This window comes from Leucoraja erinacea, chromosome 5 (genome assembly GCF_028641065.1).
Source record: "Leucoraja erinacea ecotype New England chromosome 5, Leri_hhj_1, whole genome shotgun sequence".
Lineage (NCBI taxonomy): Eukaryota > Metazoa > Chordata > Chondrichthyes > Rajiformes > Rajidae > Leucoraja > Leucoraja erinaceus.
Window position 1 is genome coordinate 77166071 of NC_073381.1, and position 468306 is coordinate 77634376.

The 468306-nt window shown below is 42.0% G+C and overlaps 1 protein-coding gene and 1 long non-coding RNA gene across 45 annotated transcripts; both read left to right on the top strand.

The window, feature by feature from the left end:
- Positions 1–57516: 57516 nt before the first annotated feature.
- eya4 (EYA transcriptional coactivator and phosphatase 4) lies at positions 57517–465516 on the top strand. 44 transcript variants are annotated; one of them, XM_055635975.1, is made up of 22 exons: positions 57517–57748; positions 81439–81542; positions 293912–293961; positions 307714–307838; positions 307946–307981; positions 322291–322374; positions 338644–338736; positions 356436–356502; positions 357645–357787; positions 363063–363185; positions 368425–368507; positions 377086–377266; positions 378926–378964; positions 381331–381467; positions 394736–394819; positions 426316–426405; positions 434468–434526; positions 434620–434780; positions 444201–444315; positions 445624–445745; positions 450222–450322; positions 463256–465516. In XM_055635975.1, exons 2-22 carry the CDS (start codon positions 81510–81512, stop codon positions 463334–463336), a joined length of 2007 nt encoding a protein of 668 aa, XP_055491950.1. In that variant the 5' UTR covers positions 57517–57748; positions 81439–81509; the 3' UTR covers positions 463337–465516. The 44 variants fall into 44 exon arrangements, with proteins under 44 accessions (XP_055491950.1, XP_055491951.1, XP_055491954.1 ...); XM_055635976.1 differs by lacking the exon at positions 450222–450322 and adding an exon at positions 450084–450184 and having other exon boundaries at positions 57520–57748; XM_055635979.1 differs by lacking the exon at positions 450222–450322 and adding an exon at positions 450084–450184 and having other exon boundaries at positions 57520–57748; positions 338659–338736.
- On the top strand, positions 244238–259687 carry LOC129697439 (uncharacterized). The gene is made up of 2 exons (XR_008723524.1): positions 244238–248352; positions 258500–259687. It is a non-coding gene; the product is annotated as an uncharacterized LOC129697439 (long non-coding RNA).
- Positions 465517–468306: the final 2790 nt, after the last annotated feature.

Genomic DNA, 468306 nt, shown 5'->3' on the forward strand with positions numbered 1-468306 from the left:
TATGTTAAAAAATGCCCACGAGTAAAAAAAAATAAATCGATACTTTTTTTACCCGTACGTTTAGTTGTAATAGGTCGTAGTAGGTCGGCATGGTGGTCGTAGGTAATTGAGGGTAGTCGAAGGTAATCGAAGGTAGTCATCATCATAGTCGAAGGGAGGTTGAAGGGAGGTCGAAGGAAATCGAAGGAGGTTGTCTTCATTCTCCACTATTCGGTGTCCAATTTTCCCGAAGGTAGTCGTAGTTAATCAAAGCTGGTCTTCAACATAGTCGAAGGAGGTCGAAGGAGGACTTCTACACAGTCGAAGGAGGTCTTCAACATGTCATTTTTTCAAACTCTTCTAAACGCGCCAATTAGGTCGCCCAAGTGGGACAGCCCTTTAAAGAATCTGGGGAAAGGGACAAGGATTCTGTGGGGGTGGGTTGGTTGGATAAGGATAATGAAACAGCAGGAAAACCAATTGAAGAGATGGAGTTGGAAGTATTGAAGTTAATGAATGAATGAATAAATGAATGCATGATGAATGAATGCATGAATGAATGAATGTATGTATGAATGAATGATTGAAACAATGGAAAGAGGTATGAGAAAATGACTGGTAGTGGGAAGAAGAAATGTAGTCCCCTTATGTAACAGCTTCTGAAGTTTGATGATTCTCTATTTTGCAGCAGGCACTGAAGCCTGAAAGGCATTGACGTGATCCAGCCACATCAGAGGAACAAGTCAGCAATCAAGTCATTCACTGGTATATTTTGCATCATTTTGCTCTAAGGTCAGTGTTGGTTGATTGGCATTTCACGTGTTTCTGCAGAAATTGTCATCAGTTCATTTTCTACAACTTCCACCTCCAGAAATTTGTTCCATTCTGCAGGGGGGGGAAAAACGATATCGGGAAGTCTTTCAGTCCAGACAAGGAATTTATATATTTTTGAGGCATTCCATTTCTCAGGATGCAGGATGTCTACATTCTGGTAAATTCCACCATCAAAATCTGCAAAAATCATTCTCTGCTGCACTTGGAGACATGACTCAACCTAAACCCAATTACCATGGAAACAGTCTGCTTTTCCCGATCTCTGTCCACCTGTTTTACCAGGCTCTCAGAGTAAAGTTCTACCAATTGCCACTGCAACACAACAGAAACAATCACTTTCAGATGTCAAATTAATCTTTCGGAAGCACTGCAGCTTCAATAATCATATTTTATGTTTGAAGGCATTAAGGTTTTCTTCAGTGAGGCTTAATTTCTGATGACAGAGGAAGAGACCTGATTTTCCTCACTACATTATCAGAATCAATTCAGTGTTTAATCCTTCCCCGTGATATTCAGCCCCATTCAGTTCAGTCTGTTGTCACGTGTACCGAGGTACAGTGAAAAGCTTTTGTTGCGTGTTAACCAGTCTGCAGGAAGACAATACATGATTACAATCCAGCCACCAGCTGAAATGGGGGGGGGGGGCAGTGAAAATCCAGAGATACAGATCAAGATCTTGATCCGTACGGGCTTCAGGGATAATGGGGAGAGAGCAGGAGAGTGGGGTTAAGAGGGAAAGATAGATCAGCCATGATTGAAAGGCAGAGTACACTTGATGGGCTGAATGGCCTAACAATGAAAGGTAAGCATGCAGGTATAGCAGGCAGTGAAGAGATCGAATGGCACGTTGGCCTTCATAACAAGAGGAGTTGAGTATAGGAGCAAAGAGGTCCTTCTCCAGTTGTACAGGGCCCTAGTGAGACCACACCTGGTGTATTGTGTGCAGTTTTGGTCTCCAAATTTGAGGAAGGACATTGTGCTATTGAGGCTCAGCATAGGTTCACAAGGTTAATTCCCGGGATGGCGGGACTGTCATACGCTGAAAGAATGTAGCGACTGGGCTTGTATACTCTGGAATTTAGAAGGAAGAGAGAGGATCCTATTGAAGCATATAAGATTATTTTTCACACAGAGAGTTGTGAGTGTGGAATTCTCTGCCTCAGAGGCCGGTTCTCTGGATACTTTCAAGAGAGAGCTAGATAGGGCTCTTAAAGACAGTGGAGGAGAAGGCAGGAATGAGGTTCTGATTGTGGATGATCAGCCATGATCACATTGAATGACGGTGCTGGCTCGAAGGGCCGAATGGCCTACTCCTGCACCTATTGTCTATTGTCAATATGATCATGGCTGATCATCAAAATCAGTACCCAATTCCTGCTTTCTCCCCATATCCCGTGATTCCGTTAGCCCTAAGAACTATATCTCTCTTGAAAACATCCAGTGAATTGGCCTCCACTGCCTTCTGTGGCAGAGAATTCCACAGATTCACAACTCTCTGGGTGAAAAAGGTTTTTCCTTTTCCCGCAACATCGGGAACATTTTTCCTGCATCTAGCCTGTCCAATCCCTTAAGAATTGTATATATTTCTATAAGATCCCCTCTCATCCTTCTAAATTCCAATGTATATAGTACCATTGTTCCGAGGTACAGTGAAAAGCTTTTGTTGCGTGCTAACCAGCCAGCAGAAATTACATGATTACAATCAAGCCATTTATAATGGATAGATACATGAGAAGGGAATAACATTTAGTGCAAAGTAAAGCCAGTAAAGTCCGATCAAAGATAGTCCAAGGGTCCTCAATGAGTTACATAGCAGTTCAGACCTGCTCTCTGGTTGCGTTAGGATGGTTTAGTTTCCAGTACTAGGTGAGTCTGGCAGAAAGATGAGTGAACCATAAAGAGGACCGGGGTTTAATGTAGTTTAGAGAAACAGCGTGGAAGCAGGCCATTCGGCCCAACGAGTCCACACTGACCATCAATCACCCTTTAACACAAGTTTGTTAGATGTTATTCCACTTTCACATCCACTCCCTATGCACTAGGGACAATTTGAAGATGCCAATTAACCTACAAACCCGTGCATTTTTACGATGAAAGAGAAAATCGGAACGCCCGAAAGAAACCCACACAGTCACAAGGAGAACATGTAAACTCCATATAGGGGTGGTGCGGGGGTGGCTGGAGCAAGGGAGTGGAGTGTCCCATGTTTAAATGAAAAGCAAGAACTACCTCCCTTAACCCCTTTTGCTTTTCACGAGTTTCACTGTATCTTTATTGGTACATCTGACAATAAACTGACCTTTGAACCTTCGAACCTTCACGGTCCAGTTTGCGAAAGATCTTGCTTAGCAAATTGGCCACCACCTGGATCATTTTGGGCAAGGGCCTGATTCTTGAGCAAAGGATTGTCCTTAATTGTGTGTACCCTTAGGATATCATAATCATAATCATAATCATACATTAATAGCCAAGTATGTTTTGCAACATACAAGGAATTGCATTTGCCATACAGTCAAATCAATAAAAAGCAACAGAACACACAAAATACATTTTAACATGAACCCCTCCAGATTCATCACTGTGATGGAAGGCGAAAAAATGTTAAATCTCTCCCTTCTTTGTTCTCCAGCGGTCAGGGGCCTCTAACCTTCCGTTGACGGGACAATCTTACTCCCGTAGCCAGCGGGGGAGCGTCCTCGTCGGGGCAATCAAGCTCTTGCATCGGGGGGGGGGGGGGGGGTGGGGGGGGGGAATCTCTACCCCGGGTCGGGGCTAGTCGAACGTTGTGCAGCTTTTGAAGCTTCCCGACATCAGCCTCAACCTGAGTCTGCGAGCTCCTTGATGTTAGGCCGCGGTTGGAGCGTCGATCTCAGGCAAGGAATCGGCTCCGATGGTAAGTCCATGCCCCGCGGTGGTGCTCAAAGACAGTCCCAAGCAAGGCTTCCAGCTTCACGATGTTAGGCCGCAGAGCGACCAGAGATACGATCCGGAAAACAATCGCATCTCCGGCAAGGTAAGAGATTGAAAAAAGGTTTCCCTCCGACCCCCCACCCCACCCCCCCCCCCACCCCCCCCACATAAAACAAACCAGAGAACATTAACACAAACTTTTAAAACACACTAAAAAAATTTTAAAAGACGAAAATATGGACAGACCGTTGGCGAGGCTGCCATCGTGCAGCGCCCCCCCCTAGTTGATATTGTATAGGTTTCCAACAAGCTGTGAATCTATTTCAATCGATTCCACTTTGCCAAGCTATGCGGAAGTTCCACTATAAACGACCATTGGATGATGGTCTAGAAAAAGGTTGGACCATTGCACCAGGAATATTCCAGACAAAAAGGCCCAGAGTAATCCCTCATCCAGAGCAAATTGGGCAGCACATGATCGCAAAGTTGTGTGGATTTGTAGGTTAACTGGCCTCTGTAAATTGCTCCTGGTGTGTAGAGAGTGGATCTTCTACTTCTAATTCTTGCGTATGCGTACTCATGCACAGCCTAAAGTTAAAAGACAACTTGTTCTGTTTGATGGTAGACAAAAATGTTGGAGAAACTCCGCGGGTGAGACGGCATCTATGGAGCAAAGGAAATAGGCAACGTTTCGGGCCGAAACACTTCTTCAGACTGTTTGTGCACGCCAGGTTGATTGCATTCATCGAAACAGGGTTGACCACATGAAGGTTGCAATCTCCCACCCCAGAGAGTGGATGGGGAAGTGGGACAACATAGAGTTGAGGTTTTTTTTAGTTTAGTTTAGTTTATTGTTACGTGTACTGAGGTATTGTGAAAAAAAATTTTTGCATGCTAACCAGTCAGTGGAAAGACTTACAGTGATCGATAGTCGGCATGGACTCGGTGGGACAGAAGGCTTGTTTCCATGCTGTATTCAATTCAATTCAATGCAGTACAACCATGACCACAGACATACCTATCACACAAACTGCTGCAGATAAGACAAGGCTGACCTGGAGCCTTCTGAAACACGGTTAAAGGGAAAAAGCAAAGCTGACGTTTTTCACTGCCTAAAGGCATCCCAAAGCACCAGAGGCAATGAAGTATTTATGAAGTGTGATCATCAGGAAAATTACTTTGGGGGACATTAGTGCAAGAAAACATAAAGTGTCAAATTTAACTTGGGTGTAAAGGTGGCTGTGAAAGTGCAGCATTTGCCATTGTGCAAGCATTAATGGCATTCGGGTAATTGATTTCTGCTAACACATATGGAGGATGCCACTGCCTTGCACATGCACTCTTCTGCAGGCTTCCTCTCACCTTCTCTACAGCTTCATTGTTTTCACTCTGTGGCTCCAATTGACTGCACTCTCTGAACTTCTTCCTATCATTTTAAAGAGTGTCATGAACAGTTCATTTCCAAATTCTTCAAAGGAGCTCACTAAGCTTGCCTCACACAATGTAACTCACCCTGGAGTAAGACACGACATGCTGGAGTAACTCAGCGGGGCAGGCTGCATCTCTGGAGAGAAGGAATGGGTGACATTTCGCTTCGAGACCCTTCTTCAGAAGAAGGGCCTGATTCTTCCGAGGTTTCGACCTGAAACATCACCCATTCCTTCTCTCTGGAGATGCTGCCTGTCCCGCTGAGTTACTCCAGCATGTTGTGTCTTACTCCAGAGTGAGTTTTGTGCCTATTTTTGGTTTAAACCAACATTTGCAGTTCCTTCCTACTCACTCTATAGTAGGATGGGCTTGTTTTGATGAGTCCCAATGATCAAAAGAATCAGAATGGGCAACACAGTGGCGCAGCCGGTGGAGCTCATATCTTCAGAGACCTGGGTTGAATCCTAACCTCAGGTGCTGTCTGTGTGGAGTTTACACATTCTCCTTGTGACCGCATGGGTTTCCTCCGGTTTCCTCCCACATCCCCAAAACGTGCATGTTTGCAGATTAATTGGCCCTGTAAATTGCTCCCAGTGCATGGGGAGTGGATGAGAAAGAGGGAAAACATGGAACTCGTGCAAATGGGTGATCCGTGGTCGGTATGGACTCGGTGGGCCAAAGGGCCCATCTCCATGCTGTGTCCTTCATGCAAACAATCAAAACCAAATACTTCTTCAAATAGCTGTGCTAACCATTTCCTGTCTAGTTCCTGCACTAAATTACACCTCAAAAAACACTTCATTGACAGTGAAATGCTTTGGGATCTTCTGAGGTCACAAAAAGGTGCTACATAAATGCAAATATTTATTTTCCCACTCTCTGCTATTTCCTGTCAAAATCACAGTGGGTGTTCCACCTGCATTGTGGGACCATTATTTAAATATTTAAATAACGCTGCTACCTGATACACTAGATCAGGTCCTCACTCGAAGTAAAATAAAGATATACCCAGAGTTTGTGCAAAGGGGATGTAGATTTTGCACCACCATGTTAACACCCTTGCAACCCACCAAAGAGGGTAAAGGTCAACCCATTCATCTCCAAGAACTAATATTGTCAATGGTAATTTCCAGAGGCTTGCTTTCAATTTAAGTTGGGATTTTTTACACAGCGACCCAATAGAGGTTCAATAATAGTGCAATAATAAAACTGCACCTGACCCGAGTAACATTGTTGTGATATTAAGGGACATTGTCAGTCGCCCTCTGTAAGTAAAAAGAGAAAAAGGAAAAAATTGGTCCATGGAGTATAGAGTTCCTCAAAGTTGCTGTCAGTCCAAAAGTTAAATTTGCACACTATCTCCTTTGTTCAACAGCACTCTTTCTGGAACATGGGCCAGTGTTTTTTTTTTCATACAGTAACCTTTAAATGACTTGACTTACTCAAATCTGGATTCCTCCAATCTTAACTCTAACATCCATTCTAAATTACCTCCAGGCCAATTTGTGTTTGTAGGACTTCTGATTCTCCCCTGCCTTCTTCATACCCACCACCCCCACTGCAAGCTCTGTGACTTCTGGCTTATTAAAGACAATTTTGTATTTGCCGTCCTTTTAGTATTGTTCAATGCTTCACAGCGGTCGTCCCGATCATGTTTGCTTTTTACATTCAGCGATTTATAACTGTGTTGATTTCCTCCTGGGAAGCGTTCTGCTCACGTGGAATTGAAGCGCCGATTCTGGAGCCAAAAATAACTTCATGCCATTTTAAAATTTCTTCTCCGAGAAATAACCCTCAGTTTCTGTGAAACATGGTTTTGTGCTTTATGTTACTTCCTCCATTGCCAGCAGAAACACAACTGCCTTGGTTTACAAGGCTCAGGTCATTCCTTTTTACGAGTAGTAAGTTAACGAATCTATGATTAATTAGGATTCCTTTCTCTTTTTGAATTTGGCGTTATTATGATTGGTGAAAGATACACTTCACAAAATCAAAAGAGGTTGGAATAACATCAATCAACAAAAGGAAGTTTTCATTATTTTTGGACCAGTTTGAGTTCTGCTTTCTTTTAGGCTATTCTACAGGAACTACTATCTTTCTGAGTTTTTTTCACTGCCATTGGGTTGCTGGAAGCTCCATCCATTTTCAATTTCCTGCTCACAAAACCATAATCATCATCATTAGTATCACTCATGTCGATTCATTTGAAAACTCATTTTACTTCCCTCTCTCTTAAAAAAAACCTCAAGACATTTCTCTTCAAGCAAGCTTTCATTCACTTTACTTTCTGGGCACTCAGCATCCACATGTGTCTTTGAAACACTTACCTATGTTAAACATGCTGCATGGCTTGTTGACTCATGTGGTGATTCATGTAAGTAATAGAACATAGAACTGTATAGGATAGGAAAGAACTGCAGATGCTGGTTTAAATCGAAGGTAGACACAAAATGCTGGAGTAACTCAGCTGGACAGGCAGCATCTCTGGAGAGAATGCTGCCAGTTCCGCTGAGTTACTCCAGCATTTTGTGTCTACCTTCGATAGAACTTCGAACACAGAAACAGGCCCTTCGGTCCTTGATATCAGTGTTGAACCTGACGCTAAATTAAACTAATTCCTTTTGCCTGCAAATGATGCACATTTCCATCATTTACTGCATATCCACATACAGGTACCTATCTAAATGCCACTATTGTATGTGTTCCCACCACGATTCCTGACAGCGGGTTCCTGACACCATCCTGTGTAAAAATATTGCCCACCGCATCCCCTTTGAACTTTCCCACTCTGATTTTAAAGCTATACCCATTTGTATTCAGTTTCTACCTTGAAAAAAAGATTCTAACTGTCTACCCTATCTATGCCTCACAATATTTTCTATACTTCTTCCCTCAGCCTAAGAAAACAAATTTGGTCAACCTATCCCTATAGCTAATACACTCAAATCCAGTAAGTATTCTGGCAATCATCTTCTGCACCCTCTCCAAAGCCTCCACATCCTTCTTGTATGTTAGTGACCAGAAGTGCACTTGCTGTTCCAAATGTGCCTGACTGAAGTTCTATAAAAGTGCAACATGACTTCCTGACTCTTATATTTAATACCTCGACCAATGAAGGCGACAACACCACAGAGCTTCTTTTCCACCATATCTATGTATGTTGCTAATTTCAGGAAGCTATGGACTTAAACTGTGAGATCCCTCTGTACATCAATGCTCCGAAGAGTCCTGCCATTCAATACAGACGTTACCCTTATATCTGACCTCCCAAAGTGCATCCCCTCACACTTGCCTGGATTAAACCCCATCTGCCATTTCTCCGTCCAAATCTGTAACTGATCTATATCCTTTGACAGCCTTTTTCACTCACAACTCTGCCAATTTTGGAGTCAGTCTGAAGAAGCGTCATGACCCAAAATGTCAATAAAACTTGTTTGAAAAAAATAAAATCAAATACATGAGGGACTTCAAATCATCAGCCATCACTTGTTTAAACGGCATAATTGTCGACAAAATAGTCCTTTAATCTTCCTTTGGTATTTGACAGCATCACATTACCAGGATTAAAGAACGCCTGACTTGATTGGTGTTGCATCATCAGTGGTCTGAATCAGTGCAAGACAAACTAAAAACCAAAAGCAGAAGCTAGAATTACTCAGCAAGTTAGACAGCAACTAAAAGAGAGAAACAGAATGTGTTGGAAGGAACTGCAGTTGCTGGTTTACACCAAAGATAGACACAAAATGCTGGAGTAACTCAGTAGGACAGACAGCATCTCTGGATAGAAGGAATGGGGGGGGTGTTTCGGGTCGAGACCCTTCTTCAATAAGAGTTATTATTTCGGGATCATGACCTGACAATGATGAAGGATTTGCTTATGTGAGGACTTCATGATCAGTCATCATGTGATTGGGCGACACGGTGGTGGAGCAGGGTTCGATCCTGACTATGGGTGCTGTCTGTACAGTGTTTATATACGTTCTCACTGTGACCACGTAGGTTTTCTCCCACACTCCAAAGACATACAGGTTAATTGTCCTATAAAAAACAATTGTATTTATTTCAATTGCAATTATGAATTCCCTTGTGTGTAGAATAGCGCTAATGTACGGGATCGCAGGTTGGCGCGGACTCGGTGGGCTGAAGGGCCTGTTTCCGCACTATCTCTAAACTAAAGTAAACTAAACAGTCAGATTTGACTCTGCTAAATGCAGCAATGAGAATAGACTTCACCAAGATCCTCCTCTAAGTTAAGAAGCCTTGCAACATTAAAGAGGTGTGGGAAATGAGATTGATTCCTAAACTCATCAACCTAAAGGGGGTGACCCCACTTGGGCAACCTAATTGGCGAGTTTAGGGGAGTTTGAAAAAATGTCATGTTGAAGACCTCCTTCAACTATGTAGAAGACCTCCTTCAACTATGTTGAAGACTAACTTCGACTAGCTACGACTAATTTTGGGAAAATTGGACACGAATAGTGGAGAGTGAAGACGACCTCCTTCGATCTACTTCAACCTTCAACTATGATGAAGACTATCTACAACTACCTTCGACTACCCTCGATTACCTACGACTAACCTGCCGACCTACTGTGACCTACTACGACTAAACCTACGAGTAAAAAAAGTATCGATATTTTCCATGGCGAGCTCTTTTTACTCGTGGGCATTTTTCAACATGTTGAAAAATACGCCGCAACCTAGCTGAGGCCTCGAGTACACGGGGGCTACTCTCGAGCATGAAGGAGAGATACAAAGACCTCCTAGGACCTCGTGTCGACCATGCTGCGAGTATGTGTCGAAGGCAAACTCGCCAGAACTCGCTGATTAGGTCGCCCAAGTGGGGCAGCCCCTTAACAAATCTCAGAAACATTCCCTCTTCCAGGAATTAATTTGTGACCAGAGGACTTCATTTTGGGCAGGATGAATACCTAATTATGACAAGGAATAAACAAAACATGTTTTGAATACAATAGTTGTTGGGATGGGGAAATGCTATCCCATTCAGACATTACAACATAAAACCACGCATAAGATTGGACAACCATCTTCAGTTATGCTGAATATCCTCAGGAATATTAATTCATAAACTCATGTTCATAAATTATAGGAGCAGAATTAGGCCATTCGGCCCATCACGCCTGTCGATGGGCCATTATTAAGATAGAGACACGAGGCAGAGTCACAAAGAAATGACACAACGAGTCATGCAGCATCTCTGGAGAACATGGAAGGTGACATTTCGGGTCGGGTCCCTTCTTTAGCCTGAACGTGGTGGTGGGGAGGTGGGGAGTTAGATGTGGCCCTTGTGGCTAAAAGTATCAGGGGGTATGGAGAGAAGGCAGGTACAGGATACTGAGTTGGTTGATCAGCCATGATCATATTGAATGGCGGTGCAGGTTCAAAGGGCCGAATGGCCTACTCCTGCACCTAATTTCTATGTTTCTATGTTTTGAGAGATTAAATAACAGGGACCCAGTCTACTACTCCAGAATGACTTGCATGGTCTATTGACACTGGAAACATGTGTTAATTCCACACTGTGAAGCTGGCCAACAGATGATTATTTCAAACGCTCCCTTATTGCCAGATTTCAGAATGCCATAATCTATCCTATGCATACTCCACAAAGGGAAGACTTAGGTCATAAGGTCATAAGTGATAGGAGCAGAATTAGACCATTCGGCCCATCAAGTCTACTCCGCCATTGAATCATGGCTGATGTATCTCTCCCTCCTAACTCTATTCTCCTGCCATAACCTCTGGCTAAAGTTGGGATGTGGCTGAGGATATTGGTTCAAGAACAAGATTGAAACAAACACTGTGATGGCTCTATTGTAATCAGCTTTTCACTGTACCACAATAAACTAAACTTGACACAACATGGAGGCAAAACAAAGATGTTTGGGCAAAGTCGCGACCTTGGTTTATAAAAATTCCAACAGAGACTGCAATCAATTTGAGTCAAGTGTCTACTCCATTTTAGAAATACATTTATTTCAAAGATCCACAAAGGAGTTAAGATAATTGACTTATTTTTGCATTTAACCCCCTTATGAACAGGTTTAAGGCAGTGTAGTGTTAGAATTGACATCAACAATTGGCTGTTACTATTTAGTTCTGATTAATGCATGAATAAACCTTGATGACGGCTATTTGGTAGAAAATGAATATACTTTTGAAATGTTGTAGACACATACTTAACATCAGAAGCCAATACATCAGGTTACTAATCACCAAAATATGTTATCACACATTTGGAGTATTGTGCCAATTCTAGAAAGCACAAATGCAAGAACAAAATAGACACCAAAGTGTGAATCATAACATGTGGAACTCCCAAAAGTCAAACGAAATATCCAAAATTGACAAAAAAAACATTGACAAAAAAAACATTGTCTTAGAATAAGGCCTTTAATGTAGAAAAGTATTTCAAAGGAATAAAACTGAACAACCATTTAGAGCAGAGATATTAGGAAAGACTATTAAGTTTAGCAAATATATGAATTTTAATGACTTTTTCACAGCAAAAGAAGGCAGAGAGGTATGAAGGTAATTATTATTAAAGTAATTCTTAGAAATCTTATTTCATTATATTTTCACTATTAGTTGAAGTTGGTTTTAGTATGAGATTAGTCTTTCCCACGTATTCAAGCCTTCATTTGATGTTCATTAATTTCCTTACATTTTAATTTTAAATTCAAAATTGGCAATGTTGTTGACAATTTGAAATAAAATATATTATTTACAAAGTATTGATAACTTATTTTATTTAACAAATAACCAATGAATATAGTGATCCGTTTTGGGAAACATATTGATGGTGTTGGGCAAATGGATAACTATTGAAAGAAGTGGTACATCATCCATCGGACAGCTGAAGGCTGGCACAATATCCTAACGTCAAGGTTTTGGAAGACTAAAGGAAGATATGAGATGGAGACCCATTTTGGTGACTAATGGTGTCAGTAAACGAGCACTTGCTCACCTTGCTCGCCTTGTCACTATCTATATTACTAAAAGTCTGACCTTGACCGCATTTGGCTCACTGTGCTGCAATTTCCGAGGGAACGTCGCCACCTACGGCCGTCATTTTTGGCCACCTCGCTCAGAGCCCACGTCTGCCTTCCTGGACCAGAGGATTTTCCCCATCGATGAAAAATCAGAGAGATATTAATGTTTTTTTAAATTTCACCACTCTCTCTGCTGCCCCTGCTGGAGGGAGGGGGAGGGACTATAAAACCAGGAAGTGGTGTACCTCACTCAGTCTCTGCAAGATGGAGGTCACGTCTCTCTGAGCTCTGAATAACACTGAAAACATGTCTACTCAACTGTGAGTGCCCTTAATGTGGTTTGAAAATGAAAATATGGTTGGTTTGAAGTAAAAAAGCACTGCCTGCAAATTGTTGTTTGGGATGAAGTAAAACGCACCCTCCCTCTCTCCCCTCTCTCCCCCCCTCTTCCCCCCCTCTATCCCCCTACCCTCTCCCACCCTCTATCCCCCCCTCCTCCCCCCCCCTCCCCCCTCCCCAACCCCTCTCCCCCCCTCCCCTCCCCCTCTCTTTCCCCCCTCCTCTCCCCCCCCCCCCCCTCCTCCTTTTTCTCCCCCTCCCCCCCCCCCTCCCCCACCTTCCCTCCCCTAAACCCCCCTCCCTCCACCCTCTCTCCCTCCCTGCTCCCCACCTCTCCCCCCTCCCCTCACCTCACCCCACCCCTTCTCAGAACCCCCCTCTCTCTCTCCCCCTCACTCAGCACCCCCTCCCTCCCCCTTTTCCCCCCCCCCCTCCCCGTCACTCCTCCCCCTCAGTGCTCCCCCCCTCTCCCCCCTCCTCTCCCGCCCCTCCTCTCCCCCCTCACTCTCCCCCCCCCCCTCTCTATCCCCCCCTCTCTCTCCCCCCTCTCTCTACCACCCCTCTCCCCCCTCTCTCTATCTCACCCCCTCTTCTCTCCCCCCTCCCTCCATCCCCTCCCCCCCCTCCCTCCCTCCCCTGAACCCCCCCTCCCCTCCACCCCCTACCCTTTTCCCCCCCCACCCTCCCTGCTCCCCACCTCCCCTCTCAGCACCGCCTCTCTCTCCCCCCTCACTCTCCCCCCCCTCCTCTCCTCCCCTCCCTCTCTCCCCTCCTCCCCCAACTTCCCCCCTCACGCACCCTCCCTCATCTCCTCCCCTCCCTCCCCCCCTCCCCTCTCCCCCCTCTCTCCCTCTCTCCCTCTCTCTCTCCCCTTCTCCTCTCTGCCCCCTCACTCCCTCTACTCCCCCCCTCTCTAGATGTGACTGCAAGTTGGGGGCTATGCATCAGTAGATAGGGTGGTTATGGGGTAAAAGGAGCAAATTAATAATATTAATATCATATCAAGGGGAGTAATTGGCCTGTGTGGGGTGGGGGGGTGGGGGGGGTTAGTGTGTGTAACGCTACATGCCGCCTCCACCCCCGCATAACCGCACGTTGGGGGAACAGACCCAACGGGTCTGCACTTGGTCTAATTTTGGTTAAAACCTCTATTTAAACAGCAGTTTTACTTTAGTAAAGCAGCCCAAAACCACACAAAGGAGAAATTGGAGCAGATGATCAGAAGCATGGTCAAAGTGATTGATTTAAAGGAGAGTCATAAAGGAAGACAGAGAGGCAGATACCAAAAATTGTTTAATAGACATGGCCTCCTGTTACTGGGGAAACTAATTTCAGGAATAGTCAACAGGTCGGAGTAGCTATTTCAGGAGGCTGTGATGATCCCAAGGATCAGGAGGGACAAGGTCAAAGTAGAATACAAAAACTTCACTTGGAATTATAATATTTAGGCATGACTTAAGCAGAAAAAATGTAGCTCAAGGAGCACAAGGATCTTGGGTGTTTATGACTTGGTGAGGGTCAGCACATGGCCATTGACGCTGTGGGCAAACCCCCACATTATGGAGAATAGAACACATGGAGGTTTCACCAGGACTGCCTTGGGACTGACATTGGAAATACATGGATGAGTGTTTCAGCATCCTATGAAATGAAGCAACAAGGAGTTACTACGAAAATGAAAGGAAAATCTTAATGATGGCAGCAACTGTAGAAAATAGGTATTTGCAATCGCCAGTTTAGAAGAAATCAGGTGTGTAAATGCTGGATATCATGGCATATTTCTAAAAACTTTGTTGCATTCTTAGATGATATGACTGGAGCACATCAGGTAGATGAAGAATGGGAGGTGATTCGTGATTGATCATTGAACAACAGCAAGAGATGCTTTAAGAGAATGGGAAAATAAGGCATTGAAGGTTATCTGGGCATGGCAATGTTCTTAAAATTGTAGAATTGTATGGATGAGTGAAAGACATTTGGTCCTCAATGCCTGCCCCAGTTCACAGTCAGAATATTCCCATGTTTTCCTCCAACACTCTCCCATCAGGTACTTAACTAACCCTTTACAACTTCTATTCTCTGCAATGTTCTAAAATAATTCTCCTAAAATTCTGTTCTCATATCATTGATGCAGATTATTACTGTTTGCTTTTCAATTACCAGCTAGTCAAAATAATTTGATGGCTATTTATTTTCATAAAGAAGCAGAATCCATTGCACAGCTGCTGCTATTTTATGTGCATTAATTTAGTAGAGTTTAGTTTAATGTCATGTTTACCGAGGCACAATGAGAAGCTTTTGTTGCGTGTTAACCAGTCAACGGAAAGACTATACATGAATACAATCGAGCCATCCACAGTGTACAGGTACATGATAAAGGGAATAACGTTTAGTGCAAGATAAAGGCTAGTAAAGCCCCATTAAAGATAGCCCAAGGATCTCCAGTGAGGTAGTTAGTAGCTCAGGGCCGCTCTCTAGTTGTAAGGACCGCTCTTGACTTGGCAATGTTAGTAAATGTGGTTGGTTGTCTCTACGCATGTTCATGCCCTGAAGAAGGGTCTCGATCCGAAACATCACCCATTCCTTCTCTCCAGATGCTGCCTGCCTCCAGCGTTACTCCAGCATTTTGTGTCTATCTTCATGCTTTTTCATGCACTTGATGCAGATAAAGGACCTGAAAGAACAAATGCAGACAGCATGACTTTTAGAATCCTTGTTTGTCCATTACATTTTATTTTTCATTGAAACTGAAGCAGTTAAGCACAAAAACTGCACAAAAATCAACCTTCCCTATATATTGAAGGTTGACACAAAATGCTGGAGTAACTCAGTGGGACAGGCAGCATCTCTGGATAGAAGGAATGGGCGACGTTTCGGGTCGAGTCCCTTCTTCAGACTGATCCTATATATTCTCCGATTTAAAAATATGGCCATTTGAAATATTCACATGTAGCACATGTGATTTGAGTCAGAGTTTCTACTTCAAAGTACCCAAAGTACCAACTGTGGCCAATAAACTGAACGGGTTTACTATTCCAGAAATGATTTTTATTTTCGGCACACTGTAGGTGAGAATTGCTTAGAAAATTGCCTATTCGGTTTTACCATCTACTAACATTTTAATTTGTGATCATTATATTATTCAACATGCTATGGAGCTATAAATAACATGCTTAGGTTTTTTTTTCAAATCTTCAACATAGTTTGCACACTTATGCCATGTGAAGTAATGAAAGAGGCTGTTCTTGCTCACTATGCCCAACGTGTCCTTTCATGTGGTTCAAGGGTTGACACACAGCCCTTTATTCTTCAACGTTGGCTATGTAGAAATCCCAAGTACTACATTTCATGCTTCTCATAAAAGATATTGGTTTATCAGCCAAAGAATCAGGTATTAATTGGGAGCTGAAATACTATATTTGTGGATAAATCAAATATTTAACTAATATATCCCATTTGTGTAGAAGACATACAAGACAAAATATGAAGCTAAATTTTCCATACACTTCTCTGGCACAGATATAAATGTATTAAATGTTTATTCTGTTGGTTCTTTTAAATATTTTGATATCTTTTTCTATGAATTGTGCCATGCCAGAGGAACTGATTTCTAAAGTTAAGCAGCAAACTTCATATTGTCCCATACTTTTTCACAATCTCTTTGCAGAGCATGTGTTCTTTTTCTTGTAAACTGTTTCTTTCCCAATGCTTAAATGCTTTGCAGTTTCATTTCTACTTGTGAGTGTTTCTCTTTGATCGCCTTTTCCATTCGTTTTCATTCTCTTCTTTCTTTCACTTTGTATTAAAGAAATTCTTTCAATTATTCTTCAAGTTCCAACTGACATGACCCAGCAATAATAAACTGCAAAGTTTCCTGAATAAAATGGGTTCTCCAGGGGTCCCAAGGAAACCAAAAGATATTTCATGTAAAATGCCCAATCCACTAAAAGACATACAGAAATGAATTCTATGAAATGCCTCTCAATTCTATTTCATGACTGGAGTCATTATTCTGCATTGGTGATTTGATAGAGTGAGGGAATTCAAAATTCAAGAAAAGTCCTTGAAATATTATTTCACACTTGGCAACAGACATTGGCAATATTGGACCTATGCTACTTAATATTGTGATACATTGGCTGCCTTTGCCAAATATACAAGTGCACTATTGTGCACTAAGATGATTTTAATCTCAACAGAACCTTTCAGTTGATGTATCTATGTTATTGGATTCATCCTCAAAATGTTTTCAAGCTATTCAATGTAAACTTTATCATTTACTTTCCGCAAAAGTACAAATCCTAATTACAGTAAAAATGAAGGAAAAAGCCATTCTCTTTGAAAAGACCTTCCCAAAGTCAAGTGTCGATATTGTATGTGTACCAGATCAAATATTCATTCTTGGTTCTTTTTCTATATAAATCATTTTGTTTAGGGCAGCACAGTGGAGCAGGGGTAGAGATGCAGAGCCCCCGGTTTCATCCTGACCTCAGGTGTCGTCTGTCCATAGTTTAAACGTTCTCCCTGTGATCGCGTGGGTTTTCTCCGGGTGCTACGGTTTCCTCCCCCATCCCAAAGATGTGCAGGTTTGTAGGTTAATCGGTTTCTGTAAATGGTCCCTAGTGTGTAGGATAGAACTAGTGTACGGGTGATCGCTGGTTCCACGCTGCATCTCTAAAGTCTAAAGTCTTAACCCCAATTGTTTTTAAGATTCCAATTAAAGATGTACAGCTTTGAAAATTTTGTCTGATGCGTATTCCACAAAAGTTCAACCCTATTACGAAGGTGACAAAAACAACAATGCTATTCTGTGAAGATATCTTAATAAGGAATGACATAATCCAAGAGAACACCAAGACTTTAAGGAGATTTCAACCAACTAGCCCCTCAAATTTGCAAGGTCCAAATATGCTTTTCTTACCATTTGCCCTAAAACATCTTTTTCTCCTGTAAAGTTCAATGCCAGCTGATGAATTTCATCTGGAAAAATGACATTGTTTTCCTCAAATGTTCAGAAGTTTCACTTTTGCAAAATTCTGTTTCTGATTAAATTGAAACTTCAGACTATTAATGGTTTACATACTAGCTCCGAAAAAGCGAAGTCATTTTTCAATAGCAAAAAAGCGAGAGACCATTGGGAATACAAAGGAAAGAGAAAGGAATGAAGGAATGAAAAATGTTAGTTGAAAAAAATTCAGCCACGAGAAGTCACATAGGTTAGCAAAATCATTTAGAACATATTTGAAAATGTATCTAATTTATTTGACAAAAAAATATTTTTATTAAAAATAATACAAATGTTGTCAAAATTATTCAAGATAAATGTGTATTGTAAGAAAAAGGAATCCCTGTTCTTTTTTCAAATGTAACAATCTGTGAAATTATAAATTATGGAGCACAGTATATTTATTTTTGTATGCACTTTGGCAGGTTTTCAAGTTAAATAAGCGCGTTAATCAGAAATTAAACTTGATTTTGCCGTTGAATTGCAGATTTTCCAACTGACAAAATCATATTTAACAAATCATTCATGATGTGACGCATCTCTGATTATTTTTGTACCTTGTTTGACAGACACTTCTGGAAATGTCTTCTTGTTCAACACCGTCAGCAGAGCTTCCAGTTAAACTTCCTTACGTGGCATTAAATACTGCTGAGCTGAATGGCATTTACTCACCCCCTCACTCTAAGAATCATGGTCGGACTTGGCAAGGAGTTGGAAACACATTTTTGTCACAACAGCTGACCTCCAAAGTTAGGCCCATCTGGTCCTGTTTTCGATAAGTTTTGGAATCAGACTGTACTAATTAGGAGAAATTTTTAAGTCAACAATTGAAATACTTGCTCTTTTCATTTGCCCAGACTGACAGTTGGATGAAGAGCCTTAATTGCTTTCATGGGTCCATACATTATGTTCTTTTCTCAGCCCTGCAAACTCTAAGCCAGTCACTGGTGACGACGTGCTGTGCGAAATTTTTGGATCAACAGCAGTCCTGTCTATTTTGAGCTTTGTCACAGCTTGAAATTTTAATTTATTTTTGATGATACTGCCAGTCATTTCATGACAGCCCCCCGATTTAATCTTAGAACGCCAGGTACTTCCGCTCGAAAAAAGTAGATTTGTATAATTTGGGACATAAATTAGTCCCAGTCCGCGCCAGTAGTTGCAACAATGTGATAAGGATATGAGGCGAAGGAATGAAAAGCTGTGGGTCGATTGTCAAGGAAGGGCTCCGGTCAACCTCGGTGTATCTGCCTCTGGAATGGTATAACAGGAGAGGAGCAGGAATGAAAGACTCAGGACAGTTGGCGAATGCCTTGACCGCTGGAGTTATAAATGTCATATGACAAACCTCTTCTGGAGACAACCAGAACAGATTTGGATTTTGAGTCGAAGCAATATTTGTTTGCATATTAATTAGCCGTAACTTATGAAACAAGTTTGTGCGGCTCAACGAACAAAAAAAAAAATCACTTTAGCCGCGGAATAATTAGTTGATCTATTATTTGCTGCCATTATTTATGAAGTTAATTAGTGCGTGCTTTACAGCTGTTCCGTGGGGTTCATATCATATGAAATGTTGGCTTAAATGGGTATGAGGGCATGTTGTTATGCTTTGGTTGTAACGCATAGTTCCTCGGCAGATCATCAGAAAAGAAGCATCAATAGTAAAAAGTAGGAAAGAAATCATTGAAAAAGTCATTTCACGTGCATAGACTGTTGTGACAGAAAATCGCTATTTGATTTATAGTCCTGCATTTAATGTTTGCAGAATAGATAGTTTTACTAAATGAGTAATATAGTGAAAAATTACTTGTGTTAACCAATCAGGAAAAAAAGAGAATGAGTAGCCAACATTCATCTGGGCTCATTGCCTTACTATAAACTAATTCCTGTTAAATAAATGATTCCTGACTGCATAAGAAATGAGGTACATCCAAATCTAATCAGTAACTTTCCACCACATATTCACCAACGAAAGTCAAACGTTTATGTTACAATTACAGTAAGAAAAACTATTTATATTTTATGTACTTCTTGTTTACATTGTAGTCAAAACTAGTTCAACAATGTCATGCTACAAGTCAGGGGATTCGTGATAAACTGGAAGATATTTCAGATTCAACAGTCGTTCGACATATGATACATCCTCACAACCCATCAATTCATATAGATATTTTCTATTCATATCCCTTTGTTTAAGAGTTCAATGGATCTTTCCATGGCAATGGTGCTATTTTGAATTAGACGCCAAAAAATGTGACATATTTAAATTTGCGTGTATGGATTGTTCCTCACAAGTCTCCAAACAATAAAATATTGAAGATATATTTAAAATATTCCTAATTTTGTACGTGAAGTTTACGCTCGCGTCTAACTGGAGTCATTCTGAAAACATTTTTGGAGGGTACAAATTTTATTTGAATCAGTTCGAAGAAAATAAATGGTGTGTAATGTGAGAGCTGCGCCGTACTACAAAATGATTTCCCACAGTTACTTGGAAGGAAACTCTTCTTTACAAAGTAGGTGATGAAACATAAATAACTTGGTGCCACTTAGTGTTGAACTCAATTAATGAATCGGCTCCAGAGTTTCATCGTGCAAATGGATGCAAAGCCATTCGCACTCTGAAGGCTACAATTATAAAGGTGAGGAGAATTTACAGAAGGCATTGTGCACTGCATTGCCAGCGCACAAAAAATGCCCAATCCTATCTCCAATGCGAACGTTATACTGAAGCAAAAAGATAACAACACTCAATCACAACAAGGTCTGATAGCAGTCGCAAAGTCAGGACAAGGAGTTTTTTTAGTTGCAGTTTGTTTAGTTTCAGAGATACGACATGAAAACAGGTCCTTCAGCCCAACGAGTCGGCACCGACCACCAAACTCCGTACACTAGCACTATCCTACACACTAGGGACAATTTACAATCTTAACCGAAGCGAATAACCTACAAACTTGTATGTTTTTGCATCGGGGAGGAAATCGGAGCACCCGTAGAAAACCCATGCAGTACACTGACAATGACAATTAAAATTGAATCTGAATCTGAATCTGAGATGTTTGAAAACATACACCACCAGATTCAGGGACAGTTTCTTCCCACCTGTTATCTTATTACCAACCAGAGAGTGGTTCTGACCTACCATCTCCATCAATGAAGACCTTTGAACTATCTTTAATCGGACTCTACTGGACTTTATCTTGCACTAAACGTTATTCCCTTTATCCTGTACCTGAACACTGTGGATGACTAACAGTAATCATGGACACTCTTTTCACTGACTGCACAGCACACAAAAGAGTTTTCCACAGCTCCTCCTTACACATGACAATAATAATGTGTGCAAGAAGGAACTGCAGGTGCCGGTTTAAACCGAAGATAGACACAAAAAGCTGGAGTAACTCAGTGGGACAGGCAGCATCTCTGGAGAGAAGATATGGGTGACGTTTCGGGTCAAGATTCAAGATTCAAGAGAGTTTATTGTCATGTGTCCCAGATAGGACAATGAAATTCTTACTTTGCTTCAGCACAACAGCATATAGTAGGCATGAATGAATATAGTAGGCAGGCTGAAGGGTCGCGACCCGAAAGGTCAACCATTCCTGCTCTCCAGAGAAGCTGCCTGTCCCGCTGAGTTACTCCAGTTTTTTGTGACAATAATATTAAACTAAACTAAACTAGAAAATGATTTTTTTTACTTGCTGCAGCTTTGCCAGCTCATTAACTCAGCAACACAACAATAAAAATATATAATAACCTTTTTTTACAATAAATCATCAGTTATACTAGATAACCATAACATTCCCATAATTAGAAGCAGAGAGGTTCTACTGCAGTTGTACAGGGTCTTGGTGAGACCACACCTGGAGTATTGCGTACAGTTTTGGTCTCCAAATCTGAGGAAGGACATTATTGCCATAGAGGGAGTGCAGAGACGGTTCACCAGACTGATTCCTGGGATGTCAGGACTGTCTTATGAAGAAAGACTGGATAGACTTGGTTTATACTCTCTAGAATTTAGAAGAGTGAGAGGGGATCTTATAGAAACTTACAAAATTCTTAAGGGGTTGGACAGGCTAGATGCAGGAAGATTGTTCCCGATGTTAGGGAAGTCCAGGACAAGGGGTCACAGCTTAAGGATAAAGGGGAAATCCTTTAAAACCGAGATGAGAAGAACTTTTTTCACGCAGAGAGTGGTGAATCTCTGGAACTCTCTGCCACAGAGGGTAGTTGAGGCCACTTCATTGGCTATATTTAAGAGGGAGTTAGATGTGGCCCTTGTGGCTAAGGGGATCAGGGGGTATGGAGAGAAGGCAGGTACGGGATACTGAGTTGGATGATCAGCCATGATCATATTGAATGGCGGTGCAGGCTCGAAGGGCCGAATGGCCTACTCCTGCACCGAATTTCTATGTTTCTATGTTTCTATGTCTAGAAGACCCATGAAACAGAGTTATGGGCTTGTCCTACTTACACAACTTTTTTGGTGACTTCCGGCACCCTTCATAGGTCGTCGCAGGCCGGCGAAAATCTTCAACATGTTGAAAATTCAGCGGCGACCAGAAAGGCTACAACTCTTTGGGCAACGGAGGAGACTACTCACGACCATAGAGGCGACACCCTGGTGACATGTCACGGGGTGAAGCCTGTATGGTCGTGAGGAGTCGCCCAAAGAATCGTACCTTGTTCTGATCTCTGCTGGATTTTCAACATGTTGAAAACTTTCGGCGACCTGTAACGACCTATGCGGGTGCCGGCAGTCGCCAAAAAAGTCTCGTAAGTGGGACAGGCCCATTAGTATTTAAGCTAATGAATCTAGTTACAATTTATTACAATTAGATTACCTGGTGAACCAGACAAAAGAAGGACTTTATGTTTGCCATTGATCTATAGGAATCAAGCCTGCATCACCAAGGATTCACACTCTCATTTCACTCTGGCCATCGTGAAGAGATATGGGAGTCAGAAAACTGTAATGTCCAGGTTCAGGAGCAGCTACATACTCCAACTAAACACCAAACTACGAACTACCTGGGTTGCACTGGGAACTTTGTGTTTTGTTTTGGTTTTGCACTATTTTTTTTTAATTTATTGAACTTTTTATTTTGTTTCTTTATTATGTTATCTATTGAGAATTGTGTTTCCAAATTTGTTACGTTGCTACTGCAAGTAAGGATCTCATTGTTCCGTTTCAGAACATAGTATAATAAAGCACTCTTGACTCTGTTGACTTTTGACTTTTGAACCATGTTTAACATTGTCAATATCAGTAACAAACTTAAAGATGCCACATTATAGAGTCATAGGGGCATCCAGCATGGAAACAGGCCCTTCAGCCCAACTTGCCTACACCAACCAACATGTCTCATCTACAGTAGTCCCACCTGCCTGCACTTTGCCCACTTCTAAATCTATTGCAATGGTTACTGCCTCAAATACCTCGTCCGACAACTTGTTTCATACACCCATCACCCTTTGTGTGAAAAAGTTAGTCCTCAGGTTCCTATTAAATGTTTCCCCCTTCACCTTAAACTTATGTCCTCGGGTTCTCAACTCAGGGCAAGAGACTCTGTGCATCTACCCGATCTATTCCTTGTAAATTTTGTACACCTCATAAGATCACTCCTCCTGCGGTCCAAGGAGTGCTCAACCTCTTCCTCGAGCTCAAAACCTTGAGCCCTGGCAATGACCTCATTAATCTTCTCTGCCCTATTTCCAGCTTGAGGGAGTCTTTCGGCATTATGATGGGACAAAGTAGAATCAGTAAGGGAGGGTGGTCCATGGACACACCTACCCTCAGCATTCACATTTGGAAGTATCGCAATTGGCAGGTAACTGAAGCGAAACTCACGCTTAGAGCAGGAATTCAGATTCAGATTCAATTTTAATTGTCATTGTCAGTGTACAGTACAGAGACAACGAAATGCATTTAGCATCTCCCTGGAAGAGCGACATAGCAAATGATTTGAATAAATAATAATAAGTGTCCGGGGGGGGGGTGGTGATTGGCAGTCACCGAGGTACTTGTTGAGTAGAGTGACAGCCGCCGGGAAGAAGCTGTTCCTCGACCTGCTGGTTCGGCAACGGAGAGACCTGTAGCACCTCCCGGATGGTAGGAGGGTAAACAGTCCATGGTTGGGGTGAGAGCAGTCCTTGGCGATGCTGAGCGCCCTCAGCAGACAACGAATGAATGAAAACCAACCACTGCATGATATTCTGAGAGACCTGGTTAGACAAAATAGGAACAATCTATTTCACTTAGCAGAGGGATCAAAAATCAGAGGCATAGATTTAAAGTAATTGACAGAAGGATTAGAGGGGAGATTAGAGGATGGTAGAGGTTTGGAACTCACTATGTTAATGGATAGCAGAGGCAAAATTCCTCATCACAATTGTAAATATGCTGCAGGGGTTTTGGATCTCATGTGAGAAGGGATTTGGCTGCGTGGTCTTTATTTCAACTGGTGCAGGCACGATGGTTTCACGGAGTTGAGAAGCACAGAAGGAGGTCCTTCAAACCACTGAGTTTGAACCTACCTGCCACCTAACCCCTAAATCCACAAAACCTACACTCATCCCATTTTATTCTCTCCATGTTCCCTTCAACACCCCATGGATTCCACCACTAACCGACACACTAGCATACATTTACTGTGCCCAATTAACCTACCAACCTGAACGTCTTTGAGATGAGGGAGGAAACTGCAGTACCCAGAGGAAACCCATGCAGTCACAGTGAGAACGTGCAAACTCCATAGAGAAAGCCAGCCTCGGAGGGTCAGGTTTGAACTCGGGTCATTGGAGTTGCTCTGCTGTGCTGCATTGCCGCGCCTTCCCCCCTTGAGGGGCCTCCTCCTGTGCTGTTTGTTCTCAGGTTGTACCTGTGCAACATAGTTGCTGCACCAAAACCACGGTGAAACACCGAAGATGCTGAACATTGGGAAGTGTTACTGCACACACGCGGCATGTCAGTCAGCATCTGTGGGGAGACATACAGAGTTAGCATTTCAGCTCATTGACCTTCCTTCATAAATAGAAGACATTAGCGACTGACAAGATGAAAGAGAGAGAATACAAAGTACAGGAGAAGAGGAGCAGAACTTCTTCAAGGTGGGAACTTTTCAGAAGAGAAAGAAAGAAACCAAAGTATAATACAGCAAATGCTTCCCAATCTCATTCGCAAGTGAGAAAGTGTCGCGGATATTGAGACCTGTTGCACATGATAATACAATTAGTACAGCATGGACACCTTGCCCATCTCACCAATGTCTACATAAGAAAGGAAAATAGGACTGCAATTAGAAAGTGATGTAAAATCTAGTCAATAAGTTTTTATGATTCCCTCCATGGTATCACCACCAGAAAGGTCCATTTCAAGGTCTTTACCTGTAGCAAAATATTCATTTTAGCTCTGCAGCTTTCTTTATGATTGCATCAATGTGGTGGGACTGGGACAGATCTTCAGAGATTTGCATACCCAGGAATTTGACGTTTTTGACACTCTCCACCACCGTCCCGTCAATGAAGACAGGTTCATGGATCCTCGTCCTTCTTCGACCAAAGTCCACAATCAGTTCATTACCGATGTGGAGAGTCAGCTTGTATTGCTGGCACCATTTGGTCAGTTGATTGATCTGCCTCCTATACTCTTATGCCCCTGTTCCACTTAGAAAACCTGAACGGAAACCTCTGGAGACTTTGTGCCCCACCCAAGGTTTCCATGCGGTTCCCGGAGGTTGCAGGTGGTTGCACGCAGTGGAAGCAGGTAGGGAGACTGACAAAAACCTCCAGGAACCGCATGGAAACCTTGGGTGGGGTGCAAAGTCTCCAGAGGTTTCCATTCAGGTTTCCTAAGTGGGACAGGGGCATTACTCGTCATCATCCGTAATTCATCCAACAATGGTGATGTCATCAGCGAGCTTGAAGATGGAGTTCGAACTGTGTCATGTGTCAGTGAGACAGGGGGAGAGGGGAGGACAGTGAGACAGGGGGAAAGAGGTGCATGGTCTGACGGCAGGAGAGGGAAGGTCGGTGTGACAAGGGAGAGGCAAGGTTGGTATAACAGGAAGAGAGACAAGGTCTGTATGACGGGGAGGGGGAGGTTAGTGAGGCAGGGGGAGAGGGGAGCTCGGTGAGACAAAAGGAGAGGGAGGTCTGGATGATGAGGGGATAGAGAGGTTCGTGAGACAGAGAGGTTGGTGAAATAAGGGGAGAGGTTAGTGAGACAGGGAGAGAGAGAGGTGAATATGACAGGGGGAGAGAGGGTGGTGAGACAGAAGAAGAAGGGAGGTTGGTGTGATGGGGAGGGGAGGTTGGCGTGACTGGGGGAAGGGAGGTTGGAGAGATGTCAGCGTATATTCCTATTTATTTTGCACTGGAGCTTCCGTAACCCATCCTGCATAACGACCTCCAAAACATGCCTGGATAATTGATTTACAATCTACATTTTATGCTAAATGCGTAGTCCTTGAGATGTATCAAAAAACATTAGTTCTGAACTTCCTGTTGAAGCAAAAATAACAGCCTTGTGGCAAGAAGGTCCAGTATTTGCAATGTCAAGCCAAATTGGAAAAAGGCTTTTGGCATATGGGAACACCATCACTTGCCTGTTCTCTTCCAAGGTGCACACTGCTCTGACTGAAATATATATCAGTGTTGCTTCATCATCGCTGGGTTTAAAGCCTGGTCTCCCAATGGACAAATACTTTAACAAAACTCAATAGCTAGTAATACTTTGTAGCCACATGTTACTCAATACAGTGAAATTATTTGCTTTACATGCAATTCAGTAACATCATACTATACACAAGCACAATTATACATTAGATAACCTTCATGTTCATGTCATAGGAGCAGAATTAGGTCATTCGGCCCATCAAGTTTACTCCCCCAATCAATCATGGCTGATCTATCTTTCCCTCTCCACCCTATTCGCCTGCCTTCTTCCCACAACCCCTGACACCAGTACTAATCAATAAGTACAAGAGTGCGACCATTGTAGTGTAAAACTAGTAGAAGTGTCACTACATTTCTGGCGCTACTGGTAGGTTCCAAGTATCAGGTTCTTAAAAATATCAAGCCTTATTTTGGCTTTAAAGCCCCGTTATTCTGGTGTTGCTGCTGGACAGGAGTTGTGGGCATCAGCCTGACCTGGCGATGTTGCTGGTGTCCTCTACTGTGACTCCGCTGTTCCATGCTGCAGCAAGCTGTGGGGCTGAAATGAACAAAGTACGGCAACTCTGTGGACGGCGGCACACCGGGAGCAGCACGGGTCCCTGCAGGGAGTGCTTTTGGGCCTCGCAGACTGCCAGAGACCCAGGTTCGATCCTTGAACGGGTGCTGTCTATGCACAGTTTGTACGTTCTCCGCGCGGACCATGTGCTTTTCCGCGGGTGCTCCAGCAAGCGCACGCCACACTCCAAAGATGTACATGTTTTGGTAGTTAAAGGCAGTACCTCGCACCCTAGTGAGTAGGATAGTGTTCGTGTATGGGGATTGATGGCCAGCGCTGACTCGGTGGGCCAAAGGGCTATTTCCATGCTGTATCTCCAAACTAAACTAAACTAAACCAAAATAAACCTTTACCAGTGCTATTAGGGATGGGTTGAAAGAGCAGACCCTTGCATGATGCTGAAATGAGGAAAAAGTGTCATTTGTGAAAAGGTTTTCTTTTCACCTGAAGAAAACGTCCACTTAATACCTTGCAATGTCTGTAATGTAATGTAATGTTATATCACTGAAAGTAAGCAGGCAGTGAAGAAAGCTAATGGCATTCATTACGAGATAATTTGAGTTTAGGAGCAAGAAGGTCCTACTGCAGTTGTACAGGACCCTGGTGAGACCACACCTGTAGTATTATGTGCAGTTTTGTTCTCCTAATGTGAGGAAGGACATTCTTGCTATTGAGAGAGTACAGCATAGGTTCACCAGGTTAATTCCCGGGATGGCGGGACTGATATATGATGAAAGAATGGGTCAACTGGACTTGCCTTCTTAAAAATTTAGAAGGATGAGGGGGTGGCTTTATAGAAACATATAAAATGGTTAAAGGCTGGACAGGAGTTGTGGGCATCAGCCTGGCCTGGCGATGTTGCTGGTGTCCTCTGCTGCGACCCCAGCTGTTCCATGCTGCAGCAGGCTGTGGGGCTGAAATGAACAAAGTACTCAACTCACCACTACGGCACACCAGAGCAGCATGGTGGTGCAGCGGTGGAGTTGCTGCCTTACAGTGCCAGAGACCCAGGTTCGATCCTGACAACGGGTGCTGTCGACAAAATAAGGAGTGGTTGTCGACTTCAGGAGGGCGCAGCCAGAGTGGCTTTTCAACCTGGGTGCTCCAGTGCAGTGGAGAGACTGGAAAGCATAAAGTTCATGTTTGTGCAGATAAAGGACAACCTAAATTGTCCCTAAACACCACTGGGATAGTGTTCGGGCCCATCAGCGCTGACTTCCTGAGGAAACTAAAAAGGCCTCACTCCCCATGCATCCTAGGACTCCAAACAGGGGCACGGTGGAGTCCAAACTCACCTTTACTGCATCAATACGTGGTACTGCACCTGCAACTGCTTGGACAGGAAGGCCCCTTGCAGATGATGCTGAGGGGAGCAGAGAGGATTATTGTCGTCTCCCTACCCTGACAAGGACTGTTCCAGAGCCGCTGTCTGAAGAAAACTTCCACTTCTGAGCAATCAAACTGCACCCCGTGGATCCCCTTGCATCTGTAATGTAATGTAATGTTATATCACTGAAAGTGAGCAGGCAGTGAAGAAAGCTAATGGCATTCATTACGAGATAATTTGAGTTTAGGAGCAAGGAGGTCCTACTGCAGATGTACAGGACCCTGGTGAGACCACACCTGTACTCATGTGCACTTTTGTTCTGCTAATGTGACGGACACTTTAATAACTTGCTATTGAGAGAGTACATCAGCGGCCCCGGACATTTTTCCCGGATTGGTTTACTGATATTTGAACATTGTTTTTTACCTGATTTTAACTGGAATTTATTCTGTTCCAGGGGGGACTGGATTGTTTTTATAAAAGTGTTAAATTATTGGACAGGTTTTAAGGAAAAATGTTCCCGATGCTGGAGGAGTCCTGGGAACCAGGTGTTCATTTTGCAAGAATAAGTTGTAGGCCATTTACAATAAAGGTTGATTGATTGAAAACATCTTCACCCAGAGAGTTGTGAATCTGTGGAATTCTCTGCCACAGACGGCAGTGGAGGTCAATTCACTGGATGTTTTCAAGAGAGAGTTAGATTTAGCTCTTATGGCTAAAAAGATCAAGGGTTATAGGGAAAAAGCAGGAACGGGGTACTGATTTTAGATCTGAAGTCTGAAGAAGGGTTTCGGCCCGAAACGTTGCCTATTTCCTTCGCTCCATAGATGCTGCTGCACCCGCTGAGTTTCTCCAGCAATTTTGTGTACCTTCGATCTTCCAGCATCTGCAGTTCCTTCTTGAATACTGATTTTAGATGATCAGCCATGATCATATTAAATGGCGGTGCTGACTCGAAGGGCTGAATGGTCTACTCCTGCTATTTTTCTATGTTTTTCATGTAATATGCTGCGTATTTCCTTTCTTCCAAAGTCTCGAGCAATCAAGTAGTATACGTGGATCCCCAGCAAACAGCAGCTGTGTTGACATCAACCTGGCTGAACAAACATTAGTGTTTATTTATCGTATGCACCGTAATTGAACTGGAACAATCACATTCTCACGGCTACAGCTTCATAGTCACATTTGAGGCAACAACGACAACAGTAAATATACAATAATGTATCAGTTATTCTAAGTGAACCAGACCATGGAATTGTAAAAAAACAAAGTATTAGAGTAACCTTAGTAGTGGTTTGGATATCAGATAGGGTTATGATTAGGGTTGTGCAGAGTGGATCGAGAACATGCTGCTGATGGGAAGGTGTAGGGAGGAACTGCAGATGCTGGTTTAAACCGAAGATAGACACAAATTGGTGGAGTAACTCAGCTGGTCAGACAGCATCTCTGGAGAAAAAGGATAGGTGACGTTTTGGGTCGAGACCCTTCTTCAGACTGAGAGCCAGCCGAAAGAGAAAGGTGAGATATAGACGATGATGTAGGGAGATATAGAACAAATGAATGAGAGATATGCAAAAATGTAATGATGATAAAGTAACGTTGATGGGAAGGAGCTGGTCTTGATCCTGGAGTTAACAGCTCTCAGGCTCCTGTACATCCTTTCTGATGGTCACATTGAGATGAGCATGGCCAGGATGAGGTGAGTCTTTAATGATATTAGCTGCCTTCCAGAGGCAGGTCTAGTCGAGTCCCGTCGAGTCCAGTCCAGTCCAGTCCAGTTTAGAGATACAGCATGGAAACAGGCACGTCGGTCCACTGAGTCTGTGACGACCAGCGCTCACCCCGTACGCTAACAATATCCTACACACGTACTAGGGTCAATTTTACCAAAGCCAATTAACCTACAAAGCTGTACGTCTTTGGAGCGTGGGAGGAAACCGGAGCACCCAGAGAAAACCCACGCAGGTCGTGGGGAGAACATACAAACTCTGTACAGACAGAGTTAGGATCGAACCCAGGTCTCTGGCGCTGTAAGACAGTATCACTGCGCCACCGTGCCACCTGGTGGTCTTCTGTGATGGGCAGATCAATGCCTGTGATAGACAGAGCGATGTCCACTATTTCCTGCAGCCTTCTTGCTTCTTGAGCATTCTAATTATCAAACTATGTTTGGCTGCAACCGGTCAGTATGCTCTCCACCGAACACCCTTAAGAAGTTCGATAGGGTATTTGGCAACATGCGGAATCTCCTCAAACCTTTGCAGAAGCTGAGGTGCTGGTGAGCTTTCTTTGCCTTGGAATTTTCTGCCACAGAAAGCAGTGGAGGCCAATTCACTGGACGTTTTCAAGAGAGAGTTAGATTTTGTTTGAGGGCTAAAGGAAACAAGGGATATGGTGAAAAAGCAGAAACGGGGTACTGATTTTGGATGATCAGCCATGATCATATTGAATGGCGGTGCTGGCTCGAATAGCCGAACGGTCTACTACTGCACCTATATCCTATGTTTCTATGTTTCTATGTCTTTGCCTCAATGTGCTGGACCCAGGAAAGATCATCAGAGATGTATGTGCCCAGGAACTTGTAAGCTATGGACTATCTAGGCCGCCCTAACACCAATGGAAACAATTGCATAGCCCCTTGGCTTGCCCTTCCAAAGCAATTAAAACCATGGTGAAGACAATCTCATAGATTACAAATTGGAGAGCATTTCAAACAATATGTAAAGTACTAAATAAAGAATGTTAGTACACGTACGATTAACATAAAACCTAAAATAATAGAAGAGAACTTTTACTTTAGAATTGCTACATTTCACTAATATTTTTGAATAGATGTAACAAGACAAATATGTAAAATTAGTCTGAAGACTCCCAACCCGAAACGTTGCTAATCCATTCCCTGCACAGATGATGCCTGACATGCTGAGTTACTTTGTGTTTTCATCTAGATTTCAGCATCTGCAATTCCTTGTGTCTTTGTAAAATTAGTTTCACAGAGATAAGAGTAACACATGACTTAATATATGATTAAAACTCAATTAAGATCGTTATGACTAATTACATAGAACATAGAACAGTACAGCACAGGAACAGACCCTTCAGCTCACAATCCCCTTGTGGAACAAGATGCCCAGTTAAATTAGTCTCCTCTGCCTGCACATGTTCCATTTCCCTCCATATCTATGTGCCCATTCAAAAATCTCTTAAACGCCACTGATATATCTGCCTCCACCACTACCTGCAGCAGATCATTCAAGCACCCACCACCCTCTGTGCAAAAAACATAACCCGCACATTTCTTTAAACATTGCCCCTCTTTCCTTAAAACTATGCCCTCTAATCCCTGATACTTCCTCCCTAGGAAAAAGGTTCTGACTAACCACCCTCTCTATGCCTCTCATAATTTAACACACTTCTATCAACTCCCGACAATCCAGAACAAACAATCAAATGTGTCCATCCTCTCCTTATAGCTGTAGAAACGAGGAACTGCAGATGCTGGTTTACAAAAAAATGAATTTGAGTTTCTATTGATACAATTAGCTTATGTGTAAGTGGGACACAAAGTGCTGGAGCTACTCGGTGAGTCAGGCAGCATCTCTGGAGAACATGGATAGGTAATGTTTGGGTCGGGACCCTTCTTCAGTACCATAATCTCCAGAGATGTTTCCTGACTCGCTAAGTATCTCCGGCACTTTGCTCTCCTTATCGCTAATATCTTCTAATCCAGGCAGCATTCTGGTAAACTTGCTTGATTTTCTGGGAATTATTTCAAGTCTCAGTTAATAAAACTCCCAAATAATTTCATGAGGTTTCAGCTTGATTGTGATGGGGAATGTTGCACAGACTGTAGCCAATGAAGGAATGTACTATAGTTCATAGCAATTTGTGCAATTCTTTACAAGGATAGATTTGTGCAAATATCCTGAATTGCTATCAATTTAACACCATTATACCACTGGGTGGCGCTGTCAGCAACGGCAGCCTCGCCAACGGTCTGTCTGTCTTTTTGTCTTTTTTATTATTTTTAGTAGGTTTTAAAAGTATGTGTTAATGTTCTCTGGCTTGTTTTTTATGTGGGGGGTGGGGGGGGGGGGGGGGGGGTGGTGGGGGGAAACTTTTTTTTAATCTCTAACCTTGCCAGAGATGCGATTGTTTTCTGGATCATTTCCCTGGTGGCTCTGAGGCCTAACATCATGGAGATGGCGGCCTTGCTCGAGACTGACATTTAGCCCCACCGCGGGGACTTGGACTTACCATCGAAGCCTGTGATCGACGCTCCAACCACGGCCTGCGGATTTCAACATCGAGGAACTCGCAGTCTCGGGTAGAGGCCGATGTTGGGAAGCTCCAAAGTCGCAGGAGGTTCGACCAGTCCCGACCCAGGGTCTGATCGCCCAGCGCGGGGGAGCTTGATCGCCCTGTGATGTGGATGGCCCGACCGTCGGCTAAGGGAGCCACGATCGTCCCGTCAACGGATGTCTTGAGGCCCCCAACCATGGGAGAACAAAGAAGGGAAGAAGATTGACCTTTTTGTTTCGCCTTCCATCATAGTGAAGAATGTGGAGGAGTCACTGTGGTGGATGTTTATGTTAAAATGTATTTTGTGTGTTTTGTTGCTGTTTATTGGTATGACTGTATGGCAAATCAAATTCCTCGTATGTCGCAAAACATACTTGGCTAATAAATTATAATTATGATTATGATTACAATCTATCAAAACATGGCCAAATACAAAAGTTATGGAACCATATGTCGATTTAATGCAAAATTCTTTCCGTGTAAGTGCATTCTTTCCACATGTATTTCATATGCTGTATATTCTGGAGTGCAATAAAGACAAATCATTTAATCTGTAAGAAAGTATTGAATGTTTACTTGTCTTTTTCCCAAACTTCAATTAAAATTAACTCATTATTTTAATGTGTTTTTGGTTATGTTTTTCATCGTGGATGGGTGTGTGATGGGTACAAATCATTGCAAAAGTTAACATAAAATATATAAACTTTATAGAGTCACAGAGCTATAGAGTTATACAACACTGAAACAAGAGTATGAAGAAGGGTCTCGTCCCAAAAAGTTACCCATTCCTTCTCTCCAGAGATGCTGCCTGTCCCGTTGACAGCATCTGTAGTTACCTCTTACATAAATTGTCCAAGCTACCCACATGAGCTTCAATCTAGCACCATTCTTTGCATTTGTTGCTATCTTTATTATTGTATTTACCATTTCTATATGTATACTGTTTACACTATGAGCCATGTCAACTAAGAATTTCATTTCACCCTGGTGTATATGGTAATAAACAAATCTGATCAGATTTAAGCCAGTCCCATTTGTATGTTGTTTGGTTGATATTCCATTCAATTTTGCCTACCCATGTAATTGTCCAAATGTATTTTACATCTTGTACCTATACTTTACACCTTATACCCTATGCTTGTACCTGCCTCAAGTAATTCCTCTGACATACCCACCACCACCGAGTGTAAACCTGCCCACCAGGTCCTCTTTAAATGTCGCCCCTTCACCTTAAATCTATGCCCTCTAATTTATCCTCTCCCACCCTGGGAAAAAAGACTGTAACCATTAACCTTATCTAAGCACCTTGTGAATTTATATACCTCTGTAAGGTCAAGTTAAGGAGGTTCTGATGTCATCTCATTTCAATTTTGCTCTAATATATTACTGTATCTTAACCACCCCTGGATAGTTAGGTCCCATCCTCCAATTTTTCTGGTTTGTCAGAAACATGATCAAAATATAAAGCTATGCTCTCTATTCTGTAATTTCCTTTCCAGGCTTGCTGAATTTTGGTTTGAAAATGGTAGCACAAAAAAACTATATCGCATCATTAAAAATGAAACCCAAATATGCGTAAGATTGGCTATCGAGACATATATTGCGTTGGTTGATGTCGTCAGTTGAATTGAAATCATTTTAATCTGATACTTGGCCCATTCTAGTATGGAATCAAAAGGAAGAACTTCTTGCCAACTTAGTTCAAGGGCAACAAAACTGGCATGTCCAATGACACCCTTATATTCTGAATAAATAAATCACAATCAACCTTCACATCCCTATCCTCACTAATGTGGAATTGGAAAGCACCAATAATATTTGTAGAGAAACCAAGGTGAGACATGGATGAGGTCAGAAATAATATTTGTTACATTTAGCCATTCCTCAAATTAAAATTTGGTTGGGAACAGTGGCTTTAAAAAATGTTCAGAGAGATGACATGAAATGTTCATATAAAATGTGCAAAATTAATTTCCAATGAATTTATCACATTATCAATGCTTTCCCAGTTGTTATCAGACTATAAAATGATGGTGTCTTAAGCTAAGGGATGTATTCCCAATCTCCCAATCAACCTTCTTGTGGTTCTTGCACTTTTTTTCTTGCACTTTCTCCGTACCTGTAACTCAGTAACCGTAAAGCTATATTCTGCACTCTTTCTCTTTTTGCACTACTTGTACCTCTGTATGGTTTAATTGGAATTATGCATGAATGATTTTCCAGACTAGCACACAAAGCCACAGTGGTACGACATAGCGGTACAGCGGTCGAATTACAGCGCCAGGGACCCGGGTTCGATCTTGACTACGGGTGCTGTCTGTATGGTGTTTGTTCATTCTCCCTGTGATCATGTGGGTTTTCTCCAGGTGCTCTGGTTTTCTCCCACGCTCCAAAGACGTGCAAGTTTGTACGTTAACTGGCTTTGATAATAATTGTAAATTGTCCCTAGCGTGTAGGATAATGTTAGTATATGGGGATCGCTGGTTGGTGCGGACTTGGTGGGCCGAAGGGCCTGTTTCCACACTGTATCTCTCAACTAAACTAAACTAAGTGTTTTGTTGAATTTTGGTACATTTAGCAATAATAATAAAAAAACAATTTTTGTGACAGTACATCACAAAGCCACCTCTAAAAAGTTAGATGTCGTTACTATGCTTTCTGGCCACATGACATATATATTTATTAATCATGCATACCGGCATATTTTTGTGTATAACTAAAGCACTGAACCAAACTAAACAATTACAATTTTGCCTGGCAATTTTCTATGGAATCTCAGGAAAATGTCAGAGGATAGACAAGCACACCTCTTCAACCCTCACCCTGAACACCGGCGTTCCTCAGGGCTGTGTGCTGAGCCCCCTCCTCTACTCCCTCTTCACCTATGACTGCACACCTGTACATGGTGCTAACACCATCATCAAGTATGCAGATGATACAACGGTGATTGGCCTCATCAGCAACAACGATGAGCTGGCCTACAGGGAGGAGGTCCAGCACTTAGCAGCATGGTGCGCTGACAACAACCTGGCCCTTAACTCCAAGAAGACCAAGGAGCTCATTGTAGACTTCAGGAAGTCCAGAGGCGGCACGCACACCCCCATCCACATTAACGGGACGGAGGTGGAACGTGTTTCTAGCTTCAGGTTCCTGGGAGTCAACATCTCCGATGACCTCTCTTGGACCCACAATACCTCTACTCTGATCAAGAAGGCTCATCAGCGTCTCTTCTTCCTGAGGAGACTGAAGAAGGTCCAGCTGTCTCCTCAGATCCTGGTGAACTTCTACCGCTGCACCATCGAGAGCATCCTTACCAACTGCATCACAGTATGGTATGGCAACTGCTCTGTCTCCGACCGGAAGGCACTGCAGAGGGTGGTGAAAATTGCCCAACGCATCACCGGTTCCACGCTCCCCTCCATTGAGTCTGTCCAAAGCAAGCGCTGTCTGCGGAGGGCGCTCAGCATCGCCAAGGACTGCTCTCACCCCAACCATGGACTGTTTACCCTCCTACCATCCGGGAGGCGCTACAGGTCTCTCCGTTGCTGAACCAGCAGGTCGAAGAACAGCTTCTTTCCGGCGGCTGTCACTCTACTAAACAACGTACCTCGGTGACTGCCAATCACCCCCCCCCCCCCCGGACACTTATTATTTATTTTTTATTCAAATCGTTTGCTATGTCGCTCTTCAAGGGAGATGCTAAATGCATTTCGTTGTCTCTGTACTGTACACTGACAATGACAATTAAAATTGAATCTGAATCTGAATCTGAATCTGAATCTGAATAATCGAACATTCTCAAGGTGTAATTGTGATTTCCCCACCCAGTCTCCATACCCTGCGTCCTCACACACATGTAATCGTACAGTGGAATGGATTGGTTATGGAGTATAATCTAATTTCAGGGACCAGATTACTTTCCAGTTCTCATTATTCTCTGAAACTACCCATTCGATCACCAATCTATCTTATCCATAGGAATATATTATTTTGAACCTACGATCAGGTTAATAGGATTAAATAATTATTTCTAGAAGTGCATAATTATTGAAAGTCTGTATAATAATTCATTGCCACCTTATTACCTATAGGGCGGCACAGTGGCGTAGCAGTAAAGTTGCTGCTTTACAGCGCCAGAGACTCGGGTTTGATCCTCACTACGGGTGCTGTCTGTATGGGGTTTGTATGCTCTCCGTGACTGCGTGGGTTTTCTCCGAGATCTTCAGTTTCCTCTTACACTCCAAAGATGTACATGTTTGTAGGTAAATTGGTTTTGTATTAAATGTAAATTGTCCCTAGCGCGTGTAGGATAGTGTTAATAGGCGGGGATCGCTGGTGGGCACAGTCAGTGGGCTGAAGGGCCTGTTTCCACTCTGTATCTCTAAACTAAATTGAAAACTAAACTAGGCATATCAGAGCTGTCAACGTAATCCCAACATGGTTCCAGAGGTAGGGATGTTCATGAGGCACTACATCAACTAATAGTTGTTGACCTTTCATTATAAATAAAGAAATAAATTCATTTATAAAGTGCCTCATATAGCCCAAGGACATTCCAAAGCACTTTTGAAATATCTTTTGCTTCTTTATTTCAGCCCAGTAGAGAGTATTCACCCCATCAGATGTATGCCAACATCCAATCTTATCAGTCCCATTCCCTTGCAACCTATTCTCTCTGACATGCCCATCAGCTCTCCTTTGTTTTTTTTCCATGTACCTACACTAAATGGTAACTTACAGGAGCCAATACACCTTTGGGATGTAATTGGAGCACTGGGATGAAACTGGAGCACTGGACAGAAACACATACAGAGAGCATTGAAGATCAAGCATAAACCCATGTCCCTTGAGCTGTCAGGCAGCAGATCCATACTGCTTTGTTACACTAGATGGAAGGATATTTGTCGGGTAGGCAGGCACAGAAAAGAGAGAAGGGGAATGGGGAGTTATTTAAAATTGGAGAATTCAATGTTCATGCTGGTGGATTATAAGATGCCCAAGCAAAATAAGGTCCTTTTCCTCAATATAGCAATACCCCTTCATTGCCTGTTTGTGTGTGACATCTTATCTTCTTATCTGGCACCCTTTGGTCTTTGCCCACCCATCTGCCAAACAACTGCCCCCCCCCCCCCCCCCCCCCCCCCCCCCCCTGTATCCACCTATCACTAGCTAGGCCTTGTCTAGTTCACATCTCTTTTCCAGCTTTCTCCCCCAACTACAATCAGTCTGAAGAAGGATCCCAACCTGAAATATCACCTACTCAACTCGATAGTTGAGGCAGAGATTATTGCAATGTTTCAGAAACAATTAGACAGGTATATGGACAGCCAGGACAGGTTTAGAGGGTTATGGGCCAAATGAAGGCAGATGGGACTATGTAGATGGGACATGTTGGTCATTGTGGCCACATTTGGCCAAAGAGCATGTTTCCACACTGTATCACTCTATGGCTCTATAACTCTATGTTCCATTCTTTCTAGAGAGATTGCATGACCCATTATTTCTCTAGAGGCTTTGTTGAGCCAGGCTTGCTACAGATCCTGTTGTGGTGTTGCACTTCATAGCATCACACTGAGGTGCAAAGCATGTTTGAAAATTCAAAAATATCATTAAAGTAAGAATAGGCATGCAGGAGTGTTGATATTGAAAGTTGAATTGTTGACTCTGTAAATCATAATATATATTAACAAATGCTATAAGGTGATTTCAAATGTATTATTAAATAGCAGAAAGCACTCCTTTTGATTGTATTCAGGTCAGTTTGGTTCAGTTCAGTTTAGTTTATTGTCACGTGTACCAAGGTAGAGTGAAACACTTTTGTTGCGTGCGAACCAGCCAGTGGAAAGACAATGCATGATTACAATCGAGTCATTCGCAGTGTACTGATACATGATAAAGGAATAATGTTTAGTGCAAGATAAACCCAGTAAAGTCTGAACAAAGATAGTCCAAGGGTCCCCGATAGATAGTAGTTCAGGACGGCTCTCTGGTTATGGTAGTATGGTTTAGTTGCCTTTATAAGAGCTGGGAAGAAACTGTCCCTGAAGTCGGAGATGTGTGTTTTCACACTTCTATTCATTGAGTTACTCCACCATTTTTGCATCTATCTTATTGTATTTACTGTGACTCTGTCCAATAAGAGATCAATTTTAATTGCAAAGCACAAAATTTAAGTCCTAGGAAGTTTTAGCTTCCATGCTTGGATAACTGGCTAGACATCAGTTGGATGTAGCAACTCCCAGGAGGTGAGAGGGTTAATTAAACAGCCCCTTTCTGATACCGGCTGCAGGCCTGTATATGACAGGGGCTCATCAGTGCAAGCAAGCCACACTCTTGCTCCAAGACTCTCAACTCAAGTTAAAATTATGCCTAATGTGTAACATGACACCAAGTAAATTCAGTGCTTTAACACTGGGGTATTAGCATCAACTTGAAAATACGGTTTTATAATAATTCGCTGTGAATTATATTACAAAATGGGTCAGAGCCATTTTGTTCTAAACACATGTGTAGGAAGGAACTGCGGATGCTGGTTTACACTGAAAGTAGGCACAAAAAGCTGAAGTAACTCAGCGGGTCAGGCAGCACCTCTGGAGAAAAGTTGATGTTTTGGATCATAGAAACATAGAAACATAGAAAATAGGTGCAGGAGTAGGCCATTCAGCCCTTCGAGCCTGCACCGCCATTCAATATGATCATGGCTGATCATCCAACTCATGGCTGATCGAGACCCTTCTTCAGACTGGGAGTCAGGGGAGAAGGACCCAAGAGTTATGAGAAGTTGTATAGAACAAATTAGGTAAGGATATGCAGAAAATCAGATCAAAGTCACAACGAAATACAAATCTGGTAATATGTCACTTTATCAGTTGTGGAAAGGACTGCAGGAGTGTGCAAAAGTCATTTTCAGGAAAGACCTTTCATCAATAGACAAAAACAAACCTTAAATTGGCGCTGGTACAGTTTAATAATTTCATTGCCAATAGTTCATTGCCAACCGCCAACTTCAGACGCTTCCTTGGCATACTTTGTTCATGCCAATACCAACTCATTGGAAGAAAATATCCAGTGTCCGTGCAATTTGTAAACATGTTCCAGTCATGTCAGAAATATTCTTGGAGTTTAGTTTGTATTTATTTTAAGTTTGCATATTATAAAAAGATATGTAAACATTGGCCGCCACATTTTTACTTTACTTCCAAAGGTATTTGTAGAACTATATTTACGAAATATTTCCCAAGTCATATGAGGTTATAGAATATTTTGAAGAAAGCATGATTTGTCAATCGCTAATCCAGCTCATTCTATTTAAACGGAAATAGCCCATTAAACATGAAATAACAACTTCAAAATCACCACTGTGTAATCAAACTTTTTTTTACAAATATGGTATAAATCAATTGCAACATGAGAAAATCTTTATTTAAGAATAGTCTTGATACATATATTTTTAAATGTCCACCGTGCTGGCCCCGCCATTCTTTATGAAAACACTCAGGCTCAACAAGTTTCAACATAATTATTCACCTCACTACATTGTATTGGAGAAGGTTTTTGGTATTTTCACAACATTTCTCAATGTCAAATGTTTTCTGCTGCTTAAAAAAAATTAATATTAAAAATAGCTGAAACAATAGCAATAATCTGGAGTTTAGAAATACAGTTCAGAGTTTAGCGATGCAGTGAGGAAACTGGCCACTGAGTCTGGGTCATCCTTCGATCATCTGTACACTAGCTCCATGTTATCCAATTTTTGCATCCTACACACCAGGGGCAATTTATAGAAGCCAATTAATCTACAAACCTGCACATCTTTGGAATGTGGGAGGAAACCGGAGCACATGGAAAAAACCCACGCAGGTCACAGGGAGAAAGTCGAAACTCCACACACACAGAACACCCGTGGTCAGGATCGAACCCGGTACTCTGGCGCTGCAAAGGCAGCAGCTCTACCACAGCGCCGGCCTCTAATCTGCTCATCCACTCATGCAATGCTAGATATTATTCTATATTCACTTATTTTATGAAACTTTAGTACATTTCTACATTTGCAACATCCTCCAACCAATTATTCATGACAAGCCCTTATTACGTTCATTTTCAGTTTCGTAGGAAAACTCTACATATGTCCTAGTGTTAAAAGCAAATGATTCTGAAAGAGCTAAAGATGAAGTGTGAAGAAACACTGTATATTGGCATTTACATTCTGTGCCACAATAAACTACAAAGACTTTATACCTACCAGCCATCACATACAATAGATAATCCTCCGATACTTTCACCATCTCCAACGAGATCCCACCACTGGCCACATCTTCCCATCTCCTCCCCTTTTGGCTTTCTGCAGAGATCGCTCCCTCCATAACTCCCTGATCAATTCGTCCCTTCCCACCCAAACCACCCCCTCCCCTGGTACTTTCCCTTGCAACCGCAGGAAATGCTATACTTGTTGCTTTACCTCCCCCTTGACTCCATCCAAGGACCCAAGCTGTCTTTCCAGGTGAGGCAGAGGTTCACCAGCACCTCCTCCAACCTCATCTATTGCATCCGCTGCTCTCGGTGTCAGCTGCTCTACATCGGTGAGACCAAGCGCAGGCTGGTTGATCGCTTCGCCCAACACCTCCGCTCAATTCGCAATAACCAACCTGATCACCCGGTGGCTCAGCACTGCAATCCCCTCCCATTCAGAATCCGGCCTATCGGTCCTGGGCTTCCTCCATGGCCAGAGTGAGTCCCACTGTAAATTGGAGGAGCAGCACCTCAAATTTTGTTTGGGTAGTTTACACCCCATTTTCAGATGTCCCCACTGACTCCAATTTCAGGTAGTCCTTGCTTTCTCCCTCTTTCCCCTTCCCTTCCCAGCTCTCCCACAGCCCACTGTCTCCGCCTCTTCCTTTCTTCTTCCCGCCCCCACCACCCCCACATCAATCTGAAGAAGGGTCTTGACCCAAAACAACACCGTTTCCTTCACTCCACAGATGCTGCCTCACCTGCTGATTTACTCCAGCATTTTTATCTACCTTCAATTTTTTCCAGCATGTGCAGTTCCTTGTTAAACAAGACTTTATCAAATCATCTGGTTCAGAATTAGTAACGTCAATAATTATATTAATGATTTTGTATCAGCCATCATTTTTAACCCAGAAAGAAAGTCAGAAAGTTGTGTTAACGTCCCTGTCCAAAATGACAGAGGAAGCAAAAGATTCTCCGGCAATATTTCAAACAGAAGCCGATATCTTGGCATCTGGCCTATACGTATCCTTCACTAATAGCAGATTACTTTGTCTTTCTTATATTGCTGTTTGGGGATTTTGGTGTTTGCATACTGGCTGGTGCATTTCTTGTCTGTGTGTGTTGATTTTACACTGGTTGATGTCCATCAGAGGGAGATGCAGTCCCTACTTTGAAGTTAAGTCTTCAACAGGAACCCATCTCTGAGCTTTCCCACGAAATGTGAGATCTTTAAACAAACATACCGTGAGGCTTTGTTAATTGTCTGTATCCAATCGGTTGACTCAATTTATTAAGCAAACCTTTCTTTAAAAGAATTCGCAATCTCCTTCATCATCGCAAGCTAATCACTTTTTTTTTTAAACACATTTTCCAAACACACAGCCACACTTTAACTAGAAAATCCTGTTATTTGAGGTTAACCGGGTCAGCCAGTGAAACCAACAATAAATATGTGCTCACTGCAACAAAATGCAAATAATTGGGAAAATTTGGGCGGCACAGTGGCGCAGTGGTCGAGTTATTGCCTTACAGCCCCAGAGATCAGAGTTTGATCCTGACTCTGGGTGCTGTCTGTACAGAGGTTGTATGTTCTCCCTGTGACCACATGGGTGTTCTCTGGGTTCTCTGGATTCCTCCCACATTCTAAAGATGTACTGCTTAGCAGGTCAATTGGCTTTGGTAAAAAATTGTAAATTGTCCCTAGTGCATAAGATAATGTTGGCGTATGGGGTGATTGCTGGTCGGCACGGACTCGGTGGGCTGAAGGGCCTGCTTCCACGCTGCATCTCTGAAGTCTAAAAGTATCTAAAGACCAGAATTAACTAGAGGATAATTTCCAACTTTAGATGGGGGAGAAAACCGGAGATCCTGGAGAAAACCCACGGAGGTCACAGGGAGAACGTATAAAACTCCCTACAGACAGCACCCGTAGTCAGGATCAAACCCTAGCCCATGTAAGACAGCAACTCCACCACTGCGCTACTATGCTGCCCTCACCATGCCTAGGTGATGTTTCTCTGATCTAAGTCTAGGCACATTTACTCCACTAGTCAATCATGGCTGATCTATCTCTCCCTCCTAACCCCATTCTCATGCCTTCTCCCCATAACATCTGACACCTGTACTAATCAAGAATCTATCTATCTATGCCTTACAAATATCCACTGACTTGGCCTCCACAGCATTCTGTGGCAAATAATTCCACAGATTCACCACCCTCAGACTAAATAAATTCCTCCTCATCTCCTTCCTAAAAGAACGTCCTTTAATTCTGAGGCTATGATCCCTACGCTCCCACTAGTGGAAACATCCTCACCACATCCACTCTATTCAAGCCTTTCACTATTTTGTATGTTTCAAGTGAGGTCCCCCCTCATTCTTCTAAACTCCAGTGAGTACAGGCCCAGTGCCAACAAACGCTCACCATAGGTTAACCTACTAATTCCTGGGATCATTCGTGTAAACCTCCCCTGGACCCTCTCCAGAGCCAGCACATCCTTTCTCAGATATGGTGCCCAAAATTGCTCACAAGGATTAGATGAGGCCTCCTACATTTCCACTGTCTGTACAACAGCAGGATTCGTGATAGTCGTTTTGTGCACAGCAAGTTCTCAAAAACAAAAGGTGATAATGACCAGTTAATGTTCTTTTATGATATTGATTCTATTTCTGTTTAAATTCTACCATATTGATCCAATTCTCACATTGCCTATTTTTTTGACAAGCATCTACACTCTACAGTATAAATTTGCATTGCAGACATAATATAAATTAAACATTTATGTTGAAAGTGGTGTCACTTTTATGGTCTAAATTAGTCAAATCTACTAAAACAAGGTTAAGATAACTAAGCAAACCCTTCAAGAAAGCTTGGGATTATTTTATAGTCTTGCAAAAAAATTATGTGTTATGAGGAATGTCCCCATGTTTTGTCAACAATCAATGTCAAACTGAAGTGCACTTGTCTAGGTACAGTATGTTACTGATTTTTAACACATCTCTTCTGTGCCAAATTTATTAGATTATATTTCTGCACCCTTAACAACCTAAGGACTGAAATCACTTTCTCTGTTTATAGCAGATACTCATGCTCTGTAGACATTCAGGACATGATATGGTTCTTCCATGAAATAAATGTCCAAATGCTCTTCTTCCTGGTACAGTCTAAGCAACAAATTTTGGTCAAACCATTCTGAGGACTATAAATGGGCAGAAGAAGGGTCTCGACCCAAAAAGTTACCCATTCCTATCCAGAGATGCTGCCTGTCCTGCTGAGTTGCTCCAGCATTTTGTGTCTATCTGAGGACTAACCAATTCTTCTCCGAGTTGTGCTGTAGATCTTCTGTGTTCATTTGAGAGGTCAACACAGCCTTTGATTACATTAAAAAACTATCACCTTTCACAAAGTAATACAAGCATTCAATGTCACTACAAACATTTACGGAACTGTTCTGGAACCAAATCATCCTTAACGATGGGGTCATGCTCAAGAGAAAGGCCTTTTACAATGGGTTTGGGAGTTTGCATTAATTACATGCACCTAAGCACAAACACATCTCCGAAAGAAACATTCGTTAAGGACCATCATGAGGTGGATATTTTAATCTAACTTCAAATTGTATCATATCAGCGAGGCAGCTCTCTGGAAGTGTTGATTTCTAATGATAAGGCAAAATCACCAATGGGTCTTGGAATTTCAAATGGGAAACATCAATGGTCAACATTCAAGAGGAGAAGAGAAATAGAGCAACAACAAAGAAAACAGGATAGACCTGAGACTAATCAGGAACCAAATAATAAATAGTGAGAAGTAAGAGCGAGTAGGTTAAACAGAGAGGGAATGAAAAAAGTAGAATCAAATTTAGGAAAGTAATGCATTTTAATTTAATTAATTAATTCAGAAATTATGGGAATGGTAGTTAGCTGAAGTTTTGTATTTAGTCACAGTTATCAGCCCTAAATGGGTGCAGTGAAATTTATTTTCATCTGCCATGATAAATCTTATAATTTTATGACACACAATGAGTCGGCTCAGGTGAGATAAATAAATTCTTAGACCTTCTTAGAAGTAGAGAATGGGAAAAATGGATAAGAATCTTTTGAGTTCTGGCGAACCAAGTAAATTTGCAATTATTGTCCCCAATTTCCTCTTTAATTCTGTTTATTCCTCATTAAGTTCGAGAGATCTACGTTTTCCTTATATATCCCTGGGCAATATTTTGTGTTATATGTTATTACTTAAAGAGTAAACATTGTCTGTTGACGCGGTTTCCTTGGAGCTTTGAAAGCCGAGTGAAATTCAAACCCTTGAGGTGAGCTTTCGTTCAAAACGACAAATCGGGCTAAATGGATAGGAGTTTTAATTTTACTTCAATGATTTCTATTCAATGAACTTGTAATGAATTGGCAGAGATCTCGTTTTACTTTAGCTCATTAAGAAATCTAAAAAAAGGCCAGGGAATAGTTTCCCTTTATATCTGAAGTAAGTATAAAGGGGACAACAAGAAGCACATTTTATTTATTGTTTAAACACAGTAATACCATCTGGTTGCCTGCGTAACGCACACAACAAGCTCCCACGCACAAAACACCAGATAATCTGTATTTTTTCAATTTATTTGCAGTTCATTTGTTTTCTTGAACTTTGTGCATTGAACAGTGCCATTTTAGCAGCGGTCTAGAGTAAGTCGTACATTTTCTCCCCCCCGCAGATGATATATTACCCTCAAATCACAGACCTTACCTCTATTACCCTTCTACATAAAAACAAAGTGTCAGTGCCAATTCAAGGTCTACTAATCCACCCATAGCTTCAGCTGCAGGTACAGCTGAAGGGATTTGGCACTCGGAACAATGACCGCATTAAAAGATCATCTGAGCATCTTGAAATCAATCTCATGAGCACGAGTGTAAACAGTGAAAGATAGCTGGGCGATGCAGTATCGATCAGCCCATGTCGCGCAGAGTGAAAAAGAAATAAATGGAAATTGCAAATTATTCAACTGCAACTTTCCCCCTTCCCCGACACAAAGGCAGCAATAACATATTTGCCACATGTTAGGGATCTTTTTTCCCGAATATACATAAAAGAGGCAGTAGATATATACCCTCCCCCCCCTTCTCCTGACCATGTCTTATGCAATATTGAGCAAGCCAACCTGGACAATTAGTTTGGTGTGACAGTTGTTTAGAAAGGAACTACAGATGCTGGTTTAAACCAAAGATAGACACAAAAAGCTGGAGTAACTCCACGGGACAGGCAGCATCTATGAAGAGAAGGAATGGGTAACATTCCGGGTCGAGACCCCTCTTCAGACTGAAGACTTCAAGTCTGAAGAAGGGTCTCAACCCAAAAAGTCACTCATTCCTTCTCTCCAGAGATGCTGCCTGTCCCATTGAGTCACTCCAGCATTTTGTGTCTATCTTTCGTGTGACAGTTGTCTCATCTCATCGGCTTCATGCATTGTGCGCATGGAAGAGACGCTAGACATTTACATGTTTACATGCCGCTCACATCTATCCATCCAAGTGTGTTCTTAATGAAATCTCTCATCTTTGTGATGGAGGGATGGAATGGATGTAACCATCGGTTAAAGCAAAGGCATAGTTAGGCCAGGGAAATAATCCCACCACTTAATTAACCAGGTTCCCGAATGTAAGAACTATTTATCCATGTAACATTTTTGTTTTTAAATCATTGTAACTCTTTTTTGAGTTTTAATGCCGAGCTAAAACCCCGTCCTGTGGGAAGGGCTTGCGGCAGCTGGTTTCATAGTGCCTTCATTGTTGGTAGGTGCTGACCTTTCACATGGACCGCTGTCAGTGCCAGTTTTGCCAACTTCCATGGCCGCTCTGCATTAGCGGAGTCAGACGTGAAAGTATCTCATGTCACTGGCGCTGGTGATTTTCAGCATGGAGGCAGCCATGCTCATAAACATAGGAGATCATAAGTGATACAGTGTGGAAACAGGCGTAACTTGCTACACTAGACCCACCTGCCAGCATTTGGTCCAGATCCCTCCAAACATGTCCTATCCATGTGCTTATCTAACTGCTTCTTAAATGTTAGGATAGTCCCTGCCTCAACTATCTCCTCTGACAGCTTGTTGCATACATCCACTGGTCTTTTTGTGAAAAGGTTACCCCTCAGATTCCTATTAAATTTTTTCCCTGTGGATTGTTATCCAAAGCTCAAACACAAGAGGAATGACCGCAATCATTTGTTTTCTCTCAGTCTTTACTGATTATGCATTTAAATTACAATATTTACTCTTTATCTTATAAACACGTGACCTAGGATGTAAAGATGCCACCTTTTGTAAGACGTTTAAGAAGGAACTGCAGATGCTGGAAAATCAAAGGTAGACACAAATGCTGGAGAAACTCAGCGGGTGAGGCAGCATCTATGGAGCTCCACAGATGCTGCCTCACCCGCTGAGTTTCTCCAGCATTTTTGTCTACCTTTTGTAAGACTAGCTGTTGCACCACAGGACTTATTTTAAAAGCATCAGATAGCTACTTTTCAGTTGAGCAACATGATTTGATTCACCCAGATGGCCAAAAATAAAATGTGTGATATGCAAATATAGTCATAAAGTCTTACAGTGTGGAAACAGGCCCTTCAGCCCAACATGCCCTCACCAGCCAACATGTCCCATCTACACGTCCCACCTGCCTGCATTTGGCCCATATTCCTTTAAACCTGTCCTATCCATATACCTGTCTAATTGTTTCTTAAATGTTACAATAGTCCCTGCCTCAACTACCTCCTCTGGCAGCTTGTTCCATACACCCACCACCCTTTGCGTGGAAAGAGTTACCCCTCAGATTCTTATCAAATCTTTCCCTTCAACTTAAACCTATGTCCTCTGGTTCTCGATTCCCTTACCCTGGGCAAGAGTCTATCTGAACTATTCCAATAATGATTTTATACACCTCTATAAGATCACCCTTCATCTTCCTGCGCTCCAAGGAATAGAGTCCCAGCCTGCTCAATCTCTCCCTACAGCTCAGGCCCCCAAGTCCTGGCAACATCCTCATAAACCTTCTCTGTACCCTCTCCATATCCCTCTAAAACTGTTGTATAAAACCTGTACCATGTACCTATCTACATTTTTCTTGAACGTTGCAATAGTATCTGCCTTGCACTAAATGTTTTTCCCTTATCATGTATCTGTACACTGTGAATGGCTCAATTTAAATCATGCATTGTCTTTCCGCTGTCGGGATAGCACGCAATAAGAGCTTTTCATTGTATCTCGGTACACGTGACAATAAACTAAAACTAAACTAAACTAAAGCTGCCTCAACTACCTCCTCTGGCAGTCCATTCCTTGTATCTGTACACTGTGAATGGCTCGATTTAAATCATGCATTGTCTTTCCGCTGTCGGGATAGCACGCAATAAGAGCTTTTCATTGTATCTCGGTACACGTGACAATAAACTAAAACTAAACTAAACTAAAGCTGCCTCAACTACCTCCTCTGGCAGTCCATTCCTTATACCCATTAACCTTTATGTGAAAAAGCTACCTCTCAGGTTCCTATTAAATATTTCCCCCCTCACTTTGAACCTATGTCCTCTGACCCTCAATTCCCCTACTCTGGGCAAGATCACCACATCCTCCTGCGCTCCAAGGAATAAATTCCCATCCTTTTATTGTGCAAGTTGAAGTACAAAATCATTGGAAAATAACATTTTAGTACTCCCCATTTCAACCGGAACGCCACTCAGGTATTAGCTGAATTAAACTCCAGTCCAATCTAAAAACACTTCCATGGATCCCCTTCCACCTTTATGCCTCCGTCCGGCTTTATATTTCACTCCTCCTCTTCTGATCTGGATCTGTTTTGTCTCCTTTTCATTGCTAGTGTTTGTCCACCTATCTACCAATCTGCCCCCTCACCTGTATCGACCTATCACGTGCCAGGTGTTGTCAAGTGAGATATATTCAAGAGATAGTTAGATACAGTTCTTAGGGCTAACGGAATCAAGGGATATGGGGAGAAAGCAGGAACAGGGTACTGATTTTGGATGATCAGCCATGATCATATTGAATGGTGATGCTGGTTCCTGCACCTATTTTCTATGTTTCTATGAACCATCCCCCCCCACCCCCCTCTTTTCTAGCTTATTCTCCTGACTAGTCAATCTGAAGAAAGGTCATGATCCAAAAGGTCGCCTATCAATTCCCTCCTCCACAGACACTGCCTGACCTGTCAAGGTCTTTGTGTTTGGTATGTATATAACTCTGTCTATAAAACAACAGAAGAGAAATACACTGACTTTTCCATCTAAACTGGAGATCAGGCATCCTACTGAAACATTACTACTTATATTTGGGGGCCATTTGGGGACTTGGACAGTCACTGGAAGTGGAAATTGGAGCAGTCACTGTTGAGCCGTCAGGGTTACCGTCGAGGAAGTACTGAAGGTACTGTCATGTTTGAAAGTAGACAAATCTCCGTGGCCCGATCAGAAATATCCGAGGACATTGCGGGAAACTAGAGAGGAAATTGCGGGAGCCCTGGTTAAAATTTATGAGTCATCGTTAAATACAGGAGAAGAGCTAGAAGATTGGAAGGTGGCAAATGTTGTGCCTCTATTCAAGAAGGGCTGCAGGTAAAATGTTGGGAACTGTAGGCCGGTGAGCTTAACATCTGTAGTTGGTAAGTTGCTGGAGTGTATTCTGAAGGATAGGATATACAGGCATTTGGATGGGCAAGGGCTGATTGGGGACAGTCATAGCTTCTTTCAGCTTCAGATGATAGCTAAAATAAAACAATTCCTCCAGTTTGATGACCTGGAAAAGATCATCCATACATTTATCTCCTCCCGCCTAGATTACTGCAACTCCCTTTACACTGGCATCAGCCAATCTTCCCTGTCCCGCCTGCAACTGGTCCAAAACGCCGCAGCGAGACTCCTGACGGGCACCCGAAAAAGGGACCACATCACCCCGATCCTGGCCTCTCTCCACTGGCTCCTTGTGCGGTTCCGTATAAACTTCAAGATTCTCCTCCATGTCTACAAAGCCCTCAATGGGTTTGCCCCCACCTACATAAAAAGTCTTCTCACCCACCACACCACAGAGTGTGGTGAATCTGTGGAATCCTTTGGCCCAGAAGGCTGTGGAGGCCAAGTCAATGGATATTTTTAAGGCAGAGATGGATAGATACGTAATTAGTACAGGTGTCAAGGGTCATGGGAAGAAGGTAGGAGAGTGGGGTTTGGAGGGAGAGATAGATTGACTATGATTGAATGGCGGAGTAGACTTGATGGGCTGAATGGCCTAATTCTCTTCCTATCACTTATGACCTTATGAATATACGTGTCCTATCCGTGTACCTATCTAATTGTTTCTGCAATGTTGCAATAGCCCCTGTCTCAACTACCTCCTCTGGCAGCTCATTCCATACACCCACCACCCTTTGTGTGGTGAAGTTACCCCTCGGCTCCCTATAAAATCTTTACCCCCTTCACCTTAAACCTGTGTCCTCTGTTTTCTGTGCTTTCATTATCTGGCCGATATTTCCCAGTATTTTGCAATTGATCTTGGGGGGTTGGGGGGTGGGGGGGTGGATTTCTTTGTACATAAGTCATTTATAGCTATGTCCAAAAATAAGCTTCAATATGTTATGAATGAACTAAGAACGCATTATAACAAAAGTGATCTCAGAGGATGCTCTGTACCCCTATAAAATAAAATTTTGGCAAACACACTTCAAGGCGGCAGCAATCGGAAGGTGACTGGTCGCGCTGCGGTGTTTGAACCGCAGCATGTAAGTTCCCGCACTGAGTAGAATGTACTGAAAAGTATCATTTTTACATTCCATGCATTTTCAATAATTGTTACGATCTGTGAACAGAAACTTTTTACGCTGAACATTTTATCACGAAGAAACAAAGGAGCAGCATGGGGGTGGGGTAGTCGATTCGAGTGGAAGCAAATAACGTGTACGATATGAGTCAGTAAACACGAGAGCATCAAATGGTAATTAAAAGTGGCATTTATTTTTCAGGTTATAAGGTATAAAACCTGGTGATTAAGCACTGTGTATAGAAAGCAGAGGCTGAGGCAAGTCTGAAAGTGGTTCTGGGTTACCCAGTAATATGCAGTGGGGAAGAACAAAGCTGAATTTACGTTTAAGTAAACTGGGATAATGCCTTTGCAATATTCTACTTGGTTGCCAATATTCTACTTGGTTGCCAGATATGTTAACATCGAAATTAGTCGTGGGCTTTTGCGACTTCTTGCACGCGTCCAACTCGAAGGCAGAAGGTCAAAGTCATTCTTTGCAAGTTCGGTGTTATTTTCGCCCCTCCTCGCGTTCACTTTCCATTCCTTAAAGTATCCTTTAAGAGTTGGGCGTAAATCGTCTGCGGTGCAGTGAACCTAATAACATGTGGACCTAACAACCGCCTATCTTCGGTGTAAACTAGCAACGGCAGTTCCTTCCTACACAACGTGGTGGTGCCTGCATTTAATGTGAAACTGGCAATTAACGCGTTATCGAATTTCGACACTGACTAGTGTAAAGATGTAAAAAGAAACATGCCGTTGTGGCATAAAGAAAAACTGTGTCTATATATTGGCAGCAAGGAAAAAATGTAATAACATTAATCTGGTCGTTGGATATATTCAGGGAACATTGTAACATCAATACTAAGAAAACATTTAATTAAACCCTTCCTAGAATAAATAAAAAATAAAACAAGCAACCGTCCATACTTACTTGCTCAAAAAAGAGAGAATAAAAGCTTCCATGTCAGGATGGAATGATCAAGTCTAATCAAGTTATTATGTATTTTGCAGGAACGATGATATCAGTGATCCTGTGAGCATGGATTAGCTTCATGAAATAACTCGAATGGGTTAAATGTCTAGTTCTTGTCCGTTATTCCACAGGTTTAATACTAACATCTATTATTCAAGAAAAATGTAAAAGTATACAACATGCAGATATTTTTGTCTGATTGTAAAATTCCCAAATAGTATTCATAAAAATGCCTTGTGCAGATTTAACTGCCTCTAATATACATCAAAAATACAGTCCTAATTCACAGAATATTGATTTTCAATCCTTTTCAGTTCCCTCTTTTTCAACTAATTGTTAGTTGAAAATAATTAATCTATCCATGGATGGATTTAAATTGTGGTTAAAGTATGTGCATGAACTTGAACTAGATGGAACTTACTAAAGTACGATCCTGTCCAGTGGATCATGTAAATGCAGAGAGGAGCTTCACCGAGATGAAATTGAACAGTTAAATCCTTAACTATCCTGGCCTGCTCCAGCCATAGAGTCTTCATGGAAACAGACCCTTCGGCCCAATCTGCCCACATCGACCAACATGCCCATGTTTGGCCCATATCCTTCTAAATCTATCCTATCCATATTTATATAATTAAAAGTCTAATCTTGACCACTTCCTGTTTTTGCTGTATATCGATTTTAGAAAAAACGCTGCCACTTACGGCTGTGATTTTTGGCCATCTTAGTCAGATTGGGGGAGGGAGAGGTCACGACTCTCAGTCTTAGCTGTGAATCAACTGAACACACTGAATGTCTACTCAACTGTGAGTGTAGTTTTTATGTAGTTTTTATGGTTTTATGGTGGCCTTGCACACTGCTTCAAATGGTATGAAACTGCACTTGAATTTGGTGGCCTTGCACCCTGCTTGAAATGGTATGAAACTGCATTTGAATTTGGTGGCCTTGCACCCTGTTTGAAATGGTATGAAACTGAATTTGAATTTGGTGGCTTTGCACCCTGCTTGAAGTGGTAGGAAACTGCACTTGTATTTAGTGGCCTTGTAACCTGTTTGAAGTGGTAGACAACTGCACTTGAATTTGGTGGCCTTGCACCCTGCTTGAAGTGGTTGGAAACTGCATTTGAATTCGTTGGCCTTGCACCCTGCTTGAAATGGTCGGAAATTGCACTTGAATTAGGTCGCCTTGCACCCTGTTTGAAGTGGTATGAAACTGCATTTGAATTTGGTGGCCTTGCACCCTGCTTGAAATGGTATGAAACTGCATTTGAATTAGGTGGTCGTTTGGTGGAGAGGTTGAATATTGCGTTGAGGGACCACCCCCCTTGTGTGAACATGGGACCCAATGGGTCCCACTTAGTCTAGTACCTATCTAAATGTTCATCAAGTGTTGCAATAGTACCTGCATCAACTACTTCCTCTGGCAGCTCATTTCATACACCCACCACACTTTGTGTAAGAAAGTTATTCCTCAGGTTCCTATTAAATCTTTCCCCCCTCAACTTAAACATATGTCCCCTGGTTGTCCCTACTCTGGGCAAAAGACTCTGTGCGCTTACACGGTTTACTCCTCTCCTGATTTTGTACACGGCCTCAAGACAAGTCGGAGATTAATATTAAATTGCAACATAGACTAGGCTAAAATCTATGAATTTTATTAAACTGGAAAATCTCTCTTTGGTGGTGATAACTGGAAAATTTGTTGTATATTTTGTTACATTTGACTTGTTTTCTACTGATCATAAAAAAACAAATGTTGGCAATAGCGTTTTGGTTAGTTCGTAAGAAGTAAACTGAACAGAAAGTGTTGACAGCACAGGAGAAATATGTAGATGGCTGAACAAGACAAGAAACAAAAATTGACCCAGTGAGGAGACATCCAGGCAGCACAAACCATGAACTTGCGGTCAGGCAGAGGTAGAGGCAAGCACAACATGAGAAACACTGGCAAGAACGGAGCACAAAATGAGAGATAGACAGATAGAGGAGGGCAGAGAGAAGAGCCAGTGTTTTGTAGACACACCGGCACAGAATGTAAACGCAGTGATAGAGAGAGGAGCAGCACAATCAGAGCACACATTCACAAAGAAACAGGTAGAAAATTAGCACAAATCTGACAATGGGATAAAGATAAGATTAGAGAGAAAACTAATAGAAAAAACAATAAAACAACCTCAGATGCATCGTCAAACAGAGGATCAGAATGAAAACCCAGATAGAGAGAGAAAAGGAAGACAAAAATGCTGGAGAAACTCAGCGGTTGAGTCTGAAGAAGGGTTTCGACGTTGCCCATTTCTTCGCTCCACAGATGCTGCCTCACCCGCTGAGTTTCTCCAGCATTTTTGTCTACCTTCAGTTTTCCAGCATCTGCAGTTCCTTCTTAAACAAAAAGGAAATTAGTTTCAACCAAGAGGCAGTGATTGGAGAGAAGTGGAGTACAGTTGGAGAGCGAGACTGGAAGAAATCATAGACAGCCCAGAACGGGTAGCAAACCCAAAGACAGACTGGAAGAAAGTGCAAAGTGACAGAAAGGGATAGATGCAGCAGAAGAGAGTCAACTCAGAGAAAGAGAGACACACACACACACACACACAAACTGAATGCAAATACAGGGACAGACAAAGAGGAACAATATGCAACCCATAGACAGATGTGCAGATGGGAAACCAGTGCAAAACTCCTGGACAGACAGGAAGAAAAAGAGAATGAACCCAAGCACAGGCAAACCATGACATAGATAGAGAGACAGACAGGATTAGAGTTAATAAGTTCTAGTAGCAGAATTAGGCCATCTCGCATTCTCTGCCATTCAATCATGGCTGATCTATCTTTCCCTCACGACCCCTTTCTCTTGCCTCTCCCTATAACTCCTGACAGCCTTACTGATCAAGAATCTGTCAGTCTCCGCCTTAAAAATATCCATTATCACCTGATCCCCTCATCCACTTTAAAGGGATATTTCCTTAAGAATAGAGCACTAACAGACCCAGAAACAGAGTCACAAATGAACAGGAATGATCAGAGTGCAGACCCAGAGGCAGTCAGGCACAGTAGAACTGAGCATACAGATAGGAGCAAAGCACAAAGCTATAGACAAAGAGAAAGGGAGCTAGAGAAGAAACCAGGACCGGAACACGGATAGATAGATATGCAGCCAGATAGGCTGGAACAGAGGTCAAACCTACAGAAGAATTAATTGGAACAGAATGCAAACTCAGATACAGACGGAGTGTATAAAAGCGGAGATAGGGAGTTAAATCAGACAGAAAAAGACTGACTGCACATTGATATACGCAGAAAGCAAGAGCATGCAAACCCATAGGTAGATCCCAAAGACAGAGAAGGAGACAGGAGCAAAGCACAGAAGAACATAGAAAGAAGAGAAGATTCAAACCCAGCAATATACAGACAGAAAATAAGCACAGTTGCAGCAGCAGACATCAACAAGTACAAGCCCCTGGACAGACTGTACGACCAAGACATAGGAGCAAAATTAGACTATTCGGCTCATTGAGTCTACTCCGCTATTCCATCATGGCTGATTTATTTTTCCCTCTCAACTTCTTTCTTCTGTTTTCTCTCCATAACCTTTGACACTGTAACCTTAGACAGAGTATCAGACAGGAACAAAGCACCATTGTAGTGACAGACAAGGAGGAGGATTGCAATCCTATAGAGAGAGAAACAGATAGCAATAGCTCAAATCTAGAGGTAGACACCTGTAGATAGGTAGAGGGAAAGGATCAGAATTCAGACAGCCTGACAGGAAGAGAGTGCAACCCATTTCATGCAGCCAGCCACAGAGGGCAAGCGTAGAGACAAGCAGCCAAGAAGAAAACATAATGTCATAGGCAGAGAGGAAGAAAGATATGGAATGCAGATCCAGATGTTGAGAGGTATTTAGGTACAGAGCACAAATCAGAAGGCGGACAAACCTGAGAGAACCATTGGTGAGAACAAAGAGCAAATATAGAGGCACACAGACAAGAAGAGTGTGCAAATGTAGAGACTGGCAGAGCACAAGCCAATGTACAGTGATACAGACAATAACATGGAGTAAACCCACTAACAAACAGACCAGCGACAGATAGGCAAGATTGGAGGGCAAACACTGAGATAGAAATACACACAATGTGCAAACTCAGGGACAGAAAGACAGGAAAGGACAGAGTGTGGAGCAAGAAATGCATTAAAAAAGAACAAATCCCCAAACTATCAGACAGATATTAACAAATCAGAGCCACAGAATTAGACCCAGCAGGGACAGAGTGAAAACACATAGACAGGGACAGAAACAGAAACCCCAAAACAGATAGGAATAGTGCAAACTTCCAGACAGAGACAAGAACAAGAGTAGAAACTGGATATAATGTGCTGGAGCAACTTAGCGGGTCACTCAGCATCTCTGGAGAAAAAGGATAAGTGACCTTTTGGGTCGGGACCCTTCTTCCCGAAACATCTATTCTTTTCCCCCCAGAGTTGCTCCCTGAACCGCTGAGTTACTCCAGTACTTCGTGTCTATCTTTGGTATAAACCAGAATGTGCAGTTCTTTGTTTGTACAAACCAGAAAATGCGGAAACACTCAGCACATCAGGCAGCATATGACAGAAGCGAAAAAGAGTCGATGTTTCAGTTCTAAGACTTATCTGTCAAGGATCTGTCTGAAGAAGGGTTTTGGCCCGAAACGTTGCCTATTTCCTTCGCTCCGTAGATCTGCCTCACCCGCTGAGTTTCTCCTGCATTTTTGTCTACCTTCCAGTTTCTTCCCAGCTGTTATCAGGCAACTGAACCATCCTACCACAACTAGAGAGCAGTACTGAACACCTCATTGGTGACCCTCGGACTATCTTTGATCGGACTTTACTTGGTTTATCTTGCATTAAACGTTATTCCCTTGTCATGTAACTGTACACTGTGAATGTCTCGATTATTATTATGTAATATCTTTCCGCTGACTGGTTAGCACGCAACACAAGCTTTTCACTGTACCTCAGTACACATGACAATAAACTAAAATAGACACAAATTGCTGGAGTAACTCAGTGGAACTGGTAGCATCTCTGGAGAGATGGAATGGGTGACGTTTCGGGTAGAGACATTCACACTAAACTGAACTGTTTCTCTTCCCACAAGATGTAGCCGAACCTGCTGAGCATTTACAAATTTTCCACCATAGTTTACAGCATTTTCCCGTTTTTTTTCTCTCCATGCAGACAGGAATAAGTTGCAAACCTAAGGACAGGAACAGGATGCAAATCCATAGACAGACAAGGGCAGAAAAGCATTGATTGTTGCGAGCGCGGGAACGAAGGCACTTGCTGCTACAGTGCACGAGCGCGATGGCTGTGCGCGTGCCCGAGGGAGCACTGCTCGAACCCTGGATGAGATCGCAAGGATAATGACTGCGCGTTCCCGGGAAAGCGCGTGGCGGGACCGTAGATCGGGGCGCGTCCCCGAGGGAATTCGTCTTTGCAAACCGAGCACCAAACCCACGGCACACACAGGCTCGTCAATGCGAGGATCCCCGGGACTGACCGGGTCGTGCCCAGAGTGAGCGAGCGCCCGGGAGAAGGGGTCGAGGGCGAGCCTGAACAGGCGCTAGCCCGCGGACCGAGCACTTGCACGGACCCGCGGAGCGAGTACGCGCTCGACTCCCCCTTGGCGTTGTGCACGAGCCCAGGGCGAGCAAGCCCGGGTGTAGAGGAGAAAGCGCGACCCCGGGCGCTGGGCGCGATCCCGAGAACGTAGCACGAGCCTCCAAACCCCTAAAAATAAAGCAACGGCAAACACATAGTGCAAACCCGGGAAGGCATTGCGGACACGCGGGGAGGGGGAAGATGGTGCGTTAACCCGGGCAAGTTTGTGCACGAACCCAGAGATTGAGCGCGATCCCGGGGATTGAGCGCGAGTTCCAGGACAGTGCGCGAGCCCGGGAAAGGTAATGCGCGGGCACGAGGCAGATAGCGCGCAAACCCCGCGAAGGTAATGCGCGGGCCCGGGGAACTGGGCGCGGGTCCGGGGATTGTGCACGAGCCCGGGGACTGAGCGCGGCCCCGGGAAGGCAGCGCGCGAGCCCGGGGATTGTGCACGAGCCTGTGGTTTGAGCGTAAACCCCGGGGATTGTGCACGAGCCCGGGGACGGGGTCAGAGGGATCGACGGGTCTTAGCGCCGCTCGCTCGCTCACTCACTCACTCACACACACATCCCGTTCTGCGCAGACAGACACTGAGACAGCAAAACAAAAACACGTCTTCCCCCTTCACATCCCCGCCCCCTCGCTCCCCGCTCCGAAGAAGAAGACTTCGCAAATCAACTATTTCCAGCAGGACGGTTTGCGTGGGAAAGAAACTGGAATTGTGTTGAGGAAGTAAGTTTTTTTTTTAAATGTCTGTTTATGCAAATATAATGAAACGAGCGAGCCCGGCTCGCATTCACTGTTGAGGGCGAGAGTACATTTCCAATCTGTCAGCCCAGCGTTAAACGCGTAGCCGGGTGAAGGGAACGTGAGTTTATCAGAAGTCAACCGAGGCAATTGAATTCGGATTTGTCGGTACTGTGAATGTAGGTAGACCGGGTGATGAGGCTGGTCCATTGCACAAAGTCCAGTGGCAGTCTGGCCGTGTCCGCCTTGCTCCGTTTGCTGGCGATATTTAGTTGTGCTCGGGGGTTGAAGGCCAGTTATTGTATTGTGGAAGTCCACGTGCATTTAGTGTTTATGTCTGCCGTGCTTTGAGGAGGATACTCTTACAACACACACACACACACACATGCTGGGGCACCGTCGCTCATTCTCCAAGCCCAATGGGCTGTCGTCCATTAGTTTTCCTCGCTGGCTTTTGAATTCGATACTTAAGTAAACGCACAGGTTGAATTTCAGATTAACGACACGTACTTAACAGTTATTTTCCCGACAGCGCGATGTCATTACACCCACAAAGAATAATAACGTGTGTCCCCCCGTTTGGATCATTGTCCTGATTAGCTGTCAAGTGGCTTCGTGTTTTTACCACTTCACAACGGAGGGCAGGCAGGGGGGTATAATTGGATCTTTAATATCTCGGTCCAAACCATCACTTTAAAAACCTATGCGAATGACACTATGCATGTCTGCATTCGAATAAGAAATATTAACAAGTGTCGTAGCTGTGGGAAAAGTGTGAGATATGTATAAAGTACATTGTAAGTATTTCCATATTTTATTAGTGCTCCTCAAAGTTGTATATTTTTTGTTCACTGATTCTTTCCCCCCCCCCTTTAACTGAGAGTTCTTCCCAAATGGAGACGGTTCAGTGTTGGTTTGTAAACGCAAAGAGTTAAAACTGGATTGGTTTTACGTTGATATCCTGGAGTTAGAGTCGGGACATGCGGTAAATTGACAAACACACCCACCCGTGTGAATCATTAATATTTTCTGCTCGATGAATCGATATCGCTTCTCTGTGTCAGAAGCGCATATAAAGGAAAAGTAAGGTGCGGATTTCGATATGGTTTCAATACTTAGCTTGTTTTTATGCCACATACTGGAAACACGACTCAATTTCAGCGCAAACCGGGATTTTATCTGCCCGTGCCTTCGTTTGCATTATTTTACCCCCCCCAAGACTCTAAGCCGCGGAAAAAGTATCACAGCGTTTCAGTTTGTAGCAACGATTTCATTAATCGTCTGAATTGCAAAACAAAAGGACATGCGGAGAGACTACAGTTCCTTCTTAAACATGCGGAGATAAGTCTCCGTTTTTTGTACTGTTAAGTCAGCATTGCAGCCACCAAAATGTGCATGGTACCCTTACCTTGAAATCAACCACCGAAAATTGTCCCCGATAGACATAGTTTCACTTCTAACCCTGTTCATGGTATTTTTCACTCACATTTCACAACGCCGTGAGGCGCTTTCCACAATTCAACTGTACATCGCTGTAACCTCACACCGATTCATATCAATAGTCGAGGAATATGTTGTCACAAACCAAGAAATACTTATCTGGCAATTTCTGATTTGGAGCGTGATTTTAAAACAATCCGCGTATCTGCTGCCAATTAGTCGACGAGGGGACGATTAATGGATTTTAAACACAAAAAAGATGTGCCAGTCTGCTGGAACAGCTGCTTTGCTGAACTATTAGTTTCGAGATGCCCGCAGTCAGCTCTGAGACTTTGTCCGTGAGAAGAAATACAGTCGAGGAAATAACGGGAAAGCAATAACGGATATATTGATCTACAGTAGATAATTCATAATGCGTTTTTTGTTTTAAACGAAAACGTAGTTTAATGAGGATTGAAACCTGTATTTGGTTTTAAGATCAACTCTGAATGCAACATTTAAACCCGATTAATAATCTGAATTAATGAAGGTTGGGACGAAAATTCCAGACCATTTTGTAGAATAAAACACCGTAACGATATCCATACATTCGTAAACGAATTTAAGTTTCTAAAACATAACAAGGATAAAATATCGTTCTGAAGTCACGCAAGGATATGTTTATTCCAAATTAAAAGTGCAAATGGAAGCAAAGGTGTGGACAAAAATATAAGAAAAGACACGGGCACGGTTTTGAATCGCCTATCTTAATAAATAGAGCATTTATGTTAAACTTACATTAAACCGCAAATGTTACATTTTCAGGAGTTTACCGCAATAACAGCGCACACCGAAGGCTTTTTTTTGGTGAAGATTTTGAATAAAGCAGAAGCTGCGACTAATAACTGTTCACCGGATTAAATTTCATCCAGTGAAAATAAACGGCAGAGAATTATACATAGATCCAAACTCTGATCTCATTTTTACAGAGGAAATTTAAAGTTGTTCCTTAATAAAACAGAAACGAAGAAACTGGAAGCAGAGAGAAGATTGATGGTCTTTGGACATCTTGAGTATATTCACCCTGCTCTACCAGTAAATCATTTATTCTAATATTTGCGGAGCTCAGAAACTGACAATAAAATCTGACATCCTCTCTCTCGTGATCTCACCACTGTTCTATAATACCATTGGTGAACTTAATTCCTATATTCCAAAATGCTCACTTATTTAGCCCAAATTATCTTGGCTTTTATTAGCCCAAATGAAAAGGATTTGTATTCAAAGGGCTCAACGCACCGTGTAATAGACTCGCAGGAAGGAAAATAGAATAATTGTGTGCAGTGTTTCAGTGCGTTTCAAGTACAACAATAACAAATCCAAAAGTGCAAAGCATTCAGAATTTCTAATCTCTCTGCCGTTTATGTAGGTTTGCCAATTTAATAAACATAGACTAGAAATGATCATTTGAAATTAATAGCTGTACACCTCTGTCCATTATATTAAAATCAACCTTATCCTGTTTTAATAGCACTTTTGAAGGTCTACTGGGTCATCATAGAGTTGCAGATAAATCGATTTATCTCGGGAATTAATTAAATCACCACCATGTATTAATCTAATTTATGCTATAATGTTTTATGTTCACAAACAGAAATAAAATAATTTGGATAAAAATCAAACTTAATGACTTAGATTTGGTATAAGATTAATGCAGCACATGGCCTCAACTGTAAATATAGTACTCCATAGGAAACACTTACAGGGCTATTATTCCTTCTGTGAAGGAGTCAGATGACTTTGGATTAAGTTGCAGAATTATTTTGTTTTTAGAACTTCTATTTTTTTTTTCACTATCCCATATTATTTTAGAAAAAATATATAATACACTTTACACTTGTTATAATCGATTAAGACATTGAAGACTTTTGTTTCATAAAAATAGGCATTCTCATGTACAATGAAACGAGTCTAATAATCTCAAACAACAAGGCCAAATCTCATCATGGACGTGCAAAAATTGGGGTTTAGTTTTAAAAAGTAACTATGCACAGAGGTATCAAGAAAAGTCATAAAACTGCTAGAATTACAGTAAAGATAGACACAAAAACCTGGAGTAACTCAGCGGGACAGGCAGCTTCTCTGGAGAGAAGGAATGGGTGACGTTTTGGGTCGAGACCCTTCCTTCAGACTTCACCAGAACATCACCCATTCCTTCTCTCCAGAGATGCTGCCTGTCCCGCTGAGTGACTCCAGCTTTTTGTGTTTACATTCAAAACCAGCATCTGCAGTTCCTTCTTACAATTCCACTAAAGTACATTCAGGGAACCACAATCCTTACCCATCTGGTCTCTATGTGACTCCAGTCCCATACCAACGTGATAGAGTAATCTGCTCTGCAAAGTGGCCTCAAGAGATGCACAAATTAAAAAAGCAGGTTGATGATAACAGTTGTGAAGTAAATGGGATAGACAATGTATGCCAACCTTCCCAGCAATGCCCATATGCTGAGAATGTATTTTAAAATGAATTAGCGCATCATGTACTCACTGTTATTGAGAGCAGTCATACAGCTGTTTTATTTTTTTTCACATTCCTGGCATGTAGTTCTGCTGAACTTGTTAATTTCACATCTGCCGAGCAGCTTCATCACATAGCACAAGCTGAAATTAGTGTTTACATTTATTTTAAATGAAGAACGTTTTCCCCCAGTTTCTGCATTGAGCTGGATTGATCTCAGGTGTGATCGGCAATTTATGAGAAATGGGCCTTTTCCTACTCTGATAGTCAGCACATCAGAGACCACAGCTGAACGCTTCAGTGTGTGATTTGGAGAATGTGGAAGATGTGTAATGCCAGGCACCTGAATTACACCCCCCACTTCACACTCTCTGCCACCATACTAACTACATAGTCCAACAACGCCTGCATCAAATTGTCCTGTGGGGACGGATGCACTTTGCATCTAGTCTTTTATTTGCAAGCCAGCTATAGTTGGCCTTAAAGGGACTGCCTCATTGATTTGAATGGGGTCACTGACCAGTAAATAAAATAAGATCAAATTAAGTTTTTTTTTTCTCAATTATGCCTTCTCCCTATATTTTTAATTTGATAATACCTTAATGGTGGCACAGACATTAGGGATGAAAAGCCTATTCCTGTGGCTTTAATGTGGTATGATCTAAATTGAACTTTTCTGTATAATGTTTTTATTTTTAACTAGTTAAATCAATTTAAAATGTTTTCATATGTCTTTGAATAATGGAGACGTTAAGACCAATGACAAGCCGTCAGAGGTCTTCAGGTTGGTGCTGAGGTTGGGGCTGAATGCAGGCAGTGGGACTAGTGCAGATTGGACATGCTGGCCCGTGTGGGCAAGTTGGGCTGAAGGGCCTGTTTCTACACTGTAAGACGCGTCTCCATGACTCTACTTGAGTCACCACTCATGGAAGGAGGCATCCAGCATAATTCCACAGTTGGGAGGAGCTGTTCTAGAATGAGCACACAGGACCCATTGTAGGCCTCCCATTCCCCCTCCCAATCCGACCTCTCTGTCCTGGGTCTCCTCCATTGCCAGAGTGAGCAACACCGGAAATTGGAGGAACAGCACCTCGTATTCCGCCTGGGGTTGCTTGCGTCCGGATAGCATGAACATTGAAATCTCCCAATTTTACTAGCCCTTGCTGTCTCCTCCCCTTCCTTAACCCTCAAGCTGTCTCCTCCCATCCCCCCCACCCTCAGGCTCCTCCTCCTCCCTTTTTCCTTCCCTCTCCCCCCCCCCCCCCCATCAGTCTGAAGAAGGGTTTCGGCCCGAAACGTCACCTATTTCCTTCGCTCCATAGATGCTGCTGCACCCGCTGAGTTTCTCCAGCATTTTTGTGTACCATTGTAGGCATTGTTTGGTTGAGTTTAGTTCATTGCCACATGTACCGAGGTACAGTGAAAAGCTTTTTTGTTGCTTGCTAACCAGTCAGCAGAAAGACAACACATGATTACAATCGATCCATTTACTGTGTTCGATACATGAAAAGGAAATAACGCTTAGTGCAAGGTAAAGCTAGCAAAGTCCAATCAAGGATAGTCCGAGGTCATCAAAGCAGTAGATAGTAATTCAGCACAGCTCTCTGGTTGTGCTAGGATTCAGTTGCCTGATAACAGCTGGGAAGAAACTGTCCCCGAATCTGGTGGTGTGTATTGTCACACTTCTATACCTTTTGCCAGAGGGGAGAAGAGGGAGTGGCCAGGGTGCGTCTCGTCCTTGATGATGCTGCTGGCCTTGCGTGAGGTATAACTGGAGTCAAAAGAAGGGAGGTTGGTTTGTGTGATGGTCTGGGCTGCATCCACAATTGGCTGCAATTTCTTGCAGTCTTGGATGGAGCTGTTCCCAAACCAAGCTGTAATGCCTCTTGATAAAATGCTTTTTATGGTGCATCTGTAGAATTTGGTGAGAGTTGTATGGGACATGCCAAACTTCATAACCCTTCTAAGGAAGTAGAGGCGTTGGTATGCTTTCTTGGTCGTTGCTTCAATATGGATAGTCCATATTGTTGGTGATTTTGACTCCTAGTTTTGGTCACCATACTATTAGAAGGAGAGAGGGTGCAAGCAGACTCACAGGGACTGGAGGGCTTGAGTAATATAAGGAGATTTGGTATTGGTTGGGGCCTCCCTGGAGTGAAGGAGGCCGAGGTGTGACCTTATAGAGATTTATAAAATTACGAGGGGTGTGGATTGTCACCGTCTTTTTTCCCCAGGGCAGACAAGTCTAAATCTAGATTAAGATTTAAAGTAATGATTTAAAAATGAGCTGAGAGGCCAATTTTTTTTAATATAGTGGGTATATGGAATGAGCTGCCAGATTGTGCACAATTACAACATTTAAAATGCATTCAGAAAGGTTCATGGATATAATATTTATTTGTATTTAGTGTCATTATTGGGACATGTGCAACATGTTCACCACATGGAGCCAGCTTGGCCATATAATGTGGTGGTCGCAGACATCGCGTGTTAAATCATGTAACCAGAATAATGGACCTAAAACAATGCCTATCCATTCCTTCCACTGATGCTGCCTGACCTGTTGACTTACTCCAGCAGTTGGTGTTGTATTTATTGCTCACATTTCCTTATAAGAACATCCTGTTCATTCCAGTCAGGAAGGTGATGGGATTGTTGTCATGTGGTATCCAAGGATAATTTTGCTATAGGACACTGGAGCCAGCAACATGATTGCTGTTGGTCTGAACTGGTTCCAGTCAGCCTCGGACTGATCATGCAACAATCTCCTTTGTCTCTTGTAGCCATTCCTTTTGTCTCCCGACAACAATGATATATAAACAATGCACTTGAATTCACCTTAAATTGTGTGGGCAATGATGAGTGTTGTGTGAGTATGGATCAATGCAATAAAGTTGGGGTTAGCAACCTGGGTTAGATCCTGACCTCAGTGTGGAGTTTGCATGTTCTCCACGTGCCTGTGTGGGTTTCCTCTAGTCCTCCAGATTCCTCCCACATCAAAAAGGCTTTAGACAATAGGTGCAGGAGTAGGCCATTCGGCCCTTCGAGCCAGCACTGTCATTCAATGTGCTGGCTCCTCCAATGGCTGATCATCCCCAATCAGTACCCCGTTCCTGCCTTCTCCCCATATCCCCTGACTCTGCTATTTTGAAGAGCCCTATCTAGCTCTCTCTTGAAAGTATCCAGAGAACCTGCCTCCACCGTCCTCTGAGGCAGAGAATTCCACAGACTCACCACTCTCTGTGAGAAAAAGTGTTTCCTCGTCTCCGTTCTGAATAGCTTACTCCTTATTAACCATATAACCATATAACAATTACAGCACGGAAACAGGCCATCTCGGCCCTACAAGTCCGTGCCGAACAAATTTTTTTCCCCTTAGTCCCACCTGCCTGCACTCGTACCATAACCCTCCATTCCCTTCTCATCCATATGCCTATCCAATTTATTTTTAAATGATACCAATGAACCTGCCTCCACCACTTCCACTGGGAGCTCATTCCACACCGCTACCACTCTCTGCGTAAAGAAGTTCCCCCTCATATTACCCCTAAACTTCTGTCCCTTAATTCTGAAGTCATGTCCTCTTGTTTGAATCTTCCCTATTCTCAAAGGGAAAAGCTTGTCCACATCAACTCTGTCTATCCCTCTCATCATTTTAAAGACCTCTATCAGGTCCCCCCTTAACCTTCTGCGCTCCAGAGAATAAAGACCTAACTTATTCAACCTATCTCTGTAACTTAGTTGTTGAAACCCAGGCAACATTCTAGAAAATCTCCTCTGTACTCTCTCTATTTTGTTGACATCCTTCCTATAATTGGGCGACCAAAATTGTACACCATACTCCAGATTTGGTCTCACCAATGCCTTGTACAATTTTAACATTACATCCCAGCTTCTATACTCAATGCTCTGATTTATAAAGGCTAGCATACCAAAAGCTTTCTTTACCACCCTATCTATATGAGATTCCACCTTCAAGGAACTATGCACGGTTATACCCAGATCCCTCTGTTCAACTGTATTCTTCAATTCCCTACCATTTACCATGTACGTCCTATTTTGATTTGTCCTGCCAAGGTGTAGCACCTCACATTTATCAGCATTATTCTTAAACTGTGGCCCCTGGTTCTGGACTCCCCCAACATCGGGAACATGTTTCCTGCCTCCAGCGTGTCCAAACCCTTAACAATCTTATATGTTTCAATAAGATAACCTCTCATCCTTCTAAACTCCAGAGTGTACAAGTCCATCTGCTCCATTCTCTCAGCATATGACAGTCCCGCCATCCCGGGAATTAACCTTGTAAACCTACGCTGCACTCCCACAATAGCAAGAATTTCCTTCCTCAAATTAGGGGACCAAAACTGCACACAATACTCCAGGTGTGGTATCACTAGGGCTCAGTACAACTGCAGAAAGACCTATTTGCTTCTATATTCGATTCCTCTTGTTATAAAGCCAACATGCCATTCGCTTTCTTCACTGCCTGCTGTACCTGCATGCTTATTTTCATAGACTGATGTACAAGGATCCCCAGATCCTGTTGTACTTCCCCTTTTCCCAACTTGACGCCATTTAGATAGTAATCTGCCTTCCTGTTTTTGCTACCAAAGTGGATAACCTCACATTTATCCGTGTTAAACTTCATCTGCCATGCATCTGCCCACTCCCCCAACCTGTCCAAATCACCCTGCATTCTCATAGCATCCTCCTCACAGTTCACACTGCCACCTAGCTTTGTGTCATCAGCAAATTTGCTAATGTTACTTTGTCTTTGTACCCTTCATCCAAATCATTGATGTATATTGTAAATAGCTGCGGTCCCAGCACCGAGCCTTGTGTTACATCACTAGTCACTGCCTGCCATTCTGAAAGGGAACCGTTAATCCCGACTCTTTGTTTCCTGTCTGCCAACCACTTCTTTATCCTAGAGGGCTTTCTCTTGGGTTAATTGGATCCTGTGAATTATTTTGCTGAAGGTAAGCTTTAAAAGAATCAAAAGCGCGTTGTCCTTTATCCAAAGAAAGCCAGCATCTCCTCATCTCCAGTCCCACCAACTTCATCATAAATCTCCTTTGCATCTTCTGTAGTGCTGTCACAAAAATCGGTTACACTGTTTCTGTTCTAGCTCATTTGGAATCATTGAGTCAGAGAGTCATAAAGTCATAGAGCTATGCACCATGAAAACAGGCACCTTGTCCATGTCCACCAAATTGGCATATTGGGCTGGTCTCATTTGCCTGCATTTGATCCATATTCCTTGAAACCTTTTCTAGTTCTTTCACTAATTGAAAACATAGGAACCCTTGTTCTACCAAATGTCTTTTAAAATCCATAGGTCATAGAATCATATATGCTGTCTGACCCATTGACATACTCTAGCACTTTGTATTATACTTAATGCTCTCATTTCCTTATAAGTACATCCTGTTTATTCCATTCCCGAGGGTCATGGGATTGTTGGCGTGCCATGATAGAATTCGTTCATGCTAACCAAGCTACCATCTAAGGTAGTCCCATTTGCCTGCGTTCGATCCATATCCCTCTAAACCTCTCCTATCCATTTACCTGTCCAAATGTGTTTTAAATGTTGCTATTGCTCCTCCCTCAACTACCTCCTTTGACAGCTCATTCCATATACATGCTATCTTCTGTGTGAAAATGTTGCCCCTCAGATTCCTATTAAATAATTGGTCAAAGGGCCTATTTCCATGCTGTGTGTCTGACTATATTGGCCCAAGGCAGGATAAACCAGCACATGGACTGGTTGTGAAGTGGTGGGCAATTTAGAGAATAGTCAGATCTACCAGGGGTGCAACTGTTGAATAACTGGATGAGTAACTGAACACTTGATTCACAAACATCCTTCAGGGAACTATGCCATTTGCCACAGCCTACCTTGCTTTCACGTACAGTACTTGAAAATGGAACAATGTGATTGACTGTTATCTTCTTAATGAACTAATCTAGGAAATGTTGAATTTAAGGGAAATTGTGAATGGACCTTACTCGTAGCACCAGACTGCATGGGTGGAACAAGAAAAGCTATCTTGATGGGAGCTGTTTGTTAAAACATTTCCAAAGCATGTACCAAAGTCACCTGATTGTAATGGATGAACCTGCAAGATGCTGGCCCCCGGTGGAGATCTGCACTTCCATGATCATCCCAATGGAATGTGAGCTGAAGAGCTACAGTTTCAAAATATGTAACTTGAATTGGGACAATTATGCCTTCAGTAACGATTACACATTGAGAGAGTGGTGAGGATGTTTCCACTAGTGGGAGAGTCTTGGACGAGGTCCTAGCCTCAGAATTAAAGGACATTCCTTTAGGAAGGAGATGAGAAGGAATTTATTTCGTCAGAGGGTGGTGAATGTGGAATTCTCTGCCACAGAAGGCTGTGGAGGCCAAGTCAATGGATATTTTTTAAAGCATAGATAGATAGATTATCGATGAGGGTTATGGGGGGGGGGGGGGGGGTGGGATCCAGGAGAATGGGGTTAGGAGAGAGATAGATCAGCCATGATTGAATGGTGGAGTATACTTGATGGGCCAAATGGCCTAATTCTGCTCCTATCACATGACCATTTGAACATAAAGAAGGTGCCACAGTGGAACAGTGATAGAGTTGCTACCTTACAGCGCCAGAGACCCGGGTTTAATCCTGACCAAGGGTGCTGTCTTTGCGGAGTTTTTACATTCACCCTGTGACTGCGTGGGGTTTCTCCGGTGCTCCAGTTTTTGCCCACACTCCAAGGAGGCTAGTAGGTTACTTGGCTTTGTAAAAAAATTGTAAATTGTCCCCAGTGGGTAGGATAGTGCTGATGCACGGGGATGATCGCTGGTCGGTGTGGACTCGATGGGTTGAAGGGCCTGTTTCCATGCCGTATGTCTAAAAGTAAAAAAGACACCCAATTAATCGGTAGTTGCACATTACAATTGAATTTGTCTATTCCACCGAATACTTACAAATTGGAAAAAATAACCTAACTCTTCAAATTTACAAATTGTGATATGTCAGATGCTTATGTGAATGACTGATCACATTTCCATCAGTCGTTTATGAAAATAAAAATAATTTTGCTGATACCAATATACATACTCATAGAACATAGATCAGTACAGCACAGGAAAAGGCACTTTGACCCACAATCTCAATGTTGAACATGATGTCAGGTTAAACTCATCTCTTCTGCCCGCACATTATCCATATCCCTCATACACTGCATGTCCATGTGCATGTCTAAAAGTCTTGTAAATGCCACCATTGTATCTGCCTGCACCACCACCCATGGCAGCACATTCCAGGCACCCATCATTCTCTGTGTAAAAAAACCCTCAAATCCTTGCAGCATTGTGGTAAACCTCTTCTATACACTCTTTGCAGCCTCAGCATCTTTCCTGTAATAAGAACTGCACATTATACTCCAACCTAGCCAATATGACTTCATGACTCTTCTAACCAATGCCCTGACCCATGAAGGCAAGCATACCATATGCCTTTGTTACCACTCTTTCTACTTGTGCACTTGTGTTGCCATTTCAGGGAGCAATGGACTTGGACCCCGTGAAATTGAATCATATGAAAGTCTATCCTCAACGGAGTTAGAAATAAAAGCAGACAATTTGAGAAATGGACAGTAGTTCTTTCACTTGTTGAAAACATAGGAACTCTTGTTCTACCTAATGATTCTTTCTGCATGAAATGTTAATGTATGTTTTCACTTTTCAGGTGCTGATGGATCTGCTATATATTTTGCTTGGTTTAGCTTTTTATTTTAATTTTTCAGCATTGATAGTTGTGTTTTCAAAGCATTCCTTTCCATAATGTTGTAAACTTTCAATTCCGAACACGTACCTCCTGTTCGAGCATGTTGTCTTATTTCATGTTCACAAATGAGTGATCTTTTATGAGTCAATACCCATACAGTTTTTAGCTGGTTATGAATGATATGAAAGGCGCTTTGCAAAATACTCCGGCTTCAACAGAAGTTTCTAATTATTGCCAGCAAAAATCAAAATGGTTCTCTTCATGAGTATGTGTTGTTTCAGAACTTTGCAAGTGAGTGCAGACTTACAATTACTGGCAAAGGAAGAATAAACACATTTAGAGCTCTCTGGATGAAAAAAATGCCATACAACAAACGGTAAAGCAAATAGAAAACAGGCTGCATATGAGAAGTGTAGATTATAAATGCCGGTAGGAACCTGACCGATCGCAAGAGAAAAGAAAACTAAAATCAGAAAAGCAAAGAGAGCATGTAAGAAAAGATTAGTTGCCAACATAAATAGAAAAACATAATTGTTTCATGGGCATGTACATCATAAAAGGATGGCATGTAGAGAAATGACGTCCATTAATGACCAACATGGAAGCTTGCATGTAGATTCTGCGGGCACATGTGCTGTTAATGTGAGTTCTTCGCCTCTTGTCTGTACCAGAGAAGAATGCCCTTCCAAACCAATAGTGAAAAAAGAGATAGTGGAGAGATATTGACAACTGATTGCATGGAGGTTTTGAATATTTTGCTGAATAGGTAAGCCATCAGGACCAGATGGGATGCAACAAAGGAATTTGAAAGTACAAGAGAGAGGTGTGGGGTAATTGATCATAATCTTTGAATACTCTCTTTATATGTGGCAGAGAATTGGAAAAAATGTTACTCTCTCACCAGGAAAAAAAGTAAGGGTAATTACTACAGTCTAGTCAGTTTAATATGGGTGATGGGAAAAGTTCCAGAGACATTGATCTGGGATTAGGTTTACGTTTAGATTTATTATTGTCAAAAGTACTCATGAAAAAAAATGAAAAATTTTGTTTTGTATACTATCCCAAAAAACCATATATATGATATGTATATATCATAATCTGAAGAAGGGGCCCAAAACGTCAATGATTTGGATGAAGGGATTCAAAGTGACATTAGCAAATTTGCAGATGACACAAAGCGGGATGGCAGTGTGAACCGTGAGGAGGATGCTATGAGAATGCAGGGTGACTTGGACAGGTTGGGGGAGTGGGCGGATGCATGGCTGATGACGTTTGATGTGGAGAACTCTGAGGTTATCCACTTTGGTAGCAAAAACAGGAAGGCAGATTACTATCAATGGCGTCAAGTTGGGAAAGGGGAAGTACAACGGGATCTGGGGGTCCTTGTACATCAGTCTATGAAAGTAAGCATGTAAGCAGGTACAGCAAGCAGTGAAGAAAGCGAATGGCATGTTGGCTTTTACAACAAAAAGAGTCGAGTACAGGAGCAAATAAGTCCTTCTGCAGTTGTACAGAGCCCTAGTGAGACCACACCTGGAGTATTGTGTGCGGTTTTGGTCCCCTAATTTGAGGAAGGACATTATTGCTACTGAGGGAGTTCAGCGTAGGTTTACAAGGTTATTTCCCAGGATGGTGGGACTGTCATATGCTGAGAGAATGAAGCAGCTGGGCTTGTACACTCTGGAGTTTAGAAGGATGAGAGGGAAACTTATTGAAACATATAAGATTGTTAAGGGTTTGGACACGCTGGAGGCAGGAAACATGTTCCCAATGTTGGGGGAGTACAGAACCAGGGGCCACAGTTTAAGAATAAGGGGTAAGCCATTTAGAATGGAGACGAGAAACACTTTTGCTCACAGAGAGTGGTGAGTCTGTGGAATTCTCTGCCTCAGAGGGCGGTGGAGGCAGGTTCTCTGGATGCTTTCAAGAGAGAGCTAGATAGGGCTCTTGAAGAAAGCGGTGTCAGGGGATATGGGGAAAAGGCAGGAACGGGGTACTGATTGGGGATGATCAGCCATGATCACATTGAATGGCAGTGCTGGCTCGAAGGGCCGAATGGCCTACTCCTGCGTCTATTGTCACCCATTCCTTCTCTCCAGAGATGCTGCCTGTCCCACTGAGTTACTCCAGTTTTTTGTGTGTATCTATATATAAATAATCGTCCAACTCAAGTACAATAGTTAGAGCAAAGGGAAAGATACAAATCGTCGGATATGGTTCCCAGCATTGTAGCACATGTGTTCCATAGACAAAGTTCACATGGCTTTGGAATGTGGGTGGAAACCGGAGCACCTACTGAAAACTCATGCGGTCAAAGGGAGAAAGTGCAAACTCGTTACAGCATCCATAGTGAAGATGGAACCAAATCTGTGGTGCTGTAAGGCAGCGACTTCATCACTACACCACTGTGCCGCTAAATGGGCAAATACATTTATGTTTTAGTTGCAAGAATGAGCAGAGGCATTGTAGAATTATGGGACTACGTATGGGACAGGCAGATAAAAGGGAATGTGAGGCTTACAGAGTGACAGCATCTTTCCCAAATCTAGATTGTGTTTGAGAAGTAACTCATTTCTTATCTGCTAATAGTGATCATTCTTTCACTTCCAAAGATCGGTTCCATTAACTTCCGTTTGGAAATCAGGATGTAAAACACAAGCATCACTAGACTGCATATATATCTAAATGACAAGCGACCAAGCATGAATTTATATCCCCTCATTTGTTTCATCAAAATGATGACAAAAATAATTGACTTTGAAAATTGTTGTAATAAACAGAAAAACACTAATTAATATCACGTGCATTTTGCAGATTGAAACATAGAAACATAGAACATAGAAACATAGAAATTAGGTGCAGCAGGAGGCCATTCGGACCTTCGAGCCAGCACTGCCATTCATTGTGATCATGGCTGATCGTCCCCAATCAATAACCCGTGCCTGCCTTCTGCCCATATCCCTTGATTCCACTAGCCCCTAGAGCTCTATATAACTCTCTCTTAAATCCATCCAGTGATTTGGCCTCCACTGCCCTCTGTGGCAGGGAATTCACAACTCTCTGGGTGAAAAAGTTTTTTCTCACCTCAGTCTTAAATGGCCTCCCCTTTATTCTAATACTGTGACTCGTAGTTCTGGACTCGCCCAAAATTGGGAAAAATTTTCTTGCATCTAGCTTGTCCAGTCCTTTTATAATTTTATATGTTTCTATAAGATCCCCCTCATCCTTCTAAACTCCAATGAATACAAGCCTGGTCTTTTCAATCTTTCCTCATATGACAGTCCTGCCATCCCAGGGATCAATCTTGTGAACCTACGCTGCACTGCCTCAATCACAAGGATGTCCTTCCTCAAATTAAGAGACCAAAACTGTACGCAATACTCCAGATGTGGTCTTACCACAGCCCTATACAACTGCAGAAGAACCTCTCTACTCCTATACTGAAATCCTCTTGTTATGAAGGCCAACATTCCATTAGCTTTCTTCACTGCCTGCTGAACCTGCACGCCAACTTTCAGTGACTGGTGTACAAAGACACTCAGGTCTCGTTGTACCTTCCCTTTACCTAACCTAACCCCATTGAGATAATAATCTGTCCCCTTGTTTTTGCCACCAAAGTGGATAACCTCACAACCGCCCAGGTCACCCTGCAACCTCCTAACATCCTCTTCACAGTTCACACTGCCACCCAGCTTTGTGTCATCTGCAAACTTGCTAGTGTTGCTCCTAATTCCCTCTTCCAAATCATTAATATATATGGTAAACAGTTGCGGCCCCAACACCGAGCCTTGCAGCACTCCACTCGCCACTGCCTGCCATTCTGAAAAGGACCTGTTCACTCCTACTCTTTGCTTCCTGTCTGCCAACCAATTATCTATCCATGTCAACACCCTACCCCCAATACCATGTGCTCTAATTTTAGTCACCAATCTCCCGTGCGGGACCATATCAAAGGCTTTCTGAAAGTCTAGATACACTACATCCACTGACTCCCCTTCATCCATTTTACTTGTCACATCCTCAAAAAATTCTAGAAGATTAGTCAAGCATGATTTTCCTTTCATAAATCCATGTTGACTTGGACTAATCCTTTTATTACTATCCAAATGCCCCATTATTACCTCTTTAATAATTGACTCCAGCATCTTTCTCTCCACTGAAGTCAGGTTAACTGGTCTGTAATTCCCCATTTTCTCTCTCGCTCCTTTCTTGAAAAGTGGGATAACATTAGTTATCCTCCAATCCACAGGAACTGATCCTGAATCTATTGAACATTGGAAAATGATCACCAATGCGTCCACTATTTCGAGAGCCACCTCCTTGAGGACCCTGGGATGCAGACCCTCAGGCCCAGGGGATTTATCATCCTTCAATCCCATTAGCCTACCCAATACTATTTCTCGCCTAATGAAAATTTCTTTCAGTTCCTCTACCCCCTTAGATCCTCTGTCCTCCAGTACATCTGGTAGATTGTTTGTGTCTTCCTTAGTGAAGACTGATCCGAAGTACCTCTTCAACCCTTCTGCCATTTCCTTGTTGCTCATAATAATTTCACCCGTGTCTGCCTTCAAGGGACCCACATTTGACTTTGCTATTCTTTTTCCCTTAACATATCTAAAAAAGCTTTTACTGTCCTTCTTTATATTCCTGGCCAGCTTCCCCTCGTACTTCATCTTTTCAGCCCGTATTGCCCGTTTTGTTTCCTTCTGTTGTCCTATGAAAGTTTCCCAATCCTCTCGCTTCCGGCTACTCTTTGCTGTGTTAAACATCTTTTCTTTTAGTTTTATTCTATCCCTAACTTCTCTTGTCAGCCACGGTTGCCTCCTACTCCCCTTAGAATCTTTCTTCCTTTTTGGAATGAAATGATCCTGCGTCTTCCGGATTATGCCCAGAAATTCCTGCCATTGCTGTTCCACCGTCATTCCTGCTAGGATCCTTTTCCAGTCTACCTTGGCCAGCTCCCCTCTCATGCCTTCATAGTTCCCTTAGTTCAACTGCATCACTGACACTTCCGATTTAACGTTCTGCTTCTCAAATTGCAGGTTAAAACTAATCATATTATGATCACTACCTCCAAGCGGTTCCTTTACCTTGAGTTCTCTTATCATATCTGGTTCATTGGACAACACTAAATCCAGAATTGCATTTTCTCTGGTCGGCTCCATTACAAGCTGCTCTAAGAATCCATCTCGGAGGCACTCTACAAACTCTCTTTCTTGGGGTCCTGAACCAACCTGATTTTCCCAGTCTACCTGCATATTGAAATCCCCCATCACCACAGTGGCATCACCTTTGGTGCATGCCAGATTTAACTCCTGCTGCAAATTACTCCCTACATCCGGGCTACTATTTGGGGGTCTGTAGATAACACCGATTAGTGTCTTCTTGCCTTTGCAATTCCTCAACTCAATCCATGCAAAGATTTTAATTATTGACACGTCCCAACAAAATATCCAGAGACATAAAGTATAATTCCACAGTAGCAGCAGGGTCAACTAAATCTATCTAATTAAATGAATTGGGGACACAAGCTGATATCAGTGATTGTGACTATGAAACTATTGAATTGTCATTAAAAATTCAGGCTGTTTGGGTATTTACGGTTGGGACCCTTCTTCTGGTTCCAACCCGAAACATCGCCCATCCTTTTTCTCCAGAGATACTGCCTGACACGCTGGGTTACTCCAGCACTTTTTGTTTCTGTGTTTAATACCAGCATTTGCAGTTCCTTTCTACATATGCTACCCTTACTGACTCTGAGTCCAGGCTTGAGAGCGTAGTTGGGCTCTCAAGCAGCTTAGCAGGCTACCCAACCGTAGTTAGCAGATATATTCATTGTAATGATAATGGGACTTTATAAGCTACCAAACATTTTCCTGGACATAAGATTTGGTCGCAGCAAAGGCCAGTCGAGCCTGCAAAGTTCTCCTCAGTAACATAAGGAAGTTGTGATAGTATATTAAGATAGGAATAGTCATGGGGTCAGACATTTTTAGCTAATATCTTTTAAGTTCCACATCTTCAAGTATTTTATAACCCTCTAGCAGGACGAAGCTACCAGATTTAATGGGATAAAGATAAACAGAGATACTCTGGGAATCTTTAACATTCACCCTGGAGCTCATGAAGTCTCATGTCATGAGGTCAAATATGGGCATAAAAAAACTTCAGCTGACTACCCTTGCTTAGCCAATGTTTTGTCCTCTTTTTCCTTTGTGCAAAGAATCTGTTCTGCAAATCTGCCATTCTGTTTTTGGTCCCCATAGAATTACATGGAATTGGCTTTAATGGGACCATATTTCCTTTAGCAATCTTTCTCCAAGTGTATTTATTGCAATTTTAATTTTCTTTTATGTGCATTTTATTACTTTTTAATTTATTTTTTGCAGCTTTTCAGGACTGTAGGGTTTACATTTTTTCTTGTGAAATTTTTGGTTACTGTGAAAATTAAATCTACAAATTGAAATATAATTGGCTGCATCACCTGGAGCTTCTCCTAGGCTCTCTTGACTAAACATCTCACTTAGCTTCATGTCCATTTCTGCAGTTCATGCAGTAGAACCGAGTCATGGTTTTAGGTGCCATGATTGGTTTTGGGCCAAAGAAAATATTACCATTTCCCTTTGCTAATGTAATTCAATGAAATTCGTCATATATTCAAAATTTTCCTGTCAATTGTTCATTTGGCCTGATCATATATTTGTTTGTTTAAAAAAATTAAGAATCAATGGGCAGTTTAAGCAGAAGGGTTGACTATAACCAGGCTTTCCTGGAGAGTCCAGAAAATATTGCTTATAACAAAACATAGGATTGTTGGGATTTTTTATCTACGATTATTGAGCTAAGGGAATTATTCCCTTTAGAATAAAACATGGTTGTAAGTTGGCATATGTAACATACTGTCTTCAGTATGCTTTTAGCAACATTACACTGAAGCCACATTCTTTTTTGTAGTACATAATTCATCTCCTGGCAATGTTGCCACAACTGACTTTGCTTGTATTTTACTACATGCTACATAACTCAAACTGTTCCTCTAGTCAATCCAGGTTAGAAGAGCAAACATCTGTAATCTAGTTATATTGCAAAGGTTCTTCGACACTCAAATAATTTGAAAATGTCAGATGCATACCATAGATTTTACATGAATTTTGCTGAAGTTGTTGTGGCAATACTCTTATTTAAGTGTCCACTCTCTGTGTTGTTATTTGGAATGTAGAGTATCATTCCTGAAGTAGAACATGATGATACTGTGAGTTGGATAGATCATTGCTTCCATTCCATAATGTGGTTAACGTTACAACCTCCAGCTACTGTAGGTAGAGAGAAATGATGAGATTTCTCATTGCAAGGTTATTGCATGACGGTGAAGTAGAATTTATTTTTTATATGAAGGTGATTAAAGTGTTGAAGAGGGTTTCCCCATTTGTTAATAGGGATTATATATCTATATCTTCAAAATATCTTGCAAAGATAATACTTCTTTGAGATTGTATGTAAATATAAAAATAGATTTTCCATCGTCAGAAATAGAATAGCATTTATAATATAACATATCAATACAAATGCGACAAATAAATATAAATGCATACATATTTCTAAAGGATAAAATGAACAATAGAATTGTTGGCAGTGATCGATTAGGTCTGTACAAATATTTGTTCAATTAAAATTAATAATATATTAATATTGTTAATGTTTCATCAGAAGAGTTCTGGGACATTTCCCAGCAGGTCTGCTGACATTTGAGAGGCTCAGAGGTGTATGATCGCTCAGCTATTCACTGCCACACATGAGGAATGATTTCCAACTGCAGTGGAAATCAAATGGGTAATGGGAGGGACATCAAGTCCGCGCTGCAATGGCATGAGTATGCATCGCAAAATAAATGTATCGTATGATAATGGAGTTCTTGAAAAGTATGAGGCATTGGAAACTCTGAAAGCAGATCTAAAGCTCTGAGCAGGATTAATAGAGCATGAAATCAGGGTCACTATTCTATTTGAAAACGGGCACAAAGACCCTTCAAGATACAATGTCTAATCCACTGTATGTCTTGCACCAATCGGGTGAGCAGGCATTGACTATGCTTCATAGATGGACAACTGGAAATAGCAACTTTTGTTTAATCCTGATTTACATAAAGCTTTTTTTTTTAATCAATTCCCGCTCAAGACCGTCCCAATTACCTCTCCAAAAGGATAGAGTAAGGGATGATATCACCAGTACCGTCCTACAAAGACATGGCAACACTTGTCTTAAAGGCTTGCAAAGCATTACTAGCCTGGTTCAGTAGTTGCTGTGCAGCACATCACAGATATCAGGAGGGAATACCTTAATGAAGTACTAGAAGGATAGAAACATAGAAAATAGGTGCAGGAGTAGGCCATTTGGCCTTTCAAACCAGTACTGCCATTCAATATAATCATGGCTGATGATCCAAAATCAGCACCCCGTTCCTGCTTCGCCCCATATGTCTTGATTCCGTTAGCCTTAAGAGCTATATCTACATCTCTCTTGAATACATCTTTTCACTAAGATGTGTCAAACACAACTACTTCCTGAGCACACTTTGCTTATTGTGTCACCTGCTAAAGGCCTTACTCCCAATCCTTCTTCTAAATCTCCTGGCAAATCCTCTCATCACTTTCTCTGTCATGTTGAAGCCTAGAGGATTGGCCATGAATGCTCAATGGCAGACAGCAGAAGAGTACAGTGAATGGTAATGTAGGATGGAGTTGAATCCTCAGACACTGCATTCTCCATTGATATTAAAACATTTGCAAGTTGCAAACACCACACAACTGAACGATCAGCAATCCTTTCTATCTTTCACCAATAAAGCAGGAAGCCATTGAATCCTTTAAACGTCATGGGTAATGATTTCTTCACGCTTTCAATTTCCACATGTATGCCTAATGCATGGTATTAGCTCAATTGCAATTGCCAAATTTGGCAGTCCTGGCATCAAATCAAACTCGCATGCAGATTAATGTCATACTTTCTACTGTACCAATATCCAGCATGGCCTGCCACCCTAACTAATTTCTCAAGTGGGGCAAGTTGTACTAAAATGTTAATTAGTAATACATGCTGGAAATCAGATGTTGATCAATACCAAAATTCATAAGTTAATATAATGGAAATGTATTTACATTAACGTCACTATTATATAGTTATGAGGACAGTTTCTTCCCAGCTGTTATCAGGCAACCGAATCATCCTACCACAACCAGAGAGCTGGCCTGAATTACTATCTACCTCATTGGTGTTCCTCAGACTATCCTCGATCAGACTTTGCTAGCTTTACCTTGCACTAAAGGTTATTCTCTTATTATGTATCTATACACTGTAAATGGCTCGATTGTAATCATGTATTAGTACACGTGACAATAAACTAAACTGAAACTGATATTGAAACCTCTCGAATATGAAGAAGGTTGGAAAAATCAGTTACGGAAACACAAACATTTCCCAAAATATAATAATGGCCATTTTACAACATTTACAAAGGTATCATTTTTAAAGTTATCACTCAGTTCTTTAATTAAAAGCATATTGTTTCCATAATCGAATCAATGCTGAGAAGAAAATAAATGTAACAATTTACATGATTTAAATTAGTCACAAAACGTACTAATTTATTTTGTGTTGTCGATAGATTAATTTGCATGATGGTGCAAGTTGAATGAAGAAAATGTAATTGTAGGCACCATAATAGTTACAGTTACGATATATTGAACATCATTAACAGTACAATATATTGAATATCAGGCCCATTTTATTAATGTCTCAAAGCACTTTACAGTCAATAGATTATTTCTAAAGTGCAGTTGCCAGTTGTTATGCGAGCAGATGCAACATCTAATTTGCACAGGGAAAGGTCTAAAAAGCAATAATTTATGAATGATGAGATAAATCTATTTTCAGTGCTGTTGTCTGAGGCAGCTTTATTGCTCCAGGCTCTTGGAGAACTTCCTTTCCTTTGAAATATTTTTATCTGCACAGAAAGATGAGCCCTCGTTAACATCTTGTCAAAAACGTGGCACCTCTGACAATGAAGTGATAAACCAGCATGCTCTTACAGGTTGTGTGTTTCAGTCTGCAATGGGTACGAATAAATGAAGTGTGTATCTTTTATATTTTAATGCTGTGAATTAGATTGTCCAACATGCATATTTCATGCAAAATTCAATATAGGTGGGCAATATATAAAGATGTTTTTACTTTAATTGATTGTAAGCTTACACCTGTCCAGCAAACATTTGGCTGCATGGGTGTGAGTTGGTTGAAAAATGGTGGTGGGCAATTAAGATCTAAAGAGAAGAGGGGATTCCAGGAATATCCTCAATGGCAGGAGAGCACAGCATGTGAGTGCTAAGGGTAAAGCTGAAGCACTTGAAATCAGCGTCAGCAAGAAAAAATAAGCAGATGGTCCATCTTGGATTCCTCCTGAGATGCCCACCATCATAGAAGCTTGTGTATTAGCCAGTTCAGATTACTTCATGCTCTGAGTTTAAATTCAGGAATTCCCTACAATTCAGCACTTTGGGAGTACCTGCTCGGGAAGAACTCTGGCAGTTCAACAAGACAGCTCACCACCACCTTCTCAAGGGCATTTAGAGATTGGCAATAAATATTGGCCATGCCAATGATGCTCATATCCCAATAAATGAATCAATTAAACAAGAGTCTTGCATAACACTTCCCAGAGATTTACTGTTTGGCATTATGAAGTATTTTTCTGTCATTGTGAAGAAATTAAATAAACACGCATGTATTATGTTATGAGGTTTAAACTCGGCTTTATCCAACAGCTGTTCAAATTAAGTTTATCCATTAAACATTTTTAAGTAATTAAAGGAGAGCCTTAGTAGATGACAATGTGATTGCACTCTTTGCGTCTGTCTTTGATATTTGATATTGCTGCAGTGAAGGCAATGCTATAGAACAATGAACTACTCATTCCTTTTCAGAAATATAAATGGAATTAGGTTGCTGCACAAAGTGCTTTAAATGCACAGCATAGGCATGCAGATTTATGTACAATAAATTTTGCTATTTTGAGCAAGGGGAAAATAAGGCACAGTATTGAAGGAAAATGCCTCATTGGCCATCTCTGTATCACAAATATACTGTCAAAGCAACTTGATGGCCGCTAATTGACCTCCTGCAACTGTTACAGCGCGTTAGTTTGGTCATTTGAAACCATTAGCCTGCAATTAAACATTTTAAGACAGCAGGGAGAAAAAGAGTACGAAATTCTTTATCCATGGGCCACAATAAGGTTGAAACTGATGACCATCAAATTATATTTTCAATTTCACCAAATGACACTGCTAGAATACGTTATCAACATTAAATGGGAGCATTGTTAAGGTTTACTGTCCCTATCACTTTCCTATATCCTATAGCAAGCAGCTTACTTAATCAGTTTGACATAACCAGGTTAGTGCCTATCATTTTGCGTGTTACGAGAAGCAGCCTGTTCTCTATCATTATGTGTATTTCACATAATCCTAAAGGAATTTATTGTGCCTTTGAGAAGGGATTGTACATTGGTAATTGGATAAGAACCATTTCTGCTAGAATACCAAGTTGATTGCAGTTAAGAGGGATTGTCACTAAATACATATTGAACATTTTCTCTCAGAATTCTAAAAAACCTTTATCACCAATTTTGTTTTCTCAGGAGTTGGCTTGGGTGCTGGTTTGACAGGAACTGCTCACATTAATTACTTTACAGCACCTTCAGACCAATTACACTGCAATCATAATTTAGGTAGTTATGTTACAAAATGGGACTATATTTCAAATATCTCCACACCAATTAGTGGGATAAATGGGCGGCACATTTCTTTTTCTTACAAAAAACAGCTCAAAATCTCATGTGCCTTATAAATGTTTTGATTAAAATGAAGTCGTAAGTAAAAGCGAAGCAAATGCAGTCTGGTTTTCTTTCAGCAAGTGCACTTTAATCTGGAGGGGCAGAAAAGGCTTCTACAGATTAAAAAAGGAAACCAAGGAACCCCCACATGGAAGACCCACAGGACTTAAATGAACAATCGGTGAGCAATTTACTATATGAATCAATATATTGTCATGATTACTTCATGCTGAGAAAAAATATTTGAATCATTGCTGAGATATTAGTTGCAAACAGAAGTCAATGATTTTTGTTTTGTTTTTCTTTCCAAGATATAAAATTGTATGCTTTGGATGGGATTTTAAAGTTGTTTGCTATACCTGTACTGATTTTCTACTGTGAGAAGAGAAACACTCTTTCTGTTGCTTGCAGAATATTTATTTTGTTTGTTGATTAATTAAGTGCATTTTTGAGACTTTTTCAAGACAGTAGACATATTTTATTGTGCAACAAGCCTTTTCCTAATAGAAATAAATAATTACAATAATTTTTACTAAATTGATATAAATTTCCAGAACTGTATATGTTTATATTTTAGATAACAATTTGTTTTCTAAAGTGTGATGTTCTTGGGATTCTTAATATCAAAAATAGTAGGTTATTGAGGATTTATTAATATCTGTTTTATGAAAATGTATTGTAATCTAAATGAAAGAAGCAATCCAAATTTGAAATGATTTGTCAGTACAATTTCAATGATCATGTGGTTACATTTTTGATTTTTGTTTGCCTTCAGTTTGTTTGGTAACATATTCTTACAAGGCTTGTAAACCCCGATTTTTTTTTTTTTTTTTTTAAATTTAATTTTTATTAGAAGTATGGTAAGTTACAATACTACACAACACATATGTCTTAATACATTTTTTGTACCGCTTCAATTTTTGAGCTTTAAGAAAAAGATAGAAGTAGAGAAAGTAAAGAAAGTGCGCAAGAGTCGTGAAGGTGCAGGAGAGTGTTGAGAAAAGAAAGCCCCTTGGAAAAGGAGTTAGAGAAGGAAGTAAAGAAAGAAAGTAGACCCTAGAAAAGAAGGAAAAAGAAAGGAGAAACAATCACTCTATTATAACATTAAACTCCACAGAAAGGGGACTACCAACCAAGTCTGTTTTTGTTGTTTTGTTGTTTTTTTTACCCCCGTTGTCAGATCCTGGTACCTTTTATTTATTTATTTATTTATTTATTTATTTGATTATTATTGCACCTTATGCTTGTAATAGTTCCAAAAACGTAGACCACGTCTTTTGGAAGTGGTCTGCTTTGCCTGCTAAGAGGAATCTCATCTCTTCCAGATGTAATGTTTCAAACATATTTGATATCCACATTTTTATTGTTGGTGTAGGCGCATTTTTCCAAAATTTAAGTATGAGCTTTTTTCCCATTATTAGCCCGTAATTGAGTAAATTCTTCTGAAACACGTTTAATTCAGGGTTACCTTCCGATATTCCAAAAATAATCCATTCTGGTTTTGGTACTAGTTTTATTTTAATTAATTTTGTAAAGATGTCAAATATTTCATTCCAGAATTTTTGTATTTTTGTACAAAAAACAAAAGAATGCGCTATGGTAGCATTCTTCTAATCTTCTAATCCCCTGATCTTCCAACCCCGAATTCCCGACCTTCCTGAACCATTACGGTTCTTGCAATAATTTTACCTGCACTTTTATTTTCTCCTTTGCACAACCTGATGTACTCATGTGATACATGATTAGCCTGGACAGCACGTGAAACAAAGTTTTTCACTGTACCTTGATACATATGTCAATAATAAAGCAATACTAATACCAATATTCCTCAACAATGATTTATTTTGCTATTCTGTAAATACGATTCCTAACTGAGTAGCTTTCCTGCCACCTAAGTATCATCCAGGTTCTCTTATTGGCAATTTTGCAAGTTGCAGTGATTTATAAATCAGGTATTTATGCAGGAAGAGAATAAAATAACAATTTGCAAACAATTTGCAAACAAGGAATTCTTATGCAGTTTTATATACTAAATAAAACCGAACTGTGAGTCCTTCACGGTTGTTTGAGACCCTTATTGCACATTAATAAATGCAATCCAAAAATGGAAAAAAAAATAATATATTAATACTCTTTCATACAGAATGACCAATTTTTTTGTTCGCGTTTATGGTACATCAGCTGTAGCATGACAACTCTCTTCTGTATAAATACTGGCCTGTTACTTAAACTGTTGGATTAGGCAGATGTGTTCATATAATTTTAAAATACTTTCAGGATTAGTTAACCATTTGTAGCTATATTTCACTTAGCACGGACACTGGAAACCACAGTCCATTGTTTGTTCAGAACCAATAACACTGTAAAGCTTTCCATGGTGCAGCTTGCAACTATTCAGCAATTTGTTCAGGAAGGATTTGCGTTGTCAAATGAGCGTTAATGTCTTGTAACCAGCTGCTTATATGACAGTTGATCTACTGTATGTTTCAATCCCATAGTCACCACAAAAGCCAATAGAAGTACTTGTCGGTTTCACTATCTGATTAATACCAGTCATATATAATGTCCACAGTGTCTTAACAATTATGCCACTGTCTTCTATGCTTAAGCAACACTAAAAGTTTATTGTACATGGTGTCAACACCGCTCATATGGATCCCTTATCTTGCTCTCTTTCTGATATTTCAACAAACGTTTTTTTAATGGTGTAATTGATGGCACTTTTTAAATTCCTTTTAAAAAATGAGTGGATAATTTTAATTTCGATACACCATCATGAGTATTTTCTTGTTGATAATTTCATGTTGGATTATTAATAGGTATTATTGAGGAGGAATTACAGGCATGGATCCAGCCACCTTGTTTGCCCCACTGTTGTTTGTCTTAAAGGTCAGACGATTGGAAGACTGCTAATGTTGCTAATGTCCCTTAATTTAAGAAGGAAAACAGTGAGAATGCAGGGAATTATAGGCCAGAGAGTGGTAGGGAAGCTATTGGAGAGGATTCTTCAGAATATAATTTACTTCCATGTGGAAGAGAATAGGTGAATTAGGTATAGTCAATATAGCTTCATACATGTTTAAAAAGTGCTGGAGAAACTCAGCGGGTGCAGCAGCATATATGGAGTGAAGGAAATAGGCAACGTTTCGGGCCGAAACCCTTCAGTCTGAAGAAGGGTTTCGGCCTGAAACGTTGCCTATTTCCTTCGCTCCTTAGATGCAGAATTTCTCCATGTGATGAAGGTGATTGCAGAAGGTTGGGCGGAGGATGTTGTCAACATGGATTTTAGTAAGGCATATGATAAAGTCCCCTATGGTAGTCTGACCTAGAAGGTTAAGATGCACCATAGTAACAGTGATTGACTTCAGAACTGGCTTATTGATAGAAGATAGAGTGTTGTGGTGGAAGGACCATATTCAGGCTGAATATCAGTGATCATTGTAGCTCCGCAGACATCTGTGCTAGGACTTCTGTTGTTCACGATATTTACAAATGACTTGGGACATTTATCACGGTGGCGCAGCGGTAGAGTTGCTGCCTTACAACGAATGCAGCGCCGGAGACCCAGGTTTGATCCCGTTTATGGGTGCTATCTGTACAGAGTTTGTACATTCTCCCCATGACCTGCGTGGGTTTTCTCCGAGATCTTCGGTTTCCTCCCACACGTACAGGTATGTAGGTTAATTGGCTTGGTAAATGTAAAAATTGTCCCTAGTATAGGATGGTGTTAATGTGCAGGGATCGCTGGTCAGCGCAGATCCCGGTGGGCCGAAGGGCCTGTTTCCACGCAGTATCTCTAAACTAATTAGCGTAGACAGGTTGATGAGTAAGTTTGCAGATGGCACTATGATTGCTTTGGTTGCAGATTGCGAGGAAGGCCGTCAAAGTATACTGCAGTATATGGAGCAGCAACAGAAATGGTAGGAGTAATGGCAGATGGAGTTTAATCCAAGCAGGTGTGAGGTGTTGCATTTTAGGATTGCAATTGTGAAGGGATAACATTCAATCAAAGGCATAACCCTTCACAGCATTGATATACACAGGGATCTAGTTGTCCAAGTCCATAGCTCCCTGAAAGTGGCAACAAAATAAGATGGAATGGTAAAGAATGCATTGCTTCACTACCATATGCTTGCAGCCATAGATCAGGGCATTGGATATAAGAGTCAGGAAAACATATTGCAGCTTTACAGGACTTTGGTTAGGCTGCATTCGGAGTATTGCGTGCAAATCTGGTCTCCCCATTACAGGAAGGATAAGTAGACTTTGAGTAAATGAGAGGTTTGGTTTTGGATGCATACATTGTAAGCCATGATGCACAGGATTCTGGACTTAGTTCTTAAGAGCTAAATTACGTTGGGTAGTTCTTTTTCTGACCAGCATGCGGGGCTACAGGAAGAAGTGCCCCATTCTTTGTGATCCAATAGATATAGCGAATATGGCAATATCCTTCATTACTAATCTGCTTTCCCTTTTCTAATGAATCATTCTGACATTGAAATCAACAGATTACATGGATGAGTAAGCTATTTGTTATGAAAAATAAGAAGATATAATATCCCAGGCACATAGTTGTAATAGGTGTATTACGATGGAGGTTCAACAATGAATAACATTCCAATTCACGTGTCGAACTTCACATTCATGAGTAGACTTTGCTGAGACAAAATAAAAGAATATACCTACATAAAAAGCATGTGGTCATTGGTGTACCACAATGCTTGTGTTCAATAACGTTTAGCAATATTCTTTGGTCTTGAGAATATATTACTTTCAACTATGGGCAATTCTGAATCTTTGAAATCTTTGAATATGGGCAGAAAAGATGAAGTACGAGGGGAAGCAGGCCAGGAATATAAAGAAGGACAGTAAAAGCTTCTTTAGATATGTTAAGGGAAAAAGAGTAGCAAAGTCAAATGTGGGTCCCTTGAAGGCAGACACGGGTGAAATTATTATGGGCATCAAGTAAATGGCAGAAGAGTTAAATAGGTACTTTCAGATCTGTCTTCACTAAGGAAGACACAAACAATCTCCCGGATGTACTAGAGGATCCTAAGGGGGTGGCGGAACTTAAATTTTTTAAAATTAGGCGAGAAATAGTATTGGGTAGGCTAATGGGACTGAAGGATGATAAATCCCCTGGGCCTGATGGTCTGCATCCCAGGGTCCTCAGGAAGGTGGCTCTAGAAATAGTGGATGCATTGGTGATCATTTTCCAGTGTGCAATAGATTCAGCATCAGTTCCTGTGGATTGGATAGCTAATGTTATCCCACTTTTCAAGAAAGGAGCGAGAGAGAGAAAACAGAGAATTACAGACCATTTAGCCTGACCGGTGGTGGGAAAGATGCTGGAGTCAATTATTAAAGAGGTAATAATTGGGCATTTGGATATCAGTAAAAGGATTAGTCCAATTCCAATGGATTTATGAAAGGGAAATCTTGTTTGACTAATCTTCTGGAGTTTTTTGAGGATGTGACAAGTAATATGTATGAAGGGGTGCCAGTGGATGTAGTGTATCTAGACTTTCAGAAACCCTTTGATAAGGTCCCACACGGGAGACTAGTGACTAACATTAGAGCACATGGTATTGGGGGTAGGGTGTTGATATGGATAGAAAATTGGTTGGCAGACCGGAAGCAAAGAGTAGGAGTGAACGGATCTTTTTCAGAATGGCAGGCATCTGGAGTTTTGTGTACAGTTTTGGTCAGGAAAGGAAAGCTAATGGAATGTTGGCCTTCATAACAAGAGGATTTCAGTATAGGAGTAGAGAGGTTCTTCTGCAGTTGTATAGGGCTGTGGTAAGACCACATCTGGAGTATTGCGTACAGTTTTGGTCTCTTAATTTGAGGAAGGACATCCTTGTGATTGAGGCAGTGCAGCGTAGGTTCATGAGATTGATCCCTGGGATGGCGGGACTGTCATATGAGGAAGGACATCCTTGTGATTGAGGCAGTGCAGCGTAGGTTCACGAGATTGATCCCTGGGATGGCGGGACTGTCATATGAGGAAAGATTGTAAAGACTAGGCTTGTATTCACTGGAGTTTAGAAGGATGAGAGGGAAATCTTTTTTCTTGTTTTAAGTTTTTTAAAAACGATGCATTGTTCTCTGGTGTACTGCTGGTGTAACAGGCACTCATGAGGCAATTATCTCATCATTAGGGAGGTTCACTCCAGTTGAAAATATATCAAATGAGGGAAAAATCTCCATATTATAATAATTTTGTGAGCAATTTGCTCGCTGCATAAGAAGTGAAAGTGGTAAATTATTTATTTGTTTTTCTGAATTTAAAGTTTTGAGATTTTAACAGGAACAGGAAATGACATGACATATAATTGAACTAATTAACATTCCTGTATTCCATTAAAAAAACATGTTATTGAGCAAAAGTCAGTTCATTGGGAAGGATCAGGAATTTTGAGGTAGGTGCTTTTTATTTATCAGTAATCTATGTTTACAGAAAAGTTTTCATTGTTAGAAAAAATGCTTTTAGCACAGTGGTGTAGATTTCCAACTAGAGATTCATTAAGGAAGAATGTAATTTCATCCCTTCGACGTCCCATATAACTTCTGGAAATATTTAGGTCACAAAGACATAGAATCAATCAATTGTTAGATAAATAGGACAGTATCCGTGTTCCTGTGTGCTTTGTCCATAGCCTTTACTATCATGTGAAGACACATCGTTTCTTTTGTTTAAAAATCTTATTTGGTTTTAGAAATGTTATGTGAAATTATGAACCAATTTTCAATTTTAAAATATTTTGCGTGTGTTCAAATTTTATCCAGAGCTGTTTTCAATACATCAATATAACTTCTAATAATTAATTTAAAGAATGTGAAATGTAGATATTACTAGACTAAGTGGGACCCGATGGGTCCCAGCATCGCACGGGAGGGCTGGTCACCCAACGCAATATTTCACCTCTGCACCAATTCCAATATTACTGGCCAGTGGGGGGGGGGAGGGGGGGGGGAGGGAGAGAGAGACGGGACTTTCTGTTGCGCTGGTTCGTACTATATGTTATTTGTTGATCACACACACCCTCCACCTCACACAGACACACAAGCGCGCACACGCACACACACACACTCATTCACTCACACACACACTCATTCACTCACACACAAACTCATTCACTCTCACACACACTCACCCAATACTAAAATGCCAAGTAACCAGAACGTGTTGAATATACAGCGTGTAAAACAAATGTTTAAAGCCTTCTGTAGAGGCTGCTGCTGAAGCAAAAACATGCTTTAAATAACATCCAACAAACACACTCACCATAGACAGAGCAGTCAGCTCTCTTGAATTATTCAACGGCGCCTGCACTGAGCTCCATCTTGACGTCACCCTCTCGCTTCTTGCCACGAACCGGAAATGACGCACTCAGCGCCAGCGTACAGCTAACTGGAAATGATGTCATCGGCGCCATCTTGCAACTAAACGAAAATCACAGAATGAGCGCCAATTTTGAAATTAAACACAGTCCTGATCTAATAAAATGTTTATTCACACTTTATCCATCCAAAAACTGTTGCAAGCAAGCCCTTTAAAAGCCAAGCCAATTGGACAAAAACACTTTGCAAGCGAACAAACCAAATTTGCTGAAAGCCCTTTAAAAGGCCAACCTAATTGGGCAAACGCTTTGCAAACAACAAACACATTTGCTGAAAACCACAATCCGGGGACTCACCGTGGAGTAGACGTGCGTTCAGTGTTATTCGCAGCTCAGAGAGCCGTGGCCCTCTCACTTCCTCCGTCTGGCAGAGACTGAGTGAGCCATGACACTTCCGGATTTTATAGTCCCTCTGCCCTGCCGCCAGCGAGGGCAGCGGAGAGAATTTTGACATTTTTAAAAACATTAATATCTCTCTGATTTTTCATCGATGGGGAAAATCCTCCAGTCCAGTCCGATGGAGGGGGCTCTGAGCGAGGTGGCCAAAAATGACGGCCGTAAGTGGCAGCGTTCTCTCAGAAATCACATCGCAATGAGTTAAAAGCGGTTAAGATCTTATTTTTGTAATATAGATATACCATTTTATCCACTCAGCAAAGAAAGTGGATGTTAAATTGAGTTAACCAGTGATGTCGCGTGGGTCTGCACTACAGCTAATGTACTGTTGAACACATTGAGAAGCATAAAGGGCTAATGTTAAACCAACATCTTCACCAGCACACTTAACGAATCATCAACCGGTTGATTTTTTCTTGCCGTGCAACAATTGTGCAAATATCTGGTGGTTTTCATACTTCAAGTTGTCAAAAGTCCACTCTTGGTGTGACTGATACATTTTTTTAATCATATTTATATGGGGTAATTTGTGAAAAGCAATGCACTTTTTGATGAAGGAGATTGCAGATGATCTCAGAGGATTTTCTGAAGCAATGTTGAACCTAGAAGACTTAGCTCTGGACCAAACCATCTCATTGTGGATGGCAGTTGTTTAGATGGGCAAGATAACAATACACAAGGCTCTAGTAGAGTGGGAGAGGTGGAAGCACAAATGCTGCCATCTTGGCAAAGGCCGGCGTAGCATGTCGATGTCAGGAAGCAGCTCAGCAGCTTGAATTTACACACTAAAATGCTTGGTGCATTCCTAGTACAAAAGGCAATTTCAAGAAGGATGAAAACTTTGCGTGAAAGCAGTCCTGGGATTGATTGTAATTATGTATTGTCTTTCTGATGATACAAAGTTAAAGAAAGAACTGCAGATGCTGGAATAATCAAAGGTAGACAAAAAGCTGGAGATACTCAGTGGGTGAGGCAGCATCTATGGAGCGAAGGAATGGGTGACGTTTCGGGTCGAGACCCTTCATCAGACTAGATACAATGGATTGATTGTAATCATGTATTGTCTTTCTGATGACTAGTTAGCACACAACAAAAACCTTTTCATTGTACCTTGGTACACATAGAAACATAGAAATTAGGTGCAGGAGTAGGCCATTCGGCCCTTCGAGCCTGCACCGCCATTCAATATGATCATGGCTGATCATGCAACTCCGTATCCCGTAACTGCCTTCTCTCCATACCCCCTGATCCCCTTAGCCACAAGGGCCACATCTAACTCCCTCTTAAATATAGCCAATGAACTAGCCTCAACTACCCTCTGTGGCAGAGAGTTCCAGAGATTCACCACTCTCTGTGTGAAAAAAGTTTTTCTCATCTTGGTTTTAAAGGATTTCCCCCTTATCCTTAAGCTGTGACCCCTTGTCCTGGACTTCCCCAACATCGGGAACAATCTTCCTGCATCTAGCCTGTCCAACCCCTGAAGAATTTTGTAAGTTTCTATAAGATCCCCTCTCAATCTTCTAAATTCTAGAGAGTATAAACCAAATCTATCCAGTCTTTCTTCATAAGACAGTCCTGACATCCCAGGAATCAGTCTGGTGAACCTTCTCTGCACTCCCTCTATGGCAATAATGTCCTTCTTCAGATTTGGAGACCAAAACTGTACGCAATACTCCAGGTGTGGTCTCACCAAGACCCTGTACAACTGCAGTAGAACCTCCCTGCTCCTATACTCAAATCCATTTGCTATGAAAGCTAACATACCATTTGCTTTCTTCACTGCCTGCTGCACCTGCATGCCTACTTTCAATGACTGGTGTACCATGACACCCAGGTCTCGCTGCATCTCCCTTTTCCTAATCGGCCACCATTTAGATAATAGTCTGCTTTCCTGTTTTTGCCACCAAAATGGATAACGTCACATTTATCCACATTATACTGCATCTGCCAAACATTTGCCCACTCACCCAGCCTATCCAAGTCACCTTGCAGTCTCCTAGCATCCTCCTCACAGCTAACACTGCCCCCCAGCTTAGTGTCATCCGCAAACTTGGAGATATTGACTTCAATTCCCTCATCCAGATCATTAATATATATTGTAAATAGCTGGGGTCCCAGCACTGAGCCTTGCGGTACCCCACTAGTCACTGCCCGCCATTGTGAAAAGGACCCGTTTACTCCTACTCTTTGCTTCCTGTTTGCCAGCCAGTTCTCTATCCACATCATTACTGAACCCCCAATGCCGTGTGCTTTAAGTTTGTGTACTAATCTCTTATGTGGGACCTTGTCGAAAGCCTTCTGGAAGTCTAGATACACCACATCCACTGGCTTCTCCCCTATCCACGCTACTAGTTACATCCTCGAAAAATTCTATAAGATTCGTCAGACATGATTTATCTTTCGTAAATCCATGCTGACTTTGTCCAATGATTTCACCACTTTCCAAATGTGCTGCTATCCCATCTTTAATAACTGACTCTAGCAGTTTCCCCACTACCGATGTTAGACTAACTGGTCTGTAAATCCCCGTTTTCTCTCTCCCTCCCTTCTTAAAAAGTGGGATTACGTTTGCTACCCGCCAATCCTCAGGAACTACTCCAGAATCTAAAAAGTTTTGAAAGATTATTACTAATGCATCCACTATTTCTGGAGCTACTTCCTTAAGTACTCTGGGATGCAGCCTATCTGGCCCTGGGATTTAATCCATTCAATTTACCCAACATCACTTCCCGACTAACCTGGATTTCACTCAATTCCTCCAACTCCTTTGACCCGCGGTCCCCTGCTATTTCCGGCAGATTATTTATGTCTTCCTTAGTGAAGGCGGAATCAAAGTAGTTATTCAATTGGTCCGCCATATCCTTGTTCCCCATGATCAACTCACCTGTTTCTGACTGCAAGGGACCTACATTTGTTTTAACTAATCTATTTCTTTTCATATATCTATAAAAACTTTTGCAGTCACATGACAATAAACTAAACTGAAACTGATACCAGAAAGGAATTAGCAACTGGGTTGCAATTACTGGACTGCTGTGAAACCTTTCAAGCACCCTTGAATTACAATATTTATGGCCAGGATGAGAGTAGTCCAAGCTTGCAGGGTTGCAAGATAAACTTACATTATTGCATTCCGAGCTTCCACAGCAGCATCCAGTCTCATGGTCGAAACTGCTGATGTTGCAATGTAATATGAGACAACAGCAGCCATCTTGTATCGCGGTTAGGCCCACGGTGGTCAATAGACCCAGTCGCTTGTTCCTTTCTGGTAAGAACTGCTTTCATGCAAAGTTCTTCATCCTTCTTGAAATTGCTGATGCCTTTTGTGCTGGGAATGCACCAAGCATTTTCTGCATAGACACATCAAAACCTATTGTTATTCTAGGAGACCCAAGAGACTGCGATGCTAGAAACGGAACCAAAAAACAAACCTTTAGAGGAACTCAGTAGATGTAATGATACAAGCAGGTTTTGAGGATACAGATCACTGATGGTGAAAGAATACTTAAAGGGTTGTTAAGATATTATATTTGTAAATGCATAGTGAAAATCATTAAAATGAATTAGGGATTTGGGTTGCAAAGTGGTGCAGCGGTGGAGCTACTGCCTCACAGTGCCAGAGGCCCGGGTTCAATCCTGACTACGGGTGCAGTCTGTGTAGAGTTTGTATGTTCTCGCAGTGACCACGTGGGTTTTCTCCGGGTGCGCCTGTTTCCTCCCACACTCGAAAGATGTGCGGGTTTGTAGGTTAACTGGCCGCTGTAAACCTCCACTCGTGTATAGGATGCAAAAGTGGGGCAAAATAGAACGAGTGTGAATGGGTGATCAATGGTTGGCATGGACTCGGTGGGCCCAAAGGCCTATATCCGTGCTGTATCTCTGAACTGAACTCTCTAAACTAAAGGATAATTAAAGCCACAAGTCTCATGCTCTGCTGCCTGTCAGGAACTCTGCTGATATGAGCGGCGGCTGGTAGTAATGCGTCTCACACCCTTCTGTCCATCGGGAACTCCACTTGAAGGACAGCTGGTCTGCAGTTCCCTGTTCTTGGCCCCGGTCCAGGTCCCAGTCCAATGAGAAGTCCAAAGACTCTTAACAAGACTTCCCCCTTTACACATCAAGACTGCACGAAGATAAACAACTTCTCACGGCAATTGCTTAGACCATATCAGCAGATTTAGGAGAAAAAAAAAGGAAATAAAATTCATCCAGATGTACATGCTACACTGCGCTTACCAGTTCAATACATTTATTGCTGGATATCATTGCAGTTTAGTTTAGTTTAGAGATACAGCATGGAAACGGGCCCTTCTTCCAACCAGGTCCGCGCTGACCAGCGATCCCAGCACATTGACACTATCCTACACCCACTAAGGACATTTTTTACATTTACTTAGCCAATGAACCTACAAACCTGTACATCTTTGGAATGTGGCAGGAAACTGAGGATCTCGGAGGAAACCCATGCTGGTCACAGGGAGAACGTACAGACAGCACCCGTAATCAGGATCGAATCTGGGTCTCCACCGCTGCATTCGCTGTAAGGCTGCAACTCTACTGCTGTGCCACCGTGACTGCCTGCACCTCCGTGACTTTGTTCCCTTTGCTACGTGTCAAGCAGCATTTGTGGAGACTAAGGGAGCGCGGCCAGGCCTGCTGCAAGTTCCTGACCCAAAATGTCAACCATTGTTTTACCTCCACAGGTGCTGCTGGACCCAGTGAGTTCCACCAACTGTTTGTGGTTTTGTAATCATAACCTTAATCCTGTGTCCCTTCCCTCTTATGACCTTTACTTTCTCAGGCGCTAGTGCCTGGTGTCTCTGCATATGCAGATTCCCTCCAAGCTAATCTCTGTGTTTTGCGTACTGTCTTGTTTTGTTTTGCGTATGACAAATCAAATGACAGCGAGTCTTCACTATATGTATCTTAATGGGATTCCACAATGCCTGTCCAGGAGAAATGGACAAGGTCTCAATGACAAGAAATTAGTTTGAGAAGGGAAGGTTTCTACCATGTGCAGCTTGTATATAAGACGGTGTGGGATAAAAGTGTGGGATACGTGGAATAGCACTAATTTTGATAGCAAGATTAAACGAGAACTTACCTGTTTGAAGTTTGATCTGTATTGTATGAGGAGTTACGATGAGGGATTACGTGAAGAACCCCGCCAGGACGCATGCGTGCCATTCTTCAAAGCAGCGGTGTGAAATCACGGACAACTGTAATGACTAAACATAGTAAGATTAGAGAAGAGATGCCAGTTAAGTATATGATTATGGGTGGGAGCGGAGGGCACGTAATCCCTCATCGTAACTCCTCATAAAATACAGATCAAACTTCAAACTGGTAAGTTCTCGTTTAATCTTACTATTTTACTTCGGAGTCACGTGAGTGACTACGTGAAGATTTTAAAGCTCTGTGATTTCATGCCGTGGAAACGAGTCCATGCATCATGTCTGCCTTGACTGTAGGAGGAATAGTGTTAACATAATTCGGACATGAATTCGATATTGATATCATAAAATTTATTAACACAAATTATGACCCTTTTATGGCTTGAATTAATTTACAGAATTAAAAACAATTTCTGCAAATGTTCCAGGTTTCATTACTGGTTTATTGTAGAATAATTGGAATGTTCGTTCCCCTGACCATCCTGCTGCTTCGAGGACTTGGTCCATGGGCACATCCAATTGTATTGCTGCCGATGTAGCTGCAGCCCTGGTGGAATGAGATTTAAAAATGTTAGTATCCACCCCAGCCTGTGTAAGCACCTGTTTCAGCCATCTGGAGATGGTCTGGACCATCACTCTTTTGTGAGGTTGCTTGTGGCTGATCAGAAGTCCCTTCTCATTGCCTCTTAGGATTTTAGTTTTCTCTATGTATAATGACAGGTGTCTAACTATACAGAGACGGTCATCTGTAGGGTATGACCTAAATAGTATATTGAGGCCTGCTGATCCCTGTCTGTTCTGCTTTACTAGCTCGTAGATGTGGAACGTAATATTGTCAGGTGAGGAAGTCATGTTGTCCAGTCTGAGTTTATGCAGTGACTGTACCCTCTGTGCCGTGACTAATGCCATTAACATGACTGTTTTTAAAGTCAGTCTGTGTAGAGACAGAGCTGATGCTGGAGACCAGTTTCTGAGCGTCTTCAGGACAATGCTTACATCCCAAATTTGGGAGTACCTGGTTTTTGGGGGATTTGTATTAAATATTCCCCTCATGAGCTTTGTTACCAGAGGGTGAGTCCCTACAGAGTAACGCTCTGTCCCTTGCCATAGGTAAGTCGACAGGGCACTTCTGGCGCTGTTGATGGTACTGTAACTGAGCCCCTCATCATAGTGGAGGCCTGCCAGATATTCCAGAACAGACGGGATCTTCATGTTTCTGTTGGTGATGTTGTTTTTATGGCAGTACATTTCCCACTTCCTGATGTAGACCAGATACTGTTTTTTAGTCGATTGTCTTTGGGCCGCCGAGATCATGTTCGCTGTTTGGTCCGTTAGTCCCAGTTGTAGAAGTGGTGTTTTTAAACTCTACAAATTAATAGGTTCAAATATTTATGGCATGGGTGGCTGTCCCCTGTTACGGGATGTAGCAATAAGTCTGGTCTATGTGGGATGGTAATACATGGTTCTAACACCATGTTTTGTACCACTGGGAACCATGGTTGTGTAGGCCAATCGGGTACTACCAAAATACCAGACACAGAGTCTTGTTGTATTTTCCATAATACCCGACTGATGAGGCAGAAAGGAGGGAATGTGTATGTGTAAATAAACAATTTCCCCCAATGCAGCGAAAATGCATCTGTCGCTGCTGCCCCAGGGTCTGGTTCCCATGAAACATAGTTCGATATCTGGTTGTTTAGTCTGGATGCGAATAGATCGATATCTGGTGTTCCATATTTTGCTGTAATATCAGCAAATACTATTTTGTTCAACATCCATTCGGTGTTTTCATTAAATTTGCGTGACCTGGTGTCTGCCACTAAATTTAGTCTCCCTGGTAGGTAAGTGGCTGATATCCAAATATCTCTTTGGATGCACTATTGCCAAATTGAGTTAGCCAGATTGTCACATGATATCGATTTGTTTCCACCCATGTGGTTAATGTATGCTACCACGGTGGTATTGTCTATTTGTAGTCAAACATGCTGGTGATATGACCCAGTACAATATGACTTTAGGCCATGGAATGCACCCAACATTTCCAAGTAGTTTATGCCCAGTGTGAGTAAGAAAGATGTCTCCTGTGCAGTCCATCTCCCTCCACAGCTGGTGATGGTATTGGTGGCTCCCCACCCAAGTGCACTGGCATCAGATTGTAGTACCATGGAAGGATTACTGACAATGATTGGGTTTGAACAAAGCCAAATGTTGTCTATCCACCATATTAGTTCTGTTTTGGTTTGGATTGGTAGTCTCATATGTCTGTCAAAGTGACCTGCATTAATTTAGAGTGCTTGTATTTTTGCTCTCTGTAAGTTTTGGTAATGTAAAAGTCCAAATTGTGTGGCTGGGAAAGCAGCCACTATTTTACCAATTACTTTTGCTACCAATCTGATGGATGGTTTTCTGATGTCAATGAGGTTATTGCAAGCCTCTATTAAATCTCTAGCCTTTCCCTTAGGTACTGTCACCGTCATGTGAACTGAGTCAATGGTGAACCCCAAATAGTCCATAGTGGTGGACGGCGTTAGTTTAGATTTAACTGGATGGATGATAAATCCCAGTTTTTCAAATAGCTGTTTTGTGGCTGTTACAGTCTGTATGGTCAATTACAAAGTTTTGCCCACAATGAGGGTGTCATCTAAATATGCCATAACCATGTGTTTACGTTTCCGTAGACATGCTAGGGCTGGTTTAACATTTTTTGTGAACAGCCTGGGGGCTGATGATAGCTCATTTGGCAGTGCTTTATACTGCCAGAGTTGGCCCATCCAGTTGAATTTTAAGTAACATCTGTGGTCACCTCATATAGGCACTGTATAGTAAGCATCTTTTAAATCGATGCTGGCCATGAAGTAACCTTTGGAAATTAATTGGTTAGCAGCAACAAAGGTTTCCATTTTAAAGTGAATATATTGTACAAATGTATTCAATTTTGTCAGATCGATGATGATGCGACAACCACCATCTTTTTTGATTTTGGTAAAAATATTGGACACGAATTCTAATGGTTCGTGTTGTGTTATCTCAATTACACCTTTTATGCAGAGCCGCTCCAGTTCAGCTTGTGCCTCTGATTTTTCTTTATCGGCGAGCACGAACACTCGGTACGGTATATGTTGAACTGGAGGGCTGTACTTGTGTATAAACTCTATTGTATATCCTTGGATACTGCTTAAGATGTAAGTATCGGTTGTTAATATGCTCCATGCATTCAAAAACCAGTGTAGTTTCCCCCCAACCTCCATGCTCTCCATATTTTTTTAGGGAACCAGACCCACCTACCTCCATTGTTACCAGTGGCAGGTTTACTTCTTTTGTAGTTTTTCTTGCGGCCTGGTGCTAAAAAAGTTACCGTGCCTTCGAGCTTTCACACCAGTTCTGCTGGTGGGTGCGTAGGGATGCTGTCTTTGGGTTTTGTTGGTGTTCCTTTTATTAATTTGGCTTCCTCATCGGTTACCTGCTTCGATAGGTTGCCTCCGAACAAGTATGGGTGGTTTCATGGTCCCAGGTTTGCACTGCGCGAACATGGCCTGGGTTGAATGGCACTTTTCCTGATGTCAAGCCAAGTCAAGTAAAGTGCCTTTTTTTCCGCTGTTGTTGTTGCGCTGGTGCCTGGTTTTTCGGTTTGGTTGGCGTTGGAGGTCCCCGCATCTTCCAAGAAGGCGGGCCTGGGCCATGGCCTAAAAAAGACTCATGTTTGAAATACCGTGCCTTCGAGCTTTCACCAGTTCTGCTGGTGGGTGCGTAGGGGTGCTGTCTTTGGCTGTAGTGGGTTTTTGTTGGTGTTCCTTTTATTAATCCCAAGGTTTTGGCTTCCTCATCGAGCTCTTTTACCTGCTTCGATAGGTTGCCTCCGAACAAGAGTATGGGTGGTTTTGTGGTCCCATGTTTGCACAGTCCCGCAAATTTTGGGTTCAGTGTGGGTTGAATGGCACTTTTCCTGATGTTATTTATTTCATGCTGGGTGTTGCAGAATAGTGCCAGTGCATCTTGTTGATCCTGGGACATGTCCCTGTCGTCCACTGTACGGGCAAATGCTGTTATCCCTGCGGTCAGTACTTTCAGTACTTTTTGCAATTTTACATCCATGCTCCTGACTCCTGTTCCAATGTGTTTCCATATACAGCTGTTAACTATTGGAACGTTCAGAGATATGCAATTGCCCGGTACCAGGTGTCTTCCTGTGGTGTCCAGTACAGCCTGCTCTTGTAATTGGTTTAAAGACATGTAGTCTATACTGGCAGCAAGCTTTGGCTCCAGATTTTGTCCGGCTGTATAAAATTGGCCACCATGTCCAGTAAGTTCTCTTTTTCCTGCACCCCATGCACACTTGTCTTTTCTTCTGTGGACCCCTCTTCCAGGTCAGCCCAGCACTGACCCGCAGTGCTCCCCTCCGATGAGGTAGAAGCACTGTGCAGCCCTTGAAAAGGTACTGCTGTGGGTTTACCATAGGGCCCACAGTGACCCGACTCCATCTCCCGGAGTCTGTCACGTTGGAGCAAATGCTCCATACACTGCTCCATTCGGGTCCAGCGCTCTCGGTCGCTGGCCGCCCGCGGTGGTTCAAAGTCGGACTCCTCTGAGTCCATGACCTTGTTAGTTTTGTATCTAGCCTAGCCGGCCGGCCGCGTGAATTTGGCCGATGCGGTGGCGACATCGGGCACAGCTGATCCCACTACGGGTGATCCAAGTGCCGTTAGCTGCTGTTGCTGGCTTCCCGCTACTCCGCGGTCCTCCCTCACCAGCTTTGTCGCAGCCCTTGTCTTCTTTGTTTTCTCCATTTTCCTAAATGTAGTTGGAAATGGGAACAAAAAAGACCGCAGAGTAAACGCTTACCTGCAATTAGCGGCTTTTAAACTGCCGCCGCGAGGGAACACCCTTTCACCGCGTCTGACGTTTCGCAATGCATGTAGCGATATGACACGAATGCGTCCTGGCGGGGTTCTTCACGTAGTCACTTACGTGACTCTGAAGTAAAATCATATCTTCACCTTCAATGGATTGAAACCAATGCTGACTATAACCTCACCAATGGCTTTTTTGATTAAAGAAATTTGTTAGTCCCTTATTGAGTTGGAATATACAGCCTCAATACTTCTTCTCCACCTGGTTCCTGTACCTTTTGTTGCAAAGCACAGGAGAAGGTGTGTCAATGAATGTTGTGTCATCTCTTCTGAAAGCTCTGGGTGTTAGGAATGAATGGCTGACCATGTATGCAAGCTTTGGCATATTAAAATGAAGTTTAGCTAAGTGTGCGACAATTAAATAAAACCATTGGATAAGATAGGTTTACATAGAAACATAGAAAATAGGTGCAGGAGTAGGCCATTCGGCCCTTCGAGCCTGCACCGTCATTCAATATGATCATGGCTGATCATCCAACTCAGTATCCCATCCCTCCCTTTTCTCCATACCCCCTGATCCCTTTAGCCACAAGGGCCACATCTAACTCCCTCTTAAATATAGCCAATGAACTGGCCTCAACTACCTTCTGTGGCAGAGAATTCCACAGATTCACCACTCTCTGTGTGAAAAATGATTTTCTCATCTCGGTCCTAAAAGACTTCCCTTTTATCCTTAAACTGTGACCCCTTGTCCTGGACTTCTCCAACATCGGGAACAATCTTCCTGCATCTAGCTTGTCCAACCCCTTAAGAATTTTGTAAGTTTCTATAAGATCCCCCCCTCAATCTTCTAAATTCTAGCGAGTACAAGCCGAGTCTATCCAGTCCTTCTTCATATGAAAGTCCTGCCATCCCAGGAATCAGTCTGTTGAACCTTCTCTGTACTCCCTCTATGGCAAGAATGTATTTTCTCAGATTAGGAGACCAAAACTGTACGCAATACTCCAGGTGTGGTCTCACCAAGACCCTGTACAACTGCAGAGGGATATCGGCCAAATGCAGGCAGGTGGGACTAGTATAGATGGGGCAAGCTGGTCGGAATGGGCAAGTTGGGCCAAAGAACCTGTTTCCAAGCTTTATGATGCTTTGACTCTATTAAAATATTATTGCTGGCTGTAGTTGTAATTGATAGATGGGTGGTTTATGTATGTGTACACTTTAAAGGTAAAGATCCTGACCTTAATATTAGTTTAGTTTAGTTTAGTTTAGAGATACACAGTGGAAATAGGCCCTTTGGCCCACCGAGTCCACACTGACCAGTGATCCCTGCATCATTCTTTCAAGTCCAGTAATCTCCTCTCCTCTCATTACTCGGTCAGGTTCAGCTCACAAGTGCTCACAAGTTCTATTCACACAGCGCATCAACTTTTACAGATCAAGCTTAACACCACACAATTATATGTTGGCCCTATCTGGTGTTTGCAAGGTACAATTTTGGATTCCCTGCTGATTTGTGCAACCATTGGATGATACAGTTAATGCTGGTTGTGTGCTAAGGTCATTATAATGACCAGGATGCATGAAGATGATGGGCAAGGGGTAAACGTGCAGTGTGATCCTGGGCCTTATTTCAAGGACTAATCCAATTTTTGAATTGAATTGAATACTTTATTGTCACATTTGACAAGTCGCAGTGAAATAATTTGCTTGCAGACACAAGGTATGCAAATAGTCGCCCATAAAGAGCGCTTATAAAGTTACAAAGTATCTGTGTGGCAGGCCCATTTTTGTTCCTCCCCCCCCTCATGTCGGTTCCCCCACGCCAGGTCCTCCTTTATTCCTTCCCCCAGCAGCGGCGTCCTCGCTTCCACATGTCCGTCCTCGCCCATTATCGACTGCTGCACCGACCTCTCCACTAACGCTGCCGGGTCTTCTCCTGACGCCTCCGTGGCACCAACCCAGGCCCCAGCCACGGGAACCACAGACCCAAACGCCTTTGGCTGCGGGTTGCGTCGAGGCTGCACCTCCGACCCATGGAGCTTCGCAGCGGCCCTATGGAAGGCGTCAATTTAGCAGCAATTATGCTCTTAACCATAACTTTTGTAGTCTTATTAATAAACGAGCCATTATAGCATTGATTTCTAAAAAAACTAGCCTTGACTGAATACATTTTTTAAGATGTGGAACAACAATTCTGTGTTTTTGCTAGTTTTAGTACAGCAACAGAATTAAATGAGTATAAATGGAATGCATCCATGGCAACAAATAAACAAGACCAGGTCATTTCGCCCTTAGAGGCTGTTCCAGTAGCCACAGTGTTTTCCTTTAAACACATCAATTAATGTTTGATTTATATGGAGATCCTGTACGAAAGACATGTGAATTGCAATTTAATCAATTTAAACTGCTCCTATATTGAAAGATAGCAAAAATGCGATATTCACAACAGGTGACACTAGGGTTGCCAACTTTCTCACTCCCAAATAAGGGACAAAATATCAAAATAAGGGACAAATTCCCAACGGCAATTCGTTGACCCACTCGACCGTGGCTGGGTGAATGATGAGTGGCCCGGGTGCTGAACTGCACACAAAGCCCAGCTTGCGGGCCAGCTGAGGAGTTTTGGCCCGCGCGACATCACACGCAACGTCCAGCACCCCATCCAACTCATGCACCGATGATCGGCCATGAGAAGGAGGGGTGGTGTTGACAGCAGTAAGCAAAGGTCCGAAGGTCGGACGGCTGGCTAGGCTGCCGACCGACGGGGCCACGGGCGAGGCGCTGCTGCCGCATTCCATGGGCTCCACTACGTCGGGATGGGTAAGGCGGGGCTGGACGCAGCGCTCCGACCCGACAGTCCCCTCGACCCGAGTAGTAGCAGTCAAATACAGGACAAGGGCAGTCCCGTACGGGACAAACCAATTTAGACCAATATACGGGATGTCCCGGCTAATATGGGACAGTTGGCAACCTTAAGTGACACAGTTGTTTCTTACCATGATGCGCATTTTAGCCATTTATTAGACGTTTATTAGATATTATAAAATAATTATAAAATTATCACAATATTATTTGTCTGTATCATATTTAGATGATACCCTTTTTAAGCTGGTTGCTAATGCAGCCCCCAGATTTGAAGCATGAAAACAAAATGCAGCTGTTCCTCCATTCTGCATTACCAGAGTTATAAAAGAAATACTAGCACTGAGGTGCACTCATTGTTTCTGTATCATTATCTGAAAAATCTTTCCTTTGTATCAAAAGTTTAAATACGTAATTAGCTGCCAAGTGAAAGATCATAATTTCTTGAGAACTCATTTGACTTTGAGAACTGCCTAATTTTCCTTTCTGTATCCCTGTACATTGTGTCACATTCTTAAGGGGTTGGATAGGCTAGATGCAGGAAGATTGTTCCCGATGTTGGGGAAGTCCAGGACAAGGGGTCACAGCTTAAGGATAAGGGGGAAATCCTTTAAGACCGAGATGAGAAAAGCATTTTTCACACAGAGAGAGTGGTGAATCACTGGAACTCTCTGCCACAGAAGGTAGTTGAGGCCACAGTTCATTGGCTATATTTAAGAGGGAGTTAGATGTGTGGCCCTTGTGGCTAAAGGATCGGGGGGTATGGAGAGAAGGCAGGTACGGGATACTGTTGGATGATCAGCCATGATCAAATTGAATGGCGGTGCAGGCTCGAAGGGCCGAATGGCCTACTCCTGCACCTATTTTCTATGTATCTATGTGTTTGTGGCACTTTAGTGATCATCAGATCAAAATCATCTCATTGACCTTATTAGAATTATTTTTAACTGTTATGGCATTTAATGAACAAAGGAAAATAGCAACACATTAAGGGGTTGAGTTTATAGTTGTAACAAGATCAATTTATTCAGTTCATCTCAAATGTTGGTTGTATTACCAGGCCTCATATTCCACATAGTATACAGGAAAGAAGTATTATCTTGCAACTTTATATTTTTAACGTTTGGAATGTTTGGAAAATCAGTGGCATTTCTCATCCAGCGTACAATGATATAATTAAACTGCTCTTGTGATTGTACTGCATATATTGACAACAGTACTTACTTTACCAACAGACAGAGTGGAAATATAATACCCTTTCTAAATTAAGATAACCCCCTCACAGCTAGTGCATTCAAGTGCTAATCCATTATGTTGTGGCAAAAATCCATTGGTAGGCAGCTACACTTGTTGTCATTACAAAATCCTGTGTTACATTTTGTGCTGGAGGTGACTTTTGTGTCATTATAAATCTTTACATATTTGATTCATCAAATTTCGAAAGATCTTTCATTTACTGCTGTATGCAATACAGGGAGAAGGTAAAGGGTGGTTGTCGTGGCAACCCCCTTCTTTAATTCTAAAATCAATTGATGCACAATAAACATCTGTTTCCAAATTTACCATCCAAAATAGTAATATTTGAACTGTAATGTTTATATAATAGGGAGAATGGTTATTAATTACATTTCCATCATTAGAGCCAGTGATTTGATAACTATAATCTTTTAAGAACAATTGAATAATTTCATTTTTTAAATAATATTACAACAAATTAAATTTTGCATCCTCTGGTAGAATTCATAATGTAGACTTCAATGAAAAAATGTATGAAAATCTAATTTGATGTACTCTACCAGTGGTAATTTATATCCATTCATAGATTGTTTTGTATCAGGTGAAACGATAGGACAGGTTTGGAGGGATATGGGCCAAACGAAGGCAGGTGGGACTAGTGTAGCTGGGACATGTTGGCCAGTGTGGACAAGTTGGGCCGAAGGTCCTGTATGAGTCTATGACTCCATGAGAGTCTAACTTCGAACCCTAAATTTACTGAATTATTGATGAAAATGTCACATCTTTTTTGACATTAGATGGGAAGTCACCACCTTATTAAAGTTTAAGAAAGAACTGCAAATGCTGGAAAAATTGAAGGTAGACAAAAATGCTGGAGGAACTCAGCGGGTGAGGCAGCATATTTGGAGAGAAGGAATAGGCGACGATTTGGGTCGAGACCCTCCCGAAGCGTTGCCTATTTCTTGTCTCCTTAGATGTTGTCTCACCCGCTGAGTTCCCCCAGCATTTTTGTCTACCTTATTAAAGTTATTGTTTGGATTCAATTATGCAGTAGAACCCACCTGATGTCAGTTAAATACTAGCCATTCATCCCAATTTAATGTTGACACCAAACCGAATGAAAAACAATAAATTGGGTATATGTAACTGCAGAGACAATGCAAGGGAGACTTGGAAAATAGTGATTCCTTGCCACCGTAGAATGAAAGCTTTGCAGTCTGAAATACTAAAAGGAAAGTAGTGAAGGAAATATTCTCACATAAAGTGGAGGGCGAGAATAAATAGAATAATTCGCTTTAAGCTTTCTATGAGGAACAAGGAATTAGAATCGACACAAAATGCTGGAGTAACTCAGAGGGCCAGGCAGCATCTCTGGATCAAGGAATTAGAATGTGTACTGTATCTATCCTACTTTGCTTTCGCCATGAAACTCAATTAGATTCCATTTTAATTGAATGAGGTGAAATTGAATTTTTAACCAATCCCATCAAATCTTTTGATGTTGTTGGAACATTATTTCTTAATTTAATTTAATTCACACATATAGTAGGAAATGGCTAGAACTGAAGATATTCATTACATATCAGTGATAAGAAACAATACAATACGATACATTAGAACTTTATTTATCCCAGGAGGGAAATTGATCTGCCAAGTCATAAAAACACAAAAATACTAAATACATGAATCATGAAATCAAAGTTACGAGTGGAAAGGATTGGGGATGTGCAAAGTTTGGGATGGAGGGGGAGGGGGAGGTAAGTCAGTCTCAGTCTCTGTCTACCCCATGACAGAAGGGGGAGAAGTTGTACAGTTTGATAGCCACAGGCATAGATACCAGAGGATACAAAGATACTCCTCTAGTATCTTTGGCCACAGGGAAGAAGGATCTCTTGTGGCGTTCTGTGCTGCACCTTGGTGAAACCTATCTGCTGCTGAAGGTACTCCTCAGGTTGACGAGTGTGTCATGGAGGGGATGAGCTGTATTGTCCAGGATGCTCTGCAGTTTGAGGAGCATCCTCCCCTCCAAGACTTCCTCCCATGAATCCAACTCCGTTTTCAGGACAGGGCTTATCACGTCAGCATTTGTTGCTATTCTTATCCCATTGCATCATAGCAAAGGCACACCTATGGAATTTTATTTTGCTTTCTGTCTTATTATAAACATGTATATTATTATATAACCACAGCTCTGAATACTAACTTTACAGGCTTATCTCTATCAATTGCAGAAGGTTTTTAATTATTTTGCTAACAAACTAAATATGAATTACATAAGAGTGATTCGGTGATTGATGTGATATCTTGTGTATTTCTAAATTATTGAAATAAAGTGGTTTTACTTTTGATTTTGGGCCAGTCTATTGAAGGTAATATCAGACTGTGGATGAGGAGTTACTATAATCACCTTGGGTTACAAATTTTTTTTTAAATCCAGGATTCTCATTTCATATTTTGTTTGCTGGCAAGTCCTGGTGCATTGTTTTCATTGGATGACAGTGGGGTCTGACTTTCCTTGATGTCTTCTTTGATTAATTAGATGATGCAATTGTGAAAAGAAAGTGTAGAATGGGTAAATTTGCTGGAGAGCACTTCAAGAGTAAACAACCCCCAAATGTAATGAAAAATGCATGAAAACTATTTGAAATAAAGCTGTGGAAATATGCTGCCTAATCAATAATGTTTTATTATTAATGTTTAATGGTTTATGTGTCATTCCTAACTGTCACTGTATGTCATGTTGTCACTTGCGGGCGGAGCTCCAAGGCAAATTCCTTGTATATGAATACTTGGCCAATAAACTTATTCATTCATTTATTCTAATGCACAATACAGAGAGTCTCACAGCTCCAGCAACCCAGGTCTAGTATTAACCTCCAGATTTGGAGTCCATGTGGAGTTTGCACATTCTCCCTAAGGCTGTGCGAATTTCCCTCTGATGCTCTAGTTTTCTCCCACATCCAAAAGGACTGCTAGTTAATAGATTAAGTGGTTCCTGTAAATTATGCTGGAGTGGGTGCAAACTAGTTAGTTAGTAGTTAGTAGTAGTTAGTTAGTTAGTTAGTTAGTTAGTTAGTTAGTTAGTTAGTTAGTAACTCCAACTGTTTGTGTCTATCTTTGGTTTAAACCAGCATCTGCAGTTCCTTCCTGCATAGTTAGTTTAGTTTATTGTCACGTATAGTAAAAAGCTGTTATGTTGCATGCTATCCAGACAGCGAAAAGACGATACATGATTACAATTGAGCCATTCACAATATACAGATACAGGATAAAGAGAAGTTAATGAGGATGTGAGAGGAAATTGGTTACAGCGAAGCATATGGAAAAAATGATGTATGGGTTATTCTGGCAGTCAGCATAACCCTGATGGACTGAATGGCCTTCTGCATTGTAAGGATATACAATCTATAACAATGCAGCATGGGAATAAATGAAATTATTATATTGATTCTTGAATTTAGTTTTTTCCTCAACCTTAAACAAACCTAAATATCAAGTACAGTGTTAATTTACACACAATTTAAGTGCAGTCTATTTCTATTTATTCATTGATTCTATTTTTTTCAAAGTAATGTCAATATATTTTCAATTACAATACATAAAATGAATTCTAGAAGTGTTTCATCAATTTTACATCGATGTTTAGAAGTGCATTTTGATGAAGCCATAAGAAATCAAATATTTAAATTGCCCTTAAAAAAGTATTAAAAGCAATCTAGGTTTATGTTTCCTTCAGTTTAATCAGTTAAAAGAGGTATCTGGTGACTGAATGCATGAACACCATACTTAAACACATATAGACCAACGTTGTAGTCCTCATGTATGCAATCTGTATTAAGTTTGTCAAGCCTGCCCGGTCCATCACCTCCATCCGCGGCGCGGGTTAGCATTGAATCCAGGGAGCGGGTCCACTGCCGGCGGGCGGTCCGGGGAGATCATTCTCCCGTCGCTGGCTGGGACCGAGAACGACTGACTCTTAACCCCAGGGGCGAGGGAGAGAGGGGGAGTGGGGAAGGGGGGAGGGAGAGAGGAGGGAGGAGAGAGAGAGAGGGGTGAGGAGAGAAGGAGGGGAAGAGAGGGTGGAGGGAACAGAGAGAGGGGGAGGGTGGGGGAAGGAGAGGGGGAGGGCAAAGAGGGAGAGAGAGATGGTGGAGGGAGGGGGAAGGAAGAGGGGGAGAGGGAAGGAAGTGGCGGATTAGTGGGAAAGAGGGAGGGAGCCGTCACAACCCAGTAGTTTAGTTTGAGGCTAATTAGAGGCTGTATGGTAACTCCCATTTCACTAAATTGGTGCATGTGACAAAAAAATAATTTGATTGATTGATTATTGTATTGAGTTCTTTGTGACTGTATTCCAGGCACACACTACACTGAACACACAATATACATACCATGCTACATCATATATGTGCACAATCCCTTGCATAACACTCTACAAGTGAGTAACAGAAGCGGGCAGATACGCTGTAGTTCCATAGATCTGTTTTGCCTTGTTCATCTTTGTGATGTTAACGTGTGCCCGCAAATGTGAAACAACAACAAATGACACGCAGGAAGAATTTTTGAAAATTTCTGGAAATGACATCAATTTCCAGGAAATTTGGGATTCTATTTCGTAAATTTTTTTTTTGAGGTGTGGAAGCACCGAATAGCCTGCTGAGGAAGGAAAAAAGTTAATCTCCGATCCTTTGGCCTTACTACGTGGGACATAGAAAGGATGAATAAATTATCATGTAGTTCCCCGCTCCTGCTTTTTAGCCAGTAGTTTTCAGCTGGAAGCCAAATATTGATTCCCAGAATATTTTTGTGCTGCATATTGTGTAGTTTGAGCTGAAGATTTTGCTTGTTTATCAGCAGATGACGGCTGTAGGATTTGACTTACCACACCCCCACCCCACCCCACCCCCACCAACAACAACCATGTACCCCCCAGTCACCCTCCTCCCTGCTACACACCCCTACCGCCACTCCAGCCTAAAACTCGCAACATTTACACGAGTGCCTTTCCTTGCTGCTGGTATAGCTGACTGATTGGAGAAACTGTGTGGGAGCAGGTGGTAGAGATCTGCATCTCACAGCATTTCATGACTATTCTTCTGCTAATCACAAGCAGCCTTTTGCATTAGCTTGTATATTCCACAATATTTTTAAATAGAAATAAATGACATATTGTTCTCGTCTAGTTCGTACATTGGCACTGAACATGTGAAATTAATTATTTGCAAATCACTTTTAGATATTTCTTCAATTGTGTGACTAACTCATGGCACGGTGGTGCAGGGGTAGAGTTGCTGCCTCACAGCACCAGAGACCCGCGCTCAATCCTGACTACGGGTGCCGTCTAGTCGGGGGTTGCACTTTCTCCCCGTGACCTGCGTGGGTTTTCTCCGGGTTCTCCAATTTCCTCCCACATTCCATTGATTGTAAGTTAATTGGCTTGGTGTAATTGTAAATTGTCCCCAGTTTGTGTAGGATAGTGTTAATGTGCGGGAATCGCTGGTCGGCGCGGGCCCGGTGAGCCGAAGGGCCTGTTTCTACGCTGTATCTCTAAACTGAAATAAATAAACTAAACTAAGTCGAGGTGGGCTTTGAGAGTTAGTTAACTTCTTACTCGTTTGAGGAAAGTAAACAGGTTCCATGAAACAAGAGATAGACAGAAAGTGCTGGAGTAACTCAGCGGGACAGGCAGCATCTCTGGAGAGAAGGAGTGGGCAACGTTTCGGGTCGAGACCCTTCTTCAGACTGACAGAGATGCTGCCTGTCCCACTGAGTTACTCTAGCACTTTTTGTCTATCCTTGGTTTGAACCAACATCTGCAGTTCCTTCATAACCATGAAATGAGAGGACACATTGTCCAAGTGAGAGCTCTACTCTGCAACAAAATAGTCTGGAAAGCTTTGGTATGTTGAGTGGCAGGGGCTGGTTTATGGCTGGAGATATTTATATTACACAAGTGCTTTAATAGCATGTTCTCTTCCAAGAGTGATAGATACCGTAATCACCTATTTAACCCTGTTAAGACTACTGAAGAACCTCTGTAAACAGCAGCGCTTCTGATTTATAGTTACCTTTCAATCTAATTTCATAAATTATAGGAGCAGCATTAGGCCATCTGGCCCATCAAGTCTACTCTGCCATTCAATCATGGCTGATCTATCTTTCCATCTCAACCCCATTCTCCTGCCTTCTCCCCATGTCCCCTGACACTCTGAACTCCTGAACCCTGATATCCTGAAAGGTCAGGATGCTGCCCCAATTAGAAGGTTTCAGATTTACCAGAATGTTGCCTGGAATAGAGGTTTCCAGCTACAAGGAGAGATTGGATAAACTTGGATTATTTTCTTTGAGAGGTACATAGAATAGAGGGATATGGACCATGTACAGTCAGATGAGATCAGTTTAACCTTGGCATTATGTTTAGCGCTAACATTGTGGGCTGAAGGGCCTGTTCCAGTGCTGTACTATTCCATGTTCTATCAGAACTGATATACAAAATATGGCTTTTAGTTAACTGATATAATAAATATGGCCTTCAGTTGTTCATGGCCAATACTGTAATGAGTAAGAGGCTGGAATAATTGATTTATGATGACAAAATCAGAGGACTTTGATGAAATGTTCTTTTCTGGGTTAATCAGTTCCAGACCAGTAAAATTGATATTTAGTAGAAATGTCTGAGTTTTACAATTCCAGTTTAATTTACCTTTGATAATTCAGCTTTTGAACCTAGTGTAATGGCTCTTTAACATGCAAATATACTTACAATGTTTAAAATAATTGTAATATATTCATGCCTTCTGATGTTTTCTATGTATGATTACAATTTTGTTTTTATTCCTTTGCAATGAAGTTGTCATGTGGAGCCTGTGCAATGGTACTTTATTGTTGCATGTTAGTGAAACTTTTTTTGCATAAATTCTAAAAAAAAATCTTACTATAAACAAGCACAATCTTACCCAAGAACAGGAGTGTAGGAATAGTAGATCACATTAAGGCAATACCAAGAGCCACCACGTTTCATGTATCCTTCAAGTTTCAAAGTTCTTAAAAATGTTAAGACTTAACGACCTTAAAGGCCCATTGTCCTGGCGACAGCACTTGGTCGAAGTTGCAAGGGTCAGCCTGGCTTGCCGATGATGGCCTGAAGAAGGGTCTCGACCCAAAACATCACCCATTCCTTCTCTCCAGAGATGCTGCCTGCCCCTATGAGTTACTCCAGCATTTTGTGTCTTCTCGTCTGCCAATGATGTAGCTTGTCTACCACCGCTGCTCCAGTTTTTCTCCCCCAGAATTGCAAGGACTATACTACCGGAGTCGCCCCTTCATCCCAGTCCTCCTAACTCCAATTTCCTGCTTCCTCTGGACAATGTTTAATATTCTGCTTTTTAGTAAAAATAATTAACATTTAAAAGAAATTAAGGACCCTATTTCTGCAACACATGGAAGATGTGACAGTCATCAAAAACATCACGAGGGCCAACAACAAACCGTGGTTCACCAGGCGGTACGTGAGCTCTTGAGAGCACGGAATGCTGCACTTTTCTATATTGCACCTTTATTATTGCACTTTAATAACATACCTCAAAATTTTACTACAGTCTGGCACACTGTGAATATTTTAAATAATGTATATTGTCTATCTTATTGGTATATTGGCTGTCTGTGTTATAAATATTACTTGCACATTTGGAGTATGGGGAAACGCAATTTCAATCCAAATTATTTGAATTGACAATAAAGTTTACTTTGAACTTTGAACTTTGAGAGTGAGTTGCTCATTCCAACACACTCTATATAGCTTACCTTCTCCCTCAATTGTTTTTGTTATAATCTTGAATTTGCACCCTGCCAGAAATTCCCTGTTACTAATTACTATGTGTCTAATTAAAGCCTTTTGTAACTTTGACAAATCTTTATCTTTAAAGATAGCGGAGTCAAGGGATATGGGGAGAAAGCAGGTAAGGGGTACTGATTGTGGATGATCAGCCATGATCACAATGAATGGCGGTGCTGGCTCGAAGGGCTGAATGGCCTACTCCTGCACATATTGTCTATTGTCTATTGGCTATTGTCAATCCTGAACATTCTCTGCTCTTTCTAATCCTTTCACTAAAACTTTGAGTCATCCTTAAAGCAGAGATTTGAAAATACAATCAAACATTATGTAAGCATTGAATTTCATGGAAGGCACTGACTAAACTGTACTTCTTGCCAAATTATGTATGTGCATTTTCCATTGTTCGGATAATGCAGGGAGAGTGGAGAAAAGTGAGGGATTAGGAGAGATCATTAAACATGTGCAATTGGTTTATGCAATTCTTTAATTATACAACGCTTGTATATTTAAATCAATCATTGCATATACTTCCTTGCTTTCCCCTTTTGGAAAAGAGTTAGTCAGAAATTCTCGTCATTTGCAGATTTCAATAGGTTTACTGTGTGCTTTGATCAGGATTGTTTTCCCATCTTGAAGGAGGTGTTACTTCTCGACTCACGTGGATAGAATTACGTTGTTTCCTTCCTGGTTTTAGTTTTTTTGTTTTGTTTAGAGATACAATGTGGAACCAGGCCCTTCAGCCCACCAAGTCCGTGCTGGCCAGCCATCCCCGCATACTAACACTATTCTACAAACACCGGGCACAATTTTACCAAAGCCAATTAACCTACAAACCTGTACGTCTTTGGAGTGAGGGAGGAAACCAGAGCATCCCAGAGAAAATTCACGTAGGTCATGAGGAGAGAGTATAAACTCTGTACTGGCAACACCCATAGTCAGGATTGAACTCGGGACATGGTGCTGTAAGGCAGTAATTGAACTACTGCACCACCGTGCTGTCTCCACTGAATCTTCTGGATACAATGAGAATCACATAATGAATATTCTCGTAAATGGCTTCCAATGATTGTGATTTATGTATACACATTTAGTTTTATCTGTTTGCACAAGATATCTCATTACACCACAGACTACAACTGTAATTTCTGAATGACAGATTTATTTTGTGATATTAACATGATTCACTTATCAGTCACCCATTCCTACTTTATGCTCCCCTCCCTCCCCATCATCAATTCCACCTACCCATCATCCCTTCCCCTGGTTCTACATTGCACTCCCACCTTCCTTTCTTGTTAGATTCCACCATTTGTAGCCTTTTGTTTTTGCCACTTATCACCTGCAGCCTTCATTACTATCTCCACCATCTTTCCTCTTCATGACTTATCTGCAATCAATCCCTTCTTATCTGGATCCAACTATCACTAGCCAACTCTTGCCCATCCTTTCCCTTCACCTCTTTTTAACAGTTATCTCCCATTCGATGAATGTCCCAACCCAAAACATCATCAGTCCATTTTACTCCACAGATGCTGCCTGACCCAGTTTGTTTTTTGCTCAAGATGCCAGCAACTGGCATCTTGTGTCTCCCCTCGAGATCTACCTGACCTAAACCTAATCATTTCTAAGCAGTACTATTTCAACATGGGTATAATCTGTTGTGCAATGTGGTAACAAAAAGTTGGCTTAAGATATCTTAAGCCCCTGTCCCACTTAGGAAACCTGAACAGAAACCTCTGGAGACTTTGCCAGAGGTTGCAGGTAATGGAAGCAGGTAGGGGAGACTGACAAAAACCTCCGAGAACCTCCTGGAACCGCACGGAAACCTTGGGTGGGGCGCAAAGTCTCCAGAGGATTCCGTTCAGGTTTCCTAAGTGGGACGGGTTTTATTGTTCAATTCGGGCACTCTGTTTCTTCAGTGTTTATTTTGACAGTTGTCATTCTTTGCAATGTACATAATACAAATTATATTACATGACTTATATTCTGTTCAAATCCACAATTTGAAGTATTAATGTACATATCGTATTATAGGCAACTAACAAAGATTCCACTCTTGAATACTCGCATAAATTGCGAGCCTCTTGCTGGCCACTGAATGGTTCTTTTACTTTGTTTATCTTCAGTAACTGATGTAATGGCATCAGTAATTGGGTGTAATCCATTCATATCTGTCTTTAACAAAAGATAAACTATTTCTTTCTGCACAACAGCAAGTTTGCATTTTTTGACCAAGAGTCCCCTGAGCATTTCCTCCAAAATACGAAGATTTTCCATGTCGATACTTGTGGCTGTTAGTACATCATCTTGATAGCAAAGACGATAATCCATACCATGTAGTATCTTGTCCATAATAGATTGAAAGATCTTCAGAAAAGGGTGAAAGACCCTTATAAATATTGATTGTTAAAAATTGCTGATGCTCTTTATCCATGTTCAGCAGAGCATATTCAAGTGACATACACAACCTGGTAAAATGTCAATTCCACATATAAAACCAGTGAATTAAGCAATGGATATCACTTGTCATCGACTACTTGGTTCAATGTCGCCTTGTAAGCACCATATAGTCAAACAGTCTTGCTCACCTTAGTCTATACGACAGATGGTGTTACCCAGTTAATCTGGCTTCTTTTCATTAGATTTCCATTTTACTCCAATTTATCCAACCCTTCCTCCACCTTCCTCAAAGAATATGATACTAGGACTGGAGGACTTGATTTATTAGGAGAGATATAGTTATAGTTTAGTTTAGTTTATTGTCACGTGTACTGAGGTACAGTGAAAAGCTTTTGTTGAGTGCCATCCAGTCAGCGGAAAGACTATACATGTTTACAATTGAGTCATCCACAGTGTGCATGATAATGGGAATATCGTGAATAACATTTAGTGCAAGATAAAACCAGTGAAATCCGATCAAAGATAATCCGAGGGTCTCCAATAAGATTGATAGTAGTTCAGGACTGCTCTCTAGTTGGATGGTTCCGTGGCCTGATAGCAGCTGAAGATTAGATAAAATGTAGTTATTTCCTACAGTGGAGAAGGATAAGGAGTGACCTTATGGAGATTTGTGAAATATTGTAGGGCATAGATAATGTGAATGGTCAGTCATTTTCCCAGGGTAGGGAATTCAAAATTGGAGGGCAGTGGTTTAAAGTGAGAGAGGAAAGATTTAAAGAGGACCTGGATGGAAACATTTTGACATGGGGGACAGTCGGCGTATGGAATGAACTGCCAGAGGAAATTGTAGAGGCAGCTGCAATTAGATCATTTCAAATGCATTATAGAGGTATAAGGATAGAAAAGGTTTAGAGGAATTCAGGCCAAATGTAAATAAACGGGACTAGCTCTGGCAGGCAACATTTTGGAATGGACAGGTTGGTCCGAAGTGCCTGTTTCCATGCTGTATTACTGTGTGACTCTAATATTGATAAGGTGGAGATTTCCATCTTAATGAGACTTCAATGAACTGACCACTTAACTTTATTATTCTGTTTTTTTTACCGGAAGTGTGTAAGAAAAATATATATATACACACACACATACACACACACACGTCTATTTATTTATTTATTGGCTTCGACATTACGTGGACTTCCTTTCTATGGCTTCTGGCAGTGAAAACCTTTCCTCTATGAAGACATCGCACCACTAGAATTGTTTTATTTCCCTGACCTGGCTTTAGGCTTCCATTCTAGGTTTATGTGCCCTTTTTTGACAATCAAAACATTTTATTTAAAATCATAGTGCATAGTTTACCTTACATCTTTGCAGGTATTTGCATCTTTCATCTGCCTCAGACTCTGCTGTGGAGTTCCAGACTTTACAATTGCTCTGCGACAACATGCTGCGGTTATGTTTGTGTCTTTCATTGGGTGAAATTCTCTAGGCATAGATGGTAAAATTTGATGATTTCCATTGATGGTGAAATTTTGTATACAAAAAATGTATTTCACTGTATCTGGTACATGTGACAATAAAGAAACCACTGACCATTGCCAATTGACCATTGAGATTATTTTTTAAAATATCTTTGATTAAATCTGTTCATCCATTACACCACAATAAACATATTACAGGTGTAGTCAAGTCAAGTCACATTTATTTACATAGCACATTTAAAAAAACAACTCTCATTGGCCAAAGTGCGTTACATTTGTTATAACAATAGCACAACAAAACAAACTACATACATATATACATGTAGCCCTCACTCAGAGGACGTCAGGAAAGACTTGGGAGTATAGATAAGTCTTTAGTCTTGACTTAAAAGAGTCGATGGAGGGGGCAGTTCTGATGGGAAAGGGGATGCTGTTCCACAGCCTAGGGGCTGCAACCGCAAAGGCGCGGTCGCCCCTGAGCTTATGCCTAGACCGCGGGATATTCAGCAACCCCAAGTCAGCCGATCTGAGGGGCCTGGAGGTGGAGTGGTGGGTGAGAAGACTTTTTATGTAGGTGGGGGCAAGCCCATTGAGGGCTTTGTAGACATGGAGGAGAATCTTGAAGTTTATACGGAACCGCACAAGGAGCCAGTGGAGAGAGGCCAGGATCGGGGTGATGTGGTCCCTTTTTCAGGTGCCCGTCAGGAGTCTCGCTGCGGCGTTTTGGAGCAGTTGCAGGCGGGACAGGGAAGATTGGCTGATGCCCGTGTAAAGGCAGTTGCAGTAATCTAGGGGGGAGGAGATGAATGTATGGATGATCTTTTCCAGGTCATCAAACTGGAGGATTTTTTTTATTTTAGCTATTGTCCGAAGCTGAAAGAAGCTAGCTTTTACCACGGCATTGACTTGTTTGTCAAATTTCAGTGCTGAGTCAAATATCACGCCAAGGTTTTTGACGTGAGGTTTGAGTAGTGGGATAAGGCTACCAAGGCTGCCTGCTATCATTTTGATTGAGTCCGAGGGGCCGAGAAGGATGACCTCAGACTTACTCTCGTTTACTTTCGTTATAGATTGTCGAGTCCAAGAAAGCCTTCCTCCCTTCTCTTTTCACTTGGACCATCTCCGACACCTTCTTTCTCTTCCTTGATCTCAACGTCTTCATCACAGGAGATAGACTATTGACACGTCTACTACAAACTCACTGACTCTCACAACTACCTCAACTACACTTCTTCCCACCCTGCTTCCTGCCAAGACTCTATCCACTGCTCCCAATTCCTCCATCTACGCCGCATCTGCACCCAAGATGAGGTGTTCCATACCAGGACATCCGAGATGTCCTCATTCTTTAGGGAATGGAGGTTCCCCTCTTCCATTATAGATAAGGCCCTCACATGTGTCTCCTCGGTACCCCACAGCTCCGCCCCTGCTCCCCCTCCCCCCTAGTTGCAACAGGGACAGAGTCCCCCTCGTCCTCACCCCATCAGCCATCGTATGCAACACATTATCTTCAGACATTTCAGCCACCTTCAACGCGATCCCAATAGACACATTTTCCCATCGCCATCCGTTTCTGCTTTCTACAGAGACCATTTCCTCCGCAACTCTCTGGTTAACTCATCTCTTCCCACCCCGTCCACAGGTACCTTCCCCTGCAACCACAGAAGATGCAGCACCTGTCCCTCTACCTCCTCCCTCGACTCCGTCCAGGGACCCCGACAGTCCTTTCAGGTTAGGCAGAGGTTCACTTGCATCTCTTCCAACCTCATCTACTGTATCCGTTGTGTGGACTCTTATCCATATCCGTATATGTGGACACTTATACATCGGCGAGACCAAACGTGGACTGGGCGATCGTTTCGCAGAACACCTTCGCTCAGTCTGCGTGGACATATCTGATCTCCTGGCTGACAAACACTTTTATTCCCCTTCCCTTTCCCACACTGACCTTTCTGTCCTGGGCCTCCTCCATTGTCAGAGTGAAGCTAATCGCAAACAGCCCAGGCAATATGAATATTGATTTCTCTAACTTCAAGTAACCGCTGCACCCCATCTTCATTCATCTCTCCCCCACCGAAGTTGCAGCAGGCTCCCGTTCTCACCTAGCAAACAGGTAAAAAAGGCCTATTTCCGTTATCATCATTACTTTTTTCCATATCTTTCATTCATTTGTTCTACATCTCTCTACATCACTGTTGATATATCTCGTTTCCCTTTCCCCTGACTAGTATGAAGAAGGGTCTCAACCTGAAATGTCACCCATTCCTTCTCTCCAGAGATGCTGCCCATCCTGCAGAGTTACTCTAGTATTTTGTGCCTACCAGAGTTACAATGCCAGGAGGCCGTGACATCTCACCTGATCTCTGATGTCTCCTTCCATATTTGTGTCTGCCCACAGTTTCTAATGGTTTAGAATTGGAGTGACTGTGACTTTTATACTGCTTTGCCAAACATAACATTTATTGCTTTCCATGTTATTAAAAGATTAGTAAAAGTATTGTACATTTTTGAACCCATTCCATTTAGAAGAATGGCTTTCTAATATTCCTGTGGCATTCTTTTGTGCCGTCTGAATACCACTAATTTTCAACCTATTGCTTACAATAAAAAAATATTTCCATGAATTCTGTATATGAACTGAAAGGCTTGCACACTTGATGATATACGCCAAGCTCTGAGTCTATGTTTTTCTGTTGTCCTCTTCTGCTCATGCCAAGATAGATGACATCACATTAATGGACGCAGTTGCTACATATTTTTAATTCCAATTTAATGGCCAAGATTAAACAAAGCCGATGGCACCATCGTTTTTAACATGATCCCCACATGGCTGAACCATCACATAACTGGCCATGTAGCACCTGCCCTACTCTTTGCTGTGAGGCTTCTGTCACTCATCCAAAGCGATCAATCATGAGTCTTTCAAGCAATCTTGTCTCCTGTACAGAATCCTCTCCAGTATTCTCTCCTGTGCCCACACTTGGCTGCAACTATAGTGCCCTTTCAAAACTAGTGGTGACCTTGAGTCGTAAACAATTTGTGACGCATGACCACATTTCTCACCCTGACTGTGGGTACTGCAGGAGATGTGGAGAAACATGAAGGATTTGCAATAGGTTTTTGTGTGCAAAACTCTAATAACACTGTGCACACACAACATGATTGCTCTTTGGAAGATGCTGTGAACAATCTTCATGTTAGCAGTTCTGATGGGATGATGATTCTCAAAAACATGAGAGATTGAAGATGGCAGGGTTTTGATCTTGTGATATATAAGCAGTGGCTGCACGGAGGCGCAGCAGTAGAATTGCTGCCTTATAGCACCAGAGACCTAGGTTCAATCATGACTACAGGTGCTTGTCCATATGGAGTTTGTATGTTCTCCCAGTGACTGTTGTTTTTCTCTGGGATCCTCTGTTTCATCCCACACTCCAAAGATGTACAGGTTTGTTTGTAATTGGCTTTGGTAAAAATAGTAAATTGTCCCTAGTGTCTGTAGGATAGTGTTAATGTGCGGGGATCGCAGGTCCGCGCCAACTCAGTGGGCCAAAGGGCCTGTTTCCACGCTGTATCTCTAAACTACAACTAAACAATGATAGTGGTGTCCAATTCAGTTTGGTGCATGCCTCAGAGGCAATGAGAGAGATGTAGTTCATCTTGATGTTATTGCTGATTCTTTTCTTTAATGGTAGTTCTAGCTGCCCTAGAGAGCTATCAGAGAAACTATCTCGATGGATGTCGCAGAGTTTCCATTAATCATTGCATACATATGGCCACAGTTTTATGCTTGGTGGAGTGGGTGAAATTCAAGTTTGATTGCAGGAATGCCAAGCAATTAGATTGCTCCAACTTGGATGGTATCATTTTTATTGAATATTGGAATGGTACCCATGTAGGAAAATGTTAGTATTCCATCGTCCCGTCAAGACTAATAGATGATGGCACTTTGAGTGTTCTCAGAGAAGCCACTTGATGCAGTATAATTGGCCTTTGCCCTACTCTTTAGTCAGATTATCATTTAATCAGACAGTGGCACTTACAAAAAGAAAAGATACTGCAACATGCTGAAGATACTTAAAGGGCCTGTCCCACTTAGGCGATTTTTCAACGGACTGCCGGAGAGTGTCACGCTTGCTGAAAAATCGGGAAGTGGAAGGGCGAGTGTTAAGAGTGGAACACACACACACACACACACACACACACACACACACACACACACACACACACACACACACACACACACACACACACTGCAAAGGCTGGGGCCAGGATAAGCGGAGGAGCGCTCTGAAATTCACACGGTGCAAAGCTAAGATGAAACGGACACACACCGCGATGAACAGGAAGGTTAAGATGGCTAGCACAATGAACGGCAAGTCCTTTAAAAGAGCGGTGAGGAGAGAAGGGGGCGGAGAGGAGTAGAGACACTTTTAAGAAGCCAGACAACTTTTAATAAGCCAGAGATACACAGCTGTGAAGTTTGACGGGCATTTAACATTACCGGTCCGTTTTCCTTGGTTTTGAAAACTCGTGCATACGGTTTTTTTTTCCCCAATGAGCCAAATGCCCGGTCATCAAAGGAGATTAACTAAAACTACCCACGGCTACCTCGACTACCTACAACTACATGGCGACTGCATGTTGAAAAATTTGCGGTGACCATACTGAGGCCGCGACTAGTTCCCAGAATGCGGGAACTGCTCGCGACCAGTAAGGAGACTCACCAGAGACCACCAGCGAACATGTGGCGACCATATGGCGATCATGAGGCGAGCGCAGAGTCTCCTGGAATTGCCTAAAAAGTCACCTAAGTGGGACAGGCCCTTAAGAGTCCATCAATTTTAAAGTTGAGAATAAAAAATGTCCTACTTTGCTAATGTCCAACTGCATTCGTTATGGCTGTACATGTATTGTGTGTGAATGGCAGTAACTTCAGTGTCTTTGTTTATGAAATTTAAAGATTACAAAAATGGCATGGAAATTATAAAATGAACGGTGTTCACAAAAAGAAATAGCTGTAGAAATCCCAATGCACCCAAATGCTGTCAAAATGGGAAGCAAGGCAGCACAGCAGTTGGTATGTAGTAACAAGAAAGACACAAAGTGCTGGTGTAACTCAGTGGGTCCGGCAGCATCCCTGGAGAACATGGATAGGTGACATTTCGGGTCAGAAACCGAGTTTGTTTCGTTTCCGATTTGAAACATTAAGATTGTTAAGGGCTTGGACACGCTAGAGGCAGGAAACATGTTCCCGATCGACTTGGTGGAGTCCTGAACCAGGGGCCACAGTTTAAGAATAAGGAGTAAGCCATTTAGAATGGAGACGAGGAAACACTTTTTCTCACAGAGAGTTGAGTCTGTGGAATTCTCTGCTTCGGAGGATGGTGGAGGCAGGTTCTCTGGATGTTTTCAAGAGAGAGCTAGATAGGGCTCTTAAAAATAGCGGTCAGGGGATATGGGGAGAAGGCAGGACCGGGGTACTGATTGGGGATGATCACATTGAATGGCAGTGCTGGCTCGAAGGGCCGAATGGCCTACTCCTGCACCTATTGTCTATTGTCGAAACGTCACCTAACCATGTTCTCCAAGGATGCTGCCTGACCCGGTGAGTTATTCCAGCATTTTGTGTCTTTTTCTTGGCACAGCAGTTAGTGCTGACGCTTCACTGTTCTGGGGACTTGGGTTCAATCCTGACCCCCCCCCCCCCCCAGTGCAGTTTGTGTGAAGTTTAGATATAAAAAGCTGGAGTAACTCAGCGGGTCAGAGCATCTCTGGAGAAAAGGAATAGGTGACGCTTTGGGTCAAGACCCTTCTTGCTCTCAATGTGATCGTATGCGTTTCCTCATTTCCTCCGGTTTCCACTAACATAATAATATTAATAATAAGTTTATTTATATAGCACATTTATAGTCAATTTTCATTGACCCCAAAGTGCTTTACATAATTTAAAAATCAGTTCCATACAAAGCATAAAGATGGGTTAACAAAATAATAAAATGCATAAACAGGACACAACATGTAACATAAACATCCACCACAGCATTCATCACTTCCAAAAAATTTTGGCCGTCCTCCTCCATTCCCCTACCCCCCCCCCCCGCCCGCCTGGACATCCCAAAGTTAGCTGGTAGGTTATTTGTCTGTGATAATATAGCCTTTGGTAAGTTAGTGTCAAAATGAATCAAAGGGGAGTTTTGCGCATGCGTAGGATAATACAGGAATGCAAAAATACAGAGCAATGGAATTAATATGTTTACTCCTCTGTAAGCTTGCATGGCCTCCTTCAGAGTCATTGTAGCACTAAGATAAGCACATATAGGCATGACAAGAGGTTTTACTGGAGTGCCTGAAAAGGTACAAATCCCAAACAGTACTAAAGAGCCATGACTATGGAGCTGGATGGTAGGATTAGAATAGAGCACTTGTTATTGACACTAGGGGTTAAATGATTCACTGTTCTTGTTATGAGCCAAGGAGCAAATGATCAATAGACTATAGACAATAGGAGTAGGCCATTTGGCCCATCGAGCCAGCACCGCCATTCAATGTGATCATGGCTGATCATCCACAATCAGTACCCCGTTCCTGCCTTCTCCCCATATCCCTTAACTCTTCCATCCCTAAGAGCTCTATGTAACTCTCTTCTGAAAGCATCCAGAGAACCAGCCTCCACTGCCCTCTGAGGCAGAGAATTCCACACACTCACAACTTTCTGTGTGAAAATGTTTTTCCTCGTCTCCGTTCTAAATGGCTTACCACTTATTCTTAAATTATGGCCCCTGGTTCTGGACTCCCCCAGCATCGGGAACATGTTTCCTGCCTCTAGCGTGTCCAAACCCATAATAATCTTATATATTTCAATAAGATACCCTCTCATCATTCTAAATTACAGAGTATACAAGCCCAGCCGCTCCAATCTATCAACATATGACAGTCCTGCCATCCCGGGAATTAACCTTGTGAACCTACGCTGCACTCCCTCAATAGCAAAAATGTCCTTCCTCAAGTTTGGAGACCAAAACTGCACACAATACTCCAGATGTGGTCTCACTAGGGCCCTGTACAATTGCAGGAGGACCTCTTTGCTCCTACACTCAACTCCTTGTGTTATGCCATTCGCTTACTTCACTGCCTGATGTATCTGCATGCTTACTTTCAGTGACTGATGAAAAAAAAACAGATCCCATTGTACTTCCCCTTTTCCCAACTTGACACCATTTAAATAATAATCTGCTTTCCTGTCACCAAAGTGGATAACCTCACATTTATCCACATTAAACTGCATCTGCCATGCATCTGCCCACTCACACAACCTGTCCAAGTCACCCTGCATCCTCAAAGCATCCTCACAGTTCACCCAGCTTTGTGTCATCTGAAAATTTGCTAATGTTGCTTTGAATCCCTTCATCTAAATAGCTGTCCCAGCACCGAGCTTTGCGGTACCCCACTAGTCACTGCCTGCCACCATTTTGAAAGGGACATGTTAATTCCTACCCTTTGTTTCCTGTTTGCCAATCAATTTTCTATCCATATCAGCACCCTACCCCCAATACCATGTGCTCTAATTTTGCCCACTAATCTCCTATGTGGGACCTTATCAAATGCTTTCTGAAAGTCCAGGTACACTACATCCACTGGCTCTCCCTTGTCCATTATCAAAATGTTACATCCTCAAAAAATTCCAGAAGATTAGTCAAGCATGATTTCCCCTTCGTAAATCCATGCTGACTGCTATCCAAATGTGCCGCTATTTCATCCCCACCACCGATGTCAGGCTAACTGGTTTATAATTCCTGTTTTCTCTCCGCCGCCCTTCGTAAAGAGTGGGATAACATTAGCTACCCTCCAATCCACAGGAACTGATCCTGAATCTATAGAACATTGGAAAATGATCATCAATGTGTCCACGATTTCGAGAGCCACTTCCTTAAGTACTCTGGGATGCAGACCATCTGGTCCTTGATCAAGGAACAAGATATACACAAAAAAGTAGCAAAGTAGCAGAGGATGAGTAAGGGAGGACACAATTCATATAGATCCGTACAGAATTTCCTGAGGTTTGGCTGCTTTTACGGTCTACTGAAAGCATGCCATTAAGCTCTTCACGGCCCCTGTGGTTGTGCAAAAGAATTTCACTGGGCTGTGCATATGTGACAATAAAGAACCATTGAACTATTGCCATAGATACATGAATCTTTCTCCTTTCCATCTTCTCCGCCAGGACATCCAAAGCATTATCCAAATCTTTGATCTCCTGCCACTGTTTGCCAGGTCAGATTCACTTCCTGTGTAACAGCCAGTACCTGCTCCAACCACAGTGGTTCCTCCTGTTTAAGAGGAGCAGCCTTGATCTTAGCTGAGTAGGCTAACTTTCCCTGGTGCAGGCTGTTCAGAATGTTGGTCGCCTGCTGAAATATCCAGTCAGTGAACACCTCAGCACTGGTAGATGCTACAATCATTATAATTAGCAAGCTGAACAAGATTGGCTCACTGCCTGCATTCTGCTTAAGAGGGGCAGGTTAACTGCAAATTACAATCCCCGGACTGTACATGGGATATTGAATTTAGTCCACTAAGCATTTTATTTCTGTAGCAAAATGGCTTTATATGGTTATTTGTTCTTCAGCACTGAGTATTAAGAGGAATTCACATAAAGAAGTTCAAACTGTATAACTGAACTGTAAAAAGCACTATGGACTTAATAAAAGTCTAAATCCAAGTACTTTCAAACTCAACGGTATTTTTATATTCAAATATTTTCCTTTCTTGAAAAGTTTAGCTGGATTTTTTCCCCACTATGTATGTCTTATTTAAACGTGTAATTTACAACTTTATATATTGAATTCAAGCGATTATATAAGAAATTAAAGTGGAAATACAAATAAGTGGTGTTTAAAATAATTCCTCCTCAGTTTTGACAATATACAAATTTAATTTTCCTTAACTATTGATGCACAGTAAAATTAGTATGGGACTATTGTGGATAGAATTTTGGCCTGTTCATAAAACAATTAAAATTTGTGTAGGTGCCAATAATATAAAAATAAAAATGTTAGATTTGAGAAGTTAGAATATATTGTGTTTAGTTTAGCTTAGTTTAGAGATGTATGCAAGGTAGTATACCAAAGTATTTTTTGATTGTTTATAAGGGTCATTAAATTATTCTACAGACACACAGAAGGCAACAACCCCTACATCCTTTCAAAATATGAAAAAATGAGAATAAATTATCAGCAAAACTTTCTAGGTACATTTCCCTGCATTATTTTTATCTGTAATGCACAAATATTCAAATGGTTTATTTTGCCATGAAATGGATTGAATATAGGTTTACTTGGGACATCTGGAACCTGGAGCCATGTGTCTCACACACTTTCCTATCATTCATAGGAGATTTTTATACTTCCTGTCTCCTCCCCAGAATTTCCCACCAGTTATAGTCCATGCCCCAAAGACACTTCTATATAGCTTTTCTCAGCTTACTTTGGAAATTATAATGTTCTTCCAATTTTACAAATACATACTAACCATTTCATAACCACATGGCTAAATTTATGAGAATGGATAGTCATTGCCAGTTTCACAGTCATTGTGTAGTCTTAGTTTAAAAAAAACTTCAGTGAAGTTATAAATTAGTTCAATGTAAGGAAGAAACTGTGAAATATAGTTCTCTCTTCATACTCATATACACTTAGCATTTTCTAATTTTATTTTAAAGCAAGAAATATTTGTCTCTATGCTCAGTAGTACCTTTAGCTGCCATGTTTTCTTACACTGAAGAATATTTGTTATCCTGTAGCATTTATAGTCGGTAACGTTATGCAGTAAACTTACAGGAAATTCATGGCAGATGTAATTTGGCCCATGGAATATGTGTAAAGTAGGCAAAACAATTTTTTCTTCACAGGAGGATAACACAAACATTACTTGGTTCATTGCATGATGTGCACAAAAGCTGGTTTTAAATTTGAATTACATTTTATTGTAAAAATCAATATCTTACACATGGACTTTGCTTTACCTCCCAACATGCTTTTACTTTTGTCTTTCAGTGCATTTCTATCAACTATAACGCTTTTTGAAAGTTTTATTTTATTGCATCATAATTCAGACATAACTGTGATATAGTGAGACAAAGTTTTAAGTTGTGTCTGCATCCTGCTAAGATCCAATCTTCTCCACGTACTGCACAATTGTCTTACATGCATAGTCTAAAAATAGATAACGGCAATGGAATTTTCACAACTATTCTGTACAAAGATATTTTGCCTTCTACACAACACAACAAATAAGAATGATTGTATAAGTATCAGACCAGTACATTTTATGCCTTTTACTTTGATAAATGTTGCGATTCATATAATAAATATTTTGGTTCTTTAGATGGAGTGAAACAAAAATATTTTCTTTGTATTAATCAATGTCTTCAATGTCGGTGAATAAAACTAATGAATGTTGCAGTAAAATTAAGGAATTGGAATGATGAATGCTTTTTGTACAATATTGGGTAATATATGTCTTTCTGTGCCTCCCTTAATATATTACGTTGTGAAAGATAGAGTTTCATTTTAAACCAGCACTGATTCGTGCAAAGATTGCACCCTGTACATTTTTATGTGTTACTAGCCTTATCTCACATACACACAAAACTACTTATGGCACTATATTTGTTTTATGTATATGTTTCACTTTTTTCAAATTATTTAAACTATTTTCGTCCTGTTTGCAATAGCATTATTTACCCGATGTGATAAACAATAATTGAGGAAAAATATTTTTACAGTTGATTTGTTGCTGATTTTTTAAAATTAATTGACCATATTTATAGACATCTTTAATTTTCATTTTAACAATGATATTAAAGACAAATTTTCCTTTGTACTATTTCTGTAAACTTAATAATAATCAAAAAGTAGTATAAATGAATATGAATAGAAAAATTAAAATAGGATTAATATTGCTTAAATAGAAAAGTATTATTTGGCAAGCAGTAAGCTGACAGCTGTCACAGCCAAGAAGGAGTTGTTGCCATCATGCCCAATGAATTTAAAGAATTAGCCCTTATAACATACTCAGGCTGTCAAAGGTTCTAACATGGTAGCATAACATCATGTTATATCCTAAGTTTTCTTTGGTTAAAGGGGAAAGCAAAGGACAAACATTATAAACGGGAGACCCTTAATAAAAACAGCCAAACTCGTTGTTCCTTTTCTCATGAATTCCTTGTAAGATTTGTGTTAGAAATAGACATCTAGGGTCTATTTATTTTGTTGGATCTGGAATGACTTGCAGGATCAGGCTGCAAAGAACGCCACGCTTTTCATAATGCCTGTGGAGCCCTAGAACTATAGCATTAAAACAAAAAGATATTTTAATTTTAATTTATGATAACAAAGGATAAATCAGTATTCTGTTACGTTATCACTAGATTCAAATTATGTGAGCTTTGAATTATCACAACAATTTAACTGGTTTCTGTGTAAACTTTGGAGAAATCTTAGCAGAACTTCTGGAACAACAGCTTGGTATCTAAATGCTCCGTTTAACAAGAAATTATTCAAAAGTGATTCATAGGCTGTAATCAAATAAAACATGGCACTAATCCAGATAAGGAGGTATTCTCACAGGCTTTCAAAAGTCATTGCTATTTTCTGCCGCTGTTTTCTATTGAAATTGGGGCATGCTCTTGGAAATTCAGCGTGAAGTAATGAAATTCAATTGGAACAGATCAATCACCTTAATGTTTCAACTATTAACTTTCACAATGTTTCAACAAAGATTGGGAAGCCAAACATGGGCCTGCATGAAAATAACACTGAGCAACTGTTTAATGCAGTTTCAGTGTTAGCTGAGTAATATAGCACATTACTAATAACAATAGTTTACCCATTATAGAGTTCTATGTTTACATATCTGTTGTGCTCCTGCAAGTAAGAATTTCATTGTTCTGTTTTGGGAGATATGACAACAAAACACTCTTGAGTCTCTTGACTAATCTGACTAATTGTCCCTGGAGGTCGAAATAAAATGCTCTATCATACTAATTGATTCAACCATGTAATGTGCTTAGAGGAACATAGGAGTAACAGCTATGCTGAGAGGCATGCGTGAGCCAGGGATAGTTTTGTATGTATCACTGGGAAGGCTAATACTTCCTAAGTGCTGAGTTCTATCCTTGGTGAGCCATCTTCTTGAACCATTGCAGAACATCCAGTTAAGCTACTCCCAAAACATTGCGAGGCAATGATTTCTTGGACTTAGACCCCCCAGCAACAACAATGATTAAGTAAATCGGGTAAGCTTCATAACTATGCACAAAGAAATAAGCCTGTCAGGTGGCCTGTTATTCTTCTGTTGCAAACCTAATTGAAACACTCTTAATGTTAAATGGAATTAATTGATCAAATTCCCTCCTTTGTATAACAGTTCTTTTACTTATTCAATCTTGGACATAAGATACACATCTATTTTCAGGATTAATGATTGTGCAGCATTAAATGCAGAACATGTTAACACGGTGCTATAAGAAGCACATTTTGATATGTTTCCACTGAGTATTTATTCACATCTTTAAATAATAGCTTTTCTTTTGTTTAAAACTTAAACCTAAACCAAAATCTTTTGTTTCCAAGGAGGAGGAGCATGGTTTCTGGTCTCCATTTTATTTGCCTATTATGTAATGGAATCACAGTCTTAGCCAGAGTTGAACAAGTTAGACGTATTTCAGAACGACACCAAAACATTTGATGCAGCAACATTTGACAAGGTGCATTACGTGAGGAATGCCAAACAAACTTTGACCCCAGCTGCAAAAGAAGACGTTAGGCCAACGCTCAACAATATGGACAAAGTACTCTACATTGGACAAGCAATCTGGTAATTCTGGGAATGAAAATCAAAAGAAACGGCATATGTTGGAAATCTGAAATAAAACAGAAAATGCTGGAAAAAACTCAGCAGGTCAGGCAGCATAAATGCTCATAAATATTTCCGGAATTTTCTGTTTTTATAACCATAACTAGACTAAGTCACACGGGAGGCCTGGTCCCCCAACTCAATATTCCACCACTCACCCATAGCCCCCAACTGCACAGGCGCGGCTGACGGGTCCCAGTTTTGAGGGTCCTGATCCCCCTCCTCCCCTCACCCCCCCCCCCCCCCCACTCAGCCCCAGCCCCACCCCCCTCCCATATACACTTCCCCCCCAACCCCCCCCATACCCCCCCCCTCATCCACTCCTAGCGGCTCTCCGGTGGCGCAGCCATTCCCGCCCATTGGTTTCCCATTGTGACGTAGAACACGCAGCTATTACTGCTTAGGCACAGCTGACGGGCACAGCAAGTGGAAAAGATATTTATTACAGCTTAAAATGTGAATAACTTTATATAACAACAATTTAAATGTTAAAGATGAGATTTATTCAGTTCAGTTCTTTCTTGTTATGTCTCTTGTTGCGTCCTGCAGCCGGGGAGGGGGACTGCTTCAGGGGGGGCCTGCCGAGGGCTGGTGGGGAGGGAGTGCTGCCGTGGCCTACTGCTGCCGTGGCCTACTGCTGCCGCACCCCACCAGCTTCAGGCAGGGGGCCGATGGGGGGGGGTGTCGTGCAGACAGGGGAGGGCAAGGGCTTCAGGAGGTGTCCGGTGGGTGGGGGGGCTTTCTGCAGGGCTAGTACGGGTGTTGTGGGCCAGAGGGACTGGTTTCCAGTGGGCTAGTATGGATATTATGGACCAAATAGACTTTTCTTGGGCTAGTACAGGTGTTGTGGGCCAGAGGGACTGGTTTCCGGAGGGCTAGCAGGACATTGTGGGCCGAATGGGCTTTTCTTGGGGAAGTACAGGGGTTGTGGGCTGAATGTACTGCAGCTGGGGACGGGGACGGCTTCATGCGTTGGCCGGCAGGGAGCGTTCAATAGCTGGGGGGAGTGGACGGCTTCAGACGGGGGCTGTCGGGGGCTGGTGGGGAGGGAGCGCTGCTGTGGCCTACCGTTGCCGTGGCGTACCGCTGCCTACCCCTGCCGCCACCTGCCGCTGCCGCCACCTACCGCCACCTACCCCTGCCGCCACCTACCCCTGCCGCCACCTACCGTTGCCGTGGCGTACCGCTGCCGCACCCCACCGGCTTCAGACAGGGGGCCGATGGGCGGGGACGTCCTGCAGCCAGGGGAGGGAGTAGGGTACGGCCTCACTCAGCGGCTCCAGCGTCAATCAGTGGCTCCCAGCACTGGCCGCACTCACTCAGCGGCTCTCGGCTCGTCATGATGGCAGACGCAGCCCCCACTCGCTCGCCACACTCTGCTCACTCCGCTCCTTCAGCTTTATTCTCCTCGCCGCTGGTGATTGACAGCGGGTGCCGAAAAGGGCGGTTTTTACGATATTTAAACCGTCATAACTTTTGTAATATTCCACCGATCGGAACAAACCTTGGTGCACTTGCAGCACAGGAGAATGGCAAGTACGGTGGTGAAAAATCGTAGCACTATCGCGTACCGTTTTTGCACAAATTTACAAACAACGCCAACCGGAAGAGGACGAGATGAGAGTTTAGTTAAGTATAGATAGATTTAGAAACAGTAGAGGGACCAAGAGAGGTTGTGCTGGTGGTGGATGGAGTACAACAGTAAACTGTATATGAGGATAGACACAAAATGCTAGAGTAATTCAACAGGACGGGCAGCATCGCTGGAGAGAAGGAATGGATGACGTTTCGGGTACAGACTCTTCTTCAGGCTCGACCTGAAACATCACCCATTCTTTCTCTCCAGAGATGCTGCCTGTTCCACTGAGTTATTCCAGCATTTTGTGTCTACCTTCATTTTAAACCAGCATCTGCAGTTCCTTCCTAAGTATATATGAGGAGTTGTTGAATTATATTGTAGACATGTAGATGAGATCCTGCAGGGGACCAACGTTAGATCTTAGAAGAAACGATAATAGTGGTGACAAAGACACAGGAAAAGACCCATTGCAGAAGATCTATTGGCTTTGATTAGATAGATAGCAATTGAATCAGGCATTTGGACTCTTAGTCAGTGGTGGAGAAACTTTATTAAGGGTAAACTGCTCAAATGTATGAAAGGTCAAGATACTGTCAGGATAAGCTACCTTTAAATTGAGACAGTGATTAGAGTTATTTAGGTGATGTAGTGAGTGGGGAAAAGAGCAATTCGAGGGGTTTAAACATGGAATTCCAGGAAAGATAGGCACAAATTTGGGAGGCAGCCACGTGCTAATGAACTCTTGAGAGAAAAGGGAGGTTGAAGGTGGAGATGCAGTCTGATGTGATTGAGTGGCACAGATCATGTCTGCTTTGAATTAACCAGATTATTAACTAGATTCTTAGGTCTTCTCTTTGATTTGTCTATTGCATTATAAATAATTACACAAAGCCTGCCAGCATACAAACCTGAGTGATTGCCTTCACCCCAAATGTACAAATGTGTGATGCAAAGACAAAGACAAAGGAAAAGCAACAAAGAATGAGTTCTGCAGGAAGGAACTGCAGATGTTGGTTAACAACGATAGACATAAAATGCTGGAGTAACTCAGTGGGACAGGCAATATCTCTGGAGAGAAGGAATGGGTGACGTTTTGGGTCGAGACTGACCTCAGTCTGAAGAAGGGTCTCGACCCGAAACGTCACCCATTCCTTTGTGACTACCTTCGATATAAACCAGCATCTGCAATTCTTTCCTACACAATGAGATCTGTTCATTTGTTTCTCGTTTCAACATGCCATCCATTGATGGGCTGGTAAATCCCTAGCCACCAGGCTCCATGGAGAAGAGGGGGAAACAGAACAAATTGTCCCAGACAAATTTCTGATCCACTAACCAATGATACACTGAATAATTATTGGCAAGTGCGACGTACAACCTTAAGTTCCTTCAGACAACTGTGGCTCATTTTGGCAGTATTGTGGCTAAATTGTTGAATTGTCTAAATGACGTTCCAGAGACTTGAGTTGTAATCCCAGCATGGCATTGTGGAGTAAAAATTCATTTAATCAAAGTAATTCTGAAATAAAATCCAATTATCAGAAAAGAAAACCACAACAACACCAGATTGTCATCCAGTTTATGCATCTGATACATTAATTTCCTCAAAGCAAAGAAGTCTGCCATCATTACCTTGCATGACTTTTGTCAAATTTTCAAGATCTGGTGTTGCTGACAAGACCAATATTCATTGCCCACCCTTCATTGATCCTGAGAAGTTAGCGGTGAGCTGCCTTCTTGCACTGATGAAGGAACTCATAATATTGTTACTGGGTAGGAAGTTCCAGGATTTAGATAAAAAATGATGAAGGTCCAATGAAGGAATAATGTGCTTTGCCAAATTTGTTTTACCTATAGACGATATTAGAAACATAGAAACATAAAAAATAGGTTCAGGAGTAGGCCATTCGTCCTTAGAGCCAGCACCGCCATTCAACGTGATCATGGCATCCAAAATCAGTACCCAGTCATGCTTTTCCCCCATATCCCTTGATTCCGTTAGCCCTAAGAGTTCAGATGTGACAGACAGGCTTGCATAACACAATTAAATGGTCTATCAAACCACTCAATTCGTGGGGAATTAAAAATTGACACTGGATACTGATTTATTTTCAGTGACCCCCTCTAACCCAAATAAAATGTCATATATTAATAATACTTGAATTTAAATGTTATCTTAAAGATCTTAGCTTTTAAGATGTTTATGTCCTCCGCGCTAATCAAAACACAAAATTATTCTCAGTTGCAGTCATTGGAAGAAAGTTTTATTTGAAAGTACAATAACAAGTGCTTGCTGAAATATTAAAGGTTTTTATGTGTTTCATATTTCAGAGCTATAAAAGATTCACAAAAATGGGCATGTAAAGCCTTTATTTCTGTCTCCTGCTACCAATTTATTTTGGTTTCTGTCATTTCCTGTGCTTATGTTTTGGAAGGTTGATTAGTTTTGTGTATATTGACCTCGTAATATTGGATTCACCAGAAAAAAATTATGATATCTGATGCAGCTGAATGTATAATATTGGTAGAATAATAATGGATTCAATATCAATGAACGCTTTTATCAACCCACAGTGTAACAAGGGACTATCTTACACACATATATTAAAGTATCTCATTAAGATTTAATTTATGGCTATTTCCTCCTATTGGATGTATTAATATTGGACTTTTAATGGATAAAGCCGCAATATCCATATTCGTTACAAATGTATTAAAAATGTACAAAAACTGGACATATAGAATAATGCAGCTCGGAAACAGCCCTTCATCCTAATTTGCTCACGTCGAAAAAGATGTCCCATCATCGCTAGTCTCACCTGTCCATTTCCCTCTAAAACTTTCTTCCCCGTGTAATTGTCCAAATGTCTTTTAAATGTTGTTATTGTACCTGCCTCAACTATCTCCTCTGACAGCTCATTCCATAGACCCACAATCGCCTGGTTTTTTTAATGTCCCCTCAGGTTCCCATTAAATCTATCCCCTCTCACCTTAAAGCTAGGCCGCTCTGGTGCTGAAATACAACAGAAAATTATGGAAACAAACAGCATCTGTGGAAATAGAAAGAGAATTAATAATTTCAGGTTAAAGAGTGGAATATATGTATATCCATTCAGCTGTCATAATAAGATTTGGCCGTCATAATGTAGGACTATGTAATATTCCCCATAGGTCAGGCTATCTGCTATTGGTGAGAGAAAACCTGAGCAAATGTCACTGTCAAATGATAAAGAGCAGAGATGGCTAGTTCTGACACAGAACAAAATAGGAAGTTACCTGGTTGGGGAATTGAACATTAAGTCCGCAAGGCTGTAAATTGCACACACATAAGATGAAGTGTTGTTTCGCAAGTTTTTTAGTTTAGTTTAGATACTGCACAGAAACAGACCCTTCGGCCCACCGAGTCCGCATTGACCAGCGATCCCAGCACATTATCACCATCCTATACACAGTAGGGACAATCCACATTTTTACCAAAGCCAATTAATTTGCAAACCTGTATGTCTTTGGAGTGTGGGAGTAAACCGGAGCACCTGGAGAAAATTAACGCAGGTCACAGGGAGATCGTACAAACTTCTTATCGACAGCACCCATCGTCAGGATCGAACCTGGGTCTCTGGTGTTATAAGACAACAACTCTACCGCTGCGCCACCGTGCCTCCCCAAGTTGGACATTATTGCAGCAGAGCGGGAACATTCACACAGGCAGCTCAGAGTGGTGCGTAGGAAGTAACTGCAGATACTGAGCCGAAACGTCACCCATTCTTTCTTTCCAGAGGAATGCTGCCTGTCCCATTGAGTTACTCCAGCTTTTTGAATCTATCTTTAGTTGTGTTAGACTGGTTGTGTTTTAACAAATTCTTGTCAAATATTTCTAACTGCAATTGGGCTGGAGATTTGTTGGCATTTCTTTCTACCATCACGCAAAGCTAAAATCTACAAACAATGCATTAAAGTAATGCAGTTTATATCTTTGGTATGATAATCACAAAACTCATTAAGATTTGAGAAGATGAAAGTAAAGAAAAATCAGTAGCCCAAATTATGAAACTCCTGAAAAGGCAAAAAGCATGCATATGCTGAAGATGCAGGACCATTGTTTTCAGCTCCTTTTGCCTACACCCAAGATATTCCTCCCAAACCTCTCCACATCTTCAGTTTTCCTTTAAAGCTTTCCCTGTGTTTAAAAAAAAATGGTAATTTGGCATCTAAATCTGTGTCATTTATTTTTGGATTGAGTTCACTTTTATCAAATTACTTGGGATGCTTGCCAAGTTGCTAAATAAATGGGAGTTGTTGTACACACAGCCACTCACAGGTTATTGTGGGATCTGCTGATATTCTCATCTCAAGTTCTGACAATGGTTCTACTTCTTAAATAATTTCCCTTTTTTTTTACCTTTTCAGAAGCTTCAAAATGCGTGCTTCTGACTTTTCTTTATTTTCATTTTCTGAATACTTAAATTCATGAGTTTTGTGTTTAGCATAACAATGATATAAGCTACATTACTTTGGCACTTCAGTGTCTTCAAATGAGCACCAACATAAATTTGTCTTTGTATTTCTTAGTGCTGTGAGCATTCAAGTCAGTCCTCGCCATAGGCGTCCAAATAGGATATTTCTGTACTCCCCCTAACGTGTAATACGGGAGGATGTAAACATTTGAGATAAAATTGTCATCGTCGAAGAGGAGTTTCTGTGGGCAGGAAGGCAAGTTAATCGTAGCTTGGGACTCTCTGTGAGGGAGAGTAGTGGGCCACATCTGCTTCTACTTCCAGCAGTTTTACTGTCTTTCTCCAGCCACAATCTGCCTCATGAATCCGTGTCAGGTCCCGACTGTTGGGAGCAGAAGGCAGGTGTCAGATTTTTGCTCTCCTGCTGGGATAACCGGCTACACCATCTGTCTGCTCCATTCCTTGCTGACAGCTCAGCTGTTTCCGCAGGTGGCTTTATTTGGAATATTTCTCCTCTTGAGTTGCTACTGAAATTGGGAAGTGTTCCAGATTTGTCCCGGGCTTGGACATTTCCATTTTGTAGGACCAAGTAAAAAGAGGAGAAAAATACAGTATATATTTAAAAGCAAGGAGTAAACTATTATAAGGAGCATGTCACAGTGGTGCAGCTGGTAGAGTTGCTGCCTCACTGCTCCAGGGACCCAGGTTCCATCCTGATCTCCAGTGCTGTCTGTGACGAGTTTGTACATTTGCCCTGTGAACCGCGTGGGTTTCCTCCGGGTGCTGCGGTTTCCTCCAACATTGCAAAGACGTACGGGTTTGTAGGTTAATTGGCCTGTGTAAATTGTCCCCTGGTGTGTAGGGAGTGGGTGTGAAAGTGAGATAGCATAGGGGTAGTGTGAGTGGGTGGTCAGTATGGACTCGGTGGGCCAAAGGGCCTGTTTCCATACATTATCTCTAAACTAAAATAAACCAAACTAAACTAAATTGAATTTTGGCAGCCTCAAGGTTGCACTAATCTGCCATTAGTCAACACATTGATGGGTTCGTTCGTACGCCTGCTGATTAAAATGTCAGTAATGCCTGATACCCTAAATATTAAGCACTACCGAATAGCTCTCACATTCTTTCCTTCACAGCCTGTGCCTCTGAGAAATCAGAGAGTCAGGGCCTGCAGTACCTGGATGGAGACTTTATGTACACAAAAATGCTGGAGAAACTCAGCGGGTGCGAATGAAATAGGAGCGAAGGAAATAGGCAAAGTTTCGGGCCAAAACCCTTCTCGGCCCAGACTGGTGGGGGTGGCGGGGAGAAGAAAGGAAAAAGGAGGAGGAGAAGCCTGAGGGCTGAGGGATGGGAGGAGACAGCAGGAGGGCTGAGGAAGCGGAGGTGACAGCAAGGGCTAACAAAATTGGGAGAATTCAATGTTCATGCCCGCAGGATGCAGACTCCCCAATCGGAATATGAGGTGCTGTTCCTCCAATTTCCGGTGTTGCTCGCTCTGGCCATGGAGGAGACCCAGGACAGAGAGGTTAGATGGGGAATGGGAGGGGGAGTTGAAGTGCTGAGCCACCGGGAGGTCAGGTTGGTTATTGCGGACTGAGCGGAGGTGTTCGGCGAAACGATCGCCCAGCCTCCGCTTGGTCTCACCGATGTAGATCAGCTGACATCTAGAGCAGCGGATGCAATAGATGAGGTTGGAGGAGATGCAGGTGAACCTCTGTCACACCTGGAACGACAGCTTGGGTCCTTGAATGGAGTCAAGGGGGGAGGTAAAGGGACAAGTGTTCCAATCTATCTCCCCAAATTCACAACCTCAAATTCCTAGCATAAATGCATACCAATCACAATTTTCCCAAATCAACATTTTATTTTTCTCTACGATATGACATTTCCAATCTCATCTAACACTTTAATCAGGATGCCAAAACCATCCAGGTCTCTTTTTGAACTCAGTTCAAAAGATTAGAATTAGGGGGAAAAAAAACAACTTAAAACAACGATAAGACAAAACAAACTGCATTTTTGCATCTCTCCTCTGTTTTAGAGTCAAAAGAAAACAATGAAAAAACAGTTAATTTCCACATATATAGATAAGCATATCCAAAGAACAAAGAAAAATAAAATAGTTATTTTCTCCACCCCACACAATTGCAACTTCTTAAATAATAATAATAATAATAATAATAATAATAATAATAATAATAACTTTATTTATAAAGCGCTTTTAGACAACATCAGTTACCACAAAGTGCTGTACATGGGAAGTCAACAAAAAGTTATTACAAACTACTAAAACCATTAAGACGACAGGACTATAAAAACAGTAAAAATTAAAAGACATTAAAAGCACTAAAACAGGAACAATGTCTCAGCCAGTGTCGAAAGCCAGTGAATAAAAGTGAGTTTTTAGGGAGGATTTAAAGAGACACTATATTTTTTTCTATGACATTCACTCACAAGTTGCCACACCTCATTCAATATACTAAATCTCACAGATATTCACACACTTTAAAACAATAAAATTCTCACTCAAAGTAACACAATTATACACACCTCAAGGAAATTATTCAAATTTAAAACGGTGATACACCGAAATACGCTCATAAGCCTGCCCACCATTCCACACATGATTTACTGAATTAACATGGAATTTTCTCAAAGGAAAATGGGCATCACAATTGGGTTTTGAAATTGTATCTCCATGGTTTTCCCTCCTTACCAGTATTCGTAAGGCAATGTATATGATATAAAAGAACAGGCAGAAAAACATCATTTACACAAACTTTCCCGAGAGGGGTTAGCCAGAGGCCCGTCAAAGAGTCAATGGCGCTGCCCTCTCATTTCCAAACATCGCGCTGCGCTAAGAGTGTATTAACTTTACATCACCCATGTCTTGGCAAGGCCGTTCTGTCTACTAGAATCTTTGGTTGGGGGGGACCAATGTGCAGAATTTGGTGCTTTGGCAGAGGCAAGGGCTGACAGTAGTATCCTGTCTCAATGATACTCTGGCTCTGCATTGTTTAACTCCCACTGCTGGATTCATTAGTGCTCTCCCTTCCTCTTCTGCATCAGCCCTTTCTCATCTTCTTTCTCATCTTCTTCTTCAGTCTCCGAGTCTCTATTTGTTCCCCATCCCCCCCTGAATTTGTTCCTTATCCCTCTTTCTTCCATAAACAGTGTCGCCATGCCAGATAAATGGTCCCCGGGGTTATTTCGTTTTAACGCCATTTTCCCCTTTTTTTACTAATTGTCGCTTAATTTGCGACTCAATCAGGCCTTTCCTTTTCTTTTTTCGGCCTTTTCCTGTTATTTTATCATGCCAATTACATTCTGCTTGTAACACATCCCAATTTTTAGGTATACCATCCTTTTTCATCTTTTCTGCCTTATTAACAGTTTCTACATTCCATGTTCTTCCAACTGGCCAAGATTCATCTCACAAACGTTTGCTTTGCTTATAACTTAATATTCTATAGTCTTTGTTACTTTTAGGATCCAAATAGCGCATGTTGGACGGGCGCTCCCCCGTCATTTTTATCCCCGTAGCCATGAGCCTCTTCTCAGCCCTGCTACTTCTCAACCTAGCCACGAGTTTCTCTCTGCCTGGCAACTTCTCAATCTAGCTGCGAGTTTCTCTCTGCCCGGCTACTTCTACTTTCCCAGTAGTAAAACACCTTACAAACTTTCCTAGTAGCAAAAATACATTAATTTATGACAAACCTTTTTAGTTTGCTCTATCCAATTGCCGACTACTCTCTATTAGCAAAACACACAATTGGTCTTACCGTTGTCTGTATTAATGACCTCGGCGGGGAAGCAGATCAACCTCAGCGAAGGACAACAGATGTTACCGGGAGTTTCTATGGGAGTCAGTCTCAAAGGGTCTGATTAGAGCTCAGTTCTCTCCCTGTCCGATCCCAGTCATTCTGTAGCCTCTTGCGCATTCATCTGTTGAAGGTCCCAGCGAGGTCCTGCCGACTATAAACCAATGATAAGGTTCACTACTTAATAAACAGACAACTCATAAAAAGGTTAGTTAGACCAACTCCAGCTTTACTGATCATCTGCCGGTGGAAGTGACGGAGATGCACCATCAAGTAAGCAATACTTGACTTCCCCTGTGCCACCACTTCAATGAACAAAGACTTACATGATGTTTTGTACTGTGTGTTTGTCACTTAGTCACATTCCAAAGATGTTAGTCATTGTCAGAGATACAGTCAATTCACATTACCACAGGATGCATCTGAGCTTGTCTCTTCTCAATTAGCAGACACATTTCAAAGGCATCTTATCAGTTGGTATTTTCAAGACAAGACATCTCAAAGGCATCGGTTGTTGTCTCAATATACATCACTGAGACAAGTCTGGGCTTGTCTCTCAATTGGTAGACACATTTCAAAGGCATCGGTCATTGTTTCAATACCCAGCAACCTGAGGCAAGCCCAAGCTTGTCTCTCTCTCTTATCAATCCACTGAAAAAGGCCTGCTTGAGACGAAATATAAGCTATAACCTAGTCCAGGATTCCATTATATATATTTTATATGTTTTAAAGCATTTAACCGTTTCAAGTGGATTGGGATTTGGTGTCAATGCATCTGGTTGTGGGTGTTATAGAAGTTCAAACTGGAGTATCAAATTTTGGGATTTGGAGTAAAGTTGAGCTTGAATAGGGAGGAGCCATTTCGGGTACTATAAAGGTGGTCATATTGGAGGTTAGGGATCTGGGGGAGTCACCAGGAATTCTGAGTTTAGCTGCACTGGTGGTAATGGTGATGGAATGGGTTCAGTGAAAGGAGGGAAGTGGTCAAAGTATGTGAATCCATCTGAGTTGCAGTCCCAGAGTAAGGTTGGGACCTGCTGAGGGAAGGCCCTTTCAAATTGTCCTACTAACAATCAAACTGCACTATGAAAACCAATTTGTTCTGTTTAGTTTAGCGAAACAGCATGGAACCAGGCCATATGGCCCACTGAGTTCACGGCAACCATCGTTCAACTTTCACACTCGTTCTAAGTTATCCCACTTTGTCAACCACTCCATACACATTAGGCCAATTTACTGAGGCTAATTAACCTACAAACTCACACCTCCTTGGGATGTGGGAGGAAACTGGAACTCCTGAAGGAAACCAACGCAGTCACAGGGAGAAAGTGCAAACTGCATACAGACAGCAGCCAGGGTCAGGATTGAACTCGGGTCTCTGGCGCTGTGAAGCTACCAACTGCGCCACAGTCACCCACAATCTGAGATTGCCTATTGTCACTGGTAAGCATTGTGTGAGGAAAGATGCCATTAGATGTAGAAAATGCACCATCAGTGCAAAGAAGGCTTACAATGGAAAGTATAAAGTCGGGTTCATGAACAGATTTATTTGACTCAGAAATCACTAATCTCGTGAGCTAAAAAAAATGAAACACAAAATAAAATAGCACTACATCCAAATTTCTAAGCTTTTATAACATGTGAGCGAATGTTCTACAAAATTATAAAAGCTAAAAGGCCTTTTGGTTCAAGAGCAGGGAGCCAAGCTGTAATTGTGGGATGAAGTTGGAAATTCATCCTAAACCCTGGCGGTTAAACAGTTGTATCACCTCTACTCTTCCAGCTGCAAGGTTATTGGGCAAATGGATTGAGAAAAGTAAAGAAGGTCAAAATGTATAAAATACCAGCATAAAATAAAGGAGATTAAATTGCTTAAAGCTGAATTTATTTTTAGTTTTGAGATACAGCAAGGAACCAGATCCTTCGGCCCACCTAGTCCTGCCGACCAGCGATCCCCGCACACTATCACTATCCTACATATACTAGGGCCAATTTCCATTTACACCAAGCCAATGAACCTACAAACCTGTACACCTTTGGAGTGTGGGAGGCAACCGAAGATCTTGGAGAAAAACCCACGCAGATCACGTGGAGAATATACAAACTCCATACCTTCGTCAGGATCAAACCCCAGACCCTGGTGCTGTAAGGCAGCAACTCTACCGTTGCGCCACCGTGGTTTAAAATATTACAGTTCATTTGTTTATTTTTTCAAGATGATTTCAAGAGCGAGTTGTTCGGGCTAATGGAATCAAGGGATATGGGGAGAAAACAGGAACAGGGTACTGATTTTGGATGACCAGCCATGATCATATTGAATGGCGGTGCTGACTCGATGGGCCGAATGGCCTACTCCTCCTGCACCTATTTTCTATGTTTCTATGTTTCTTATTTGTCGTGAGAAAGAGTCACAAAAATACCTGAACACCAGAAATAGTTGGGTTTTCTTTTTCTGGCTTCACAGTCAGTAAATCTATTTATTTTTAAAGTCTAGATTTTCCACTCATCAGTGGGAATTTATATCATAATGTTGAATTAACTCTTAATGCGTTAGAGCAACCATTTTCTTTGGCTTATGCTGATCAAATTCCAGACTATGGCAGAATAATTATTGTCTATGTAGTGAGTGGGCCCAAGTTAGTTCAGAGTAATTAAAGCATAATCATTTTCAAATTCAGTTTGAATTCATTTTCTGCTAAGGCCAAGAGTGTAAACTAGTAAAGTTCTTTGCAGATATGGATGACATAGTTCTGTTTACTGAAGAGGTAGTTATTGCTAAAATTCTTAAAACTATTGACCTATGAGTATTATACTGAAGGGTGCTGACCCGAAACATCACATATCTATGGTCTCTAGTAAGCTGCCTGACCTAGTGATTTACTCCAGAACTTTTTTTATAAACTGCATCTGTTCGGTTCAGTTATTTCAATGTTGCTTATTGTCACGTGTACCAAGGTACAGTGAAAAGCTTTTGTTGCATGCTAACCAGTCAGCAGAAATACAACACATGATTACAATCGATCATTTACACTGTATAGATACACTAAACATTATTCCCTTCTCGTGTAAGGTAAAGCCAGCAGAGCCCGATCAAGGATAGTCGGAGAGTCATCAAAGAGGTAGATAGTAGTTCAGGACTGCTCTCTGGTTGTGGTAGGATAATAATAATAATAATAATAATAATAATAATAATAATAATAATAATAATAATAATAAATTTTATTTATGGGCGCCTTTCAAGAGTCTCAAGGACACCTTACAAAAATTTAGCAAGTAGAGGAAAAACATGTAAGCGGAATGAAATAAATAGTAGAGACATGACTAGTACACAAATTCAGATGATTCAGTTGCCTGATAACAGCTGGGAAAAAACTGGCTCTGAATCTGGTGGTGTGCGTTTTCACTCTTCTTTGCCTTTTGCCTGATGGGGTGCAATTCATCCTTGATTATGCTGCTGGCCTTGCTGAGTCAGCATGAGGTACAATTGGAGTCAATGGAAGGGAGGTTGCTGTCCTTTTTTTTACTACCCAGATGATATGTTGAGTCTATAAAATGTTCTTCGCTATGCCAATAAATTTGAAGTTCACCAGGATTTGGTCAATTGCCAGGCAAAGAATAAGGTCTCTGATGACCGTAAAGAAGATCATGGCCTCATCAATGTGTTTAGTTTAGTTTAGAGACACAACACGGAAACAAGCTCTTCAGTCCACCGAGTCCGCACCGACCAGCGATCCCGACACACTAACACTAGCCTACACACACTAGGGACAATTTACACTAATACCAAGCCAATTAACTTTCAAACCTGTACGTCTTTGGTGTGTGGGAGGAAACCGATGATCTCGGAGTAAACTCACGCGGTCACGGGGAGAACATACAAACTCCACACAGACAGTGTCTGCAGTCGGGATCGAACCCGGGTCTCCAGCGCTGCAAGCGCTGTAAGGCAGCAACTCTCTTCTGCTGCACCACCCATTAGACCAGCAGACGCCTGGTAAGGAAGAAATTGGCCTTTATTTATGTACTATGGGTCACACAACTGTCTTGTTAAATTCACTCTCATTCAAATTCATTCTCTCTCTCTCCCCTCTTTTTCCTCCCCTCCATTCCCTCCCCCACCGTCCCTCCCTTAACCCCCCTTCCCTCCACACATCCCTACCCCCTTCCCTCCAACCTCCCTCCCCCTCCCTGCTCCCCACCTCCCCCTCGCCTCATCTCACCCCCTTCTCAGCACACACCCTCTCTCCCCCCCCTCCCTCTCTCTCTCTCCCCTCCTCCCCTCCATCCCCTCCCCCACCCTTCCTCCCTCCCTTAAACCCCCTCCACAGCCCCTACGCTCTTCCTTCCACCCTCCCTCCCCCTCCCTGCTCCCCCCTCCTCTCAGCACCCCCTCTCTCTCTCCCTCTCACTCTTACCTTCCTCTCCACCCCCCTATCCCTCTTGCCCCTCTCTCTGTGTCTCTGTCTCTCTCCCTGTCTCTGCCCCTTCTCTCTCTGCCCTCACTCTCTACCCCCCCCCTAGATGTGACTGCAAGTTGGGGGCTATGCGTCAGTAGATAGGGTGATTATGGGGTTAAAAGGAGCAAATGAATAATACTAATATAATATCAAGGGGTGTAATTAGCGTGAATGTGGGGGGGGGGGGGGGTAGTTAGTGTGTGTGACGTTGCATGCCGCCTCCCCCCCCCCCCCCCCCACAACCGCACGCTGGGGAAATAGACCCAACGGGTCTGCACTTGGTCTAGTACTGTATAAAATCTCTATAATTTCTATGAGTTCTCCTTCCAGGACTTCATTTAAGCAAGTGCAATGTGATGTTGAAACTTTGTCTTATTGTTTGTCGGGAGACTAATTATAACCTTCAGTTTTTCTGCCAAATTGCGTTAGGTTGCATAGAAATCAAACAAACCACAAAAGAAAAATTAACACAACCAAGCAAACTAGTCTCTGTTGGGAAAAGCAACCTGGACCAGCAGTGGAGCCAGCTAGACTTGCTTTTGAAGCTGCAAATGTTTTGACTGAGTTCAAGAAGGCGGCTGAAGTGGGAAAGGATATTCAGTGACCCTTGGGACATGTGAAGTTTTTCAATGTAGGGTTGAAAAATACTTTAGCCTTTCCTTTGGAACACAGACAGTTCCAAAGCAACAGGTTTAGTGTCATAGTGCTAGTGTAAGAATCGCAGACAAACTGAATTCTTCGGAAGCTTAATATCTATGAAGAAATAAAAATGCTTTATGGACTTAATAGTTTATGCACAGTTTTAAGGAAAGATAAAATTGAATTAAAATAATTTCTGTCTATTTAATATGATATAGATGTGATTAATTGGTTCATTTGTTCATTCGTTCATAACTTATAGGAGAATTAGAGCATTCGGCCCATCAAGTCTACTCCACTATTCAATCACTGCTGATCTATCTTTCCCTCTCAACCCCATTCTCCTGCCTTCTCCCCATAACCCCTGACACCCATACTAATCAAGAATCTGCCAATCTCCACCTTAAAAATATCAATTGACTTGGTCTCCTCAGCCTTCTGTGGCAAATAATTCCACAGATTCACCACCCTCTGTTTAAAGAAATTCCTCCTCCTCTCTTTTCTAAAGGTACGGTCACTGTTTGCTAAAAGTAGAAGCTGCATGCATTTATGCATGATGCTTATAAGGATATCACAGTACAGAAGAGAAGCTTCCATAGTTGTGTGCTTATTCCCATCAGTAGACGGGAGGTCACATAATTTATTATTAATATCATCGGGATTTTACACTGACACTCACAATGATGGTTATCTTCTCAGTAATGGAGAGTTTTACTTATGAGGAGTGATTGGTTAGGCTGTGTTTATGCTCACTGGAAAGTAAGGGGCTAAATGTGTGACCTTATAAAAGTGTATAAAATGATGAGGCCCATTGTTGGCTAGGGAAGTTGTGAACTCAAGATGGAGAGCTGAGGAACTGGTTAAACGACTAGGCAGAGAGGGGGGCATGGGGGTTGGTTGGAGGGGGGAGGGGGGGGAGGGGAGTGTATGTGGAAAGTTACAAAATTAGTGAATTCAACATTCAAACCGGGTTGTAACACAAGCAAAATATGAGGTGCTGTTCCTCCAATTTACGTATGGCCACCCCTTTCAGTATGAAGAAGGGTCCCGACCCAAACAAGTACATCCTTTTTATCCAGAGATGCTGCTCACCCACAGAGTTACTCCACCACTTTGTGTCTTTCTTTGGTATAGACCAGCATCTACAGTTCTTTGTACCTGATTAAACCAGTTTACACACAGTGGAATTCTACCAAGCTCCTTTTACAAGACTAGCCTCCACATGGAGCCGAGTGGAAGAGCACCTCTGGGAAATCTCCAGCTGAATTTGGCCACAACAATTGGGCATTCTACAATCGGACTGTCCAATAACATTCCAAGTCAAGGGTGGGTTTAAAGTCATTTTTGTAAGCTTAGAGGAATTCATCTCAAAATTACAGTCTCAAGATTGGACTTAGTTTTGTTAATTTTGCATTTTGTTATTATTTCCATAGATTAAAATGTATTATAGTACATAGGTTCAAATTGATACATTTTCCCAGTAATACAGCAATTTTTTATTAGTCGTAACATCCTTTTGGATGTCTTAGAAGGCTCGAAAATGAATGCAAATGTTCCCAACTTGAAGATTATTGACATAGTTGCAGTTAGATTGCATCTTATTTTACCATTATTTCCCTGAGTACTGAAGAGGTTGAGATTTTGTTATTCTTGGGTCTGACTTTCATCCTTTCTTGTTGGCAGGCACAATATTTGCTTTCCACAAATCTGATCTTTTGATGAGATTAGTGCCCCAGAGATACCACTTTTCACTATTTCCAGGCAGCCAAGGTAAATTGAACCTCTGGATAGAAAAAGCTTCAATAAATGGAAATATAAACACAAAATATAAATCCCATTTTAGCTATATTGAGTACCATTGAGTCCGCAACCCGAGTTATATGATCACCGTATAATTCCCAATTTTAAATGGCAGTTTTCCAATAATGGGTCTCAAGCTTTCAACACATCTCAACTCATTTGTGAAGATCTCACTACACTTGTTTTTGACAAGACTCTTTCCTAATAATACCAGAAATATCCAATGTATTTCATGAAGATTGATGTTCAGCTCTTGGGCTAAACACTCAAAAATATATTATCCTGCTAACACCAACACTATTATGGGAACATAATAATGTGTCCATGGACCTTCAATATAAAACTCTATGCAGTAAAAAAAATATATATATTAATTCATCACACTATCCCTTTTGGATAGGCACATGGAAGTGGAGGGAATAGATGGATATGAATCATGTACAGACAGATGATATCTGTTTAACTTGGCATCATGTTCTGCACACACACTGTGGGCCGAAAGACCCATTCCTGTACTGTACCGTTCTATGTTCTATGTTATAGATTGTGGCACATAAATTAATAACCATGTAGGAGTGCAATATTCAAAAGCAAATTTTCAAAACATTTCTTCCGCAGTTGATTCTTGTTTCTCTACAAATAAGCCCCAAGTCGTTTTCCGTACTTACTGTGTAAATGCAGCAATTTTTTAACTTGTCAGCAAAAAAAAAAATCCTCTCTGCATCTGAAATATTATTGCTGGACTGATCTAGATTGGAATACTTAGTCGTATATATTGGCAGCAAGTTGTTGGTTCGACATTTTAGTCCTAAAGTGTGCATTTTCTGACCATATTACAGTATAATTCAATCTGCAGTAAAGCACTCTCTGCTGTTTTTAAGAAAATATTTCCATAAATTTAAACCAAAAAAGTTAAACTATTTTTCCGACTTATAACGTCAGATGTTCTTCATTTCTTAGTGGGCAAAATATTTCCATTATAGTATATAAAGTTTCTATAGTTTGTTATTCAAGTTAAATATTAATGTTGACATGATCAACCGTTGTGTTTATGTTGGTTGGCCAAAATCCAGTGGTACTGTTCATAGTTGGAAATGTGTCAACCACAACAATTTTGATTGTGCCCGAGATATGTTTATTTGGAAAGCACATTCACTTTTAACATTATTCAGACCACTTGCAGTCCAGATTTATTAAAAGTTAAAATATAACAACTATGTTCAGAGAATTTGCAGCTTTTCTGGCAGTAGGTTTTGAAACTTTTGCTTTGGGTACTACTTTTTCAATTGAATAAACTGCTTTTAAGTAGTTGTGCACTTCGTAGTGTCTGCAATCATATTCTGATTCTTGTCCAATATGATTGCTATGGTAAGTAATTTAAAAGCAAAAATGATTTCCAGCAAATGCAGTTGATTAAAACTACTATAACTGGGTGGCCTGGTAGCTCTGGCACTAAACCGCTGATCATACAACCACAAAATATATATTTGCAACATGGGTAGATTAATTTTCCACTGACTCACAAATCTGCATTCTAACCTCAAATGCCATTACTTTGGGAATTTTTGGCAGATCTCAGTGAGATGGCTAGATGATGAGAATACAACATTTCTGCATGAGAAGTAAACTGTCAGGCCTTAACACTGGCAGGCTTACCTGACCATGCTATGTATGCGAAAATATATTTTCTGGTGGCCAGTTGAAATTCATTATGCATATTAACCATACTGCCTCCTTATTACTGACAACATGGGCAAGCATCTGAAGATGACCACTCATACATTTTTTTTATTTTTTTTTTTTTATTAGCAGTACAGTAAATCACATTAAAACATCGCATATATCTTATTACATTATGTTGTACCACTTCATTTTTTGAGCTTTAAAAAAGATAGAAATAAAAGAAGTAAGGAAAGTAAGCAAGAATCGTGAAGGTGCAGGAAAGTGTTGGGAGAAGAGAACCCCTTAGGGAAGGAATTAGATAAGGAAGTAAAGAAAAGAAATAAGACCCTAGAAAGAAAAGAAAAAAAAGAAGAAAGGAAAATCAATCGCTCTATTGTAACACAAAACTCCGCAAAAAAGGATATACCAACCGTGTTTTTATTAAAAATTTATTTTATACCCCCCATTACCAGGTCCTGGTAGCCTTTATGTTTTAACTTAGTATTGCACCTTATGCTTGTAATAGTTCCATAAATGCAGACCACGTCTTTTGGAAGTGATCTGCTTTGCCTACTAGGAGGAGTCTCATCTCTTCCAAGTGTAGTGTTTCGAACATGTTTGAAATCCACATTTTTGTTGTTGGTATTGGAGCATTTTTCCAAAATTTAAGTATAAGCTAAATTTAAGCACTCATACATTTTAACATTGAAATAAAGCTCCTCCCTGTTTTGACACAGGGGCTTTTAGCAACCCTAGCATCAACAGGATCTGTCTCTCACAAGTGAATGTAGCCGGCAGCTGCTTTTACCATCATCCCGCTCCCTAATTTAGCGTCCATTATGTTTGGACATGTAATTAAAACCCATGCCAAACCAAGATGGGGAGATTGGGAAGAGCGGTCAAACGTCTGGTCAAATAGATGGCTTTTAAAAAGAACGCCTTTAAGTAGTGAAATGAAGTGGACGGCCAGAAAGGGTTACTGTGGGAATTCCAGACGGTGGGACCAACACAATTAAAGGTGATAGCATTAGCTATATAAAATTGGATTGTGGTATGTGCCAGACTGGAATGGAGGAATGTACTTTTTTTTTTAATATATAATTTTATTTATTAGAGGTAAGTACAATACAGTGGTACCTTTTTACAGATTCCCAAAATTATGTTAACATATTACATTCTCTGTACAACTTCCTTTTTTTTTTAAAGAGAAAAGTTAGAGGTAAGTACCATACAGTGGTACCTTTTTACAGATTCCCAAAATTATGTTAACATATTACATTCTCTGTACAACTTCCTTTTTTTTAAAGAGAAAAGTAAGAAGAGAAAAAGAAAAAGAGGTTAGCATGCAACAACAAAGCTTTTTTGTGTTTTGGTCAAGATTCCCGCATCTGCAGTTCCTTGTGTGTTCATGTTACTCTGATCTAGCTTGGATTTCCATGTAGGATCCAATGGAGATGGAATGCCCATGTGGAAGTAAAGCAAGGATAAACTATATTCTGATTAATAGTTTGAACTTGCTTTAATACTTAAAGTTTGAAAGTGTATAAAATGATCTTTTTAACATCACATTTTGGGTTTTTTGAACCGATATTTCAGTTGTTTCGGGAACATCAACAATCTCTGAGAAATCTGGACACCATTGGTGGATGCCAAAGTTGAGACGGAGCTCATCTCAAGGATCAAGGATCCAATCAAGGGTTTCCACGTGATTTTTTTTGATGACGTGTTCTGATTCACCCATTTTGCCTAATTATATGATACAAGCTTTGTTGCCACTCAGGGCCTCGCCTTTAAGCTCCAGAACAATTTTGATCAAAGGAATAGCTTTATAGACCTAGACCTGATGCATGTAGGGCCTTGGGGAATATTCCTTGAGACTACCCTCCAAGATCTCATTTGGTGGATGTGTTTGAATGATGAATGATGATGTCTGTTTTGTGTCATTTCCCTTCCCAATGCTCTCACTGCCCAGTCCTAGCATCTTGGATTTACAGTGAGATAGAGTAAAGAAACTAGCCCTTCAGCCCACAGAGTTTGCATCATTCATCACCAACCCATTTTCACTAATCACACCTCAATCCCAAACCATTCTTACTCTTTCCATATCTTTATCAAAACTCCCCCGATTCTACCACACACCCGCTCGCTGTGGCAATTTACTATGTGGCTCATTTAACCTATTTAACTCATTTAACCACACAGCTTTGGGAGTTGGGGCATAGAGCACCTGGAGGAAGCCCCCAATGTCACAAGAAGGTCATGCAAACGCCACGCAGAACCCAAAGTCAGGATTGAACCCAGGTCTCTGGTGCCGTGAGGCAGCAACTCTACCAGCTGCGTTGCTACACTGCACTCCACACTGCTCTCAGGAATGAGAACTTCTGTATTTCTTATTTGCTCCTCACACAACATCTTCCTTGTTAGATGGTAAGAGATACAAGAAACTAAAGATGCTGGAATCCTGAGCAAAATACAAACTGCTGGAGGAAGGGCAGGTTAGGCAGCATCTTTGGAGGGAAATTGAGTGATGATGTTTTGGGTCGGGACCCTTCTTCAGTCTGAAGAGTCCTGACCCAAATCATTGTCCAACCATTACCCTCCATAGATGCTATATGACTGGAGAACATATAGTTTAGTTTAGTTTATTGTCATGTGTATCGAGGTACATTAAAAGCTTTTGTTGGATGCTAACAAGTCAGCGGAAAGACAATACATGATTACAATCCTGCCACCCACAGTGTACAGATACATGACAAGGGGAATAATATGAATAACATTTAGTGCAAGACAAAGCCAGTAAAGTCCGATCAAAGTTAGTCCGAGGGTCTCCAATGAGGTAGATACTAGTCAGGACTGCTCTCTAATTGGTGATAGGATTGTTCAGTTGCCGAATAACAACTGGGAAGAAACTGTCCATGTATCTGGTGGTGTGCATTTTCACACCTATACCTTTTGCCCAATGGGAAAGGGAGGGCAACATGAGGTATAAACGGAGTCAATGGAAGGGAGGTTGGTTTGTGTGATGGTCCGGGCAGAGTCCACAACTTCTTGCTTATCCATGTTCTCCAGAGATACTGCTAAATGTGTCTGTTTTGCTGCCTAACTTGTTGAGTTCCTCCTGCTGTTTGCAGTTTCCTGGTGAGATCTTCTTTTGTGGGAAAGATGTGAAAATATCAGTGAGATTCTCGTGAGGCTTTCAGGGAATGAGCTGTCGTGTTGCAATAGCTGGTAGTGAAAGTGTCAAATGTGTGTGCTGGGCAAGTGTGATGATGAATGTGAAGGTATAGAGAAGTGATTCAGTGACTGTGGACAACTAAAGGCAAATGAGGAAAGGAGCATTGTAAATAATATGCCTGCCGAGGTGGTGTATCTGTGAGCAGCGAGCAGAAGAGAAGCAAAAAATAAAACTCTGGTAAGGTTTAATGTGTAGTAGGGAAATGCAGCTGCTGGTTTGCACTGAAGATATGCACAAAATGCTGGAGTAACTTGCCTGACCTGTTGAGTTACTGTTTTGTGTCTAATGCCCCTGTCCCACTTAGGAAACCTGAATGGAAACCTCTGGAGACTTTGTGCCTCACCCAAGGTTTCCTTGCGGTTCCCGGAGGTTTTTGTCAGTCTCCCTACCTGCTTCCACTACCTGCAACCTCCGGCAACCACCTGCAACCTCCAGGAACCACACGGAAACCTTGGGTGGGCCAGAGGTTTCCGTTGAGGTTTCCTAAGTGGGACAGGGGCTTAACTCTGGTAAGGTTGTTGAACTTAATCTGACATTGCAGCCATGCCATGGGAATTAAATTTACGATTCTGCTCTGCGTCCATTTTACACCCCCTCCCAGATCTGCAACTGGGAGAACTCCAAGTTTCCTGGGTAGAAGAGAATGTTCTTCCACCTGTCCACTGTATGGAGAAGAACCTCCAACATGACACTGGAAACCTGATGCCTTTCAGGGCCAGTTCCAGTTTTTAAGAAATGTTGGCTGATTTTCAGAGGTGCCAGAGATGTCTCAGTGTCTGAGCCTCGAGGAGCCAACACAGACTGAACTATCATCTGAGATGATAACAAACCTCCGAGTTTGTCAGCAATGGATTTAGTTTAGTTTAGAGATACAGCGTGGAAACAGGCCCTTCGGTCCACTGAGTACGCGGCGATCAGCGATCCCTGCACATTTACATTATATTACATAAACCAGGGACAAATTACATTTATATGAAGCCAAACAACCTACAAACCTGCACGTCTTTGGAGTGTGGGAAGAAATCGAAGCACTGGGCGAAAATCTATGCAGGTCACGGGCAGAACATAAAAAATCTGTACAGCCAAGCACCCGTAGTTAAGATCGAACCCAGGTCTTCTGCACTGTAAGGCAGCAACTCTACCGCTGAGCCACCATGCCAGCCACATGGATCTGATAATTAATTTTTTCCTTACCTCTTCAAAATTAAATTAAACTGTTGGGAGTTCTCATTTTGATGTTACATTGTTAGCTCTAGAGAAAACAATTCTGGAAACTGAAACATAGAGAGTTTGCTTTTATTTACTGAGAGATTTTGGAATAGCTCATTATGTTGCTGGCACTTTGTGGGAAAAGAATACCCAGAGGCAGGATAAATGCAGTGGTTTTGCAATATTTTTATACAGCAAGCACTCTCTCATCTGTGAATGTAAGTCACATAAATCTATTTAAAAATAACTATTAAATTGAGGGCCAGTATTATTGTGAGTAAAGTATTATTCAGGAAAGCCCTTGAAGTCATAGAGTCCTACTTGAGTTGAGCCCAAATTGCCCACACCGACCAACATACCCCATCCACACTAGTCCCACCTGCCTGCATGTGGACCATATCCCTCTAAACCTATCCTATCCATGTACCAATCTAAATGGTGCTTGAACGTTACGATCCTACTTGCCTCAACTACCTCCTTCAGCAGCTCATTCCATACACCCACCACCCATTGTGTAAAAAAGTTACCCATCAGGGTCCTATTAAATCTTTGCTCCCTCACCTAATGGGCCTGTCCCACTTACGCGACTTTTGCGGCGACTACCGTCACCCGTCATAGGTCGTTGCAGGTCAGCGAAAATTTTCATCATTGTTGAAAATCCAGCGGCAACCAGAAAGACGCTACGACTGTTTGGGCGACTGAGGAAACTACTCACGACCATACAGGCGACATCCTGGTGACAAGTCGCAGGGTGAATCCTGTATGGTCGTGAGTAGTTTCCCAACGATTCATACCTTGTTCTGATCGGCGCTGGATTTTCAACATGTTGAACATTTTTGGCGACATGTAACAACCTATGACGGGTGCCGGCAGTCGCCAAAACAGTCGCGTAAATGGGACAGGCCCATTAAACCCATGTCCGCTGGTTCTCAATTCCCCTACTCTGGGCAAATGACAAAGTCCTGGCAACATCCTTGTAAACTTTCTCTGAACCGTTTCCAGCTTGACAATATCTTTCCTATAACATGATGCCCAAAACTCAATACTCTAAATGTTGCTCACCAACGTCTTATATAACTGCAGTCTGACCTCCCAACCACTATACTCAATACTCTGACTGATGAAGGCCCATGTGCCGAAAGCCTTCTTGATTAGCCTATCTACATGCACTGCCACTTTCAAGGAACTATGTACCTGCACTCCTAGATCCCTCTGTTCTACAACACTCCCCAGAGCCCTACCATTCAATGTGTAGGTCCTGCCCATATTAGACTTTACAAAATGCAACACCTCATATTTCTCTGTATTAAATTCCATCAACCATTCCTTAGCCCATCTGCCCAACCGATCAAGGTCCTGCTACATTTTTCGACAACTGCTACAAGGTCCTGCTACATTTTCGTCATCACTATCTCCAATGCCACCCATTTTTGTGTCATCTGCAAATTTGCTAATCGTTCCATGATGTACATGAAAAGCTTGTATATTAAATTCCATTTTTGGATTTTCAAAAATTGTTTTCACTTTTTGTAAAAGTAACAAGCAACCAAAATATCTTTTCAGCAGCCATTGCTCAGATTTACTATATACTAGACTAATGGGACCCTCCAGCATCACACAGGAGGGCTGGTCCCCCAACGCAATATTCCACCTCTCCACCAATTCCAATATTGGTGGCCAGGGGGGGGGGGGGGGGGATTTCTGGAGCGCTAGTATGGGTGTTGTGCGCTGAAGGTACTGGTTTCCAGAGGGCTAGTGTGGGCATCATGAGCTCAATGAATTCTTGGGCTGGCGGCTCAGTCACTCAAACCTGTTGTGCTGGCAGCTCACTCACGGCTGGTGGTCTCGCAGTTGACTCACGGCTATGGGTGCAAGGGCACCAAATTCAAGTGCAGTTTCATACCATTTCAAGCAGGGTGCAAGGCCACTAAAGACAGTGAGTTGTGAGCCACGCCCATATTTCCGGGTTTTATAGACCTCAGTAGGGGCGTGCCCTTCATGGCTTGATTGACAGGAGAGAGAATCGCAACATTTTTTAAACACTAATAATTTTTTTTTATATCGATGGGAAAAATCCTCGGCTCCTGATGAGCAGAGGGGGATTAAGATGGCCAAAAATCACAGCCGTACGTGATAGCGTTTTTTCTAAAAATGAATATAAAGTGCAAACAGGAAGTGGTCAAGATTAGAGTTTTAATTTATAGAAGGAAAGGCAGCTCTAATTAGGCAAGGCAGCTCTAATTAGCACTTTCTAAACCAAAGGATCCAAGTTCTCTGCAACCATTTACCAGGATTGCTTCAACTGCATCATATTTTCTGAAATGTTAACCATCCAAAAGAACCAGAGAACATTGTCAGTTTGATGTTTGTATTGAACAACTGAAGTTCAGTGCCATTCCACTGTTTGGCAGAGGTACTAAAATAAGTTATGTTGGAGGAAGAAAACTGCAGATGCTGGTTTATACTGAAGATATACACAAAAAGGTGGAGTAACTCAGCCGGTCAGGCAGCATCCCTGGATAAAAGGAATAGGTGACTTCTTCAAACTGAGAGTAAGCGGAAAGTGAAATTAGATATATAGACTGCATGTGGTACAAATAAATGAAAGATCTGCAAAAAGCAACAATGATCAAGGAAAGGTGGAGCCCACAATGGTCCATTATTGGCTGCGGGGTAGGTGATAATAAGCTATACAGACAGTAAAACGCAACAGAATGCAGTTTCCCCAAAAATCTCAGTCTGAAGAACGGTCTCGACCCGAAACGTTATTTTCCACTAAAATAGTTAATTTGACAAATAAGCAAAAAAATACAAATCAAAATGTTATGTTGGGATCGCATGAAACGAATGCATTCTGATTATACACACTCATTCTGATAATGTTTTGTGTGACCTTTTCATAGCAAGTGAGATGGAACAGGCTGCATGGTCTTTGTAGCTGTGGCCAGTCGAGGCCTTTTTAAAACAGGCAGCACAGATGTTTTTGTATCTGAATTTAACATGGGATGCACCATAATCTCTGGACGACATTCAGCTTGTGGAAAACATACAAGCTAGTATTTACGTTAAGATTAACTTGAGCTGTTAGTATTTATAGCTAAAATGTGTCTACTCTCCATTATGTACAGTATCTGTTTGCCACCTAGTTCCTGTTGAATCTTTCTTGACGGTGAGGAAAACATTTAAGTGTTGTAATGGCAGGGGAGTCAATTGGGTTAAATGATGGTTCCATTCAGATTTTGAACACTTTGAATTTCTTTCAGCCTCTGTTTAGTGGCCCAAGAGGTAAATCTACTCAATGATAATTTGTGGACAAGTTAGTATTTTCCATGTTGCAATGCTGGTATTTCATAATGTTATGTTCCTAACGCTCAGTGCACATACACTGCAGGCATTCATTTCATTTGCATTGGCAGACATGAATAAGCTCACAATGTACTCCCCATGCAAGTGAAAAATAACCAGGGAACATATTGAAACTACTTACATTTTCTGATATATTTTACTCAAGTACGCTGCAGCCTTGGGGTATAAAATACTAGTAAACTTAAGACATATTGGACACATTAAGTTTCATTAGGTATTTTATTATTTTACTATTCAGCCCTAATATATTGAAATCTCATTTATTATTCAATCGTCTTCAAGACTGCAGTTGTGTGATCATACTAAAATTAATGGAAAGCTAGATTTCTGTAATCTTGCTTAAATTTCTCTAATTTGTTCCCATAATCTTTGAGGGTAAAATTACATTCTACTGCACTGGATTAAATGATGATGTAGTTAAGCTTCACAGCCCCATTCTTAACTGTTTGCCTTAATCAGTTTATTATCCTCATGATTACATTTGATGGCTTGCCAGGCAGCTTTCATGCAGGAGTTTAATTGTAGGGACCTCAATTTATTTGGGGAAATGGTTCTCAGTAGCCTTCTGAATTCCCTGTTGCTTGGCTGGAAGCAGGAAGCAGGGTTGACCTAATGTGATTGAGGGAGGTTGTATAAAAATGTGGGGGCTTGTGTAAATCAGGAGTGATTGATGGGATTCTGAAGTGATTTTGACGGGGTGTAATGGTGAAATGCCATACCAGCATAGGTATAGTGATGAATGAAGAGGTAGCATTATTTGATCAAGCACTTCTAAAACTGAATGCAATGCGCAGATAAGAGACTTACACGCTGGGGCAGGATTTAAACGGCCCAACTCCGAATCGGGCAAAATGTTTCACTAATTTTTGTTTTAAATAATTTGTCCATAACAGAGCACAAATCATGCCACAAATTTTATTTGTAATAATCCAGAACCATATCATTCCGATTCAAAGATAATAAACCCACAAAGTGCCTTCAGTATGAACATTTATTCATGTTAAAAGATAGATTGCATTAGGAAAGTTTATTTGTGAATGCCAATCCAGAGAGTAGATAATTAAATTTAAAGATTTTTATCATTTAAATAGATATAAGATAATATTACCTTATTTATGGCTACATTCTGATTTCTTCCAATAAAATCAGTTTCCAATTATTTAATAACATTAAGTAGATAGTATCCACTTATTTCATAGCTTTTCTCCAAATAATATAGTATTTTTATAATATAATATAATATTTTTAACAGCATTAAATGGGCATTTGTTTAATATAGTTACCATACTGTATTAAATATTTATATTAGCCCCTCCTCCTTACCTTCCACCCCATCAGCTGTCACATACAACATAATTCTCCGAAATTGCCGCCACCTCCAATGGAATCCCACCACTCGCCACAGTTTCCCATCTCCACCCTTCGCAGAGACCGTTCCCTCCGCAACTCCCTGGTTAACTCATCCCTTCCCACCCAAATCACCCCCTCCCCAGGTACCTTCCCCTGCAACCGCAGAAGATGCACATATTTTATTCATTGTTCTTTATCTCCCCACATCATCGTCTATATCTCTCGTTTCCCTTATCCCTAACCAGTCTCAAGAAGGGTCTCGACCCCAAATGTCACCCATTCCTTCTCCCCATAGAAGCTGCCTGTCCTGCTGAGTTACTCCAGCTTTTTGTGTCTATCTTCGGTTTAAACCTGCATCTGCAGTTCCTTCCTACACATTCCTATTGCAAAACTATCTTTCAACCTATTTGATAGTTGTCGGCCATAAAAAAGCAAACTTAACATAAAATATAAGAACAGAAATACTAGAAACACACAACAGGTCAGGTAGCATCTGTGGAAATTTGTGGAATTCCCTGCCACAGAGGGCAGTGGAGGCCAAATCACTGGTTGGATTTAAGAGAGAGTTAGATAGAGCTCTAGGGGCTAGTGGAATCAAGGGATATGGGGAGAAGGCAGGCATGAGTTATTGATTGGGGACGATCAGCCATGATCACAATGAACGGCAGTGCTGGCTCGAATGGCCTCCTCCTGCACCTATTTTCTATGTTTCTAAAAAGAACCCATGTTAACACTTCAATGTCTGTGCCAAACATGATCCCAAGATAAACTAATCTCCTCTGCAAGCAAATGATCAATATCCCTCAATTCCTGCATATCCATGTGCCTTTCTAAAAGCCTCTTAAACACCACTATTAGCTGCTTCCACCATCACCCCAGGCTGCGCATTCCAGATACCCACCACTCTGCATTAAAAAAATTGTCCCGCACATCTCCTTTAAACATTACCCCTTAAAACAATGCTTTCCAATCTTTGAAATTTCCACCTGGGGAAAAAGGTTTTGACTCTCTACCCTACTCTGCCACTCATCATTTATTATACTTCTATCAGGTTTTCATTCAACCTCCGGCATTTCAGAGTTTGTCCAAGTCTCTCTTTATAGCTAATACCCTCTAATCCAGTCAACATTCCAGTAAAGCCAAACACACAATCCTGGAGTAATTCAGTGGGTAAGGCAGCATCTCTGGAGAGAAGGAATAGGTGATGTTTCGGGGCGAGACCCTTCACATCACATATTCTTTTTCTCCAGAGATGCTGCCGAGCTGAGTTACTCCAGCATTTTGTGTCTAACTTTGGAGTAAACCAGCATTAGCATTTTTTCTCTCATAAATCTCTTCAGCGCCCTCTCAAAATCCTCTTCTACCTTCCTGTAATGGGGCAACCAAATTTGAACGTAGACAAGGCTGCATAGTCCAACTGGCCATAGCTGGTATTGACCAAGTCTTAGAGTGATACAGTCTGGAAACAGGCCATTCGGCCCAACTTGCCCACATCGGTCAATATGTCCCAGCTACACTAGTCTCACCTGCTTGCGTTTGGTCCATATCCTTCCAAATCTGTCCTATCCAAGTACCTATCTAATAGTTTCTTAAATGTTTGGGTAGTCCTGGCTTCAACTACTTCCTCTGCCAGCTTACTAGTTATCCCTCAGATTCCTCTGAATTTGTTTTACCGTCACCTTAAACCTATGTCCTCTGGTCCTCGATTCACCTACTCTGGACAAGAGATTCTGTGCATCTACCCGATCTATTCCTCTCAAGTTCAGATGGGTTGCTGGGAAGTGAAGGAGATTATGGCTGTAGACTCTGTAGATGATATCTGAGGGTTGGACAACTGCAAATGTCTGAAGAAGGGTTTCGGCCCGAAACGTTGCCTATTTCCTTCGCTCCATAGATGCTGCTGCACCCGCTGAGTTTCTCCAGCATTTTTGTGTACCTGCAAATGTTTCACACTTGTTCAAACAGAATGTCTGGATAAACCCAATAACCAGAGATCAGTGAGTTTAATTTGAGTGGTGGTAAAGGTTCTAACTACAATAATCTGGGGCAGAATTAGGAGTTATTTGGACAAGTGTGGATTGATTAGAAAAAGTCTGCATGGATTTATTAAAATAAATCATGTCTAACTCATTCAATAGTAACAGAAAGAAGATCGATGAAGGAAATGCAGTTGAAGTATATACAAACTTCCAAAGGGTATTTGATGAAGTGCCACGTAAAGCACATGTCAATTGATTGAAGACCACAATAAAACTAGCTGTAGCAGCCTGGATAGAACACTGCTAAGTCACAGGAAACTGAAAGTAGTAGTGAAGCGTTATTCTGCTGACGAAAGGGAAATATACTGTGGAGTGCCCCAAGAACACTGTTTCCTTCACATGTGGCTTGTTGTCTCTTATTGGCTTGTACTTCATTGTTCAGGCACAATTTCTAAATCTGCAGGTGATGATACTTGGGGAAATAGTGAATTATGAAGGTAATAAATATAGACTTATGAAGAACCAGACAAGCTGTTGGAATGGACACACAGGTGGCAGCTAAAATATAATGGTGAAAATATTTTGATCCGGGGAATCAGAAGAAGCAAGTAAGAAGTAAAGGATTAAAACAGGTGCGAAAAGACAGATGTAGGTATATGTGCATTTACCATTGAAAGAAGAACAGGTTGAGAGAAAGGTAAAAAATATACGGGATTGCAAGCTTTATAAATGTAGGAAAGAACTCATGATTAATCATTATTAAGGACAACCACAATTGGAATATGTGTGCAGTTCTGGGCAACTTGTATAGATAGATGTCAAAATCTTAGAGAAGGGATTTACAAACAATTAGGTTCATGTTTATTATTGTCATGTGTACCAAGGTACAATGAAATGCTTTGTTTTACATGTTACCCAATGAAATTAGATAATATGATACATACGTATAATCAAGCAAAAGTCAAGTACCGTAGATAGAGTAAAGGGAAAGGCATAGAGTGCAGAATGTAGTTGTCAGCATTGTAGCCTAACAGTTCCAGAGACAAAGTTCAATACCCACCATACGTTCATAAATTCATAAGTGATAGGAGCAGAATTAGGCCATTCGGCCCATCAAGTCTACTCCGCTATTCAATCATGGCAGATCAATCTTTCCCTCTTAACCGCATTTTCCTGCCTTCTCCCCATTACCCCTGACAACCGTACTAATCAAGAATCTATCTCTGCCTTAAAAATATCCAGCGACTTGGCCTCCACAGCCTTCTGGGGCAATGAATTCCGCAGATTCACCACCCTCTGACTAAAGAAATTTAATTACATCTCCTTCCTAAAGGAACGTCCTTTAATTCTGAGGCCAAGATCTCTGGTCCAAGACTCTTCTACTAGTGAAAACATCTTCTCCACATCTATTTATTCCAGGCCTTTCACGATTCGGTAAGTTTCAATGAGGTCCTCCCTTATCCTTCTATACTCCAAAGTTCAAAGTAAACTTTATTGTCAATTCAATTACGCAACAGTAGTTACACAGAGGATTGAAATTACGTTTCCCCATACTCCAAATGTGCAAGTAATATTAAAAACCACAGACGGACAACATACCAATAAAAATAGACAATAGACATTACATTATTTAAAATATTAAAATATTCACAGTGTGCCAAAATGTAGCAAAAACTTTGAGGTATTTTAAAAAGGGTGCAACAATGAAAGGTGCAATATAGAAAAAGTGCAAATTTCGTACTGGAGACATTGAGCCAAAGTTATTTTCACAGTTTGTTTGTCTTTGTTTGGGTACTGTTCATGGAATTTTCTTAAGTGTGTTGAGTAGTCTGATGGCCTGAGGGAAAAAGCTGTTTTTGAACCTGGTGGTTTTGCTCCGCATGCTGCGGTAGCGCTTACCGGAAGGTAGGAGGGTGAACAGTTTGTGTGCTGGGTGGGTGGTGTCTTTGATGATATTGCTTGCTCTCTTGCGACAGCGAGATGGGTATAGGTCCTGGATTGCTGGTTGGGGTGATCTGGTGATCTTCTCCGCTGAGTACAGGCCCAGTGCCGTAAAAAGCCCATCATAAGTTAACCCACTAATTCCCGGGATCATTTTTGTAAACCTCCTCTAGACTACGAGATAGAGGGGAATTAGACTGTAGTATCTTTGAAAATTGGAACATTGCTAAGTCACAGGAAACTGAAAATAGTAGTGAGGGTTGTTTTGCTGAAGAAAGGAAAGTGCCAGGACCACCATATGCCTTCACATGTGACGTACCTACTTATTAATGTACTTCCTTGTATGGGCACAATTTCTATATCTGCAAGTGACAATACTTGGAAGAGTAGTGAAATGTAAGGATTTCACTACTCGCTTATGAAAGGACCCATTCAGAAACCTGATAATAGAGGGGAAGAAACTGTATTTAGGTCTGGTTGAGGTGCCTTCAGGTTGCTGTATCTTCTGCCCGATGGGAGCAGGGAGTGACCGGGATGGGAAAGGTCTTTGATAATGTTGGCTGCTTTCCTGCGGCAGCGTGAAGTGTTGATGAAGTCAATAGTAGGGATTCTGGTCTGTGTGATGAACTAGGCTACATTCACAACCCTTTGTAATTCCACATGGCCTTGTTCCCAAACCAAGCTCTAATGCAACTTGACAGTATACTTTCTATGGTGCATCTGTAGAAATCTCTTTAGAGTCAGTGAGAGAAATGCCGAATTTCCTAATACACCTGAGGAAGCAATGGCATTGTAGTGCCTTCTTGGCTGTTACTTCAAAGTGGTTGGTCAATGTCAGATCATTGGTAATATTTACACCAAGGAACTTGAATCTCTCAACCAGTTAATGATAATAATAATAATATATTTTATTGTCATTGCACATATGTGCAACGAGATTTGGTATGCAGCTTCCATCCGATATCATAACTTAAACAACTAATAACATTTAGATTTAGATACCCCGAGAAACATGATTTATAAAAAGAATAGTAAAACAGTCAAAACAGTCTAAATTGCAAATGTGTCTGTGCCGGGTTGATGTGCGGCGTGACCATCCGAGGGAGACAGTTCATGGGGGTGGGGGGCACTCAGCAGGGCCGGTTCAGAGCAGCTGTAGCTCTGGGGATGAAGCTGTTCCTGAGTCTGGAGGTGTGGGCGTAGAAGGCCTTGTAACGTTTGCCGGAAGGTAGGAATTAGAACAGTCCGTTACAAGGGTGTGAGGAGTCTTTGTGAATGCTGACGGCCTTCCTGAGGCACCGTGTGTAGTAGATGCCCTCCAAGGCTGGTAGCTGTGTCCCAATAATCCTCTGCGCTCTGTGGACGACGTGCTGAAGAGCTCGCCTCTCCGTGCAACTGAGATACCACACAGAGATGCCATACGTTAGTATGCTCTCTGTGGTGCAGCGGTAGAAGGTTGTCAGCAGCTGTTGGGGCAGACCAGTCTTTTTCAATGTTCTCAATAAGAAATCGTTGCTGTGCCTTCTTGACCAGCGCAGCGGTGTTGGTGGACCATGTGAGGACCTGTGAAATGTGAGTGCCCAGAAACTTAAAGCTGGACACTCCCTCCACACTGTCCCCGTAGATGGAGATTGGGGCGTATTCTCCATTATGTGACCTCCTGAAGTCAATGATCAGCTCCTTGGTCTTGGAGGTGTTTAGGGACAAGTTGTTACGTGTGCACCAGTCCGCCAGGTTCTACACCTCCACCCTCTATTTTATTTCATCACCGTTGGTGATCAGCCCGATCAACGTTGTGTCGTCTGCAAACTTGACGTGGTGTTGGTGTCCAATGCAGGAACACAGTCGTGAGTGAAGAGGGAGTAGAGCATGGGGCTTAGTACACAGCCTGTGATGTGCCGGTGCTCAGGGTGATAGTGGAGGACAGGTGCGGGCCCAGTCTCACTGCCTGCGGTCACTCCGTCAGAAAATTCAGGATCCAGTCGCATATCGGCGAGCTGAGGCCTAGCTGGTAGAGTTTGGTGGTGAACTTGGTGGGGATGACCGTGTTGAAGGCAGAGCTATAGTCTATGAAGAGCATCCTCACGTACGTGCCCTGTCTGTCCAGGTAAGTCAGGACAGTGTGAAGAGCCAGAGAGTGGGCATCCTCTATGGATCTATTTGCCCTGTATGCAATTGGTGAGAGTCCAGTGAGGCAGGGATGCTGGATTTGATGTGAGATAGGACCAGCCTATCAAAGCACTTCATGGGTATTGGAGTTAGGGCAACCAGACGGTAATCATTCAGATTGGTGACTTTTGATTTTTTCGGCACCGGCAGTATGGTAGCTGTCTTCAGGCACTTGGGGACCGTTGCCAGAGATAGAGACAGGTTAAAGATCCTCGTGAGTACCTCCGCCAGCTGTACAGCACAGTCCTTTAGTACCCTTCCCTGGACTCCATCCGGGCCTGCAGCCTTGCGTGGATTGATCCTACGCCGAGCGCACTGTACCTCCTGAGTGCTCAGTGTTAAGCCCTGTCCCTCCGCCATGGCCGGGGTTATTCCACTCCTCCTGGTGGTGTTGCCAGTTTCGAACCGGGCAAAGAAGGTGTTCAGTTCGTTGGCCAGTGTGATATCACTGTGGGGGCAGGCGGGGCTGCTCTTGTAGTCAGTGATGTCCCTGACACCCTGCCACATGCTTCTGGTGTCCGCGGTATTGAAGTGTTCTTCTACCCTTTGCCTGTGGATGTCTTTGGCCTTTTTTATGCCTTTGTTCAGGTTCGACCTGGCAGCACTGTAGGCAGAAGTGTCCCTGGATTTAAAGGCATTGTTGCGTGCCCTTAGCAGATTCTGAACCTCCTTGTTCATCCAGGGTTTCCGGTTTGGGAACATCTTTATTTGCTTGTCCACTGTGACAGTCTCCACACAGCAGTTGATGTAGGAGAGCACAGTGGATGTGTACTCCTCCAAGTCTACCTCTGTACCACTGGTAGCCTGTTGTGCAAACAGGTCCCAGTCAGTGCGATCAAAGCAGTCCTGGAGTTGTAGGGTGGCGTCCTCGGGCCATATTTCCATATTTTGACCGTCCTTATTGCAGGTTTGGTCTTGCGGATGAGGGGTTTGTATGATGGCAGTAGAAACAGTGAGAGGTGATCGGATTGTCCCAGGGTGGGCAGGGGAGAGCTCTGTAAGCGTCCTTGATGTTGGTGTACACGTTATCCAGTGTGTTTGAGCCCCTGGTAGGGCACTGCACATGCTGATGAAATTTGCGGAGTGCAGTTCGTAGGTCGACCTGGTTAAAGTCCCCTGCAACAATGAAGGCACCGTCGGGGTGAGCATCCGGCTGCTTATTGATGGCCGAGTGCAGCTGTGCTAGTGCTAGGTTAGCATTAGCCTGTGGTGGGATGTATATGGCCATGATAATAACCACAGTGAACTCCCGAGGCAGGTAAAACGGCCTACGTTTAATCACTAGGTATTCCAGGTCTGGGGAACAGTAGCTCTCTATTGCAGTGTGGTTGGTGCACCAGTCATTGCTGATATAGATACAGAGCCCGCCACCCTTGCTCTTACCGGAGTCCTTTGTTCTATCAGCACAATGCAGTGACCGGTTCGTTAGGTCCACAGCCCCATCGGGAACCAGCGCGCTGAGCCAGGTCTCTGTGAAGATCAGCACACAGCAGTCTTTCAGGGATCGCTGGGTGTTGATCCAGAGCCTTACCTCATCCAGCTTGTTGGTGAGTGACCGGACATTCGCGAGAAAGACGCTCGGTAGCGATGGTTTTTGTGGAGCCCTCCGTAGCCTGTCCTGCACCCCCGCTCGCTTTCCACGTTTCTGCTTTCGCTCCCGGCGCTTGCTCCGTCTCCTACCTTCCAGAGTGGTGATCCAGGGGGCTGTTCTGCTCAGCTCCATCGGGATTTTGGTGAGGGAACTGTAGTACTCACACGCCAGTTTCTCGCAGCCATGTCCGATGTTGAGCAGCTCCTTTTGGCTCTAGGTGCGACCTGTCGGGATTTCGGTGCGGGTACTGGATTTCCCCGTCCTGGTGGTGAGTCCCTTACTGAGTTTTTCTGGGGGTACTGGGATTTCTAGGGGTTCTAGGGTTCTCGGGGTTCTGAGGTTTTTAAGTACCTTATTTCCACAGCCGCGTTTGGTACTGGGCTGCTCCGAATTGACTCGGACTGGGGAGCGCAAAGCCGCTGCGTGTGAAGACGCCGCCATCTCGATGCCGTTCTACTTCAGTACCATTGACACTGACTAGCACGCACCATTTATGTCAATCTCTTCTACTCTTTTCTTCCTTATTCCTTTTTTGCTATTAAATTAAAAAATAAGAAGTTGTATATGAAATGTAGTATGTCAACAAGTATTAGGCACTGATGTACCACAGTATTGTACTTACTTCTAACAAAAATTTAAAAAAATAATAATTAAAAAAAATTAATAAATTAAAAAAAGAAAAAGACACTGATTAGGGCATGTCACTACACTTCCTGAAGTCGATACCTAGCTTTTTCATCTTGCTGACATTGAGGCACAGGTTATTGACCTGACACCATGTAACTAAGTTTTCATGCAAGAATTTCATTGCCCTATCTGGGACACATGACAATAAACTTGACTCTCTTGACTTGACTTCCTGTACTCAGTCTCGATGTTGTTCATGATCCAACCCACCATAGTGGTGCCATCTGCACAAACGATGCGAGGGATTGAGGGATTGGAGGGTTGGTTGAGTGGATAAACATGGGAAGTTGGGGGTGATGTCAAGAGGCATGGAGTAGATCGAAATAATCTGTTCCCAATAGCAGTTGTATCAAGAACTAGGTGGCATAGAATGAAGAAAATAATCAAAACAAACATGTGGATTTTGTTTTATGCAGCACATGATTAAAGTTTGGAATACACTGCCAGGGTGAAAGGTGGAGGCAGATTGTATTGTGGTGATAATAAAAATAGTTGAGGAAATACTTTGTAGGACAATGAGATGTGGACAAGGTAAAAGGGACTGGTTGAATCACTCCTGTATGGAACCCGTGCAACGCTTAATGGCAAATGGCTTCCTTCAATGCTGTAACTGTTCAGTGATTCTGTGATTAATGACCTATCTTAACCTCACGCAGCTGAATACTTGTTCAGCAGCCAGAATGAACCCCACCAATGGCATTTAAATAGATCAGCAACTTCTTTCAGCTTAGACGTTGATGGATTTCCATTGGCTGTTGCTATGATTGTATGTGTTCAGAGCTTTCTGACATTCTTTAAAGTTGTTATAGTCTACAGGGAGAGGTGCTGGCAAGTTCTGAAGGACTTTGTCCTTACTTCAAGGCTTTTTTGGTCCTTTAGGAATACAGTATAACTGAGAGAGAGAGAGCATACAGAACACAACATGCTACCAGAAGAGGGAGGTGAAGGGGGATAAGAGGTTCTCAGCAGGAAGCTATTTAAGTCCAGACTGTTCAGGGAAATCTTCTCCTACCTGAATGCCACCAAGGAACAATATGTCAGACATCTGCAGTTCAGAAAGGACAAGCTCTCTGAAATCTGCCACCTGCTCCAACTGCAACTACAGGCTGTGAATGAAGTGCAGCATTGTAATGAATGTCAAGGTGACTGTGGTCATCAACTTCTATGTTCTCTCTGGATGTGACCTGGAGCTATTTGCAATGTGGTGGTGTTTCCCATCCATTGTTGCACAAAGGCCACTGGCATGTTCTATTCAAAAAGAGCAGACCGTGTTTCTGTTCTCCCTTGGCAGGGAGGAACAGGCAGCACAAGAATGGAACTGTGCAAGGATTTAAGGATTTCCCCATCTTGCATGCAGCTGTAGGCTATGTGCACATCACTTTGTAAGATTTGTATAAAAACTGTGATATTTGTTGCAGCGACCTTGGTAAGGCCATCAAAAAGGCCAAAAGGGACTTCTGCTCCAAGCTGGAGGATGAGACAGATGTTCGGCAGCTGTGGCGGGGCCTGAATGCAATCACTTCCTACAAGGCAAAATCAGGAGGCAGCTCGAATATCGGCGAAACATCACTCCCTGACGATCTCAATGCGTTTTACGAACTCTTTGATAGGGAGAACACTGATGTACCTTCTCGAGCCCCCATTCGCTGTGATGGTATTTCAGTCACAGTCACAGAGGCCGACATCAGAAAATCTTTCAGAAGGGTAAACCCTCAAAATGCGCCTGGACCTGATGGTATACCCGGTCGTGTTCTAAAAACCTGTGCGGACCAACTGGCTGGAGCTTTTAACAACATTTTCAACCTCTCACTTCTGAGGCCTGAGGTTCCCACCTGCTTTAAAAGGGCATTAATAATACCAGTGCCCAAGAAGAGCGAGGTGACGTGCCTCAATGACTACTGACCAGTGGCACTAATGCCGGTGGTGATGAAGTGCTTTGAGAGGTTGATCATGGCGCAAATCAACTCCTACCTCGACAAAAACCTGGACCCACTGCAGTTTGCTTACCGCCACAACAGATCAACGGTGGATGCGATCTCGCTGGCTCTACACTCCGCTCTAGACCACTTGGACAACAAAAACTCATATGTCAGGCTGTTTTTCATTGATTACAGCTCGGCATTTAATACAATCATCCCCTCCAAGCTGGTTACCAAACTCGCAGAACTGAGTCTCTGCGCATCTCTCTGTAATTGGATCCCCGACTTCCTCATTCACAGACCACAGACTGTACGTATTGGTGGAAATGTGTCAGCCTCGATAACAATCAGCACGGGAGCACCTCTAGGCTGCGTGCTCAGCCCCCTGCTGTACTCACTCTATACTCATGACTGCGTAGCTGGTCATAGTGCCAACTCCATCATCAGGTTAGCAAACGACACCACTGTTGTGGGACGTATCACTGATGGGGACGAGTCAGAGTATAGAAGAGAGATTGAGCAACTGTCCATATGGTGCCAGCACAATAACCTGGCCCTCAACACCAGCAAAACCAAGGAACTGATTGTGGACTTTGGAAGAGGTTGGATGGGGACCCACAATCCCGTTTATATCAAAGGGTCGATGGTTGAAAGGGTCAAGAGCTTCAAATTCCTGGGCGTGCACATCTCTGAAGTTCTTTCCTGGTCCGAGAACACTGATGCAATTATAAAGAAAGCACATCATCGCCTCTACTTCCTGAGAAGATTACGGAGAGTCGGTTTGTCAAGGAAGACTCTCTCTAACTTGTACAGGTGCACAGTAGAGAGCATGCTGACCGGATGCATCGTGGCTTGGTTCGGCAATTTGAGCGCCCAGGATCGGAAAAGACTACAAAAAGTAGTAAACACTGCCCAGTCCATCATCGGCTCTGACCTCCCTACCATCGAGGAAATCTATCGCAGTCGCTGCCTCAAAAAGGCTGGCAACATCATCAAGGACCCACACCATCCTGGCCACACACTCATCTCCCCGCTACCTTCAGGTAGAAGGTATAGGAGCCTGAAGACTGCAACGTCCAGGTTCAGGAATAGCTGCTTCCCCACAGCCATCAGGCTATTAAACTCAACTCAAACAAAACTCTGAACATTAATAGCCCATTATCTGTTTATTTGCACTTTATCTGTTTTATTTATTCATGTGTGTATATATTTATATAATGGTATATGCACACACTGATCTGTTCTGTATTCAAGCCTTCTATATTCTGTTGTGCTGAAGCAAAGCAAGAATTTCATTGTCCTATCTGGGACACATGACAATAAACTCTTGAATTTTGAATTTGAATCTTGAACTGAAAGGAGTTTGCAGTCTCAAAATGTCTAACCGATGTGCAATCATAGACCGTGCATCATGTAAATCAATACTCATGATCCTGACAGCAATTATCTTAGTTTAATTCAGCTCCGCATGTATTTGCAAATGAACGTACAATTGATGAACTGGATTGCTCTACTCATCCCCTTCAGTTTGCTCTAACTTTTTCACATGTGTTTAATTAGATAGTCGTTTAAGTTCAAAATAGCCCTGCCCACCTTTTTGCAAGTTGAATTTCCGGTCTGGTTCTCTCGCGTAGCCAATTATTGTACAGACCATTTAATCATTTCACAAGCTAAATTAAACAAACCTAATTTTTATTTGTTGCCTCTCAGTGGTGACTGAATCTTACTCTCCTTTTAGCGCACGCACACAAACACATACACATGCGGGGTAAGAGTTTTTATACATGATGATGAGTGCCTGGAGCGTGCTCCTTGGGATGGTGCTTGAGGCAGATGCGAGGCCTTTAAGAGATTTTTGCATGGGCACGTGTTTATGCACAGAGTGGAGGTTTATGGATTATGTGCAAGCAGATTAGAGTTGATCTTGGCATTATTGTTAGCGCAAACAAATGCCCATGAAAGATACCTGGTATCCACTCAGTTCAGGGCACATGCAGAAATATTCCCGAGCAGCAAACAGGCAGCAAAGGAAGGGTTTCGGCCCGAAACGTTGCCTATTTCCTTCGCTCCATAGATGCTGCTGCACCCGCTGAGTTTCTCCAGCTTTTCTGTGTAACCTTCGATTCTCCAGCATCTGCAGTTCCCTCTTTAACACAGGCAGCAAAGGAATCTGTTCCCAATAGCAGTTGTATCAAGAACTGTATTTCTGAAGCTCCATGAGCCTGTATCTGCTCCATCTGTTGCTCTTCTGCTACTGTGTTGAGCTTGTCACCTTGACCCATTGAAAGGAGAAACGCACAACCATAGAAGGGGAAAAGGAGTGAAGTGAAAGCTGGGTAAGCAGAATCTGCAGTTCATGAATCAGATTGTGAAATGAGAGGAGAAGTAGGATGAGGGAAGGACGGTTAAATATGAAGACGGAAACCGCAGTCGCTGGAATCTTGCATAGGACACAAACGGCTGGAGGGCTCAGCGGGTCAGGCTGCATCTCTGGAGCAAAGGAGATGGGGGAGGGGGGTTGGGGCAGGTGATAGGTGGATACAGGTGAGGTGGGGTTTTAATTGAAAGATTGGGGTCAGATAAGGAGAGGAGAGGACTGAAAGAGGAGTGAAATGTAAAGCCCGAGGGAGCAATAGAGGTGGAAGTGGATAGGTGGTGAGGAGGGGGGAGTTGGTACATAGGTTAAATATGAAAATACCATCATCTGTCCCTGCATCTTCATCCTGTCCCTAGCTGCAGCCTCAGCACTGATGGATTCATGATGGAAAGCCTCCTTCATAAGGCTAAAAGCATGCAGGCCACCGATGCCTCAACAGACAGCCCCCACTATCCCCAGTCATTCAACTCCTTGTCCTACAATAGAAAAGGAATTGTATCAGATGACCAAAACTCTTATGATCTGGCAGCCTTGGGACTTTGGCACTGGTGGACTAGCAGTTTTTTGAACTATTGAATGTTGCTCCTGTTATTACCTAAACGCACTTCTATTTGAAGAAGAGTCTCGACCCGAAACTTCATCTATTCCTTTTCTCCAAAGATGCTGCCTGACCCTCCAATCTTTTGTGTCTGACCGGTTTAAATCCACATCTGTTGCTCCTCCCTACAGACTTCTAGTTCAGTCTAAACAAGGGTCCCAAACTGAAATATTGTCTGTCCCTTATCTCCACACCTTCTGCCTGATGCACTGAGTTCCTCCAGTGCTTTGTATTATGCTTGGTGCTTCTATTTCACTTTTTTTTAATGTGTTAAATAGTCGGGTCACAAATTTCCCAGCAAATCCAATGACCTTAAAGGGAATGGGAAGCATTCGAGACCCCAACTCCAGCTGTAGACCTTCGTATCCAGTCACAGAAAGATGATTACAATCAAGCCATCCACCGTGTATAGATACAGGATAAAGGGGAACGTTTAGTGCACCATAAAGTCCCGTCAAGTCCAATTAAAGATAGTTTGAGGGTCTCCAATGCAGTAGATGATGGGACAAGACCGCTCGCTAGTTGGTGATTTGATGGTTCTGTTGCCTGATAACAGCTGGGAATAAACTGTTCATGTATCTGGAGGCATAGACTACCCAGAAACTTAATTCCCAAGATGGAAGTATCAAATACTCAAAGGCGTAACTTTAAGGTGAGAGGGGCAAAGTTTACAGGTGATGTGCAGGGCGATTGTTTTACACAGAGAGTGGTGGGTACTTGGAACATGCTGCCGGGGGGTGGTGGTTGAGGCAGATTCAATAGTGGTCGGTATTTAAGAGACTTTTGGAAAGACGCATGAATATGCGGGGAATGGAGAGAGATGGATCACGTGCAGGCAGTTAAGAGTTTGTCTCAGCATCATGTTCAGCACAAGCATTGTGGCCGAATGGCCAGTTCCTGTGCTGAGCTGCTCTATGTCCAATGTTAAACACATGTAAGACCACTAAACTCATGTCATGCTACATGTTCGTAGAGCTTAATCCCAAGCATTGATCCTTGCATTTAACTGGACTCTCCGTTCAGAGTTTACATGAAGGGCTTTCTGCCCCCATGTGGATAACTACCCTTCAATCGCTTCATGCCCCAATGCAACACAGTGGAAAACATTGGAGCTTATAGACTGTCTTGACCTTTCCATATTCTGTCCCTATTTATCAAGTCAGAATTTTTCAATTCTACAGCTACTTCCACCAGCAGCTGCAGCCTCATCACACCATCTCTTCAAGAGATGGCAACCAAGCCAGGTGACTCTTTGTGTGCTGGTCACAGAAGTGGATCTGCAACCACTCATTGCAATCAGTCCACTTTGTTAAACCTCTACTCCAACAACATATGTACCCTGTGAATCGCTCAATTGTAATCATGTATAGGAAGGAGCTGCAGATGTTGGTTTACACCAAAGATAGAGACAAAATACTGGAGTAACTCAGCGGGACAGACAGCATCTCCGGAGAGAAGGAATGGGTGACGTTTCGGGTCGAGACGCTTCTTCAGACCACCAAATCATGTAATGTCTTTCTGCTGACTGGTTAGCACGCAACAAAAGCTTTTCACTTTGGTACATGTGACAATAAGCCAAACTAAACTAAAGATGCAAGACTTCATGCAGGATTGTATAGCTTGTTGCAGCATGGAACATTGTAATTAGTATCTCTGTTTGCAACAAACCTAAATTAGCAGCCCCCCGTGACAAAAGTTGGGTTGATGCCAGCATTGGGAGCAACGGATGCTGGATAACGTAGAACCAAGGGTAACTCTGGATAACTCGACCTTGTGATCCCGAACGTGTTTTTGTTACCGGTTCAATTTGCTCGCCTGTCTTTTCACTACTACTGGAAATATGACTATTCAATTAGAAATGAAATTGTTCTGACCCCATTTCAAACAGTAGAGATTGAGAATTGTGTTCAATTGTGATCACCTGCTTTTGGCCCGTATCTCTCCGAACCTGTCCGATCCAAGTAGCTGTCTAATTGTTTCTCAAACATTGCAATATTCCCTGCCTCCACTACCTCCTCTGGCAGCTTGTTCCAAACAGCCTCCACCCTTTGTGTGGAAAAAGTTACCGCTCAGATTCTTATTAAATCTTTCCCCCTTCAACTTAAACCTATCTCCTCTGGATCTTGACCTCAGGACTAACTAATTGGAGTCAAAAGTCATTTTAGAATTTGATGTTATGTTTGAAACCACATTAAGAAAGAGATGTCCACTGTTTAGACATCATGCAAATTCAATACCTTGAAAACCAAAATGAAAATTTCAGATAATCTAAAGCCATGCAGTACATAATCTTAATTCAGTAAGCACTCATTTTAATGGGCCACTTTATAACAGATTTTGGTTAAAATAGACAGAGCTACTGATGGCTGCCGACACCACCCCCAGCTCGCACCGCCTCCCTAGATACTTCCAACCCGGACCTACTGTTGCCACCGTCGGCCCACAAAGCTTCCTCAGCCATTTCCAGGCCATGCCTGCCGCTGCCGCCACCACCACCGCCGTTTACCTGCACACATAAGGTCATAAGTGATGGGAGCAGAATTAGGCCATTCGGCCCATCAAGTCTTCTCCATCATCCAATCATGGCTGATCTATTTCTCCCTCCTAACCAGCCACCTGGACTCACCTGGGTTCCAGGCACAGTTCTGGAACGAAAGTCTGAAGAAGGGTCTCAACCTGAAATGCCACCTATCCAGAGATGCTGTTTGACCTGCTGAGATACTCCAGCGCTTTGTGTCCTTTAATATATTAACCACCAATTGCAGTTGTTACACAATGAAAATACCTTACTCGGTTATGGTAGACATTCGACATTAACAACACCACTCCGCTATAGGCGACTTACGCTATAGGCGACTTACATAAACTCACACTTACGTAAGCAATTCTCTACTCAGTCTCTAGTCAGGCAGCATCTCTCGAGAAAAGGAATAGGTGACGTTTCGGGTCGAGACCCTCGTGCAATGAAGCCAGTTTGTAATCTCTACAATACTATGATCGCACACCAAGGAAAGTTCCCCAGCGATGGGACTCCAGCTGGCAATGGCAGCAGTGCTTACTAGAATGCCACATGCCATAGAAAGTGCCCCAACAGCGAGATGGAACTTAAGTTTACAAGTAATTTGAGCAAAATACAAGTGCACAAATAACTCAGCGGGACAGGCAGCATCTCTGGAGGACAGGGAAGTACATTTCCTCCACAGATGCTGTGGCAAGGATTTGAGTTGTTAGCTGCTGCTGAGCTGCAGCCGGATGCTGCTAAGAGAACAAGCTTTAGCCCAGCAGTAGTGACTTGCGGTTTAAACGAGGAGACAGACAAGGAGCATTCTAGGAGGGATTTCTGCTGGATTCCAAATAATACTCTCAGTGAGTTATTTTGGCCAAGGGATGAAAACAGATACAGAACGGTGATTCAGACTAGAGTTAAAATCTGACATGTGGGTTTGTAAGTCGGGGAGTGTCTGTATTAGAATCTGTTATCTGAATCAGATTGGTGAATCAACCATTTGTAGACTTTGAGAAAGGATGAAATTAGACTCAGTTGTTCATGAATTAGGCAAGATATCTGAGGCTGTTAATCCTGGCTAAATTGGAGCAGCTAGGAATTCAAAATGGGGTTAAATTTCAGGGTTCTGGGAGATTTGGTCAAATTGGAATTGTTCTCTGCAGATCTGGGACAAGCTTCAGAGAGGTGCCAGAGTGTCTGGAGCTTAGATACAATTTGCAAGCAAAGAATGGGAAGATCTGCAAACCCTGTCAATCTGGTGCAAAATGCATAGAATGGATTGGATGGCTGCAAACCAGACATACACTTTGTAAAAGGTACATAAAAAAGCTGGAGAAACTCAGCGGGTGCAGCAGCATCTATGGAGCGAAGGAAATAGGCAACGTTTCGGGCCGAAACCCTTCTTCAGACACTTTGTAAATAGTTGTAAATAATGTTGCAGAGTTTGACTTTGCCAAGTGTTGATTGGATGAGGTGTTGAGCCTTGTCTGAGTTTTCTGTAAATCAGTGTAAATGTTTCCAAGTTGACTTCATCTCGAAGTCCGTTGTGAATATAATGTATTGAACTGTTGTATCATTGGGTTAGGGGAATGCCTGTTATGTATGGGGTTAATCGATATCTGTAATTGGGTTACCACCCCCATGTGGTTCGGCCCCTTGAGGTCTCGGGACATATAAAAGTCTGCGATCATGAGGCTCAGCGTTGATCTTCTGGAAGAGCGCTCAGGACTGCGTGAACTTCTGGAGTGCCTCTGCCTGAGCGAGGCCTAGAGGGCTTGAACAGGCAGACGCGAGGTTCAAACCCATGGTGGGATAGGTACAGTGTGTGATCTGTGACGTGCTTTTGGTAAAATAAAATTTAGTTGATTCAAGTGCTTGATTCAGTGTTTTTACTGAAACTAGACTAGGGGGAAGCTTAGAAACGAGCAATTATCACGGCTTCGAAAGTTTGTGGCAAAAAAATAGTCAATATCTACAGAAAGGAGAGAAGATTTACAGGGAAAAGTGATTGCATTCCCAACAGCTCTTTTCCGACATTTATTTGCATTAGGATGCTGGAGTGTAAAGTTAGTGTAGTCTTTTTTGCATTGCCTTAAAAGGTAACTTCAGCATTGTGAAATCACTAACTAAATCATGAACATTTGGCCTTGGGGCTTTAACTTTGATTGACAGTTTGATATAATGTGATTTAATTATTGCACACAGAAGGTTACTTCTATAACCGGAGGGGCTACTCTGCTTATATTTTGCTAAATCGTGGATGTAAGTCACAGGGCTCTCTTGCCATTTTTGGGTCTTTTTGAAATTTATAGCTTAGAACCATGGGATTCTCACTTTTCAGTCTCCATAAACTCTTCTCAGTTAACAATATTGAAATTACTTTCACTAGTCCTTGTGAATTCTTTGGGAAAGCTGAAGCTTCCTTGATTCACAAAGGAGCTTTGCTGATTAATGAATATGCCTCTTAATTAATCATTACTTGAAAATTATATTGTGCATTTAATGTAGCAGATATTGAAGTTGAATGAATAGTCGAAAACAAAATACTTTGAAATTCTGGTTTCTTCAACATCTCTGACTTTAATCAGTGATGATCATGTTTCCTGCTGCCAATTGTCCTGACATTTGGGATTCCCTCTCGAAACTGCTCAGCCTCTGTAACTTTTATTTATTTTAAGAACTTTACAATCCAGGTCCATCTGCCCAAGCATCTCTTAATGTGTGTGATATGCCTTCAGAAATGTTTGAGTGTCAATGCAAATTGCCATTTTTAGAGAAATAGAAAATAGGTGCAGGAGTAGGTCATTCGGCCCTTCAAGCCAGCACCACCATTCAATATGATCATGGCTGATCATCCAAAACCAGTAATAGACATAAAAAGCTGGAGTAACCCAGCAGGACAGGCAGCATCTCTGCAGAGAAAGAATGGGTGACGTTTCGGGTTGAGACCATTCCTTCTCTCTAGAGATGCTGCCTGACCCGCTGAGTTACTCCAGCTTTTTGTGTCTATCTTCGGTTTAAACCAGCATCTGCAGTTCCTTCTTATCCAAAATGAATACCCCGTTCCTGCTTTCTCCGCACATCCCTTGATTAGCTATATCTAACTCTCTCTTGAAAACATCATTTTTTACTAGACAGGTTAGTATTAAAGAAACAATGGAGGTAAACTAATTTGGTGTGAGGTGAGGGGGCATTTCCAATGCAAAGGGTGCAGAGTTAAGGGCCTGTCCCATTTAGGCGATTTTTCAGCGGACTGCCGGCGACTGTCAAGTCCGTGGCAGTCGCCTGAAAACCGGGAACTGGAACGGCGACTGTCAGAGTGGAACACACCACAAACGCATCGCAAAGGCGGGGGCCAGGGAAAGCAGGGGAGCGCTGTCTGAAATTCACACGGTGAAAAGCCAAGGTGATACAGACACACACCACGATGGACAGGAAGGTTAAGTCGGCTAGCACAGTGGACGGTAAGTCCTTTAAAAGAGAGGGAGGGGAGAAGGGGGGGAGAAGGAGTGGAGACACTTTTAAGAAGCCAGACAATTTTTAATGCCAGAGATACACGGCTGTGAAGTTCGGGGGGGCATTTAACATTACAGGTCAGTTATCCTTGGTTCTGAAAACTCGTGCTTATGTTTTTTCCCCCCAATGAGCCAATGAAAATGCCTGGTCAGCAAAGGCGATTAACTAAAACTACCTACAGCTACTTTGACTACCCATAACTACATGGCCACCCCACTACAACTGCACCTACGACTACAGGATTAGCGAATTTTCTCCATGGCGACCAATGTTTGGATGAAGAATATTTTTTAAACGTTGAAAAATTTGCGGCAACCATACTGAGGTCGCAATTAGCTCCCAGAATGCAGGAATCCTCGCGACCATGAAGGAGACTCACCAGAGACCACCAGCAAACATGTGGCGATCATGAGGAGGGCGTAGAGTCTCTTACTCTCGCCTAAAAAGTCGTCTAAGTGGCACAGGCCCTTTAGAACAATGGTTAGGAATTTGGAGGAAGGAGGAGATGCAGCAAGCTGCAATTTCTGTTGAAGCTGAGAATAGAAGTGTTGATCCAACAGTGTTTAAAAATGGAAGATGAAGGTTACCCTCTGCAAACCCAGTCACTTAATTGAATATTAATTAAGATTGCAAAGGTCCATGCATGAAAAAAAAAACCTAGCATTAAGTAGGTGGAAAGGACAAGAAATCATGGATCAATAAAGGTTCAATGCTACAAAATGATAATTAGAAAGAATAAAAATTTGGATTGCATATATTAAACTGTTGATACTAAGATAAAACATGCTATTTTCTCCTTGTAAAAATCCTTGCGGTTGGACTCATTTAGAAAACTGTCCAATTCTGTTCTGGTTTCATTGGAGCTGATATTCAGGGCATTGAATTGATGCTGACCAATGGAAGAGTAATTCACAGTTTGAAACATTTTATTATCCAGACAAGCATAACACATGATTACCACAGCACGGAAATTGGAAGAAGTGCAATTGAACCACAAATTAGTTTGAATTATAACCTTTCAGTGTTGATTACATTTTAAAGAAACAAGTATTTTGTGAAATCAAATAATTGTAAACCATAGAAAAAAGGCATTTGGGCCATTGTATAATTGCTGAGACCCTTTTAAAAGAGCAATTGATTTAATCCAACTCCCTTGGTCTAATCCATGCCTCACCTTCCAATTAAGGATCGCTTTGACAGGGATAGTGTGTGTGCAATTTGCAGAAAAAAATATTTTGACAAAAAGCTCCCCCCTTTCAAATTTCAGAGGTAAGGATCATGAAAAATAAAATGAGGGCCCGTTTTAACATTAGAAAAACACAGCTGCAATGTGAACATTTTATTTGTTTATTATGACAGAAGAAATATTTCAACTGCATGCAAGAATTAAATTAAATCCATAATTACATTCTCAAAGACAGTTATAAACATAGTGCTGCTAAATAGAATAGAGATGGAAGACTTATATGAAAATTCAGAGAAATTGCAAAAAGGAAATATTAATCCATACTTTGCATCAGTCATGAAGTTGCTAAAAAAAAGTAACGATGATCAATTGTTATAATTTAATAATGATGTTATTAATAATATTAGTGGGGTTGAAGCTATTATTTAAAGCCATTATATAGTTATAGAATCATAAAACACAGAAACAGGCTCTTTGGCCCAACTTGCCCACATCACAAGATGCTCCATCTAAACTAGTTCCACCTGCCCGAGTTTAGCCCATATCCCTCTAAACCTTTCCTATCTGTGTACTTGTCCAAATTTATTTTACATTTTATAGAACCTGCTTCATCCACTGAACCTCCTCTGGCAGCTCATCCCATAATCCCACCATCCACTGGGTGAAAAACTCTTCCCAGGATCCTATTGAATCTGATCTGAAATTGTTGATTTCAAAACTTCCAGCAACTGACAACAGGATCCTCCTTTCAGCGGTTTAGTTTGTGTTGACCTGTTGTTTGGCTGCTTAGAGTCCACCCTCCCTATGCAACCCCACCCTGTAGGGCATTTCAATATCCAACCACACAATACGCCACATTCCCACTCCCATTCCCAGCAAGTGTCACAGGTTTGATTAACACCCCACCCACCCTAATATCAGATGCCGTTTATCCCTGTTGGTTTCTGTCCTTGTTTCTCCCTTCGTCTGACGCCAATGATACCCCCCGACTGTCAATGATACCCCTCATCTTGATTCCTTCCCCTCACTCTGATTTTGCCGACCTGAAACTCCTGATCCCTGAACTTGCAACTCCCAAAGACCTGGATCCCCAAATCTGAACACTATCTCTCTCCCCCTTTGTGCACAATCTGCCACCTTGCTGGATCTTGATTTCCCTCCTGCTCTATCATCTGAAGCCTCACGTGCGATAGAATTTCACTATAGCTGATGCTCGAGTATTTCTAGCTTGTCGATGACTCCAAATTTCTGAAGCTACCAGTGTTTGTTGCTTTTCCCAGAGAATGTAGGGCATGAACAGGCTGGTGTGAAGCTGAATTCATTACAGTGAACATTGCTTCTGTTTTTGGCTTGGGACAGATCATCCAGTACAAAGGCAAGGCAAAAAATGATCAACGGCAGTGATAGCTCAAAAAAGAATGCCCAAGGAAATAGCAATGAGAACACGATAGACTTCAAATTCAGTTTGAGGGTGAGAAATTAGCATTCTTAGTTTAAATATACATAATTATACTGGTTTGAGGAAGAGTTAGCTAAAGTGGTCAGGAAACATTGATTAAGACATCAGGCAGTAAATGAGCAATGGTGCACATTAAGGAGGAGTATTTTGTAAATCTCAGCAGGCATGGTGGCACAGCGGCAGAGTTACTGCCTTACAGCACCTGAGACCTGGGTTCGATCCTGACTAGCGATGCTGTCTGTACGGAATTGGTACGTTCTCCCCGTAACCTGCGTGGGTTTTCTCCGAGATCTTTGGTTTTCTCCCACACTCCAAAGACGTACAGGTTTGTAGGTTAATTGGCTTGATTTAAATATAAATTGGCCCTAGTGTGTGTAGAATAATAAGTGTTAATGTGCGGGGATCTTTGGTCGGTGTGGATTCGGTGGGCCGAGGGCCTGTTTCCGTGCTGTATCTCTGAACTAAAAAAATGCAACATTGGGTGCAACAGAAAGAAAGATTTACTGAGAAGGAAGTGCCATCTGTAGTTAAATAAGATGGTATGAAATTGAAGGGAAGTCTATGCAAGATTGCAAAGGTCAGTGGAGGTCCAAAGGATTGAGAACTTCTAGAAATTGGCAACGAATAACTAAAAGATATATAAAGAGGGAGAATGTAGAGTATGAGACAAGATAAAAAGAGAGACAGCAGATGCTTATATAAAAAGGTAAAGTAAGGTAAGTAGAGTAAATGATGGCTGCTGAGATGATGTGTCTCGGGCAATAATAATCAGAAAGACACATGGTAGAGATTCTAAGTATTTAGTTTGGATTGAACTTCAGAGTAGAATACACAAAAAGGCTCTCAATTATAATGAGTAATCAAGGGCCTAAAGGGAAGGGAAAAACTAAAAACAATCTAATCACAAGAAACTGATGGAGCTAAAGGCTACATGTCCCTGGATCTGGTGACCTGCATCCCAGAGGAATTGACTGCAGAGTAGAGTGGGGATACTGTACATCGGTTGCAATCTTTCGACATTCCTCAGAATTTTGGAGAGGTCCCAGATTGGAAAACCGCAAATGTAACACCACAATTCAAGTAAAGAGTGAGGCATAGAAAGCAGCAAACTGTAGTTACCCAAACATCTGGCATTGGGAAAAGCTGGAATCCATTATTTGGGAAGTAATAGCAGGACATGTAGAAAGATCATGACAATCAAGCAGGTTCTGTGTGGTTTCATGAAAGAGAAATCAGGTTTGACAAATTTGCTTGAGTTATTTGAGGATGTAACAGACAGGGTGGATTAAGGGAGACAATTAGGTGTAAAATATTTGGACCAAGGAAGTGGCAGCTAAAAGGTTACTTCATGTGCTATTCAAAGATACAGCATGGAAACGGGCCCTTCGGCTTACCAAGACCATATGGACCATCGTTCACCCGTTCACACTTGTTCTGTGTCATCCCATTTTCTCATCCATTCCCAACGCCTTCAGGTAATTTACAAAGGCCAATTGTCTTACAAATATGCATGTCTTTGGGATGTGGAAGGAAACTGGAGCGCCCAGAGGTCACAGGGAGAGCGTACAAACTCCGCACAAACAGCACCAAGGTCAGGATGGAACCCGGGTCTCTGGTTCTGTAAGGAAACAGTATAAACAATATAACAGCTCTACCACCTGTGTCACCCAAACTGCTGGTACTATTACACTGTCATGGATAGGCGACTGACTATTTAACAAAAGCCTTGTAGAACACTAAGTGCTGGAGTAACTCAGTGGCCCAGGCAGCATCCCTCGAGGGCATGGATAGGTGACATTTTCGGTTGGGACCTTTCTTGACCTCTGCATGCTTTCCAGAGGTGCTGCCTGACCCGCTGAGTTACTCCAACACTTTGTGATCTACACAAGCTTCCAGCATTTGCAGTTGTCTGTCTCCATAATAAAAAGCCCCATTTTGAGACTGGGAGTCAATAACATGTGTGGTGCCTCAGGGTAAGTGTTGGGGTCTCAAATATTTATAATCTGTATTACTGATGTGGAAGAAAGGACTAACTATAATGTAGCCAAATCTTCTGTTGATATAATATGCGTGGGATAATATGTAGAGAAGAGGCCACAAAGAGCCTACCGAAGGAAAATAGATAGGTGAAGTGGGCGAGCCAGAAGTTGGGCAGATGGTGTAATGTGGAAACGTGTGGTTATCCAGTTTGGAAGGTGACAAAGTTCACGTTCAAGTTATGCAAGTTCAAGTTGAGTTTATTGTCAGATGCAGCAGTACAGTGAAGTACAGGTACAATGAAAAATTCAGCTTGAAGCAGCATTACAGGCACATAGACTCAGACAAAAATACGAAAATAAATTGGACATCAATTATACATAAATTTCTAAAGGGAAAAAGTGTGCAAAGAAAACGATTATGCGAAAACATAATTGGAAAAAGAGATAGATTCAGTATTCAGTATTTACTTTAATGTCATTTTAACTTAGTACTTACATACACCGAAGAAGCGAAAAATTGCTTCTCAATCAGTTCCCGTCAGTGCAGTTAATAAAAACAGAATAAATACATATAGTTCTAAAATTAAAATTACCATATCTAAAATAGGTTTAAAAATTGAAATAAAAACAGACATTCAGACCGAACAGTGGCTTTGCTTTGACAGGTGCCTAGCTGTCAAAGTATGGGTGAGGTTAGATGTGTTGGTGTATGATATATGGGGAGGGGACACAGTCCGTTAACCAGTCTTATTGCCTGTGGGAAGAAGCTGTGTAGCACCCTGTTTTGCAGCTGATGCTCATGTACCTCTTCCCAGATGGCAGAATGGAGAAGATGTGGTGTGATGGATGATGGGGGTCCTTGATAATGGAGATGGCTCTGCGGATGCTACGCTTCTTATAGATCTCCAACAGGAAAGGGAGTGGGGCACCAATGATCCTGCTGGCTGTCTTCACTATCCTGTTGAGTTGGTTTTGTTCATAAGCCCTTGCAGCTCCCAAACCAGGAAGTGATGCCATAGGTCAATATACTCTCGATGGTGCCCCTGTAGAAGGTCCTTAGATGAACAGTAGGGAGACCTGCTTTTCTTAGTCTACGGAGAGGGCGGAGCCGCTGCTGAGCTCTTTTGATGACTGCTGTGGTCTTGGTCGTTGAGGTCAGGTCATCCGCCAAGTGAAGTCCCAAGAACTTCACACTGCTGACCCTCTCCACAGCAGCTCCATCAATATGCAGCAGAGTGTGATGGTGTTTTCCAGCCCTCCTGAAATCGATCACCATTTCTTTACTTTTCCACATTGAGGATGAGATTGTTGGATCTCCGTAAGCTCCACCTCCATCCTGTACGCCGACTCATTGTTGTCACTGATGAGATCCACCACTGTTGTGTTATCAGCGAACTTGTTGATATAATTATTGCTGAGTCTGGCAGTACAGTCATGAGTAAGCAGACTGAGCAGCAGGGGGCTTAGGACACAGCCTTGGGGTGAGCCAGCGCTCACAGTGATGGTTCTTGATGTCCGACTGCCCACCCTGACTGTCTGCTGCCACTGCGTCAGAAAATTAAGGACCCAGTTGCAAGTGCCAGTGTCCACCTTCACCAGCTTCAACTTCTTCACCAGCTGCTGTGGGATGATTGTATTAAAAGCTGCGCTGAAGTCTATGAAGAGGATCCTGGCATAGGTATTCTTCCGATTACATGGCAATGCAGGAGGTGGGCTGTTGTGTTTCATTGTGGAGGTGGGACTAGGGTTATGTAGGTTGGTTCAAGAACCTAATCATTCTTGGAAGTGTCTATTTGTAGATAAAAAAGATTCTGGTGTGCATATCAATTAAATTTTTATCTAGATTTGTCAACAATTTATTTCCTGTGCAATTTAAGCCTGTGCAAAAATCCATAGGCTTTTTTTGTGACAATGCACTGATATGTAGTGTCACAAACAAAGCACTGATTGTCAGAAAGTGTTTCCTGAACTTAGTGGTGCAGGACTTCAGGCTTCTGTACCTCCTGTCTGAGAAGAGGATGGTGGGAATCCTTGATGAAAGATCCTGTCTTCTTGCAACACTGCCTCATGTAGATGCCTTCCCTGGAGTGGGGGGGGGTCTGTGCCAGAGATGGACCAGGCTGAGTCCACCACTCTCTGCAACTTAAGGTCATAAGATCGTAATAATAGGAGCAGAATTAGGCCATTCAGCCCATCAAGTCTACTCCGCCATTCAATCATGGCTGACCTATCTCTCTCACCTAACCCCATTCACCAGCTTTCTCCCCATAGCCCCTGACACCCACCCATACTAATCAAGAATCTATCTATCTCTGCTTTAAAAATATCCATTGACTTGGCCTCCACAACCTTTTGTGGCAAAGAATTCCACGGACCACCCTCTGACTGAAGAAATTCCTTCTCATCTCCTTCCTAAAGGAACGTTCTTTAATTCTGAGGCTATGACCTCTATTTCTAGACTCTCCCACTAGTGGAACAATCTTATCCACATCCTCCCCACAACAGCTTCTAGTATTGCTATGCATTAGAATTGCTAAGATGCAACCAAACCCGATATTAACTGCAGTACATCCGTAAAAGTTTGTTCGAGTATTCAGAAACATACCGCATCTCTTTAAACTTCTAAGAAAGTAGCGGATTTGGCAAGCCTCCTTCATGATTGCATCCATGTGCTGGGTCCAGGACAGACCATTTGAGCTGTTAACACTCCAGAATTTTAAGCTGCTAACTCTCTTTACCACCAACCTACCAATGAAAACGAAGAAAGAAAAGACAATATTTAAACAATTAGGTCTACAATGTTACGAAATGTTACAGAACAAAGGGCTCCTGGTACATGAAACACGAAAAGTCAGCATGCAAGTAATTTGGAAAGTTAAATGGAATGTTGCTATTTATTGCTTGGGTTATGGGGTATAAATACAGCAAAGCTTAGAAGCAACTTTTCAGGACATTGGTGAGAGACCCACTTTATAATTGCTAGGTTTTGTCTTGGCCCCATCTCTTTTTCAACTTTCTCGCCCCTACTACAGTCGATCTGAAGAAGGGTTCCAACCGAATTGTCACCCATCTATTCCTGATGCTGCCTGACCCATTGAGTTACACCATCACATTGTGCGTAGTATTTTGTACAGTTTTCCATTTTTTAAAGTCATTTTAAGGAGTCAGCATGGAGATGCTCCACTCAGTTGATATGCAGTGTGAGAGGGTTATCATATGAAGACAATTTGTGCAGGTTGGGCCAACACTTAAATTTAGTTTAGAGGTCTCTAAACTAGTTTAGTTTAGTTTAGAGACCAATTTCCCTCAGGGGGTAAATAATGTTCTATCGCATCGCATTGTATCGTAGGAGTTTTGAAGAATGAGAGGTTGGGTTAATGAAGCACATATCATTCTGAGGAAGAGGATCAGAGAAAATTTCTGATAGTGGTGCTATCTGGAACAAAGAGACCGAGTTATAGAATGTGGGGTCAGGAAGCTGATAACAATATAGAGATTATCCTTCTGTACATCATATCAGGGCAAACATAAGAACCCCGAGTCATAGAGTGATACAATGTGGAAACAGGCTCTTTGGCCCAACTTGCCCACACCGGCCAACAATGTCCCAGTTACCCTAGTCTCACCTGCCTGCGTTTGGTCCATATCCATCCAAATTTGTCCTATCCATGTACCTGTCTCACTGTTTCTTAAACTATGAGTTAGTCCCAGCCTCAATTACCTTCTCTGGCAGCTTGTTCCATACACCCACCACCCTTTGTGTGAGAAAGTTACCCCTCAGATTCCCATTAAATCTTTTCCCCTTCACCTTGAAATATGTCCTCTGGTTCTCGATTCCCCCACTATGGGCAGGAGATTCCATGCATCTACCCGATTTATTCCTCTCATGATTTTATACACCTCTATAAGATCACCCCTCATCCTCCTGCACTCCAAGTAATAGAGACCCAGCCTAGTGAGGTCCCTGTAAGTTTCACTGAATTCACTCAGGAAATTATCAGTTAGATAGCCCATCACCCTATTAAAGCCAGGCAGGTAACATTGGATATCAGAGTACATTGACGGATAAGTGTTTTAACTTCAAGAATATCCATTGAATTAATGAACTATTAAAATATCATGCTCTAGAATTTTTGCACCCATTCTTTAGTTTAGTTTAGGTTTTAGAGATACAGCACGGAAACAGGCCCTTTTGCCCACCGAGTCTGCGCCGACCAGCGATCCCTGCACACTTACACTATCCTACAGACACTCTTAAGGGGTTGGACAGGCTAGATGCAGGAAGATTGTTCCCAATGTTGGGGAAGTCCAGAACAAGGGGTCACAGTTTAAGGATAAGGGGGAAATCTTTTAGGACCGAGATGAGAAAAACATTTTTCACACAGAGAGTAGTGAATCTCTGGAATTCTCTGCCACAGAAGGTAGTTGAGGCCAGTTCCTTGGCTATATTTAAGAGGGAGTTAGATGTGACCCTTGTGGCTAAAGGGATCAGGGGGTATGGAGAGAAGGCAGGTACAGGATACTGAGTTGGATGATCAGCCATGATCATATTGAATGGCGGTGCAGGCTCGAAGGGCCGAATGGCCTACTCCTGCACCTATTTTCTATGTTTCTAGGACAATTTACAAGTATACCAAGCCAATTAACTGATAAACCGATATGTCTTTGGAGTGTGGCAGGACACTGGAGATCCCGGAGAAAGCCTGTGCAGGTCACGGGGAGAACGTACAGACAAGCACCCCTGGTCAGGATGGAACCTGGGTCCCTGGCGCTGTAAGGCAGCAACTCTACCGCTGCGTTATCGTGCTGCCCTCAGTCAGTGGTGCTCGGTATATTAATAATCTTATTCGTGTATTGCACCCAGACTCTGAAATTCATTCCACTAGTTATTTTAAACAGAGGAGTTTAACACAAGAAAATAATCCAAATTTGAACTGGGAAGAGACAGAGAGGTCTGTCTGCTGAGGGCAGTGAGGAGGCCAAAACCTACACTGTGGTAGCAGAGGTTGACTTGAATTGCGAGTGTCAATGAACTCAAAAGTTGGAAGATGAAATAATATTTCTGTAAGGAGATAGTAAAGGAGACTGTAGATTGCCTCTTTAACAATATAATAAGACATAGAAGCAGTAGAAAGCCATTCAAATGCTTACGCCTAGTAAGATTCAGTAAGATCATGATAGACCTTTTACCTCAGTTTTACTATTTTACACAAACTGCATTTTCTTTTATTCCTTCAATATCTATCATTCCCTATCTTAATCATAAATAAATGTTATGGATAAAATGCAAGTAAATGGGACTAGTATAGATAGGTACAGTTGTGTGAATGGATATGGTGGGCTGAAGAGCCAGGTTCTCTGCTACATGACTATAGTTCAATGACTCCAAGTATACTTTGAACCTTCATTGCACTCAGCTTCTGTAGGTGCATGAGCCTGCACCCATGGTAGACATGGCTGATCCGCAGAGCCTTCTCTCACAACGACTCCCTAAATGCCTCAACTACCTTCTGTGGAGAGAATTCCAGAGATTCCACCACTCTCTGTGTGAAAAAAAAAATTTAAAAGATTTCCCCTTAATCTTTCAAGTCAGTGCCTGATAAAGCTATATACAGTAATAACATTGTAGTAGAGACATACCCTTTATTTTGAGACATTTGTGACTGACCCCTGCTTTTAAATAATCTGTCCATTCACTCTTTCAAAGGGAAACATCGGCCTCAACATGACATAATAAACTAATAAACTAAAGTTTTCTATTAAATCTGAACATCCTCCTCACACCCGGTAAAGATTTTGTATGTTTCGATGAGATAATCTCTCGTTCTTTTAAACATCAGAGAACGTAGGCCCAATCTTCTTAAACTCTTCTCACAGAACAAACCATTCCAAAGCTAGAAATCAATCTGGTGAACCTTCATTGCACTCTTCTTTCATATAGAAACATAGAAACATAGAAAATAGGTGCAGGCCCTACGAGAGAGTGGTGAATTTCTGGAATTCTCAGAGCCGAATAGCCTACTCCTGCACCTAATTTCTATGTTTCTATGCAACCTGAAAAAATGTGTCAAATGAAACTATCCTTAAAAGAGAAAAACTTTTTTGCTGCACTCTCTGCCGCAAAGAATGAGTTATTGTCTGAAGAATGGGTTTCGATCAGGGGGTAGGGAGAAGAGGCATCACATGGATGATCAGCTCTGTATTGAATGGCTGCAGGCTCGAACTTGCAGAATTTATTTTAGTTTAGAGATACAGCGCAAATGAAAATCCTTAAAAGAGTTTGCTGCCTTCGGCCCTACTGAGAAGGGTTTCGATCCAAAACATCACATATTTTCTGTAGGAATGCTGCTTGACTTGCTGAATTTAGTTTAGTTTAGAGATACAGCGCAGAAACAGGCCCTTCGGCCCTACCGAGTCGGCGCCGACCAGCGATCCCCATACATTAACACTATCCTACACGCACTAGGGACATTTTACATTTTATACCAAGCCAATTAACCTATAAACCTGGATCTTTGGAATGTGGGAGGAAACCGAAGATCTCGGAGAAACCCCAAGTGGTCACAGGGAGAACGTAAAACTCCGTACAAACAGCACCTATAGTCAGGATCGAAGCCGGGTCTCTGGTGCTGCAAGTGCTGTAAGGCAGCAACTCTACCTCTGAGCCAACGTGCCACCCAGTTACTCCAGCTTTTTGTTCCTATCTTCGATTATTGTTCACAGGCTGACAATAAATATCAAACATGTTACATCCATTCTAAAGCAAAAACTGCACATGCTAAATATCTGAAATAAAAACAAAATGCTGGAAAAAACACAGCATGCCAAGCAGGATCTGCAGAGCAAGAGAGGGAAAATGAGAACATCACAGATGAAGTGCTGAGTATTTTCAAAGTTCTTTGTTTTCATTCTGTTCATCCACTAATAATGATTTGTTGTTAGACATGAAGTGCGTTTTATTTTACTTTAGAAAGTTGTCTACTGTTAACTATGAACCATTAACTATGATCATCACCTTCCCAACACTATAACTGGCATATTGTGCTTTGACCATGGTGGATGTATGGAACAAACTGCTAGAGGAGGTAGTGGAGGCAGGTACTGTAACAACATTCAAAATACATTTGGATAGGTGTATGGATAGGACAGACTTAGAGGGATATGGGCCAATGCAGGTAGGTGGGACTAGTGTAGATGGGGCATCTTGGACGACGTGGGCTAGTTGGGCCGAAGGGCCTGTTTCTGTGCTATATGACTATGACATTTTTGACGACACAAATTTGTATAGATGTGCCATAGAAAGCATCCTATCAGAAGGAGATTCTTCTGAGATCCCCTCCCTCCTCCAATCAGCTCACATCTACACTTCACGCTGCCTCAGCAAAGTGACAAACATAATAAAGGACCACATACATCCCCATCATTTCTTCTTTTCCCTTCTCTCACCTGTCATCTGATACATTTTCAGATCTAGTTTAGATTAGTTTAGTTTATAGATCCAGTGCAAAAACAGGCCCTTAGGCCCACCAGGTCCGTGCCGACCAGCGATCCCTGTACACAGCACTATCCTGCACACTACTGACAATTTACAAATTTTACCAAAGCCAATTAATCTACAAACCTACGTCTTTCAAATGTGGGAGAAAGCCATGCGGTCACAGGGAGAATGTACAAACTCTTTACAGACAGCAGCCGTAGTCAGGATCAAACCCAGGTCTTTGGCGCTGTGAGGCAGCAACTCTACCGCTGCACCACCGTACCACCCTAAGTTGAAGTAACTCCATATCTATCAGACTCTTGGCACGTGTATGTTCCTGGCTGACCCTCCTGATCAATGATTCGTGACTCTTTTTCTGAGCCATCTGTCTGTTGTGTCAGCTTCGTCATGTAATCAAAGTATCTGCACCCTGACTCTTCTGTGACCATCTCCTTCATTTATACAAATACACTTATACTTTTGGGCATTCAGCCAATACTGTTGTTCCACAACCTTCTCAGGCAACTACCCGAGTGACTCAAGCAGCACATAAAACTTATGTCATTCACGTTTTTTCCCATACTCATGACTTTTCATTTTCAACTCCTCATGTTGCCTGCAATGTCTAAGCATTTTCCAGTTCTGTATTTCTCTCAAGCTTCACCACAAGTACTTTCTTGCCATAGCTATCCAACATTCCCAGTATTCCTTTGGATTGCCTCACAACTTGGCAGCGCATGGACTTTGATGACTGAGTCATTCAAATATGTGAAGTTCCAATTTTGGCTCTATCAAAAAAGTTTGCAAGGATTCTCCGTGCTTTTGATTGCTAGTGAAGAACCAGTAATAGACAATTTTAGCTCTAAGCAGATTGCAGTGTGCCTGGACTGCATCCAACACATTCTGCTATGTCTCGTTTAAGAGCTTTACAATAGGGACAATCCCTACCCCTCGTGACTTGTGAGATACAATAATATTTAACTCTGTTTCTGGTTTATCAGACAATTAATGCTACAGTGTGGAACCCTCTTTTCCTCCCACCTTTCTACAGGCAAGTTGCTTGACTGGAAATACAGAACCTTTCATGACCTCATGAGATTGCTTTCATCTCAATGGGAAGTGATTATCTCTTGCATTAGGTTTTCAAATCCCGGTGTAATATGTGTATTTATTATTTCATCACTCATTGCTTCTGATATCATGTCTTAGTATTTTCAATCTTCACTCTTTAAGATGCTAGAAATAATAAACAATCAAACAAGGGCACATAGAAACATAGAAAATAGGTGCAGGAGTAGGCCATTCGGCCCTTCGAGCCTGCACCGCCATTCAATATGATCATGGCTGATCATCCAACTCAGTATCCTGTACCTGCCTTCTCTCCATACCCCCTGATCCCTTTAGCCACAAGGGCCACATCTAACTCCCTCTTAAATATAGCCAATGAACTGGCCACAATTCCAGAGATTTACCACTCTCTGTGTAAAAAATGTTTTTCTCATCTCAGTCCTAAAGGATTTCCCCTTTATCCTTAAACTGTGACCCCTTGTTCTGGACTTCCCCAACGCTTTATTATAGAAATAGAAAATGCTAGAAATAGTCAGCAGGTCAGAACACACAAAGGCTCTTTGACCAGAAAGTTGTTTCTCTTTGTACAGATGAAGCCTTACTGACCTGCTCAGCATTTTGTGCATTTTCTGTTTTGCAGCATCTCAGGTTTATTTTATTTTTAAAGATACTTTTATTTGTAAGTCAGTTTACTGAACTGGCTGGCACCCTTATAATAGCTTGCTCTTAAGAAGCTCCCCCCAGAATGTCCTTCACCAAACTCTTTTGCAGCCCTGCCCTCAACTAGTCATGTGGAGCATCCCTTAAAGGAGTGTTGGTACTTAAAGTACACTTCAGATTCAGATTCAGATTCAATTTAATTGTCATTGTCAGTGTACAGTACAGAGACAACGAAATGCATTAATTCCACTTGTTGCCCATTGACCAATATTATATATCTCCCAATATATACATATTGGGAGAATGTTTAATGTAAATTGACAGCTGGAGGGCAATTGCAAAGTTCCTATTTTTATGTTATAAGTTCCCAGCTTCCAAATAAAAGGAATCTTTCACTTGCATGTGTCAAGTGATGGTGCCCTTTTAAAAAAAAATATTGGTGACTGCAATTAAAGCAAAAATAACGATGAGTACCAAGGGTGCGCCAGTTTAATGTATTACACACACCAGTTGAGATAAATTAAAGATTGTTCCCATTGAGAAATATTAATAACTCTAATGAAATGTAATGTGAACCGTGTCAATCTACTTCCCCAGGATATGAGAGCACAGAACAAATCAACGCACAGTTCACAATTGACATAATAATAAAAAAAGTAAAGAAAATGACTGGTTTTTGGCAACATATTTGCTGGTTGAGCTACTCTGTGGATATAACTGAGTGCTGTTAAAGTAATAACTTTGCCCAAAAGTGTCGTAAAACAAACTGACTGCAACTTCACTGCCTTTGGCTGAAAACATTTCATAATTCTCCTGGGCCTGAGAATAGAGGAAAAAACAATAAATAATGTACAAATATTGACTGTATTTAGGGGCTACAGTGCTAATCTGAGGGTGATGAATGTGACTTAGTGTATGTTGTAATTGGTTTGGGCATTATTCCATACTCAAGTCAACAAACTAACCAGACTTTATCAATTGTAGTTTAAAAAGTGCTCTTGGCCATTCTTTCTTTAAATTCATGCAGTATTTTCCTGTAAAATCTCAGAAATATTTCCGTTGTTAAAAGCTGCAGATGGCTCGTGTTCATATTCATCAGAAAGCTGGATAGATTTTTTTTATCGATAGGTGTAAGATTATTTTTAAATCGCTGCCTAGAAGAGATCAATTTCCACTTAAACTCTCGCTATAATCTTAGCAAAGATCAGGAGAAACCACAAAGGAATCTACTAATTCACTGAAGACTTGTAGAGTGATTGGGAGGATCCATGTGGAAGATATTTGCATGCTTTTGAACAAATTTAGCAACCAAAGTCACAGTGGTCCTTTTTTATTTTATTTTATAGTATTTGGTTTTCTGTCCCTCTGCTTAGAGGCAAAAGAACCATAGAGGAGGTTTAGATAGATAGTTTAATAACGCAAGGTAACACTGCCCAAAGGGATGTTGGAAACAAATTACATTGTAATTTTCAGTTGAAGATCTGGTAAATACTTAGGGGAAAAAGCTGTTTGCTGGACTACTGGGAATTATGTTCAATAAGTAGCTCATTTCAAAGATCACAGACGCAATGAGTTGCAAGGCCCCTCTGCGCTGCACAATGCTATTAACGAATCATTTATCTTTGGCTTGGAAGTTAGTTAACAATCTGATGGGTAATTTATCAGCTTCTTTCATCCTCAAGGTAACCTGCTTTTGATTCCTACTGCACCTGCACGGGTGGCACGGTGGCACAGCGGTAGAGTGCTTGCAGCACCAGTGATCCGGCTTCGATCCCGATTACGGGTGCTGTCTGTACGGAGTTTGTACGTTCTCCCCATAATCGCGTGGGTTTTCTCCGAGATCTTCGGTTTCCTCCCACACTCCAAAGACGTACAGGTATGTAGGTTAATTGGCTTGGTATAAGTGTAAATTGTCCCTAATGTGTGTAGGATAATGTTAATGTGCGGGGATCGCTGGTCGGTAAAATAAACCTAAGCTTAATGCAACAAACACACTTCCATTTTATGGTTCTTCTGGCTAGCCAATCTGTACGTGATCTTTGGATAAATGTACTTTGAAAAGAGAGAGTGAGAGAGAGAGAGGGGAACAGAGAGAGCAAGAGAGAGAGAGGGGAGCAGAGAGAAAGAGTGAATGAGAGAGACAGGAAGCGAGTGTAAGAGAGAGCAACTGACCAGTCCGTATTGGGCTATGGAATGCTATGTGAATTTCTCTACAATTTAGTTTAAGATTTTCAGCGTTGTGATAAATGTTATCTCACTTATCAAAAATAAACGTTAATTGAATGGCATACTTGCAGCTGCTCGGGGATTAAATAGAAGTGAACATGTGTTTTGTTTAGTTCCACTCATTTCTCTGAATCAGAATGAGTGGTTTCAAGCTGCTTCTTTGAATTTGATCATTTGAAAGTTACGTTTTACCTAATTGCCCTTCCAGATCAGAGATTTACACCCGTGTATTTTAACTAATAATCTAGTTTTAAAAGCTGTTTGCCATGCAGTAACAACAATTTCAACGACAACAGAATCCCCAAATTCTATTTCGAAAATCAAGAAAATCAAGAAACTGCAGATGTTAGAAATCTGAAACAAAAATAGAAAAGCTGGAAGCACTCAATTGGGTTGGCAGCATCTGTGGAAGGAGAAACAGAATTAACATTAAACATTGCATCAGTTAACATTGGTGCTGATGATTTAGGTGGGTATTAAATAAATCATAATTCTGTTTGAGAAAATGATCAGTATTGGTAATGTGTTAGGCTCTAGATTAATGCTTGCCCATTAACCAGTAGCCCTAACAGTTGTGTTCATAAACTACATTGGCATTGTACGATAGTGCAGAATTGAACATGTTTGCTGTAATTGCCTGCAAAATAACTCTGGAATTCAGTTGTATTAAGCTGTTAGCGACAATTCTTAAGGCACGGCAATCAGCCACATAAAAATAAGGGGTTTGTTTTGAGACTTCATCAGCGTTTGATTTTGCTGGTGAGGAAACAAGAATCACAAAACACTTAAACTGGATCTTGAGATGCAGATTTTGGGTCTCTTAGTGCAAATGTAAAGCCAAGTTCGGACAAAAATAACTGGATGCAGCTCCGCATATGGTAACACATACGTGCAAAGCTTTTTCTAATTTTACATACTGCTATTGATGCCAGTGATGAAAAACATTTACACTAGCTGGAAAATTATAAGGTGTTTGCTATGTTGTTGCAAGCAGATGTGGTACTGTTGCTTTTTGGGACTGAATTGTAATTTAGCATCTTTAGCAGTTCCACCCTTCAAATAACAGAACGCTATATGGAGTATAATACTTAAAAGACTGTAAACCATTTCCCGTGAAAGAGATCCCTTTGATCCAATGGACTCAAACTTTCTTTTTTTGCTCATAGAGCGTACTTTTTTTCCATAATCAAAATTGAAACAGCTGTCTAAACAACCCCGCACACTGCTAATGATTTTAGCAGCAGCTACTAGAGCATAAATTTATTCTCCATGTCCCCTGTCTGGGTTTTTTTTGTATGGAAGTGTAATTTCACAAATATAGTTTTACAAAAAAAAAGTCCCTGGGTATAAAAAAAAAAGATGTCACCGGAGTTGAGATTAGCATTGTAGACCCTCTTTTCCTTGGAGTCGTCTACAGTGTAGACTTTCAAAGCTGACGAACACAGACCAGAAAATCTACTCACCAACCTTGCGTCAATTCATATTACATCCACTTTCTCGACAGCTATTTCGGGGGGAAATGACGGCCTCCCTGCACGCATGTGAAAGTCAAAATGCCCTATGTGTGTCGTGCAAACTATCTCACTGTTGCATTTCAGAAGCTTCCCCATAGCCCACCCACTGCTACACATCTCCAACCATGAACATGCTGATTGCCACGTAAAATAAGCATGACAGGAAAATTGCCTGGTCAAGTTTGCTTTAGGGTGATTCTGAAAACTGTGATACTATTGCGTTTGATTAAAGATTACTGGTCTGTTGGAAGTTTTTAGTTACTGGCATATTTGTGCTTATCTATGTAACATCTCATAAACTTTCATGATTGTGGCATTTTCTTTGCTCTAACTTTGCTGAGTCACACTTTAAGGGGAAACATGGCAATCATTGCTGTGGAACAAGTTGCACCTAACATAGTTTAGTTTAGTTTGGAGGTAAGTTTAGTTTAGTTTGGGTGAGACGGTGGTGCAACAGTAGAGTTGCTGCCTTACAGCACCAGAGACCACCTGAGTTCAATCCTGTCTACAAGTGCTTGTCTGGATGGAGTTTGTACGTTCTCCCCATGACTTGCATGGGTTTTCTCTGGGATGATCTATGGCTTACTCCCACAATCCAAAGATGTACAAGTTTGTAGGCTAATTGGTTTGGTATAATTGTAAATTGTTCCTAGTGTGTGTAGAATAATGTTAGTGCCCGGGGATCGATAGTCGGTTCAGTGGGCCGAAGGGCCTGTTTACACGCTGTATCTCTAAACTAGTTGGAGGAGGGTAATTTTAACTGTGATCCTTGGCCAAATATATAAATTTGCCTTGCTGCCATTTTGAAACTCCACACTCGGGTATCAATCCTGCCAGCTTTTAACCCACCAAAGCTAACAACGTACTTAATGGCATGAGAAAATCCCAGCCTGCACCCTCACATTATGGGTTAATTGCTGGTTGTTTTTCTGATCCTTGCTGCAATATCACACACTTTGGGTGCATTCCATGCAGTAAAATTTTCATTTGTTTGCTGGGAAAAATCCAAGGTTACTGAAGTACTTTTGTTTAGTGACTTCAAAACTTGAGGGCATAGCAAGTCAAGTCAAGTTTATTGTCATATGCCCAGGTACAATGAGCAACAGGTACAATGAAAATCTTACTTGAAGCAGCATCAAGGGCAGAGACTCTCAGACAAATGCACAAAAATCAAATTATACATTAATTAAAAGAAAGAAGAATGTGTAAACAAAAATAACATTAGTGTAAACAAAATTAAAAGAAAAAAAAACAAGTCCAAGCCCAAGAGATGATCTATAGTGTTCCGTTGTTGACATAGTATCACAGTTGTACAGGTTGGTTCAAGTACCTGATAGATAGCTGTCTCTAAACGTGGTGGTGGGGGACTTCAGGCTTCTGTACTTCTGCTTTGCTATTTACAGATGCTTAGCAGGGCTCGCTTTGGGTTTTACATTCTTGCTGGCTCTTATCTTCTCACTGCCACACAATAGGGTAAGCTTCTATGGTGGCAGTCAGTTATTGGGAGAATGCTGGATTATAAAGTGAGATACTAACTTACCATCAGTTGCCTTCAGGTGGGGGGCCTCCTGTTCCATGTTAATAGAGATTGGTTCTCTGGATCTGGACTCAACAATCTTGCTGCAAGCAAGCTCTCTAAGTAGTTTCCATTTGGGTATGGAAACTACTTAATCTTCTTCAGCTGACTGCTTCATGGAAGACCACATCTGAATCCTCAGCTACAACTGTCCCAGTTTATGATCCCCAACCACTGATGCTGGCAGATTCACATTGTACTCTTTTCCCTGGCACCTGTCTGCTACACCATCACATACAGATCTCACCTAAACATTGCCTTCTGTTGCACATGTGGATTCTTAAACTGGTGACCACGAATGTCAGAGCGAGTAGCAGTGTCTCTTCCAGATCCAGTAAAAGGTTAAGAGATGAGAGTTGATGTGGGAGGAATTGTGCACTGTCATGCTGGACTGAGAAGCAAAGCCTGTAAAATCTAGCTCCCCACTAGAAGGTATAGCTTAGCTTTAAGTTGTGTAGTTTAAGTCCCCTTGAAAGTTGGGCTCCTGATCCTTGCAGCCAGTGGCCAGCAATGGCACAAGGAGGTTGCACACTGAAATATTGGCGTGATCACACTCCACAATGCTGAGGTGTTGCCTGAAAATCATTCAACGGATATGGTTTAATTGGTAGTCATCATTCCCGCATGTGTTTGGGAGTTATTATTCCAGTGACATAACTACTATCTGCCATTCTCAATTCCTGAACTTAATAGTTGAGTTGATGAGTTTAGTTTATTATCACGACTACTGCGTTTAATGCGTTCCATAACTAGCATCTCATGATGGTGGACGTCAAGGCCACTGGACTGTAGTTGTTGTCAACTCATCCAAGACAGAGGTACCACTGGTCTCTGTGAACTTTGTGCAGACAAAAGTGACATATTTGCAGTTGCTGTTTGTCATATGCGCTTCCACCAAAAATGCAATTTAGATTTCCATTTTAATGGCATTTCTTTACTTTTTTTTTAGAACTTTCATTTTTCTTCCCTTGAGGTTGCTGATTCTCACTAAAGTTCCACATACATTGGCAGACCTCCCCTTGTGAAGTAGCTATGCTTCACAAGTCAACTAAAATAACAGACATTGGCACTAGAATCATAACCAGCTTCAGTCTTATTCCAACTCAGAGTTCACATGCAGACACTTTCCAATGATTCAGCCTAACTTTGTTTTTTACTGGGAATCATAGATTTTTTTCATGAAAGAACAGCACCTTATAAACCAGCTTAATAGTTGAATAGGATTGCATACACACCTCCAAGTTTAGTTTAGTTTACTTTAGTTTAGTTTAGAGAGACAGTGTGAAAACAGGCCCTTCGGCCCAACGAAACCACCACCAATGTTCTATCTTATCCCAGTATCACATCCTGCACACTAGGAATAATTTACAGAAGCCAATTAACCTACAAACCTTGTACGTCTTTGGAACGTGGGAGGAAACCCGAGCACCTGGAGAAAATCCACGCGGTCACAGAGGTAATGCACAAAAACCGTACAGACAGCACCCGTAGTGAGGATCGAACCTGGGTCTCTGGCATAATAAGACAGCAACTCTATGGCGGCGCCATTGTGCCACCCAAGTTATGTAGAGTATTGATATAATTTCACAAATTACACTATGTTATAAACTCTGGCTTTACCTTCCCAATTGATTGCCAAGCAGTAAGCTTAAGTCCAGAGCAGTTCACTGCAGGTAGGCATTCGTAATCCCACATAGGTATCTCCGTTTGTTTTTTAACTAGCATCATTTCCCACCCACCTCACGCTGAGATGCCCAGATTTCTTTTAATAGTCCAGCTGTGCTGGGTATTTCCTTTCCCTGCTATTTTTAAATATTTTTGTGAATAGCTCCATTGTGTTTCTAATAACCTCACTGCATACCATGTCTTCGCTGCATTCTACTGTGATTCTTTTTTCAAAAGAGTTATCCCCATTGTTTTGAACACCTATTTGTCACTGAATCATCTGCTTTGCATTAATTTTGTGAATGCCTATCTACCACTCATATTCCTTTTCTTTTACAATATACGTTCTCCAAAAACTAAACTTTTGGAAAGTGCCAAGCTCTTTTACCTTTTCATCCACCAAAATCTACATCCTGGACAGCACAAATGTCCAATACAATTCTGTGAAACCATATCTGGTTTCTTTATTTCAATCTTCAGCTACCCGTTAATGAATCTTCTTATATCGCAAGTTCTAGAAATCATTACGGCGTTCCCACATCAAATCTTAACAAACCTTCTACAAACATTTTTGTAGTCAAGTTCTAACTTTATGACTTCTACATTCCTGCATGCTTTACTTCATAACTAAAAGGATAAAAAATGAAAATAACTGCTTTTGAAATGTCACAACCTCCTTACTTCTCCCTGATCTAGGATTATAATTACATAACACTGCCTGTTTCAGTGCTAAGTAAATGAAAACTCTCTTTTCCAGAGGTAAAATACCACATTACAATAGAAAATTGACCAGGAGCATTCAACTTCATGTCCTGCTTGTACCAGTGACATGTTTGCAAAGCCAAACATACATCCAAAACACATCATTTTCTATTACTTGCTGGGTGAAATTCAATGACAATTTTTCAAAGATTGCCTGTTATTCGCCACTCACGAATCAGCCAGACTTTACTGCATCATTTAAAGGGCCACTCATATTCCTTCTTGAAATTTCTGCAGTTGGTGCAGGACACACCTGCAGGAGTTTGGTTGTTCATTCGTGTAATTAAATATATGCAGAATTCAAGAATTTGGATCAATGAATGGAGGAAGCACATGGTGAAGAGCACAAATAATTATATATTAAAGCAAACACAAGTAAAACACAGAAACTGCTATCAACTATCAATAAAGAAACAATGCTAAATAACTCCTACACCCCTCTGCGTATTTGAGTCTCCAGTCTGCACTGGCTGGCACTGACACACACCATGTTCCAACCTCTCTCTCCTGTTTGGTCCATATCCCTCCAAACCCGTCCTATCCATGTACCTGCCTAACATTTCTTAAACGTTGGGATAGTCCCTGCCTCAACTACCTCCTCTTAGTTATCCCTTAGGTTCTTATTAAATATTTTCCCCTTCACCTTAAACTTGTGTCCTCTGGCCCTTGATTCACCTACTCGGGGCAAGTGCATCTGCCTGATGTATTCCTCTCGTGACCTTATAAAACATTATAAGATCACCTCTCATCCTCCTGAGCTCCAAGGAATAGAGACCCAGCCTACTCAACCTCTCCCTATGGCTCAGACCCTCTAGTCCTGGCAACATCCTCGTACATCTTCTCTGTACCCTTTCCAGCTTGACAACATCTTTCCTATAACATGGTGCCCAGAAATGAACATATATTTGTCATTAAACATCCATTGAGACAAGTGATCTCTACACATGTCAACTCCATGAGCCGCTGGTCACCCATGGCTGTCGGCTGCCGGAACTTCCCCAGTTCCTCACAGCCTGCGGTCCAGGCGTCCATTTTTTCTTCCCCTTGTCCAACATGGTGCAACATAAAGCACAGCAAGGGGAAGAAATACAACTTTAGAATACATTTCTTCTTACCTTCTTACCTTCTAGGTGTCTTTCAATTTTGCCGTGGGAGCGCTTCACCCCCGCCCGTCAAGCACGCGTGCTGGTGGGGTCTTCACGTAGTCACTCACGTGACTCCGAAGTAAAATTACATTGTAGTGGAGTCATAGAGTCATACAGCACAGGAACAAGCCCGTGCCTCAGCCATCTTCATTTTTGAAGATTACAACACTCACAACAGTTGCAAGTGTGATTGTGTGGGTCCCTTTAAGTGCTGGAGCCCCGAGTGTCACAGCTGAGCAGCTAAATGGCAGCAGCTGCACAAACTCCCATTGCAGATTTTATTGGACTGGGCCAATTCACATAATGGGAACCGGTTCAGAAAAAACAAACTTGTCCTCTTGCATTTTGCATCACGAAAGAAATGCAAAAGAGCAAGCACAGCACTGTTCCAATGTTCCTATTTGGGAGCAAATTAACTTAATTACCAATGTGAATGAGGAACTGATTGGTTTGTGGGTACAATGCAATATTATTGTTCAGCTCCTTAGCTGGGACTTTATAAATGGTGAAGAGTGTACGTTTTGTGGGAGTGGGAAGGTGTTTTTGATAATCAGGCTGACAGCAGGAAATTAAATGGTGATTCCTCTCCAGTGTGATGGGAAATTAACAACAGTGTCATATTATTTACATTGCATTATGTCACGGAACAACTTAAAATTTTATGTTGGTCCACATTCTAGCTGAAGAAAAATAAATCAGGATTTCTGAAACATCCTTGGGAATTGTAAGCAGTGTCTGATGATTCCCAAAATGTGACAAATGAATAGTGGCCAGCATGACACCAGGAAATATGGAAAGTGTTGCCAGAAATCATCACAGTAGGCAGAGGGATACTGGAAACTTGCAGCTCGTGCAGCCCCATGTTCCAAGTTGTACTGATTCACAACCTATTCTTTGGGAAATTCACTCCTTTTACTTCTAGTAGTTTATCTGCCACATTTTGCAGAGATAAAATTCAATGAGGATAAGAAGTTAAGGTCGCTAGTTTACTGATGTTAGTAATTTGACAGAATATTTTGGAGTTGTTCAGTGTATGTGCATATATGTGAATTAGTTACAAAATTTGCATCTTAGCAGTGTCAACGCAGATTTTAAAAGGGCAAGTATAGAAAAGAAACAAAACGTAACCAAGTTAATTTATGATCTAAATTTTAGTGCATGTGTTTGCTATTTGTCACTCCTTGGCAATGAAGAAAACAAATCTTTTATAATAAAGATTGCTTTTTTTACATCTGGTCAAATAAATTCAAGTCCAGGGACACTCAGTGAGTCAAATAGTGCAGTAATTTATTAGTTTTGATATCATGTATCAGACATTTTTTATATTACAACAGTATTGATTATAGTATGACTGTTCAAAAAGTTTATTTCAATTTAGCAGCTTCAGTATTTTATTACCTAGGTGTTTGTAGATGACCTTGTAAGGAATATACCCTGGAGTATTTCGTAATGGATTATTGTAGATGTAAGACTTGTAAATTTATCAGCCTGAATCTTACTGTAAGTATTATAAAAATCATTAACCATTAAATATTTGTGGTGCTTGTAAATGACATCAAAAATGACCTATAACTGTGATAACTTAACCATTCAATGCTAGCACATTTCATATATTAAATCATTAACCAAGCTAACTCATCTGTGGTTTATGATATTTTCCCCACAATTAAAGTAGCCATCTAACCAACAATATTTTATGAATTGATAAGGGGACTGAGATCACAAAAGTGGAATTGGCAATTAATTTCAGTGAAGAGTACTTAATTATTTTTCTCATACGATAATGGAGAAAATTGTGCGGTACGGTGACACAGGGGTAGAGTTGCTGCCTTATAGTGCCAGAGACCCGAGTTCGATCCTGACTACAGGTGCTTGTCTGTACAGAGTTTGTACATTCTCCCCGTGACCTGCATGGGTTTGCTCCGGGATCTCCGGTTTCCTCCCACACTCCAAAGACATACAGGATTGTAGGTTAATTGGCTTGGTATAAATGTAAATTGTCCCTGGTGTGTGTCGGATAGTGTTGGTGTCTGGGGATCACTGGTTGGCGTGAACTTGGTGAGCCGAAGGACCTATTTCCACGCTGTGTCTCAAAAATAAACTAAACTAAATTAACCTGGGGTTCAGAGGGACACAAATCATCAGAAGTAGACATTTCAAAGTGACAAGGCACTGTGATTAATGTATAGAGTGATCAAATTCAAATGCAGAGAAATAGACAAATTTTAATTGACTCGATCACTTTTGAAGTACCATGCACTTCATGTTACATAAAATGTACAATTGTATTATACATGTTACAAAATTAATGTAGAGGGGCAGAAGAAGTTGCAAAAAAGATTTATATTAATAGTTCTGGAACTGAGAGGTAATATTTATTGGAGAAAATAAAATAGATTGGGGTCTTTGCTCTGGAATAGTGAAGTCTGAAGGTTGCCCTTTAAAATTAGCAAAGGACAGACATGGATAAAATGTTTTCACTAGAGTGGGAGTCCAAATCTAGTGGTCATTAATATATAATAGTTAATAATAGATCCAATAGAGATTCCAAAAGAATTGTGAAGGTTCTTTACCAAGAAGGTGGTTAGAATATAAATAGTGGCATTGGTCCATTTAAGGTGATACATTAAAAAAACACACAAACAGAAATTTTATTGAGAGAGTTTTATTAATAGATTTAGATTAAAACTTTGGGAAGATTCATGGATGGACCAGTCGGAGTGAATGATCTCCTTCCTGCTGTATCTGGTCTCTTTTAGACTGTATCACAGTGAGTGACGTCAACGTTCACTGTGCCTAAGAATTACTCATTGTGATGCATCTCCTCTCAGACATAGAGCAACACCTTAATAACTCTAAAGATAGACATAAAATGCCAGAGTAACTCAGAAGGTAAGGCAGCATCTGGAGAAAAGGGTTAGGTGACGTTTCAGCAGTTCCTTCTTACACACCTTAATAACTCTATTTCCCTATGGCCCTTTTAGGAGTGGCATTGTTCTATGCTATAGGCTGGTTTGGACACGGGATACTCTCTACTCAGAAATGGGCTGACAGAGCTGGAACAAATTTCATTCAGTTCTCATGCTCCGAAATCATGGACTGTGGATTTGAAGTTTGAGATCACACTGCAGTACACAAGCCCATTGTTCCTTCAGTCATAGCCATCTTATTGCACACCAGTGCCAAGATTTACAGAACTGTACCAATAGAGAGTGTTGACATGAGGCCTGAGGTATCAATAGTCCATCTGAGGCACAATAAAAATATTTGACAGCTTTGATTTTTTTCACCCGATTTACTTTTTTTTTGTACAAATGTCATTATTTTGTTCATACTGAAAAATGTGGACAATATGAGGAGAAGTTTGTTAGTAATTATTTTTCGAGAGAAAATTAGTTCTACACTTCTTGAATTAGAATTTAAAGGAATCAAATATAAAAGATAAAAAAGTAAATGTTCAAAGAACTGAGTACTTTTATATTTGATTCTGATTTTTGTCACCAGCATCTGCATGAAGAAGAACACCGTCATAAGGTCACATGTTCCAGGAGTAGAATTAGGTAATCAAGTCTACTCCGCCATTCATCTGTGGCTGATCTATCTCTCCCTCCTAACCCCATTCTCCTGCCTATCATCCCAGTGCCAATGAAAACTAAGGAAGCCTGCCTTAATGACTGCCATCCAGTGGCTCAGACATCCACATCATGAAGTGCTTCAAGAGACTGGTGATCGCACACATCAACTCCAGCCTCCCAGCCAGCCTTGATGCACTTACCTTCGCAATATGCGCAAAAACAGATATCATCTCCCTGGCCCTGAACGCATCTCTAGAATAGCTAAACAAGTATGTTAGACTCTTATTTATCGATTATAGCTCTGTCTTCAACACCATAATCCCATCCAAACTCATCTCCAAGATCCTGGACCTAGAAGTCAGCTCCCCTCTCTGTCGCTGGATCTTTGACTTTCTGACCCGTAGACCATAATCAGTGATGATATGTGACAACCCTTTCTCCACAATAATTCTCAACACTGGTGTCCCTCCGAGGATGCGTTTTCAATCCCCTACTATGCTTTCTATACTCACAATTGTGTGGACAAATTTGGCTTTAACTTCATCTTAAAGTTTGCAGATGACACCACTGTGCAGGGCTGAAGCATGAACAATGACGAGATGGAGCACGGGAAGATGATAGGGAACTTAGTAACATCGTATGACTTCTCCATCAATCTCAGCAAGATGAAGGAGCTAGTTATCGGCTTCCTAGAGTGGTAGAGCACTAATCAGCATCAATGGTGCCAAAGTGGAGAGCATGTTTGGAGCATTGTATGCAGTTCTGGTTGCCTGTTATAGGAAGGATGTTACTAAGCTGGAAATGGTGCAGAAAGAGTCACTAGGTGTAATCAGGATTGGAGGGCTGGAGTTGTAAGGTGAGGCTGAACAGCTGGGACTTTTATCCCTGAGCACAAAAGACTGAATGTGACCTTATACCAAAGTATACAATGTCATAAGAGGCATAAATAATGTGAATGGTCAACTGGGCAATTGCAGCTGGTGCAAAATTGGACTTTGGGACTCACTAATCTGCATGTGGCTGTACCCAGAGATGTTTGATTCAGATGAGTAAATATTTGCCCTGAGATGCCCCTGGAGGATTTCTTGAGTGGCACAGGAGATATGTAGGTTGAAGTGACTGTAATTCAGGGAGCATTTTCCTTCATTCATGGAATATTTTTAATTAAAGGAAAATGCAAGGTTACCTGGTGGTGTCAGCCTTGGATTAGGTTACAACAGCCACTGAAGATCCAATAACTGCTCGGTAACCAACTACCCGACAAATTTGTTACCATAGTGGCCATGGTACAGCTAGACAACTTTGTGCATAATTTCCTATATCTGGTCCTATGACAGAATTCTACTCTCTTATCATAAATCAATAGTGTAAATTCAACACAATCGCTATTGATGTAAATTTAACGTTACATTTTGCAAATGACTATACCAAAATATAAATCAATAGTGAAGTTTATTCAATCACTTTTTAAAACAATCAAATTGTGTAAAGCGGGATTGGCAGTAGAACTCTATCCAGCTGACTGACGATTATTCCCATTCACATTAGCTATTAGTTTAGTTTAATTTATTGTCACGTGTATCAAGGTACAGTGAAAAGCTTTTTGTTGCGTGCTAACTAGTCAGCGGAAAGACTATACATGATTACAATCGAGCCGTCCATAGTGTACAAACACATGATAAAGGGTATGACATTTAATGCAAGATAAAGTCCTGTAATGTCCAATTGAAGATAGTCCAAGGGCAAACACTTTTTCTCACAGAGAGTTGTGAGTCTGTGGAATTTTCTGCCTCAGTGGAGACCGGTTCTCTGGATACTTTCAAGAGAGAGCTAGATAGGGCTCTTAAAGATAGCGGAGTCAGGGGATATGGGGAGAAGGCAGGAACGGGGTACTGATTGGGGATGATCAGCCATGATCACATTGTATTGCGGTGCTGGCTCGAAGGGCCGAATGGCCTACTCCTGCATCTATTGTCTATTGTCTATTGTTATGATATGGCAGGGAGGTGGAAATGGGGAATTACAACCTACAGAATATTTAATTATTAATGTTAAGTGGTACAAAAAATATTAATAGTACAGCAGGACTTATCTTGAGGCTCTGCTGACATTCTTGGTGGTCAAATTACTTCTTAAACCAATAGAGCGGCATATCACATACAATTAATTGGTGTGGAGATCTCTCTTGTTTCTATTTCAATTTAAATTTTAGTAACTACTTTGCAACACCATCAAGGCTCACTTAGCGGTTATTTTAAATAAGAGCTGTTTTAATTAATCAGAAGAAGGATCTCGACCTGAAACGTCACCCCTTCCTTCTCTCCAGAGATGCTGCCTGTCCCGCTGAGTTACTCCAGCATTTTGTGTCTACCTTTGTTTTAATTAAGAGTTCCGTTTCTATTTCAAAATCTTTAAATGACCTCCGGATATCAGCGCTAAGTATATTGACAAATTTTATTTTACTTTTAATGCAATTGGTGTTTGTTCTGAGGAGAAATGAAATGGCACTTGAAATCTTGCTAAAACTCATTAGGCTTAAGGGAAGCCTTTCAGAACCCGCTCTAAACGAGTAATTTATATTTTTCTGGCCAATGGCATATTGGACATCAGCTCACTTATAATCTTGGGGTATTCTGTGTTCCAACAATTTATAGGTACACAAAAATGCTGAAGAAACTCATCGGGTGAGGCAGCATCTATGGAGCGAAGGAATAGGTGACGTTTCAGGTCGAGACCCTTCTTCAGACTGATGTGGGGGCGGGAAGAAGAAAGGAAGAGGCGGAGACAGTGGGCTGTGGGAGAGCTGGGAAGGGAAGGGGAAGGAGGGAGAAAGTAAGGACTACCTGAAATTGGAGAAGTCAATGTTCATACCGCTAAGCTCCATGGATGCTGTCTCACCCGCTGAGTTTCTCCAGCATTTTTGTCAACCTTCGATTTTATATGCAAGAATATTGTAACTTAAATTGCTACCATGTTTTCTGTTTGATGTTGATCCCCAGTCGATGTGTATACATGTCCAAGATGTGCATGTATTCCCAAGATGGATCTTTTCATGTTTGCCATGGTGATGTTATTCATCAAAATGTACAGAGAAGCCACAATCTTCCATCTAACTTGTGGCCTCTGCACCATCAACTGAGATGAACCAGCATCTGCAGTTCCATGTTGTTGCACTCTAAGGCCAGTATGTTGACAATGCACACATTTCTGCAAGTGGGCATTGTCCTTTTTGTTCATGGCAGAGGGGTGTCAGTGGTGGAGAGAATTACTGTTTACACATTATTCACTTGTAATGGTAAGTGACCTCGCTTTAATAAATAACTCATTTTGTTGGATGAAGAATTCCTGATTTTAAAAGAGCAGTTTTAAAAGAATCTTTTTATCCATGCATTATTGTTATTTTTCCCTTTGGCTCCTACATTTATGTGTCCCTTCAAAACAGATGTTTTTTCTCTCCTAAGAATAAAGAAATCTATACAGTTGAGCACTGTTCAGCATTGACGTAGAAGTTTGGCTATCTTTCCTTCATTGGCATAGCCATTCCTTTCATGTACCATCAGAGTAAGTTGGTTGCAAGTTCATTTTTCATTCCCGTTTTTGCAGATTCTAAAAGGGCTGGGAATGTAGTTATTTGCAGAGTTACACCAGCAGTCAGAGATGGATAGAATGCAAAGATAAGAAGTGTTTAGAGGGATATGGGCCAATGCAGAGGAAATGGATTAGCTTAGATGGGGTACCTTGATCAGTGTGAATGAATTTGGTCAAATGGCCAGTTTCCATGCTGCCCAATTCTATGACTTTATGGATTCTAAGTGTACATTTGTTATAAAACTGGGAAACCAAGAAAAGCCAGGCACTGCTTCCTGTCATTTTATGGATCTTTGATAAATGACAAACGTTTCCTTGCCCTTTGTGAAGAAAATAAACTGTATATAAAAGCTGTATACAGAAATAAGGAAACTTACCATGTCTTTCATGACATTCCAAAGTGTTTTACACATAAAGGAGTTGGTATTTTTTCCAAGTTTAATCACTTCATTTCAGTTCTAAGGAGAGGCTGAGTAGGAAGGGGTTGTTTTCTATCCGACAGAGGAGACTGAGGGAAACACTTCGGAGGTCCTCAAAGTTATGAAGGACATGGATAAGATGAATTGTAATAACCTCTTCTCCACTGCACAGGTGTCTAAAACCACGACACTTAGCTTTAAGATAAGAGGAAGTTTAAAAGGATTTTAAGGATTTTTTTTTACCCAGGAATTAGTTGGAATCCTGTATACATCACCTGAAAGGGGTATTGGAGGCAAGGTGTCTCACAACAAATAACAAGTACCTGCATCAGTACTTAAATTGGCAAATGAGAACTTAACATGAGAACTTAAAGCACAGAAGGCTTTTTTCCAAGTGCTGAAAAACTGAATTAATATAAATGGGTACTCAATGATAGGTATGAACTTGGTGGGCCAAAAGGGCATAGGTTTATGTCATTGGAGCAGAATTAGGTCATTTGGGCCATCAAATCTGCTCCATCATTCAATCATGGATGATCTATCTTTCCCTCTCAAACCCATTCTCCTGCCTTCTCCCCACAACCCTTGACACCCTTACTAATCAAGCCTTAAAATGTTAAATTACTTGGTTTCCACAACCATCTGTGGCAATTAATTCAACAGATTCACCACCCTTTGACTAAAGAAACTCCTCCTCATCTGCATTTTAAAGGTACATCCTTTTATTCTGAGGCTATGCCCTCTGGTCCTGGACTCTCCCTCAAGTGGAAGAATATGTTTCAGTGCTGTATGAATCAATGACTCCAATAGACAATAGGTGCAGGAGTAGGCCATTCGGCCCTTCGAGCCAGCACCGCCATTCACTGTGATTATGGCTAATCATCCACAATCAATACCCCATTCCTGCCTTCTTCCCATATCCCTTGACTATGCCATCTTTAAGAGTTCTATCTAACTCTCTCTTGAAAACATCCAGAGAATCGGCCTCCATTGCCTTCTGAGGCAGAGAATTCCACAGATTCACAACTCTCTGGGTGAAAAAGATTTTCCTCATGCCCGTTCTAAATGGTCTACCCGTTATTCTTAAACTGTGGCGCCTGGTTCTGGACTCCCCCAACATCAGGAACATGTTTCCTGCCTCCGGCGTGTCCAAACCCTTAATAATCTTATATGTTTCAATAAGATTCCCTCTCATCCTTCTAAATTCCAGTGTATACAAGCCCAGTCGTTCCATTCTTTCAACATATGACTGCCCCGCCATCCTGGGAATTAACCTCGTAATCTTGTGCTGCACTCCCTCAATAGCAAGAATGTCATTCCTCAAATTTGGAGACCAAAACTGCACACAATACTCTAAGTGTGGTCTTACCAGGGCCCTGTACAACTGCAGAAGGACCTCTTTGCTCCTGTATTCAACTCCTCTTGTTATGAAGGCCAACATGCCATTCGCTTTCTTCACTGCCTGCTGCACCTGCATGGTTACTTTCAGTGAATGGTGTACAAGGACACTCAGATCTCATTGTACTTACTCGTCTCCTAACCTGGCACCATTCAGATAATAATCTGCCTTCCAGTTCATAATGTGAGCTCATTTCAAGACACTGTTGACATGGCTAGTAGTCTACCTACACTATGAAACGGAGCAACATGCCATGAGCATTTAATTGACATATAAAAACCTAGGTTTGCGTGTTGCTGGTGCAAAAGTTCTCCATAGTCCAGATGATCCTGACGTTATCATTCTTGGGGTCAATGACTGGCAGCTTTTGAGATGTTACAATTATTATTTCCCGACCGTGAACCTGTCCGTCAGTTGAAAGTGGTATTATCTCTTATGGTCTTCTCAATATTATGTGATGACATACCTGTCTCCTGCCACATTCTTCAGATGGACAGAGCGGTTGCCATCTGCTTAGATCACTGCCTTTCCAGCTACGTTTCCCGACCATGAAGATTGAAGAGACAGAAGGAAATGTTTCTGAGAAACATAGAAAATAGGTGCAGGAGTAGGCCATTCGGCCCTTCGAGCCTGCACCGTCAGCAGAAATCAGCAGAATTTCAACCAGTTTTTTTCCTGGACAACATTGTACATTGATTTCCATGAAAGAGGACTTCAGGTCCCCTGTTCTGAAATTTCCAATCAGCACATCTGTACGGTTTATTTTTATAGGAGTTAAGAAGCTTACTTTGTGATGAATACAGTTTTAAACTGTGATCACTAGAGCTGAGTCATGATTCAGTGGCTTAAGCACCTAAACTGTGATGTTTCAGTTGCCCCTGAGAGAAAGAAACTTGCTCTTGCTTTTAATCTTTTAGTTTAGTTTAGAGATACAGGGCGGAAACAGGCCCTTCCGCCCACTGGGTCCGCGCAGCCCAGCGATCCCCGCACATAAACACTATCCTACGCCCACTAGGGACATTTTTTTTTACATTTACCAAGCCCATTAACCTACAAACCTGTACGTCTTTGGAGTATGGGAGGAAACCGAAGATCTTGAAAAAAATCCACGCGGGTCACGGGGAGAACGCACAAACTCCGTTCAGACAGCACCAGCACTCGGGATCGAACCTGTATCTCCGGCACTGCATTCGTTGTAAGGCAGCAACTCTACCGCTGCGCCACCGTGATCGCCCTACTATTTGTAGCTTGCACAAATTATGTATCTTTAAAGGTCTTAATAGATACTATTCTGAAAATCACCATGCAATGTCAAAGTGAATCACAGCGATACACATTTGTTGCAAAATCATTTCATAGTAGTCCCTTCAAACTAAACAATGTTATTGTCCTGTTGGAGTATACACAACTACAACCATTCACTTCAGTGATATTTAGAAATACCATGCACTTTTGCAGCTATGTTTTAATATATATAATACATTAATGAAATAAAACATCCCTAAGTTTTTTTACCAGAGTCCATGCCAAACAGAAATCCATAGTGATATGTATGGAATTTATGTGTGTAAATATATATTTATGCACATGTGTGTGTGTGTGTATGTGTGTGGAACAGTCAAATTGATAGAAGAGATACAAAATGCTGATTTAACCACTATTGGAAGGTGTTTATTCAACTCCACTTAAATTTGCTGATATGGTTTTCGCCATTGGCCTTTTTAGCGGTCCATTCCAGACATTTACCACTCCCTGTGTAAAGTATTTGGCAGGGATTTTCTGTGTCCATGCTTGCCAGTCTGCAACTTAATACCTGTTAAAATGAAGAGATTGAAATTCATAGGCTGATGAGTGCAATGACAGGAAACCTGCCTGTTGAGTCGAGCTGCTTTTTCACACTTTAATCTTCTGCTTGTAGACCTCATGTTAATATTATTCTTTATCAATGATGGAAGTCAAAGGCAAGAGCAGGATTTCTCAGCTTTCATTTCCTCTAGCTTCCAATTTCCACAGGCACCTGTGGTTGGTGAACTGCCAACAGACAATAGACAATAGGTGCAGGAGTAAGCCATTCGGTCCTTCGAGCCAGCACCGCCATTCAATGTGATCATGGCTGATCATCCACAATCAGTTCCTGCCTTCTCCCCATATCCCCCGACTCCGCTATTTTTAAGAGCCCTATCTAGCTCTGTCTTGAAAGTATCCAGAGAACCTGCCTCCACCGCCCTCTGAGGCAGAGAATTCCACAGACTCACCACTCTCTGTGAGAAAAAGTGTTTCCTCGTCTCCGTTCTAAATGGCTTACTCCTTATTCTTAAACTGTAGCCCCTGGTTCTGGTCTCCCCCAACATTGGGAAAATGTTTCCTGCCTCTAGCGTGCCAAGCTCTGAACAATTTTATATGTTTCAATAAGATCCCTTCTCATCCTTCTAAACTCCAGAGTGTACAAGCCCAGCTGCTCCATTCTCTCAGCATATGACAGTTCCGCCATCCCGGGAATTAACCTTGTAAACCTACGCTGCACTCCCTCAATAGCAAGAATGTCTTTCATCAAATTAGGGGACCAAAACTGCACATAATACTCCATGTGTGGTCTCACTAGGACTCTGTACAACTGCAGAAGGACCTCTTTGCTGCTATATTCGATTCCTCAACTGCCCTTCTATTCCAGATATTCGCACACCTCCAGATTCAGGGACAGTTTCTTCCCAGCTGTTAGCAGGCAACTGAATCATTCTACCACAACCAGAGAGCAGCACTGACCTTCGGACTATCCTTGATCGAGCTTTGCTGGCTTTACATAGCACTGAACGTTATTGCCTTATCATGTATCTATACACTGTAAATGGCCTGATTATAATCAAGTATTGTCTTTCCGCTAACTGGTTAGCACGTAACAAAAAGCTTTTCACTGCACCTCAGTACACGTGACAATAAACTAAACTGATATTGTCTTTGGGTCCAACCAGACAAAATTGAGCAGCATAATGGAACCACGCCTGTGAGTCCCTACCAGGGTAAAGCCCTGTCAGTTAGCTTTTCATGTCAGTTAGCTTTTAAAGGGGGTGGAAGATTGCAACCTTCACATGGTCCGTCCTGTTTTGACTAATGCAATCAACTCGACGTGCACAAACGGAAGATCAAATAGAACAAGTTGTCCTACAACTTTAGGCTGTGCACGCCACACGAAAGAAGAAGAAGAAGCTTTTCAAGAAAATAAATGGGAGTGGTTTGCTAGTGCTGTTTCTTTGTCTTTTCCGTACACTGTGAACAGCTTGATTGTAATCATTTATAGTCTTTCCGCTGACTGGATCGCACACAACAACAAAAAATCTTTTCTCTGTATCTCGGTACACCTGACAATAAACTAAACTAAACTAAACTAAGCATTCCAAACTATGTGTACATGAGTGGAGAACCATTTCTCATTTGGTATTGAAGTGACTTTTCTGTAATTATCAGTGCACACTTGAGATAAAGAGTAAAAGTTAACAATCTCCAGCACCTCACCTTTCACTGTTGGGATAGTGTCTCCATTTGTACATAACCCTGTGATGCCTTTTTTTAAACCTTGAATATTTTAATAAGATCAATCCAAGGCTTCGGCTTTTCCTCCTTAAGATAAAATGTAACCCTGTTCTCCATATTAATGACCCCCTTAAAAATATTCATCTCAATTAGTCTGGTATGAGTTATCTTTTCACAATGAAATGCTTACTTTCTTTGATCAGCTGATAATGAATTCTCTGAGTTACAGTTACCAATGAGGTGATGTCCAATTGGTAACACAACGTACATATCCCACAATTTCTATTTGCTTTGATCCATTCTGCCCTGCTGTAATCCTCATGTTCAATTCCAGTAACTTCTGTATAATTGATGTTAAACTTAGCAGTTTTGTTACCCAGATACACCCATCCTTCCTTCCAGAGTAACATTCATAATTTTCAAACCCAAAAGCATAACTGCATATTTTACTGAATCTATGGAACTTTATAAAATTATAGGAATTGCATTTGAAATATCTTTGCATCCCTTTTAAGTCTTACCCCATTATTGTCTCTTAAAACTTTAACAGATAAACGCAAATAATTTTGTCTCTTTAACAAATTCAGGTTCATTTACCACGATGGCCTTCAGCAGCTCTGTGATAACTAGTGCAAAGTACTTCTTTAAAACCATTTCCATTTCCTTATGATAGTTACCTGTACCCTCCCTTAATTAACCACATTTTCCTTTGCCATTTAAGTTCTGTCATTATATTTCTGAAAGCTTTCAGTGCAAACTTTGATATCTCGACCAGGTTTGTTTCAGAATACATTTTTGCACCTACGAATATCTATCTGTTGTTTCATTTTCAACCTTCAGACTGCTGAATTTACACTTTTCCTTGCATTTGTGAAAGGCTTCTCCTTAAATTTGTTCTTATGTCATCTGTTAACCATGGTTTCTTAAGGGCCTTGGTCCCACTTGGCCGTCATTTACGTGACAGGCCGGTAGTGACTGACGAGCGACTGTCGCGCGCATCTTCATGTGTCCGCACAGCCGTCTGCAGTGAGTGACGTCATTTGAATACCCAGTGTATGATATTTACCCAGTTTATGACATTTATGGTGATTTTCTAAAATGTTCCAGTTTCTTGATTGGTGCTAGAAATTGGAAAAACTGCAGATGTAATGCCCCTATTCAAAAAAAGAGGTGAATGAAAAGTAGCAAGCTGCAGACCAAATTAATCTGTAGGAAGGAACTGCAGATGCTGGTTTAAATTGAAGATAGACACAAAATGCAGGAGTTACTCAGCGGGACCGGCAGCATCTCTGGAGAGAAGGAATGGATGATGTTTCAGTCTGAAGAAGGATCTCGACCCGAAACGTCACCCTGTCCCACTTGGCCGTCATTTACGCGGGTGGTGCGCGAAGATTTAGTGCAGCACGAAATCCTAGCGCGCTGCGCACAACTCCACACTCCTCCACGCCACTCCATGCGCCCGTCCCGCGCTACCCACACGCTACCAGGTTGCATAAGTGGCGCGCAAATGACGGCCAAGTGGTACAGGCCCTTTAATCACACAGTGGTGCTTTTGCCATCTTGGAGTTTGGATTCAGTTTGTTTGGTGCCAAATCCTTCTTTGAATACTTCCCACGGTTTGGCGTGGGTTTAACAGGTTTTACATCACAATCTCTCTCAAACTCTCATGCCACTGTTTGCCTTTGGTAAAAATAATTTATTTTAATCAAAGCATTTCAAAGATTTTAGGAGAAAAAATGTGACACAATCTGCACTAACTCTCCCACACAATGGCAACTTTTAAAACGATTTACTACATTAATGGAACAGCATGTATATAATTCACGTGTAGTTCAACATTACAGCTGTGATTTGTTTGATGGAATGTGTAGCTTGAGCCAATCAGGTATATTTGCACCTGGATATTTGCATTCAGATGGCTATATAATGCAAAAGTGTCAGGCAAGATGGAAATAGAGAATGGCAGTGTTTTATGGAGAATTTCTGACCAAATATTACATTGATCAGGATAATCTGAATGGTGTTCTCAGAAGCTGCAGTCCACATCCCTTAAATTACCTCATTGTGCCCCTTGAACTTTTTTTTTAACTGCACTTTCTCTGTAACCATAATGCTATAATGTTGTGTCACTATATTCAGTTGTATTTTTCTCTTTGTACTAATTGTTGTACATACATTTATTGTACTCATGTTATAGTCATACATGATGAAAGCAGGCTCTTTTAGCCCTACTCGTCCCTGCTGACCAACATTCCCCATCTAATCTGGTCCCGTTTGCCCGTATTTTTGCTATATCACTTTAATATTCCCTATCTATGTACCTGTCCAAATGTATTTTAACTATTGTTATCGTACCTGGCAAGATGGATCCCTCTGCTCTACAACACTCCCCATGTCCCTACCATTCACCATGTAAATCTTGACCTCGTTTGACAACAGAATGCAATACCTCACTTATCTGAATTAATCCCCATTAGCCATTCCATGGCCCACTTGTCCAGCTGATCAGCATTCTGCAGTATTTTGATAAGCATTTTCACTGCCTACGATACCACCCATTTTAGTGCCATTCGCAAACTTACTAATCATGCCTTGTACATTCTCATCCAAATCGTTGATATAGATGACAAACAGCAATCTGCCCAGCACTGATCCTGTGACCAACGGTCACAGGCCTCCAGTCCGAAAAGCATTTTCCACCTCCACCCTCTGCTTCCTACCACAGCCAATTCAGTGTCCAGTTGGCTAGCTGACCCCGGATCCCGTGACATCTAATCCAGAGGAAAGTCAATGATGCTATCCTCATCAACCATCTTGGTGATTTCTTCAAAAGAAGCTCAATCAGATTTGTGTAACATAACCTCCCATGTACGATGTCCCATGCTATCTTCAATCAAACTCTGTATTCCCAAACACATGTATATCCTATGGTTTGATTTGACTGTGTAGCACAAGCAAGATTGCGTCACTGTATCTCGGTACACGCGGCAATAATAAACCGACGGCAAATAAAAAAGATCACTGGCTTCATGCTTCAGTTTGTGGACTCACTGTTTGCAACAGGTCACGAAATGGAGCACAGGCAATCTGTTGACTGTACAGCTGGCATCATCTGACAGCTTGGATAATTATTAAACGTCAGTGCTGACTGAAGCTCACTGCTCTCAGTTTCCTCCTGTTCCCACACCTACCTGGCTCAGCTGATTAAAAGCAAATGTTAATAACAATAAAAACATAAAAATTAAAAAGAAAAACACATGCTCTTCTAACGAGAAAATAAAATGCTGCAAATGCAAATAAATATTCTTGCCTTTCTTCCTTTCAACTGTAAAATCTCTTTTGAAGTCAGCGTGATCACAGATCCTGTGCCAGTTGTAACCTGGTGCCAGATGCATGAGCTAATTCTCAGCAAGTTCATGTGCCACTAATACACTCCTCACAAAACTCAGCAGTGAGGTGGACTCTATATTTGTTCATGTAATTTATCAGCAAGTTGGGGTCTTCACATGAGCCAAAGCCCCAGTCACATTGGCATCTATAGGGACCAAATACTGGCAGCTCAGCATGAAACTTTGCCAGCGGTTTTACCCACATTGGACTTCTGGGGACCCTTATCTCCAAAGCACTCACATTATTCCACCTCACATTATCCTCCCTGCCTGGTGTCATTAATTGGCATTTAAAGGAATCGAAATTGAACTTTTTACTTATTAGTTTTAGAGACACTGCATCGAACCAGAGGCTTAAGCCCACCGAGTCCATGCTGACCATCGATCATCCGTACCCCAGTTCTATGTTATCCCAGTTTCACATCCTGCACACTGGGGACAATTTATAGAAACCAATTAACCTACAAACCTTTGGGATGTGGGAGGAAACCGGAGCACCCGGAGAAATGTTTTCATTTGATAGACATTTTTTTACCTGCTAAGTTCAAGTTTTGGAATTTCAATTTTCAGTACATGGAGCCCTAGAAAAGGGTTTCATTCAACCTCCCCCACTCCCCCAATGTCCATCACAGCAGAAAGGGATCAGTGATCCTTAGCCCACCTTCCATCTTTAACTCCTAAGCCTTGTAGGTCACAGTATTACACACACACATCCAGGAACTCTTTGAATAGAGTGAGAGTTTCTGCCTCAAGCATCCTTCCATGTGGTGAGTTGTAGACCCCTGCCGCTCTCCGAGTGAAATACTTTGTCTTTAATTGTTTCACCGATTACTTTAATTCTACACCTCTGCCAAAGGAGGTGGGTGGTTCCTGTTACTTCAATGTCATACCCTCATAAATGTATACATCTCAGTCATGTCTCCCTTGTTCCAAAGAAAGCAAACCTAACTTATCCAAAGATAGACACAGAATGCTGGAATAACTCAGCAGGACAGGCAGCATCTCTGGAGAGAAGGGTGATGTTCTGGGTCGAGACACTTCTTCAGACTGAGGGAAAGAATAGGTAACGTTTTGGGTTGAGGTCTTTCTTCAGACAGAGTTAATTCCAATAGTATGCTTTCTACCCTTCTTCAGACTACCCAGGGGAAAGGGAAACGAGAGATATAGACGGTGATGTGGAGAGATATAGAACAAATGAATGAGAGATATGCAAAAAAGTAAAGATGATAAAGGAAACAGGCCATTGTTAGCTGTTTGCTAGGTGAGAACGGGAACCAGGTGCGACTTGGGTGAGGGACGGATGGAGAAAGGGAATACAGGGGTTATAAGGGGTAGCTTATCCAATCTTTCCACATGGCTGCAATTTTCCAGTCCCAGCAACATCTTTCTAAATCCTTTTGCCCCCCTCCCCATGGCAATCACATCTTTCCTGTTTCTCAGGTGACCAGACGTATCCACAGCTGTCGCCTACTTGGTGTCATACAACATAGCCTCTCTTAATTCATAGTCCATGCCTTGACCTGCTTTGCTGCTTTTAAGGATCTGCTTCCATGTATTGAAGAGGTGCCCTGTTATGGAGTTATTCTATCATGCAGGACAATCAAGACAGCAGGAGTGCTGGGCAGCCAAATCCCTGGTTGTTACATCCCTGATGTTTGGACACGCAGTACATTAGACTGAGCTCCCATGAATTCAGAAGTTTAAAGCACGTACACACTTTTGGCCGTACGAATGGTAGAACTAGTTTCCCTTGTGCCCTTTGTGGAAGAGAATACTTGACAGAAAAGCAACTTGAGCCTCCCACACGATTGCCAGTCATCTAGTGAGCATCGTATTGGACAGCAATGTTTGTCATTCTTCACAAACCCTATTCTGTGCTGCATCATTCTTACTATATTTTTCCATTACCAGAATGTATGCCAGAAGCAAAAAGTATACATATAATACATGGATAAGATAAATTTGGAGGGATATGGACCAAGCGCATGCAGGTGGGACTAGTGTAGCTGGGATATGTTGGCCGGTGTGGGCAAGTTGGGCCGAAGGGCCTGTTTCCACACTGTATCACTCTATGACTGGCTCCATGATGGTGGTGCAATTAAGAAAAGGAAAACCATCACGATGGAAGTTAAAAAGGATATAATTTTTTAAAGCGGTTATGGGGAGAAGGCAGGAGAATCAGCCATGATTGAATGGCGGAGTAGACTTGATGGGCCGAATAGCCTAATTCTACGCCTATAACTTATGACCTTATGACCTAATTGAGCAATCAGAAACACCATTGAGATTGGCAAAACTTTGGATTTCAGTCGTGACATGGTAGGCACCATCATAAAGTGAAACACTGCATTCTTGAGCCCATCCAAGGATTGACCCCAATGTAAAATTGCATTGTTACAAAACTGCAAAGTGGTTTGATAATAACTATGGAAAAACTGTTGGTGATTTCACTTATCCCTCCATTCGATGCATATCCACATGCCTAACTAAAAGCCTCTTAAATGCTGCCATCATATCTACTTTCACCACCATCCCAAGCAGCGTGTTCCAGGCACCCATCACTTTCCTTGAAACTTACCCCCTCTGACCTTAAGGCCCTGCCGTCTAGTCTTTGACATTTCCACCCTGGGTAACAGGTTCTGACTGTGTACGTTATCCATGCCTTGCATAATTTTACATTTGTAAACTATGTATGTCATAGTCATAGAGTGACACAATGTGGAAACAGGTCCTTCAGCCCAACTTGCGCACACCGGCCAACATGTCCCAGCCACACCAGTCCCACCTGCCTGCGCTTGATCCATATGCCTCCAAACCTGTCCTATCCATGTACATGTCTAACTGTTTCTTAAATGTTGGGATAGTCCCTGGCTCAACTACCTCCTCTGGCAGCTGTTCCATACACCCACCACCCACATTTGTGTCAAAAATGACCCTTCAGATTCCTATTAAATCTTTTGTCCGATGTCGCTCTCCACGTCTGGCCCTCGTCAGCCGTTATTCTCCCGTGATATCAGTTGTGATATTATGGCACCCCATTGCTGAAGTTGTTGAACAATCAGAGTGGGTCATGATGTTTGAGGAAGGAGGCGAAGAAGGGACACCAGTCAGAAAGTCTTGATAGATCCCACAACCTGCCAGATCTCTCTGATGAACCATTTTTTTTACAGCCTCGTTTAACAAGGCTAACATGTGACATTCTGAAGGAAGACCTCTGGCCCACTGTTGAGCCTGGCCAACTTTCTCCATGAAAGTCAAAGTCACATTGACTCAATTTTCTACGTGGTCAAATAAGGTTTTTTGCTACATATCCTAATTAACTGCTCAGTGGAGAGATAAGTTTATTTGGCCTTCCATCACAGCGATGTGATGGATGTTTATGTAAATTATGTTGTGTCTTGGGTCTATGTGTTTGTAATGTATGGCTGCAGAAACGGCATTTCGTTTGGACCTCAAGGGGTCCAAATGACAATTAAATGTATCTTGTATCTTATCTTGTACCTGTCCAACAGACAGGTCACATTGATCCTTAGTTCAAGAATAAATGATTTAATCGGTTTGATATCGATGAGAAACTGGCAACCATTGGCTGCACTGAAATGTTCATAAGGCTATTTTTTAATAACCAACCTTTCTGTGAACTGAAAGGTTTCCACACTTTAAAAAAACTTTTAGAGATACAGTGCATAAACAGGCCCTTCGTCCCACCGAGTCACTGCCGACCAGCGATCCCCATACAATAACATTATCCTACACACAAAAGACAATTTACAATTGTGCCCAAGCCAATTAGCCTGCAAACCTGTACATCTTTGGAGTGTGGGAGGAAATTGGAGCACCTGGCAAAAACCCACGCGGTCATGGGGAGAACGTACAAACTTTGTACGGTCAGCATCCGTGGTCAGGATCGAACCCCGGTCTCTAGCACTCCAAGGCAGCAACTCTACCGCTGCACCCTCGGTGGGCAGGTTGATGTGGTACATGAGAAGAGGTCCTCCTGTTGAATGCCACATTTCTGGAAGACACACATTGTCCCTTCAACCTCAGTGAGATCACACAGCCAGCACTGCCTGCCGGGATGAATCGCGGTGAACAAGGGCTACCCTCTGTTTCCCCGACAGTTCGCACTAGTGCACTTTCCAGCCACAGCTACTGAACACAGTTACAACAAGAGCCACAAAGGTACTAGAAATACAGCAGAAATCCCTATTGTCATTGTGAAGTTGAGGCTTTGTTATATCTCATAAAAGCTGCTATCCACAGGACCCTGGGGCATGCTCCAAGCAACCGTTGAGATATCACTTTTCTGGTGCATGCAGTACAGCAATGCCAAGAGTAGACAATAGCCGACACTGGAGGAACAAGCTGAAGGCTGGAGGTCAGGAGACTGGGGGAGCAGGAGGCTTCCCCTGCTCTGCACCCACAGACGCATCTCAAAACTGAGTGCAGGAGGCAGGTAATGGCCACGAGGAATGTGAAGAATTCTCTTTTCATAAAGAGACCGCAGAATAAAGTTCCCCAGTGCAAACGAAGGGGCCCTGTCCACACTCCAAATATTAACCCCAAAACTGCATAGGAATAATCAGTTGTGGCAGCCCAGCTGACACATGAAATCCCCTCACATCCTGCTGTGCTGGCCCCTGCTCCAGTTACTTTGACGGTTCGCTACAACATCTGCGGTGCCTCACTTAAAGAATACAGACACGGCATAAAATACATTTCCTGTGAGGATCTCCACCCTGCCAGTGTAAGGGGTGGTGTACAGACTGATGTTGTGAAGTTGAGGCTTTGTTATGTACACCTCTATCCACCTCACCCCTGCAGGCTTCTTCTGGTGGACCTGGCAGGTCCCACAGCCCCTTCTGCCCACCTGCCAGCTCCTTCCCCACCCACACTCCTCGTCCACAGGACTACTCCATTGCAAGCTGATGGATGCTCCTTAGTGTGACCTCAGGAACTCTCTTCCCATCTTCTGCAGAATCTTTGTACATCATGGCTGCCCCAGTGTGTGGTTGTCAATGAGGTGGCCTTATGGGCTGACACCTGTCTCTGGTTGCTGCATAGCAAAGTGTAGGGAGCTGCGCAAAATTTGAATAACGTTTTGTCTGGAATTGTATAAATTGCATTTGTGCCTTAGTTTTCGGGTGCAAACCTAAAACCTGGCTTTGGTTTTTAGGCAAATCCTTTTCACTGCCTTGGTGAAATTACCTTTGTACTGCAGGAAGAGCTGCAATTGGAAGTCCGATGTTTAAAGAACGAAGGTCTCTTTTTCTCAGTTTCTAAATATGTTGGACAGGGTTTCAATGTGCCAAGCACGCTCGGGATATGGAGATCATGACAAGAGCCTGATTCATCATTTATTGCTCATCCCTAGTTGATCAAGAAGGCAGTTAGATGGTGTGCACAAGCCCTTAAAAGGCAAGTTGAAAACCAACCACATTGGTGTGGGACTGGAGACACATTTTGACCATCTCTTATATGTCAATGCTGGCTGAAATTTTTAGAACAATGCAGCCATTAAGAACGAGTTATTTGTTATACTCGTTCACGTTTTCAAGCTGATATGGTGTCATTCATACTCTCGATTATCTTTCATGGCCACTGAGATACAAGGCAAATTAAAAAAAACACCATCTTATCATATTCCCTTATTCCACACAACATATGGATTTATACACAGTACACTGTTGAACACAATGCTTGCAAGATTACTCTATCAAGGAACCCTACACCTATCCTATATAGATTTGTCTCAGGTGATGGAGTGATGCAGAAAACGCTTCGAGGAACGTTGAAATACATTAAAAAATATGTCCAAACAATTTAGTTTAAGATGCTTACGACCTGAAATGTTTAACGTAGCAACTTTTGTAGTTCCAGGCACAAGGCATGAAGCATTCATCTTGAAGGATTGATGAACTATTATTTTTTTTTAACTTCTAATGGGCAGAAATATAACATGTAAGGGGAAACATATATATCTAAAGATCTTTTGAGTCTGGAAGTGGATCTCATGCTAGAAAAATCTATTTTGGCAAGCAGTGTCACTCTTAAGGAAAAGCAGTCTTTTAGAACTGTGCAAAGGGATGCAATTTTTTTTAAAACAAGCCTGGCTGATGATGTGTACTTTATGCTTACCTTTTTATCTTGTTATGATGTATTTCGCAGTTGTATGATTCAAAAATGCTTGTTTTCTGAATCTAGAGTTCTGTAGGGACAATTCTTATGCTTTTAGCTGCTTGGTGCTGGGGACCCACAGCTGTACAGAAGATTTAAGTAATTTAGTATTCTAGTGTTTACGAGAATGGAAACGTTCCAGCTTTCCTTTGCCAGACATTTATATAGGTCACATGCTCCCTTTTGTCACAAGGTCACATTATTACAGTATTGTATTGTTGCTGATCGCTTTCAAAATGAAAGCCATCAGCAGCTGTTTTGATTTAAGAAATTGTCTGAAGTAGTGTTAAACTTTTACAGTGTTTCAGGTCAATGTTATAGTTGGTTGTAGAGACTAATGCATGTCATGTGGCAGTTAACATTGGAAGGTGACCTAATGCTCTGGCAAGGCACCTTTTCCAAAAAAAAAAAATTAAATTAACCTGAAGCATGGGTCCACCATTCTCACTCAAATGCCAGAGGAAAACGTTTGTGTTTCAAAAGTTAGGTTTTTTGAGATTGATGAGCAAACTCTAAAATTTCTGTTAAAAGTTCCATGTCACAGATTCGAAAGATACTGAAAAGATTTACTTGTGTTTCTTTTTTTAAAAAACGATAAAATTGTGAGAACAGCTAATAATGTTGGAAGGTTGCGATAGCAGGAAAACTTTCCTACATATTGTATGTAAATTCAGTGGGAATCAAAGCACGTAAACCTCAAAATATTCTTGCCGTGCAAAACTTGCAAATTCTGAGAACTAGTCTGTTAGATTAAGTTCAAAACATCGAAAAATTATCTGTTTAATGACTCATATCTGTAAATGTACTCCTAAAACTGTAAGGTTGCAATAAAAATCCATCGTGTCTATTAATGTAATCAGAGAAGTTCTTACCTGTTTGGCTGCTATCTGACACTGAAGAGAGGCGCTCCACTATTAAAGTATGAATTTAAATGTTACGGAAATAAATAGCTTTTCAAGAAAAGGCTTAATTTTAGGTTATACATTTATTGACCATTAATACCAAGTAGATGAGCATAATTCTGGAGCCGTTATGGTCCTAGTCATGAGTAAAGCTGGTAGTGTGACTTCATGCCGAGAAATAAATAAAGACCAAGAAATGTGTTTTGACCTGTCTCTGTGCAAAGCTAAACAAAATCATGGATGAAAGGGAAGTGCCTGAAAATCCTAGCGTTGGTTTAGTGCAGAGAAGTACCAGATGATCTCAGCAGCAAGTTAATGACGGGCCTGATTTATGACAATAGACATTCAGCTCTTCCCAGAAGCAACTCAAGCCAACTTCACCACATTAGATTCATTCCAATTAGCTAAAGTGCATTTTTTTTACATTTGTAAACGTACTCAATTTCTTTTTACATTTTTCTCCTTTTGATCCAAAGTAATTTGTACCCAGACCAACAATGTACAGCTCAGTAACTGTGGGAGTGTAACAGGTGCTGGAGCATCCACAAAGTCTTTCCGTCACTAGGAGCAGTGCAACCAATCTGCTGAGTGGCTCTCCAGGTGCTTCTGGCTGAAACTGAGAACTCTCTGTGTGAGGAATCTCAGCCCTACGTTTCCAATGGGTGTTAATACTTTGCTCGTGTTAGCTGCCATTTTGCTTCCTGAACACAATCACAAGAATCACACACCAATGGGTGCTGGAAGGTGATACATGCCCAGAAACTCTTTACTTGTCTGTGTAAATGGCTCAAGACTTCACCCACTTAAATCTATTCATGGTGTCAATATGTTTTTCAGTAGACAATTTTACAATATAGAACAGTACAGTACAGGAACGGCTGCTTCAGCCCTCAAAGTTTGTGCCGAAACATGATTCCTAGTTGAACTGATCTTATCTGCCAGTACATGACCCATATCTCTCTATTCCCGGCATATCCATGTAGGCTGTGGGCCGAGCATCGAAAATGTGTCTAGAATTTATCTTTCGTGACCCATGTCTGGGAACTACTTGAAATTTTGCACAGATTTAGGTAAAATATAATTGAGAAGGAAGTCATAACTAGTCAGTGCCAAAAGTTGCACATTAATTAATTATGCTAATTAGAAAATGAGATCGAAAAAGTTAGCGCCATCTAGTGTTCAATGCTTATATTACTCCATGGGGAGCCTAATTCCATACTGCTGTCTATTTAAACCATATATTATTGTACCATATATATGACATGAATATGACTGTAATTATATATAATTATATTGTATGAAAATAATATAATGTGTATTTTGAATGAGACTGCCGCAGAGGTCTGGCTCCTGAACCCGCCTAATTAATGGGTGAGGGCAGTTCCTGTGGGTTCCCCCGTTTACTGAACCACATGACTGCCAGTGTGCAGAGTAGGGGTTATGGCCATAGTGGGACTGGGGCAGTGCCGGGCTGGGGGAAGGCTAAGGCATCTTCCACTGAGAGGAAAATTCCTAACCCTAACCTTAACTCACCCCCTTCCAGAGCTGCCCACGGGTGGAGCTGGAGCCGCTTTGGGACCGGCTGCAGGCTCCGTACGTGTGGCTGCTCAGCGCGTCCACCTCGCCCAGCATGCCCTTCTGGATCATCACGGTGATGATGGTGAGGATCAGCACTGCCCTGCACGCCGTCCAGGCCGCCTTCGGCACCCCCATAGCGCTGGCTCCGTCAGTCCGCCCACTCGCTCGCTGCAACACTGGCTGTCCGACAGCCTGACCGACCTCTCGCAGCACCCACCGGCCTACAGACAGCCCGACCAACACTCGAGGCACCCACCGGCCGACCGACAGCCCGACCGACCGCTCGCAGCACCCACCGGCTCCCCGACCGACCTCTCGAGGCACCCACCGGCCTACAGACAGCCCGACCAACACTCGAGGCACCCACCGGCCGACCGACAGCCCGACCGACAGACTGATCGATGACTGACTGACAGACGGAAAGACCGACCAATCGACTGGCTGACCGACCGACCGACTGACCAACCAACTTCTGACTGACCAACTGACTGACCCTAATCTTAATCCTAGCTCTACATTTGGCATTTTTATTTAACAGTTCACATCATAACTTTACAAAGATAAATCAATTGTAAAACAAAATTATCAGCAAGGTTAGCATTAACTTTATTCCTTCAAAACCTTGTTATTGTTTTGATGTAATTAGGAGGCAGCCATGATCCCAGAATGCTCTCTGCCTAGTTACCATGAAACAAAGCTTGTGATTGGTTAATTGGTGTCCGACGCAATGACAAACATGTATTGATTGGACAATTACACTCGGAAAATTGGAGGTTTTTCCTCATATTTTAAAAATATGTGCAGGTTTTATTCTTGCCAAGTTTCAGGTATGATTTCTATAATATTTTGACACAATATGTTCAAAATTCAGGTAGCTATGTGATTTGGGTCACAAACTTTAACGAAAAAGCACCTCGGCGCACAGCCTAATGTGTCTATCTAAAAGCCTCTAAAATGCCACTAACATATCTGCCTTCGCCACCACCACTGGCAATGCGTTCCAAACACCCACCATCCGTTGTGTAATAAAAATTGCCCCGCACTTTTCCCTTAATCATTTCCCCTCTCACCTTATAGCAGGGTTTCCCAAAGTGGGGTACGCGTACTCCCAGGGGTATGCAAAAGGTCTTCAGGGGGTACCAGTCAGATTTTAATCCGGTAAACAATCTAACGCCGAATGGGCATGACGTCTAAAAGCTGATAGATTTATTAAGTGTTTCATACCTATTTATCATTTTGACTTCATGTATGTTCGGTGTTGGATTGTTTTTCGGCTTAAAATCTGACGGGGAATGAACTTGACGTCGGAAAGCCTTTGTGGCAATTGCAGCAGCTTGGAGTCACTGCCACCATTTTACAAACGCAAGCTCAAGCTTCCCCCCCCATCCCCACCCTCCCGTCTCCCCCCGGCCAGTGGTGTGATGGATGCAGGGATCTGGACCTATCGCTGACTTTTGTCGATGACTCACAAGGTGTGTCGGATCAATTCTGTCCCCAGAGACGTCATGTCCATTCGGTGGGTTTTCGACGTCATGTCCGTTCTGCATCTTTTCCGTTCGGCTTCGTATCCTTTTGCCGTTCGTATCCTTTCGACGCCCATTCAGTATATTGGCTTTTCCGCGTGATGTACGTTCGGTATCTTGGCTTCCACTTCTTGGCTTCGGCTTCTTCTCCATCGGTGTCCCGTCCTGGTACCGAGTGGGTGAGTGAGTGAGTGTGTGAGTGTGAGTGTGAGTGTGTGTGAGTGTGAGTGTGAGTGTGTGTGTGAGTGTGTGTGTGAAGACCCAGAGCTGCGGGAGAGTCAGGGCAAGTTGGTGCCGGGCCGGCACCTCTGTAAAAATACATGATTACGATGAAATACGAAATACGATGAGTGATACAAGATGCATACGAAAATTTACGAAGAGTTACATGGGTATCAAAACTTTGGGAATCACTGCCTTATAGCTGTGCACTCTAGTGTTGGACATTTCCATTCTGGGGAAAAAGGTTCAGACTGTTTACCGTATCTATACCTCTCATTATTTCATATGCTTCTATCAAGTCTCACCTCAACCTCAGATGTTCCAGAGAAAACAATCCAAGTCTATCCAACCTCTCCTTGCAGCTGAAACCCTCTAATTCAGGCAGCATTCTTGTAAACGTCCTCTGCACCCGCTCCAAATACTCCACTTCTTTCCGGTAATGTGGTGACCAGAATTGCATTGGTCACAATTCTCCAAATACAGCCAAACCCAAGTCCAATAGAGCTGCATTATCAGTTGAACCTAAACTATGTTATGTAATTGGTTATGGAGTGGTGAATCTCTGGAATTCTCTGCCACAGAAGGTAGTTGAGGCCAATTCATTGGCTATATTTAAGAGGGAGTTAGATGTGGCCCTTGTGGCTAAAGGGATCAGGGGGTATGGAGAGAAGGCAGGTACAGGATACTGAGTTGGATGATCAGCCATGATCATATTGAATGGCGGTGCAGGCTCGAAGGGCCGAATGGCCTACTCCTGCACCTATTTTCTATGTTTCTATGTACTTTATGGTGCCATACACTCACAAGGAGATCAAGGTGATATCAATATTCATCTAATGATTGTCCTCTCAAAGCAGGCTCCACGCATCCTTCTCAACAATTACCTGCTCAGCGTAAGAAAGCTTCTCCACCTCCCGACATGACAAAACATTATTGCTTCTACATACCATTGTCAAGATGTCATGCAATTTTGGTCCCATTTCATGATGTAGATCAACACTGGATGAGGTTTGTTGGGCTATCCTGGTGAATCAATCACTCATGGTTACAATCAAACAAATGCATAATATATCGACAGAAAAAGTGCAGGAAGCAAGAGCCCCACCACGTTAGATTGGAAGATTGGGAATATATCCTTAACTTATGAGAGTCGGTTCAATAGTCTGATGACATAGAAAAGAAGCTGCCCTTGAATCTGGTGACAGACACAAAAAGCTGGAGTAAATCAGCGGGACAGGCAGCATCTTTGAAGATAAGGAATGGGTGACGTTTCAGGTTGCGACCCTTCTTCAGTAATCTGGTGGTATGTCTTTGGCATCTTATTTGTAACCAGCACTATCCAAAGAGGGGACTAATTCAACTTGTTGGAAGCTGTTCACAGGCAGATGCCTTTACGTGCGGTAAGGGAGTTGGAGACTGACAGAATATAAGTGACCCATGATCCTGTGTCATAAAGCTGATCAGCTAGGATATACTACAAGACTATTTTTATTTGTGTGCTGGTTTCATTCAGTTAGCAGAAGAGAATGGAAGAGAAGCACAACACTCATAAATAAATCAACTCCAAAAGTTCTTTTGTGAGGAAGAATGAAGGTAAAATACTGTGGATACTGGAAATATGAACTTAAAATCTAAAACGTTTAGATGCCTTCCAAGTTCAGTTTGCATCTGGGCAGAGAAAAATAGTTAATCAGATGGAGATATGCTCTCAGTCACACATACTTGATGTGAAACATAATAGTGTATACACATTGAATTATGTTCCAAAATTCAGCTCTGTTGCTACATAGGAACTGAAATTTAGAAGTACAATGCACAGATGTCCTCTGCTGGACATGGGTATTTAGTTTATATAAATGAGAATTAATTTCTACCTCAATATTTTATATTTATTATTGTGAAAGATAATTTTTTTAGGATCAAGAAGATGGGGGCAGAGAAAGAAAGAAAGAAGGAAAGGGAATACCACAAGGACACAAAGTGCTGGAGTAACTCAGTGGGTCAGCAGCATCTTTGGAGAAGACAGATGGGTGACGTTTCGGGTCTGGACCCTAATCGTCACTTGTCCATGTTCTGCAGAGATACTGCCTGACCTGCTGAGTTACTCCAGCACCTGATGTCCTTTTGCGTATTAACCAGCATCTGCAGTTCTTGGATTCTACAAAGGAATACAATTTTTAGGTAGGAGTGCATGAGGTTAAGTCATGAAGGAATTATGGAGCAAGCAGAAGGGGATGATGTGGGACAAGCAACAAAAGATGAGGCCAGTGGAGATGTAAAAGAACTATCAGCATCTACTTGTAAAGTTGTCAAACTCAATGTTGACTCTGGAAGGCTGTAATGAGTCCAGTCGGAGAAATGCAGCTCAAATATGACTTTTGTATATATATTTGTATATCTATTCAAAATGACACTAGGTTTAGATATATCTTTGTCATTTTGCAAATACTGTATATGAAAACTTTTAGATTAGATATATATTTTTATGTGTTTAACTGCAAGGCTACCACATCTATTAAAAATGGCACAGTAAACGGCATCCATCTTTAATTGCCTGAAGATCGTCATTATAAGTATAGACCCACAAAAATAATACATGCGTTGCCCATCGTCTAACTGTGCATTTAACTGAATGCTTTATATATCACACCATAACGTATTAGAAGACAACGTCCCTGAGATATACCATCAACTCTAAATCATCTCTGGTCATTGAAAATGCAATTCAGATTTTCATGTGCCTAATTCCCATACCATGACTTCTGAAAGCAGTTGTTAAGAGCATTGTCTTAAATGGTTGGGATGATTGAGTATATGTAAAAACATTGAGATGAATGGTCAATTATCAGCCTGAAGAGGAGATGACTATAGATTCACTCCAATCATGTGTCTAGGACTGTTCCAATTGTAAAATGCAGATTGCCATTTAGAACAATGAGTATATCTCCTGGGCATTGATAGAGTTGGAAAGAATTTTGTAACTTTTCAGGAATTGGACACATGTGTTTCCTCATTTTGCCCCAGCTAAAATACTTAGGCACAGATGAGAATGTTCATGGTTGTAAATGGAGTAGAGGCAATGGGTCTTTTATACGGGACCCAGCATTTCATATATCAACTCCCTTCCAACATTAAATAGATTAAAAGTTTATTATCAATAAAAGCAGTTCTACTGCGGCCAGAATAGAATTAAGGCAGCTTCCCTGTCTTTGAAACAACAGGGAAATCACAGCATGATTGTACCCATCCCTTGTGTTTGCCCACAGGAATGGCTTCTCCCAATCACCTCTGTCCCTCAGCTTTATAATTCTAAATATCTCTATCAAATCCCTTCCCAACCTTCTGTTCCAAGGAGGACAATCTCAGAAATACCAGTCTATCTCCAACTGAAGTATCTCATTCATGAATCATTCCTTCAATGGATAAGAAGGAACTTATCCTCACCCTCAACAACTTCTCTTTCGACTCTTCTCACTTCCTCCAAGTTAAAGGTGTAATCATGGGTAGTCGCAGGGGCCCCACCTATGTCTGCCCTTTTGTTGGTTACATCCAACATTTCTTGCAACAGGCATGCACTGGCCCTCTCCCCTAACTCTTTCTCCACTACATTGACATTTGCATTGGGGCTGCTTCCTGTATCCATGCAGAACTCATGGTTTTCATTAACTTCACCACTGACTTCTTCCCTGCCCTCAAATTCACTTGGACTATCTATGACACTTCTCTTCCCTTTCTTGATCTCTCTGTCTCCATCACAGGGGACAGACAATCGATTAATGTGTACTATAAACCTACCAACTCCCTTAGTTGGTGGGACCACACTTCCTACCACCTTGTGTCTTGCAACCCTGGGCATCACGGTGACGCAGTGGGTGACACTAAACATAACTACGTTCATTTACATGACATTGCTGTGTCCCAAACATTATGGTGCCCTGAAATGGTGGGGGACTATGTATAACCACAGCTGTAATTTCTACATGGTGAAACCTTAATGTGTGAAAATGGCCTTTAATAAAATCTGACAATGTGCACTTTAACCACATGTGATTTTTTTTCTATTATGAATCTCAAATTGTGGAGTACAGAGACAAATAAATAAATAACGGGACTTGTCCCAAACATTATGGTGGGCACAGTAACTTCAGGCTTTTAATTGTATGGCAAATATTCTTGGAAATATGCCAATTTCTCACAATCCTGTGTTAAAAATTAACATGTTCACCCTATCTTAGGGGAGGGCTGGATGAGGATTGATTACTTTTTATACTGAGATGCATAGAAATATCTTCTTGCAGCAAGTAATGTATCGCTGGCATTCTCTAGTCCATGGGATTATGGAGGTAATATCATTAGAAGTGTTTAGAGTGGAGGTTGGTACATTTTTGATAGTTTGTAAGCTATGGGGAGATGAGATATGGGGTAGATCAGACATGATTATATTTGAATGAAGGGGAAGGTTAGAAGGGCAGATGGCCTATTCCTGCACCTATTTTTTCTAATGCTTCTGGAGCTATTTTTATTAAAATATTCTTGGCTCTCTGTACTACAAAAATGAAATATAAGCACTTTGTGCTTGAGAAAACACCTAGATGAAAAATATTCTGTCAAAGCAAAATAACCCATTTAGTTTTTTTCACAAATCTTTTCATCTAACATGTTCAGAGTCTGAACATGCTTTAATGGTTTCACTAGGCTGAGCGTGTACTGTATGATATCAGTATAAAAAATGCAAACTGTATTAATATTATCACTAATAGTAGCATCTGAAATTGTAACATAATTTCTAACTTCATGAAATTTCATGAAATGCAATAATCAATAACATTTTACATTTCCACAAGTATTTCAAATATTATTTGTCAGAAAGGATTGGACACACGTTAATGGAGAATAGGTTTTCTTTTATTCAATGAAGGTGGAGGAATGTGCAATATGGAAATAAATGTTTCATCAATAAACCTTGCTGCAAAGGGTTGCCATAAATATAAATGTCAGCATTGGAGGGCTGAACACACACCTCAAGTCTGTGGGCTCTGTCCCCTTATCTGTTACACTATACCCATGACTGTCTAGTCGGACACGGTTTCAACACCATCTTTAAAATAGCCAACAACACCCCCATTGTTGGATTAATAATGATGAGTCACAGTATAGGAGTAGGTTCGATTGTCTGATTGAATGATGCCAGAACATCAACCTTGCTCTCTGCATCATTAAAACCAAGGAACTGGTTGTTTACTTTAGAAGAGAAAATCCAATGATCCACAAATCTATCTTCAGAGAGTCAACAACTTGAAAAGTTCCTTGCCTAACTCTGAAGATTTATCCTGGACCCAGCACTTTGATGCAATCATAATGAAAGCCCATCAATGCCCCTACTTCCTTAGTAGATTGAGCAGATTCAGTATGTCGGTGAATTCACACTAGAGAGCATATTTACTGGTTGCAACATAAATCCCGAGGAGGGAAGGAGGTTACAAAAAGCAGTGAGCACTGCCCAGTCCATCATGGGTGCTGACTTCCCCACCATCAAAGGGATCTATAGGGGCAGCCAGCATCGTCAAGGATCCACACCATCCTGGCCACACTTTCACTTCATTCCTGCCATCGGGAAGAAGGTATAGGAGCCTGAAAACTGTAATATTCAGGATCACGAGCAGCTTCTTTCCAACAACCATTAGACTATTGAACACTACGAACTCCAACTGAACTCCAAACTACGATTGCACCAGGAACTTTAGGTTTTGTTTTGGCACTGTATTGCGCTTATTTCAAATCTATTGAATTCCTTTTATTTTTTTTGTTATGCTATCTACGAGCACTGTGTTTACAAACCTATTGTGTCGCTGCAAGTAAGAATTTCATTGTTCCATTTCGTGACATATGACAATAAAACACTTTTGACTGACTCCCTTAGCATTGGTACGATTCTGCTGAGCAAATATTGCATTTGGGGCACATTTTTGATTCATTGCAGAAACCAGGACTTGACCATCTGTGGAAGTGGAAGCCTTCCATTTTCTCCAGGTTGCACTGTTCCAAGTGAAGTGAAATTGTCCAGTTTCAACTTGCCTTGTTATAAATTAGCCTAGAGCATATAACTTACCACAATAAGATGTTAATCGATCGATGGTCAGAACCTCATCAAAAAAAGGTTACTAAAATATCAGGAGTGACCAATAGAAATGAATCATCCTACTAGGCTGGATGGGTACAGAGAATTTTAAGAAGCATTGTTGGAACATAATAGCAAGCATATTATTTTGCTTTGGAAAGAACTGCAGATGCTGGTTTAAATCGAAGATCGAAACAAAATGCTGGAGTAACTCAACGGGACAGGCAGCATCTCTGGAGAGAAGGAATAGGTGATGTTTTGGGTCGAGATCCTTCTTCAGACTGATCATTTTGCTGGTTGACAATGTGTTCCTTGTAGTGATGGAGAGCAGGAAGAAAATATTGTTTAATTCATGATAACACTGCAATTTTCTTAGGCCTCCCCTCAGTCATGGCTGACCATGGATGTTATTCCTTATATGGTCTATTCCCTATACCAGTCTCCAGGGTGTTATTCCCTAATTGGAGGACACCAGTGTGTAACTTTGTTTAACGTGGGGAGACTGGTGCACAGACAGCCACCCACGGTCCTTGACAGACCTGGGTCTGTCTGACAATCCATGGAGAAACATTGCAATACAATTAACATATTACCATAAGAACCTTCTAGCTATTTTACTCAAGATAAAGCTAAAGAAAGGCTCAGATGGTTTCATTATATGCTGCAGAACACTGGTACCTGTTTCAATCACGTCATTGTTTGTTCAAATCTCAGAAACTTTGATGTGGCACATTTCCTGTGAACGTACCTACCATATGCTAGTTGTATGGGGTTCTTGGTTGTCAATCACTCAGGAAATCCATTTTACATTCCAACATAAATCCTCTGTGTTACAGTGAGAAAGAGGACACATATTGCCTGTTGACATTTTGTATCGGGTTTCAGGGTTTAGCAACATTTGATATTTGTTGTACCTGCATCCTTGGAGAAACCGGATATACAAATCCGACTTTGTGTCTGCTGTACTTTATTTCATGTCCCTAGTCATAGCCTGGAGTACAGAACTGTGCAAAATTAAGTTTGGCTAATGGTTTTATAGTATTCCAAATCAAAACATTAAGTTCAAGCAAAGTTAATGTTTCTTTTTGGCCCTATCTTTTCAAGTCTTCAATAAGAATTAACTTTTCTTGTCCCGATAAAAGCACATTGAATAAACTAGTACCATGAAATAAGAGTGTCTTATCTGATGGATGTTTTGGGTAACTTTTATATTATGACTTTCAGTTCTGTTATGATAAGATTTGATAAGATTGCCCCCAACAATCTTTGCCACAGGCAAGTGGAGACAACTTCGTGACAATTGGAAAGTTAAACAGCAAAATTAAGTTAAATTATCAATGCATGGTAAATTAACTCTGCTGAAGTAGGTAGAAATAAATGAATTACAAATGGTTTGAAGTGGGTGCTCCCAATGTTTCTAAATATTTTTTATCAATATAGGAAGATTAAAGTACGGGGATGTAAAAGAAAGAAAAATAAACATCTCCTTGTGAAAAAAGATAAAAATACATTTAACTTTGCACTTCATCATTTTTATTTTATTGAAACAGTTACATTTGCAATAAAATGTTGAATCCCATTTTTTCCCCTCTGTTTTAGTTTGAAATACTGCAAAGGGATTTGAGATTGTGGGATTGCAATTTAGCACGCCATTAGATGTACTTTGAATGAGGAGCAGATATTGTTTTAAGGTGCAAAAACATACTGGTTGTGCACATTTTAAAATTCCGCATAATGATTGCTACAATACCTGTGCTCAGTGCTGGTTTTTCAGTTTACACAAATGTCCAGGTGTCTTGGAATAGACTTTCCAATAAATGTTGAGCATACATGCAGCAAATCCTTCGGAGCACAACTCCTACCCCACTGTGCTGGATGATGCAAATATTTCTGGTAACAAAGGCAGTTGAGGCAGATACTATCACAACGTTTAAGAACAATTTGGACGTACATGGATAGGACTGGTTTAAAGGGATACTAGACTAAGTGGAACCCGTTGGGTCCCAGTCACACGGGAGGCCTGGTCCTCCAATGCAACCCATTCCCCAGTGCAATATTCCATTACTCACCTGTTCCCCCAACGCTGAGAGAAAAAGAGATTAGAGATTGAAGACCAGGTTAGCCAGAGACCTAAAGTGTTCCTCTCTTCATGGATGCCCTATGGCTTGTTGAAGATTGCAACATTCCATTTATTTTGTTCGCGTCTCCTGCATCTGTGAGATTTTGCTTCTCTGCATCCGACCACTTCCTTGACACCATTGCAGCCTCCACCACCCTTACCCCATTGTGCAGGATGGTGCAAATACTTTCACTGTGCCTACGATTAGCATCTTCTAGCCCTGTTCTGCCAATGCCAGCAAGATGCAGCATGTATCTTCACAACGACTCCCATGATGGAGTGCGATGTTAAAACAGGCAGCATGGTGGCGCAGCGCAGAGTTGCTGCCTTACAGCTCCAGAGACCTGGGTTCAATCCCGACTACGTGTTGTCTGTACAGAGTTTTACGTTCTCCCCATGACCGCGTGGGTTTTCTCTGGTTTCCACCCACACTCCAAAAATGTACAGGTTTGTCGGTTAATTCGTTAAATCACTGGTCGGCACGGATTTGTTGGCCTGAGGGGCCTCTTTCCGCTGAGTATCTCTAAACAAAACTAAACTAAACCTGAGGGGTATGGCGTTATATGTTATTGAAAAAGCAACCAGAAGCATGGACTGTTGACCCAGACACATGTCAAAACCAACCCCATCACCAATACAACTGCTGGGAAATTGAAATGTAATGATTTAATAATATGAATGTAATCATCTAACATCTTTAACAATGACCAGAAAATCTTATTAGTTTCACTGTTGACCTTCAGGAAATGAATGGATGCTTGATGTTCTGCATGGACTTGGTGGGTCGGAGAGTCAATGTGCATGCTTATTGCTAGAATCATTGAGTTATAAAACATGGTAATGGGTCCCTCACCCCAACATCCATGTCAACTAAGGTACCGTCCAGAGGTAGCCCAATTTGCCTGCATTTGGCAATCTTTTTAAACCTGTGTTATCAACATACCTGCCCAAACGTCTTTTAAACATGGTAATTATATCTGCCTTTACCACTTATTAGCCGATCATTACATATACCCACCACCTCTGTGTGAAAAACCTACCCCTCAGCTCCCCCTTAAACCATTCCCCTCTCCACTAAACTGCCATCTAGTTTTAGCTTTCCCCAACCAAGGAAAAAGACTGTGGCAATTTACCTTATCTATGCCTCACATGAGTTTATCAATCTACGGTCAACCCTCAGCCTCTTTTGCTCCAAGAAAAATAGACCTCGCCCATCCAATCTTTTGTTATAAAAGGCCTTTCATTCCCAGCAACATTCCCATGAAACCTTTCTGCACCCTCTCCAACTCAATCACATCCTTCCTATTGTCAACCATAACAGCACACGATATTCCAAGTGTGATCTTACTAATGTCTTGTACATGGGCGGCATGGTGGCGCAGCGTTAGAGTTGCTGCCGTACATTGCCTGGTTACGATTCTGACTATGGGTGCTATCTGTATGGAGTTTGCACGTTCTTCCCGTGACCTGTGGGGGTTTTCCTTTTCCTTACTCCCACAATTTCAAAGACGTACAGGTTTGTAGGTTAATTGGCTTGGCAAAATTGTAAAATTGCCTTAGTGTGTGTAAAATAGTGTTAATGTGCGGGGATTGCTGGTCGGAGTGCCGAAGGGCCTGTTTTCTCCCTGTATCTCTAAACTAAAAAAAACTAAACTAAGCTGCAACATGATGACCCAACTCTTGAAAATCGTCTGAAGAAGGGTTTCGGCCCGAAACGTTGCCTTTTTCCTTCGCTCCATAGATGCTGCTGCACCCGCTGAGTTTCTCCAGCTTTTTTTGTGTACCTCTTGAAATCAATGCCCTGATTGCTGAAGGCAAGTGTTCCACATACCTTCTTCACCATCTGTCTATCAGTGTCACCACCTTTAGTAAACTGTGTACATGTATCCCAAAGTCTCTCTATTCTGCAACACACACCAGGGCCCTGATATTTAGCATGCATGTCCTGCCCTGGGTTAACTTACCAAAATGCATCATTCACACTTGCTTGGGTCATTCCATTTTCATTCCTTTGGCCCACTTACACAGTCAACACTGTTGTGGCCTTGAGCAACCTACTTCACTGTTCACCACACGGTCAATTCTGGTTTAATTTACAAACTTACTTATCATGAAGACTATAATTTCATCCAGATTGTTAATATATATGACAAGCAACAGAGGACCCTGCACCAATCCATGTGGCACACCACTGAGCACTAGCCTCCAATCTGAAAAGCAACCACCAACTATGACCCTGTGATCCCATCCACCAAGCCATTTTTGCATCCAATTGATGAGCTCACCTTAGATCCTTTCCAAACTAACCTACCATGTGGACCGGTTCAAATGATCTGCATGTTTTCAAGCAGCTGTATCTTCTGCCCAAAAGGAGAGTGTAGACAAGGTTCATGTATACAATGTCTACTGCCCTGTCCTCATGAATCCTCTTGATCTCCTCTTCAAAAACTCAAAATCAAATTTGTCACCCGATTACCCATATTTGCAAATGCCATCAAAATTCCCCATGCACAGAGCCATGCCATCTCTGCCTTTCCAAATGTAGAAAGATCCGGTCTCTCAAAATCCCTTCCAATAACTTTCCCACCGCTGGTTGGGTCACCGTCTTTGATTTTTTAATTTTTTTAAATTATTGCCATGTGTACCAAGATACAGTGAAAAGCTTTTGTTTGCTTGTAATCCAGTCAAATCAAATCATTCTATACATGAGTTTGACAAGGTGATACACAAGTACAACAGGTAATGCAAAGTGAAAAATTCCAGAGTGCGGAATATTATAATATTACAGAGAAAAAGTCCAGGGTTGGAAGATCAGGACTACAGCCAAGTTTTTGGGAGGACTATTCGGTAGTGTGATTACAATGGAGAAGAAGCTGTTGCTGAATCTGGCAGGGCCAGCTGCCCAGTCTCATTTCACTAGAGGAGATCTGACATCCCCCCCCCCCCCCCCCCCCCCCCCCCCTCCTCTCTAGTAGCGTCTACATATTATTTGAGAAAACCTTTCTGGACGCACATAACAAATTCCGTCCATCCAATCCCTTGGCTCTGTGGTAACCCCAATCAATATTACACTTAAAATTAAAATCATCTACCATCATTAAACTATTGTTCCTACACCTATCTGCAATGTATGATTCTGATACGTGCTGCCCCCCCTCTGTTGAGAATGCGCCATTCTCTTCTGTTCTCCACCCTGTCTAGCCCAAGACCTTCAGTCATGGAGAAACAATCACTCGCTCTCTCCCTTGTTCAGCCGTGACTGCACACACAACTTTCCCGGTCACAGAGTCATATAGTAGAGCAACAGACCCTTCAGCCCAACATGTCCATTCCGACCAAAATGCCCCATCTAAGCTAGACCTTTTTGCCTGCATTTGGTCTATATCCCTCTATTGTACCTGCCTCAGCTACCTTCTCTGGCAGCTCATTTAGTGTTCCCACCACTCTCTGAGTGTAAAAGTCCCCCACCCCTCTCCCCCGTTCCTACTAAGTCTTTCCCCTCTCACCTGAAACCCATGGGTTCTTGATTCCCCTACCTTAGGTAAAAGGCACACCCTATCGATTCCCTTCATGATTTTATACACCTACATAAAATCACCCCCCTAAATAAAGTCCTATTTTGCCCAATCATTTGTTATATTTCAGGCCTTCGAGTCCTGGTAACATCCTCGCAAATCTTCATTACACTAGTTCCTGCTTAATGACATATTTTGTGTAGCAAGGTACAAAAAGTGAACACAATAATCCAAATGTAGTCTCACTAACTATCCTGTGAAACGGCAATAGGATGTCCTAACTTCTGGACTCAATAATGGACAGAAAGTGCTGGGGTGGATCCTGGGTCTTCAATTAGGTAGTTTGGAAGATCAAGGTCCGACAGCATCCCTGGAGAACATGGATAGGTGACGTTTCTGATCAGACCTGACCTGCTGAGTTACTCCAGCACTTTGTATCTTTTTTTGTAAATGAGCAGTTGCAGTTCCTTAGCTTAGTTTAGTTCAAACATTATTTAGTTCCTTTTATTTAGTTCTTTATTTCTATACTTAATACCCTGATTGATGAATGCCAACATACCAAAAGCCTTCTTTACCAACCTATCTATCTGTAACACTACTTTCAGGGAATCATATGTATTCCTAGACTCCCATGCTCTACAACGCCCTCCTAGGGCCCTACCATTCACTGTGAAGGTCCTGCTCTGGTTTGACTTTCCAAAATGCAACACCTCACATTTATCTGCTTTAAAGTTTTCAACCTGACCAAAGCACCACATAAAGATTCTTTTGTTTTGCCAATTCTAATTATTTTTACAACAATCTTATTGTATTCTGAAACAGTTCAACCTACTGCTGAGTTACCTAGACTTTAATCCTATCTTTTCACTTATCCTTCAGGAGCCTTCAGTTTTTACCTTGGGTTGTTTCAATTTTCTTTAGGTCCCGTGATTTGACTTGGACTTCTTTATTTGTCCCAACTTCACCGGACCGCGAGTTTGTCTGCCTATTCCTATGCAGTTTGGCAGTCCCTTTTTTACAAACATTAGTTTAGTTCCTTTTATTTAGTGCTCTTCGTTCTTTACTGTACCAAAAGCTGTAACCTACTGTCCACACTACTTTCAGGGAATCATATGTATTCCTAGACTCCCATGCTCTACAACGCCCTCCTAGGGCCCTACCATTCACTGTGAAGGTCCTGCTCTGGTTTGACTTTCCAAAATGCAACACCTCACATTTATCTGCTTTAAACATCATTAGCCATTTTTCAGCCCACAGCTGATCAAGATCCTGCCGTTATTTTTTACAACAATCTTCAGTTGCAACCACAAATCTCCTTGAGGTAGCGCAGGCATGATGACTCCTACAGCTGAAACATTCAACGTTTCCCTTTCCACTGATCCTGCCTGACCCGCTGAGTTTATCCAGCATTTTATGGCTTTCATCCTCATGGATTTATACGAAAGTAATGTAAAAACAGCAGACAATCACTGATATTATGTTAATGAGGTTGTAATACGAATGTTGTTTGCAATGGTGGCACAGCAGTATAGTTACTGCCTTACAGTGCCAGAGACCCAGGTTTGATCTTAACCACGGGGTGCTGTCTGTATGGTGTTTGTACATTCTCCCCGTGACTTGCATAAGTTTTCTCCGGGTGCTCCGGTTTCCTCCCACACTCCAAAGACGTACAGGTTTATACGTTAATTAGCTTGGTGAATTTGTAACATTGTCCCTAGTGTGTAGGATAGTGTTAGTGTGCGGAGATCGCTGGTCGGCGCGGACTCGATGGACCAAAGGGTCTGTTTCCGCGCTGTATCTCTAAACTAAACTAAGCTTTGATGTCTGAAGTAATGGTGAGTTAGTTACTCATCATGATCTCTGAACCCATTTTCAGCATCACTGAATTTAATACCCACAGTGTGATAGCCTTTACGTGGATAGTAATTGATAAATCAGCATTCAACTCTATCTTGGGACTGATGATAAATTAAACACTGGATGAAATCCTTCTACATAAACATTTCATGAGCGTGTGTGTAGGCTGTGGTTCTTAAAAGGGATTACTAAAGTATGTTATTAGTCTATGGGCAATGGGTGCCCAATGCAAGGTACCTTTGAGGTAAATAACTGCTTTTTATAGTATCTGTCTTAAGAGAAATTAGTTTTGTCACCAACCATTTTGTTGTTGCATCTGTTCTGGATTATTGTTTTATCTTGTTGTTTTATCAAATAGAAAGGCTGAGAACATACTACTTGTGTTAATAAGTGCAGCTGAAAGAGTACATTACAATTTCTGACTCAAAAGATTTAATTTTCTGATAACTTGTCAAGGAGCACCTCTTAATGGTATGTTAGCATTTGTATGTTTCCAACCAATATATCTAGTGTCATTGAAACTACGTGATTCATGCTGTATTTTTCTTTGCCTGGTACACGAACATTTGGTACTGATCTTCTGTAAACTGGCAAAAATAAAATATTTTTGTTACAGATACAATTAATGAAAGAAACTCGGTATGCATGAAGCTGCATTTCTGCCTGCCATTTTGTAAGAGTTATGGCTTGAAAACTAATATTGTGGAGGATAAAAGGGGGCGTTAAACTGCATACGGCATATAACACAGTCTTACTGCATATTGTCTGATATTTTACAGAACACCACAACTTCCCATACAAAGAACAATTTTATATTCAGGACCACATGGTTCATTTGCAAATTCGGAAAAAATATGCTGCATCAGCATTCCATTTGGCAAATGGATTTGTTTTGTAAAAGAATACCTTGGACACAAATATTGCACCGAAATACATATTCACTGGTTAAATACTTTGCCATCTCACTAGTTTTTAATCTGAGCCAAACAAAAAAAACAAACTCTGTCTTTGGAATGTTTGCATTTAGGCGAGGCAACATTTGTGATTACACTGTATATCTTGTGTGACCAAAGGCACCACCAAATAAAACACTTCATTAAATTTTAATTTTAATCGCTGATGAGTGCTGGCTACACTTTGAATTTGGTCGTCAAAAAAATACATTTTAATGATCAATAATGGGACTTTGACCCCCCCCCACACACACAAAATGGTCATAACAACATTATGCAGCCAAATAAACTATTTAAAAATTGAAGACTTGTTAGTTTGGATCCTGGACTCTCATGAACTTAAAGCTCGTAATTGTGGCACATTTTGCAACAATGCCAAACAATGAAACAGAAAAGTGCACTGAAATTGCTATATTATAATTTTGATGGAATCCATATTGGTAAACTTTGGATCCACTCCGTTTATAATAACATTTTAATTTGTCTTTCTTATTGACGTTTTATGCTTTATATAAATTCCAGAACTTTCTGTTATCAATCATTTTGCTCTGCTGAATTAAGACTTAACTATACTGTGATTCCACTGTGCACATTGCAGTTAAAAATTTATTTTGTAAAATATCATTGCTCAAGTTTATTGAAGTTCCAATGAATCTGGGAGGGTTTGAAAAGGCTTCACATAAAATATAATTTTAGGCCACAGCAAACCAAATGGGTGACCTGCTGATGGTTTCCAGGCAGAATATGTTAAACAACACACTTCCCAGCTTGGATTGGGAACTTTACGATTCTCTAAAATAATCAGCAGCATAATTTAAAAGATGGCACGGCACACACGATGACATCTGGGAGCCAATTCATCATTTAATTAAATTAACCCGTAATGAAATCTTCTGTAATGAGATTAATCTAAATTATTTATCAGGAGCTGACACAGGCATATGACTTGGTTAATAATGAATGAGGATTTTGTCTGATCTGCTTCCAAAAGCAGCACTCGCCACTCTCTAAAATATATTCTTTCTTTATTTTGATATTGTTAGAATACATAAACTTTTTTTTCAGACTTTATTTTTGTGGGGAGGGGGGGGGGGGGGGGGGGGGGGGGGGGGGGGGGGGAGTGGGGATGGAATGGGAGGTGGGAGGAGCAGGGTGAAATAATCCAAAATGGTTTTTGTTGCATTTCCCTGTACAGTAGGACATGAGTCAAGCTGTGGGTCATATTTCTCCCTGTCAGGAAGGTAGTTTGCTTGCTTGCAGAAAGACTCCCAGGAGAATGTGTTTCTAGGCCCGAAAGCAGATTACCATGGTAGCACTGTAAACCTTTAAAAAAATTCTGAGCTGAGAACCAGTTATAATATTAACTATCCATGCAAGCAAGCAGCTTTTGAAGATTTGCAAATATTGATTATTTATGACTGATTTTGTGGATGACTGAATGAAATCTCAAGACTTGTTAATAGGTATGAGAGTTCTTCAAATGTATGTATTTAAAACATTCCCAGGAAATGTTGCATTTGTTAATGAAAAATAAATTGTTTAGGAAGAGCTGAGTGATACGAAATAAAATGTGTTTTGGAAAAATAACATCCTAAAAGTGTGTGAAACAGTAAAAACTCATGAAGTAGTGCTTTTAGCGCCATCTTCAGGACACACTTGATGACCTGCTCATGATAAAGTGAACATCCTTCCCGTTTTTTTTTAAAATGTTACAATTTTCAAAGCTATTATTTCAATTTTGATTGTTAAAGTATGTTGGCATTTTAATGAGTGTAAGTAAATTATAATTGTAGCGGGGAAAATTTAATCACAGGGAATAACTTTGATTATTTGGGGTTTTTTTTTAGTTTTATATTGAACAACAGATCATTAAGCACTTTTAGCAATAATTCTTCATAGCAATAAGGTGTCGGTTAATAAACACAGATATTTCAACATCACACTAGTATTACAAAATATTTTAACATAATAGAAGCAAGCGATGTTTAAAAATTCAAAACACCAATATCTTCACAATTTGACTTGTTTCTTTTGTTAAACCAAACATCCGGAAAATGGGTGCATCGGGATTTGTTCCTAAACCTCATTGACTTATGGAGCCCAATGCAAGGCATAAAAAATATTTTAAAAGTATTAATATCTAACTCGTGCCTTTCCCTAGCGTGCCAGAGGTCTGCACTGTTTCTAAAAGTACAACTTCATTATATCATCGTGGCAAACGATATCAAAATTAAGTTTAACTCCTAGTGAGAAAAAAATATTGTTACTTAAATCAACTAGAGCATGGCTAGAAATGAAAATAGACATTTGGCTAAATGCAAGGAAATTCCTTAAATTTCTTTGATTTGCCTGTGTTCCATTAGCTTTCTGGCAGTATCTTTGAGTACTTGGCCAGAGCTGATGTTTACCTGTATGCTGTTGAAGAAATATGACAAGAGCTGCAGCTAATAGCATTCTAATTTTTTTTAGTAGTCTAGGTATTTCCTGAAGGGATCGACGCTTTCAGACAAAAATGCTTCTTTCTGCAGACAGGGTGACTGTCGAACTGTGTTTCCACAACACAGTTGCAGACTTATCCAGCAATCCTGGCTGCAGCACTGCTTGTACGCTTCCTCTTCCAACTCTGGTAGTTTGCTGTAAACCTAATTGAATTGCATATGCTGTGTCTGAACTTCGTCTTTTGTTCGCAGGTGATGTACTGGTTGGGGTTTTGTTTTGGTTTTGTAATCCATATTTCTCTCTTGGTTTTAGATCAGCCTTCATGTTACTGATGTGCCACAAATTGGCCAGGGTACTTTGGCTCTATCTGCGACTGCACTAGATTACTGTGCAATGCCCTCATTCCTTCAGAAGTTGACAGTATGTTTAAAACAGACTGTGACTCAGTCAGATATTCTGCTCATTTTATGAGCAGCGCATGCAGTTTAAAATAGGTTTTGAACACAGTGCACATTGCCTGAGACGCTAAGTTAACACGGGTCCTTATTCTTAAATTTAAAGTGGCACAAATATCACTTTTTTGTGAACTAGTGAATTTCAGGAGTATTCAATTCAATAATTATTTTAGATGAATATATTTAAAATACGTGCTCTTTACTTAGCAGAAGATGTTCTTTTCCAATTTATATACCAGGCATTTTAGTCTACTTGTACCTCATTAGGCATTAAGCAGCACATTTTGCTTGAACTGAAAATATCATTTAAGATAATTTTTTGGTCTCTCCTTTCTAATAATAAAATGCTTGAGTTGTCAAAGTGATGGCACAGATGTTCTAATCTGTACTGACACAGCTTCCTAACACAGCACATCAATCATGTGTTATTAGCCTTAATAGAGCTTGGACATTTTCCATCACTTAAACATTGCAGTGGTGACAAAAGTGAAGCAGAAATGTGCTGCAGGTGTAACCTTCACTCAAGCCACAGTTGTGACAGGCTTCACAGTGGAGTCCACCACAGAGTGAGGGTGCCATCTTCAGTCCCTTCACTCCTTTGTTTCAGTCGGTATTACGGAGATCCCGTGTGAGTTTAGTTAACCTTTGTCATTTGTATCATTTAACTCTGCAACCAATTTTTTGAGCGACAACTCGTTAAAAATGATATGATTTCCTTATTTTTGCAGCGTAGATATCACTTGCTTTTTCCAACAAAGCTTTTTATTCGGTTCCTGAGTTTTCAAATTTGAGCGACTTATTTTAGCCAAAAATTAACAAAGTCTCTTTTATCCCGATTGATTTATTTTCCATAGATTTCCTGAAAGTATCAGCTCGGAGTTCAGTTCATCCATGTACACTCCAGATAGTTTCATGTGAAATTAATCTCTGGATTTATTTTCTGAGATTACATTTCCTTCTGAATTTTGTGAAAGAAATAACGCAAAGAATATATCAAAATCTCTAAAAAAAATTCCCAGCCATTTGTCAAATGTATTTATATATATATATTTTTAAGAGCTATAAGATAGAAATGGTTCCACTATTCAATCAATCAAGAGAATAGCAATTCATTACAAAATACATTTTGTACTTTCTGCAGTCTGACTGATTTTTAGCATCTGCGAGGAAAATCATTTTTGCATTCTTGAAAAAAAAATAAAACTCCCCACTGTGAGTGAAACTCCGCATTCTAAAGAGCAGATGCGTCACAATGTGACAGCAGGCTAGCAGAGGCTGGGGATGTGGCTACACCAATGAGCCCTGGGATAAATGCAGCACATTATATATCCCAGTGAAAGACGGGAGCTGTTGACGAGGTGACCTCTGAATGTAAGTCAGCTTGCTATAAACAGAAGAGTGTGGAAAGCTATTGGTCAGCCTGAAACTTGTTTACTATGCTGACTATCCTTATGTTAAACTTAAATCAACAGCACCACTGAATCTTGGAACATGATTACAGCTTTAAAAGGGAAGAAATCAACAGAATAAATAACAATAATACTACTGAGAAAATAACCACTTGGGAAATTCAGAAGTTGCAGTGTATTTGAAACATTGAACTGGTAGCCAAATTGCCTAAGTAAAAGAGAAAACAAATCTTCCTTGCTGAGAGTGAAAACAAAATGAAAAATTTGGAGTTTTAACTGAAGAGCTGTGTATTTTTCCGGTAAGACCATACCTTCAATTTTTTTGCTTTGTTTCCTGTAATACAATGACACCGTTGTTTCACGAGTTCTGCCCAATGTCTAGATAATTCAACAGCTTACCTGAGAATTGCTTCCTCAATTCCATTAAGATTGTAAGTCGAGGTAGATGTTATGTTATAAATGTAACTCCAAAGTAACTTTGTTAATTCGGTGGAATGGAATTAAAGTCTTTATAACCTGGGTGATTCATTTCTGGGGAAGTGAACAAACAATTCTTGAGGTTGCTCTTGTTCTTCAATATATGCATCCATGTGGTTTCTTGGTGAAAGGCAAGCTCATGTTATCGAGATAGGTTACAGTATTTGTAATACAAGAGTGTCCTATTACTATTGAATTGAGAAACTTATTTTTCAGTTCATTGTAGAGGGCTTTTATTTCCGCTTGGCACATTCAGAATAAAACACAATTAACTATGCTTTTCAGCAACCTTTACTTAAAGCAATTTTCCCTTTTTTACTGTGAGATACCTCTTAACTTGCTTACAAATATGATCAAAATTATAAACTTTCTTTTAATTATTATGGGCTCCCACAAGGTAGAGTAGACATGAATTTGATCTGTTTAAAATAGTGAGGAAGAAATCTATGTTTTTGTTTTCACCTTATTTATAATGATTCTCATACCAATTTGGTGGGCGTAAGTCAAAATCTACGGAAGAAAGATTAAGTTACAAATCTTTTTTTAATGATTCCATACAATGATTACATATAGACGAGCAGATCTAGAAACCCAGAATAGGGAACTGAAATGGTTGATGAAATTATAATTTCATTTCCAAGTTAAGTTTAACAGATATGTTGCCTAGAAAGATGGATATATACATTGAAAATATTTTCTGTAGGAACATACAAAAAATGTGACAATCAAACTGTTCCATCTTTAATTTGCTTATTTGGTGCTTTATCACAAGAAGAGTGTTATTACTGGTTGAAATAATGACAAATATATCAGTTCAAAAGCAAGTTTCAGATTAAAAAGCAACTTTCAGTGCTTGCTGTCCGAGGCCATGTCATGAGTTGGCAAAACATTTGCTGACTTCTTGAAAGTCTGCTTCATTCACGGGACACGACCAGCGAGAGGTTACCTCAGGAGTGTCTCGTTATCATGCTTGTGGAGGAAACAGTATACCAGAGACCGACCGGGGCTCTTCTGTGTCTGAAATCAGCTTTTATCCTTGAGGGCTTTTGGATTGTTTTGAAAACCTGGCTTCTGTTTGCATTGTAATAACAGGTATGGCAGCGTGTAAAGAAGAGAACGTTTTCCTGTTTCATTTAGCTCTGTTGGGTTATGTCATGAAACTATGAAATAATCCAGGGGTTGGTGATTAAAGCAAGCGGAACGCTATGTGCAATGCCCTGTTGTGTTTCTCCCATATATGTGCCTTCATGAAAGTGTAACTTAAAGTTTAGTTGTGGCGAAAATGTACTTGACAGTGTGTGTGTGTGTGTGTGTGTTAAGAATATTGATGGATTATTTTGCCGAAATGTAGCAAGGTGTACATTAACTGAAATGGATTTAATGTTTGACACTTACTTGAAAGTAAACTTTAATAATTATGCAGATGCTGATAATTTTAGGGGGAATGCTGCAAACCCAGGTGCATTTTGATTTATTTTCCTGTCGGAGAAAGCATTACGTTTCAGCTTGTATTACTCAAACTTTAAATACAACTTTAAATATTCTTGCATTTTAAATAAACTTTATTATATTTAGTAATAGTTAATTTAGTTTATATCTTAGTAATAAATACTAAGCAAGCTTCATTTTCCATAGATATTTTGATATAGATTTGATAATGTTTCTTGTGTTGTATAAAATGTTTTCTTTGTCTCCACTCCTAAATTACTCCAGTTAATAAAGCAACAGCTACATAAAACAGGTCAGGATTTTGGTCTTCAAACTGGGAGAAAGAAATAGTTTTAGAACAAATTGTAGCTGCAATTGCTCTTTAAAATCGATGCCTTAAAAATGATTTGAATTTTTATGAATGGTTCCATAATTTTGGATTTCTTGTGATTACAAGTAATTTTTTTATTAAGTAAACTTTATTTTAGAATGTCAGTTATATACTTCAGTTTTCATCTTGCCTAATAGACAATTAGAAAATATGCAAATATATGTAACTTAAAACTCTGGAAATCTGTCTACGGATATTTTCTATGAAAAGATATAACGTTTCTACACGTTTAATTGATTTCTTAATTACAAATTGTTTGACCATCAGGTTCTGATATTAGAAATTGTGGAAGTTGGCATTATTATGAATAATCTGCATTTTACAAATCAAAAACAATGCCCTTGAACTCTTCATGATTTTAGTGATTGTTTCTAAAGTTCATTTGTCACTTACCACCCTTGGCAGTACTGCGCTTGAGAGAAATTACTATTTACTGTTGCGTTCTGATTAATTGGAGGTTATTTTCTGACATTTTTAGTTCTGTAAATTCAGTTAAAATAATTGCCAAGATGTCCCTGTACTTTTATCTATTAGAGCTATATATTTGGATCGTTATGTGTTTCTGTAGAAGGTATCAGCGCCATTTAAGTGTGAATGAGAAGCATTTTAATTAAACCCCTTGTGGAAAATTATTCTGCTGAAACAATTGGTCATGCCAGTGAATGCAAGGTTGAAGGAATTACAGACATATTTAAAATCATAACAGAAAGTTCCATTTAATTATAATTATCCAGAAACTAATTATTCATGGTTCCCCGCACTTGCAGTAGTTTGCAGCATTGCATCAGCAGCATGTGTCAATATATTTTCAGAGTCTTGTTGCCTTCCTGGCTTTATGCTTATTTCGGTTTTAAAATCAAGTACTAAAGATTGCATATAATTTTTGACTGACACAATATACTAAAGTCGTTGATGTTCACTTTGTAACCTACTAATTTGAATTCTAATAGCATTTTTAATTTCAAGGATATTGACTTCGTTCCTCACACGAGTCATTTAGTTGCACGTATCTGTTAAAGATATTTAATAAACAGCCGATAAGAACTTTGAGGCTTATCAAAATTGTGTGTGACACAATTTATTCTGGTTACATTTCCTTGCAGTTGTTTATAAGTTTGGCGAGGAAGGACAAATAATATTTATGTATGAATCCCTGCATTTATTAGGCATTAAATGGCGCCATGCACTAAATAAACTCGGAGGCTGCCAGGTTATGCCCTTTATTAGAGGATAGGAGCTGAATATTCCAGGGAATGCTTGGGTTTAATATTATAGCTTAATATTGAAGGTTGATTCAGAGAATTTCCCAATAAAATGTACCTTCACCAAAAGTAGGCCATGCGCACCTCGTGGAAAATTGCACAACATGTTGCAATTCCATTTCTAGGAAAATATTTTGCAAGCAGTTAATGTGTTATACCAGAACATATCTTTGCAATTGGAGCCTATTTAGTCACAGCGTTCAAATTTATGTAAAGCCACCAAGTGTATCTGACCTATTAAGTGTATAACAGTGCTACAGTTTCTGTTTTGGTTGACTTATAATAATAGTTGGAACTATTATTTTCTTTTTTGACTTTTGTTATTTCGTGTGTAATTCTTTAACTTGGCCAGTAGTTCTGGTATTTTGCGTTGAAGACTTTAAAAAAATTCAACACTCACGCTCAAATAGTTTCCCAAGTTAGAGAAGTACACATTCTCAGCTCTTATGAGTAAGTTATCATATATGGTAGAAAATTAAACATTCAAAATCCCCTAACTAGAAAATGCTTTTATAAGTTATTTCTTGTGCTACCTTTATTTTTCTTTCTTCCCATTTTGTCTATACATGGACTCTACCTGTATTAAATATCTGCTAACTTTTTGGTTTGCTACATTAACGCCTTAATTTTCATTTTGTCCTCACTACTTACCATCAGTATCGGGGGTGGAACTTAATATCCTGCAGAATTGCCCCTTGACTGATCAGTCATCGTTGAACCATCTCCAATGACCAATTGCTCAGCCCGTTAAACCCCAGAATTGGGACAAAAGGCTGGAATTGTATTTTGAGACACCCAGTCAATTTTGAAATATAGCTTCATTTTTTCTGGTCAAAGTGAAATAAGTCCTCATTAGCACAAATATATCGACGAGGGATTCGTATATTTTATATATATTCAGTATATTTTTAACAACATTTTCAACAACTCTGGCATTGTTGACTTGTGTAAACTCCAAAATAATTGAATAATATTTTAGGAGCTAATTATCCATAAATTAACTTTGTCTCGACTTTCAGAATGTTCAATGCTTAACCGCTTGTTAGCAAAGGTGAGAAATATATCTCTCCATTACTCATCTCTTGATGTGCTCAACAATTCTGGAGTGCTAAACAAAACAATAAATAAACAAAACAAGCCCACAATCTTATTTCGGCTGATCGAAGAACTGGCCTCCAATGGTCAAATATACATTGAGCTGTGTGCCACTAGATTTTATTTTGGAACGAAAAAAAATAATAGTTATGATGTATTCATTTTAATTTTAAAACACTAAATAAATGATTTAATTGTTTCTACATTCTTAAAGAAATAAAATGTTTAAACTTCTATCTTTTAAATGTTATACTTTGAGAATTCAATGTTTCTTTATCTTAATATGAAAAGATCATTTCATAACAGCTTTATCATAATTCTGAAGATTAATATTATTTCAGGTATATATTTCGTTAGTGTTTTGTAGCCCATATTGTAACTCAGACAAAGCCCCATTCACCCCTCTCTCTTGAGCTTTAATGATAGCTCTTGGCACGGCAAAACACTTTTGATTTTAAAATGTTAACATGTTAATGCCCTTTCACTGAACCATTATTATATGCTGCAACCCCAGATCTCCGACTCAATTAGATGATCCCTAATTTTCTTTGACTCAACTTTGGCTCCCACACTTTCAGGTTTATTCAGGCAAGCATCTGGAATTCCTGCCCTAAGCATCACCACCTCTCTACTTTTGTTCTCTTTTAGACATTCCTTAATCTGCCTCTATGTCTTAACGTTCGGTCATCTGTACTGTCATCCCCAAGATTTCCATTTGTTTGCTCCTGTGAAACACCTTGGGATGTGCTTTAAATTAGTGCATTAAAAATGCCATGTTCCTCTCACTGTTGTATATTTACAGGACACTTATAAAGCATAATGCTGCATGAAACGACAGATGATTTCTAGCTTAACGATAATAAATTACAAGTGGGTCTGAATTTCAGAGGTGGAGTTCATTAGGCAAAATGACTACATTGCGTGTTTAGTGCATGCGTTGGAAGAGAAGTTCCACCCCATGCGTTAACCTTACACAGCTGACCACATATTCAGCAGCAGGACAGGTCTCCTCCTGCGCCATTAAAAGGGATCATCAATTACTTGCAGGTTAGTTGCTGACTGATTTCTGCTGAGTGTTGCTTTGATTCCATGAATGTTTGGTGCTGTTAGAATTTTTAAGAGTTTGCGAAAACCGTGGGGAGTCTTGTGTCAGAAACTGAAGAGATTTTTTTTAAACTTCAAAGCGCCTGCAGTGACCCGTTGCGTCGAACGTTTAGTGCCCATTCTTCTCAGCATGCAACATGGCAAGGAAAAGGATCAGAGTGAACACATAGCTGCACAGGCTGCTGGGTGGGGAGGAGAGTGAGACCTACAGCAAGAGGTTACAGCCACCGAGATTCCATAGGAGCAAGTAGGGGAGGCACCTTTGATAAAACATGAGGCCTTCGCTGAAATACACCACATGCTCAACCTAAAACTCCAACCACAGTGCTGTGTGGAGAACTATGTTGCCAGTGGCTATTAACGTTACAGGAGATCAGTCAAGAAGAGCGGAATAGCTGCTTTACCAGGACTGCAGGATTCCTAACGGCACAGGGTGTTTTCCTTGCACTTCAGTCAACACGTGGACATATCAATTCGGAGGTAAACCATGAATCTGACGAAGGCTCCCGACCAAAGAAGTCACCTATCCATTTTTTCTGGAGATACTGCCCAACCCGCTATGTTACTCTGGCTCTTTGTGTCTTCCTCTAGAAGTAAACCACAATAGAATGGGATTCACACCATCAATGCTCAGTTGTAGTGTGACCATGCACCATGCATGTCCAGATTCTGATCACAATGCTCTGACGTTACAGTAGACAGCTGTCCAAAGTAACCATTCAAAGAATTGGGTTATGCAAGATAAGGGCTATCCTTCTACTCTTGAATCTTGTACACACAAATACAGACATTTAGCCACATACAAGCAAATGGAATGGGGTCAAGGAAAGAGCGTTCACGTCGCGGCCCTGTTTCCACCAATCTTTCCACCACCACGCACAAGTAGCACAAGATTCGCAAGACAGACACCATTGTATGCAGATGCCGAGAAGTGTGTTCACCTCTGGCTGAACAACTTCTAATCTTGTGTGTGGACTCGATAAGAAGAAGCAGATGGAACAGAGTACTGTCATGAGTGGGTTACTCAATAGGGCCATTGCAGATATCAATAGAGCGGATCATAGGAATCATTGTGTGGCACCATCGTGTTATATTGAGCACTGCACACCAGTAATGTGGTGAGCAGTTACAGAGCAGTTATAGGAAGACAAGGCACAGTGGTGCAGCGGTAGAGTTGCTACCCTACAGCACCAGAGACTATGGGTACTGTCTGCATGGAGATTTACGTTCTCCCCGTGAACGCGTTTGTTTTCCCCAGGTGCTTCGGTTTCCTCCCACACTCCAAAGACGTACAGGTTTGTAGATTAGTTGGCTTGGGTAAAATTGTAAAATGTCCCTAGTAATGTGTAGGATAGTGTTGGTGTACAGGGTGATTGCTGGTCGGCATTGACTCGTTGGGTCGAAGAGCCTATTTATAGCGCTTCTCCTCCATATGTCCATGCCTCTGCCACTCGTCTGACTCCAGTGGCTGGTGGTAGAATGCTAATATTGTGGCCATGCAGGCTGATCTCAAGGAGGTCAGAGCTAGTGGTCATGATCCCTTTGGCTGATCCTTTGATGCATATGTAACATCAATTTGGGTTAGATGGCCAGCAGGCAACTTCAAATACACTGTCATTCCAAGAGAAGGCAGCAAATTCTTGCTCTGCGGATGCGTTGTCAATCTCCCAGGCCTTTGCCTCAGTTACCTACATATCTCTCAAGGCATCTCTCCTTATTTCCAGAGATGCTGCCTGTCCCGCTGAGTTGCTCCAGCATTTTGTGTCTATCTCTCAAGGCATAGTTTGATCAACTGCTGTAATACTTGTATCATGATGGCAGCAATCTGAGTTTTGACTGCACACTGCCACTTTTGCTTGTTCTGCATTGCAACCTGAGGCATCGAGTGGCGTCCCTTCAACGTGGCTAGCTCAACAAATGCAGCAGTCTTCAGTGACCAGTCTCTTTGGAAGATTGGTGATGGACTCCCACATATTCCATGCTTTTGCCTGCCAAAACACCAAGAAATTAATTGTGGTACCCACCAGCCTACCTTGTGGATTGTTGATGTCTTCGTCTGAATCCTCTCCCACGGAACCTCTTTGCAGCCTCACATCTGGGGAGCTGGTTCTGAGTTTCTCTCTCCCCTGGCATGTCGGCTCGCACCTGTGCCTGAGTGTTACCCATGTCATCATCTCTCCCAGTCTCAGGTGGAGTTAATATCTGAGCTGATGGCTAGTATAAAAGTGATAGTATGTCTTCACCTTGTGATTCCCTCACCTCTATCTGATCAGAATCTTCTTCTTGCATATGACGTGCACAGCCTAAAGTTGTAAGACAACTTGTTCTGTTTGATCTTCTGTTTGTGCACGCCAGGTTGATTGCATTCGTCAAAACAGGGTGGACCACGTGAAGGTTGCAATCTCCCACCCCATCCGATCAGATTAGGATCCCCGGTTATTTGAAAGGAGAAAGGCGCCAATTTTGGTTGTCGACGTCAGGATGGGTGAGAGTAAGAGGCATTTGATTGCACTATCAAAAGAGGTTGTAGGATGAGGGAGGAGGGGATGTGACAAGAAGAGTTCAAGTGTAAGGTGTGGTGGACTCTGCTCACCTTTACAGCAGCCTCGACGGTGGGAGCTCAAAGTGTGGGCAGCACTGCAGTTATGCTCCACCTCGACCTGCACGGGAGAAGAAATGCAGTACAATGTGTTGGGATGATGCGCCAGATGCGGCTGAGAGGCAGACGATTTGAGCAAACTATGAAATGTGCAAGCAAAGTGCGCAGTACTGCAAGTGCAGACAGAATAACATATGACTCTTACAAGTATGGGTCTTGTTGGTAAGGTTTGTGAATGATTGTAGAATGCTGCAGTGACCAACAAACAGAGGGCGAGTCCATTGCTGCTGTTGGTTTGATAGAACATTTGCTGTTTTAATGTTTTAATGCACTCAGCAATGAGTTGAGTTTAGTTTATTGTCACGTGTACCTCGGTACAGTGAAAAGCTTAAGTTGTGTACAGATATGGATATGTAAGTTTGGAGAGGAATTCACTTTTGTGAGGTTGTTGACGTTTTTATGGCTCTGTGTCTAGGTTTTCAGTGCTCTGACCCTTAAGTGTAGGAAAGAACTGCAGATGCTGGTTTAAATCAAAGGTAGACACAAAATGCTGGAGTAACTCAGCGGGACAGGCAGCAAAGCTCCAGAGATGCTGCCTGTCCCGCTGAGTTATTCTAGCATTTTGTGTCTATTTTCCACTCAATCCCTTAGATATCTCTCCCACCTCCTTCACTGTGTGTGCCTAAAAACACACCTGCCCTTGCAGAATGCAGATGAAGATATCCTTCATCCTTCCTCCCAATGCCTCCTGGAAAAGGAGGCTGCTCTCTCCTTCCCGTATTTCTTATATTTCAGATCAATACTGCATTCCTAAATGAATTCAAAAGTATCTGCAGTGCAATCTCGATATATCATGTCTCAATATATTGGGGTTTTGGAAATATCATGGTAAATCACGTCCCCAAGATGGAAATCAGATTAATGTTGGTTTCAGTGCAAGTCCACCTATACGCACATTACGTCAAGGTTGCTCTAAAAGACAGCACATTCAAGTCAGCATTTTTAGCGTGTCCAATTACTTAGTATAAGCATGACATCAGTTATTATTATGTACTACCCTTGAACAAACACCATGGTGCAGCCACTGAGTGAGCAGGGACAGGACGACACTTCCAGGTGGCCCACCACCATGGAACCCTTGCGGTGGCCACATCCAGCATCAGCACATCTCTCCATGCATGGCCCTGGACCTAGAGGGTAGGCTGTTTGCAGCACTTGTTCATGCACTACACCTTGCACTCTGGCAGATCATTGAGTTTCAGTTGGCTTTCATCCAGTTGATGGTTCCCTTGCAGGAGTTGATATCAGTCTCATTGTATGTCGCTGGGAACAAAACTATGTTACACTTCTGTTCAGGGTGTATCTTTCCCCCCAGGCCTTCCTGACAAATGCACTTTCCACAAGGAGATGGATAACTGTCTCATTTACAGTTGCAGCCACCACAAAGGCAACGTGGGATAGTACATGTTAACATCCAATGAGTTTAACTCAGAATGCCACAAACATTTTGAGTAAAAAAGAAAGAGTCTGACATGGATCTCACCACCGGTCATGCAAGTTTTGCTGACGAGGCATTCTGTCGCATTGTGCTATTCTTGCTTTTAACAGTTAGCATTTGCTGCTACTTTCCCCTACCATCAGCAACTAAGCTAACTGCAAGCTCTCCGTTAAGAAGCAGAAGCTGGCTTTAATTAGCACAGGCTGGCTTCAACTGAGGCTGGCCTCTGGCACAATTGTCTTTCCTGCTGTTGTACTAATCACTTTAACCACACAATCACCACTGGTGGGATCCGACAATCATGCCATTGAGTAAGCAGCTTAAAGTTTACTTACCGCCTGTTCTGGGTGGAGCGGGAATGGGTTAATCCCCAAGCCACATTTCAATTGCTATACAATTTATCCTCCCTTGTTCTATAACCAAAATCATACTTGGACAAATGAGCTAAACCTAAAGTCACACTTAAAGAAATAATCAGCTGCTGTTACACATTTTTTCCCTTATCAGACACTTCAATCCCCACCTGCATAAATGCAATATTTTCACTGTTCCCTTCAAAATTTATCATTATCCCTATCTCAGGGCACATGTACAAATTCAGAAGGGTGTCATTGCCAACTAATTTCACAGTCCCAGCAAGAGGGGCAGTTATTGTAGATTTTGTGTAAATTTAGATGAAAATGGCTTGGTTAAAAATTCCAATTTAAAACTATATTCTTACACATTGCAATAGTACATGCCTTAACTACTTTCTCCAGCAGCTCGTTCCATACACTCACCACTCTTTGTGTGAAAAAGTTACCCCTCAGGTATCTATTAAATGTATACTCTAATGTAGTTGGTGATGAAATTTAACTAACTTTACAGTCAACTGGTGGTCCCCAAAGAATGACTGATATTCCCTTGTATACTATATTGAAATAAAGCTATAGAGAACTGGGGAAATAATTTTCTCATGGATTTTTATGGAAGGTGATCACTGTCAATTTTTTTTTCTCCAAAATCTTGATGAAAAGCACCTTAAAATAAGAGAAAAACTGGAAAAGCTCCTTGGGTAAATTTCCTCAATCCTAATGGAAAATGAGGAGTGTCCCGTGAATCAGTGATGCTATATTGTGACCCATCTGCAAACTACCCCCAAAAAAGTGATTTAAAAATCACCTAAAGATTCAGCAGCGACCTGTTGCAAGATGAATATAATTCCATCACCTTGATGAGAAAATTAAAAATACTGTACTGGAACAAAGGGCTCCAGCGGAGGGAGAAAACACTTATCTGCAGGTAATACCTAGGTTTTGTACTAGTAGATGAAAGAATGGCATTTGTCATTCATAACATTATAGCCCACGGTCTTTATCTGAGACTTCAGTTCCTGGAGTTTCTGGAGATTTTTTTCACTGCATCGCCCTCTACAGGTGATCTGTGGCTTACGAGAATAAATCAAACAAATTCCTTCTCTCAATCTCTCTCCTAGTTATTACAAAGGGTGCTTTACGTACCTGGCAGCAGAGTTTCAGACAGCAAACATGGAATTGTGGATGTTCCCACCTGTTGTGGAGGTTTAACTCCCTGAGAGAATCCTATTTGACATACATGGCTTGTAGTTGGACGGACAGGAGTTCAGAGCAAGAACTCTCTCTCACCTAGACCATTGCATCACCTAGGAAGAGACGGGGCAGTGAGTTGTCTCACTGATCAAGTGATGTTCACTCCAAGAACCAAATGGAACAAACAAACCTTAATCATCAGGATGATGTCTTCACTGCAGTGGATACCTATTGCAAAAGGGTTACTAACGAAGGATGGGTGGGAGTGTGGGAATGCTGGGTTCGTGGGCTGGGCATGATGCACAAGGACATTTATTTTGCTCCTTGGTTCTCTTCAACTTTCTGCTTCCCAATGTGTGGCAAGCCTGGCCAGGTGTGGTTAAACATACAAACAAACAAGCATTTAAGGTGAGAGGGGCAACATTTAAAGGAGAAATGCAGGGCAATTTTTGTACACAGAGAGCGGTGGGTTCCTGGAATGCTCCGCCAGGAGTGGTGGCAGAAGCATATAAGAGGCTGTGTAGGGATGAACTGCAGATACTGGTGTACACTGAAGATAGACACAAAATGCTGGAGTAACTCAGCAGGTCAGGCAGCATCAGTGGAGAAAAGGAATAGATGACGTTTCGGGTCGAGACCATGCTTCAGACCCAAGAGTCTGGGGAAAAGGAAACTCGAAGTATGAAAAATGTAAGAGGCTTTTGGAGAAGCACATTGATTGCAGGGGATGGAAAGATATGGATCAGATGCAGCCAGAGGAGATCAAACTTACGTGGCATCATGTTTGGTACGAACATTGTAGGCCAAAGTCCCGGTTCCCATTCATCAGATACTTGTAGGATTCTACAACTTCTTGTAATATTCAAGTGCCCTACGCAGCTCCGAGGAGAGGGTTGAGAGGCCTCCCCTTGTTTCAACTCTGTTGAGCCCAAAGGTTGACCTCACACCTTCTACTTATACTAGGCTTGCAGGGTTTATATTAGGCTTGCAGGGTCAAACTTAGGAAGTATATATTAGAATATTTAATTAAATGGGGAGTAAAAATTAAAGAGTGATTTTCAGAGAGCCATACGTGATGAATAGAAGGACAAAGGCCAAGATTTTTATGAACTGGGTCAGGCAGCATCTCTGGAGAAAAGAAATAGGTGATGTTCGGGGTCGGAGCCCTTCTTCAGACTGAAAGATAGTTGGGGAGAGGGGCGGGGGGGGGGGGGGGGTTGGGTTGGGGGGAACTGGAAGCGAGCAAAGGCCAGAACAATTCAGGACCGGCAACAGATGACCTCAGGAAGGGTTGAGTCCATAATGGCCCATTGGCTGGGGAAGATGTGCTAACGAGAGGGATATAAGGATGCAAACAGTGGAACTGGTAGGAGACTAGCGTGGGGTAGGGGGGAGAGGGGGGGGGGGGGCATGGGAATATAGGAGTTACTTGAAATTAGAGAAATCAATATTCATACCACTGTGTTGTAAGTTGCCCAAGAAAAATATGAGGTGCTGTTCTTCCAATTTGCGTGCAGCATCATTCTGACACTGGAGGGGACTGGGACGGCAAGGTCAGTATGGGAATGGCAAGAGAGTTTAAATATTTGGCAACCGAGAGATCGTGTAGGCCAAGGCAGACTGAGCGTAAGTGTTTAGTGAAACAATCATCAAGTTTACGCTTGGTCTCGCCGATACTAGAATAGCTAACTGATTTTAGCATTCAATGCACATGGATAAAGACCTGAAGATGTTTTGAGTTTCCTGCATAATAATTGTGTGCACTAATACCAACTATTGTATTGTTGCTACCACAAAGCCTTGGTTCATACATTCACAATTCAAATGAAAATGTGCAGATGTAGGCCATTGGACCTATCATGCCAACAACATCTTGCTAATCGCAAGAGATTGCAGATGCTGGAGTCTTGAGCCAGAAGACTAACCGCAGGTGGAGCTCAGCGGGTCAGGCAGCATCTGTAGAAAGAAATGAACAGACTATATTTTGGGTTTTCTTTAGACTGAAGACGGTTCCCCTGACCTGAAACGTCTGATCATTTTCCTCCAGCAGTTTATTTTGTGTTCAACAGCTCCTGCTATCCAGCTATTACCTGCTTTGACCTCCTTGATCTGCTTTACATAGAAACATAGAAACATAGAAATTAGGTGCAGGAGTAGGCCATTCGGCCCTTCGAGCCTGCACCGCCATTCAATATGATCATGGATGATCATCCAACTCAGTATCCCGTACCTGCCTTCTCTCCATACCCTCTGATCCCCTTAGCCACAAGGGCCACATCTTACTCCCTCTTAAATATAGCCAATGAACTGGCCTCGACTACCCTCTGTGGCAGAGAGTTCCAGAGATTCACCACTCTCTGTGTGAAAAAAGTTCTTCTGATCTCGGTTTTAAAGGATTTCCCCCTTATCCTTAAGCTGTGACCCCTTGTCCTGGACTTCCCCAACATCGGGAGCAATCTTCCTGCATCTAGCCTGTCCAACCCCTTAAGAATTTTGTAAGTTTCTATAAGATCCCCTCTCAATCTCCTAAATTCTAGAGAGTATAAACCAAGTCTATCCAGTCTTTCTTCATAAGACAGTCCTGACATCCCAGGGATCAGTCTGGTGAACTTTCTCTGCATTCCCTCTATGGCAATAATGTCCTTCCTCAGATTTTACTCTTCACTCTTCACTCAGAAACATGTCAGCAAGATTATTACTCTGGAGTACAACAGAAATTACCAGGAACTACTACATTGATTACATTGTCCCATTACAGTTATTGTTTTATGGGCATTGAAGTATATTAGATTTATAACTTAAATTGTACATATTTGGGGGGGGGGTCTCAAGATGAGCAAATATGATAATACTTCATCCATTTCCTCTGTGCTTGATGTTGCGAAACTGTAAGCACAGTTGTAAAGAGATGGTTAATGATTTTGTTCCATTTAATGTGAAGACAAAATCTCCCATCCCCCTTTACCTAAAGCATCCCTTTCCTAATATTTTCCTGTTTTGCATTGTTGAACTATTTATACACATGATTGACAGTTTACCTGTAAGCAAAAGAAGCATTAAATCTCAGCCTTTAGCAAATTCTTTTTAGATATTTCATCCTAGTAGGAACTAGGATTAGTTAAGTGCCGGATCTTTGCTGAGGATCACGACCCTATATTGTTTGGCAGGTCATCCTTAATGGAGGATCTTGCCTAACCTTGCAGTCATTGCATTCCAATATCTCTTGAAGGGTAGTTTGCAGGGGAATTGCAGTGAAATGGTCATGCAAAAAACTTTCAATTCAATTCTAATTTTCTAAATACCTTTGCACACTTTTAAAACAAGCAAAGGATAACAGGGTTTGCTTTCATTTTCCTACCAAATAAATATTTGAAATTATGAACATTTTTGAATACACGTTTCATAAAAAGTTACACCTGTTAAGAAGAGTATTTAATTCTTCTTACTGCTTTTGAGAAGCTTGTTGAGAGCAAACTATTTATTTACCTTGAAGTATGGATTTTAGGCAAAGAATTGCTTGTAAAATTGTAACCTTCTGGGCATCGACAGTGAATCAGTTTCAGCCAGATTTGTATGCAATCCAGGCCCTGACAAATGTCATTTGTAACATGAATTTTACGTGTATCATGAAAGGTGCAGTTGAGAAGCAATACAAATAATTTTATAATAATTTTATAAATTGTGATTTTTATGTTGTACCTTTGTTTTCCAGCTGCTAAAATATTCCAAATATATTGATTTCTTTGAAATAAATGCAAGGAAAATAATGGTGGTAGAAAGTAGTTGTAATCTCTCATTGGGTGGTCTGGAAGATGCTATAAACAGCAAGTCAGCTACTTGTAACCATCATTTCAACTCTGAAATTGAACATTGAAACCAGTCTGCGCCCCATTTTATATATGTCTTATCTATTGTGCCCATTTCATTATAAAACATCTAACTATGTGCCTGCATCCTGTCATGTTTAAGGCATAACAAACTCGCTGATTGGAACAACAAAAAATATATCATAAAAAGTATATAGTGAAACACAAGCACTCATTTCAAGTATACAGAAAATCTTTCCACAAGCAGAAGTTACCAGACTAGTTATAGTGCCCTCCATAATGTTTGGTACAAAGACCCATCATTTATTTATTTGCTTCTGTATTCCACAATTTGAGATTTGTAATAGAAAAAATCACATGTGGTTAAAGTGCACATTGTCAGATTTTAATAAAGGCCATTTTTATACATTTTGGTTTCACCATGTAGAAATGACAGCTGTGTTTATACATAGTCCCCCCCATTTCAGGGCACCATAATGTTAGGGACACATGGCTTCACAGGCGTTTGTAATTGCTCAGGTGTGTTTAATTTCCACCTTAATAAGAGAACTCTCAGCACCTAGTCTTTCCTCCAGTCATTCCAACACCTTTGGAAACTTTTATTGCTGTTTATCAACAGGAGGACCAAAGTTGTGCGAATGAAAGTCAAAGAAGCCATTATGAGACTGAGAAACAAGAATAAAACTGTTAGAGACATCAGCCAAACCTTAAGCTTACCAAAATCAACCGTTTGAAACATAATTAAGAAGAAAGAGAGCACTGGTGAGCTTACTAATCGCAAAGGGACTGGCAGGCCAAGGAAGACCTCCACAGCTGATGACAGAAGAATTCTCTCTATAATAAAGAAAAATTCCCAAACACCTGCCGACAGATCAGAAACACTCTTCAGGAATCAGGTGTGGATTTGTCAATGACCACTGTCCGCAGAAGACTTCATGAACATAAATACAGAGGCTACACTGCAAGATGCAAACCACTGGTTAGCTGCAAAAATAGGATGGCCGGGTTACAGTTTGCCATGAAGTACTTAAAAGAGAAACCACAGTTCTGTAAAAAAAAGGTTTTGTGGACAGATGAGATGAAGATTAAAATATCAGAGTAATGGGAAGAGCAAAGTATGGAGGAGAGAAGGAACTGCTTCAAAGCATACCACCTCATCTGTGAAACATGGTGTTGGGGGTGTTATGGCCTGGGCATGTATGGCTGCTGAAGGTACTGGCTCACTTATCTTCATTGATGATACAACTGCTGATGGTAGTAGTATAATGAATTCTGAAGTATATAAACACATCCTATCTGCTCAAATTCAAACAAATGCCTCAAAACTCATTAACAAAACTCAGGCAGTTCATTCTACAGCAAAACAATGATCCCAAACATACTGCTAAAGCAACAAAGGAGATTTTCAAAGCTAAAAAATGGCCAATTTCTGAGTGGCCAAGTCAATCACCAGATCTGAACCCAATTGAGCATGCCTTTTATATGCTGAAGAGAGAACTGAAGGGGTCTAACCCCCAAAAACAAGCATAATCTAAAGATGTCTGCAAAACAGGCCGGGCAGAGCATCACCGGAGAAGACACCCAGCAACTGGTGATTTCCATGAATTGCAGACTTCAAGCATTCTTTGCATTCAAAGGATATGCAACAATATACTAAACATGACTACTTTCATTTACATTACATTGTTGTGTCCCGAACATTATGGTGCTCTGAAATGGGGGGACTGTATAAACACAACTATAATTTCTACATGGTGAAACCAAAATGTATAAAAATGGCGTTTATTAAAATCTGACAATGTGCACTTTAACCACATGTTTTTTTTTCTATTACAAATCTCAAATTGTGGAGTACAGAGGCAAATAAATAAATGATGGGTCTTTGTCCCAAACATTATGAAGGGCACTCATTTCAAGTATACAGAAAATGTTTCCACAAGCAGAAGTTACCAGACTAGTTAAGTCTTCGTGCTCTTAATTGGTGTTCCCATAAACAAAGCCAGGTTCTTCATCTTAAAAATTGATATCTAAACGGAATCATTTAATCATTAGAACCATAAACCAGTGCTGCCAGATCCAAAACACTCTAAAAGCTACACACTCTCTGGAATCAATCAGTTCACTGGACCTTGTCTTCAATCCTGCATTTCCACAAAACCTTTTTTGTTTCCTTTTAAAATTCATTGGGTGGCACGATGGTGCAGCGGTAGAGTTGCTGCCTTATAGTATCAGATGCCGGGTTTGATCCTGACTCCAGGCGCTGTCAGTAAGGAGTTTGTACGTTCTCCCTGTGTCCACATGGGTTTTCTCCGGGTGCACGGTTTCCTCCCACACTCCAAAGACATATGGGCTTGTAGGTTAACTGGCTTTGGTAAATCGTCCCTAGTCTGTAGGATAGTGTACGGGGATCATTGGTCAGTGCGGACTCAGTGGGCTGAAGGGCCTGTTTCTGCACTGTATCTCTAAATGAAACTATGAACTAAACATTGCTGGACTATCGATATGGCAAAAATCTATACACTCAACAATCTGGTGATGAGTTGCCAAACCAAAATAGATCGATGTGAGTAAGCATTAAGGTTTTTTTTAACATTTCCAAATCATACAATATAATCACTACCTCTCTGAAAGTACTTCCCAGTGGTGTAGGGTAGGGGGGAGGGGGCTTCAAGATCTGTGTCATCTAAAACTGTCAGCATGTTTAACCAGATATGATGCTATTTTGTTGGCTTGCTGCACTTGCCTTTTGCAGCTATGAATATCAGATGACTGGGGGGTGCTATTAAAAAAGCTTTGGCAAGTTGCAAGTGTATAACCTGCAGTTAGTGCACACCACATTCTCAGGATGCTGGTGCTGGAGAAAGTGGACATTTAAACTGGTGTTAAAACACTGATCCAATGGACCTCTTTTACCGGCTTTATGCGCAGCTCCTTGAGTGTTGCACTTGTGCGTTCCAATTAAATCATCTGTGGCCTTCCACCATTTAAATTAGAAGGACAGTTGTACACTTACTGCCTGTATGCAGTACAGTGTATTTTAAGAACTCTGGCCAGATTCACAGAGCATTCTTTAAGCATCCCCAAAGATCATTCATGTTATGCATGGAATGAATGGTAATATTTCACAATGTATTGTCTAGGTGTGGTGTGCTGTGTTACTGCCCAGCCTCAACATGGAATTAGTCATAGAGTCATACAGCACGGAAACGGGCCCTTCAGCCCAACTTGTCCATGCCAACCAAGATGCCCCACCTGCCTGCATTTTGCCCATATCCATAGTCATACAGGGTGAAAACAGGCCCTTCAGAACAACTTGCCCACACAGACCAACATGTCCCATCTACACACCCATGTCCCTCTAAATCTCTCCTATCCATGTAATACCATTTGTATCCATTTCATCATTCTAATCCTTTCCTGTCCATGTATCAATCCAAATTTATTTTAAATGTTCTTATAGTAATTGCCCACAAAATTGTTCTAACAACATTCTTATGTTATGCCTTTTTGGCGGTAATTCTATAACAACATTATTATAGTGTTATAGAATTACTGCCAAAATGGCACAAAAATTTCACGTTAACTAGATAACAGTTTGCCTCGACACTGGGTGGTATAACATGGAAGCAAGGGTTTTGCATTTTCTTCATTATTTAAGATCTTTTCCATTGTCTTGGTACAGAATCTAAGTATGATCAGGTGCATGTACTATTTTGGTTTGGCATTTGTCTGCAGCAATCTTTTATTAGATGTTAGAAAGATTAACTTGCGACCTCATGTATATGAACTATTAATTTCCTTAACGATCATTCAGCTTCAAATTATTTTAACCTTCTCAAGCATTTTCTTGGTCAAGATCTTTTGAAGATTTATGGCTTTATGAGAAAAACAAATGTAATGAAGCAAAGCCATCAGGCATGAGAAGCTGACTTGACCAGATTTAACCATTGTGGGGTGGCACAGTGGCACAGCTGGTAAGGATGCTGCCTCACAGAGCAAGAGACCCACGTTTGATCCTAACCTGTTGCAGTCTGTGTGGAGTTTGCATGTTCTCCCTGTGACTATGTAGGTTTCCTCTAGGTGCTCCGGTTTCCTCCCACAATTTAAAAACATTTGGAGGAGATGCAGGTGAACCTCTGTCGCACCTGGAACGACTGCTTGGGTCCTTGAATGGAGTCGAGGGGGGAAGTAAAGCGACAAGTGTAGCATCTCTTGCGGTTGCAAGAGAAAGTGCCCGGGGAGGGGGTGGTGCGGGAGGAGGGGGAAGAATTGACCAGGGAGTTACGGAGGGAGGGGTCATTGCGGAAAGCAGACGGGGGGAGATGGGAAGATGTGGCGAGTGGTGGGGTCACGTTGGAGGTGGCAAAAATGACGGAGGACTATTTTCCAGCGTCTGCAGTTCCTTCTTAAACATAAAGTTCAGTAAAGTCAGTTCAGACAGGACTTATAATAGCATTTAAAAAAAAACACTTGTACAGGTACATGGATAGAAAGAGACTAGAGGGATATGACCAAATTCGAGCAAATGCGACTAGCTTGGCTAAGGTATCATGGTTGGAATGGACAAGTTGGGCCGAAGGGCCTGTTTCAATATTATATGAATCAATGACTCTAACCAGGTGCAGAAGCAAACCATTCTGTACCTGGAGACAGCTCCACCATTCACTTAGCTCTAAGTTGATGCTGACTTGATCCACATATGATGTGATTTCTGATTCATCAAAGAGTCAATTGATTGTGGTCTGGAGCATTCGCCATGATTTGCTAAGCACAATTTTCCAGAGGAATATTCGAAAGAATGTCCTGAATTCGAAAGATTCCGGACATTTTGAGGAACGACATTTCTCCTAATCACTACTCTAAATCGGCTCCAGTTCAATCTGACACTATTGCCCCCATCAACCAACCCCCCCCCCCCCCCCCCCCCCCCCCCCCCCCCCCCCACCCACCCTTACTTCCAAATTCTGCACAGCCCACATTCCCGCAATGTGTCTATAAGGCTTTGCCCAGGCAAATATCAAGATTTCTGAGTTCAACACGCAAATTTTAAAGAATTCTGCAGCTTTGAGATTTGTTGGTCACTTTCTCCTGCCCACACTGTTTCTTCCATCCTTGCCCTGTGCAGTATTTATGGAGGAAATTAACTCCCAACACGTCAGCATTATACAGCTCAGGAACAACTCCCAGGCCAGCTGCAAGCACAGTGCAGCTTTCACAGCCAGTGGATCCATCACATTTGGATTGGCACAGTGATGCAGGTGGTAGAGCTGCTGCCTCACAGCGCCAAGGAGACGGGCTCGATCCTGACCGATGGATGCTGTCTGTGTGGAGTTTGCACATTCTCCCTGTGACCGCGTGGGTGTCCTCCGGCTGCTATGGTTCCTCCCACATCCGTTAATTGGCCTCTGTACATTGCTGCTGGCGTGCAGGGAGTGAATACAAAAGTGAAATAAAATCGCATAACTATTGTGAACGAGTGATTAAAGGTTGTCCTGGACTCTGTGGACTGAAGGCCTGTTTCCATACTGTACCTTTCAATCAGTCAAAAGACTGCCAAGCTGAATCAAAGGAACGTTTGCAGTAATTAATGCAAAGGCTAATTGTTAGTGACTATCTTTCAATCTTCATATCAAAAATAGCATGGAAGTTTTAAGCGAGCATTTAATAACAGCCGTACTTTATTGTTCACAAAACAAAGAACATAATCCTTCAAGAAATTTAATCCTGATAAGTGTGAAGTGATGCCCTTTGGGGGGACTAATCAGTGTGGAATGTATATGGTTCCTCATAGTAGGCTGATCCAGAAATTAAGATACATGGTATCTTCGTGACTTGGACATTTGGATTCAGAACTGACTTACCCATAGAAGGCAGAGAGTAGTGAAGGAAGGTCGTTATTCTGGCTGGAGAACTGTAACCATGAATGTTCTGCAGGGATCAGTACTGGGACGTCTGTGTTGTGTGTGACATATATTAATAGCTTGGGGTTCGAACCCGACTATGGGTGCTGTCTGTATGGAGTTTGTACGTTCTCCATGAGACTGCGTGAGTTTTCTCCGGCTGCCCAGGTTTCCTCCCACACTACAAAGACGTACAGGTTTGTAGGTTAATTGCCTTCGGTGAAAATTGTAAATTGTCCCTGGTGTGTAGGATAGTGTTTTATATGGGGATTGCTAGTCGGTGTGGACTCGGTGGGTCGAAGGGCCTGTTTCCGCATTGTATCTCTAAAGAAAGCTAAACTAAGCATGAACGAAAATGTAGATGGATTGATTTGAACATGGATTTCTGATGGAAATTATTGAAAATAAACTGGTCTTAAAAATCTTTGAGGCCAGAATGAATGGAGATATTTTTCAACTGGTTTCTGTTCTGCTTTCAGTACATTCTCTAGCACTTCCACATCTTGCAATGTGCTGATATCCCCACTTCAGGTTCTGTGGCCAGGGCTCCTTACTAAAGTACCATCATAACAGCAGGCTGTGAATGGATTAAATGTCTCATATGTAAACCATTGTCAAAATACATAGACAACATTTCTGTCTGGAATGAGGAGATTCGATAAACTCCCACTGACATGGGTAGACAATAGACATAGGTGCAGGAGTAGGCCATTCAGCACCGCCATTCAATGTGATCATGGCTGATCAACCACAATCAGTACCCCACAGGAGAACCAACCAATTTAAAAGGTGCAACTGTTCAATTTCTGAAAATATTCATCTTATCTGCTTCTTTCATCCTGCTGACACCACTCAAGTGACAATGTGTAAAAGACATTTGGACAGGTGGCTGAGTAGGAAAGGCAGAGAGGGAGACACAGGCAAATGGGACTAGCTGAGGAAGGCATCTTGGTGGGTATGGATGAGTTGGGTTGAAGGGCCTATTTCCATGCTGTAAATCTCTATGACAAACACAAATTCTAATATTGCCTGTAAGGAGAAAACATTTGGTGGCACAGCGGTAGAGTCGCTGCCTTACAGTGCTTGCAGCGCCGGAGACCCGGGTTCGATCCCGACTACGGGTGCTGTCTGTACGGAGTTTGTACGTTCTCCCCGTGACTGCGTGGGTTTTGGTGGGTATGGACCTGTGCAACCGAACTCGTCCGTACCCATCAAGATGCCTTCCTGAGATAGTGCCATTTGCCTGTGTTTGCCCCATGTCCCTCGCAACATTTCCAATATTAAAAGTTACTTTTGCCAACTTTGATACTGTTGCAATATTTGGTGATCCAAAAAGAATAACTGCAGTTGACATAATCTAAGGAATCGTTGAACCCAGCAGGGAAATCTGGTTTCAAGCTGGGAATGGATTGAGCTGGTGACTCCTTATCTCCATTTCCACTCAACATTCACCTCTCTAATTCCTGCAACTCTTCAGCCTCCAACTCTTGTGATCTTCTCAGTCTATTGCTGCCTTACTTAGTTTGTCCTATTGTTTGGTCATCCATCACCCTGGATGAAGTGAGGGGCTCGAGGGCCTGAGCTATAGGGAGAGGTTGCACAGGTTATGTCTTTATTCCTTGGAGCTCAGGAGGATGTGGGGTGATCTTATAGAGGTGTACAGTATCAGTAGAGGAACAGATTGGGTAAATGCACAGTCTTTTTGCCTAGAGTAGTGGAATTGAAAACCAGAGCACATAAGTTTAAGGTAAGGGGGGAAAGATTTGAATTAGAATCTGAGGGGTAACTTTTTTACACAAAGGGTGGTGGGTGTATGGAACAAGCTGCCGGAGGAGGTAGTTGAGGCAGGTTTTATTGCAACGTTTTAAGACACATTTGGACAGGTACATGGATATGGTATGTTTAGAGGGATATGGGCCAAAAGCAAACAGGTGGGACTAGTTTAGATGGTGGTCGGCAAGGGGAAGTTGAGCTGAAGGCACTATTTCTTCTTTGTATGACTACGACTCTAAGTGGGTGCAGACAGTAGTCTATGCCGCTCAGTGTATTATACATTGTCCAAAGTTTGATCAGTAAGTAGAAAGTGAGTAACACATCTGACTTCTGTCTGAAGCTCTTTGTCAACATGCCTCCATTATTCCCTAGGTGGTAAGTTCTTAAATCTTAAGAAGGAAGAGGCTACTTAGTTTTTCAGAGAAGAGGATGAATTGATTTAATCAGCTCATTCTAGCGGTTTTGTTCTGGAGCAGTATAGCTAACTGGGAATACATTAGTTGCTTGACAAAAGGAATGCTCAATGTAATTTTCATGTCATTTTCTATTTTTGTTTGAAATAATATTGGAATTGACAGGAGCAATTCTTCTCCCTGATGGGAGAAATGCAAAGACATATCTTTTCTTTGTTTTAAAGAAACTTGAAATACAGCGTATCTAAGTGGAAAAATATTCCATTCGTTTTGAACAAAGGCGCAAAGCTAAAATTCCTTCTATTGATTTTAATATGCCTCACCAGCGAAATACTCAATGGCACTTCTGATTATTCTTGATAGGTTCTGCAGAGTTGCTGCATAACTTTCTGGTGAAACACATTGAATTATTTAGGAAATTCCTTGCAGGAAGCTATGTTCTTTTAGACTGTCCGATATGCCAAATGTTTCATTTATCCAGGTTTAGAACGCTTTTAACAGAATCATCACTTGGGATTTGCAAAATTGTTCTAAAAACACGCAATAATCAAAACCACAGGCCAAATTTTGAATCAAAGAGTAATGCAGCACGGAACCAGGCCCTTCAGCCTAATGTGTCCATGAACATTAAGATGCTCATCTAAGATCTTATTTGCCTGCATTTGGCACATCTCCCTCTCAACCTTTCCTATTCATGTGCTTATCCAAACGCCGTTTAAATGTTATTCTACCTGCCTTAACAACTTTCTCAGGCAGCTCACTCAATATACACACCACCCTCTGTCTAAGGAAGTTGCCCCTCAGGTCCCTTTTAAATCTTTCCTCTCTCACCTTAAACCTACGCCCTCTAATTTTTGATTCCCCTTCCCTGGGAAAAAGATTGCATGCATTAACTTTCTGTTTGCCTTTCATAATTTTATACACATTGAAAAGGTCACCTCATCAGTCTGCTGCACTCCAGGGAATAAAGTCCTAGACTGTCCCATGTCTCCCAATACCTCAGGCCCTCGAGCCCTGGAAACATTTTTGTAAATTGTCTTTTTAGTTTTTCCAGCTTTGTGATGTCTTCTCCATAGCAGTGTAATCAAAACTCTACACCATACTCCAAGTGTGACTCCTACAAGCATGTTGTGTAACTGCCAAATAATGTCTTAACTCCTGAACTTACTGTGAGTACCCTGACTGATGAAAGCCAGTGTGCCCAAAGCTTTCCTACTACCTGGTCCTACCTCTGACACAGATTTCAGGGAGCTATATATTTTAAGATCCCTCTGCACAGATCACCCACACTGTGTCCACAAAGGCCACCCTAAAGTTCTGGTTACTTATTGGTTCAACATTGGTTTCCAGTCCCACACTGACCTGGATGATCTCAGCCATCTTCACTGCCATTGTGTGTCCAAACACAAACTAGAAGAACAATACCTCATGTTCCACTTGGATAGCCCTACAACCCAATGTGTTGTAGGTAACCCACACTCCACGTGTTCCTTTCCTACTTCCACCAAGTTCTCTCTCCCCCTTTTCACCATATCCACCCTAAAACCCCTTATAGACACAAAAAGCTGGAGTAACTCAACGGGACAGGCAGCATCTCTGGAGAGAGGGATTGGGTGACGTTTCCCCAATCTGACTTCATCTGCCTGTGATTCCCCTCCTCATCTGGTTCCACCAATCTCCTAGCTGCTTGGGGCCCAACCCTCCCCAACACTTCTATATATTGGAAATATTTCCTCTTCCTCCCCGTCCCCCCTCCCCACAGGTCTGATGTAGGATCTCTACTCTAAACTTTCAACACGCACATTTTGCTTCCACAGATGCTGTTTGTCCCGTTGAGCTCTTTCAGCAGGTTTTTTTCTGCTCCAGGACACCTTGGACCACACTACCACACTGCCTGAGGCCAAATCATCACTGAGGCTCAATACAGAAGATCAGTGAGGTCTGCCATTGATCTTCACCCAAGATAAATGTAGGCAGGGTACACACACTTTGGGTGCACTTAGTCCAAAAGAATGTACCTTACATTTTTATGGCAGTATGTTTAGCTGCCTGCTAACCACAGTAATCTTCCTGAAAGTGCAAAGGAAATTCAACAAACCACTTATTCGAAAGATTAAAATGGGGATTGTGGAAATGTCGGAGACCCTACATCTAGAAAGAATTAGACTTGGCTTAATGGACAAACAAGAACTTTTTGTTAAAATATGGTCTCCATTCATTAATTATTTGAAGGGATAGATTGGCCCAGCACGGAAACATAACAGAAGCTTGAACTCAGGATTAGATGAAAAGTTATACTTTATAATCTACGAACCTATCTCCAATGATGTATTATTAGTAATTCATTCCACTTTTTCTCTTTATTGACATTTGTAATTCTTTTTTTCTCTTTCTCTTTCTATCTATATAAAAAAACACTAGTAGCGGAATCAATCGACAATTGAAAATTTTAATAATGTATGATTGATGTATATGAAAAGTTTTTTACTATAATATGTAACTATACTTTACCATAATATGTTTGCTTCTAATAAAAATATTTTTTTTAAAAGAAAAAAGAAAAAAAAGAAAGATTAGTAGCTTGGTGAACATAAGTAACGTAACACAGGATATAGACATGGGGGGTAGAGTTAACCTCCTGGCAGATGATTCAGGGGGATAGGGTTTAAAAATGTTGAACGCTCTTTAGAATCATTATTAAACGTGGCATCTCCAGCTGTAATAAAAACAGAAAAACAAGGCTATTCTCAAAAGGCAGGTCAAGCAATTAATTATGTTAATGAACAGAATTTAGATTTTAGCAGCTTTGAAGTTTAACGGTGGAGTCAGCATTTCCCGTGGAACAGCAACTAACGGAATGTGAGAACAGTTGGAACCAAGAGTTTCTTGATGTTCCAGAAATACTTGCAGGATGAAAGGAATAGTTGCCCACCATACTAACTTATCATTCCCACACCTCCTTACTCGTCCAGTCAATTCTTAAGATTATAAATTCATAAGAGATAGGGGGCCATTCGACCCATCAATTATGGCTGATCTATCTCTCCCTCCTAACTCCATTCTCCTGCCTTCTCCCCATAACCTCTAACGCAGCCGACAATCTCTACCTTCATACGTCAAATTGCAGTTTCCCCTTTTACCCCACCAATCTCCACATCCAACATATCATCTGTACCATTCCAGCCATTCCCAAATGCACTCTTCTCCTTCCAACTTTTTCCCAGCATTTCGAAGAAAGTTTTCCATCCACAATTTTCTACACTTTTCTGCATAATGGAAATCATCTGTCACCAAGTGACTCATTCTGTGATCTGCTGATTTCAAGTGAATGGATTTATTACAAAATATACATTAATAGAATGGCTCTTGCAATTTCCTGTTGGTTGGTTTTCCAACTTGTTTAGAGAATGCAAAAAACTATGTGTATTTAGCAATGGAATAACCATATAACCATATAACAATTACAGCACAGAAACAGGCCATCTCGGCCCTACAAGTCCGTGCCGAACAAATTTTTTTCCCCCTTAGTCCCACCTGCCTGCACTCATACCATAACCCTCCATTCCCTTCTCATCCATATGCCTATCCAATTTATTTTTAAATGATACCAATGAACCTGCCTCCACCACTTCCACTGGAAGCTCATTCCACACTGCTACCACTCTCTGAGTAAAGAAGTTCCCCCTCATATTACCCCTAAACCTCTGTCCCTTAATTCTGAAGTCATGTCCTCTTGTTTGAATCTTCCCTATTCTCAAAGGGAAAAGCTTGTCCACATCAACTCTGTCTATCCCTCTCATCATTTTAAAGACCTCTATCAGGTCCCCCCTTAACCTTCTGCGCTCCAGAGAATAAAGACCTAACTTATTCAACCTATCTCTGTAACTTAGTTGTTGAAACCCAGGCAACATTCTAGTAAATCTCCTCTGTACTCTCTCTATTTTGTTGACATCCTTCCTATAATTGGGCGACCAAAATTGTACACCATACTCCAGATTTGGTCTCACCAATGCCTTGTACAATTTTTAACATTACATCCCAGCTTCTATACTCAATGCTCTGATTTATAAAGGCTAGCATACCAAAAGCTTTTTTTACCACCCTATCTATATGAGATTCCACCTTCAAGGAACTATGCACGGTTATACCCAGATCCCTCTGTTCAACTGTATTCTTCAATTCCCTACCATTTACCATGTACATCCTATTTTGATTTGTCCTGCCAAGGCGTAGCACCTCACATTTATCAGCATTAAACTCCATCTGCCATCTTTCAGCCCATTTTTCCAAATGGCCTAATATTTAGTATTTATCAGTATATTTAGTTTAAGATAGTTATTATTTTCCTAAATTATAGTGTAGGTTTTAGTGGTCCTATACATTTTTTTGGGCTGGATTTCACTGCTACACTATGCATGATGGCTGTGGGTGAAGCTGGTTCAGCAGCAAGAGTCACCATTTCCTCAATGAGAAATCTTAATTTATTTTCTCTCACTCTGAAGAAAGACTCTCTTCCCAGCACATTAATACCCTTAGGAAACCTGGCTTCCTGGCACATTTATTTCCAATCTGCTTTGCTCGTTGATACTGAAAATAAATAAAAAGTGGAAAGGCCCTTTGATAAAAGCAGAGGCCGTGTGGTAGCCACTTTTCCCTTCACTTTTTCACGCAAAGGCCGGTGGGTATAGTTGAGGCAGGTACTACTGTGACGTTTAAGAAACATTTAGACAGGTAAATAGATAGGATAGCTTTAGAGAGATATGGGCCAAATGCAGGCAAGTGGGACTAGTGTAGATGGGGCATGTTGGTCAGTGTGGGCAACTTGGGCCGAAAGGCCTGTTTCTACTATGTATGACTGTATGAGTCTATTCACTTTACACCTCTGCAGCACAAATCAGCTGATCTGCCTTGACCCATCCTTCATTACGTGTAATGAAGAAAAAGATACAAAGTACTGGAGTAACTCAGCTGATCGGATGGAGGGGGCGCTGCACTGGCAGCAGCCTCTACCTACAGCCTGTCTGTTATTTCAATCTTTTTTTTATTTTTAGTTAGTCTAAAGTTTTGTGTTGGGGAAACTTTAACTTTTCTATGTGGGGGAGGGGGGCAGGGTAAGGGGGAAACCGTTTCCCAGTCTCTTCCTGGCGGGGACGCGACTATTTCTCCGAGTCGCGTCCTCACCCCCCACTTCGCGGCCTACCAGCTGGATCGGAGCGGTCTTTCCTGCCGGGGACCGGGAACCGGACCAGGGCTGCTACAGCGGCGGCGCAGCGCTGGAGTCACCGCGGAGCGGGCGATGCCTACCTGGGTCGCGTTTGTGAGCTCCGGAGCGTTGGGCCGCTGCTCCAACATCGTGGAGCTCTGGTGCGGAGAGCTTCCAACGCGGGCGGCGCTGAACAACATCGTGGAGTGGTGTCCACGCAGCTGAGGACGTCCCGCAGCCCCGACGTCGGACTTGTATCACCGCGGCGAGCGGTCCTGGACATCGGGCCGCCCGTAGCTGCAACTGCGGAGGGCACGGGGAGGCCCTGACCACGAGGAACAGTGGAGGAAAAGACTGACTTTGGTGCTTTCCCACACAGTGGGAAACTTTGATTCTGCTGTGTGGGGATGTTTTATGATAAATTCTATAGTGTGTGTTCTTTATACCCTTTCTGGCTTAATCCCTCCCTTCACCACCTCCAGTTTAAATCCCAGTTGGAATATTTTGGAGGACCCAAGAACCAAGAACCAAGAACCAAGAATCAGGCAGCATCTCTGGAGAACATGGGCGGGTGACGTTTTGGGTCGGTACCCTTCTTCAGACTCTAGAAGAAGTCTGAAGTCAGATGACCCGAAACATCACCTATTTTCTCCATGGATGCTGCCTGACCTGCTGAGTTACTCCAGCACTTTGTGTCTTTTAAAAAAATAAATAAACCACCATCTGCAGTTCCTTGTTTCTTCATTAAGTACATGGACATTTTAACATGATTCTCATATTGTCATTGTGATGGTACATTTTCCTTGAGTGCAGGGCAACTCTATATTGCTGTGAATCTCATCAAAAGCTTGCTCTGAACTATTACTGACGCTTAAACCAGACGTTGAGACAAAAACAGAGATTAGGTCAAGTTGAGTCTCAGAAAATAGGAAAATTGTAGACAATAGGTGCATGAGTAGGTCATTCGGCCCTTCGAGCATTCAATGTGATCATGGCTGATCATCCCTAATCAGTACCCCGTTCCTGCCTCCTCCCCATATCCCCTGACTCCGCTATTTTTAAGAGCCATATCTAGCTCTCTCTTGAAAGTATCCAGAGAACCGGCCTCCACCACCCTCTGAGGCAGAGAACTCCAAGGACTCACAACTCTCTGTGTGGAAAAGTGTTTCCTCATCTCCGTTCTAACTGGCTTACCCTTATTCTTAAACTGTGGCCCCTGGTTCTGTACTCCCCCAACATCAGGAACATGTTTCCTGCCTCTAGCGTGTCCAAACCCTAATAATCTTATATGTTTCAATAAGATCCCCTCTTATCCTTCTAAATTCAAGCCCAGCTGCTCCATTCTCTCAGCATAAGACAGTCGCGCCATCCCGGGAATGAACCTTGTAAACCTACGCTGCACTCCCTCAATAGCAAGAATGTCCTTCTTCAAATTGCTACATTCTATGATTCTACAGACCACAATTTGCAAACCTTTTACCTGCACAAAGGTGACATTACATTAGAGTGATTTTAGGGAGCGTCTAACTTGCTCTTCACACACATAATACAAATAAGTACAGTATCTATTTAAAGTTTCTATTTTTAATGTTGAATAACATTCATTCCAGTATTTGTTCTTGCAAATATTACCATAGCCCATTTAGTAAGAGAAACCATACATCTACAAAATATTAATTGTTTAAGATATAGCCTTTATCAAATAACGCATGCGATGACATTATATCATTATAGCTGACAAGTGTACCTTGATGGATGGTGATAATTAAAAACATAATATCAGTGAAAATTGTGAATTATTGGCCTTTCCTAAGTAATACTCTGCCAATTAACAAATCATTCTGTTACGGCAGTGTATTAGATTGCTTATAGGGAACAAAGCACTTTGATGTCAATATTTTCTATAAAGGCACTGTGAAAGTTTGGTTATTTCAAATATAATATTACGTGAAAGATTAGCTTAAAATAATACATATTATTTTGAAAGGTTCTGAAAAATTGCTGCTTATTGCATGATTATTGCATGTTTTTAGAGCAGCTTTACTAATATTACAATAATTCTATAAACCCTATTTTCCATCTTGATCATTGACTACCATAGACTTGATTGAATGCCTTGTATGAGAGCAAAAGATGATTCCAAGAATCCTGCCTTCCCTCGGAATAATAACAACAGTTATCCCAGAAGATTTGTCCTAATATATCATCAAAGGAAGAATAATGAAGTCAGTGGACTAAGACTGGAGACTCCAAGTAAAAACAAGACATTCTGGGAATATTGTGGGTTACATAAGAGGCAAGAACAGATACACTGTCTGATATGGCCCCATCTCATGATGTGGTGAATGGTTAATTCCATATAAAATGCCTTAAAACTATCTGCATCTCAGACCCCAGATCTATAGAGAGAACTTGAAAGCAATATTATAAAAACAACGAGAATAAATGATGGTAAAATAATGGCAGTAATTGTACAATCATATTCAGGATTTGGAGCTGGATAATTGTGCCAGATGTGGCATGTCAATTCAACTGTGCACAGAAAAAGATTGGAGGAGCAGTCTTTGATGATTTCGCATTGCTTGAATTTAATTGTTGCAGTCACAACTGGGACTTGATTTTTATTTCCATTGATGTAAAATATATAACTACATCTTCCTTGTCCATTGTGAATCTGGCTTAGGTCTGTCTGTGTAAGTTATAGGAGTAGAATTAGGCTATTTGGCCCATCGAGTCAATGCCATTCAATCATGGATGATTTCTGCCTCTTAATCCCATTTTCCTGCCTTCTCCCATAACCCTTGACACCCGTTCTAATCAAGAATTTGTCTATCTCTGCCTTAAAAATGTTCACTGACTTGGCTTCCACAGCCCTCTGTGGCAATGAGTTCCACAGATTAACTACCCTCTGACTAAAGAAGTTCCTCCGCACCTCCTTTCTAAAAGAGCGCCCTTTAATTGTGAGGCAATGACCTCTGGCCCTAGACTCTCCCATCAGCGGAAAAATCCTTTCCACATCCGCTCTATCTATGCCTTTCATTATTCTGTGAGTTTCAATGAGGTCCCCCTTAACCTTCTAAACTCCAGCGAGTACAGGCCCAGTGTAGTCAAGTCAAGCACTCATCATATGCTAACCCACTCGTCCCAGGTCTCAGTTCTGTGGATTTGTGATGAAGTCTTTGTTTCCTTTGGTGTGAAATATAGGTTAATCGGACTGGATACGGCAGTGCCAGTGGGCAATGCAAGGCTGGGAGTAGGTGCAGTCAAGGTGTATTTTGGAGTCGATCAGCTTGAAATTGAGAAAGGAACTGCAGATGCTGATCTTTACTGAAGATAGACACAAAGTGCTGGGTCAAACTCAGCGGGTCAGGCAGCATCTCTGGGGAAAAAGGATAGGTGACATTTCGGGTTAGGACCCTTCTAGTGGATAACAGTCACTAACTAACCCACCAAATTGGAGATCGAAAAATTAAGAAAGGGAAGGAAGAGCAAGAATAATCTGTATTAAGAACTAGGTAAGACCCTGATGTAACATCTCATTTGTTCAACAGCACCTCCAGCCAACCTGATAATAATTATACCAGCTCAAGTTTATTGACCAATGGCCTGGGAAAGAGCATGAACATACAACCTACTGAGCCAGAGATGAGAGTAATATTAGATTTGTAAGCTGTGTCCCAAAGCAATATAGCAACGATATTTGAAAGTAGAGTGTACTGGTGAAGGTGAAGGGGAAAACATTTAATAGGACTCTGAGGGGTAACTTTTGGTTTGGTGGGATATGGATCAAGCGCAGGCAGGTGGGACTAGTGGAACTGGGACATTTTTGGCCGGTGTGGGCAAGTTGGGCCAAAGGGCCTGTTTCCACACTATATCACTCTATGACTCTATGGTACATTAAGATGCCAGATCACTAGCCCAGAAACCTCAGATGTGATCAGCCAACACAATCTAGTGCTTTCCAAATCAGTCAATAATACTTACACAAAGCTTGCCAATTCCAACTTTTAGCAGTTATGAACTGTACCAATGTCCTGATCTTGTTGTAAATGGTACTTGGTATTTTATATTATCCATCAGAAAAAAAGCTAATTGTAAAGATGTAGTTTGGTGTTTGTCTTTTATTGGTGTAGAATAATATGCTATGAGAAGAGAAGACCAAGTTGTCCATATCACGGTGTCCCATCTATTTAACTTTGTTAAAAGGGACATTCAGTGAAAACAATGAATGAGAACCAAAATATTTTTCACCGTGCATACTTATCCCAAAGTATACTGCTTGATATTTATAATGTTCCCATTCCATCCTTTACTCAATTCTGAGCAAAAATCACAGTGCTGGAGGATCTCAGCTTGTCAGGGAGTAAATGAACTACATTTGTGGACCCAATGAATAGAACAACGTTTTGGACTGGGACCCTTCACTTAATTCTACTCTCCTTACAGAAGAAATAAAGGCACATTTCATTGCTCATCAAATCCTAACTTAAGTGCATTAATTAAGTATAGAAACACTAACATATGGAGATAGGCACCAAACGAGCAAAAACTTGCATCTACCAAGATTTATAAACTTTGGAATTGGAAAAGGGCATTGGTCATTTTGAAGACTGCTCAGTAAGATTGTGGGTGATCTACATCTCATCAGCCCACATTCTTCATACCACAACTCATACACATTCATGACTCATAACACGAGAAGCTCTAGTTGTCCCAAGAATGACAACCTCTTTGCCCCAATATACAAAGTTGAACTGGATTATAGAGTTCTCAGTGATGGCTCTCCTCAGCACAACAAATGTTCTGAAGGAAAAAAAAAATCAATGAACCTGAGATGCCATGTTTTTAAGAACACCCAGGTCATGATAAAAACAGCAATCGGGAGCAAATTTTTTAATGTATTTACAATATGTAGCTGCCACTGCCAATGCTTTCTACCTTTGATTTGTGAGTCTTGCCTCGACCATTTGAGGATAATTATATGTTTCTTATCCTCAAGCAAATCAGACAGAGTGTTATTACTTCAGTACACAGAACAGCAGCATAGAAAGTCATAACGTGCCAATGTTTTTGGCCCAAGTCTGTTCTGCAGAAAAAAAGCTGATATCGGCGGTGTATTGATTTGCTGTTCATATCTTGTTCTTATTACAGATTATTCTTGCTCTTCCCTCCCTTTCTTAACTTTTCAACATTTTGTACAACTGCAAGATGAAATCCTAATTCCTATTTTCAATGCCTCGCCTTTCAAAGGCAAGCATGCCAAATGCTTTTTTCACCACACAATCAATCTGTATTGCCATTTCCAGGCCACTATGAATTTGCACCCTAGGGCCTGTATAAATGAGCACTCCAAAGATTCCTGCCATTTACTGTACATGGCCTGCCAGCACTGACCTCCTAAACATATTACCTCAAACTTGTCTGTATTATGTTCCATCTGCAGCCGCTTTGTCCAACTTTCCAGCTGATCTATGTCTTCTGTATCCTTAGACACACTTCTTCACTTTTTATGACTCCACCAATTTTTGTATTGTCAGCATACTTACAAAGCAGACCATCTACATTCTCTTTCAAATCTAGGTCCTAGCACCGACCCCTGCGGTACACCAGTGGTTATAGACTTCCAGTCCAAAAATAAACCCTCTGTCACCTGTCACCGAGCCTATTGTGCATCCAGTTTACCAACGCACCTCGGATCCCATGTGCTTTAACCTTCTGGGCCAACCTCCCCTGCGGGATCTTGTCAAAAAGGCAGCCAACATCTTCAGAGATCCACACCATCCTGGCCACACACTCATCTCACCACTGCCATCGGGAGGAACAGGAGCCTGAGAACTGTAACGTCCAGGTTCAGGAACAGCTTCTTCCCTACAGCCATCAGGCTATTAAACACTACAACCTCATAAGCTCTGAACCACAATAGACTATTATTATTATTATTATTATTATTGCACTGTTATTGGGTTTTTTTGAGTATGTGTGTACGTGTAAAAAGAAGGAATGGGTGACGTTGCGGTCGAGAACCTTCTTCAGACGAACAAATTATCGTGTCCCCTAAAAGGTTACAATCATTCGCTCCGTCTGATCATATCAGATCACCGGGCAAAACAATGAATTTCCTGATGAGGATTTTCTCTTCACCCTGGTATTCCCCCAACATAGCGAGGAATATCGACACCATAGAGCGACCAATTTTTTTTTTCTCCATAATTAGTAGAGTTGATAGGTTTAAGTTCTTTAGTGATATTCTCGCAATACTTGAAGCGTTTGTGTTGAATTCCTTCCCATTCATTAGAGCAACAGCTGAGATGTATCATACGGACCCGAGTGCCTATTAGATTGGTAGATGGATGAACTAATGTACTCGACACAAAATGCTGGAGTAACTCAATGGAGCAAGCAGCACCTCTGGCAGGGAGGAAAACATTTAAAAAGAAAATTAACAAAATTATGAATTTGCTAGATGAGCTATATCACGCATACATACTGCTCCCCCGGCCACAACACTGATTAAACCAAAGATCATAGAAGGCTAAGATAGACCACTCCTGCAAAATCCAATGGACTGACGTGGATTAAACTGCGAGAGGCATAATGGAAGTCGGAATCGTATTCCCAAAATGGCGGAGGTTCCACTCCGTTGCATACTACACGTCAGTCCGTTAGATTTTTCAGGAGTGGTCTATCTTAGCCTTCTACAATCTTTGCTTGATAGTGCTATCAAAACTGCTGGACACTTTTGGGAAGAGTAACGGAGTGGTAATTATCTGTATGAACATGACGAAACCCTGCCACTTATTCGTATGTATTGGTAGCAATAATACTAGTGTCGTTTGTTAAAGGGCAGTACAGTTGCACAGTCGGTAGAGTTGCTGCCTCACAGACAAAGACAGGTTCGATCCTGACTATGGGTGCTGTCTATATGGAGTTTGTACATTCTCGCCTGTGACCACGTGGGTTTTCTCCGGGTTCTCCGGTTTCCTCCCACACTCCAAAGACATACAGGTTTGTAAGTTAATTGGCTTCTGTAAAAATTGAAAAAAAACCTTCCCTAGTGTGTAGCATGCTGCTAGTCGAGTGTACCAGGTGATCGCTGGTTGGCGTGGACTCGATGGGCTGAAGGACCCACGCTGTATCTCTAAAGTCTAAAGTAAAGTCTAACGGTACAGGTGATTGCAGAACAAAAAACATCACTACTATTGGTATTTTATTGAGCCCCTAATGGGCCTGTCTCACTTAGGCGACATTTTAGGCGAATACAGGAGACTATGAGGGCACCACATGGTTGCCACATGTTTGCGGGTGGTTGCCGGGGAGTCGCCTTCATGGTCGTGAGGAGTTCCGCATTCTCGGAAGTAGTCGCGGCTTCATCCTGGTCGCCGCTAATTTTTCAACATGGAGAGTAGCGAGAATTCTTGTGCCGTAGATGCAGTGGCAGTGAGTGGGTCACCAGGGGATCGTAGGTTGGCGCCGGTGCTGACTGGTGAATTTCATTGGCTCATTGGGGAAAAACACGTGAACAGTAGTTTTCAGAACCAAGGATAACCGACCGGTAATGTTAATATCCGCCGAGCTTCACAGCCGTGTATCTCTGGCTTCTTAAAAGTTATCTCCACTCCTTCTTCCCCCTCTCCCCTCTTTTAAAGGACTTACGTGACCCTTCCCGTACACTGTGCTTTCACCGTCTTAATTACAGCGCCAACCTTCCTGTTCATCGTGGTGTGTGTCTGTATCACATTGGCTTTGCACCGTGTGAATTTCACTCAGACAGCGCTCCTCCCGCTTGCCCTATCCCCCGCCTGCATAACTGGCTGGTGAAGGAAGCGATGTGTGTGTGTGTTCCACTCTGACAGTCGCTGTTCCAGTCGCCGTTTTTTCAGCAACCTGCTACGACTTGACAATCGTCTGAAAAGTCGCATAAGTGGGACAGGCCCATAAGGCTTTACTTAATGTTAACGATCCCTCAATGTTACATTGGCTGAAGACTGTCCTATGTGATGGCAAGTACATCAGAAGGTGGATAAAATTGACTTCACACTTATGGCTGTAAAATAATTACAAACACATCAGCTTATTCTTCTGCATTTGAATGCTGGGCTTCATCATCTGTTTTGGCTTGTTCTGTTGAGCTTCATCTCCTGGACTTGCTGGGCCAAAGGTCCTGTTTTCATGCTATCTCTCTAAACTTAACTAAACTAAACTAATTCATTTAATTGTCCAATGGATGTGATTGGATATTGCAGGACTGCACAACTTGCAGAGTAGACTTCGCACATATATAACAACGAATATTTGTTTTATGCATGTTTATGTTCAAAGCAGATTTAAGTTCAGAGGCACAAGAGACTGCAGATAACGTCATGGGGTCACACAGCATGGAAACAGATTCTTTGGCCCAACTCATCCATGCCAAACAAGATGTCCCATATAAACTAGTCCTAATTGCCCACGTTTGACTTTTATCCCTCTTAAATCTTTCCTCTCCATGTACCTGTTCAAATGTCTATTAAATGTTGATTATAGCACCTGCCTTATTTATCTCCTCTGGCATCCTGTTCCTTGGGCCCACGATCCTCTGTCCTTTAATTCCTGTTAAATCTTTCCCCTCTCACCTTAAACCTATGACTGGTGCTGGTTCTTGTTTCCCCTAACCTAGGTAAAACACTGTGCATCCACCTTATCAATTCCCCTTATAATTTTATACACCTCTCTAAGATCTGGAAACCGCTTGATAGAAACTTGAACCAAAAACCCAGCTGGCCAGGCAGCATCTGTGGAGGAAAATGGGCAGATGACTTGTCAGGTCAGGACCCTTCTTCAGATTTTACCAATGTTAGGTATGTTACACTCCTAATATAGTAGGTGTTTGAGAAATGCTTCTGACAAAAGTCAACAAACCAAATACTTGCAATATGTAGATCGTAATGTTTAATTCTCTTTAGAAGCTAAACATGCAGTTATGATGATAAGTGTGAAACGTATAATGAATGAATGGATTCTTAACTTATAATGGGAAGATTACATTGAAATATAATAATCGGTAGCCGTTTTTGACTCTTATAGCTTCATCTTTATAAGGGTGATCAAAATTTGGTCTCCACCATCTGACAGTCAATAATTTCATGAAAGCTAAAACATGTAGCTTTCTTGTCATGTTTATTATTTCATGTCATTTTCAACCATAGTTCCTACATATGTCTCATATTTTGTATTCAATGAATTCAGCTCTTGCTTAATCATAAGGTTACAGGTCAATCGCTGCAGGATAGATATTAGATGCTTCTCAAAGATAGAAGAGGAATTAATTCGCAACTAAAACGATAAAATGTAGCCCGAGTTTGAATGCGCAAATGTGCAGCGAGGCATGTAATGACAGATTGTTGATTGTCCAGCTCAGCTTTAAAGTTTGGCACTGTGTCTCTGTGTTGATTACCAATGATAAATATGTTACTCAACATATCACCAAATAGATCAGGAGAGAAGTGACACTATTTTTCCTTCCACCACCCAATAAATTAATGCATATTGACTTGGCTGAGTTGATTTTGGAGCAGATTCTCACACTTATCTCCCTATCATCATGCATGGAAACTTTTAACTTCAATATTTTGGCATAAAATTCTTTGGATTTACAGCAACAAAAACAAATTGATGATTGATAAAATGCTTTATATATCATCACTAACCAAGAAACATTATCCCCGACTGTGACAAGTATGAACCAGAATCGTATGCACCACCCTTACATGCTTAAATGAAAAGTACTTTTTTTAGTATTTGAGGCACAGCGTTTGGTGTGTCAAATGCTTCAGCTGTTTTAACGGGTGTAAAATGTGAATGCAAGAGCACAGTTTAGCATCAGCAGGATTCAGGGACATTCCACGTCAATAGTGTACTGCTGGTCATTCTGCTAAAATTAAAGGATAAAGGCATCCAGGGTATGTGTGCAAAAATATTTGCATATAGATAAATAAGGGCCTAACTACCTACATTACATGAGGCCTTCATAAACCTTTCCTCTCCATGTACCTGTGCAAGTGTCTTTGAAATGTTGTTATATCACCTGCCTTACCTATCTCTCCTGGCATCTCGTTCTATATACCCACGACCCTCTGTCCCTCAGGTTCCTATCAAATCTTTCCCTCTCAGATACCTGACCTCAAAATGATGGGTTAAAAATTGATTTACTACTCTATCAACCAACGTAGTAATTTCACTGCGAAGAGTAGACTAATGTGATGGTCAAATCAATAGTGCAGAGAGGAACTTCATTAAAGGGCCTGCAGATAGGATATTCTTTTGACATCTATCCGTGTGAAGCCATGAGGTGCTGCTCTAGGTGACTATCTGCAAGTGCACCAGCTGCTGTTCCTGTCTAACTGCTGGAGATGCACTTGGAGTCATTCCGTAGCATTTGGTATGTTGAGTGCATCACAGATAGGAGTTTCATAGAAACATAGAAAATAGGAGCTGGAGGAGGCCATTCGGCCCTTCGAGCCAGCACTGCCATTCATTGTGATCATGGCTGATCATCCACAATCAGTAACCCGTGCCTGCCTTCTTCCCATACCCCTTGATTCCGCTAGCCCCTAGAGCTCTATCTAACTCTCTTTTAAATCCATCCAGTGAATTGACCTCCACTGCCTTCCATGACAGAGAATTTCACAAATTCACAACTCTCTGGGTGAAAACGTTTTTTCTCATCTCAGTTTTAAATGGCCTCCCATTTATTCTTAGACTGTGGTTCCTGGTTCTGGACTCCCCCAACATCGGGAACATTTTTCCTGCATCTAGCCTGTCCAGTCCTTTTATAATTTTATATGTTTCAATAAGATAACCCCTCATCCTTCTAAATTCCAGTGAATACAAGCCCAGTCTTTCCAATCTTTCCTCATATGACAGTGCCGCCATACTGGGGATTAACCTCGTGAACCTACGCTGGACTGCCTCAATAGCAAGGATTTCCTTCCTCAAATTAGGAGACCAAAACTGCACACAATACTCAGTGAGGTGGCCACACCCAAGGTAGCTGGGAGACCACCAGGAAAGGCAGAGGGGGCTGGCAGGCAGTATAGGATTCATCTGTGGCCATTCCCCTCAGTAGCAAATATACGGAGGCAGCACAGTGACGAAGGGGGTGGCACGGTGGTGCAGTGGTAGAACTGCTGCCTTACAGTGCCAGAGACCTGGGTACAATCCTAACTGTGGGTGTTGTCTGGACGGAGGTTGTATGTTCCCCCCGTGACTGTGTGGGTTTTCACCAAATGCTCCGGTTTCCTCCAACACTCCAAAGACGTACGACTTTTGAGATACAGCGCGATAACAGGCCCTTCAGCCCACTGAAACCATGCCGACCATCGATCACGCCATACATTAGCACTAATATTACACACTAGGCACAATTTAACATTTTCACCGATGCCAATTAACCTACAAACCTAGTGTTTAAGAAGGAACTGCAGATGCTGGAGAATCGAAGGTTACACAAAAAAGCTGGAGAAACTCAGCGGGTGCAGCAGCATCTATGGAGCGAAGGAAATAGGCAACGTTTCGGGCCGAAACCCTTCATTCAGCTTTTTTGTGTAACCTACAAACCTATACGTCTTTAGAGTGTGCCAGGATACTGGAGCACCCGGAGAATAACCCACGCTGGGCACGGGGTGAACGTACAGCATCTGTACAGATAGAACCCATAGACAGGATCTTCTTCTTCTTTTCGTGTCCTTCTTGTTACAAATGTTGACCTCGCTGTCATCGTCCATCCTGAAAAGGACGCAAGCTTCCGGCGACAATCAGTGGAAGCCATCACTTGTCGCAATAGAGATGGTGGTAGCAGAATTAGTTCAGGATACTTCCAGATTCCAGCCCCGCGACATGGACGCTTTTTGCTATGGGGCCATAGACAGGATCGAACCCAGGTCTCTGGCACTGTAAGATAGCAGCTCTAACACTGTTTCACTGTGCCCCCCCCCCCCCCCCCCCCCCCCCCCCCCCATCACACACATACAGGTTTGTAGGTTAATTGGCTTTAGTAAAATAATACATTTTTCATAGTGTGCAGGATGATGTTAGTGTACAGGGTGATCGTGCTTGGAGTAAACTCGGTGGGCTGAAGGGGCAGTTTCCACAGTGTATTTCTAAAATCTCTAAAGGCTAAAGTAAAGTCTACCATTTCAGATACAGTCGTGGGGTATGTCCTTTCTGAGGAGAGCACCAGCAGCCAGGTCTCTGGCACTACGACTGGCTCTCGTACACAGTGGGGAAGGATGGAGACAGGGAGAGTTATAGTGATATGGGACTCAATAGTTAGAGCACTGACAGGAGATATCGAGGCCACACAAGATATATCAGATTATATGTATTGACTAGGGTAATGTTTTGAGCCCATCCAAGCCCTCGGCATTATGGCAGTCCCAGTTGATATTTGCAAGATTAACCCCCTCCCCCTCCCCCCACTATTACTAACCTATTATTCTTGCAGATATCTGTGTTCACTACTGCAAATGACTGCTTTGGATCCCACTCCCCTGAGGTGAAAACCCTACCTTATGGAAATAACTATCAGGAGCCTGATAACCATATAACCATATAACCATATAACAATTACAGCACGGAAACAGGCCATCTCGACCCTTCTAGTCCGTGCCAAATAACAGAGGGGAAATAGCTGTTCCTGAGTCTGGTGGTGTGCACTTTCAAGCTTCTGTACCTACAGCTGGACAGGAGCAGGGAGAAGAAGAAATGTCTGGGGTGGGATAAGCCTTATGTTGGTTGCTTTGAAGTGTAGAATTGAGTTGATGGTGGAAAGTCTGGTTTTTGTGACGAACTGGGCTACATCTACAACTCTGTACAACTCTCTGTACTTTTAAGTAATAATTGGTTTAACATTCTTCCTTCCAAAGTGGATAACCTCACATTTGCACATTTTATACTCCATCTGCCAACTTTTTGCCCACTTACAGAAATGAACTATAAATCTACATAGGCTTTTTGTGTTCTCCTTAACTTCATAACTTATGAAACATTTGGCCCCTTCAGTTGAGTCCTACTCGATTATAAACGGTTGAAGCCCAGCATTGATATCAGTGGCACCCATTGACTTCCACTCCAAAATGTACCCATTTATCCCCTTTCTCAGTGTTTTACTGGTTAGTTACTCTTCCTTCCAATATATTATGCCTGACCTCTCCGGCGTGCTTATTTAAGCACTAAGAATGCTGAGAAAGCCTTTCTAAGTTCCTTTATTGAACATAAAAGAGCATTTAAATGTCATTCTGTGGCGCTTTAGTGAACAATGACTTTATGGTAGTAATTTAATATTGTTTGCCTTTATGCACTTGTCCCTCAGAGAGATCCCGAGTCCACAGAGTCAGGATCTTTTACTTTGTTATGTTTATTTATACAACCAGCTTTTTTTTGGAGGAGTTTAAAATAATTGGTTACCGTTGCAGAACCATCACATGGTCATTCATAGTTAAATCCTTTACAGTCAGACAAAGTCGTTGATCTACTTACAGCAAGAGTTGACTTTCTTTTTTTCTCTTGTAATTTAAAAAAAATGAAATCCATACATATATTTTACTTGTGTCTTTCCCTTAATTTCATTCAACACGGCAGCAGGCTATTTGGCCCGTTGTCCATGCTGTCTCTCTGTTCCATACCCCTACTTATCTTCCTGCAACGTATTCTTGCTCACATGCACATCACCCCTTGAATTCTCCTGGCACCTCATAAACTAGGGGACATTTACAATGGCAAACTAACTTGCCAGCATAAATAAAAGGATAGAATAGAATAGAATAGAATAGTATAGAATGCCTTTTATTGTCATTCAAACAGCTTGGTTTGAACAAAATTGCATTTTCTTCAGTCTTAACATTACAAAAAAAACCAAGACCTACACTTAACACAATTTACACAAACATCCATCAGAGTGAATCTCCAACACCTCCTCACAGTGATGAGAGGCAAAAGTCTTATCTCTTCCCTTTGTTCTTCTCCCGCGGTCCAGCAGTCCAACTGCAGCGTCGAGGCGACTGGGGCTTCCGATGTTAAAGCCCCCGGCAGGCGATGGTAAGTCCCGCGGCCTTTAAACCGCGCCGAGCGATGTTAGTCATTTAAACCCCGCGATTCCAGCGGGAGAAGTTGCCATTGCGAGAGCTCCGAAAAGTGGTCTCCCAACAGGGACCTGGAGCTCCCGATGTTCCTGTCCACCGAGCCTGCGGCCGGAGCCTCCGAAGCTCCGAAGTCGGGTGACAGCCGCGCGCCAACACAGCTCTTCCCGTTCCAAAATCGGCAGGGTAGAGATTAAACCACACACATATACACAGCTAAAAAAATAATTAAAACTAGAATCAACACATACATTTAACGAGACAAAAATTTTAAAAATACAGACGGACTGCAGTCAAGCCGCTGCCATTAGGCGCTGCCACACCACGGATAGATCTTTGAAAGGTGATAAGGATGAATTTCTTCAGTCAGAGGATGGTGGAATTCATTGCCACAGGCAGCTGTGGAGGACAAGACAATGGGTATTTCTAAGGTGGAGATTGACAGATTCTTGATTAGTACGGGTGTTAAGGGTTATGGGGGGGAAAGGCAGGAGTATGAGGTTGAGAGGGAAAGGTAGATCAACCACGACTGAAGGGCTGAGTAGACTCAAAGGGCATAATGGCCTAATTCTGCTCCTATGTCCCACGAGCATGCAACCTGCATGCGGCAAGCGCGACTAAACCGGAAGCGGGGCCGCGCGGAGGTCTAGTGAGTGATGTGATGTTTGAGTGAAGTCCGCAGGATGTTCGCGCGTGACGTACAGCGTCAAGACGCTGCGTAAGGTGTCGCCTGTCGAGGCGGTGCGTACAACGTCGAGGGGGCTGCGGGCCGGCAGGCCGTTGCCGCGCAGAATTTTTGAACACGGTCAGTTTTTCGGAGCCCCGCGCGATGTCGGGACCAACTCCGCACAACTCCATACGGCTCCGGCGATCGAAGTGGGACCGGCCCCGCGAGGCCGTACGGCTCAAGCGACCACATTAGGTGTCGCTCGCCGCATGGAGTCGCATGCTCGTGGGACAGGCCCTTTATGAACGTACATTTGATGTGGAAGGAAATCAGATCACCTGTGGGATAACTGATACAGGTGCAGTGAGAGTCTGCAAACTCCACACAGTCACCACCACCTAATGATTGGAGGGAATGTGAATTACCGGAGCTGTGCAGCAGCAGCGCTGCCTGATGCACCACTGTGCCACGCAATACTTGGCATTGCATTATTATTGTAGTTTAAATATCCATGCATATCTGACAGGTTAAAAAACTGAAATTAGTTTCACAAACCACAAGTTCAGTAGATTGTAGGCAAATGGTCATTCCAGAACTTTGTTAGGTAGATTAAGCTGACACTTTGGCACCAAACAAGTCTTACTTTTTTTTTTGTTTGAAACATCGTCAGAGATGTTAAACTGAGGCAGACTTGTATAAAACATCTCACTGTATAACTAAGGCAAGCAATTCTCCCAACATTTATTCTACAATTAAACGCACAAGGAGAAACATCTAAACACATGAGGAGAAAGTAATGAGTGGGATTTGGGTAAAATTGAAGTAATTTTTCTCACTATCCTTTTGTTGCTGCTGAAGGCTTCATTCAAGAAGAAGTATCAAAGAAAGTAAAGGAAAGGGACAGAATTATAAAGTTCTGGAAAAAAGTTAACGGGATGTGGGGGAGGGGGATCCTTCAAAATCTTCATAACATTTCACCGATCGGAACAAAACTTATTTGAACTACAGCAGGGGAGAGTGGTGAGTAAGGTGGCTAAAAATAGTAGCGCTATGGGGAATCTTTTTTGTGCAAATTTAATTACAACACAGATAGGAAGTGGTCAAGATGAGCGTTTTAGTAATATACTAGAACAAGTGCTGACCCGTTGGGTCTGTTTCCCCAACGTGCGGTTGTGGGGGGGGGAGGGAGGCGGCATGCAGCGTCACACACACTAACTACCCCCCGCCACACACACGCTAATTACCCCCCTTGATATTATATCACTATTATTAATTTGCTCATTTTACCCCATAACCACCCTATCTACTGACGCATAGACCCCAACTTGCAGTCACATCTAGAGAGGGGGGGCGGGGGTAGAGAGTGAGGGCAGAGAGATAAGGGGCAGAGACAGAGAGAGAGGCAGAGACAGAGAGAGAGGGGGGCAAGAGGGAGAGGGGGGTGGAGAAGAGGAGAAGAGGGAGGGTGGGTGAGGGGGGGGGAAAGGTTGGGGAGGAGGGGGAGAGGGAGGGAGGGAGAGAGAGAGGGGAGGGGCGGAGAGAGGGGGTGAGAGTGAGGGGGGGAGAGAGAGGGGGGGGTGAGGGGAGTTGGGGAGCAGGGGAGGGAGGGGGAGGGAGGGAGGGAAGAGGGTAGGGGGTGGTGGGGGGAGGGGGTGTGGAGGGGAGGGAGGGTTTAGGGGAGGGAGGGTGGGGGGAGGGGATGGAGGGGAGGATGGGGAGAAAAAGTGGAGAGAGAGGAGGGGGAGAGAGGGGGGGGAGGGGGGGGGGAGGGAGAGGGAGGGAGAGAGAGAGAGGGGGAGGGGGGGAAGAGGTGGGGAGAGAGAGAGAGGGGGGAGAGAGAGAGAGAGTGCCTTTTTACTTCAACCCAAACCCCCCAAACAACCATTTGTAGGCAGTGCCTTTTTACTTCAAACCAACCATATTTTCATTTTCAAACCACATTAAGGGCACTCACAGTTGAGTAGACATGTGTTCAGTGTTATTCAGAGAGACGTGACCTCCATCTTGCAGAGACTGAGCGAGGTACACCACTTCCTGGTTTTATAGTCCCACACACTCCCTCCAGCAGGGGCGGCAGAGAGAATGGTGAATTTAAAAAAAACATTAATATGTCTGATTTTTCATCGATGGGAAAAATCCTCTGGTCCAGGAAGGCAGACGTGGGCTCTGAGCGAGGTGGCCAAAAATGACGGCCGTAGGTGGCGGCATTCTCTCGGAAATCGCAGCACCGTGGGCCAAAAGCGGTCAAGATCAGACTTTTAGTAATATAGAAGATAGATAGCCAGCATCTGTAATTTTTTGGTTTTGTAAATATTTTCAACCTCTTGCTCGTTCTTCAAAGGCTTGCTAATGCTTCCTTTTAAGAAGGGGATCCAGTTTCATAAGGTCAGAAGTGATAGGAGTAGAATTAGGTCATTCAGCCATCGTCTACTCCGCCATTCAATCATGGCTGATCTATTTCTCCCTCCTAACTCAATTTTCCTGCCTTCTCCCCATAACCTCTGACACCTGTACTAATCAAGAATCTTATCTATCTCTGCCTTAAAAATATATACACAGACATGACCTCCACACCCTTCTGTGGCAAATAATTCCACAGATTCAACACCCTCTGTTCTAAAGATATTTCCCCTAATCTCCTTCGTAAAGGAAAGTCCTTTAATTCTGAGGCTATGACATCTGGTCCTAGACTCTCCCACTAATGGAAACATCCTCTCCACATCCACTATATCCAAGCCTTTCACCATTCTGTATATATCAATGAGGTCCCCCCTCATTCTTCTAAACTCCAGCGAGTACAGACCCAGGGCCGTCAAACGCTCATCATAGGTTAACCTATTCATTCCTAGGATGATTTTTGTAAACCTCCTCTGGACCCTCTCCAGAGCCAGCACATCCTTCCTCAGATATGGTGCCCAAACTTGCTCACAATATTTCAAATGCGACCTTACCAGCGCCTCATAGAGCCTCAACCTTACATCCCTGTTGTTGTATACAAGCCCTCTTGAAATAAATGCTAGCAGTGAGTTTTTCTTTACTACTGATTTGACTTACAGATTAATTTTTTGGGAATCATGCACCAGCACTCCCAAGTCCCTTTGCACCTCCAATTTCTGGATTACCAAAATGTATGACTCCACACTTTGCTGCGCTATATTCCATCTGCCACTTATCTGCCCACTCTCCCAACCTGTCTAAGCCCTTTTGCAGAGTCCCTGCTTTCTCTACACTACCTGCCCCTCCACCTATTTTCGTATCTTCCGCAAACTTGACAACAAAGCCTTCAATCGCCTTGTCCAAATCAATAATACCTGTATATATAATGATTTTCTCTTACATTTACTCTTGAATCTGCATCCACATTCTTTCATGGGAGGTAGATGCCACATACTGTTTTCAGTTTTAGTTATGAATCCTACTGAGACAACTTTGTTTTATGTCACTGCTAGTACATACATTTTTATACTTTCTGAAGTAGGGTACTGCACGGCTAATTTTGAAAAAATGTATGGTTTAAATTCACTCACACACTCATGATTTCCAGATTATGGTCCAGCTGTAAACCCCACAGCTAGATCATGCAGTTTTGATATATTTTAGTGGTGCAGGAAATAATTATCTTTTTCTCCCCCATCCCCTCTCCCCAACTGCCTCCCTCCCCTCGGTAGGCGGAGAGGGGAAGGAAATATAATTATTTCCTGATTTCACCCTTCATCAGACCTGTGGAAGTAATTGGTAGCTCCTTCAGACAGGAAATGCAGGCATAAGGGGTTGAATCGATTCTGTTATAATACGAAAAAGAATTCATGTACATTTTATGTCATGTAAAAGGAATTCTGCTTTTAAAAATAATTAAGAATGAATCGCAAGACTATAGAAGCTTACAGATGCACAATAAACTGGAAGGCATGGATGTGAGTGAATATTTTATTACATTTTACAGTGCATTACTTGGTTAATCTCAATTCACTTTGATCTAATTAAAATTTAAATTGGCAAAGCCTACCAGAAAATGTCCGCCGATGTTAGAATTCTATCCCAGTGCTTCCTTGTGAGAAGTACAACATATCCAATGTAAGATCAGCGAGGGAATCTATATGTGGAGCCACAGGAGATGGGTGACGTGTTCAATGGATATTTCTCATCTGTATTTTTCATGGAGCAAGACATGGATGCTGGGCAACTTGAGATAGTTATTAGTGATGTCTTAAAGAGAGTCCGCATTGAGAAGAGGAGGCGCTAGAGATCTTAGAAAGTATAATGATAGATAAATCCCCTCTATTTCGGCAGCACAGAATGGAGTAGCAGTAGTTGCTGATTTACAGCGCCAGAGACCTAAGTTCAATCCTGACTACAGGTGCTATCTGTGCGAAGTACATACATTCTTCCCGTGACCTGCATGGGTTTTCTCCGGGTGCTCTGGTTTCCTCCCACACTCCAAAGACATAGAGATTTTTTAGGTTAATTAGCGTTGGTAAAATTATAAATTGTCCTGAGTGTGTAGGATAGTGTATGAGGGTCGCTGGTCGGCATGGACTCCATGGGCCGAAGGGCCTGTTTCCACGCTGTATCTCAAAAGTCTAAAGAGTGCCCTCAGAATTTGTGGTAAGCTGGAGAAGATATTGTGAAGAGTCAGGCAGTGATATTCATATCAACAATAATCACAGGTGGGGTCCAAAAAGACGAGGCTGACCAATGTCACCCCTTTAAGAAAAGTTGCAAAGAAAAGCCTGGGAACTACAGGTTGAGGAGTCTTGAATCAGTGGTGGGCCAGTTATTGGATGGGATGGGTTAGTTGGGCCGATGGGCATGTTCCCATATATGTTCTGAATTGCTCTATCATTCCATATCCAGACAAATCCAACGTGTAACTGCCTCGTAGGATGCTGCTGCATTGTTTAATAATATGTTACTGAGATTTACTTGTCATATCAGTATGTGCAACTTCATTGCTCTGCTCTTGTTCTTAAGTTTAATGTAATGAAAGATTTAGCCTTTCATCAGCAATTCAACGTGCAGAATATATTTAATATATGAAATAAGTGTTTTTGAATCATTTTAATTACCATGTGATTTTTCTGAACTAATAAGAGTTTATGTGACATTTGAATAGACTTCATAGCACTTCCAATGTGTACCATTGTATGTTTACAGTACTTCCCTCATATATCAAATTATACACACGAGACAGGAATGCTTGCCAATACTAGCAAGTACAGTACTATATGCATCAACAGTTTACAGTCTTGGCAATTGCCACTTGTACAAATACGCCTGCCTCACTGATCAACATTTATTTTCATGTCATTTCAAAGTTTTTGATTCTGACTACTCAGGTTGTTGCAGAATTTACAACTGTTGTGTCCTACGATTAGTTTACTTAAGAGATACAGGGCGGAAACAGGCCCTACGGCCAACCGAGTGTGTGCCGACCAGCGATCCCCGCACATGAACATCACCCTACACACACACACACAAGGGACAATTTACAATTTATACCAACCCAATTAACCTACAAACTGGTCTTTGGAGTGTGGGAGGATCCCGAAGATCTCGGAGAAAACCCACACGGTCATGTGGAAACCGTAGTTGGGATCAAACCTAGGTCTCTGGTGCTGTATGCATTGTAAGGCAGCAACTATTCCTGCTGCGTCAAAGTGCCGTTTGGTTAGTGTGTTTAGTATGGTTATGGCACCAAAATTGTCATTTTGTGGACAGTGAAAAAAGTGATCTAAGATTACAGCCCCACGATCCACACTGAAAAACAACTTTCTGCCACCTCCGTAGGTACCCTATCTTCAAAGCAATTATATTTCAAATGCCCTGGATCCCATGCGATCTAACCTTCAAAACTGAAGCATTTTGTGTCTTTCCTTGGAAAACCAGCATCTGCAGTTCCTTGTTTCTACATCTCAGCGCCATTTGTCTGCTTGATAGACTCGCTGATCTACAAGTTTAATACAAGTTGTTTCAGTGAACAATCAAGCAGTGCAGATCAGGCATTGTCAGGAAACAGAGAAACAGAGTTAGTGAGGCAGGCCACGGTATTTCATTAGAACTGGAATGGATACCAATAGATTGCATGGAGCAGAGGACAGAAAGAACACATAAATACAGCACAATTCTGTTTCACACAAAGGCAATTGGAAAACTATTCTTACCTCTGCTGTACGCTAACTAATATATGCACAAAGAAAGGTAAATAGAAAAGATCTGTATTTGTATAGTTCCATCCATTTTCAAAAGGTTATGACTTTAGAGATACAGCGTGGAAACAGGACTTTCAACCCACAGAATCCGCACTGACCAACAATCCTACATACATGAGGGACAATTTTACAGAAGCTGATTAACCTACAAATCTGTACGTCTTTGAAATGTGGGAAGAACCCAGAGAAAACCCATGTGGTTACAGGAAGAACATACAAACTCCATACAGATAGCACCCGTAGTCAGGATTCAACATACAGTGGGTCTCTGACATTGTAAGACGGCAACTCTACCACTGCACCACTGTGCCACCATGCTTTGAAAGTATGAGAAACTTACCCGTTCCATGAGATATAAAAACAACTGCTTGGACAGTCATGCAGTCATTGAGTGAAACAGTGTTGTCATCTCCAGAATGGGTCTCTTCAGTCAATGACACGTGATGTAACCAGAGATCTTGATGATGGAGTCATAGAGTCATACAGTGTGGAAACAGGCCCTTCGGCCCAACTCGCCAACACCGGCCATCAATGTCCCATCTACCCTAGTCACACTTGCCTGCGCTTGGTCCGCAACCTTCCAAACCTGTCCGATCCATTTACCTGTCCAACTGTTTCTTAAACAATGCGATAATCCCAGCCTCAACTACCTCCACTGGCAGCTTGTTCTATACACCCACCACCCTTTGTGTGAAAAATTTACCTCTCTGATTCCTATTAAATCTTTTCCCCTTCACCTTAAACCTATGTCCTCTGATCCTCGATTCACCTACTCTGGGCAAAAGACTCTGTCCATCTACCCGATCTATTCCTCTCATGATTTTGTACACCTCTATAAGATCTCCACTCATCCTCCTGCACTCCATGAAATAGAGACCCAGCCTACTCAACCTCTCCCTATAGCTCACATTCTAGTCCTGGCAACATCCTTGTAAATCTTTTCTGACCCCTTTCAAGCTTGACGATATCTTTCCTATAACATGGTGTCCAGAACTGAACACAATATTCTAAATGCGGTCTCACCAACGTCTTATACAACTGCAACAAAACCTCCCATCTTCTATATTCAGTACTCTGACTGATGAAGGGCAATGTGCCAAAAGCCTTTTTGACCACCTTATCTACCTGCGAATCGACCTTCAAGGAACCATGCACGTAGATCCCTCTGCTCTACAATACTACTCAGAGGCCTACCATTTACTGTGTAAGTCCTCTGCAGTTGGATAGGGCTCTGGTAAACCACATCTGGAGTATTGTGCACAGTTTTGGTCTCCTAATTTGAGGAAGGACATCCTTGTGAGTGAGGCAGTGCAGCGTAGGTTCACGAGATTGATCCCTGGGATGGCGGGACTGTCATATGAGGAAAGATTGAAAAGACTAGGCTTGTATACACTGGGATTTAGAAGGATGAGGGGGAATCTTATAGGAACATATATAATTATAAAAGGACCGGACAAGCTAGATGCAGGAAAAATGTTCCCAATGGTGGGCGAGTCCAGAACCAGGGGCCACAGTCTTACAATAAAGGGGAGGTCATTTATGACTGAGGTGAGAAAAAAAACGTATTCACCTAGAGTGTTGTGAATTTGTGGAATTCCCTGCCACAGAGGGAATGAAGATTATTAAAGAAGATACTACCAGGCAAAATAGCATTCCACTAGGATAATACTTTTCTTGCCTTAACCAGGTGTAATTGAAGGAAACAGAAGTTGCTTAATGATTTAACTAATTGGTATATATTTATTTTTGCAGGTAAAGAAAACACAGCCAGATTCAGATGTTACAGAGTCTCAGAACTCCAGGTAATGCAAGCATTTCTACATTTTTGAGCAGTAGAATAGTAACCACCTTATCATACCTGCTACAGACTAATCACAAGAGAGTTGTATAACTAATTGCAAAACACTAATTTCAGCTTAGTAACTGAGAGGTTTGCAAATGGTCAATTTTAAAGCAAGGAAGTTATTTAAAGAGACTCTTTTGAGTGTATTCTTGGAGTGAAATCTTTCAGTTTTGATCCAGCTCCTTCTCCACTATTGAAATCACAATTTAACTCTTTACGTTTAATTAGCAAATGTTGATTCTGCTATTTATTATCTTATTCCGTCTGCAAGTTACTTACATTTCAGTTTAGCATGTTTGTGAAGTTGAACCAAATGAAACCAGAATATTTTTCCCATTTTAAATATTATATTTTTTTATTTTGTCGCATCGAACAAAACAACTGATTGAGCCATGGAGCACAGAAACCGTCCCATCAGCCCACCATGTCCATGCATAGAAGCATAAAAGCATAGAAATATAGGTGCAGGAGTAGGCCAGATGGTCTTTCGAGCCAGTACCACCATTCAATATAATCATGGCTGATCATCTAAAACCACTCCTGCTTTTTCCCAGAATTCCCTTGATTCCTTTAGCCATAAAAGCTAAATCAAACAATCTATTGAAAATCTCCAGTGAATTGGTCTCCACTGCCCTCTGTGGCAGAGAATTTCACAGATTCACAACTCTCTGGGTGAAAAAATGTTTTCTCATCTCAGTCCAAAATGGCCTACCCCTTATTCTTAAACTTGATGCAGACTATCAAGTAACACTCAGTCGCTATTCAACTGCGCCTTGGCAATAAGCGAGTTCGGTATTTCAATAAACACAAGGAATCATGGGATTTGTCAAAGGTCATTCGGGATTAAAAAAAAGCGAACACTGCGCTGTATAAACTGTGTATAAATTGTTAAGTATTCTACCAAGGAATTAATCTAGTATTCTGTCAACAGCTTCCTTTCTTGTTCTGCTGTTCACACAGTACTTGCACTGTCCCAGTTCTCGTTCATTGATCTGTAATTATGAGATATTCAAAAAGTTATAGAATTTGTTATTTTCATTAAATCCTTAATATGTTTGCTACTGGAATAAGAAAATATTACTGGTGTTTGAAACATTTTCTTATCTTTATTCATAATTTATGTATAAAAATACATTTAATCTGAGGCAGGCAGCGACTGTATCAGTGTGATGTGGGGTGATGCTTTACCTACAGATGGTGTGAATGAACCGTTAAGGCAAAGATTCATCTCTGAGGAAAACAGGGAGTACAGGGTTGGCCCTGTGAAGGAGTCACCAATCCGATATAAGAAATTTAACTGTGAAATGCCTGCCATTTAGTATTGGATAGATTGAGTGGAGGGTCTGTGCTGTTTTAAGTTTGCAGTGGTTGCAGTGCGTTTCCCCCAGCCATCTTGCCCAGTGCATGTTGGCCAGCACAGTTCAGCAGCCCTTGTTAGCAGAGGCTCTTTGTGTAGGTGTTACCTGAAGCCCAAAGTTTTTGTGGAGGTTCTGCGTTAGGATCGGGCACGCAGCGAGCTAGCGAGAAGGTTGTCAGATCAGGTTGCCGAGTGGCCAAAGGGTGGATTTTAATGGGTCGTTATTAATCTGTTCCATCTGTGCGGCATCGTCAGTTCTCTCTCTCCCCCAGATCCCCACCTCAACTGTCAACAAAGTCTGACTGAGAAAATGCTCCACTCATATTACGGGTTGGCTCCGCGTTTGCCCACTCGCTGGGCCGGGCGGTGCCTCTTACAAAGAGAGCGAGAACAAGTCCCGTCAGCTGGGGAGCTGCGACCCACTCCTGAGTGAAGCCTCTAGTTTGGCTGCAGTTCAAATGGCTGCAAATTATCACAATTATCACTGCCCGGTCACCCGGACCCGGCTCCCAACAGTGTGCCCTTACAGACTGGAACCAACCCCAGAGGTTAAAGCGACAGCATCTTTATTTCAGCCAACCCATCTCGAAAGTTTAATCAACCTGATCGAATCCAATCCAAACTTTCCAACACAGCACATTCTCCTCATTTCCTTCAATCCAGGAAGGTTGTTTAGATAGGAATATAAGGACTGTCTCAAATTGGTTGACCACACAACTTGTAATTCGTGGAAATTAATATCGAATTTGAATGGCTGTGCCAGGGATTTGATAATTGGCAGGTTTGTTCCAGGCATTCTTGCCTTTTCAGGGCTGGTGCTGTATTGAGTCAATAATTTAAATAGATACAATTGTGGATTTGTGAAGCCCGCAGTACGCTGCCTACTGCTAACATATTTAACGGATACATTTATTTATAAATCTCATTGAAATGAATACGCAGGTCCATACACACTGTAGCTCAGCTGGCGAGAATGTTTATCCCGAATGACCTATGACCTGGGCATGCCCTTTTGAAATACCGAACTCGTTTATTCAAGGACTCTTTCAAATGCTTCTTAACTGTGGTGAGACGTGAGAGTACATGCCTTCACCACCTCCTCTGGCAGTGCATTCCAGGTTTCAAGCACCTTGAGGCATCCCTTCTAAAGAGGGACAACCAGGATAATATTGAATGCTGTTGTCACTTTGTTGACACCCTATACATGGCGACTCTTTGCATACTCTGTGTATTGTGTGCAAAACAAAGAATTTCACTGTACCGAGTACATGTGACAATAAAGTATCAATGAATCAACCTGTACATAATAACATACTCCATGATTTAGGCCAGCAATGATAAATGAGCTGCGATATATTTCACCATCAGAATACTGTCCTACTTGGTGGGGAATCACCAGGTGTTGGTATTCCCATATACTCTTGGCCTACATGGTGGTAGAGGCCGCATTTCTGGAAGGTCCCATTGGAGTTACCTGAGCATGTAAAAGTGTTGCATTTCGTTGATGGTACACATTGTAGCAACGATGCAACAGTGAAACAGCAATTGCATGGTTGGCTTGGCAGATGGAATCCCATGGTTGGCTTGGCAGATGGAATCCCACTGTTTGGGATGATGCACGGCTGTTTAAGTTCTGTGTAGGAAGGAACTGCAAATGCTGGTTTACACCGGAGATAGACACAAAAGGCTGGAGTAACTCTGCGGGACAGGCAGCATCTCTGGATAGAAGGAATGGGTAAAGTTTCGGGTCGAGACCCTTCTTCCGACTGAGAGTCAGGGGAGAGGGAGACACAGAGATATGGATGGGCAAGGTGTGAAAATGAGGCATCAAAGGCGATGGTTAAAGATGGGATGTGGTGGGGGTGAGGTGGGAGGGACATAAAATGCAGAGCAGGAAGAGTGGGGATGGGTGCCCATTGCATTTAATGAAGGGGGAGACTCGATGCAAGACGGAGGGAAGGGGTATATCGTATTGAAGGAAAGGTTCTCACGGAGACTGAGAGGTGATGAGATGAGGGGGATGCTGAATGAGAGGAAGTTTAGCAACAAGAAGCTATGAGTGTGAGGGAGGACAAGGAGTGTGAGTGGATTAGGAAACTGCATAGTATTGTATTGTAGAAGGACGAGATGCAAAAGGTTATCTGTGCTTGAACTAGGCATTCACATGCGTGTGTCTGTGTGTGTGTGTGTCTGTCTGTGTGTGTGTGTTGGTGTGTGTGCATGTGTGTGTGCATGTGTGTGTGCGTATGTGTGTGTTCATGTACAGGCAACGTCCTCCCTCAGTATGTTGTTGGGATCCTCAAGTACACGTCCCTTATGGACAGCCCGACAGCGGGCAAATCTGAACATAGCTGCTGACCTGTGGCTTGTTGATGAACGAGTAACTTTGCAGAGTCAGTCATTGCAGGATACTTGGCCTCTGACCAGTGATCATAACCAGAGCTTCCAACATTAAGATTCTGGTCAACGATGACCTACCTGTTGCTAAAGATCAGGGACTTGATGATATTAGTGTCATTGAATATCAAGGTTAGGTGGTCAGAGTTGGACATTGAGAAGATTACAGCTAACATCACCACATCTGACCTTGTGATGGTCTTTGATGAAGTAACTGAAGATTGTTGGGCCCTAGATACTGCCCCAAAGAACTTCAATGATGTCTTGGGGCTGGTATAATTGATCTTCAACCACCACAAACATCTTGCTTTGTGCAAGCCAATGGAGTTCTCTTGATACACGCTAACTTTATTTTTACCATTACATCTTGATGCAGTACTTCATCAAATGCTTCTTTGACGTGACTTCCACCATTGGAGTTACCCTCACCTCCTCTCTTTTGCCAACTAAACAAGTAAGTACGTGTTGTTTGACAGTACTGCCGACACCCCTCCCAGCATTTCTGTGATGATTGAGGGTGGTCATCAGCAAGAGCAAATTTGTCCTGCTTTCCTCTGGCAATGAAGAATGACAATTAATCCATACTGGCTTCAGTGGCCAGGATGGACTGAAGCAATTCCCCACATTGCCAGGTAGATGTTAGTGTTGCAAATGTATTGGAACAACATGCCTTGTTCTGAAGTCCTAGTTTGAAGAATCATCCACTTCCAGCTAATTTGTTGCTAATACCTCAGCCTTGCTTCTGGGAATCTCCGGTGAGCTTCACTGTTGTAGAGGATAAAGACGTTCTGGAAGCCTTGTCCCTTTGACATTGAGTCAAATCCAGATTGATCCAAAATTTGTGGACACAAGGAACTGCAGATGCAGTTTTACAAAAAAAGACACAAAGTACTGGTGTCCACAACTAAATTACTAACTAAAAAGGCTGTCCCACTGCGGCGACCTAATCTGCGTATTTAGAAGAGTTTGCCCTCGACTCAAACTCACATCATGATCGACACGTGGTCCTATGTGGTCCCATGAGGTCACTGCAACTCTCCTTCATACTCGGGAAGTTCTCGCTTGCTCGCGGCCTCAGTTTGGTCAAGGAAACTTTTTCAGCATGTTGAAAATGTTTTCGCTCGTAGCGTAGTGCAGTGGAGTGGGGTCGCTATCTAGTTATAGGCAGTCGAGGTAGCCGTAGACAATCTCCTTCGCTGACTGGGCATTTTAATTGGCTCATTGGAGTTTTCAGGACCAAGGAAAACCGACCGGTAGGTAAAATGCCCGCTAAACTTTATTATAAGTTGTCTGGCTTCTTAAAAGTGTGTCTCCACTCCTCCTCCCCCCCCCCCCCCCCCCCTTATCCGTGCCTTCTCTCCCCCTCTCTCCCCTTCTCCACCCCCTTCTCCCTCCCTTCTCCTCCCTTCTCTCCCCCCTCCCCTCCTCTCCCCTTCTCTCCCCCCTCTCTCCCCTTCTCTCCCCTTCTCTCCCCCCGCCCACCACTCTCTAAAGGACTTACCGTACATTGTGCAGCCGTCTTTTACCTTCTTGTTCATCGTGGGTGTGAATTTCAGACAGCGCTCCCCCGGTTTTTGCTGGCCCCCTCTTTTGCTGTGTGTGTGTGTGGTGTGTGTGTGTGTGTGTGTGTGTGTGTGTGTGTGTGTGTGTGTGTGTGTGTGTGTGGTGTGTGTGTGTGTGTGTGTGTGTGTGTGTGTGTGTGTGTGTGTGTGTGTGTGTGTGTGTGTGTGTGGTGTGTGTGTGTGTGTGTGTGTGTGTGTGTGTGTGTGTGTGTGTGTGTGTGTGTGTGTGTGTGTGTGTGTGTGTGTGTGTGTGTGTGTGTGTGTGTGTGTGTGTGTGTGTGTGTGTGTGTGTGTGTGTGTGTGTGTGTGTGTGTGTGTGTGTGTGTGTGTGTGTGTGTGTGTGTGTGTGTGTGTGTGTGTGTGTGTGTGTGTGTGTGTGTGTGTGTGTGTGTGTGTGTGTGTGTGTGTGTGTGTGTGTGTGTGTGTGTGTGTGTGTGGGTGTGTGTGTGTGTGTGTGTGTGTGTGTGTGTGTGTGTGTGTGTGTGTGTGTGTGTGTGTGTGTGTGTGTGTGTGTGTGTGTGTGTGTGTGTGTGTGTGTGTGTGTGTGTGTGTGTGTGTGTGTGTGTGTGTGTGTGTGTGTGTGTGTGTGTGTGTGTGTGTGTGTGTGTGTGTGGTGTGTGTGTGTGTGTGTGTGTGTGTGTGTGTGTGTGTGTGTGTGTGTGTGTGTGTGTGTGTGTGTGTGTGTGTGTGTGTGTGTGTGTGTGTGTGTGTGTGTGTGTGTGTGTGTGTGTGTGTGTGTGTCGGTCGGTCGATCCAGCTCACGGTTTCATCACTGACAGTCTATCCAGCTCGAGGTTTTTCAGGCGAGTGCCTTCGAGCTTAAAGGTCAAAGGTAGTCGCTGAAAGGTCGTGTCAGTGGGACAGGCCCTTTAGCAGGACAGGCAGCATCCCTGAAGAATACAGCTAGGCGACGTTTTGGGTCAGGACCTTTCTTCAGAGGTGACTGGTATAGGGGCAGAAAGCTGGAAGAGAGGTGGGGGTGGGACAAAGCCTGGTAAGTGATAGGTGGATATAGGTGATGGGGAATTTGATTGGCAGATGGTTGAGCAAAGGCCAGAGATGTTAAGACAAATAGGCTGAGATAAGGAAGGAACTGTGCATAATGTGAAGAAGGAATATAGGTGGAAGGGAATAGGGGCACAGGGAAAAAAAGGGCGGAAGATGAGAGGGAGGGGAGGGGAGGGGCTTTTTAGGTTAGTTACCTAAAATTGGAGAAATCGATGTTCATACCATTGGGTATTCAGCTACTCATGTGGAATATGAAGTGCTCTTCCTCAAGTTTGCATGTTGCCTCACTCTGGCAATGTAGGAGGCCCAGGACAGTAAGGTCAGTGTGGGAATGGGGAGGGGAGTTAAAAAGTCTAGCAATGATTGCATAGTCTATTTTCTAATGTTTCTTTACCGTTTAGCACTCTTGTAGTCTGGTATCATGGCTACACCAGTTCGCAGGTCATTTGTAGGAGTGTCCTTCTATACCGATTAAATAAGGTTTGTTCCACAAGCTGAATAGTAATGATGGAGGGAAGGATTTACCAGGCCATGGGCTTACAGATTGTGTTGTAATACATCTCTGGTGTTCTTTATTTCCTACAATTTAACCAAAGTAGATGACCTCACCAGATAGAATCCCATTTGTCACTTTTGTGCCTACCTAACCAATCCATTGATATCTTTCGTCAACCACTTTGCCACTTTTGGTCTGATTGACAAATGTCTGAATCATAGCCCTAATGTTTAAGACCATTTTATTAGCAAGTAATGCAAAGGGCCTAGTATTAAATCCTGGGAACTCTGCTGATCACAACTATTCAATCTCTGAAGCTCCCATTTTCTGCTCTAATGTCTGGTTTCTCTCACTGAGACTATTTTCTAATCCAACTTGACATTTCCCCTTGGATCCCATGGGCCTTTATTTTTTTAATCATGCTGTCATGTTAGACCTTGTCAAACATTTTGTTAAAATCTAAGTGGACCACGTGAAGTATTTTACCCATGTCAACCCTCCTTATAGATAAAGTGCTAATACAATTATAAAATTCCAATTTAACAATTTATTCTCTATTCACAAGATGATGCTCATGTAACATTCAACCTTCAAATAAAACCGTTTCAGATACAGGTATTGGTGAGTTAATTGTAAATTCATTGCACTATTCATCTAATCAGTATAGTTAGTTCAACATGCTCCAAATCTCGACTAACTTCTCAGATATATCATAATAAACTGTTTAAGTTTAGGTTTACCTGCGGAGTAAGTGACTAAATGGGTTGAGATATTAAAATTGCTGATTGACTATTTTGGTTAAGTACTTTACAGAAGTCCTGATCCTCGCAAACCAGTTCATTTATCAGATCGCAGCTGCCTACCAACCCTTCTCTTGTTACCCAAATGCACTTGAAAATAGATGAAGATATTGAAAAGATACAGCAGGGTCATTTTAATGGGTCATGTGTTGAAGATTATTGCATTTCTGTCAGACGGTTATTTTTATACCATTTTAACCCAGAGAATGCCAACCATACCACTTAATGTATCAAGCATAAACCAGAGCACCAAGAACTAAACCATCCCTAAGTGGATTGATTTAGTGAACCATACAGTGAAAGAAAAATACAAACCAATCTTACCATAACATCATTGCACTTGGCTTCTGCGATGTTAAGTTTAATATACTCAGTTCATCACTATTTAGAATTATTTCAGTAATATTTTTGTTTGTGAAAAAAAATAAGACGAATGATGTCTTATGTCTAAAATGTCTGTATTTGGTTTATATACTGGTGACCTTTGCAAATATGAACAAATATATGTTTACAGTGTGCTGTAGTCATATGCATGAGTTTGGACTGTAGAATCTTTGAGGATATAAGCATAGCTCTGTGGCAAACTACAGTTAGCAATCAACAAAATGTTCATGAAAGTCAAATTCAAGATTTTTTTCAATATCTGTGCAACCAATAATCATCACTGAAATTTAAGGTTGCATTAACCATTGACCATTATGTATCAGTATGAATCAGATTGTCCCTTTCTGTTATGGGTTTAATTTATTTACCACCACTAATGCAGAAATCAGATAGATTATTCCAGGGGTGGAATATCTTCAACAAGCTATTCTTACCCAGAAGCAACGTGTTGAAATACTTCAAACCCATTTAAAATCGCTCTCACATGAAGTGTTTCAGAGAACGACATTTTTCATCCTTTGGTGAATTTATTTCCATTCGTAGAAACTGCTATATTAAGTTAACCATTTATCTGGTTATCCTAAGAGCAAAACGAGTGGGAATAATTGTCAATTTTGCCATATAGCTTTAATCATTAGTTCCATAATTGGCGAACTGGCCCATCCAGTTCACCTGTAATTATATTTTTGTTGTATCTCTCATGCAAGGTAACAGTCTGGTGACTGGGTAATAATGGCCGTCTGGGAGAGCAGTTTCAGGCAACAGGAAGCTGTAGCAAATTACACCAAACAATGAAATTATATTACTGCTTTGAGAGCTTGTAACAGTAGAACTAAATGGTGTTTATTTGTGTAATCATCTACAAAGTTTTGAATTCAGAAACCACAGAACTACAAAATTCCATTCGACATTTATTTATGTTTCGAATTTTTTAAATTTTAATTCATTTACTTACCATTCCTGGGTTAGTGATCAGAATACAGAAACATGTGTGAGATGCCTAGTCTGCATTCAGCTCAAGTTCCCGGGCAGTAGTTTGCTACTGACACGATACTGGAAGTGTTACCATCACGATATCAAACATTCACGTTGCACACTGTTGTTAAATAATTTTAATCCCCGTTGCCATTGTTTACCACCTTTGTGTTGATCTCCAGAATAATGGGTGTGCTATATGACCCGCACATTTTGTAATGTTTCACAAAGAAGGTAGAACAAGCAACAGCAATATCTGGTTTAAAATCAGTCACCAATTTCACTTGGTTTGAGTGAGCAGCACAAAGGAGCAATGCAGAAAATGGCAGGCCTGACACGCACCAGTCCTCTCACAGTGGTATTGCTCAGGTTTTGCTGGCATGGCCATGTTACAACGATCGGAAATATATCCTCCATTACAAAATACTCCAAATAAAACACAGTGTAAGGTTTTCCACTCAGGTGTTATAGTTTCAGAAATAGACCAGAATTACGTTTAAGCGGAAAGTTTCTCAGCCTCCAGCTTCCACATAGTGGCAACGAATAATATCTTACACAGTGCATGGAACAATGCCTAAATATACTACAGCTACACCAGCCTTTATCCACAATGACTTAACATGTCGAAGTATTATGGGTCCCGTTCTTGATATGATATAAATGAAAAGTAATTGTTGTTTCACCTATTAGTATAACTTGGGGTGGCTGAATGAAATGCCACTGAAGTATACAATCTTCTTAAATCAACATCTTTGATAAGCATCATATGTTATTCTAAGGACTGGTGTTTCCAGGTTCACATTTTTCTTTCTATCATTGCTGCAAGTGATTCTAGTTTAATTGTAATTGAAGAAATGATAAGTAGCAGACAGTGTAAACTAATGTTATTTGTTATCCTGGCGGACTGCAAAATTGCAATTATGAAATTAAAGATTTTACTAAGCTGAAGGAAAGTGAAAAAATATTTACAATTTTTGTCACAGCCTTTGCTGTTGTAACACTTATTGCTGGAAGCACCTGTTAAAGTGAGCATGATTTGGTTTTGAGGATGGGTCACCGTGACTGTTGGATTGTCTTCCTTCATGTGGAACATTCTGCTCACTACGGACTTGATGTGCTGTGTGCCCTGTTTGAATGCAATTGCTTGTAAACTATGCCTGCAAAAGAGTAGAGCTTCTATCTTGAACTTGGCCTTTTCTACCAAGAATAGTCCAAATTCCAGCAGCATTGGGCTGTAAAATGTCACAGCCCACTATCCTGTCACTCTTTTTGTCCCTGCAACCACCTGTCCAAGGAGGGCCCATGCAGCTCAGAGTGAGAAGTCCTCACCACAACTGCACCATTGCTGTGTTTAGTTTAGACATACAGTATGGAAATTGGCCCTTCGTCCCACCGAGTCCGCTTCGACCAGCGATCACCGCATATTAACACAACCCTGCACACAGTAGGGACAATTTAATTTTTTTAAATACTGGGCCAATTAATCTACAAACCTGTACATCTTTGGAGTGTGGGAGGAAACCAAAGATCTCGGGGAAAACCCACGCAGATCATGGGGAGAACATACAAACTCTGTAGAGAGAGCACATGAGGTCAGGATCGATCCTGGGTCTCTGCCACTGTAAGGCAGCAACTCTACCACTGCTCCAGTGTTGATCAACTGGAGGCAAGTCACAGCTGAAAGAGTCTTGCTCTGGTAACCACAGAACACCTGCAGAAAAATCTGCCATGGAGGTGAGGGAAAGCATGAGGAAGAGGGAAAGCAGCAATCCCCTGTGCGTTGGGGCAATTCACACATGATGGTCTAGCCTGATTAGCTCTCATTCCACAAGAGGCCCTGAACCATTTTGTGATGCACTGATCAAGGGGTAAATGTTCTCAGGTTACAATTCAAATCTGATTCAAGCAATAACGCTTCACACAGTGAAGGGAGCACAAATTGATTCATCTTCCATTTTGCAGACCCTTGAAAACTGAGGCTAGAAGGTGCAGTACATGGATACCTCCTCTTTTGCTACTTCCTAGTATGTTTGTGAGTGAACACAGAAGGTGCCCCTGAATGTTTTGATTTCTGCCGGTAGTGGGGGTGGGGGGGGGAAAGCACAATATATGTCACCGTTGGATGAACAACTGATGGTGGGTGAAGGTTAACTGTGCTACTGATAATTACGCGTGGGTCCCACTTACTCCCTTTGGGTAGATTAAAACATTGCAAAGAAGAGCAGGTCCTCACCAATATTTATCCTTCAGCCAACATCACCTCATTGCTGTTTGTGGGATCTTGCACTGTGCAAAATGGCTTCCATTTTTCCAACAATACGAATCTGACTAGAGTCATCGAGTCTTACAGCGTGGAAACGGGCCCTTCGACCCAACATGCCCACACCAGCCAACATGTCCCATCTACACTAGTCCCACCAACCTGCATTTGACCTACATCCCTCTAAATCTGTCCGATCCATGTACCTGTCTGAATATTTCTTAAACCTTGAGATAGTACCTGCCTCAACGACCTTCTCCATCAGCACAGTCCATGCATTCACCAGCCTTTGTGTGAAAAAGTTACCCTTTTCCCCCCTCACCTTCAACCTATATCCTCCGGTTCTTGATTCCCCTACTCTGGGCAAGAGAATCTGTGCATCTACCCAATCTATTCCTCTCATGATTTTGTACACCTTTATATTATCACTCCTCATCATCCTGCACTCCATACTGTAAAACTAGTACATTTCTCTTAAAAAAGGTTTCCCACATCCTAAGATGTACTTACCATCTGCAGATGTAGTTACCAAGTAGATGAACAGGGAACACTGACACTTTCCTGCTGCCAGGAAATTCTGGCCCATGTTGTCATATAACAGTGGCACAGTGGTAAAGTTGTTGCCTTATAGCGCCAGTTACCCAGGTTCGATCCTGGCCTTGGGTGCTGTCTGTATGAAGTTTGTACGTTCTCCCTGTGACCTCGGGGGTTGTGTCCGGGTGCTCCGGTTTCCTCCCACATTCCAAAGACATGCTTTCAGGTTTTGTAGGTTAATTGGCTTCTGAACGAAAATTGTCCCTAGTGCGTAGGATAGGAGTAGCATATAATTGATTGTTGGTCGGCGCGAACTCATTGGGCTGAAGGGCCTGTATCAATGTTGAATCACTAAAACTAATATGGAATTCACACTCTTCACCTGGCATTCGTGTTCATTCAGATGTAAACTCAAACAAAAATGAAAAATGTCTGTGTAATGATCCCAGTGTCTTCCATTGGTTCAATAGTGGTTTATTTGTCCCATATCCAACTGCACGGTGAAATTATTTTTGCATATATTACATGTTTGGTGCCATTTCCAAAGACCAAAGTCCGGTCGGCCCACGCGCTCGATGTACAGGAGAAGTTTCCGTGCCCCTCTCGTGTGGCAGTATTTGAGCTGGTGACTGAGAGTGTGAAATTTAATGATGGTGTGTTTTCATTATCAGCGTGTTGCTATTCCTCCGTTGCCTTATTTGGCTACCCCAAATGCATAAGCATATAGAGATAGGTTTTGTGGTTTTGATGTTTGATGCAGACATGCAGTGGCAACGTAAGAGGTAGCAGCGCTCACTGATCTCGTGTCCTGTGAATCATATGCGGCCCGGATCGGCCATTTTCTACTGTCTGTTGCTGGAGATGAAGCTGCTCTACTTAATGCATGGCCACAAAATTGCTCCAGATTTGTCACTATTTATTTCTTTATCTCATTGCATTGGGTTAAATAGTAGGGGTGGGGGAATAAAAATGCAATCTATAAACTTTAATTTGTAATTTGCATAGTGGATGACCCTGCAGAAGTAATTTGAGTTGTGTCCTTTGGCAGATGATAAAAAATTAAAAGCTGGTGTAATCTCATAACCGTCCGACCCTGTATCAGCTCCCCACCCTCCAGGCAGGAGTCTTCATTTGTGTCACATTCGAAGACAACGCACTAATGCAAAAATAGCAGATCTATGTCTAGCTCCTGACCATTTAGAAGCTAGACTGGACAGTGCATAGGGTTCAATGGTTCTTCATATTACCACGCTTTATCTTTGCCTCCTAAAGCATCCAGCCTCCCGGAGCCGTATATCCTAGCAGAGTTGAATATTTTCAGTGGGATGTTCGTTTTTGGTGGGGTTTGAAAGTAAAACGCACGCAGAGTGGACTGTGGTCATTTCAAAGTTCGTGTCGAAAAAGAAAGGAAAAGTTTTTTTTTTAATCTCAAAGACTGGAGTTGGTTTTAAAAAGAATCTGTGGTTGAGATGGTTTTCAATGTGTAAAAAATCTTTACTTTGACAGTTAATAGCCAACATGCCCTGTTCACGGGCATTTCAAGGGCATCGGTGTGACGTAATTTTGAGTGGAAATCAATGCTTTTGTTTGAAACCACTGCAATAGAGAATTCTGTTACAGTTATTCCATAAATGAAACGTGATACAATAAAAGAAGAATAAAAGATATCATGGCCAGCACAGTGGTTTCTTAGCAAGCTCCTGCCACGTTTTGACATAAATGTTAACATGAAAAATAACATATTTTTCCATAAACCAAATAAATCCAGCTACTTAAGAACTCACAATTACCCCCAAACAGTTATGTGATGGTCTGTAATTACTACACAATAATGATCAACATGTGTTTCATGAAGTACTAAGAGCTATACTCAATGATGTTGTTATGTTGAATATTTTACTCACAACTATGATGTAAGAAATGTTCATGTCCTGGCAGGTCTATGGAAATGCAGGACCTAGCAAGTCTGCACAGTCGAGTGAGCAGTAGTGATACTTCTGCTGGCTCAAAACTGGACAAGGGCAGCCTGAGTAACACTTCAATTATATCAAATGGAACAGCAGGTGAGTTGTGGCAAATGTCTTTTCCACATTTCCCACTTTTGATTATATTCTTCATAATTGCTTTTGGTTTTATTTTTGCTATTTCTCTTTTTTCAATGCTAACAAAGAGAGAGACCTGTCCTGCACTTCCCCGAAGCAGATATGTAGGTTCATCAAATGTAACTGAGTCGAAAATGCAAAACTGTCAGCTTTTTGTTTTAAACTGGTATCAAAACTGGTATCAAAACTGGTACATGCTAATAAATAAGTGTAATCATACAAAGTGACAATAATTATAAAATATATTAATCATCTATTAACATTTAGATATATGTTGTTATAATATATATGTTGTTATAATATATATATCACAGGTCATACGACTTGAAATAGTCCTGTTGTAAAGTAAAGCATGTCTTGCGGCATATTTAAGAATATTCCAGAGATCTGGAAATTCGGGGAACGTCAGAATTTCAGTGACGTTGCCGTCTGTGGGGCCGTGCTTCACAAGCCTTCCATCATTTTGATGCAAGACTTTCCCCAACTAAGAAATTTGTAAACATTTGAGTGAGAAAAGAGTGGTTACGATCTGGTCAAGTCTAATCAGAAGTGTTCTCCCTTTAGATTTGGTGTTTTATTCCTTTTTCCCCCTACATTTTAAAATTATTTTGTAATACGCTGTTTAGCCCCATATCATGGTCAATTTCCAGCGGATATTTTGTTTTTTTGAGCAAGAGAGCAATGGGAAAACTGCTTTCAGTCAAATTGGGTGAGCAAGGCTGCTGTGTATTAGGTTATTTTTTCAGGTATATTTTCTGAACTGAACTTGCCACACACAGGTGGATCAAACTGCGACAGATTTGTTTGTTTGCATGGTTTTTCTTGAAGGTTTTCCTTTAGCTGGGAAAAATGTCACATCTTCCTTTACCTGCTTCAACTATCAGAGTAGTTCACCCAGGCCATACAACTATCATTCAACTGATTCAGAAAACATAGAAAGGGCATACATCATCACTTTGTAATATATGTACAATATAACATGTGGCTTAATAGGAGAAGGCAGAAAACACAAACTGTAATGGGATCACAATTTGGTCCTCTGGGTAATTATTCCTAACTTGCAAAGCAAAAAATAACTAAGAAATGTTAATGAAAATGAAAGATAGCTCTTTGGGAGACATCAGAGCCAACAGTATCAGTGAGGGAAGGATACAACATTCAAGGACTTTGGACATGGAAAGATTAGAGATGGGGAGGTAATTTGCAAGCACAGAAGGGTCAAGATTTGCCTTCTTGATGACAAATTTTACACCAAGAGTTACTGAAAACCATTAATAATATCAGCTATCACAGGGGCCAGGAAGGTAAGTTGGCAGGCAGTTGTTTAAAGGGAATAAGATTGAGGCAGTGGGAGCTGTGTCTCCTGATCAAGTTGAATTCAAAGAGGACTTAAGGAGAGACAGGGGTTAAATAAGAGAAAGATGTGAGTTTGGGACTAACACTCGGATTAACATCAAAAATCTAAGCAGAAGATAAATACAAATAGCTGGAGTAACTCAGTGGGTCAGGCAGCATCTCTGGAGAAAAGGAATAGGTGACGTTTCGGATTGGGAACCTTCTTCAGACTGTAGATGGACTTGGGAAAATAAAAATAACAACATGGCAGGAGACCAGATTCTTAGTGACAAATCCATGGACTCCTTGCACATGTCAAGGAAGTGAGGTTCAAAGCAGGTGGAGAAACCCTTGTGCAACATATTTATTTCTGTCGGCCTGAATGATCCTGGAATAGCATCTGGTTGTAGAAAACGAGACAAGCATCCTAGCGATTATTTTAAATTGAGATTGAATTTGAGGTTGAGTTTAGTTTATTGTCATGTGTGCCGAGGTACAGTGAAAAGCTTTTGTTGTGTGATAACCAATCAGCGAAAAGACAATACATGATTACAATCGAGCCATTCACAGTGTACAGATACATGTTTGTTTGCATGCTGTGTCCATCACTGGTGTGGCCAGCATTTATTGGCCATTCTTAATTCCACTTGCATTCTGTAGCAGAGTCCTGGCGTTAGACCCAGTGACAAAGTGGCTCTTGCAGAGTGTTTAAAAGCTGGGATCGCCTGTGACTTGGAGAGGATTTTGCAGGTGGTGGCAGCAGAGAGGTGAAATGAAGGGAGATGATGGAAGGACATTGGGAGCATTAAAAAAATGGACAATGAAAAGAAGAAGTGGTTGGTGTGGATCCTGAATGGCAGCCAAACCTTGTATGTAAGATGATAAAAAATAAGACTATCGCGCAAAGTTTGGCAACCAAGAGAAAGTTTGATTATAATACCCTGCATTTAACTCACACCTTTAATGTAGAAAAGCTGCCTGAAGTGATTCAGAAAGTCAGAATCAAACAAAATGGGCCAAGGGAGTTAAATAGGAATTATGATGTGGGTTTTAAGGAAGAAACGCGAGGAGACAATCCAGAAAGGGAATTCTAAAGCATGGGACCTAAACTGCTGATGTTATGGCAATAATGGGATGAAGAGAAGGGAATGCTTAAAACATTGGAATCAGAGTATTTGGCAGCTCGCAGAAGGCAAGTTTATTTGGTTGGGGGGGACTCGAGGCCGTGATGTATGCGATAACAATGAGAACGGTGAAATTGGAGGCAAAGGGAACCAGGAAACATTTTAGCTCAGCAAAAACAGACAGATGAGTGAGAACACTACAAGATGGGATTTGGGCAGTAAAGTTTCATGTGAGGTGAAGTTTGCAGAGCGAGAGAAATATGCACTGCTCTGAAGGACACTGGAGTTATGTGAAGACAACAGAACATGCATGGGCTGAGGATTTCGGGTGCAGATGGCTTGAGACCTGAGTGAAATTACTGTTCTAATTGAAGTTGAAGTTACAGTAACTGATTCTTTTAGCCAAGAATCTAGGCTACTACAGACTGAGCAAAAGCTGCATATCATCTCAATTATCAATGTGCATACAATGTGCACTGAAGGGAAAAAATTGAGAGTGGAAATTGTTAGGGATTAAATAAACTGTCTTCTATCCTCCTAGTACCATCAACTTAAAATTAAACATCATTCACGCTAGATATGACAATCAGTGTGAAAATGTAAAAGTACTGTTGGGGTGGACGAGTTGATAAAGAATTGAGTGATTACAGTGCAGTGGACTCTGTTGACATGTTTGGTTGATGTTGCCAGGAAGCAACATGAAAGATAGTAAGTACTTAGAATGTCCTCCTAGTAAGAATTATCTCAAGGAAAATCAATGACCCTAATAAATTAGCTGGAAATCCTAGACAAGTAAAAGCAAATAATCTCCAAAGACAGATATTACTCATGCTAAGATGTAAAAGTAAACAAGGGGGAGAATTGCCTATTAGTACGAAGGAGTTGCAGAGATTAAGGAAGTGTCCAAGGAAAGTAAACATGATGGTAATACAGTGAACCCTTGCTATACAGGACCACGGGCGGGGGGGGGGGGGAGGGTAATGTGTTATTGCCAATTGTCTGCTGTAAACCGAGTGGGGGGGGGGGGGGGGGGATATTTAAATATGGACTAGTTTAACATAAGGCTGGGTGGGAAGAAACACAAAGTCGGGGTGGGCTGTTAAACCAGCGGGAATTCATAGGTCGGGCAGCCGCAGAGCCCTACATGCGGTACGCCAGGGATAGGCCCGGTATTCACGTCGCCTTCATGCTGCTCGCCCTCTCTGTTCCCTCAACCAGAAGCCTCCGCCACGTGGCACCAGCTCACCAGGTAACCTGATGGAATTGGGGGGGCAGTACAACAGGGGCCTCGCTCCGTTACCAGGCAACCGAGACTTCGCATAGCACCACATCTGCATCTGACTCCCCAAGACCCCAATTTGTTGCAGCTGCTGCAAACCTGTGCCCAATGCAAGCCTCTTCAAAAGTGTTTTACTGCTCGCTCTCTCCCAGGCCCCGCCTGTCTCCTGCCCAACGCTTGTCACCCGCCAACCACCACCACCACGAACGGACGGTCCACTATAACTGAAATCCGTTATATAGACAGTAGACACAAAGTGCTGGAGTAACTCAGCGGGACAGGCAGCATCTCTGGAGGGAAGGAATGGGTGACGTTTCAGGTTGAGACACTTCTTCAGACAATCTTTCAGCAGCATCTATATAGAGGTCCATAATTATGAGGGTTTACAGTATTCAAAAATGGTATAAATCAGATTGTGACTATGTTCATAATAAGTGGCTTGGTGGTTTAATCCATGTTCCCTTGTCTTTAAAGTTTGAATTCTGCCAGACGAACAGAGAAAAATAAAATCAAGGTTTAAATAGGTATATATGTTTGCAATGGGGGCAGGCTACCTTTTACTAGCTGCTCTTCAGTGAGGTACTTTATACTAGAACATAGAAAACTGCAGCAGAGGAACAGGCCCTTCGGCCCACAATGTCTGTGCTGAAAATGATGCCAAGATAAACTAACCTCACCTGCCCACATGTGGTTCACACCCCCTCCATACCTTGTTCCTATCTAAAAGCTACTTAAATGGCACTATCGTATGTGCCTCCACCACCACCCCTGGCAGTGCATTCCAGGCACCCGCCTGATGCAAAAAAAACTGGTCACGCACATCGCCTTTCACCTTAAAACTATGCACCTTTAGCCCTTTCACACCTAAAACTATGCACCTTTAGCCCTTTCACCTTAAAACTATGCACTCATCGTTTCTTCTATGCACTAATTTGACATTTCCACCCTGGGAAAAGGGTTCTGACTGTGTACCCTATCTCTGCCTCTCATAATATAATATAATTGATATATATTCTTCCATCGGGTCTATATACTCCTATCAGATCCTCTTGGACTACTTCTGCGTGCTTTCATGCTCCACAGTTAGCTATCCTCATGACCTCTCCAAGGGCACTCAGCACCATTATAGTCCAACCGGAATCTAATAGACCAATCGTGGTGCTGTAATCTTGCTCTAACACATAACATTTTTAAGGAATTGAACTGGTTCTAAACAGCCACCAAGCAGAATAAATTCTGATTTCATTTTTTTGAGGCATTATTAAAATGTCAAGACTATTAATTAGCAGTGGTGCTCAAATGTTCTCTAAAGATTCTCTGAAGAATTTAGCCAGATGATTGTGATGGCACATTAATCGGAAAAAATTATTATTCATAGAACTGTAAACATAGAATAGTGTCGCACAGGAACAGGCCCTTCGGCCCACAATGTTTGTGCTGAACATGACACCGTTAAACTAATCTCCTCGGCCCGACTGTGAACTATATCCCTCCATTCCCTGCATATCCATTTGCCTATCTAAAAGCCTCTTAAATGCACCTATCGTATCTGTTTCTATCACCACCCATATCAGCGCATTTCAAGCACCCCCAACAGGGTGTGAAAAAAAAGCTTGTTCCGGACATCTATAAACTTTCCCCCTTTGACCATAAATTTACAAACATTTTTTCCTGGGATTTTAGGACTGATTGATTGCTCAATTTGTATCATGTTTTCTTTTTTTTATCTTTGCAATATTCCTCGCATATCCATTTCCTATCCATATCTGCCTCAACCACCAGCCCCAGCAGCACATTCCAGGCACGCACTATCCTCTATGTTAAAACGGGCCCCACACATCTCCTTTAAATGTTGCCCCCTCGCCTTAAAGCTATGGCTTCTAGTATTTGGTGTTTCCATCCTGGGAAAAGGTTCTGTCTATCCTATCTATGGCTGTCATTATTTTATTTCTTTCTTTCTCCTCAACTCTGGCATACCAGTGAAAACAATCCAGGTCTGTCCAACCTCTCTTTGTTAATACCTCCTAATCCTGGCATCATTCTGGTCAACCTCCTCTGCACCCTTTCCAAAGCCCCCACCTCCTCCCGGTATTACAGTTCCTAAAACCCACCTGTACTCAGGTTTATTGTTCTTCCTTTAATCTAATCCAATGCTTAAACTCAGGATAAAAGGTTAGCCAAATCTTGGATCACTATTCCATGGAGTTTTTATTTCTCAATGGAAAGTACATGTATTAAAAATTATATATTTCAAATGTTTTCTTTGTTTATCTACTAGAAAATTTATCCCACTGAACCTTTATTGAGAGCATGTCCACAAAAATCTGGAGTGGCTTGTTTTTTTTTCCACTTGACAGGTATTTTAACAACACTAAGATTTAAAAACTATTGATAGTTCTTTGAACAATGAAGGACACCTTAGACAGAGAACATCATGTGTGAGATTTATATTATGCCACACGTTGCTCAAGAAAGGGCCTGGATTCATTCCAAAATTAGAGAGACGTCACAAAAGCTGTGTTGTTTTATAGGATTTTCAATAACTTTCATTTAAATTTGAGACTAAAGTCTTTCCAATAGTGCACGTACTCACAGCATTCAACATCAAATGTTGGAACTATCTGTTGTAAATAAACAACAGAGCAGGATAAATTGGAATTATTAATTTAATGAGCTAGAATAAGTTAATAACATGATTAGTAGAGGACATTTATCTTAACGTTGATCATGATACAATCAAATTGAATGTTAGATTTTAAAAAGGAGGAAGGCAGGTAACTTAGAAACAGGAGACTGATGAGAGCAAGTACAAAAGTCTAAAGGATAATTTGAATCCAGAGAGACAAAAGAAACAAAAGAAAGGAGAAAATAAAATAAGCTCTCTAAAATACAGAAAGGAAATAATGTAAGATATCATGGAGAATTGAAGATTTTCTAATTGCTCAAGATGAATTGGGCCTTTTAAAACAAATGCAGCTAATATTGCAGATACACATGAGATAATGGGTAAATTGGTTGAATAATAACTTTGCATCAATCATCACAGGAGAGGAAGGGGATTATGCACTTGATGTTCCAGAGAAACTACGAATAAATCAAGGATTGAAACTCACTGAACATAGTATAAGCAAGAAAACAAGACTTGGAATAACAAGTGCCCTCAAGACTTACAAATTCCCCAGACATGAATGAAAAGGAAATAGCCGAGACAATTGCAGCTGCCTTCACTGTAAACTTTCAAATATCCATCAATTCAAGAATTCTCCCTTCAGGTTAGATAATTCCAAATACAACTGCATTAATTGGACAAAGATAAGAAAGAACGAGACCAGGAAATTAAACACCAGTTAGTCTAATATCTCTATGGGGAACTCACTGGAATCAGTTACTCAGGATGGAGTGCCTGAGCACTTAAAGAAATTTGAGCTGAATGCAAAGAAGCAGTATATATTTGTAAAGAGAAAGCCCTGCCACACTTTAGTTTAGTTTAGTTTAGAGATACAATGTGGAAGGAGGCCCTTCGGCCCACCGAGTCCGCACCGACCAACGATCCCCACACTTTAACACTACCCTATACACACGAGGGACAATTTACGTTTATATCAAACTAATTAACCTACAAACCTGTACATCTTTGGAGTGTGGGAGGTAACCGAAGATCTCGGGGAAAACCCACGCGGTCACGGGGAGAACATACAAACTATGTACAGAATGCACCCGTAGTGAGGATCGTACTGGGTTTCCAGTGCTGCAAGCGCTGTAAGGCAGCAACTCTACCACTGCACCAATTTGCTGGGGAAGTAACTGAAATGTCAGACAGGTGAAAGACCATGCATGTGATTTAATTGATCTCCTGGGAGGCATTCCTTAAGGTTCCACAAAAAACAACTGACACCTAAAATTAGAAACAATTAAATTATTGATCTTGTTAGAATGTTTATCTGGTAGTGCAAGACAGATACGTGGATGATTTAATTGGAAGAATGGGACTATTTGGTAGTTACTGCATTAGAAATCCAATCAATCAGATACAAATGTTGGTGGCACAGTACATAATGTGGAAAATATCTGGAGACATAATGATATGCATTGTGCAGGAAAGAACTGCAGGTGCTGGTTACACACCCAAAGATAGACGCAAAATGCTGGAGAAACTCGGTGGGACAGGCAGCATCTCTGGAGAGAAGGAATGGGTGACGTATCGGGTCGAGACCTCTTCAAACTGAATGCATCAACTGGTTTCATGGAAATTCATGGGCGGAACATTAGTGCAGCTGGTAGAGCTGCTGCCTCACGGCACCAGAGACCCAAGATTGATCCAGACCTCAAGTGCTGTCTGTGGGGAACTTGCACAATCTCCCATGTGAAGGTATGGAATTCCTCTGGGTGGTCCAACCGTCTCCTACATCCCAAATACATGTGGGTTTGTACGTTAATTAGCCCCTGTAAATTGTCCATTGTTTAAGTATCATTTAGAAGATTGAGGGGGGATCTTATAGAAACTTACACAATTCTTAAGGGGTTGGACAGGCTAGATGCAGGAAGATTATTCCCGATGTTGGGGAAGTCCAGAATAAGGGGTCATATTTTAATGATAAGGGGGAAATCTTTTAGGACCGAGATGAGAAAATAATTTTTTACACAGAGAGTGGTGAATCTGTGGAATTCTCTGCCACAGAAGGTAGTTGAGGCCAGTTCATTGGCTCTATTTAAGAGGGGGTTAGATGTGGCCCTTGTGGCGAAAGGGATCAGGGGGTATGGAGAGAAGGCAGGTACAGGATACTGAGTTGGATGATCAGCCATGATCATATTGAATGGCGGTGCAGGCTCGAAGGGCTGAATGGCCTACTGCACCTATTTTCTATGTTTGTAGAAAGTAGATGTGAAAGTGGGATAACATAGAGCTATCGTGAATGGGTGACCAATGGTCGGCCTAGACTCAGTAGGCCAAAGGGCTTGTGGCATGCAATCTAATAAGTAATTCAGAACTGTAGTTATTATGTGAATGTGTAAAACTGTGGTAAAATTAAAATTGAGGACCTAAAGAAACTGTTTTAATAATAACAATGTACAAACAGTGGAGATACAAAACAACATAGGGGTCTAGCAAAAAAAAAGCAAATAGTTCATTAATGTTAGGCTTTATCTTTGGGTTATGATAAAGGAGGAAAAGCCATACAAAGCGTGCAAAGTCGTGGCAGGATCACATCTAAATGAGAAAAATGGCAAGGGGCATAGAGTGATACAGTGTGGAAACAGGGCCTTCAGCCCAACTTGCCCACACCGGCCAACATGTCCCAGCTACACTAGTCGCACCTGCCTGCGCTTGGTCCAAGAAGGTTTAATTGTCATGCACACCAGGACTGGGACAATGAAATTCTTTCTTGCTGCAACTTTACAAACACATTAAATGGAACAACATAACAAATAAATATACAATAAATTATAATTGATGCTAGGTCAACCTGACCATAATTGTACAAGCACAAGTACATACAGCAGCCTCAGTAGTATAGTCTTCTTATCGAGTCTACATCACCAGATTAGATATTGTTCAGCCAGAGCTGAACACACTTCTTGGCATCTTCATTGTCGGCAGCGAGATTGGCAGCTGTGCATTGGTTTTCCAGTTGAGGGCATTCCAGTAGTTGTTCCAATGTTTGTTGTTCAATACCACATTCGCAGGTGACATCGTTGGAGTTATACCCCCACTTGTTTAGAGACACATTGGCTCTGCCTGCACCAATTCTCAATCAATTGAGTAGTATAGAGGTATGGTGCTGAGGTGGGGTTGTGGTTGCATTGTATAGGGCGGTCCAAGATGGTTGATGGGAAGAAGTTGTTAATGAAGAGCGGTACTTTGGCGCAGCAGTAGTGTTGCTGTCTTACAGCGCTTGAGACCCGCATTCAATCCTGACTGCGGCTGCTGTCTATATAGAGTTTGCACGTTCTCCCAGTGACTGTGCAGTTTTCTCCTGGTGCTCCAGCTTCCTCCCACATCCCAAAGAAATGCAGGTTTGTAGGTTAATTGGCTTCTGTAAATTGAACATAGTGTGTTGGATAGAACTAGTGTACTGGTGATCGTTGGTTAGCATGGACTTGGTGGGCTGAAGGGCCTGTTTCCACACTGTATCTCTAAACTAAACACAAAACTAAGCCTGGAGCTAACAGTTCTCAGGCTTTTTATTCAGCGTTTTCTATAGATCCCTTCAATGGTAGGGAGGTTAATACATGGACTGGGGAATATCCACCATATTCTCAACTTTAGTTTAGTTTATTATTATCACATGTACCGAGGTACAATGAAAAGCTTTTGTTTGTGTGTTATCCAGTCAAAGAAAAGACTACATGATTGTAATCAAGCCGTTCACAGTGTACAGATAAAAGATAAAGTGTCCAACTTATTGCAAGATAAAGTCCTTAAAGATAAATGAGTTGGATGGGAGGTCAGGACTGCACTCCAGCTGGTGAGAGGGCAATTAACAGCTCCCTTCAGTCTGCAACCTTCTTTAGTGTCGGGCATTCAAATCAGCGAACCAGGCTACGGTGCAACCAGTCACTGCTCTCATGTGTACACATGTAGAAGTTCAATAGAGTATTCAGCCATAAGAGATAAATTATGAGCTGTGATTTCATGAGCTTGGTTTGTAATTAATGGAATAAAGAAGAGGGGATTTAACTGCAGTATTTTAAAGAATCGGTAAGGGATTGATAGGATAGACAGGGAGAATTGTTTTTCCATTGTTCAAAAACCTAATACAACCTTAAATCTTAAAGAGGCATCTCGGAGAAAAGTTTGTAAATACTCCTGCACAAAGTGCTGTGGCGATGTGTGTTCATCACGGACAAAGAGTAGTTGATGCAAGCTGGATAATTTTTAAATCAGTGGATTTGTGTTTGCCAAGTACTTTAGGAATGAGGAATGCAAAGTAGAGTTGAGTTAAAGACCAGCTGCAATCTCACTTATGACTCAACGGCTCAAGTGCCTGAATGGCCTTTCCCAGTTCTTATGAAGCAATGCTTTGAATAAAGGTGAGCCAGACCTCAAACGCCTTGCTGTTCCAGTTTGCAAATATTGCATGACTGACTGACTGTCTCAAAGCGAGTTTCTCTGCACATTTCACTTAAAAAGTTCCTCACAGGCATCAGAGAGGAGATTATCACCTCATCTATTCTGGTCAGTGTAAAATGTGTTCCACTGTGCCTCGCAATTTCCCAGAACAACATTATTAACAAATACCAAACCACAAAGATTTTTTTTTAATAAAGGCTAAAGTACAAACATAATTGGAATTTTAGTGTTGAAATGCTTTTTGTTGTTCTCAGATTTTATTAGCAGAAATCAAAATGGCTGCAAATATTACAACATTCCTATTAGTAAGGTACCCTTTCAGAAACTCTTCATAGATATAGTCAATGCTAAAAATTGATATGTTAGTATTGTCAAACAACATGTACACAAGATTTCATTTGTCATCATATGATATTGCATTACATTAGAAGCATCCACAGCATGCAGGTAAGTCACAACAACTTATCATATTTCCAAAATGAGTCCAATAAAGAATTATTGATAAGGATATTATTGCACTGAGGGTCAATGCAAGCCACAGTCCTGCATCATAGAGCATACTTACTGTACGTACTGCCTCAATTTCCTAAAAGAATTCCAACACCTTGAGAAGAATTTACAATATTAAGCAATGATTTACAAATGTGCATTTAGAGTCATACAGCACGGAAACAGACCCTTCGACCCAACTTGCCATGCCAACCAAGCAGCCCCATCTACACTAGTCCCATTTTACTTTTCTACAAAGGTACAGTGGCGCGTTAGAGTTGCCACCTTACAGCGCCAGAGATCCAGGTTTGATCCTGACCACGGGTGCTTATCTGTGCGGAGTTTGCACGTTCTCCCCGTGACATGCATGGGTTTTCTCTGGGTGCTGCGGTTTCCTTGCACACTCCAAAAATGTACAGGTTTGTAGGTATATTGGCTTGGTATAATTGTAAATTGTCCCTCGTGTGTGGGATAGCGTCCGTGTGTGGGGATCGCTGATCGGTGCGGTCTCGGTGGTGTGTGATGTATCTCTAAACTAAACTAAACTAAACTAAACTAAACTAAACAGGTATAACAAATATATGTTTACTAATATATGAAGTAAAAGTAGCGGTAGGGGCCCCCAGCTTGAATCTACTCTGTGCCTTGAGCCTGCTTTCCAGCACAATCCTCATATATTCTGATACCCAGGCATCAAATACCTATTGAACTTGGTCTTGAAATTACTCAATGACTAAACTATCATGGGTGCTGAGTTGTAGAATTCAAAGATTTACAACCTGGCAATGTACCAGATGCCCTCTTTTTGTCACAATTTCTACATTATTTTCTGAGTAAAATGTATTTTCCTAACCGAGTTCTAAATGGTCATTCACTCATCTTGAGATTATGCCCCCCTAATTCTATTTTTTTGATTAACGTAAAATTCATGACCTTCTGCCTAAAAATGGACTCCTGGTGGCAGTCCATTGATCATATGGATTTAGTATTGCCGATTATGAATATATGCACATCTTGAAAATTGTGCTTTAATGTAACAGCTTTCAAAAGCATCATCATTTTATAATTTTCTCTTGTGAGAATGAAGTCTGTCAGTAGATGAAAACCTGGCCTATGATAAACTGTGCAAAAGACCATTTGATCTATTAAAACAAGGATTCAGACAGATAGTCCCAAAAAAACAGCTTTTCATAACTCAAGCCACATTGATACCCCAAATCAATTACATTATTTATTTGTCATTTGATATTCTGTAAATCCTCTGATTAGTTACTACTCAATAATTCACTTTTTTGCTATTTTTATTCCAAGTGAATGATCTATTTCATGTTGTAAATGTGTGAATGTATTCCATTAATTTCTAGGCTCTTACATAAACACATTTAGACCATACATAGTAAAGCAGAAACATGTTTATATCTACCACATACCTACACTCACACAAACACACACGCACACATAAACTCTCCCTCTCCCTCTCCCTCTCTCCTCTCCCTCTCCCTCTCTCTCTCCCTCTCCTCTCTCTCTCTCTCTCTCTCTCCCTCTCTCTCCCTCTCTCTCTCCCTCTCTCTCTCTCTCTCTCCCCCTCTCTCCCTCTCCCTCTCCCTCTCTCTCTCTCTCTCCCTCCCTCTCCCTCTCCCTCTCTCCCTCTCCCTCTCCCTCTCTCTCTCTCTCTCTCCTCTCTCTCTCTCTCTCTCTCTCTCTCTCTCTCTCTCTCTCTCTCTCTCTCTCTCCCACTCTCTCTCTCTCTCCCTCTCTCTCTCTCTCCCTCTCCTCTCTCTCTCTCTCTCTCTCTCTCTCTCTCTCTCTCTCTCTCTCTCTCTCTCTCTCGCTTTCTCACTCTTATATAATTTATCTTGTCATTGTAATTCAATCCTCTTGCCATCTCCTGGTCTTATTACCATTATTATTGTTTCTTATAATGGGAAGAGTTTACTGAAGCAGGTGTGACATGGGACGCAGCACTGCGATTTATGTGTTTTAATTACATTTTCCTTTTCCTTAAACATTTGTTTATCTTTGATCCGCAGGGGTCATTCTAATTTCCTGTTACTCTGTAATGAATGGGACAATAAATATCCCACCAATCTGTGTTGTTACTGGATGTGAACCCTGGATGTGTTAAAATGTGAACTGGTTGCATCCATAGATATATCAGTGCTTCATTGTACACACAATTCAACTGGACAGCACCGTGGGCAAACCTGGCTTGGCCTACTCATGCTACTGGTAAAATCTGAGAGATAACTCAATAATGCTGGGAGTGAACTGGACAAAGATTACCCAAGCATGGGTATATTTGAGCAACATGGGCCAGCATTCCTTTTTGTATTTAATTATTTTGTAAATTATTTAGTTTTGGAAGAAATCAATCTATTGTCCATAATGTCAGCATCCAAATTTGCTAGGGGCATCGTCAATGAATTTTTAAAGTTCAGACCATCAAGTAATCTGCTCTGAAGTTGCTGCTCAACTTATTCTTCAGGTAGAGTTTGTCATTTTAGCCAATGGCTCAAAAAAAAAAAAATTGTTTCCAAGCATATTTGTTGAATTCACTCAGATGCGCCAGGGCCAAGAAAAACCAAGGAGAAGTATTCAGTAGTGATTGACCTACCAAGGGGAAGCATACTATTTCTTGATATTTGACTTAGATGTGGTTTAAATAATTTCTGTGGCTTTGCTGAACGACACAGAACTATTTATTTAACTAATGTAAACCTTTTTTTTTTGCACAAATGAATGTGTAGAGTAAAGGGGACTGGGAATGACATAGATTTGCTGTGCTTGATATCTCTTGTATTTCTTTCCTGCAATTACCCAACCACTTTTATAAATCTATCCCATTAATTATATGTGTGTCACTTACAATTTGTATATTGGCACCATTAAAAAAATGTTTGGTAAGTTAAATGATTGGGATTTGTTTTACTGAGAGTTTTATTTCAGGTAACTCATTGTGCCAAACTGCTTTCATTTGACCAAGACATTAATTGGAAATGTATTTATTCAACTAGCATCTTTCGTGTATGATTGCATAAATTTATTAGCATACTATCAAATAATAAAATGCAATTACAAACCTCCAACTAAACCTGATTTTGACTTTTCCTCCAGGGGATACCATGACTATTTTAAATACTGCAGACTGGTTGCTGGGTTGTAGCACCCCCTCATCTGCGACAAGTATGGCAGATTATGGTACAGTGCATGTGTGTGTCAGTGTGAACTATGAGTGCAGTGCTTCCTTCTTCTCATTTTCTGCTTTCATATCTAACAGTATTATAGCTAACATTAAACTCTAGCAAAATGTGACTTGATGTTGGTAGAATAAGTAGACTTTGTGAAGAGAATAAAACCTGTTGGTGTCCTGACCAGTTTGCTACTAATACATATTCATATCATCTTAATTAAACATTCATTGTATGCTGTGGCCAATATCGTGTCTGACTATGATAACAATTATGTCATTCATTTACCAAGAGCCAGTTAAAGAATTTGTGAAAACAACAGATTGTTTCGCTTGGTACGTTTAGATTCAGATAAATTAAAGATATATTCACAAGGGTGAATGAAATTTGGTTCGTTCACATGAAACTCATCAACAATATAGATGATAATGATATATACAACAATAAATACAAAGCTGCAGAAAGTTGCAAATGCTGTACTGCAATCCAAAGTAGTGCAAAATAAAAACATAAATGCAATAACAGAACAACCAAATTCGGTATGGTTGGGAGTAAATGGCAGCACTCCAGGAAACGGGTGTGGAAAAAGGTGATTGGTTCAAGAGTGTGATAGCAGTGGGGAAGAAGCTGTTTGCTTAAGTCTGGGCATCCAAGTTTTCAAGCTCCGGCATCTTCTCCCAGAAGGTAGAGAGAGAACAGGGAATGGCCAGTGTGGCTGGCATCCTTGACAACGATACTCCTGCCTTCCTCATGCAATGCACCGTGAAGATGGGCCGGGTGGAAGCAAGTGATGAGCCCACGCTGGACTGGGCTGTGTTCACTGCTCTCTGGTGGTACAGACAATCAAGGGCAGAGCAGTTGCCATACCAGGCTGAGTACTTTGTACAGAGCATCCGAGAGAAGTGGAAGTCCGAGGGATTCTGTTCTGAATCTTCTCAGACTCCTAAGAAAGTAGTGACACTAAAGCTCATTCTTTATCACCCCATCAGTGCAGAGGGATTGCGTTAGATTGCTAGTGAAATGAATGCCTGGGAACATGCAGCTGTCAACCATCACTACAGCTCCAATGATGAAGACAGAGTTGTGTTCACCCCCTTAATTCCTTAGCTCAACAACCGACTCTTTCGTCTTGCTGACGTTAAGGTCCAGGTTATTGTTCAGACAGTATAATGCAAGGTTCTTGATCTCTTTTCTATATTTCCTCACATCATTGCCATTGATCTGGCCAACAGCAGTGATATCAGCAAACGGAATGATGGAGTTGGCGTTGTATTTGGTCACACAGTCACGGCTGTATAGGGAGTGGCCAGGGTGGCAGGCATCCTTGAAAATACTCCTGCCTTTCTGATGCAACGCACCTTTACGATGGACTGGATGGAAGGAAGTGACGAGCCTATGATGGACTGGGCTGTGTTCACCACTTTCTGCTGTATAGTAGAGCAAAGAACTGAGCACACAACTAGAGTTGGGGACATCAGAGGACATCAAGGTGGAAGAAATGGTACAACCAATTCTAACCAAGGTCTGCTTGCGAGGAAGTCCAGAAACATAATAAATGAAGGCCCCAAGGCCAAACCCAGAAGTTTAGGGACTTGTTTATTCAGTAATATTCAAGATTCAATATTCAATTTATTTGTCATTTGGACCCCTTGAGGTCCAAACGAAATGCCGTTTCGTGTTATTCTGTAACTGTGTTAACTGTGTTTATTCAGTAATATGGTCTTGAAGGCTAAGCGGTCGGTAATCAAGCAATCAATAGCATCCTGACATAGGTGTTCTTATTGTCAAGGAGATCCAGAACTGAATGTAATGCAAGAGAGACGATGTCTTCTGGAGACATATTTCTCCTGCACACAAATTGCAAGAGATCTAGATTATCCAGAAGATAATCCAGAATTGTATTTGTCCTTATTCGTGAATTGGAAGTATCTGGGCAATCTTCTGTGTTATTAGGTGGATGCCAGTATTGTAATTGTTGCATAGGGATGGTTTGGCAGGGGATGGGGACAGGTCACAAATAGACATCATCAGCACTATGGCAGCAATATATCCAGGAACTACAGCCTATGTTAGATCCATGCCGCCAGACTCTACTGATAGATACCACTTGGAGTGTGGATGGTAAACTTGTAGTCTGAGATGGAGGGATCCAGGAGGGATGAGTACATTTTCTAACTTTGTCAGCGCCTTAGTGGAGACTTTCTTTGTGTACTTTGGATGCAAAAACAAAGAATTTCACTGCACTTAGCTAGGTACAAGTATCATCATCATCATCATCATCATCATTATTTCCTCGAGAAGAATGAGATGGTTCAAACATTTTGTGTTTCTGGCTGATGATTTCTAAAAAATGTAAACTCATATATTGTATATCCCATTCCTGAGGCCTGAATTCATCTTCTCCCCTTACTTGTGTTTTTTTTTTACTGTCAATGACACACATAACTGAATGTGGCAGGGTTGCAGAGCCTTGATCTGATCTATTGTTGCAGAAATGATTTATCTATCGGATGTTTCTTCCGCTGCTAACCATGCACATATCGCTGCCATGCATTGGCAATCCATATTTGTTGTTTGCTGCTTCTGCACGCCCATTTAACCCACCATTGTCTCCTCTTTGATGATAAGTGTGAAGTAAATGACATTTCATTGTCTGGAATTTTGTGGTGATTGTGGTGGAAGTGGATCTCCTGGTGTTAACGAGTGACAGCCTCTCATGCATGCTCCGTTTAAGCAGCTCAATCTGTTTGAATCTGTAGCGCGTTAGTGGTGACACGGCATGGCAAGCTTTGTTAGCGTAAAGGTTGGATTTTGGCTCTATAATGGTGTACAGTGGTCTCTTCTACAAATGCCATCACGGAACGATGCATCTGAGGCTCAAGTTCAAGTGAGTTTATTGTCATGTGTCCCTGTATAGAACAATGAAATTCTTGCTTTGCTTCAGCACACAGAACATAGTAGGCATTTACTACAAAACAGATAAGTGTGTCCATATACCATGATATAAATATATACACACATGAATAAATAAACTGATAAAGTGCAAATAACAGAAAATGGGTTATTAATAATCAGAGTTTTGTCCGAGCCAGGTTTAATAGCCTGATGGCTGTGGGGAAGTAGCTATTCCTGAACCTGATTGTTGCAGTCTTCAGGCTCCTGTACCTTCTACCTGAAGGTAGCAGGGAGATGAGTGTGTGGCCAGGATGTTGTGGGTCTTTGATGATACTGCCAGCCTTTCTGAGGCAGCGACTGCGATAAATCCCCTCGATGGAAGGAAGGTCAGAGCCGATGATGGACTGGGCAGTGTTTACTACTTTTTGTAGTCTTTTCCTCTCCAAGGCGCTCAAATTGCCGAACCAAGCCACGATGCAACCGGTCAGTATGCTCTCTACTGTGCACCTGTAGAAGTTAGAGAGAGTCTTCCCTGACAAACCAACTCTCTGTAATCTTCTCAGGAAGTAGAGGCGCTGATGAGCTTTCTTGATAATTGCATTAGTGTTCTCGGACCAGGAAAGATCTTCAGAGATGTGCACGCCCAGGAATTTGAAGCTCTTGACCCTTTCAACCATCGACCCGTTGATATAAATGGGGCTGTGGGTCCCCCTCCTACTCCTTCCAAAGTCCACAATCAGTTCCTTGGTTTTGCTGGTGTTGAGGGCCAGGTTATTGCGCTGGCACCATATGGACAGTTGCTCGATCTCTCTTCTATACTCTGACTCATCCCCATCAGTGATACACCCCACAACAGTGGTGTCGTCAGCGAACTTGATGATGGAGTTCACACTGTGATTGGCTACGCAGTCATGGGTATAGAGTGAGTACAGCAGGGGGCTGAGCACGCAGCCTTGAGGTGCTCCCGTGCTGATTGTAATCGAGGCTGACACATTTCCACCAATACGAACAGACTGTGGTCTGTGAATGAGGAAGCCGAGGATCCAATTGCAGAGGGATGTGCAGAGACCCAGTTCTGCGAGTTTGGAAACCAGCTTGGAGGGGATGATTGTGTTAAATGCCAAGCTGTAATCGATGAATAACAGCCTGACATATGAGTTTTTGTTGTCCAAGTGGTCCAGTGTGGAGTGGAGGGCCAACGAGATCGCATCCACCGTTGATCTGTTGTGGCGGTAAGCGAACAGCAGTGGGCCGAGGTTTTTGTCGAGGTAGGAGTTGATTTGCTCCATGATCAACCTCTCAAAGCACTTCATCACCACAGGCGTTAGTGCCACTGGTCGATAGTCATTGAGGCACATCACCTTGCTCTTCTTGGCCACTGGCTTACTCTTCTTGGGCTTATATATTGATTGGGAGAATTAGTGAAGGTTGGCTCAAGGTTGGTCCTTGCACTGCTTCCTTAAACACAAGCTACTCTTAGGGTGGAAGCTCTACCCATGAGAACTTATTGGGCCACTTTTGACAATAGACACTGAACCATAATCTTCGTTCAATGCATCTTCCATGTAGTGTTCAGCAGAGATCATCAGCTGTGAGAGATCAGTAGGATCAGTGCAAATTAAGAGGATGTTTCTTTGCCAATGTCTAACTTGATGCTCATCAGGCCTGGAGTCAATGTTTAACATTCCTGTGACCGCTCTCTTCCGACTGTTCACTACAGTGTTGTCATCTCCAGAATGGGTCTCTTCAGTCAATGACACGTGATGACGGAGTCATAGAGTCATACAGTGTGGAAACAGGCCCTTCGGCCCAACTCGCCCACACCGGCCATCAATGACCCATCTACCCTAGTCACACTTGCCTGCGTTTGGTCCGCAACCCTCCAAACCTGTCCGATCCATTTACCTGTCCAACTGTTTCTTAAACGATGGGATAGTCCCAGCCTCAACTACCTCCTCTGGCAGCTTGTTCCATATACCCACCACGCGCTATGGGAAAAGGTTACCCCTGTGATTCATATTAAATCTTTTCCCCTTCACCTTGAACCTATGTCCTCTGGTCCTCGATTACCCCTCCTCTGGGTAAAAGATTCTGTGCATCTATCCGATCTATACCTCTCATGATTGTGTATACTTCTACAAGATCTCCCCTCATCCTCCTATGCTCCATGGACTAGAGACCCAGCCTGCTCAACCTCTCCCTATAGCTCACACCCTCTATTCCTGGCAACATCCTCGTAAATCTTTTCTGAATCCTTTCAAGCTTGACAATATCTTTCCTATAACATGGTGCCCAGAACTGAACACAATATTCTGTGAATAGTTTGGCTGATCCGTGACAGTGATTACTATTTCTCCCGACTAGGCAATAGTTTCCTGATATTCACAGGAAGAACTTAACAGCAGTGCCTGGGCCAAGCCTCAGAAGGGATATTAAGGGACAGCTCAGAAGGGCCAATAAATATTTATTCATGGACCTGCTGCAGCATACACAACACCAAGGTGATGGGCACTTAGAATGATTCTTTATGCACGGAAATATGTTTTGTTTATGCATGGTACCATTGCAGAGATGTTGAGTAAAGTTTATGTCAAGATGGGAGAACATAGTCGTCTCTCTAGGGGGCGTTAAATTCTGCTGAAGGAAAGTAGGTTAAATTTTTGCTTAAGGGAACCTTAAATTATCCACCTATCACTAGAGTTCATGAAACTTGCAAGATCCCTCCATTTTCAATTTCAATTGCATTTTATTTTTCATTGAAATTAGATACTGCGCTCAAAAATGGTGACACAACACAATTCAATTTGGAGGTCACATTTTATTCCTGATAATACAAGTTCTTTGGCTGTCACAATTGTACTTGAGCTTATGTCTGTCTCCTGGTTATTAGCGCACACTTCTGGTCTCCCAGTCCACATTATGACCACTGCACGCTGGCTCTTCTCCAGATATGGTGTAGTACTGCATCAAGATTGTACCTCAGGCAAGGGCAATGCATTGGAGTTGGTGGAAAACAAGGCTGGGAATTTCAAAATTAATATTTTGCTTCAATGCAGCAAATGTAGATCAGTGAAAAATTGAACAGAATGATGCAGGTGTCAAGTTTGTCCTCAGCAAATGTACCCAAGTTCACTCGGGTTTAATGATGTTGACAATAGACACAAAATAGGCACAATCTGAAGAAGGGTCTCGACCCAAAACGTAACCCATTCCTTCTCTCCAGAGATGCTGCCTGTCCCGCTGAGTTACTCCAGCATCTTGTGTCTATCTTCGATTGAAACCAGCATCTGTAGTTCTTTCCTACACATTATGTGCTGACAGTTGTCATTTCAACTATTTCTCAAGTATTTTATTTTAGCAATGGAAATTGAGTTGACGCTCATCATTCCATTCTTTAACGGGTTTCCAAGAGTAGCCAAGCAAGACATAGACTGAAACTGTTGCACATCATATAAGTCAGTCAGCAACACTGTTTATGTACATTCATGATGTATATTTTGCAATTAAATTAGGATGTCACTGCACCTTGTGTCATAACATTGATGATGGAAATGGTATTTTCCATTTGCATGCATTTTGAATGTTAAGGAGGGATGACACCGAGACATAATTGTTCAAAAAGTGGCTTGCAGATTGGGCACAAGTGATACTGCAAGCGGTGTAATATTGGCCCTCCTTGGGTTATGTACGGCCGACTTAGGGACACTCCGTACATACGAAAGAACCCCCTTTAATATCAGTGTAGAAAGGAACTACAGGTGCTGGTTTATAACGAAGATAGACACAAAGTGTTGGAGTAACTCAGGCGAATCTATGCAGCATATCTGGAGAAAAAGGATGGGCGATGTTTCTTTAGACTGGAAGAAGGGTTTCGACCCAAAACATCACCCATGCTTTTTCTCCAGCGATGCTGCCTGACTCGCTGAGTTATTCCAGCACTTTGTGTCTATCTTTCCTTTAATATTGTTTCCATTAAATGGAAACCAGTCTTGACAAAAAAATCTGTTTACATGTATCTTTCTGCAGTAATCTGACGCCAGAACCTCAGCATGTACATGTATCTCTCTACTGTAATCAGACAGGTATTCACTACAAGGAGAGGTTAGACACACTTGGATTGTTTTTTTCTGGAATGCCGGAGGTTGCTGGGAGACCAGATAGAAGAATATAAAATCATGAGATACCAAACCTTTTTCCCAGGATGGAACAATCAAATACTGGAGGCAAAGCTTGAAGGTGAGACGGCCACAGTTTAAGGGAGACGTGCAGGGCAACTTTTTCACACAGAGGATGATGAGTGGCTGGAGTGTGCTGCCAGGCAGTGGCGGACTGGCCAGGGTGTCAGCTTGCCCGATGGCAAGTGGGCCGCTGATGAAGTGGGCCCCCTATATCAAGTGGGCCCCTGATGAAGTGGGCCCCCTTTGTCTCCTGGCAACCAATATTTTTAGACCCAGTCTGCCACTGCTGCCAGGGTTGGTGGCTGAGGCTGATATGATCGTGGCATTGCAGAGGTTTCTAGATGGGCATGCGCATATGCAGGGAATTGATGGATATGGAATATCTGCTGGTTTATGAGAGATGGTCTTGACATCACGTTCCCCACAGACATTGTGGGCCAAAGTGCCCGTTGTTGTGCTGTGCTGTTCTATGTTCCATGTTCTCTGTTTCACTCTACTAACCTTTCAAGAGTCATGAGAGTTTAATTGTCATATGTACTGACAATGAAACAATGACATTTTTTTACTAAAGTCAGTATCACTTTGCAAACACTTTGCACCCTCCTCAAACTGACTTTCACTGTAAATGTTCTGCCTAGTTTTCCAATTGTTTGCCTTATTATTAAACCTAGATTAAATGGGTAGAAAAAATAATTTTACTTTAACGTTATTTGATGAGTCAATAAAATTAAATAGAAATTCCAGCGCAGGAGTTTTGGTTGTGGTACGTATCTCTGTTGTGAACAGTGATCCTTCATCCAAAAGTCTTGTAACCTGATCTATTTTAAAAAATGGCTTGAGCCACCTTCTGGTATTGAATATAATATGGAAGATAGATCCAAAATGCTGCAGTAATTCAGGAGGTCAGGCAGAATCTCTGGAGAAAAGGAATTGGTGACATTTCGGGTCGAGACCCTTTTTCAGACCAAGAGTCAGGGGAAGGGGAAACTAGAGGGGTGAAAAGAAGAGGGAAAGTAAAGGTAGGAAAACTAGAGGTATGATCATTTAATATCTTCACATTACTGCTTTTCAAAATAATCACCTTTATTCCATTCTAAACCCCTGATAATTTATATTATATCTGTGCTTCCTTAACTCAGATCTGCTCGATCGCAGATTAATGCATTTAAACTGAAGCCACCCGGTTTCATTAATAGGAAAGAAAACATACAGAATCAGTTAGTTATTTTTTCATTGTTCGTTGCATGTATTCTAAGGCTTGTATTCACTGGAGTTTAGAAGGATGAGGGGGATCTTATAGAAACATATAAAATTATAAAGGGACTAGACAAGCTAGATGCAGGAAAAATGTTCCCAATGTTAGGCGAGTCCAGAACCAGGGGGCACAGTCTTAGAATAAAGGGGAGGTCATTTAAGACTGAGGTGAGAAAAAACTCTTTCACCCAGAGAATTGTGAATTTATGGAATTCCCTGCCACAGAGGGCAGTGGAGTCTAAGTCACTGGATGGATTTAAGAGAGAGTTAGATAGAGCTCTAGGGGCTAATGGAGTCAAGGGATATGGGGAGAAGGCAGGCACGGGTTATTGATAGGGGAAAATCAGCCATGATCACAATGAATGGCGGTGCTGGCTCGAAGGGCCGAATGGCCTCTTCCTGCACCTATTAAGAAGGAAAAAATAAATAAAAAAGGCAGATAAAATAATTCTTGGTGACCAGATGCACCCTGGGGATTGCGCAGTGGGAACACCCACAAACTCAGTAGAACATGGTGATGGCACGGTGGCATAGTGGTTGAGCTACTGCCTTACAGCGCCAGAGACCCGGGTTCGATCCCGACTATGGGTGCTGTCTGTACAGAGTTCTACGTTCTCCCCGTGAAATACGTGGGTTTTATCCCACACTCCAAAGATGTACAGGTTTGTAGGCTAATTGGCTTGATGTAAATGTAAAATTGTCCCTAGGGTGTGTAGGGTAGTGTTAATTTGCGGGGATCGCTGGCCGGTGTGGACTCGGTGGGCCGAAGGGCCTGTTTCCACAATGTATCTCTAAACTAAACTAAACTAAATGAAACGCATCCAAAAGTTAACGCTATGCTATTTATGGTGTAAAATATAGAAATATAAAAAAATATAGAAAATATAGAAATATAGAAATATAGAAAAATATAGCTCTCTTTGCATAAATAATAGCAGATTTTGACTTGAAACCAACTTCCATAAATTCTCCTGATCTGATGCCACATTATATTACTCCTCACGAATCTAATTTCTGATAAACCTCACGCTGAGGAAAGTCGCAGTAGATAATCCAGACCAAAGTTCAATGATTAAGCATCTGTCAGTCAACCCAAGATCAAAGACTCAATGGAAATGTTTGCATTCCTCGCTAGTAAACAAGTGTTCATCATTGAAACATCAACAGGCTTCCAGTCAGGCATCCTCTTTAATAGCCTAACCATAAAAATGTTTTTCCCCCAGTCTGAGGTCTGTCACACAATATTATTTCAAAGTAAGACTATCCTCTCCAGCAAGCAATCATTGAGATAATCACATTATGAACAGAGCCAAAGGCATTCTGCAGCACGGCCACCTAGCCCAATATATGGATGGATTTGGGCACCCCAAAGTATGGTCACCTCCATCTTCTTAAATAATCAAATAAACCCAAATTTAAAAAAATCTAAATTTTATCATTTATTTCCATTTCAGAGTTTTGTAGAAAATGTAGCCTTTCATGTTATTGCTTCTCTGACAAGTGATACCGATTGTCCCATTGGTTTCCATCCTTCAATACAGAAATAATTTTAAATTGACAAATTATTTCATATACTAGTTCATAGATCGAGACCACAACTCATTATAAACATTCCAGCTTTCCTCGATTTTAATTTCTCACTGAAATAAGGGGGGGGGGGGGGGGGCAACCAAGATTCAGCTGTTTATGTTTCACAAGGATGCAGAAGCATTTACTCAGGACAGAAGTGGCTGAATAGGCCTTTGGCACCAATCATACCCCTCGCGTGTCTCCAATGCACCATGGACTGCTAGAAAATTAAATAAAACAAATATTGTTGCCGGTGACACCGTGACTGTCACATGGACCTTGCTTAGCAGGGGCCGTGGAACGTTTTTGAAAACGATCACTGATCACCGGCCTCGGGGGTACCCGGTGATGGAGTGGAGCAACCGAGCAGGGAGATGGTGTGGGAGGGTGGTGTGGCACTATTATTATTATTTGTTGTTGCTCGACCTCCAAAAACTGGGGTATAATGCAGGCCATCCCCCAACTGAACAAGTGGGGAGATATATCCCCCATTCTCTCTCTCTCCCGGGGCCCTCCCTTTTGCTCGGCGGCCAATCACAGCACTTCGTTCACTGCCCCATATCTTGACTGTGAACCGCGCTGTGATTGGGCGTTGAGCGGAGGGGAGGGAGGATTTTTTTGGGGGGGGGGGCAGTCTGTTTCCGCCTCGGCTGGTCATGGTTTTGCCGCGCTCACTGTGTTCTTGTTCTGAGATTCTGGATGTCGGAGGTCCTCAGAAGAAGAGAAAAATACGCCTGCGGGCCAGATAATTTTGGGTTATAAAGCATGTCTCGCCAAAAAAGTGCAGGGGCTGCAGCTCCCCCCCCCCCGGTTCCACGGCCCATGCTTAGAACCATAGCTAGAGTTAAGTGGAAGCAAAATCAGATAAGAATTGCACAAAATTGAGGGATCACCACCAACAACCTGCAGATGTGAACAAATAACTATTTGGGGATAGAGGGGCATGTCACGAAAGAGTGTGCGGTACACACGATGCCACCTGTGGCTGCCCAGGGTATGCTAAGTGCACTCCCGTCATTTTTGTCCGGATAAAGGTAGGTGTCAGACCATCAGTTGCCGTAAAATCAGTGGTGGATCTGTAGTTACAATTGTTGAGTTCATGGACTGAAAAGAATATCCGTGCAATCAAAATTTAAAACTGTTTTAAAATTCAGGTGCAATTTGAGTTCATGGATAATGTGTCTTAAAATGTGCTCTCTACCTGTATCAATACGCACAGTTTAACTTTTAGCAAACACTTCACTTTTGTCATGTGAGAACCAATACATCGCACAGTGCAAAGAAATGGTGCACTGTTACAGAATTCCAATGTTTTTCTGTGCAAGGCCACAACCTGCATGGGATTAGAACTGGTGCAGAAATTTATGTACCAAAAAATTGATTCCAGATTAGATCTAATACCCAATTTAACTGGCTGTCATATACTTCCACTTTGATAAGAGTTTTCTGGAGCCAGATGTCATGATCGTGGTCTCTTCAAGGATATAACTATTAGCTGTTTAAATTTATAAACCATAACCAATCTACAAGGGAAACATTCAAGCAAAATACAGTGCCCTCCATAAGGTTTGGGACAAAGACCCATCATTTATTTATTTGCCTCTGTACTCCACAATTTCAGATTTGTAATAGAAAAAAAATCACATGTGGTTAAAGTGCACATTGTCAGATTTTATTAAAGGACATTTTTATACATTTTGCTTTCACCATGTAGAAATTACAGCTGTGTTTATACATAGTCCCCCCATTTTCAGGGCATCATAATGTTCGGGACACATGGCTTCACGGGGAGTTATATTTGCTCAGGTGTGTTTAAATGCCTCCTTAATGCACGTATAAGAGAGCTCTCAGCACCTAGTCTTTCCTCCAGTCTTTGCATCACATTTGGAAACTTTTATTGCTGTTTATCAACAAGAATAAATTGTTAGAGACATCAGCCAAACCTTAGGGTTACTCAAATCAACTGTTTGGAACATCATTAAAAAGAAAAAGAGCACTGGTGAGCTTACTAATCGCAAAGGGACTGGCAGATCAAGGAAGATCTCCACTGCTGATGACAGAAGAATTCTCTCTATAATAAAGAAAAATCCTCAAATACCTGTCCGATCAGATCAGAAACACTTTTCATGAATCGGGTGTGGATTTGTCAATGACCACTGTCCGCAGAAGATTTTGTGAACAGAAATACAGAGGCTACACTACAAGATGCAAACCGCTGATTAGCCGCAAAAATAGGATGGCCAAGTTACAGTTTGCCAAGAGGTACTTAAAAGAGCAACCACACTTCTGGAAAAAGGTCTTGTGGACAGATGAGACTAAGATTAACTTATATCAAAGTGATGGCAAGAGCAAAGTTTGGGGGAGTGAAGGAACTGCCCAAGATCCAAAGCATACCACCTCATCTGTGAAACGCGGTGGTGGGGTGTTATGGCTTGGGCATGTATGGCTGCTGAAGGTACTGGCTCACTTATCTTCATTGATGATACAACTGCTGATGGTAGTAGCATAATTAATTCTGAAGTGTATAGATGCATCCTATCTGCTCAAGTTCAAACAAATGCCTCAAAATTCATTGGCCGGCGGTTCATTCTACAGCAAGACAATGATCCCAAACATACTGCTAAAGCAACAAAGGAGTTTTTCAAAGCTAAAAAATGGTAAATTCTTGACTGGCCAAGTCAAAGCTTGTATGTTATAAATTGTGAAATTAAAGCTTGTATAATCTGGAATTTAGAAGCATGAGGGGGGTTCTTATTGAAACATATGATTATTAAAGGATTGGACACACTAGAGGCAGGAAACATGTTCCCGATGTTGGCGGAGTCTAGAACCAGGGGCCACAGTTTAAGAATAAGGGGTAGGCCATTTAGAACGGAGATAAGGAAAAACATTTTCACCCAGAGAGTTGTGAATCTGTGGAATTCTCTGTCTCGGAAGGCAGCATGAAGTGTCTATTGTGTATTTTTTATAATCGCCCAATCTGAACCCAATTGAGCATGCCTTTTATATGCTGAAGAGAAAACTGAAGGGGACTAGCCCCCAAAACAAGCAAAAGCTAAAGATGGCTGCAATACGGACCTGGCAGAGCATCACTAGAGAAGACACCCAGCAACTGGTGATGTCCATGAATCGCAGACTTGAAGCAGTCCTTGAATGCAAAGGATATGCAACAAAATACTAAACATGACTACTTTAATTTACATGACATTGGTGTGTCCCAAACATTATGGTGCACTGAAATGGGGGGGGGGGGGGGGGGGGGGGGGGGGGGGGGGGGGGACTATGTATAAACACTGCTGTAATTTCTACATGTGAAACCAAAATGAATAAAAATGATCTTTATTAAAATCTGACAATGTGAAACGTGATTTTTTTTCTATTACAAATCTCAAATTGTGGAGTACAGAGGCAAATAAATAAATGATGGGACTTTGTACCCAACATTATGCAGGGGACTGTAGAATCATTCAGAAATAGTGTGGGAGATCTTTTGCCCGTTGCAGTCATGCCTGATGAAAAAGAACAGGAATCTATCAATCGAATTGTCGTAAGTTAAAAGAATTTGGCAAAATGTGCACTCATAAAATTAATGACATTTAATCCAATCTCTTGCACGGAGAAAGACACAGTGCTGGAGTAACTTTGTAAACCAACATCTATAGTTCTTTGTGCTGTTGTATAGAGAATTCATTGCAACTATTTCTGGACTTTTTCTTCAAAATTATGTGGCATGTATATTGTACAGAAAATATATTTCAGCCCATTAAATGTTTGAATTCCTGTTGACTGAAATCATTCAGTGTCATGAAAATATTCAGGGAATCAAAACCATCTTGTCATGCTCAAAAACTTTCAATTAAATCCTGTACATTGAGACTACATTTTGTCCAATGCAAATATTTGCATTTACAAAATGTTTACATGGCATACATAAGATTCATCCATTTTGCATTGGGATCGAACCCAAATGCAACACATATTTCAGAATCATGGCTAGTTCCGTTATATTTTGAGTTATTATATTTACCCAACTCTTCATGGAAGCCTAAGTTATGAAAACATTTGTTTTATATTTTAAAGTTTGAAATATTTATTTGTATTTATTATTATCTTTATTTTAATAAATAACAATAATGAAGTTAAGAATCAAAACTATCTGTAAGGAACAAAAGTAGTTCAGGCCTTATGTTATCATTGTGCTATGAGTTGTATCTAGAATTCAATGACAGTAGAAGTAAACATTTTGTCACATAGATGATTATGCAATGTTTCAAACAGAATTGTGATGTTGCAAAAATCTGTCATTTGATTTGTTTCCAAGTAGACCTTCACTGTGAGGAAACAAGGGATTGCTGTATTGCAATTTAAACCATTGAAGAACACCTCACAAATTATTATTTCTTTGATCTCAAGTTCCTTAAAATTGTGTTCCCAATCATATCTCACAAATTATTTGCCTATTTTGTTTAAATGTTAACACATGCAGTCATAAATAAACAGGAACATTTCATAGAAACATTCAGTTTAAATGTTCATGAAATGCTTTTAACCCTAAAGTGAGAATCGTAGGTAATCCATGCTAGTTTTTTTTTTAATTACCTTCTACCAATGCTGCCCTACTTGCAAAATATAGTTTCTGTGACAAGCTGAAGAATTTTCAAATAACGATAAGTATTTAATTTTATCAGCTAATTATAACATTTAGTGAATGCATTTCATGTTGCTGATAATGCTACATATATGGAAACCATTTTGAGCCAGACTCAAGTAATGCATAGAAAATAAAACATTGAAAATGATCGCATATGGCTGATGTAATATTACAACATGGCAACAACAGTTGGTGTTCATTTTGTGATTCCCAAACTCAGTTTGAACCAATACTGATGTAATAGTTATTCAGCCATAATCTTACAAAGTTATACAACGTCTTCTGCTGCCCATCATGTTACCTGAACTGCCTCTTTTGTATAATAAACTAGATTTAACTGTGTGTGATGGTGTATTTCAATTGTACTCTTTGTAGAAATGCATATATAATTCTAATGTTTTGGGTTAGTATTTCAATATCCCTTGTTCACCGTTGATGATTAAAGATGGCCATTTTTCAGCAAGTAGGCAGATGTAGCAAGGTACAAGAAGGATAGAACATAGATTCACAACTGTAGCCGTGCACATTTATTAACTAAGTATACATTGTTCCCTCACTATTCTTGGCCTTGAGTTTTTAAGAAGATTCAATTTGACTCTCTTAAAAAAAATTCTAAACACACCTCTACTGAAGGCCAAAAATACCGCAGCACATCATTCAGTTGTTTTGTTCCCTTTACTAAATATTGTAAATTGCATGTGTGTGTGTTGCACCTCTCTTTTTTTCCTTTAACTTATGTTTGCCTTGCTGTGTTTTCTTGGCATTAATAGTTAGCTGCGTTTGGTTTTCACTATATTTCAGTCTGTGTCAACTTTGCTGTACGTAGAGAAATAGTTATTTCTGTGCGGTTTACACTTGTATTTAATTAAATGTATATTAAATTTGTTCTTCTGAACAGAGTTGGCTTCACAATTTAATAATAGCTGGTAGTTTGCTACAATCTACAAACCACAAAGAATGTTCAAAGCAGTAAAGATTTGAAGAATAGATAGATGATGGGCAGCGATTTACGAAAAGTAAACCACTGAGTGACCTCACTCGCCCAATGTTACAAGTAATTTATTTTTAGTGGAACTATCACTATCTGTTGTATTCTATTTATACATATACAATAATAGATACCTGGGCATAAGTTACAAGGTTACAGTCTGATCATAGGGTTCATGTGATATCCTATATTGCAAGAACAGGGCTTAAGTGGTTTATCAATGTCATTTAAGATTCAAGATTAGATTACAGTCTTGAGATTGCTTGCTGATATCTTTTTTTATCTATAGCCTAATTTGCTTGCAATTTATTTTTCCTTTAAAAATTGCAGTACCTCCTTCTTATTGGCAAGAGCGTTGAAGTGTTTTCGGCAACTGCGAGAAGATATTAATCTTCACTGCAAAATTACTGGGAATTATTTTGGATCAGAGTACTAAGCATATCCACAGAAAAATGCATAGTACAAAACATTTTTTTTTTTTAAATTAAAGACTTCTTTTGAATGCCAAAAAAATTCCAATGGTCTGTTTGAAATAGTCCTACTTTTAAAAAATTAGTTAATGTGACCACAGTATGTTTTTGTACTGACCCGGAGGCTCCATGTTCCAGTTTTGGTGCACACATTAACCATAAACCACATGGCTACAAACCAAAACTGGGGCTGCCTGTCTATATTAATATAAATAAATCAGAATGACAAAACTAGGGGGGTTACATCATTTTTTATACTTATTCTTCTATGTAGTGTCTCTTCTTGCAGTCAAAACAGAACCAATGAGCAGCAGTGAGGCTGCCACGACAACAGGAGATGGATCACTTGAGAGTTACACTGGGTCAGGTAAGGCACTGGCCACATAGTTCCACTCACAGAGCAGAGACATAATTGTCTGGATCTCGTTTTCTAGCCACGAGCCAGAATTCAAATCACGAACCAAATTAGCACAGTGCTCCATTGTACCAGTGCTAATGATCATGAACAAAAGTACTTTTTCTGCCCACGATTTTATAAATATCTAAAGAACTAGTAAAAAAAGTACGACTCAATACGATACAACTTTAATTATCCTGGACCAATTTCCAACCGGGATAATTAAAGTTGTATCGTATCGTATCATATCGTACTTTATCTAGCCACAAGTGTGAAAATATCGAAAGGACTTGTTTGTGGTTGAATAGCCATGTGTCAATTTTCCATTTGAAAGCAAGCAAGTAAGTGCATGAATGATGGCACAGTTGTTTATGATTAGCTTCAAGGTAAGTACATCAGAACGTACTGATCACAAGAATATTGAAGGAAAACACAACAGTGTTGTGTTTCCAGTGAATTTAGAAATCTAATTCTGTTCATATTAATTTTAAAATTCGGAAATCCGTTGTAAGATTGTGAGTGTACAGAGAACCTCATAATAGACAATTTGTTCAGGCAAAGATACTAATTTCATGCTACTATCCTTTTTTGCCACGCTAAAGATATCACGAAGGCAATTTTATATTTCCTACAATAGCACAGCCAAGCTAATGCAAAAATTATAGTAAAAACTAAAGTGGTCAGGCCAAATCAACATTCACATGTATTACATCAATACTATATAGAATATATACTTTAATAATGGCTTATTAAATCTCCAAAAAGGAATTAATTTGAGGAGGCATAAATTTAAAATGCATGCATATAATTTCATTGGTTGGGGTCACCTGTTTAGAAATGTTACACTTTTGTAACTCAAGAGAACTGACATTACAAATTAATTGTGGAGTTCATGAATAGAAGATTCTTTTGCACATTATGTTACATGATCACATTTTGTATCTGTGTTGGTTTAGATTAGTTGGAATCTCCTGAGTTTAGTGATAGACGTGGACTGAAAGATTCATATAATGAATGGCATGCTTTTGTTATCATTGGCGCTGAAGTCAGGGCCAAGTAACTGTTTCCTGTGAAAGGAGTCAGACAAAAGTGAAACACTAGAAATACATGGCTGTCAAATAATCAAGGCGTTTGTCTAATTATCTCCAGCGACCTGAGGTTATCTGTGCAGAATTTTCTTTCAGTTAATTAGAAAGATAGATTAGAATCCCTGGTAAGGATTATTTGCATAATCACATGAAAGAAAGGGATTTTATTTTAGGTAGACAAAAATGTTGGAGAAACTCATCTGCATCTGCATTTCCAGCATCTGCAGTTCTTTCTTAAAGATTTTATTTTAAGAATGATCATCACTTTTAACAATATTTATTCTGATTAGTAAAGATTTCCACCAGAAACATGTAGGAAGGAACCGCAGATGCTGGTTTGAACCGAAGGTAGACACAAAAAGCTGGAGTAACTCAGCGGGTCAGTCAGCAACTCTGGAGAGAAGGAATAGGTGATGTTTCGGGTCGAGACCCATCTTCTCGACCCAAAATGTCACCTATTCCTTTTCTCCAGAGATGCTGTCTGACCCGTTGAGTTTCTCCAGCTTTTTGTGTCTATCTCCACAGAAACATGTTTGATGCAGCCCAGGTAATGCTGTCCGGAAATAAGGGCGGCATGGTGGTGCAGCGGCAGAGTGGCTGCCTCATGGTGACGGAGACCCGGGTCGACCCTGACGATGAATGCTGTCTGTATGGAGTTTGTACGTTCTCCCTGTGGGTTTTCTCTGGGTGGTCCAGTTTCCTCCCACACTTCAAAGACGTACAGGTTAATTGGCTTTGTACAAAAATTGTAAATTGTCCCTTGTGGGTAGGATAGTGCTAGTGTACGGGATTCGCTGGTCGGCGCGGACTCTGTGGACTGAAGGGCCTGTTCCCATGCTATATCTCTGAACTAAACTAAATATGAATGACGTGTTAACACAGTTTGCCAAATGGTATATTAGGTACCATGTTTAGAACATTGTATTGAACCAGAATCATTGGATGGTCACATGTGGTTCCATGCTAGATCTCATGTGGAACAGGCCATTTTATGGAATGAAGTTGCATCTGTGTTATTCCTCTATAATGATTAGGGGGGAAGGGGGATTGTGTTCTTGCATTGCTGCTTCCACTTCTTCCTGAAGCAGACAATTGTTTTGCGAACAATGACAAAATCAAACTTATTGATACTGGCCCTTGGAGAAACTTGGTGTCTGGATTTGCCAGGACCACATAGATGATGTAATGGAGGGCAGTTGATATGCATGCATCAGGAGAGAAGGGAGTAACAGAAAACAGGCAACAGAGAAGAAAATTGTGGGGAAATGTAACACATTGTAGATGTTTTGTCAGGAGACCTTGTACACTAGGTCAGAAGTTAATAGATATCATATGCAATAGTTGGGTTAAGCTGATGGAAATAATGTTACTGCATCTTATTCATCTCAGATGTGCTCATAGACATTTCATAATGTCTTAAATTTGAAAATAATCCCATTTAACAAGCATTCTCAAGCAATATGTGCGAAGAGTTCGAGATTGGTAGCATAACATTTAATGTTGCCTTTGTGAGAATTTTTGTTTCCATTAACGAAAAGCATGACTATGTTTGTCAAACTGTAAAATGTCAAGAATGTGCTCATAAACACAATCTTCTGTCAAGGGTTCTGATTTATGTGCTGCAGCTGAGCAGCTCTCTATTTTTGCCTTTCTGTACAGAGTAGCTTTAGAGTGGACTGATATGCTGGCCAAGAAATTTGATGCATACCCAAAACAGGCGCAAATTTGGCAGGGTGACTCCTCCTGTACGCACCAGCCTGGAGCTCCAAACAAGCTTGGCTCTGGGCCGAATTGACTTATCGCCAGTCAGTTGTAAGTGTCAAACAGGCGCCTCACTGTAGCTCATGTAGTGCGCTGAAGGGCCACCAGCTCCAGTACCAACAGGGCAAAGTTAGCAGCTGACAATCCCAGCTGGCCCCAGGAACACCTGGAGCATCACAAAGCTTTTTGGCAGACCCAAGAGGCGCCCTGTAGAAAAATAAACACAAACATTTCTTGTGTTTTTTTGTTTCAGCAAAGGCTTCAGGATTCCGAATGCCTGGTTCAACTGCACAGCAAGTTGTTTAGGTCTGTTGTATCTGAATTTTACCAATGGAGGCCAGCTTATATACTTAAGATGCCTACACGTTTTTTTCCTCATGCACCCTTAAGGATGAAACATTACCTAATTCGGTAAGACCTACAGTAGATAGAGTGGATGTGGAGAGGATGTTTCCACTAGTGGGAGAGTCTAGGATCAGAGACCATAGCCTCAGAATAAAAGGACGGGCCTTCAGAAAGGAGGAGGAGGAGGAGGAGGACTTTCTTTAGTCAGAGGGTGGTGAATCTGTGGAATTCAATGCCACAGAAGGCTGTGGAGGCTAACTCAATGGATATTTTTAAGGTGCTGGTTAACAGGTTCTTGATTAGTACAGGTGTCAGAGGTTATGGGGTGAAGGCAGGAGAATAGGGTTGAGTAAGAGAGATAGATCCACCAGAATTGAAAGGCGTAGTAGAATTGATGGGCCAAATGGCCTCATTCTGCTCCTATAGTTATGAAATATGAACTATTTCCACCAAGTTCAGGCACATCAGGTCAGAACTAATGTTCACAGTTTTAACACCAATTTTATGGGTGACTAACAGGCTCTTGATGAATTTACCCCCAAATACTTAGCCAAACATCTTATTGTAAAACTCAACAGGAACATTGACACTAAAGAAATTCTCAGACTTTATTTAAAAGTAAAATAAGCAAAATTGAATAGCCTTGAATTTACCATCGGGTTCTCCTGCTCTCCTTCCATAATGTAAACAGCAATTTAAAAGAACTCCAATAAACATGTGAAATGGCCGGGGGGAAAAACCAGGGGTGTGCAGTAGATTGTTTCATGCATGCCATTGTGTGCACTGAGGGTGATGCAGCGGCGCAGTGGTAGAGTTGCTGCCTCACAGCTCCAGAGTCGCTGGTTCGATCCTAACTGTGGATGCTATACGTACAGAGTTTGTACGTTCTACCTGTGACCTGCGTGGGTTTCTTCTGGTTTCCTCCCACTCTCCCACGCGTACAGGTTTGTGGGTTAATTGGCTTGGCATAAATGTAAATTGTCCTTAGTATGTGTGGGATAGTGTTAATGTGCGTGGATCACTGATCGGCGCGGACTCGGTGGGCCGAAAGGCCTGTATCCCTAAACTAAACTAAACTATTCCACAGTTCAGAAATGTACTTCTTACTACATCACCGTGGAATTTCCATTACTCATGACATTCATTCTTGTGGCTTCTCTCACTGAGGATGCCAGGATAACGTCAATTAATCCTGAATTATAGATCCTTTGCCTCTGCAGAATTGCATGCAATGGAACTTCATTATATAAAAATAATCACCAGAGATAAACAGTCTTCCATCCAAAACCCAGTGTAGAACCATTCCCTAGGCCATTCCTACATTCTGAGCTCCATCCTGTAAACTCTTAATTGCTTTTAGGAAATGCGCAACAATGAAAAACAATTATTTATTGTCTATCCCTCACAGCCTTCGTGGTTATTTGGGGGAGGCCACACAGTATTGGGACTTTGGTTTTCTATGTAAACCACATGAGGTAGACTAACCTAAGCTAAGAAAAATGTCAAATCTTAATTTGAGTTTTGCAACCACAAGCTGCCTGCACAATCGCAAGGCTGCAGCACCCTGCCACAATCAGTTCACTCAGCAATACAGCAGAGCTGCATTGATGTGCTGCATTCAGAGTTCCCAACCAAGAAGCTGAGAAGCCAATGGCCAGTGATTGCCTGGCCCACTAAGGCTTGGCAGCAAGGTACCACCTTCAGGGGGTACATCCCTGGCACAAGGTAAGGAATGGATTTCCAGTTGGAGTGATAACCCAAAGCATGATTTCACTTGTGGAGCCAGGGAAAGCACTTCTGCTTCGCTCCCCACAAACCAAAGACCTTCTTTTAGGAAAGAGATGTGGAGGAATTTCTTTAGCCGGAGGTTGGTGAACCTGTGGAATTCATTGCCACAGACGGCTGTGGAGGCCAAGTCCATGGATATTTTTAAGGCAGACATAGATAGATTTTTGATTAGTACAGGTGTCATAGGTTATGGGGAGAAGGCAGGAGAATGGGATTAGGAGGGAGAGATAGATCAGCCATGATTGAATGGCGGTGTAGACCTGATGGGCTGAATGACCTAATTCTGCTCCCATCACTTATGACCTTTATGTTTCTTTGACTCTTTTGCCTGCGATTGAAGCTTCTACTGATCCGCTGTGCAGGTCTCATGACCCAGCTCTACATATTTAAAGAGGATTGCATTAGCCCCAGCAGAATGGTTTTGCCTTTTGCAGTTTAAATTTACAGTCTGCCGAATCGGGTTTAAAATGGATCAGATGTATCCCATCTTCCCCACCCCACCCTATTCCTTTCCGCCACTGCTGACATTTTTTTGCGAGACGAAAGGAAATTGAAATTGAGCGTAATTTTCATTGTCAACAAAACGGAGCCATTATACTGATAGCTGTTAATTGAAACCTATATGGTAATCAAATACATCATTTATGTGTATGAAGGCTTCATATTACTACAGTACAGAGGGTGAAGCGCTTAGCAAAGTTTGTATCTTAACCTGTTAGGAAAATAATGAAAATCTTGTGAGAATTTGACTCCCCAAAAACATGTTTTGCAGTGCGAGGGATGGTGAATAACTGCAAGGAACTATGCATAATCCACCGTTTGTAACTGTTTAAATGCAACAAATCTATAAGTGGCTATAAATTGTACAAACTGGCAATTAATTCCCATTGAATAAATTCTAAGTTATTATGAGCAGCTTCAGAGGTGGGATGGTTTGAATGCACCTCATACAGTATGCTTTGTACGAGGACATTTCTTTTTACAACAGCAGTTATCTGTCAAAAACACATACTATAAAAAATATTCTTAAAACTATAATGAACGAAAATACCATATTCTTTATTGTGTTCTTTGAAGTACAGATATGATGGATTAGGAGGGAGTAATTCCTGCGTTGTATATTGTGCCACTTTAATCTTCAGCATGGTGAATGAATAGCAGATGGGGTAATAAAGGAACTCTGTGTCCTTTCCCAGTCTGGTCTTTCTCTGATGAGATTGGTTCAGCAATATACAGTTTGCATGCATTAAACATCTATCTTAGTCAAGTCAGGTGGTTGGAAAAAAATGGCCCCATTCACATTTTGGAACTGATCCAATAAGGTCTAACTACCATTTTGTTTTTGAAGGTGATCTACATCATTAACTTATTTGGCTGGCTCTGGTGCAAGTGTTAACTACAGAGAGGGGGGTTAAAGTCTGAATCTTCTTTGTGTTCTTAAACATAGAGTTCAGTCTCAACCCAAAGTTTTTCTCCTGGAGTTAAGAGCAGATTTGTCCCATTTACAGTGCACTGCCTGGCTGGGTTATTTCCATCGCTAATATCCATTCTGCTTCATAGTTTTCGTGAAACTGCTCCAACTGGTTATTTGCTGTTAGCAAAACATTATTTAGGGCCGTTTATATCAGACATATGATACCAAATTTGTGGAGCTGTGGGTTTAATTCCAGTGTAAACTTCCCATTAATAATATGGTATAAAGGGTTTTGGGCCATCAAATTTCTTGCACTAACTTTTACTTGATTGTAATGATTATTTTTAACATCTTGTCTAGGTTTGTGGAATATTACAGAAGTAAATAAATGGCACTTTTCTCATCATTAATGGGCACCACTTAGCATATGTATAATGGACTCAATGTGGGGAAAAATAGGGTCCGAAAACTTGGCTCCAGGTGCAACGCTGAATAGTGATTTTTCAGCTTTGTTTCCATGTCTGCAGCTCATTGTGCCGGTTGAAGGCACAACAACATCAAGTGTGTGCAAAGGAATGACAGAGGATTTTGTACTGCTGGTTGCAGGCAAGGGGCAAAATCCCACAGACAAGCTGGGTACCTATCACTCTTAGTAGGATGAGAGGCCACTTTGATCAGTTTCTTGTGGAAGGACATTGCTTTTTCAACTTTAGGTTTTGTGACCTCCAGAACATTGAGCCTTTATATTTACCAACTCAGTTTTGCTCAGTTTCTGCCCTACGGCTAATTTGGCATTACATTTCAAGAAACACCATTATGTGCAATTCCACCAGCTGATATCACTCACTCAAAACTCTGAGTAAAATAGAACTTTATGGGAAAGTTTCACCCCAGCTGTTCTCAGGCAAGGGAACCATCCTGTCAACAACCAGAGAGCGGTTCTGAACTACCATCTAACTCACTCAGACTATCTTTAATCAGACTTTACTGGACTTTATCTTGGACTAAATGGTATTTCCTTTATCATGCATTTGTACACTGTGGACAGCTTGATTGTATAGTCTTTCTGCTGACTGGATCGCAAGCAACAAAAAGTTGCCCCCAACTTTCTGTATAAAAAATCATCGAGTCAATGGCCATCTTCTCTGTCATAAAGACATAGGATATGATGAGCTAAGCACATGGGATAAACCAGTACTCGTTCCATACCAGTACTCTTCTTCCCCACATATGTTTCCCATTTACCACTTCAACAGTCACCCATTTGCCATTTCTTTCAACACCTCTCATTCTTTTGCCTGGAAAGCTGATGGCAATACACCTGGCAGTGGAACAGCAACAATTATGGAGTTTGCCTCAGTACTGAACCAAGCACTAAACCTTTGCTGCGTGAAGTTAATTTTAGCAATTAGTTTAGTTTGCCTTCTCCCCATGATCTTCAACTGGTTTTTAAAAAGTATGAATGATGACATCTCAGCACAATTTCAGGGGATAGTTGACAGAATCTCACTGTGTACATACGATGGGCCAAGAAAACAATTGTGTTGGCAATTGGACCGCTTGATCTTGCGAAACATTTCTGAATGAGTATATGTTTCTTCGCATTTAATTAGTCAGTGCCAACCGTTCTGTTCCCTGTTGATGCACTGTTCTGTGTTATTCTCCATTCTCGAAGACTAGGGTTGGGAAATGGGGAGGGTAAAGAAAAAGAGTTAAAAGAACAGCTAGTTCATGGTGGTCTTATGAAAGACGTTTCAGAAGCTCCCTCCCGTCCTGCATTGTGATTTAGAACTTTCTTCAATTAGTGACTTCTGGCTATCCAGTTTCTTTGCCTTGCCTTCCTCGTCCAATGTCATATTGGTCATTTTAACAATTACTTTCAACAGGACATATGTCCTGGTTGTTAGCAATAGGATGTCTTCCAAATTTACCCATAGTTCTTGTTAAATTATGGGTAAATACCACATTGAAGATTCGTATGAAAACCTTTTCAATAATGAAAGATTTTTGAAAATATATTTTCCTGTAAAATTGTAGTAAAGAAGCCATATGGTATGTTTGCTTCCTTGATTGAGACATTGAGTATAAGAGTCAGGAAGTCATAATGCAGCTCTATAGGACTCTGTGGTTCGGTTGCATTTGGAGTGTTGTGTACAGTTCAGGTTGCCCCATTACAGAAAGGTTGTGAAGGCTTTGGAAATTATGCAGAGGAGGTTTACTGGAATGATGTTTGGATTACAGCATATTAACTCTAAGGAGAAGTTGTACAGGCTTGGATTGTTTTATCTGGAACGCTGGAGGTTGAGGGGAGTCCTGATAGAAGTATATAAAATTATGAGAGTCTTTTACCAAGGATGAAACTATCCAATACTAGAGGGCACAACTTTAAGGTGCATGGGGCAGTGTAAAGGAGATGTGCGGGGGTAGTCTTTTACACTGATGTGATGGGTGACTGGAATGCAATGCCGGGAGTAGCAATGGACGCAGATTCCTATAGTAGGAGTTAAGAGACTTTTGGATAAACATATGGGTATGCAGGGAAAGGAGAGGTATGGATTATTTGCAGGCATATACTGTATGAGTTGGGCTTGGTATCATGTTCAGCATAGACATTGGAGGCCGAAGGGTCTGTTCCTGTGCCGTAGGACTCTACGATCTATGTTAAAATGGTGAACTGTGTCTAATTATTCGTACCATCCAAGGGAACAAAATTAAAGATAGAGTATGCAAATTGGAAGATGAAAGGTTCGAAATTCAGGAATAATTGCAAAAGGTAATTTACTCGACTCTTCGATCACAATGGACCATAATGTTATTCCCCATCCTCCATCACCAACTACTACTAATAGAGAGCAACTGTCTTAACAATTGTGACGGTATGTTTTTCCAAACTCAATTATAATTGATGAGAAACTGGCAGTAACCAAATAAGTCTGATTTCTAAAATAGAATATGTTGCTTTTTACATTGAATACCTCCTATAGGGTTCTAAAAAGGAAGAAAGACTTGCATTAATCTCAGGCCTTTCATGACAGCAGGACGCCCGACAATCCTTTAAAGCCAACAGGATGTTCTTTGAAACACACTCGATCTTATGTTGTAGAAAACACAGAGGACAACTTGTCCAGATTAGGGTTCCACAAAATGCATTTTTCATGACCAGGCAATCAGGTTTAGGTCATATTGTTAAGGGATGAATATTGAAGAAAACAGTGGGGAATGCGGAGAATGATCCCTTAAGGAATTGTCTGAATTTTATAGTACATATAGATCTATCATGTTTAATACGCATGCTGAACATATATGTGTATTATAGTCATTTTAAGGGATCTATTTACAATAAACAGGTCTAAATCACTGTAAAGTAAATAGCCAGCTGGGACAATGTTTCTGCTTGGCTTTAGTGCAGACATAAACCTGGTCTAAAAAAATATTCAAAATTAGGCTTATTTTGGAAGATGATTTTTGTTTTGCACAAGTTTCTTCAAAATCATTTACAATTTACTGAACTAAAATGTTCAATAAATCATCACACGCATGTTTTATATATTTAAGACTGCACTTTTAACATACAGATCTTCCTTCAATTGTATTCTTCCATGAGTAATCCAACTTTAAATGACTAACAATCACTTTTTTTTAATCATACTGTAGAGTTTCCTAGTTATAGTGATGTTTCATGGTCTGCTTCTGAGCATTTTCAACAAAAATATTTTAAATGATTTTTAAAATTTGTCTTCTATTACCCTTACATGTATGAAAAATAAGCTCCTTTAGGACCTGTAAATGGACAGTTTGTAGAAATACACAATGGTAATTAATTCATTCTGGAGTCGTAGCCAGTTTAATTTTGGGAAGATTAGTTTTCAAAATAATGTGTTTTCAAACCAGCAAAATAAAATCATGGAAGAAGAGTTTCGACCCGAAACATTGCCTATTTCCTTCGCTCCATAGATGCTGCCTCACTCCAGCATTTTTGTCTACCTTCTATCATAGAAACAGGTTTTGTTTTTGGGCTTACTTTGTGTTTGACTTGCAATATCTTTTTCCGCACACTTTGGTCTATTTCATTCCAATTACAGCTGAAATATCACCTCAATCTGTCCGTAACTCCTTCTCCAATATTTGTGCAAATATTGGAGAATATAGAAATAGGTCCTTTAATACCAACAGCGGTTTTCCCATTTGTCACTTAACTTTTCATTTTATGGATTGATTAAGCAAACCTCCTTATTACTACAAAGGAAATGAAACATTTGAAGTTTATATTTCCTTACTTTATGTGTGTGGAATGAAACATTTACAATTCCTGTCAAGAATCTTGAACTAGGAAATGCCAAGTGTTTCCTGTTCAGTCAGATGCTGAGCTGAAAATAAAACCCACAACTGGTTCAAGCGTATCGTAATATTTTTACTGCTCTACGCACATACAAGAGGGGCAAAATGTCCACAATGGACGCGTTCATTCCATTCCTGTGAGTTTTCACCTTATCTACATTTTTTAAAGAACAAATAGCGAACATTTTACAGCAAAACTCATATGGATCTACTTTAGCAGTCATTTATTATTACCATATTGCATAATAAATACCACCGCTCTTCAATCTACACAGTTACAGGACATGTCTGAGTTACTCCAGTATCATATAATTGAAAAGGTAAAGCTTAAGCTTTTTGTGGTCATTTCTTAAAGTTATGCAACTCTAAAATTATCTAAGTTGGAAACCCAAGCTTGAAGAGATCTGGACACAAACTACTAAATTAACTCAGCGGGTCAGGCAGCATCTCTGGAGAAAAGGAATAGGTGACCTTTTGGGTCAGGATCCTTGTACAGGGTCCCGACCTGAAACGTCACCAATCAATATTCTCCAGAGATGCTGCCTGAACTGCTGAGTTACTCCAGCACTTTTGTTTCTTTTTTTTGTAAACCTGCAGTTCCTTGTTTCCACATCATGAACAGATCAGGTTAATTTCAAATTATTAAGTGTGTCACTATATTAAAAACTTAACCAAATCAGATTAGAATACATGAGTGCATTATTACCTTGGGATAGAACACCAAGATTTGTGGGAATTGTGATGCATCATAGAAGAGGCACAAACAAATGTCAATATCATTTGGTCTTCTGCAAGATGGTAAATGCCTATTGCAGCTGATTTCCTTCAGACGTCTCCGGGGGCAGTGAGGAGCAGCAGTACTCAGGCAGGCCTTGCAAACAAACCATCAGCCTCCCTGTCCTGGGCTCTCCAACCCTCTTCCGCTTGTAGCAGCATCCAGCCATAGCCCACCCAGCACTGCTCTCATGGTTTTACAGTCTGGTGGCCTCCCATCACCTCATACTCCCCTCCAACTCTCCAGCCGAATATTGATTCCCCTCCAGGTTAGGCTGAAGGATTCCACTGAATTATTTGATTGAGATTCTGGAATTAAAATGGTGTCATTTGGAGAGGATGAGGATTTAGGGACAGGGATGGTCTCATTCTCTTCCCAAAATCACCACTAAAACCAGGTTCTTTAACTATGGACAAGACTCAAAACAAAACAAGACCAAAGCATCAATGCCTATAGTTAATGTAGAAATTAACTTCGTGTAGATTGCCTTCTGATGAAATAACACATGTAGAACATGGGCGACACAGTGGCACAGCTGGTGGAGCTGCTGCTTCATAATGCCAGGGACCTGGGTTTGACACTGATCTCGGGTACTGTTTGGATATTCTCGCTCAGACTGAGTGAGTCTCCTTTGGGTGCTCCGGTTTCGTTCCACATTCCAAAGACTTGCAGGTTTGTAGGTTAATTGGTCTCTGTGAAAATGTCCCTAGTGTGTAAGGAGTGGATGAGAAAGTGGGATAACATAGAACTAGTGTGAACAGGTGATCAATGGTTAGCATGGACTTAATGGGCCGAGGAGCCTGCTTCTATGCTGCATCTCTAAATTAAACTAAACTAAACCAAACTAAACTAAAACATAGAACAGTACCAACAGGAACATGAGTTTTGTCCACAATGTCCATGCCCAAAATAAAGTTAAACTCATTGTTTCTGCCTGCAGGTGATCCAAACCCTTCCACACCCTGTGCCTATCAAGAACCTCCTAAATGCCACTATTACATGTGCCTTCACTACCACCCCTGGCTGCACATTCTAGGCACCCACCACTACCTGTGTGAAAAACTTGCTCCTTTCAACTTTCCCCTTCTCACCTTAAAGCTATGCCCTCTATTCCTTGACATTTCCACCCTGGGGGAAAAATGTTCTGACTGTCTACTCTGTCTATGCCCCTCATCATTTTATATATTTCTATCAGGTCTTCTTTCAACCTTTGTAATTCATAGGGAAATTGAACTGGATACGCTTCCACTGTAGACTCAGCATACCTAATGCCATCGCTATCCCCCTCCCTCCCATTTCAGATCTTGCCAGCATAAATTAGGGCAGCACGTTGGTGCAGTAGTCGAGTTGCTGCCACACGGCAACAGAAACCCAGGTTTGATCCTGACTACGGGTGCTGTCTGTATGGAGTTTGTACGTTCTCCTCCGTGACCGTGTGGGTTTTCTCCAGGTGCTCCGCTTTCCTCCCACACTCCAAATACGTTTAGGTTTGTACGTTAATTGGCTTCGGTGAAAATTGTAAATTGTCCCTAGTGTGTTGGACAACGTTAGTGTGTGGAGAGCGCAGGTCGGCGTGGTCACAGAGGGTCACAGGGCCTGTTCACACGCTGTATTTCTAAACTAAACTCTATAAAACTAAACTAATTGGGAGCGTTTAGATGCAACCACCAACTGTCATTAAATGGTCAGTTCAGGCTTCATTATTTAACCAACATTCCCCAAATTTCTGGAGACTTGACTGGCCAAACATCAGAGTAGACAGCAGGCACTCAGATACATTATAAAGTCCCCAGCGTTCATAGACAGGGGTTGTTCACTGCGAGGCTTTTGTCAAGGAGGGCGAGTTTGAGTTGAAGATCAGCTTGCACATCATGTTTAGGAAGGAACTGCAGATGCTGGAAAAATCGAAAGTAGACAAAAAATGGTGGAGAAACTCAGCGGGTGAGGCAGCATCTTTGGAGAAAAGGAATAGGCGACGTTTCGGGTCAAGGCCCTTCTTCGACATCATGCTGTCTTGCAGAGCAGCTGGAGTAGATCTCTGCCACATCTCCCGGTCTGCCGCTCTCCATCCCTCCCTCCCCACTCACCCAGGCCCATCATTCACAATGAAATGGTTCCACTGGCCTTGAATTCAGTGACAAACATCTGCCGTCCCGCTCACTAGGGGTCTGACTTCACGTTTGTGTGGTCAGCCATTGCGAGCAGTCGTGGGCGCACAATGGCTCTCATTAAAAACCTGATACTTTCCCTCAGTAGGAAAGAATTACACCCCCTCAGTGTGCAGGTGGTTGTGAATCATCAGAAGCATTTCTTGCTGATCAATGCCATGTTTTTTGGGATGCATGCATGCCGACCTCATCCTCTGGGAGTCCAAACTAACAGATGTTTTCCATGACCAACACTGCACAGAGAGATGGCTGCTGGTAGACAAGAGGTCTACGTCCCTGGATACGCGCCCCAATTCTACAATGATCAGAAGCATTTGCGGAAAACGCCTTTGGTTTCATTCAATTTCCGATGACTGCATCAGCCTGAGGCTGTCCGGTGATACTTTCAGTATGAAGAAGGGTTCCAACCCGAAACGTCACCTATTCCTTTTCTCCAGAGATGCTGCCTGACCCGCTGAGTTACTCCAGCATTTTGTATCATAAGGTCATAAGTCATAGTAGCACAATTAGGCCATTCGGCCCATTAAGTCTACTCCGCCATTCAATCATGGCTGTATCTCTAAACTAAACAACAATCATGGATGGAACATGGATCTCTGGCGCTGTAAGGCAGCAACTCTACCACTGTGCCATCGTGCTGCCCATTTAACAAGTGATCAGCGTTTAGGAAAGGCTTGCAGAGATGGCGGGCAGACAATGGAGAGGCAAGAACTACATTCAAAAGCAGTGCAAAACAAATACATTTCTAATCATGAGGTCATGAGTGAAAGGAGCAGAATAAGGCCATTCAGCCCATCGCAAACTCCGCCAAACAATCATGGCTGATCTATCTGATCAACCCCATTCTCCTGCCTTCTTCGCATAACTCATGATACCCGTACTAATCAAGAATCTATCTATCTCTGCCTTGAAAATATCCATTGACAGCCTCCACCGCCTTCTGAGGCAAAGAGCTCGATAGATTCACTACATTCTGAGTAAAGAAATTTCTACTAATTTACTTCCTAAAGGAACATCCTTTAATCCTGAGGCAATTACCTCTTGTCCTAGACTCTCTCTCTAGTGGAAACTTCCTCTCCACATGCACTGTATCCACGCCTTTCACTATTTGTGATATCTGTGAGATTGTCTATCTGTGATACTTCCCTCTGCTGCACATCATTCAAGCTGAAGAAAGCAGAGACCTAGAGTCTCAGGGACACGAGGTGCAGATTGAAGGGCGGCAGAAGCATGACGTCAAATAAAACTACCAGGGAAGCCAACAGAACAACAACGGACTTATCTTCTCTACTGAACAGAGAAATCAATGCATGTGTTATTACCAGATTTGTATAACAGATCTCCCATCAAAACAAAATGATCTTCTCCATGCTATAGACGTTAACACCAAGATGGTGCACCAATAATCGGGCATTGGAGACCCAATGAGACATAACAATCCCTCACACCCTTCATCACAAGATCACTTGTACAAATCATAACCCACCAAAGAAGGAATAGTTTAAAGAGATACAGCATGGAAACAAGCCCTTCAGAACACAGTAGGAATTGCAGATGCTGGTTTACACCAAAGTTAGCCACAAAATGCCAGAGTAACTCAGCGGGTCAAGCAGCATCTCTGGAGATAAGGTGATGTTTCGAGTCTCAGGTTTGAAGAAAGGTCTCGACCCGAAACATTACATTCCTTCTCTCCAGAGATGCTGCCTGACCCGCTGAGTTACTCCAGCTTTTTGTGTCTACCTTCAGCCCATTGAATCCATACCGACTATAGATCACTGGTTCACAATCCCAACACTCAATCTGATTCATGAAATGGCTTGGAACAATGATTTCAGTGGTCTGCAGCTCAGCATTTTATATTTTGTGAGTACAGAAAAATTATTGTTGCATTGCTGCATTGTCTGAGAACTCCCACATCAGGAGGAAACAACTGGAACCAGCTATCGCCTGCCATTCTTTTGTTATAGTGGTTGCAGTCGATGTCCTGGTCTCCTTGGTGACCAAGACCTTCTTCTCAGGTAGACAAAAATGCTGGAGAAACGCAGCGGGTGAGGCAGCATCTATGGAGCGAAGTAAATAGGCAACGTTTCAGGTCGAGACCTTCTTCAGACTGATGTGAGGGTGGGGGGAAGAAGAAAGGAAGAGGCGGAGACAGTGGGCTGAGGGAGAGCTGAGAAGGGGATGAGAAAGCAGGGACTACCTGAAATTAGAGAAGTCAATGTTCATATAGCTGGGGTGTAAACTGGCCAAGCGAAATATGAGTTGCTGCTCCTCCAAGACCTTCTTCTATGTCCTTTTAGTGAATCTGAGCATGGGAGATTATAGGGAGAATAAAGGCATTTGGCCCATCGAGTCTACTCTGCCGTTCAATCATGGTTGGCCTTCCCTCTCTTCCCCTCTCAATCCCATTCCCTTGCCTTCTCCCCATATCCCTTGACATCCGTACTAATCAAGACTCAATCACCGCCTTGAAAATATTCATTGACAGCATCCACAGCTGTCTGTGGCAAAGAATTCCACAGATTCACCACCCTTTGACAAAATACATTTCTCCTCATCTCCTTTCTAAAGATGTCCTTCCTGAGGCTATGACCACTGGTCCTAGACTCTCTTCACTGGTGGAAACACCTGTCCACATCCAGCAACCCCTGACCCCTGCAACTTTTATTTCTTTTGTGACAGCCACAGTGTGTTTTGCTAAAATTTGGCTGCCAGCATGAAAGTGCCTTTAAGGCCTGAAACCTTTTTCAACTGGCACAGAGCCAATGTTGGGGCAGCATCGTGGCACAGAGGTAGAGTTGCTGCCTAATTACAACACCAGGGACCCGGGTTCAATCCTGACTACGGATGCTTGTCTGTACAGAGTTTGTACGTTCTCAGCGTGACCTGCGTGAGTTTTCTCTGGAATATCTGGTTCATCTCTCTTTCAAGAGAGAGTTAGATTTAGCTCTTAAGGCTAAGGGAATCAAGGGATATGGGGAAAAAGCCGGAATGGGTACTGATATCGGATGATCAGCCATGATCATATTGAATGGTGGTGCTGGCACAAAGGGCCGAATGCCCTACTCCTGCATCTATTTTCTAAGTTTTCTATGTTTCCTCCCACACTCCAAAGATGTACAGTTTTAGTAGGTTAATCGGCTTGGTATAATTGTAAATTGTCCCTAGTGTACGTAGGATAGTGTTAATGTGCGGGGATCGCTGGTCAGCACAGACTCAGTGGGCCGAAGGGCCTGTTTCCATGCTGTCTCTAAACTAAACTAAACTAAACACCATTTGTCAGAAGTTGCTTTAAGTTTAGTTTAGTTTAGTTGTGTACACCCCAACAGAAACTGGACATGTCCAGTCTTAGATCATCTGTAGAGGTGTAACGGGCCTGTCCCACTTGAAGATTATTTCGGCGACTGCTGGCATCATTGAGTGACGTATTATGTCACCGAAAAAGTTGCGGCATGATGCGGCCGTGACGCGGCATGATGACGTATTGACGCACGGTGTTTCCTCAAGTGTCGCAACGTTTTTTTTGTCACCGCTGGACTTTGCGATGTTCAAAATCTTTTGGCGACCCTGATATGACGCCGGCAGTCACCGAAAAAATCGCCAAGTGGGACAGGCCCTTAAACCACCCAAACATGTTTCAAATGGGTTTTTAGCCAATGTCACAATTTTATTGTGAGGGGGACTGGATTGGTCATTAGCACTGTATACAGTGCACATGTAGCACACCAAAAATGGGAACATTTAATTTTTGTTCATAGACGTTGTATATTCCTACCAACATTTTTGTAGCCAACAGAATTAGTGTTGGCTGCAATTCCTTCAACCATGTTAAATTTTATTTTCCACGTACCATGTATTTATTCCCGCTGATAACAATTTAAGTTTATTCTGTCATCTCACACTTGCTTAACTTGGGTTTGTGCCACAGAGTCCGAAATTCATTTGTTCTGCTTGTCATTTAATGTTTCACTTGTCTTTTCTTTTACCTGCAGTAATAACAAGTAGTGGCTATAGTCCAAGAGGAATACACCACTATTCACCACAGATTTATCCTTCCAAGTAAGTACAAGAAAGGTTTATTCAGGCAATGTGAATGTTTGCCAAAATTGATTTATTTTTTCCCCATGGAAAGGGCGACACGGTGGCGCAGCGGTAGAGTTGCTTTCGTACAGCGCTCACAGCGCCAGAGTCCCGGGTTCGATCCCGACAACAGTTGCTTTCTGTATGGAGTTTGTACGTTCTCCCCGTGACCATGTAGGTTTTCTCTAGCATCTTCGGTTTCCTCCCACACTCCAAAGACGTACAGGTTTGTAGGTTAATTGGCTTGGTATAAATGTAAATTGTCCCTAGTGTGTGTAGGACAGTGTTAATGTGCGGGGATCACTGGTCGATCACAATGGGATCGGATCGCTGGTCGGTGTGGACTCAGTGGGCCGAAGGACCTGTTTCCGCGCTGAATCTCTGAACTAAACTAAACTACATTTTTATATACCTTGATTAATAGGGCTGAAATTTCCAAATTTGCAACTGTTATTCTTCTTTGTATTATTTCCGATTAGTTTCGTTTTGTTTAGTTTGAAGAGACAGCGTTGACACAGGCCCTTCGGCCCGCTGAGTCCGTGCTGACCACCAATGCTCTGTACACTAGTTCTATCCCATCCACTTGGAACAATTTGTTTTTACAAAAGCCAATTCAACTACAAACCTGCACTTTTTTGGAATGTGGGAGGAAACCGGAGCACTCGGATAAAACCCACATGGTCACAGGGAGAACGTGTAAACTCCATACAGACAGCACCTTTAGTAAGGATCAAGCCGGGGTCTCTGGCACTGTAGGGCAGCAGCTCTACGACTGCACCACCGTGCCGCCCATGGTATCAGAAAAGACAAAGTTGGATCTTTTTACACCAAACAATTCATTCAAAATTGATACTTTTCATAACCGACCCATATCATCTAGTGTAGGAAGGAACTGTAGCTGCTGGTTTACAGGGAAGATAGACACAACATGCGGAGATGCTGCCTGTCCCGCTGAGTTACTCCAACATTTTGTGTCTATCTTCGATATCATCAAGTACTGTAGAGCAACTTACCAGAGGGTCAAACTGTTCTTGATGTCACTGTTTGGCACTGTGTTGTAGGTGCAAAGATGTCTCAGTCTCTTCAGTGGTTAACCTAACATGTCTGTCTCTTTCCTACAGACCATACCCACACATTCTTTCCACACCAACAGCACAATCAATGACGGCTTATGCTGGACAAACCCAATATTCAGGAATGCAGCAGCCAGCAGTCTATGCGGCATATTCTCAAACAGGCCAGCACTATGGATTACCTACTTATGGTAAGACATTTATGAGCCTTTACAGAGTTAGTTACTCAGCACCATTTTGTCATTTGTTCAAGCAGTTGTCTCCTCCAAATTAAAGAAATTGCAGGGAATGATGGAATATGGATTACGTGCAGGCAAAGGTAATTAGTTTAACTTTACAGCATGTTTGGCACAGACATTGTGGGCCGAAAGGCCTGTTCCTGTGCTGTATTCTTCAATGTTCTATTGTGGCGGCTCCTAAGGGTCGTCCCATTATACTGCCGAACCCCTCGGCACAGGAGTGGTGCAGTCCGGAGGCGGTCCTTAGCCGGAGGGTATAAAAGGCAGGGTTTGGGTGCCATCTTCCCCTGGTTTCGTCTTCCCCTGAACCGGGAGGAAATAAAGTATAGTGCTTCTCAAACTGCGGACTACTTGCCTCATTCTGAGACCCACGCACTACATTGGTGACCCCCGACGCTCCATTGGCATAATGATGGAGACAGAACAAAGCCCTACCTCCTCACACGCCAGCCCGACCCTGTCTCTGGACGCGGTCTCCGTAAAACTGCCCAGCTTCTGGACCACACGGCCGCTCATCTGGTTCCAGCAGGCGGAGGCCCAGTTCAACCTGCGGGGCATCACGGTCGATGCCACCCGCTTCTATTACCTGGTGGGAGCCCTCGACCAGGATGCGGTGGAAGAAGTATCGGACTTCCTCGCAGCCCCCCCGGACAATGACAAATACCTCGGCCTGAAACAGCTCCTGCTCCAAATTTATGGACTAAGTAGGATGGAGCGGGCAGGTAGGATCCTGCATATGGGGGGCCTGGGCGACCGGCGGCCATCTACCCTCCTAAAGGAAATGGTGGCGTTATTAGACGGGCACACGCCGTGCCTGTTGTTCGAGTACACTTACCTGCATCTGCTGCCGGCCTACATTCGGTTGCAACTCACCGACGCCTCGTTTGCTGATCTTCGGGCCCTCGGGAGGCGCGCCGACGCCATGTGGATGGCGCGCCCTGATGACGTCAGCGCGCTGGGCGTCAGCAGAGACGAGGTCGCGCTGAGGTCGACGCGCCGGGATGATGTCAACGCGCTGGCCGTCGGCAGGCACGCCGGTGACGTCAACGCGCTGGCCGTCGGCAGGCACGCCGATGACGTCACCCCAGCAGCTCCCGATTTCCTCCGGTGGGGCGGGGGAGCTGTGGAAGGAGTGACAGCTCCAGCCCGACGGCCCGTTCGATTACCCCCAGCGGCAGTGAGGGGTACTGCACCTGCAGTCCAGCGCCAGCAAGCTGCAGGCACCACCAGCAGGGGCAGGCAAGCTCAAAATAGCACGAACACAAGGAGCTGGTGCTATTTCCATCAGCGCTGGGGTGCTGCAGCACGACAATGCCGCCAGCCATGCACGTTCCCGGGAAACGCCTGGGCCGGCTGCCAATAGTCCCCGCGGTGGCCGGCCAAATTCACCGCCTTTTCGCTTGGGATCGGCGCTCCGGGACTCGCTTCCTCGTGGATACAGGTGCGGAGCTCAGCGTCCTGCCCCCTTCGCTGGCCGACATTCGTTCCGGTAAGCGGGGGCCCGTCCTCACCGCGGCGAACGGCAGCCCCATCCGCACATATGGACTGCGCATGGTTCCCATCGTGCTCGGCTCCTGCCATTTTTCATGGAACTTTACCGTTGCCGACGTCTCCCAACCATTGCTCGGGGCCGATTTTCTCCGGACGCATTCCCTCATGGTGGACGTCGGGCGTCAGCGTTTGGTCAACGCCACTACAATGGAGCCGATCACATTGCGCTTGGGTCAATCGGTGGGGCGGCCACTGGCGTCCGTGGACTCCCGATACGCACGAATCTTGGCTGCGTTCCCGGACATTCTCACTCCGCAGTTTCATTCAGCAACCCCCAGCCACGGAGTTGTACATTATATCCCGACTACCGGCCCACCCCTCCATGCACGAGCACGACGACTGCCACCAGATAAACTGCGTCTGGCACGGCGGGAATTCCGCACGATGGAGGCCTTGGGGATCGTCCGCCCTTCGAGCAGCCCTTGGGCGTCCCCACTCCACATGGTCCCTAAGTCAAGCGGGGGCTGGCGACCTTGTGGGGATTACCGACAGCTGAACGCTGCAACAACAGCGGATCGATACCCCGTACCCCACATCCAGGACTTCACGGCCCATTTGGCTGGGGCCACATTTTTTTCTAAAGTGGATCTGGTGCGGGGTTATAACCAGATCCCGGTTCACCCGGATGACGTACCCAAGACGGCTATCATCACGCCATTCGGGCTTTACGAGTTTACTCGGATGCCGTTCGGCCTCAAGAACGCTGCACAGGCCTTTCAGCGCCTCATGGACGGGGTTTGTCGGGACCTCGAATTCGTGTTCGTGTACCTGGACGACATCCTGGTGGCCAGCCGCTCGCAGCAGGAACACTGCGCTCACCTTCGACAGCTCTGTCAGCGGCTCAGCGAGCATGGTTTGGCCATCAACCTGGACAAGTGCCGTTTTGGGGTCAATGAAATTGACTTTCTCGGCCACCGCGTGACTGCGCTAGGCGCAGTTCCCCTACCTGACAGGGTTGACGCAGTCCGTCGGTTTCCCCGCCCACGCACGGTGCGCGGCCTGCAGGAATTTGTCGGCATGGTGGCATTCTACCATCGTTTCGTGCCATCCGCGGCCCACATCATGCAGCCCCTGTATCAACTTCTGGCGGGTGGGCAGCAGAAGAGCGTTGAGTGGACCCACGTGGCGGAGGCAGCTTTCGACGGCGCGAAGGAGGCCCTTGCTCGGGCCGTGCTGCTGGTGCACCCGCGGGAAGATGCCCCGACTGCTCTCACTGTGGATGCCTCGGAGTCGGCAGTTGGTGCTGTGCTGGAGCAGCTGACGGGCGGAGTTTGGCGGCCTCTGGCCTTCTTCAGTCGGCACCTCAACCGCGCGCAGACCAAGTACAGTGCGTTCGATCGTGAGCTCCTGGCTCTGTACCTGGCTGTGCGCCATTTTCGTTACTTCCTGGAGGGCCGCCCGTTCACCGCCTACACCGACCATAAGCCGCTCACTTTCGCCCTGCAGAAGGTTTCCGACCCCTGGTCCGCACGTCAGCAGCGGCAGTTGGCTTACATCTCCGAGTACACCACAGCCATCCGCTACGTCAAGGGGAAAGAGAACCGGGTGGCCGACGCATTGTCCCGCCCTGCTATAAATGCCGTGTTCGAGGTGGCGCCCGGATTGGACTATTCTGCTCTGGCGGCGGCACAGCTCACGGACGACGAGGTGCCCACCTACCGGACTGCCATCTCCGGACTCCGTCTTGAGGATGTCCCTCTCGGTCCTGGGGGTATGACAATCCTGTGCGATGTGTCGTCCGGTCAGCCGCGCCCCATCGTCCCTGCCACCTGGCGCCGGAGAGTGTTCGAGGTCATCCACGGACTGGCTCACCCATCAATCCGGGCGACAACGGCACTGGTGGCAGCTCGCTTCATGTGGCACGGTCTGCGCAAGCAAGTTGCCCATTGGGCTCGCACCTGCATCCCGTGCCAGACAGCAAAGATCCAGCGCCATGTCCGCGCACCACTCCAGGAGTTCGGTCTACCTCACCGGCGGTTCGACCATCTCCACGTGGACATTGTGGGGCCTCTCCCGCCATCCCGGGGCATCACCCACCTTTTGACCATGGTGGACCGCTTCACGCGGTGGCCGGAGGCCATTCCGTTGGCTGACACCTCATCGGCTACGTGTGCTCGTGCGTTGTCCACGCACTGGATTGCTCGCTTCGGGGTGCCGGCGCACATCTCCTCCGACCGGGGGCCACAGTTCACCTCCGAGCTGTGGTCAGCCATGGCTCGCTTGCTGGGGGTGCAGCTGCACCACACCACGGCTTACCACCCGCAGGCTAACGGTCTGGTGGAGAGGTTCCACCGGCAGCTGAAGGCGGCATTGAAGGCACGGCTCACCGGCCCGGACTGGATGGACGAGTTGCCGTGGGTCATGCTGGGCATCCGGACCGCTCCCAAAGAGGACTTGGCCTCATCATCGGCGGAGCTGGTGTACGGGTCAACACTCACAGTGCCCGGGGAGTTCGTGCCGTCGGCGCCGGAGCATCAGGAAACGCCCTCCTCCGCCCTTCAACGCCTTCGCGAGCGAGTTGGCAGGCTCGCACCCGTCCCGACATCCCGCCATGGGACATTTCGACCACACGTGCCAATGGCCCTCACGGTCTGCCCATACGTCTTCCTGCGCCGTGATGCCCACCGGACGCCACTTCAGAGGCCGTACGAGGGCCCGTTCCGGGTGCTGGAACACGGGCAGTCGACTTTTGTCCTGGACATGGGGGGCCGGCCGGAGGCCGTGTCGATTGACCGTTTGAAGCCGGCGCACCTGGACATTGACCAGCCGGTGCTGGTTGCTCAACCTCGGCCCCGAGGGCGCCCCCCCTCACGACTCCCTCCACCTGTCACTCCACCTGTCCTCCCGCCGGTCCCTCGACCTGTCCCTCCACCTACGCCCCCGCAAGCCCCGGGATCTGCTGACTTCCGCACGCGGGCCGGCCGGGTCGTGCGCCCGCCGGTGCGTTTTGTGCCTCTGGTTCTGGGGGGGGGTCCTGTGGCGGCTCCTAAGGGTCGTCCCATTATACTGCCGAACCCCTCGGCACAGGAGTGGTGCAGTCCGGAGGCGGTCCTTAGCCAGAGGGTATAAAAGGCAGGGTTTGGGTGCCATCTTCCCCTGGTTTCGTCTTCCCCTGAACCGGGAGGAAATAAAGTATAGTGCTTCTCAAACTGCGGACTACTTGCCTCATTCTGAGACCCACGCACTACACTATGTTAATTAAGATTTAATTTCAAGAAACAATGTTGGAACACAAATGATTTTAACCCAGAAAGTAGACACAAAATGCTGGAGTAACTCGGCAGGTCAGGCCACATGTCTGGAGAAAAGGAATAGGTGACGTTTCGAGTCGAGACCCTGATTCACACTGAGAGCTGTATCAGCTGAGATCTGGCGCTGTGAGGCAGCAACTCTCCCGCTTGGCCATTGTGCCGACAATTAGATATCTTTAGCAGACTCGCTGTATTCCTCCAGCACTTTGTTTTTTTCCAGCATCTGCACTCTGTTGTGTCTCCATCTTTGATACTTTAGCTGAAATCCTCCAATTGTCATGTTGTTGATTTGATGACCTATGCCCCCCAGAAAACTGTTGGCTGCAGGAGGGATGAATATTACCTGCTCTTGGTCTCTGCCTCATTTATGTGTGGCAGCATTTCCCATTACAATATTTTAACCCACTTGGCTCTGCTGTTGTCAGGAATCAAGACAGAAGGGGGAATACCGCAAGCACAAGCTGCATTGCAGACTGGATGCCTTAGTTACAGCCCAGGATTTACTACACCACAACCAGGCCAAACACCTTATTCCTATCAGATGCAAGGTCAGTGTGTTACTATGCTTATTTCTCTTTGCCTTTTTCCCAGGTTATTTCCCTTTGACTTTTTTGCACCTTTGTGAACATTTCTCTTCCTTTCCTCAATAATAAATTGATGTACAAATTGGCGTGGGAACATGGAGCGGCCCCACTCTGCTAACATTAGTATGCAAATCTGTTCCTATATGTTCAAAGCACCTGGAATGTGAACATGAATTTAGAGATACAGAGTGGAAAGCGGCCTTTGGGCCCACTGAGTCCGCACCGACCAGCATCACCCTGCACACAAGGGACAATTTACAGAAGACAATTAACCTACAAACCTGTACGTCTTTGGAGTGTGTGAGGAAACCAGAGCACCCAGAGAAAACCCACACAGTCACAGGAAGAACGTACAAACTCCATACAGACAGCACCCATGGTTAGGATCGAGCCCGGGTCACTGGCGCTGTAAGGCAGCAACTCTACCGCCACGCCACTGTGCCGACAATTAGATATCTTTAGCTAAATCCCTCCATCACTGTGTTTTTATGCTCAAGATTCCAGCATCTGAATCTCTTGCACACACCATCTTTAATACTTTAGCTTATTTTCTCATATCACCATGTTGCTGATTTCATGTCATTTGCCGCAGGAAATTGTTAATTGCAGGAAGGATGAAAATGATCTGTTCTGGGTTCACTGTTCCATTTATGTGTGCCAGTTTTTCCCATTACAGTATTGCAATATTTTAGAATATTCTAAAAAATGTCAAGGGAGAAGATGCCATCTTGTGCATTAGTGGGCATATGGTAAAGAAATGCCTGATGAATCTCCATGGCCTCTTTATGTGTTATAAATAACTGGCCAGCATTTGATATCTTCGCGAGTAAATGAGAGAGAGAGACTAAAGTCGGTTGTTCTAGGGAGGAATTCCAGGTGCTGGTTTACACCAAAGATAGACACAAAATGCTGGAGTAACTCAGCGGGTCAGGCAGCATCTCTGGAGAAAAGAAATGGCTGACGTTTTGGGTTGAGTCTGAAGAACACAATACAATACAATACAATACAAATTTATTATCATTTGAGCCCCAGTGAGACTCAAACGAAATGTTGTTTCCACAGCCATACAAACAAAGACACTGTCTTACAGACATACACATAATTAAATTCACACAAACATCCATCACAGTGAAGCCACTGTGATGGAAGGCAAGTCTTTTCTCTCCCCTGTTCTCCGTGTCTCTCCCGATGTCCAAGCCCCCAGGCGGGCGATGATGAGTCCCACGGCCATTTTAGGCCGCGCGGGGCGATTTACGGCCCCGCTCCCGGTCTGAAAGTCCAAGGTTGGAACCCCCACGGGCGATGGTGAGTCCCACGGCCATGAAGCCGTGCCGGGTGATGTACTGTCCCGGTCCGGGTTGTTCCAACCCCGTGACACCGGCTGGAGAAGTCGCGTTGCGGGAGCTCCGGGAAGCGGTCTCTCTCTCTCTCCCCCCGGACCCGCGAGCTCCCGATGTCCCAGTCCACCGGACCTGCGGCTGCGTTGCTGGAGCCTCCGGGCCCCAGGAGTCGAGTCGCAGCAGCGAGTCACCGCCGCTCCCCACGCTCCGAGGCCGGCCAGCCCCACGATGGTGAGTCCGCAGATCCGCAGCTCCGCAGTCTCCGGGACTGGAGCCCCCGGGTCGTTCAGGTTGGAGGCCGCTCCACGGTGCTAGGCCCCAACGACAGCCGAGACCCGACAGGGAAAAAGTCGGGTCTCCCGGACAGGGAAGAGATTTAAACAGTTTCCCCCTCCCCCCCCCGCCCCCCACATTTACACATTTAAAAATACTATTAAAAAACACCAAGCACTACATTTAACTAGACAAAAAATAAAAAAAAGACAGACAGGCTGTAGGGGCCGCTGCAACGGGTGAGTCGCGCCGCCAACACAAGAAGGGTCTCGACCTGAAACGTTACCTTTTCCTTTTGTCCAGAGATGGTACCTGACCCACTGAGTAGAATGTTCTATCCACCCACACCCGATGATGCATCAGCAATGGTTAATGGGGTTTTATATGTGCAATATATGTGCAAACTCATAGTGAAATTATTTTTTTGCATACAGTTCAGTAAAGAATTGCCATACATAAGCACAATCCCCAATTAACAAAGTATACAGTAGTCCACTGAGACTGCATGCAAGAGGCATCACCATCTAATGCAGTCTTGAGCTGTGCCACAATAGACAATAGGTGCAGGAGTAGGCCATTCGGCCCTTCGAGCCAGCACCGCCATTCACTGTGATCATGGCTGATCATCCGCATTCAGTACCCCGTTCCTGCCTTCTCCCCATATCCCCTGACTCCGCTACCTTTAAGAGCTCTATCTAACTCTCTCTTGAAAGCATCCAGAGAATTGGCCTCCATTGGTTTCTGAGGCAGAGAATTCCACAGATTCACAACTCTCTGGATGAAAAAGTTGTTCCTCATCTCCGTTCTAAATGGCCTACCCCTTATTCTTAAACTGTGGCCCCTGGTTCTGGACTCCCCCAACATCGGGAACATGTTTCCTGTGTTTCCTCATCTCTGTACCGATGGTCTTATACTGGTGCCGATAGGCTTATACTTTCAATCAAAGGAAGCTACATGCCAGTAATCGGAAATGCAGGTACACTTGGAAATGCCAGCGTTAATCAAGAATATTCACCGTGGCATTGTTGGCTGGAAGGTTCTGTCTGATTAATTTGATTTAAGTTTTTGGAAGAAGAAACAAAATATATTGAGGAGGGAAAATGATGTTGATATATTGCACATGGAATTCATTAAGTTCTTTTACAAAGTCCCACATGGGAGGTTTGTCCAAAGGATTAGAGCCCGAGGGTTCCTATACAAGTTGCACACTGGATCCAAAGTTGGCTTGGTGATAGGGAAGAGGATGGTGGACATGTTTAGACTGGAAGCTTGGTGCTAGCACCCTTGCTGTGTGTCATGTTCATTAATCATTTGGATATGAACTTAGAAGATATAAAGAGTGAGTTTGCAGATGACCATAAATCAGTGGTGTTTTTGAGAGTGAAGTTACAGAAAGTAACAGTTACAGCTGATAAATAGGGCAGAGTAATGGCAGATGGATCTTAAAACTTACAAGTGCAAGATGGAACATCTAGAAAAGTCTAATAAGAGTGGAATGTATAGCAAGAATGGTCGTGAATACACCAAGAAGGAACTCGGTGTATAAATTCATAGTTCCCTCAACGTGGCAGATTTAGAGAGATACTGCATGGAAACAGGCCCTTCAGCCCACCAAGTCTACGTTGACCAGTGATTAGCAGCAATTTACAATCTACAGAAGCCAATTATTCTACAAACCTGTACGTCTTTGGAGCGTGGGAGGAAACCAGAGCACCCGGAGAAAACCCACATAATCACAGGGAGGACGTACAAACTCCTCACTGACAGCACCTGTAGTCAGGATCGAACCTGGGTCTCTGGCGCTGAAAGGCAGCAACTCTATCGCTGTGCCACTGTGTCGCCTAAAATGCTGAAGAATGCATATGGAATGCTGGTCTTCATTAGCCAAACCAATATATTATAATAGCAGAGCAAATCCAAATTTATAAAATTTTAGTTAGGGTACAGCTGGAGTGTCATGTACAGTTCGGGTCACCATATTATAGGATGGAGGTGGTGGCATTGAAGAGGATGCAGAGGAGATTTTTCAGGGTGTTGTCTCATATGCAGAGACCAAACAGGCTGGGTTTGGTTTCCTTGGACTCCTAGAAGTTGAAGGAGACCTGATGGAAGTAAACAAAGTTATGACGGGCATTGATAAGGAAGATCAAAACTTCTACCCAAAACAGAAACTTATAATGCCAGTGTCCTCTTCTTCCCACCGAGTCTATGCTGTCCAACGATCCCTGTTCACTAGCACTATCCTAAACACTAGGGACAATTTACAATTTTACCACGGCAAGCTATCTTAAAAAAACCTGTACATCTTTGGAGCACCATTTTTACGATTTCGCCCCCCCCCCCCACCACAATCAGTCTGAATATAGATGTTAACCCGAAACATTACCTATTCATGTTCTCCAGGAATGCTGCTTGACTCGCTGAGTTCTTCCAGTGGTTTGTGTCATTTTTAAATTTCAATGAGTGAGCTCCAGAAATATTCAGGACGAGATACATTCTACCACCATCACCTGAAATTCAAATTCAGCAGATCCACTTACTTGAAGCAGTCCTTTCCCATGGCATAAAGCTGTTATTGCTTTAGAGTACATACCAGCTTTATGTCACCCTCCTTTGCGCCCCATCCCCCCCCAAGAAGACTGGCAAATTCTCTCCTTTCAGGTGCTTTTCCAATAGCCTTTGAGTGCTACAATTGCATCTATTTCCGCCTCACCCACGACAGAACATTTACAACCCCCTCACAATGTTCTCTGTTGCAAGGTGAATAATCCAAGTCCATCCACGTAACTATTGTTCCTCATCTGCGCACTCTCTGAACCCCTTTACATCTGACACAATTTGGTGCCCACAACCATGCCCACAACTAAATGATGTACCATGATGTACCACGCCCACAAGTAACGGTACATCAGTTGTTCATTATCACTTATTTTCTTTGTACTTTGTGCCTTTATTTATAAAACCAAAGATCCTAATTTTTGTAACTACTTTCGCAACCTTTGCCTCCTTCAATTGATCAGGTACATCTTTTACAATTGTACCCTCTGGTTTATATCATCACTTCTCAATATAACTACTAACGTGCAACACTTAACTTTTCTCAACCTCACAATTCCTGCCTCCAATCCACACATTCCACAAAACTATCTATATCTCCTTGAAGTCTGTTACAATCCATTTCACAGTTCGCTGGGCTTCGAAGCAGTGTGTTCTCGACAAATTTGGTCTCCACAGACATTTTGTTTATTGCCTCCATCCATCCCCTACCCTGCAACTTAAAGCATGTTTACCTTCTAACGTTGTCTCGTTCTGATGAAAAGTCATTGGACTGAACCATTATTACTGCTCCTAGAAACAAAGAACTACAAATGCTGGTTTACCAAGGAGAGACACAAAATCCGGAGTAACTCAGCATCCCAGAATTAACATTTTAGGTCATGACCCTTCTTCAGACTAATGAAAGGTCCTAACCCGATACATCACCTGTCCATGTTCTCCAGAGATGCTGCCTGACCCAATGAGTTACTCCAGCATTTTGTATCTTTCCTTCATTATTACAACTGTGCTAAATGTTTATTTTTGAATTACAGGTTCTAGTTTTGCACCATCCCCGGGTATATATGCAAGCAGCAACTCTGTTTCCAATTCAACAAGCTTCAACAGTTCCCATCAGGTACTACCTTTTATTCGCCATCTATTCCTGAATCCATGCCTCCAGGATGTGAAGGCCATCCAACATTAATGAATGAATGAATGGATGAATGAATGAATGAATGGGTTTTCAGGAGAGGGAAGGTCCTTCAAAATGTTTTACAGCTGGAATGGTGCCTAGCAGTACCTTGATGGTTTCTGGGGCTGGAGTGTTGCCTGGTCTGCAGGGAGCCTCCAGCAAGTTCTGTTTCTGTCTGAGATACAGAACAGGTTTGAACATCATCTTAATACATTGTGTGGGTCAAAGGTAGGGTTGCCAACTGTCCCGTATTAGCCGGGACATCCCATATACTGGGCTAAATGCGTTTGTCCCATATGGGACTGCCCTTGTCCTGCATTTGACTGCTACTACTCGGGTCGAGGGGACTGTTGGGTCGGAGCGCCGCGTCCGGCCCCGCCTCACCCGTCCCGACGTAGTGCAGCCCATGGAGTGCAGCAGCAACACCTGACTCGTGGACCCGTCAGTCGGCAGCCCGGCAAGCTGTCCGACCTTCGGACCTTCGCTTACCGCCAACACTACCACCCCTCCTTCTCATGGCCAATCATCAGTTCATGAGTTGGATGGGGTGCCGGACTTTGCACACAATGTTGCGCGGCCCGGGCCAAAACTCCTCAGCTGGCCTGCTGGCTGGGATTTGTGTGCAGTCCAGCACCCAGGCCAACTCATCATTCACCCAGCCACGGCCGAGTCGGTCAACGAATTGTCGTCGGGAATTTGGCCCTTATTTTGACCTTTTGTCTCTTATTTAGGAGTGGAAAAGTTAGCAACGCTAGTCAAAGGCTAAATAATGTAGGTGCTTGCAAGTACAGGGAAAGATTGTTGGTGAGATGAGGACCTGCCATTCAATCTACTTCCCTTCCCTTGATTTCCTACCGTAAATGTTCCTTTTAGAAGTTAGCAGTATACAGATCTGAAGCTAAAGCTTTCAGCAAAAATTGCTGAAGTAGCGAGTCAGACAATACCTGGGGAATGAGAAACAGCAACAACGTTTAATATCAAGGATCTTTCATCAGTAACGGGAATGTGAGAAGCCCAATATGTTGAGTTGCAGAGAGGGGAAGGGATGGAGAGGACAAAGGGGATGGTAGGATGCCGATGAATGTTAGCAAGGCAGCAATTATCTTAAAAATGGAGATGCTGATGGAGATGGAAAAGAGAACAGAAACCAATTAAAAGATAAAAATACAGTGGAGAGGTAGAATGAAAATGGTGGTTATCTGAATTTGGTGAATCTAATATTAAATCCCGAAGGCCTCAAGAAGCCAGAAGATGCGCCGCTGGGAACAAAGGAAGTCCTGGTGTGGGGGAACCACAGTGAGGTGGGGGGGGAGAGGGGGAAGAACAAAGGAGGACAGGGGGAAGAGAGGGAAAGAACAAAGAGAACAAAGGGCCCGGCATGTGGGAACCACAGAGAGGGAGGGGGAGAGGATGTAGAAGGGATCAGAACAAAGGAGCTGGCGTGGGATACCTTGTAATTTTGTCTACGCCCTTTATGTGGCGATTCTTCAAAAAATGTCACTGTGACTCATCGCACGTGACAATAAATTGGCCCGAGGAGCCGTGCGCATGGCGGGAGTGTCACAGGGAGCCACGCATGCAGCGGGCATGTCCCAGGGAGCCGCGCAGGTCCGATCCACCCGCCAAATAACCACGCCACTGCCGACCGGAACGCGCTCTGGTTGGCCTGGTTCGCCGGAGAAGCCGGGGGGCGGCAGGTGCCTGTCTGGGCCAAAGGAGCGACGATGGCGGGGAGAACCTCTGCAGCGATGGGAGTCTCGACAGCGGGGCTCACGATCGACCCGTGATCAATGGTCGATGAGCGTAAGGAGGGGGGAAGGGAAGACAATGGGGACCCGACTTGGAGGGACCGCCTGAGGGATGGTGAGAGAACAAAGGGGGACCCGGTGTGAGGGAGGGGGCACTAAGTCTGTGTTTGTTCATTTGTTCCGGTGAAGGCGCTATGCATACGGCAGCCAGACAACAGTCGCTTGTCTTTTTCTTTATGTTTTCACTTTTAATATCACGTTTTTGTGTACCTCGTTGTGTGTTGTGACTGTTGGTAGACCAATCTCCCTCCGGGGATGAATAACGTTTTTTTATCGTATCATATCGTACCACAAAGTATTAATTCGTTCATTCATTCATTCAATGTCCTCGAATGGAAGAAGTTTCATGGCACCATTGCAGCAAGGCAGGAGGATAATGAGAGTGGTTAGGGTAAGAATCAGACAGAGATTTAAAGTGACAAGCAACGGGAAGTTCAGAGTTGCCCTTGAGAACTGGACAGAAATATTCTGCAAAACGTTCACCCAATGTACTTGCTTTCTCCAATAAAAAGGTGACCATTTTGGGAGCATCAAATGCAATTCGCTAAATTGGAAGAAGTGCAATTGAATCATCACTTTGACTAGAAAGAGGGTGGGAAAGGAAGAGGTGAAGGGGAGGGGGTTTATGTCTCCTGTGGTTGCACGTCGAAGTGTCGGAGGAAGAGGAGTGGTTTGTGGAGATGGAAGAACAGACCAGGTGTCATGAAAGTAATGGTCCTTTGGAAAACCGAGAGGGGGGGGGGGGGGGGGGGGGGGGTTGGGGATATACACTAACATTCGTAAGCAGCTTGAGGTGGTTAATGCAGAGAGGATATTGTCACTGAATGGAGTGCCTTCTAGAACCAACAAAGACAATCTCAAAACGATGTGCAGGATTATTCAGACTTTCTTTTCCCAGAGGATCTGCTAATTGAATTATTTTGGAAGGGGTGGAAGTTATAGAGAATGGTCTATTGAATAGGCAGGTTGCCGGGGTTGAAACAAAAGATCAGGAAACCCTATTTCTGTTCAGACGAGGAAGGGAGGGTGAGAGAGCAGAAATGCAGGAAACAGAACAGACGTAACCCCAGAAGAACATTGAATGTAACCATTTCAGATAACCATTGGCCCCCTCCCACCAGCCATCTCAGCAACGTCACCTGCTTATCTACTGGCTTTCCCAGCTACTGTATGGTGACGTCTCCTTGGTCTGGATTGCTTCTCTCCCCTTAGATGCTATCTGACCTCCTCAGTGCTTCTAGACTTCTTTTTTCAGATTTCCAATATCTACGGGTTTTTTTTGCTCCATTTATACATGGGAGCTCTCATGCATTACGCTTTGAAGTACTTAGTAAAAAGGAAAGGCAGAATCTCCATTATCTAAACATTTATGTAAAGGTCAAGTAGGTTTATAGCATTGACAAGGGGTTCAACAAGCTCCTTGAACACTTTGAAAACTATCGTTGCTGTGGATTTATAATGCACAGAGCAACAAATAACTGGAACTTGAGAATCTAGACACTCTATGGTGCAGCTAGAAGTTCAGTACTGACGCCTGGGATGTTTTCCCAAGAATACATTTCCCCTGGATATTCACCTGGTACAGTAAAGCGTTTTGTTGCATGCTAACCAGTCAGAGGAAAGATAATACATGATTACAATGGAGCCGTCTACAGTTTACAGATACATGATAAAGGGAATAACGTTTGGTAAAAGATAAAGTCCAGTAAAATCCAATTACAGATAGTCCAAGGGTCTTCAATGAGGTTGATAATAACTCAGGTCCACTCTCTAGTTGTTGGTAGGATGGTTCAGTTGCCTGATAACAGCTGGGAAGAAACTGTCCCTGAATCTGAAGGTGTGCATTTTCACACTGCTGTACCCCTTGCCTTAAGGGAGAGGGGAGAAGAGGGAGTGACCGGGTAGAGAATTGTCCTTGATTATGCTGGTAGACATGCCGGGGCAGTGTGAAGTGTAGATAGAGTCAGGAGATGGAATCTGAGGAACATTCTTTGGCAATGTAGAGGGAATAGGTAAAGGGGGAAATTAACGTGGGGATGTGATTCCTCTGGTAGCCGGTATGGATACGACAGGCTAAAAAAGCCTCCTAAGTTATAAGAAAAGATGAAACCATGAAACTTAAGTATTCGAAGCAAAATTATTCCATTTAACCCCCCCCCCCCCCATGCCAAATTCTACCATTTAATAAGGTCAAGAGTATCCACCGACTCCTTAAAATCTATTAAATTATGTACTTGTTCCATATACATTTAGCAGCTGGGTGTACACAGGTCTTTTAGATTTAGTTTCCCCAAAATAGGCTGCTCTCTGAGAAAAGAAATCCTGAATTAGTCAAGAATAATGACTTTGTCCTTATTTTGAGATTGTCGTTGTTGGTTCTAAACACGCCATCCAGAGAGAACATTATCCCTGCAACAAACCATGTCAAGCTTCTTCAGATTTTCTGTGCCTTTCAGTGACATCATGTCTCATTCTTCTCCGTTCAAGAAAGTTGAGGCCTAGTCTGTTTAGCCTCTCCTCAAATGACAACCCCTCACCTCACCCTCCCCTCCCCATCTCAGGAATTAATCTGCCTGTAATCAATTTGTCCATTGACACCAGATTCTCATTTTAGCATCCATCCATAGAGGAAGTCACATTAAATTGCACCGTAAATCTAGCTCTATTTTGCAGGTTGTTCAATGCGAGCAGCAGCATAGAATTCATCATTGTAAACCATTAGTGCTTGTGCATTCAACAAAGTCAGATATGTTGCAGAATATTGCCTGATCTCATCGTACCCCACAATTTTCATTCATAAAAAAAAATCCAACCAGTTCCTGTTGGAGCTGGCGAGCAAACATTCACAAATCAAGACATTGGTCATCTTCTCGTATTTAATCAATGCCATTTTTTACTTCTTGTATGTAGATATTAATTTAGTAGCTTATTTAGTGTTTTAAACACCCAGTTCACTGACCATCAAAACTTTTTTTTTGAGGAACAATAAATCACATTTTATATACGTACATTGCACAATAATATAATTTACAGCTTTGTGCCACAACGAAGATTAGACAATGAGCACAATGCATGGTTATAATTCACAGTTCACATAATTATCTGGTGGTAACAAAAGCTTTTCACTGTAACTTGGTACACATGACATAGACTGAACTGAACTCAAACTCAAACTATTTATTCCATGGGAAGGGTAGAGGAGTGTGATTCATTCATCTACCCTTCCCTTCCTGAAAGTCGCGTCTTTGAAAGGCCTGCCAGCAGTTTCCCACTCCCCCCCTCCATACCCCTTAACTGCTGATCCTTACAGTGTTTTTTGTCAGAGGGTAGACAAACAATAGGCAATAGGTGCAGGAGTAGGCCATTTGGTTTGAGCCAGCACCGCCATTAAATGTGATCATGGCTGATCATCCAAAAACAATACCCCGTTCCTGCCTTCTCCTCATATCCCCTGACTCTGCTATCTTTAAGGGCTCTATCTTACTCTCTCTTGAAATCATCCAGAGAACCAGTCTCCACTCCCTTCTGAGGCAGAGAATTCCACAGATTCACAACCCTCTGAGTGAAAAACATTTTTCCTCATCTCCGTTCTAAATGGCTCAACCCTTATTCTTAAACTGTGGCCGCTGGTTCTGGACTCCCCCAACGTCGGGAACATGTTTCCTGCCTCTAGCGTGTCCAATCCCCTAATAATATTATATGTTTCACTAACATCCCCTCTCATCCTTCTAAACAAGCCCAGCTCTCCCTCCAGCACTAGTGAATGTGAAGAGAAACATCAGAACCACCTGGCATCAGACCCAGACTGACCTCATCTCACACCAGTCCCGAGTCTCCTGGGCTCAGGTTCATATTAAAAATACCCCCTCTCCCCTTAAGCGTATATCCTCTGGTTCTTGATTCCCCTACCCTGGGTAAAAGACTGCGCTATCAATTCCACTCATGAACTAATACACCCCTATAACATTAAGTTGCATACGTGAAAACAGGCCCTTCGGCCCAACTTGCCCACACCGACCAACATGCTCCATCTACATGCATTTGCCCCATATCTCTCTAAACCTGACCTATCCACGTACCTGTAAGTGTTTCTTAAACATTGTGATAGTACCTGCCTCAACTATCTCCTCTGGCAGCTCACTCCATCCACCCACCGCCCTTTGTGTGAATATCACCCCTTAGCCTCCTGCACTCCAAGAAATAAAGCCCAAACATGTACAAACTCTCCCTAGAGCTCAGGCTCTCGAATCCTGGCAATATCCTCAGAAATCCTCTCTGCGATTATCTGCATAATGACATCCTTCCTGTAGCATTGTTGTTCCACTGTCATCCCTGCCAGGGTATCTTTCCAGTCAACTTTGGCCAGCTCCTCCATCATGGCTCCATAGTCCCCTTTATTCAACTGTAACACTGACACCTCCGATTTACCCTTCCCCCTCTCCAATTGTAGATTAAACTTGACCATATTAAGGTCACTACCTCCTAATGGCTCCTTAACCTCAAGTTCCTTTATCAGATCCAGTTCATTACATAACACTAAATCCAGAATTCTCTTCTCCCTGCTAGGCACCAATACAAGCTGCTCTAAGAATCCATCACAGAGGCGCACCACAAACTCCCTTTCTTGGGGTCCAGTGCCAACCTGATTTTTCCAGTCTACCTGCATGTTGAAATCTCCCATAACAACCATAGCGATACCTTTACCACATGCCAATTTCAACTCCTGATTCAACTTGCACCCCTAGTGTTTGGGGGCCTGTAGAGAACTCCCATTTGGGTATTTTTACCCTTACAATTTCTTAGTTCTATCCATACCACATCTCCTGTTTCAATGTCACCCCTTGCAAGGGACTGAATTTAATTCCTCACCAACAGAGCTACCCCACCCCCTTTGGCCACCTACATGTCTTTTCGACAGGAGGTATACCCTTGAATATTTAGTTCCCAGCCCTAGCCCTCTTGCAGCCATGTCTCTGTAATTCCCACAACATCATACCTGCCAATTTCTAACTGAGCCTCAAGCTCGTCCACTTTATTTCTTATACGTCACGCATTCATATACAACACTTTGACCCTCTCCTCTCACACCGCTCGCAATTGGCCCTGACTTTACTCTCTTAGCCCTTCTCGAACTTTCCTTCCTATTAATTCGAGAATCTTTTGTCTTTTTTTTTCCTTTACTCACTTCCCCTTCAACTCCATCTTTATACTCCCAATTTGTCAATCCCCCCACTCACTAGTTAGTTTAATTTGACTGATAAATTGCCTAATTTATATTGACTGATAAATTGCCTAATTTGCCAAATTACAAATCAAATTCCTCAGTTTTAACCTGTTTTTCCCGTCTGACACCTTTCCCATGGGTTTCAGCCAATAATCTCTTCTCCCTGCTTCTCTTTGATTGGTGCTTCTCAAAGATCCAAGTGAGCACTGAGCGTACAGGGAGCAGAGCAAGAGACTGAGAACTCAACCTTGAGGGGAAAGAAACCAATGTGGAGGGTCAAATGGAGGAAAGGTTATGAACAATTGCAACTGACTGAGGTCTGCCAGTCAGCATGTCTAGTAGTCAGTTGCAGATGGAACACCATGACGCAGATGGGGGACAGTAGGCTGTTAAAGGCGAGAGTTTGAAGATGTCGGCATAGACTGTGGCCAGGTGATTGGCACATAGAAACATAGAGAAAAAAAATGCACGAGTAGGCCATTCGGTCCTTCGAGCCAGCACCACCGTTCAATATGATCTTGGCTGATCATCCTAAATACCCCGTTCCTGCTTTCTCCCCATATCCCTTGATTCTATTAGTCCTAAGAGCTATATCTCTCTCTTGAATACATCCAGTGAATTGGCGTCCACTGCCTTCTGTGGCAGAGAATTCCACAGATTCACAACTCTCTGGGTGAATTTTTTTTTCCTCATCTCAGTCCAAAATGGCCCACCCATTATTCTTAAACTGTGACCCCTGGTTCTGGACTCCCCCAACATCGGGAACATTCTTCCTGCATCTAGCCTGTGCAATCCCATAAGAATGTTACATGTTTCTATAAGATCCCCTCCCATTCTTCTAAATTCCAGTGAATACAAGACCATGACTTCAGAACCTGTCCAAGGACTCTATCTAGGATGGCTGCTTTCCATGGGTTTACCTCTTGTAGGCACTTCTGTCTTCTGCTACAGAGATATGTCTGTCAGAGCGAATAAAAGATGAGAAGGTGGAGAGCATGTCTAGGTGGAACATTTTGTTCAAAACGGGTGTGAAAAGCCTTGAGCTCATATGGTTGAGATACATCGTAACCAAAGATTGCCCCCCAATTTCTGATTGCAGCCCATAGAGATAATTAGGCCCTAGCACAGAAGACAACTAAAATTAATTGTCTACTGCTGACTGGTGCACTAATCTGCCTCCCAGGCCCCATTGCCTCTGCTGTCAATTCAGGCATATGCAAAATATGACCTCAAGCAACCAAGGACAAATCTTTTAATTGGTATATTTATTGCCCAAGTTCAACTTTATTTGACAATTAGACACAAAGTGCTGGAGTAAATCAATGGGTCAGGAAGCATCTCTGGAGAGAAAGGATAGGTGTCAGGACTTATTCTGCTCAGTTTCATTTCTGGTCAGGGTGATAATTGTGAAGTTTGATTGAACAGTGTAACCGTATGCTTGGTTCAATGAAAGAGACATAACATAAGTCTGTATTTTTTTTAAATTTAGGATTACCCTGGCTACACTACATTTGGCCAAAACCAGTATGCACAGTATTATCCGTCTGCAACATATGGCACATATATGACCTCAAATGATGCAGTTGATGGTACCTCTTCAACATCAACAACATACCAGCTACAACCTCCTCCCAACATCACTGGACAACCAGCAACAGATCTTCCTGGAGGTAAAGGGCTTCCTTTTTCTTTGTACCGTAGTCAATCGTTCAAGACCACGAGAAGATCAAATATCATCAACTTTTAGACAAAGTAAAAAATGCCCTGGTTTAAATTAGCTCAATAACACAATACATTTTTGACTGCAAGTGCCTTTAAAGTATTCTTCGGGCTGTAAAGTGCTGGCAACTTACGTATAATCTATATTTCAGCATTGTAACGTGCAAAAAAAAAACTCACATGAATTTAATTCTCTCACGATTTATGGATTTTTTTTTGCCGTTGTCAGGACTTTTTGCAGTTGCTCAAGCTCCAAGGTACTGCTTTCAAACTGTTGATTGGGGGTAGGGAGAAAACAGAAAGTCCAGCAGCTTGGTTTATACTTGTCAAAACAAACCCTTTAGTGCTGACTACTGCACTTGCTCCTCCAAAGCAGAAACATGTATTTATGGAGTTAGCCTGACAGAGGGAAAGCTAGTGCCTCTGATTTGGATATTTTGTTTAAATGAGTTCCAGTTGGTACCGTAAAACGCAACAGACATGCACATATACTGACGGCAATTGAGCTGTGTGGGTGTAGCACAGCAAATTGCCTTTGCTCCAAGTGAAAGCTAAGCACAGAGCACAGCACTAAGCACAGACAATAACCAATGTTGTTGATAGATTTGTATGGTTCAGCATTTTATTATATGGTGTGTGATGTTGAGGTTTAGCCATAAAGTGAATACAGCCAGGCTGAGTTAAACAGAAGCAGGTTTCCAATTTAGTAAATAACTAACACACAAAGGCACAGTGAACTATCTGAAGCAAAGTACAGACTGAAAGAGACAACAACAATATGATGCGTTTATTTTCGAGTTTCCATTGATGCTTTAATGTTTTATTCATTCTTGCATTAATTTATGCTTTAAAAAAGCTATCTTTGATGTGTACCGGTTGTACTACATCATTTGACGTCTCCATAGTGAATTTAAGATGGAGCTAGTAATTTCTATTAATGTCAGTGTGAAAACAGCATACTCTATTATTCCAGAGTTTGACTGTTTTAATTGAGGGCATTTGAACTCTGATATCAAAGCTTTCTCGAGAAAGTGGAACATTCTTGAATGTAAAGTCTCTATTTTTTTTCCAGTTGTCTTTGGCAAGCGTACAGATTTTTGATTAAGGAAGCTTATCATTCTTCTTCAATCATAGACATTTTCTTTTTCCATTCCAAAGAGTTAGACTGTTTTTCATTATTGAGACATAACAATAAGTGCTTTAAAACCTGTTCTGTTTCCTGTTAACATTTTTCTGTAACACCCTTCAGTTGCACTCACTAAACATGGGTAATTATGTGGGATCCCTGGGCTGTGTGGTCTCTCTCTCTCTTAGATACACATCTAATAATAGACACTATTGGGCATCAATACTTAAAAAGAAGAAATACTTTACTCTACTTTAAAAAAAATAATTCCAACGTGTTATTGTTGCTCTTACCTAAAAATGTTCATTTTTTTAAAAAATAACACTACTAGTAATTTTAATACTCTTTCAGGATTATTATTGAGATTGTCCTGCAGGCTAGATGAAGATTCGCAGAACATGTGTAACCCATTTTGGTGCAGATATGCTAGGTATTCAGATGTGTAGCTTTATTAGATATGTAAACAACATGTGTCTGCCCACAGCTGGATCACCGAGTACAGTTCTGGTCACCACAACTCAAGGTATGATTGCTCTGGAGAGAGTACTGAAGAGATTTACTAAGATATTGCCAGAATTTGAACATTTAGCGGAGGAAAAAGGATAAACTAGAGTTACTTTTTGGAGACTGACGGCAGGCATAATTGAGGTCTATAATTTATGAGGGGCCCAGATAGAATAACACAGAAGGATCTAATTGCTTTTACAGAGTAGTCAAAAGGCAAAGACTGGGAGAAGGATTAAAGAGGAGTTGAATGGTGGTAAGGGCCTGGAATTCTCTCCCTGGAAGGTTGATAGAAGCAGAAACTTGCATCACATTTATGTAGTACCTAGATGTCTATTTGAAAATCCATTGCAAGTTCCAACCAAAACCCCTTGAAGTACTGACATCTTTAAAGAGCTTTGCACACCAAATCACTTCAACAGCATTTGGCAGCTTAATTTACTTTCACACACTGGCATGCGGGGAATCTAGCTCTGTGTGCTCTTAAAAGCTGCCCCACCCTCTACATTACCTTTGTACAAAGGCAGGACAAGGGTTCCCCCAGCAAAAGGGAGTAGGCCCACCTCAGTGGAGAACCTCGCAATCAAAGCGAGCCTTGCTGATGGCATGAGGGGTGAAAGCATGGAAGGACGGAGAGTAGGAAATATGGAGAGTCACCCCTAGTTTTGCACAATCGTCATTCCATTCAGCAGCTCATTCAATCTCAACTGAATGAGAAAACCACCAGGTAGCAAGTAAACATTCCACAGGTAGAATTGCAATATGTGTTCTTGCATGGACTTAAAAAAGAAATCATATATATGATGAAGCTTCCACAGTGAAAACCTAGCAGAAATTTTTTTTTTTTTTTTTTAAATATTTTATAAAATTTGATGCAAGAAGTTTGAAGGAGAAGCAGACCAGCTTACTAAAAGAGTGGAGCTGAAAATCCACAGATGTGATATTCCAACAGAAGTCCCAGATGAGGCATCTCACTTTCATGTAATAGACAAATGATAGTTTCACGAGGAATATTTCTCTATTCCCGTGCATGCCCACCCTAGGGCTGGTCGCCTAGCCATTTCCGACCTGCTCCAGCAGCGATTTGACTGCATTTCCTCGGTGGCCACATCTGGCCGCACTTCTTCCAGCTGATGGATTTCTTTGCAAGGCCTTAACATTACTCATGGTGGACCGTTGCCAGCGAGGGAAGTGTAGGGTTGCGGGTCTACCAAATACTGACCCCAACACTGATATGATCACTGACACAATCTCTGACAAAACAAATAACACTGGAGATCTTTTATGTTCACTTACGAGAGTAAAACTGAACTTTGACATAATGGTTCAATTGTTTAATGGTATTTTATTGTCACATGGACCTAGGTACAATGAGATTTTTTTTTTGCATACAGTTTAGGAAATAAATCTTACTACACATTGTATATCAGGTACTGTAATATCGCCACATTCAAGAAACATTTAGACAAGTACATGGATAGGATAGGTTTAGAGGGATATGGGCCAAACTCAGGCAGGTGGGACTAGTGTAGATGGGGCATATTGGTCGGTGTTGGGCCGATGGGCCTGTTTCCACGCTGTATCACTCTATGACTCTTAAGACATGCGCACAATTAAACTTAAGTACAAAAGTGCAGGAATAGTCGAGTCACCATGTTTCTGTTGCCATTTTTTTATGATTCAAGTCCAAAGTTGTTAAAATATAGATCCTCAACTTGGCCTTGAAGGCCCGTTGTCCTGGTGTTGGCACTGGGCTGGAGTTGCAGGGTCGGCCAGGCCATGTTGTCGGTGACCTCTCATCCAGAGGACGTCACCTTCAACAGCATATTATTCCCTGAGCAATTTGCCCATGTGTCAGCCTAGATTTTGTGCTCAGATGTGACGGAAGCCATAGTTCTATACGTGAAATAAAAGTGCTACCACGGCACAAAAAGTAATTGCTGTTCTACTGCCCTCTGCAAGACTTGCGATAGAATGCCACAACCCCCTGAGTTTCTAGCACAAGTTCTCCCAAAGCTTCCAGGGTGCTAACAGTAAACTTTGAGCTAATAGAACTATCACATCAGTTGTGCCCTAGATTCTTGGACAGTCTGCACAAATATCCGCAGCAGAGGAATAAAAAGTGAAAGCGCCACATCACAAAACGTTAATAGTTCTGGCTGCGGCAACAGTTAAATAAATCGCCAAACCGTTTGTTTTCCCTGTGCCTGGTGTATTTTCTTTATACATAATTATTCAGCTGCAGAACCGCTGTCAAGCTGAATGCGGTGCAATCATCAGGAATCACTTTGTTCCTGCAGCAGTGTGAACTTGCGGTCGACTCTCATTCCTTGCGTGGAGTAAAACTGAAGGTGATGGTTGCAATCTGAATGGTTGCTTTTGCAGGGGAGTTTGACACAGTGCAGAGACCATCAACACCAATCAAAGACCTGGACGAGCGAACGTGTAGGAGTTCGGGGTCGAAGTCACGAGGAAGGGGAAGGAAGAATAATCTATCACCACCTCCTGACAACGACTTGGAGGTACGTTTTGACTTTATTGATGAAAACTTAAAGCGCATATTTTTTGGTATAGCGGCTGGACATCATTATTATACTGCAGAATTACAAGCTGTGCATTCTTCCCCCCCAAACTGGTTCATAATAAATGTTTTCAGCCAAGGTAACATTGAGTTGCTGTGAGGTGATTTGTATTCCATAGTACAGAGAGTTATAGTGGAACAGGCCAACAAGCGCAGTTTTCAGAAACAGTATTATCTTGCTTTATTTTCTGGAGAGGAACAAATTGAAATAAAATGATTTAGTGTAAACAGCAGCAAAATTAATAACTGCTGGAAATGCTTTAATTGCCAACTCTAACATGAAGAACTTTTATTGCTGTGTCTCTCCTTTGCAGACTACACTAACAATTATTTTACATAATACAGACAGGGTATTGGTGTAAACTTTGCAAACTAAGATTTGTCAAGATTTTATTTTATTCTGGTTTAAATTGGGCATTGCTATCTTAAAGAGATGGATACCTTGTAAGGCACAATAAAAAAACAAATAAAGCACAATCAGATTGTTTTGTTTTGCACTGCTTGTGAATGCAGTTTATGCCCATATTTTCCATCAAACTTTTATAATGAGTTTACCCTTCATCACCTACCCACCAACACTGCAAACCTTTCCCAAAAGATGATCATTTGTTAGAGTTGCTGCCTTACAGCACCAGGGTTCAATCTAGACTACAGTGCTGTCTGTACGGAGTTTGCACATTTTCCCCTTGACCTGCTGGGGTTTTGTCTGGTTTCCCTCCTCACTCCAAAGACTTACATATTTGTAGGTTAATTGGTTTTGGTTAAAAAGAATTGTCCCTAGAGTGGGTAGAATAGTGTGTGGATATCACTGGTTGGCACGGATGCGGTAGGCTGACGGACTGGTCCCAGCTGAATCTCTAAACTAAATTAAACTATGTACTGTTATTACTGAGCTGTTAAAATCCAAGTTTTTTGGTTTTATTCCTGAATTAAACTGAATTAGCCACTATCAAATAAGGCAAAGTTCAGAACTAAACAGTTGACTGCAGCATGAGTTGAAAATCTGCTCCTTCAGAATTCTAGAAGGGTTTAATGTATGAACAATGTGTGCTGATAAATGTGAGGTTATCCACGTTGGCGGCAAGAACAAGGAAGCAGATTATTATCTCAATAGTGTCAGATTAGGAAAAAGGGAAGTGCAACGAGACCTTGTACACCAGTCACTGAAAGTAAACATGCATGTACAGCAGGCAGTGAAGAAAGCTAATGGAATGTTGGCCTTCATAATGAGAGGATTTGAGTATAGGAGTAAAGAGGTCCTTCTGCAGTTGTACAGGGCCCTGGTGAGACCACATCTGGAGTATTGTGTGCAGTTTTGGTCTCCTAATATGAGGAAGGACATCCTTGCCATTGAGGCAGTGCAGCGTAGGTTCACAAAGTTAATCCCCGAGATGGCGGGACTATCATATGAGGAAAGATTGGAAAGACTTGGCTTGTATTCACTGAATTTAGAAGGATGAGAGGGATCTTATAGAAACATATAAAATTATAAAATGGACAAGCTAGATGCAAGGAAAATGTTCCCATGTTGGAGGAGTCCAGAACCAGCGGCCACAGTCTAAGAATAAAGGGGAGGCCATTTAAATCTGAGGTGAGAAAAAACGTTTTCACCCAGAGAGTTGTTAATTTGTGCAATTCTCTGCCACAGAGGGCATTCAAGGCCAATTCACTGGATGAATTAAAAAAGAGCGTTAGATAGAGCTCTTGGGGCTAGCGGAATCAAGGGATATGGGGAGAAGGCAGGCACGGGTTATTGATTGTGGATGATTAGCCATGATCACAATGAATGGCGGTGCTGGCTCGTAGGGCCAAATGGCCTCCTCCTGCACCTATTTTCTATGTTTCTATGATAGAATTGGACAAGACTACAAAGGCAATGAATGCACAAATCCAACAATGATCAGTGAGGCATTGGATTTTATTCATGGGTTGTGGGCAACCCGGATCTGTAAGATTCTTATGGGTCAACAGTCAAACTATAATTTGAGCTTGAAATACCTTCGGGGCTGGAGGAAATCTTAGATGGGGTTGGGTGATTAGTGTAACCATTAATCAGAGGGTAACAAATGAAGGAGCAATCATGGATTAGAGCGGAACAGTGAGTGTTGTGATTTCAGACAGGCCACTGGGATAAAGGAGCCTTTTTAAATATTGTTTAGTTTTAGTTTAGTTTAGTATACTTTATTGAAACGTGTACTGAGGTACAGTGAAAAGCTATTCTTGCATGCTAACCAGTCAGCGGAAAGATAATATATGTAAATTTGGTCAAGAAGTCAAAACAAGGACCTGCGGATGCTGGTTTACCAAGGAAGGATTTACCAAAATGCTGGTATAATTCAGCAGGTCAGGAAGCATCCCTGAAGAAGATAGATAGATGATCTTTCAGGTCGAGACCCTGCTTCAATCTGAAGAAAGGTCCCGGCTGGAAATGTCACCAATCCCTGTTCTCCAGAGAATCTGCCTGACCCGCGGAGTCATTCCAGCATTTTGTATCCTTCCATTGTTAATTTGGTGGTGTGTTTGGGGCAGTTTTACAATATTTCTTCCACATATACTTTTAATTCCACTGTTCTGCCATCTATTGTGAGAGTTGTGTAAGGAAAGGAATCTGCAGTTAAGGATAAAATTGGGTAAACATCATATATATCAAAGATAGACACAAAATGGTAGAGTAACTTCTTCTGAAGAAGGCTCAATAGACAATAGGTGCAGGAGTGGGCCATTCGGCCCTTCGAGCCAGCACCGCCCACACCCAACCCGAAATGTCACACATCCATTCTCTCCAGAGATGCTGCCTGAACCATTCAGTTACTCCAGCATTTTGTGTCAATCATTGGTATAAACCAGTATCTGCCAATTCCTATTTATTTCATATATCTCAATTAGTTTTAACAATCCATTAACAGGTGGAACTTTTGACAGTGTATTTCTTAGTAAAAGATTTTCTGAAAAAATGTACAGGTAAAATAAGAAAGCCAAGAAGTTAAAACTCTGATTTTGTTATCGTCCGGAGGAACCCGAAGCAGCCCCGCCCCAAGCAGCCCCGCCCCAAGCAGCCCCGCCCCAAGCAGCCCCCCCCCCCAGCAGCCCCAGCCCCAAGCAGCCCCGCACCCCAAGCAGCAGCCCTGCCCCCAAGCAGCCCCAGCCCCCAGCCCCAAAGCCCCAGCAGCCCCAGCCCCAAGCAGCCCCGCAGCCCCAAGCAGGAACCCCGCCCCAAGCAGCCCCAGCCCCAAGCCCCGTCCCAAGCAGCCCCGCCCCAAGCAGTAGCCCAGTCCCAAGCAGCAGCCCCACCCCAAGCAGCAGCCCAGCATCGGAGACCCGACCTAGCCCAGCCCAGAGTCGTATACCCTCACCAGAATTGGAGACTCAGCCCAGCCCAGAGTCTGTGATGTCGCTGATGTCACCAAACGGAAAGCGGAGACTGATCCCGGTAGAGGAGAATGACCAGCGACCAGTGCCCGCGGTGGGTGCCTATTGCACTGCCAATTCCAGCCCTCGCTGGCCCCTCCCCCCCTCCCCCCGTGATATCCCCTTCTCCCCATGGCTCTTCCCCGTCTTTTCTCCGAGCTCACTCCCCCCGCCTACACAACCCTCTCCCCCTACAACTTCCCCCCCCCGACCACACACACCTCCCCCCACAAGCCCTCCTGCCCACATATCCCCCCCCCCCACCCCCCACACACCCCCCCATGCCCCAAAACCCCACCGCCCCCACACAATCCCCCTTCACACCCCTCCCCCCACAACCCCTCCGCCCGCACCACCTCCCCCTCACCACACCCCCCCCCCACACCACACACACACAGCCTCCCCACACACACACCCCCTCCCACATCCCTCCTCCCCCTCCTCCTCCCCTCCCACACCCCTCCCGCTCACATACACATCTCTCCCCCCACCCCACACAGCCCTCTCCCCCACAACCCTCTCCCCCCACCCCTCTCCCCCCACACCACCCTCCCCCCCCCCCTACACACTCCCCATCCCACACACACCGTTCCTCCCCTCCCACCCCACACCCGCCCCCCACCACACACCCTACTTCCCTCGCTCTCTTCGGGGATGAGGGGAAATGAGCCACGCCTGAGCAGTTGGGGGCTATGGGTGAGTGGTAGAATATTGCATTGGGGGAATGGGTGAGGGGTGGAATATTGCGTTGGGGAATGGGTTGTGTTGGAGGACCAGGCCTCCCGTGTGACTGGGACCCAACGGGTCCCACTTAGTCTAGTAGTTAAATATTGCTGCATAGAAATGAAGCGGGTTAGTTGAGTGTAGACCCACCAGGAATTATGTTGGAACCTTTTCTGGACAATTCTGGTGTAAAATACTCTAACATAATACAAATGTTCTTTTGGCCAATTTCACAATATTGTTTGCAAGGGAACTAAATGGGTACAGTGTTTAAGAAGGAACTGCAGATGCTGGAGAATGGGTACAGTGTTTTGCCAGCCTATTGTTCTGAAAATGGTTGAATTCCAATTTCCAGGCAATTGTTTTTTTTCACGTAACTAATTGCATGTCCAGAACTAAGTCAACAGCATTAAAGGAGTCCTGGAAGTTTCAGAGCTAGTCTTTGAATCCAACACACTTGGGCCAGGAGCAACAAAGACCTAGTGACAAAATGGATACAGCCGTCCAGTTCAAATCAGTGTTCAAATGAAATTTAAGGAAGGAGAGAACCTGTCCTGGCCAATAATTTATCTTCTCACTTTTTGCACAATATTATGTGCAGAGCAGTAAATTTCTTCCTCAGTTCAAACAATATTAGCATTGTGTCAGAGTGAGTGACTGACACAAGTGAGGGGGTTGTTGGTAATACAGAACAATATGTGAATGGTGTCACAGGTGAAATATGTCCTTCGTGGTAGGTGTTAATCCACATAGTTTGAATTTACTGATACTGGATTTAATGTTCAGAATATTCCGATTGTGTGGCTTGATTTTTTAAGTGCTGTAGGACATGAGTACATAAAGGATAGGAAAGAACTGCAGATGCTGGTTTAAATTGAAGATAGACACAAAATGCTGGAGGAACTCAGCGGGACAGGCAGCATCTGTGGAGAGAAGGAATGGGTGACGTTTCGGGTCGAAACTGAGGAAGGGTCTCGGCCCAAAACATCACCCATTCCTTCTCTCCAGAGATGCTGCCTGTCCCGTTGAGTTACTCCAGCATTTTGTGTCTATCTTGGGTACCTAAAGAAGTTTAGTTTAGTTTATTGTCACGTGTACCGAGGTACAGTGACAAGCTTTTGTTGCGTGCTATCCACCTGGAACAAATAGTGCAAGAACCAAAAGCCGATTTTTAATGAGCAATGGCATACATCACAATGGCATACGCATACATCACAAAGTTCATTGTTTGGGCCAAGCACGGATAAATAGTGGTGAAATAAGTGGATAAAGATGGGGAGACCAACAAATAGAATGGAAAAGAACACAAAGTTGTGTAGTAACACAGCAGGTCAAGCAGGTGAACATAGCTAGATAACATTTCGGGACAGAACCCTTCTTCATACTGAAGAAGAAAGATATCATGGGCGGCACAGTGGGATAGTTGTAGAGTTGCTGCCTTACAGCGCCAGAGATCCGGGTTCGATCCTGACTACGGGTGCTGTCTGTACGGAGTTTGCACGTTTTCCCCGTGGTCTGCGTGGGTTTCCCTGGAAGTTCCGGTTTCCTCCCACACACCAAAGACGTACAGGTTTGTTGATTAATTGGCTTGGTAAAAAATTGTAAAAATGTCCCTAGTGTGTGTAGGATAGTGTGCGGGGATCACTGGTCGGTGCGGATTTCCACGCTGCATCTCTAAACTAAACTAAACTATTGGGCGTGGTATTGGAGAGAAGTGAAGAGTAATCTATTCTTTTCCGTTTATTTTCAGAATGTAATTTTAAAACTTGTATTTTCCTTTCTAGTTCCTACATTTGCTCAAGTTCGTCCCATCCCATCCCATGCCAGTCCTCCCACCCAGACATTGTGCCCTATTGAGCCTCTTTCACCCTACAACAAGTTCACCCCATTTACCTCCTGGGAGAAGGGAACTCCTTGTTTGTAGGATGAAAATGGAGGCTAGAGCATTTTGTTCCACCACTCACTGAAATTAAGCTCTAGGGTTTGATGGTCATAAGGTCATAAGGAACAGTAGAGTTAGGCAATTCAGCCCATCAAGTCTACTTTGCCATTCAATTATGGATGATCTATCTCTCTCTCCTAACCCCATTCTCCTGCCTTCTCCCTATAACATCTGACACCTGTACTAATCATGAATCAATATATCTCTGCTTTAAAAATACCCACTAGATGATGGTAAAATGAGCTCGCTTGCCACACATGTTGGTGGTTTATCTTTCTTGGACTTTCCATTTCTCTCTCTATATCATTCCTCTATTGCCATCCATTTTTCTCTCATGATCGCTCCTTAATTGCCAGTTCCTCCTTCTCCTTCTCCTTCCCATACAGACAGCACCCGCGGTGAGGATGGAACCGGAGTCTCTGGCTCTGTGAGGCAGCAACTCTACTGCTGCACCACCATGCCGCCTATAGTTAAAAGTCAGCTATAGTAGTTTGACACAATGTACTCTCACTGCATGAAGCCAATGTAAAAGTAGGAGATGCCGGCAGTGAATGGAAGTTTGACCAAACTCTCAGTGCACTGTAATCCACTGCCACAGCACCACCTACAGGCACAATAGCTCTTTCAAAAATATCAGCACCAACAGCATTGATTTCCCTTTGACACACTTCCTATCAGAGTTTTAAAAACATGTGCTAAGTAACCATTTTTAAAACTGTGTAAAATGGAAGGGACAATAAATTTTAAATCAATGCACATAAAACAAGCTGATGATTATTTTCAAAAATCATTCTCTGTGAAGAGTTTCTACGTACCAATTTTAAACATAGAACAGTACAGGTACACAAAGTGCTGGAGTAACTCAGCGGGTCAGGCAGCATCTCTGGAGAACATAGATAGGTGATGCTTTGGGTCAGGACCCTTTGGGTCGAAACGTCACTTGTCCATGTAGCGATGCTGCCTGACCCGCTGAGTTACTCCAGCACTGAGTCCCATTGCGTAAACTAGCATCTGCAGTTCCTAATTTCTACATAGAACAGTACAGCACAGGAACAGGCCCTTCAGCCCATAATATCCATGCTTAACATGATGCTAAGATAAACTAATCTCCTTAGCCTGCACGTGATCCATATTCCTGCATATTCGTCTGCCTACAATGTTCTGTTTGATTTATTTTTATGATACTTCCCCCAGATAGGTCAACTAACGGAACTTTATATGATGCACTCAGAAATAAATGAAGTGAGGCACTGAGGTGTTTGGACATATTAAAGTGCTGTATAAATACACTTATCATCATCATCACAATCATCATTATCCTGAAGAACCAAGACCCGGTTTGCTTTGAGGCCTGTTTATACTGAGCTCATCATCACTGTAAGCTTAGATTGTCGCCTACTTTCAGAGGAGCTGTTCAACTCAAGGAAGTTGTTCAAAGGGAACAAAGTAACAAGTATATAACACAATGGCCATTTTTCAACATGATCATACAAGAGATGTCATGTATAGGAAACACGATTTAAAAAAATTGCTTTCTGGTACAATTATATATCGTTTCGCTAAACCTCAGTGGTTTATTGTTAGGTGTCAGGGGTTATGGGGAGAAAGCAGGAGAATGGTGTTGAGAGGGAAAGATAGATTAGCCATGATTGAATGGCAGAGTAGACTTGACGGGCCGAATGGCTTAATTCAGCTCCTAGAACTTATGGACTCTGTTTGGCACAGTAATTATATTTATGCATTACATTACTCCATATGTTTCTATTTCACTTCAGTGCAAAGAAAGCGACATGCCAGCACTGAAATTGTGTACATAATTTCATATCTTTGCATTGAAATATATTATCACCTTCTAAGACATGGAACGGATGCAATTCTAACGTGGATTTTTTTTTAATACTTTACTTATTAAGACAACTAGATGATTTAATTGGAATTGGATTGGCATGCGTAGCCTGTTGTAAAAAAATATGTTCAAGGAACTGACTTTCATTTTGATTTAACTTTATATCCATTCAATCTCACTGACAAACATTGGAGATTTCACATCATGTCACCTAAGCAAGTACAGTCGTTTTCAAGCAAAGGGTCGCGCTGTGTTGTTCAGGGTCGATCCCCTTCCCCCTCCTTCCCGAAACTTGATCACCTTAGAATGCATGATTTCCCCAGCGACAGTAATAGTGAATTTACAGCCGGTGGGGCAAGCAGTAAATCTGCTACTTCTCCTAGTTTTTTTTTTGTTTCTCCGTCACCATTGACTTGAAAAATAATATCTGCCAAGTGGACCGACGCAGCAGCCATTTACTTTGAGAACAGTACCTCTTGGGACTGCTAAATATATGTTATTTGCACTTACAATTTTAACTCTCAACCCACAGATAGAACTCTGCCTCAGTCAGGTCACAGATCCGAACATCATTCCATATCTCAGTAACACTGGCAGTTGTCTTTCTGTTTCATGGAACAGGCTCCTTCACAACCCATCTCAAAATTACTCATAAAAGCCAGCAGAGGCACAAGTCAATGAGCATCCATTTGTCCGAACTGCTGACTTGTTTCCCAGGACTGCTCACTTGTTATCTAATAGAAGCATGCAACCATTATGACCAGACCTCAGTGGTAACGGGAGTTTGAGGCAAGAATTACTTGGATATGTGGTGAAAAAGGAAGAGTTACTTTACTTAATTGTATGGTTTTTTAAAAAGAGGGCATCAAGAGGGCTTTTCTTTAACATCCCATCCATTTGAATTATTCTTGGTAACCATACTTGATACAATAACATCAGCCTTGACAGTGAAGATTCAGGAGCGGCACGGTGGTGCAGCGGTAGAGTTGCTGCCTTACAGCGCCAGAGACCTGGGTTCAATTCTGACTATGGGTGCTGTCTGTATGGAGTTTGTACATTCTCCCTGTGATCGGGTGCTGCGGTTTCTCCCACACTACAAAGACGCACAGGTTTGTAGGTTAATTGGCTTTTGTTAATTGTAAATTTCCCTAGTGTGTAGGATATTGCTAGTGAATAGGAATATCATTGGTCTGCATGGACTCTGTAAGAGGAAATCCTTGCTTCCACGCTGTATTTCTAAAATCTAAAATCTAAAGTGGAGTTTACATGAAGGTAGAGCAGACAATGATCTCTGGGAAAAGCCGTTAAACCAGAGAAATGGAGCGATTTCACAGTGAACTTGTTCTCTTTGATCTTTGTAATTCACATGTGGCATGGTCTCCAGAATATAGGAGACAATTCAGTTTTAGGATCCAAAGTTACTCTTCACACGAGTCACAGTGCAACTGTGAAAAAAAGTCAATATTTGATCACAGGCATTTTCCTTTTGTAGTAGATTTGGAACCCACTCACATTTACCATACATCCCAACTGATATTTAAGTTCCTATTTAAGTTCCTCACTGAATTTCAATTGAAATGCTAAAATTTGCAGGTGTTACAAAACTGAGATAAGCAGAGAATACTGGAAATAACCAGCAGGCCAGGCAGCAAGTATTTGAGAGAGAGAGAGTGTGGTAATATTGCAAGTTGATGACAATACATCTTGTACTCAGGTTTACAGTTTAGTTTATTGTCACGTGTACCGAGGTACAGTGAAAAGCTTTTGTCTCATGCCATCCAGTCAGCGGAAAGACAATGCATGGGGTTTGCTAGGTCATTTCAGAGGGCAATTAAGAATCAACCACTTGACTAAAAGGCACGTTTGGTTTTGACTCAGGAAGAGGCCAGACTTTCTTTCCGAAGGAACATTAATGAACCGGATGAGTTTTTATGACAGTCCATTAGTTTCATGGTCACTAATATTGAAACTGACTTTTCATTCCAGATTTATTTAATTACTTGAAATAAAATTCCCCAGCTGCAGTGGTGAGATGTGAACTCTGCCCCAGAATCAATTATCCTTTCAAAGCTCCCAACAGACTTCTTCTGCGCGATCTCCATTAGTCTGGCAGGATAGTCAACGATGAAGGTGACATCCGATCAGCGTGACCATCGCTGGTTACTTTTAGTTTAGTTTAGTTTAGTTTAGAGATACCGTGCGGAAACAAGCCCTTCAGCTCACCGAGTACGCGCCGACCAGCGATCCCCGCACATTAACGCTGCCGTCCACAAACCAGGGACAATTTATATATACACCAAGCCAATTAACCTACAAACATGTACGTCTTTGGAGTGTTGGAGGAAAGCGAAGGTCTCGGAGAAAGCCCACGCGGTCATGGGGAGAATGTACAAACTCCGTACAGACAAGCACCCGTAGTCAGGATTGAGTCCGGGTGTCCGACGCCGCAAGTGCTGTAAGGCAGTAACTCTACCGCTGTGCCACCGTGCCACTACTTGAAAAGCTTTGTTTCACTGTCAGCTGAAGAAAGGGAAGGACAACAGGACAATCAGAAAAAGTGCAAAAATAATCCAAAGATCCAGCCTGAGAAGAAGTCTCTTAAAATCACTCTAAACATTTGGAGAGAAATTAGTATATAATTTATCAATAAAGGGGATCGTGAGAATAACAGACAGAGGAAACAAAGTTAGGTAGGAAAGTAAGTTGTGAAAAGGGCGCTGGCAGGTTACAAAGTGGAAAATGTTAAAAATGTGTTTTTGACAATAGAAAGAACTAGTTTAGAGAGATTACAGTAATCTGAGACCGTAGAATGCGGGTATCCTAGAAATAAAGATCTTCAGTCAGAGGGTGGTGAATCCGTGGAATTATTTGCCACAGAAGGCTGTTGGGGCCGTCAATGGATATTTTTAGGGTGGAGATTGATAGGTTCTTGATTAGTATGGGTCAGGGGTTATGGGGAGAAGGCAGGAGAATGGGGTTGAGAGGGAAAGATAAATCAGCCGTGATTGAATGGTGGACTAGACTTGATGGGCTGAATGGCCTAATTCTGCTCCTATGACTTATGAACTTGAAATATGATTTGCAAAATCTCTACCAACAGACACAATGATGCAGTTGGCAGAGCTGCTGCCTCACAGCCACCAGAGACCTGAGTTTGATCCTGGCTTTGCGTGGTGTCTGTGTGGAGTTTGCACGTTCTCCCTGTGGCCACTTGGGTTCCCTCCAGGTGTTCCAGTTTTCCCCCACTTCCCAAAGACGTGCAAATTTGTACGTCAATTGGCCTCTGCAAACTGCTCCAAGTGTATTGGGGGTGTATATGTAAGTGGGATAATAAAGAACTATCATGAACGGGTGATTGCTGGTCAGCATGGACTCAGTGGACCAAAGAGCCTGTTTCCGTGCTGGATCTCTAAACTAAACAAAACTAATCCAAACTAAAAGGCAAGTATCGGGGTTGTGCAAGTCATTGGGAAAGGTAGCAGAATGATATTGTTTATTGCTGTAGGTATTGAAAATGAAAGTAGGGACCTAACATTTCACTTATGTCAGGCATTGGTGAAACTACATCTGGAGAATTATGTTTAGGAAGGAACTGCAGATGCTGGTTTACGCTGAAGATAAACACAAACTGCTGGAGTAGCTCAGCAGGTCAGACGTAATCTCTGGAGAATGTTGACGTTGCGGGTCAAAACCCTTCTTTAGATTGAGCTCAGTCTGATGAACGCTCCTGACCCCAAATGTCACCTATTCCGTTTCCCATAAATGCTGCCTGACCCAGCTGAGTTACTACATTTGTGTTCATCTGGAGTACGATGTACCGTGCTGGTTCCTTATTTATGGCTGAATGTTAATGCATTGTTAGCAGCTCATTGAAATGTTATTGAACTAGGGCAGGTTGTCTCATGAGCAAATATTGGTCAGTCAAGAATGGAATTATAGAAGGGTGAGAGAGGAACTGATTGAAACATTAAAAATCATTAGGCATTTTGGCAGGGTGGATAGTGGGTCAATCTAGAACCACGGGTCCCTATTTCAAAATAAGAGGTTACCAATTTAGGACAGAAATTAGGTATTTTGTTTTCCCTCAGAGTAGTTTGAATCTTTGGTTCCCTCTTCCTCTGCAGGCAATGGAAGCAGAGCTTTTGAATATTTCTAAGGCAGTGGTAGATAGCCATGTGATAAGCAAAGAGGTGAAAGGTTATCCCAGAGAGCTGTCAGTGAGAAGCTGAGGTTACAATCAGTCAGCCAAGATTCTTTGAAATGGCGGAGCAGGCTCAAGGGGCCAAAGATTCTGGCTCCTGCATCTAATTCATATTTTTTTAATAGCGTGGATTTCTGCCTTTTTGACGTGAAGCCCAGTTTCTGGTCATTGTTTTGCAGAGAGAGTAAGCTTGCATTCACATCATATGCTAACCTTGGAAAGCTTTCATAAATTGTAGGAGCAGAATTAGGCCATTCAACCCATCAAGTCTACTCAACCATTAGCTGATCTATCTTTCCCACTCAACCCCATTCTCCTGCCTTCTCCACTATAACCCCTGACACGTGTACTAATCAAAAGCTATTCACAAACCATTAATTTCTTTGCGATTAGAAACCAAGCAATATCGAGAAACACAGGGTGAATTTCCTCAAAAATTAATTTTAAAATAGTGCATTGAAACAAAATGTAATCAAGAACTGTGGATCTTTTGTCAATTGGCTTTAAATTCGTGTGAGGAAATTATTCTTCATTTATCAGACCCTCTTTGGAATTCTCTGTTTTGTTTTGGCCATTGAAGCTTGGGAAAGATGTGTTGGTTCCAGAGAAAGCACATCAAAGATTTATGACAATTATAGTGGAAAGTGTTAAATTACGATTGCAGATCACAGATATTTAGATAATATCCCATTGAGATTAGAAGATTTGAAATGTGGAAATGGCTCAAGAAAGCTAAAGAGCCTGTTTATATGTTCAGTTCCAGTATTACTAATAAAATCAAAGTACAGCAATTACTAAAATTATCTTTGGTGATAAATTATGTCCTGCCCACTTCTCTCTTACAGATGCCAACTAAAACAAACTAAATATTTCATATCATTTATGCAAAGCAAACATTTTAAATCTTTAGGTATATATAAATCTGTTTAGTGTTTGATTTTAATAATGCTTTGTTGTAAGAAATATATCGTGTGCTTATAATTCAATTGCAGAATCCATTCGTAAATATTTAAAAATTCAATAAAAATAATATTGTGCAATATTGATGCAAAGTGGGTTTTATTTCACTGGTTATCTCTGTATTCACAGCGAGTATTTGTCTGGGACCTCGACGAGACTATCATCATCTTTCATTCTTTGCTCACTGGATCATATGCACAAAAGTATGGTAAGGTAAGAAATTAAGCCAACCCTGCAATTTGCTTTTTTTGTTGTTGAAGAGAAAGGCTTTATCGTACATGAAAATTGTTGCGGTTCCTTCTACGTTTCCCGGTTAGTTGACTTTGTACCAGCCACTCTCCAAGTGATGCTGTATGCTTAGGAATGAACTGCAGATGTTGGTTTACACCGGAGATAGACACAACATGCTGGAGTAACTCAGCGGGACAGGCAGCATCTCAAACGGAGAGATCCGTAGTGAAGAAGGGTATCGACCAGAGATGTCACCCATTCCTTCTTCCACAGATGCTGTCTGACCCGCTGAGTTACTCCAGCATTTGTGTCTATCTTCGATGCTGTATGTTTGTTGTGTAACACTGTTCATTTGGCAATGGAGGCTAGTTTGCAGCCAAACTGTCGGACCTTGTTGCTTCCTCCAGGGGACACACGGTACTTTTCTGAGAGAGTTGTTGGATGTGACTGTAGGCTTTTGGTTAAGTACAAATAAATTATTGGAACAAGGACTCTAAGTGCTGGAGTAACTCAGCTGGTCAGGCAGCATCTCAAGAGAACATGAAAAGGTGTTTGAAGAAGGGCCCAAAACCGAAAGGTCACCTATCCATGATTTCCAGAGATGCTGCCAGACCACTTTGAGTTACTCCATTATTTTACGTTTTCCAGATGATAGGTGATATTGCAGGTCGGGACCCCTTCAAAAAAAAAGTGTTTTTGAACAATATCCTTGACACAGTCTGAAGCATAACTACAATATTTCTGTTGTTGAATCATTTGCGAATGTGACTATGACTGAAGATACTTTTCACAAAAGTATTTTCTGATGAGAAGAACAGCTAACTACAACATTTCAGGGAACAGTAATATGGCCCTAACTTGGCAAATCTACACAAAAGGAATAAGAACAGGTTACAGGAAGCATTCTGCACTGCCTAAAATATTGCTTTTCTAATATTTGACCTTCTCATTTTGTTATGTGTATGCTTTCTACAGTGGTAGATTCAGTTTTTCTTTTTGTAATCTTCAAATTACCAACCTCAAAAGAGGTACTGCAAAATGCAAAGATACCATTCCTGAATATCAAAAAGGACAAAATAGCTTAGGTGTTGCTGAAAAGATCACAGGAAAGATATGAATGTATAAATCTTCGAAATCAATTGATCTTGTTGGATAAAACATGTTGTTAAAACTACATGTAACATCAGAGAGACTAGCAGCTCGTTTAATCCATCTAAGGTGCTGTGGAATCATTATTTAAATAGGCAATTAATGTTGTATTGATACATAAAGGTCTCTTGACACACAAGCACTTCCCTATACTTCTAGCCTGCCGTGAAATCTTCAATCTCTTATCTCTATCTCTAATTAATGTCATGAAACTAAAAATATGGCAGCTATTACCGGCAACAGCATTATCCTTTAATACGACAGCAACAGGCTATTGATCATCAGTAATGTTTAAGTTGTCCAGACTGCCAACTATTTTAAATGGCATTGATTTCCAGGCTGGATCTCCAAACATTCATTTTCATAAGTAATTGCTAAAAGAAAAGATCAAAAAGCAGAATACATTCATCAGCATCCATAAAGGTAGCATCAAATATCAAGTGGACACATTGCTATTTTTGTCATCAATTCCTTGCATAATGTCTTCTTCTTGTGTATGGCGTGCACAGCCCATAGTTGTAGGTCAAGGGTGGGCATCCAGGCCAGAACAACATCAGTTACTGGGTGGATGGCTTTGATGCCCCCAGGAAAATGCCTCAGTAGGCAGTCATTCACGATGTGTGGGATGGTCTGGTCTGGATGTCCGCAGTCGCAAGTAGGGCTGTCTGTCATTCCCCCCCACTTATGCAGGCGATGGGCTGTTCTTGCAGGGAAAGTGCGGAATCTATTAAGGGTTAGCCATTGCTTGCGATGGAGGTCAAAACCCAGTGGTTTCACTGTGGAGTCTGTGATGACCTCTCCATTGTTGGTGTTGGCATCTTTCCAGTCTTGGAGTCAAAGTCTTCCAGGGATTTGGAGCATAATATTAACCTGTCCTTATTCTCTGTCTAAATCCACATGTCCAGCATTTGCTTTTCAATCTGGCGGACATGTATTTTAATCCTTACCTCCATTTTTTTTCATGTTTACCTTTGAGCTGATGATATTGTAACACCAAAGAAGACTCACTGTATTGTGTATTAATTGAGCCAGTCAGAATGAGGTTATTCACATCCATGATTCTCCAAAGAGCTTAGAGTCATAGAGTCATACAGTGTGGAAACAGGCCCTTTGGCCCAACTTGCCCACACCGGCCAACATGTCCCACTTGCCTGCGCTTGGTCCATATCCCTCCAAGCCTGTCCTATCCTCGTATCTGTCTAACTATTTTTAAAGGTTGGGATAGTCCCAGCCTCAACTACCTCCTCTGGCAGCTTGTTCCACACAACCACCACCCTCTGTGAGAAAAAGTTACCCCTCAGATTCCTATTAAACCTTTTTCCCCCTCACCTTGAACCTATGTCCTCTGGTCCACGATTTCCTTACTGTGGGCAAGAGACTGTGCATTTACCCGATATTTTCCTTTCATGATTTTGTTCACTTCTATAAGATCACCACATCCTCCTGCGCTCCAAGGAATAGAGACCCAGCCTATTCAACTGCTCCCTATAGCTCACACCTAATATCCTGACAAATTCTTCTGTTTCAGTTGTCCTTCTGTGCCCTAAACTGCCACATCTTTAACTCTGCCCTGGCCCCTAGCGTCACTCTGGCTGTTTTTTCATGACAATATTGACCTGGTTTCTGGGGCTATTTCCATCTGCATTAAGGAACCACTAGGGAAGGAACCATAGCGAGGGAAGGAAATATTCCTGGAGGCTGAGAGCTTGTTCCTTCTTTCTGGATATCAACACACATTGTTTTAAAGAAGGACACACAATGCTGGAATAACTCAGTGGGTCAGGTAGCATTGCTGGAGAACAAGGATAGGTGACGTTTCGGATCAGGAGCCTTCTTCAATCTGCAACTTCTAACTAAAACGTCACCTTTCCAGATTATCCGTGCTGACCAGTGATCCCCCATACACTAGCACTATCCTACACACTGGGGACAATTTACAGCTTTTTTTTACAAAGCCAATTCATTTACAAACCTGTACGTCTTTGGAATGTGGGAGAAAACTGGTGCACCCGGAGAACACACGCGGTCACAGGGAGAACGCACAGACCCCGTACAGACAGCACCCGTAGTCAGGATCAAATCCGGGTTTCTGACGCTATAAGGCAGCAACTGCTACACCACCATGATGCCCCTTGTTCTAAAATCTGTGAGTTCAAATGATGAGGTGGACTAATTGAAAAGAAAGCAGTGCAATTTGGAAACTGTTTTTGTACACTCTGCCAACCAAACAATCCTGCAATGGATTTCTGCACGCAACTACATTGAAATAATGTAGAAACGAGGAATAAGGTTCTCCTGGGATGCTGTCTGACCCACTGATTTTCTCCAGCACTTTGTGTCCTTCTTTGTGAACATTGTGCAGTTCCTTGTTTTCACATTATTTTAATGTAGTTATGTGCAGAAATCCATTTCAGGATTATTTGGTTGGCAAAGAGTTTTCAAATATGGTTTCCAAATTGTACTGCTTTCTTTTCAATTAGTCCACCTCATCGTTCAAACTCCCAGATTTTAGAATAAGGGGTGGCACAGCAGTAGAGTTGCTGCCTTACAGCGCCAAAGAACCGGGTTCGATCCCTACTACGGGTACTGTCTGTACAGAGTTTTGACGTTTACCCCGTGACCGTGTGGGTTTTCTCCGGGTGTTCCAGTTTCCTCCCACACTCCAAAGATGTACAAGTTTGTAAGTTAATTGGCTTTAGTTAAAAAAATTGTAAATTGTCCCCAGTGTGTAGAGTAGAGTTTGTGTACAGGGATCGTTGGTCGGCATGGACTCGGTGGGCCAAAGGGCCTGTTTCCACCCTGTTTCCATCCTGTATTTCTAAACTAAACTAAATTGATTAGGCACAAAAACAACATCGTTCTTCCAGTCCACTTGGTTCCGCAATTGAAAACCTATTAGTCGGGATTGTGGTTCCAGATGATCACCCGACTACTAAAGAAAAGAAGTGAGGTTCCTGATTACTGAAAACTGATCGACTGGTGGCACATGCCCACCACATGAACTTTGTTATGTGAAGCTTTATGCCGACGAGATTTTTTTTTTTTCATTTGCTCTTTGAACTATTAGATAAATGAACGTAATAATGTTTCTGTCCAAGGCATACGGTGAAATTCCTATTTTTAAATCCTGCTTTTGAAGTGGTTTTGTTTGGTCTGGCAGAATCACATTAATATCTACCAAGCCGCAGGGGAAAACAAGTGGGACCAGTGGGGAACTTTTTGTCAATGGCTGGAGTCATACTGCAGGAAGTGATAAGCGAAAGCAATATCAATCCACTGCTTCTCCAAGTCTGTTGCAGAGGCTTCAGGCACAAATTCTACAGGGCATAGCAATGATGAGTAGCTGAAACTATTTGACTTCTCCGCAAACTGTGAACTAAGACTGTTTTTTTACAGACTTCCCTGTAAACCTGTGTATAGGTCTTGGAAGCAGCATTGATTTATTTCACTTGCATCGTTTTGGCATAAACACATTTGGGGAAATATATTCCCTGCCTGGAGCAAGCGACAATATAAATGTCTTAAATGGGCTGTTTACGTGACATTGCTAAACAGTGATGCTTTATCCCTTCGAGTTTTGTCAAAGGCTTGGCAAAGTGCGGCAGAGGATTGCCAAATTATAAACAGGGGTGGATGTTATTCACTAAAACTTCAACATGTCTCGCAAATACTTTGGAAAGAGAGAAGTCTCTTTGGGCTTGAAATGCTATTATTGTACGATCGGTCCCAAAGGTGGTGTTGCTTTTGGAACTTCTGCATTGCATCAGATCCTCCTGCAAACTTCATTCGGACGGCAAAATCAAAGTTAGAAACTGGTTTTGTGCCGCAATGATCATTGGGACACTTTAGATTCTCCAACCGGCTTTGAATCCTTGGCCGTCTTAAGCAGAGTGCTTTGTTGGTAATTGTACAAAAGCAATAGACGGTATTTTTAACCCTACACCATTCATTGTCAGACTCAGTCCTCATTCACTGTCTCCGCACTGGTCTCTGCTCTGTTCACCATTTCTGCATCGCTCCACACACAGCCTCCCCCATTCACTGCCCTCTCCCCATTCCACTCACTGCACCCTCCCATCATATTCACCACCCCTTCCCTGCTCTTCCCACTGCCCCGTCCCTGTTCTACACTGACCCCCCCCCCTCCAATCACTAACCCCTCCATTCCACTGACTGTACACACCGAACGTCTGAAGAAGGGACCCGACACAAAACGTAACGCATCCATATTCTCCAAAGATGCTGCCTGACCTGCTGACCTACTTCAGAAATGTGTGTTCTTCACCATGCCCTTTCTGTTCCAATCACTGCTCCCCTACTGCTCTCCTCTCTTTCCACCTCCCTTTCCCACTCACTACTGTCTTCTTGTTCCAAACATCCCCTCCCCCCACCTCCCCCTCCCTACCCCCACTCACCGTTCCTTCCCTGGTCCAACACTATCCTCTCACCTTACTACTCGTCGCCCTTCCTTGTTCCACACAGCCCTGATGATCGCAACCCTGGGTCCTTGGTCCACGTCACAATCTGGTCCCTGGCCTAGCTTCCATGTTCCTCTCCAGGAATGAATGCCGACATTGAACGGGCTCCGGGTCCCAGCCTCTCACCAGCCGAGGCTCAGTGACCCCGGCACAGCATTAGATGGGGCCCCGGGGATTGGTGAGCCATTGATGGTGTGGTGAGGGGGAGGTAGTGGTGCCATTCCTGTGGTCTGTAGCAGTAGTCTCCATATCACTGAGTAGGGCAATCTGGAACCAGAGGACATGGGTTTATGGTGAGGGGGTAAAGATTTTATAGGAACTTGTGGAATAACATTTTCACACAAAGGGTAGTTGGTGTATGGAACAAGTTGCCAGAGGAGGTGGTTGAGGCAGTTACTGTCGCAATGTTTAAGAAACATTTAGACAGGTAATGGTACACTATAGGACAGATTTAGAGGGCCAAATGCAGGCATGTGGGCCTCATGTCAATGGGACATGTTGGCCGGTGTCGGCAAGTTGGGCCGAAGGGCCTGTTTCCACGCTGAATCACTCTATGACTGTGACACTGTGCTAGATCTGCCCACACATGGCCTGGGGAGATAACGGCAGCTCTCTTCAAGATGTTGATACAGCCCTAGAACTCTTCCTTGCTCCCTCATTGTCTGGGTTAATTTTATGGGTAGTCTGCCACCCTGTACCAATATGACTGTTGGCAATATTACAGTCATGGCAGCAAGTGTGGTGGGAGGCTGTTGAGGACGGAAATAGACCTGGTTGGGCTTTAGAGGCAGAAAGGTCAGTCAGACCTGGCCCTTGGGTCTTATGTTGTACGCTGCATTCCTCAGGGATCTCTCTTTCAATTACTAATCAACACAGAGTTCATTTATAGCCTCTGGGAGATTCAGAGTTTTCTAGGCTAGTAATAAAAGGCCTTGTTATTATTATTCCAACATTTAAATAAACCTCCGCGTCCAAAATATATGTGAGAATATGACAGCAATGGTGAGTTTTCTGTAGCTTTACAGTTGTTACATTTTGTCAGTACATAATTTGATGAAAGAAGTAGTTAACAATAAAAGAGCACACTTAGTCTATGAACACATTGTTTTCTATCATTCATTCACAGGATGCGGGAAACACAATTATATATTGTCTACTCCTAATAGTCCTTGAGCAAGTGTCAATAGACCCTGTGTTTGAACTACTGTATTGCAAGCAGGGGAGGTACTCAGACAATGTGTTCAAAGTCAACTCCATTGCTATGGCTATGAAGTTACATAGAGGCCTGACTGGGAAAACGCATCAGATTTCTTTCCCTAAAGGACGCTAATGAACCAGATTGTTTTTCACAACAACACAGCAGTTTAATGGTTACCATTACTGATACCAGTCTTTCATTCCAGATTTGTTTAATTAACGGTCGTGGTGGGGATTTGAACTGGGGATTGGGACTCATGTTGCCAAATCGTTAGTTTAGATCTCTAGATTACCAGCCAGTAAGGAACAGCACCATTTCACTGGAAGAGACAAGTTAATGGATACTGCATTCAGGGTTAAATGTTGGATATGGTTACAGGTTTTGTGGTTAAAGTCATAGTCTTTAGACTTTAATAATAATAACAATAAATTATATTTTTTGGGCGCCTTTCAGACATCTCAAGGATACCTTACATAGATTAACAGGAATAAAAAACATATAATCAGAATAAAATAAATAATAAAGACATCACAGAAACACAAATTAAAAACATAATTCAGTCCAAAAACAAAAAATCAAAAACACAATGTGAAGAGAGAGCGGCGGCAGCTAAAGCGCGCCAGCGTACACTCTCCCTTCACAGCAGCCATCTTGGACAAAGACTAATAGGATTACGTACACACAAAAAATCAATGGATACCACTGTGGGGGAAGGCACAATGTCCAGTCCCCAACCCCAAGTTCACCCAAAGTCAGGCCTATTGAGGCCACCGCAGTTGCCTCTACGGAGGCCCGATGTTCCTGGCCGTTCTCACCGGGTGGTGTTGCCCCGGCGTCGGGAGAGTCCTCTCAGCGGCTGGGCCACCTGGAACGGCCGCTTCCTGACTGGGGACCGCGGCTTCCGAAGCCGACAAGGCCGCGCCGGTTTGGAGCTCCCAGGCTCCCGATGATAGAGTCGGCGCCACCAGCTCCGCAGACCCGCAGCCCGGAGGTGTAGAACTCGGCAGTCTCAGCTCACCGGAGCTCCAGCGCGTCGATCCAGCGCGGCGACCCAGGCAAGGCATCGCCTGCTCCGCTCCACGATAGTGCTCCAGCGCTGTGCCGCCACCGAGGCCGAGGTGCTGGGTGGTCCCCGCCAAGAAACGGCGCTCCACGCCCGCTGGTAGGCCGCGAGGACGGGTCGACGGGCAGCCCGGAGAAAAAGCTGCCTCACCGACCAGGTAGGGACCTAGAAACAAAATTGCCCCCTTCCCCCCACATTTAAAAGTCCATTTCTCCAAACGGACGAGACACAGGACTAACTAAAAATAAAAATAAAATAAAAAGCGAATTTAAACGGACGGCTGCTGGTTAGCAGCCGTTCCCCAAGATGGCTCCTCCTCCTCTGAAACTTTAAAGATACAGCGCAGAAACAGGAGTTGGCGCCGACCAGCGATCATTCCGTACATTAGCACTATCCAACACACTATGGTCAATTTACAATTTTACTGAAGTCATTTACCTACAAATCTGTACATCTTTTGTGTGTGGGAGAAAACTTGAGCACCCTCAGAAAACCCACGCGGTCACAGGGAGAACGTACAAACTCCATACAGACAGCACCAGTAGTCAGGGTCAAACCCAGGTGTCTGGCGCTGACAGCAACTCTACCACTGCGCCGCCCTTTCTACATGACAATTATTAGATCACCTATATTTCCCAACCTCTTGGCTGAGGCTAGCCTTCTATTTGGACCCAGGTACAATAGTGAACAGGTGAAAAGAACCTTCAGATCCATTGACAGCAATGTATCAGATGAGGCCACCATTTCTCAGTCGCATCTTTCTATCACTTGGATATTGCCACCAGCAGCAACTTGGCATTCAGTGCAGGACTTTCCATTATCTTTCCATTCAATGAATCAACTACCAAATGATTCCATATCACTCCCAATGTGCCCTGCTTTCCCTCCTCGATTGATCTGTACTCCACATTCATTCAAAAACACAATAAAACCTCCAAACAAATTTCACAGGAGTATTATCAATGAGAATTTGACACCAAGTCATAGAAGCAGAGTTTAGTGCAGGTGGTCGAGATAAGATAAGAGGTGGGTCTTAGATAAGAGATGGGTCTTAAGGAGTAGACTCCTTAGATGGGGGTAGGAGTTAAGGGTCTGAAAAAAGTTCCGACCCAAAACTCTCTAATATTCCTTTGTCCAGAGATGCTATGCTGCCTGGCCCGCTGAGTTACTCCAGCATTTTGTGTCTATCTTGGGTCTTGAGGGGTATCCTTGGGGAAGAAAGAGACATGGTAAAACATAAAGGTTTAACAAAAAAGGTCCTGACTTTAAGATCTTACAGTTGAGGGCACAGCCATCGATGATTGAAATCAACAGGCTGGAGTCGAAGGAGCATACACTTCTGAGAAATGCAAAGACTGGGAGAGGTGACAAACTAAAGGATAGATGAGTTTGAAAACAAAGATAATAATTAAAAACCTGAAATGTTGCTCAGTTGGGACCTTTTTTAATTCAGCAAGGCCCGAGTCAGAATAAACTGGGTGATGTGAGCTGGAATATTAGCAATCAGAGTTTTGAATGAGTTTATACTTATAGAGAATTAAAGATGATAAAATAAAGTTGATGAAATTCTGCATTGCATTGTAAAATGCTTGGCCAAAATCTTCCACGTATTTCTCAATGCACATTGTTCTCCAGACTCAGGACGTTGTAAATAAGCGGAATTGTGAGAAATATGACAATCTCACAGAAAGTAATAAAGCTCAGGGGTTTTGTTGCATGGAGAGTTTTTTTTTTGCTTTTGCGCAGAAAAGCAGCTGCCACTTGCAATCAGCGAGTCTTTTCTTGCTGCTAATGGGTTTTTAATGTACTTACTGTGAACCAAGACCCCAGCTATAAAATTAAAGACAGATGGAGGAAGACTCAAGACTCTTTCTCAAACTAGTACAAAAATAATTCTCACTCACCTGTCAGACGTAATTAAAAAGATAATAAAAAACATATAAATCTAAATAACCTGTACCATACTGTGAAATAATAAAATGCATTAAAATATGAGGTCAACAAATGCAAAACTGCACTTTTGAATTATATGCTCATAAGTCATTGGAGCAGAGTTGGGCCATTGTGTCTACTCTGCCATTCAATCACGGCTGATCTATCGTCCGCTCTCAACCCTATTCTCCTGCCTTCTCCCATAACCTTTGACACCCTAACTAATCAAGAACTTATCAATCTCCACTTTAAAAGTACCCAGAAACATAACCTCCACTTAACCTCAGACTTAATCTCAGTCCTGATGGAGGATCTTGACCCAAAGCCTCTACCATCCCTTTACCTCCGCTGATGTTGTTCAACCCATTGACTTCCTAAATAGCTTGTTTTATCCGCCAGATTCCAGCATACAGCCTCTTGTGCAAGAAGGAACTGCAAATGCTGGTTTACACCGAAGATAGACACAAAATGCTGGAGTAACTCAGCGGGACAGGCAACATCTCTGGAGTCTGAAGAATGATCTCAACGCGAAACATCACCCATTCCTTCTCTCTAGAGATGCTGCTTGACCCGCTGAATTACTCCAGCATTTTGAGTCTATCTGCAGTCTCTTGTATCATATACTGTAGATGGAAATGTAGGTTTCTCCTCAAGAAGCTAACAGGTGCTAGCTATTTTATCAGTGGTTTGAATTGAGCTAGAGCCTGATTTCTTTGTTACAATGGTTGGCTGAAGTGCAGCCTACAATCTTTGCAGAATTTCGTGGCTCAGGCTGAAAAGAGCTTTAAGAGATAACTTGAAAATCCCACAATTACTAACTAGTGGCTCATTAATATTATTAATACTCACGGAGATGTCAAAACCATCATCTAGCTACGATCAAATAACGAAGATGATAGCAAATGAAAACTGTATGAGCGTTGCCTAAAAGGAAGGCCATGTGATTCATTAAGAAAATTGCTCCTAAATTCAGAATTGATGGAATTAACAGGGAGTAAGATCATTCTCCGTAGACTTTTTGCTCCCTGCACATCAATCAGGATGATTCTGAAAGTCACGCGAACAAGACAGTATGACTTGAAGTTCAATTCTGCAATTTAAAATCATTGTTTCCTTTCCAGAGTGAAATATGAGGACAACTATTTCTGGATTGTTTTGTGTTACTTCAGAAATCCATCAGGGCCCCTCCAGACACGAGTCACCTTCATGTCCCTGGGATGGTTTGTGTGTTGGGAGGCAGGGAATGAACTATGCTAGACACAAAATGCTGGAGCAACTCAGTGGGTCAGGCAACATCTTTGGAGAAAAAATAGTTGGTGACGTTTCAGGTCGGAATCCTTCTTCAGACAGAGAGTAGAGTGGTGGTGGGGGAGGGAAGGCCAGAACAATTCATGACCGGCAACAGATGACCTCAGGAAGGATGAAGCTCATAATGGCCCATTGTTGGCTGAGGAAGGTGTGATAACAAAAGGGATACAAGAATGCGAACCGTGGAAGTGGTAGGATGACTAGGGTGGGGGACGGGGGAGAAATGGGATGGGAGGGAACACATGAGTTACTTGAAAGGAGAAAAATCAACGTTCATACTGCTGGGCTGTAAGCTAAATATGTGGTGCTGTCACCTATTGGTTTGCAAACATACATACTGCGTCTTTGTTTATTTCATTTGAAGCTGTCAAACATATAAAGCAAAAGTCTAAGATCAATGGCGATGTTACTGAAGAATGTTATCTGGAAATGATCCACAGGGTTGAAATAATTTCATAGACTTTGTAGATTAGAATGAGCTGTAACGTTATAGATATATTTCATCTTAAACTCAATGCTGGTAAAAGGATGGGATTAGCAATGGAGTGATTTTGGTAGGAAACCATTCCGACATTTCTTGTAGGTTTTCCCGCCGTTGTTATAGTTTGCCTCACGAGCTGTTGTTCTCTGACCCAGTGCATCTGTAAGTCTCTGAGCTTGCAGTGGAATCTCACAGAGTGCAAAGCTATCTGCTTGAGGTGAGTTTAATCTGCTGCTCTGAGGCAGAATCACTACCATGAGAGACAATACGAGCAGATGTGGTGGTAAAGAAGGCCTATAGACTACTTGCTTTCCCCAGTCATGGCATTGAGATGGACATTGGGAAATCATGTACCTGTCCAAATGTTTTTTAAATGTTGTGACAGTACCTGCCTCAACTACCTCCTCTGGCAGCTCGTTCCATATACCTACCACCTTTTGTGTAAAAAAGTTGCCCCTCAGTTCCTATTAAATCTCTCCCCCCCCCCCCCCCCCCCCCCCCCCCTCACCTAAACCTCTGTTTCTTGATTCCTCTAGTCTATGCAAAAAGACACTGTGCATCTACCCTGTCTATTCCCCACATGATTTTGTACACCTCTATAAGATCAACCCCTCATCCTCCTGCACTCCAAGAAATAAAGTCCCAGCCTGCTCAACCACTTCCTATAGCTCAGGCCCTCGAATCCTAGCAACATTCTTGTAAATCTTTTCTGCACCTATTCCAGTTTAACAACATCAGGATTAGTTTAAATTAGCATCTCGGTCAGCATGGACATTGTGGGCAGAAGGGCTTGTTCCTGCGTGGTGTCGTTCTATGTTCATTGTAATAGTAAATACGTTTTTTAAATTGATAGTAATGTAAAAAGTCAAGCATTATAAAATATTCCCAGTGAACAGTGGTATGGCACTAATACTTTCTGGGAAGTAGAAACTAATGAAAAGCCATCAATTTTATGTATTGACTCCATGAAGTGTAACTCCACAAGAGAACAGGCTTCCAACCAAAATTATCCACAGGAGGATCATTCCTACAAAAAAAAAAATCAAAATTTTAATTTCTGAATTCTGTTAAAAAATCTTTGCAGGAAAACATAATTTTAATGTTCTTATTTATTGAAGTGGCATATTGTTGATCCTAGCTTTCTGCACTCTGTAAATGATGTATTTGGCAATATTTCAAGCCATCTGTGTCATTTTGATTTGTCTGCAGATGGCTTACGAGCTAAGTATAAAAATGAATCCCGCAGCAGGGAAAGCAAAGTTTCAAAATGTTTTTTGGTTGAGGGCAGTGTGAAAATCCCAGTAGTTACAGAGGTTTCAGATCGCAACGTTTAAGAAACATTTAGACAGGTACATTAGATAGGACAGGTTCAGAGGGATATGGGCCAAACACAGGCAGGTGGGACTAGTGTAGTTGGGACATGTTGGCCAGGGTGGGCAAGTTGGGCCGAAGGACCTGTTTCCACACTGTAAAGGGCCTGTCCCACTTGGCAGTCATTTACGCGACAGGCCGGTAGTGACTGATACGCGTCCTCATGCATCCGCACAGCCGTCTGGAGCGCGTGACGTCATTTGAATACCCAGTTTATGATATTTACCCAGTTTATGATATTTATGATGATTTTCTAAAATGTTCCAGTTTCTTGAGTGGTGCTAGCAATTGGAAAACTGTGGATGTAATACCCCTATTCAAAAAAAGAGGTGAATGAAAAGTAGCAAGCTGCAGACCAAATTAATCTGTAGGAAGGAACTGCAGATGCTGGTTTAAATTGACGATAGACACAAAATGCAGGAGTAACTCGGCGGGACAAGCAGCATCTCTGGAGAGAAGGAATGGATGATGTTTCGGGTCGAGACTCTTCTTCAGTCATTGGCCCGGAGCAGGGCCTTACATCACCCGGAGCGGCCATAACGGCCGCGGGACTTACCTTCGCCCGCCGGGGGCTTTAACATCGGGAGAAGAATAAAGAACAGGGAAGTGACTAGAGGTACAAGAATTTTGCCTTCCATCACAGTAAGTTCTCAATGCGATGGATGTTTATGTAAATTGTGTTAATTGTGTGTCTTTGTTTTTTTTTTTGTTATGACTGCAGGAACGAAATTTCGTACGAACCATGTCTGTTTGTATGACAATAAATGGTATTCTATTCTAGTAATGGGCCTGTCCCACTTAGGCGTTTTTTGGGCGACTACAGGCGACTGCTACAAAATGTTCAACAGTGGCGACAATTTTTGCTGTCGTAGGTTGACTTAGGTGTTGCCATAGGTTGTCATAGGTGTTGTCGTAGGTTTGTTGCCAGGTGTCATAGGTGAATTCCCTTAAAATTAGTCCCAGTCAGTTGCCTAAAGAGTTGCCTAAGTGGGACAGCCCCATAAGGCTCAAAATGAGCACTGCTGGTGCAGAATTGCAATCTGTAAAGTACATGTTAAGGTCCTGTCTCACTTTTGCGACCTTTACTGGCAACTGCCGGTACCGTAATAGGTCGCCGAAATTTTCAACATGTTGAAAACTCAGCGGCAACCAGAAAGATGCTACGACTCTACTCCAGGCTGTATGGTCGTGAGAGGTCTCCTATGGTCTTGAGAGGTCACCTGCGACATGTCGCCAGGGGTCGCCTGTATGATCGTGAGAGGTTTCGTGTGGTTGTGAGAGGTGTCCAAAGAGTCGTAGCGTCTTTCTGGTCGCCGCTGAATTTTCAACATGTTGAAAATTTTGGCGACCTATCACGGGTGCTGGCAGTCGCCTGTAAAGGTTGTGAAAGTGGGACAGGCCCTTTAAGTTAATTTCAAACATGATGCAAGGGTTTAGGAACGAACTGCAGATGCTGGTTTAAACTGAAGATAGACACAAAAAGCTGGAGTGATACAAGGGTTATGTCTGTTGAATCGTGAAATTTGTAACTTCCCAGTTGTCACAATGTCAGTAAGAGACTTGTTGCACTACATTGGCAGCTTCATACTCAAATTACAACATGTGTGTATTTAAAGCAGGCCGTTGATTTATACTCCATGCACCTTCATTGGCAAGGATTTTAATTAGAACTTTATTTATTCAGAAATTTTCCAAGATTGCCAAATTAATGCCCCATTTATTGACTTTATTTGATGTGTGCTTGACATTGATATTTTCAGCCACATAAGCACAACTCACACCAGTGAAGTTCCCAGTTAGAATGTTGGATTGATCCAAATACCCGGAAATTGTTCTTACTGCAATTCACTCCGTGGTCAGTACATCTGCAGTGTTACAGTGTAAATTAAGTATTTACAATCTACTCTCAAGGGGTGTAAATGTTGAAACCTTTCTTCGTCCACACTTTTAATCGTCAATCCAAAAGAACTTGATGTTATCATAAAATTGTACAATAATGGCACATAAGGAACCTATTGAGTCTATGGTAGCTTCTAATAGTTTCTCTTGATTCCTATTCCCCCATTCATTCCCCATAATAACCTGCATAAATGCAATTTGATTGACTATGTCCACCACAATCTGAGCTCAGATCAGAGGTAATCTCTGCAAAAAATGTTGTCCTCATCTCTTTTTTATTATCCTCCTTGTATTTTTCTATCCAATGTGTAACCCCTACTATTACAATTTTGTACTTCCCACTCCACAATCTTTTTGGTTGCAGCTCTTCATGTGTTCACCTTCGTACCTTTTGAATACGAATGAGTGTTTCTGAATTTCAGGCAGAGATTTCCAGAACTTTATCACATTGGATGAAAATATTTCTCGTCATCCACTCCCTGGCTGCATTTACATAGGACTTTAATGAGACTGCATCAGGAGTAATGTGCACAGTTTTAGTGTCCTTAGCCAACAAAGGACACCCTTGCTGTGGAGTAAGTTCATGAAGATATACACTGCACTAGTCCAACAGAGGACCAGTATTCTGTAAGAAGGGTTGCAATGGGAAGTTGGCTTTGGGTGTTGTCAATGCTCATTATGCAAGTTAACACTAATATAGTCAACAGTAATGTAGGTGCAGAATTGGAGGGGGTTACAAGTGTTGCCAATCACTATACCAGTGGCAACTGTACGGAGGCAAAAAGAAAAGTAATATGGAGGATTTTTAGTTATTTGGGACAAGTAAGAGATGAAAACAGCCAGCTGCTGACCTGGGTGTGAATTGCAGAGGAGAGGTAGTAGAGATAATGTATTGTTGAACTGTATTAAAAGCTGTTAAGAGCAAAAGGGGTCAAGTTAGGTATAGCATATCATGGCACAGTCATATCCAATGTTGATCATATATAACTGTATGATGTGAAAATAGCGACTGTGTATAATAAATAGAGGTATTTAAAAAAAATGATAACTAAAGTACTCTGAAGTCATAAAGTCATACAGCATGGAAACATGCCCATCAGCCCAACTTGCCCACACCGACCAACATGTCCCTTCTACACTAGCCCCACCTGCCTCCATTTGGCCCATTTCCCTCTAAACCTGTTATCCATGTATCTGTCTAAATGTTTTCTAACATTGCGATAGCACCTGCCTCAACTACTTCCTCTGGTAGCTCGTTCCATGCACCCACCAACATTTGTGCAAAATACTTACCCCTCAGGTTCCTATTAAATCTTTCACCTTAAATCTACAGTATGTCCCCCGATTCTCGATTCCCTTCTTTTGAGAAAGAGACTCTGTGCATTTACCCGATCTATTCCTCTCATGGTTTTTGTACCTCTATAAGATCACCCCCTCATCCTTCTGCGCTCTAAGAAATAGAGTCCTAGTCTGCTCAACCTCTCCCTATAGCTCAGGCCTTCAAGTCCTGGCAACATCTCATAAATCTTCTCTGCACCCTTACCAGTTTGACAACATCTTTCCTCCAGTACAGTGCCCAAAACTGAACACTACTCAGATTTATTGTTCCAAAAGTATAATAATAGATTAGTTGGAATCCACAGCTTTCGTTTTCTGTTTACAGGTGGTTTATTTTCCATTTTGTTTTAATTTCTCAAATCTTACATTAGCTCAATGTAAAATACATTCTCTAAGTTAGATGTTTTAAAAAAATCGTTAAATTGGTTGCATCGCACTAAGACTTCGAAAGCTATGCAACAATTAAAAACAACAGTATTCTCGAGCAAAATGTTTTCTTAACATGTGGTAAACTGATCAAGTTGGCTCCTGTGTCTTCACAATGAAAAGCACACCAGTGCAATTTTCAAAATCTTAACACATGCCAGCTCTGCGCACAGCTCAGATTATTCTCCTTCACTATTTGCATTTCCAAAAAATTATTTTTGTAAACTTTTTCTTCATGGGTTAAAACAACAAATGTAGTTCACCTACAATGCAGCAATCATTAAAATATTATACGCCGCTAACGAAAAGGAGACAAAGGTCTCAATTAATATTCAATTCATCAGAAAATTAAATTCCAAATACCCATTCATTTACTATTATAAATTTCTCAATGTATAAAAATACCCTTGAATAAAATCTGACAATGTGCACAATAACCACATGTAATTTTTTCAATTACAAATCTCAAATTGTGGAGTACAGTGGCAAATAAATAAATGATGGGTCTTTGTCCCAAACATTATGGAGGGCACTGTAGGTTTAAGACACGAGAGGCAAGGCTTAATAGAAACTTGAATGGCAAGATTTTCCATTCGGAGGTGGATATACGGATTCATCTAATCCTAAAATTCTTCAATTCCGACTCCTTGATCATCACTGAATTTCGTCCCTGCAACTAAGACGATCTGACCTCATGACTCTGGAATTATTTCCAGAAATTTCTGTCTCCTTCCCTCTCTCTCCCCTCTGGACAATTCTTAGCACCTACCTTTTGCTTTCATTGATCTGCCTCAAATTTTGTTCGCCAGCTCTCTTGTGAAGTAATTATTCCTCCATTGAAAGACACAAAGTGCTGGAGTAACTCAGTGGGTCAAGCAGCATCTCTGGAGACTATGTAGAGATGATGTCTGAAGAAGACTCCCGAAGCGAAATGTAACCTATTCATGTTCTCCAGAGATAACCCATTGAGATTCTCCAGCACCGTGTGTCTTTTTTTTGCTAACTAGCACCTGCTGTTGCTTCTTTCTACATTTCTCCATTGAAGGCGAGTTAAAAGCTCAGATAGCAGTTGTTCTTTTGCTGTTGTATAAGAAACGTGTGCAAGAAAAGCTAAATAAAAGAGCGGCATGGTGGCGCAGCGGTAGAGTTACTGCCTTACAGCGCTTGCAGTGCCGGAGACCCAGGTTCGATCCTGATGATTCCAACTTCGGATGCTATCTGTACGGAGTTTGTACGTTCTCCCCGTGACTGCGTGGGTTTTCTCCAAGATCTTCGGTTTCCTCCCATACTCCCAAGACATGCAGGTTTGTAGGTTAATTGGCTTGGTTTAAGTGTAAATTGTCCCTAGTGTGCATCGGATAGTGTTAATAGGATAGTGTTAATGTGTGAGGATCGCTGGTTGGTGCGGACTCGGTGTGCTGAAGGACCTGTTTCCATGCTGTATCTCTAAACTAAACTACAGTAGACTAAAAAACAATTAATTTCTAAGCCACCCTTCAGAAATATCAACAAATTACTGAGCATAGAGTGGCAGACCTTTGACTTGTGTGGTGCTGAGTCACAATTATATTGAGGAAAATTACAGGAAGTCATTGTCCTTCAAGGCTCTAGTCAATATGCATGTATTGATTCTAGTTCCTCTTCCAGCTGGTTGGCAGAGATTTGATATAAACCTGCCTTTAGTGTTATTTTGGAAGAGGTTCAAGAAGCATGTGATGCGAATGGACAGGTTCAGGCAATATATTTAGGATTGTTCTGAATTACTTGGATACATTGTCTGTAGGTGACAGAGTATCTAATGATGTGTTTGGCGTACAAGGTTTAGAACACTTACTGGATCTTGCTGATTGGCCTTATTCACTTTCTCCCATGGGTTTCAGTCGCATAAATCAGCGTGTCCAGTGTCTCATGGATGTCTGTGAATGTAAGAGGCGGTGTTTCATGAGCATTGGCCTGAGTTGCACAGCATTATTACCAATATTGTTTAGTTTTGTTCAGTGTAAAGATACAGCATGAAAACAGGCCCTTTGGCCCAGAGAGTCAGCGCCGACCAGCGGCACACGCACACTAACACTCTCCAACATACACTCGGGACAATTTACAATTTTACCGAAGCTAATTAACCTACAAACCTGTACGTCGTGGGAGTGTGAGAGGAAACCGGAGCACCCAGAGAAAACCCCCGCAGGTCACGGGGAGAACATACAAACCCCATACAGGCAGCACCCGTAGTCAGGATCGAGCCAGAGTCTCTGGCGCCATAAGCAGCAACTCTACCGCTGCGCCACCGTGCTGACCAGTAGTAGATAAAACTATGTACGTAGATTGAGGGGTAAGTAGGATGAAGGTTAGAAGGAACCTGAGAAGAAACTTTTTTGCCTCAGAGAATGGTGAGTACACGGAATGCACTGCTGGAGATGGTGGTGGAAGTAGAGTCACTGACACCATTTAAGATGTGAATAGGCAAGCACATGAATGTGCAAGGCACAGCAGCCCACTGGCCAAGTGCTGAAAGATGAGATTAATATGGATTGGTTCCTACTGGTCAATGTGAACATGGCAGCCTGTTTCCATGTTGTATGACTCTTTGGCTGTCTGCCTCAATTTGATTAACACCCTTTTGCTAACCTAAACATTAATTAATTCTGCTATAATAGCTCAGTGGCTGAAGTGTGTACCATCAACAAAATACACTGCATTTATTGACTTTGGTTATTCTGGCAGCACTTGCCAAATTTATCGCCCATAAAGCTAATGGGAACACTGCCACCTGCAGGTTCTCTTCCAAATTGCACATTTTCCTGATATACAAGCAAAATATATTTTTTGTTCCTTCATTCTAGGTCTACACGTTAGAATGTCCCATCCCAAAGTCAGTGAGGGAATACTTACATCAGAGGGCACCACCGTTTAAGAAGGCAGCTCACCATCACTTTTTTTAAGGGGTTTGACCTCTCTTCGGATCTCCACTACTTCCAAATTGTAACCATTTAGGAAATATTCCTTTCTACCCATCCACAATCCAAATTGGATGGCCTCACATTTATCTACATTGAAATAAATTTACAGCTATTTTGCCTGTTTGCTACCTCAATTAATACCCATCAAGCAAGAAACAGTGAAGCACTATGAATAATTTAATGCTTCCATGGGCACTGCTTATAATCTGTGTGACATTGACAAGCAAGCATTTTTTTTAATCCCTTCATTTCAATCATTCAAAAACATTGTTATCTTCATCTTGCGTATGGTGTGCACAGCCTAAAGTTGTAAGACAACTTGTTCTGTTTGATCTTCTGTTTGTGCAAGCCAAGTTGATTGCATTCGTCGAAACAGGGTGGACCACGTGAAGGTTGCAAACTCCCACCTGAAAAATATTGTTATCAGATCCAAACACAAATCCTATCCGGGGGGGGGGGGGGGGAGCAATATCAATCATTTCTTGCCTAATTAAGTCCCCGTGTACAATCCCCCATGAATCAAGTGTTTAATTATCATATGTACCATCATTGGGACAATGAAATTCTCACCTGCAGCAGCATAACAGGCCTGTAAACACTACGCTCATAGATCATATGTAATAAACAAAAAATTAATTAATAACCTCAATACTAGTGCAAGAAAACCCAAAGTCTTTAGTAAAAACAAAGATAATTAATAGTTCATAGTTGAGGTTAGTGTTGTGTAATATTCAAGAGCCCTTTGGTTATGGGGAAGCTATTCTTGAACCTATTGGTCACAGTTTTCAGACTCCTATAACCTCATCCTAATGGTAGGAGTGAAATGAGAGTGTGAAATGAGAGGAGTTTTTATTCCAAGTTGTCTGCTGCTAATTCATTTTCCATTATTTGCTTTCAATCCCTGATTTAGCTAATGGCCTCCTATGAGGTGTTGTATCAAAAGTCTATGAAAGTCCATATAAATGTCATCCATAGCCATCGTTGCTTTAATAATCTCTTCAAACTTCCCCAGCCAGTTTGTCAGATATGATGTACACCTTTGCAATGTTTACCCTCTCAAATCAGCTGTAAAGCTATAATAATTTCACACACTGGGAACAATTATTCATTTTGCTCCCATATTTTAAGAAAAATATGTTTTTGTCAATTGTAACCCAAAATGTTTGTAAAACAAGAGTTAATAATTTAGAAAGGGCATCAATGAACCCCACCGTTTAGCATTTCATGTTTAAACACCTCATCAGACTTGGGTTTGGAGCTTTGTTTCTTACACATCAGAGTGCGCTGTTTTGTGCGGTCGATGAGCGTGAGGGGGATGAGGGGAAGACAGTGGGGACCCCGCGTGGGGGGGGACCGCCGTGAAGGATGGTGGGAGAACAAAGGGGGACCCAGTGGGAGAGGGGGGGCACTCTAGTTTAGAATCTTCTGCCCAGGGGAAACTTCTACGTTTGTTTGTTTGAAACTTTTTTTTTATCTTTTCTTTTCGCTTTTAATTTAATTTAAACTTCAAGTTTTCGTGTAACTTGTGTGTTATGACTGTTGGCAGACCAATTTCCCTTTGGGGATGAATAAAGTTCTCTTGTATCGTATCTTATCGTTTATCTGCGGCAGTTGTACACCAAAAGCTCACAACTGTTAAGGGAAATTGCAGATAATACCAAAGGTCATAAATATAGCTAGAAATTTGGCATGCTGGTCTATATAATTGAGTTATTACTGTGCAAAGTGTTTGTTTTAAATATATGTGGCACGGATCTGAATGTCAAGTCACAGTGATAAGGAAACCAGCGTATTAGGTATGTCTAACGGGGGTAATTTGGTCTCTGTTTTCTCAGCCATGGAACTAAAGGTATCAATGAATCTTCCAGTTGTCTAGACATCAATAAATTTTTAATTATTACTATCCACAGTTCACTCCTCAGGATTTAAGTTAGAATGAGAACTGCAGCTAATATAGCCGTAATAGGATAGGTGGGAGGACAAAGGCTATTGACTGTAGGGTATGTGGTATATTTTATCAGTGAAGTGACAGTTTCAAGAGTACTTTGGAATACTTTACTAGATGTACACAGGAAGAATTACTGAGCCATTAAATGAGAATGAGACAGACTGTGAAAAGCAATGTCAAAATACTGGCCAACTTGCCAAAATGTAAATAGAACTGAGGCACACTGAGTGTAATTGCTGGTTGAGGGGTGAAGAAGAACTATAATTAACACATGTACTTCTTTTTTACAACAATGTGGAATGCATAATCTTATTTTAGTAGAAAATATTGTTGTAGTCATAGAAATAGAATTTAAAATATGTTGTTAAAAACCAAATAACTTGTCATTTGCCCCTCTCAGTTAAAAATTATAAAAATAGATTTTTATTAAAAAAAACATTTTTTTACACAAAGTAAATATAGCAAAAAAACAATAGATTTGTTCTCATGATTTTTGCACAATTTACAGCAAATCAATTTCCCCTACAATCATTACATTCGGGTATAGTGGAATGGTTGAACTAAATATTTTATTGTGTTATACGTACAAGTATGTCAAATTATAATGTTCATTGCAGACTTACAAAATATCTCATGGTAGTAAATCTATTTGTGTTTTAGTTTGGTTACCATATCAACAAATAAGGAGGATTGGTATTTGACCCATTATGACCCGCAGTTGATGATGGTTTCTGCAGCTGATGCCAGTTGGTCTGCAGAATTTTTAAAAATGCTGAACCCTTAAATAATGGTTCTTGACAGAACAAGACAGGTGTCAAAGAAGACTACAGTCGCTTGATTAAACTTTGCTGCACAGAGTAACCCTAACTTACCCAATTCACTTTCTCGATATTTCTACTATGCTTCCCAGTGACTTTCAGTCTGAAGAAGGGTCTCGACCTGAAACGTCACCATTCCTTCTCTCCAGGGACGCTGCCTGTCCCGCTGTTAAGGGCCTGTCTCACTGTACGAGATAATTCAAGAGTTCTCCCGAGTTTCCCCTGATTTGAACGCGAAGAATTACGGTAATAGCCGCTCGTAGGTACTCGGGGCTCTCGTGGACATTTTTCAACGTGTTGAAAAATTTTCACGAGCTTACCGCGTTTCCCGAGTACCTGCCGTTAGCGTTACGAGCCGCTAAGAGATGTCCCGAGCTCCGACGTACGTGCTCCGTACATTCTACGTGCTTACCACAAGTTTGATTTTTTTTTTTAAACTCGGGAGAGCTCTTGAATTACCTTGTACAGTGGGACAGGCCCTTTACTCCAGAATATTGTGTCTTTCTGCTATGCATCTATACCAAAAGACATATTGACACTCATATCTGCATGCAGAAGGCTAACAGAACAGATGAGCCTTGGTCAAAATTATTTCCAATAACATTTTAGAGTGTTAATGGAAATACTTTTAACCACAGCAAAATCATGCCTTTAAAATCCACACTATCTCACGTGGATAATCCCATTGTGTTTATTGTCTCGAAATACAGCGTGGACATAAGCCCTTCGGCGGCCTGAGTCCACACTAAATGTTAATCACCCATTTGCTCTGGTTCCATCTTATCCTGCTTTCATATCTGTGAGAAATTCTGGCTTCTGCTGACACCTTATTTCTTTCAAAGTTATATTTCAGAGTTCTAGTATAAATCAACCATCTCTATTAACCCTTTTCTCACAATATCCGTTCCCTACACACATTGGGCAGTTTACAGAGGCCAGGTAACTTATAAGTCTGCACGTCTTTTGGATGTGGAAAGAAACCGGAGAAGCTAGAGAAAACCCACGTGGTTATAGGGAGAATTAGCAAATTCAACACCTACAGCACCCAAGGTCAGGATCGATCCGGGGTCTCTGGCGCCGTGAGGCAGGAGCTCTGCCAGCTACAATCATACATACAGATGTATTCTCGAGGGAGTTAGATATAGCTCTTGTGGCAACCAGAATCAAGGGATATGTGGAGAACAGGATCGGGATACTGATTTTGGATTATCAGCCATGATCATATTGAAGGGTGGTGCTAGCTCGAAAGGCCTACTCCTGCATTAGGGTCTTGCACCTATTGTCTATGCTTATAAGGGTCCTGCATCTATTGAGATTACTCCTGCATCTATTGTCTATGTTTCTGTTTACACTACTCTTCTGAGGCACAAAGCTGAACATTCTGCTCTGAAACTTAGTTGTGGCCGAGCACTTTTGTTGATTGAAGTTATACGGCTGATGACCAGGCAGCATCTGTAGAGGCAGGTTTGTCCACCATGTACAGGAGGACAACAACCATTCTATTTGCAGGCTGCCGTGAAGTTACTGAATTGGCTTCATGTGTGGTAGGTCCTGGGCTATGGTGGGAGGAGAGAGGCTGAGAGAGGCTGAGAGGGGCTGAGAGAGGCACAGGGGTCAGGGGTCAGGGGTAGACCCAGAGATTGAGAAACCCACGATCATTACCAAACAATGAGGGTCATGGGGGAAAAGAGGTTTAGTTTAGTTTAGAGATACAGCGGGGAAACAATCCCTTTGGACCACTCAGTCCACGCCAACCAGTCATCCCCATACACCAGCACCATCCTACACACTAGGGGCAATTTACAATTTTTATTGAAGCCAATTAACCTACAACCCCGCATGTCTTTGGAATGTGTGAGGAAACTGGAGCATCTGGGGGAAACCCACATAGGCACATGGGAAACGTACAAACTCCGTACAGATACCACCCGTAGTCAGAATTGAACCTGGGTCTCTGGCGCTGAAAGGCAACAACTCTACCCCTGCTCCATCGTGCCAGTATGGGGCGAAGGCCAGCTAACTGGGATTGTTGCCGGAAGGTTGTGTTCAGCAGTCGGGAGTCCATCAGTATCGGGAGGTTTGTGGGGAATGGTGTGCGAGTGGTCAGAGTGAGAAAATCAATGGTTTAGCTGATAGGTTGGAAGGTGGGGACTTTCAATGCTGATTCACCGCAGCATTGTCATTTGGAAATGAGTATTCTAACCTTTTGCAGCTGAGTGCATGTTCAGTGCAGTCAGGCAATAGGTCTGCCATCCGCACGCCCCTTCACTAACCCAATCCCAACCCATCACAATTAAATAAATTAAAACAGGTTTCAGGGGTCATGGGGAGAAGGCAAGAGAATGGGGTTAAGAGAGAAAGATAGATCAGCCATGATTGAATGGCGGAGTAGACGTGATGGGCCAAATCGCCTAATTCTGCTCCTATAACATGAATTTATGATCTTATGAAATTATAATCAAATTGATTGCGGATTGATTTTCATTACTGGTTGTGATGTTTCTACAAGCACTTGGTGCTCTCTAGAAATCTTTCAAATCTTCTATTAACATTTGGAGAGGGTGATGTGGAAATTGCTGAGGTGCTGTATCCTGAAATCAAGGCTTCCACATAATCAGTTGCTCCATGAACTGGATACATTACCAAGGCATCCCCTGATGTACATACGACAGGTAGAATGAATGTAGAGCACAGAGAACCAGCCAGACACCTAGAAGGTGAATGTAGAAGCGTTGTCAGAGGATGCCTGTACACCTACACCTCAGACAGGAGCTACAGAGAAGAACTACAATCAACAAATTGCTGCATCCACAGCAGCAGCGTTAGAGTAGGGTTCAAATGTGTTGCCAGCTGCTGTTCAAATGGCTGAGGCTTTGTGCTTTCATGCATCCGAGTACTAGCCAGTTAAGTGGCAGTCTGCTGTGTGTGTTGATATATTTGACAGATCTGGCCAGCAAAGGTTATGCAATGATGGCACGGCCGTTCACTTCAGCGCACAACATTCGTGCAAGTGGGCTGCACATATGCAGCAAATGCCAGGCTGGGAAACAAGGTGTGATGGAGCAGACCATTTACAATTGGTGACGGTTTCACTGCCTTGAGTCTCTGGAGGAGCCCAGTAGTATTCAGCAAAGTGGATGTCAAGATAAGTTCATAAGTGATAGGTGCAGAATTAGGCCATTTGGCCCATCAAGTCTACTCCGTCATTCAATCATGGCTGGTCTGTCTTTCCCTCTGAACTCCATTCTCCTGCTTTCACCCATACTAATCAAGAATCTATCTATGTCTGAAGAAGGGTTTCGGCCCGAAACGTTGCCTATTTCCTTCGCTCCATAGATGCTGCCGCAACCGCTGAGTTTCTCCAGAATTTTTGTGTACCTAAGAATCTATCTATCTCAGCCTTAAAAATATCCACTGACTTTGCCTCCACAGCCATCAGTGGCAATGAATTCCATAGATTCACCACCCACTGACTAAAGAAATTCCACCTAATCTTCCAAAAGGAACGTCCCTTAATTCTGAGGCTATGACCTTTGGTCCTAGACTCTCCCAGTAGCGGAAACATCCTCTCCACATCTACTCCATTCAGGCCTTTCACTACTGTATTTGGGATGTTTCAATGAGGTCCCACCCCCCACCCCTCATCTGTGGTAACCTGCAGTAAGCTACACCAGTTTGCCAACGTGAAAATGAACAACAATGGACAGAAGGGAAGAATCAGGAAAGAACCTAAACAGGGATTTTTTTTACCCATATCGACTGTAAGAAAGCCAGCCAGCTGTAATGCCGCTAAATAAATCCCAATTCCCCATTTAATGAATGTCTACCCTTGAATTTCTCTCAGTTGCTGAATAGCATGCCGTCCACCTGGCCACAAAGCAAAAACTAAAAATAAACATCCCAAAGCAATGATCAAATTCACCAAAGTATGCCATATTTCCTACAGGCATCAGCCAATCACCCAGGTCATGACCTGCCATGTGTATTAGATGGCCCAAGAGTTTCTGAGAAGTTCAAGCCCAGTGTTGCTATTGAAAGGCTGCAGTCCATTGACTGTCGGTGGTTTTAAAGTAAACCTTGCAGCAGCCAGAGAAGTCATATTCTTAAGAGAAGCTGCTTGGTGACCCTCAACAGCAAGGTAGACAAAAATGCTGGAGAAACTCATCGGGTGAGGCAGCATCTATGGAGCGAAGGAATAGGTGATGTTTCAGGTCGAGACCCTGCTTCAGACTGAAGAAGGGTCTCGACCCGAAACGTCACCTATTCCTTCGCTCCATAGATGCTGCTCACCCACTGAGTTTCTCCAGCATATTTGTCTACCTTCGACTTTTCCAGCGTCTGCAGTTCTTTCTTAAAGATCAACAGCTAGGTGATGTTAGTGGGAACATGATCTCCATCATCCTGACAGGTCATCCGATCACCAATATCAGGCAATAGCCTGTATAACAATATCCACTCATGGAAACAGTTCAACAGTTAAAGTGATGAATATCAAGGCCATAAACAAACATGAAACAGAAAATACAAATACAATGAATAAGAATACAAAGCAAATCTTACAGAGAGATTTAACATTTGTTGGCAAACTTACAAAATAAGTGCAGAAAAATTATTATTTTACCTGTTGCAGCTAAAATCTGTACATAATTTCATATTTATTTTAGTTTAGTTTATGGTGACAAGTATGTACCATGCAAGCATTGTGTTGCTTGCTATCCAGTCAGCGAATCAAGCTGTCCACATTATACTGGTACAGGATAAAGGGAATAATATTTAGTGCAAGATAAGGTTCAGTAAAGTCAATAGACAATAGGTGCAGGAGTAGGCCATTTGGCCCCTCAAGCCAGCACCGCTATTTAATGTAATCATGGCTGATCATTCACGATCAGTACCTCGTTCCTGCCTTCTCCCCATATCCCCTGACGCCACTATCTTTAAGAGCTCTAGCTAACTCTCTTTTGAAAGCATCCAGAGAATTGGCCTCCACTGCATTCTGAGGCAGAGAGTTCCACAGATTCACAACTCTCTTGGTGAAAAAAAAAGTTTCCCTCATCTCCGTTCTAAATGGCCTACCCTTTATTCTTAAACTGTGGCCCCTGGCTCTGGACTCCCGAACATCAGGAACATGTTTCCTGTCTCTAGTGTGTCCAATCCGTTAATAAACGTTTCAATAAGATTCCCTCTCATCCTTCTAAACTCCAGAGTCTACAAGCCCAGCCGCTCCATTCTATCAATATATGATGGCCCTGTTATCCTAGGAATTAACCTCGTGAACCTACACTGCACTCCCTCAATAGCAAGAATGTCCTTCCTCAAATTTGGAGACCAAAACTGCACACAATACTCCAGGTGTGGTCCCACTAGGGACCTCTTTGCTCCTACACTCAATTCCCCTTGATATGAAGAGTTAGCTTTCTTCACTGCCTGCTGTACCTGCATGCTTACTTTCAGTGACTGATGAACAAAGACCCCCCCCTGATCTCGTTGTACTTCCCCTTTTCTCAACTTGACACCATTCAGATAATAATCTGCCTCCCTGTTTTTGTCACCAAAGTGGACAACCTCACATTTATCCATGCTAAACTGCATCTGCCATGCATCTGCCCACTCACCCAACCTGTCCAAGTCAACCTGCATTCTCATAGCATCCTCCTCACAGTTCACGCTGCCACCCAGCTTTGTGTCATCTGCAAATTTGCTAACCTACTTTTAATCCCTTCATCTAAATCATTAATGTAAATTGTAAATAGCTTCTGTCCCAGCATCGAGCCTTATGGTACCCCACTAGTCACTGCCTGCCATTCTGAGAAGGATCCGTTAATCCCTACCCTTTGTTTCCTGTCTGCCAACCAATTTGCTATTCATGTCAGTACCCTACCCCTAATACCACATGCCCTAATTTTGCCCACTAATCTCCTGTGTGGGACCTTATCAAAAGTCTAGGTATACAACATCCACTGGCTCTCCCTTGTCCATTTTCTTTGTTACATCCTCAAAAAAGTCCAGAAGATTAGTCAAGCATGGTTTCCCCATCGTTAATCCATGCTGACTCGGACCGATCCTGTTACTGCTATCCAAATGTGCCGCTATTTCATCTTTTATAATTGACTCCAGCATCTTCCCCACCACCGATGTCAGGCTAACTGGTCTATAATTCCCCGCTTTCTCTTTCCCGACTTTTTTAAAAAGTGGGTTAACATTAGCTACCCTCCAATCCACAGGAACTGATCCTGAGTCTATAGAACATTGGAAAATGATCACCAATGCATCCACGATTTCTAGAGCCGCATCCATAAGTACTCTGGGATGCAGACCATCAGGCCCTGGGGATTTCCTGCCTAATGTGAATTATCTTCAGTTCCTTCGTCACCCAAGGTCCTCTAGTACATCCGGGTGATTGTTTGTGTCTTCATTCATGAAGACGGATCCAAAGTACCTGTTCAACTCATCTGCCATTTCTTTGTTCCCCATCATAAATTCACCTGTTTCTGTCTTCAAGGATCCATCTTTGGCCTTAACTATTTTTTTCCTCTTCACATACCTAAAGAAGCTTTTACTATCCTCCTTTATATTCTTGGCTAGCTTACCTTCGTACCTCATCTTTTCTTCCCGTATTACCTTTTTAGTTATCTTCTGTTGCTCTTTAAAACTTTCCCAATCCTCTGGCTTCCCGCTCATCTTTGCTATGTTATACTTCTTCTCTTTTATTTTTATACTGTCCCTGACTTCCCTTGTCAGCCACGGTCACTCTTTACTCCCCTCAGAATCTTTCTTCCTCTTTGGAATGAACTGATCCTGCACCTTCTGTATTATTCCCAGAAATACCTGCCATTGTTGTTTCCCTGCTAGGGTATCTTTCCAGTCAACTTTGGCCAACTCTTCCCTCATGGCCCCATAGTCCCCTTTATTCAACTGTAACACTGACACTTCTGATTTTCCCTTCTCCCTCTCAAATTGTAGATTAAAACTTATCATATTATGGTCACTAGCTCCTAATGGCTCCTTTACCTCGAGTTCCCTTATCAAATCCGGTTCATTACACAACACTAAATCCAGAATTGCCTTCTCCCTGGTAGGCTCCAATATAAGCTGCTCTAAGAATCCATCTCAAAAGAGGTACTCCACAAACTCCCTTTCTTGGGGTCCAGAACCAACCTGATTTTCCCAGTCTACCTGCATGTTGAAATCTCCCATAACAACCGTGGCATTACCTTTGCGACGTGCCAATTTTAAATCTTGTTTTAACTTGCACCCTATATCCAGGCTACTGTTTGGGGACCTGTAGATAAGTCCCATAGGGTATTTTTACCCTTACAATACTGACTCTACGTACTGATGTCATCCCTCACAAGGGACTGAATTTAATTCCTCACCAACAGAGCTACACCACCCCCTCTGCTCACCTGTCTGTCTTTTCGATAGGATGTATACCCTTGAATATTCGCTTCCCAGTCCGGGCCCTCTTGCAGCCATGTCTCTGTAATTCCCTCAAAGTCAAACCTGCCAATTTCTAACGGAGCCTCAAGCTCATCCACTTTATTTCTTATACTTTGTGCATTCATATATAATACTTTTAATCCATTCCTCCCCTCACCTTTCACATCGATTCCCATTTCACTTGGCCATATTCCCCTATCCCTTCCTGAGCTTTCTGCCCTGTTCATTCTGGTGTCTTTCTTAACTTTTCTTATACTCTCTTTCCCTTTAACTCCATCTTTATATCGCCAGTTTGTCTCCTCCCCCCCCCTCCTCCACCCCCCTATTTAGTTTAGTCCAATTAAAGATAGTCCGAGCGCCATCAATGAGGTAGATGGTAGCTCAGGATTGTTGTCTAGTTGCCAATTGGACGGTTCAGTTGCCTGATAACAGCTAATCAGCAATCTAAATTGCTGACTCTTGAAAACAGAGTGAAATTATAATGAACTGATAAAATGACCTGATGCAGGGACTGGCAGAATGACAAAAGTGGTTCAAGCTTTGTTGGTTTGCCTCATATCTCAATTTGAGCCCAGCAGTGTGAAATGTATTGAAGCATGTAAATAGCATTGTAGAACTGTTTCCAGTTCATTAAATGCTTCTCTGGAAGCCTCACAGGAAATTCTGTACAGTTGTTGTAAATACATTCTCATTAGTAAATCCGCCACCTATATTTTGAAAGCATCTGATGTTACAAGTTCCTTGTACCTTTCCAAACCTCTAGTTTCCCTCTCCCCTGACTCTCAGTCTGGAGAAGGGTCTCGACCCGAAAAGTCACCTATTCCTTTTCTCCAGAGACGCTGCCTGACCCTCGGAGTTGCTATCACAGCATATTGTGTCTATCTTCTGATGATACAAGAGTTGCACAGTTTCAACAGTGTGTTCCTGGGAGTTGATTTCTGAATCAAGATAATGTGACTCACCTTTAACATAAATTTACTATTTTAAAAAAAAAATTATTTATTAGAAGCAGTGTACAAAAATATAACCAGCGGCATATGACATAATACAGTTATTGTACAGCTTCAATTTTAATTTTAGCTAAAGTCAAGAGAAAATAAGAGAGAGAAAGCAAGAGAGTGCAAGGATAGAACCCCTAGACTACCAAAGTGGTGTAGCCAAAGAGTGAGTACGTAAAAGAAATAAGAAAAACGTAGAGAAATAAAAAGACAAAAACAGAAAGAAAACAAAAGGTGATGATGTACCTGCCTCGCATCCTTCCCCACCCATCACCCAACCCGTAATTACATTCAACTCCAAAATTGTGTTGCACCATACTATCCTTGTAATAATTCAATGAATGGTGTCCATGTCTTCGAAAAATGCTCTGGTTTTTCTGCTAAGATAGTCTAATATTTTCAAGATGTAGCGTCTTAGACATGTTTGTAATCCACATTTTATAAATTTACTTTTTGATAAAAGGAATGACTTTAGTTATTACATTCTCTTTTAATGAAGGAAGTCGTACATGGTTTTGAAAGAAACTATTCCAGTAAATGCACGTGGTAAAGACTGCAGTGTTGTTTCAGGTCTCTTCCGCGCTCTCATTAATTATATGAACTAACCATACAATATAACGATCCCTCAAAGTTGAAAAGCAGTACAGTTTCTGATGGCAACGTTTATTTTTCAGGACCCACCAATGGCTGTTACACTTGGACTGCGAATGGAAGAAATGATTTTCAATCTGGCCGACACACATTTATTTTTCAATGATCTAGAGGTACCAACATTTTAACAACTACAGAATTTGTTTTAGTGGTCAGAAGTTTCCAAAATATATCTTTCAGTTTTATTGCAAACGTGCCAACTTTCATATTTTGCTGAGATTAATGAAAGGTTTGTTTTTAACGATTGAAGGAAATATGTGAATTGTATCTGTTTCTATCGTACACTTTATGTTCATTTTCTCAAATGATGTTGTGCTGATTGATACAACTGTCATTAAAATGTGTGTTGTTTTGCAGATGGTAAATTACTTTAGTAATTCGGAGCAAATTTTTCATTCCATTTGGAAAACAGAAAGACTCTGTGTCCCATTCGCACCAGATAGCTGGAATATCAGATTTAGAATAAATTGTCAATGAATGTATGATTTTGATAAAAAAGATTAAATAGATTGCAGAGCTTTTGCCCTATAGCTAACTTAGTTGAGCCTTTGGCGTTCAGCCAGGAGGCCATTAGTTCAAGTTCCAGCTTTGCCTGACCCTGAAGTTTGCCTGTTTGCTGGATTCCTTTTGCCGGTTCTCAGCCAAGACGTTTACTCAGGCGTTACAGAAGAAGGGCAGAAACTCAATATAACATAGAAACATAGAAAATAGGTGCAGGAGTAGGCCATACGGCCCTTCGAGCCTGCACCGCCATTCAATATGATCATGGTTGATCATCTAAAATCAGTACCCCGTTCCTGCCTTCTCCCCATATCCCTTGATTCTATTAGCCCTAATAGCTATATTGAACTCTCTCTGTAATACATTAAAGAAACATCAGTAGCTTATCGCATGTTCCCATTCTTGCCCTGTAACAACTCAGAGACCGATTTAAGAATGCTATTGCACCCAGGCCACAGTACAAATTGCGAGGAGCCCATCTGAGAGAATCCAAGTAGAAAATGAGTAATAATTTTTAGGTTAAAGATGGCAGTATGCTCTGCACTGGATGTTTTGGACTTGGAAGAATCCGGTATCAGTTACACATCAATCCTGTTTGAGTGAGGCTCAGAGGGGGAACATGGCTATTAACTATTCATGGTAGTAGCTTCACTTAACTCTGCAGAGTATTCCCTTGTACACAAGTAAATAATGTATTTGCCATACATTATGCAACAATGGAAATGAACGGCCGCAGAAGAATAGGTGATTGTAATTAAATGAATAGAACAACAGTAAAATAAATCGGCTAAATAACTCATTGGCACCACAGAGAGTAAACAATCAAGGGCTTTAACAGAGTTTCAGGAATTAGTCAAAGCCATTGTTACAAAGGAAGAGAGCAAGGAAACAGAGCAAATGACAAGCCATCGTACTGAAATCCTTTCAGCAAATTAAATGTAATCCTAGCACACAGATGCTAATTGAATTGAATGAAATTGAATGGAAAATTTAGGCATCAGCTGTAGTAGGTTAAATTAGATGCCAGAGATGAATGCACATGCCTGAGTATCATGTGATGCCACATATTTATGTCATTATTATTCAATAAACGGAGGAAGTGCTAGTTTTGGGACTAGAACAAATAAGCCCTTGGTGTTTGCAGCAATGTCATGTTCGTTAATTTCAATATCAATTAAAATTAGCCTTGTTTCAAAAGGCATTTTAGATCAACAATCTGCTCTTTTCTCATTCCTCCTGTATCTAATGGTTCTGTACTCCCTGTTATCTAGGAACTATAGAGCTCAAGTTGATCCAATGTGACGACTGACTCAGCAGCAGAAATACTTTGAGGATTAACACGGTATCAATAAGTTCATGTTCATAAGTGATAGGAGCAGAATTAGGCCATTTGGCCCATCAAGTCTACTCCACAATTCAATCGTGGTAGATCTATCTTTCACTCTCAACCCTATTCTCGTGCCTTCTCCCCATAACCCCTGACACCCTGGCTAATCCAGAATCTGTCAATCTCCTCTTCCCCTTCTGAGCTCAATGTGGCAGGTCCGGTGGCACCCTATGGACATGACCTCTCTCCTCTCCACATCCTGTACCTCTCCTCTCCATATCCTGCACTGGAGCATCTTCTTCTTGTGGAGTCCACACACAGAGCTGAACACACTTCTCAGCATCTGCACACAATGGTGCCCGTCTGGTGCTTCTTGTGCGTGGTGGTGGAAAGATTGGTGGAAACAGGGCCGCAACGTGAACGCTCTTTCGTTGACCCCCTGGAGCATGATGCAACCCCTATTTCTCTTGTGCATTGTACCATTCCTTGAATGTTTTCAGGTTCAACTTTAATTCCACGGAGAGGAATAAGCTGGCTTCTATTCGTAGAAACAAGGAACTGCAGATGCTGGTTTACACAAAAATACACAAAGTGCCTTCAGCCCCTGTAGAAGGGTCTTGACCCGAAGCACCTGGGGAAATATAAAGTAGCTGCAAGGATATAGCACCTTCACATTTCATTTTACATCCCAAAGTGCCTACGGCCAACAATATGTTTTTAAAGTGTAGTCACTGTTGTTTAAAAGTGGAATGCAGAAGCCAGATTGTCTGTAATAAGTGGAGATGTTGGTTGAGGGATAAAAGTTCTGGAAAGATACCTTATTCCAACAGTCCCAAGGGATTTCCCACATTCTTGTGTCTAGCCAAGGAGGCTATGGTTTGATCTGTGAACAATAGCGCTTCTGACAGTCCATAACACTCCCAGCGCACAACCAGAATATCACTCAAGTTTCGCGCTCATTAAACCCTCATCCTTCGTATCAAACGACAAAAATACTGCAGTTGGATAAATCAGACTTAATGAGGCGGATTTTGATAATGTGGTGAAGGAGCATATCAACAAAACCAACAAGTTTGTGTCAAGCGTTGCCTAAACTAATCACATATTACTACCACACAACGCACCTTAATCTCTCTCTTTTCAAATATTTATCCAACTTTCATTCATGAATTTGTTTCAGTAATTATGACCATGGAAAATATGATATATTATTAACCCATGTACTGTATAAAGATATCTTAAAGTTTCCTTGAATAATATCTTCATTATCTGAAATTAATGCCCTCCTTAATTACTTTACAAACCTGTTTATCAAACCAAATGTTCCTTTATTAAAGATGAATATTAGACCATACCTCAAGTTTTTCAACTCTAGCTGAGAACGCGTCAACTTCTAGGATCTCCTCCAAATCCCGGAAAACTGCAAGTAGTTTTCTGCTCAACAGATCGCCTCCCCTCCTCATCACTTGGAACAACTGACGCCAACCTTTACAAGCAGTCATTAAGTCTGTACAAGAAGTGCAGTTGCTTGTAATCAATTGCTGTCAGGGCAAGTTTCAATGTAGCCGTTTCTGCATTCTTTGTCACCTGCAGCAACATTAGGAGAAAGTGCATGAAAATGGAGAAATAAGGCTAAGAATGTTGATCAATGTTTGACACACTGTTCCCAACAATGAGATTTTGCCCATTGGGATGGGCTTGGAATTCAGGAAATGTGGCACAACTCCGGCTACAGGATTGATGGTGGAAAAGGAGTTTTTGTTTAGTTTAAAGATACAGCATGGAAACAGGCCCTTTGGCCCACCAAGTCCACGCTGACCATAGGTCACACTAGTTCACATTGGTTCTATGTTATCCGACTTTCTCATCCACTCCCTACAGACTTAGGGGGGCAATTTACAGAGGCCAATTAACCGACAAACACACACGACTTTGGGATGTTGGAGGAAACGAGAGTACCCACGTGGTCACCCAGGGAGAACGTGCAAACTTCACACAGACAGCACCTGAAGTCAGGATTGAAGCTGGGTCTCTGACGCTGTGAGCAGCCGCTCTATGAGCTGCGCCACTGGGCCAAGTTGTGCGTAGACACGTTCGAAAATTACATCCAACAGGTGCTCACCAGAAGCATCTTGTGTTGGAAATTGCTCAACAAGCAACAGAGTCCCCTGCCCCCTGCCCCCTGCCCCCTCCCCCTTCCCCCTGACCCCTGCCCCCTGACCACTGGACCTTGCTTCTCACTGGTCCACAGTTATTTTTAATTATTTTCTATTTTTGTACCTGACTTTCGTGAAAGCAAATTTTATCCCACATCTCAAATTTCCGAGAAGTGATTTGTGAATTGAGTAAGAGCAGGATTGTGTGACCCGAACAATCTTAATGCGGGGTCTCCCGTGTTCACATTAGCTTTCTGTACTGCTAATCTGCTGCATTGGCCGGCCGTGTCAGTCTCTAAATAAAGTACAGAACAGCCTGCTTTCGGCTCAATCTCGGGCTTCCTCACAGCCTGTTATAAAGAAAACTCCAGCAGTGCACCAGTGCACACTTGCATAATCCAGACAGTGAAGCAGATTTTGATATTGCCAGGCCTTCCTTGTTATTACAAACTGCCAAACTGAGCTGTAGTACAGCAAACTTTTATTAAAAAAGGCCTCTTGCAAAAACAACATGACTTATAAGTTGCTACTAAGAATAACCAGGGCACACTTACAGAGCTCCCCTGTGCTCTGGATTAGCAGGGTCTCCATGTACCCACGATGACCTGAAATCCAACTCTCTCCATCAATCTCGTCCTCCACCTCTGTCAACTCTTCCACATACTGTATGCTACACGGTGTTTCAGCTCACTGCAGCAGATCACTGCTCCATAAGGCTGTCAATTGAGAAGGATACAAAAAGCATACAATCGTTTTTTTATGTGGTTCCTACGTTAATGAGGGAGTTAGAAATACTGTAAGCAGTGGTGGTGAGTGTTATAGTGAAGAGCTAATATTTGTTGTGTCACATAAATTATACTTGATCATAAGGTTCACAATAACTCTACTTCAGGCTACAGCACTTAGAACAGTTTATTCATTTTTCCTCCATGTTTTTTCATATGCAATTTTCAACCAAAAACATTAAGTAAGACATTAGTCTTGTATATTAAACATTCAGTTACTTGACACCTGGGACCATATTTGCTTAACCTCATCATATTTGGCTATTGGTACAAGAATGTTACTCTAATCTCTACTCACCTATATGTGGAGAACATTCATTGATTCAGCTGTGCTGAGGTCAGTTTCATATGTAGTAAATTATTGGGTCCATATGAACGATATATAGCTCTTAGGGTTTGAGGTCAGGCAGTACCAGGCATTTAGTTTGATTGAGAAATTAAAATGATTTGTTGATGGTCTCTTTTTATTTTGCAAACAGCAGTACACTGTTCCACACCACTGATACTTTATTAGTCATGGTCCGGAACATTAGACCCCAGCACTCATTCATTACAGGCCTCTAATAACTAACCATCATTAACATAAAGTTCTAACTTTCAAGTTTTCCGTTCAGCCTCCGATGGAAATATTCTGACATTCCAAAGTATCAGGTTCCTTGAACAGACAGCAGTAATGTAAAAGGACAATGAAAATGCATCTTTGGCCTTGCAAGATAGCATTCACACTCATGTAACCATCCTATGCTTATGGGTCAACGAACAAAGAAATATCTATATTGGAAAGCTTCTGGCATGATCAGACATGTAGTTTAATTTTCTTGTGTGTTTTGAATGAATAATGCTAATTGCATATGCCACTGCAATGTTTTCAGCAAGAAATATTTCAGTGCTGTGGGAGTACAGGCGGATATCAGAAGGAGTTATTAATGGCCTAAGCAGTTTCAATTAACTCTGCTATTCAGCAATAGATTATGCAATTTTGCACTACATAATCATATTTCAGCTGGCTGCATGTTAACTATATTATTGACTGCCTTCTTTGTAATAAAAATTATATGATAAACAATATCATGCACATTAAGCAATGATAGATTATCTTCTACTTGCCAAAATACAATTATGAGTTAAACAATAACTATCATTTCTGCCACATATTTAAAATGCACATGATCCAATGGTTGTGAAAGATGTAACAATTCTGCCATCTTCTGGTTGCATACTGTCTTGTCTGGTGAGTTCAAGAAGGGATAACCTGCGGAGTTGGTTCAGGATTCAACAGTGTTTTATTGTCATATGTCCCAGATAGAACAATGAAATTACAAAGTTCTTACTTGCAGCAACACAACAGAATATGTAAACATAGTACTCTATGAACAATATAATAAACGAGAACAAAAATGTTCAGTGTGTATAAATATAGATATATATATGCACACAGACATATAAAAACAAACAAACAATAATAGTACATGGAAGTAACTGATAATCTATTCTTGTCCAGAATGGGCATGATGGGCTGAATGGCCTCTTTCAGTGCTGTATTTTTTAAAGATTCTAGGATCTTATATTTATTATTTTTAGAATATCCTGGAAATTTTGGTCCACTGTTATGGGTTTGCTCCAAAGCCTCATATGCCGCTGAATCATTGTTATACTTTTCCCTTTACTGCTGCAGAGCACATGAATTAAAATACACTTTTGGAGATGGAGTCCAGGTGTAGGAAATCATGATGCAGACAGGCCCGATGATTAGAGGTCTGATCTGGGCTTGAAGGTGGGGTACTGTTAGCTCTGGACAGCCTCTGGACTATCAGGGCCAGGAATGGGAAAGGGTTTGAAGTGGGTCCCAGGGTGTTAGTTGTGTAATTGATATTGGGGTTTGGGTGAATGATATCAGAATGTCAGACAAACAAGGCTTTGGAGCATCAGAGGCTAGTCAATCAGCTCATCAGGAGATCAAAGGTTTGAGTGAACTGACAATTTGGGGTAATGGCATTTGATGGTGAGTAATCTGCAGGTCAGGTCCCAGACCTGGGAGTGGTGGAGTCAAAGTTTAGTTTAGTTTAGAGACACAACACGGAAACAGGCCCTTGCCAACCAATGATCCCCATACACTAACACTATCCTACACACTAGGGAAAATTTACAATTTTTACTGAAGCCAATTATCCTACAAACCTGCATGTCTTTGGAATGTGGGAGGAAACCGGAGCACCCGGAGAAAACCCATGCGGTCACAAACTCCATACAGACAGCACCCGTAGTCAGGGTCGAACCCAAGTCTCTGGCGCTATAGAATCATAGAAAATAGGTGCAGGATTAGTCCATTCAGCCCTTCGAGCCAGCACCGCCATTCAATATGATCATGGCTGATCATCCAAAATCAGTACCCTGTTCTGGCTTTTCTCCCCATATCCCTTAATTCAATTACCACTAAGAGCTCTTCTTCTTCTTCTTCTTGCATATGGTGTGCACAGCCTAAAGTTGTAGGACGACTTGTTCTATTTGATCTTGTTTGTTTGTGCAAAATTTATTTGTTGATTGCATTAGTCAAAACCGGGCGGACCACGTGAAGGTTGCAATCTTCCACCCCGCCCTAAAAGCTAAATCTAACTCTTTCTTGAAGCAGCAACTCTACCGCTACACCACCGTACTTCCCAAAGGATGTGAGGGATGAGGCCAATGTGGCCCAAATCATAGAGACTCTTTAGTGAGATCCGAGCTCCCAGATGTGCTGTTCAAATGTGGTTATCCTTGGAGTGACCTTATGGTTTTGCTCTCAGGACAGTACAAACTAATTTCAACCACAGAGCTCCAAAAGGAGTGTTCCATAAGTGTTGATACCACATCATGCTAAAGTAGTGTCAACACACGAAAACAATTCTTTCCTGGAAAAATCCTGCTGGATTTTGAGTGACACAATAGTCCAGAAAAGGTCTTCATCGTGTTTCATTCCTACCAATGAGCATTTTCAATCATATAACTATTGAATGTCTGGGCTAAATTATAATGATATACGTTCTTTTTCTCACAAAACCTTGTGTACCTTAGCTTCCTTTTCCCAATGTAATTTTAAATAGATAAATAATAATTGATAAATAAATACATTTCACTGACCAATGTTGTTTTAATTTTGTCTATAATAAATGAAAAATAAATCAACGGCTAATGTCATTAGAAGAATTTTAATGATAAAACGCATTTTATTTCGATGTTATGAGACTTACAGTATATTGCTGCACAGTTATTGTCTTTGACCTTACATCATTTATTTTGCAGTGCAATGTATGAAAGTAATAGCATTATCGAAAGCTGCTGATTTCCACTTGATTTAAAATTACAATACAATTGTAATTCAGTGGAGGGAGGATTTTTGTGCTTTATTGATTTAATCATCTTTTAACAGGAATGTGATCAGGTTCATATAGATGACGTGTCTTCAGATGACAATGGGCAAGATTTAAGGTAGGACAATGGACAAGATTTAAGGTGTCACACATTAATATTGCCATTAAAGGATTTGGATGAAAACTGCATCTTATTTGGCTCTATTTGCAGTACCTACAGTTTTGCAACTGATGGATTCCATGCCGCAGCTACCAGTGCAAACCTCTGCTTAGCAACTGGTGTGAGAGGAGGAGTCGATTGGATGAGAAAACTAGCCTTCCGTTACAGGCGTGTAAAAGAACTATACAACACTTACAAAAACAATGTAGGAGGTGAGTCTAGTTTTCTTTGCTGGAACTTTATATGTTCATAAGTTATAGGAGCAGATAGGCCATTCAGCCTATCAAGTCTAATCCGCCATTCAATCATTGCTGATCTATCTTTCCCTCTCAACCTCTATTTTCCTGCCTTCACCCCAAAACCCCTGACACTCATACTAATCAAAGATTTGTCAATCTCTGCCTTAAAAATATCCGTTGACTTGACTGCCACAGTTGTCTGTGGCAATGAATTTCACAGATTCACCAACCGCTGATTGAAGAAATTCCTCCTCATCTCCTTTCTAAAGGTACACCCTTTTATTCTGAGGCTATGGCCTCTGGTCCTAGACTGTCCCATTAGTGGAAGCATTCTCTCCATATTCACTCTATCCAAGCCTTTCTTCAAACAATATGTTCAAACATATATGTTCAAACATCTCCTCCTTTTTCCTTTCTTCTACCCCCCCCCCCCCCCCCCCCCCCCCCCCCACCAGTCTGAAGAAGGGTTTCGGCCTGAAACCTTGCCCATTTCCTTCGCTGCCTAGATGTTGCTGCACCCGCTGAGTTTCTCCAGCATTTTTGTGTACCTTCAATTTTCCAGCATCTGCAGTTCCTTCTTAAACAAGAACATTTAAAGACATTGGTTTCCTTATCATGATCCATAGTTATCCAATTCAGCACTGCCAATGAAAACATGTTCTTATGATCAATTTTCTATCACAAATCTTACATCCTTATCATTCAAAACATTTCGGAATTGAAATACCACCATATTTACCATAGCACAGTACAAACATGCAAAATAGTCACGTGCACCATGTCTCATTATCTCCCTTATCCACTCTCTGTAATTGGAAATAATGACTAACTTCAGCTTCCAACAAAGATATGAAACAGCTTACATAGCGAGCATCCTCAAAGTTACTTTCTTTGAAGCGTCCTCTGTTTAGAACCAGTAGGAAGGGCCCTGAGGCGAAACATCACCAATCCATGGTCTCCAGAGATTTTGCTTTACCCATTGAGTTACACCAGCACTTTGCATCCTTTGTGTAAACCTGCATCTGCAATTCCTTTGCCAAACACTGGTGTGGCCTTAGCAGCAAGTAATCAGGGATAATTGCATTAAAGGAACTATTATTGTCAACAGAATTATATGACAGCATGGTAGCGCAACAGTAGAGTTGCTGACTTACAGCATCAGAGTCCCGGGTTCGATCCTGACTATGGGTGCTGTCTGTATAGAGTTTGTACATTCTCCCGTGATCTATGTGGGTTTTCTCCAGGTGTTCCAGTTTCCTTCCACACTCCATGAGTAGGTTAACCTATGATGAGTGTTTGTTGGCACTGGGCCTCTACTCGCTGGAGTTTAGAAGAGTGAGGGGGCACCTTATTGAAACATACAGAATAGTGAAAGGCTTGGATAGATTGAATGTTGAGAGGATGTTTTCACTAGAGGGAGAGCCTAGGACTAGAGGTCATAGTATCAGAATTAAAGGACGTTCTTTTAGAAAGGAGATGATGAGAAATTTATTTAGTCAGAGGACGGTGAATCTGTGGAATTCTTTGCCACAGAAGGCTGTGGAGGCCACATCAATGGATATTTTTAAGACAGAGATAGACAGATTCTTGATTAGTACAGGTATCAGAGGTTATGGGGAGAAGGCAGGAGAATGGGGTTAGGAGGGAGAGATACATCAGCCATGATTGAAAGGCGGAGTAGACTTGATGGGCCGAATGGCTTAATTCTACTCCTAATCCTTATGACCTTAAGACGTACAGATTTGTAGGCTAACTAGCTTGGTAAAATTGTAAATTGTTCCTCGTGTATGTAGGATAGTGTTAATGTGTGGGCATGGGTGGCCGGTTTAGACTCAGCGGGCCGAAGGGCCTGTTTCCTCACTGTATCTCTAAACTAAGAATGATATCTATGATATCTATTATGTCCTTCTTTCATAATGAAAGACAAAAGAAAAAATTCCATATGTGCACCAATCTGTGTGGGTTTTCATTGGCATAAAATCCTTAAGATACCTGGGTGATATCTGTCCTATCTTAATAGAGCCGTAAGTATTTGTAGTTCCCTACGGACATGCTATGCTGTTCACTCTATGCATTCAGTGGGGCATTCTCCAGTATCTGCTTCGGTCAAACAAGCCTCCTCACTGGTCTTTCTGAGGCAGCTGCTCCAGCAATCTGGACCACACACTCAGCCATGACCACAGGTGTTGGGGGGAATGTTGTAAGTCATTGGTGTGTGATGAAGATATTTTGTTATCAAGTGCTAATGGCAGAAACAACTTATCTATCCAGGTCATGCATGCGTCCCATACAAAGGTGTGTCCTCCTCAGCCACTCATGTAGTGCTACAGCACACGCAACATCTAAACAAGCTTATCTGTACGTTCTCCTCTGTACAACTCACATGTCATCGCATATACTTCCTTCTTTTGGCCATCCAACCTTCACACCCTTCCATTGCATGTCTGTATGTATTTTCCAAAATGGAGCACTTTGTGTGGCTGTCATTCCTTCAGGCTGCTGTTGTGGATTCCACACATGATCCAGCCACTTTCAATTGACTTCTTCAAATCTGTGAAATTGCAATTATCTGCTGGCAATTTTAGCTCCATCAATGGTATTGAAGGATTCTCCCTGCTCACGGTTCTGTATAACAAACCGTTAAAGATTAACTGTGTTCATTTCTTGGTGGGTTTTCAATGTGCTTGGAGTGCATCAAATGCATTTTCCAGGGTCTCATTTGAGGTTTAGTTATGGTTTGCTAGAGTTCTCTTCAAATGTGATCAATGAGGTACAATAATATTTTTACTATCATCATTTTTGGTTTATCTGCCAGAACCAACCCAATTTACAGTTTGAAATCTTCCCTCGTAAGTTTTCATTCTTTAGATAGGGATATTGCCTGGAAATCCAGCTGTTTAGGCCAGTTTTGTGTACTACTTCCTGCATTGTTTCAATTCAACCACACATCTCATTGTCGCTCGGCACAAGTCCAATATTATTTCAGTGTTAAGGGATCCTGTGTCTAAATAGTTTGTAGATCATAGTTTGATCAGCCAGCACTTCCGACACCATGTCACAGCATTCTCTGTTATTTGGTCTCCAGGATTATGAAAATAGTTGATAATTGATCATTTAAAGTATTAACAGAGATATTTTATTCATGAAATAACTTTCTGAATAAAACTTCATGAATAAAATGTCGCAGGGAAGCACAGTAGCGCAGCGATACAGTTGCTGCCTTACAGCGGCCGAGTCCGATCCTGACTACGGATGCTGTCTGTACAGTGTTTGTATGTTCTCCCCGTGCCTGCGTGTGTTTTCTCCGGGTGCTCCAGTTTCCTCCCACATTCCAAAGACGTGTAGATTTGTAGGTTAATTGGCTTCTATAAAATTGCCCATAGTGTGCAATATGGGAAAGTGGGATAACATTGAACTAGTGTTTATGGGTAAGTGTACAACTAGATTGTTGGTCAGTGCGATGGGCCAAAGGGCCTGTTTCCATGCGGTTTTTCTAAATTAAACTAAACTTACAAGGGCAGTCAGAATTCTTACAGTAGGTTTATGTTCAGGATTAGATTTATCTTTGCCATGTGTACCAAAATAAAGTGAAAAGCTTTGTTCTGCATGCTACACAAACAAATTAGATAATACTGTACATTGAAGTCAAACTCAAGTATAATAGGTAGAACTAAAGAGAAGATACAGAGTGCAGAATATAGTTCTTAGCATTGTGGTGCACTGGTTCCAGAGACAAGATCTAATGACACAAAGGGGTAGAGGTGAATTTGTCAGTATCCGAGCTTATGGAAGAACCATTCAGAAGCCAGATAACGGAGGAGAAGAAACACCACAAGTGATGTGCACCTTCATGCTTCTGTATCTTCTGCCCGACAGGAACAGGGTAGAAGGGATGATGGGGGGTGTGACAAGTTTGTAATTATTTTGGCCGCTTTTCCGAGACAGCGTGAAGTGTAGATGGAGTCAATGGTGGGTAGTCTGCTGCCTGATGAACTGGGCTACATTTACAACTCCCTACAATTTCTTGTGGTGTGGGGCAGAGCTGTTCACAAACCAAGCCATGGTGAGCTTTTTTTTTCAAATTACCTCTTTGTGGAATTTTCTCTCCCCAAAACACTACTTAACATGAAACACTTCTTAATTGGTGACTGCTTAAGAAAAACAATTATTGTCCGTGGAATGAAATTACTTTTGCCATATATCTTACACATTGGGTTAACAATGTCGTTCATATGTATAAAACAAATTGATGGGGGGTGATTGAATGATAATAACATTTAATGATAATTAGAATCAGAAACAAAGCTCATAAAACTGTGGCAGAATGCCAAAAGCATTTCTATCAATGAGGAATCCTTGATGGGGACTGGTTATGATCAGCCATGATCATATTTGCATGAAATGGCAGCTGCTTTTTACATGAAATCTGGGATCACATCTTCGGTTTTTCCCCAGTACGTCTAGGCTTTAATCACAACATGAACTGAGAACAAATGGCACTAAATAAACTTAGTGTAGTATGTAGCTGGACAGATGGAAACATGGTAGATCTTGGGTACTATCTCAGTGGAGTTTGCCATTCTTGTACTTGTGTATGATTGTGCCAATGTACAGTAAGAATTTTACTGAATTGTTTGCCAAAAAAAGAGAATTTCACTGTGCCTAGTACATGTCACAGTAAAGTAGCATTGAACCGTTAAAATAACACTATTTTATAGTGAGGAACAAACATTTTTTTTTGGTAAGAATAAACAAGTAGTTGACCATAGACTTGCGCTATCACAGGGTTTTTATACCAGCTAACCATTTTAATGGATATAAGGAACTGCAGCTGCTGGATTACAAAGAAAAGCATCGCTGGAGAACATGAGACATCAACTTCTTCAAGTGTCCCAACCTAAAATTTCACCCATCCATGTTCTTGAGATGCTGATCTGCTGAGTTACTCCAACACTTTTTAGTGTTGTTAAGTTATTCATATCTCACTTATCAGAATTCTAACCCACTAAGGGTTTACTAGAGGATGATCCATTATGTGGCCTGTTTGCATAAGAGCATACAAAATGTAGAAAAAAAGAAAGGTCCCATCCCGAAACGTCACCCATCCTTTTTCTCCAGAGATATTTATTGCCTAACCTGTTGAGTTACTCCAGCACTTTGTGTCCATCTTTGCCTAAGAGCATCATTGGCTCTGTTTCTCTGGGGCATCTTTTGTGAAGAGCTGGAAGTTCCAGGAGTGTATGGAGCCCAATATTTTTAGATTTGCACTTTTCCAGTGAAGTAACAAAAGGGAAGGGGTAAAAGCCGCAAGGAAAACACCAATGTTTTTATTTTTTATGAACAGGAATACAACCTTTAATTTGCTACCCATTGCATCAACAAGCAATCCACTCTAATGTAGTACAACCATATATAACAGAGGCAGTCTATTGTAACATGGGACAACCATATATAATGTCATCAGGCACTCCACTGTAATATGGTACAAAGATACATAACCTACGTTAAAAAAAAAAGGAGCCTTGAATTAGATTACTGGCCTTACAGTCAATGTGGATAAAAGCATGAAAAGGGTCAAGGGCCTGGTATTGGCAGGTCTAGGATACCAGCCATCAGACGTCGCTGCAACATCAAGTCATTTGAACAGATGTCCCACATGAGAGGTTGAATAGTCCAGGCATCTATCCTCTCGAGTTTAAGACTGTAGTGAAGAGAAATTTATTCACAGTTGAAAACCATTTCCCAAGGCCAAGCAAAGAAATTACTCCATGCAGTTCTTTACCTCATAGACTTGTGAAAGCTTTGTCATCCATTGCATTCAAAACAACGATCAATGGATCTCAGGAAGAAAACTAAAAGAAAAACTTTCTTCGAAGAATCAAAGAAAGTGGGACAGGGCAAGAAAGTAGTCTTGAGGCAGGAGATCAGCAAATCTTATGGAATGAAGGAGCAGCACAAGGAGATGAATGGCCTTCCTCCTCCTATATCTAATGTTCTTGTATTTCTAATTAACTTATATTGTCACATATTGATATGATCCTTTATTAATTACTCAATGCTGCATTAGTAATGCATAGGAAGTAGAATTGAAAAATAAAAATAAATTTCCATTGAATGATTAATGTAAAAACTGATTCTTTAATTAAATTGTAGCATTAACTATTTTATGCTTTTATAACTGACTATGGGGAGAAGGCAAGAGAATGTGGTTGAGAGAGAATGATAGATCCGCCGTGGTCGAATGGCAGAGTTGACTTGATGGGCCAAATGGCATAATTCTGCTCCTAGAACTTATGAACGTGAAAGAATACAGCCTATTTTGGCCACGTGGATAAGAATGGTCTCCTCCAACCCTGAGAGGCTCAGAACTTGTGAGGGAACCTTCCTGTGCAGTTCTTTACCCCTCTTAATCCTCTCTCGTGTTAGCCTGGAAAAAGGAAATATTGGACATTGAGACACCTCTTCATTATCTACGTTTGGAAATTCGATATTTTACGGGGAAATGACGATGGGTTAGGACACAATATGTCATGGTGGATTGTGGAGTAGTGCGTGGATGAAGGAAGAGTCTGTGCGTGTTTAAGGGATTGGTATTTGTAGTGATTGCAATGCACTTGGGACATATCTTTTAGTTTAGTTTAGAGATGCAGTGCAGAGACAGGACCTTTGACCCACCGACTCCACGCTAACCAGCGATCCCTGCACATTAACACTATTCTACACACGCTAGGAGCAATTTACAATTTTATCAAGCCAATAAACTACAAAACTGTACGTCTTTGGTTTGTGGGAGGTAAATGGAGATGCCAGGGGAAACTCATGCAGGTCACAGGGAGATTGTACAAACTCCGTACATACAGCACCCGTCGTCGGGATTGAACCTGGGTCTCTGGCGCTGTAAGGTAACATCTCTACTGCTGCGCCACTGTGCCAGGGCCGGTATATCTTCTTAGAACATTGCTCCATGCTGTGAGAATTCTCACATTTGGAGGAGATCGGTCCAGCCTGCTCCTGGCAGCCTCTTCTATATGGTGGCCCTCCCATGCCACTTCCTGGTGTATTCCCTTCAGCTTCTCCTCTACACAGCAGCCATGATAATTGTTCTCTCTTCGACTGCCAGAGGGAGTGTGCTATCGTCAAATCATTCTCATTAGGCAGGAAATGGTGTTAGGCAGAATGATGGGACTGAAGGTTGATAAATCCACAGGACCAGATAGTCTGCATCCCAGGGCACTCAAGGAAGTGGCTCTAGAAATCATGGATGCATTGGTGATCATTTTACAATGTTCTATAGATTCAGGATCAGTTCCTGTGGATTGGAGGGTTGCTAATGTTATCCAACTTTTTAAGAAAGGTGGGAGAGAGAAAACGGAATTATAGACCTGTTAGCCTGACATCGGTGGTGGGGAAGATGCTGGAGTCAATTATAAAAGATGAAATAGCAGCACATTTGGATAGCAGTAACCGGATCGGCCCGAGTCAGCATGGATTTATGAAGGGGAAATCATGCTTGACTAATCTTCTGGAATTATTTGAGGATGTAACAAAGAAAATGGACAAGGGAGAGCCAGTGAATATAGTGTACCTGGACTTTCAGAAAGCATTTAATAAGGTCCCACATAGGAGAATAGTGGGCAAATTTAGAGCATATGGTACTGGGGGTAGGGTACTGACATGGATAGAAAATTGGTTTGCAGACAGGAAACAAAGAGTAGGAATAAACAGGTCCCTTTCAGAATGGCAGGCAGTGACTAGTGGGGTACCGCAAGGTTCGTTGATGGGACCACAGCTATTTACAATATACATTAATGATTTAGATGGAGGGATTATAAGTAACATTAGCAAATTTGCGGATGACACAAAGCTGGGTGGATGATGAACTGTGAGAATGATGCAATGAGGATGCAGGGTGACTTGGACAGGTTGGGTGCGTGGGCAGATGCATGGCAGATGCAGTTTAATGTGGATAAATGTGCCACTGGTGGCAAAAACAGGGAGGCAGATTATTATCTAAATTGTGTCAAGTTTGGCAAAGGGGAAGTACAGCGAGATCTGGGGTCCTTGTTCATCAGTCACTGAAAGTAAGCATGCAGGTACAGCAGGCAGTGAAGAAAGTGAATGGCATGTTGGCCTTGTTACAAGAGGAGTTGAGTATAGGAGCACAGAGGTCCTTCTGCAGTTGTGCAGGGCCCTAGTGAGACCACACCTGGAGTATTGTGTGCAGTTTTGGTCTCCAACTTTGAAGAAGGACATTCTTGCTATTGAGGGAGTGCAGCGTAGGTTCAAGAGATTAATTCCTGGGATGGCAGGACAGTCATATGTTGATAGAATGGAGCAGTTGGGCTTGTATACTCTGGAATTTAGAAGGATGAGATGGAATCTTATTGAAACATGTAAGATTATGAAAGGATTGGACATGCTAGAGGCAGGAAACGTGTTTCCGATGTTGGGGGAGTCCAGAACCAGAGGCCACAGTTTAAGATTAAGGGGTGAGCCATTTAATATGGAGATGAGGAAAAACTCTTTCACATAGAGAGTTGTGAGTGTGTGGATGCCAATTCTTTAGATGCTTTCAAGAGAGAGTTAGTTAGAGCTCTTAAAGATAGAGGAGTGAAGGGATATGGGGAGAAGGCAGCAACCTGATTGGGGATGATCACAGTGAATGGTGGTGCTGGCTCGAAGGGCCGAATGGCCTACTTCTGCACCTATTATCTATTATCTATTGCTCACATCTTCATATGATTGCCACACACCACAGCGGCGGAAGCCATGTTTTTATGATTTTCGCTGGAGATTTCCACTGGAAATCATTAGTCCAATTTTAGTGCATAAAAACCACTCCATACTTGCTTCAAATGTTCACATTGACCAAAATCCTCAGAGAACCCAATTGAACATTAGCTCAAAACACAACAATGTTTCAGTGCAAACATGCCAAACATTTCTAAACACGGAAGGTAATGCATGAGGTGTTATATCCATGGTTTCCCACATATAGCTGGTGCAACATCTGGTTTTAGTGTAATATTGGTATTGGCATTGGTTTAATATTGCTGCATGTACCAAGATACAGTGAAAATCCTTGTTTGTGTGCTATCGTCAAATCATACTATGGATGAAGACAATCAAGCCACACCAAAGTTCAACAGGTAGTGCGCAGGGAACATAATCAGAGTGCAGAATATAGTGTTACAGCGTTACACTGTTAGTAAGTGCTGATACAACAAAGTGCATAGACCATAATGAGTTAGATCAGGAGATCAAGATGGCACCCTTAGCTTAGGAGAGGTCTATTCAATGGTATGATAACAGCGAGGGAGTTTCTGTTCAACAGCTTATTCAAATATATTGTCACTGCACATTTTTTGTATATTTCTTTGTGTTTTATTTTAGGATTACTTGGTCCAGCAAAAAGAGATGCCTGGCTTCAGTTAAGGGCTGAGGTTGAGGCTTTGACAGATTCCTGGCTGTCGAATGCACTTAAATCACTCTCAATCATCAGTTCAAGGTAGGATTTACCTTCAAATAACTCAATAAAAATAACAGAAATTCCTGTGTATGAATAATTGTTTCACACTGCCCGAAGCTTCAGGGAGCCAGCTACGTCATTGACTGGACGATGGTGGGGGATGTCACAGAGCCACAATGTGTAACTAATTTTTAATTTAAGATTGGTACACTTCTGTTCGTCAACTTGTCAATAGATTTGGGACATCAGTGGATATTTTTAAGGCAGAGATAAATTCTTGATTAGTATGGGTGTCAGGGGTTATGTGGTGAAGGCAGGAGAATGTGTTAGGAGGCAGAGATAGTTCGGCCATGATTGAATGGCGGTGTAGACTTGATGGGCCAAATGGCCTAATTCTACTCCTATCACTTCTTCTTCTTCTTGCGTATGGTGTGCACAGCCTAAAGTTGTAGGACAACTTGTTCTGTTTGATCTTCTGTGTGTGCACGCCAGGTTGATTGCATTCGTCAAAACAGGGTGGACCACGTGAAGGTTGCAATCTCCCACCTATCACTTATGAACTTATGACCTTATGATAGGCTGATGTTTAGTTTAGTTTAATTTAGTTTAGTTTATTGTCACGTGTACCGGGGTACAGTGAAAAGCTTTTTGTTGCGTTCCATCCAGTCAGCAGAAAGACTGTATATGATTGCAATCCAGTCGTCCACAGTGTACAGATACAGTATAAAGGGAATAATGGTGAGACAAGATATAGTCCAGCAAAGTTTGATTAAAGATCATCTGAGGGTCTCCAATGAGCTAGATTGTGGCTCAGGATCGCTCTCTAGCTGCTGATAGGATGGTTCAGATGCCTGATAACAGCAGGGAAGAAACTGTCCCTATATACGTTTTCACACTTCTGTACCTCTTGCCTGATTGGAGAGGGGAGAAGTGGGAGTGACCGTGGTAAGACTCATCCTTGATTATGTTGGTGCCCTTGCCGAAGCAACATGAAGTGTAGTTGGAGTCAGTGGAAGGGAGGCTGGTTTGTGTGATGGTCTGGGCTACATTCAGAATTGGGTGGAGCTGTTCCAGTGTGGAGGGCAAGATCACGAATCAGCCATGAGTTCACTCAATGTTTGTACAGGTTTATGGTGTTAAATATTCCTATGTTCCTAAACGCTGGATCCCATTTTCAGGCACGACGCAGCATTTCATGTGAACTATGAACTTTTAGATTATGTGCTGAACTGGGACTTGAGCAATAAACAGTTGTATTAACCTGAAACACATTTTTGTCGATAATTAATAATTTTTCTAATGTTACAAGGAGTGTTGCTGATTTGGTTATGTCTCTGTTTATTGCAGGAGTAACTGTATTAATGTATTGGTAACTACGACGCAACTTGTACCAGCACTTGCCAAAGTCCTATTGTACAGCTTAGGTGGTGTTTTCCCCATTGAAAATATTTACAGTGCAACCAAAATAGGTAAGGATGATTCAGAGAATATTTTTAGAATGATAATCACAGAAATTATAATTGCAATTAAGGTAGATTATAGATCACAAGGTCTCACTTTTTGGTTATCACAACCAATGTTTAATTATTAACATCTGGGCAATTATGTGCCTTCAGTACTATAGTTCAATAAGTTTGTAAAGACCATCTACTGTTTAAGTTTAATGTTATACCAGGTTAGATCAAAAGGATTAGCAGAATTGTCCCACAATGGTGCAAAGGAGTAGGTGCAAGTGACCTTTGCAGTCGGAAGAATGGTCCCGACCCAAAACGTCACCTATTGATCACCTCCAGAGATTCTGGCTGACCCGCTGATTTACTCCAGCACTTTGTTTCCTTTTGTGTAAACCAGCATTTGCAGTTCCTTGTTTCTATTGTTGCGGTACATTTGGTTTAAAAGGGTTTGACATCTTACTAAAGTACCAGTGGCCAGTATCCAGGCCCACTGTGGACCTGTTGGGCACTGACAAGCAGGGGGAGAATGAGAAGTATGTCACCCGTCAATCACATATGCCACTTGTGCCAGCCATATATCACCCTACTCAACACCTTTTATTGGATGCCTAAGGAAGTTAACTTCTGCCATCGCTAATACCATTCTCCTGCCATGATCTTTAAGGCATCCAGTCCAAGATGCCCAGGTTCATTCAAAAATCTAGGTTATTCACCAATACTGATGCTAAATAAATTCCCAGTGTGAGAACATCTTAGAACATAGAACGTTACCACACAGGACCAGGCCTTCAGTCCGCAATGTGTATGAGGGACACAATGTCAAAGTTAACTCTTATCTGCCTGTACATAATTCATATCCCTACATTCCCTGCATATCCATGTGCTTAGCCAAAAGTCTCTTGAATACCACCATCATAAACTGCCTCCCCCACCTCTTCTGGCAACGTGTTCCAAACACCCACCACCCTCTGTGTAAAAAACTTGACCCATATATCTCCATTAAACTTTTCCCCTTTCACCTTGAACCTATGCCCTCTAGTGTTTGATATTTGCATCCCTCTATCTTCCATCATTAAGGCAGTTCTGAATCAGTTTAACCAATTCACTGTCAATCCCATGCATCTTAATCTTCTGGATCAGCCTACCTGGGTCTTAAATGCCTTACTAAAATCCATGTAGACAACATCCACAGTCTTACCCACATCAATCACGTACGTTACTTCTTAAAAAAACTTGATGAAGTTTGTTGGGACTCGAATAATCTTATCTAATCTTGTTTAATCAAACTTTCCATCATTTCTGCCCCACCACATGAACCTGAACCTGAAGACTTTTGATCAAGTTAATAAAACTTGAATGATCTTATCTAATCTTGCATAATGTAATTTATTACTTCTACACCATCACATAAACGTGATCCTCTCCAGTGCCATGAGCTTCTTTGGGCCATGTACAGTTATTGATAGGTACACAAGGTCTGGGCTTAATGTTCACTCTGCTTTTATCCTTACCCACTTTTCCCCAAACCCACAAGCCTGCAATTTTCCTGGCCTTCCAGGTCAGTCATGAACTCAGTTTGAGAACTAACTTTGAACTATTTCAATAAATGATGAACATTTGAACCTGACTTTCAAAAGAGTAATTCTGAAAACAATTGACGTACTTGCATCATCAGTTATCTGCAGAGACCCTGCTATGTAACTTCTGCCTGTAAATTATGCAAATGATTGAAGGTGCCTGCCAGTGAAGCAGAGATGAGACCGAGTGCACCAAGCTGGGGTGACACCAAGCAAACGTCCAAATATTAATGCTTCTTAAGGAGTTTGAGTTGAATCCTATATTTTAGATCACCTTGTGACAAACAATAAACTATCAAATCAGAAGGCTCTTGCCATGTAAGACATAAACATGATTTTTCCAATATGTGTTTGGACAAGGCCAGATGCTTATTTTAAATGTTTTTATAAGGGCTTGTTTTAGAACACGAATGGTTACAAAGTGTTTTGATGTGTTCTTTCATTATGGTTTGATGTGTCACTTGCTGTTATTTTCAGATATTTGCTTATGATTATCAAAGTACTTTGAAGAAACTACAACCTACAAGCGAGTGGTTTAACGTGAACAATGATCTATGAGTGCATGTTACTGTTTGAGGAGATGTTTAACAGATCTAAGGACTGCTATAATATAACTATGTATCCTGACTGATTGAGGAGCTGTTTAACATTACCACAGATGCCATTCTGTGGGAGAGGCTGTTTAATATTAGCACAAATCCTGACCCTACAGGAAACTAATAGAAAAGAGGCTGCAATGGACATGTCATCAATGTATGAAATTACTGTATAAAGAAACTATAATTCAAAATTGCTATATTGGTAAGTTAGTTACCTTTGTATCATCAAGTATGCCAGACAATTACAAACCAAGAACAAATAGAATTAATGTTAGAAATGTGGCCTCTAGGGATGATAAGACACTTTTGGAAATTAAACTAAGACACAAATAGAAGTTCCATTTCACAAACCAAATAGAGTCATAGAGTGATACGTTGTGGAAACAGGCCCTTCGGCCCAACTTGCCCACACCGGCAAACAATGTTCCAGTTACCCTAGTCCCACTTGCCTGCGCTTGGTCCATTACCCTCCAAACTTGTCCTATCCATGTACCTGCCCAATTGTTTCTTAAACGATGGGATAGTCCCAGCCTCAACTACCTCCTCTGGCAACTTGTTCCATACACCCACCGCCCTTTGTGTGAAAAAGTTACCCCTCAGACTCCCATTAAATCTTTTCCCCTTCACCTTGAATGTATGTCCTTTGGTCCTCGATTCCCCTACTCTGGGTAGAAGACTCTGTGCATCTACCCGATCTATTCCTCTCATGATTTTATATACCTCTATAAGAACTCCCCTCATCACCCCTCATCCTCCTGTGCTCCATGGAATAAGATCCAACCTACTCAACCTCTCCCTATAGCTCACACACTCTAGCCCTGGCAACATCCTCGTAAATCTTTTCTGAACCCTTTCAAGCTTGACAATATCTTTCCTATAACATGGTGCCCAGAACTAAACACAATATTCTAAATGCGGTCTCACCAACGTCTTATACAACTGCAACATGACCTCCCAACTTCTATACTCAATATCCTGACTGATGAAGGCCAAAGTGCCAAAAGCCTTTGAAATGACAGAAATAACAACCTAGACCTGTGACTGTAACCCTAGGTGACCCGTGTTAACGGCACAGGAGAGCACAAAGCAAGGGTCTTATTTTGTACGCCTTCACCTCAGAAAGCAACACAATGCAACAAAAAGATCGGGAAAAATCGCTTTAAAATATACTAACTTTCCCTCCCAAAAGAGTGCTCAGTGGATTAGGAAGGAACTCAAGAATAGCTGTGGAGGCTAAGTACAATATTAAGAATTTCTTGAAACTTTATGAGCAGAAAAGCATTCTAAATTCATATTCTATAAGTGGGAAATAAATGCTAGAAATAAGGAGAAGGGCATCATCTTAAAATCTTCTGTCAGGACAAGACGTTCACTACCACATCCAAGGAGTAAGCATCATACTTCCATTGGTATCTTTGGAACACACATGTATGGGCATGATAAGGTCAAATGAAAGAGATATCAGACTGATTCACTATTGCCAATTTCCAATCACTACCAAATGCCAACTTCAACCACTGTCTGTCAATGTTAGGTGAAAGTAATATCAATTTTAGCCATCATGCTGCCAAGAGGATTTTTTGGGGTATCTGTTTGTTAGTTGTCCTTAAACATGGCAGTGCCCATCAGGTAGAGTAGGAGTATGTGCCTTCATGTAATCAGGGGGTGGGTGGGGGGGAAAGGCAGGAAAACACCTTTTTACCAGGGACACGAGTCTTTCACATAGTTCATTTGCCTGTAAGTACTTGGTGTAAAATTCATCGTGGATATACCAAACCAAGACCAAATTTCACTGTTAAATGACAAATGAGCACAGGTAACAGAGTGATTTTGTATAATTAAAATTGGATTGAAGTTGAAGAAACATAGAACTGCTCGTTAGACTTTAGATTTTATTTTAGTCTTTAGAGATACAGCGCGGAAACAGGCCCTTCACCCCACTGAGTCCGTGCCGACCAGCGATCACCCCGTACACTGGCACTATCCTACACACTTGGGACAATTTTACAATTTTACTGAAACCTCATCTGAATTCAAGACTTTGCAGCAGATATAGTTCTCATCATTTTTGTCCCCAAAATATTTGAACTTATTCTCAAAGGTATTTGAAGAGAAACTGAATACAATATAATAAAATGGTTTATTGTTGAAAGGCTGAGCCGTTCATTGTTTTTCAGGCAAAGAGAGCTGTTTTCAGCGTATAGTGTCCAAATTTGGCACTAAAGTTACTTATGTTGTCATTGGAGATGCCCGAGATGAAGAACATGCTGCTACTCAGGTAAATTCACCCTGTACTCTTCCTCATTTTTTTCTAGGCAAAGAAAGTTGCTTTGAACGAATTATGCAAAGGTTTGGCAGAAAAGTAGTATATGTTGTTATTGGGGATGGTGTAGAAGAAGAACAGGCAGCAAAAAAGGTAACAAGTCTGCTAAATATCGTTGGTGCACCATTTAGATTTATTACTCTGGGCTTTGCTTTGTTTGAGTTTATGTGATGTTGGAAAAGACTTTTCCAAGTGTGCCTTAATATATTAGCTTGTAGAGCATGAAGAAGATAGTGCTTTGGACAAGTTGCTTTGTCAACTAGAATTAACCTTATAGACAATTGATTTGGTTTCCTTTTTAAGGTGGCGGATAATTCCTTTCCTTCCTGCATGTTTTTTTAAAAGAAATTATATGCCTGTCTTTAAGGGCTTAAGTGAATCAGAAAACAGAGTTCTGCATGCTTTAATTCCTGATTTGTGATGTGCCTTTCTTCAAAGATTATCTCATTAGACTACTCAATGAAATTGTAAGATACTGATTGAACAATGCAAGAGTGAGTTTTTCAACTGAAACAATTAACACTATTTGCAATATCTTAATACTTGTTTTTAAATAACACTAGTTGCATCTTCCATGAGCAAACCACAGAACAACAACAGAGGAGATCTTTCCAAGGAGCAAGAATAGAAAATCTATTTTGTATGCAACTTAAAATTGACTTGTAGTTTGAAGATTAATAGATGGGAACAGAGAAGGTTTTGGTTGCAATTTCATTCTGGAGGAGGAATTTCTTTAGTCAGAGGGTGGTGAATCTGCGGCATTCATTGCCACAGATGGTGGTGGAGACCAAGTCATTGGGTATTTTTAAAGTCAAGACTGATAGTTTCTTGATTACAATGTGTATCATAGATTATGGGGAGAAGGCAGGAGATTGGGGTTCAGAGGGAATAATAGATCATGATAATGGTTGAACGTTGGATTAGACACGATGGGCCGAATGGCCTAATTCTGCTCCTATGATTTATGAACTTATTAACTTATTTGTGTCAGAGTGTCAGAGTTTATGGGGAGAAGGCAGGAGAATGGGGCTAGGAGGGAGAGATAGATCAGCCATGATTGAATGGCTGAGTAGACTTGATGGGCCGAACAACCTAATTCTACTCCTATCCCTTATGACATTATTCTCTAGCCCATGTGACACAAATATTATAAAATGTAATAAGAAAGTTGAAAGTGAAATATATGAATAAGTTGGTAAAACATAAGATTTTAAATTAGCAGTTCGTACAATGAAGAAAAAGACATATTAACTCAAATATTCATATTCTACAGGTAAAATTATTTTTTATTTTATAAAGAATAAATCCCCTCTCAATAAGATTGGCTGCTTCATCAAAATGATTACAACATTATAAATGTACATACTTTGCAGGCATGAATTGATTGGTGTAATCTTTTAAGTTTCTATTTTTCTTCTTAGACTATAGGGAAATACCACACAAAACTACAATCATTGTCTGTGCTGATAAGTACAGCACAGTGGTGCAGCTGCTAGAGCTGCTGCCTAACCACACAAGGGACCTGGGTTCAATCCGGCCCTGGGGTGCTGTCTGTGTGGAGTTTGCCTGTTCTCCGTATGACCACGTGGGTTTCCTCCGGGTGCTCCAGTTTCCTCCCACATCCCAGAGACGAGTGGGTTTGCAGGTTTACTGGCCTCCATAAAATAAAGTGCTCCTATTGCGTAGGGAGTGGATGCAAAAGTGAGATATCATAGAACTAATGCGAATGGATGACCAATGGTTGGCATAGGTTTGGTGGGCCAAAGAGCCTGTTTCCATGCTGGATCTTTAAATTAAATTACAGTAGAAATCCTAAGTTATTGTGGGGAACATTAAAGTCAACTTCATTGTAATCGCATGGAGTCAGTATGCATAGTATCACCAGCCTCCCTTCCCTGAACTCTATTAGTGAATGAATTGGGTTCTCATATCAACATGGCATCTTTTTTGTGATCATTATTTTCTGATGCCTCCTCAATAATTTCTGGATTCATTGAACTTAATGCAGAGTTGGTTTTGTAATTAGCCCGACCAAGGGTGTAATTAATGCGCTCAACGGCTACACTCACTGAAGTAATGCAAATGAATGTGTTATACAGTTTATCAAGATCGGCTTGCTGTTCAATGTGCACCAAAGTGATTTGGGTTTGCTGAGTAATATTTGTTTTAGAAACTGAAATCAACAACAGCATAGAGAAAGTAAATGGCATTATTTAATCTCAAGGCCAGAACTTTGAATTTATGGTATTTTTCCACTCAAATGTTTTTCCACTCACCAAACTCATTACTCATCATCACAACTCCTGAGGGGACCTTGCATGCAAAGGCTCCTGACATCAAATAGCTGCCGGCTTATGTCTGCCTTCTGAAATAGGAGCATAGAATATTTTGTAATCATTGTTTTCCCCAGCTTGCATTTTTTTTCATGTATTGTTTCCATTAAAGAAATTCCGCCTGACATCTGCAGGAATGAAATCAGGAGTTACAATACTTGAATTGTAGTTTCCTGCGGAAGATGAAATAAAATTAATGATCCAAGGGAGACTAAATAATTGTTCCCTGCATTAAGCCCATTAATAGCCTGAAGTCCCCTTTCATTGAGCTGTCTGAGCTCTGACAGACACAAGATTATGGATCAGCCAACTGGGAGTATAATGCTGAGGGATTTGTGGCACTCCTGTAACATTAACATTGAAATGCAACACCCCCAGGATCAAAACTTTGCTGATCTACAAAAAATAACTTTTGTTCCTCTTCAGTACTTTTCCAAATGATTTAGTTTATTTTCGAAATACACCGAGTCCGCACCGACCAGCGATCCCCGCACATTGCCACACACTAGGAACAATTTTTACATTTACCAAGCCAATTCACCTACATACCTATACGTCTTTGGAGTGCTTTGAATAATTACTGGAAACAAATGTTGGTAGTGTTTTGTGCAGTAAAATCTATCGGGGTTAGTCTTGCGGGTCGGAATGCATAAAACATGTACCCCTGGTACATGTGACAATAAAGAAACAATTGACCATTGATTGACGAAATGGGTTTGTTAATGGAATGCTGAGGATCTGCTCAAGTATGTGGTCAATGTTGTGTATCTTTGGAAGAGACAAAAGGCCAAGAGAAATGATCAGAATTGTGGATACAAGGAACTGCCGATGCTGATTTTCAAAACAAAGCAGACAAAATTACAATCACACAACAATCATAATAATACTTTATTAGCCAAGTATGTTTTGCAACATACGAGGAATTTCATTTGCCAAGTCAGTCATACAAATAAAAAGCAACGGAACACAGAAAATACTTTTTAACATAAACATCCACCACAGTGACTCCTCCACATTCCTCACTGTGATGGAAGGCGAAAAAAAGTTAAAATCTCTTCCCTTCTATGCTCTCCCGCGTTCGGGGGCCTTGAGCCGTCCTTTGACGGGACGATCTTGACTCCCGTAGCCGGCGGCGTTTTGGCCCTCCGCATCAGGGCGATCAGCTCCTGCATCAGGAGGATGTCAGCTCCCCCGCGCCGGCGATCAGACCCCGGGTCGGAGCTGGTCGAGGCTCTGTGTCGTTGAACATTCCCAACACGGCCTCCCCCGAGACTGCGAGCTCCCAATGTAAAGTCCGCAGGCCGCGGTTGGAGCGATGTCAGGCAAGGGATCAGCTCCGATGTTAAGTCCACGCCTCGCGGTGGGGCTCAAGTCAGTCCGAGGAGGCCTCCAGCTTCATTGATGGTAGGTCGCAGAACGACTGGAGATGCAATTCAGAAAGAAATTTGCATCTCCGGCAAGGTAAGAAACTGGAAAAAAAAGTTTCCCCAGACCCCCCCTCCCCCTCCCCCACATAAAACAAACTGGAGAACATTTACACAAACTCTTAACACACACTAAAAATAAACAAAAAGACAAAAAAACAGACAGACTGTTGGCGGGGTTGCCAATCGTGCAGCACCCCTGGTGGTTTCGAGTAAAATATTCTGTCTTCCTATGGCTTTGTGTCCACAACAGCCTGCATTAAAACAAGAACTCTTGTGACAATTTTAGTCACTTCATTACACAAAAGTGAAGGAAAATCAGTCAATAGGCATTTTTTTTAGTTTAGTTTATTGTCACGTGTACAGATACGTTTAGTGCAAAGTGAAGTCCAGCAGTCTGATTAAAGTTAGGTGGAGCATCTCCAATGATGTAGATGGCAGGGCAGGACCACTTTCTAGTTGTTGGTAGGATGATTCAGTTGCCTGATAACAGCTGGGAAGAAACTGTCCCTGAATCTAGAGGTGTGTGTTTTCACACTTCTATATCCAAATGATTACTGTTGAATAATTGCTGGAAGCCAATCTCTCCTGCTGGAAGTGGATTATGCAGAAAAATCTTCCTGAAATTGCATTGTTTCAAAGGTCTTTTATTGTCACGTATCAATTAAGGTTCAGTGATATTCATATTACCATTCAGCCATACTAAAAAAAAGCAACAAGACACACAACTACATAAAGTTAACAAAAACATCCACCATAGCGGATTCCTCACTGTGATGGAAGGCAATAAAGTCTAATCTTCTTCCCTCATTTTTCTCCCGCGGTCGGGGCAGTCGAGCCATCCGTCGGGGTGATCGAAGCTTCCGCAGCCAGCGGTCGAAGCCCCCGCGTTCGAGCGATCGAAGCTCGCACGTCGGGGCGGTTGAAGCTCTTGCGGCTTGGAGCTCCCAAAGTCAGTCTCTAACCAGAGACCATATAACGCGAGCTCCACGATGTGAAGTCTGCAGGCTCCCATGGTTGGAGCTCCCGAAGTCGGTCTCCAGCAGAGCCCGTCAACTCCTCGATGTTAGGCCGCAGAGCGGACGGAGATACGACATGGAAATAAATCGTATCTACGTCAAGGTAAGAGATTAAAAAAAAGTTTCCCCCAACCCCCACGTAAAACAAGCTAAATAACACTAAAGCATACATTTAATACATACTAAAGAAACAATAGAGGAGGAAGGAACAGACAGACTGTTGGCGAGGCAGCCATTGCTGGCGCCACCCAGTGTTAAGGGAATACTGAGGGTCTGCTCATATATATGTGTTGCTGTGTCCCTGGTTACCAGTTATAGAGTTAAACAGACAGATTGTTAAACGCCATTTATATGATTGACTTGGTATGCGGCTTTGGGAGGAGCAGCTTCAGGTGTAAGGAAATAAAATGCTTTTTATAATAAATTATAAAACAAGGTTATATTTTCATTATTAATCTTCGGTGGGGGGGGGGGGTAAATCTTTTAACAGAGCATCCCAATCAGACTGCAGGCCCACTTAAAACATTCTGGTTTAAGGTTTCAGTGTAGAGCAAAGAACAGGGCTGCAGGGACCCTGCCCATATTCTCTCAGCTAAACCCAGCTCCATTTGGTTTTCATTTCCACCCCTGGGTCCATATCACCCCAAACTCTGATTGACAAGAATAAGCTAACACAGCTGGGGTGCTGAAAATTCTGCAAAGTTTTCAAAATGTTTTTCCCTTCCGTTAATCCTATAGGGAATTAAACAGCTTTTGCATCTTCCCCACCATTTGCAATGACCACCCCCTCCCATAGAATCAGTCACGATTCAGAAACATATGCTGCATATTTAAATAGGATATACCTATATAGCTGACTGTTACAATCTCATCTAAAACATAATTTACAATGGAGTCAACATTTCAATGAGGAATTTAGATGTTGGGTAGAATATTATGAATTTGTGGCCATTGTAGATATTCATTTTCAAAGGAAGTAAAACTTTTAATAGAAAACTAGACGAAGCGCAGACCCGTCGGGTCTGCTCCCCAACGCAAGATTCCACCACTCACCCGTTCCCCCAACTGCGCAGGCACGGCTCATTTCTACTCATCCCCCAGCACTCCCCCCTCCTCCTCTTCACCCTCCCTCTTCAATCCCTAGAGAGGAAGGGGTGGTAGAGAGGGACGGGGGGTAGAGGGGGAGAGGGGTAGAGAGGGAGGGTAGCGGGAGGGGAAGTGGGGTTGGGAGGGAGAGGGGCAGAGACGAAAGGGGGTAGAGTGGGGGGGAGGGAGGGTAGAGAGGGAGTGGAAGAGAGAGGGGGGGGGGTAGAGAGGGTGGGAGTGAGGGTAGATAGGGAGGGGGCATCTCCCTTCTCCACCCCTCCCCATCTCCCTCTTCCACAATCCCCCCTCCCCTCTCTATCACCCCACTCCCCACCCCATCTCCCTCCTCCTCATTTCCCTCATCCTCCTCCCCTCACTCCCATTCCCTGCTGCAAGACCTACCCAGGTCATGGAGCAGCACCAGGGCCTAGAACTCGTCCTGGTTTTCGTACTCGGACCGGCCCTGGCTGTAGACTCCAGCCGTCATCTCGGCCACCGCCTGGGCTCCAGGGCAGGGGGCGACTTCATCTCCGGACTCGTCCCTGACCCCGGACTCAGGCTCGTCCTTGGTTCCAGCAGCGGCTTCTTTCTCGGCTTCTGTCACGTCCCCATCCCAAGCCCCGGGTTTGACCCACACTCCAGCTCCAGGACCAGGTACCAGGGGTTGGGCGCCGGCTGCCACCGCCACTCCTCATTCACCGCGAGCGCTGGAGTGCCCCTCCCTCCTGGAGTGTCCCGTCCTGCCTTGCGAGTGCATTGTGACGTCAATCTTTTTTTTTTCCGAAATAGGTGAGTTTTTACATTTAAAGGATTAATAACTTCGGAAATATAGGTGGGAATGCGACGGGAAGATGTTTCTCGCCTCATCGGGAAAAATGTGAGTAGGATGTGTGAAAATGGGAAGGCTGTGACCTAGCGTTTGGAAGGAAATAGGAATTAACCAGATTCTCTCTCACACACACACGCGCACGCGTACGCACGTGCACGCGTACGCACACACACACACACACGCGCACACACACACACACGTACGCACACACGCACACACGCACACACGCGCACACACACACACACACACACACACACACACACACACACACACACACACACACACACACACACACACACACACACCCACGCGCACACACACACACACACACACACACACACACACGCACACACAAGATGAAGACTTTTAGTTATATGGAGATGAACAAATACAAACAAGATGAAGACTTTTAGTTATATGGAGATGAACAAATGTTTGTTTTATAAAAAAATAAATGCTGTAGTGATCTAGACATTGGATTGTGGCCAAAATGTGACTGGTGTATGGATGGCAGCAGGGATACATGTGTTACATTTGTCGGCCAAATTGGTTCACTGCCAGCAAGCTACAGATGCCAGTCATAAGATCTTGGAGCAGAATTAGGCCATTCGGCCCATCATGTCTCCTCCGCCATTCAATCAGGGCTGATTTATCATTCCTTCTCAATCCCATTCTCCTGCTCTCACCCCATAACCCCAACTCGTGTTCACAGAGAACAGTTGCTGGAGAAGGTGAGATCAAACTGGTGGAGCTAAAGACAGGCACAGGGAAAGTGAGTCCGTCCGGTTGGAGCTCTGGTTCAGGACATCCAAAAGCATTGAACTAAAGTGTTACAGAACAGACACAAAATGCTGAGGTAACTCAACAGGTCATGCAGCATCTCTGGACAAAAGGAATGGGTGACGTTCCGGGTCGCCAAATGTCACCTATTCCTTTTCTCCACAGATGCGGCCTGACCCGCTGAGTTACTTCAGCATTTTGGCTTGATCTTCGATATAAACCAGCATCTGCCGTTCCTTCCTACACATGTTAGAGAACAGGACCAACGTGCTTTGGAAATAGAACAGAAAATGTAGGCAGCTCCTGTGGAGAAAGTAACAAAGTTCATGTTTCATGTTAATGAACTTTCATCAGAAGTATTTTCTCCTTACCTTCTGGCAGCAACCTCTCAGGTGTTACTTTTCTATTAAACCTGGAAACGTGGTCAATGGGGGACAAAAGGTCTATACCGTACAAGATATGGGGGACATGGAGTATTAATAAACCAATAATCCAGGGTTGATATTTACTTTTTGGACTTGGACATCACTGGCATGTTTTCTTTATCCCTAACTATACTTGAGAAGGTGCCCCACTGCCATCTCTTGAAGCATCGCTTCGTTTCAGGTGAAAATGCTCCTGTAGTTGAGCCATTGCTGAGGGAGCGTTAGTGTTTATATATAACGGTAATGAAGGAATGAGAATGTATTTCCACGTTAGGATAGTGTGTGGCAGGAAGAAATCTACTGCCAGCGGTGATGTTTTCGTGCACTTGAAAGAACAATTGCCTATTCATGTTCTCCAGAGATGGTTAATCCACCATTTTAGTTAAATGGTTAATCCACCATTTTGTGCCCTTTTGTGTGAACCAGTATCTGCATTTCTCTTTTCCACACTTGAAATACCAGAGATGCTAATTGAGGAGGTATTGTCAGAGTATCCTCGATGAGTAAATGGTTTGCACTGCAGCCGCTGCATGTTGGTCGTTTGAGAAAATGATTTTTTTGGGTGGCAGATCGAATGGAAATCAAGTAACCTGCTTTTTCCCAGATTGTGTCGAACATCTGGATTGTCATTGGATTTGCACTAATCCGGGGAAGTGGAGTGTGTTCCATCACAATTGTCTTGGAGATTTGAAACGGCTTTGGGGGTGAATATTGGATCGGTTATTCAAAGACGAGTTCACTGCACTTCATGACAGCTAGGAGAATTTAATTGAATAACTTATATAAATTGGAAAATAAAATTAGGTATCAGTAATGGTGACCATGCCATAACAAAATAATTGGGTTTCAGGGAAGAAAATAGGCAGCCATTCCCCCCAGTCTGTCCTCTATATGTGATTTCTAACTCATGGCATTATAGATGACTCTTAATTCACTTTGTAATGTGGAAGCAAACCTTATCAGAATTCCAAAGAAAAGCTACAATAAGAATGGATGTATTATCCAGCATTGACAACAAAACACCCAACCCAGTTAACGCTGCAAATTGTTGATTCGATGGGAATATGTGCCAAAACTGGAGGTCTTTTCCCCCATTCATTGTATGTTTCAACATTGCCCCATTCTCCTAATATACCTCTTCAGAGATGTCATACCCATCAGCAGGTGAGACCCACTCCAGAATTGGCCTCTCCAGGCCTGTCAGCCAGTCAAAGGGATCAGAGCAACCTCCAAGGGAGAGCAGAGCAAAGGCAATAGTAGTGCAAAGACAAAAATATTGCCCCCGAAGACTATCTAGTTTGGAGCTTATATGGAGATTTTATAACCTGATGGTTGTTGGGAAGAAGCTGCTCCTGAACCTGGAAGTTCCAGTTTTCAGGCTCCTGTACCTTCTTACTGATGGCAGGAGTGAAATGAGAGTGTGGCCCAGGTAGTGTGGATCTCTGATGCTGCATTTTTGAGAAAGTGACTCCTGTAGATGCCTTTGATTGTGGGGAGGTCAGTTCCTGTGATGGACTGGGCAGTGTTCGCCACTTTTTATCTTCTTCGTTCCTTCTTCTTTGGTATTATTGATGAATGTTTAAATACCTATTAAAATCCCTTTCACCCTCAACTGATACAAATTATCGGCCACATGGAGTGTATGCGCACTTGGTAAATGACAACGGATTTAAAAGGGTGAAAGCCTGAGTTTGGACCATTTCTCCAAGAGATTGAGGTCCAGTATTTCGTCCCAATGTTATTCCACCTTTTAGTGTGTAACAGAGAGATCAACCACAACTGTTACTATTGTGGGATCTGTGATAACACAATGAATACAAAACAGTAAAATAGTAATAGTGAGCATCAGACTCCCAACCAGCTATTGAAGCTTGAAATTATCCAATAGCCTCTGGTGTCCATTCAGAATATGAACACATGTGATTGTGAAGAAGGGTCCCGACCCAAAACGCCACCAGAACGTTCTCGAGAAGTGCTGCCTGGCCCGCTGAGTTACTCCAGCACTACATGTGATTACCTGTGATTTTTGCCCTGGGCTACTGAAATACACTGCAGAAAATTAGCTTTAAACATAAAATTGCTATTTCAGTAGTTCCTTTCACATCCCCAGGACATCCCAAAACACTTGACAACAAACTAAAAAATCTGACTAGGTTGCTTCACAGAAGAATGAGAACCTGGATTGTGGAATCAGCATGGGACGACGGTATTTAGACCATCACCTCTGCACCAGCTCTCTGAGAGTTCTCCACTTAGCCCTGCACCTCCACTCCTTCACAATATCCCTGGGATGGTCCTTTTGTGTAATCATCACACTTTGAAAGTGACTATTCTAGTTGCATTATACTTTCAAGCAATATAATCCTTATTACAACAACTTGACATTTTAAAACAAATTTCTTTGACACATTCTTAGTTTTAATTTTGTTTATTGTTACATATATCGAGGTACAGGGAAAAGCTTTTTTGTTGCGTGCTAACCAGTCAGCGGAAAGACTACATGACTACAATTGAGCCATCCACAGTGTACAGATACATGATAAAGGGAATATATTTAGTGCAAGATAAAGTTAAGCAAAGTCTGATTAAAGATATTCCGAGAGTCTCCGGTGAAGTGATGGTAGCTCAGGACCGCTCTCCAGATAGTATAATTCAGTTGTCTATCATCTTAAATTTAGGTCCTCGTGTTATAAATCTGCCTACTACTAAATACATTTTCCTTATTTTTTTTCCATCAGGATGACTGCTTGCTCTTCAAAAAATGCCATGGGATCTACAAATCCCCAAATGCATGGGTAGATACTTAGTTTAACATCGCACCTCATTCAGAAGACAGCTGCCTCAAAATCAGATCACATAGCACACAGCATGTTAGAGTGATAGTCAGAAAGAGGTGTGGCCAAATCTGGGCTGATACAATTTTTACCCTAACTCATTTTAACCTTCCGACATTTTCAACAACTCCCATCCTCCTTCCCAGATTCTAACAACTTATCACCAGAGCAATTTACAGTGGCCCAATTAACCCACCAACCAAAACATTTGTGGGATGTGCGAGGAAACCAGACCACCTGGAAGAAACTCACTTGATCACAGAGAGAACATACAAATTCAATAGACAGCACCAGAGGTCAGGATTGAACCTCGTCACTGGAGCTGTGAGGCAGCAGCTCCATTAGCTGCACCACTGTGTCGCATTGAGTGAATTTAATGTCTATAAATATCTGTAAAGGTGGACATAAAATAGGATGTAGACACAGTGAACTGCAGATGCTGGAATCTTACAGAAGCAACATGCTAGAGTCAACATTTCAGCGGGTCAGATAGCATCTCTGCAGGACATGCATCGGCAATGATACGGATCGAGTTTGAGAAAGGGTGCTGTCCCGAAATGTCACCTACCCATGTCCTGCAGATGCTGCCTGACCCGCTGAGTAACTCCAGCACATTGTGTTCTTCATAGAAATTAAGATGATAGAGGAGAAAAGTTCATGCCTCATGGAAATTGACTTTGTCGTTCGATTAGCACCTCTTACAAAGGCATTTAATTTATTGGCTTTAGCAAAAAGTCATAATTGCAGTCACAAGTGACTGACCACTATCAATAGACAATAGGTGCAGGAGTAGGCCATTCGGCCCTTCGAGCCAAGATTGGGGAAGCTTGAGTGATAAAGGACTTTGTAAGTTTGATCAAGTAAAGGACGAGGGATCATATGACAAGTATAGGCAACTGGAACAAGTGAGTATCTTGAGGAATATAGAGGGTACAGGAGAAACCATAAAGGGATTAGAAGCATATAAAGGTTCATGAAATATCCATGGCAGGTAAAATTAAGAAATATTCTCTACATATTAGGAATAAGAGGATGGCCAGGTAAAGAATGGGTCTTTAAGGAACCAAAGGACTAATCTTTGTATGGTGCCAGGGGATCTGGCATCCTAAGTGAATACTTCTCATCAGTATTCACCAAGGAGAAGTATATGGAAGGTAATAGGTTCATAAAGGCTATGCGATTATCTGTTGCAGGATTAAGGACGTGCATGATTTGATATCTTGAAACACATAAGGGCCAATACATTACCATTTTCCAATGATAGGGGTATCATAAACAGGAGGGCATAGGGAATGTTTTTTACTCGGAGCTGTTGATATCTGGATCATGCTGTCGGAAGAAGTGATAGAATCATGTGGTAGACACAATTACTGGTTTATGAGGCATTTAGACAGCCACCTGCACAGGTACAGCAAAGAAGGATACAAACCTAATTCAGGCAAGTGCGATCAGTGGGAAAAAAATGTGCCATGAACGTGGTGGGCTGCAGAGACCGTTTCTGGGATGTGCACTTTAGTACTTCTACGACTTCCCCTTTCCTAATTCCCTCCTGCAATGATTGTATTAGATGCACCAGAGCAGTACAGGCTCTTTCACAAGTTTTATTCACCTTCTTGGCATTTGCACCAAGATCGAAAGGCCATAGATATTTTTGAGAAGTTGTGTTTCCAAAATAGTCAAGAGTCAAGTGTTTTATTGTCATATGTCCCGGATGGGGCAATGAAATTCTTACTTGCTGCAGCACAACAGAATATGTGAACATTGTACATGACCGGGGGGGTGGGGAGTTCATGTAATAACAAATATAGTGCAAATAATAATATAGTCTTTTGCAGTTCAGAGCTCATAGCTTATTCGTTGTGTTTAATAGCCTGATGGCTGTGGGGAAGAATCTGTTCCTGAACCTGGACATTAGTTTTCAGGTTCCTGCACCTTCTTCCTGATGGCAGTGGTGAGATGAGTGTATGTGTGTGTGTGTGATCTAATGAGGCTGTGGTCGTCTCCTTTGCCATACACCATCTACAAAGATATGTAATGATGTTTGATAACTATTTTGTCTATATTGTAAAATGATTAATGTGATATCAAATCTTACATTTGTTATCTAGTATCTTTTACAGTGTTGCAGCACAGCCATTGCAGTTAGCAGCCGACAAAGAACTACCTTCCTTCAATTTATTTTAGATTTATTGCGAAGCATTTCAGAGGGCAGAATTCACATCTATCGACGTGCTCTTGATGCAGGTTCAGTGATTATTAATGCTGAAAAGTTTGTTTCATGTTCTTCTTCCTGCAGCACAATATGCCATTCTGGAGGATATCAAGCCACTCTGACCTGTTGGCTTTGAACCAAGCACTGGAACTTGAATACTTGTAGCTGCCTTGTGCAGCACAGCCAGAGATACAAAGTCAACAACTATTAGCAACCTTTAGGAATATGTGAAGTTTCCCTCTGTGATCTCCAGCACCTCTGGCTTCCACATTTGTCTTAAGAAATGAAGAGAATTGATTTGTCATGTGAGGCTATTGAGAATTCAAACTGCTGAACAGTGACTGGTACATTGAACCTCTGTATAAGGAACTATGTTGGTCTTAGGAAAATATTGTTCATTATAGATAAAGTGCAAGTTGTGTGTATTTTACAACTCTTCAAGTGATTATAGAATGCCCAGGATGCTTGAACAGCTCACACAATGAACTAGTTCTTTTAAGAAACATGAAGCTGCTGTCCAATGCATCCGGCATGAAGTTGTTCAACGGCATTCCTTGCCATTGGATTCTCTCCATAATACAGTGTTTCTAGCAAACTTTAGTCTGCTTATCCAGGCTGACAACTGCATTAGGAGTACACTGGGCTACGTTGACAATCACATCTAGACCTGCAGTTTGTGTAACTTAGTTACTGTGAGAGCTAATACTAAGTTAGCAACTGGATTCATAAACGTAATTGCTTTTATGAGGATAGTCACTTTTTGTAAAGCTTGACAAGAAGAATATACATAAACGATGTGTTGTGCCTTAAAAGAAGACAGTCTTGGTGTGTTACAATGTAACTTTTGTTCCACAAATGTGTAGATAAATTCTTTGTGATGATTATTTTTTGACATGACCAAATTATTAAAAGAATCAGAAGTAAAAGGTTTCTGCATTGTAAAAGCAGAGAAGCAATGTTCCAGGCTGTTGGTCTAAACAGGAAATCAAAAATTGGAGAGTTTTTGTGTTTTACTTGGATTTTAGTGTTTAATTGTAAATTACAATCCTTAATAATATCCAGGAGAAACGTTTTAATTTAAACTGTGAGGTAATCTATTTTAGTCATTAAGAAACAGCTTGACACTTTTTGACATTATGCTAGTTTTACCATTTCTGGGAAATTTCTTAAAAGAATTTTGGTTTGGGCACTTATTTGATTTCATGCAAGTCTATATTTTCTTTAAATCTGAAAAATATACTTTCCCATCCTCACCGACTACATATAAACTTTATCCTAATCCATCCCTCCCTTTCTCCTTCCTCCATGTGACATCTCTGGACAAAAGGGAATAAATGCATTGATAAGGGTTTTGATCAAGTTTAAAGGCTTACTGCATTTTCACCAATCGATTAATTCTACAAATAGTAAGTCAACCAACTTCCCACGTTGAGATTTTCTTTCTAAACCAATATTGCAATTACTAGTGTATTTTAATTACTTGGTTCATAAGGCATACCTATTAATAAAGACAATATTTAAAGCCTTTAAACTAAATTTCTCTTGTACGAAATAAATGTAGTTGTGCATTAGGTTTTTTTACGGCATTTTGGCAGACAGGATAAAGCATGTTAAGAAAGGGTAATAGTAGGATTGAATTAAAATACTAAAACATAGCAATATTTTTTTTTCTAAATATATAAAATTGCTTCTATAATAGCTCAGTTGCACCTTTGTTGAACCTCCCGAGTATTACCTTATCAATTTCTGCATACAATCTGACTTTGCTGTGTACCAATGATAGTTCTGTGATATATAGGGTTCTGACATTTTGTGTCTATTTATACAGAACCTCTGCACAGTTTAAAAGTACCAACATTCTGATATCCCTATCACACAAGCATCTCCCTCCTGACTAAATAAAAAACAAATTGTACATAATATAGACTGGATATTCTGCCAATATGCTGTAACTCAAATTCCCCTGAGCTCTGTGTGTGATTTAGTATGGGGGATATTCAGAGAATGCACACTACATTGATACATCACTCTGATTTATCTAACTTTATTCCTACAGATACCAGCTATGGGGCTATAGAATCATATGTATTGGCCACACAGCAAACGTTTAGTGGCAACACTATTACTGTTTATGTTTTTTTTAATTTATTTTGATTGTGCTTTCTGAACATTAAAATCAATTCTTGTGGAAATTTAAATGGTCCTGGGTTTTTTTGTAATATATTTAGTGTGAATTATCTTAAATTTACATGTACAGAAACAGTCTTGATACTTCTGTGTTTCGAAATGAATAAAGCAAACTAATTTCAATGATTAAAACAATCTCAGTTTTTGGGACACATGAATGCTTGTTTCATTTAGTAACTTTCAGTAGTCTAAATATATAGCGGTAATATACCAGTAACAGTGAAGAGGGTCCCAACCCGAAACATCACCCATCCTTTATCTCCAGGTGCTGCCTGACCCATTGAGTTACTCCAGAGGACTGTTAAAAGGTGAATCACAGAAAGGATGGATGCCAGGCAAGGGTAAATTGGGGAAGGTTAATGGAGGCAGATTTGAGGATGGGTTTTAAGAGTAGGGAGTATTGAAGCAAGAATTTCATACTATAGTTGGAGGTGAAAGGGGAACAATCATCAGCCTTTGCGATGAATTAGTTTGTTTAGGTTTGAATTGAAGAATCTATTCATTATTGAGTTTGGGTGAAATAGGAAGAGGTAAACAATGGCGTAAGCATTCAGCTTTCCTTCCACCACCCTCAACTGTCCGCACCACAATACCAGGGTGTCATTTCATCCTGAGACGGGGGAACGTTAGAATTAGTGAATGTGATACATTGTTCTTGGGTACCAAGCTTGATGTTGCGTAACAGGCAGGGTCTGCAGATTGTGAGATATGTAGTTGAAGTTGGAGAAGGGTGAAGTGTTTAAAGGTGTGCATGGCATAGGTTAGAGTTCACTACTGATATTCACTACTAACCTGAGATTCACCTCAAGAAACACATGCACTGCCCCTGATTTACTCTTTGCACCCATGACTGTGTGGCCAAGCATGGCTCCAATTTATATATTCAACAATGACACCACTGTTGATGCTGAATCGTGGATGGTGATAGGTCAGCATGCAGGAGATAGAATACTTGGGTTGAGCGGTGCTGCAACAACCTCTCGTTCAATATCAATAAAACCAAAAAATATTCAGTAAAGGAAAATCAGGAGACCACATGCTTTTTTTTATCGGTAAGAGGTGAAAATAATGGATGTAATCACGGAGAAGGATCACCTGTGCCTCTACTTTATTAAAAGTTTTTAGAGATTCAGCATTTCACTGAATATTCCAGCAAACCCTCTCCACATGCACTGCTGAAAGTATCCTGACTGGTAGCACCATGGCCTGCTACGGCAATTCCAAGGGGCTGCAGAAGGTGGTGGACTCAAGACTGGTCTATCAGATACAACCAACCCCACCATCTGAGGCTCAGCCTCAAGGAGGCAACATTTTATCATCATGGATCTCCACCATATGCACAATCTGCTCTTATCGCTCCTGCCATTAGACAGGAGTTACGTAAGCCATAGATAAGCTAGTACGACATCATCGGGTTCAGGAACAGCTACTTTCCTATAAGCAACCGCCTCTTGAATTGACCTGCACAACCAATGGTTACAATGATACTTTAGTGATTATTTGTATACAGTTCAGTACAAGTGTCACTATACAAAAGCACGTAGATCCCTCACCCTACCTCAGCAACGGATCACCTCATGCATTACCAGACTTTCTTTTAATTGTTTTACACTAATAGTTTTTTTCCCTTTATAAGTCATACAGCACAGAAACAGGTCCGTCAGCCCAACTCACCCATTATGAACAATATGCACCCATCTATGACCTAAATCCCTCTAATCCTTTTCTATCCATTAATTGTTCAAATGAACAATTGCAGTATTGCCAGGAATTATTATAAAAAGTGAGCACTGACCAGCCCGTCACAGGCAGACCCCCTCACCATTGAAGAAATTTGTAAGAGGCACTGCACTCCTCCCATCAGGAAGAGTCCGAAACCTGTAACGTCCACGCTCAGGAACAGCTTCTTCCCAACCACCAGTCTTATCAATTACGACAAATTCCAACTAAACCAAGAACAGCTTTGATTGGACTAGGGACTTCAGGTTTTGCACTATATTGTGTTTTTATCTATTTTTTTTGTTTGTTTTTAATATATTATATATCAAGCAGTTTTTACAAATCTGGTGTGCTGTAATTGTATTACAGGTATTCTCTTTTTGTTACATATGACAATAAAGTACTTAACATGATTTTTCAGGGTTATTGTACCTGCCTTTACTTTTCTTCTGGTAGCTCATTGCACATTCCCACTATGTGAGACAGTTTCAACTCTCACATTAAACCTATGCCCTCTAGTTCTTGATTCCACTACCTTGGGACTTTTCACCTTTATCTCTTCACCTCATTTTATACACCCTTTAAAAGATCACCCCTCAGTCCCTAGTGCTCCAGAAAATAGTCCTAGCCTCCTCAACCTCTCCCTATAGCTCATAACCCCAAGTCATGCCAATATCCTCGTAAATCTTCCCTGCTCTTTCCAGCTTAATGACATCTTTCCTATAACAAGGTGGCCACAATTACTCTTTGTAATTGTTTTGCATTAACGTCTTGTGCCTTTCTGCTTTTCACTACCTTGTATACAGCGCAAACAGGCCCTTCAGCCCAAACTAAGCCCTCAGCCAGAAACAAACCCAATACTTCTAGTGCAGGTATACAAAAGTTTTTCACTATATCATATGACTAATACCAATTCTGCAAGTGGTGTTTTGATAAGCTTTGCAAAGGTCAGAATGTCTTCAAAAGTGAACAACAATCTCCAAAACATGAAAATACAACTGACATATCTCCCTTTTCTCCCCCGCTGCTTGTAGATAGTTTACATCCAATTGTTATTAGAATGTGGAAAATAGGTATATACTCAACTTTGAAAATTCAGCTGTGAAGAGAAACAAGTTGTGGGTACAGTGCTGTAAATCACCAGATGGTGGCAATAATCTACAAGCAGCATTGCTCACGCAATACCAGTGACCCTGCAATAATGAAGGATTCTTTCAACGTAATTTTTT

Coding starts and splice junctions, on each gene's coding strand:
- eya4 (XM_055635975.1), top strand. CDS start 81,510: ATGGAAGACCCACAGGACTTAAATGAACAATCG. Junction 293,962..307,713: donor ACAGAGTCTCAGAACTCCAG/GTAATGCAAGCA, acceptor ATGTCCTGGCAG/GTCTATGGAAATGCAGGACC. Junction 322,375..338,643: donor GACAAGTATGGCAGATTATG/GTACAGTGCATG, acceptor TCTTCTATGTAG/TGTCTCTTCTTGCAGTCAAA.